Here is a 530,120-nt window from a genome sequence, read left to right as displayed (position 1 = left end):
ACGTCTCGTGAAGCGAGCGCGCGCGGAGGGACAAAGCGAGAAAGGGAGCGAGGGAAAGAGCCTCGAGCGAGAGAGGCAAAAGGGAATGAGTTGGCCGCGCGCGTGCTAGCCTGAGCGTGTACTTAACGAACCGGACTAATGAACTTCCCGCGTGCCCGGCAGCGACGCAATTAAGAAAGTCTCGGAGCGAGCACTGAGAGAAAGAGTGTGTCCTGGTGCGCGCGCGGCTGGGGTGAGTTCCGCCTGGAGAAAAGCGAAGCAGCAACATCAGAGTCTTGTGCGGTCATCGAGTGTGGGCAAAGAGAGAGAGAGAGAGCAGGAGCTTTTCAATTTTTATTTTCTTCAAAAGACCTTTTTCCACGACGTGGCATTTCTGGCGTTTATCATTTCTTCTGCGAGACGAAGCGACCTGGTGGAAGATCCGACCTGGAGGAATCTCAGCCTTAATACATTCGCCGGGGCGGGGAGGCGAGGGGGGCGCAGGTCACAAACACGCGAAATACTGTACAACTTCTCGTTTGGTAAGGTGCAATTGGGAATCGTGAAACTGCGACGATCGTTAAGCTTGAATTCAAGAGGGAGCTTTTTCTCGTTAATGAATGTCATTAAATGCGGCAGAGTAATAGGAACGTTGTTGGACCAGCGGGTGGACGCAGGCTTCAATTTATTTCACCCTCGCGACCTTTTTCTCCGATCCAATTATATTAATTAAATAAACTTGTACAAACGTTGTGCCATTTTCAATGAGCTTATTAGTGCGTTGGATAAATCGTCGTGGATGTTAAGCACGTGTGGTTGCGTGTGCGTGACAATTCGAATATGAAATTCCATCGAGCTCGCAAAGGTTCTTCCGCGGCCGATCGAGCGGATCGTCGACGAGATCCGCGTTTTTTCGTGCCCCGACGAGGACGAAGTGCCCGGAGCCCGAGTTACTTTTCCCAAGGAGCCGAAGCGGCGTCCACCTCTGTGTGTGTCTCTCTCCGCAAATGAGCAAATCACGAGATTGCACGTCCTTCTTCCTGCTCCACTATTTATTGTGTCGACCGCTTTTATCCGGTGGACGCACCGAGTGCTCCGGCACACAATTAGCTAAAACCCCGCGAATATATCCCGGGGAGTTTTCTCCTCGGGGAAGGGGAAGCGCGCAGGACACATCCGGCCGCGAAAGAGCTCGCGAGCTTACCTGCTCCCGTGTGTCTAGCCATTTACCTCCGCAGAACTACACTCATAAAATACTGCTCCTCGAGTGGCTTCTCCCTCTCAACTCCCGGCCCGCCCCTCCCTCGCTCCCGGTTGTCTCTTTTTTGCCGGCGTCCTCCGCGTCGGTGTATATCGCGGACGCGGAGTCTAAGATTTAGATTGTTTCACGGACGACGGCGCGCAACCCCATAAGAAAGCACTTTCATTTCTCCTCGGCTTCTCGCTCTCCCCCGCCGTCATTCGCCTCCGGCGGGCGCTCCACCGGAGGAAAGAAGAGCGCGCGATGCTTCTCGACCGCCTCTTTCGTCGCGCGGTCCTTACTTCCGAAGGATAAAAAGTGCACGAGAGAGAGAGAGAGAGAGGGGACGCACGCGGCGGTGAGGAGTCGAGAGAGCTCTTTCGATTAGAATCGATACTTCTCGCCATCTCCTTCCCCCCGTTTCTTCCTCTTTTTATTTATATTCCTGTGTATGTCTGTATCTCCCTTCCCGACTGTCTATCCATCCATTGCACAGCCTTCGCGTTCCTCTTCTCCGCTGTACACATTTCTCGCTTCCGATTGACGAAAAGAGGCAGAAAAAAGCAATCTACGATCACTCAAGCGCTCGACCGAGACATCTCGATGCTATCGCTCTCGAGGATTCTTTCTTTATCGAGTATATACACACGAGCTCTCATCGCGATTCGCTACACTTGTGCTTAATAGCTGCGAGCAAACTGACGACGCAACACGCCCGTTTTTCTCCCTTAAAAGAAAAAAAATTCTATTTATCCGTACATATTAAATTTTCGAATTCCATCAAAACACGAAGCCGCTCCGCGAGCTCTTTCGGACCGGCTTTTTCTCAGCTCGATAATTGAATCGAACGCGCGCGCGCGCGCGCGCCGCGGCAGCAGCAACGCGCGGTCATAAAATTTATTCTTTCGCGTTCCCACCACAATTTGTAATCGTTGGAGAGTTAAACATGCAAAGGGGTGACGTGACTCGCTCCTTTTTACTGGGGAAACCACACCAGCGCGTCTGTATGTGTGTGCAAGAAAAAGAAACTGAGAGTGCCGGAGATGAGCATGTACTCCGACTATATACGTATGAGCAGCTCTCGAGCGGACGATAAATTATGTATCGAGACGTTTAATCGCCTCTGTAATTAAACTGTCCCTCAAAGGATTGATTGCCGTCTCATGAGTCCATGAATACGTTAACGAGTGCTAATGAGCTTGCGGAGAAGCGGCGACCTGCTAGACCGATATAGCGAGATTCCTCGTTTCTATATACGTACATATGCGAGCAGGTTTTTCAGGTCAAATCGAACAATGAGGGCCGCCAGCTGTCTCAGATTTTATTCATTAAATTTCGTGCTATTGTTGGAAGATTCTAATTTCCTGGCGATTTGAGACTCGTTACATTTTATTCTCGAATTAACTCGAGTGAACTTTTCGCTGACGTTTATCGTCGGGAATGCACAATTTGTGAGAGATATTTCGTTATTTATAGAAAGCCAAATTCGACAGATTGTTCGTGAGAGAGGAAAGAGAATTGTTTTGACTCGGAAATAATGGACTTTATCGGCGTTTAACAAATGGTCCAGACTCAATTAATACTTGGTTAGATTCGCTCGCGTTAAATATCGCGCGGATAATTAATCATTGACGATTAGCAAAGCGATGCGAGAGCTCGGAGTGTTGGAAGCAGCACGTGTATATTTTGCATATGCATATACAAAGCCTGTAGACAAAACTTTGGGCGATGTTAAAACTGAAACGATGTCGACGACGAGCGATCGCACCTGCCGATCTGATAGACACGAGCAAAACTCTTATCCCGTTGGCGGTGCTCGCTTCACCCTTTTTCTCTCTCGCGGCGTGGCGCGGGCGCGTCCGCGCGGCTCTCTTTTTCCTCGTCTTTTCGCGCGATAAACGAAGAATTATAGCGACCCCGTGAAATTGCATAAACGCGAGAGCGAAAAGGAGCAAGAGCGCCTCGCCGGGAGTCACTTTTCTTTTTTAATATTCGTTTTCCCCCTTTTTTCATTAGCCCGATAGTGTCTCTCGGTCTCTCTGTCTTTCGAGAAAACGACCGCAAAACGGGCGCATTACTCAAGGCGCGTGACGTCACGTCCGAAACGAAGAACCCGCGCACACAGAGAGAGAGAGAGAGAGAGAGAGAGAGAGAGAGGGAAGGGAGAGCGAGAGAGCGGGGACAAAAATAGGGGCTTCCTCAGCCCCCTCGATTATAATTAAGAAAATAGACTTTAAATCCACGAACGTAAAGTGGTCGGCGATGTGCCCGCGATGCGAGTGCCCGCTCTCGTTTTACCTCCTCCAAAAGAAAAAGAGACGAAGGGTGCAGCCGAGTACTGAGTAAGAAAGAGTTGAGGGAGAAGGGCCAGGGGCTGTAGGGGCCGGAGGGGAAGGAGAGATGGAAATTAATTCATTACTCTAATGCGTCGAGTGAGAGAATGGTGGCCGAGTTGAGCGCTGAAGTGTCGAGTGCTCTCTCATCATTCCATACATCTCTCTCCCTCTCTCCTTCTCTCTACATGTATACACTACCTTAAGCACAAATAGTACTTTCGTTTCACGTGCGAACTAAACTCGAAGCGTTACTCTCGTCAAAGATGGATCTCTCGTTTTCATTTCGAAAATTAACACTCTCCATTATACTACGTAGGCCCCGCTGTGGCGCGAGAACTCTCTCTCTCTCTCTCTCTCTCGCTCTCGCTCCTTCTGTTTGTTTTATTTTTAATCTTCTCTCTCTCTCTCTCCCTCTTCCGATCCCGTGCTTCAGGCATCTCCTCCTCCTCCTCCTGCTCGCTCTCCCCAGAGCTTAAACTCTCGCGAGTCTCATCTACATCGCCAGTAGACAGCCACTCTCGGGGATTTTTCTACGTCTCTTGGATTCTGATTCTCGGGGACGACACGTCGGTGAAAGATACACCGAAAAGGGAGGAGTGGGGGTGAAAGCCCGGTACAACTGTGCGAGTCGCTTCCTCTCCTTTCCTGGCAGCTGCTATGATACACTAATCTTCCTCTCGTCCCACGGACACTCTTTCACCGGTGTCTCTTTCAATGGACACAGCAATTTATTTCTTTGAATTATCATCCTTATCGTAATACGAGTCTTGAATTAGGCTCTTCTCAGGCGATTTCACTCGCCTCGATTTATCACTCGGGATCCAATCCCATTTTATCGAACAGGCGGCGCTAAAGGGCGCGTGTTTTTTAAAAAATCTTTCGAATCCAGGTCGCCGATCGATGCGGATAATCAAGAGTGAAAAAAAACTCAATCGCATCGGCTCTTTCGACGGCTCTTAAAAACACCGGAGCTCGCTATGTTCCCGCGTCTCTCGCACACTCCCTCGCGATCCTCATCGACATAATCAAATACTCAAACGTGCCGGGGCCAAGTACTCGGCGACAGACTCTGCCGGGAATCCCTCAGCTACGGAATTTGCTTACAACTGCACAGAGAGAGAGAGAGAGAGATTATTAACGCTCCGTCTCCTCACAAACAAGTTTCCCATTGGATCTTACCAGAAGGATGTAAGCGATGAGAATCATTGTAATATGATTTTCATCTAAATTTCACGAGCGTAATGCCAGCAAATTTCCAATTCGAATACCCATCAGGCGAACGTTTCGAATCTATATGTACTGTTGACTCCTGGGTATTATACAAGCCGAGAGAAAGAGCGAGAGAGAACTCGCCGTGGGTGTGCAATTCGACGCGAAGATTGGATTAGTTTCGACGGGAGAATTTCAAACATATCTCGCGGCTCTAAAATCCTCGCTGCGTCCATGTATATTTGTACATATATAAACCTCTAACCACGCTTCTATGGCCTCCACCCTGTCTCATTAGATTAGAATAGTACGTGCGCCCCGTTACATTCGAGATTCTGGGCATTTTCGAGCGAGAAAGAGCCGATATAGTTATGCCCCTTTACACACTTCCAGGCCGGTGTCCCTGTGTTGGTAAAAGCTCTCTGAAGCTTGTAACTCAAACCGGACGCTGAGGATGGAGCACAAAGCATGTACCTTCGGATGCCTGCATATATGTCAATACATGGACGCCCGGCATATACCCGGAGCGGGATCTTCCCACATGATATCGGTTGCAAACCGAGAACGACCGCTGGAGTCACCAGCCTGTCGACGTGTGTGCCTCCGCGTCCATCGAATAGCCGTCACAGAGTATGTAATTAGATTTAACCCTCTCACTCTCTCGCCCACCCTTTAATTAGCACTCGTGAATGTACCGAGAAAATGGTCTCGCATTCGAAAAGGCGGACGCCGTAGAGTTTGCTGGGAGCTTTGTGTCCCGGGCGGTTCGAACTTCGCTCCGGCCCCGCTCGCCAGAATTTCATAATCTTTCATCAGGAGTCGCGATGAAGAAATTCTCCGGTTTTTGAGGCCTCTCCGCGTGGAACGAGGCTCCTCGTTATTGTTTTCGGCTTGTCGGTTTTGCCTGGGAGTGCTGCGAGAAACGCGTGTGATTTCATGAAAAATCATTCCGCTACGTTTCTTAGTCACAAATTGTCGAATTTTTGAGGAAAGTCTCGTCGAGTCGGAGCAGGATCGGGTTTCAATCGGATAAATCATTCAACGATCTCCTCCCGACAGAAGAATGCAACATCACCAAGGTGCAAAATGCTTGCATTCGTGCCTCGATTCCCCCTTTCAAGCAACCTCTGGATTTTACGCTCCAAGAACTCGCTACAGGTCGCCCCAAAAGAGCAGGATTCTCAGACCTTGACGGGAAACTTGATCGAGTCGATTTTTCTTGGTCCCCGAGAACCGCGGGTTGCAGCGAGCCGTTCCGAGTCGAAGGTTTTTTTCCACAATCGCAAACATTTTGCTCTCCACAAATTTCGAACGAGACGAGCCAACGAGCAAGTTTTTAGGGAGCACAAAATCCCCGCGAGTTTTTGTCTCGCCCTGTACACGAAGCGACTGAAGAATCGGACACCACGAACTATCTTTGACGCATTCGCCACCGCTCTACCTTTCACCCGTCCGTCCTGCAGAGCTCCGCTATGAAATAAACGGATTGACCACTGATGGCAATTCCGCATCCGTCCGCAGAAAGTCAATGCGCAATTAATGCGCCGCTTGCGACACTTCTCTTCCTCGCTCCTCACTCGATGTCCCCGCACACACGGGCAGACGGAGTGGCACTACGTTTAATCAGGAATCGCACCGGAGCGTAATAATGTGTACACAGTATGGAATATCGATCGGTCGCACGCGCCGAGTCCAACGAGCGGGCGCGACGTAATTATGAATTCGCAAAGTACCAGGAATAGTGAGATTCCTGCAGCCTCGATTTATACCGATGATGAGATCGACTACCCGATCGAGTTTTTCAAGCGCGGACTCATATTTTCCCGTAACTTCGAACCTCATCTCGCTCGTCGATTTCTCAACAGCGAATCACGGCGGCCCATATAAAAAGTTGACAAAGAAACACTAACTTTTCGCTCCGAATGGATTCGAGATTCAATTGATTAGAGTACGAGCCTCGCCGTACACGAGCACCGGGTCTCGAGCCCCCGATGAACTAATGCGAAGGAACGGAATAATCGATGAAGAAAAGTCCCAGTTGGCGATATAACAAGTTCTCCAGAAGTGGCAGCGAAACGAGCACGATCCTGCTCTACGTTTGTGTGTGGCTCGCTCTACGTGTGGGCGTGTGTACACGAGCGCCTGTAAATAGTGTTTTATATAGTTGAGCAAAGCGTTGCGTTGTCGGTTAAGAGAGAAGGTGCGGAGGCGGCGGCGCCTCCTTCGTGGCCACCCCGATGTAATTTTCTGAATGACTGCGTAATTAAAACTCTAATTTCCTGCACTTAATTGACCGGAGTCTTGGCTCCCCTCGCCCTCCCCCGCTCCGCCGGCTCGGCTTTTCCTCTTGCCTTTATTTTATACACGTAAGACGTAACACACGATTGCCGAGTCATGATCGCGTCCACACCGAGGAATATCGCAGTGATGGGACTCCTTCGCTCCTTTTCTCCCCGCGTCCGACGTCGCTATTCTTTCGTATGCACAAATGCCCGATTTCTTTGAACATTTAATCGCGGACGTGTGTGCGGGTGCAGGCGGTAGGTGCATTTGAATTATCGATTCGCCGTCCACGCACTGACGGACTCTGAGAAAACTCGCGGCCAACTGCCGGAGAGATAACGAACTGCGATTTTGAAGACGCGCCACTTTAGTCCAAATATAGGAGGGTCCGAATTTTCCTTCCGACGAAGCGAAGCAGCGAGTTTTGAATACTCGGCGTTTTTGACTTTTTTACAAATTCCCAGTGAGCCTCAGTCCCGAACGGATCTTCGGCTTCCGGCATCAAACTTCCCGGGGGCCTCGCTGCGCGTCGACAGGAAAATGACTGAAGAGCCTACCGAGTTTCTATTATTCCTACGAATCGCCCACTGGACAGGAGGAAACCGAAATGAAGGAGAACATGAAAAACGACAAACGCTGTGAGCTCCGAGTCCACTCCTCAAACTTTCAGCTCCGTCGCGCTGCGGGTTTGACAGGCAGTTGACAGGCAAAAATCAAACAAGCCAAAGTGACCCAACGTCGTTGCACACGGGAGGGATCTGCAGAAGAAATTATTTCGTCCATTTCTCTCGGTACATAACGAGAGATGAGTAGGACAGTATAAAGTAGAGTCAAAAGAAGTCGTGTACGTGTGTGTGTGCGTGTGTGTGCCGAGGGAAAATGCGACACACGAGAAGGCGACCCTTTTCCTCGGCGTTTGTAACGCCGAGGGTTTTTGGATAATTACGAGCGTCTCCGGCCGCGAGTGGGAGGCGGTGGAGTGGCGGGGCTCGGCAATGCGGAGTCTCTCGGCGAGGCAATTATAATTGCCGGGTCCTTTCGCAATTATAAGTTTCTACGAGACGTTGTACGAGCGGGAGGAGAGGCGAAGAGAGAGAGAGAGAGGCTTGGGAATGAACGAACAGGAGGTAGCACAGTATCGCACAGCAGACGAGACAAGGAGGTGAAAACACGAGGGAGTACGAACACAGTGTGCCATTAGTGTGTCTCCGTGTGTGTGTACAAATGTGTGCACAAGTGTTTGCTCTAGGTATAGAACGGCGCGTGCTGCTGGCATACAAAGAGAAACGAGAGAGAGAGAGAGAGAACGAAGAGAAGTGTAGCGGCGATCTCTCGCTGTCCTCTCGACTCTCCGAGGTGTATGCGCTCTATGTGGAAACGTTAATTGGGGTGACCTGCTCGGAAACTAGTTACCGCGGGCGAGGGCCACTGATATTCCTCGTGGGGACCTGTTGGCAAAGGGCGGAGGGCGGCGAAGGGACTTGGCAGAGAACGACGCCGACGACGGCGAGCGGCAAGACGACGAGGCCGAGCCGAGAAGCTTCCACGAGTCGCGCAATTCTCTTCTTCCCCGAGCCTCATCCCTTAGTCTCAGGACCACCCTCGCCTCCTTGCTCCTCTCAATTATAGCTCTTTCTGCGCGAGGCCACGTTCAATCTATGTATTTATAAATATGTGTGTGCTCGCGCATACACGCGCGCTCCAAAGTCTGCCGCTTGCTGGCTTGTTAAATATCTCGTTAAGGATTTACTGATTCTCTGTAAAACGGTGCGGAATCGAGCCTTTGACGAGTTGATATTGAAAATTTAGTCGCCGACGCCCTTCAGACGTTTTTCGGCGTCTTCCTTCGGCTCGATGTCCTTCGCGCTTTCACGCAGTTACCACAACAGCGGAATTTTACAAATTTTTACATTTTTATCGGTGCAAAGACGCCCGCGAAATCGCCTGTGTTCGCACTCGCAGGCTTCCTCGATCCCGGGGCTTTGTCCCACAGATACGACGCTATAAAAAGACCCACGAAAGCCAACGGGGCGAATACATTTTTATTTTTAAACGCGAGTATAAATCCACGTCGATACAGAGTGAGAATCACTGCTCCTCCAAAGTGTGCGGGCGACCGAAACGTGAAGAGAAGCGAAGTTGCGAATGAAAAGTAGACACAGAGATCACCGGCCAGAATAGTGTGTACGCTAAGTAAAGTTGGCTACAGAGCGACCCAAAAGTCGCGCGGAACGACGAAACGCCTGAGCTCCTGCTCGCTGCCTCCGATCACTTTGTTCTCCCTCGATCCACCTAAACTCTATCTCGAGTCTCAGCCTCCAAAGCCCGATTAGAATCGATTCCCCCCAATGAAGATAGGAAACAGAGAATTCAAAGATTTTCAAAACCCCTGAACGCCGAAGCAAAAAAGTGACTTTGCTCAGACTCCATCAGCGAAAATTCCGATCCCACCAACCTCAGCGATTCGACTACTCCCCGCACTCGTTTACCCCGCCTTTGAAATGTCCTGTACGATCGTAAAGGTAAAGCAAAGTAAAAGGAGTGCGAGAGTCTTTCTGGATGGTAGAAAAGGACGTGGCGGGTGAAGAAGGAGCTGGGAAATGGATGTTACTTAGACTTTAGAGAGTCTCTCCCTCCACAGTTCAGTGTCTTCGTCTTATCCTTGGTCCTCTATATAACTATGTACACATGAAAATGTATATAAACATACAATATCGCACTTCTCGTTCCAATGTTTTCCTGTAAAGCTCGCGACTCCACTCGAGCTTTCTTCGCTCTTTTTTCCCCTACATATATAGACAGTAGCCTCTTGCTTTTTCCCCTCCGTTCGACAGACACCATCTACGGGACCCAGGAAAAAAGGGAGCGAGAGAGCGAGGACGCTGCCCCCGCGTATCCTTTACACTCGAAGAGCTTCTTCTCGCGAAGCTGTCGCAGCTTCTCGCTTTCTCTTCTCTCAAGACGCGCCGACGACGAGAGCATAATCATATCTCGCTCTCTGCCTCATTTTCTTTCGCGATCCGCACGATTTTCCCTATTTACACGACCGTTTTGCGGATCAGTTGTTTCCGCGCGTTCTCTCACGCTCTTCAAAATATTTTATTATTTATTTATTAAGAAGGTCAGACTGGAATGAAAACAAGGCGGTTTTAAGGCCTTCTGCAAACGGCGGGGCTCGACATTAATTTGCGGCACGATTCGAAGATTTAAACAAATTCTCGAAGCAATAATCCCGCGACAAAGGTGCGAACGACGATAAAACTAAATTAATTCGATCGGTGACGAAAGCCCCCGCTTATTAATACGCCGAGTGCAGTACCTCGCCATAATTCATTGATCCCGATAAAGTATAATCTGTAAGATTTCGCGTTCGGGCGCGATATGCAGCAGGGTTTACCGGAGCAAATCATTCTCACGTCCCAATTAACAATGCACAGAGAAAGCGGCGCGGGGCTTAATAAAGTAGGAATGGAAATGAAGAAGGTTAGAGGGTGTTGGTGGAGAGTTTCGAAAGAGGCATACGAAGCGCATAGTGTTGCGATCGGTTCGCGGATTTCCCAGGCGATCGGTGGGAGGGAGGGCGCAGAGGAAAGCGCGAGGAGGGCGCGCATTCATTCGTCTCCCTGCGGCGTTTCGTTCGCGGATATACACACGCCAGTCTCTCGCTCAGCATAATATAGCACCGTGCTCACTCTCTATCGTATATTAGTATCATTCTAACTCGATCTCTCTGCGCTCGCGCTCCTTCTCCATCTCTGTCTCGCACAAGCGTCGACACCGTGCACACCGGCGGTGTGGGGGCGCTCTGTGCTGCGAGACGATGGAAACGGTGGCTTCGTGGCACGGAGAAGTTAATTATAAGCGATACCAATCTCTCGGGGTTGCTGGTCGCTCGGTACCGAGGGAAGGGGGTTGCTTGTGTAGGACTGGGAAGCCCTGACAGCCAATTACCACCCCGTGCAACTCTCGCGCACCCCCCTCCCCGCGAGCCTTTCCTCCCTTCGCCTTTATTCTCTCCCTCGCTCTTTCTACGCGGTGCTTCGACCGCGGCGCGCCGCTTCACCTCGTTCTAGCTTCCACTGTACCACCGCGTCGCCCCCGACGACCCGATCCCCACTTGCCCCGGTCCTCCTTTTCGCACTCTCTTTCTCTCCCCCAATATAGGAAATTAAAAGACTTAGCGATGATTGCGCTGGCACACGGATCCCCGAAGCTTTCTGTGTGTTCTTCCCTTTTTCTCATCTCGCTCGCTCGCTCGCTCGCTCCTTCTTCTTCTTCTTCTCCTTCTTGTCTCCTTCTCTCCGTCTTTCACATGCTTGTACTATTGCTTACTTACCCTCCTCCATTCTTTCTCTCACCTTTTATACACCCTCGCCTCTCTTCCATCGCTCGTTCTTCCACGTCGTACAAATACCGAACGAAAACATTTGTTCTCTTTTCCCTGTGTATATGTATTACGCGAGAATTAGTAGATTGCTGGCCGGAGCAGGGGGAGTTCTATTACGTGAGCTCGAGGAATAAAATCGTTCGGTAGAAAAGTGATTGGGATTGACCCCCTTTTATTTTTTTTCTTTTGCGTCTGTACGGGACCTTCCGAGTCGAGATATAAAGATCCTTTTTTCTGTCTTTCCTACTCGCGGAGATAATGGTTTGGAGGATCATTTAAATGAGGAATGGGAGGTTGAATTTTGAGAAAATACTTTCTTCCTGGTGCCTCAGCCTCGGTAGCTTCCCAGCCTCGGATCCAGCGCTCATCCCAATACGAACGCACGCTTCCTTTTATTCTTCCTGCTGTGCTTAATAAGTGTGTATTTTCGATGGATGGATTATAACGGAATGATAAAGTACAGGCTGGAGCCGAAGAGTGGCCCTTTGCCAATGATAGCTTAAGTGGCTCGTCGTCGTTCTCGTTTGCTCGGACGAGCCTCTTGATTCAATGCCTTTTTCTCTCTCTCTGGAGACTACGCTCCCAACTTTTTCTCTCATTCTTCTGTTTCTCATTGGACAGAAAGGCAAACAGAATCGTGATGGAGGAAAAGCTCTTCCATCGATTATTACACGAACCACGTTCGTACCGATATTCAATAATCGTCCAATGTCAAGAACGCTCAAAGCGATTGGCCCGTGCGACTAAATTTGATGAAACGCCGCGACGGGGGAGCGTTGGCAAACACGTTTCGGAGGTACAGGATTTAAAAAATAATGCAAAAATGCATCGTTCGTTCGTTCGGTGAGGGTCCGGCGAAAGGCCTAAAAACCTAAACGCCGATTAGCTCTCCGGGATTTGTAAAGAAGACAATTTTTTATCGAATCGTATCCAATTTGAAAACGAGCGTAAATCGTTCATAAATCAGAATCTCGCGCAGGGAATCGATCGGCCCCAGAGAAACCTGCGAATAATCCCAGGACTAGTAACAAGGGGAACCAACGTCAAAAATCTATGCACCGATAAAGTCACGATTATATCGTTGAAGCTTACTTAGCCGAGAGATTTGAGGAGGCAAATAGGCCGCTCGTGCACCGACGTGTGCGAACGCCTCGTACGTGCACGGCTTCTCTCTCAATCTCTCAACGTTCGAGGGTGGCTTAACGTTGCACAACCCTCTCAGGGTGGTTTCCATGCGGCTGGCACCATCGCCTCGCCGCTGTGTTGTTGCGATGTCTCTCTTGCTCGCTCAGCCACACGCCGCGCTACGTTTTCTCCTATAAAGCAGCTATTGCGTGCATGTTTGCGCCTCACATCCCACTGGAGCTCGAGAACACGAGCGCATATGCTTGTGTTAGGGGTGGATAGGAATTGCGAGGAAAGGGGATTGACGCCGATCCATTACGGAGCTCCGGCGTGTCACACGACAATAGGGATTAGCCGTAGGACTGCGGGAGACACGTCGAGAAAGTCCCTGCGTCTGTGTTCTCAGATCCTCGCGATAATATACATGTGCGCACATATTTCGTAGGCAAGAGAAGATCGCAGCGGAGCTTCCTCGTGTGTGTGTGTGTGTGTGTGTGTGGCTTGGAGGGGCTTATTACAATAATCGCAGGACTAATGTTTGCGAGCGTTAAGTATTCGAGGTATAATTCACGGATAAAGGCCAAAATTCCCATAACCTTTTGCCCACCGGAAGATTTCAGGGCAGACGTCCAGGAACGAGAGCTTTTCATGCGAGAACTCCTTCCTTTTGTTCCTCGCGGCGCAGTATCACTAGGGAACGTTCTCCAAATGCAGTCGTACGCTTTGGCCAATGAAGCGTTTTCGGGGCTCATAAAAACGTAAATGGGGAAGGGGATGAGGCACCGGCTTTTTGGCCGGATGAATAAAGCGAGAAATCATTGGATTTCTCGGGAGGCTGAAATTCCGTTAGGAGAGTAAACAGCCTCGTGAGGATCGGTGGACAAAAAGAGAAGGGCAGTGGGTGTCAGCGGTGGTTCGTTGGCAGCGAATTGTTCATTAGGCTTCTTGTAACGTCTGCGGTATAGTAAGCAAATGACGTTGAACGGTGCGGCGTAACAGTTGGCGATGGGAGGACTCGGGGCAGGGGGCGTGGAGCGCAGTAAGAAATAATTCCCTTCAGAAGACATAAGGTCGATGATAAGAATGAGAATAGCGAGACTGGTGGATGAAGATTCGAGAAAGCGGCGAGCAGAGAAATCGCATTCGCACGCTTCCCATTGAAAAGTCAATGCGCGCACATAAATCTATACGCGCATGGAGATAATAACGTGTATGGGTAGATTCTCATTTCTATGTGTATGCAGATGTACGAACGCGATAGAGAGAAGAGCTATAGCGCACCGAGGAACGATCCGAGGGAGCTGCGAGGGAAACTCGAGCAGGCGGGGAGCGAGAGGAATCCGTTGGCTTGGTTAATACAGTACGGGACGCGTTGGTGGAAGGCTCCAGGAGGGTGGTAGTTATACCAGGGTTGGCTTGTTCGCTGCTTGGCCTGAGTTAATTATAACTGATGGTTATCAACCGGTTAACTCCGACACGCCATTACGTGCCTCGCCTGACGCTCCCTCTCTCGCTCCCTCCCTCAATTTCTCTCGCTTCCTCCGGCTCCCTCTTGTTCCCGGTGTCTCTCTCGCGCTCCGGCTCGAACCGCTGGGTCCGAGGCTCTCGCACTTGCAGCGGAGAGCCACGTCATCGTTGCCTGTAATTCCAGCCCCTCGCTCCTGCGAACAACCCCCGCCGTTTGCAATCCTCTCGCTCTTTAGATCTGTCACTGCTTCCGCTCATCCTGCTCTCCGCGCACACTATAATACCGAGCCCGTGTATTTTGCCTGGATATCGCACACGGATCGGTATACCCGGACTCTTTCACGTGTGGATCCGGAGATGCGCGCGTACGTTTCTGTACGTTTGCCAAAGCCCAAAGCTCACCGGAGCCAAACAACCATCGAGATTTGCGCCATTCCTTTGGTCCGTTAATGACCACCCTCCTTCCCATCGAATCTCGAAATTGACGCGAAATCCGGCTCGCAGAATGTCCGGGGCCCACCACCAGGCTTCCCTCCAAATTGCTCAACGCTCGCGATACCCTCGACTTCGTTATTCGTGCATCAAACTCCCCATCACGATTCCCCTCGTCTCGTGCGAAATTCCTATCGATTCATAACCCAATTGCACCGCGGTCTTCGTTCCCGCGATCGATAAAAAAAATCAACAAAAATCAGGTTTTCCTGCTACATTTTTCATCCTTCTACACCATGACGAAGTTCATTTTCTTGGGATCTATCCGGTCTCTGTCTTCGATCATCTCGAACGAGGACGAACTTACGTGAGCGAAGGATAAAAATGTGGCTTACGCGTCCCACACGTTGGGCGGCCGCTGCTTCGGTGAAAGACGAGAAAAGCGTTTGGGCTTATCACGAGAATGCGATCCGCGCGAGAGGGATGGAAAACCGGAGAGAGAATAGAAACGCGCCGCAGTACGGCCGCGCAATATCTCGGCCAATCATCTAAACGACGCATAATGTAATGTATTCTGTGTGGTATTTTCTATGGTCGTTGAAGATAAGCGTGTCGCAACAGCCTGTCCGCGCCATTACACGACGAATTTGCTTTTCGGACAGTGAATACCTCACCGTCAGCTCGTTCCGTGCGCGTGTGCGGGCCCGCTGTAACATATTCTCTATGGAAAGTGCGGGAGAGCAGCCACGTGGAAAGTCCCGGTGTGTTGCGTAAAACGGAGGCTGCGAAATGTTGTACAACATTTTGGAAAACACGCCCAATGCGGGGGCACAACGCTTTCGTTGATTTATGTTGATTGGATATTTCATTATGAAACAACGAATAAAAAAGCTCGGATTATTTCGAGGTGATTCAAGTACCGAATGGAGCTTCATGTCCGAGCGGAAACGTCGTTACGTCATCGGCCAAAGTTTCGTTAGCACGGAAAATATAAAAGCGGGGAGTGCGCGCGAGAGTGTTCGAATTAACCAAGAATAACAACCGTTTAATATTTCATAACGTGGGAGAGGAGGAGGCTTTTGAAAATGTTTCGAAAGTGCACTTAAACGTCGGGCTCCGTCGGCGGCAGGTTATTGTGCTTTTTTTAGTACATTAGTCGCTAAAAAGCCCATTAGAATTCATGGAAAACAGGCAAAGTTCGGAAGCGCGCTCGTCCGGGTGCAGAGGGAGTGGGAGCACCCACGTTGGACACACGCTACCGAATAAAAGTAACGAAATGCCATTTTTTCATTCGCTCTCGTTCACGCACGTTGGCTAGGTGCTTTTAAAAGATTACAAACTGAATCCATTGCTTTATATTATTCATGATGAATCGTAGCCACGAGTTAATCCCGCAGCGCTTCGCGTCTGTGTGGCCAATGAAAAATATCGCTGTGGACATTGGCTAAAAAGTGGGAGAGCTACTCTCGCCGGATACTTTGGGAGATGTGCTCGCCATCAGCTGCAATGCTGATGCCCCCGAGCTCTATAATATACGTCCGTGTAAATAATCGAGTGTGGGAGAAACGTGGAAAAGCATAGAGAGAGAGAGAGAGAGAGAGAGAGAGAGAGAGAGAGAGAGAGAGAGGCAGAGTTCTTTGCACAATATGTTGTGGTGCCATTACTTAACGGGAGGGATTGGAAGGCTAACTCTCTGGGTAGATGGTGCGGTGCAACTCGCTCCTACTCCGCCCGAGTCCCTGCCAGCCCGCGCGGGGGTGGCTCTTACCTAAATAACCACTCAGTCACTCGCCGCCCGCGCCCAGAAGCCCCGAGAGCTTGGCGGCAGTAATACATCGATATAGTGTGTACCCATACAGAGATGTACATTATAGAGCGTGTACACACACACGTGCTCGTGCTGTGCCTCGAGCTGAAGTGCTCTGCTGTACGGAAGAGTGGTTTAGGGACTCGAATGCCCAGTTCGCCAGTTCCCTCGAACCTCTTTCCCTCTCCGGCTCCGACCGATATCCCAGTTACGTGATGTAAGAGCGAGCCGAGCATCCGAAAAGCAAACCTTTTGGATTAACGAGAGAGCCCATTGCTCCGATTGATTTCTCTGCCGCTGGTGCTCCACGCGCCTTCCGGAGCGACGACGCACTTCTCTTAAGAACGAGCCAACTTTTTTCTCCTCTCTCATCTCTGTACGTACTCGGAACAAATAAAAGTCAAAAAATTCCGGATTAAATGCGGTGACTTTCGCGACTATTCGGACGGAAAATAAAGCGGCGAGGGGCCGCGTCATCCTGGCTCGTCGCGCCGAGCCGATTCTCAACCCGACACGGTTCCTCCACCTCGGGAAACGTTTCATTCGATTATTCGTTTACGGGCTCGATAACGCTCTCGTTCTTGATTAACAAACTCGTCGAAATCCTATTCATCGTGTGCGTTCTCGCCCAGCCAATTTCTGGCTTATCAATCATTATCGTGCCAATTAAATTAATCGGCTTAGACAAACCTGCAAGAGTTGCGCCGCCACGATTGTTCATGATAAACGTATGAAAATAGAGGCTTCAAGCGTTTACATTGTGAGCACTGTTGTACCTACTCCAGGGCATATTCTCGTACATAAGCTTTCATTTTACCGTTGCACATATACCGCTCTACATGCCGAGGAAAACGTGGGGTAATTAGCCCGGGAGCGAGCGGGGACAGAGCGAGTCGAGACTGTGTGCGCGCGTGTGTGTTGCCAGCAGCATAATTACGGATTAGATGAATGGCACATTGCTCGCTCGCACTGGCGCCGCCCGCGCGAGCGACGGGCGAATCTGCTCACATCTGTTTCTCCCTGTGCGAGTCGCGCACGCCATCCTCGCGAACCCCTCGCGCGCTACGTGCACCTACAGCAAGACTATCGTCGAGAGGGTGTTGCTGAGAATGCAGTGACACCGCGCCGCTGTACCGAGGCTTCTACACAGCATCAGCACCAGCAGAAACTGACGGGACGAAGCAGCAAGAACGCGCCGAGGAGGGAACACGAGCGGGCTTTTCCCGTGGGGAACTCGGCCATTTCCAGAGCCTCTCTCGCCTCTGTCGATCTCTCGTTACTACTCGCTCCTGCGTACGCGCAAACGCCACGTGGCTCGACACACAAATCCTCTAAATGCGTGTCCACTGACTGTCCCCCCCGCGTCATCGCAAATGCATTTGTGGAAAATCGTCAACGTTGCCGATCCTCCCCACTTTCAACCTTTGTCGGACGAAGCGTACCTTCTTCGCTCGCGATGAAAGACCGGAAGAAGTTCGCGCAGGGGAAATTGAATTCCGGTCGCCTAAGGGAAATTTGTTAATGACCCCGCGCACATGATGAAATTGTAAAATAAATTTCCGATCTATTTTATTCCCTGATATCTTGTTTACGATTTCCGATGTAAATTTTAATAAATGGACGAAATAATTGCTAGGTATTTAACAAAAAACAAGACTCGGAAAAATTCGGATCTAGCCAGAACCTCCGGGGTAACTCCGGACGGCCTGGGACTGAATCTAGATTGCACTAGAAATTGCTACACGTGTCGCAAACATATTTTCGACCCGTACTTGCGCTTGTGCAACTCTGCGAGCCCACATTTCACACTCGATTCACGTAATCCAACCTTCGGATCGTGAATTTTCATATTTTTCAAAACAAATATCACTTTTTGCTTTCACATCGTTCACTGCTACATTTATCCACTCAATGTCATACGTTGGGGTTTTCTTTCATATGTATATTTACGACGTTACTGAATTTCGAAAAAATCTATCGATGCGGGGTAAGAGCAGAGCGTCCGGAACTCCCCCAAAGAGACTGCGAGATTTCACAAATTAATGAATAATTTAAAAACAGTAGGGTCAGCCCAAGTTTGCTTTAACGACTCTTTCATGGAATGAGGATATTAAAATAATTTTTTAAATAACACTGAAACCGTTTATCCCGCAGTTTCATCGATTTATTGTATAGGCAAAAGTGAGATGAAAATAATGTACGAAATTTTATGATCGGTATTGACTCGAAGAAAATAAATCGCTTCACGCCTCGAACAATGTGAGTAAACATCGATAGGGCTATCGCCCGAGTTCGAGTGCCTAAAAGTCGGGGCTTCGGAATACAAAGATATCGCGCACTGACCCCACTTTCCCCTAATTATGTAAAACCGGTATGAAAATCGTCTTTTGATGGCGAGTCGAAATTTTAAACGCGTCTAAGGGATTTAGACTTTTGGGTGTCCGAAAGTTTTTGGCCGAACGAGTCGAAGCGAGTATTTGGCGCAAAGAGGGTCGTTAATCTGATTGAAGAAATCCAACGTCATGGGAAAGTCAATAGCACCGTGATACTTTACGGTTGAAGGGGGTCCCAGGGAGTGTTATTGTCCGTTATATGCAGCGGTCGTGTCATCGGCATTGTCCTCGGGAGCCTGCGATATTTATCACCGATGCGTGTGCACTTGGAAGGGAGGAGCGTCCGCGGATCGACGATTCGTGCGTATCCCGGGCCGCGGCATTAATTTAATTTAAACGCGTCAAAGGATACGTTTGGCGGCGCGCGCGTTCGTTACGTCGAGAGTTTCGAGGTGCGTTCTCTCTGCGGGTTGAACGCGTGCGAAATATGTAAACCTGAATTCCGTTGATCCCTCGTTCGGTCTCCGCGTTGCTTTGTCGATCCGTCACAGAGTGACGGTTTTGGGGTGGGTTTCCAGTGATTTCGGAAACTTTACATCGAGCTCGTTAAGAATGAAGTCCAGCACGTCATTGATCCGCTGGATAAATCAAAGCCGGAGCGTCATTCTCACTCGGTCAGCTTCAGGTTTATCTACGCTTTCGAGCCACCGCGCACCCCCTCCCGCGTTTTAGAACGTTATCGAAACCCGATTGTCTGAGAATTCTCAATTTCTCTGTCGCTGAGCTGCGGGGAGGGCGCGATTTCGAGACGGACACACAATGGGAAAGGAGCCTCGTTATCGGCGCTCCTTTCGCATTTGCTGCTGGACGTTTCATCAATAAAATGGTCCAAGGGAAAGCCCGGGAGTGGTGAGAGGCGGAGGGGGGGGGGGGGGGCTAGAGAAAGAATCATTTAACACGAGCCATGTGAGGAACAGGCCATAAGAAAGAGCGGAGTGCTGATGAAAACGAGGAAATTTCCAAGATAAAGGGTTCGACAATAGGCCAAGCAATGCTTTGGTATTCGGCAAGTGTCGAATCGCCGCGGAGAACCTCAATCACTCGCCTTTCCTTTTCTCCGGGCCGCCCTCCTCCCCCGTCGCCCGGTAACAATGCCCCTGGGGGTTTATAAATCCGCGCATTGTTGCGAACTTAAAAGCTCTCTCGCGGCTTCGCTTCTCTCTTTTCTCTTTCTCGCTTCCCCGCGAGCGATCCCGACCTCCTCCACCACCCCGACGACTAGGGGATGGGCTATACGGCGCCTCAGAAAACCACCAAGAAAGCCCTCCCTCGCGACGCAACGACGAGAGAAAACGAGACGAAAACTCGTTGAGTAGATGATAGAACGAGTCAGCTAACGGCCTCCTATATATACGCGGCAAGAGAACCGTGTAAAAGCATTGAGAGCACTTTAATGAATACGATTAGAAGCCTTAACCGTGAAGGATTGTCGACCCGGAGCAGCCAACGAGCTCGACGCTCGACGAGCTTTTCTGTATACGCATATGTACAGTTATATTCCTTATTTTTGTTAAATAAATATTTAAATAAATATATTTTCAGTATTTTTAGGCATTTTATTCCAATTAATTTCGCTCATTTTTTACAGCCTCCGATTTTTCAGTGAAAAAACACAACTTTTATCAGATTCTACCTCATACGATTGATATAAATCCAAAACTTTTAGTTGCTTCGCTCAAAAATCTCTTCGAAAATTAACAAAGATTCTTTCCTCGATGGACCAAATTTCTGGGACAACAGCGATTGATCCAGAAAACGAGAGCACCAATAAGTTAGAATGCAGCAAGATTCACTGAAGGTTTCTTTAAATTTTCGAGTATTCGAAGATAAAAGTATTTATTCTCGTCATTACTATTATCGCATTTACTATAGTCGAAGTGATCCATTACAAAAAATTTTCAAATTTGCCAGACCTCCAAAAAAAAGCGTTTTTCTATTCATTTGTTCTCTAAGTTCGTTCGCCAAAAAATCTGTCGTTCAAATATAGCCCTGCCGGTACGTGGCCGTTGCCCTGGCCTGTAAATGGAAGAAAAACTTATCAAATTTTATGTTCCTCATTGTAATAAGTAATCGTTATTCAACGCTTTGAAGATTCTTCCATAAAAGCTGAGTTAGAAAATACTACTTACATCAATTTTTATATCTTTTATGGTATCCCACTGAAAATTGAAAAACAAATTAATCATTAACAATCTTATCATTCCGTTCCGGCTTCGAATGTTATGTTTCCCGATGAATACTCACAAATTCACTTATTTCTTTTGCTGTAACGCCCTGTTGGAGAAAAAAAATAGTTTCTTTATTTATGAGATCTCCAATAAGTATATCAGAATCTGCAGAAAAAACTGATTTTTTTACACGGTATATAGAAAAATATTCATTAATTGACTGTAAAAAAAAATTCAGACGGGATCTAACACCAAGAAAAAAATAATTAAAAATTGAACATTTTAGTGACAGCAAATTCAAAAGTTACTTTCGAATCGAATTTGAGAATGAAACTTTAAGAATGAAATTATCAATTAATTACGATTATCACTCATGATTTAATTCAGTAGAAAACAATTTACTTTAGTCATTTAAAAATTCGAGAAAAAAAAATTCTCAAATAAATTGATTGGGGAGAAATCTCTTTACGAAATGTTTCTCGTTTGGATTTCGAGTCTTACGGAAGGAATCATGAAAAAAAGCTGAAACGAAGCGATTGAATTTCGTTCGTGAGTCTTCGTTCCCAGTATTATTTCGAATTCAAGAAAAAAGAAAATTACTGAACAGGAAACAGAAACAAACGACGAATGTCGTCGTCGAATTTCTTTTTTTCGTCGTCCGTATCTAAAATGTCATATATTTCGATCAAAATTTAATAGTTTCGGTGGCAACGAATCCGGAGAAATTATCGTTTAGATTAAATCTGAAAATCGATCGATTTCGAGTTCCGATCGGCCAGGAGTTCGATCGAAGATGATTCTCACCGGGACAATATCAACTCCGACGACTTCGGCTGACATGAGGCCTCTGATAATGAGTCTAACCAAGCAGAGCGAGGACCTCGTGCCTCTGCGAAGCGTTCGAGGCCAGTTTGGTCCTCTGAGCTTGGAAAATATCCGAGACAGTTTGACCGAATTGGTAAATACGGATGAGAACGAGGTGAGTACCGTTTCCGTCTCTAAACGGAGTAACTAAAGTATAAAAAAAGCTGAAACGATCCTTTTTGTCGTCAGACGCCAACGCGGATGGAGGAAGACGCGCTGTTTTCGGGCTCGATTTTCAACTACGTGCTCAAATGGAAGAGCATTTTCATGACGTGGCTGTCAGCAACGGTCTCGAGCATTTTTTACACCAGAAACGTCAAATAATGAATCGGCAAACGAAACGCCGCTCCGTCCCTGAGCAAATCGAATAATGAAACAACAAAAATCCAAAGACACGAGAGGCAGCCTCACATTCGGAATATCGAATTGACAGTGTACCCCCTTAAATCCACATGCTCGAGGCAATAAATCGCGTTAAAAATAGTTCTCACGAAGTCGAACCAGAGCGGAGTCTCGGACACGGGATAAGCGCCGAATAGTGACTGCACACGGATTATAATCCCCGTAAAACGAGGGAGGAGAGAAAAAGCTCGAGCACGGGCGTGAAATCCTAATAAATGAGCATCGCTTTTGATTCTCTTCTCTGCTCTTGTGCTCGATCGATCGAGAACTCGCTCACAATGCTTCCCCATAATCCACCCTCGATGCATGCACACGCATGATCCATCGGCGTCGCCACCACCGCACCGCTCTCTCTCTCTCTCCCTTTGCCTTATCTCCTCGATTTCATCTAGATGCATTTAACGAAAAACACATTTGTCTGGGCGGAGTGCGTGCAGTCGCCGAGATAGCGAACCTCGACGCGTGTCTGACCGCTTTCGTGGCGGCTCCCCATGCCTTTCGGTTGTCCTTTGAGCGGTGAGCGGATCGGCCGCATTCGCGGAATCGTCCCAGGGCAGGAGAGTCATCTCGAGAGTGTCGGCTCTCGAGAAAAACGTGTCAAAAATCGTTTTTCCTCGGAGTTTTCTCGCTCCGATTTGATCGGACGAAAGAATTGATTCGTCGATCGATTCCTCATCGGCTGCGTCGACTTTTCTTCGTGGAAGTGAGAATTAACCGCAACGGGGGACCGGCTCGAGTCACCAAATGCCCGGTTTCCTGTCCCGCGTGTGTCACAGCCACGCCGCGCGGTGATTCGATTACGGAAGCAGCGAATGATAAAAATGACGAAAATCGAATCCTTTCCGGATGGGGGAGCCCCGAGATGCTTTTTCCTTTCGGTTACGGCGCTTCTCCGCCGCACGCGTGCGTGCGTTTCGAGCCTAGAAAATAAACCGTCCGCGGCTACACCATTTCGCGCGTATTATCGGCCGAATTACGCCTTTTCGTGTGTCAGAATCGAATCTGCGTTTGAGAGAGAACCCCGAGCGCCAGACATCGTATACAAAACGTGTGCGTCAGCTACGCGCGACGATGTAATTGGCGTGTCTCGTGAATGCGCCCGTTCTACCGGATGTGATTCGCATTAAGCACGCCCGTCCGTCATTTCACTTCTCATCTCTGCAACTGCGATTCGCGAATGCTTCCATGTGGTAGCTCTTCACGGCCCCCTCTCTCTTCCTTTCTCTCTCCAGCGCTCTTTATCACTGTGGAAAACACAGAAACTTCCGCATGAATAAATATACAACTATACTTCTGCACGCGCGCGCCTATATTGAATCCAATTCGTACATTTCGTTGATACTCCGTGACATTTCCTGCGGGTGGCAATTTTTTCATTTATTTCTCTCTCCTTCCCGCCTCTCGCTCCGACTCCCGTGGCGGCCCGTCAAAGTACCAAAGCCAAATTGAGAAGTCACGCGGTTCAATCTGTTCGCCTGTCCATGTACTATTTTACGTGTCAATTTGTACAGGACTTTCAACGACGATTCGGTCAATCGCGCATTATTTTTACTGTTCTATTAAGGAGGAATATCGGTGTGACAGAAAATGAGGATTTTTTTTTTGAAAAAACGACTCGACCAAATTATTTGAAATTTTTTATATTAATTATTGAAGTAATGAAGTACGCAAGGAAATTTTTTAATTTTTAGTACACTTTATTGAGCAGAGGAGCGCTCGCAAAATGGCGCCTCAAAAAAAGACTCGCCGACGCGGTTGACAGCGCACGTGCCACAGGGAGCATTTGAAATAGAAAATTCAAAAAGATTGTTGAATTATAATAGCATAGCTATCTCAGCATCGCAGGGAATTTGAAAATTTTGATTAGAAGAAAACTGGCAGTCATTTAAAAAAACAAATTCGAATTTTACACAAAAATTTTGCAGTAAATTTTTAATAAAAAAAAAAAAAAAAACAAAGTCGATTGGACAAATTTGGACAGGTGAAAAAACATGGTTTCCAGAAAAACGTGTTCAAATTTTTGAGCGGATAAAATTGAACGATGTAACTTGAATATAAAACAAGTTCTTACCGATGAGTCTGCTATCCCTGGACCAAACAGAAGCTGTGGCTGCGCTCGCGGAGCGACATTTTAAGGCTCGAGTAACAAAAAACTCATTAGAATTAGCACGATCAAAGTCGTTTGATTCACGAAAGAAAAAATCTGAAAAGTCGAAGCTCCAGTCTCGAGGGCCCCGCATCAGGAGAGTGCGGAAAATTCCGTTTCGTCGACACCTCCCTCGTGTAAAGGATTTTCAATAGTCACTCATCGGAAATGGCATCCGCGCGCGTCGGGCAATAGCGAAATAAAAGTTTCGTTGGAGGATTGAGGACGTCGGAGGAAGAGTAATGGGAGGATGGATAAGCGAGAGGGAGCAAGAGGGAGGATATTCCATCGACGGAGTCAAAGGGTCGAACATACAGGAAGGATTTGGAGTTCGATCGAATAGGGCTTCGTTACTAAACGAAGAGCTGTGTTCGTGAGAGCAGATCGAAATTAGCCCCTGTGGTCTCTCATTCACCTTGCCGCGACTAACCCTTCCCCGGCTGTTCGGCCCTCCCATTCTCTCGTTCCCCGTGTTCCTGTGTTCCGCCCTCCCTCTCGCTCCCGTTCTCTACGAACCGCTGGAATTAATCAATTCGAAATAGTCGAGTATTAGTCTCGCGGAGGAGCTCGTGTTCTCTCGATTCGCCGGGAGCGCAAGGGCGCAGCCCATTTTCGTGCGCATGTATCGCCTCCCATCAGTGTTTTTGATGTCGGTCTAATGAAATTTATTCAATTCCCGAAGCCCCTGTAAGGGACCCTCCAGCAAAAAAGTACCGAGAAAAATACAAATGTGTGTAATTACACCGCGTTGTAGAGATCCGGCACGAAAATTTCGATTCGTTTCAAACCGACCTCCCTGGCCATTGCAAAATAAACTTGTGCCGCTCCCGAGTACAGAGCACGTTGAAAGGAGCAGGGAGAAGTGAAAAAACCCGAGGATATTAAACGATTACAAAGCCCTCGGTATCGCGCTGTAAATATCTCTCGAAAATTTCTCATTAGTCGACTCGTTTCTAGTCGACTCATCGTCTCCGATAACCGGCCCGATATATTAGTAACGCGGGTGTCTTGGTACGCGGGGGCGGCCAGGGAGATCGGGGGGAGGAATAATGATCGTGAGAGTGTCGAAAGGGGGGTGGGTCGTCGTCATCGAAACGCTGTAGGTTCTTGGATCCGCGTCGATGTAAAACCGCGACAATCGATATCCCGAGGGGCGGCAGGAGCGCAGCATCGAGGCTATTCCTTGGAGCACAGAATCGTTTTTCGCTCTCCACGTACGCGGGGGACTCTCGTCGCACGGAGGTTCCTATATTATCGTTGGTCGGTTCGAGCTTCGAGGGAGGTGGAACGCGCTTGCGGAAACAAGGGATGATCGTTCCGGAGGCTGAATAAGAGAGAAATAGCGACGAGCGACTGGGATAAGAGATCGCCTTGGAGAAGCAGCAACTTTGGCGAAAGCTGGGGGGCCGGGAAAGAGAGGGAGCAACGGGGAGCTGTGCTGCGCCACTCGAACACACAACCGCACTAGCTGACTCCACGCAATTATAGGTCCCTAATTACAGCGAACCCCCCACCTCACCCCGCCGGCCCCTTACCCTCGCCCTCTTCAATCCCCAGCTCCGTGGCCCCTACTCCACTTCGGTACTACACGAGGCTCGGTTAATTAATTCGTACCTCATTAACGGCACAACCAGTCCGTGCACATTCTCTTCAGCCGAATCCCACACACTGTGCCACAGCGTAAGCCACCATCATGGCCACACTAATATATCTATCAATTGTGTATGCATATACGTGTCTTTGTGTTAATGAATAATTGTATAAATATAGATCGCGTGTCTCATCTTTCCATCAATCTCAAACCCTCTCTCTCTCTCTCTCTCTCTCTCTCTATCTCTGCCTCAATGCTCCGTTTTGTAATGTCAATTCAGTATCTTTTTTTTTACGATCGTTCACTTTGAAAAGGGAATGGTGAGTATATGTATATCGAGGAAGCAGGAGGGCTCTGCTGGGCGCATAAAACCACAACGACCGTATCTCGCGATAATGTTCTGTTCGCTTTCTACTCTTCCTCCCTTTCTTCCTCGCCCAATCTCCTCGTTCCGTATCGTGTTTTTTCGCGTTTATTAAAAAAGTGAATTTCTAATTAAGCCCAGTAGCGCTTAGAGCAACCTCGCTCTCTCTTTCTCTTGCTCTTTTTCCCCTTTCTCTCCTTCTCTGACTCTCTCTCTCTCTCTCTGACGTTATTATCGACGATGTTAAAGGGGTACACGCTCCTGTGTGCATATTGAGATACACTCCGACAACGATCCTCCATACATCTATCTACCAACGCTGCTTTATACGTGACGAGACAGCAGCTGCGATAAATATACGAGCAGGAACCGAATAAAAAAACAATGTCGCCTCTCGCTCGCTCACTCGCTTATTAATTATAACTGGCGTCCTTACAAAAACCAGCGCGACGCCGATGCTGTATTAAATGCTAGTCCTACTCGGATCCGAATGCAGACAGAACGGAGAACCGAAACATTTTATTTCGACGATTATATTGATAGGGGGACGCTACTTTTTCGACGCTCTTTCGCGGCTGGTGCATCGGACGTTTCGTGTGGAATTTGAGGTAGATCGTGCCCGAAGAATCGTATTTTATGGGTGTCTAAATTGAACCGATTTTTACTTCCCAATTAAAGATAAAATCACTTTAAATTAACGCTGGAATTGTTAATTCCAAATTGCAAATACATTTTTTCAACTTATCTTTTGGGGAATGACGATTTGAACTAATCGGGGATCCATCACTGACCGAACTCCAAATTTCATTCGTCTCTGGCGAAAATACTATAGATTTTTATGTGAAAAATCGCATTAGAGAAATGCATCAAGAAAAAAGTATTAAATAAACAAATTTGAGGTAATACGAGTGCTCGTTACCAATTTCGTTCAATCTTTAAGGTAACATCTCTTTATAACTAGTAAGACAATCGTCTCGAATTTTTCCCACCTTTTCATTATCATTGTTTTTGTGTACAACAAACTTCGTGAGAAGCAATTATTCGTAATATGGAAAGATAAACGATTTTTTAGGCACAGTCCCTTTTGTATTTTTCTTTATATTTAAACACATTTATCTTAATAACCAATGAAACGAAACCTTTAAAATTTGATACGCATGTCAGTCGACTACCCATTAAATTCTGTGTAAATTTCAAAACTTTCTTAAAAAAATCTTTTCGTGCATGAGCTACCTTAACTGGGACGATTGAATCGTTTCTGTTTTATCGTGGAATCGTTTCGAGATCAATCGATGCCAGATTGCTAAATAATAAAAAAAAATCAGCCTCGGACGTGACACTTTATTGCTCTGGCCGAAGGTCGTTTCGGTCGTGATAGAAAAGTTTTCACTCTTTTTTCCTTCCACTAGTGCGGGGTCGACTGTCCCGGAAAGTCCCGTATAAATGTACAAATACGTTCATGAAATTCTGAAAGAAAAGTGAATCGTTTGGAGGAGCGATAACGCGGATGTTTCGAAAGGGGAGCGCGGAAGACACGGCGCTCGTCGGAAGTCTCGGTACCCCGCCGACATTTTTTGCCTCCTTAATTTATATTTCAAGTCCTTAACGCCTCGCGGTCTCTTCCGCGACGTGTCAGAAGTGGCCGAGCCTCCGCTCCGGCGACGGGGGCTCGTTGTTTTCTCCACGAAAATGTCAATCAGCTTGACTCGCGAGTACGTCGTTGCTGGGGGATCGCTTTCCGGCGAGAGTCTGGCCTGGGCATATACGATTCATCGATTTAAAGCCGAAGCTCTTTCCTTCTATCGAGGAAGACGCACTCGTTGTTCGGACGCACGAGAAAAAAAGAAGAAAGAAATGAGTTGTTTTCGCAACTCGTTGTTTTCAGGGCAACTCAAAAAACTCGCGTTCCAAGCTCGGGTGCATTAAAAATAACGAATTTGAATGCTCGCTTTAAAAACAGCCAGCGGCACAACGATACCGCCTAATCGAGTTTAGACGCTCGTTCCATTTAGAGTAGTAAATCGAATTTTTTTCGAGAATCCACTCAAATCGAGTTATAAATCGGTGCTACGCGCGCATGAAGAAACAATCTTTGTGGGCCAAACTCCCTGCGCGAGCAGCGAACCAGCCCAACCAAAATTCGTCATGGAACGTTTTAACCTTCTCTCTTTCTTTGGCTGCACGCAACCCTCTGTGATATCGTAAACGAATTATATTTCAATGGCAGCCAACTTTCTATGTCATCTCTGTCGCTCTCTCGCCGACTCTCTTCGCCTCGCTCTCTGCTTTTTCTCCCACATAGAAGGAGCGAGCAGCGTGTAGAACCTGCCCGTTTATACGGGCATTTTTTCATCGACGAGAGTACCAACTCGTCGTTCGCTCAGAGAGCGGCGCGTATATTTATATCCATCGACGATACATCGCCCAAGGGGAGTTTTTCGTCGGTTTTGCTTCTCGCCACCGGCCGTGATCGCTTACCCATAGAGTGCCGGAGCTAATCCCAAAATAACGAGGACGAAGAGCCTTGTGTTGTTTCATCAAAAGCCTATAAAACGGGGAATATCACATTTATCAGAGCGCGAGAGCGAGTGCGCGACGCGTCGTTACAATCTCGCAGTTTTTCCGTACTTTTTTCACGCGCTTTTCGCTCCGTCAAGCTTTTTATGAGGAGCGTGGCCACCGAAATCGGTGACTTTTGAGTTTTCGTCATGTTCCGCGCGATAGTCGAAGCGATCAAATCCCCAGTGATTTCGTAAGAGAAAATATAAGATTTTCGTCCACTCCGTGGCGACTCGGTAACCGAAGAAACTTCATTATTTCTCCGAGGCCCCGTCCCTGTAAATAATAAGACGGGACCAGGATAACTTTGGGCTCATATAGCAGCAGAGTCGCTCTCTCGAGGAAGCGGGAGACTCGGCAAGTGGGAATGTACGCGCGTGGGGTGCGAGGTCAGAACAAAAGTATCTCGCGGACTTGGTTGAAAAATGTGGCGCACCGGGGGGCGCGCTGCTCGAGAAGAATTTTTTCCCTAAATTAATTAGACGCAATTAGCCGGTGAATTTTTTCTTCGGGATGATACCCGGTTCGGGGGGGGCGCGAGGGTATATAACAGTGTGCAAATCCCTGCGAACTAAAGAGCTCCGGAGTCACTCTGTGTCCCTCTTCCCCTCTCTCCTTCTCGCTCTCCCGGCCGCTCTCGTTCTCCGGGGCTCTCTCCCTCTCCGCGTCCGCTCTTCCGCACGCTAAGAGGGTTTGCTTGTATCCCTCGAGATGCGCATGCGTCATCCGATTAAAATTACTAATTAGCTAATTAACTTAAGCGCGCGCGCGCGCATCGCTGTGCTCCTCCGCCCCTCCGCGCTCGCTCCCACTCTCTCGCGGTCGCCTCTAAGTAAGTTGACCGTCTGATTATGATGCATCGCTTCGGAGCTTTCGCCGGAGCAGGCGAGGGGCAAAAAAATTTAGCAAAATAACGAAGAAGAAAAGGCAGGAAGCCTGCCCAGGGCTGCTGCGATCTGCCTGCGCCCTCCGACTCTCATTTAGCCGGCTCCGTGCCGCGTTTCAACGGCTTTTTACTCCCCGCAGACACCTTCGATTTTCCACGATCCCAATAAGCCCAGAACAGTGCAATCATTGTCTCTAAACTCGACAATTTTTTCTCTCTCCCTCTTCCACGCTCGCTTCGTCTCGCGACGTATCCGAGCGGAGCCGATCGATCTTCTCCGGGGCCGCGATGACAATAGAAAATTAATGTATTATCTCTCTCGCCTGATCTAACGGAATAAAGGACCGCGGGAGCGCTCCTTCCTGCTCCTCGCGGCCGAAAAGCTCGCTCAATCTATACAGATTCCTACATGGATATTCATTTATGTCTGTATACGTATAATCTCTGTATTTCTTTGCGGCTGTACTGTCGAGCAGTGGAAAATCGCGGGGACTAAGAGGTTGCGCAAACTGGTGCGAAGACCCAATATACTTTGGATGCTCTCGCTGATTTTGCCGCCACGGCATCGCGTCACGACTCCAGAAGTGCTTTCTCGTGTTCCTTAACTCTCCAGTCCTCTTTGCCACACTTTCCTTCTTCTGGCTCGCCCCCCCTCTCTGGCTCTTCCTCGCAGCTCAGTTCCATCTCAGTTCCTCCTTTTCTCTCTCTCTCTCTCTCTCCTCTCCGGCTCCCTCTTCGTCTCCCTTTCCACGGCGTCCCGTTCGCGAATAATCGGAAAAAATAGTCACTTCCTCCTCGTTCGAGTCTGTCAAACGTTTGCACACAGCCTTTGTCGCTCCGATCCATTTCCTTTGATGCGTTTCTTTCTATCAGTGCTCCATACCGCGCCACGCGCGCTCCTGATGCGCGTCACTTTCTTACACGCGAGAAACTTTATTTTCGTTAATAAAAAGCAGCCGCGAGGCTCGGCGATTCGAGTAGTTTTCCAAATGATCGATCCAATGTTTTTATTTGCCGTGCCGGAATCGTTGCCGTTCGACGATGCATGTGGAAGCTACCGCGAAAGTATTATTTACAACAAAAATACCGTTGTCTCACGTTTCGATACGTTTTTTCGTTATTTTTATTCTACGAATGTCGCGTTGCTCGTTGAATAAGAAAGTTAAATGAACGGCGATTCGATAAACGCAGTTGTTGAGTTAACACCTTCGATAATTCCGTTCCGAGACCTTCCAGAATATACTTTTTTCCACGGCTACGTGGAGTTTAACAATAAGTGACGTCGCCACGAGGTCCTTGAGCGTCAGCGGGCTCCCCGGGCCAATGTATCATCATTAAAAAGTCTGTAAAGAAGCTGCACTTTTCTCCGTCGCGTTCCTCCCATTTTTCTTGGAGTATTCCCTATAAATTAAGCCCGCATCAATTAAACTTAAAATAGCGTTTATAATCGAAGAGGCGCGAGCAGCTGGGAGCTTTTGTCGCGACATATTAAACGAGAGCGAGAACGATCCGCGCAGGCATTTATTTTAATCGCGAGCCCGTTGGATCGTTGATGCGAAACGATTGATTCGAGCGAGCAGCGAGGCAGCGTGTAGAGAGAAACGGGGCCCCTATGCGGCCCGACACGTCGCGAAACTAACGGGCAATCAAAGACTCCGTCAGGAGCATGCCGCACAGTCGAGGAGTGACGAGAGTAGCCACTCAATTAGAATTTCTTTGAACCCACATCTCTCGTGAAGCATCCACTTATGTCTCGGGCTTACACATGCGGGCTTTTAGTGAGCGCGGAGAGAAATTCGTCCCGAGAAATTCACCGCTCGCATGTGTCCGCCGGCCCTCATTTCGTCCAATTTCGTTCTCTAAACCAATATTATTCGGTCGCGTCATTGATCGCGGCATTCGCGACTCCGATTATTCTCCGCTCGCACTCGGCCATTCAACGCTCCATTTCCGGGCTCCGATGCGACCTCGTTGCTGCTCGAATTCATTCCTTCTCTTCAAGCCCCCCTTTCATCCGACTCAAGATACTCGACGAATTTTCAACAAAAGCCCAGCCAAACACGCCCGCCTCCGCGCGCTCCTTTATCAACCTTTACTTTTTATCCTCTCCCGTAACAGAATCACGCGTGCGAACCAAATCACGAGCTGTAATTAAACGCGCTTGATCCACGCCACCCGAAATTCGATTTCGTACTAATAACCCAACATGCTTAGCATGCATTACGCGACGGCTGCATAGAGAGACAGATGGGAAACAGCCGCGGAGAGAAACACCGTCTCATAATAGACGAATTTTCGTCATTATGGTTAACTTCGAAAATCTCGTATGAGCATACCCACTTCCTGCTAATCAACCCTCTCCTTCTCCCTCTGTCTTCGCATTCGCCATGTTTCTATGCACTAATTTACACGTACGAGGATTATTCGAGTGTGTATCCGTCCAAGCGTACCAATGTGGATCGAGAAATCTCGTTCAACGTGTAAATACGAAATAATTGAGCCAGATCTACGATCGTATCGCAAGTAAATTCTCGAAAGCAAGGTTATCCGAGTACTTTTGCTTGCTGCTTAAAATCAATAAAATTCATAATTCTCGAGATTTTTTAGCATCGAGGCAGAAGCTGGAACCTCGTTTCGGAAAAATCTGATCTCGAATTAATAAATACAGGAGCAGCGAAGTGGTGCAACGATCTCGAATGCCCATGGGCCCGATATACTGGAAAAAAAGTCATTGGAACAACGAAATGTGGCATCATACGGAGTGCCAATTAAATATACGATCACGAGGTTAAGGTAGTTCATGCACGAAACGATTTTCTTAAGAAAGTCTTTAAATTTACACAGAATTTAAATGGGCGGTCGACTGACACGCGTATCAAATTTTAAAGCGTTCGTCTTATTGGTTATTAAGATAAATGTGCTTAAATATGAAGAAAAATACACAGGGGACTGTGCCTAAAAAATCGTTCATTTTTCCATATTACGAATAAATGCTTCTTACGAAGTTCATGAAAAAAGCGTACACAATACCAATGAAGTATGCAATGAAGGTTTGTGAACATTGTTTTACTAGTAATAAAGATATATTACCTTAAAGATTGAACGAAATTGGCAATGAGCACTCGTATAACCTCACATTTGCTTATTTCGTCATTTCGTTTCTTCTTGACTGCAGTCATTCCTGTCACAGCCTTCTGTCTTTTCATTAAGGAGGGTGGATCGCGACGATATAATGTTGCCATGCTCAACCATGTTTAAAATATTAAGAATTTCAAAATGATGACAATTTAATAAAATTTGGTAAATGTATTCTTTAAAAATGTATAAGACAACATGAATTTTTTTTAATTTTTCTACCACCTAGCTCTCGAGTAATCGAACACTACAGTTCACGTGTATAAACAAACATATCTCGTGCATAAGAACTTCGATTCAACGCTCAACTATTCGACAACCGTGTGGTAAAAAAATTTGAAAAAAATTGTATTTGTATACTGGATGCCATAGAATGTTATCACCAAATTTGATCAAATTCTGATTATTTTTATTTCGTGATCCACCCTCCTTAACACTTTTTTCTTGATCCATTTCCCGTTGTGTTTTCCCTTTGCGCTCTCTAATGCGATTTTTGACATAAAAATCTATAGTATTTTCGCCAGCGTCATTCGCTAAAGGATAAGTTGAAAAAATGTATTTATTATTTCGAATTAATAACTCTGACATTAATTTAAAGCGATTATATCTTAAATTAGGAAGAGTCGGTCCAATTTAGACACCCCTAAAATACGATTCTTCGGGCATGATCTACCTCAAACACGATCAAACGAATAAAATAGTTTAAGATCAAACTGCACATTAATTATCTCCAAAAACATTGCATTTTAATGAAGAAAACTCTTCCATAATAACATCGATTGCTATTGCATCAACAATATTTTTTTCTCGCAGTACGCGATGTGAAATATCAACGACTAAATATTAAGGTGAGGACAGTGGGAGCAGTTAAACGAGTGTGATCGTAAGAAAAGTGTGTGAGCGATAATAAGAATCGAAATGACGTATATCTGGTACGAAGATACGAAGCACCGTATAACCGTGAAGAGGAAACTTGTTCTATTTACAATTGAGCTAATTAAAGAGGCGGATGAACGGGAGAATATCTATGGAGAGATCGCGATGATTCAGAGCTTTCGGTATAATAATCAGCTCGTTCGAAACGTTCAATACGAAGCGTTTCGCGGTCTGGATTAAACCCGGTGAACAATAATATCAGACGCGGAGTAGGGAGCAGGCGGAGTAGGAGGAAGCGTCAGGAGGGGAGTTTCTCCGGGAACGTTCATTTGCTATACTAATTGAAATCAAACATGAGCCTGACCCCGTCAGCTTGGTATTCGTAATAATAAAATCCACGCTCGAATGGGATTCGTCATTTTTCTTCGCTTCTTTATAATTCTATGACGCTAAACGAGCCCCGACTGTTCTAATATCCAATGTAAATTACTGTCCCTCGTGTCTGTGGAATATAGCGAGAGCGCACACACGCGCTCTCTCGCGCCAACACACGAGCGAATTTATATACGCCCATGAAAAACGGCTGCAGGACAGTTTCTCTCTCCACTCGCTCGCCCATCTGTCGAGCAGTCGAGGCTCTACACACAAGACCCGAGAGCGCTCCTCCTCGCCGCTGCCACCGCTTCTTTTCCGACTGTGTGTTTGCATAATATCCAATTATTTGCGGCACACGTCGATCCAATTTATACCAAACGATATATAACCGAAAGGAAAGCCTGATACAGACCTCGACTCCTCGTGCGTGGGTTTCACGAGCGTATCTGCTGGGTGCGCGCAAACGCTGAATTCCTCGTGAATAACGCTCCTGGGAGGAGCAATTTTTTCAAGAGTTTCTCGAGATTCTTGCACTCCCAGTTTCCCAGATCAACCACGAGGGAATGAGCATCTTCCCGGAGCTTTTGTCTCGGGTCTCGTGACGAATCCCTTTTTCAGTCGGCTCTGACGCTGCGGTTCACAGATCCGAAGACACATGTGTGTCGCTCATGCAAATTTCTCGTTCTTTAATTAGATCGAGGTGACGTTTCATCGCGAATTTATCTCTAAACCCTCCCTTCTCTCTCTCTCTCAGTCTGTTTCGTCATCTGGCTTTAGACGCCCGATACGCCTCTCGGTTCGATAGTTTCGCATGGATTATCGCTCGGCTGATGTGCGGGATGAGCGTCTGGCGCGTGTAGTCTTATGAAAATTTTGTCTACCGGATGTCCCCGAAGTCGGGGTCGAGGTCCGGGTCTCGGAAGCAGAATTCTGGGGTGAAAAACCCTCCGGGGATTCTAGTTTTGATCGAAGGTCCTAAAGGCTCTCGGACGCTCGACGGGAATCGACTGTCATTTGATGATTCAGGCTTTCTGGCTCGGGCAGTGAAGCGACGCCGACGTTTCGGACTCCGTCTAAGTTTTATGGATCCGTCGCGTTTACGTTGAAAGGGTTCGTTAAGTCATGCGATTTCGTGCAGCGTCGATCGCGTTGATTACAATTATGCAAAGGAAAAGAGCTCTCTTGACTGAGGCTTTAACCAAACCCGAATTGGGTTGACACGCGGAAACAGAGAGTAATGAAATTCTGGACAATTTCATTGGCGGCCTCGCGCGCCAGCGAACGCGTTAGCAGCCGTGTCACACAAGTTTTTATATTGGAAGGGGCGAGCAGCGTTGACTTGCTGGAAGAGCTGCTTCACGGAGAGACTTTTATATGTGAATATATTTGGGATAAATACATAGAAATATTTGCTACGTTATGTAGCTGGTCTATTATATTTCACCAAAGTACATCGTCATTTTGATGCCGAGAGCAGTTCGAATAAATGTTTAAAACTGGTGAATGGGACTGGACAAATTGGTGAAATGCCTAAAATTTTTGTATTCTTTAGTCGCAACGCCCGAAAATAAGTAAATCTTCTTTTCTACTAAGATTTACTTATTTTCGGACGTTCCAGTACTACCAAAATTTTAAGCAAAGGAAAATACGAAATTATTCAATTTTTCGTACAGCACGGAGAAACGAGTGCTGTGTTATCTCCTTAATTATCATCAAATCGTTTCATGATTTACTGTGTTTTTAATAAAAATTCGCTCGGTGTTCATTTTTTATGCAGCGCAGCGCGTTATTTGCTGACTTTTGATCACAGTTGATAAAAACGTAGTGAGTATCCGGCGTTCCCGATCGAGCGGCTCGATTAATCTTATTTTTTATCTTCCACTTTTGATACCTCGCGGACGAAATAAAAATCGTGAGAATCTGACGATTAATGTAAGTTCCGTGAGTCGATCGATCGGCGAAAGTGAAGGAGGAGGGGGAGAGTGGAGAAAGCGTGAAGAAAACTCGAAAAAGATGAAATTTATTTTCCGTCCCTAGCCGCGGAGCGGCTCGAGGGAACGAGGGACGAGATCTCTCGGTCCTCTGTTGAGAAAACTCAGTGGCCAATGGCAAACCGGCGTGTAATGGGCAATGGTCAATTAACACGAGGTCCGCGGCTAACACCGAGCTTCTTTATACGTGACGCGCCTGAAATTGGAGTTTTTGTTTCCAATATTAATTCCCAGGAACGCGGTGAAGGCTTTTAATTGGCTGGACGGGAGCTAGCTCTCGACCGCCTCCGCGCTCTCATCCATCTCTTTTTCTCTCCTTCTCCTGTCCCACTATCCAATTTATACACACGTGCACACCCTCGTAAAAGTGTATTTCGTGCCAGCGGATACAGCATTTAGTGCGAATAAACATTGAATGCGCGTGAGCGCGCGGGCGCGCCAAGGCGAGAGGCAAATCAAGGCGAAAATGCCAGTTAAACTGTCGTTCGCTACCAATCAGAATCACACGGAGGCAATTCATCATTTTTTTTCCTCGCACTACTCGTTACTCGACAACTTTAACGATTCTTTGAACTATTTTCAAAGCAGTCGAGAGAGGGGTCGCGATAGAGGTGAGAAAAAACTTCGATTCCCGCGGACCTCAGTGCTTCTCTGCAATGACGAGTAATCGAGAAAGATTCGAAATGATTGTTAATTGAAGGAAATCCCGATGTTGAACTCGAAGAGAAGATATTTCGAATTGTTTCATTTCTCGGGAATCTCATTGAGAAAACATCAGCCCCTGGCCCTCCTTTGCACGACGGAACTAATCAGAAAGAGCGTTACCTCGTTTTTTTGTCTCTCGCCCCTTTGGATACGAGAGAGAGAGGGAGAGAGAGAAAATCGAGCGGAAAATCTCGATGGAGATGCAACGCGGAGCGAGCGGTTCTCGCGGGCATGGAGGATGTAATTTATTTGGAAGGAGAGCGAGGCAAAAGTCTTTCGCCTTCGAAAAAAGGGAAGGAGCAGAAGGTAAGAAAGGTAAATTGATCACGTAAATCGACGAATCGTTTTTGCCCTCACCGATCCTTTTTTGTATCCTCTGATTCGAGCGTATAGAACATTTCTTTAGAAAGTCAAAGACCACGAGAATCCGGAATTGCTTCACTCACAAATTCCGCCTCCGCGCGCCTCCTCCTCCTCTTCTCGTGTACCTCGTTTTACCCAAGTTTATAGAAAATCTATATCGCGCGCCATTTCCGGGAGGGAATGCAACTTTTTTGAAAACCTGACAGCGCGCCACGTGGCCCGTGCCCCGCGCACCTCTCGCCTCGCCGCCAGCCAACGAGCCAATATTTGCCCGCGTCTCAGGGCGGTAATTTGTTTTTCCTACTCGAGCACGAGGCGAGCCTCGTCTCGAAGATGCTCCCGGGTCCAAGAAACGGACACGGGGTCTCTCCTTCAGCAGCTGCTTTCGCTCAAACCCCTTCGATTTTTACCGTCGGAACAACCATTTCCGGCTGCTTTAATAACCACTTTGCACTCTGGGTCGCGCGAGCTGCGCGCCAAAGCGAATTTACCGGCGGTTCTTCCGACCCGGGCCTCTCGGTTTTCTCATTTCGTCACAATTAAGCCTCCAAATGTTCTCCAAAACGATCCTGCAAATAAAATATTCCTCGGGGGAGATCGAATTTCGCGCAAATACGGACGAGCCCTCCCGGCAAATGTCAAACTCCACTTCCTCCCCTTTCTTTCGATCTTTTACACTCTTATCGCCCACCGGAAGGGTCTACGACACCCCGCGACCACGTTGAATCTTCAGGGAGCAGTTCAAACTGTTGGGCCCTTTCCCCGTGCTTATTGCGCCTATGTACATGAGCTAAATCTCAGCCATCCTCGAATCGCGAACGAATATCACTGGGCGCAAACTTTTGCTAGCGTTTTTACACGTGCGCGCGTAAGTTCCTGGGCTCCCAAACTGCAGCGTCGAAGTTAAGCGATGGATCACCGAGGGCAGCGTCCCGTGGGCTTCTCTCTCTCTCTCTCTCTCTTTGTCTCTTTTGCCATTTCCCCTTGAAGCCTCCCGCACTCGGGCCCACTCAACTTTGGAATAGATTGCGTTAGTGCTCCCCGAACAGCCCTAGGCGATTAGACGCAAGAGCGTGCAATCTCCTTGCGTTCGTATACGTCGCTTCAAAAATATATTTATACTTTGTCGTTTACATGGAACAACAACGGTTCCGCACTAAACTGCAACAGTGGATATCGAGACTGTCTGCGGGAGGATAAAAAATCATTGGCCCCTTAAACTGAGCAATTTAAGGGTTAAGAAAAGCTTGTGATGGGCGGAAAAATCAAAAATTTCTCACGGAATTGTTTATTATAATAACAGCCAGGGCCTGGAGGAAGGATTTCGTATTTTGTTGGGAAAAAAAATTGTAACAAAAAAACGGAGAATTAGCACCGGGAAAAATGAATTTTTTCGCCATCTTTTTTTCCCAAATTTTTTTATGAAAACGTCGTTCACAGTTATTCAATAAGCATTTATTTTCTGGTCGAAAAAAAATCAAGAAAATCGCATTTTTCGCCCGCTGCAGTTACGTTTCGAAATTGTCTCAACAACGAAAAGTCTTTCGTACTTTCGATCGAACCAAAAACTCCGATCATGAAAATACGAAGAATTGAGAAGACGAGATGAAACGAATCACCGCGAAAAAACTCCGTTTCTGCCAACCTTCCCGTTTTTGTCTCCGTCAAAGCCGACGTTCGTCTTCGCCCAGCGAGAAATCCATTGGCACGGCGATTGTTGTTTAAATTCGAAGACGTTCGTGGCTCCGATCCTGCGCCGGGAGTTGGTCCAACGAGTAGAGCTAGACAGCGGGCTATTAAGCTTGTATTTTATCGAGCATGCCGAAATGTTTCTAGGGCAGAGAGGCTCTTATGCTCGTTAATAACTGTAATAGCAGTGAGTATAGTATTATGTACCAATAGACCGAACGAGACAAAGAGATGCATTAAGCGTGAAAGCGGGGCAACGGCGGAGGGGGGGAGAAAGAATCGGAGAGCGAACGCGAAGGGAATGAGAGGAAGAGAAATGGGTGAAGCCGGGAGGACGAGTGCGAGGAAACGGAATCGTCCACTTAGCTCGAAAACTGATGGAAAAATAGTTGCGAGGAGTGCAGTGTCTGGGAAGAGTAGCGGGAGAGTCGAAAAAGTGATGAATTTGAATTATAATTGAAAGAAAAAAAGGCGGGAAGAAAAGAAAGAGGGAAGCGAGCGATTTATCGGAGTGCTCGCGATACCCGGGATTTCGAGTAGTTGAAAAAGTGTTTAAAATTTATGGGATAAATAGTAAAATATGGAAAGATCGCGCGGCGCTCGAAAGCAGAGAGAAAAGTTTGTTATCTTTGAGGGTTTTTCTTTCGGGTTGAAAGTCGAGCGGGGGGAGCAGCTCTTGGGAGGATAGACGGCTTCGAAAATACACGAAACGTAAAGAGCTGCTCCAAATTCGCACGAAGAGCGAAGAGCTCGGCTGTGTGGAGGGGGGCGCGTGTACATTTAAACGGGCGCGCGCGTGTGCGCGGGAGTAGAATGCACGTAAAGTGCGGTGTAACGGTAGAGCTTCGCTCGCAATGTGGATGCTGGCTGACGCTGTGCTCAGCTCTCTAATGGAGTCAACAAACAAAAGTGAATCGATTTGAAATAATGGCACGCAGCCGAGAGAGCGGAGCAGCCATCCCAGGGCAAGGAGAAACGAGTGAGTGAGCTTGCGAGCTGGCGCGCGACAAATAAAAGCACTCAGCGTGAGCGGCTTTATCCTTATACAACTGTCAGACGTCTTAACACTCCCCTCGGCTCCCTTTTCCTCGCTGCTTCTCTCTCTCTCCCTCTTTCTCCACTTCTTTCGCTCTCTTCCCGTTCCCTTTTAGTTACACTCTGCTCAGCCAGAGTTCCATGTGGCACACGAGTGCCATCTGATCCCCTTGGCACGTTGGCTGGAAAAGCTCCCGAGTCTCTGTGGCGAAATCGAGCATCATCGTCCATCTCGAATCCCCCCCGTCCGCCCGCCATTCCCTTTCCAAAAGCCTCCTTCACCAGCGAGGATAGCCCGGGTTAAAAGCTTTATGGAACTCATTTTCGTTAGCGATTCGGACTACCGAGTGTCTCTTTGGGTTAAGAATAGTCCCGAGCTTCAAAAGCAGCGACAATCTCGTCTGTGTTGACCCTCGAGCTAAATTTATGACTTTTTTTACTTTTCACGTAATATGTGTACACTTTTTTACCGAGGATATATAAACCGAGGGAAAACCACGGAGATGTATGGTTATGCTCATTGCTTTATTCTATTAGGCACACTGCCAATTTCCATCTTGTTTGTATACGCCGCTCAAAAATCATTTATTCGAACCGACTAATAATTCGGTCTCGAGTTATCTTCATTATTGTTATTCTCCGGGCGTCGAAAAAACGTTCTCGTTGCACTTCGAAACTTCTCTTCCACTTAGCATTTACCTCCTTTTCTTCCTCCGCGACGAGCCACTTCTTTATTTATCTCTCCCCGCCTTTTCAGGCTCTCCGGAAATCGACGTTCGCTCAATTTCCAACAATTTTATCTCCCAGCGAGTGCTGGACGCTCGTCAAAAATCCATTGATCGTCGAGCGAGTCCCGCTTTCCTCGCGATCCCTCGCCTCTGAAGGGCCCTCGGATTGCCGAGAAAATCAATTTTCCCTTCGAACCTGTATTCCCAAGTTTAGATAAATTCTTTAAGAACTTTTCGCTAACGCGGAGTCTAACGCAAACCTCCTAAAACGTTGAGAGCTATGAAAAGATCAGTGAAGCGTTGCCCCAAGCTTCCTCGCGACCCCCGCAAAGCCCCGCCGACCCAACGAGGCCGCAGTTGCCCCAGCAAATACCAAAACTTTTCAAAATTACCCCAAAACCGTGTTTCCCACCTAAATTCCCTAAATCGACGAAAAAAAGCTTCGAAAACCCTGCCGTAGCGACTCCGAAAATCCGATGAAGTATTGGCTCGATGATTCTTCGTGAGGCTCAACGCGACTGCTCTCGATACAACGGTGGAAGTGAACGTGTACAGAGGTTGATAGAGTGAACACTCGATAGACTCGATTATCGAGCAGCAGAGGTGAATTGATTAAAATCAAACTACCCTCTCTCTGTTCGCGTTGTATAGATTGGTGGAGAGAGCGGTTCATGGGTCGGGCTCGAACGAGGGGTTATCATATATATACACGACAGGCCAGTTTAGAGCGACGGGGCCAACACACGGTGTGGCTACTTCGACTAGTGAGTGTGTAAACAGGGCGCAATTAACGTGCAACGATTAAATATGTACGAGGAGAAGGGACAACATGCGAGGACGCGAGCGAGGGAGAGAGAAAGAGGGACGCGGACGGAAAGCACTCTCCCGTGATCCTCCCGAACAGATATGTGTGTGCATGTATAATATTATTTAAGTGAGCCGTGTACACGACTGCTCAAAAGTTTCAAAGCACCCCATTAGATAAATTATTTTTATTTACCCTGCCCCGTTAAACTCCTTGCCATTGCTCCGAGCGAATTCACTCACGAGGATATCCAGCCTCTCGACATAAAGCACACTATTTCACTGAGTAAATAAATGATTAACAACTTTTCTCTGACATTCGAGATTAAACCCGACCAAGTTTGAGCCAAAACTTAATCGTTTAACGTTTTATCAGGTTTCTTCAAATTTCAACCCTGGTTCAATCCAATGCTCTCTCTTGCAAGGCTTGCCAACGAATTTTGTCATTTTTACTCTCTCCCGCGCCTCGCGATATTCGATAGTTGTGCAAAGCTCGTGCCACCGGCGACCAGAAGAATCGAACTTGTTCTCGAAATTATTCGACTCTCTTCTCGAATTTTATTCGACTCTCGGATCTTCCTATTCGTGCAATAGAATTGCAAAATTTTCGTCAATTTTTTATCGATTTTTTTCCAAAAGTCTGACCGTTTGGTGAACTGGAATAATTTGAACAATGATTTTCCAACATTCACAGACAAAAATCCTTTCGAATCTTCTGTCGACCCAGACACCGAGATTCCTTCGTTGAGCAAAAATCGGAGTGAAAAGTTTTGAACAAAAGTGTATATCGAGAGATGTAACAATGCAGTTACAGCATTACGAAAGCGGAGGATTCTATATATAGATTAGCAGGGGGCATAAATGCATCGTGGACCAAATTCACACGCGACGAGATAGAACGGGCGGTCGCTCGGCGGGAGGAGGAAGAGGGGGGGGGGGGGGGTGGCAGAGAGGAGAGATAAACGAGAAGGGTGCACTCATCTCCTTCGTGTTGGCACAGCCGCTTGATTAGCTTCGCCATATTTACATATCATTAGCCAATTGTTTGTACGAACAGGAATTGCCTCATTCCTTCGTCCAGTTTCCAATTTCCATCCTGTTCATTGCCTCGCGCGTTTTCTCTCTCGGAAAACCGAGAGAAATTACGTGCCATTGGCAAATCAAGGAATTAATTAAATATTTAGTTATTGGCATTCATCTTCGTATATTAGCCTCGAGTAGCTCGAGGGGTTTCCATACGTTATTTTCTCCGTTTGAAACTAGTCTGAGAAGGAGCTTCGTAAATATAAATTAATGGAAGGCTCGGGGGGTGCGCACCGTGTTCCTCGGGAAAATTGATAATAAATTATGAAAATTCATTACTTCCGGTTGAATCGTCCTCGAGGTCCATGCACGTTTTTGCAAATCGAACCGCCGAGGAAAAAAAACAATTTGATTAATTCATAGAGATCCAGACAGGAAGTACGCTCCCCGCCGGTTTTATACCCCCGCGATGATGCGATGCGCCAATTAATTCGCAGAAACAAGCTCCTCATAATAGACAAAAATTCGCCCGAGCTTCGCTCTCCTCCAAACCCCATTGTTCAACCCCATAGAAATTCGCTCAAACTACACCACCCTCCTCTCTTCTGACTTTCCTCATTACCAGCTAAAATGAGAACAAAAGAGAGGCAGAACGGAGAGAGACGGCCAAAAAGAACAAGCAGCCAATGCGTGAATTGAACGATCAAGAGAAATACACCCACGGAAGGGATCAAGCTTTTATACAGCGGACCGTCCCTCTCGCTCTCTCTCTCTCTCCCAACCCTAAAAACCCTCTTTCTCATGTTCTCATGACGGTTGTTCCCAAACGCCAATTTGCCGAGGCAACCTCGATTCACAATTAGCTTCAACGTTCTGCGCTTGCTTCCCTTTCTCGCTCTCTCCTTCTCACTCGACAGCATCCAGTCACGTATACGTTGTGTGAATTACCAACGTAGAATAGTTCGATCGATTTGTGTCGAAGAGAATAACAGAATAATGAGAAAAAATGATTCTCGGCTGGAGGAAATCGCGCGGAAGGCTTTCGATCGCGAGACCAATGGTCAAAACTCCGTGTAACGAGTGTTTGAACAAGTCACTCTCGCTCGCTCGCTCGCTCGCTCGCTCGTTCTGTCAAATATTTGAATCGTTCAATCCCTCGCCACAGCTCTATATTCCGCAGTCACAAGTTACTCCGGACCTATTCACGCTCGCACGAACTAGAGAGAGAGCCAAATCATTCACGATAATTGATCGGTTCTTCGAGAGTTTATTTTACCAAGTGATTCTTGTGGAGATTGAAATTTACCAACACGTCCGTCCTCAATTGACGTTTCAACGGAAATATATCGCTGCTCGAATTCATTTCAACTCGAGTCTCGAGCTCTTAACCCACGCGATGCACTCTGGGTCTGAAATACCCCGGGAACATATCGAAACGAAATTCGAACGGTTCGAAAACGATTTTAGCATTTTTCGAAAATTTCGGGTTCGTTTTTTTCATTAAAAAACTGGTCTTCAGAATTTATTAGAAACTTCAAATCCGAAGATTTTTCACGTTCCATCGAATGTGTCGATAATCACGCTTCTCTAAATACCAACTAAGGGTTGTCAGAGTCACGCACCAAATTCCTGGATCGTTACCCTCAAGATTGGAAATAAAAACACAAAAACTCCGATTCAAACGAGTTATTTTTATTTTTCATTATCGATGAGTGGTCCGTTAAAGAGAAATTCTTTTATTTGCCAGTAAACGTAGCACTGACGTCATTGACCGCGCGTTTGGCTCGCAATCCAAAACCATTTATGAGCCACATCGAGGAAATCAACAGATTAACTGAAAGTAAAGGAAACACAATTTATGCTTCGGAATGAATTCTGTTTTCATGAAAATTTTCAAAATTACTGTACTCATTAAAAAATTTGAATAAATCTATTAATCATTCTAAGCATCGAATTTGTCGAGAAACATTCAGCTTCCGAGCTGCTGATCCGAAGCGATCGTTTTCAACGAATAAAAACGAAGAAAATCGCGAAATTCTTTCATCACATTTTTCCTTCGTTCCCATGCGAATTGGATTTCAAAATATTTACCTCATCCCCGTGCGGATTTACGCCTCAATTTCTAGTTGTCGACCTCATCCTCGAAGTAAAAATCATCGTTAGTATCATTTTCGACAAACTTGTTTTCCAGTTGACTCAAGTACTCATTCGGTCTTTCCTGTTAAAAAAAAAAATCATTATTCCGGATGATTAATCGGTTTCGACGATAAATTTCTTCTATTCGATTCAAACTAATGTAAATTTAGTTCATTACTCACCATAGCCACGCGAGGAATAATCTGTGAACATAAAAATACACTTTCAAAAAATCGGTATCGTTTTTTTTCTTCCATTATAAATTGAAAACTACTTTTTGGACTGGTGGAAACTCAATAAAAATACTTTCAATTCTAAATGAACAATTTTCTTGATTTTTTTCGGTTTTAATAACTCACCCAAGAAGGCGCACCACCATCTTCACTGCTCGTTGGTGACGAGTTTACCTAAACGAAACAGAATTGAATTCCCGTTGAAAACGCCACGTAGCGAATGGAAATGTTCGTTCGATCGTCAAGCAGATCGATTTCTAGACTTTTTCAAGATTCAAATATTTCTTTGTCGACGCCTCGATTGAAGTTTCAATCACTCACCGATTGGGGTTCAGCCGTTTCATTTCTCGACATCGACGAACTCGCCTAAACAAAATAAAACGAAATCGTGCGCTTGAAATCAACATTCCACGAGCTCATGCGTTCGTGCAAAGGTTCAAGAGATCGAAAAAACTTACTTGGATGAGCACGCAGCCTAAGAGAACGACGAAACAAATTTTTGCAATCATTTTTACAAACTGGAGTTTACTGAAATTGAGGCAGAAAAAGAAATTGAAATTATACCCGGAATTCCACACACAAAAGTAAAAAGTTTATCATCGAATTGGATTTATTTTAAAAATGATGAAATTGAGGACGAAAATAGCGAGCACGTCGCAACCAAAATCGATAAAAAAAAAAATCAATTACTTACGATTCGCGATCAGAAATTTCGAGAGAACTGTGACAAAAAGTAATTCGCTGGGTTCTTTTATACGCGAGTATTCGAAGATTCCAGAAAAAAAATTGATCCACGTCGATAGAGCAAATAGTCGAAACACGTGACGTTCAAACTTCTTCAACTATTGAATTGTTCTTGTCGAACATTTTTGAGCAGCTGTTTTTATTTGCAGATCGAGATAAAATGCGCACTTTTCTACATATTGAAATGAACGATATTTCATCACCTGGGAGAAATTTAAGAGTTCATTGTACGAAGACATGATAAACGCGAAGAATTTTATTTAAATAATAACATCGATGAGTGAAAATATTTTTCAAATCGTTTATTCATAAAAAATACGAATCATTTGTTAGCTTTATCTCCGTTAGACAATCACACTTTTTCGTCTACATTTTAGTCAACAATTTAGCACAGTCGTATAATATTTGGAATACTTTTTCGTTTTAGTTCGTGTTTTTCTTCGTCTTTTAAATATTACTCTAGGCAATTTCAATGAATAATCGAGGCTGAGCTCGTCAGTCACGAAGCTAATCGACGTAGAGGAAAAAAATTCGATAATAATTCAGTAAGAGACTAACGAGATGAGAATAGAAAACGAATTAATCGTCTTGGAGCAACGTTTCAGCTGTGAGCACAAGTGTCACAGTTTTATAAACTATCGTCTCCGTGATAGTCCCGCGAGAACGGGAAATAACGAGAAAAACAAAAAAATTTATTTACGCTTAATTCAACTTAAAAATACAACTATTTTGGCCCTCCACTCTCCCTCAGTACTTTATGTACACTCACGACAATGTCTTTTTTCATATTAATGCACAATCGCCAAAAGGGAAAACAACCTTTCGGTCGTTAGTCCATTGAAATACTCGATTAAAGAATAAATAATGAATTTATGATTACAGCAACTCGAATTTAAGAGGAAAAATACAATTTTTAAATCACTATTAAGGCAGTATGGTAATATGGCTTGGTATTGATGTTTTGTCCTTTCTTTTATCTTTTAATGCTTTTTTTTAAATTTATTTATGTAGAAATGAGCTTCAACCTAGTCTCAGCATCCTTAAATATATCAAAAGGGTATGCGCGATGAATCTTTAATTCTAAATTCGTGAGAAATCGTAAATTTTAGCGTAATTCATCTGAATTTTTCGTTAATCTCTCTTTTTAGTTGAGAATTTAGTCAAAGTTTTTAACCACTTCGAGATTTATTGAAACTTTTCCTTTTTCTTTACGATATGTGCGTTTTTTTGTCTTGCAGTTTTTTAAATCTCGATTGGCCCTTTACTATAAATATCATAGATTTTTATTCGAAAAGTTGTGACAGGAAGTACGAATTGATATTTTCTTTACGTTTAGTTAAATGATTATCCAGGAGCTGTCAGGATCGCTGATACGATACTCGAACTCGGGACGAAATTCCAAGGCGAAAGGCCTCCTGGAGCCCTAGCAGATGGAGCAAAAACCCATGGGACCAATTTTGAAGGGCACAAAATTTCCTACAAAAACGTTCCTCAAGACATTTCTCTATCTCCGGTAATTCAGCTCCGAGCTCACGAGTGAACAATGGAGGTTGAAAAAAAAAGAAAAATTGATGAAAATTCATTATTAGACTTTTCAAATCGAACTTCGACCACGAGCTCGAGTTTTCACTTGCACCATCGATCGTAGCACCCTGTATACGTATACGTGGTAACAGGAATAATGATAGTTTGATTGAAAAACTTTACACAATAGTTTTTGTTTGGGAAACAGAAAGTTACATGCGATTTTTCAAATGTTTGAAAAATTTGGAATCGAAGGTACACGAAATCGTATCCCTTTTCGATTTGTTGATAAAACCAGCAAATTTTTTGTGAAAATATCAAAAACTACTCAATTTTATCTAATAAACTTTGGAATTTTATAACAAAATTTTTCGATTTGTGAATGAAAAAACGTCCAGACTGTTCCTAGCACTTCAGACAAAATATTTCCACTCGACTGAGTCTTCTCTCTGAAAATCTAATAATAATAATAAAGTATCCTACGAATGATAACTGCGGCATTCGACGAAAACTTCTCGTAAATCTGCTGTGGTAACAATATTTGAGTGTGTCAGATAAACTCGAGATCGATCGTTGTGAAACTTTGGTCGTGATATTTCGAAGATATCGTTATTTAATGTCTACGATTTTAAATTGACGTAAAGTAAAAATACGTGTAATTACATGCGAGTTTAACGATGAGAGTTGGGCTCTCTAAAACGAGAAATAAAAACGTCTAATTAAAACTAGATCGAAAATCCCAAAGAGCGAGAAATTCTACAGAGAACGATATTCAGACCCGGACATTAAATTCTCAGGTGTCTGTCATTCAAATATCAACGTTTCAAAAAACAAAAATTTCGTTCATAAAGTATATCGAAGTCTGAATAATCGTTGTGAAAATTCATCTTAAAAGAAAACGTTTAGGATTTTCGATAGGACTCTCTTCCATTTGACAATTCAGAAAGGAGTTTCACACTCGAAACTCACGAATTTTTAGCTGCCCGCTTCTACTAACGGGGTCTGGGAGACGCGGTCGATTCGCGAGTTCGAATTTTATTCATTAAAAACCGAATCGCGAAATGAAATCGTGAGCTTTTTTCTTTTTACGTGTCCCCCAGAGCCGAAAGTGCTCTCGCGAACAATGGAAAAGCTTTATTGGAGAGTGAATGAAATAATCTGACGAATATAAATCCTAACTATTTGAAATATTGGCAGTTTTATCACCATTTTCAGTTTGCTTCATAGCGATTTCGAACTGTTCGAGAACTTGCATGCTCTCGGGAGAAACGGTGCTAATCCGCAGTCCTTCAATTCCGTCCTCTCTAATTTCGTCGTCGACGATCGGACAATCTTGGTCTTCTTCATCCTCGACGTCCTCTTCGTTGTCGTCGGTTTCCTCGTCGTCGATTCCGGAGTTAGTGAGACTTTCGTCGTCCTCCTCGTTTCTTTCTTCGGTTACGAGTTCTTCATTTTTTCGAGGATTTTCGTGGGAAGGCTCGAGAGTTGTTTCTAAACTGGCATCCAAGTTTCTGGTTGGCGAATAGGCGTCTTCGGTCGCGCTCGTGTCGCTCGAGCCGCTGCTCTCTATTTCCGGAGGATTGTTCGCTCCGTCCGGGAGCCGGACGAAGGAATTGCAATAATTTTTCAGAAAAGCCGGAGAATTTTGAATCTTCTGGTCCTCGAAACTGAGGGGTAGAATGTCGCGAAAGTCGAGACTCTTCCGCTCGTTTCTCATGAGAATTCGGGGCATCGGACGACGCTCTTCCGTGGTTCTTCGGCGGTTCGGTAACAGACGATTGGCTACGTCGCTTCTGCTGGAAGAATCTCCGAGCGACAGCGTGCTTCTGTCGTTCTCTTCAATTTTACGCATTAACTTTGCTCTAGGTGGCGCTGATAAATGCGCTTCTTCCAATTTCACGTGTTCGGTTGATGGGAAGAGTTTGAAAGGCTCGGAGCCGCCGGTGATTGGGCTCTCGGCGAATGACAATTTATCGTTTCGGAATTTTCCGATCGAATAGCCTCTTTCGGTGAATCCTGATGTTTCGTTATCAAAGCAGATGATATTGGGCTTGTTATGGCTTGAGAGCAGTGTGTGGAATTCACCAAGTTTTGAACTGTATACGCTCCCGCCACTGTGGAAGAGACTCTTTGTTTTATTTTCAATTTCACGCTCTCTCCCGATTTCGATTTTTCCATTTCCATCCGTGGAATCGTCCCCCTCTCTGCGCTCGTCCGAAGCTCCGTAAGTTCGTCGACCGTCCCGCTGCTGCGACTCGATGCATAATCCTGCAGATCTGCCGTTGTACGAGCATTTTTGTAATTCATCCACGTTGTCGTTGTTCCCGTCGACAAATGCGACTGGCTCTCGCTTCTCCTGACCTGACTGCACGATTCGAGTGAGTCCGGGCACTGCTCTCGTCGACGACTTCTTCCAACCCCGGGCGATACCCGACTCCCCGAAACTTCCGGCGAACTTCTGCTTCCAACCTGGACCCCCGAGCGAGACCCGGATCCTCTCTTCTCCCTCGTCGCACATTCCCAGCCCTGCAAAATATCCAAATTTTAATTATGATCCTCGAAATCTCGATTTTCATTCAAGCTCGTCAATTTAAGTGAAAAAATCTGGTAGACAATATTTTCTTACTCATTTTCTAGCTTTCAATTCACTTTTGGACCCAATTATCGAAATTCATGCACATCACTTTTACCAATTCACACCAAAAAGGCTGCTCCCAAGTTTTCATTTCAGAATTTCAATTTTTTGTATCAATGGAAGACAATGTCATATCGTACTCCCTCCCTCCGACTTGAGCATTTCTTACAAAATTATTAAAATTCACCTCAACGTTTTACAATCCACTAATAATCTTCATAAAAATTGAAACTCGAATGAAAATTCATTGTTTTCAATGATTATTTCCATGATTGAAACGTTCAATATTGAAAGATACAACCAAGTGTACCTGTTCCATTTTTTTTTCCGTTTTGATATCGGAGTTCGTTGTTGTCTGGGCGAGTTTCATTTTCTCCTCGTTCTCCGAGCTCGATTTTGATTTCTGATTCCTCGGTAGCTTCGTATAAAGTTTGGGGCTGGTTGAAGATCGGCAATTTGTAGGAATAGGTGGAGACGCTGTTCGGGTCTGTTTGTGGCACGTAGGTGACGCTCGATCTTGACGAGTGATCGTTAACGAAGATTGTTGTCGTGTAAGAAGAGTTTGATGGGTTGTTTCCTCGTTGCTTATCGTTATCGGGCTCGAGGTGGTTGAGCCTCGGGTCGTCGAGGCCGGAGACGTTCCCCCTGGACTTGGGGATCGATATTGACGAGGCGAGGGACTCTGGCACGACCGGGATGAGGAAGGTCGAGCCTGATAACTTGTTGATGCAACTACTTGCCCCGACGATTTGATGCCGCGAATTTGTACCAATTTTATAAAATCCACGAGACGTTTTATCGACCTCTGGGTCTTCTCCTGCTTTCCCAGCAACTCCTGGCGCGTACGATGCTGCAGCTGGCAAAAAAAAGCACAAATTAAAATCAGAGACTGTCATTTTTCAATCGTTTTTCGTCACTTTTTTCAGTACCGATATTCAAACCGTTCATCAAATGGAAAATCGATTAATCGTGCTCTCCGATTTCTATCAGAAAATTGTACTCAAAATTCCTGAAAACAGACGCTTCGAGTTGCACGTTGTACCACATGGAAAAAAACGTAATTTTTACGAAACACGATGAAATTCATAAAATAAAATTCATGCTCTTATCTATGTGCAAAAAAAAGTAAATGACAAATTTGAGGAAAAACATTCGAAACTATATTTCACCCAAGATCCCTGTATTTTCAACTGCTCTATCCATTTTTTCGGAACTTTTCATCGTTTCATCAAGTACCAATCGGCAAATTTTCACCAAATGTGACTATTCTCTCTATTGCAATAAAAAACGAAGCAAATCACGTGGGATCACATGAGATTAGTTTCTCGACGCCCTTAAAGAGTTTCCGTTCCGAAAATAAAATCTTAGGGATCCGGGGCTGATGCAAATACTTGCAATATGAAATGATGTGTATCTAATAATCGATGTAATACGAACTACGAGCATCGAGGTCATACGAAATGTCTACGAGACCGAACGACATCAAAATGAAAAGTAGTCGACGAAAAAAAGAGGTTGCAGGTTTTTTTTCCAAGAAAAAAGCTGAATATTTTGCAAGTAACGATGAAGAATGAACATCGATGTGGAAAAATAATAAATTTGTTCGAACAAAAATAAGCAAAATAGAAACGATCAGTGAGAGAGCATTCCAACATAAACGAAAATATAAATATTTGAAATAGTTTCGTTTTGATTTTTCTACGCAGGCCACAGGACGAACCTGAAGTGATTGGCCGAGCAGTTGAGATCGCTTTTCCAATTCGTAAACCTGCAATCTCAGATCCGAGTTTCGCTCACGATGCTCATAAACTTCTCTCTCTTTTTCCACTGCAAGACATTTCGCGTTCAATACTTCAATGTGCTTTTGTATTGTTTCAAAGTGTATTTTTGTTGCTGCAACATTTGTTTTTGTTTGTTTTTTTTTTGTTGACCCTACACACACGTGATCGACCAAAAAGTTATTCTCATTTTGACAAAAAATCTCTCGCATTTCGGCCCCGTGGCCTCGAAGCGTCGATCTCGCGAAGATTTACGAACTCGATCTTTGAAGACTCCGACGACCCAGGAACGTTATCTCCTTGCAGTCAATATCTAAAATTCGGTAATTCTCTGTATTACAATCGTTATCGCTTTTCACGGCCATTTCTTTCTCTCAGGAATCTTAGAGATTCGGTTTTTTTTGCTGTTTTCTTCAAGAGTATGCGTCGAGATGATTAGAAATATCATGATTTATCAAAATTACTGCACGTATGTCAAAGTACAAGAACTTTTTTGTCAATCGCATGAAATTCAGACACATCAAATGTGGTTTTTGTTTGTATTTTTATATTTCGAGTTAACTTTTCGATAACGTTGCCTTCATCATGAGATTTGAATGATTTTTTTTTTACTTTTGCCAATTGCTGTATTACCGAGCTCGTCGTTCTTCTTTATCACCGCCGTTGGCTCTATCAATTTTGAAGCGCATTTTGGACACAGTCTCGGCGGCGGTGGAGATATCGAATGGCAGGAGACGTGATAATTCGCCTCACAGTTCACACAGTTCGTCAATATCCCTGTGGAGCATCGAAAGTGTTTCAGTAAATCGTCGCAACTTCAATTTGCTGTCCTGTGTTAAGGAGAAAATTGCGTTCGATAAATCACGATGGAAATTCTCATTTCCACACTCGAGCAAACTTCAATTTTGTTGTTTTTCAGTTTCTTTCATGCTTGTACCTTCTATTTTAAACGATGGAGTATTTCAAGTGAGTCGATCTCTAAGCGAAGTTAAAATAAAAAAGCAACTTTGATAATTTCGATTCGTTAACTGAAAACTTATCTATCTTCGGAAATTTCTGCATTACCGACACAGAGATTTGATCGGGAGGGAAAAAAGAAAAACTAACCAGGATTTCTGCAATTAATGCAAACTGCTGAATCATTTTCGATCCTTTCGATCGTCAGACCGGAGGGTAAACCAGGAATGTGAACTGTTTTGCTCGAGGTCGTAGATTGGCTGGTTTTCGTCGCGGTGCAGGTCAGCGCCACAGATTCGTTTTCATTTTCCGTTTTCGCAGTGATTGCTTTATTCGGAAAAACTCGGCTCTCCGACATGTTTCGTAAAATATTTGGCCTCGTAGTTGCTTTTTGCGTCGGAATTAAGGATTTCGAAGAGGCGCGCGTCGGTGGCGACGTCGATTTAGGCGGGACGACCAAATTTCCTGGTTTGTTGCTAATCGGCGGTGGTGAAGGCCCGTTCAGACGGGCCGTCGTCTGACGAGTTTGAGGAACGTTGCCCGCGGACTGGAGATAACTGTGGCGTTTCTTTTTCTGCAACGTTTCAAAATTTCATTACTTTGGCTGCTGTCTCATTATTATTCGTTTATTGTTTTCAAGAATAACCTTCCACAAAAAATTTTGAAATTCAGTAAAATTTGGATAAACAACTTTTTCGATTATTTTTACCGTAGGAACGTCCCAATTGGAATAAACGAATTGTGGATTCGCGGTACTTCGACGTTTCCGTTCGGCTCTCCTATTCTGCAATTCAGTCGATTTGTGTGTGGTAATGAGTCCGAGAACTTTGAGAAAGCTAAGCTGTTCGGAGCACTCGATTCTCCGCTCGACCCGCGGTTCTTCAGACATTTGGCGTTTATTATCACGTTGCTCGTGTTCGGTCGAGGCCTCGTCGTCACCTGATAATGTTTCCACCGAGACCGACCTCCCTCTGGGGACATTGAAATGAGATTAGAATGTCTCGAAAAAAATCAATATTTTCACAACAAAAAATTGGAAAAGCTTGCAGCATTCGAAGATTAAAATCGTGAGAATTTTTTTGAAATTTCAACGATTCTCACTCTTTTCTAATTTCAAATACTCACTTTTTGGGAGACTTGTTGCAGCGACTGGTAACGTCGCCGTTTCGAACGATGTCCTCGTAGTCTTCTTTTGCAGTAGCGAGACGTACATTGTCAAGGCCATTGCTGGCAACCCTGACACCAGATATGTCATCGTTTCTCGACTCATTGTTGGCGGTTATGTGATTATTGTTGTTGAGCCCAAGGAGCGCGGCGACCGAAACTTTAACATCGTTCGCGTTCGCCGCCTTGAAATCGTCCACTTCTTTGCGCAGGCGTTGGACAACTTGCTTCTGCGCATTTCAAAACACAAATCAGACAAGTTAAGTTGTTTACTCGTGTTTTTTCTCTCGTAATCGACCGGGCTCGTCTCTCCTTCGTACTTCTCAAACTTTTTCATTGCATGCTAAACCTCGCATCTATTAATAAATCCTATCGAAATTCGCACCGCTACAACGTGACACAATTCCTCGTTTTTCATCACAAATCGATCGATTCGAAAATTCTTTTACTCCTTATTTATGCATAAAATTCCATTTTTTCATTCAAATCGCAATTAAATGTCTTGAGCAATGAACGCAGAATTTTTTCGGTAAAATATAAAATTTTCCTATTTTTCCTATTTTCGAAATTAATTCGATGAAGAAATTCAAGTCGATATTGGAGAAAATCGATTTTGAAGGAACTACAAAATTGGCCATTTTGCTTCCCAGCCATGATTCGCCCACCCCAACAAATTCATCGACCAATCGGAACAGTTTTTCCTTCTCTAATCCTTTTGAAGGTGAATCTGGTGAAAAAAATGTAATAACTATTATAAAATCTACGTCGATCTTGAAAATTTGGGGATTTCACGTAAAAACGAAAAATTAAACCATCCCAATAGTCCATTGACCTAGGACTCGAAATCCACAGGTTTCTCTGAGAACTCGAGTGCATGCTTTGGGAGGATAGATTTCTGGATGGGAGAAACAACCCCCCAGTGGGAATGCCGGAGCGCGATCGATCATCAGGCCGGCACGACAGACCTGTTTCCCAAGTTTGGGGGTTGAATTTACGAGGGAGCAATGATGTTCCCAAATCGGCTCATCACAGCTCCATAATTACTTGCGAGATGATTGAATCTCGCAGTGAAATCGTTAGATTTCATCGGATCGTTCTCGCTCGATCTGCTGGTTTCCTCCAGTCTTATCATCTCATGGAATAAAAGTATTTTGATGCAAGTTATTTTATTGATTGAGGCTTCCATCCCCGCGTCGTTTGCTCCGGGGTTGCGCGGCTATACTTTCGTCTGGCTCTTCTTCTCCCGTGCCTTTCCGTTCGCTCTTTAGCTTCCACTCCCTCTCTCTTTCTCTCTCATCTCCGGTTTCACAGAATCCCAAATTGTCGGAGTTAAAATCGCGAGAACGGACTTGGGGGGTTTGACGGAAAATTCCGGGGCGATTCGACCGAAAATTTCTCGAACTCGCCGGAGCGAATTCTCAATTTTTCGTTCCTTCAATCAGCATTTTTGAAAGCGTGGTAATCGCGACTGGATTTTTCTCGACGAGTTTTCGATTAGTAGTTCAAGGCCGAGGCTGACTCAGCACTTTGTTCTAGGAATTAATCGCGTTTTTGTTTATCTTCAAAAAAATTGTGTGAACACGTTTTGGAAGGGAGATTATGCCTCGACATCGACCGCTCTTTTGAGCTCATTGTTGAAAAAGGTTGATAAACAATTGCTGAATGTTAGACACGAGTGTTGAGGGGGGAACAAAAGATTCGAAAATTTCAGTATTCAGTGGACACGATCGACGTCAAAATATCAAGGAAGAATTCTCCAGCAAGTAACTTCGAGCTCATGCGGCTCTTCTCGTGTATTTATAGAGCACGAGAATTAATTGGAGTTATTAAATAATCTGAATTTCATCTCGACACAGTTCTGAATAATAATCCGCGAGCTTTCAAAGCCCCGGACGATTTTCCGCCAACTTTACCGCGAACTTACTTTTTACCCGGTCACTCATTCGCTCTCTTCCTCCATCACGAGCAGCTCCCCCTGCCCCTTCTGGCAACTTTGAAAACCCCGTGAAACCGAAAACTTTGTTACGAGACCGATTAGGACGATTGCGCTCCGAGTTTTCGAGGACGATTTATACAACGGCTCGTGAGCAAAACAAACCCGGACGAATACAATCCTGCTAAGAAAATTATCTACGCAAAAACTCATTGTCGATGCACTACAAAGTTACGCAACTCGAATCAATTCTGCGCACTCTTTTTTCGTAAATTCACGATACCAAAACTTTGGATTGTAAAGAGCGAATTTTGATGAGAAACCTTGAATTTTGGATGAAAATATTCAAATTTTCGTTAAAAAACTCGAATCGCGGTTATAAGCGCCGTAAGTTTTGGTTGAAAGTTGAGAATTACAGAGCCATTGATTACAGTGGCGAACCATAAATTTCGGTTGAAAGCTGCCAATCAGTCGAGATCCGTCTCTTCGTAGCGTCTCCCCTCTAAAAATGATGGATTTCGTAAGTTTTCTCAATTCCGATCGATCATCTTATGCAAACTGTGAAAAAGTGAGTTCTACAGCTCGAAAATTACGTAGCTGAATTGGCAGATGAAGAAGCTCGTTGAGTTGAAAATAAAAAATTTCTGGCTCGTGCAAGGCCCGAGAAAAAATAAAAAAGAAAAGGAACTGCGAAAAAACTGCAAACTGCAAAATGCCCTTTAGCAAGAACCAGGCAAATCGTTGAAATATTTTCGTCGGAGGGAACGAAAGTTGTTTCGATCAGCAGCTTTTAAACTCGGACTATTTTTCAGCCCGAATGTCGCCGTCAAACGCGACCCGAAGAATGCATTTTATCTCCCGGAATAAATTTCCTGCGACAATTTCCGCGAGTTTCGGTATATTCACAAGCAGTATTTGTTTAATCCTCGAGTCAATGTAATCAGAACTTCAATCTGAATCAATAAAAACTCGGAAAGTCAAATCGACGTTTCAAGTCATATCGCCGGGCTCCGAGCAGCTGCATAGAACTTTCGAGTGAGTTCTCTCTGGGCCATAACTTTGCGGGATTGATTCGGAAGCTTCAGATTGCAGTTTCGTTCCTATTTTCGTTCTCTTTCCAAGAGGATCCTCCTCAATTAACTCTGACACGTGTGCTCGCCCCGGAGAGCCAACTTTTCGATATTCAATTCCAAGAGACTAATTGAGCCGCGACGATCCACTTCGGATTCCCTTCGAACGATCATTTTTCCCGATAAATTGTACGTTTGGGCCGAAGGAAGTTTCGTAAACTCGAAAATCAGTGAAAAGATGCAAAATTTCCCAGCAGGTTCGTGGCTCGTCAGGTTCTTCGAGTTTTTTTATCGGTCAGGGACCTCGCGATCGCGAAAAACCAGGAGAATCGTTAAAACAACAAATTCGAAGGGGCAGCTCTCCCGTGGCCAAAGTTTCCGACGGTTTTCTATCCTTTGAAATACTTCGAGCCGCAGAAAAACGGATCTTTCGTATTCGCCGAGTCTCTCTCGTAGCTTTCGTGGCCAAGAGTTTAAGTGGGGGCTGCGGTTTCGACAGCGTGAACGCACACGAGCGAGAAAGCGAGCGAAAGAGAACGGAAGAGCGAGCAGCCCAAAGATCAATAAGAACGAGCTCTCGCTTTGGCGCGATGCTCACGTTAGAGCTATTGGCCGGAATCGCGAGGGCGGGCTTCGAAATATCCCACGGGATCCCATCTCCGCCAAACGCGCAGAATCCGATACGAAATTTACGAAGCGAGTTTAAACTTCGTTCCGGCTCCACTCCCATCGAATCCCGTACCGAGAGAATCGACCCTCCGATCCAATCGATCGATCACCACTTTTTACAAAGCTCCGATCAAACTTCAACTTTATTCCAAAGCTATTCGAGCTTTTCATCGAAACCGTCGATTCGACGAGTGCGATCTCGATTCTCGGATCGCTTCCTCGCGTTTACCAAAAATTGCGCGATAATGTTGAAACTTTTCAAGGATTTATTAACTTTTTACGCACTTTTCGCTACTTTGACTCGTTGCTTTTGGAATGTTTATTATTACTGTGATCTTCGCACGGTTTTCTAGCTCGAAAAGCTCAGAATTTCATCGCCGAAAGCATTTTTTCTTTTTGTCTTTCTCGTCGCGAATCGAAATTCTACGAAAATCCAAATTTCGATTAATTTTCGTGGTGAAAATTCGATTTTTTTTTTCTACAGTCGATAATATCGTTGCAAAGCTTCGTTGCTGTGACAAAAGCATGAAATTTCACGAGGAAAATCGATTTTTCTTAGCTCATTTCTGATCAATTAAAAATTAAGGAGAACCAAAGATTGGGATCGAGCGAAAACTTGAAATTGAATAAAAATGAGAGATCGAATAAAATATCGGAAAAATCGAAAATTCCCACGGCTTTTTTCCCCTAAATGAATTTCCCTCCACCAAATCTGTAATGTCATTGAAAACGCAGATTTTTCATTTTCCGTCGTTTCTGGTCGAACGGAAATTGAAGTAGAAACTAAACGCCGAGATTCTCAGTAAATTTGGGAGTAAGTATTAACGAAATTAAAGGAAATGATGGAGCGAAGGAGGAGTGAGCGAGGATTCGATCTCGGCAAGTTCAAGGAGAAACAGGAGTATTCAACGCTGAGAATTATTAACGCAAGGCGAATGATGAATTTCTCTCGGCTCAGTTAGCTCGATGAGATTACATCAGAAGTTTGTTTGAAAGGGAGAAAGTGAGAGGAAGAGGGACGAGGAGCTGGGAAGGTGTTGTGGAGTTTGGTCGGTTAAATCGGTGTCGATCGTTCGCGAGAGTTTCGCAGCGCCGAACAGATAATCAAAGGTTGCCGAGTCCGATGGACAAACCCGAGCGAATTCCGCGCCGGAAACACATTTTCTTTGGCCCTTTTCGTGGTTAAAAACACGAGAAGAAGTCTGAAAAAAATCGGGCGCTCGTTCGGAGGACAACGTTGCGGGAAAAATTCGTTTAATTTTTATCTTTTCCAACGCCAGCAAAACTCTCATTCCTCAGACGGTACTCGCCTCCGATGGCGTGAAAAGCAATGAGAAAGCCGTCGAAGCAGCGCGACAACTGACGAACGATAAAGCGCCAGAACGCTCGTTTCGGTCGATTAACAAAAGGGTGGCGCGCCTCGGGACTCTCCGTTTGTTTGTGTCCCGCGAGCGCGCAGCCAACGCTCCAGGGGAGGGCGACAACACGAGATTTTATTTATACTTCATCCACATACGTAAGAAATAAATAGATCGTCGAGGCTGTACACGCCGAGCGTCTTTCCTCCTCGACACACTACAATCTTCCCTCTCCTCGTGTGTGCACTCTCCCGATCGATGTTTCTTGGGGTTGTGCGCGTCACACTGCAGCAGCAGGACTAGCTTAACCAGTCGACATTCCCGAGCAGTCGCTTCCGAATCAAAAGATGCGACGAGCCCGCCGCCCCTTCGCCCTTTTTATTCCGATTCGATGAGAGCGGACCTCGACGAAAACTCACTTTTCGTCGAGTATTTTGGCATTCGATTTCTTTCGTCGGGGTTTCGGTGGAGCGAACCTCCGACGCTGACCCTCGTTCAAACTCGATATCGAAGATTCCCGAAAGAGCGAACACTTTTCGTCGGGAATTTTGAATTTCCGAGTGTTTTTTCGTCCTTCAAGACTTTTTCGATTCTCGAAGAAATATTTTCGGAATCGTTCCCGTTTTTGCCCCTCTTTCGTGTTATTCTTATTCGTTTTAACAGAGAATTGGAATTTTCTTGGCTCCCGGGCTCGGAGACTGTGAGCTTCGACTCTTTTATCGATTGCTCATCTTTCGAGTTTGAAGAAGCACGAGGGCCTCGGAACCCCGCTGAGAAGGCGGCGCACATTATTCCACGCGTTTCTCTGAGCCGGTGAAAAAGCAGGCACGACATCTAATTAAACGAACGCGAAGACGGATTCGCGCGCGTCGGAGTTTTAATCGAGGAATTATTCCTTTTGCGTGAGCATGCAACTTTATTCATGAACCGAGGACAACTTCGTTCGCAAGTTTCTTTTACGAGGCGCGCGCAGCGGAGCTACGTGCGCGAAAAATGTGATAAAAGTGAGTAAAATTTAGTGCTTCGGCTGAGGAGACCGAAATTTTCAGTTGGGCAAACGAAATAACTTTTTGGAGACTCTGGAAACTTCCGGGAGTCCCTCGATTTGAATTTTGGCCGATTCATCGGCCCGCGAATTCCGGATTCGAGTGGAAGCATCGTTCGAGCCTCGTTCACGAAAAATCGCGGGAAAATCCTCCCCGAATTCATCAATTTTTCGAAAAATCCGTGCGAAAACAAAGATCCCGAAGTATCTCATCCGGAAACAGAAAAAAGTTCCGTTCTCCGGTGCAATTCTCCTGTTTAAGGACTGCCCGCATCCTCCTCCGAGCGGTTATCGAGGATCCGTCATTTTATTTATAAACTCGACGTATATGCGAGCACGCGAGTCTCGAATCGTTAGAACACGAGCCGGTACCAAAGTTTTCTGGGTTACCTGGTCGGCCTGATGAGTCGCGTGCCCGACCTTGCTCTCGGCCATCACTCTATAATTCCCTACACAAGGGGACCCTCCTTAACTCGAATTACGAGGAAAAATCAAATTTTCATTCGCCTTCTCACTTGGTGAGGACGCTGCCTTCGATTATTCCGAGTTTTTGGGCGGCTTTCTTTCGAGCTGTTAAATTACTTTGGAAAATTCGTTGTTTTTGGGTCGATTGTACCTTAAAATGTAAATAGGTGCGACTCGTTTCGAGGATTCAGCGCTTTCTGATTAAACGAATCCTCAAAATTATTCTATTCACTGAGGAGCGAAAACATCGAAAGCATTTCGACAATTTTTTTACGTTTTTGGCACTCAAGGTTATAAGGAATCGATTTTTTGGCTCAATTTATATTGAATTTGTACTTGCGTAGCGTCCAAAATATATTGAAGATGAAAAAAGATGAAACTCACTCAGATAAATGTTGGGAAGAGTGGAATTTTCAATTACGAAGTAAAAAAAATGCCTAATTCGTTGCTTTCATTCCAAGTGTTGACGGTGAAAAAAAGCGAGGAATTGAAGCTGTTACGGTGACCGTGATCTCAGAACTGGGAGATTAGAATTCTCACCTGACATCGTCCGAGCGAAACAATGTGGAGTTGGATTTCTTGGATTCTGTCAAGAATGTCTGGATTCTGAAAAAGAATAAAAAGTTTTTCGGTCGTCTGATGCGCCGTTGGGGAAAAAAGGATTCGTCAATTTCAGGTGAAAACTTACGTTCGGATCGTCTTTCAGTTTCCCCACGCAAATCTGAAAGTGGACAAATAAATTTCAATTAAAAAGTTTTCACGAGTCTAGAATTTAAAGAAATCATCTCCAAGTTTTTATATTCTCAAAAAAAATTATCTTTCCAACTCCGATGACTAAATTTTTTGTAGATATTTCAAGTAAATATTTTTCAATCGAGTCCCCGGAACTAACCGTACACAGAAAAAAACAGGCGCGTATATACACGCGACTGAAAACTCTGAAGCGAGTTATGTAAAGCTCTTTCTTTCTCCGGTCGCGTGGCTCTAACGAGCAATATAGAGAACGACGACGAAAGCGTGATAGCGGGGAGGGGGGCGGGGGGGGGGGGGGGAGAGGCGACGACGACGTGTGTGCCCTGACTCGCGAGATATAGCGAGAGTCGAAACTAGAAGCTCGTGAGGGACAAGCGAGCGCGTTACGAACACAATCTACCGCCATTGCCATGCAGGATGAGTAACAAAACCACCGAGTTTTTTTCGTTTCACGTGTTCCTTCATTTTCTACGAATCGGCCTGAATTACCGAGAAAAACGTTCGAATACCGAAAGTTTCGATCCGTTTCGTCGAAACTTATTTCAATGAGGTATACTTCGAAGAAAATTGTACGTAGGCAACTGGAAGTTCGCTTTCGATGCATTAAACGTCAACTGAGCGAAGTAGAATTGATGTTTTTTGATGATTTTTAAATTGGAATCGTCAAAGGCCGAAAAAAATTCACGTTCCCGTTGATCGAATTCGAATTATTTCCAGCCACAGATGCATTGTTACATTTTTCAGATGATTTTCATTCCGGAATCAAATGAATTCATGAAATTACATAAATGATTTAAAAAGTTTGTAATTTTTCGGGATTTTAGTAAGTTTTGAAAAATTTTTCGTCGATGAAATCTGGGAAGAATTTCACCGATACAATTTCGAGATGAAAAAAAGCTTTTTCAATGAATCTGCGACAGAAATAATATCCGAATAACAGCAATTTGTTCTTCGATAAAATCAGACAAAAAATGACACGAATGACGAATCGAAAATATTATCATGAGCATTTTCGAAACTGGTGCAGTGCAAAAAAACGGCAAATGGGTCACATAACTCGAGATCAATATCATTTATTATCAGTAAACGAATCTGATATCAGATAATCGAGAAAGTTTTGAGAAAATTGGGACGTAACGCGTTGGCGATACTTTGTGCTCGAGAGCGTTCGAGATCATTGATCCACGGATATTCACGAATAACCTTGATGGAGAAGGGAGAAGGGAAACGTGGAAAAGTCCACAATCGCAAGTTTAGCATTGTTTCGTCCCTTTTGTTCTATCTTCGGGTCACGGAAATTGATGTTTCGTTAATTAACGCGTTAAACAATGTTACAACCACGAGATTATCCTGTTGGCTTCTCGCGATTCACGCTATTGATTAACCTCCAAAAACCTGCTTTCACATTTTCGCGATCTTCTGTCAGATTATGTTTTTTTCATTACTGCGTTATGTGCCATTTTTATAAACTTCCTGAAGTATTTTCTGATTTTTTTTTTTTTTTCATTATTTGTTTGTTATCCCATAATATGGTCATTAAAGTTTCACCTTCCACTCGAAAACTTCACTGATGCATTCATGAGCAGCACTAGAATCGGCATTTTCTTCAAGCTCCTGATTTAAAAATCTTGAAAAAAATCGAAATCAGTAAAAACAGTAAAGTTTTACTGAAAAAAAAAACTGACTAAAAATGATTTCGGTCAAAATCGTAAAATTTTCAATTATACGCGATAAAAAATGGTAATGGAGAGAAAACAAAAATGTTGACGTCTGGCCTGCACGAGACGAAGTACGAAAACGTCCCAGGAGCCCAACAAAGTTTTACCAGCATAGACAAAACTCACTCGGGCAAAGTGTGAAACTCGACGAACGTTCCGAAAGTACTTTTTCGCGAGTGATTCTTCGGATTCTGAGAATTAGTCGATTTTTTTCCAACATCTATCGCATGAAGAGTTTTTAAACGCGAGCCGTTGATAAAATTTGAAGAATCGTTCAATCTGTTTCTCGTAAATATAAATTCGTGATTTTTTATCCGATTTTCATTGTATTTTTAGTTCTTGTGTTGCCACAAAGTTGGACTTATTGACCATGTTATTTGAAAATATTACAAAAACAACTCGTTTTCAATTAAAAAATATTCTCGCGTTCCGCGATCGCCAATTTCAGTGTCGCAAAAGTTTTCGATCGATCAATATCGACTTGAGACAGAGAATGAGTGGCGGTAAGGGGGAAAAGAAAAAAAATATAACTCCAAATTATAGCGAAGTTCCCGGGATGGCTAAGAGCAAGTCGAAATCACCTTGAAAATACGATTTCCCCTTTCGAAGTTAATTTGCCGTGCACATGGAGCGTATCAAATTTTCGATCATACCGAAAAAATACAATGTGGTTATGCAGATATTAAAAATCACTGAGAAAAACTTGAAACTGCGATGAAACAGTTCAGCAACAAAACAGATTGATGATTATTCAACAAATCAATCGATGGAGTGTTAAAATTATAATATATTTAGATAAAACGCCATTGCAATTCGGCCATGATACACATCACGTCAAAACGTCATTTGTTTCACGAAAAGTCTTCGAAATAAATGAAAAAGGAAATAAAAAACAAAAGAATCTCAATCAACACATCGCAAGAAAAAAACCATCGCATCGACGATTACGAGTTTTTACATCGCAGTTGCCAGTAAACGAAAAGTATGAAAAGCAAAAAAAAACAAGAGCGTAACATGCGACGATTTTCTGAATATGTGCATAACGAGATTGCTCACACGTACAAGCACCTTCAGGTGTCAGCACATTATTACGAAGAGAGTAAAGAAAAAACACCAATAGGCTCGAAATTACCAATTAAAAATGCTTAAATGCACTGTCCCGGAAGCTGAGAGAATTTCGTTGCACGTTTGAATAAGCAAGAAAAGAAAGGAAAAAACAACCTTAAAAAACTTGAAGCTAAAAGAAAGTTTGAGCGTTTGTAAAGAAAGAAGTTTCTCAGTTCATATCGGATATCGCGAATGAATGAAAACACCTTAAATAATCAGTGAGCACGTAAAACTTATAAACAGATTCATACATATAGATATAGAGTCGATATAATATCACTTGATACGTCCGAAAAGATGTAGAAAAAAAGTTACAAGACAAAAACAGTTCAACACACACTGTATATGGGCTCACCTGATGATCGCGTATGGCGTTTTTCAGTTTGCTCTGCACCGATTGTATCTCCAACTGAAGTCCTTTTGATATCTCCATAATTTTTTTTTCACCGTGATGAAAAAATGAATCGAGAAAAAAATAAACACTCACACATACGTATGCACAAAAGCACGCGCACACACGCGAAAAACACGCAGCACAGGCAAAAAACACAGTTCGATGCGTTTTTATTTATTTTCTTTTTCTATATTTTAATCCCCAAATTTTGACGAGGACAGGGATAAAAGTTTTTACGTGTGATTTTCTTTCGTTTTTTTCTCAAGCAAGTATTTAACAGATATCTATATGTGTATAAGCGGATAGAAGTGTGTACAATGATGTTTTATGTGTTGCAAAGCGCGTCGCGGGCTCTCTCGCGATCCTGTGCGCTCTCGCCGGGGTCGTTCCGACGACGACAACGACGACGACGAGGAGGAACGACGAAAGCGAACCACGAGAATGAACCGAGAGAGAGAGAGAGGGAAGCAGAGCGAGTGAGAGAGACAGAGAGCGAGAAAAGTAACTATTGAGATAGTCGACTAGAGCGCGGGCGCGCTCTCCCGGCTCTCTCTTCGTTCGCGATATTTCTCAAAAATCCAAAATGTATAAGTAAACAACTAAGTCACCGCAAACTTTACAATCAAACCAACAACAAAAACTTTTCGGAAACTTGCAAAATTGCCATTTTTTCTATAAATATTCTAACCGCATTCCCCCTCTATTTCGCACTTGTTCCCTGCTTCTTCCCCCACTAGTTTCGCTGCTTGGCGCACTCGCCAAAACACCAGCGCCACGCGCGCTCGTTTCCTCAACCTTCTCACGATCTCGGCGGCTCCACTGACGCTTCCCCCACCCCTTCGCCTTAATCGCCCAAATATACGCTTGGAAATTACAACAAAACACACCATGTTGTACTTTTGGCAACACCTAAAACTAATGAAAACTTGTTAATCGAGACTATGCCTCGACCACCACTCTCATCTCTTACAGTTTCCTCCGTTCTTTCGCATCATTTATTTTTCTTTACGTTCCGATGACTTTTTGCAAAAAGTTTAACTTTACAAATGAATCTTGCTCGAGTTGTCCCCAATCAAGATCCCCCTCCCCACTTCCCCTCTTTTACTCGCTTCTTTGCACAGAACCCCGCGCATATATTACATATATACATAAAACTCTTATAAAACTCGACGTGCGTGTATATATAGTTACATTTTTGAGGTTCGTCGCCACCTCAACGACGTATCAAGAGGTAACGACCCCCTTTACTTTATGTTCGACGATCCATCGTCACACTTATTACATATATAGTTGATTTGCGTGAAACACCCTCAGACTCAAATCTGCCCCTCTTTTTCTCACCTTCATTTCTCAACTCACTATGAATATTCTCAATTTATATTGGAATTGTTATTTACACAATTCTTTCATTTTACGAATCACACGTTAAAAGTTGATTAATCGATAATTCAATCGTACCTGCATATGCGTCTCTTCGAATGCCGGAACTTCAAAATTGTTAAAACGTCGAAAGGTTTTGTCGCAACGGTTTTATTCATGAGGTGAATAAAATTTCAAGACGACATATTCGTCCGTTTAAGTTCTATTATTGTGTGAGAATTTTATTTCTGAAATTTACAACGTTCGATTTTATAAAGTCGAGTAGTGCTCCGTGTGTGATTTCCGAACGTTCCGAAGTTTCGCTATCATTTAATTATTTGAGTAAAAAACTAAAAGTATACGACCGTCAAGGCTGCATGACTAAGCTTTATACAATAATAATAACAGTGATCCCCACTTTCAGTTATTCGAATCGGCAAGATTGTTCGTTGCTCGTAATTTCGAGAATAATTTATAATCATGAGAATATGAATAACTATATATAAGCTTCTCTCGTATGGTGTCCCCTATTTTTATTTACTCAAACGAATAGGACGATGAATAAACGCAAAAAATGACTGTAAAATAATGACGAATTATGTCTTTGTCCCAATAATCTTGTAATAAAATGACGCATTTTGACGAGTAGTCGAAAATCTACAATCGCAGTCAGCCAAGTTCACCGAGGTTGAAATTTAGTGAGAATAAATAGCATCGACGGATTCATAAGTCATCCGCCTCGGCGGACGAAAATTCATAAGACTCGACAGACATAAATTAGTTGATATATTTGTTTGTGCCTACTAATTACTTGAATAAAACCTAAAACCATATTTTTCGATGGACGTTAAATATCATTTAAGCTGACGCCCGTTTCCTGCAACGATATAGTTGAAGTTCAAACTCTGTTCATCCTAAAAACGGATATAAAACTCAGCGAATATTAATTTATCGAAAAAAAAATTTCTGTCAAACGTTGTGAAATAAAAGTGCCCCTCGTGGCAAAATAACGAACTTTTTGACCTGTTGTTCGTTCGCGTAAAGGTGAATCTACCTAAACAGTTTTCATGTGTTCTCGGGTGGTCTCCTTCACTACGGTTTTATGGCCAAATTGCCCGCGCAGTATTCACCGCCCGGATTTCCAATTTCCATTCCAGTGCTGTACTGCTGTATCCAGCTTATTACAGCTTTGCTATCCCATTATTTAGCGGTGAATTTTTTGCGACACAAGTGCACTATATATTATTTGAGTAGCTTTGAAAACAATTTTTAACGAGTAATATTAAAAAAAGGTAAGCGACTATTTTTCCACACGAATTTGTATAATTACCTTGTAAATCAATAGTGAGCGTGAAGTTTTTACAATTCGCGTCGGTTTTAACCTCGTGAAACTGGTTACTTTTTCTTGCTCTTTTTTTCTTACATTTACTCAAACACTAAACAGTGTTCGAGCAACCGTTTGTTGACAAAACATTCTACGATGTCACCTCTATATCACAGATTCCGGACTGTGGCGTGTTTTTTAATAACAATTGTGCCTAAACAGAAATCGATCGATCCGGAAAGCTAAAACTTTTCAACACCGTAACACTTCTGATCTGGGTTGCTCTCGTTTTTAAAAATTCGTGAGTTCGCCATCGATTCTTTTTTATTCCAACTGCACCCTGCTCCATATAAACAACAATTCCATTCAATATCACTCAATTATTCCAACAATGCAGAGTAACTAAATATACGGAAAGTTAGGTTAAGTTGCGGCATATTTTATTTCCCCTCAATTCTCGTTTTCGAGGAATTTTTCAGTTCGAATATTCCCTGATTTTAATCTGACAGTCAATCTTTGACATTCTCAAAAAAAAAAAGGAAAAATAATGCTCATCAAAATCCGGAATTTGTTTGATCAAAATTAAACTTGGTATTATGAAGCCGAATTACTGGGTATAAGGGAAATGTTTTGATAAAGCAATTGAAAAGAAAAAACTTTGGTTGGATTGATTTAAGCTGCAGTAATGGCATGCAAACGAACAGCAACAAGTGACCTGAATCATGACAATTGGGACAACGAGGACGAGCCTGAGGAAGCAGGAACTTTTGTCAAAGCTCCTCCGGAGGTTCTTGAGAAAAGGGTAGTTAAAGCAGCACGACGGAGATTGCCAAGAAGTGCAGATGGCGCTACTCCGGTAAATGAATTTTTTCATTGATTACACAGCTTCGAACTTGCTTTCGAAATGTCTCTTCACATTATGAAATGATCTGAAGCATCTTTTTTTCTCATTGAACTCTAGGGAAGTACCAAAACCCCTTTCGGCTTGTTCTCGGGATTCAAGACTGCTCCAGCTCCAAGTTCCACTCCATTTAGTTTCCTGTCAAAAAGCAACACATTGGAAAACTCTACGACGAGTGAAAATACTTTAACACAATCGAATGTGAGCACAGCAAGCAACGGAGCGAGGAAAATTCCAGAAAATGGAACAGATAAATCTGAGATTACACAGTCTGTAATAGAAAAGAGCGAGTCTTTGAAGGAGGATTCGAAAAAGCCTGAATCGAGTGAGAAGGAAGATCGGATATTCAAAAAATCTTCGGATTACTTTGCCAAATTGAAAGGACTGAACGAGGGCGTTACCCAGTGGATTAAATCACACGTTGATTCTAATCCGTTTTGTATTCTAACCCCAATATTTAGAGATTACGAGAAATATCTCAAGGACATAGAAGCCAAGCATGCTCACGAGAGTTTCCTTTCGAACGATGACGAAATTGTACCAGAAAAACCGCTCGCCACCAGCTCAAAATTATCCACTGTTGCTGCACTAGAAAAAACAGCGAGTAGCGAGTCTCTCTCTGAGGAAAAAAAATCTAGCTTCTTCGACGGAGTCAAAACATCGACGAGTAGCAATGCCAGCTTCAATTGGGGCTCACAAAAACCATCTTTTGGCGATATGAATTCCACTACTAAATCGACTTTTACTAGTGGAACAGACAAAAAAGACGACAAACCTACGTTCGGCAGCATTAGCACCGAAAATAATCTTTTTTTCAATAAAACCTCTAACCTTTCACAAATTAGTGAAGAAACGGACCAATCGAAAACCGAAAAATCCTCAGGTTTTGGATCCTTTGGACAATCCACTACAGCCACCGCCACTTTCAGTTTTGGACAAAGTTCCACCACAGGATCCACACCTTCGGCCGGATTCAGCTTTGGAAGGTATTCCATTAAATTCTCATTTTCAAAAAACATGTCGTTTTCATACGAAAATAAAAAAAAACACCTGACTTTTTATCTTTGTTCAGTGGCAAACCATTCTCCTTTGGATCCCACGTCGTTGCGTCTCAAAATACGGAAACCAAGGCTGATGAAGATAAGGAAGAAGATGAAGAGCCACCAAAACCGGATTTCAAACCAATCACGGAAGAAGATGCATTTTTTGAAAAACGGTAAGAAAGATCTATCACTGATTTTGAAATCTAGAAGGAAAAATCCACTATCAATGTTTTCTTCGTTTCACAGTTGCAAAGTATTTGTTAAGAAGGACGGAAACTTTGGGGACCGAGGAGTTGGTGTATTGTTTTTGAAACCAACACCGAACGGAAAGACTCAACTGATCGTGCGAGCTGACAATTCGTTAGGAAATTTGTTGTTAAACACATTATTGACAACGTCGATTCCAACGAAACGAATGAACAAAAACACAGTTATGTTGGTTTGTCTCCCGTTGCCAGATTCAGAACCTCCGCCAACTCCGGTTTTATTGAGAGTCAAAACATCTGAAGACGCGGATAATCTCATTGAAACACTCGATAATAACAAGAAATAAGACTCCTTCAATTTCGGCTAGATCATGAAGCAGTTTACTGAGAAATATTTTCGAAAGCAACGTCAAAATCGTTTTGACTGGTTCGAAGAATGATAACTACGGATTTGAGGTTTGCGTCGTTGAAACGCAACGTATTTTTTTTTTTTTTTTTTATTGCCAAGATAGATTACTCAATTGCCGTTTCTTGGGTCAGAGTAAAAAAACATCGATTTTGCACCGAGAGGAAAAAAAAATTCAATTACGAAAACCGATGATTTCCTGGAGTGAAAAATTAGCGATGATTCTTGGTCGTTGAAACTTCGGAGAGAGAAAATTTCGCTCTTTTTTCACAATACAAACTTCAATATCTTTGAATGATTTTAAGCGAATCACTGAATAGTTAACATAAGTCTATCTTGCACTCGTGACAAGACTCGTGAATTTGTCATTTTATTTTTTGTTCTCTATTGCAGAAAACACATGGAAAAACTCGTACGAATCGACGTTTTTGAGATTTCCCTTATAACTCACATTTCGAAAACGACACTTTTTGAGAACGTTATTTCTAGACCTCGTAACTGGCTAAAATGTTCGATGACATGTATCGATGAATTTCGCTAGTTCATTCATCTTCGAACGAAACACAAATGTTAAAAAATTTTCTATTCCGGGTTGCTAATTTTTTACGCTCATGAGAAACTGCGTCGAAGTAAAAAATTCAGAAAAATCAACAAAATGAGCAGTATTTTTTGGAAAAGTTTATGCAAACGAATCTTATAATAATTTCGAATAATTTTTAATTCGGAAATCCTGGTTTTTGTAAACATTTTCGCGCTTTTTATATTTGCAAAGTTCCGAGTTTTTTTCTGATTTTCCTCCTTTCCAATTAATATTCAGCCGAAAAGTATTGTTGAATTGTTTCAATCTGTCTAAACGATCTTCCTATTTATAGTTCTCAATCTTTTACCGCAAAATCATTCTGAAAGAAGAGAAAAAAAGTGCAAAAATATACGGCAAAAATTCCTCTCGATTACGACACGCGATGATTTTGGGAGAAATGAAAAAAAAAAATGTAAACCTGAACACGTGAATTGTTATATAGCCATTTGTATATATAAATAAAGGAAACATGAAAAAATAAATTTTCTCGAACCAAAAGGTTTCTTAAGGAATAATTCTATTTTCAGCGGTTCTCGAAATTTATTTGTACTGATGATTCACATAAACCGAAACAGAATTTTTTCAGTACAGAAAACATAAAATTGAAAAATCCCATCACATTCCATTCTATTTTTTTAGGGACCGATGCAGGAATAGCAGAGACCAGAATGAAAAGACAATAGTTCATATTTAGGATTTTAATAATCGATATTTTGAATCTCCAATAAAATATTAAGCTTTGAATGATAATATTAATTTACAATGTTCATCTATTCATTATTCTTAAGTATTAAACCAACTAAAATAACATTTTTTTTTAGAAATGTCGCAATCACGATTCCGCAAATTATTATAAAAATTTGCCAATTATTGCTGAAACCGCGATCGATCTTAATTTCCTTAAAGACCAATATCGACTTTTTTGTGATTGAAATCGTGAACGTGAGTTCAGTCACAAAAAACTTTGCCCGCATTTTTCAGACTGTTTGATTAATTCGAAAAAATATTTATCTCTCGTTCATCACATCGAATCATGCGAGAACGCCCACGCATTTCATGCAAAATAAAACGAACGGCATAACTTCTGCCTTCGACTTTTGTACGCCGAGCACTAAATTCAACGATCGTTCTTTTGGCTCTCTTACGACGTTATATATAGCATTAATCTGTACAAAATGTTTTCCTTTTTTCTCTTTCAAATCTTGCTCTTTCTCGCTACATAAGTTAAGTGTGATGTTAAGCTTTTTGAGCCATGAACGGTGTCAGTGCACCGATCTGGCCAAGACCCAATTGTATACGCTGCATATGAACCTCGACGCAATTTTGAAAAACTTGCTCGTTTTGCGGCGTCAGTCTCGATCTTATTTGCTCCATCGTTCCTTGCAATACTTTAAGTTCGTAGGCATTTCGATCAGAATCCGAGAGGCACTGTGAACATTCCAACAGAGGAAAATCAAATTTCGAATATTTTCAACAAAGCCATATCAATGTAAATGATAAAAAAAAAAAAAAGCGTTTCATTGGTAACTCATTTATAGACAATGAAAAAAATTATCAGGGCGAATTCGTTTCTTTACCTTGACTTGGAGCATGAGAGCCGTCAAATCTGTAACCAGCTGATTCATTTTCGACGGTCCCTTATCATTGATGATATTATTTCGAGAAACCATGTCACTGGCTTCTTGACGACATTTTTCTCGAAGATGCGAGGGGGCCAACATTGCGGCCATACTCGGCTCAGGTGCCATTTCTTGGCAGAGGTCTTGAATATCGTTGAGAAATTCTTGAAGAGCAACGTTCATTTTTTCGAGATCGACGACAACCCTGAAATTTGGAAAATACGGATTTTACAAAATTTTTACCACATCTTATTATTTGGGGACAATGTAGACAGAGAAAGGACAGTTTTTTAAGAAAAAAACTCACCCAGCGTATCGTCTCTCAAAATCGGGAGGCAAATATTCACCCAAAGACCGATGTTTCTCGGCCTCGGCGTTCATTTCCCGAAGTTTTTGTATTTTGATTTTCTTAGCAGCAAGAATCTTATTAACTTTGACCATAAATTCGAGGAGTTTGAGCGGGTATCCGTTCATGGTGCCACCGATGTGAGCTCTTTTCGGGGTGGGTATTGCAGCGTTTGAGATAAGAGGGTCGTTGTTGAGTCTGGGAGATCGAACTTTGAGGGCGTAAGGTTGTGCAGGAACGTAAGCAACGTGTCGAGGTCGAAAATGTAGAGCGAAGGAGGAGACGCTGATGGTTTCAGGGGGTTCGTTGGATAGAACTTCGTAATCAGGAACGCTGTGAGTTCCAAGACCAGCGCGTTCGAAGGTGATTCGATAAGTGTTGTTGCTAGTGTCGACTGCGTCGATGCTACCTGTGAAAAGCCCATCCTGAGGTTTTCTCAACCTGGCAGTGACTTTGGTGCCTATGACCAACTGCAGCGGGATTTCTGGTGGCAAATCTTTAAAGCTGCTCATATCGCCAGCTTTTCTTTGCTGCAGCATTCTTATTTTTTGTCTTTTCCGTTCTAATTCTCGTCTTTCCTCTTCAAAAAAGGACTGTGAACATCTCCGTGGTTTTCCCATCATCCTACGGATTTTACACCACTCAACTCGCGTTAGTTTTCTCGTTTGTAACTGGGGAAACGACTCTTTCAAACATATCATGAAATCATTGTCTCCTTCAAACAACGTTTTATCAATGTTGCTGTAGAACCACTCGTAACACACCCATTTGTGAGCCTTCGGCAGCTTTAAAAGATTACGCAGACGCATTCCTATCTTTTGACCTATTTTTCTATCTGGAGAACCTGGCTGTGTCACTGCTCCTGCTGCCTGCTGCTTATCCGCCTCTTTTTCTTGCTTTATTGGTGGTGTTGGGGTTGTTACCGCTGGTACACTTGATGCTGCGCTACTTTGCCTTTTTGGGGTCTCCGTAACGGGCTTCTGAACCTTTTTCGCCGGTGATGGCCTAGCTATCTTCTTCGGCGATGATTTTATCTCCATTAACGACGGATCCTTCTTTATTCTGGGAGAATGGGATCTGTTGTGAGTTTTAATTGTACAAAGGTTCAAGAGCCACTGCGGTACAGTGTTGTTAGTGACTAAAGCCTTAATCGATACTCTAGCGATAACTAGTTAACGATCCCAAGTTAGAGGTTTTTCAACATTTACATAAATCACTAAAAGAAATAGGCTCTGCAAATCTACTGGTGCTCAATCTTCTGTGACTTAAATCCCTCAAATTGTTGGATGAAAACAGTCATTTTTTAAAACTATTTTAATCTGATGTCACAAATGATGTTGGTGTTGTTCCATAACAGGCAAAAAACAGAAACTCATGACACGTCGATGTTTAAACATAATAAATGAAAATATATGAAATAAAAGAAACTGATGGAATCCCTTTGTAAAAAGTACTAACCTGTGATGAGGATGGTTGACCAGAATGTCATCGTAAAAAAGTTTATTCTTTTTTCTTATTCTCGCTGGCATTCCTCTCCGGTTAAGAACTTGAACCGGTTGCATCGGTGGATTGGGTTTAGGTGGAGGTTTCGTGCCAACTCTTTGAAGTCCAAGAGCGGCAGGTCCAAACTCCGGGGTAGGTTCGGAATCTTCGATATCCATATGGGAGGAATCCATAGAATTATTGGATAATTGGTGTTCCTCGATGTCCATGGAGTCGTCGTCGCAAAGTTCTTGTTTAATATCATCTATCGACGGGAACCCTCCATTTTTCATGGAGAGCAGAGTCTCAGCAGATTCGTCTGCGGATGACGAAAAACCGTAATGTTACAAACGGTGTTTGTTTTTGGAGGCAATTTTTATTAAGTGCCATTTTGGAGTAAAATTCAAAAATAAAACGAATGAACGGTGGTGAATTTTGAAAACAGACAGGGGTGGATTTTCAGCTACACTCTACTCGAATCGAGTGAATCTCAAGTCACATTTTCAGAATTCGAAAAAAGGGAAACAAAAATTGATGACAAACGAATAACGACGCTAGGCAAAAATTCGCTGGGACAGCGAAAAAAAAGAAAAACGGAAACAAACGTTCAATCCATTTGTCCATGTTCCGCGCCGATTTGTCCCGACGGTTATTTTCCATTTTCGCAGGTCGTACATTATTCGATCGAGTCTTTCGTATCGCACGGTCATACGTGTACAACTTTTTAACACTGTATTCCGACATAACCCAATATTTCAATCGGGAAAATGACCCGTGTAAACAGCACGGAAGAGAAGTGCATACAAACGCGTTCGAAAGAATTATTATTCCTCTGCCGCCCCCTGCACCCGCCTGCCCATGAGTTCGGAGGTTACCCGTAATTTGTTGGCAAAAGTTTATTTGTTAAATGTCTCGGTTAAGTTTCACGAAATTAAAATTGTACCGCTTGAATGAAGCGGGAATGAGAAGCGAAAACAAATTCATCCTCCGACATGTTCCCCGGCCGTGTCCCGCTTTAATCGTGCATTGGTCATTTTTTTGAAATTTTGAAACCCATCCACAACTATACGACGAGGGGGGCTCTCGCGAACTACGATACGGAACAAAAATACACACGATTTAACCGTGTTCCCTTTATTTTTATCTTTACCGGCTGCATTTTCGAACGGATTTAAACCACAATCCCCCTTGTTTTACCAATTAATTGTTTAAAGCAGTTTCCTACGAGTTTATTATAAACTACTTGAAAATGGTTGGTTTGTTAGATTGATAAATTTTCACTCACTTTCAATCTCGTCCGCCATGTTGATATTAACACTGATGCATTGTGGGTGCGCGCGTGCTTCTTACGAACGCCGCCAAACAACACGCGACGCGGGCGCGCAACTCGTGCGTATCCAAGTGGAGAGGGAAAAAATATTCTTCCACGTTCCAGCTCGTTATCAATTTCAAGCGCCAAAATTCAAATCTTTTTACACCAAATATGAGCTTTTCTCAATTTCGGCTCATTACTCACGGCGTTTTATACCCCATCTTCGTCATCGCCGTTAATGTATCTCCGGACATAAATAAATATTGCAGAGAACGAGACCGTTTGACTGCACCGTTGGAATTCGACGAATATATTCTCATCGATGCTGAAATCAATACGACCATCGTTCTCAACTGTCATTTTTGGTTAGATTTCTCGTTCTTTCATACGATTTATTGAATTTTTATTTTCTCGCCACCTTGGATCAATGCTGAGGGAAAATTTCGTCACAATTCACATTGTCATGTTTAAAAAGTTCTTCAATGTTTATTTTTTTTTCAATTTCATTTATTCCCAAGTCAAAATTTTTTTGTCCCAAAAATACTCTTTAGCAATTATTAAAACTGTCGAACTTTTTGAAAACTCTTTCGACACAAGCTGTGAAATATTTTGATGACGAAAACCCCGAGATCTCGTTTTTTTGAATTTTTTTGTTCCCAATTTCGTGCTTTTCGAGCGACAGTATTCCATGCAGTAACGAGAGAAACGAAATGGGTCCAAAAATCTGGTACCGTCAAGATAATCAGCGGATGAAAAAGCCCTACGAGTTAGATCTCGGAATGGACAACAACATATCGATGAATCGAGTTCACACGACTCCCGGCTTCTCTCTCGTTATCAAAAACTTCGATGATTCCGACACTGGAATTTATCGCTGTCACGGTCCGAATGGCGAGGAAGAGGAAAATAAATACAACTACAGGCTCGAGGCCGTCCACAAGCCAAACGAAGACGTTGAAGTTTCCAGAGGAAACATCACGGATTGGGAAAAATACCGAGAAGTTTATCTTCAGCCTGTGACGGATAGATTCGCAGTAAACACAAAGTGGCTTTTTCCAAATTTTCATTACAAAAATATCGAACAATGAATTTTAGGGTAATATCGTTCGACTCTTTATTGCCCTACGCAGGTATCGAGGATTAACGAGTTCGTGGAAATTCGTGAGGCAGGTGTAGTCTTGGAATTGGTCTCAGTATGGACTCCCTGGGGCCCCTGCGAACGTTGTGTAAACAAAAAGGGCATTAAAAGTAGCAGGGGTCAATGCCGAGTAAAGCGACGTTTCACTATTCGAGTAAAATTCTTTCATATTTGCTTATTGAAAAAACAAATTAAGCTACGATATCACAGGGGGGGGGGGGGGGGAATGCATCATACAAAAATGAAAAGGTCAAAAGAACCGTTTTGTGGGAGTTAACCTATAAAACTTTTGAATTTGGGTTTGCAATTAATTTCAAGAGTCTTTTTTTAACTTTTGAAAACGTCAATTAGCTGAGCACTTTTGTTCATCGAGAAATGATTTTCGTAGACATTGGCAGAAACTAAAAACCTCAAACTCGTGGATGTTTTCTTGAAAACTCCTACGATGGCATGCAGGTAAAATGTCGTTCGATAAAAGGTTAATGATATTCGTGAAAATTTTTTCGATCCGGAGTCTCATTCGAAGGTCGGAATTTTTGGCCGTCCAATTCCCCCTCGTGAGTAAAGCGACGAGAGATTTGCCGGAGTTTATACTCGAGGAAAAATGCAAAGACTGTGTCCGCGTCAAAGTTACGAAGAGGAACGATTTCAAGTACAAAAAACGTTACACATTGGCGCAGGGAGCACACCTAACCATAGTCTGTCCTGAGTAAGAAACCGCTCGTTTCACGTTCCGGCCGTTCCGGTGATTCAACGATTTAGCAAAATGCACGTTACGAATTGTCCGTTGATATTTATTACAAATTCTCAAGCGCGACGCACGAGACTATGGTTGTTTGGCGCAAGGATTCTCTCGTATTGAAAAAAGGAATGGGACGATCTTTTCGAAGGAAAGACGCCGAGCCGAGAGTTCTCGTCGATACTTTCTCGACTCTTTATTTAATCGATGTTTCGATCGACGAGGAAGGGAATTACACTTGTTACGCTGATAACGTCAAAATGTTGCAGGTCCAAATTCGTGTTTTCTCGAAATCACGGCTATTGACACAGGGTAAAAAAACCGTTTAGTTTGTCTAATGATTCAACGAGAATATTGACCTGACAAATATATTTTTGGGTCTGGGAAACCTGCTGTAGGAAATTCCGACTATTTACACGCGATTTATTAAAAATGCTGAAAATGATTCTTCCGCGAGTCCGTTGACATTTGAGGTTAAGTTTTGACAGACAGAAAAACATAAATGGATATCAGCTCGAGTCAGTGTTTTTCCAATCATTCGATAAGAAAAAAAATTTAAATTGTGAAAAATCGTCAATTTTCCTAATTTGCACTTTTCGCAAGTCATTCGAAACAAAAATGTTGAACGACGAACACTAGCCTAACTGAGTTTATCTGGGAAATTAAAAGTCTTCAAAAAATGTGGAACGCTTCACGATTTTGCGTGTCATCCTTGCGCAGGGGCCATGCTAATCTTCTCTGTATCGTTCCAATTTTAGTATATGTACTGCCGAAGCAAGTACGGAAACTGTTCCTAGCTCGAGTCTTATATACAAACTGATACCCAAACCTACCGTTTACGAGAAAAATCATGATGGTTTTGGCCACCTAGCAGCGCCTCTGTGAACTAGTGAGCGCGAGGCCGAGTGACGTCACGCTCAGGCGCGCTCTTATGAAGACAGACCGATAGCGGATGCGCTCAACACTAACATTGAAGCTCAAGTTTATGCTTGTTATTCTCATTTTTTTCTAGCGTTTCTCCGGCACGTGGGCTATTTGGGATTCATATTTTTACTGACATCGTTTTGCTACTGCGGCGGCCTAATCATCGTGTGCAGAGAAAAGGACAAGTTCAAAATAAAAAATATCGAAGATGTCGAAAACGATTGAGAACAAGAAATTCCGTTTTACGTCATTTGCCACCTCGATTTTCGTTTTTTTTTTCTTTCTTTTATCAATTGCTTTAATAAGTTACGATAATAAAAGTTGATAAAATTAACAAAATTGTAAATAGACAATGCAAAATGTTGCTTATGAAATAAAAATGAATAATAATTACTATCATCAAAAATATAAAAAAAATTTATTTACCCCCTTTTTTTCCTACTACAAAAACTGCTCGTCACCGCGATGAGCTCGAAAAGTAAACAAAAAGCCAGTAAATTTCGATTGTTGTTTTCGTCCGGCGGGATATGTCCTTCGGATGACCGCATAAAAAACAGTGCTCAAGTGTTGGAGGGTCGATGCTGAGATATTCAGCAACGTTCGATATCCATTTGTTGACGACTTCGGTGTGCGAGGGACTGATTCGAGACGGCGGACGCAAAGTGAAAGGACTCACGACGGTTCTTCGTATCTGGCAGGCAGAGGTTTCAGTACGCGCGTTTCAATATGGCCGTTCGACGTGTAGTCACCTAAAGACTCGTGTGTTCTTTCTCGAGGGAAATAATATTACGAAAATATTTTCTAGTCGGTTTTTCACCATGAATTCGAAAAAAATCGCGCGTGTTTTGACACTTTTTATCTTCGTCTATCAAACAAACGGTGAGTTTATATTCTTTTTGTTCGGAGAGTCTTCGCGTGTTTATGTGTACGTGTTTACGCCTGTGCATTCATCTCCATCGGGCATTCGTACGTGTGAGACTTTCACCGCATTCCAAAGTGACAACCCGTTGGAGGAGAGCATACATTCGCGAAGATCCCATGAAATAATCTTAATAATCCAATCTTGAGTAATACTGTAAATTATAAATATGCTCGAAATAAATAATTAGCCTCACTAATTTCGATATCGCGAGAGACTGAACCATGCACAGGCGCCAGCAGTGATTTCGTGTTTACATTCACCTCGCTCCTGCGCTCGCTCCTAGTGTCGTTCTTGTACTTTGGCAATTATGCAGCGTGAATCATTACCGGTCTCTGTTTTCTACACACTTCTGCCATTAGCATATCGCTCAATTCTCACGGTTTCAATATCCATCGTAATCGAGAACTCGCTCGCGAGACAGCTGACAAATCTCATCCACAATTTATCTTCGCGATGCAAAATATATTCGTAAATATATTGTGAGAAAATTACTTCGTGCGAGAGCGTATCGAGACTCGAATATATTGAGAAATTCATTTTTTTCCATACGCACTTTTGCGCACGAATTATTTTTCTTTTATTTATATCACCGAGACTTCGGTACTTTTTTGGTCATTCGCTTTGGTTCGCATCGAATCGTGAAAAATTCATGGCAACGAATCGATCGGATGTTTATCTGATAAAATTCAAATTTCAATAAATTTCTTGATCCGCGAAAACGATGAATTCTACGAAATTCATGAAACATTACTTCCGACGAAAAATCATCCTTTCTCCGTTAAAAACGTGATTGTAAACGCTAATGAAGGTTATGACGGCAAGAATAATAAATCATTCGAACTTCGATAAGGTCTGATTCGGAGATGCATCCAATGCAGATCGCGAGGAGATCTGGGCTCGTGCAAGGATCCTTTTACCATGAATTCCACACAGATCGAGACTGAGCACGGCGTGGAGACGGTTCCTTGCGCGTCTGGATGGTGTGGAAAAGTCATTGAGAATCCTAGTCTCAACAATGGTAAGTTTCATCACGCATTGAAGAATCTTTGCATATTCAGGGAGAGCCAAGGACGTCGAGATAAAGTCGGGAGCGGTGTAGCGCGTGATCGTCGACTTCGATTTTAATATTTCTTCAAGCATTCCGGAATGAATTTTCATTTTCCATTTATTTCGTCATGAATTATCGGAAGTTTTTTTTCGACTAAACAGACCGAAGGTGTGGGAATGTTTAATGGAGGAAAAAGGGTTTTTAGTGAACGGAAAATATCGAAGGAAAAATTCGATCGAATTGAATCTTTCGAGCGATTTTTGACAGTCCATTTTTTCTTGTCCCCAGAATACGGTACCGCGACGCAAAGAATGTGCTTCCAGCGTGGACCAGACGACGGTGAAGAGCGATGCGCGTACACGACGAAAGACAACAAAAAAGTTTACATGTGCCTGTGCCTCGGCGATTTGTGCAACGGCGCAAACCCTTCGAGAAAATCTTCGAGTTTCTTGATACCCGCGGCTCTCTGTTTCATCCTCATACGTTGGTGGCTCTGAACAGTGCTTTTTGTTTTATTTTTCTCAACGGATTATACAAACGTATTTATATTTATAGACGAGAATTTTGCTCGCATAAACGCTCTCTGTGCCTGGAAACGAGCCTCGATCCAAGGCCGCCAATTTATAACCACAAATCGACAAATTCACTCGCTCAAATCGATTCGTAGTTGCCGCAACATTGACACTTCGATCTCCAATGAAAAATTCAATTTTTCCATGAAAATTCAAGCTTCCAGCAGACTCGTCGATCGATCAATGAAATCGTGGTGAAAACTATCTCCATTTTATTTCACAATTCACCATCACTCCCGCCCTTTTTACCTTGGATTACGAAGTTTACGAATATTGCTCGAGAAATGAACAATTTTGCGCGCAACACTGACAAACCTTGCTGTAAATATAGTGCTAAGACTCCGAAATGAAAATTGTACAAAATTCCACATACAAGTAGGCCTGGCTCGAAGCCTCTTCGTTTTTTATTCAGTTAAACTTGTTTTTACAAAATACGAACGCTTGAAATGCAAAAATACCCGTTCAACGAGGTATTTGGCACGATTGTCATAAAAAATAAACCCACTGGGATAAATCGCTTGCATTTTCTTTAGTGCTCGCACCGACGTAGGCGTTAGAACATTGTTTTTCTGTAGAAAGGGGAGACCGGTCGGAGGCTCCCCAGTATATTGCCGCCCAGGCCATTTCTCCTTCGTTCTTCTTGATTTCTCAAGACTGCTCGCACGTGGGGAAAATCGTCGTAAAACAATTCGCCGCGTCCGTAAAGGAAGTTTATCGCTCTCATCGCTGCGGCTCCTCTGAGCAACAGGGGATCTGGAATTTCTGCGCGTTTCGTCAAACGTCAGTGTTCCTCAATGTTTTTCAACGTCGATTAACATTCTTCGTGACAAAAATGATATATTTCCTAACTCTTTCGGTAAAAATGTTCGTTCAGCAACGTCTAGAAGAAGAATTATCATTTTGCTCCTTTTTTTTAGCATCGAGCTCAGAGTCCCGTTGTAAAATCGTGAGATTGCGCCGGTTCTTGAAAAAAATTGTCCTTCCGCACTATGCTTTGTAATCGTGCGATGTTTTCCGAAAAATTTTATCGACTCGGGGGCTTCTTCGAGGAAAACTGTCGCGGTTTGGTAAAGTCATGATTCCGCTGCAGTTTTTTCCCTTCGGAAACGTTTTTTTGAGAAAAACTCGAGCAAGTTATTAAAACTCGTGAGTTTTTAAAAGAAAATTCATTCTCCTTGACGTTTTTGTAGAAAAACTGTCACTTGGCAGTCCTAAGTAGTATCGAGGGACAAAAAAACTGTGTTTTGTTACCGAGTCCGTTGGAAAAGTCCGGCGTGACGTGTCGGGCGTGGGAGTCCCCGGAGCTGAATCCTAAATCGTTGACGTCGATCGGTCCGACGAAGAGTCCGAGCGGCCAGAGTGCCTCGGCGTTTTTCGTCGTTACAACTCTGCCGATTTTCTGCCCTGGAAAATGCCGGAAAGGAATTAGTTTCGCGCATGAAAAAAAGCGAGGAACGGCTCAATTGGTTTTCCGTTTTGCGCACCGAACTGTCTCGGAATCCGTCGTCCGATGGAGAGATAAGATTGCTGCGAGATGGTGGCGCCTCCTGGAGAAAAAAAATCGTTCTGAGCGCGAGGAAACTTCGCACAAAAGGGGCCTTCGTGAGGCTTCTAAGCTTTTTTATTTACCATCCGTCGTGAGTCCGTGCTCGTAAACGTGCGGCGGGGAGACGAATTTGACGTGCACACTTGCCAGCGGCGCTGCTGTCGTTGCCGTCACCGATAAAAGCAGCCCGACGAATGTGAGCTGTGAAAAAACGACGAAACCGTCAACGCCTCGTGGAAAAAAAGTTTTTTTACTTCTCAGCTTCTTCCGGGGCGTTCGGTTAATTTCAGCTCCGCAAATTCCACTTCCGATTCGAAGAACCGAAGAAACCAGAGCTCGATTCATCCTCCTTCGCAAAATTATCGTTTTAGCATTGCGAACGGTGGCACACGACGAAATTGCGAGGGCGAACCAATCCGCGCAAGCTCAACATTGTCTCGCTTTTGTTTAAATACCACGAACGAGTCGCGTGCACGGCCCGAGGCGAAATTTTGCTGAAAAACCTTTTCAGCATCGTTACGAATTTAAATTCGTCCTTGCTCTGCTTCGAAGGAACAGTTTTATGGGACAGTTTACGTTGCGCGCTCGTTAGGATACGTCAGTATCGGAATAGAAACGAATCGTGTGCTGGGCACGACGAAAAAAGTATTCGTTGTCCAGTAATTATTCGCGGAGCAAAGATTTTCTGAGAATTTCAAGAAGTTTTAAATTTTCGTTCCATCTTTAAACTCTTTCGACCGAGAACTCCGAATTCGTGTTTCTTTATTTTTTAATTTCGGCTTTAAATTCATGTGAATTTTCATTCGAGCACTGCGCAATTTCGCGCATCCGCGATTATCTTCCGCCACGACAATTCGTTGCAATCTTCAACGCAGCGAATCTGAGTGACGAGCGGCGAGAGGACGAAAAGATGTTCGAAAGCATCAATCGCCGCGTTGGCCCCAAAAACAGAGAGAAAGCGCGGGATCCTAGTCGCCCGATAAGAATCGAAGGATTTACGATCCGCTCTGCGCGCGCTGCACCGCGGGGATGGAACTTCGCGGCACAAATTGTCTCGCTAAAGAACTTTCGTACGTTCCCGTTCCTGCTCGAAGCAAAAAGAAAGCAAAGATTCGCTCATCGTGGCGAAGCTCCCCGAGTCCAAAATCCTCGGAAACATTGAAAATCGAGGAGCCACGAAAAGTTATGAAAAACTTGAAGAAATCGTGATGAAAAATTCTTCGAAAAGCATGAAATTACGAAAAAAGCATCGTCAACGTTTTACCACGAAGATAATCAAACACAGAATTATACGATACTGTAAATAATTAAATAATATATTTAATGACAACCTATTCAATGTTGCAAATCATCATTTTAATAATATTTTTTTACAGTACTGGAAACGGAAATTGTAGCCATATTAAAATATTTTGTTGTTTTAATCAAAAACCTGAAACGAAACTTTGTTCAAATGACAAAACAATTTGTTACGTCCATAAAATATTTTAATATTTCAAAAATTTTTTTAATATTTATAGTTTAATATATTTTTAATAAAATAAATAATTTTCTTTCAGATATCAACAGTAATAATTAAAGCGGGCGCGTAGCGCCCGCGTTGTTGCTAGTAAAAGAAAAAAGGACTTTCAATCCGACTAAAACCGCCAGACTTTTTGCCCACCACATTTTGAGTGCTCGTCGGGAAACAATAAATTTCTCTGCCTCTTAACATTGAGCTTCACATTCCTCGGGAGTCGTCGAGCGCTCGTTAAACCAGTAGCAACGAGCCTCGTGATTCAGGAGACAAAGTTTTCCAAGTGTGGCAATGTGACAGCCGAGCCGTGCATGTGACCGCATCCTGCATCACTCCTTCTACTCTCCGCCTTCCTTTCATTGCAATAACATTGATCTGTATATGGAGACACACGTGCGAGCTCTCTATGAGATTACGTGGGCCATTCGAGCCTCGCAGGTAACCCGATAGAGCAGCGTCGGAGCGACTCCGCACGACGTGGAGAAAGGGACAACAACCCCGCACTTCGAGACCGCAGTGTTGAAACGCTTCCGCGTGTTGAGGGGTCTAGCCTGATCGGAGGGCCAAAAAATACTGTTTTCACGAATTTTTTGGACGAGTATAAATCGTAAATGAGGATATAAAAAGTGTTGGGCTGGAGAAGTACGCTCTCGAAATGCACAACGACATTTTTCAATATTCGTTTTACTCGGTTCTCCGACGGGAAAGGGGCGTAAGATTTTTCCAAAAATCACAAAGTGGCAGACATTTTTACAAAAGCTACGAAAAAGCACGGTTTTTCATGGCTTTTTGAACAAAAAAAATAGTTCCGCCAAGGATCGGCTTAATTTCGGAGATTTTATCAACGAGCCGTCCAAAAACGTAATTTTTAGCTGATGCTCATTAAATTTTAGTGCGATACTTTGAAATATGCGTATACTTTCGAAAAATGCAACGAAAAAGTGGAATTTTGATAATTCTCAGTCAATCGATCACAATTGGAGTGAGAAATTTCGCGGAATGTTTGAAATTCTGAGGAGCCTTTCGGAGCGTCTAAAGGAAAACGTTTGAGGCGAAAAAATATGTTTTTCTCCACTCTCTCGTGGTCACTCGAGAGACAAAAACGTTCGGAGCGATCCTCAGCGATATTTTCGCGAGTTCGAGGGTCGAACGGGTGCGCACTGAATTCCACGATGTTGCACAATCGAAAGTGAGTGAGAAAGTGGAAACGAGCTTAAAGGCGTTTTCAATAAGGAGAGGAAGAGTCGCCAGTTCGAGGACGAGTCGCGACAGTCAAATTTGACATCGTCGCAGCTCAACTTTTGCCTCGATCCTCGAAAACCTTTTTCCACCTCCAAAACCCCTTAAATCCCCACGTTTTTGTCCTTCTAAGGAGATCAGCAAAGTTCCAACAAAACTCAAACTCTTCGAGCCAAAATTATGAAAGAATGCAAGAAATTTCCTGCCCTCGAAACTGCTCGATGAAAATCGAGGGCGACCGAAAAGCGACGACGAATTTCGCTACTGCAACTTTGGCTATTTACTCCGGACGAGCGAAAGCGTTCGCCTGGTTCCGGCTCAGGCCAACGCACACTGTAAAAAATAGGATCGAAGAGAGGCGGAGAAAATAAAAGTTCTGCGCCTCCCGCCTGTTCAGTAAATGCTATAAATTAAGTCTGTACACCGAGTTCTTGATTACACAGGGGATCAACGTCTCTCAGAATAATTGACATTCTTTAAAAACTGTGAAACTTGACTCGTCCCGATAATACCCGTTATTTCGCGTTCTTCGTTGCTGCTAACGCGCATTTCGAGTTGCACAATAATGCGCGCGGCTGAGGTGAGCTCACGCGTGTGCCAATTGTTCTCGTAACATTTCGACGTACCGAGGCCCTCTCGAGGAATGTGAAAAAGCCCCGAAAAATGTAGCTACTCGCGAGTCCGTGGCGTCCCGGAAATGGCAATCTCCCGAAAAATCCGTTTTTGTGAGAAAATCACTTTGAGGAAAAAAATGGAAAAAATGGGCTTCGAATTACTTTAGATTCGATTTTCATCGCTTCGACGCTGAGCCCGGTCGCGCGCGGGAAGCCGTCGATCCGTTTTCTGCGGTTGAAACGAACAGGGCGCGCGAGGGAGCGCGAGAAAAAGTTGGCCAGGAAATTCGACGCTTTTGCATCGATTCCCAAGCGCAACGGCAGCGAAGCGTTTCGTAATTCGAGCTCGGGAAAGTCGTCTAAAAGGTGGTTGAATCGATGATTTTTAATGGAAAACTCACCATCTTCGTGTCGGTATGAAAAAAGCTCGAATGGACGATGAGAAGAGCTCGGAATCCTCGCGTCGAAACACTTTCGACGTTCCTCGTAAAACCGACAGGAAAAGCCGACTCGAAGATACGTTTTTCGGGGATGAGAACCGAGGGAAATCGCGATAGAGAATTCGGCGGGACGATAAGCTGGCGCGAACGGCGGACCGTTAATACGAAACTGATCCAGTTTAGGCCGCGTTGGGTGAATGTCGCGACGAATAGTCGGCCGACCAGCCAGCATCCCCCTTCCTCGTGCGGCGTACCCCACTTGCATAAAGAGAGAACTGAGATGTTGGAAGGAGCGAGAGGAAGAGCGCGAGAGAGGAGAACAAACGCAGCGGGGAAGAGTGGGTGGAAGGATCGTAGGTGATTCGCGAGGACGCGAAGAAAAAGGCCGGTGCGAAAGTTCCATTTGCGAGGAGGATTGACGGACCGAGGTGAAAAAGTATGAGCGAAGGTCTCGGTGCTAAAAAACGCTCCATTTCCGGGGACCGCGGAGGGTTTTTTGGTGCGGGAGTCCGAGTGAAAAAGCGGCTCGTTTGGTCGATGACGTGTCCGCGACGCAAGGCCCCCGATCCTCTCGAATTCAGCTTCGCACCGACCTCCTCAAAGCGATCTAATAATGCTCCGGAGAGAAAACACTCGCGCTCGGAACGAGAGCTCACTCGCATGCGTTTGCGAGTCGAATCGCTCGCGATAATAAGGCCGACGGCGAGTCACTCGCGCGGCTCAATCCCCTCGCACTTACGACCCTTTTCCTCCCACCTGCGAGGCATCCACTCGCATATTCACTGCTCCGAGGTTTTCACCAGATATGTAGAATCCTGTCGATTATCCTTTCACCTCCATTACCACCGATCGACGATAAATTATCACGTTCACCGTTCGCCAAATGCGCCGATTTACCTTAACGAAGGTCTCGGGCCACGTGCGATGAAGAAACCCGTCGAATTCTATCCTTCTCGTAGTTTTCTCATTTTTCACGAGCCTCCAACATTCTTGAAAATGCATTTCGGCTTCGAACGAATCACAGTTTCGCTTCTCGTCCTTTGCAGCAAGAGCCGAGGCCTCAAAACGGTCAATCGTGACCAGAAAACTTCGATCCAACGAGCCATAAACGATAAAAAATCAATTAAAAAAATAAATCGATAAAAAATGACACGAAAGGCAGCGAAATTCTTCCTCTTCGTTTGTTGGATTTATCATTATTGCTTCTCCCCGCCCGTTCGGACACTCGCGAGCCGCGGCCTCTCCCAGAGCCCCCGCAGAAAATATTATATCACGACTCTGCATAATGTGTATTAACGGTGAAACATAATGGCAGGTCTGCGAACCTCGATACGTTACGGATCACTTGAGCCGTTATGTGCCGAGCGTATAATAAAGTGCATGACGTATATCCATGCACTGCGATAAAGTGTTTTATTTTTCAGCTAACAGAGACAACTCTCGTTTTATCAGGGCCCTCGTGCAATTCGATTCTGCTTTTATGTGATTTTTCCTTCAAGCTTTTACGTCACTGTCGATCCTGCTGGCGATCCGAGCCCGGAAACATTCGGATTTTGATGAAAAATCGACCAACTGCTCGGACGAATCGAGCCGAAGTGGAGAAACTCATCGCAATTCACTGCGCACGGTCGAATTCGACTTCGAGAGAAACACTGAGAAAGTAAAATCGTTGGTTCGCGAGACACTTTTTGTCGGAGCTCAAAATGAAAATCTTTTTACCTCGACGAAAGAAATAAAATCGTTTGACGGACGAACACAAGATTTTTGTGATCGAGTAGAAATAAGTCTCCCGGAAAACGACCAGGCTCGTGGTCACGCGCCTGCCGAATTAAGCAAGTTGAGGCATTAGAATGAAAATGATGTCATCGCTTTTAAACTTTTGGACAGTTTAGGAGCGTCGTTGCTGAGAAAAATGGTAATTATGCAGTTTGATTACTTTTCCGAAAATCAACGAAAGAAATTTTTTTTTAGCATGGACGGCTTCGATTAGTTACCATTGATGATATTTCGTCGGGGGAGGCTAACATTTTCCATAAAAACCATGTGTTTGAGGTTTTGAAGTTATTGGAAAAATATGATGGAATATGGTATATTTTAATATTTTTGAGTTCACAACACGACAGAGCGCGCGGGCGCGCGCACACACACACACACACACACACACACACACACACACACACACACACACACACACACACACACACACACACACACACACACACACACACACACACACACACACACACACACACACACACACACACACACACACACACACATACACACACACACACACACACATCAAAGGTATTCTAAACCCGCCCAGCAATACCACACAAGCATCAAAAATGCTCTGAATACACCCATCGATTTCGCATAAACATCGCATATGTGTATCCGGCACAACTTTTGATGTGTGTGCGAAATCGTCGTATTGGTTCAGAACACTTTCGATGTATGTGCGGAATCGTTGGGTGGGTTTAGAACACTTTCGATGTGTGGCTGTGGTTTCGCTGGGCGGGTTTAGAGCAACTTTGGTGTGTGTGTGTGTGTGTGTGTGTGTGTGCGCGCGCGCGCGTGTGTGTGCGCGTGTGTGTGTCCACCTGTGCTAATGTGAACTCCTAAATAGCCTCATATACGCCAAATTCCAACAACTTAAAAACTCCATAACTCATGGTTTTTATGGAAAATGTTAGCCTCCCCGACGAAATATCACTTACTATAGTCCAATCGATAACTTCGAGAAGAAGAAAAAAAAATTCCATTGATTTTCGGAAAAGCAGCCAAACTGCATAATTACCAGAAAAATCGACAACAATTTGGGCCAAATAACCTGCTTATGGAAGTCAAGACACATTAAGTGATATCTCCGTTAAAAATGATGCTAAAAATATGAAATTTTTTGGGCAACATGAGCAACGCTTGCTGAATAATGTCAATTTTTTCAGATTTATTAGGAGATTTGCTGAGATTATATTAATAATAATCTGTTTCTCGTGCAGTTTTTTGAGGCTAGGATCGTCACCGTCCGTCTTTTCGACCGAGTTTTCACCAGTTTTTCGTCTTTTTTCCCCCGACTCTTCTTTAAAGTGTATGCAACATTGTCAAACTGTAAACTGGCCCAACTTTTGAACAGGTCATAACTTTTGGGTAAAAAAAATGATTGTACAGCCTCAACTTCCTTAAGTCGATCGAATCCGAATATCGATGAGCACTCTGCCTGGCAACGCCGACTTTTTGAGAGAAACCTTCCCGAGCCTCGTCTCGATGCGATGAATGAATATTTGGGGAGTTGACTCGTGCCTGCGATTATCGAAAGTGTTTCGTTCGTTGAGCGAGAGAAAAATGAGTATCGAAGAAAGAAATTTGGGAAATATTGGAGCAGGTTGAAACTTTGGTTCCTGGATAAAGTTCAAAGGTCGAGGGACCAGTCGAGGGATGCGTTCCCGGAGGCGAGCAATAATTTCGTGTTCGTTTTCCAACTCATTTTATCGAACGTGACACGCTTAATATTCGAACAAATTGTCGTTCCTCGCTGGCAGACGTTGACAGAAATTTTCGGCCCTTTTCGGAGCAGATTTGTCCACAGGCGAGCTCATAAATAGTGGGTTATTTATATTGGGGGGGTAAATAATTTAGAAAAAAGAGGAAACAAAGCTCGGTAAACGGGGAGCGATCCTGGTTGGCGGTTTTGACACAGGCTTTGAGTTATGCGGAATTTTTCCAGCCGCAGCGTTTCTTGTCCACTGAAAAACGAGCGTCACGTTTAAAACGCCTGAAAATTAGTCGATCGAAAGCCCGAATCTCTCGCATTGCGGGCTTGATTAACGACGCGACATTTTTTGCTTCCATAGCACAACGCACCGAGACGAGAAAGACTATAAATAAATTGAATGAGGAAAATTAGAGCCAATTCGACGGCAGATCGAACCACTAAATTCCTGCCTCGAAATACTTCGCTGGAGAAATGATTCCATCAGCGCTGCTCTTCTTCGACTTTCCTCATTTTTACATTCGTTGTACAATTATCTCATTTGTAAACCTCTTTGTTGTTTGTTACACAATTGATAATACACGGAGAAAACAGTTTCGTTTTGTACATTGAGGAATATATTATTTTTCAAGAATTTTTGAAGTCTTAGCCACCGATTACAAACTGCATAGGATTTTTTTTATTTTCCAGTTTTTCGTCCCTTGAGTTCTAAACAACTTCACGTGATTTAGCTTTGTTGTCGAGTGTTATTCATCGTGTCAGATCAGCGCCTACTGATAAGTGGAAATTTATTGTAAATCACAAATTTTCACTGTCAGCATAGTAAATTCTATGATAAATGCACGAACGTACACCGAATACTTGTGACATTTTACCGCGTGCATACAACTTTTTTCAGGGTTGCTCGAGCATACTTAACAATATGAACATTTCAAGTGGCTGAAAAGATTTTTTACTACGCTTTTAGAGAAAAAGACTCTTGAGTCTTTTGAATAAAAGGTCTTTTTACTATGGTGGATTCGTGGTATCGTTATGGGAGAAAAATTGAATTTTTCTATTTAAATAATAATAATTGTTCCAAGTAGGGACTTTTACCGAAGTAATTAATGAATTTTGACGTCCTATCTGCAACATTTGCTGTTATAAAACTGAAAATTCCGCAAAATCGTTGAAACTTTACAGTGCGTTACAAGAATGAATAAATTTTCGTTAACTCGTCCCTGCACTCAGATGTATCACGATAAATTCAAGAGTGACTTTCACGCTAAATATTACCGTTCAATTCTCTCCGTGCACTCTGTTCGAAAGTGAGGAACTTTCAATAAATCTCTCTTTCCCTTTTCGTCCCCTTTCCTGGGGACAGTTCGACGGAGCTTTTCTGTACATACGTAAAACACCGTGAATTTTGTGGCCAGCGTATGATATTTTCTTCTTGCGACGTGTGTAACGGGAGAGGGAGAAAAATCAGGTTGTAGGAGGAAAAGTTTCGTCAATGTTTTTGTAACGACGGAATTTCGGTGCGAATATACGAGCAGCCGATACGCCGTGGAATTTCTATTCGATTTCGTGAAAACCGAGTTTTTAATGTTCGTGAAAAAACACAATTTCTTACCGCGCAATTTCTCTGTTTTTTTTTTTTCCACGTAACTGCGCATATTTTGAGCGACTAACGTTACCCAAAAAAATGGTCTTGTCCGCATACGCGTTCGCACCGACTCAGTTATCGCTCGTTTTTCTATCGTTTGAACAACTGTACAAACAAACGTATCTCTAATTTCGTGGCTGTTAATGTTTCGTGCCCGAAGACTAATTACTCGATTCGAATGCTTCCTCAGGCTTCGCGGTATTCCAGAAAATTCTCAGTGCTACAAGTGTTACAAGTTTTTATACATTTTTTGCTGACGCTTCCACAGTGTCGAGCACAGTTTCAGCGCGTTTGTGTTGCTTTCGTTCGCCCGAAGCTGCTCCTCCTCGTTCCTTGGTTTCTCGTCCACGATTATTGATTGTTGAAATGCAGCAATCATTCAGTCCCGGTGTTTTAGTTTACTTGGCGCTGTTCGCCAGCTGGGGAGCCCTCGTCGGACTTCTCATCAACGATTTTTGTTGGGAATCTACTTTCGGGAAGGGCCAAGTGGACTCGAGCGATTCTGAGGCACCCACGAACGACGGCGTGATTTTAATGGTGTGGGATCCACAGCTCGTCTCGGATTCGGACTCGAATCCCGTGACGACCAAAAATCTAATCGAAGCACAACCGACGCAGCAAAGCAACCTGCTCGCGGATGACCTTCAGCAAGATATTATTGATATGATCAGGATGCTCGATTTTATCGGTTTGCTTCATGACGCCGCTAAAGACGTCGATTCGGACCACGCTCGGGGTTTGTACTATTCGACATTCACTGGAACAAAATCGACCGGGAACCGCGCACGGGATTCGTGGCGAGTGCTCCGGGGGGAAGCAAAGTGGCGATTCGATTTTTTCAACCTCCAAATATTCGCGACCGGCCACTGTTTTAACGAAATTCGTTAAAACAGTGGCCGGTCGCGAATATTTGGGATTTCGTTCGGACTGCGCACTCGCGGAAAGCGATTTAGCGAAGTTTGAGCTTCGTCGGTGTCGCTTTCGGGCTCGAAGCTCGCATTGAAATCAATCTCTTTTGATGCGGTACTCCGGTCAGTGCAAAATTTATATTTACTCGCTAATAATAACAGTTTTCATTGCTTCAGTTATTTTGAATATTGAGCGAGTTTTGAAAGCTCATTTTTCCCGATTTTTCCGTTCAAAGCCAGCCATACTTTAGTGAGCTTCGAGTTTTTCGAGGAGTGCCGATTTCCTCGTAGAACTCTGTGGAGGGGGTCATTTTGTTAGTCTCGTTTGAGGATAAAAGGAAAAGGACGTCTCGATGGCCCAGCGACTCTGGCGCTGTGACTGTTGGATGAGAAGAAGTTTTATAACGAGTCTCGATTTCGTGCTCGACTTTAGAATTGAAAATATTTCTGCTGCTGCTTTCCTTTGGTGAATTTTATCTTGAAATTTTGATAAACTCAATGAATTTATCCTTACGAATATTTCCAGATGGCAATGTTACCGGCGCCTACGTAAAAATTCCTGCTATTCGGGAAAAGGGAAAAGGCGCCAGAGGACCGGAGCTTCCGGAAGAATGTAAGCGACCCCCTTTCTTGCCCTGCTGCCCTTCGTGCCTCTCATCGCAACCGTTTTCTCTGCATTTCAGATATCAATCCTTTTCCGACACGCCCCGTTACAAGCGCACTGAGAGAACACCGACAGTCTCTGAATCCATTGACAGTGCAATTTGAGCATGGGCTCAACGACGACACGAATCCGAGTGGAAAAAAGCTTTGAAAAGCCACCTGGAAGCTTCTCGAAGCTCGCAAGAATCCTGGTAAAAACTAATGTCAATAGTGATAGCCAGAATAATTTAATTACTAAGGAAAGATATATTTTTATTGAAATTGCTAATTCTCATTCCTGTTCGAATTTTCCGTGAAATAAAAATTGTACAATTTTCTTTGCTACTCGGCGAGATCCCTAGGCAAAAACTCCTCAAAAATTGGCTCAATTTCGAAATCCAAGATCGTCTGATTCCCTGAAATACAAAAATTTCATTCCCATTGTGGAAAGCGATCATTTTTCTTTTTTTTTTTTGGTTCATACGACGGAAAGCGTTAGCTCAAGTCACGTTTTACTCAAGTCAGAAGTCTTCCGGACACCGAAGTGTTTCAATCGATTGCGTCAGCCCCAAAAACGACATCCAAGGTCGTTTTAATCGTCGGAGAGTTCGGTGCACGTTTACCTGGCGCTTCTGGCCTCGAGTTCGAAGCTCGAGTGCCGATTCGGCCCTGGAAATCCGCTTTGTACACGAGCGCGAATCCGAGGACTCGCGTCGATGATTTCCGTCACGTTTCGGGGCAAAAGTCATCGAAGGAAACGTCTCTGATGGTGGGAGCCCTTCGGCATCGGTGTCTCATGACTGGGCGCGAATTATCGATGGCGCCGAGAATCGTGGGCTCGAACGAGCGCTGTCTCGCGAGTGTGATTTAGATCGACGGCGCAGCGCCGTCGATCGCTTCCGCTGGGTATAAATGCCGGGTGCGCGCGGACGAAAAAATTGAGAGCCCGCTCGACAGCGTCGTAGCACAAGTTCGTAAGAGTTTCGCTCAGTCGCGCTTGATAGTTCGAAGCGTAATGAGTCTCGTGGGCGCCCTCGGCGCCCTCCTGCTCGTCGCCAACGTTCCTGCCGGCCTCGCCGTCAGGGGACTGTCGCTTCCCGTGAACCGAGCCAGCGTCTTCAGGGTGGAGGGTTACACAGACTTCCGGGAGGAGGCGAACAGACACGACTGTGGAAATTATCACGTAAAAACGTCCTCTTCTTTGGGCCCGAAAAACCGCATGATTTTTCTGCTGAACGCGCTCGATTTTCGCTTCGTTCCGTTTCCAGACCCAGTACATGGAGAACGAAGGAAAATGCGGCGTCTGCGGCGACAACTACGCCCTTGATCGGCCCCGCCCGAACGAGCACGGGGGGAAATTCGGCCGCGGAATCATCGTCCAAACGTGAGTCTCGCACTGTCAGCGTCCAGCAATCGAATCCCTCCGATTCCGCCATGAAATTTCGCACTTTTCCCCCTGTCTCAGCTACCAAGCCGGCTCCAACATTTCCGTCATCATCGAAACGAACATGAACAGCTACGGTTTCTTCGACTTCGCGTTATGTCCGATGGCCCACCCGGAGGAGCCACTCTGGACCGGAAATCGACTCGAAACCGAAGAATGCTTCGCTGCACACAAACTTCGACTCGCTCAAACTGCTGCTCGGTACGAATACGAGGTGACGGACTTCCAGCGAGTGAGCTACACCCTCGGGCTCCGCCTCCCTCGCAACTTGACCTGCCGACACTGCGTGCTCCGCTGGCAATTCACCGGCGCCTACCCCTGGCCCTGCAAGGACGGGACCGCCAGTCCGGACTGCGGCAACCAGGAAGTTTCTCGCACTTGTTCCGACATCAGGATTCAATGAATTTCTTTTATGGGGAAGAATGGGCTGGACGGGGGGGGGATAGAAATACAGTAATTCGTCAATCAGAGACCTGGGGTCATTTTTTCTCCTCGACCCTGGAGCCGAAATAAACTCGCAAGGCACGCGTCGAACAAAATCTCACTCGGTGGGACGAAAATATCGGGGCTCGCTTGTTTTTTTGTTGAATTAACTCGATCGGTGCTGTTTTTATATAAGTTTTTGAATCGATCGAATTTTTGGCGAATTTGAGGGTTTTTGTTCGATGAAAAAGGTTTTTTGGGCACTGTCAACTTCGAGGGTCTCTGGAACTCGTCGATGGCCTCTCGCTTTTACCACGAGCTACGTTCGTCGTGACGATTCAGGTGGAAATTTTCATCCGCAGTGTCCGCTGAGTCGTTTTTAACGGTTCCGAATCGTCGTTCGTCTGGTGTCACGACTGCTGGGGCGACGCTTCGCAACCGCAGATTAGATTAACGGTCTGTCAAAACTCGATGAGGCATCGCCCCGAGGAGTATAAAAGCTGGGAAAGTTTGAACGAAAAATTGGATTTCACCGTCCGTCGAAGCGGGTCGATCGAAAAGCTTTGAAAAAATGAGTTTCCTCGCCTTTTTATTTAGTTTCCGTCGCGCTCCTGGTGAGCAGCGCATCCTCCGAAACCGAGGCCCGCCGAGGGCTCGTGAAACCGCGCCGTCGGGGAAACTGCGGAGGAGCTCGCGCAATTTTTTCTCGTTCTTGGCTCCGCATGAGTTTTTCAAAAAAATTCAAATAATTGTAGCCAAAATTTGATCGATTCTCGAATTTGCGGGTTTTTTAGAATCAGCTCTGGAAACACGGAGGAAAATGCGGCGCGTGCGGCTCTTCGGCCTCGGCGATGTCGCTGAAGCGTGAGTCTTCGCGAGCGCTCACTCAACGGAAACGAGCACCTCCAATAAATTCCCCATTTTCGTCCTTTTTCCAGCTGCCGAGCCGGATCTCTCACTTCCGTCCAAGTTCAATCGACCGTCAAAGATCTGGGCTTCTTCGAGTTCGCTCTCTGCCCCCTGAACAACCGAACGCAGCTGGAGACCGAGGCATGCTTCGACGCCCACGAGATCCAGCTCCCCAGCGGGGGGAGCAAGTGTTTCGTGGAAAACTCAAAGCCCCATTACTTCAGGATCGAACTTCAGCTTCCGGAAGGCCTGAGCTTTGTGAGGACGATTTTTTCTGTCAAATCGAGGAATCTTGCCGAGCAAAATAAAATTTGGAGTTCTCAACTCTTCGAGCACGATTTTCCACTGAACGCTTCTGGCTTTCACTTGTTCCTCGCGTCGCCAGCAATAACCGGCTTCGCGAGCATTCGAGGGAGCTGCGATAACGCCACTTCGGAACGATTCGCTCCCGCATTCTCTAGTCCCGATAACACGCTGAACGAAGTATTTCCACATGCGAAGGTTGACGAGACGCTGCGATGTCGAGAACGAATTTATAGACTCGAGCATCACAGTCGAATATTAATGGTAGTTTTTCACTCTAGAAAAAAACGCTCGAATCGATTGTCGAGCGAACAAATAAATCGTAGATCAAGCGCGTCAGTTTTGGCCCACGGCTCCGAAGAATTTTGGAGTCTCGAGCCAAGGAAAATCTGCCTCGAAACTTTATCGCCGCGGAACCTCCGACCGGATTCCAGCGCCGCTTTATTTATGGGGGAACAAAAGACATAAATTGAAAAGCCGTTCAGCCTGTTGCGTCACTCGATTGACGACGGGTTACTCCGCTGGGTATAAATACGAGGCGAGTTCAAGTTCGAGAGCCAAAGGCTCCTCGCGACGCACACCGACACCGCAATTTTCCTCCACTTCGGTTTATTCCTCCAACGCAATGAGTTTCTTCCGGTACTTCACTCTCGCCGCGCTCCTGGGGGCCGGCTACGCTCCCCGGGCGGAATCCTCGCACCGGGTCGGAGCCGGACTCGTCGAACCCCTCAACCGTCGTCAGGCCTATTTGAAGAGCACTTTGCCGCCGAACGGCGCACTCCCCAAGCCTGACTTACCGATCTGCGGAGATCTGAGCGTAAAACAACATTCTTTGTCTCTTTTCCACCTACGAATTCGCTGGTGCACACTTTCTCTCGGTTTCGCGGCGAAAATTCGCACGGAAGCAAACAACTCAACAAAATCGTTCGGTTTTGGGAGTTTCCAAGCTTGCTGAATTCGTTACCGACTCTGCTCTCGAGCTTCGCTAAAGTCGCCCGGTTTTTAGTAAAAGCTTCTCGAGCGCACAGCTGCGAGTACGAATTATTGTGAAAATCGGGCCAAAACTGAGTTTTCAATGTTCCTCTTTGAGCTGAGGAAAGAAATGTTGGTTCAACGGAGTAGTTGACGGAGCCAGGCAAATCGTGGGCAACGCGTGAAATTTCGTTGAAAACTTTCGTCGATCCGACAACATTTGAGGAGAATTTCCTTGAGAAATTCCGTTCTGCCACGATCTGTCGGTCCAGCCGAGTACTCGGTTGGAGCAGCGAGCTCCTCCGTCCAGGGGGTTGCAGGCGATCGGTAAACGGTTGAAAGCTAATAACGAAACGTTCAAATTGTTAGTATTTCCCGCGTCTGAATGAGGGGCTGTGCGGCGTGTGCGGAGACCCTGCTGAGAAGCCTCGGCCCCGGGACAACGAGCTGGGCGGGCGTTACGGAAATGGGACGATCGTGAAGACGTGAGTTTTGCTGAGGAAGCGAGCGAACTCGTCGTCGATTCTGGCATGCTTTTCCCTCCTTTTTTTTTTCCAGCTACAAATCCGGATCGAGAATTCACGTAAAAGTGTACATGACCGAGGGACACCACGGCTACATGGATTTCTCACTGTGCCCGATCAACGAAGAAACCAAAACGGAAACGGAATTCTGCTTCGACTTGATCTCCCACAAGCTCAAGTTTCTCGATGGAAAATGGAAACTCAAAGTCTACTCGCGGCCCAACCAAACCGAGTACGAGTTCAATCTCCGCCTCCCGGAAGGACTGACCTGCGAGCACTGCGTTCTTCGGTGGCAGTACTTCAGTGACAACTGGTGGGATTGTCACGATGGAACGTCGCGTCCGGACTGCGGGCTTCAGTGGGCTCTTCGGAGCTGTGCGGACGTCAAAATCAAATAAACATTTTCACTCTGTAATAAGCTTATAATAAAGCGCAATGTTGTCATTGGAACCCTGGCGATTGATCCGCTTCCCCGAACCCGGCAATGGACGCTGTTCGAACGCGAGTTCGCTAACTTATCTGCGCTCCCGCTCCAAAGGTTCTTGCGATTTGAAACAACGTCAAAAATACAATTTTCGGTTTACGATGTGCGAACAAAAGTAGCGAAAGTGTTGCGAGGATCATTGACGAGGTCGAAATTCAGCAGCGGCAGATTTATAAGGACATTTCGGAATGATGAATCCTCGATAATGCAAGATTGAGAAATTACACTGATAACTTTAATAATTCAGGGCTTTTTAGAAGTCGCCTTTTCACGCTCGATTTTCTCTCATTTTATTTCTTATCTCGAACGTATTTTATTTTTTATTAATCGCCGCGTTATTGCGGCACGAAAAGTGAGCTCGAAACAAGCCAGGGAATTTATGGCTTCACGAAAATGCCGATTATTGATGGAGCGTTATCGATGCTATGGAAAAAGAGTGAATAAGTGTTAAGAGTATGGATCGCAGTCGACTAACACTTGGAATTTTTGAAATTGAAATTCTCTGACACGGTTTGACCGATTGAAAAAAGGCTCTGTCAGCCTACGCAGAACGATGGCAAAAATCGACTGACAGAGCCTTTTTTTAATCGGTCAAACTGTCTCAAAGAATTTCGATTTCGATATTTGCAGCTATTTCGAAAGGCAGAATACAAATTTATATTTTTTTATTGTCATCTGACAAAATTTCTGAGACATCTGCTGTTGAATTTTCAAACTACAACCGGGTCCATTGCTCATTAAGAGCATGGATCAGTCGACTAACCTCACCTCGAATTTTCGAAATGAAAATTCTCCGCTGTCGTTTGACTAATCAAAAAAAGGCTCTGTCAGCGGACGCGGAAAGATGGCAAAAATACGCTGACAGGGGCTTTTTTTTATTGATCGAACCGTGTCGAACATATTCAATTTCGAAAATTGCAGCTATCTCTCTCGCACTCACGGTGGCGAGATAGCGATTGCTCCATCACCTTAATACATATCAATTAACATTAGTGTTTTTGCGCAAAATTAAACAAAAAGGGGAATTAGTTGCGTTTACATCTCGCGATAAACAAAATAAGAAAAAGAGAAAAAAAACGTAAAACGAAGTTTCGATGACTGGAAGTTGGACCGCGCCATCGGCAAATATCACTTATCGTTTTAAAACTAGCATTATCTATCCTGAATATTTATAACTAATGCTATATTTACACGAGCTTGTACCACGCGCGGACGTCTGCGCCATATTAAGGAGTTTCGGTACAGGCGATACAATGTTGCCATGCTAAACCATGCTAAAAACATAAAAAATTTCAAAAAGTTTAGAATTTTATAAAATTTGGTGAACATATTCTTTAGTGCCAAATTTGACAATACAAATTTTTTAAGATTTTTCTTCTACACAGTTATCGAGTAATTGATCACTAAAGTTTACGTGTATAAGCATAGCGTTTCATAAGAAATCTGCTTTAATGCGTAATTACTCGATAACTAAGTAGAAGAAAATTTTGAAAATATTTGTGTTTTCGCACTTGACGTTGAAGAACATTATCACCAAATTTGATCAATTTCTTAATATTTTGACTTCTGTACCGAAACTCCTTAAACGTAGGCCACGCCTCCATGTCAGATCCCAATATCGAGTGTTTGATAACAATAAATTGCAGAACTGTAAAAATCTTCCGGACGCAAATGGGCTCGAGCATATTATTTATTTATAAGAAAAATGTGGCCGGACGATATTGTAAATTGGATGAATTATTTGCCCGTCAAATCGTGAATTACGAGGGCCAGAAACGGCTTTCGTGGATATAAAAATGGAGCGAGTTCGAGCGAAAAAATGAGACCGCACTCGGGAGCACTTCAAGAATTTTCGCTCGCGTACAGTTTGAATAATGAATTTCGTCGTGTGTTCGCCTCTCCTCGTCTTCCTCATTGTCAACGATCTTCCTGGGACGGAAGCCCGAGGAAGCCTCGTCGAGCCGAGGGACCGAGTTACCGTTTTCAGGGCGAGTTTTCCTACCCTGGCGAGTTCGAGCAGCGACGAAAACAACTGCGGAGGACGGCAGGTGAAAAGCTGCTGTTCTCGTTCCCGGCGACGAGTGAATTTTTCTAAATTTCGTTGAAAAGTTTTGCTTCGCTTGGTCTGATTAAAAAAAAAATGGAAAATTCCAACGAATACCAACGGTCCCAACTCCTTCGCTTTCCAGACCCAGTACAAGGTGAACGGAGGAAAATGCGGAGTGTGCGGTGACGACTACGCCCAACCCCGGCCACGGGCGAACGAGAACGGTGGAAAGTACGGCAAAGGCGAGATCGTTGAAACGTGAGTTGCTATTCCAGTCGAATTCGCTGATTTATAGAACGAAACGAAAAAACATTTTCAATTCCACTCAGTTACGAGGCTGGTACGAAGCTCGTTGCGAGCGTCGAACTCCTCGACAACAAATTCGGCTTCTTCGAGTTCGCACTCTGCCCATTGGGCAACGGGACGGTTACGGAAACCGAAGAATGCTTCGAGCAGCACAAGCTCCACCGAGTCATCGGTGGATACAAGTACCACGTCGGCAGACCCCACGAAGGACCGTTTCTCGTGAGCCTCCGTCTTCCCCGAGGTCTGACTTGCGAGCACTGCGTTCTCAGGTGGCAGTACACCGCCGGCTTGCAATACGGATGTGGAGACGGTTTTCTCAGCACGGACTGCGGCGACCAGGAAATAATCCGCTCTTGCTCGGACGTCAAGATCCGATGAGCCTTTTTTTCTTTTACTCTTTCTCCTTTTTTCATTTTTTCAGTCTACCGTAACCACGAAGAGCTGTATAAACGGAGGAGCGAAATAAAGTTGATGATGAAAAATCTGCGGAACAAATAATTGAGTAGGAAAGTCTGAAAGCAGCAAAATTCCTTGTGCATTTTCCCTGTTTTTTAAATCGCACTATTCGGACGGTTTTTCTTTTCATATTTCGTCAGAACTGTGACAAATTTTCTTCCAATTGTGCCGAATGGCGCGAGCTCTCCGTATTAGCAGATTGTTTATGGCAGCAATGGAATTGAATTTCAACAAATCAAGGGGTTTTGCGGTACATTATTGCAGTGTTGAAGAGGGAAAAAGACGGCCAAACATATGCTTGAGGGAAGAAGTTCGAGGGATGGCAGATAAGAAACGATCAAAGTTGGGAAAAGACTTGATAAGAATGTTGACCCTTAGTGTGCATCTGGGGTCAGGTTGACCCCAAAATTAAGTGCTTTTTACGCGCACTATCAACTTTGAGCACGTTTTGAACGTTCGAGCACGCAATGAAAAAAGATTTTTTTGGAAATCCGACTTTGCAGCCTTAAAGTTGGGTCAATTCAATGCAAAAAGTGCGCGAAACGTCTCGCTTTTAAACCGATTGCATCTTATAAAGTGAAGTGTAAAAAAAAATCAGTTAAATTTTCAGACAGTTTAGGAGCGTCGTTGCTGGGAAAAATCAATAACAATTTGGGCCAAATAACACGTAATCTTATGGAAGTCAAGACACATTCGGTGATATCTCCGTTAAAAATGATGCTAAAAATATGAAATTTTTTGGGCAACATGAGCAAGGCTTGCCGAATAATGTCAATTTTTTTCAAATTTATTAGGAGATTTCCTGAGATTATATTAATAATAATCTGTTTTCCGCGCAGTTTTTTGAGGCTAGGATCGTCACCGTTCGTGTTTTCGACCGAGCTTTCACCAGTTTTTCGTCTTTTTTTCCCCAACTTTTCTTTAAAGTGTATGCAACATTGCCAAACTGTAAACTGGCCTAACTTTTGAAAGGTACAGGTCATCACTTTTGGGTAAAAAAAATGACTGTACAGCCTCAACTTCCTTAAAATAAATGGAAATCGAGGAACTGGTGGAGATATGATCATCGAAAGAAGAGAGATGAAAACAATTGAAAAACTAATCGTAAAAGAATTGAAAAATTTAATAATGAGAACCACGCAGAGATAGAAAAAGAACAGATGGAGGAATCGACGTATAATAGTACAAAGAAATAATTGAAAATGAAGAAAAACCTTGGAAATACTGTGGGAAGCGAAGGGTGATAAAGAGAAATAGAAACAACGTGTAAAAAAAGGGAAATGTAAAGGAGAAAAAGAGAAAAGGGGAGTTCTTGTATTATTATTATTATTATTTTATAAGAGCATATGTAAAGAGTATAATCTTTGTAAAAGGTCACAAAGGTCGTGCAAATAAAACTCTTTACTAACTAACTAACAAATCAAAGCTTCGTTTCCTTCCTCTGCCTCTCGTTGAGAAGGAACTGGAAATGTGAAAATGTTGTTTCCTTCATTGTCAGAAGCGCGATGATAAACAAAAATTTGCTGACTCGATAAAAATTTGCTCGAGTCAGGAGACCGTAGAAATGGATTTTTGGACACAAAACTTTTGTCGATGCAACGCGACATTTTAGTCGTAGCGAGAAAAGCTTGTTCGAGCCAACGAAGTGAAGCCTGCTCGACCGGAATTTCATTTCCGAGAGTTTTCTGGATCAACGCGGTAGAAACGTGGCCGGGCGGGGCTCGATAAAAAACTCGGAGCGAATTCTCCTTCGAATCTGCTTGCCTCGAGGCGCTGTCACGATCCCAAATCTTCGCAAAAGCCGTCCAACCGAAATTTATGAGAAAAATTCAAGCGAATCGACTCGGGTTCTCGAACTTGATTAATGCCACGATAATTCACGAGGAATTTCGAAATTGCGAGAAAGGAAAACCCCTCCGGGGTATAAATGCCTCGCGCTTTGGGACTCAGCAACGAGAAATCAAACCGTTGGCACGACCGCAGCAGCGCCAGCATTCCCGATAAAAAAATCCAAGAAGTCATGGCCTTCCTCGAGAGTTTCGCTGTCGCAGTCTTCCTGACGGCCAGCGCTGCTGCTGGGCAACGAAAAGGACTCGTTTACCCTGCCGATCGGCAAAATATCTTCAAAAACGAGTGTTTCCCCTCCTCCGAGAGCGACGCTTCCTCAGACTGCGGAGGAATCTACGTGAGTAAACTGTTTTCTCACTCCGAGCTTGCGAATTCATTCGTTTCGCGAGAAAAGTGGATAAACCGGGATCGAAACTCCCCGGAGAAGCTGACCCTCGATCGTCCGGGTTCCAGGTCCGGAACCACGAAAACGAAGGAAAATGTGGCGAGTGCGGCGACGTTTATGGGCTCCCTCGTCCCCGAGCGCACGAGAACGGAGGAGCTTACGGCCAGGGCGTCGTCGCTGCGACGTGAGTCAGCGCCGACCGTCGCTTGAGCAGGCCCTTGACCCTCGACCCTGGCCACCGCGTTCCTTATTTTTCAACCGTTTTTCAGGTTCCAAGCCGGCTCGAATTTCGTTGCGCTCGTCGACATGGGCTCCGCCCATGGCTCGGGCTTCTTCGACTTTGCGCTGTGCCCGTTGAACACCACGACGGAATTGGAGACCGAGAAGTGCTTCGGCGAGCACAGGCTCAAGCTCGCCGACGGCGAGGACAGACTCGAGGTCGCCAACTCGGCTCAAAAGTTCTTCGGCGTCGAGCTCCGACTTCCCCGAGGCCTGACCTGCCAACACTGCGTTCTTCGGTGGCAATACACCACGAACTTTTACACCCTGTGCCCGGACGGTGTCTTCAGTCGCCCGGAATGCGGACCCCAGGACTACATTCGCAGCTGCTCGGACATCAGGATTCGATAAACTCGTTCCCTTTTTTGTGAAAACTCCGCTCGAATTTCACTTCCAAACACTGACCAACGCTCGAGATTTTTCCTCGTCAAATCAACGATGCCCTCAATCAACTTTCATTTTCCCCAATTTCCACAAATAAAATCGTTCGAAACGTTCGACAATCTGCTCGATCAAATGACGCTGAAGTTTCCAACGTTGGAGGAGTCCAACGAAATGATCGAAAAAAACGCTCCAATAATTCCAGTAATTCTCCTATTTTGTTCCCTGCCAAATTTGCGATTCGTAGCTTTTCAAGCTGCACCAACGATTCGTGAAATAAATAATTGGTGAACTAAAAACGTTTTTTTCGTTCATTTCGTTGGACTCCAACGTTGGAAACTTCAGCGTCGTCTCGATCAAAAACTCCTCGAAGCCAAAATTTGACGTTTGCCAAACCGTGTTAAAAATGTAGATTTTTTGTCTCAATATGTTATTGAATTAAGAGAACGAGGGTTAATGATAAGAAAACGATTAATTATTCTTTATTAACTTCAAATACGAAAGAATCAGTACATCATTTCAATCGATCCGTTTCTTCGTTACTCAAGCTAACATTCAACTTCTTTTTTTTTTTATTCAAAACTACTCGTTCAACACTCGACTAGAAACATTCCAAAACTGTGCGATAACTACTATATAATAAACCTACAAAAATATTAAGAATTTCAAAATGATAAGAATCCAATAAAATTTGGTAAATTTTTAGATTTTTCTGCCACAGCTCTCGAGTAATTGAACCCCAAGTTCACGTGTACAAGCATCGAGTTTACATGCAATTGTGCATCTCGTGCATAAGAACTTGGATTTCATAAGTAATTCTATCGCTTCAGTCTAGTCCTACCACACTGCTAATAGTTGAGACTTATAGTAATTAATATTATTGACACATGGAAAAAAAATTATTTCTTATAAATAAAATTTTTCATATGTAATCCTTTAAATTAATGTTCGTATTGAATTATAAAAATTTTAAAAAAGTTAGTCCAACGATTCGCGTAGTATTCCAAGGTTTACGTTTGACAAGACCGGTTCTATCGGTCTTTTTCTACTCGACCACTCGTGCGAGTGTTTAACCTCTTTTCTGCTGATCTGTCAAATTGAGGTTAGGACTGCACTCGGCTGATGCCTTGCTGTCATGTCTCTTTATCATAGCGAGAGTCGTAGGAAATCCAATGCCGGAAGTTCAAATTAAGATGATGGATCAGTCGGTAATCACACCTCGAATTTTTGAAATTGAAACTCTTTGGCATCGTTCGTCCGATTAAAATAATAAAATGTCATCGTACGCAGCACGATGGCAAAAATCCGATGACATTTTTATTTTTTCGATCAGACGAACGATGTGGAAAAATTTCCTTTTCAAAATTTGCAGCTATCTCTCTCATATTCACGGTTGTGATTACCGACTGATCCATCATCTTAAACTTAATATTCCGTAAAAAATAGGCCGACGAGGGCAACCTTTTTTGGGAGTATTAGATTACTGCAAGTGTTAAGTATACGAATTGCAGTTTTTTTCCAGAATTTTATGGATTTCTACGGAAATATAACTTTTTGTAGCAACCGGAAGTTAGGCTTTTGTGTATGCTGTTTTGTTGAAATGCCCTCACGAAAAGCACCAATTTTAATAATTAATTTCTCTGAAATTAGGTCGATAACCGACCCTGAAATTTTACACATTATTAAAGGTTTGAGTACAGTGTAACAATTTTTTTTTTTAATCTTATAAACTAAGCCTGGCGATAGAATTACCTTAACGCTCAATTATTCGATAACCTTGTGGTAAAAAAATTTGAAAAAAATTGTATTTGTGTACTCGACGCCAAATTCTGTTATCACCGAATTTGACCAAATTCTGTTTATTTTGATTTCGTGATGGAAATTCGACAAGTTGCTGTGCAAATTTTCTTGTTCCATCCTCAACGAAACGTGTGTTAGTTTTTATTCGTACGTTTCTGTGAGGGATTGTTCCATGTTATGAGAAAATATCGTCGTGATAGATTAATCTCTAACGAATTTGCCGAGCAAGCTCCCGTTCGGATCAACGCGGAAAGTATCCAAGTCCAAAATAATCTCGAGGAAAATATTGAGCGAGGAAAGAAATTTTGAAGCAAGCCGCGACGAAGCCGGAAAAAAAAGGTAAACAGAGCCCAGGAATCGAGCAAGAAACGCTACGAAAATAAGGGAAAAACGGGCAACCGTCGCACGAGCGTATCCGATGGCGAGTGGTGTGCGCGAAGGTACCGAGTGGTAAATATCGTAAGAAAAAATATTGCTCAGACTCGAATTAAGATCAACGGCGGTTGACGAGGAACGCTCTCGTCAGTTCGGCCCGAGCACGGAAGCGAATAAACACAAAGTCTCTGATCAGATCGCACAATAAACTTTTGACGAAATATTTGGCCGGGTGCTGGAACCTCTTAATTGTTCGGTGACGAGTGAAAATAGTTGTAAAAGCGATAAAACTGTTGAGTAGAATACGAAATTTTATTGAAACGATTTAAAACAGCGAATCCGAACGACACAAAAATTTGTAACGACATGACGCGTCTTTGATCAGAGACTTGAAAATTTCTATCATTTTTATTTGATCGATGAATTCAGAAGCATTTTAAAATAGTCACTTTTATGGGCAAACGTTCGAGTGAGGTTTTCGCAAATTTCAAGACACCACAAAAGGTTCGTTTTCACAATGATTGTCAAGACTTCGCAAATGTTAATTTTCAGTTATTCCTTCATTATTCTAGATCATTTGAGAGCCAGGAGCAAGTGTGGATCTAGCGCAACATCGATTCGTCACGAGGCGACAAACGACCTGAAATTCCTCACGAGAAAACGTACGACGAGGCATTTTTTCACGGGTACTCGAACCGTGAATCCAAACGATTGGACACCAGAATCCGCACGAATTTCTCGGCACGTCGAAGCACCATGAACAGCCTCAAGTACCTGCTCCTCGGCGCGGTCCTGGTGATGGAAAAATTTTCTCAAATCGAAGCTGCTTACGGGCTCGTCGAGCCTCCTAATCGTGGCATGGTCTACGAGAAAGTTTGCCCTCGGGCTCTGGACGACGATTGGCACGAATACAGATGTGGAAAGCTCTGGGTAAGAATCGCTTTTTCCAAGCTTTCGAAAATTTCATCAACTCGCACGCACTCATTCATTTCGCGTGGTTTCATTCCTCCCGAAAACAGGTCGAAGACAACCTCTTGTACAGAACGAAACCTGTGGAGGGTGAAATATGCGCGGCCTGTGGCGACCTTTTACAGGATATCCAGCCACGACCATTCGAAAACGGTGGCAAGTACGGACGGGGCTTGATTGTCCGGAGGTGAGCTAACTTTTAATCATGCGCTATTCCAGTCCGTTGAACGATGAATTTTGCTATTTTCCTGTCATTTATCTTCGGGACTTTACTTGCAATGCACTCTTCGTTACGATGACGACGATAAATTTCATTATTTTGGCGTTACCAGCTCCTCCGATTGTTCACTTCTCAAGATCACGCGCACTCGATTCACCGATTTTTCAATGAAATCTCGGGGAGCCGTAGCGACAAGTGCATTCGAAAGCGAATTCGCTCTTGTCGCATTTTACGTTATTCTCGTAAACTCGAAAATCATCTTTTTTCATAATAAAATAATTACAGCAGTTCAGAGACTGTTGCAAATCGCGTATTTCTTGCTTCGTATCTCCAGCGACCGCGAAATCTTGTTAAGGGGGTCCCGCCGCCTCGGAAGGACGCAAAAATCGAGTGTTTTCGCCCACGTTTTTAGGAAATCATTCACCACAGTTTTTGGGTATGGTTTCAAGCATATTTCTAAAGTACGAAAGCATTTTTTTCACCTGAGAAATACTTGTTTGTACATGCTTTATGCGCCAAGTCTGATTCTCCAAGTTTCTCAGCTGCGTACAATGCGGAGATCGTGATTATCGTCTGGCACAAAAATTCCACATTTTTTCTCCATTTTCAAAAATGTTCCTTCCCGAAACTCGAAATAATTGCGAAATTATATATTTTCAGCACGCCGAAGCTTCTTTAGCAGCTTTTTTTTCAAACTCGCTAAAAATACATAATTTCCCAATTTTTCGGCAAGGAAAGTATCTGAAAATGGAAAAAAATTTGGAATTCTTGTCGCGAACAATAACCACGATCTCCGCATTGTACGCAGCGGAGAAGCTTGGACAGACTTTGGGCATAAACCACCTCCGAATTGGCATTTCTCACAAGACGAAAAAAATGTTTATCTACTTTTGAAATATCCTTGAACCTATACCGAAGAGTCCGCTCCGCCGAGTTGTTTTCGTCCACCCCAAAAACATTTCTCAAAACAATCGATTTTTTGCCTTAAACCAGGAGCCCCCTTAATCATTAATTTATTAATTGCGCCCCAAATATCGTGCATTTCCTACCACTGTTGGGTTTAAAAATCTGAAAAAATTCAGCAACATTTGGAAAGTTATGCACTACAATTATCAATAATAATATTGCCCAAAAGTTATTAATAAATTGTTCAAATAAATCATTTTTCAACAATTTTACAGTAAACCCTTGTTTTTTTTTTTTTACGAATCGAATGTGCGCATTTTTCTCAATGTTTATGATTTTTTTCAAAATTTTCGTGGATTTTTGAAATTCCCTTTTTTAAATTTTTTAAGTGGCTCTATTTGTACATTTTTGATGCAATAATCTTGAGACTTTTCAAAACTGATGGTAAATATGTCTTCTAAAACATATGCAAAGTTCAAATTTTTAAAAATTTTTTTCAACATTTTTTCAAGAAATTTCAAAAATCGACGAAAATTTTGAAAAAATTCATGAGCATTCGGAAAAATACAGAGATTTGTATTCGTAAAAAAAAAACAACAGGTCACCGCAGAATTATTGAATAATTAATTGTTTAAACAAATTGTTATTAACTTTTGGGCGATATTATTATTGATAATCGTTGTTCATTGCTTTCCAAATGTTGATGAATTTTTTCAGATTTTTATTGCATCAGCAAGTACGGAAATTCCAATCAGATATAATTTTTGGTCGAGCTATCCGTCGGTGCAGTTGTGCCTTAAAAAAACTGATAACTTTATCGAATTTGATGATAAATTTGACGAAACGATGAAACGAATATTGCTTAAAATTTTCAACAATAATTTCACTATTTTTCACCATCGAAATTTTTATCGTCCATTGTTTTTTTAGCTATGCAGCCGGATCAATAATCAAGGTTGTCGTTAGAATGAGAACGCAAAAAGATGGCTATTACGAATTTTGGGTATGCCCGCTGCAAAACGAGACGATGATTGAAACCGAAGCGTGCTTTGACCAATACAAACTTACGAACCTCAGTGGCGAATACCAAATTCCGCGCTGGGGCGACAATAATTTAACGGAAATGAACCTCCACCTGCCCCAAAATCTCACTTGCGATCACTGCGTTCTTCGATCGCAATTCGTCACCATGAACAAATTACCCTGTAACGATGGACGGTTATCTTTTACTTGTGGGGAACAGCGCGTTTACCGCACTTGCTCCGATGTCAAGATCCAATAAATTTAATGCTCGTGTGTATTTTTAAGGAATCGTGTTTAATGTGTATACTTTGAAAGGATCGTGTTTTATGTGTATTTTAAAAGAATCATGTTTTATGTGTGTTTTGAAAGAATTGTACTCCGTCGAAAAGAAATAAATGTTTGACTCCGAACGGAGGTTCCTCGATGACAAATACACGAAAACTCGATTATTTTCGTCCTTTCGAAATATATTCCGTTTTATGAGAAAAAAGTAACTCTGTCATTTTCGGATCTGCAGCCACGGAAGAATTCCGACGAGTTTTCGGAAGGCACCGTGCCATCGATTTTTTTCAATTTTCTGTCACGAGCTTTTTTTGATTAATCGACGTGCTCTTCTAGCAAACGTCGACTCGAAACGAGGGAGCGAATTTATGGTCTAACACGAAAATGTCGATTATTTGTGAAGCTCGGATAATCGAGAAAAAAAGAGTGAAGGAAATAAATTTGAGCGAATGGGCAAAGAGTCGTAAATTGTTCGTACTTTCTTGGACCGAATGCGTCGAAGTGCGATGAATTTCGTAGTCGAAATAATTGTTTTCAACTTTTTGAGGGGTTCCGAGCTCATGAAAAGTCGAATTTCGACTTTCCTTGTTTTTATATTGTCCGAAATAATCCTCGGGCTACGAGTTTCTTATTTGTTTTGTAAAAAAAAAAACGTGACGGAGGAAATATTGACTTGACGGAAAATCTGACATTGTCGTGACATTGAGCGGTCAAATGGTGAATTAGGAGAGCGAGGAATGTTTTTCGTAGATATAAAACGAGGCGAGTTCGTGTGAAAAAATGAGACCGCACTCGGCATTTGAATCATGAACTTCGTCGTGTATTCGTCTCTCTTCGTGCTCCTCACTGTAAACAACTTTCCAGGGATGGAAGCCCGGGGAAGGCTCATGGGAGCCTGTCAACCGAGGCCTTGCCTTCGATAAAAACAACTGTGGAGGACGAGAGGTAAAAAGGAATGTTTTTATTTCCAAGTAACCGGGGAGTTGATTTCGTGTTATTGTGAAATTTTCGATCGTCGATTTATTTTCGCTTTCCATGCAGACTCAGTATAAAATGAACGAAGGAAAATGATGCGGAGTGTGCGGTGACGATCACGCCCTCTCTCGGCCACGAGCGAACGAGAATGGTGGAAAGTATGGCAAAGGAGTGATCGTTGAAACGTGAGTTGCTATGCGAATCGAATTCGTTAATTCCGGGCTCGAAATAAGTGATAAAATTTGTTGATTTTATTCAGTTACAATGCCAGTGCCACCATCCGTGCAACCGTTGAAATAACCTCTAACCAATTTGGCTTCTTCGAGTTTGCACTCTGTCCGTTGAACACAGTGAGAACGAAGTGGAAACCGAAGAATGCTTCGAACAGCACAAAGTTGATGCTTCTCAATGGCGGATACAAGCATCGCGTCATTAACCCCCAAAAAGGAAATGTCGTCGTGACCCTTCGTCTTCCTCAAGGCTTGACTTGCGATCACTGCGTTCTCAGATGGCAGTACACCGCCGGCTTAAAATACGTGTGTGCAGATGGCACTCTTCGCAATGCTCGCCCAGACTGGCAATCAGGAAATTTTTCGAACTTGTTTCGATATCAAAATCCAATGAGACAGTCTGCGATCGTTTTTTTCGTATTTGTTGTAAAATTTCTCAAAGAAATAATAACCAACGAAAAATTTGTGGATTTTAATACTAATTATTTGTGAATATTATATTGAGTTATAATGACGAACTTTGATTGACGAAAATTCTTGTAAAACTGTATTCAACATGATTGTTGTGTAAAAAATAAAACGAGTATTACGAATAATGTCTACTATCTTCCCCCTTAAACTTGACAGTCACCGATTGAACTTAAATATCAAAAAATATACAAAAAGAAATTTATTCGTCTCTACGGAATAGATGGAAACTGAGGAAACAAAGCATTAAAAACAAATCATTCAACCGAGTTTCAATCGCGAAACAATCATTTTTATTGCGATTCTATTATCGACAAAACATCGAAACGTCGAATTTGAAGTGAAAAAGTGGAACGATACCTGGAATCACTTTTTTTTATTCCTGCAGTCCTTCAAAACAAGGCGAGTCTTTCCTTTATCAGAGTTCACATTTATAGTCGAGTTATGATCGAATTCGGTTATCAATCAAATGCCCTGTTCGTTCCTCAATCTCAAATGCAATGAGACGTTATTAAACACTCGGCTCACAGCTTTTGAAACGCTCTCTGTTCAAAAACTTTCTTCTATACGTGTGAGCCTCGTTTTGTACATCTCTCGTCGCATATCACTTGCTCGACTTACGATCATCCTTCGACGCCTCGGCATGCCCCTAACCCTAAATTACCATTTGATCCCAATTTTCCGAATCGTTTTAATTAATTTGAGGAACCACCGAGTTTGACGACTTCAAAAATTCTACAACATTGAAAAACACGGATAAAAAACTGAACGATGACGAAAATAGTACGTCGAATGGCCAGCAGAGGTAGACGCTTTCCAGGCAAATCAGCGGGCTTTTGGTTATGCTTTCGCGTCGTTGGCGTTTGGATGCGACGGATCCCAGACGGACCGAAGGTTTCCGCGGCGGTCCTGAGTTTATGGGTAATATTTCCCAAGATTCTTTGGTATATATCAAACAAACGTGTGTGCGAAACGTCAAAATTTCGATCCGACCGGTGAAACAGAAAAAAAAACAACAACAATGTTTAACGATCTTGTCAGGTCGAGAATTACGTGCAAATCGAATTTCCAACAATGCCAAGTATTCGAGATTTTTTTAGCTTCCCTTGTTGTTAAAGATGCCATCGAAAATGGCGATTGTCACGATGGATAAACGTTGAATATATGCATTTTTGTTGCTCTTATGAACCGACAGTTTCTTTTGCCGATCTCGAATGGTTTGTGGTTTCGATGTGTGTTTTTTTTTTTTAATTTTTTTTTATTTTCTGCTCAGACTTTGTGTCTTGTTGCTGTTTTTGTGGCTAGATCTGTGGTGGTTTTCTGATACTGAATATTGCAAATTTGGTTCATTCAAGTTTTTAAATGGTGTTCTGTGTTTACTATACGATTTTTTCGTTTCTCTTCATTTCATTCGTAATTAATCACGAGTTTTTCGTGTTACTGTATTCAAAATCAACTCGCTTGTTTATTCTAACATTCTTCATAATTATCTATTCTGGGATATGTTCACAAAGTTGTAGGTTACCATGCCGCTGGACGATGCCGAGCCACCTGACAATCCTATCGCCAAACACAATGATGTTACACTCTTGCAGACCTTAGACGTAAAAATCTCAATTATTTCAAATCTCTATATGAATATATCTCGTAATAAAAGGAATATCCACTTGTGGTCCGATGATGATTGACAAAAAATATTCAAATATTAGCAGAAATATAAAAATAGTAATTCCCACATTTGACTTTAATGTTTTTATTCATTATTCTCCAAATTCTCAATGAAAAATCAAAATATTTTTTGATACTCGGTCTATACTTTTTCAGGAGGCTTCAGAAGACGTTATGGGTTGTCTATCCGTGATGGTGAACGATCAAGATTCGGAGAACACCCAAATTCAGGAGGTGATCGTGGGTGACAAGCTTCTGGGCACGACTCTAACGGCGATAACTTTGCCCGATGGAACCCAAGCTTACGTGACGAACAATTTGGACAGTGACGGTTCGTTGCTCTTAATAAACCAACAAAAACTCAAATTTTTCATTAAGATTATCAGTTGTGCAACGGAAATGTGAATTTCAGACACAGAGTACAAAGAAACTGGAATGGAGCTTGAAAACGCGAGAGCCATATTGATAAGAGACCTGTCAGAGTTTGGTGACGGCAAAAGCCAACAATTCGAGCTCGAAATTCCGACTTTTCTGCAAACTCAGGCTGGTACTTCGCAGGATGCAGAAAATACTTATGTTCAACTGATCGACGGCACGACTTATATGGTTACCGGTCATGTCGACATGGACGACGATCTTTGGGAGATTCAGGGTGCTAAATTGAAGAAGGACAAAACCAGAAGTCAGCACCCCTGTCCTCACGAAGGATGCGGCAAAGTTTATAGCACACCCCACCATCTCAAGGTAAAATTTCTTACTACGATGCCCCTGAACGAATGTCACAGGATTGCCTCCTAGGATCGGTTCATTGCTATTTCCGATGGAACCGTTGAGGATACCGATGAGGAAATTTTTCCAGTATTTTGGCTGCAAGACCAGTTTGAAAAAAGCCATTCGCTTTTAAAACAGGAATATATCAACGACATGAATCTAACGATGAAAGAAAAGAATTCCAATGATTTTTTGCTAGAAAAAACTGATGAAAGCTCTCATATTAATCGAAATCGGTTTTCAGGTCCACGAGAGATCTCACACGGGGCAGCGTCCTTACAGGTGCACGCATCCGAAGTGTAAAAAAACATTTTCAACGGGTTACAGTTTGAAGGCTCACAACCGAACGCACACGGGTGAGAAACCGTACAAATGTATGACCGACTCCTGCGACAAGGGTTTCAAAACGTCGGGAGATTTGCTGAAGCACGTGAGAACTCACACGGGAGAAAGGCCGTTTCTGTGTCCTTTCGACGGCTGCGGACGTTCCTTCACGACCTCGAACATCCGTAAAGTTCACGTTCGAACTCACACCGGAGAGCGGCCCTACAAATGCTCGCAGTGCGACAAGGCCTTCGCGAGTGCGACAAACTTCAAGAACCACGTCAGAATTCACTCCGGTGAAAAACCTTACGCCTGCTCCGTCGAAAATTGCGATCGTCGCTTCACCGAATATTCTAGTCTGTACAAACATCAGTTAGTCCACACCCAGCAACGACCCTTCGAGTGCAAAATATGCTTCAGAAGATATCGACAGAGCAGCACTCTCGTCATGCACAAAAGAACTGCTCACGCTCTCATCGAAGGCGACGACGGCGTCGACATTTTTCTTACCGATAATTCCGAACAGCTGGATTCTGAAAATACTGACAGTCACGCCAGCAGCAGACAAAACGTGAGTTCCCGAAAGGTAAAAATTTTGAAAATTTCCCACGCTCTTGCCTCACCCTTCTTATCGATGCCATCGACCATCCTTTTTTTCAAATCCTCCCCATTCGGCAAACTGCATAAAAATATATTTTTCAAAATTTTTGGTCGAATAAAAAACCATAAAAGTTGAGAATTCTCAAGATTTTCTAAATGTTCAACGTTAAAAACGCTTCCTGTGTCTTTCAAACGAAATCTTCGCGGTATCGAAGGTCACAAGAAACATGAAAACGGTGGAAGGAGCGATTTATCAGTGATTTCGCAATTTATATACGCTCATTAATTCGTCACACGTCGATTCCTCGTCGCGTACGACGAATTTTTCACTTTAAAATTTCTCTTTTTTACAGCTCCTTAATCTCGGGTTTATTGACCCGAATATCGCTCGGCAATAGAATTCGATAAAATGAAATAACGAAAGTGTTTGCTCGAGGATAGTTGTAATCTCGAGTTAAATTGTACTGTTCCAGAAAATAACGCTCGGCAAAGACGGTCAAATTGAAATAACCGAGGCGACCGAAGACTCGACCGACAACGAGACACAAATTTTGCTCGTTGGCAACGCCGCTCAAATCGCTGCCTTACAGCAGATGAACTTGGAAGAGGATTTCGAGAATTCTCCCATCGACACTTCCCTCGAAGCTCTCAATATCAAAATCGAGGACATGGAGTTCGGCTGGACGTAAAACAACAAAGCAATACTAACTAAATGTTGTTTTATCGTTGTTTACTTATTTTTATTAGCGAATAAGCATGAGCCTATCACAAACACACAAATGGACGTTTATGAAATGAAGAAAAATGGTGACGACCATGGATGGAGTTATATTTTAATTGACGAACAATAAATATTGAAAACTGGATCGACTGTAGTTGCCAAATACGTTTTTTTCGTCGCCCGATATGACCCCTTTAGCGAAGTTTCCCTCGTCACGTTGAATCCCGATTTAAACAGCCACAATCAAACCTTAATCGTTAATTTCATCTCTTTTGATAAAAACGTCTATCTCAAAAATGATAGTTTCAACGATTGGGGAACTCCCGGGATGATATTGTCAGCGCCCTCACGTTTCTGGCGAGTGTCAAAAATGTGACAGAAATTCCGAGATTTTCATCAATTCGATTCGTGGAGTGTCGGTTGCTCGGATTGTTACAGCAGATTTCGAATTTCGCTCGTTCCAATCTTGTCCTGTCTTCCTGGCCTCTAGCAACAAATTTATATTCGATTTTCAATTTTCATTTTTTCGCTTCTCACAAGAAAATCAGTTTTATTTCGAAAATGTTAATCGAATTTTTTTACTCGGACCGATCGTGAAACATGTTCGGGCCACTGGAGCGTAAAAATTTTCCAAGTTTAATAAGATCACTAACCTGATTTCCCAAACAAAACGATTTTCTCGATAAATGAAGATAAAAAAAGTTGCTGCATAAATTAGAAAAAGCGTTTCCCACCAGTGAGGAAAGTGTTTCGACCCAAAAGGACAATAAGTTTGTATCGTTTGTATATTTCATCGAAAAAACACACCGTCCGAGCGTCGCAGTCGAACAGAAAGAGAGAGAGCGAATGAATACACTCCCGTCTCCGTCCCTCTAGCTGAGTGTCTGGGAGCGCGAAACACAACGGGCTTTTGTGTTGTCCGTTGTCCCGTTCAGTAGTCGAGCGACATGTGCGTTACACAATGTCGTTTGCGCCGGTGGTGGCGGTGGCGGCGGCGGGCACTTGTGAATAGATAAAGGAGCGTCCGATCGATCGGTGAATCGAACGTTTATCTTCGTTTTTTTACCTTTTCGTTTATTTTTTACTGTTTACTTTTATTGAGAAACGAATTCCAAGGGAGAGCTCGGCGCTTCCGGCTTCCTGGTTTCTCGCATCGCCGAGTCGGAAGGCCACTGTCAAGTTCGTCCCAAAAAGCGTGCGGGTTCGAGTGCGACAGAAAAATGGTAGCGAAACTTTCGTGCCGCAATAAGCGTTCGATCGTTGCATCATTCGATTAACGATCATTTTCGTTTCAGTGGCGTGCCAAATTTGCCCCCGTAAAATTGGCTGCGTTGGGACGTTCGCAAAAGTTTCGTTCATGTTAAAAAATGATGATTGTGAAAAAAATCCGGTAACGTTGTGTGTTTTCTTCGCATCGTTCACTCAAACAAATCCCCCGGATAACAATTCATTTTTTGAAGAATCTTTTACTGCTTCTATCTCAAGTGTCTGCTCCCGCGCGTTCTTTGTTTCTATTTCTTTTACGATAAAACGATTCGGATTAAGAAAACAAGAAAAATCTCTGTCGCCGCAATCGCGCCGGGATAAGACGCCATCGAACGTTTGCTATTTAGATAAATCTGCTAGAAGCATCGATATCCTATCGAAAAAGAAACACGATGACGTGGGACACTCGAACATCTTTCGAACTGTCCGCGTTCATCGATGGGAGGTTACTCTCGCGGATCTTAAACTTCTCCCAACCGTTGGAGCTCGATCCGAACGTTTCTGGGCCCAAAAAGTGCAGAAACTTCGAAGACTTTTCCACTTTAATCGTTCACATTAATTTCCCTTTCATTTGACACTTGCAGCAAAATCATTCGAAACGAAACTTCGGAGTTGATGTTTCATTCGAAATAACATCCGCGAAAGAATGGACGATTGAAAAAATCGTCCCTTTTTGAGGTTAATCATCGATGAAATGACACAATACGAATAATTTTTCTCACCTTCCATGCGTGCCATTTTTTGTCGAAATCTAACCTCAGAAAAAAATTCAGAGCAATTTTTTAGACTCGTTTGAAATAACTTTACGAAAAAGTTCACTCAAAACAAGAAAAGAGCGAACAAGTCGAGTCGCGAAAAGTATACTGTAATTCGAAGTTCATCGAAAACGCTGTTTTTTTGCTTTATCGGTAATTCGAAGTGATTAACCCTTCTGGTTGACCCGTAAGAGCGTAAATAACATTTCTAGCGATTGTGTGGTCACTCATAGCAGGAGCGGTTATTTTTTCAGTCGACGCATTTGTCTAATCGCGCGCGATGGATCGTTTTCCGCTTCGTGTCAATTCCGCATCTGCCGCAAGAGTAGCGTTGGCCGGGTCGTCGTAAAAAGACCGAGATTGAGGCTAATGTCGATTAATTGTTTTGTGCTGAAGCTGCTGCTGGCACACGGTGCGATTGAAAATGGCCGGAGGTCGAGCGCGGAAATGAACCGCGGCATCGAGTCTCCTCTCCGTTCATCTCGCCTGTTGTGGCGACATTTTGTTCCTCTGCAGAGACGAATGTTTTCTGCCCCGCTTTCACAGCCTGAAATTCTCTCTTTCTGGCTCTCCCTCCCTCAGCAATCAATTCGTTAAATAAATGCAAATTAATCTAATGAAGCAAGCGTCACTCGCGAGCGAGCTATAATAACTTATCGCTCTACTTTCTGTGTCATTCGTTCAAACACGTTTAACACCCGCGTTGAATCGATTTATTTTTCACCAAAAACTTTTTTTCGTCGAAAATATCGAAAAAATACATTCAAAGACATAAAATAACAAAAATAAATGAATAAACGAGATTCGGACCAAAATTGAGGGAAAAACAATATTTTTCCCCCAGATGTGACGCCGCGTATAACGAACGCTTCTCAAAAAATGGCCGAGAGAAGAGAAAAACTAAAGAAAAATGGCTGCCGATGCCGACAGATGGCGAAATTCTTTTTGCGGCGTTCTTGGCAGTGGACGCTTTCCGGCTCGGTCTTCGTGGAATTCCGTCGCCGAAGGGACTACTCGAGTAAACGGCAAATACGAGTGGTCGACGATCGCGTCGATTCTCATCACTTTTTCCAACGGCGCCGCGACAAGTTGAAACTCGAGCTGACGAATCTGACGAAAAATCTCATAATTTTCACTTGTTTCACAACGTTTTTCAAAAATTAAGATCAATTTTGCAAAAGTGAGATCGTACACGACCTTTGAATGTTTCTTATCGTGTCTCCTACTTTGGAAACAATCCACGGAGTCGATCTCGAGATACGACCGCACCGACTCTAGAAACAGTGTTTCAGGAAAACCGCCATTTTTTTCTGTCTTTCCGTGTGTTTTTCTTCTCTTGAAAATCAAAAGTCAAAAACTTTGTTTTTCACCGATCGTTTGCCAGGCGAAAAACTTGACGGCCATTTTTTCCTAACCTCAAAGTAGCGTCTCGAAAAGATTTCGTAGCATTTTTGCTTCGATTCAAACGCATCCCGAGACTGGATGTCCATCGAAATGATGCCTCGAAAGCAGCAATAATAATAAATAATGAAAAGAAGGAAGTCGTTATGTAGAAATAGCGAAGCCAAAGTTGTGGCAAGGCCTTTGAAAAATCTTGTTACGTCGTCTGCAAAATTTATCGAGTGTTTAAACAAGTGTCGAAGACTCGTCGGAGGATCACGAGACCGCGAGATCAAATCTTTATTTAAGCATCATTTCCTTCTCGCACATGCGATCGAGCCCGCGCGTGGGTCACGCCGCGAGGATAACGCTCAAAAGCAATGAATTTCTCGGCCTCGAGCGCTCCGAGCCACACTATACTCTAAATCATTTTTCTCGTACCGATGAGAATAAAAAATAAGACAAAATAGACGCGTGTATGGATATTCATTACGAAAAAAACAAACAGTCGTTGGTGATGTGCTGGGCAAACAATTCCAGCGTTACACATACGCTAAATGCTTATACTTCAGGCTCGTTCAAATGTCCAGAGCACACAGCCACACGGCGAGAGATATCTCACGAAAAAATATAGAGCATTCCGTGTTACATCGATCGCGACAGATTATCTGTCGCTCGTTTTTTCGATCAAGCGTTTAGATTTCGTTTTTGAGTCAATCAAATCCACTCGAGTTCGTTAATTAATGATTTTCTCGGGAGTACGCGCGACGTAATTTCTGCTCTGTCGCTTCGTGTGTCAAACTTTTCTGTAATCGGCCGTATTTTTCGCTTTATCTCGAGTACGGAATTTTATTCACAAGTTTGTCGATCCTTCGGTGCTGGAAACACCATTTTTTGGGGTTTCGGGAATGAAAGTCTTTTTCAAAATCAGATCATACTTCGTCGGGGTGAAAATGAAAGCTTCATTTTGACGAGGAAACGCTCCGAGTCTTCGCGAACGGTCGATCGTCCGGGCACCACTGTTTTTTCCACACTTTTCTCACTGTCTATAATTGCGAATCTAATTTCTAACACTCAGAATAATTGGACGGAGCCGTTTACTTCGTTACCGTGAAATAATGACGAACACTCGACTCCTCGACCGTTTTAGCGCGCGTCATTAAGATTACAGTCTGAACGAAATTCGGTACGTTATTTACAGTTGAAAATGACATCGGGTTTCACGGACGAAGAAATCGATGATCTCAAAACACCGGTGAATTGATTTTTAGCGATTTTCATAAATTTTCAACACTTTTATGGCAACTGCCAACGGAATTCGACTCGGAAAAAAACTTGTTAGAGGCCCCCCGCTTTCGGCGTTATCGTAGTGCATTTTCATTCACTCAACTCGCTGGACACGGGCTCGAGCGTTTTTTCCATTTATCAACAATTCGACAGGAAGGAGCCCATAGCGACGAGTTCTATTTGGGTCTACATATAATTGTCGGTTGAAGCAAATAGCGAGTTGTAATAGAGGGAAGTGCGAAAAAAGTGAGGTGCGAAAGGCGATGATCTTATTTGTCCTCGTGTGTCTTTCGACATTTTTATTATTATCGTATTTCTTGGCATCGAAGAACTGTTTGAGCGAGAGAGTCTGTCGTTTGACGTTATTGGGGAGAGGAAAAAAGCCGATGAATTATTGGTAGGAATATTTATGATAAAAAAATGTGGCGTTCGACGGAGAATTCTTGCGCGAAGAATCGAGAAACAACCGGTGACGAGAATGAGCGCGTTTTGTTAGATGCTACCGTTACGTAATTGGGCGTTTTGCTGTCCGAGGGCGCTAAGGGTGCGCCGTGAAGTGGCGACCGTGGCGACGCGCGGCGTACGTTTTTCCCTCCTTTTCTCGCGTTCACCCACAGCTTGGGCAAGCATTTCGTGAGGTACAGAAAAACAAGTGAAGAATAGCGTAATGAGTCGCAATTGCAGGAGCTCGGGAATGCAAGAATGCGGTGTGCGAACTAAGGAGGAATGAAAAGCGAGTGTTTTTTTCTTGCACTTGAATTTTTTCGCTCGTTTTTTGCTGGTTTCTATTGTCGAAGGGATTCTCGCTGCTGCGGGTGTCACGCGCAGGAGAGAGCGAGAGAAACCTCGTGCTCGGAAGGATCAAAACGATCGGTGCGCGTCTCAATGTCGTTTATTGTGAGAGTCGAGTTCCTCGTGACGCGATGCTTACTATTATTTCCTCATCGAATAAGAAAAGACGGGAATCCTGAAGTTCGAGATAAAAGCAGCGATTCGTTTGTTCCGCCGCTTTGTTTCGAAACTTGTTTTTACCGCGATTTTACTCTTTCGGAAACGTCCGATTGTTCCTTCGATCGTCACCGATTCTTAACGAGAGGACGTTTCCGATGCTCCCTATTTTTCCACACGCTCCAATCGATAACGTTTAACCGACGCAATTACTATTACAATCGACAAATAAAGCGTCCGATAATCCCTCCTCGTCGTTTTTTTCACTGCCACGAGTTCTTATCGCTTTTAACGTTAATTAATCCGACGCTTTAAAAAAAACACACACACACACACACACACTTCACCGAAACGCGAACAAAACGATTAACGAAATTCGACCATCGGAGACGCCATCGAAGCCACGGATTCCATTTTCACCCTCGAGAATCCTTCTGAGGCTACAAAACAATGAATTCACGATTTCATATAATGAGCCTTTTCAATTTTTGACTATTCTTAGCCGCTTCTTCTTCGAATTCTCGTCTTCGTTTTCTCTCTTATTTAATTCTCTCGCGGACGTCACTTTTACTCAATGATATCAGAGCTCTAAACGATGACGCGTTTTTATTCGTCAGCATTATTCGAGAGAAAAATACGATCCATCCACGATAGGAAAGTTCCCACGTGTCTCCATCGACACATTTGTCACTAGATTTGAATTCGTTGAGAATTTTGTGAATTATGGCCTCGTGCCGGGGTCGACGACTCTCGGCGTTGCCTTCTTTGAGAAAACACTTGAATTGCCTCTTCGATATCGAGCGTTCATAAATCGAAATCGTCGAATTGGTTCCACATTTATTGCTTTCGCTGCAAGAATAACGACGTCGAGATCCCGTTCAAGGAAAATCAGTTACGAATCAAGATTTTATCAATTATTTATAAAATAACGTCGATTTTTCATGAAATATTTAAAAAATTCATTTTTCCTTCGTCGCTTGACGTCTTCGCAGTAAATTGACGCGTCAGCAAAAAATTCCTTCGAAAGATATCGAGCGTTGCGTCGCCTGTCGCGCCATTGGGCGCCGGGAGCTAAGAAATTTGACGAAACGAGGGAAAATTATTTTGGCTTTTCTGGGAGTTTTCCATTTTTCACGTGAATTTCCATTCACGCAGGTAAGTGTTCATCGATTGAAAGCGTTTATCGTTTTATTGCTTCATGAAGCTTCAACCGTTACGATTTTCGAGCGAAAGCCGAAGGTCGGGCGACTCAAACTGTCACCCGTTCAGGTCACGATTTTACGATCGCTCATTAGCCCCCGGAACTTCGGGAATACCTGTCAGTCATCTCAACCCTTGAGCGAGCGATCCTGCGGCAGTTTGATGAACCACGCAGACTCGAACTTTGTCACAACTTCCCCCATCCCCTCCACTTAACGACTTTCTTTCCTCCTAACCTGCAGGCGACTCTTCCGGCATCGAGTTCTTGTAAAATGAATTCAGTCCTCGTCGACAAGTGGCCGAGTGAAATCGAAACCGAAGTGTCTCGAAAATCGTGTACTTTATTTCGACGATTAATTACCGAAGTTTTTCTGTCGTCCAATTGACTGGAGATTCCGTGAAAAAACCGACAAAAGTCAAGTGTTTTGTGAATCTTCGAGCCCAATTTAAGTTCGAACGAAAAAATTCCGATCGGAAATCCCGCGATAATCGACCGCCAAAAAACACTGATCGAACGGAGATTGAGATCGAACGGTTACGAAAGTTTGTGAATAAACATCGATTTTGTTTCGAGTGCTAGGAGAAAAAGTGACGAGCACATAATTTGGCGTGTGACGTTGGGCCCCCGGAGATACCGAATCGAAGTTCATCGATTACGAAAACTCCTTTCGGTTGCACGAGGTTCGAGAGCAAAGATAAAGCGAAGTGTCTCGTATCGATAATAAAAAGCGGTCACACCGTTCGTCAGGGGGGAGTTTGCGGTAAAAAAGTGCGCGGGAGTGAGAGGAAAGCGCGGGGAAGATAAACCGGGGTCCACGCGGGCGTTTCGTTCAAACTCTAACGCGACTCGGGCACAACAAGAGCGCGCTATCATGCGGCTGCTTCGCGGCTGCGACTAAAATCACACCGAGGAGGAAGCGCGATCGTTGAGAGGAGCGGACAAGTGTGCTTCGCGAGACCGGCAGAAGCGGCTGAGCGCGTCGTTGCCTAGGCGCTACTCGTCGGGAGCCTTTCGCCAAGTTTTCACACAAATTTCATCGATAAACTCAATTTTCTGGTCGATTTTACTCTCGGCATGAACTGTCATTCGTGTGATTTGTGAATTCCTCGGTCATCGATGAAACTCGAGATTTTTCGGGCCCCGAACTGTTCGATCGAAGGCAGCGAGGATTTTCACGTGCGCCGTTCGCCCCGTCAATACAAATTTACACAAAGAACTTTGACCGCGAGAACTATGCTGATATCGTGACGAAAAATTCACTTTTTTTTTCGTTTTTCGTTATTGTGACTTTTCGACGCTTTTGTTGCCGGGAACCTTCGGATCTGCGGCGAATCCTTCGGGGAAAATCGCCCGTGATCGGCCATAAATCTACCGTTTTATTTACCCGCTCGAACGCTTGTTCATTGAGAAAAAGATCTCCTTTCGATCGATCACCCATCGAGAAACCAGTCTGAGAAATGTCTAAACGGCAATGGATGGTTTTGCTCATGCTGTTCCTGACCTATCTTCTTCTCGGCGCATCAATCTTTTACCACATCGAGAGCCAGATCGAGATTGAAAACGTCGCTAAAGCGAGACAGGAGCGCATCGAGATCAACGGTAAGTCGAGCCAACAGTTATTTTTCTTTCACCGCAGTTCCCAATCGCGTTGATCGTTCGATTCGAAACTTTGACATATTGGAAGGCGAGTTCGAATTTCGCGGACCAAAGAACTTGAATGAGTGCGATGAAATTTTCAAAAAATTGAGTCTGGTTTCCGAATGTTTTTCTTTCTTCGTATCGCCTGTCAATTCCTCGAACGGGGCGCGGCGAGTGGTCAGGACCTGCGGCGCTAGTGGCCACGGTGTTCCGAGAAACTGCCGCGTTTTCGTCGTATTTCTTTGGTTTTCTGATTTTTTTCAAGCCCCGAGTATTTACATGGAATGCAATCGCGTGGAATTCTCGTTTCGAAGTCGATAAAAATGGGAAATGAAATGAAAAACGTTTGTCGATTTCCCAAGTATTTCATCCTCGTTTATTGTTGTTTTCAATCGAGGTTTTTTGTCTCTGTTCAACGGAACGTCACTCACACGCGCTGTCATTAGGAGCTGCGGGATTATTTCGTTGTTTATTCATGATCGAACTCATTGATCGAAGATTTAAGTTCGCGGCCACGATCGTCGCTGCATGTCGCAATTGAGGTATTAGTAATCCGAGCGAACGACCCTCGCGACGTACGTTTTTCTATTTTTTTTCTTCGTACACAATTTACCCACGTGACGCATACCATTTAAGTGCGCGTACGCGTGCTCGCTGCTACGTGCTCGCGCTAGCTGTCTTTTTAGAGGAAAAACAAAAGTTAAAAACGACTCGAGCTCACCGGCGATTCTTCTGCTTTGACAGGGAGATCCAGCGACGGTCGATCGCTCATTTTCACGCTCGGAAATCCTCAATCTGCTCCTTAGCATCGTTCGAAACCTGTCAAATAATGCTCAAAAGCATATTTTCCGTGTCGACTGGTGTGTCAGTAAATTGTCCGGTATCGAAATTTGGACGAAAAAATTTCCGAAAATTGACATTTTTTCATTAATTTATTGTTTTTTGGGTTTCCAATGCCGAAATTCCTTTTTTCGTCACATTCGTGATCGGAGCGTTAAAATTTTCATCGGGTTTTTGTGCCCGCGTTTCTCGTCGTTGACGTTTTGGCTCCGGGGACGTGAATTTTTTGTTTTTTCGTTCAGTTGAAGTCCAAAGAGCGAATGACAGTTGGAGGGAAATGTGGAATACGAAACGGTCTTTAGAGAGGGCTCGAATAGTCGGGAACAAATTTTGTATGCAAAGCCGTGCCCTCCGCGTGGCATTGTTGCGTCTGTTGGTCGATTGGAAGGCTACGAAACTCGCGGATCGTAGCTTTGTGCCGTGCCGAGATGAAGAGAGAGCGAGAAGCAATGTCACCGGCAATGGGACTCGCAAACTGCGCTCGCCCTTGACTCGCGGTGTCCACGGCTCGCGGTGCGCTTCGTAATTGCATTGATAAAAGTTCCCCCGGGCCGGGGAGCGCACCGGAAGACGAAGAGTGCTCGATTTTAGGCCGAATTTCGAATTTCCCGGTGGGAAAACCGCGCTCGAAAGCGAGTTGATTTTCCCCGATTTTCTTTAACGAAAAATGGTGAAAATTCCGACGGGGATTCGCTGAATCGCTCGAACTCTCAATTCTCCGAGAAACAGAGATAAAATTTAAAAAACCCGTTAATTGAGGGCAGTCTATAAAAAAGTGCGAACGATTCGGCGGCTCGTTGACTCAGTTTGACAGTTCGCGGGCGCGCGCTAGCGCGCGGGGACGAAATTCGTCCAATCAGTTTTTTTACGATCCCAGGAAAGTGGCAGAGTCTCCTGAACTTTGCGGCGCTTCCGCGACCGCGTGATTCACTCGGCTGTCGAGCGACGCAAGGAAATTCCTCGCTTTTGTCGTACACGCGCGTGAGGCTCTCGCCGGTGAATGAGACCCGTCAATGGAGACCGCGAGAGCAACGCTTATTCCCTTGGATAATCCGTTTCGAGATTCGCTCGAGGCCTCCGCACGCCCAACCGCCAAGGGGAAGAGAAAAAGGCGGGAAAGACGCGCCAAGCGCGACGCGCGCGCAACCCCGTTTCCTCGGCGGGGACAAAACGCTCTCGGGCGACTCGCCTCGAGATACTTTCACGTACACGCGCACTCACGCGCAACCGAAAGGGCAAATATCAGCTGATAAGATAATTGAAAGCAATTGGTTCGAAGATAGCCCCGTTTAGAGAGCTCTCCGGGTCTATCGCAAAGTCTATTATTGCCTTTTATAACCCGTTATCCCCGCTGGATATTCATCAGAGAATCCGCCTAATTTGACCCTGGCTCGCGGAGCTTTCGAGAACTGGCGGGAAGACAACTGCGCGCTCCGAGGCCCCCCTGGCGGGCCTCCGCTCTGTTTATAAACATTGTCAATACACCGTTTCTTTATCTCGAGACCCACAGCGCAGTGATTTCGTCCTCGGAACACTGTTTTTCTCGGTATTGACGAGCGGCAGTGGATTTCGTGGAATCGTGGTCGATTTTCTTGCAGGGTGTCTAATTTTGACCAGAACAGAAATTTCATGACTTTTAAGGCTCTTTAAGTCAAGGAACAGGAATTTTTCATGACTTTTCTTATGGTTCTGATACTTTTTATTCATCTTTTAATTATAAAAAAATTCAATAAAAATAACATAGAAATGATATTTTATTTTGAAATAAAGAATCTTTTTTTTCTTACAAACTATTCATTCGATATTCGTTTTTATATCGATGATGAGTATTGACGAACCAGACGTTGTCGCCACCCCGCGAATTTTGAAATCATGTTGAAGAAAACCAAAAAATCGACAATGACAATGAGCGTTGCAGAGATCTTAAAAAATCAGGTTGTTTGGTAATTTTTCATGACATTTTATGATTTTTTCAGGTCCGAGTGTAATTTCATGACATTTAAGAATTTTCATGACTTTTCAGGTCGTTAGACACCCTGTCTTGTCTCCCGAGCCCAATTTTTTTCCACATTTTTTCTTGAGAAATCTTCAATTTTACTCTACGTGCTTTTGTGCCAGCGAAACCGAGATTCGGCTTCGGGGAAGTTGCCGATTTTCCCGGGAGTGGGAAACGAGTTGACGAATGCTGGCGCGAGCGGCGATTTCGCAAGTGCTCTGCGGCCGGGAACGACCGCAGAGTTTCCTCGGCCCGAGCTCACTTTTTTCTGCTTAAGATTGATTGATTGGTTAGTTTATTAAGCCGCGGAAAATAATCCATAGGGCTAAGTAGTAGAAAAAAATAGTGGTGCCACATTATTGGCCGTAGATGTTTCGAGCGAAAAATACAAAATGAAGGCGATATAAAATAAAAATAAACTTAAAATGGAATGAAAAAAACAAAATAATCTGAACGAAATAAGATAACATAAAATGAACAAAAAATGGACTTAGACTAAACTTAAACTAAACTTAAACTAGAACTTAAACAATAACACTTAAAATAAACTTAAAATAAAAATAGTATAATACAAGTAAGTAGCAGCAGTGCAAAAAGTGGTAAGGATATAAATGAAACAGTGTGATGAAAAGAGTCCCTTTGGAACGGAGAATCGATCGCAAACGAAAAAAATGGGGAAAACTGAAGTTTATCCTGTGTCGTTTTGACTTTTGGTTTCAGCTCTGCTCGACGGCTGCTACGACGGACCGGAAAAGCCCTCGAAACAGCACGAGATCCTCCAGAGGTTGAGCGACTATTGCGGCAAATCGGTTTACAGTTACGCAGCGAACGAGAGCGACCCCTTAAAATGGGACTTTTACAACAGTTTCTACTTCGCCTACACGGTCGTCAGCACAATCGGCAAGTTTTCATTCCCATTCCCCTATTTTTCGTCGCCATTCAACGCCCAACACTATCGCTTTCTTTTCCACTTTTCACGCACACACGTACGCACTCGTTGAGATTAGATTATGCTCTCGAGCGATCCCCGAGAAGCCACGAGAACCTGGAGAAATTTCGTTTCGATCGAGCCCGGTTTCACAAATTCTTACGAAGATATTCCCACGAAATTTCTCCTTAATTGGCTTCTTATCTTCGAATCGACTTTTAAAAACGCGCCAAACTTTTCGACCACTGCGATAATTGTTTTTCTGACTGATTTATCGAGACGACTGTCAATTTTGACTTTCCCACCATTTCCAAATCCGATTTTTTATAAAAATCGTCTAATTGCCGAGCAATTAGATCACTCACGAATCATTACCCAAATATTTTATCGTAGAAACTAAATTCTCGTTCATTTGCATTGTCGACACTCGATTTTGCTCGGCTCTCAATTCATTTTGGCAGGCAATACCGAAAAATTCGATTTTTAAATGAACCGGAAGCCTCGATCGATCCAAAACACAGGTTGCATTAAAAATTCTCGATGGTTTTCCATTTATTTCGATTCTCGTCGTGATTTTCGTCAGGAAATACGAAATCATTAAACCCCAAGCTCAAAGTTTCTCGCTCACGTACTCGAAGAATCTTATTTTCGAAAGCGCTGTCAAAATCTCGCTAAATCACCGATCTTCCGTAACATTCAATTTTTCAAAGTCGTCCTCGCTCGATAATTGTCAAAAGAATGAAAAAATTCCATCGGGGATTCGATAAATGGTTCGAATCGTATTTTTATTGTCCGCTCTTCGCGAACCTTCGAAAATGTGAAAAAGTGAGAAAAACCCGAGTCAACTGCACTCTCGAATATCGAATCCGGACAATGATCGTTTGCACGATTCTAATTTAAAAATGGTGTTTCAGGTTACGGAAATTTGGCGCCGACGACGATGCTGAGCCGGATCCTGATGATATTTTACGGCGTGGTGGGTATCCCGATGAACGGAATCCTGCTGGCTCAATTGGGCGAGTTCTTCGGCCTGGTGTTCGTGCGGGCCCACAAGAAGTACAAGTCGTACAAGCAGCACAGCAGTCAGAACGAGTATTCGAGTAAGCGAACGCCGTTGGAGAAGAGGAAAGCGGGGCTCGCGATGCAAATTTTGATGTACCTGATCCCCGGCTTCGTGATGTTCATTTTCTTCCCGGCCTTTGTGTTTTCCCACTTTGAGAAATGGACCTACGAAGAGGCGGTTTACTACGCGTTCGTGACCTTGACGACCATCGGATTCGGCGATTTCGTAGCAGGTACGAATGCCCTCGCTTCGATATCGAACTGCGAAAGCAAAGTCACGTGAGAAGCACTCGATTCGGTCTAAACGGCGCCGAAAAGATTCTTTAAAGATAAAAAAAAATCTCATTTTTATGCATCTCTGTGAATACGAGACGAAAGAATAAACGTCGCTCGGCGTACAAGGCTGATGATGATGCTTTGGCAACTGACAACATGTAATTATTTGTACGATTCGATCCAGATATCGAATCGCGATTGATCTCTCACAAAATAACCTTGTTTATGCGTCCAAGATAAAAGCTTTCTTCGTATACTAACTTAATCATATCGATTGTGCACGCTCCCCAATGTATTCCAGTGGAAAATCTTTCGAGGTAAGTCAAAGAGACTCCACGTGTTACGAAAAAAAAAAAAAAAAAAAAACGAAGATGATGAATCAATGAAAACATTTATTGAACTATCACCTGGTAGTAATCGTGCAGAATATCGAGGATCGAACTCCTTTTTAGGCTTGTGATCAATCAATCTGCAAACTAATTAATATTTGAATGAAATAAAAGCGAGAATGAAAGGTGAAGAGCAATGCTTTTTGCAGACGAAATTGAGCAAAGTTGTTGTTAAGAAATATTATGAGAATAATTGTCGGAAGATGAAAGAATTTTAGTCTAAATGTGTATGAATGTTTTAGGTCAGGACAACACGAAAGGAAGCGGAGTTCTCTTCATACTTTACAAGAGTTTTCTCATCGCCTGGATCTCTTTTGGCCTCGGTTACATAGTGATGATAATGACATTCATTGCAACGGGTATGCGTAGCAAAAAAATCGTTAGACTCGAGCACAAGCTCGCCATGAACTTGAAGCACACGCAGAGCAAAATATGGAACGAGTTCAACAAGGAGGTCGGTTACTTGAGACGAGTATTTAACGAGCTTCAGCTCTCCAAGGTCAAGGTTAGTGAGCTAAAGTTTCGAGAATATCATAAACTCGATAATGCTCGTGGAATGTTTCATGATTTTTTTTCTATTTTTACGTTTTTTCAGCCCATTTATGTCGACGAGTATGATTACGAGGCTCCTGCGCCGAAATTTCAACGCAGCAACAGTTTCCCCGATCTTCGTGATCTCGCTTACGGAGGCTTGTCGATTCCAACGCCTCCGCATCCCAGACGACGAGCGAACAGTGAAGTCGTTCCTGTGGTAATTACTTTTTTTCGATACTTTCATCAGCACTGTCGTTCTTCTGTTTCTTGTCAATGGGAATTATAATTTTTGACAAAAAATTGCAGGAGACTTCGGTCGCGAGAGTCGTATCGGAGACGGATCTCCAGCGAATCGACAAAAACGCGACGTTCGCGACCCACGCGATGGTCCAGCCAGCGGAGTTGCTGGCTCGCTTGGTCAACATTCTCGGTTACATACCGCCGCCTCCGGACGACGGGAATGACGAGGGTGAGCAAAGTCCGGAAGGAGATTCGGGGGGCGTGGGAGTGCAAGGATTCAGCGAGAAGGAAATCCTGTCGAGTGAGAAAGGCTGGAACAATTCCAAGTGGAAACTGGGCGGTGACAGTTCGGGTTTGACGACGAGGACACCTCGGTCTCGAGCGGCGAGTGAAGTGCGTTTGGATCCGAAGTTCGACCCGAGCATCGGGCAAGAGAAGGTCGAATGGACGTGGTCGGGTCCCTCGGCTTCGCGGAAAATCCAGGAGATAATAAAAGCGAGAAGGAACGGAGCGAAGGTGGCGGCTTCCGGCGCCGTGGGGTCGGGCGGAAAGGAATCCAAGTCGAAATTCCCCAACTTGGCTTTGCCCCTTTCCGTTCCGAAAACACTTTTGCCACGTTGGATAAAGCAGCTGTCAAACAAAAAAGAGAACAGCGAGGCAAGGTCGAGAAACTCCGTTTCCGGGCTCGATCTCGAGGCCTGCGATAACGAAACGTACTTGACTCAACCTCCTGGAAGTCTCAATATGGGTTCCGGCTCAGCAGGCTTCTCCACAGACTACGATCCCTCCGGGTCCTCTTCCAGACCCTATTTCACTCACACCGGCGCTGCCAATCTCGCCAGCTCTCTCGAAGGCAGCAATTTACTCGAAGAAACTTCCCTCGCCGACTTCCTCAGAGCTCTGACCGCTCTTCACACCAGAGTCGCTGGCGCGGTTCCCGAAGAATACGTGAAAAAACCACAGCGGAAAATGGGCACGGCTTCACTCACGCCTCCCAAATTACCCAGCCTCCTTTCACTCTTCTCGCCGCTCCCTGGCTCCCCGGCCTTCGCCAGTCAGAGCAGTCCGAATACCCTCGCCTCTTCGAACAATCCCGATGGCCGACGATTCTCTCTTCGCCTCGCTGAAAACTCGGGCAACTCCACTCCCGCACACAACAGACGATCCAGCTTCGCTCACCCTGCTGTCAAACCTCGGAGACGATTCTCTCTCAGACCCGTCGTCACTCCTTTGGGCAGTTCCCCTCTCCATGGGTCTCCATATCTTTCGGTGAGTGCAACAAATTCGAATTACATTTTGACTTGGGAGTCGAATCCGGTCAATAAAATGTGCAAAAGTTGGATCCGAGTCGATTTGGAATGCAAAATCGCAGTGAAATTTCAATGAAACTGAGTGATTGATGACTCAAGAATTTATCGTCTAATCAAATGTGTTTACAGGGAATTAATCCAAAGGATCGTTCCGGGCCGCAAACTCCCCCGCCAGTTTACAATTCCGAGGGTTTCTTGGTCGAGTGTCCAAAAGATTTGCTCGTCGAGAAAGAGGGTGCGCCGGGTGTGTCCTCGCCGATAACGTCGTCCATAGGAGTGCGCAGATTCTCGCTGCGTCCGGCAGAAACGACACCCCAAGGGCCTCAAGGACCATCGGCCTTGACGAAAGGATTGCCGCGTTGGAGAGCAGGAATGTTGCAGCGTCAGATAAATCAGATTCATTTGCAGAGCCGAGTGAGAGCTTTCAGTTTGAGTGACGTCAACACCGAGGGTTCGAGGGGCGAGAAAAGTCCAACTCCGCCTCCGATCAGTCCGTTGGTCGACGGGGTTCGAATTCTCGGTGGCACCAAAGATCAGTCCTCAAAGTCGAGTCAAAAGACTGTCACGATAGTTTCGCCGAGATCCGAAGAAATGCTGGCTCCAAAGAGCGACGGATCGATGCTAAATTCCTCGGATTCCGATTCGCCGAGCTCCGAAACGCATTCCGATGAGAAAAGAACCTCCAGAAGCGGTGCTCCGATCCTCGGCGCGATTTCAGCCAACAACGATCCTTTCGCATTTTTCGACGACGACGCGAGTCCCGCCGTGGCCACGAATGCTTTCGTTTTCAAATCGAAACCCGGTACTTCCGGTGCTCCCGACGATTTGAATTCTCGGACGATCTACCAGGCTCTACAGAGCGTCAAAAGCATTGAAACCGGACCGAGAAGTTCCGATGATTCGTGTGCAACAGACAAAACAATTGGCTCTGGCGGATTTGAAACTCCGAGCAAAAAACAATCGATATCTTCCTGCTCGACTGCGACGACGGACACGAAGAGCACCAGCCGCAGAGCCTCCCCAATTTCCATCGGAGCCTGGACCGAATCGAGACGAAACGACGACAGAAAAAATTCAAACGTTTCGCAACCCGGCGGCTTCGAATCCGTCGCCAGCTCCAGTCGCAAAAGCTCCACCAATAAAAATGCCAACGACAAGCCACGAGTCTCCATCGATTCGTACAAACCTCTCATGGAAGTCAAAATCGAAAAGCCCAGTGAAGATCCTTTCGAACGGTACCGAGCCACCATGAAATTGGCATCCGTCGATAACGAGTCTCTGATCGAAGTCAAAACTCATTCCACCGATTCTGATGAGGGGAAAAACGAGTATAGGAAGTCCAGAGACGACAGACACGAGTCAGACATTTGAGGATGCATGAAAATACGCGTTTCAAACGATTTTCCAGTCTTCGGACTACCGGACAGCCGCGGGCATTTTGTTTTTTCATTTATCAGCGCTTTTTATTCGAAATATTGGAGCGAAGCTATAAAAATTTGAAAACAATTAATCAAATCTATTTCGGAGCTTGCGAGAACTGCGAGAGGCACACGAACAATTGAGCAAATTTTTATAGCTTTTACAAAAGCTCCAAAGAATGAAACTGCTGGCAATGTTTACTCAAGAAGAAAATTTCGTTGTTTTCGAATTATCGAAACTAAATGTTCATCGTTTTTGACGATTTGTGATAAAAGGAAAATAGCATTAATGCGATCAATCGCGTGAGAGCCTGTGATATAGTAAAAATGTACAATTAGCATGTAACTGCACGACAATCAACAGTATTTAAGGGGTGGACGACGAAAGGGTAATAAATTCAGTTTAGGATTTGAAATTTTCATGTTTACTGGTTGTACATGAAAATTCAGCTCTCAATTACTTCGTGAAAATTCCAGTCTGATAACGGTGATGAAATTTTAGTGAAGATACAAAAAATGAGTAAGAGAATAATCAAAGTAACTTAAGATATTAAACGAGTCAAAATAATCGGCAGAAAAATATTGAATCGTTCAATTGCGTCAATGGTTGAAGGATGTTTACAGATTTTTTGATTGTACACATCGAAAATTAAATTTTCTGTAAATACTCGTTGAGCCCATTAAAATATTTGTAACTTGATCGTTGATAAGTAACGGCGGTCCATCTTCGGATAATGTTTCGAAGAAAGAGAGCCGGCGAATATTTGTCATTGTAAATACACGTTTACTCATAGTATTTTTATCTTAACGCCAGAAAATAAAATGCGTGATCGCGACTATGTCTCGCGTATACTTTCAAGTGGAATTCGTAATTTTTTCATAAATTACAAATTGTGTTATTTAATATTTACATGCTTAAGAGTTTTGTGTTGCAATTTTCAAAAGTTTGGAAAACTGACTTGATAGATTGTAAAATAGTGTAATGAAAAAATTCGAAAACGATTTTTATTCAGTTTCATTATGCGATTGTTTCTTCGACCTCGAACTTTCATTGATTTTATATAATATAAATCATAAGTATTTGTTTATCTGAGCATCAAAATTATTCGAATGATCAATTTTTGTAGCAAGATAATTCTGACCATTTGCACAGCCCGAGTTTCCACTGGGCACTCAAAAAAATACATTCCCCTGCACTCAAAGTCAAATAAATCGATGGAAGACAACACTTTAGCTAGCAACGTTTTTTTTATTGAAAAAAGTTGGTGCAATAAATAAAGAACTGTATGACAGTAAACCTGTTCTGTTTTCATTGGCTAAACGACGTTTTCCCCATAAAATCTCATCGAAGGAGCGTTTTTCTTGTTATCCGAAAGGAAGGACGAGTTCGGGGGGGAAAAATCAACTATTGTATTCGCGGGCGTGACGACCGATGCAGTCTTTATCTTAGAAATGTTCAGTTTAGTAAAAAAAAATGTGGAAAAATGCGAAAAAGGGTGAATTTTTCTAAGAGAACGTTGCTAGAGCTTTCCGGATTTCCTCGACGAGGTTCGCCCGCGAGATAGCTCGTTCAGCCCGGCTTTTCACTTCTCGAAGAGTAACTTCGCCCCTGGCGAGTTCACCTTCGCCAATGATAATCGCGAACGGAATTCCACTGTCTTCGCAAAATTGCAACTGCGCCAAAAGCTTCGGGCTCTTTTTGTACGACTGTTCAGCTTTTATTCCCGCTTCCCACAGATCCGTCAAGAGCTTCATGCGCTCTTCGTGCAAATTCTTCTGCGCCGTTGCCACGTAAACTTCCACTTCCGTCGTGCGCGTCTTTTCCCCCTTGTTCGCTATCCTCGATTCCAATACGCTGAATATTCTCTCGACTCCGAGAGAAACACCGACGCACGGTACCGTCTTCTTTTTCGAGTCAAACATCCCCACGAGATTGTCGTAACGCCCTCCGCCGGCGACGCTGCCGACTTCACAGTTTTCAGCTGAAAATTTTTCAACTTTATGATTATTCGGAATAACAGAAATTTCAAATGTCCAAGTGCCTGTGACTTTTGGGATATTTACACGTTAGCACAGCTTCGTAAATGAGGCCCGTATAATAATCGAGTCCGCGAGCGAGGCTGAGGTCGAACAGAACCTTGTCCGAGATTCTGTAAATGTCGCAATACTTGAGGAGAAGTTCCATCGCTTCGAGGCCTTGTTTCGCAGCCGTTTGTTTCATCAGAGTTTCGTCTTTTCTCAATTCTTCGATGAGACGAGCGTCGCCGCGCTTCGAAACGAATTCTCCAATTTTATCCGCGATCGCGCCCTCCAATTGTTTCTCTTCGACTATCTCCTTGCGCACTTCCTCCCAAGGACTTTTGTCCAGTTTGTCGACCGAGGAACAAACGCTTCGGAATTTGTCCTGCGGCACTCCACAAGCCGCGAAGATTCCGTCCAGCAAACTGCGATGGTTCAATTTAATAACGAAACTCCCGAGGTTCAAGCTCGAAAGAGCCTCCGCAACGACTCTCACGCACTCGGCGTCGGGTATCATCGGATCGTACTGACCTGCGATGTCGAAATCCTGAAAAAAAGAGGAAACGCTTCAAGTGAAAAAAAAAATCGACTTTCGATACTTTTTTCACAGAAATTTTTAACGATTAATCGAAAAATATTCTTAAATGTACTCACGCATTGATAGAATTCGCGATAACGACCTTTAGTCATTGAAGGATTGTCCCTTCTGTAGACTTTTGCGATGTGATATCGCTTAATATTTGTTATTTTTCCCATTGCCAAGTATCTCGCGAAAGGTACAGTGAGGTCGTATCGCAGGGCGAGAATTTCCCCACCCTGATCTTTTAGATCGTATATGAGCTTGGCATCTTCTCCATATTTCCCCGTCAGGACTTCCTGTGGATAAGAAAAATGAATAATTAACGTGATCTCATAATTGGAGGAGAGCTTGAGATAGAAAATTTTGTAACGAATCGTAATGATAAAAATAAAAAAATATTAATCTCAATTAGAGCGCCGTAAATATTGTATAATTTTATTGGATTTTAATTTTTTTTACGGTTCGTAAAATAATGTTAATCGTTCGGTGTAGAAAAATGTGATATTTTTCAATAACTCCGAATGGATATGGGATAATTTATTTGTTCGGTTTGTTGACGTTTCACGCGCGCGTTTGTGCTCGGTCGTGTTTGGACTCTGGCCGGAGGATTCGTTTCGTAGGGCAGTAGCGATAGCGGAGTGGGGATAGCGGCTCACCGCGCGCGAGGAGGGGGGAGACTCGGGCCGAGTGCGGGACAGGAGAGAGCGCAACGCGTTTCGCTTCACCGCTTCACTCTGTTCATTCGCCGCTCGGCGGGCGTCGGGTGCGGGCTGGCTTGGAGCGTGCGCATTGTAGATTCCAGTGCATTGAGAAAACGGGGCACAAAATACGACGGGCGGAACTCTACTTTATCCTGAATGACTAAAATAATCTTTCTCTACGATTAAAATTTTTTTCAATCGATCGATAAACAAATGAAATAGAAACCAATAAAAATTGGTAGCGCTCATAATTTTATCAGTTGTAACTTTAACGGTCACTTCATAATTTCAACAGTAATTTCGCTCCCACTCAAGTAACTGATCGATTATCCAAATTATGAAATAAAAGAACCGTAAGGTCGAGCGAAAAGGCGCGAAAACACAACGAAACGAAAATTGGAGTTAAAATTTAATGAAAAAGATCGATTCGTTAATGATGAATGTGCAATTTTTTTCCTTCAATTTCTGAGATTCCCTTTTTCGGACGCAACTATAAATAAGCCGACAGGGAAGTTCTAGTACTCGACGTTATTATCGTCAAAAAATTAACGCATGAATGAATATTCCCACAATTTTGGCAATTCGTGAAAAATAATATCGAGGCAAGGGCCAGTAACGGAAACAGTTTAGTGACGCTTGTAACACAGCTTCGAGAGTCGTGTGTATGCTCGCCCGCGCGCGCGTTCGCGAGCGAGCTAAGATGCAAGCATACCCCGAGCAACGCAACGCGAAGCAAAGCACCTAACGCACGGTCCTAAAGCCATGGGGTTGTCGGCAAGCGAAGACGGACAGTCAGTAAATCTACTCCATGGTGGATAGTTTGACACAGTTCCGAGCTCGGTACAGTTTCTGTATCACTTTGAAGTCGCGCAGGCAAGATTCCATGCAGATAAGTCGGAGTTGCAAACGCTGCACGCTGAGCAACGCACGCGACGCGTATAACCGCAGCTATGTACAGCATTACGAATAGTTTTTACTAGTCAAATGCTAACGATAGGACGCGAGCAACCGACCACGCGTGCACACACGCGGGCGCACTCGATTCTCCACGAAACGGTGGTGCAGGTTGTCGCTACAATTGTTTCTGTTGCTCGACATTGGCGCGACTAGTTGCGCCAAAACGGTTTTCTGAGAAAACAAACGTAGGGAGGAGTCGGCAAAGGAGAGCCCTCCTCGAAAATGTGGACGTTTTTTTCGTTAACGTTAATTTTCATATTCAATCGGTCGTACAATTAAATAACGAATTTTTTCTCTTGCGTCGGTATAAAGTTACATTTTTGGTGAATAAAAAGCCAAGTTCGTTCTCGAATACCAGCGAAAATATAAATTTGTGATTCGATCACGATTTTTTACGATGCGGTGAAGTGACGAGATGTTAAAGGCGAAGTGACATGTTCAAAACGTGGGAGCACGAAGAAATGTGGAAAGAAAGCAGAATAGGAGGATCGAGGAGAAAAATCGAGAGAATCGAGGTGGAGGACGGAGAGCGCGAGGATCGTGGAGAAAAAAGGTAGGAAGAAGATCGAGGACCGTTCCTGACGTGACACGTGAGTAATTATGTCAACGATTTTTCTCACAAATATGAATGCGCGAAATTCGATAAATGGTTTTGAGGTTACAAATGTATTCTGGCTATTCAAATGATCAAAATACATGAACGTCTGGATGACGTTTTGATATTTTATGGAAATATTTTTTTGAAAAAATGATTAACCGTCTTACGATTTGAAAAGAAAAAAGTCAATGCAGCCATTATGATCGGGGGTCAACTTGGGCGATAAATTTTTCCTCGTATAGGTCCACCGCGTACTGTACAGAGCTGCCAAATAATTTTAATAGATGTTGTCACACCATAAATATGGGGAGTGAGATTTGATTTGTTTGGTATAAATGAATTTTGGTAAAAGTGTAAATTTCTAGCAGAGAACCTCTGTCGTCGAATCATTTTTATCGACGAAAACGACGGTGACGACATCTGTGTGTAACATTTGGAACTTGATCCTGATGTTAGGTTAAGTTTTGGAGTTTTACGATTTTTTGGACAATCTTCACCCTACCGATATCAAATCTATGACACTAAAAATACCGATTTGAAATCGGTTGGAGCTGTCTTGAAATAAAAGGGAAATATTCTTACTTTGAGTTCAAAAATGGGTGTGTCGATGGTCTCAGCTCCGTGCCGTTTGAAAACAGAAACGATTTTGTCGAGGACGCCGAGACGTAGTGCCATTTGTTCAGGGTTGTAGTCCCTCGTACCTTTTGGTGTTTTGAGAGTGAATTTCTGTGGTCCAGCATCGTTCTCTCCAAGTTGCGCCTTGAGTTCAAGTAATTTGGCAACTTCTTCAGAAATCTGTCGATCGATATGTGAACAAAAACAAGAAATTTGCTCAATGCCAATTCATATGTCTTACACACTTTCCAAAAATAAGTCAAATCTTTTCTCTTTAACTCTGTTGATACTTCGCCTACCTGTGGACTGGGGATACTTGACGTGCTGACTTTTTTACAGCTGCCAATAATGCTGACATTGAATCGTGCCAACCGAAACATTGTTGTTGATAAGACTGGGCGAGAGACACAGTACCAGAATCAAAGAGAAAAGCTCCAACCCTCCTCAGCAAACGTTCATCCCAATAGAGAGTAACGATAGCTGAGACATATGATTTATTATTGCTAACTATTTGCCCAAGCACCGCCACCTTCATGATCTACTGTATCCATTTCCAGAATATGATTAATAGCAGGATTGGGAAACTGACTACCCAACAGCTCGTTTATAGGAATGCATTTATCCGATATGAATGGTAATTTAGCTGCGTGTCACTTAACTCATATTTTGACTTCCACAGATATTTTTTTTGTGAATTATTGCAGTTCGACGATTAAAAATTTGATTCTTTGTCTCAGTATTCAGAGATAATGTGAAAAAACTGTATTTTACTGTACTCGTGCAGTACTTGTGCAGCAAATATGTATTGAGGGTGGTCCGGTGTTCTCAGGATTAAACTTCAATTGATAAATCTACTCTCACCTTGTCGTCAAGGTTGAGAAGAGCGGGAGAACCCGAAGAATTAGTCAAAGTTTCTATACTCTTCGTTAACGAAGTTTTTTCATTAGAAATTGGAAATCTTGATCTCTCGTTCAGTGAGAAACTCTCTATGTGAGAGTACCATCTTTTAAGGTGTTGAAAATCTTGTGTCTTGCCATTGAGCTTGGAGGCACAAAAGTCAAAGAGCTCCTTGTCTTTTAAACTCGGTTGCCAACCACTCACGTAACTGACATTTGCCAACTCTGTATTTATTGTGGCCAATGATGTATTTATGTCTCGAGGCTGTCACAGGTCAAAGATTAAACTATTCAATATTTATGAACATTTCAATCAATAATCGAGAAACTAAAAAAATGTCAGAAATCCAAATTAATTATGAAATGAACGTTTGAAAAAGTAGGATTCGTAATATAATTGGTTTCAGTTCATTCTCACATGTACGATAACATAACCTCACAAAATGCAGCTCGTAAAAATGTCAATTTTGTAAGGGGAAACGGTTTCTCAAATTGACTGAAATTATTATTTTCGATTTCGTACTGATAATCGTGCGATAAAAAATTACAAGCGCGCGTATAACCTGCAAATATTTTTTCCATCTCGAATTTCCTTCTAACGCGACAAAAAATGCATTTCGTGAACGATTCGAGGAAAGTTCGATTACCACGCGTTGGTCGGCGGTTTAACTATTGTGAATAATTCATAAAAAAGTTTGTAAAACGTAGTGACCGAAATAATTGACAGATCGTGACGAAATTGGAGATTGCAAAATTTAGCACGTCGGGTTTCTAATAATTACACGTTGGAGATTGAATTTTACAGGTTTACCTGCCAGTGAGATCGATCATTGTACAAAAAGATAATAAGCCACTTGAGAGAAAGTTATTTCTTGGTATAACAGAACTGCATAAGAAAACGTCGCAGCAATGGAAATTGAACGATTTTTTATTGCCATATTGCGCCCGCGGAGCAACTATTCGTTTAACCTCAATTTAATAGAATTTATTCTTTCCATTGTTTGACTCACCTGAGAACTTTCAGCTTTCGCTGCTTTGAGTTTTCGCACGAGTTCACCTTGTTCCTTCACTAGCACGAGAAGCCTCTCTTTAGTTTCGTCAGCCATCGTTTTTTCCAACACCACGCGGTTTTTATTCGTAATAATATTTCCTCTTTCGTTTCCACGACGCGTTTCAATTCCATTCGTTTCCTTTCACATCAATCAGCCCATTACTTCTGACAGAAATTCAAAAGTGAATGAGCGTTAGGCATGTATTTTCGACGATTTCAAAGCGACCGGAGCAGTCGATGATTTTTCAAAAATTATCCTCCAATTCTGTAATTTAATATTTGAGTATCAAATGACAAACTTTCGTAATTTCGCACCCAAATCGAACCATATTTCATTAAAGGAAAAATCAAAACTAGCGAATCCTGTTCCAATGATAAAGCTTGAACGATTTCCCATGACGAAACATTTTCATTGTGAAATGAGGGTCTTGAATTCCGCAACTTTATAGAATTATTTAATCAGAAAAATTTCAAACTTTACACGTGAAGTAAATATTTTTTAAATTTTTCAACTTGAAAGCCGGCAACTTGAAAAAGTCGCCTTGGCAATCGAATATGTCGAATAAATACATTAACTCAAATAATTATTTGAATAAAAGCTTTGTTATCCAAGCGTTCCATACTTTTCGTGATGCGACGCTTACAGTTGAATTTCGTAACTAAAAACTCAATCAATGAATCACAAAAATTCAAAAGGCTTCAAATTACTTTTTGAGTGACTTTCGAAATAATGCCTCGACGTGGCTACGACCGCGCACCGCGCTCTTCCAAACTTGTCTCGAGTCTCGAGCAGACGAAACTTCGTGGGACACTGAACTACTGAGCGCGCCCGAATGTCGTTATTGTGGTTCGAGTTTCTGACGAAAGTGCTGACGTCTCGCGGTGCAATTGTACCATAACCTTGACTAAGAGAATGCATTCATCCAGCAGTGTCGTTATGCGAATGTGCAGGTAAAATTGAAAAATCTGAGTGTTTAGATATAATGAAATAAATTTCAAAATTTATTTATACGACCTCGAATTTGATAGGTAACTGGACTATTGTCCTTGTAGTTGTGATCTAAGAATGTTCCATTCTGTTTTCTCGATTATTTCGCACGCGATACTTTCAACTCTTTCAATAAATAAAACTCCAATGTGGTTATTAATTGTTAATTATTCATGATAAGAGAATGTGATTAAAAATACCAAGAACATTATCAGCGATTATCGACATTCGATCAAAAGTTTTTATGCCTCTATTAAAATCGTTATTTATCCAACACACTTTCGCAACATTGAAAAAGACGTTTAACCTCATTCGAGCGTCCCGTTGAGCGGTGCTTCCAAAAACGATGAAACCGCACTGTTTTTCTCGATCGCTGAAGCAGATTCGTCTTATTTTGAAGTTTATTTTTTCATTATCAAAACAAGTTCGCGCACCGAGTTATAATTTTAAATGAAAATGATCCATCGCGGGGTTATTGCGATATGCCAGAGATTCGAAATAAAACCGTGAATTGGTCGCTGTGCGATATCACGTGCGCGTTTCAAAATCGCTGATTATCGCGAAGGTTCTTTATCGGGGGAGCGATTACAGCCGAAAAATGAGATGTTCGTGCTAATTGATGGGTCGATGGCGAGCGAATTGTTGGAATTGATGTGAGTTACACGCGAACATTCCTGATTGGAAATAAGTGCGCGTGCTACAGAAACTTCATTCCGGAGAGAAATAGAGCAAAGTTTCATTGCTGGGGGCTCGTCCCTTTCACGCAGGCCACTCACGAGCCCGGATTTGCTTTCACCGCAGAGTTTAGTCCTCCCGTGTACAGTCACAAACATGAGAAAATTCGACAGACGTCAAACTCGGAAATTTTGTTTCCCTCTTGAAATGTTGACCTCGGAAAATTCGTCAAAAAACCATAAAAATTGAGCGATTAGAGTGAAAATTTGTTGCTTCGAGTTAAAAATTTGATCGAAACCGAAGCGCGACGGAACTTTTCTAAAGAGAATGTACGTCGAGCGAGATCACGCTACCGCAAAGTCTCGCTGATACCGCGATGACGAAATGCCCTGATTACAGCTTCCCCAACGAACAGGTTCGACTCTCTCAACACTTTTATTGTCAAGAGCTCGTGGTTTTACGTTAATTGCACAACATCGACCTTTCTATATTCCGAGTGAGCTCTCGAGTTCGATTCACGCTCCCAAGAGGTTATGTCAGTCGAGTAGTTGATGTCGAAGGAAGGGTGAACGCTCGGAGGCTTCCTGGAACATGGGCAGCGACGATCACCGGAAAACGCCTCTGAAAAAGCCGATTTTACATTTCGAACGAACTTTTTTTCAAACTTCTCAACATTTTTTCGGAGAATTTAGCACAAAGAGAGCCTTCGCAAGTCAATAGTTTACGAACAAACCAATTTTTTGACAAATCCGAATATTTTTCCACCAAAATTCGAGCTTCTTCGAAAAATAACAAAATAAATAATCCTGAAAACGTCAAAAATTGTTTGTCAGACGGGCGGGGGGGTCAAACATGAAAAAGTAACGAATCCCATGGTACATCTAGATAACTTTTATTAAACCAATCGATGCGGTTTCAATGTTTATGTTTTTTTTTTGCGTTACAAATATAACGCGGACGCGACATAATCGTATATTACGAAACGATCGTCGTCGATAAACGGATACAATGTGGAACGCTATGATAATTGTAACGTGAGATGTGTCACGATGAATGGATGCAATGAATATAAATTAATCGGAGGTCTCTCTCGCTTACGTTATTATTAATCGTATTATATACTTGCTGGGTGTGTGTTTTTTCTCCATTAATATATCATCATCGTCTCTTTTTCGTAGCGACATATTTTTATTTAATTAAACTTACTACTCGCGACTTAAGAACTGGGTTACTCGACAACATGAATATTAATCTTACACTTCATCGTTTACATTTAATTGTTTAAACCGTGGGTGTGTGTTCTTTCATTTTCATTCTCATATTCATTTTATTTATTTATTTTATATTTATTTATTTATTTATTTATATAATAATATCGTGTGTGTCGGTGTGTTTCACTCCCACAATCTCGTTCTCCTTGCTCTTCCTTCAATATTTTTCTCATCACTCTTCCCGTCACTTTCTAATCTGGAATCTCGTTGGATTTTTCCTCCTTCCGGTAAACCGTTTCTCTCACGTTTTTATATCGTCTCCTTTATGCATTCCCCTATTTGCTCAAGGTTAAATCTCTCATTATAGGGACGCTCGTGGCGTCACATTGTGCGCGTGTTTTGTGTACAAACTTTTCAATTACACTCGAAGACATCAAAAACTTTCTACGTTAAGTTTAATAACGAGCGTGACAAATCGAGAATTTTGCAACGTCGGAGATTCCAATTCCTTCGGTTTTAACTCGAAACGATCCCGCCAAAAGCCCATTTTTTCTGGGATCGACGATTCGAAAAGCCTCTCGAAATACCGTGTCGCGAACCCCGACCGCGGTTAAACAGCACAAAATAAACTTTTCACCCCCCCCCCCCTCCTCCTCAATTCTACCGAAACACCAATCAAAACGCACCGACCCCAACTCGCATCGTCGAAAGCCTAAAAAAAATGCCGTATCCCTGGCGCCACTGTTCACCGGATTCGCCGAGAACCGTTGTCCATTTCTCGTTACGAATCCTCGCCCCTTAAGCCTCCCAGGCGAACTCTCTCGCTTTGCAAATTCTCGAAATATCGCGTTTTACGGTCTTACGTCTACCATTAAGAGATATCGGCTGTCCCATGCACAAGAATTTCTATATCGTACTCGTACGTAACTGGTAAACTTACGCCGAGCCGCCGCTCCTCTGCTTTGCCGAATAAAAACTTCAAACTTCATTATCTGCTTAGTTAATCGTACTAAATGATCTCTCGATGCGAATATATTCATTCGTTCCGGGTGTATATCGCGCACGCACACGAGCCCAGACATCGCTACCATTCACGCGAATTCAAATCGAGAGATTTCACACAAACACGCGCTCAAACGACGCTCAATTTTCATCGCTTTTTTTTTATGTGTTTTTCGTGAAGTTGGTGGACTGTGTAATCGTGGATTCGAAAAAGGGAAAATGTAGTCGGAAGTGCGGGATGTGGTGGGGGGGGGGGGGGGGGGGTGAATACTGAAAAGAATTGGACCAAGTTGCATCGAACGACAATAGAAGCTCGTGCGTCGTTGGACGCTCGAGCCCCTCCCCTCGTTCCCGGTGCTCTTGAGTGGGGGTCGAAGGTTCGTAGCGGGAGGTTGGTCCGGTGTGGCAGTGCCTCGTATTTTCTTTGTTTCTTTCGCATTATATTTTCAATATAAATGTTGAAGGAGAGAAAGAAATCCCGGACGTTTGACGTCCGGGATTTCGGCGGTTCGCTTCCGCCGCTCGTGATTCGATTCTCCCCTTAAAATAGTGTGTTTCGTGTTTAAAATTTCTTCGCAACTCGCTTGCCCCAAAAATTCAACGGTTTTTTCGAACGCGAGCCCCTTTCGCGCACGAGCGCATCGCCGAGTGGGCCGATGCCCCGTGAGCTCGCTTCGATAAAATCTCCTCGTTAAAGTTTCCTCCCCAACAACGTGTCTCACCAGACTGTAAACCGAGCTCCGCCGACTCACTTCACCGCGCGGTAACTCGAATCCGACTCTGGATCGGTTATTTACATCGTACGATTTACGATTTATTCTCAAATACTCTGAACCAGCTCTTTTTAATCGTTATAATCTCGCTCGTTTTGTTGACGCATAAACAATTTACGTACCTCCTTATTTTTCGTGTTTTTATTGATCGAATCAATGCTCATATATAATTTATTAGTCTTTGCAATATCGTGTCCTTTACATCTATATTTATATCGTTTACGTCGTAATATATATGCGTTTATAATAGTGCTCGGTGAGAAGAGTGTGTCTGTTTAAATCTCTTGAGATAAAGCTGTATTTAGACTCGAAAGCTAACAGTGAGATTGGTTGGTTCACCTCGAGCGGTGAGAAGGGACGAGACGTTCGTTCGGTATACATCGGAAATATACTGGGCGGAGGGAAACAATGAATTATATATTTATTTTACGTCCTAAATTCGTACTTCCGGTCTCGATTCTCGAGTTTTCGTTCCCCAACGTTAAAAATCCTCTTTTCACCTTCGCGACGAGCCTTCGAACAAAACTCCCTTTCGACAGTTCTCTAAACGTCAAAATCGATGTTTTTTCGTCACGTTGCGTAGCGCCACGCAAACTCCTATTTCAGCTGCTCCCAGACACCTGTCTTTTACTCGTTTTTCAATCTTTTTATTCGCGTTCACTTCGATAGCAGCTACTATTATCTAATGATAATCGCTACTTTTTTATTCGTAGTTTATATATATATATATATATATATATATATATATATATATTTATAATGACTGAATCTCACTCTCTCTTTTTATCTTCAGCTTCGCTCTCCCTCGTTTCTCTCAGCTTCTCCCCCCTCTTCCCGCTTTTTCCTCGCCTTTTTCACTCGCTCCTTCGCATATTACGCTGTGCGCCCTGACTGCTCACGCGGGCTTCAAGCTGGCTTTGAAAAAAAAAAATATTCTCATCTCTGTACACGCGTCTCTGTCATATTTTCCTTAGCTTTCTTCTTCCACCTCGCTCGCCCTCGCTCTTCTCTCTCGCTCGCTTTCCTCAACCCCCTCCCCCCTTCACGCTGCTCTCTCAGCAGCCTGTGAACAACACGAATCCAACGCTCCTCGCACACGCACGCACACACAGACACACACACACGCAGACACACGTACGCACTTAAGCTCCCCATGATCGCCGCTCGGCGAGGACAGAATAACGCGCGATAATCGTTGATTTGGCGTCCGATTAACGGAAAGAGCGAAAAATTGAAAAAAATTAAAGAAAAAAAAAACAAAACATTGTTTCTTTTCTCTTGTTTGTTCGTTTGTTTATTTTTTTTTTTTTTTTTTTTTTAAGAATCGTAGAAATCATTTGTTTGTACTTGTACGAGACGCAACGAATGCAGCTATTTTTCTACGGAGTGAAGGTGTAACTCAGAGAAGAAGGACGAGAGCTAAAGTTCGAATGGGTGTGGCTACTTTGTGGACTTTTAAAATCTTCTTTACGCTCGACTAATCGCTTTGTTTCTTCTGTTTTTTGGTACTCTTCGTCGATCGCTGTTCAAAGACTTTTTCTTTTGTTTGTTTTTCCGTTTTTTTTTTTTGTTGTTTTCACGTTTTTTTTTCTCTCTCATCTTCTTTTCAACTATTTCTTTTAAACGAAGGCTATGAAATCGTGGCGAGCTTGCGCATCGAGCTTTCCTAATGACTTTCTTGTAACTTATTTGAATCTTTTATTCGTTCTTTCGTCGCAGCTGCTACGGCTCTCAAAATTTTCAGGGTTTTATCGAATTTGTGTTGCTCCTTGAACCCTCGTCTCGGTCGGTCCTGCTGTCAACGCGCTTGTAATCACTCCTCGATGCTAGACACTCGCTGCTGCTGCTGCTGCTGCCGCTGCTGCTGGTCGAGGTATAAAAGTATAAAAATTGCGTCGACACGAGCGAAGAATGACTCGGTGATAAAATACCGCGGGGAAATAAAGTTATGGGATTTTCCTTATCGGCGGTGGCTCACGGTGCGGAAGACTCATTGCGATATCTCCTGTCATTGGAATCGACTTTTTCTTCGTTTTTTTTTTTTTTTTTTCGGGATTCTCCGGTATTTTGTGTCCTCACTCTCGATATTTAATTCTTCCGCGTGTCTCTCTCGCTCTCTCTCTCTCTCTCTCTCTCTCTCGTTATTCCGGCTTTCATTGGCTCTCGTGCCCCCAGAAAATGAAACGATTGTTCCCACTCGGAGTCTTTCTCACACGTCGAGAAGAGCCGTGGCCACTGCTTTCGGTATATCAACTGCGCGAGCCCGTTTATTCTCGCAATGCCGTGGCGCGTTGGGTGAATAAAGTGGCGAGTTTTAAAATACTATCGACGCAACAATGATCGCCTTGGGAGCGTTGTGTCGGAAGGGTGAAATGATAAAATGCGCTCGAATCCGACGGGCCGTGAGGTAGTTCGGCCGGCAGCTTACTCGAGCCGAGCCTTGTAGCTCGTTTTCCAAATCTCAGCGAGCGTAACCGCGCTGTGGAATCTGTGAAATATGCAAAGCGGAAGCGTCACCTTTTGGATCATGGTCCAAACGAGGTAACCGTAAAAATCGTATTGCACAGGATTGGCGAAGACCTTCATCGTCTCGAAGGTGTAGATAACCCACATTGTGATGTTGCAAATAAGCAGGAAAGTCACCACCTGACGGCCGGGCTTGCTACGATCGTGCTCCGGCAGGTGGACGCGCCTGCGGGACACGTCAGCGATGAAAAGCATCTGCAGCACCACCTGAGCGATCGACAGTATTCCTGTCACCATTACAAACAAATTCGGCTCGTGCGTAAACGCCGCGAAGGAGCCAGCGATCACGCTGAACACTGCGTAAAGAAATAGCCCGAAGCCGGACACGCGCAAAAATATGTCGTTCAAATCGCTCTGCTCTTCCGCCTTGAACTTCAAACTCTGAACCCTTATGAAACCAATTATTATCGCTATTATCGACGACGCCATCAGCACGCAGTGCGACACATCCGCCAAATAAATAGCCAACAAACCGAACGAGGGGTGATGGATCAGGACGAAAAATAATATCAAACAAATGAGCGAACCAACCAAGAGGAAAAGACCGAGGAACAGACCCTTGCTCGCTCCCACGCAGTCGACCCGACCGTGCCCTGAAATTTAGGAGAAAAATAAACACTCAATGGAACTCTGCACAGTCAACAAATTCGTCACGAAGATTAACATTAAACGAGCTTATTGAGATCATTGATATGGAGACACGCTTTCATCGCGATATTTTCCTCTCTTTTGCTTAACATTTTTTATTTGTTTTATTTATTGCCGCGGGAACGACAACGTTGGGGTGGGGCTCAATATGTCGAATAACTGAATTGTAGAACGGTCGATATTTCGAAATTTTTTAAGTTGTGATAACAGTTTGGAGAAAAATAAGTTATTCGAAAATTCTTATTCCCGATCCGACTATTCAGCAGATTGCGGGTTTAATAAAAAATTCCTTCTTTGAATTCATATTTACCCGAAAATATATATATTTCAATAGTTTTCATTTAGAATGCAATTTAAACAGACCATCCGAATGTCAAAAGTTCATATTTTCGAATTCAAAATGGAGAGTAATTGTTTTACAGACAGACCAGAATAGAGAGTAGCAAAAAATCGAAAGTGAATTTTTCGAGCCTATAAAACTTAGATACGCGGAATAGCGATGGCTCGAAAAGGCGAAAGTCAAAATGGCGATGTTTAAAATTGGAGATCACCGGTCTGAGTAAGCGAGTGAGTGAGACGCGTGTATTTGGAGCTCCGCTGCATTTCTTTATTTTGATCGATCGACTTTCTAGCGTTTCGCTATTTTGACCGTTCGACTTTTTGGTGTTTCAGTATTTCAACCTCAGTAATATTTGGTCTTTCGTTATTATATTTTCAAAATTGTGAATTTTCACAGTATCGCTGACCGTAGTAATTTATGAATCGAAAGAGTGATAGTCGAATTTTCGAAAAATCGATATTTTAGTCATCGTCCTATGGGCGATTGTTACATTCTATTTTCGATGTAAACGTTCTTCGAATCTTGCAGTTTCTGCTTTATTTATTTTCGGCATTAAAAGCTCTAGTCGAATCTATCTGTCTCCATATTGTCATTCGAAGTTTATAAATTCGAGATTTTAACTGTTCGAAATTTTAGTCATTCCAACATTTGATCCCCACCCCAACGTTGCGAGAGAAAAAACTCGAAAGTGATCGTTTCTTTTGTGAATCTTTTCAATTCGCCTTCGTCGCTTTGTTCCCTCAGGTTGGAATTTATTGAACTTAAGAATTCATGATTTTAGGTCGATCGTGCCCGAAGGATCGTACTTTTCGGGTTTAAATTCGATCGATTTTTACTCCCCAATTATAAGGAGGGTGGATCACGAAATAAAAATAATCAGAATTCGATGAAATTTGGCGATAACATTCTTTGCCGTCAAGTATAGAAATACAATTTTTTTTTTCAATTTTTTTTACCACATTGTTATCGAATAATCTTAAAATAAAATCGTAGTCTTGGAAAATTTATATTTTTTTATATCCCTTGAGATTGGATATACGAAATTTGATGAAATTCTTCATATTTTTAACGTGGTTTAGCATGGCAACATCGTGTCGTCGCGATCCACCCTCCTTAAAGATATAATCACTTAAATTAATGTCAGAATTATTTCGTGGCGAATGATATTACGAGCCATCAATTAATCGGGGATCCGTCACTGGCCGAAACCAAAATTTCATTCGTCCCTGGCTTAAATACTCCGGTTTTTTATGTAACGAAGAAAAAAGTAGACAAGAAGAAAGAAAACGGCGAAATAAGCAAACGCGAGGTGACGAGGGCTCGTTACTAATCTCGTACAATCTTTAAGGTAGTAATCTTTATTACTGGCAAGACAATCGTCTCGAATTTTTTCCCCCAAAGCGTCCTTGTTATTGGGTACGTTTTTCATAACCTTGGTAAGAAGCTTTTTTTCGTTTGTCTCAATAGCCAATAAGCCGAGCCCTCGAAAGTTCGACAAGCGCGTCAGTCGAGCACTAATTTCAATAAATTAATATTTTCTTAAAAAAATTAGTTTCGTGCATGAGCTTAATGAAATTGAAATTCGAAGAGTTTGTTCCGTTTAAATAATCGATCGGCGATCACATATTGGTAGTAAAAAGTATTTAAACGAAAGTCAAGGTGAAATGAAAGGCCGGTTTTTGAAATTTGAATAATAAAAGTGGATGAAAGTCGACGGGAATTACCTGCATGAGCGAGAGCAACGGCTCTGCGTGAGAGCATTGCTTCGAGGCGGCGTTCAAGATCAACCTCGGCTTGGTGCGGCCAGCGTGGATGACGTCCGATGTGTCTCCACATAACGTAGATGACGGCCGCACCGACGAGGCTGTATTCGATGATGAAAGGGAAGAGGTAAGGCGCAGCATCCTGAACTATGGTGCCCATTATGTTGATCCGTCCGCAAGTGTTGTCGACCGATCCGCCCCCGACGATGGTCGAAGAATCGGCGTAAAATGCAAAGTTGGGGCTCCACACGCTCGTGTCGTTGGTCGAATTGTGGATGTCAAATATCTGGGGAAAGGACTTTTTCGAGTACTGAGGCGACTCCATAAATTCACGTAGGAAGGGGGAGAAGGTCGTCGTCGGTGTGAGAAGGGTCGGGATCGAGGACATGGTCGTCGTCGTCGTCGTCGTCGTCGCCGCCGCTGCGCTCGTGCTCGGGCTCGTCGTGCTCGGCGTTGTGAATATTTCTCGAGCGCTCGATACATTCGTTCTCACCGCGTTCGCTAACGCGTCCAGCACCGATTGAACTTTAGCCAGGGTCGTTGTCGACGGCGTGCTGGAAAAATGGTCGGAATTATTACTCGGAAGGAAGGAAGGAAGGAAAAATGATAAATTCTAAGAAAATAATTTGTTGATTAAGTTTCTCCCGAAACTCGAAAATTCCTACCTCGTTGTCGGGCTCGTCGGGATCGAACGAATCAACGGCTTCAGCGTCGTCGAACTCGTTGTCCACGGCGCCCCCGTCGTCGTCGTCGTCGTCGTCGTCGTCGTCGTCGTCGTCGTCGTAGTTCCACTGGTTATGGCTCGAGCGACCGAGCGGGCTGTCGATCTCGCGTAACGGCCGATCGAGGCCGTCGTCGTCGTCGCCAACCTGCCGAACCCGGAGGGCGTTGGTCTCAGGGTCGACGAAACCGGGGCCAAGCGCAGTTGGGCCATGTCACGGGGCTCGGTGCCCAGGATTTTACCGGCGTGCTTTATCGTGTGCTGCTTTATGGTCTCTGCGATGAAGGGGAAACACGCGAGAAGGGGAAGGTTCAATCGAAACTGAAGAATCTTCGATGAGCGGTGCGGATTTATGCGGAGCTTTATTTATCAGCCAACTCATTGCCATTTATCGCGCCCATTTTAACGACGATACTCACCCATTATTCCATCGTCCTGTTTGCCCAAACGCTGAGCAGTTTGCGTTATTTCCTTGAGCGTTTCGAACACGAGAGTTCGGACCCAAACGCAAAGGTTCGTCGCGACGACGTGCATCAGGCCGAAGCGCGCGACGACCTTGAACCGGTGAATGTTGAGCTGCAGGAGAAACGAAAATTGAGAATTTTGCGCGACCGAGAAAACCGGGATCGTTGCGTGCTGATCAGGAATTTAAAAAGCTCTCGTCTCACCCTCGAGTTCATGAAGATAAAGTACATCTGCATAAAGGTGAAAATCATCTGGAGGAGCGGATTGACGCCCTGGAGGATTTGGTAGCACGGCGAGGTCGGGGGGATGCCGAAAAAGGCTCCGAACTCGAGACCGTTGTAGACCATCGTGCCCAAGCCGAAGGCTGTTACCGAGATTTAAAAACGAGGAATTTAAGTCGCAGGGAAACTCGACGAGCACAATTTAAATGCAAAAAACCCTCACCGATTGCTCCGATCCTGAGGAAGAAGCTCCCGTAACTGTGATCGTTTTGGGAGGTTTTTCGCTTTCGTGAAACTCTCGTCGCCACAGCAGCTTCGACGTCAGTCGCCTCCTGGGGAATGGACTTTAAAGCCAAGAAATACTTTTTTACTCGCTCCTTCTCCGATTAATATCGTTTTTTTCCTTCGCTCTACCGAACACGAAGAAGCCACATTTTGGTAAGAGACGAGAGAGAGAAAGAGAGAGAGAAAGTAACTGGTGCACGAATGAAACGCTTTTGCGCCGACGCGATCCCGCCGAGCAAAACTAAACAGAATTGTCGGAAGGCCGGTGCGTGCGAGGGCGAGCCATTTATTTCGAGACTCGCTGCGGAAATTAAAGCACGTTTAAACTACGAGTGAGCTCTCTCTCTCTCTCTCTCTCTCTCTCTCTACACACGCCACATGTCCCGCCATTAAATATTGGCTAACACAATTGCGTCAGCGCTCCTCTCGCGAGGCGCCCCGATCCGTCCAAACTCCCCTTTCCAACCGAATCTGACTCACGAATCGCCCGAATTACGAAAATATACTTTCTAGATCGATTATTATGAAACTCGATTTACAAGAATTCGTGTTTAATCCCGGCCAAAGTTGCGCCCGCCTTTGAGCCCACTTTTTCCTCCATTCAAATCGTCAACGATTAAATATGAAAAGCTTTTAATCTCATTTCGACTCGATTCCAAATCGAATTTGGCGTTTATTCGAACGAAAATGGCGCCGGTGCTCCCGCGCGAACCTTCCACGAGGTTTTCCCAAAACTTTCAAACTCTAGCGGGTAAAGCCAAGGGAAAGGTTTAGAGGCAAAGAGAATGGAGCCACCAACCTGAAAATCTTTTTTGTTCTTGGCATTCTTCGACTCCTTTTTCTCCTTTTTATCTTTTTTCTTGTTCTTGTCTTTCGGTTCCTTCGGCGGCTTCGGGGGTCTCGGCGGCGGGGGTGGCGTGTCAGTACCCCGCGAACAGCAAGCGCTCTCTTGGAGGAGGAAGCAGAAAACGTAGAGGAGAAAGAGGATGCTCATGCCGTACATGTAAGTGAAGAAACCCTCGAAATACCACAGCGGCAATTTGTGAGTCACCACTTCGCTTATCACGTACGCGATGCACACGATGAGCAAAAGCTTCGCGTATATGAAACTCATGACGTTGAAAAGCGAGGTCCTGGAATCACAAAAAACATAAAAAACGTTGATGAATCATTGACCGAGGAGGAAAAGCTTCGCGGAACGTCGGAATCGACGTTCGTACCGCTTCTACAAATTCGTCCCTGCGCATTCCCTGCAATTGCTCGCACATTGGCCCCCAAACTGAGGGAGAATGCCCGCATTTCCGCGGGAAGTCCTTAAATTGGGATCCCAGCCCCAGAAATGCCACTCGAAGCCCACAAATATTTCACAATTATGAATTATTCTCATTTCGACATAAATTTTTCCGGCCACTTAATTCGAAGCTTCCAATCGAAATGGCTCGACGAAGAGTGACGCGGAATCGAAGAACTCGCGCCGGGGTTTTTTCCCCAAGCTGTTGCTCCCCGAGCCCTCCAAAGACGGGGGCAAACATTCTTACCTTTTTTTCTCGTCAAGAACGAGCCTAGTTGCCCTCGGTAAAAGCTTCGGCGGCGTTGACCTATTTCCACCGTCAGCCTCAACGAAAGGCACGATTTCAGGCTCCATTGTGGAAGATAAACGAAAGAAAAGAGCGAACGTTTTTTCCGACAATGTGCACTCCTCCGCAGAGGTCAAAGGGACTGACGTTTGTCAAACTCTGGGGAACTCTTTCGCGCACTGAGATCCCGCGCGCTAGTTTGAGAAATCTGAGCCGTTGACTCGATGGGAACAGCTCGCACGTTGAGTTTCTCGCCGGAGAGAGAGAGAGAAACGCTTTCGTCGTCTCGCAAGTGTCACTCGTCGAGAAACTCGTCTACTCTCCTGTGGATGCGCCACTCGCCTCTCGTCCGACTCTCCTGCACAAACGCTTAAAAACGTTCTTCAATGTTTCCTCGTTAAAGTCACTTTTCATTCGATTCTCCAGGATTGAAAATGGCCTCGAACGTTTGCCGGCTCTGTTGAGGAGAAAAAGGCCTGAAAAGTATCAACAACGACCCCGAAATACTCGCTTTTCACTGCGAGACCTCAACACTCGGCTAAATCTCATTGCACACTCGCATCATTCCTCGAGTCAAACTCGAGGAGCCGCCACTCACTCACTTCATTTGAACCAACTGCTGCTTGTGCTCTACGCATTTCGGAAAAGAGCGACGTGCACAGAAGGCCCGCGGGTACGCGCCCCAGCGCTATTTCCGGACGTGTCGTGCACCTCCGCTCATCGAGACTTTTCTTTAAAGTAGAAAAAGTCATTGTCGCATCGAGAATATTCGACGCGCTCACGGAGGTGGAAAAAGTATGAGGAAAAAGTCCGATCGATTTTCTCTCAAAATTTTCCAATCGAACCTTGAAATTTGGACATTTTCATCGAAGCGGAAGAAAAAGTTCGAAGGAATTGACTTTCGAGTCGAAAATATTAAAAAACGTGATTTTCCCCATCATTTTTAGAGTGGAACTCGTAAATATTGCTTGAAAAACAAAACGACCGTGCGGACCCGTTTGGAATTGCTCGGAAACGCGTAGCTTGCTCGGGCCGCGGCTTTTCTCGAAGCGAGAATACGCACTGATCCGGAGATGCCGGAATCGTGCCGGAAAACAAACAGAGGAGGCCGGCCACGAACGGCGAGTTAGAGCATCCGGAATATTTTCTCGCTTAATTTACGCTCACGGCCTCGTAGGCCGGGGGCCATTATTTTAACAGACTTTTCATTATTTTTACGGACGCGAAAAGAAAAACATGCTCGGCATCGCGTTTCGATTTTTATAACATCACAATTTTTTGCCATAAAATAACCGGAAAATGGATCGATCGGAGCGGTGTAACGCCGACGCAATATCGCTGTCGCTGACATATCCTCCTCGACGAGGGTTTAACCGCCCTTTGTCACGAGTTGATACGCGCCCGAGAGCGAGCCCGCATTCGAGAGGGTGATCGTGGCTCAGACTTCATTGTGCTCTGGCCAGCACTGCTGATAAAACATCGCGCACGAAGCACCCGCCTCGCCGCTGTCTCAAACAGTTTTCCATGCCCGATCTCCGGCCCTTCCGACGCGTTGTTCCTCGTCGTAGCACAAGCTAAAAAATCCCTTTACATACCCACGCAGCATCGAGTGCTCTCTAATTTAATCGCTCGATCTCCTCAAATTTTCGACCTTCTATCACGACGAGAATAAACTTTGGTCTAACCGAATTTGCCACTCGAAAAACTGCAACATTTTTTTTTCTTCGCTACACTCATCGTTAAAGTTCAGTCGAAATTAAAATACTTTCTTTTAAAAATCGTTTCGTGCGTCAGCTACCCCAACGATTCGTTGCCAGCAGAAGCAGCCTCAAAGGCTTGACGCGTGTGCAGCTTCTTTCGGATCTCGAGGTCCCTCGAGAGAGAAACAAGAGATCGGGGGGCGGCCACAGGCGAGAGGGGGGATCGAAAGCTCCCGCGTAACGATCTTCGTTACACACGGAACTCGAAGAGACTCGGAGAAAAGAAAGAGCAGGGCGTGTCACTAATGAAACGAACGAGCTTTCCTCACGAGCACCTTTTACCAATTAATACGATTCCCGTTTCCCTGGGAGCGAGAGAGAGACCAAGCGAAACTTGATTCAACGACACGAAGGACGTTCTTGGCACGGTTTTTTCCAGCTACCTCAACCAACGTTACGACCTTTTTGCCCTCACCATTCGAAATACTCGTCGCGTGCGCGGATCCGAGGCAGCCAAAGGGAACGATTTTCAGCACCGCGCTCTTGCCGCATCTCTCCCATTCCCGCACACTCTCACGTGCGCGTATGCGTCTCTTTGTATGCTCGAGAAGCGAGGACGACGATGAATCGGAGAAGGATCCAAAGACTCGAATTTAATATGCGAGGTTAATGGGACGCTTTAATTGCAGCCCCGCGCATGAAAGCGTGAAGCTCGTCAAGAGTGAGGTACAACGACGCACAAGGCATTCCGTCTCGAATGACCTTCGGCCCAAAATTCTTAAGCCCCCCTGAGCGAGCCGTGGAAAAACCGGTTTTTGTTAACCTCTTGGACTGTGCAGCCTCCGAGCGAGCTTTTGGCCAGCTTTCATTTCACGAAATATTCTATTTATCGCGGAACATTTTTATCGTCATTGAAAAATTTAGTGACTTCTTGGCTGAAAAATCGTTGTTTTTTTGTTGTAAAAACGACTCTGGGGACGAAAGTACTGAGAAAAATATCCTGAAAAAGAATTTTGTTCGAGCTCAAAATCATTTATCGGAATTTTTTTATAATAAATATCAAATTTTTGGCCTGATGTTTCTCAACTTGGATTGTATATTAAAAATAGGAAAAACCGTGAATTTCATGAGGTCGCGCGTTTCAACGAAACGTCAAAGTTCGAACGGCTTTTCCACGAAAAAAATTGAGCTTAAAATCGAAAATTTGTTGCAAAACTTTTCCTCAAATCGTGTTCCCCGAGGGGGAATAAAAATACGAAAATTTTGCTGCTCAAGCAAAACCTGCGAAGGATTTAGTGACCGAGGACCACGCGAATTTTCGAAATTTGTCTCCCGATTCGTAAACAAAACTCCAAAAGCCCACGAATTCGAAATTCCGAGTAAAACCTCCCGCAAGAAAGAGCTCGCGAAAATCTTTTTTGCCTGGCGGGAAATTCAACGATCGATATGTTTCCACTTTGAAACGGTCACCGACTTCCTCGAAGTAACAAAAAAGCCGGAGAAAACAGAGCCGAGCTGTGCGGAGGTCGGTGCAGTTTTTACAGCGAAATACGAATTGAAAAACTCGAATGGCAGGAATGTATTGATTGCTGGTACAATATGCGTCCCACATAAACGCATATCCCAAGGCACAGCGAACGTGCAAGGCTTCGAGCGAGCTCGAACAGACGTCGAGCTCCGGCGCTTCTGCGACCGAGAAAACGTCAGCGTCTTTTTTTCCAGGCTCTCCTCGGCTCCTCGAAGCCCGCGAGTCTCGTCATCGTTCTCGACTCGACGCCGGGAGAATCGCAGAGTCTGCGGACGAGGCACATGGGCACGTATCTTCGTGGATGGTGCACGAAGATACGTCGGCCAGGTCGATACTTGCAAGTGCTCGCTCGCCGAGAGCTCTCCTCCATGTTTTCCTTCCTGATACAGTTTCGACGGCGAGTTCCGGGCTCGCGTGGGGGCTTCGATCCGTTACGTGGGCGAATCGGGGAGTTTGGATTCGGGAATATTGATAAGAAGGACCCCGGCGGCTCGGAATCGGCGACTGAGGAATTTATGGCTCCTGGAGTTTCTTATTGCCCTGCCGAGGCGGCTAACCCGAGCCGAGAGCCCGGATTCCATCTTTCCGGAGTTCACTTTCTATTAGCTTTTCACCCACGCAGCCAAATTGGACGATCCGCTTCCGCGGCTACTTTGTTCCCCGCGTCTGGACGCGGCCGACTCATTTTCTGGGGTTTCGGAGCCTCGGCAATGAGGCAGAGGGACGAAGGCTCTTCAATAGCTTGCCAGAAACTATGTCGTCCCCCGGAACACGAAAAATCCTCGGAAATAGTCGTCGCCCGTGCGTATCGTAACCCAGCACTCGCCGCACTCTTTCCCCATTTTTTTCAACCCACTTTAATGCAAACTCCATCAGCCGGTTAATCAACCGATACAACCGCAAATTACTCAAGATGAATGAAGCAACAGTCCGAGAGTTTCGCCACAATCATCGCCACACACCTCTCTTCTCATGAATTGATAATTTATCGCGACTCGAGCAACGACCAGCTGACACTCGAGAAGGCGGACCCGATTCAGTGACTTTGGTCGATCCGCGGTACCTCCACGCTTTTTATCCAGCACCGTTTGTGCTCCTTTCAATGCCACGTGGATTACAATACTCCAGAAAACATTCTCGATTCAGTGGACGTTTTTACAGCCTCTTGTTCGCTCTCACGTTGCTCAATGCGCCAACCTTTTTAAGGCAAACTTTACCCTTCGATCGAACACATTTTGAGCTAAAAATATTCGGTTAGAAACAAACTTGCTTGAGCACTGAGAAAAAGTGCCACTAAAGTAGATTATGCCGGAAGAATCGTATTTCGTGGGTGCTTAAATTTACATTTTTATTCCCCAATTAAAGATATAACGAATCCTTAAAAATTTGATACGCGTGTCAGTCGATTAGGCATTTAAGCTCTGTGTAAATTTCGAGACTTTGTTAAGAAAATATTTTCGTGCGTGAACTACCTTAAGAATCGTAAAATGAAGGATTTTTTCTGAGCCTCCATTTTCATGGGTGCAACGTCAAATTTAGGGATCTCAGTTTCGAAAACAATGGATAATGAAAAAGCGTCAGTGGGACGTGAATCCACGAGAATGGACGGGAAACGTTCGCACTATTTTCGTATCGACGATCGATTCGTATGGGAGTATTAAGTTTGAAGCCAGCTCCGGAGATGAGTGGTTAAAACTGCGACAGAGTTCGATAATTCCACGCCGGAAGTGCCCTCGATCGGATGAAATTAAACTTGCATTAAAATCGGAATATTCACGAGCTTCATTCGCGTTTAACAGCTCGCCCAACCCCCTGAAAAGCATCCGCAAGTTCAACTCTGAAATTCCGCAAAGCTTCGAACTTCACAATTCTCTTCGTTCTTCGTGCGGCAATAAGTAACGAGAGAGAATCCGAGCCGGAAACTGTGACGGGAACTCGAATTATTTCGCACCTTTATTTGGATGAAAATGAATTTTTATTTTTACCCTCATTTCGTGACAAAACTACTCGCTCCACTCGGAATAGATAAGCGAGGACAATGCCTCCGGACGCGAGCAACCGATCACTCGGTTACGTTCGCCCTCCGCGACTTTAATGTTGCTGACGTCATGCGCCTGCTCCGTAATCTCAGATGCACCCAGACCTTTCTGTACTCGCGCGGTATATAGAGAAAACAAAATGATGAACGCGGATATTTATACGAGGATGATAAAAGTGAATGCGGAGTGTATAAAAATCGTGGAGGGCCAACGACGAGGCTCCTTTCTGCACGAGCACAAAAATACAAGAACCCCGCCGCATTGAGACTGCTGGTTGGAATTACGGCGCTGGGGCTTCCTCACTAAGGGAGCTAAATCCTGGAGCTTTCTCGCTTGCCAAGCAGACTGCCTCGTATTTTTTATTCTTTTGCTCAATTTTTTTTTGTTGTTTCCCTCATTTTGAAGTCTGCCGCTTTCTCTCATTCTCGTCGTTTGGCAGACGCGACTCGCTCATTTTTGCCAATGCACCGAGGGTGCTTGGCGACTACAGTCTCCTGCCGAAGGGACGCAAATTTCGCGGCCCCGCGCGCGCCTCCCTTCCCGCGGTTTATTCAACCCTCGCGCGTTCTCTTTTCTCGTTTTTCAGATGCTGCTTTTCCCCCCTTTCGTATGGTTTTTTTTTTTTTTTTAATTTTTTCTTTTTTTTTTATTCGTACGTTTTTGCAGTCGAAATGCCTCGAGGCGCTCTCCATCTAAAACGTGTTCGAACGGGGGCTCCGGGCTGGCACTAAATTGTCTCGATTTTTCGATTCTTTCCTGGCTCGTTCGACTCGGAAAGTCATCGATTGGGAGTATTCGAACGAACATCGAGAGCTGGGGTCGTCGAGCCTCGGGCAACTAAAATTCTGGGCTTTTCTCATCGCCTCCAAATTGCCCCGATCTTTACTTCCTAATGAAAAATATTATCGATCTAAATTAATGGCAGAGTTATTAATTCGATATTGTGAATAATACATTTTTTCAAATTATCCTTTGGCGAATGAAATTACGAGGCATTATAAGCAATCGGGGATTCATCACTGACTGAACTCCAAATTTCATTCGTCCTCACCGAAAGTTCTGTAGTTTTTTTTTTATTTTTTTTTCTTTTTTTTAGAGAAATTAAATTAAATTAAATTAAAATCATTTTAGAGAAGGCAAAGGGAAAAAACGAAGGGGAATGGATCGAGAAAAAAGTATTAATAAAAGGGCAGAAGGCTGTGACAGGAAGAGCCCAAGCCAAGAAGAAACAAAATGCCGAAACAAGCAAGTGTGAGGTTACGAGTGCTCATTTTACCAAATTCGTTTAATCCTTAACGTCATATATTTTTATTACTAGTGAGACAATCGTCTCGAGATTTTTTTCCCAAACCTTCGTTATATACTTCATTGTTATTGTGTACGTTTTTCATAAACTTCGTAAGAAGCGTTAATGAACGATTTTTATCGCACAATTCCTCTGACCCTGTGTATTTTTTTCTTTAAGCACGTTTGTCTAACTAAGTAACTGATAAGAGAAACCCTTAAAAATTTGATACTCGTGTCAGTCGACAATCCATTCAAATTCTGCGTAAATTTCAAGACTATATTTTCCTGAGAAAATTGTTTTGTTAAATCGAAAAAGCTCTAGATTTTCTGTGATTTCATAGCTTCCTGATGCTCTTCCCGGTTGGCAGAAACGAGGGTTTTGGATTTTCAAGTAAAAAAAGCGAGTGGAGCGTGGGGTTGGCCAGCGAGGCTGCACACGCGGTATGAAATGAGAGGGATGAGGATGAAAAGGAAAAATAAGGAAAATTGAAGCTGCTTCTGATTGGTGGCGAGCGCCACTCCCTCGTTTGGTTATTCAAGCAGCCTTAAAAAGCGCACGTATTCGCCGTTAACGAACTCGTCCTTTCAGGTATTTGTACAGAGCCGTTGGTTCTTTGCTTTTGCGTACTGGCAAAGATTTCGGCGAGCTTTAGCAATGACGTTAAGGGGGGCGGGTCGGAAGGCTTACTTTTTAGCTGGCGTTGATCGGACGTTCTTCAGTTCCATTTCTTTGTTAGCAGCGTTGTTTTTCTCGGCGTTGTCCTGAGCATTCGGGGGCGCACCGACGATCTGAGGATTAAGGGGTCTCGTGACCGGAAGCGTAGCCGTGTTGTCGTTGGCCGCCGCAGCCTCGACTTCGACCGTCGCCACTTTGCAGTCTCCTCCGCCCACCATTTTTCAAATGGTCACTTAACCTTATTTTCACGCACTCTTGTCCCCCGTTCGAGGCCCCTTTATCGGGATTTTCCTAGCGAATTTCACCCGAACAATATTCGGCCCCTGTAACAACCTTTTCGTAACTATTTTGCTCCCGGGTGAAAAGAAGGTCGGGACGAGCGCGAGTTTACGGACCGAATTGACAGTTTTAACGAGCCAACAGCGATACGAATCGTTGGAAAGATCGTTAAAACGGTAATTCGGAATGAAACATGCGGTTTTGCCGAATCAACGCTTCTAATAACTCCCACATCGGCGACCTCAATTCCGAGAATAATGCAACGAGATTCATCCCTCGGAGTGGGACACTGTTTCGGGGAGGAGGACCCTGGGAGGAGGAAATTATAACGAGAAATGTGATTCGGGTCACCGTCGCGTCAACGAGGGCGTTGCTGATGCCGTGTGGCTTGCTTTTTCGAGCGAATGTGCGTATCGCGCTACACGAGCCGCGTCGCGTCCGGGGGTGGCGAGCGGCTATCCCCCGATAATCCCAATTTTCGCATTCGAATTAGCGCGACTCGAAAAGCAGCCTCCAAACCGAAGCGAATCGCGCGCACCGATCCGGCATTCCCGGACGAACGAAAACTACTAATTTCCCGTTTTATCGCCTCTCGAAATAAAACCCCTCCATATATTTTCTACTCTAACGAGATATTCGCCGCTCGATTGTTCTCCGATCGCGTTAATGAGAGAGCAGCCGCGCGCGCGGGAACCGTAGACAAAGTGGAAGAAAGTTATTCCCCTAAATACGAAATCTCTCGAGCACACGCTCGAGCCGCTCTATCTTTTCCGCCAGAATGGCCCCCGATCCGCTCAATAAACCGAGCGTAAACGCTCCACTTACGCCCTTTCATTCCTCCCGATCGATCGTTATGTGAACACAAGCGACTCTCACGTTGACAAAGGAGAGATGCCGCTAATATGGAGAGCGGATCCTCGCACGAGAGGGGCACGATTTCTCTCCCCTTTCTCTTCCTCACTTTTCTCTCTCTCTCTCTCGCCTCTCTCTCTCTCTCTCTCCTCGCTACAAACTCTCGGTACGCGTGGATTCGTTAAGTAGGTCGAACTCGAGAGAAAGAAGAGACGTTAAACTATCGGCAAATCCTCGAGACACAACACAGAGTTTCTTCGACGTATTATGGACTTGCCTCGTTTCGTGAATAACGCCGGGGACATTGCGGACGCGGAGGATCCGTCGCGCGCGCGATCCTCCAAAGACTCGGGGAGTACTCGCGAAGTAAATTGACCTCGGGGACTCGCGAGGCTCCATTACCGGCGGGGATATAATTGCGCCTTAACCTCGAGGCAAGCTCTAGCCCTTAAAATGATTTATTGGCGGTGGGACGCGAGCGGAGGAGAGGATCGAACCGCTCTTCCCACGCGACTCGAATTAGGAGCCTCTTCGCGAAGAGACTCGAGAAGGAGTTTTCGACCGGGAATAACGGGCCGCGGGACCGGGAAACGGTCTCGGCGTCGTCGGCCTCGAGGTTTTCTCTCCCCGAGCGGAGGAGCCGGGCCCGGAGCGTTCGCGCTTTGTTCTCACATCTCCGTACGCGTATTCACTCTTTCTCCTTATTTCTCCAGTTCCTTTTCGCCCTCCGGGGGCGCACTCGAGCGCACTGTGGTATATTTAAGGAAGGAGGAAGAAGCGAGGCCTCTTCGCGGGCCTCTCGAGGGTGTCGTTAGCCGAGATTTCTTTGCATTCTTCACATGAACTTGGCGAGGTCGAGGGTCCGGAGATGTGTGACGCGGAGCGGGCGAGATGGAAGGAGGATTCTACCACGGTTTTGAGGAAGGAACACGCGATTGTAAATCCGCTCGGACTCGCGGTCGCCGAATTGCACTCTCCGGGTCCGCGTACTCGCCTCGATTTTCCTGCTTCCATTTGCCCCTGTGAAGCTCTGCCCGATTACAATCGACCAGCCCCGACTACTGCGCAACGATCTACGAAATAGCTCTGCACTCGTCGCTCCACCGCCGCCGGGAATCGACGGGGCGTCGTCTTCCCACCGAATTCAAACTCGAACAACCGCATTCGGCAAATACTCTCGAGGAATTACCCGCCGCGGATTAAACGCGCGTTACATTGTCCCGGAGGCTCTCGCCCTGACTGCGTACCCTTGGAGGGATCCACCGGAGCGCGATACGTGCGGAAGGGGCTGCGCGACACGATTTTACACACACACACACACACACACTTGCCCGGTGAAGATGCCGCGGAGAGGGCTCGATGCTCCCCGTACGCGGAGAGCAACGGTCTTTGGCTCGGGAAGTGTGAAGGAGGAAAGAAAGAAAGCAAGAGAGAGAGAGAGAGAGAGAGAGAGAGGATCACTCGACGATAGCGGAGGCTACGATATCCGCGCTCTTTTTTTTCTTCTTCTTTTTCATCCCCTTTCGCCATTCATCCGAATCCACAGCATCCATCTCGAGACGCTCGTCTCCCTCTTTCTCTCCTCTCTTCCCTCCGTTCATTCGCCTCGATGACACTCCGCACTGGTACGCGTATCGGGTACGAACGTGACGAAGAACGAGACGGATCGAGCGAACGACACGGCGCACGGGCGTGTGTGTGTCAACACCCCGAGTCGATGCTGCGTCCAGAATAGAAAGAGAGCGAGGGAGAAGGAGGGAGAGAGAGAGAGAGAGCGAGAGAGCTCGGAGCGACTTGAAAGCGGTGCTCTTTGTTCCTCCGTCAGATTAAATCCTCTCGCAGGCTTTCAATCGCAAAGGATTTTATTGGCGAACGAATAATCTCGTCACCTTTTATCAAAGTGAGAATTTTGATCTTCCTCCGTGCGTACGGCTTATTCTTCCTCGTTCTCTCGTATTATCGCGAACACGCCGAAATATATAGGGGTCGAATCACGATCGCCGCCCCCAGCATCCCGGAGACTGAGGCTGGGCCGGGAGGTACCTCTTCCCGGGCAACCGTTAGCTTCTTGCGCCAGCGCACAAAACCACCCTCTCTCCTCGAAACGACCCTCCCTCGCACTCCCTCGTCCTCTCTCTCTCTCTCTCTCTCTCTTTCTCTCTCTCTCTCTCTCTCTCTCTCTCTCTCTCTCTCTCTCCTCGGATCCCCTCAACCTTAACTCCGGCTCCTCTCTCGCTCCTTTTCACAATAATGTACGTTTTAGTTTGTGTACGAAGCTTCTTATTTCGTGGGTACAGATTCGTTAAGAATTCATTCGCAGACTTTTATTTCTCATTCGATTATCGCCGCTTGAATTCGTCGGAATTTGAATTCTCATGGAAATTCACAAGAGAATCCTTTTTGCTATTTATTCCAAGAAGCGGATCCAAGCCTCGAGGCAACGCGCTGCCAAAAGTTGTGACGAATTTTTAATCCAAGCTTTTTTCTACTGTTGCCACGTCTCCGGGCACCGGGAAGACACTCGGGAAGCGAAATTCGTGGATTATTTACCGAAGTAATATCAATGGGGAAAGCGGACATCGACGGAGACTCTTGTCAATGGCTGTACGCGCGATTGTACACGATTTTCGCAATCGTAGCCTCGGCGAGACTCGCGTCCCCCTCTCCCTTCCCGCTCGCCCTTCTTTCCGGGTTGCGCGGGCTCGTTCTATGCGCTAAAGTCGATCCCGCCATTCGCGGTCCATCCGCGCCCGCGTATATCCCGATCCCTCTCGGCGCCCTCTTTGTTTTCCTCTCCGCGCGCGCTCGCCTTTACACCGACTCGAGGCGAAAGCACACAGGCGCGCACACACGCTCCATACTCCCGCGAATTTTGCCGATCAATGCGTCATTCGCATTGTCCACACATCGACGACTTTATATCGGCCCTCGCTCAATCTACTTGCCAAATACCAGCAGGCATTTCAAAAATCGTCACAACGAATTTTTAAGCAAACTAAATCAAAGTCCCCCAGCCATTCGAAGTTTCCAGCACCGAATCCCCGGCCGGATTGCCTCCGCACTTTCACTATGGTTCAAAACTGCACGAAAGCTTCTACCCAAACGTCCCGAATCCATTTTCTTCAAAGTTCAATCGACCGTCCAAAGAGTGTTTAATTACCACAAAATTGCCCCGCAATATCGCACTTTCTCCCCGAAATTTCGGGATTCCCCCTCATTTCGTGATCCCACCCCCCCAACCCTTATTGAGTTTCGAAAAAAAATATCGATTTTCCGAAAAAATTTGCAAATTCCCAAATGGCCCAAATTCGATAAAATACATTTCGTAGTCGACGAAATATATGATTTAATGAGGTTCGCTCAACTCGGCGTACGCTCAAAAGATACACTTTACGAAAAAAGGAGGAAAATAATACCGAAGAAACAGGTGCACGGCGCGGGTGCGGGGGGGGGGGGGGGGGGGGAGGTAGAGCAATGAGAACGAGATGAGCGTCGAGAGGACAGGAGCGTAGGGAGGGATGAGAGCAAAGTGCTCCGTGTCGTTCTGCGACCCACTGACCCGCTCGATAACGCTTCCACCACCGTTCGAGGTTCACTGACCTTTCCCTCCGACCCAATCGTAACGTTATCAACTCTTGACTCCTCCCGCCGCCCTCTTTCGAAATCCTCGTTGCACTAGTATTTCGAGCTGTTAGTTACGCTCGTTTTGGCTTCTGCTTATGTTTTCCAAAGTTTAGTTTTTACATTTCCGGATGGGAAGACCGGTAGCAGCGAACCGGTGCGAGAGCTGGTCGTCACGTTTTTACATGTTTGCTTGGACACGTTGAAAGGAGCCTCGTTCGATAGAGCGCGTTCGAACAAGCAAACTGAGCTGGATGAAAAAATGTTTTTTCAGCAATGCCCAACGTCGGAGGGACCTTCGCTAACGGACTTTTGTCTGGCAATGGCGATTTTTATTTGGAGATGTACAACGAAGAGGAGCCACGAGGAAAATTCAAGTTGGAATTCGTTGGAGCGAATTTAAACGAGAATTTTGGATTGCTGTCGTCTCCGCGGCGTCGTTGCCGCTGAAATTTTAAGACATCCGAGAAAAAATAAAGCTACCGAGCTCACTGAAATTGACGACCACCGACTCACGTGGAAAAAAAAAAACAATCAATTATATTGCAAACGCGTAGACGAAAAAATCTCTAAAAATCCGACAATCATTTTCGGGACACTAACGAACTGCACAATTCGTCTCAAATAATAGAAAAGTGCATAAAAAAAATTGAATTAAGGTAAAATACGATCGTGGGCTCGATGCCCGGCGCCTGGTTACAGTGACAAGCGACGTTTTTCCATCGATGAAATATCGATTTTGTTAAATAGATGGAAAACAGGGTGAATCTCGCGGTGGCTAAACGAACTGATTTACAACGAATTTTCCTCTTCAACGTTTGGCCTATTTTCGGATGGCTTAATAAAAGTGAAGCTCGTATAGAAATATCTGTGGAAGGAGGAAGAATTCAGCGCTAATTTGGCGAAGCTCGAGCTTCCGCACGAGTGGATAAGCGGCATTCGAAGTATTATAGAGAGATTGAGGGTTGCATCGTTAAAGCTTGGGAGGAAAACCGATGCATTTCCCGAACTCGAGAGCCCTCATCCACACCCAGTTTCAGGGATTTGCGTCGGTTTTCCTCGTGCTGCTGCTCGGAGCTCAAAAGTGGAGCAGCGACCACGGCGATCATCCTTTTTTCAGCTTTTTATTATACTTTTAAATTCCTCCCAGCATGAGGTAACTGGTGGTGAAACTTTAAAAAATTTTAAAACGTGAACGTAAAAGCTGATAGACTCGGAAACGCTGCATCGATTTTCTTGATCGAATTACCACTTGAAATTTACACATCCGTGTTTGACAACCGCATCGTTGTTTCCTGCAAGAGAGTGTGCGTTCGACACGAAGGAAGCTTGCTCCATCGACGGCTTGTTAAACTCCAGATGGTCAGCTCACTTGCAGTGATCGAACGTCTCGTGCACAGGCCAGGCGAAGCGCAAGTCCCTCGTCAAATTTCTTGTCATTTATCACGCTCGATTTAAAATGCAAATAAAATAATAACAATTAAATAACAGCTGCGTATTTCTTCTCTCGAAAACTTGGCTCTCCATCTGTTTCGGACTGGTGCCAAGAATTTCGTTGATTTTTCATCAAACGAGCTTTGAGTCATTGGATCGACGAGGATTTTTATTAACGATGGGAGGAACAAAAAAACATTTCTACGCAATCAATGATTGAGGGGCTTTCTCCCAGGATCCAAATTTGTCGTCCGGATTGCAAAGATCGAGGGCAACGAGGACCCCTCATTGCTTGAACGGTCGAGAGAAAATTTTCGTGAATTTTGCATACAAAAATCCATCTCGCAATTCTGTTATTTTTGTTTCTACTATTTTTGCGTCGAACCCTCGTGCATCTCTCTCTCTCTCTCTCTCTCTCTCTGTGCACGCACATACCGTATTGATTTCGGTGCAGCTCGACTCCACCGGCGCTTTCCGTTGGCAGTGCTGCCACGACTCCAACGCCCAAGAACTAAAATCTCCTCTTCGTCGCTCCCTCTTTCTCCCTCACTCTTTCGACGCTGCCCACTCATCGGAGGGATGAACAACCCTTGCAAGAGAGAGGAAAAGAGAGGCGAAGGCTGAGCGAGAGCCCGAGGCAGCCGTGGGGATGCGCCACCAGACACGAGATACAAACTGCTCTCTCTCTCTCTCTCTCCTAATAAGCCCCTAACTCGTTCAATCCGCTATCGAATTTCGGTGACTGGACGCGATTTTTCACTGCCTCACTCACTCCCCATATTTGAATAAGGTTAACACTACGTTTTTTCACGTCAACGCACAACCAACTCTCGATCGACGACGACCTTCGCCTCCCCGGTCTCGTTTCCACCCCTGACTCGAACACTAACTTTTCTGTTGCTCTCTCTCTCTCTCCTGGTGGGTGTTTATTATTTGTGTGCGGAGTTCAACGACCCAGTGAGGAAGGACGCTTTCCAGGGTGCGTGAGCAAAGGCTGACGATTAAAATAAGGTTGAAAATTTTGATAAAATTCAATTTCTCTATTGCTGAACGATTTTTTTTTCTCAATTGCTTTCAGAACTGATGTGTTATTTTTAAGATTCAACAGTCATGTTGGGATAAGATCGAGGTGAGAGGAATGAGAATATGCGCAGAAACTTCTGTTCGTGCGATTAATGCAAGTTCTGAAAGGATTTTGAGCCTGAGCTGAGGATTTAGGCATTTACTGACGAACTGCTCACAGATAGAGCAAAAGTGCATGGGACCAATCTTGTGGAGCATCGAATTTCCTGAAAAAAAGTACTCCGAGGTTTTTTTCTGCCTCCATTAGCTTAGCTCTCAGAGTGGCTCGAAAAACTACTCTGTTCTCAGGAGTTGTGAGGCCGGTAACCATTTCAGAGCAGCCCGCAGGACTAAACTACGGAAAAGAGAAAAGTATCGTTGGGAAGTTTTTTGTGGGAAATTTCGTCCTCTACAAGATTGGTCTCCTCCTCTTCTTTGCTATCTCTTACCGTTTTGACAATAAATAGCCATAAAGGAGCGCAAAAATTGGTACAAAACTTTTCGACACGAAATTTTGCAATTTCATGACGATTCCACTCGGGATAATGCGACAATGCGAATCTTCTTTTATGGCGATCGTTAGAATTCATTAAGCTGAAATTTCCTGCGAAAAAATCAGGCACGAGTCGTCGGGAAAATTTGTTCTCGAACGCTTTACGAACATTGAAAGTTCACCGTGCTTCGCACGAAAGTCGTGAATGTTTTTTTTTTTTTTTTTTTGTCGATACCAGCAAGTTTCCGTACTTGTTTCAAAGTCGGGGCGCAGTTTCGAAGCCATTGGCCAAGTAAATTTATAAAAATCGTCGAGTTTTCATCTTAAATCGTAGATTTAAATTGTTTGTTTAAACTTTGAAGAAATTTTTCAACTTTTTTCATAGAACAAAAGGAAAACAACGAAGTTCAAATAGTGAAATCGAAGCTCCGATTCCACTGAGCCAAATTTGTTCGAATTTCACCTTTCAATTTTCCCTCAAAGAGACATTTTCTTTCTACAATTGTCGTTTTTCATTTTTATACTATCATCGAAGTCCCCCAATCGCGATGGGCACATTGCCACTTTGTCTTCCAAACGTTCGTAATAAAGTTTCAGCAAAGATATCGAAAAATGAATAAATCACTTACTTTGCATTTTTGGGAAAATGACCATTCGCAATGCCTGGATGTGTCGGGGTGAGGCATAACGGTTGATTTATCGCGTTTTGGGGTACCAATGGCTGCCTCGCGTGAGCCGGTGATGTGTGGGATCCATAACCGTCCGAATTCAACTGAAAAATGTCGATGAAAAAGTTTCGTCTTAAGCTCACAGTTTTTCCATGCTATATTTCCAACGTAAATTTACACACGTCCAATACTCAAAACCGAGCAAAAACCCGATGAAATGAAAAGTCTGGTTGTTCTCGGATCCTCTTGATTTATGAAGGAACATCAACATTTGAATTGAAACTAAAGAGATCCTTTTCTCACTTCGATCATTTCGATACAAATGAAAAATTGTTGGTCAATCAGTGCAAATTCGATGCTACGAAATCATCGAAAGGATCATTCGAAATCCAAGAATTTCTTTTGAGCTCATGCTCAATGGTAAAATCGTGAATGGCTCAAGTCGTAAAATAGATTTTCATGAATATCGGTTTCTTTGAATGCGCACTCGGGAAAAGGGAAAAGGACTCGATTGTCTCGACGTTTGTTGGGCATTGAACATTTTAAAAAATGAATCCCCTTACAAAAAATGCTTTCCACTGAATAAAGAGTCGAGCTAATTCTTTCGGAATAGTGGCCAACAACAAACTCCCATTTCCACGACAAAAGAAGCCTGCCAAGAAAGCCTGACGAGTAAAACGGAAGCAACGAGACAAATATCATTTGAACAGTTACGATTCATGCTGCTTTTCACTTGAGGCACGTGTTAACACACACAGAAGCGAGCTTGACGTTTAAAAAAAGGATTTTTGATGTGATACCTGGGGCTCGTTTACCTTGACAACCGTGCCGATCAAGGAATCAGGTGGCATTTCCGGTGGGTCGGGGATTACACCAGGATTCGTATGAGCCGGATAATCATTGTGGAGATTTGCTTCCTTGACGGGCGTGCCGCCGTCCAAACGTTCCATGTCGAGGCTGTCCGTGGGCGTCGGTTGCGAGAGCAGACGCTCTTTCATCTCGTGTATGTAAGGGCAGCGTTGCATCTCTTCGGAATCGGTGTTCCTCCGATGATCTGAAAGTCAAATATCGCACGTGCTGTACTTTCGCGTTGACCAAATATTTCATCGTTTTTCAGTCCTCGATCGAGTAATTGAACATTAATCTCATAAAATCAACCGATTTAGAGCGATTCTTCACTATTGTTCGGAATTACGAAACTAATTACAGCGACGTTTTAAAAAACTGAAAGAAATGCGAGATAAATTGGTTAAAAAACTGGCATCCGAGGGCCGAGACCCCGTTCCGTGGCCTCTCGAAAAATGGATGAACTATTGACGACGCTCGATTTTACGTCCTGCTCGCATTGACCGGCCCCCGGGTCCAGAGGAGCCCGGAAGAGTCTCACGCCCCTTACTCTGATCCATGATCCACCGTCCCAGCCACGTTTTCGGCATCTTTTTATTCGCCTTTGGAGGCCGATCTTCACTGTCAAGAATTTCCGGAGGAACATCCATGATTGTTGGCTCGAGCGAACTCACTGTTTTCTTCTCTATTCAGAGTCACGAACTCGATTTTTCAGTCGCGATACTCGCGCCCCCACGACGACTCGGACGAGCGTTTCCGGTGCGTCGTTTTTTTATCTCCAGCACCGCCTCGAGCGGGTGAAAAAATATTGCGTGCTCCTCTCAGACCCGAGTCTAGAGAACTGCCAGTGACAGAGTATTTAATTCTCCTTTTTACGATCGCGAGAAAGCATCAGGCCTTGACAATCCTCGGAGAGCGAGCGAGACGAAACACAACCGTACTGACGTGCCTCTCCCCGTCCTCCTTTCATCTCCTCCATCTGGACTCGCACGTACAACGTATTCTCATTCGGTCCTAATACACAGCTCGATATGAGCATTGCAACCTGTCTCGTGCTCTCGCTCGCTCGCTCTCTCTCTCCTCGTACAGATCAACCGGTGATTTCCAAACAAGGTGTCACCGGGCTTGTCTCACGCCACTCACGTGCGCACTGAGCTCAGCACGACGAATGTAAACGTCCGTCACGTGTGCATTAGTATCAAATAAGAGGATTGAATATCAGAGAAATTTTATATTTCGATGTTGCCTGTCAAAGGCGCCTTTTCGGAGACTCGATTTTCTCCAATATTTTCTCATAAAATATTGAGTTTGTTGAGAACGAATTTGACGAGAGTTTGGGAAAAATCAATTTCGATAAGGGGATTTTATCGAGAGACATTTTTTGGGCTTCGAGACTTCGGTTCGATCCCACTCTTTCATTGATTCACGATTATTTGTGATGAGATTCAATAAAAATAGTCGATCGACCGTTGTCGCGGAGCCCGAAGAAATAATTGATCCCGAGGTCGTGGCTCGAAATTCGTTATTTCTTTCAAACTGCGATCGTGTTTGAGGCTAATTTGAAGAAAGTGGCGTCGAGGCTCCGTCGAGAATGCTTGCCCCGCAACGAATTCGGCGGTTTTACGAGAGGCATGACGTCGAGAGTAAGAAAAACTTGGCGCGGGGGTTTGACCTTTGCTGAGGATAAAACACGACCTACCCGAAACAAACAAGGCTCCCCCGCCGCTGCTTTCTCCCTCTTGTTCCCTTTCGACTGGCACGATTTTCCGATCACATGACTCCGGGAAATGGATACCGCGGGTTCACAAAGCGTATCAACAGATTGAGGTCTCTCGAGATGTTTGGTCGCGAAGTGTTTCATCCATTGGACAAACGTTAGTTTGTAAAGACAGGAGTTTGCACTGAGAGAAAAAAATTCGTTGGTTCGAAAATTTTTCTTGCTTAACGATTAAAAATGAAATGTTCTCTTTCAACGAAGCTTTTGCTGGTGCAACGTCGTATTCGTCCGAGAAATTTTTCGAGCACGAAAATCGAGAGCGAAGAAAAATGCGTTGTCGAAGCGACAAATTTATTTTCCAAGGGACTCGATAAATTCGCTTTTTTGGGAAGGAATGACGACGAAGAAGCTACGAGCTTGGAGCGCTGGGCTACTTTTAATCGAGGCTCAAAGTTTCGACGAATTTAATGAGAGAGAGAGCAAACGTGACGCGATGCTTGCCCGTGGGAACAGCCCCGCGTCGCGACGCTCACTACTCTTTTCGACGAAAAACCCATTCGCAGCTTTTCCTGCATTCTCCCAGTTGCAACGCTCACGAGAATACACCAAGAGAAATGTGCAAAGAGACACTCGTATGCATACGTGTTATTATCCAGCGGGGAGTCCACCGATGTAGTTGCTAAGAGTTTGCCGCCCGTCGTATATATTTAGAATTGCGCGCGGGTCGCCCGCTTTTCCGCGAAACAGCTCTCCGCTCCTCTCGCATCGCTTTAATCACGACGATATCCAGAGCAGTACATCCAACCGAGTTTTTAGGACGCGTCCACATTCCAACGTGTTGCGGATAAGGCGAGAGAGCAAGAAAACAATGGAGGCAAAAAACCCGAGAGGGAAAAGCGAGTGAGTTGAGGAGGGAAAAGGAGCGTGGGAGAAAGAGAGCCTCGGAGACCTATTTTTTCTCGATTCCGAGCCCCCTTGCATATTTCTATTCACCCGAGATGACTGGAGCGAGAGAAGCTCGTTCTCGGCATCGTCAACGTCACCGTCCTCCCACGTGCGAGGGCTCGTCCAACACACGAGCACGTTGCTTACACGGACTGACGTTGAGAAGGGGCTGAAAGAGCCTCGGGTCTACGGGCTCCTCCAAAAGTCGCAGTTTCGACCTCGAGGCGAGCAGGATCGTGAAATTTCCAAGAGAAAAGTCCCCAGCCACTTTTCTCTAGGACGCACCGCTCGTGGGATATCGAAGGAAATTCACGGGAGCCAATCGCCAGTGGCCGGAGGGGCGGGGCCCGGGGCCCCCGCTCCCTGACAGCGCCCCATTGGCGGGCGTTGAACGGCTCGTAACTCGCGAACGGTGCGTCGGAGCGAAAAATCGCTGAGGAATTTTCTCTTCGAAATTTCGCGGTCTACTCGGCCTGAAAATGCTGAGCACAACTATTTTGGCATTTTTCCCTCGCAGCAGGAGCATACGATTTTTTTATCCCGTTCTCTTTCGCTGTACTCCACTCTCGTAATAACTTAAACTCCTTTTATGAAACGATCCGAACTCCTGCGGACGATGCAAAATAGAAAGAGGCCGACTAAATTCGGACTCCACGGTCGATCAAGAGCCCTGCAGCTCGCTTTCGCTAATTATTTTTCCCATCTTCCTCGCGACAAAAGAATATTTTTAAATGAATTTGAATATGGCTCGAGCCACGCAGCGAGAACCGCTCAACTCTTTTTCCTGCTCGCCGCGAGGTAAAGCAACCGTCGATCGACCTTTCTCTGAGCTTTGCTGATATTTTTCCAATTAATTTCTTGCATTTTTTTAAAACCTACTACCGAGTAGGGCTCTCTGTACAATCGCAGCTTTATTAATCGTCGGAGATGATAAATTGCTGCAGAAACTGAAAATAGAAATGGAAAATTCGGTCAGTCAACTTTCTCGCGCGCATCGCGATACCACATATTTTGATTCTTACAATTTAGCTCTTTTTCAATTTTACTCTTAACGATCCCATAGGCTCACTTTATTCCCTTCAACATCTCGAACTTCCAAAACACTTTTTCCTCGTCTCAAGTAAAGCGAAGCGCATTAATTTTCAGGGAAAGTTCGAGTGCTCGAAATATCTTCCCATCAGGGAAACTCGATTCGAAGTGTCGACGGTCTTCAGCACCGAATAATTAATGAGCGAACGAGCGAAGTTTCTTTTCACCACGTTTCAGCAATGGAAGCCTCAACGCGGTGATTCCTTTTCCAACAACGAGAGACAATTCGATAAAGAAATTTGATGAGGAAAACGAATTTCGAGGTTCCCCGCGATCCCCGATTTCTCATGATTTCGCCTCATTCGTTCCACCCAGCACGAATTAGTAGGCTACTCGTCCCGGTACGCTTGACTTCCGGTCAGAAGGCTCGTCAACGTGTCTTCCGGCCCGGGAAGGCGTGCGCGTTTACCTCGACCTTTCTTGACTCACAATGCATCGACGATATTCGACTTTGGATAAAAAGCGAGGATGAAAATGGTTCAGCTTTACCTCGTCAACTACTTTTTCATAGCTCGATAAGCTCTCGATCGGAAGTTGATTTATTATTCAAACACAAACTCGATTCGCAACACCGATTCTCAGTCGTATATATATAAAAGCGGAGTAAATATTGGAGACTCGGAGAGTGTCTCGTTGCGTCAGGTCGCGTTGGAGGTTTCCGTCAGTTTCGGTGGGTCAGCTTCGCTTCGCGTTGTCCTCTCGAGCGAGCAACACGTACGACGTATTATTTTGATTTTATCGTCGCCTTGATCGTTAATTCACACGCACGCACGCACCGATGAAAGCGTAGCGAATAATAAAAACACCGACACGTATTCGCTCGTTTGTGTAACGAGGAGGCGACGCGCGAGAGGGAAACATCGCGCCGCGCCGGAAAAAAAGGGAATTTTAGTGTGTGCGTTACCGGCGTCTCGGCGTACGCGAAACCCCTGGTGGGAGGCGAATGTGCGCGGGGATTTTGCGCGAATAAAGCTCGGGGAACGCGCCGCCGCGCAATACTCTCCTCACTTCGGGGCGCGTCACAACAAACGGAAGCGGAAATACAACGCTCTCTGGGGGTGGTGCACGCGAGGGATGCCGAACCCGAGCGCGCACACACGCGAGCACACCCCACTCGTGTCGCTGCCTGACGAAAGGGCGTAAAAACTCGATTCTTTCACGTTCAGGGGGCTCCGCTACGTCCTCGAGCCGCTTCTCAGCACCCGGTGAAGTAATTGACTCCCTTCCATATCCTTTTCGACCATTCTCTCGATGAAAAGTCCACCGGAATATGATTTTTATCATTCTCCGAGATAAACGAGCCTGGAACGGGATCGCGGAGCCGCCATTTTGTCACGGTCGGCTTCCCTGCTGCCTCCTCCGGTCCATCTTTTGTCCCTCGCTTATGAAAATTCTTGGAAGTTTGACAATAATTTCATTCTCCGCAGCCTCATCCCTGCTGCAGCCTCTCGATCGATCTCCTTTTATTCGCATTCACCCGTCGAAATGCAAGCCCCTTAACGGAGATCGATACACGCGCGATGAAACTTGGACTGCTCTGCCGGTCGGAGACCTCGAAAAGCCTCGACGACGAGCCCCTTTATCTCGGTCTCACTCTCGCTCGCTCCTCGCACCGGGTCGAAGAGCCAGACTGCGTGGCGACCACCTGTGAGCGCGTCCCGGCGCCGGCGTCGACGATTCCGATAGCGAAATACTATAATTTCGTCGTGCATTGCACTGCAGTACCGTCTCCACGCTCACCAAGGACCCCGTTGCGCACCGCCGACCGCAAAGTAAATAAAACAAAGTGCTTCCCCAGCCAGCACGGTCCTTCGTGCTGGCCAAAAATCATTCTCTTTTAACAGCCGATCGCGAATAAAGTTCAAATCGAAAATTCAAACATTCTTTCAATTCTTCTCGTCGCCCTCGATTTTTCCAATGAGACGCTTTGCAACTCGAAAAGGCAAGAAACGATTGGAAAAAAAAATGTGCGACGAGTGCCAACGACCCAGAATAAATCGATTCTGCGCTTCGATCCAAAAGTCTCAATACTTTTGCTTTGAAAAACAAATGGAACGCATCGAATCGTCGGAATTGAACTCGTTTTCACAGCCAAATTATTGTCCCGGATCGAGCAGGAGGGTGGAAACCAAATGCGCAGATTATTCGAAAAAAAAAATGATGAAAATATGAATGAAAAGTTCGAGATCGCCCGCGAAACTAATTTTCGTCCCGCTCCCCGATTTCGATCACTAAAATTTTTCTCGTTTTTCACCAAATTCGAGGGCCTCGAGCTGACAAGTTATTATGCGCGGATAAAACTCAAGCTTGTATCCGCTGCACATTTCTCGCTCGCGAACGAAGCGCGCACAGCAGACGAAGAGGAGAAAAAGCTCATTCCGACGACATCGGGGATCGACGTCGCCCAATTATATTCTTACCTTCATGGCGAGGCCGATGAATTACCCAATCGCCGCACACGGTAACCTGCCGCCTGGCAAACTAATTACGATCTTGGAATGGATCGCTCGTGCGGACGCGAGCAGCTCACGGGGCCTTGGAAAATCGCATTTCGATCAGCCCGCGATGCGGTTCGGGACGAGATAAAGCAACAGTGAAATGGGATACCGCGGCAAAGAGCTCGATCGGGAGAACGCGACAGGCGAATAATCGTTCGGTAACTGAATGTACCGAGAGAGCCGCGAACAAACCTTGGCGCTTCCTCTCCCTCTTTCTAAGCTTTTTTCCCCGAGATAGGCGCACTTTGCATCGTCCTTTCTCCGCGGCAGCTCGCGCTCTTCCAGCGGCCTCTTTCTCGATCGAAAGACACGTTGAAACACGTGCGACGATATTTCGAGCACTCGATTCCTAGCAAAATCACGATTAACTCCAAATTCGGATAAATTATTACGAAAAGATAAATTTGAGCGATTTCAGTTACTTTTTTCCAATGAAATCATCCGAACCGATAATATTATCGTTCCCGGTTAAATCGTCAATGAATTTTCGCACTCGGTACAAAATTTGGAGTCTCCGGGCCGCGGAAATATCGTTAAAGCCCCTACTCAAACGCTTTTAATCCCGCTGACGAAAACTCCCGCGCGCGAATCGAGTTTCGTCGAGAAGAAAGCGAGTCCGCGGGCCTCGAAGTCCATCGAATCGCGCACTCTCCTTCGGACTTTATTAAAATCGGGAAGAAACTCAGCTCCGGAAATCCCAGCCGGATTATAAAAATAAGTGTATAAAAAGTTCACAGGTCCGTTTGCACCGCGCCGAATGGAGAAGCTTCCACGAGAGGGATGCTGATCGTTTTGGTCTCATGCGGAGAGAGAAGCGTCCCGACGCCGACACCACCGACGCTTTCTCCGTGGCCGTAGCAACCCCTCGTGCCACGAGCGCTCTGTACACAGCTTTATGTACTACATGCACGCACATACATCTCGTAACTTTTCCCCTCGCGTGTCCCTCGCTTCGAGGCCTCTTTCTCTCTCCCTCTCCATTTTCATCTTTCTCTCCCTTACTCGGGCTCTTTGTTTCTCTCTGTCTTTCTTCCACCGCGCACATCGCTTTGGGGCTCCCCCCTCGCAGCAGCAACGGAGCATCTTTTTTTAAAGAACAAGGGACTCGCGCGGGGGCCGGTGCTGGGTACATTTACAAAGATGAATTCGGGCACGAGGCGTTCTCGTCCAAGCACTCCTGATTCGTCCAGAGCTGTCAAACTTTTGTCATCTTTCGGGTAGGCTTCGATGTGTCGAATAACCAAATTGTGCGGGACGGTCGCCCGATATTTCGAAACTTTGGGAGTTGCCAGATTCGAGAAAAACAAGTAATTGGAAATTCTTATTTTTTATTTACCATAGTTAGCAGTTTACGTGCTTTATCGTTCTTCATTTTTTTCATTATTTGTTACTTCTTGCGTTCGTGTTTACTGGAATATCTATATTTCGACAGCTTTCATTTCGAATGCTATTTTAACAGAACACACGAACGCCAAAAGCTCATGTTTTCGAATCCAAAATGGAGAGTTGTTGTTTCACAAACAGACCGGATTATAGAGTAGGGGAAAATCGAAAGTGGAGATTTTTCGAGCCTATGAAACTTGAATGTGCAGAATAGCGAGGGCTCGAAAAGGCGAAAGTCGAAATGGCGATTTTCGGAGCTCGAGATCAACAGGCTGAGTAAGAGAGCGAGCGAGACGCGTCTATTTTAAACTTCGTTGTGCTTCTTTATTTCGATTGGTCGACTTTCTAAAGTTTAGCTACTCTGACCGTTTGAATTTTTCGTCTTTCAGATATTTATGAATTGAGAGAGTCGAATTTTCCGAAAATTGATATTTTGGTCGTCGTTCTATGGACGATTGTTACATATTATTATCGAACTTTGAATTTTCTGCCTTATTTATCTTCGACATTGAAAGCTCTAGTCGAAAGTTCGAAATTTGGTTATTCTAACAGTTTATCCCCGCTCAATATTTCGGTGTATTTTGAAAAAGAGTCAAAACGCCGAACTTTCGGCGCGATGCCAAATCATAAGAAATTTTGGATTGCGATATTTTTCTGACTCTTGACCAAATTCGAAAAAAAAAAAAAAAAACGACATTTCATCGAATTTGATGTAACAAATGAGGAAAGTGCGGCGAGCGTGCAAAACGTTTTGAAAAATCGTCTGAGGAAGGACTCGCCTTGAGGGGAGAAGAAAATTTTTCTCATCTCTGAACCACACAATTCGAAGGCTCGAATAATCGAGCACGAGGGCTCGCGGCACTGAGCCAATTTCGGCTGAAATTCCCCATACGAATACAGGCATAAAGAGTGATTCAATGCCACGCACGGCTGGCTGGTCGGTGCGGGTCCGGACGAATTTCGAGGCAACACACATGGAAAGAGCGACACAGACGAGCACTCGTGAGAGAGGTGGTGTGGAAGAGGCTGTCGCGGGGGTGCGTCGCGCAACCCTCTGTAATTTCTTTTTTTTTTTTTTTTGCTTTCGTTTTCTGGCGTCACCGCGAGGTCTGCACGGGCTTGTGAAGGAAGCTGTTGAAGCGTGCACGAGCCCACACATTCGAGAAAATAACTGTGTGCGTGCCCGTTGCGATGTATTCAGTTGAGGGGGTCGCGCGGCCAAAAATGAATTTTGCTTGTCATGTGAACGAATAATTTGATTGCAATGAATTTAAAATCGATCGAGCACTCTTGCCATTTGTTAAAATGACACTTGCTGGCTCTCGAGAATCTTTATTTTTCGTAAGCCTTGCTTCGATTGGGGGATCCAAACGCGAGGCTGAAAGTATGGTAATTTTTTGAAAAATTCGATGCCCTCACGGCCCACTTTGCTTCTCAATCATCCCCCCCCCCCCCCCCCCAGTTTTTCCAATCCCTCGATCAATTTTCATCGCACTTATTCTTGAATTGCGAGAACACCGGATGAAGAATTTGAGAATAACGCTCAGCTGGAAGTAGCTCGAACTTTGCCTTGCCATCCCCGCGACGAAAATATTCAGCTTATTCTTTATGTACGGAGGAGATAAAATCGCGTGGAGGATAGCATCCCAGACGATTCTCGATATACGAAGAATCGTCTGAGATTCTGCCAAAAGGTCTATACGAGATAGCATCCCTTGCAGACTCGATTCTCGTTATTTTTATCATCCCCAGAGGCATATTCCAATACCAGAAACTACCTGAATTCTGAATTATCGCAAGCGATATTAGAACGGGGCAAAAGAATGTGAAAAATCGATGTTTTTCATTATTTCAAGCTCTTCCCGGAGCCTTGACGAGCGATTAAAATAACCGATCGATTTTTTTCTCACCTCCTCGTACGAGTTTGACCGATAAATTTCTTGCTGCGAATCTCGAACTATGCGAAATTCAATGACGACGATGTATCTCGACAATTTTAGCAACGAAACCACCCAAAAGAGGCTCCTTCGATTATAAATCAACGCACGGAGACTTTTTATGCAATATTTCGGATAAATACGTATACAAATATTTGCCATATATGTTACGTAGCAGCGCTGGTCTATTTCACCAAAGTACATAATCATTTTGATGCCGAGATAAGTTCTCTGTAATTTTACTACTCAGGACACGCAAAATTTAGGTCTGTGACCTTCTTACGTCGAACGATCTATCGATGTTCGAATTCGCCAACACAAAGTCCGCTCACGACTGCTTGAAATTTAAGGACCTGCCGCACTAGTTAATTTTCGTGTTTATATATCCGCAGCAACCCATACATTTGGTGGGCGTATGAGTTTTGCTGTGTTATTGAGGAAAATTCAGTGGTGAAAAAAGGAAAATACGAAACTATTGAATGTTTTGTATAGCACAGTGATTGCTGCGTTATCTCCTCAATTTTGATCAAATCATTTAATGATTTACCCGTGTCTTTAATAAAAATTATTGTAACATCGACCTGGTTCGACGTAACCACAAAAATATTAGTAATTTTTCGTATAAAAGTCTCTCCGCCCGCGGAAACTCGAATTCGATTAGATAAATTTGAAGAAAAATGTGATTGATTGGACTCCGAAGAAGCTTTACGTCTGGTTGAGTATTTCCAGCACGAGAATATAACGTGACGCGGCAGGTTGAATATTTTGTTTTCTCTGGTCTCGTCGGTGGCTGCGTCGATAAATATGAAGTATGAAAATAAAGCAAGGGGAAAAACGTGGCCGCGTGTTGGGCTGTAATGAAACGTTCTACTTCGAAAATCGTCGTGATCGTAACGAAGAAACTCTTCGCCGTACGAACGCGCGATAGGCGAACACATCGGCGCATGTCGCAGGTTCGTGAAAGAATGGCGATCGAGTTAGCGTACGAACAAGTGGGAAAAAGCGGCGGAGAGAAAACGAGGCGCAAAAGCCCCGGCACAGAGAGCGTGACGAAATCGATCGTTTCTGAGCGCTCCTCGTATACGGGTATTTACGTACTTTGCGAAGCTCTCTCTTGACGCGGGGTGAATAGCTCTCGCTCTCAATGTGTTGCGGGCGAGAGAAAAAAGTGGGGAAAAAAGCGTAAACGCAGCGAGGATAGAAGCGCTTGTGAGCGTGTGGAAGCGTTGGCCAAACCAAAAACCCATTAAATTGGCAAACTTCCCGGCTGATTAGGACCTTCCTCGGGCGCTAATTGCGTAAACCGCGGTGTCGACGAACGCGGCGCGCGGCACGCAACAAAAGCGAGCTCCTCGCCCCATCGCCGGGCTCGATTTCGAGCGAAACGTCGGGGCAAATGAAAATGAAAGTTTGCGAAAATGGGACGATAATTTGGCGAAAAAGGAATGAATGAAACGCGGATACTCACGTAGCCGCTAGACTTCGATCGAACCGAGATGACAGCGAACAATCCTTGCGGGTTCCCCGGGTGTCGCCATCGAGGATTTCCTCGCCGCCTTGTTCTGCGCCAGCTCTGCTGATTAATATTTTCCTCTTCGGCGCCGCGATTCGACACCGGAGTTACCTCGTCGCGGGAGCTTCCTCACGGATTATCCTCTTCTGCGTATTTCCAGCGTTGAATTCCCAACGAAAAGCAAAAATACAGAAACGAAAGAGTGAGGAGGGTGAGAAGACGTAAACGATGCTGCGAAGGGCCGAGAAAAAATGAGAAACCGAGCGAGCGCTGCCGAGGCCAAACGGGAGAGAAAAGTGTACGCAGCGCCCCAGCAGCTCCTTCCCTTTCGCTGAATTTTCCTCTCGTTAACTCGCTTATCGAGGCAGAGAAGCGGAAGCAACAACCGACCCGGCGCGAGCACAGAATCCCAAAGGCTTATGATCGGCCGCGTGCGCGACAAGACGGTAAACACGCCGATGAGAGCGTGTGAGCGAACTCGAGTTTCCACGCAAACATAAAAGTACGCGCGTGCATCGAGAGACGAGAGACAAAAAGGCGTAAATCGCGCGACCGGAGGGGCAGGCCGAGGGGGCCTCGGAGCAGCGATCTATGAATAGGAGCAGCGTGCTCAAATCCGCCGACTCGAGATTCTCCGAAAAACTCGGGCAAATACCCTCCCCCACTGAAAACTGCTTATCCGCGATTTTTCCTCACAAAACACCGCGCGAGGCTTTAATCCCGCTCGCACAAATCATTGAACCTACAAATAACCCGTTTATCTCAAAAGTTTTGCCCGTTCCCGAGAGCGCGGCCGGCTCGAGGCCTAAAAAACAGCGTCGATTAAAAAGTCTGCACTCGGCACGTTCACCCACCGGAAATTTGGCCGCTCGCACGCTTCTGTATTGGCCCTCGCCGCGAGCAGCAACAAGCTCTCCTCTCATCCGACGATTATTTCCCTCTGTTTTTGCACTCCCTCGATTCCTCGCGTATATGGACCAGAGAAGCGAAAGAGAGAGAGAGTGAGAGAGCACGAGAGCGGCGAGGAGCGCGAGAGAGACCGAGCACAATTTGTAAACAAGGAAACGAGAGCATGCGCGACCACCGGATTTAACTCTCTGGCTAACCAGACCGGGCTCTCTCTTATCGCGTCACTTCGACGAGAATATACAGAGAGGAGTGTTGTACCACGCGATATATTCGCCCTTACCGCCACTCACCGGGTGCACACTACCAAGACGACGGGGACGCCGCTCCTCGGTCAAAAGTCCAGGAAGCAAACCTCCCCTCGAAGCGTGGCTGTCACGATTCCGACTCGCTCCCGAACCGGGGGAGGGGAACTCACCCTACTCTCGGGAGCTCTCCCCTATCTCGCTCTCCGATAAAGCAGCCCTCGGTACGGAGTTTTCCGTGTCGAGTGGCCGACTCTCCGAGATCTTTGGACCGGCTTCCTGGGCCCGGTTTCCCCGCGGAAGAATCTCGCACTCCCCAAGGAAGCGAAACGTCTCCGGAGGGCGCCGCTTTACGCCGCTTTTCTCACTACTTTTGTCCTCGAATCTTGCCTTCCGCAGGGAACGACTCCTGCGCGGATAACCCCATAAAAATCATGCCCCCTTGACGCCGAATACTCCGCACATGTGTGCGGAACACATGTGCGCCCGCGAGCGTCTCCTATACTTATATGCTATAGCAAGTTTGATTACCGCGCGCGCTCCCTTTTCCATGGCTATAATGGCCGCTCGCTCCATGGGGGTGGCTTTTTTCACCCCCATGTGCCTCGGGATGCGCGCGATGGGGAAAGCCAGCCGGCGATCAATACCGAGGGACTCACCTCGCCAACCGGTGAACACGCTTTTCCATCATTTCGCTTTGTGTCCCACCCTCACCGGCAACGCGCTCGCGCTCCATTCGTGTGCGCCCGCGTCCTCGTCTGTGTCATTATGATGCGCGCGATCGGCAGCCCGATTTTACACGCTGCTGCGATGTACACCCTCGGAAATTCGCAGCCCTAACGTACTTTATTTCACACACAGGGAAGCCTCACCGAGAGAAGCACTCGCTGAGGCACAACGCGCTTTAATCCCCTCCCCGCAAGCGGCTCTCGTGCATGCGTTTCCCCTTCGCTAGCCGACGACGCGCAGACACATCGGAACCGCTTGAAGCGCTTTTAATCATCGGCTAATTCACCATCGTCATGGTTTCATGCATTGTTAGCTCTCACACTCGCGAGAGCTAATCGATCCTCCAACGAAATTCGATCGGATCGCTTTTTTTTAACAGCACATTTTTTATTTTAGTTACTTCCCAATCGCGGCTCCTCGCTGATTGAATCCGTTTTTTGTTTTAACAACCGCGAGAACGAACGTCGATTATTTATTGAGCTGTTTCGCCAACGTTCCCTCGTGAAATATCAATTTTAGCTTTTTTCCCTCGAAATCGGACGAAGGACCTTGAAGGCTCGTTATTGACCAATCGCGGGAAGCGATCGACGAGCTCTCGCGCATCGAGATAATGGTTCGAGTCCCCAAAGGTTTTGTGCAACTGGCGAAAGGACGAGAAGCTTTTGCATATCTCGGAGTTTTTCGAGGAGTTGAAACCAGCTGGGAATCCGCGATGATAATTGCGAGTTAACACTAAATCCGTGGGATCGCCGCTCCCGTGTTCGATCCGGCGAAAGAATCGTTTCGACAGCGGCCATTTTACCGATGTAATCAAAGGGTCGTCTCGTTCGCACGCTCGCTTTCGGCGTTATGCAAGCGCCCGGGCCCCCACACGCCGCTCGCCACTTTTATCTCGCTCGACGCGATGTCCAACGATCTTGTAATGCAGACAACACACGCTCCCCCATTCCAGGTGGAACTTTTCCTCCGAGGCTTTTATATCCATCCGATGATTTTACCTCCTTATAACTATTATTTATTCGCTTATATAAATTTGCTTTTATTTATGCTTAAGAAAGTGCGATACGATCTCGCGCGATACCGCCAACAAATTATCGTGAGAATCAGAAACTTTAATTTCTCTTGTACACGCTTTCGCACGAGCGTATTCTAGCCGCTTCTGGAATACAGCGCTGTACGGAACGTAACCGTCCTAATTTGCACGCCAAGCAGCCTGTGCGCTTCAAACTTTTGTTTATTACTCGATAATCGATACGAGTGCGCATTATGTGGCAATTCTGTGCCAATTCACCTCCATTTCGTTCTCCACATTTTTCGGCTCGTTTCATTCTTTAGCTTCTTTTTTTTACTGTTTTCAACAACATTTGTGCTGCGATCCCTAAATTTTGCCAGAGCTTACAAAAATTAAAGAAAAAAAGAAAAAAACAACGGGTTTACAAAATTACTTTCTTCAATTTGGACATTTTTCAACGATAAAACTTTATTTTTCAATTTTTTAAACAACTGTAATCGGTTACTCGGGAATCGTTACCCCTAAAAAGTCTCGTTATAAGATTAATTCGACACGTTCATGGAAGAGACAAAAAGTTTTTAAATGTCCAAGTGCAAATTTGCACCGGTGTGCCGAGTGTGTGACCTTGAAGGGAGTGTAGTGTGTCTACGGGCTGGAATCCAACCGGATTTTACACTTTCGGAGCATTTTTCATCACCGAATGTCGAAATGGAGCAAAGGAAAACATTTTTTTTTGTATATTCCTGCTTGATTGGTATTGAAATAAAGAAACCTCGATCTGGCTCACGAAAAACACTGCTTTCGAATGTAATTTTGTCACTCGAATCGAAAGTGACAAAAAAATGTAGAAAAGAGTGCCAAAAAATTCGAATTTACTTTCCTCGAACCTTTGGTAACAAAAAATTACAAAATTCCCTCGAAAAATGTTTTTTTTTTTTTTTTTTCTCTCAATTCCGCGTGATTTTCTCCAATATTTCGAGGCTTCTTACTCCATCGGTTCACAGAAACCAAAAAAGTGGATGAAATGTGCCAAAAAATATTGCAACTTCGAAGAGTGGCAATAATCTTTCTCTCTCTCTCTCTCTCTCTCTCTTCGGAAAGTTGAGCCCGTGATAATGCACTCGACGATTATTATCAAAGATAGAAAACGATACTCGCCGTGGGTGTTGCAGCCTTTTCCTCCGAGTGCTTCACCTCCGAGAAGGATGCACGTTGATTCAGTCTTACTTTCTCGTATTAAAAGAGAAAGGTATTGCGAGTGAGCGATGGAATTTAAGATTTCTTTCGAATGATTTCCGATCGGTTGATACTGTCCCTTTTCCCACAATGCACGCGTCGACGAAACGTTCTGCGAGGATCGGCCTCAATATCAATCACGAAGATAATCGTATATTCGGATTTAATTATTCGGACGACTGTATTGCAATTCGTAAGGTACAAATAGGTACAAAGGGTATAAGAGTACAAACATTTTTTTGTGTTTTTGTTTTTTTTTTGGTTTTTTTTCTTTTTTTTTTTTTGGTTTTTTTTTTCTTTAGGAACTAGAGTTATGCGGACATAGAAAAAAGTATACAGCGTGTGTTTTGGGTATTTAGAGAAATTTGTAACATCGAGATTTCGATATTTCGCGAGTGAGAAAAAAGTAGGAGCGAGGAGAGGAGGAGAAAGGAAAAGTATAATTCAGTAGACTCGGTGACGAGACTCTTCTCGAGGGCGTTGAAAAAAGGAAAAACGTTTACAAAAACGAGTGTACGAGACACTTGGGAGAACGATCTCGAGGGGATCTTGAAAGAAAAACGTGAGAAAAAAGTTGGTTAAGAAAGCGGAGTGTCCACGTTGAAAAACATTGTTGAAGAGCGCTAATCGTATTCGTGAAAATATGCTCGAGCTTTGTTGGTACTTTGAGCGACGAAAAACTTGACTAGTTTTTAAATTATTTCTGTGTTTTTTTTTCTCTCTCTCTCTCTCTCTTTCTCTCTTTATAATTGCACGCACGACGTAAATCTGCAAACCCACAATAATTTGAGCACACCGATTGCCACCGTTCGAATGAAAAAATTCCTCGAATAATCTTCCTACAAAAGCAACGAAAAATCTCCAAAATATATATTCAATTTCACATTTCAATAAAAACGAAATTTTCATCCCTTATTACAACGACCCCCCCCCCGGCCAATAAATCAACGTTTTTCTCTCACTAAATTATCTCCGATCGGCTTTTATCGAAAAACAATCGTTTCGAAAATTTTTTTCATTCGAAACGATACCAACCAACTGCGGTACGAAGTTGATCCTCGAAATAAGAGTCTCGTCGAACAGATTCGTAACTTTGTGCGCGGTACATCGTTATGTCGATATTACAATAAATTATTACAATATTATAACGCAATAATAAATATATATGCTGTATATATATAATATATATAATTCATATATTTATATATATTTATATATAATTTAATATAAATTCTTATTTGTTTTTATTTTATTACTTTTTTTTTTTTTTTTTCGCTTTCTTTTTCATTTCATGTAATAAATCTATGCGTGCTGCTTCGCTTGTTGCTGTTTGTTTATATCGTATAATAGGAAGAAACATTTTGACACTTGCTAATCTAAACATCGAGAGGAACCCCATTCATTCGTCTATTTACAAAAAATTTCCTCATTTCTCCCTCGTGCATACGATTTCACCATTTCCTTCTGCTTCTTATCTCCGTGCGCGCCCCCCCCCCCCCTCCCCCTCCCCCCTTAATTAGTCAGCTAGTCGTGTATCTTACATCGCATTTTTAATCCGATCTGGGTCTTTTCTCGTGTATACTGGCCGTTTAGAACGTTCGACTCGTATTTAGGTACATACACTTTGAATTTTCTCGTCGTTTCACATCGTTGCAAATCTTAGATTTCTTGAAAAAGTGAATTTTGACAAGTTTCTGGTATAAAACGAACGCTTTTTGCTGCACGTGTTTTGAACGCACTTCCGACGTCAATTTAACGAAGATTTCTCGTGGTTAGTACGAGCAAATTTGATGATTAAGATTGTTTTTTTGATTAGCAGAGAAATATAGGAATTAATAAAGAACGTTGTTTTTAAATAACGAAAGATTTGCAACTTTGATTGTTATGATGTAGCAAAAATCAGCAAAGTAAAGTGCCTAGCGCATTGACGAATTATGTACTCCATTATTCATAATAATTCATATATTTATTTCAATATTTGTATATATAACTATATAAAATCCACTTTTCTACTATTATCACGGACTCTAGGGTCATCGTACGTATTAGTGGATGAACACAACATGCATTCCCGTTTCTCGCATACTCACCTCTCGCATCTTATTATTTTGAGCATTAAAATTAATTATACAAAAATTTTCGAGCGCAGTTAGGTCAGCTTCGCTAATAAGATATCGTCGATCGATCGGCATAGCGACCGAATTGATCCCCTTTCCAATTGTTTTCGTTTTTGTTTTCCCTTTTCTTCGTTTTTTACGTAATATTTAAACGATATTTTTCCTACGAATGATTTCTTGGACTTTCGGGCTTCGATTTTATAGGGTTTTTCATGTTTTTTTCCTTCAAGCTCGACGGACTCGTGATATGATTTCGTTCGAGTCCATTTATTCGGACTCTGATACTAAAAAGCTTCACCTCTTTACGATCGTTTAGAAAATGGTTTTTTTGAAAATTTTTCGTCTCCTGTCCATTCGACATTTTTTCAAAGAGTTCTCGAAATATTTGTGCTTTGGATTCGTGAGGCGTTTGAAATGTTCTTGCTCTTCTTCGTAGTATCGTAGAATTATCGAAAATATCGTAATTACCAATTGAGAATGACGAAATTTGTGACTTTTGAAATAAAAAAAGGATGAGAAAATGCAAGTTTCGTTGAAATCCGACGAGAAGAATGGGGCCGAAGCCTCGGAATAATGAATTCTGAAATTTTGGACGTTATAGCAGCCTCTGAAATGAAATGTTTCACGAAAAATCGTCGATCGATGAAAAAGCTTTGAAAACACCGACAGCTTTTGTCGCTGCACCCGTTGGCTCAAAATTTTCGAGAATTTTCTCCCTCAATGCTCGAGAGATTAATGCCCCTGTTTAATTTTGGCGGATTGCCAGGTGCGAGTGAACTCGTTGAGAGCACGTGCTCGATTATCTCTCGGCCTCTCCGAGTGTCTGACATTGAAAGAGATCGCCCGATTCAACATGTGGCCGGATAATGAACTGCCGGTGGTCAATCTATCTCTCACGGAAACGAGCTTTTTAACCAAGCAACGTCGTCGCTTATACGTACGTACATATATATTCGTCGCTTTCAATTGGACCTAAGTAGGATGGTCACGTTATTGGGACCGTGTAGATCGGTTGTGCGTGATTGCGAGGAATAATGTACAGTAGAATACCGATTGTTACATTTTTTTCATCTCGTTTAACTTCGACAAAAGACCCTTTACGATTTTTCTATTAATTCGTTTTCAATTAGTTACAATTTATCCATTATCTATTTCATGACCATTGAATTTGGCATTTTATTATCGAGGATCAAAGTTTCATTGCTGATGGAAGTTGAAATTTATTGAAAAGTACTGAGCCAATGATTTTTTCGTTACTTTTCAGTCATCGATTCATTTCATCGTTCGATCAAGAGCTGCCTTAATTCGATTGAAATACGATCGGGGCAGGAAATAATGTTATTGATCGTTTCCTGAATGAAAATTCGGATCGGTGCCTCGCGAATTTTCGGATTCATCGCCCTCCCCATCCTCGTTATTGTTCCCGTTGCGATTTGAACGTTTTGTTTTTTTTTTTCTAATAGCTACGAAAATTCGAGCAAAAATATGACTTTCAGATTTACTGCTAGAAATTTATATATTTTTCTTTTTCTTTCAATATTTATTCCGCTTGGAGAAAAAATTGATAAACTTTTTACTGGAAAAGATAAAAGTAGACGAAACGAATTCTACTGTACTATTTCCACGTGTTGGCTCTAATTTTCTCTTCGCTACGAGACAAAATATCGAACAGACTTGTACACGGTATCAAAAATCACCAAGCTACGAGCCAAAACTCGTATGTGAACTTGGCTTCGTATCGATCTCGATGAAATACTTGTTTTCCTTTCATAACTACTCTGCTTCTTTCTCGTTTTTCTTCATATTTTTTCGAAATTTATTATTTTTAAAAAAGCCTCGTAAATACTGTATATCAAAAGTGATTGGTAAATTCATACGCTCCAAATCCTGCGACAGCTGACCCGTGTAAACCGTAATATAAATATCAACTATTCTCACTTGTGTGGCTTCGCATTGGGAGAAAATTCTATCCTCCGCGCCTCTTCCCAACCCTCGTTAGCCACGCTTTGCTTTTATTTTCAAACAAAATCGTAGAAAAAATTTGATCGAAAGAGAGCGATCAAACATTTTGGGGGAAACAAACCGTTCGAGAGACCTCGAAATCCGTTTCGCACGGACCGACAAATGAGTTTTTGTTTAAAATTTGAAATTGAACGCATAAAGAAACGAGATTTTTAATCGTGGATGAACATTTCCACAGATTATTCCTCCCAATTGCTCGTCGACGATCGTCCTCCTCCGATATTCAAATCCCATCCCATCCCATCGGTTGTTGTTTTGGTACGAAAGAAAATGAGAATCGAGCGTTTTTGGTCTCCGGATCGGTGCAAGAATGGTGAGATTTAAAAAAATTGGTTTCAGAGTCGCATCCGACGGTGAAACGGCTCGTCTCGTGTCGTATTTCAGCAAGGAGATTGTCGGATGAAGTAGGCCGGATCGTTTTCGGCTATGACTCCGAGTCCAGCGGCTCTGTACTGTTGATAATTTTTGGGAGGGAGCTGTATGCGTGGGAGGTTGTTTTTCGGGTGTTGGCTGTTTCTGAGTTCGGTTTGATAAGGAACGATGAACTTGGTCATTCCTCTTGACCCCTTGCGTCACATGTATGTGGGCTTGACTTTGTACGCCCTTTTCCAGACCTCGCAGAGGCACACGGTGCTGTGAAACCGGTAGAAAATTGCGAGTGGCATGGAGACGTGAGTGATGATGGTCCAGGCCCAGAGCCCGTAGAAATTCAGTTGAACGGGGTGGGACTCGGCCCGAGATTTTTCGAGGGTGTTGATCGCCCACATCGCGAGGTTCGTCACGAGCAAAAACGTGACGATTTCCCGGCCCGGTTTTCGCTTTATTTGGGCCGGAGTCGAGACCGATCGTCTCGACGAATCGAGAATGAAAATGGTCTGGAAAGTCGTTTGAATGACGCTCGCCAGGGCCGTTATCAGGACCAGAATCGTCTCGTCTTGCAGCGTGAAATGACCACCGATTATCGTGAACGTCGAATAAATGAACATCCCCGTCTGAGCAGCGACCAGCAATATATTATCGAGCTCGAGATTCCTGCTCCCGTCGTAACGCAGCTTCCTCATCTGTATCATCCCGATCAGGGTCGCGAGCGTCGACATCCCGTACAACGCCAATTCGCACACGTTCACTTCCGTCACTGCGAAACTTTTCAACTCCGGACGCGATATCAAGACGAAAAATAATATCAACGATATTATCGTCAGTACCAGGATCAATATCCCGACGAACAAACCCTTGTGCGCTCCAGCACAGTCCACGCTGTAGTGGTGCGGCGATCTCCTGCTCCGTCGAACAAACGTACAATAATACATTACGTTAAGCTTCCGGTTTTACGAATCTGAAGCATTTTTCATCAAAAATTACTCGTTTAACTGATCAAACACGATTCTTTCTATTCAGCTGTCAATGAAACATTTCGAAAAGCCTACGAATCTCGGGACATTGATTTAACACCGGCTAAGATCTTTTCGACCAAAACTCTCAGAATTTACCATTACAATTGGCAACAGTCCATTATAAAATTGAATTGCTAGCCAGATTGCAAACGGTTTTGTCCCCGATCGCGTTAAGGCTTGAAAACCCACTGCCAAAAACCCTTCTCATCCCTCCTCCATCGAGCTGCTCCGCTCCATCGACCTTGATTACCTATAAGCGTGAGTGTGATGTCTCGTTCCAGGAGGAGTTCCCGGATGCAGTGGTCCTATTTTCGATATGTTTTTCCACATTACGTACAGTATTGCAGCGCAAATGAGACTGTACTCGATCGTGCACGGAAATAAAAACGGACTGGCGTCCTGCACGAGCGAACCCATTATGTTGGTCCTTCGACATTCGAACATGTGGTGAGGCCCTTTCAAACCACGTGGCAGCCTGGTGTGCTCCCCATGGTGACCGTGGATGTGACCTCCCAAATGAATTCCCGCTTTCGAGCCTGAAAATATAAAACCGATCAATCGTGTTGGAGCTTCGCCATGGAGAAGCTTGTCGAATTCGATAAATTGACATTTAACAACGAAATTTTATTTCAGCAGATGATAAAAATGAAAGAAATGATCAAATTGACAGAACATAGTAACAAATAGCTTACCAAGCCTGTGAGAAATTCTCAGTGAATTATTCTCAGGATCGTAAAACGTGAGGATCTCGTGCTTAGTTTCCTGCACGAGGACGTTCAGCCAAACCGATAGATTAGTCCCGATCATGTGCATCAGCCCGAATCGCGCCACGACTCGATGCCGGTAGATTTTCATTTGCTGCATCCAACAAAGGGGCGCGAAGATGGATCGAGATTAGTCATCGCTCTTTGTACGGTTTTTCATTCAATTATTATTTATCTCAAAAAACAAATCGTATAAACTTCGGACGATATTATCGTGGCGAATCTCAGCGACGATTCAAATTTGAAAAATCGTATTCCAATCATTAACAAATCGAATGAAGTTTTTATTAAAATGAAAAAATGCTTAGAAAAATTAAACTTTTAGCGAGTTTCAAATATTTTTTTAGCCTTCTCTCGCCTGCGGTTCCAATGGGTCCGATTCGGTCACGGTTTTACTGAATTTAAGCTCAAAATTCCTGCACCCATCGCGTCATAACTCGATCCCCAAGATTTGTTTATTTCAAGAATAATTTGCTGCTCGACGAAAATCGATAATAATTGAAAGGCAATAATCGATCGGTCCGGAGGGGTTGCTCCTTTATATATTCCAGGCTGTTCACCCTTCTGTTTCATTTAACTCTCCGATAGAGGCTGCGAGGATTAACGACGTCGAGTTTAACGTTGCATAGAGAAGTTTCTCTCTGGGATGAGAGGATAGACTCGAGGAGGAGTCTGCTCGACGATGCTTTTATTTTCTATGCTTTTGCGCACGTAACCACCTTCACAGTCTCGACCAATCCTCCCCCTCGTTTGGAGGGTCTGGCGCATGATACTTGCGCCAGTTTCAGCTGGCGCGTCGCAAGAAAAGTGACGGAACTCGAGCATCTCGACGAGCGATAATGATCCTCGTGTTGGATGAGCTCGAACAGATTTGGGCCGAAAAATAAGCCCCCGGAAAAGGCTGGCTTTGCAGCAAAAATCGATCAGCTTCGTGGGATTAATGCTGCAAAGCTCTTTTCCCAAAATTATTCAAATTTCAGGAATTCACGGACGCTGGGGGAATTCCCTTTCTTTCGACATTTCATGCCCTGCAGGCTTAATTACACTCGACTTTTCTCTCTAATGAGACAGATCCCCGAGCCTCGTAGTAGTCTGGAACTTCAATTCTCTTGCATTCCATATTTCACGTGTTTCATTAAAAGTCTCTCGTGGCCTAGACAGACCATGGAAAAACTGGGTGAGACGAGCCGTGCGAATGACACTCGGAAAATAATTGTCTTCGTTGAAATTTCAGGAAAATCGAGATTCGAGCCACTCTTAATCGTCGCTCCAATCGCGTTTCTCTTCACAGTTGTGCAAGTTTGTTGAAAAATGAATTTGAAATATTCAATTCCATGAGAAATGAACAATATTTCCTATTTCTGTCTGGAATAAAAATTCATTTTTTGGGTCGAGATTGTCCGATTGGTGCTTAGGAGTAGAAATTATTTTTCTCGAAAACTAGAAGCTCTGAAAGAGGAATTTACATGTCCTTAAAAAAATCGATGAAAATCCACTTTCTGGGGACTTGGAATTCAGTTTTTTGGCTCAAGATCGAACGGTTGTAGCTTCAGAGCAAAAATTCGATGAGACGAAGCTCTCGAATGTTTGGTCAATCTTGATGGGGTTAAATTCTGACTGGAGTTGCTTACCTCGTTGTTCAGAAAGATGAAATACATTTGAATGAAAATGAAGGCCATTCGCGTGGATGGCGTGAGGGCGAGCATGATGTTGTGGCACTTGGTGTTTCGTTCGAGTTCGAAATATTGGCCAAATTCGAGTCCGGAGTAAATCATGGAACCGATGCCAAAGGCAACAGCGCCCATCCGAAGATAGAAGCTTCCGTAGTGTTGGGCCGGTCGCAAGTGCGGAAATCCGCTGTCCGGAGACTCGCTGTCGCCTCCGGTCGTGCTGGATGATCCAGACGAATCCAGATCGCAGACATCTTTGCGTTTGCTGTCGGCTTTCGATCGGAAATGGACATTTTTAAACTCTGCATTTCCCAATGGGAGCAATACTCGGATCGTAGCTACATTTTTTCAAATCCATCGAGTCGCTTCGTCTCGGGGGAGCTCCAAAAATGTTGCGAATAAAAAATCAGCGTCTGTCCAAATGACGGTCTTTTTCCGATCGTTTGATCTCATTTAGAGTTTTCGAAATTCCATACTTTTGTGAATTTCAGTTTTATGGATACACGTTCTTTCAAACAAAAAAAAAGGTCCAAACTATACGAGCTTGGAAACAAAATCACCAAAACAATAAATAAAAAGTACAAAAACGTCGCTCGATGGATTTTTTACAAATTCGGGCACAAAAATTCGACCGGTGGTTTCGTCTGGTCGAAACATTTCGAATCTGACAATTTTCTTTTGTTTTTACACGATTGTGGACTCGATTATATATGACAACGAATGATCGAAGTATTGCTCGAAAATGGTGTTTACCAAGGAATAAATGCAGCTACTTACATCGTTTGGGTTTGTTGTCTCTGAGAAGCATCGCGTACATGTACAGCAAAAAAATCATGCTTCCAAAATAAAGGTAAAGATAGAAAGCCTCGTAGAACGAGGGAGGAATGTAGGTCGATATGACTTCGGCCATCGGGAACGCGATCCCCATAACAACCAGGAGTTTTCCATAAAGTGCGCTGAGAGTCGTCGCCAGGGCGTCCCTGCATTCATACATTTGGAGTGTCAGTCGGTCGAAGGACGGCAAACAATTGTTTGTTCGACGATCGCTTTAATCGGCGCTCCGCAACTTTTTTCTATTTTTCTTTTTATTCAATTCCTAATTGGATTCCCTCGTTGTTAGTAATTTTTTTTTAATTATTCAGTCGAAATCGAGGAAATTTAACGCTGCACGCAACGTTCGTCGGAGTTTTTTTTGACGGTTTGCGTTCCTAATAGTAAATCCAATAATTCGTGGCCAGCAGGGCCACGAACCGAGCTCGAGAGCAATGAAAAATTCGTCAAGGTCCAATTTATTTTGAGGAGCTCGTCGCCCTCCGGATTTCCGGCTCGGAAATATTGCCCGAGCAATTTTCCTCGATGAGAATCAAGCCGGCGAGTGACGTTCGCTCGAAAATATTAGCCAAAAGTACGATTCGTTGCAGGCCAATGTCCTTGAACTAGGAAAAAATGGATTCTCGACAAAGTTGATGCGAATCTAACCGAAATCGAAAATTCCAACTTGAAGAGTTGAAATTTGGAAACATGCTGGAAAACACAGCGTGCATTTATTCCCGGAATTACCGTGTCCATTTGAATTTCATGAAATAGAATGAACTTTAAAGAGCCAAAAACGAGAATAAGAAAATACAATGTTTTTAAATGTCAACGACGTCTTGAAAAAGTCTTGTTACGAGTGAAAATCGCTTGGGAGTGGAAAAACAAAGACTTGTTTGAGGTTAGCGAGTAACGGCGCCGCAAACGGTGGAAGGTTTGACAACACGATGAGCCAGCTGGTCTAAAGTATAGATTTGCATATGCAAATAAATAGAAAATGGCTGTTGTCACATTTTGCTTGACGATTTTCCTGCGAGAGTATTTTAACCGCTATCGTTGTATCAAAAATATATAAATCTCGAGAAAAAAGTTACACATTATTTGAACAATAGCGAGAATAAATTTTAATCCTTTCAAAGATCATAAAAATAGTAAAAGAGTTGAGCTGCTTTTTCGAATGACAAGTAACGCGTCGTCTTCCTCTTCCCAGTTTGTTTTCCAATCATATTTTTTCCTCAAATTGGCTTCGCGCGATCTGCTTGAGGATCAGACGAAATTTCGAGCTTGATTACGAGCGCTCAGGCCTCGAGATTCCACCGCAATTCCAGAAATCCTGTGCTCCGACCAGAGCTCCAAAAAACTCGATATTCCAGAGGCTCCCAGTGGCTCCACTAAATCGAAGAAATCCGATCCTAGTGCGTTATTGTAACAAAAGCAAAGCGATATCTCCGAAGTGGAAGCATCGCGGTCTACCCCCGTAGTAATTGGCTCAATTAGGCGTAATCGCAGCGCGATATCAGCGGGGGCTGCGATGTCACTGGTCCGCGTACGCTGCGGAGCAAAAGTTGAGGCAGCAGTAGCAGCGTGAGGGCAAACGCGTGTGCCCCGCGCAGGGATCGCGGTGGCCGTACGTTTGATTTTCTAAAGTGCCAGTAATTGCAAACCAACGGGTTTTCGCGTTGTACGCGCTATACGCGCACGCTCACCGAGCACCGAAACAGCCTTTGGAGTAGGCACCCACACATAGACCGTTGCGGGTATCCAGACAAAGCTGATTGTATGTAAAGGCTCATACGCGCACGTCGGGAGACAGGACATCGCGGGAGGATCACGTGAAACGCTCGTGACACGAGGGGAGCCGAATCTCCTCGCTCCCTAATCGTATAAATCCATGCCAAGCTCTATTACAGACTTTTCATTCCTCGACTCCCAGCCAATACCCCCTTAATCACAAATACTGTAAGCTTTCGTCAATTTGAGAAGGAAACACAGGAAATTTCAGTTGGGCGTCCCAAGGACCCGATTCTTCTCAGTTCCATGAAATTTCGTAAAAGCTGAACGAACATTGGACAATTGAGGTCTTCGGCGTTGACGATCCGTGGCCACGGATCCTTGGAAAAGCGCACTGGTCACGCGGGCTCGGAATTACCCGGCGCAGCCACATATTCAAATGCCTGCCGCGTTGCCAGTGCCGTTCCGAACGACACATCGAAATTTAGGACATTAAGTTGAAGCTTTACGGACAAGGATATATCGTGGCAAAAGTTTTTCATCCGATTTTCAAAGTGGTGAAAACAAATCAGCAGGCCACGTTTAAGGGAGGAGAATTTTTTTCTAAAAAAAATCATGCACAAGCTTCCTCGGGCGCTGATAATTTATGAATTCCAGAAATTAAGGCTGCGCTTGCCGTGATTTTGAGCCCGCGACCACGGAGCCTTGAAATCAAGGAAATTTCGCGTGATTCTTTAGATCTGAAGGGATGAAAATGTTGTGTACTTACGCGCCAAGATTCCTGACCGGTCCATCGGCGACTTCGAGATAAGCCGGTGCCGGGTAACAAACAGCGGGTATCGGTTGTGAGGGGCATGGTAACGCGAGTGCGAATTGGGCTACCGGGTGATGAGCCCGAGACGGTGAGCTGCTGCTGTGTCTAGACAGAGTTTCCGGTGAGACGATTACGGCGGACGGCGACGCGGGGGATGGAAGGGCTGCCGGCAGTCCCGGCCAACTGGGTACATAAAATAAAAGCGACCAAAAAATGGCCTTTTTATATTTCGTTGGAGGACACGATTAGCCAAGTAACGAGAATAAGTTTTGCGCTTCGATGCTATCGTGCCCGAGCTTGTCATTTTTTCATGTGAATCGGGAAGGAAGAAGAAGCTCCAGGGTAAAAGAGGGCCTGGTGAAAGGGAGAAAATCTCATTTCTTCGATCACGTTTTTGTGAAAAATATCATTTCATGGAAAAAAATATAAATTTAGGTAGATCGTGCCCGTAGGATCGTACTTTATGGGTGTCTAAATTGCCTCGATTTTTAACTTCCCGATTAAAAATATCACTCTAAATTAATGTCAGAGTTGTTCGTTCGGAATTGCAAATACATTTTTTTCAACTTATTTTTTGGCTAATGAAATTACAAGCCATTTATTAATTCGGGGATCCATCACTGACCGAACCCAAAATTTCATTCGCCCCTGCCTAAAATACTGTAGTTCTTCCTGTGAAATATCACTTCAGGGAGCTCAAAGGGAAAACACGAAAAAATGGATCGAGAAATAAGGAGGAACGTCAGAGCTTGAGATAAATTTAGAATACATTTTTGGATATATTTTTTATAGCCTCTCCAATTTTTAATCCATTCAATTAAGCCATTTTTGAGTAAATCATTTTCAAACTTGGAATACTTAACACCTACAGGAAATAATTCTACAGGCCCCATCTTTCCATACTCGAAAACAAATGAAAAATGGTGATAGGCTAGAAAAACTATTCCACAGTTTGAACTCTAAAGAACATTTGTGCGAAATTGGAGGTCGTTTCATTCTGCCATTTTTTAAATATTTCACATAGATTCCACCCAAAAATTACGGATTTTTAGAGAACTTAGATAACAATCGAATTCGTATTTGCTTAACCTCACTTTACGTGAAGCTGATATTCCTCCTTAAGATGATGGATCAGTCGGTAATCACACCTCGAATTTTTGAAATTGAAACTCTTTGACATCGTTCGTCCGATTAAAATAATAAAAATGTCATCGTACGCAGCACGATCGCAAAAATCCGATGACATTTTTTATTTTTTCGATCGGACGAACGATGTGGAAAAATGTCCTTTTCAAAATTTGCAGCTATCTCTCTCGCACTCACAGTTGTGATTACCGACTGAACCATCATCTCATCAAATTTCGAAATCGAATTTCTTTGACACAGTTTAACCGATTAAAAAAGGGCTCTGTCAGTCGATTTTTGCCATCGTTTTGCGTAGACTGAACGTATTCTTTGACACAGTTTGACCGATTAAAAAAAGGCTCTGTCAGTCGATTTTTGCCATCGTTCTGCGTAGGCTGACAGAGCCTTTTTTTAATCAGTCAAGCTGCGTGTCAAAGAATTTTGATTTTGAAAATTCCAAGTGAGGTTAGTCGACTGATCCATACTCTTAATAAGTGTTAATAAAAAGACAGAAGTCAAGGAGAAACAAAATGCCGAAATAAGCGAATGTGAGGTTACGAGTGCTTGATATACTAATTTCGTTCAATCTTTAAGGTTTTTATTACTGGCAAGACAATCGTCTCGATTTTTTTCCCAGACCTTCGTTTATGCTTTATTGTTATTGTGTACATTTTTATAAACTTCGTAAGAAGCGTTCATCCGTAATATGGAAAGATAAACGATTTTTTACCCAGAGTCTCTACAACCCTGCGCGTATTTTTCTTCACATTTAAACACTTTTATCCAAATAACCGATAAGACGAACGCTTTAAAATTTGAAATGTGCGCGAGTCGACAGCTCATTTAAGCTCTGTGTAAATTTCAAGGCTTTCTTAAGAAAATCGTTCCGTGCATGAGCTACCTTAATAATTATAATTCTCGTTTCATTTTCGTTATTAATGTTCCTTAGATTTGCATGGGAACGGAGAGCCAAGTTTGTTCCCATTTCTGACGAGAGTATTTTCTCTCTCCCCGTTCTTTTAACGGTGCGAAATGAGTCGCCAGAGTTTTCGAGCTAACCCAAATGTAATTATCGTCAACGAGCGCGCGGGCCCCGGCAGAGCACATTTTTTAAGAATCTCGTCGACGAAGCTCGCCGCTGCTTCACTTTCCGAAGCCCTTTTCCTCCCTCAACGAGTCTTCGTCCACCAAACCATGAAAAGCTGGATTTCCCACCCTCTCGTTCTCGACTTTTCACAAATGGGAAAGAGGCGAGGGTGTCGAAAGTGACTGTGTTACACCCGGACGCATACGTACCGCGACGAAATTCACGTTCCCGAGTTTTTATAGATGGCGAGGACTGGAAAAGGATCGGGGGCGGGTTCGAGTCGAGTGCACCGTATACGAACAGGGCTCATCCCTCGCTCCTCGCTCTCGCAGCTTCCGCAAGCGTTTTGCAAATAATCACGTAGTTTTGGAGGATTGAGCGATAGGCTCGAGAGCCCAGCAAGGTAAAAAGAGCTCGGCGAGCGAGGGAGAGAGCCCAACTGTGCGGAGGAAGAGCGAAAAAAACAACAACGAAGGGGTTGAAAAGCGAGGGGGAGAAAAGGAGAGAGCGCAGCGTCAGAGGCTCAGATGACTACGTTTCTGTCCTCCCGTGCGCGCCCTGCGAGGGTGAAATAAGAGAGAAGGAGTAAAAAAACAACAACCTCGAGCGTAACAGAGGCGGACCAGGGCCCGTATTTTTCTGTGTTTAAATGTACGTCCTTTTTTCTCAGTTTCCGCGATACGAGAGAACCCGGAGAATTTAAGGGTTTCTCTCAAGCCAGAGACGCGCGCGCGTTCCCTCCCTTCCCAGCGAGTTGTGTCCTCGCCTCCGCGATCCCGATTCTCCGCACTATAATAATACACTTTCGGAAGCTTTTTCCCAACGCTTTTTTCCCTCTCCAGCCCCCTTTTTTCCTCATCTCTCCCGTCACTCGCTCGCTCGAGGGAGCCAGCATTATTATTTCATTTCGCCTCTTTCTTCGAGCTTTTCTTTCTCTCTTTACCCATTTTTTTTTTTTATTTTTTTTTTTTTTTTTTATTATTTTTTAGCCCGCACATAATACGACGATATTTCTTTACGAACAAGACATCGCTCGCGCCGCTGAAAATTCTCGCCGCCCCGCCCCGCGCACCCTCCCTTCCGACGCCCCCGGCTCCCCGGCCAACATTCCGCATTTTCTTTCAGCATTTTTATCCCCCTTTTGTCGTCATACGACCAACGATATACCTGAGGGAAGTTTCCTTAATAAGCATCTCGATTGCTCCGACGACGACGGCTCTTCCTTCGATGCCCTTTGAACCTCGAACCTCCTACGGAACCGCGACTTGTCTCCTCTCGTCACAATCTCCACTCTTTACACCACTCGTCGTTTTTTTACACTTTCGCTATCACACCGCTTCACCACTCGACGCTCCATAAACTCGGTCACACTCCTCGAGCCTGCATCGCAGACTGCCCCCCTGCTCCACTGTCGCAGAGACACCACACTCGATCAATTACCCCCTTTCTCTATCTGAACCCCTCTGGACTAATCGCGACCAATTTTTATGCGTGCTCGAGCCTCGCGGTGGGGGACGACTGACCACCGAGCCGCGTCCTCCAAGCAACTCGACGTCTCTCAAGAAATTCGCCGTTTTTCAATCACTTCTCCCGTCTCGTGGCGTCTGCTTTTACTGGAGCGAATATTTCCACGAAAATCTTTCACAAATTTGAGAATTTCGGCTAAAGAATTTCTTTTAGGGATAAAAGTTCCGTCAGCGAAGTGCCGGAGGGAATTTTTCCTTCGTTGCAAAGATTTTCCGATGCTTGGTGCGACTGCTTCGGTGGTTGGAGCCACTCCGTTTTTTGCTCTTTTCATAAAAATTGAAAAAAATGCTTCTTCGGTATTTTTTTTTACCGTTTTTTTGATGCGGGCACTTTGAGGTGATTTTGAAGATTGATTTTGGATCGATGCTCGGCAATTTGACGATTCCAGGGGCGGAAAGCCTCCCAGGAATCGAAGCAGGAAAAGCATTTTTGAATAATCGAGGTTCATCGTCGAATGCTGCGAATACTTTTTGTCAGCGAGTATTGAAGAATTCGACTCGATAAAATTGGTACGGGGCCCGAAGCGTTATGTCAGCTTTTTAATGTCGACTGCCTCCGGCGATCGCGTTCCGGAATAGCATGCCCAGCATTGTTGATAATGAAACATCGCGATAGTGACAGTGACGGGGTTATTAAGCCGAGGGAGATTGGGGACGATGTCGATGGAAATCGCGTTCGATATATCCGCGCCGGAAGTCGAGTTGCCTGCGCATGATTACAGACAGAACTCGATCGGTTTTCAGATGTTGGGAAAGTGAGCTTGCGGGGAAATTCGTCGGTCGATTGGAGATTTGGGACACCGGATCATTGGAGAAGCAAAAATAGATTCCGGAGCTCCTTTTCGACAGGATTTTTCGCTCTCAGAATGAGCTCGATCGACTTTCACGTCGATCCAAAAACAGACCGACTGTGGCAGTGGGAACGTGAAATTGTGCCGAGGAAGGTGGAAAAGCGACGAGAAAATTTCCCCTCGGAGCCAGGCATCGAGGAAGCACGTCAAATTTATTCGCCCAGCGACTCTCGATAGTTGCCGAAAGTAAGAAAAAAATGGTGATCCACGAAGGAATAAATTTAGCATAAAATTAAGCACGTAGGACACTTAACTCGGCTGGAAGCGAAGCCTCGTTGGTGAAAATACGCTTTTGAGAGTGTAATCGTCAGCCGGGCCTACAGATCACGATTTCGTTGTCGCGGATATAGATGCGAGGGTCGGAATTTTTGAGGGATGAGAGCTGCGAGTTGGGAAACCCGAGGATGTCGAGAGATGATAAAACGCGACGCTAACATTGCCCGAGCTCGTGCGTGAGTCCTCTCAAAAGCGAGGGCGATCAAAAGGGACAGAGAAAAACGCATCGGAGGAGCGAAGAAGCGTAAGAAAAAGAGAGTAAAAAAAGCGAGAAGCGGCGCGCGTGTACGAGAGGGAATGAGGAAATGAAAAATTTACCGGCATCTCTCTAGCCTCAAGAGTTGGAAGTACTTTTTTTTTCATCGAGACGAAATGGCCGCGCGGTTGTGTAGTTTGAAAAAGGCTGGAATTTACAGAGTCGAGTTCTCGCTCCGGAGCTACAACTTGGCGCTGAAAAGGGCTCGTCCGTGGCAACACCCGTGCGCTAACTCTGCCCTCCGCTTCGCGAACGTTTTTTAAGAAAATCTTTACACCGAATTGTCGAATAAACACGGATTATCGACGGCGCTTTTAAGCCCTTAAATGCTTTGCCTTGAATTCGAAATAATTTTCAAAACTGCCCTATTCGATCTCTGCATTCAATTGTGATTTGAAATCTTTCATTTCTTGTGGTTTCCTAAAAAACCGTTTGACAAAGTCAATCACATTAACACTTTGTTCTTGATACATTTTTTTGTGCGCTCCCTTTGCCCTCTCTAAAGCGATTTTTCACATAAATAACTGCAGTACTTTAGCCAGGGACGAGTGAAATTTGGGGTTCGGTCAGTGATGCATCCCCGATTAATAAATGGCTTGTTCGACGAAAAAAAAGTTCGACGAGAAGGGATTGAATTTTTGGAAAATTGACGAAGATAGGAAAAAATTGGTTCTTTCGACTTCCACATCGAGAAAAATGAGAAATACAAAAGCAAATCGATCGAAATGTTCGAGTCTCGAATTTAGAGCACTCAGACAGATGGGCGGAGTGTTAAAAATAGGAAAAAAAAAAGAGAGAGAGAAAAATAAGAGGAGAGCGAAGGGAAAGTCTCGGTTTGGAAAAGGCATTGCTTTTAGTCGAGTTTTGAACTCACTTGGACGGTTTCTGGTTTTCCCTGTCGCCATTGACGCCAGACAGTAACAGCTCGGGAGTTTTCTGCCGCGAACTAACGTGAGTCTCGAGGGATGCTGCGGCTGCGGCGGCGGCGGCGGCTGCAGCCGCAGCTTCCTCTTCCTCCTCTCTGAGCTCTTCGGATGCCTCCTCCGGAATCGTCGTGATATCTTCGAGCGGTGGAAAGTCTTCGCCATTCTCGTCCAATCCGTTGTCCGGTATGGGATCAGAATTGTCATTGGGACGTGCAACTTCCTCGATGTCCGAATCGATACCCTGCGAATTCGCAGAGAAACGCGTGAGCGATTTTACGAATTGGCTGAGATCCAACGCTCCTCGCGTACCGAATCGCAATGTTGGATCGTTTGCTCAAATTTTCACTAATCTTTTCCACCCCGGAAACGAGCCTTCTACAAATTCACAATTTACGAAAGTTTTCTCCAAACAAAAATCCAATTTTTGTATATGCGAAAACGTCGAAAACTCGTTTCCGCTTGGCCCCCCCCCCCCTCGCACGTTTTAAACCGTGAAATTTTGAAACTTATTACAATTAACGAGCCCTCGACAATGGGGATGAATTTACAGTGATGAAACTACTTTAGGCTTGGTCGCTTCATAACTCAAGTTAAATACGCGGAGCGCGAGAGAAGCCCTTTCGAGGCAAACTTTGGAAATGTCACTTGCCGCCAGGCAAACACGGGCTTCCGCATCGGGCGTTGAGCACACACAAAATTTCATAGTTCATAGCCCGTCAAGAGTTATTTGAAGGCGAAATTCTTGTTTAAAAATGAATGGAAAGGTCGCGATGACTGGAGGATATTTAATCCTGGAAAATAGAGGTTTGAGGGGGCCCCGTGCGAGGCTGGGCGAGGGAAGGCAAGAGCTAAAAGGGTTCTGAAGAGCACGTACCTGTGCAAAGTCCATGTAAAACGAGTCCCTGGAGTCGGAGCTGCCTCGGCGAAGCCGTAGGCTCAAGTCGGGGCTGCTCTCTCCCATTTTTTCTTATCGCTATTCTCAATACCTTTTTTCTTTCTTCTTTTCCTCACGTCCTCGGAGCTCCCGCGTCAGGTATTATAGTCCGGACGCGTGTACGTTACCCGGCTCGCCACCTCTTCCTCGAAGCTCTCGCTTCATCCCTTATTCCCCGCTGCTTTTATCTCCTTTTATCTTCTTTTCTTCCCTCGCTTTCACCCCTTTTCACTCTCTTCTTCTTCTTCTTCTCTTCTTACAGACGCAACGACAAATCCTTTGTCTCACTTTCTTCGCCCTTTTTTTCTTTCTCTTTCCTCACGAGGATCGACAACCCTCCGCGCCTCTAGCACGCATCCCCTCGCAATTCTAAAGAACCTGCGCCATCCACCTCCGCCCCTTTACACGTATCCGTGGATGAGCTTCCAAGCTACTGCAGCGCAAAACAATTGCCCTTGAATGATGCATCCCACCGACATTCGCACCCTCCTCTCGCCCTCTTCCTCGGTCCGCACTATTCACCCTGCGACCGTCCCAAAAACAAACAATTTTTATCGTCCGCTTGCCTCGATCACGAGGCTTCGGCTTCTTCGGACGAAAACAACCTGTTTCCAAGTTATTTTTTCATCTTTTTACTCATTTTAGGGAAATTCAGGGTTTTTCAGAATCCTCGATCGCTCGATTCGAAATTTTAAGACCAATTTTTTCAATATTTTTTGCTTCTAGGAAAATTTTACGTTTTCGCTGCTTTAGTGATCGCTCGTCTGAAGCGTATTTCCGTTTCGTGAAAAATTTGAATTGTTTTTATTAATCGATTCAGGCTTTTCGATCAGAATTAAAAAATTTTTTTTTTCAGTTTTCGAAAAATCCAACGTTTTCGACAGTCTTTCGATCCTTCGATTCAAATTTTTTAATCATTTTTTAACGTACAGAAATTCATCGATTTCGACAGTTTCTGATCACTTGACCCGAGCTTTTCCCTTCTTTTCTCACGATTTTTTAATTTACAAAATCGCTTCGATTCACATTGAAATAAAAAATAAACTTTCTTGATAATTCGTACCTTCAATGAACTGGCGTTCTCCCGATGACGATTTTTCAACGCGCCTATCGTCCATCGTACTTCGAAAAACATCTTTCGAAAGGAGCAACTACGACGTACACACGATCTCATGGGATTTCGCGCTCGAGACGTGGAACGAGGGATGACCCTCGGAACGCTCGTTTCGCCCAATGTTTTATGGCTCGTACGTGGCATCGAATCGTATCCCCATAAAACTACGTCCCCCGCCTGTTACGATATCCTACAAGAGAATACTCAGCTTTTAGGACGTTCGTTCGTCTACGGGCTTTGTGTACAAAGAAACTGCAGCTCATTTGAGCCACGATTTTCTGCCACCGTTTATCGTTCTGCCAACCGAGAAATCAAGCCCAAACCAGTCGAATTTTCATCCCAAATGCTTCGACTCAATTTCCCTCATCGAATTTCTCATTTTAATCAAAATTTTCAATCATTTAAAAAAAAAAAAAAAAAAAAAAAACAACAACAACATCTGCGTTGGTGTTGAAAAAAATAAAAAATTGAAACCACGATAAAACGAGAGCTCAAATATTCAACGGTAGAAATGGAAATTTCGATTTTCTCGTCGCTTTTAATCGGTGAAACGAATTCTGCCAGGAAATGTTCGTCCAAAAGGGAAAAGCACGATGAACGATTAGAAGTCGAAATAAGCACGAAAGTCGTGAACGCAGACGAATGCTTGGCTCGTGACGGAGAATTTTCACTTTTCATGGTGTTCGCTATTGTCGAGGAGGGGGAGCGGAGAGCTCGGCTGGGCGAAAAACAGTGAAAGTGTTCCACTTATAAATCGAGTTGTTTCGAGTGCGGTTGAAGCGGCTGTAGAATGGAGCAAATGTATGAGGAGAACCCGAGGAAACGTGACTCGCTACGTTGCCTGGATTCTCGGGAGCAAAAGTTGGCGGGGACATGAAAAAAGGGCGAATTAAAAAACGGAGAAAGCGTCGGGGGATGTAGAAGCGTGGGCACCTGTCAAATTTTCGGTTTCTTTGACAAGCCTATCGAGAGGTATGAACGCGGGGGAAGTGATCCAATAATATCCGGGGCGTTGAGCCCGGGCAAGGCATGCACCCCTCTCTCGTTAAATATGCACAATAAACATCGATCAAGCTTCGAGGGCTGTAATTGGCATTTCGCTGGCGGTGGCCGCCGGGGGAAGGCAAAAAATGTAAAAAATGATGGAAGCACTAAAATGTTGACTCACCTGAGTACTCGGGGGCGATAAATTTGTCGAGAATGACTGAAAAGCTTGGAGATTCAGAGGCTGAAGAGCGGAGGGAGCTGCGGAGCGAGGCGAGGCTGTTGCTTCCAAGACATTTTGTCGTTTCCTCGAGGCTCGGCCCGGTCCGGGGCATCTGACAGTTCCGCGGGGGCCCGTTTATCCGTGGACACTTTCCGGATCTCTGGATCGAGCCCGGGGAACGAGAATATTGAAAAAAACGGCAGGGAGAACGGAGCCGGAGCCGACGACACTGCGAAGCACGCGTCCGAGGGACGATTTTCGATAGCTCCGGCGGAGAAAAAGTCGATAAACATCGACGAGAGCACTACGAAAGGCGGGCGACTCGGCGACGGAAGCTCTCCCGAAGCCTGACGACGAGTCAGTGCTGTGGCGAGAACAGTCGCGGGGCTCGTTCCATCCCTTGGCCAGTCCGCGAGCTACTATACGCGACTTGGCGGCTACAGCGACGTCGTACGACGTACAAATACGACATATACGTGACGGAAGCGACGGGAGAATGCGAGCGCGAGCGTCTGCGAGGTTCGGGGGGTTCGCGCGGGTCTGAGAGGGTCGAACGAGGCTGGGACGCGCGTGTCGTGCTCCGTCGGGCTGTCGCTCGACGCGAAACTTGTTCCCCTGGACCAAGGTCCCCAGGTTTTTCGTATTTTCCTGTTTCCCTCGCTCTCCTTCACCTCCTCCTACGGAAATCTATTTTTTGGCAATTTTTCCTTCGCTCGAGTTGCCACGCGTCTCCAAGCATCCACGCCCGTTCAAATGAAACAGCTTCCGAGCTTTTCTCCTCTCTCACCGGATCAATCCTGACGACGAAACTCGACGATATTTTCACACCCCCCGAGAAAACGCTCCACGCATCGACATGCTGGAACACCCAGCCTCGAATGACCCGGGCTCGGATACTACTTCCTACTCCAACCCCCGACCCTCGCTCGCTTCCCTCTCTCGTTGTTCGCTCTCTCTCTCTCTCTCTCTTCGCTGCTCCGCTTCGTCTCCTTCTTCCGCCATCTCCCGCACACGCGCCTGCTCAACTGTGAATAAAACGTTGCAACCCCCCGGGCTCGTGCACGGTTCTACGACTCTCCGCATATCTGTGGACGCGAGTCATCCCTCTTTTTTATATCTCCCGATCCATTCACCAATCCTGAACGCAGAAATTGCCTCGTGCTTCGAATATTATTTGGGCTCTTCGGCACTATCGATAAATTCAATTTTCTCAACCTTCTTATTCGAAATATTGCATTTTTTTACTTCCTCGATCCCTCAGTGATCATCAGCATCTTAGGCTTTTTCATTAAACTCTCAGCCTCTCAAAAATCCCGACGCTTGGGAACCTCGAACTCAATATTCATCAGCATCCGAAAATTTGACCTCAAAACAAACCAATTCAGTAGGCTTCTCAACTCACGTTCGAGCAAAGATCTAATTTTTGCCTTTTTTTCGAGACCGAGACTCAAAATCCTTTGTTTGTGTACGATAAAAAATTCCAAATACCCCAAAACAATGAATTTTAACCCGAAAAGTTTCAGCTCGGGGTGCTGTAATAAGAATTTTTCATTAAAACGACTAATTTTTCATTAAAGACGTTTTTGATACTTTTCTTAGGTAAGGTCGGAAAAAATGATAAAAGTTTGAATAACGGAATAGATATAATGTAAAAAAATCGAGGAGATTTGAACGATGGAAAAGTTGATAAGCGAATAAAATCATTTGTTTATTTATCTTTCATAAAAATCTTAAACGTATAACAGAGTACTTTAAGGTTACACGAAATATATGCAATATATATATATGTATATACATTTGTTTTGTTACCTATTCGAAAGTCCATCGATACACTTACGCGAACGGGCAATTCAGGTGGAAAAACTCTGTTTTTATATCAACTGTTGTCCGGATTAACGAGTTTTTCTTCGTACGTTGACACCGGTTTTCGGATAGTATTTTTACATTTTTTCCGTCGTTTTTTTATCTCAATGCGTTTTGCTAGGTTCGCTCGTTCAGTTCCCAACGCACTTTTGCCATGCGAGACCACCGCAGCACATGGAAATGATGAAATAAATCACGACCTAGAATTACGAAATTCACGATAATTTTCATTCTTTCTTCTTAAGAGTTGGAGAAAACTTCATCGTAAGAATATTCGTGTCATCGAAAGTATTTCTAATTTTTTAGTTGCCGGTGCTCACCACTAATACTACAGCAACGATCACATAAAGTTTGACGCTTTTCCAAAACAGCAAACGAGCCAAATTTCGGCTGGTCTTGTTGAAAGTAACAGACTGGAAATGAAAACGAATACACAATGTTTAAACAAGAAAATTACAATTGTATTTCCAGAGATTCAAGGACTTTTCAGAGGAGTCAGTTAGAAAACTCACGCTTGCCGTCAAATTTTCAGTCTTGTATACGAGAAGTTCCAAACGTTCTCCTCTCATTGCTATGTTGTCGATGTTTCTGACCATAATATCCTTCAATTCGTCGAGCTCACCATGAACTTTCGATAGAGTATCGATGTCCTTGGATGTACTGTAGTGTTTCTGTTGGATATTACGAGGAAACAGTAAAAAATTTTGATATTAATATTAATTCATGGAAAATTGGAATGATCAGTGTTCAGGATTGCATAAACTTTACCATTTCATTGGCTAATACTGAAGAAAATTCTGTGTTCATCCCATACGGCATTGCGGTATGGGCTCCTTCGCCGTATCCGGCTTGGAAGCGTCTCTTGATCTCGTTCAGGAATAAAAAAGCTCTGGATCTTTGAAAGTCCTGAAAAATTTATGATTTTTCCTCATATTTTTTTGGGTCGAAGAACATTATTCGTGAAAATTCTAATTTTTAAACAATTCAAAACAGTAAAAAGTGCCAAGTGCATGGAAAAATGAAAAAAGTTTATTCATGATGCATAAACCCAAAAGGCAATTAGGAAATAACAAATGAACTGTGTAATTTGAGAATGAAAACTAAAACAATTGAAGCAAATGTGCAGAAAATAGAAGAGAAGTAAAAATAATTATGAAAACATTCTTATAAATAGTAGAGATAAAAATAAATGACAAAATAAGCAATTTTAAGAAATAACATACGTCGTCGGAGATGCACATGTAGATAATTCCATTTTCGTAGATATAATGGAACAAGTATGGTCCCTGGGTATAAGTGAGTTTGTCATTTTGTGGCGGTATTTTTGCCAATATGTGTTCGGTAACATCTTCGAAGTTTCCAGCGCACGTGGCATGTTTAGCTAGGACAGTGGTCCCTCGAGCCACTACGCTGTACAAGAGTGGCATTTTTTTGTCTAAAACGTGAAGAATACAAATTTGTAACCAGAGTTATTTGAAGAGATAGAAATTGCGTGATCACTGACATTTCAGCACTCTTGACAGGACTGAACAGTTATTTAAAATAAAGGAGTTTCTTTAGAAAATAAACGAAAGGCTTTTCTGTAGTGATCGAAACCTGTTTGATCGTGTAATTGAACTTGTTGGATCCTCATAAGTGACCTCAGAATTATTACTGAGGGTATTTACGAAGAAGTTGCGCAGAAAATGTAAAAATTTCCTAAAGTCGTTCGGTAATGAGATGAAACTTGTTAAAACGTCAAATGACTCACCCTCGCGAAGATGGAGATTTATTGGGTGAAAAACACAGGAAAAAACAGTCCGCTTCCTCCCACTCTTCGATAATCTTTCACGTCAGAATAATAATATGGGAGTGCAGTTGGAAATCTTTTTGTTCGAAGCTCGAGAACGCGCCACACTGTGGGCTAAAAAAATATGTAGAATTACAGGTCTCGAGTTTCGCTAAGTGATAATTTGATCGCGATGTAACGTCACAGTCATGTCTCTCAAATGATGATTAAACGTCCTCGACGTCGAGTTTAAAGTATAACATCGAACAGTCGCAATAAAAACGTTTCAGTGACAGTGCCAGTTGTCATACTGTTCTAAATGGACAATCCAAAAAATCCAACCTAAACAAAGAATTTTACGGGACGGAAAATGTGAGTAGTGACATCTAGAAGCACAAAGAAACTTCTCGATCTAGTAATCAACTGACCATCCGTTGATACAGCAAATTTCGATTTTAACGATGCTTTTGATGACCAAATGTATCAAATGTATAATTTTAATATTTTCTCGGTAGATTAATTGCGACTTTGTAAAAAATAATCATCAATATTTATACAAAATATAAATGCGCTGTGTTGAATCAATTGAAATATTGAGATGATAAAAATATGGAATCGATAAACTATTGTGATTTAAATAGACCAAAAAATTTCATGGTTATTCCACGAAAGTTCATGTCACATTAGAATATTTATGCGCATATTCTACATGACATACGAACGACATATTTGCGCTTCGTCGTGAATTGATAACGGTACGCGCGGTTTCTCCGGCATGTCTGTGCATGAACAGTGCGAAGAAGCTCGTAAAGATTTCTCCCGCGGTGTCCCGGTGTTCGTTTAGTTGGGCCTCGATCGTCGGCGAGGAACGTTCCTTCGACGAGAGTATTCAAGCCCTTTTCGTCGGCAAAAAATAATCATTCAAACACGTGGTATTGGAATGGGTAAGTGAGCGATTAAATATTGTTTTCCTAGTCACTGGCTTCTCGCACGCCTCGTAAATATAAACAAAGGACGAAAAAAATACTTCGAAAAAGCACAGCAGCTTGCGCTGGTATTAGAAAAAATTCGTCTTCACTTGTCAACACCAATAAACTTTCATCTCATTTATAAAATTTCGGTCAAAAAACGACAAAATAAAAATCACTATAAATTCTCTGTAAAATCGTCGAAATTACAAAGTGCAACGCCCAATCGCCGGCGCTTTACGCGTTGTATCGATTGCTGCGTGATCGTCGTCTCGCGTCTTCAATGACAAACATATCTATGAATTTTTTGCAGAGCTGAATGAATCGCGTATTTTATTTCATATCACAGAGCAAACGCTATCTCCCAGAAATTCAAATAAAAGTAGACATGAAAATTGTACTCTCCGTTTTATCATTGCTCGTAAAATTGACGCAATCGTCTCGTGACTCGAACCCGTCAATTAATCATTTTTGTACCTTTTTTTTGACTGACAAAACCGTTCGAATCACGGTATTCTATTGTTTTCATTTTTTCTTGGGATTGATTTGTTTCCTCCAGTCCCATTGACAGGAGAAACGATCAACTAAATTCTCGGAAATTGTTGATTTTCGTTCTTCTGAATATGAAAACAGTTCTGAACTCGTGCTTCACAGAATTATATTTTCTGCTCACCGTTACTGCCCCATCTCTGTATGCACAGACGAAGTACAATTTAACGTGGAAGCACACGCGTCCGTATGAGTGACCACCGGTCTTCCGCGTCATTAGCAGCGCCTATTTTTATTTCTCAGTCCTAATGAACGAAACGGTACACCGAATAGAGAAGAAAAATGCATGTTGCTCAGTCAGGAACGATGCTGCTTCGTGATCCGTTACAACTGCGTTTATTGTTGCGTCGTAAACGTCATCTGTTACAGCCCTCATAATAATTACGTTGGACCGTAACAAAATCATTTGTTTTCTTCGATTACAAAAACCTGTGAATTTTTCCATCGGCACAAAAACTTTTTTTTTCGCCTCGAATTTTCCAACCTTCCAAAACTTGATCATTATCGAAATTCGAGGCGTGAAAAGGGTCCACGAATTCCTAGAAGGGAACGGAACTTCCCAGAAAACTGGAGCTGCTCTGCGAAATTTTCACTCAGCCCGACAACGAGATTCTTTCGAGCGAAACGTGTTCCGCTTGGCACGGTCCTCCGCGTTCCTTCCTCAATTAACATATAGACTACTAATATCCTGCAGTATTTACGACGCTTAGAAAGTCAGTAAAATTATCAAAAAACGTCAGTTTCTCATTTTGTGACCTTGGCACTAATTTTTTTCATTTTTTTCGATAAAATGGCCTCTTTCATCGAAACCATCGGACAAAAACATTTTCAAAAAAACCATAAATTCAACGCCGAGGACGTCCTCAGTGTTTTGTTTACTGGGAAACAGATAAGGAAATATTTAACCTCGCAAGTCAATTTTTACTTCGCGATAAAGTGGCTCGCGTTTTATATAACCGTGCGTGCGATAATGTTGCAGACCGAACTCGACTGGGCTACGTGACAGCATTGGCTGTGGGTGCTGGATCCGCATTCTTCGTGTTTTGGTGGTTATGGTCGCGCAAGCAGAAGGCTGGACCACCCTCAAAATGGCGCAAAGTCGGTGAGATCAGCGATTTGATGGTGTTTCCGGTCAAATCGCTCGGCCCCATAAGAGAAAATTCGTTGGAGTGTACTCTCCTCGGACTCAAGTCCGGCTGGCTCCGGGATCGTACGTTGATGGTCATCGATCTCGATGGAAAATTCAAAACGGCGAGACAATATCCGAGGATGGTGCAGGTAAGCATGCCCCAATTTTTTCAGTATTTTCACTTCGCCAAAAGTCGCTGCCTTAAAACTCCGATTGATAGATAAATAAAGATTTTTCAAAGTTTTTGTTTCGACGTGCCGCGAAGGGGAAATGAAAATGCGTTAAATGCTCGATGAAAAAGCATCGTAAACTGCGCGGGATTTTATGGCCGAAATACTCGACCGCATAATTTTATGTCCACCATAAAAAATGTCTCATTCAAACTTTGTTATTAATTGCTTGTCCACTGAAATCCTGCCGCACTAAAATCGACATTGACATTTCTGGCTCAGTTTCCTGCGCCATACCAGAAAATATAATTTATTGTAACAATCACGATGGTTGCCACGTCGATAAAAGTCGAGCACGAGCATTCAGTTTTAGTGGCCATAAATGAACAGCTGTTGTGGCCTTAAAAGCGTGAAGCACAAGTTCAGATTTTTTTCGAATTTCTTCAAAAATGGATTTTTTTTATTTTTATTTTTTTTTTTTATTCTTCACTGTCAAATTATTCGATTTATCGATTGACTTAATTGGCCATCAAAGTAAACTGTAAAGTTCAAGAAAATTCGATCGTATTTTGTACAATTTAGGCGAATAAAAAAGCCTGCAATTAAATGGAAAAATCGTCGATGCTGCGATGGAGATTTCAACGAATTGAAACGTTCTTTTTGTTCGCAGATATCGCCGAGCGTGGCTGGATCGGTATTGACTCTCCGTGCGCCTGGCATGATGTCGATAAGCATTGATTTGGCGCATTTGAAGAGCAAAAATTTCCAGGCTACCGTTTGGGGACAATCGGTCACGGCCCGAGACTGCGGCGAAGAAATAGCGCGCTGGCTGTCCCGTTTTCTTCTCCAAGAAGACGACGGTCTCAGACTCGTCTATTATCCGTTAGATCGACCGTCGCGAGAAGTTCGAAAGAATAACGAAGCTTTCCCCCTGATCGAGCCCGCCGATGCGGTAAGATTACCGCACTTTTTATTCTCCTCAGTGGCAAAAAAGGAGAGATAAAAAAGAGAAGTAGATTATAAGAAACGGCGCTTCCTGCTGAGTTTTTCCGATTAACTCACGTTTTACCAGCTCCCTGGAGAACGAGCAATCATTTCGCGACGATACGCTCGAGCTATTTCCATCAATTACCACAATTACCTCCGTTATTTTTACTTTTCTTGCATTTTATTAATTCCACGCTACTTTTAGGGCGCTTATCCGGACGCGACAAGCTACATGCTCATCAACGAAGCGTCCATTTCCGACCTCAATACTCGCGTCGAAGATCCCGTGACTCCACAACATTTCCGACCCAATTTCGTCGTCCGAGGGGCACCGGCACTCGAGGAAGACGAGTGGGATTGGATCAAAATTGGAAGCGTCATTTTTCGCAACGTCAAACCTTGTACTCGTTGCATCTTCACCACAATCGATCCAGAGACTGCCGTCAAGCATCCTAAAATGGAACCCCTCAAAACTCTCAAAAAGTAAGCTCCAGTTTTCCACGATTTTAGATCGAGTCATCCGGTTAATCGTTGCCATCGATTCACTGGACGAAGAACCGAGCAATTCCAATGTGAGACTTAACTTTACCCAACCTTAACGATTTCCCGTAAGAAAATTTTCATTCGTGGACCAATTTCATTGTAGGAGCTTACGAAATTCGATTTCGGTCAACGAATCGAAGAGTTTCGTTTTTCTCATAACCATTATCGCATCCACGATATTTCGCCATATCGAAATTTTGTTTGTTCTTAAAAAGGTACCGACTGATAGAGGATCCTGTGCTGAGACCGTACACCGGGGACAGTCCGGTGATGGGTATCCATTTGGGCCTGAAAGGGCCAAACGGAACGGTCCGATTGGGGGATCCGGTGTACGTTGGTGTGTCCGAGGTCACGGAGGAAGCTCCTTTGGTTTCGCCACCGTAGCTAAGACGTTGGGATTCGTGCGAGTGTCACGCGAATCCTGGCGAGTGCTCGTGGGCTTTCGGTAAAAGTATGAGTCCCGATTCCGGTGAGCCCGGTAAATAATCAACGAATAACGAACTTAATTACGACATCGAATGCCTCAACGAATCACGTGATTTCCAATGATATAAACGAGCATTTTTTTATTATTTTTATATATATATATATATATCTATATAACTCCAGTTCGATTATACAAATAAATATATATTTATACACCCCACCGTAGCTTTATCAAATTTCGATGAAAATCTCCGATTTCGATAATCTGCCAATCGAACAACGATTAATCCTCATTGGAGGTTTCGACAGGGTTCAAACAATCAGGCGACCTCAAACTTCTTCGTTTACTTATTATCGAAACAATATTTATTTACACTACAAAATAACGAGGAATTATTTGCACATGCAAATCTCTGAGAGAGAGAGAGAGAGTAAGAACAAAGAAAGAGGGAGAAATAAAGTAGGATTTTCATGGACTCTTTTCTGATCGTTCTTTCACAAAATTGTTCCTCCGGAGTACCAGATATTTGTATGGCACTGCCTCGTCATATTCGGTCGTTGAATAGGCTCAGGAGAAAATTTTATGAACAACATTGAATTCCGGTTCCTCAATGATCGATTCGTCGATCAGTGATCTTAGAAATCATTTTTCTTCTTGCACGTTTTCGATAAATTTTCGAAATTTTTCATCTAAATTTATGAGTAAAAATGAAATATTTCTAGTCCACCGACGTCGGGTAGCGTCTCTCTGTAGCCAAAATGTAAAATTTCTCTCACTGTACTCGAATAGAAACGATCAGGACTCACAGGCACTGTTTTCTCAAATAATTTCATACAAAAATAAATTGTCATGAGAGAGAGAGAGAGAGCAAAAGTGAAGAAAACAATAAATCTAAGATTATTTACAAAAAAATAAAAATAAATCAAAAACGAGATTTCACAGCATTTTGGTGAAACGAAAGATCGATCTTGTGGAATGATCCTATTCAATTACGTAGCAGGGTAGTAGAGAAAGAATTTGAAAAGTGAATGGGGAAAATAGGAGAAAGGAATCGAACAGATTCATTAGGAAAAGGCTCAGCGAGGCTCCAATCGATTTTCAACATAAATTATCAATAAATCGATGATCAACAGAAATGAAACGGATCAATTGTAAAATATCGATGGACGATACGACGAATGAAATCGATTGATTATCGTAGCATCGATATTATCCATCGATTAGTTTCGATTATCGATATTAATGTCAATCGCCAGGAATCTCGAGTACAAAGAGCAACGAATTCCCACAATTATTTCGCCTTACAAATCTTTTTTTTCATTTTTTTTTTCATTTTTTCTTTAATCTGGAATACGTTCCGTCGTCGTACTCGAGTTTCCCAATCATTTCATAAAATATTTTCCACAAAATCGTGGTCCCAGTAAGATTATTGAATCTTTTGGAGTCTCGAGTATGTGCTTTTCCATTTTTTTTCGCCTCCCTGAGCTCTGGCAGCAATAATCGTAACATTGTTCACGTATTCTCGTGAATCTTCTCACTGTCGCGTTCTCCTTTCGTCGTTGTAATCTTCGTTTGCTTCTGAATGTTGAATTTCTTCGAGAATTTTCACAGCTTCTCGACACTCTTCGTTTCCGTTGGTTTTCGTCGTCGCGAAACACTTCTGCGTTGTCTCTCGCGCCACACGTGATTTTTTATTGCATGTGGTAAGAAAAAAGTTCTCTTTTGTGACGAATATTGTGTGTGTGTGTGTGTGTGTGTGTGTGTGTGTGTGTGTGTGTGTGTGTGTGTGTGTGTGTGTGTGTGTATTTTTTTCTTCTCATTTTCTCTTCTAGATGATCGACGTGATGAGTCTTGCCTTGAAGTTGACTATGCGCTCACTCGTTGCCGCCAAACGCTGTTAACAAAATAAGAGAGAAAGCCGTTAATCGTGCTCTTCGAATTCACAATATTCACCTTGGATTTTAATGACCTTCTACGAGATTCGCTATTTCATCGTTCCTATGAGAATTTATGAACCGTTTACGTTGAGCAATTTACCGATTTGTAATAATCGTTCGACTGGATATTTTTCAAACCGATTTCAACGAATTACGCAAATCACTCTCGCTGCCATTCCGATTCAAGCGGATTAAAACGAGTGAAAAATTCGATGTCATTGACGTGCCTTTTTCGTAATGGTTTTCTTTCTTCTTTCAGTTATCACCCTTCTGCGGATTTATGATGCAATTCATCGAATAAAATCCGATCGAGTTAAAATAAACATTTCGGTAAGACGAAACTCTGACCATGGAATATGGAATTTAATGCTTTTTTCAAAACACGAATCCTAATGAATGGGAAAAAATCGAGACGAGCCCGAGTCATCATTTTTGTGGGTTTCGCTACTTAAAAAATCGTAGAAATTCACTTAGTTTTTCTCAATCTTTACGCGAATTTACAGTCGTCATTGAGTCATCGATTTTTTAGTTTTTTTTTTTTAAAATAATTTCGTGTTCCCAACATCAAGAATTGAGTAAACCGGCAAAGTGAAAATTTTCGTAAGTTTTAAAGTCCCTTAATTGAAAGTTCCGTTAAAATTTCGGGAAACTTGGTGAATATTGTCTTTGGAAATCCTCTCGTTACAAGTACGAAAAAGCAAACCCAAAAAGCTGCAAATTTTGTTGCAAATTTTCGGACGTTTCGCCGTTTTTTTTCTTCTAAATTAGTAAAAATGTATTTTCGCGTGAAAAATTTGGTGGTCGTCACAGTTGCTCGGTAATTGGGTAAGCGATGGGTCACCCGGGCGTTCCGCGAGCGTCGAAGTTTGGGGCGACGGAACGAAGGGAAAAACGAGTGCCGCAGTTGGAAAGAGCGAGAGAGGAAAAAAGAACGTTCGGCGGTGCTCGCGTGCCTCGAAGCAGCCGCGAATACGTGCTCTTTGTAAGAATATTTACGCGGGGAATGTTGCGCAACTGGGACGGGGACCCCCGGGCTCCGGGCGGACGAGCTATTTCATAGAGAAAGTCCGGAGCACAACATTTTTGCTTTCCAGCGATTCGGCTTTGCCGGGAGAGGCCCCCGAATTGCGTAATTATTTTACGCTTTTATAACTGGAGCACCGCACACGAAATTCCTCTCTCCTTTGCCCGCTCGATTGAAAAGGGGTCTGAATCGAGTGCTCGGGAGTCGAGAAAGATCGACGACTTTTCATCCCTTGGGGCGACGAATATTTGAGTCGCGATTAAACTTGTCCCGGAATATATCTTTTTTCCCCTGTATATTAACTGCCAACGACATTTTTTCAAACTGGATCTCATGATATCGTTGGATTTCCTTATTTTTTTTTCAATTTTAATAGTCCACGTGAACGAGTCGACGATCGATCGAACGGTTCGATCGAAAGGATTCAGCTTCTTCCTTTTTTCGACGCCGTTCAGTGAGCCCCTCGACTGCAACCGTTGCCTCGAATGAAGCAATCGAAATGTTCTCGCTTTGTGCGCCAAAGAGACTAATCGCGGTGGGAAGCTCGAGCAATTAACCGAGAAGCAATATCGGGGCAATTTGCTCGTGTGTTTGTCTACCTTTCGCATTTCTCACTATTTACCAGTACGCCGGTCAAGAGAAATACACCATTAAATAAGCGAAAGTCATAAAAGTGTATCAGGAAGAAACCATGCAGAGAAACGTTTGCGTAATTTTATTATGCCAACGAATATGTACGCCCCGCTCCTCAGCTGTTATGTGCATCTCCGTTTTGCAATCGCGATTCTTTATTATGCGAGAGATTTTTAATTGCCTTCACGGTTGGATATTTTATTGAGCCGAAATCCTCGTTTCTGCTCTCAAATACCTGTCGCTCTGACGCCAGTGGAAAAAGACCTTTCTGTTCGTAAAACTTTCTCCATTTTGTGCGGGAATCTTGAAATCATCGAAACCGTCTGACATTGAAGAATTTTTTTCACTTTTTTCCCCGATATTTTCTATTGCAGGGTGTCGGAAACGATTTGCAAGATTTGACATGCCCAAGGTCGAGGCTAGTCAACAAAATTCAAGTGAAAGTGTCTCGATGCCTCAACCTTTGAAAATCTAAAAGTTAATTTTCTCCAGACCGATAAAAAATTACTGAAAAAATGTAAAATTGAATCCGAAAATGAAGCAGCTGAGGATTGCTCGAAGGGTGACAGCGTCGATGAAAAATTGATAATTCGAATCGATTTGATGACGAGTCCGAAGAAACGATACTTACGAGGATAAGGTCTTGTATGAGATTCGAGATTCCTCGATTAGCGATAACGAAGAGCCTGGTGACGGGTCCAGGAACAGCTTCGGTGGTGCCGTCGTTACGTCCTGGCGAGGGTGCTCCAGCAGCGACGTCGCCCTGTTGAGAGCTTCCGCTTCCGGCGACGAGCTGAAAAATATTCGAGGTAACGGAGCTCAGTTGTAGCGGGGGGTGGGATATTCCGTCGTTTTTCACTCTTTTCTCATGGACGAGATCAATTTTGAATAAAAACAACAACAACAACAAAGCTGATCCCTCGGTTCTCTCAGGGACGAGAATTTTTTGGACGATCCGTGAGAATACAGAGGAAATCGAAAAGAACAGAGAAGAAAATTTAATTAAAAAAAGCTCCGAAATCGAAGAAACAAGAACAAAAACAGAAAATTTTTCTGTCCGCAGGCAAAATAATGGAATAAAAATGAACAAGAAACATCGATCATGCGAAAATTCGGATGTTGCGGTATTCAAGACATGACATTGGGCGCAAATTTCAAATTAAATTTTGTCATTCTCCGTACTGGTGAACGGTGGAAAAGAGATTATTACGGCAAAAATAAAGAAAAAAAAAAAAAATTCAAGATAAATTGCAGATCTACGTAAGAAAAGGAGATAAAAATGAATAAAATCCAATCAAATTACATACGTGGATAATACAAAAATAGAGCAAAAGAGCAGAAAATAGACGCGTGCATATACCGGTGGTGTGTAAAACAGTAGCTTCCATTAATCGATCAATGAATTATTTCATCACAAAACATATACCTACAATAGTAACTTTCAATAATAATGTAGTATATGCACCTCAACGTCCACAGCTCCAGCGCTCCCGACACTACGGTGCTTACACCTCTCACGATCTCATACACACATCATTTATCACAAAGATATTGCCAGATAATGGCCATTTAAATCCTCCTACTTGGACAGCGAGGTAGAAAAAAGAGTGTGACGGGATGACTTTTCTTTAAACCGCTCTACAAGCTGGACCGATGGAGCGATTTCGACGCAACAAGTCTCATTCTCAAGCTGAGGAAATTTACTACGAGTAATGTTCTCTGTGATTTTTCGATATCGGCCAAACTTTCGGAGCAAGGACCATCCGAACTCCCGAAAAAAAGTCATTTCGCTTTTCTCCTTTTCTACGTCCCTGCGCATAAGTATAAATACACATATTTTAAATGCATATTTATAAATATATGTTTGCCGCCACAATTCTCCTTCCCCTGCGATCCTGCCGCTACTGAAATCCCCTAAAGGTGCACTCCTACGTCGATATGCTGTCAATCGTTGCCATCGTAATAACAATTGTTTATATCGTTACAGAGCGAGTGCGAGGTGGCCGAAAATATGGTGTTTTGGCAAACCGACGTACACGGGTGAGCTCGGATCCGAAGAAGGAGGAGAAGCTCGATGGCTCTTTAAAATAAATTTTAAGGAAAAGCTAAGATTTTTCTGAAGGGCGATCAACGCCCGTGCGATCTCCGACTCTTCGCTGTAATCTGCACTCTTAAATGCTCCACGATTATCGAGCTTCTGTCCTCCGCTTCGTCCTCGAGATAAAAATTGATAAAAAAAATATGAAAAAAGGCTTATTGTTGGCGGTGAAAATGATGCGGGCAAACGAATCAGCTCTGCCATCGAGGCTTGTTGAAACTCGATTTAAACACCTGTTCACCTCTCTTTATCGAATAATTACTGTCGCCTTGGACTCCTGGACCGAGGCGACTCTCTACAATGTTCGTTCTGCCCGCCTGAGCGAGCCATAACCGTGCTGATTCGTCTGCCACAAACTCATTGCAGGGGGGGGAGGATTCGAGGAGGTAAGAAAAATGGTATTTGACAGCAATTGGAAAATTTTGAAGGTATTTTCGGAATCTCTGGATCATTGAAATCGAGCGTGAAAAACGATCGGGATAAAAGATACGAAGAGAGTTTGCTGCTCGGATGCTTAACGACGTCGGAAATCGAATCCCGGTCATAAAAATCTGACAAACGTTCTCGAAGCAACTTTTGTCCATTCGTTCAATACTGCAATGACTTTTAGCGTTTATTTACAATAACTTCGGTGCTCCGAATCAGGACAGCGATTTCTCGAGTTCAAAAGTTCAATGGGAAAATTGGGCTTCCGAAAATACTTTTCAATTTAACGATATCGAATACCATTTTTGAAGGTTTAAAATCTTGCTTTTTTTTCCAACTTTGTGCTCCGCTACGATCGACACTCCTGAGATTTAGTGTACAATCAATAGTGCGTTCTACCGTACGAAAAAACAATATAAAATCCGTATTTGGTGGTGCAGGTGACTCGGCATTGCCCAATCCGACGAGACACGTAAACTAACGCACGATTTAATAATCGATTTATATTTCCTCATTTTCTTCTACGGGAGGCCTAAAAATATAAAAAAATTGTCACAAGTCGGTGGTCGTCAGCGTTGCGTCGGGATCGTTGGCCGGGTGGAACGATCGGATGATTAATGTACTTGGACTCGCGCGTACGATACTTTCGTTATATCCACGAAAAAAGAAATGGAAAAAAATAAACAAAAAATAAGAATAGAGAAAGAAAGGAAGGAAAAAGGCTTGAAAATTGAGATTCGAGAGCATGCGTTTCGTGCAAGGAAAAACGAGAAACTTTCGTCATAAATAGCACAGCCGACACCTCGATTAAATCGTAAGAATTAAGGTCGAGAGATTGGTGAGTTTGTTAGGACAGAAAAGAGATGAAGAAATCGGAAAGAAAAAGACTATAGACGCGAACACGTTAATCGATCGAGTTATTCGTTTCTTCTTTTTTTCTTGAAAAATCGTAAACGTGGTAAGAGATAAAAGCTCATTACAGATGTGCGAAGGTGCGAGAGCATGCGTTCTTTTTCTTGTTCCGTTAGGTGATATAAAAAGGTGCAATTTTCGTGATTGGGATACTCGTAAAATGATTTTTTATGAGATGATTTATGATTCGCCGTGAACATTACAAAAACTTGAAATTTTAAGCTGCTTTTACATTGTTTGGAAAAAAAAAAAAAAAAAATGATTTTCAAGTCGAAGCAAATTTTGCTCGATTATTCGTCATTGAGATTCGAATGGAAAGTATTTTAATGCGTTTTACAACGTCGAATCCGCGTCTGATCACTCCCAGCTGTAACTACTTGGGAAATAAACTCTCCAGAATTATCGACATATCGATCTCGATCCAATATTCTATTTATAAAATTTAATGCTTCAGTGGCAATCCGGTTTCAGCGGCCCATCAAATTTACTGTTCCAATTTTTTTGACTGCAAGTGGAAATGATATTCAGTTTATTTTTAACGGATCAATGACGCGAATGTCGAGAATCGATTGACCTTTTCACTGCTCAAGGAACTCTGATCTCAACGGATCTTGGCCAGGGCGAGATTGATTGGTTTTCAGACTTTTTTCTACGTTGACAAACTCAAAATTTACGAAAAAAATTCACATTTTTGTACTGCTCGATCGTGATCAGACGTTCGAACCTGTTCGACAGAATTCGTGAGACTAAAAATGTGTTAAGTTGCCTCCGAAGTGGCAAAGGTCACAGAAAATTTTTGAATTCTCATTGAAACAATGCAAACGGCGCATGAATCTCGAGGTTAGTGCACTGAAAGAGAATTATGCTTGAAAAATTATCGTGAAAATCGTCACAACGAAGGGACAATTCGATTATTCTTGAAATTACAATAAAACGAAATTTCGAATGCGAATGAAAGGAGGAAGAAAAAACTTTGTAACAGGACATGGTGCTGGATCGTTTCTAGACTTCGTAAAACAAACAAAAACCGGGAATTTCGAGTTCTAGGATAAAAAAATAGTGCCCGATTCGATGTCAACAGAAAGGATTCCCCAAACGCGAAGAATTTTGAAAAAAATTGACGAAAAAAGTGGCCAAAACTTCATATTTCGCTTCCCAAGAATAATTGAAACCTCAAACTCCAAGAAATTGGAAAAACTCGAAAAACAAATTGCACCACTTGGCAAAAAATTTGAAAACTTTGAACAAAAGTTACTCTGCCCCTCGTCGATCAATGAAAATCCTTGGACCGTGTCCCATGACAACCAAAGAGAAGAATAAACTAAAAAAAGTGATTATCACACTCGTCCCAAAGTTGTTGGGTTTCACGATAATTGGCGCGATGAATTTGGGTGCAAAATGAATGGAATTGTAAATTCCCTGTGAAGATGAGAGTTTGGCGTGACATTGGTGGTGATGATTGTTTGATTGTTGTTGGTGGTTGTCGGAAGGAATGGCGTACCGGTGGTTGCGTGCCAGCTCCGGGCGCGGGGGCAGCTGCGGGGGCGGGGGCGACGCCGGCATTGGCAGCGGGAGCACTGGGGGCCGGAGCAGCCGGTGCTGGCGCGGGAGCAACGTCACGCGAGGCGCTTAGACCTAGACCGAGGCTTTGCGTTCCCGCTACGACGCGATACACCGTACCTGCCGCTCTAGCCGCCCCGTCCGCGGCTTGCTAAGAAGACAAGACGAGCTTTCCTTTACTCATTCACTTTTCATCTCATCCCAACAACAACAGCAACAACAATTAAATCCACTTTCTATTCTCCTCCAGATTCAGTCGTTTCTTCTCGTCGATACTGAAAACCTTTTTCTCGTTACGTCATTCGAGCGTGGATGCGGCGACCCCTTCGCTTTTTTCTCCGACTTCCTGCCCTTCCTGTAGCCTAATTCGCTGATATCGATTCGTACAAAGCTGCAATTAATTACGTTAGTTTTTCACAAGTTCGAGTCACTCGAATACCGACGATTTCGAGCCTCTTCGATCCTGGGGATCGACCGAGTTTCCATCCACGTTCTGCGGCCTCTCGGCCTCAATTTCGCCTTCCGAAACGCCCGTCTTACAAAAACCGGACCTATTTTTTCCACGATTTATCAAACAGCGAATCGGAACTGATTTTTCCGGGGTTTTATCGATGACGTCGAACTCTTTCGATCTCCACACTCAGCCGGTGAATTTTTCGAGCTTTCCTTCAACTCTTTCGACCCGTCCAGACTGCGGGAGGATCTGCAAAGAGGATGAGCCGATCGAGAAACCCTGAAATCCTCGACCTCTCGCTTTCCCGCAGACGATAAAGTCTCCGGGGTGAAAAAATCGGCGGTTTCGGAACCCGAAAGTGAGGTCAAGCGACCAATTTCTCACTTTTCTCGACACTCTTCCTCGATCTCGATTCTTTCGTTAGTACAACTCTTATTTCGTATATTTAGCGTTATAATTAGATGCGAATAATCTACGGAGTATCGCTAAGCAACCGTTGATGATCGGCGATTCGCTCGTTGTGCTGTCTGTAAGAAAAGGTTTGATTAAGCCAAAGATTCGGTGCGCTCCTGCTTATGAGCGTGCGGGGAAAGAGAAGCAGTCGAAGATGACGGGAAATCCGAGCCGAACGACGTTCCGGTGCTTGTTTTCTCGCGATTTCGCGAGGAGCCGCTCGCCCGAGCGAGCCGAAGAACCGCGCTCGAGAGCTCCGGCCAAAGTGTCACAATCCTCGCGGCTCCGGCTCCCTCCGCGGCACGAAGGAGTCGTGCAATACTGACCGCGATAGAAACGAAAAAAGGGAAAAACGTCGGAAAAAACGGAGGTGAAAAAAAGGGTGAAAAACCAGCTCCGCCGACTGTTAAGCAAGGCGATTAGTCGCTCACTGGCAGCTCGATACTGAGACACTCGCGCGCGGATCATGAAACATTGTGAAATTGGTTGGAACGATCTGCGGCCTCCTGCACGTGATTACGCTTGTTCCGCGTGCACCGCTCTATCTCGTTTAGATTATTTCTCTTTCTAGATCACACGAAAAAAAGCGATCTCGCCGGCAGGAAAAAAGTGGCGATCGGGTTTGTTGCGATTACATTATTGAAATAAGCGAATATAAATTTTTCTCTAATCAATTAACTGACGCGATAAGCAGTAGTCGCTCGGTATTTACACGCTTCGAACTATCGCGACAGGAAGAATTTATGCGATCATTTTTTTCCCACTTTTTATGCTAATTCGATCCGTCTATTGATTCGCTTACGAAATACTCGACCATTTTTATCCAAACATCGATCGACATTCGATGGAAATGGAGTTATAAATGTCACGTCGATCGATCCAATTATGAGCTCGGTAAAAATGAGATTAAAGAAGATTTTCAACCGTCCATTTCGAAGCCCGTTTTCACTCCCTAGATTTTTTCTTTTTTACGTGAAACTCATCCTTTTGACTTTTTTGTTTCGACAATCCGTGTCACGGTTGAGCTGAAACGGAATATTTTCGTCGTTTTGCTCCATTATCGGGGTGATCGAGAGCTAATGAAATCCCGTTGAGCTCTGAAGACTCCGAGCGACGCTCAACGAGCTGCAAAAAGTGGCGCAAACGTTACGGACCTCACGGGACGATTTTTCGAGCTGGGACTTGACACTCGGAGCTCCTGCGACCGATAACGCTTATGGAATCGCGACTTTCACCGTGCCCTTGCCCTCCCCTTCCACTCCAGAACGCCACTCTTTGATCTCGCGGTAAATCGGTGGCATTCGCCATTTGTATTGGAAAACGTGTCAAAAAATCAAAATAACCAAAATTGGGATGGTTTTTTCGCGTTTTTCCTTCCGCGATCGACGAATTCTTGGGCGCTTTTCGATCTGATTTTCTGAGTTTCTCAAGTTGTAAAAAATTGGCTCGTCTTGCGCTTTTCCATACTGTCGGAATGGAAAATCTCGAAGTTGACAGCTGTCAACGAGATTTTCAAAGAACCTGCATGACGAACCTTCACATTCACGTTTTTTGAATAATTATTTTCAGCCATTATTTTTTGAAGAGATTGGAAAACTCACCCTGATGATGTCGAAGAGGAAGTTCCCCGAGCCGCCCCCACTTCCTCCGGCCCCGGCTCCACCAGCGCCTCCGGAGGCTCCGAAACCGAAGTTCAGAAATCTCTTGTTTCGATTCTCGTCGTCACTGACCTCGACGTCCTCCAGCGGAGCCAGCTCCGATCCTCCGGCTTCGTTCGCCTGCTCGTCGGCAAACTGCACTCGCACTTCGTTGTTTTGGGATTCAGCTGTTTCCTCGGCCAAACGGTCCTCGGCTTCCTGGTTCGCGGTCTGGAAATTTCATCGAGAAATGAACCTTCGAGCACGAGTGACAGAGGGGGGGGGGGGGGGGGGGGGGTTTGTGAAACGATGATTGGATGGAATGTGATGATCGAAAACCATTTTAAACATTTTCCGTCTTTTCATGAAAAATCATTCGAAATTTTCGTTTTTAGTTGACAAAATTCAATTTCTCGAGACTTTTCATTTAAATAGACAAAAAAATCTTGATTCCCATCCAAGTCCCATAAATGACTGAGCCATTCGAGGTCCGGTTCGCACGGCCCCTGATTGAATTCGGTGAAAAAGATCGTCGAAATGTCTGAATGAATTTCTGCCAAAATGGGATTAAAAACCGGTACGAAACGCCGGCAGTTCATCGAAATAGGTCGCAAGGGAGCGTCGAGCCGAAAGAGAAAAACGAAAATGTAATGCAAGGAATAATAAGCGGATTGAGGGAAGAGCCACCAAGAGCACGCGCGAGAGTGAAGAAGATTCACCGATGAATTGATGCGAGAGATGAGCGATAAGTCTCACCCCCGAGGGCGGGGTGAGATGCACCGAGATCCGAGTCGCGGCCGCCCCGATGGGAGGAATTTTTCCTTTCCTACCGAAGCCGGTTGGAGAGCGACGAATCCGACGAATGTGATGAAGAAGCTGGGACTGATGGAGCGCCGAAAAAGAGTTTGAGCGATCGAGTGCGTGATTCGCTGCGAGAATGGCGCGAGAGAGAAGTAAAAAATGAAGAGCGAAAGAGCGTGGAAAGAAAAATGAGGAATAATGGTGGCCGATTGTCCCGCCGGTGTTTCTCGAGGCACATTGTCCCAGCAGTGCCGCTCGAGAGAGCGAATGAAAAATGCTAATTGCTCTGAATTTTCTCATCTTTGCCGATCTTTGTACCGAAGACGATGCGCGCTCGGTCGAGGACCTAATCGTCGTCCTCGACGCCGGTGATTCCGTAGCCCCAGCGTCCTCCTCGTCCGGAGGAAAAGTCGGCAATGATATCGAAATTCTCGAGCCACTTTTACTCGTCGATGACAACTTATCGCCCCCGCTCGATCCAGAAACCTGCTCGCTCTTCTTATCGTCGTCAAACGGCGACGCCGCCTCTACCGTCGTCCCATCGCTCGTTCCCCCTCCACTCCTTCCTCCACCACCACCTCTTCTGGCACCACCGCCCAGCACACTCTGAAGAATCACCGGACCGAGGACCTTTATCACCTCGGACGTTATCGCGTTCACCTTTCGTTCGACTATCTAAAAAACAAGAGGACTTGAGGTTCTCCTTCGTTTTATCTTCCTCCCGCTGCACTCACGCGGCAGCTTCTCATTCTTATACGGCTTGGAAAGAATCTTCGAACAGACCCGGAAGCTTTTTTATTTCGAGCTCTCTTCGATCAGCTGGCTAAAATCATTTGACGTTTCGCAATGATGATTTTCGGTTTCGATTTATTTACAAACGGAATTATTTTTCTTTACTTTCTTCATCGAGCTCCGAAGCTAATGTTATACTGCTGACAAATTTTCATCCGATCGAGCGCAGCGCTCCAGCCGCGTGTCACAATCACTCGAGTTTTCTTAAGAAATCATTCCGATCCCAACAGTCCTGAGAAATCGACGTTTCGTCACGACTCGATGGATCTGGTGTGACTAAAAAGTGTCAAAACCCAGTGACTCGGTGCCTTAAAAAACTCGTCGAAACGTAAAACGGCTCGATTAATTAATCTTTTGGAATCGCGTAATCGAAGACGCGATAAAAATCGTTGCTAAAATCAGAGACTCTCGTTTCTTCAGATTTCTACTCGTTCCCGAATCCCGGAAGATTTTCAAGGGCCTTATCGGAGTTGCGCCAAATTCGGGCTTACGTCAGCCACGAATTCTCGCATCGCAAATAGTGAGCGTTTGGACGACGCGAGTGCACCGCAACGTCGCGGCGCATCTTATCGCGTGTGCATTAAACACGTGCATACGAAGACAAACGCGACTCGAGAGTGCGGTCGCTTCTCTCCGAATGATTTTCTTTTATTCCCGCTGCACGTCACGTATAAGAGTCAAGAGTCGGTGAAACAAACGCGCACATGACAATCGCGTATTCGAAACGTACCGGAGAGACGCACCGATCTCGAAGCGTGGACTCTCCTTAGCTTGGAAAGCGCTCGTTTCCTTGAAAGTATAATAACTTTTGAGCGCTCGTTTCATCATTTTTCTTCGACTAATCCGACTGACAATCGCGCCTTCGTGCAATAGAATAATGAATAAATGTCCCAATACTTGTTGGAATACGAAATCTGAATTTTAACATTTGTGAATAAAAACTCGCGATTCTCGAACGTGCGGGAGATCGCAAATCGATGGTTCGTCGGTGTCCCCTTTGCGAGGATCTTCGTAACGAATTTCTCGTTTGAAGCAACGGATTTTACCACGTTTTCTATCCGAATCAACTCGACAACGATCCCGGGAATAATTCGTTGGAATTTCGCCTCCGAAAACGTGTAGAAATTTTGAAAAAATAGTCAAACGTGGGACTTTTAGGATTGAGCAATATTTTCCCAAAAATTGTAAAATCGTAACGAAAAATATCTCGCTCGTAAGCACTTCGCTTGACCGACGATTCCGATCGCAGAGGCCTGATCGAGTGTCTGTGGACCGGCGCTTCGTCTGCTAAGTTTCGAGTGGAAAAAACGTCCGCGCTCATCAGTCGTAGAACGTTTTAAGGATTTTGTTTATTGAACGATTCCGAAACCACGAGGCCGATAAATCCTCGAGTCATCGGGCTCTCTGAGAGCTTCTCCAGCTTCTTTTTCATCGAATCCTCACGTTTCACCTCAACTAATTAATAAACGAATGTCACTTGCGAGCTTTTGTACCATAAATCTTTGTTCCATCTTCCACGACAAATGTCCGCGAAAAGATTTGATTTTTCAACAAAATTGAGAAAGCCAATCAACATTAATTTTGGCAGCGAAAAAAATGTTATTTTTCAAAATCTCAATTTTTTCGTGATTTATTGAAAGCGTTACAAATTTTTCTTACGGATTCCACTAAAATTGGTATTTTTCGAAAATTTTCGAAACAACGAATGAACGTTGATTCTCATATCAAAAGATCCCCGAGTTTTGGAGCGCTTTCAACGGTTCATCTTTTTATTCTTCATCTTTTCAACGATTCTCAAGCTAGTTTTTTCATCCCCGCAAACAACCGTTAAAGAGTAACCTGCAGGTAGAAAAATGTTCAAGAAAAAAGTGCTGCTCCGTGTTTATTTATTGAAATAAACATTTGTGATGGCGCGTACGAGAAGATATTTCGATTTTCACGATGTTGTTAAAAGCATCTCGAGCTAACGCACGATAAAAAGGTCTTCCTTTCAACATCACGCGATTCAACGCGGCAGCCAGCAAGCCGCGATCGCGATAATAATACGGGGCAGCGTCGTTTTTCTCGTTTCGAAAAAGTGAAGGAGCGAGCGCCACCGGGAGATCGAGCTGCGGAGAAAGAGTCCGAAGAGGAGGATCGCCGGAAGTTTTTCTCCGGACTTCCGCTCCTCTTTAAACTCACCGCACATAGATGTGTTACGGTGCAACGAGTTTTACTCTTACTGTACGTTCCGCTATGAAGATTTAACGTTCACCAAGATTCCTCTTGCATATAATCATCATAATAATCACAATTATTTTCATTTTCGTAACGAAAATAAAAGAATTTTCATTCGGGATAAAACAATGAGAAGGACTCGATCGTCGGTTGATTCGCGTGCTTTTTATCAAACTCGAGGCCCGAGTCTTCCTTTTTTCGTACTTTTCTCGAAAGTTTTCAACATTTTTCTTCAAAGTTTTTTCATTATTTATGATTTAATCGAGAAATTGATTCGTTGCTGTTGCAAAGACTCGGTAACGCATTGGCCCAGTGATTGATTCGACGTTGTTGTCGCCGTTTATAATTGGAATTGAAAAAACGTGGCTGTGCCAAAGTTCCGAGAAATCGGTTAGTGGCGGACAAAAGTGGTAATTTTTCGAGAAATTCTTGGCGGTTTCGGGCAGCACGATTTTCGGAAATCGCCGAGAGATTCGTTCACCCAGCGGATATCGGAGAGACTCCGCAAACGCAGCGTCAGCCTCTTCCGGAGTCTCGAAGCGTTGAAATTTCTACAGCGCGAGGATAAAGAGCGTTAAATATAATGGCAAGGAGGAACAGAATCGGTTGGAGGATTATCCACGCAAGACGCGTAATGAGGATCTCGCGTGGCCGCTCGCTGAGCGGGCGAGCGAAGTTAATCCGCGTGCGGAACGTCAGATAAAGAATTGGAAACGCGCCTCTCGGTATTTCTACTGCAATAACGTGTTACGAAAAAAGTATAGATATAGATGGCGCCTTAACGCATACATATTAATGCCGTAGAATAATGCGAGGGCATCGGGCGAGCGTGGAAAAGGCGCAACGGGACGGCGGAGGAGCGCGGAGCGCGAGGAATTACGACCTTTTGTCTGTCGAACCTCGGCGCGGATATTCTTTCGTTCGGCACAGGGCGCCATGCCAAGTGAGTTACTTTCTCGCTCGGAATGTTGTACGCGAGACTGTGTCCGGACACATAAGAAGCAAGAAGCGAGGATTAATATCTGCTCGCGGGGACTCGGCTATCAAAACGCGAACGCATGAATCTCCGGCCGCGAAAGTCATTTGAATCGCTGGCTCTGTTAACTGCGCTTTTTCCCGCCGTTCCTATTTTCATCACTCGCCGCAACATTGAAACTCGATTTTTACGTCCGTTGAGGCGATAAAATGTGGGTCGGTGCGGAGGGCGAGTCCATCGAAAGTGCGGGAAACGAAGGGTCGTTTTTGAAGCTACGAGCTTCCGTTGAGTCGCTCGACTTTCGTGTAGCCCAAGATTAGAAAAGGGTCGAAAGAATCTGGCCCCGAAGCTTCGAACTGCGAAAAATCTCTTTTCCGACTTCCACAGCCCCGCGCTTTTTCTGCATTGAAAATCGTTTGTTTACTTTCGCACGTAAGAAAGTGGCAATTAAATAAGCTTCATTGGGCCCGTTATTGGAGTCGTTTTTTACCGATTCTTCGAACGCGTAAATCGGAACGAAAATTCACCTCGCGGGCATCAATTGCGGTGAACGAGCCACCGTTTCTGTGGGATTGAATCATCATATTTTCAGACTTTGCTGCTGAGCGCCGTTGAAAATCACCGAGTTTATTCGATGCTTGAGAAAGCAGTCGTAAATAATGTCATTAAACCGTAAGAGCATGCAAATTCTTCATGGAATCACAGAAAGTTAATTTTTTATTAATTTTTACTCGTTTTTTTCTCAAAAACGTTGTATCGATTGTTCGAATAGTACTGAACTCGACAAAACTCACCTCCGATAGCTGAGGGAACAATTGTCGAAGGATACCGATCGTTCTCTTGCTTCTGAGAGCTTCTTCGTTGTCTCCTTCCACCATGACCAATCGTTCCAGTACCTGAAACGTTGAGAGAATAATAAAAATTTGATTTTTCGAAAAAGAACGTCAAGAAAGTGGCTCGGAAGCGTGCGGGGGGCTTGTCGATACTTTCGATCGTCGCGGCACCCCTTAACAGCGAATTAAGCCGTTTATTCATCTCCGTTACTACGAAAAATAGCAAAAACGTGATTTGACCTCGATTTATGAGGGTTTTGGAACACCGAATTTAAAAAAAATGTAAAAAGTTTATTTCTTTGCGAAAAAAATGCAAAAAGTCCACCCAAGCTCGGCCCTTGCCTCACCCTTTTTTGGCCTCTTTCGTTGTACGCAATTCGACGTTTATTTGCAATATTATTTTGCAACGTCAGCTAGGAGACGCCGATAAAACGGACCGAGCGTTATCCAGGATCAACGCTCTCAATAATCGCGCAAATATAGATATAGATTTTGAGCACTGCGACGATGTGTATGCTCTGAAAACGTTGCTCAACATCGTGTCAGACTCTCGGTCCACTTTCCCTCAAAGATTAAGCAGCGGCAGCAGTGCAGTTGGTCTATGAGACGGAGCGCAGCTCCTGCGAGCTGACCACTCGCTCTCAACTGTAATATCCACATATTTTTTCACGCATGATTTATGCAGCGTTTCGTACCGAGACTCCGCGACGAAAGTTATCTTCAACGTCCATCAAGTAGAGAAACGAACAGTTTTTTTCACCTTTTCAATTCTGTCTTTCGGACTTATGAAATTGTAAACGAACGTTCATTTCTTTCCTGGTGAAGCGACAAAAGTGATTTTAATGCTTGTTAACAATGAGCGGGCACATTCCGCTCGTTCGATGGAATGAAAAAACTTTTCGTTCTCCAATTCCTTAAAAAGTCGTCAGAAAAGAATTGACTCAATTTTTGGATACATTTTTCGTGAACTTTTTTCCAATTTTCTATGATTCAGGCCCCATTTTTTCGATCGTTTTTGCTTTTCTCCCGAGAGGAGCCGACGCCAATTATCGTCCGCCAAATCAAACGAACGTCAAATTCGATCTTTTTTTTCGTCTCATGAAAAACGAGCCTCTTTATTGCTCTCCCGAGTTATATAAAACCTGTTCGTTACGCAGGATGAAAAGAAAAAATGCTTGGAATCCAAATAAAATGGAATGAACACCTCGTGAGCGAAAGATCGGAAAATTCAACAGCCACCAACAATTGAGAGTAAAGAAAGAAATTTGACCATTTTTTAAACCTTTATGACTTTACTTCTCTCGGTAAAAATACCACGGAAAATTCCACGCGCGACGCAGCCGTGCGATCAAAGTTCCAATCACTTTTAACGACGAAACAATTAATAGTCGGAAAGCAAAGCAGCTCGTGCTGAAAATTCGTTCGAAATTTTCCAATGTTTTTATTTTTTTTCAAGATTTTTTCGTCTGTCAAATCCCTCAATTGTTTGCGGATCGAAAAACTCGGTTGTTTTTCAGTGAAAAGAAACACATTTCGTAATTGCTCGTTTCTGTAAAAGTGGGAAACAGGAAAAGATGTTTCCAGCATGAGACGAGGAGCTACGACGGCCGCTAAATATTCAAATATCTACGTAATTTCTGTATATACGTATACAAACGAGCAGCGATATCTCGGTTGGCTCGTTCGTTTCACGGCTTTACTTTCCCATCGGGGATCAATCGAGCGAAGAAAGTGTCCGGTGTGACCTCGCACTTCGCGAGGTTCTGAGCTGCTCGCCACGCTCCCAGAAGGTGAAAGCGCGCAGGCGCGCGGCTTCTATAACGTTCCTCCACCTTCCGCCGACGTCTCACTTTTACCTTTTGCTTTCGGACATTTCTCGGATGCTGCTGCACGTCCGAGTGTTCTCTTTACTTTTTACGATCTCAAGATCATCTCAAGCACGCGTTTTCGGACCGAAGTTCCCTTCCGCCAGTGTCGAAAGACATTTCTCGACGCTTTGCGACGTTCTCGGTGAGCTCCAGTCCGACTTTTACCCGACGAGGATACCACGAATACTCGGAAATTCATTTCTGAGTTTTAGGGCTTCGCGGAGAAAAGCAAAGAAACAAATGGAAATATGAAAACCATCAAATAATATATTCACCCTGTTTAGAAACTTTTCAACAGATTTTTCGCGCCCTCCGTTCACACTTTCGTATCTGAAGAGATTTTTTTCCCACTTCTCTGCCCAAACGTTTGAAGCCTCTTAAAAAAACTGACTTGAGGCTTGACGGAAATGAAATGCAGTCAAAGAGCCGTTTTCTCAGGAAAGTTATGAATTTTCGACCGAGTGATTTCTACACCAAGAAAATCGTTTCTCTCCCATGGTGACCACGGTGCTGGTAATGCAAGGCTACGTCGAATGTGCCCGCAACGTAATACTCATTGCCACGTCTTAGTGAGCCAGTGTGTTTACCAAGCGACGACATAATTTCTAATACTCGTCGGGCAGACTTGAAAAATGTATTAGTTACACTATGAGGTAACTCGTTGTACGAATTGCAAAATTTCAAGGCCTCTGAGGGGAGGAATGGCTCAGAAAAAACTGCAGTTCTTCAAAAATAATTGGCGTCTTGAGCCAGTGAATTGTTTGATGGACATTTTATCGAGTTCTCGACTCGATCGACTGAAATTTTGAGCTCCGTGTGAAGAGGGAAATTTCGAAGTGGAAAGATAATTTCAGGTCTTCTCGGATGCAGTAATTGCAGCAAGAACAATCGTCACGGGGCGAGTGAATTTACCTCGAAATCGCCAGCAAAACAAACACGTGCAGTATCGCGGTTGGATGTCCACGAAGTTTTGCACTTCCCTAATTGCCCATGGCGCCGAGTTCCCGGGCTCGTGATTCCAATAATTGTCGTTTATTTTCTCAGAACAGTGTAATTCGAAGTGTAACGACGAAGAACGCGGTTTCGAGCTCGTTCCAAGCGTCAAAACTCCAAGTCTCAGGACCCCATGATTTTCGCCTCGTCGCGAGAAAGCTGCGGGGCTTTTGTTCCCATTTTTTTCGCAAATAGAGCCTCCCGAAGCTGCGAGATTGCGGAGAACGATTCGAGCTCGGACCAGAAAATTTCCGCTGTTCCACTGTTTGACGATTTCCTACGAAAAAAAGGTTGTTGGAACGTCGAGACCTTTGAACACTCGCTTTCGAGGGCGTCGAGTCGCATCCGCCTCGATGATATTTCTCGCGGTATGGAGGAGGCGCAAACACAGTGAGGTTGAGCGCGAGCAAGCCTCGTGTGTGTCAGACGACACGTGCGCGTTTCCTTCGCCGGCACCGCAGCGTTCCTCGCGGTCCGAGGCTTCCCTACATTTTTTCTCGTCTTTTCCTCAAACCTGATTCTCCAGGAATTCTTCAGGGAAGCTGACCAATGAAAATATCGGACGAACCGCCGATGAAAAACAGCAGGAAATACCAAAAGATCGAAGATGTCGTGGCCCGAGTGCCTGCGAGGAAAACCGAGTAGAAGAGTCGTAAAAAATATCGAAATTGCCACCAAGCCCGGATGCAAATGAAGAAACGATTTTTCGACCACACGCCACGCTGTCAGCAAACTGGGTTTGTTGAGTATCGAGCACTCTCTATTTGCTCGACTTCGACGCCACTTTTTGTGCTCGAAAGCACGAGCCATCGAGAGAAAATCCTACTCGATGATTCGCGTTGTATCGCGTAATCGATTAACCGAGAGAAATCACTGAATAATCTTAAATACAAAACAGGAAAAAACTTGAGAGACTTCGTTTCGTAGCCACGCTCGTAGGAGAGTGACCAAAATATTATTAGGTAACGATAAACTCTCACTAAATTCTGGTGAAAGTCCTCATCGATACACTTTTCGAAATTGAATCACGAAAATCAACGATCTCCGGCACGTTTCGTCGTGAGATTTGTTCAGCAATCAAAATATCTCGAGCTCATCAACGAGCTTCAACTGGCTACGATGTTTTTACGTATTTTTAATGAAATTTTAGAGAGATATCGAATAAAGAGCTCAAAACGAACAAATTTTTTCAATGAAAATGGCTAAACTTCGTGGACTCGGCAACACTTTTCTGATCGTCGTAGTTTTTTCTCCATCCAATGAAATAAATGGCTCAATAAAAATGTCATTTCTGTTGGATAAAATCGTTTGCTGTGTTAATACATTATTGATACATTCCAATGAGAAAAAATAGTAAGAGATAACCTTCGAGTTTTTAGAACGAAGATTCTATCGCTACATCGACGGTTCCCCCTGACACCGATAAGCCCCGCACAAGGTGAGGGCTCGTTTGAAACTAAAAAAATATCCACGAGCTGAAATACACGCGGGTCTCGAAGCGATCGCATCAATGAAAACAACAATAATAATAATCTCGACACGAATTAATTGGCGTGGTATATCTCCCCGAACGATTCTGCAAACGCTGAGAGTGTCGAGCTTGTAACTCGTTACTTTTTATTGGACTCTGAATAAACGGCTCTCGATCATTAGCTGCTTAAAACGGTTGATTAAAATCGAATGAGCGATTCACTCGATTTGACGAGGGGACGAATCACTGTTTCAAAAAGTCTTTGACGTTCGTTTGAAAATTTATCAAAAAAGGGGCTGGAAGATGAAGGATTTGGGAGAAAAAGCGTGCCTTTGCTTGGGAAACGGTGAAGAAATTTGCTGAAATGACGAGCATCGACTTTTGCGATGACGCTTTTTTTTCGATCGAGGATGAAAAGCGTGGAATTTGGATTTGATTTGCGACTCACCTGTGATCGAAGCGATTGATTATCAGGAACCGGTACAGTGCTGACTAGAGCGACGGTGAAGGCAGCGAGGATCAGCGTCGTTGCGAACTTCATGATTGTTCTTCTATACTTAAGGGCTGGTATTTATCGAAGAAGAATCTGCAACGAAAGGGGAGCGTTAGAGTGCGACGAGACGAAGGGCAGCGACGAGCGGGGTGATCGAACTATTGGATCGAGGACCGGAAGCCTCCACGGGGAATCGAGAGGAAAAAGGAGTTTTGGAGCGAGCGCGTAATTTAGTGCCGCGGTTGGTTCGACGAGGCGCGAGCTGGCCGAGAGAGCCCGCGTGAAAGGTGGAGGGAGACTCAGGTGGTTCGCCTTTCTCGTGCGAGCCTGCGTCCGGCGACTATCACTTTCGACGAGTCAAATTGAAAGTCTCTCGAATCCTCCGCCTGGGCCCTCGAAGATCGGACAAAGCCCAATTTCATGCCGCTTTTTGGGCCGGGCCACGAGTTATGTAACTTTAATGAGGGGACGCTCCAGACGATCTCGATTGCATGATCGTTGCGTGAATTTAATCGCGATTTATTCGGCCCAGGGAACATCGGAGCGGCTCGAAATCTCCGGGTTTTAAGGATAAAAATTAAAGCGAATCGGCCCGACGGTAAAAGAGCTCGAAAGAAGAGTCTCGGTCGCTTCTGTTCTCTCGCCCCGCCTGAACCGGTGACCCCAAAAGCCACAAAACTCGAATCCGCGTCAAAGTGATCTCGCTTGCACTACGATCCGAAAACAAACACAAATATCATCGCCCCTGCATAAGTCTCACGTAACCTCAGCCACGGGGACATTCGTTTTTCGTGTGGTAATCACGCTCCGAGGAGATGTAGATTCAGCACGCACGCTCCTCCTCATGACGAACCGATTGCCCTCGTGGATTTTTACGAGAGTTATAACGCAATCGGGGACGAGCACGGCATGGAAGAGTCCCCTGGAAACTCGGGCGCGTAAATCGCTCCGTTCGAACCGATGTCAACAGCGCTTCGATGTTTCATTTGTGCCCCGACACTCGCGCTTCGGATCATTCGAAACGGAATTTCAACAGAAGCACTTTTGCGCTCGACGAAAAATCCACAAAACCGCAGCATTTTTGCACCTCACTCTCGACGAATTTCGCTATTTTCACGCTCAAAGGATAGGAATTCAATGATTTTGTCAGGATTCTCGATAATTTTTGAAGTCTCGGCCTCTACAGCCACTTTTTCCGAGACCAACTCACCACTCGCACGGATTTCCGAACTCGTCTCTCGCATATACTTTCTATATATTGCCCCAAATCTATATTGCGTATATTCAGCCTTAAAACTACGCTCGTTTCTTGTGTTAAACTTAAACTCGGAATGCGGAGAAGTTGCGGGGAGCTCTCGCGGCCGGCTCCTGCTCTTTAGCTCTGGCTGTAACTGTCTGTGTGGCTCGGCTTAGTGAGCGGCTTTTATTAGCAGGAGGGGCCTCGCGCCACCTCCACGCTACACTTGCGACTTCTCCGCTCCCACATCTCCCCGTGTGCTCTTCCAGACGCTCGGGGTTTGTCTCCGATCTGACACCACCAACGGGAACATCCGCGGATGAACCAAGGAGGATAGCAAATGCGAGCACGCGGAAGTGAGGAAGCAGGTGACGAAGCTCGATGGAGAGACGGAGAAATTAAAGTTCGGAAGAGTTTTATGAAGCGTGATAAAAGCGGAAAATGGGGTGGATTTTCGTGGAATTTTCAGCAAGGAAAATGGAGAAAACTAATGGAAAGTGTAAATGTTTCGGTACTTGGGGGGATCGAATCGGAAACTGCGGAGGTCTTGAAAGCTCGATGGGACTCGAGGAAATTACGAGGAGCAAGATCGTTTGATGCTCCTGCGGATGATCTTTTGAGGAGGTGGGAAAAATGACCTTGCGAATTGGGAATGAAGCAGGGAACGAAAGTCATAAAAGTGAGGAAGATTATTCTGGAATGGTGGAAAAAGAGACGCCAATTCTGACACTCTTTGAAATAAGAAGACACTCTGGAATGGGAGGAGGAGAAGATCGAGCTCGAGGAAGATTAAAACTACGAGGATAGAAAAGATGAGAAAAGTAACGGAGTAATTCACACAATTACTGAGGCTGTGAGAAGTCGAGGAAAAAAATGTAAATTTCATACAAAAGATGAAAAAAAATTGGAAGTGCGAAGTCTGCGAGGAGAAATAAAATGAAAATGAGGAAGTGGAACGTGATAATGACAATGCAGGAAGATCGAAATACTGAAGAAAGTCATGAACTCTTCTCCGTTGTTGACAGAAGCACCGGTCCTTTCTCCTGGTTCGGTACTTCCAGTTGAATTCAAGGTTAAGGAAGGATCTACGAGTGGTCAGAACTGATCAGCATCGTGAAGAAATAAATAATCGTACGAATGGACAAATCGATGGAATTTCGATGAAAAATTATGTCTCATTGTTCATATAAACCACGAAAAAACGTCTCGCCTGAATGAAGGAAAATCTGCAAGCGAAATTGACGGCTTTCAAAACAGAAGCAAGGAACGAGCCCATGGCTATATAGAGAGAGACAAAAAACAAATTTCACGTAAGAGGATTATCGACTTGGAGTTAAACTCAGATAGACAATCTCCGGCGCTCGGCTTTGTGCCCGTAGAGAAATTTCAACGCAAGGATAAACGAGAATCTCTGAGCGAATTCGTCGACTCTCTCGTTGCTCCAGGACTCGAGCTCTGTCAAGATAAGCAAACAATGAGGGGAGGTCGTTACGTTTAATCAAGCACGGAAAAAACGCAATATCAAAGAGCCACGCGAAATATTCGTCAAATTTAGAAACCGCGGTTGCAGCCACTCACGGTTATTATTAGCTGTAAGCAAATGTGTAGTAATCTCTGTTGAGTAACTTCTGGATGCTGCGAAAAAACGAGGAAATTTTATTTAATGCGTTAATTCATAGAAACTTTGTATCGATGAATAAAGTTTTTGTAAATGCGACAAAAAACGAGACGATTTCCGGATTTTTAATACTTCGTGGCTCTCGATTTTGCTTCATTTTTTCAGATCGATCAGTAAAAAAAAGTGACCGAAAAGGACGCAGAAAAAATGATTAAATGTGCTAATCGGAAGCTTCTGATTGAGTTATCGAAACGTGCACTGTAAATCCGAGAACTCGACAGCAGTCGAACGACGAGCCGAACGATCCAATTTTCCATCAATTTCATTATTTCCGAAGCTTCATCCATGACGAGAAAACGATATTGGATTGCACGTTTTGAGGATAATGCGCTGGAGGTACAAACGCTCGTGCCTCGTGGAGAGCTCCAAGTGACCGTTTTAATCGGTGTGCAGTTTCAAAGCAACTAAAAAACAATGAAAAGCAACTATGACGAGGATCAAGTCCGAAAGAAATCGGCTCGAAATCGCTCTCTCTCAACGTCCTTGTTGCCTACTGAGATCTTTCCTCTCCTGCAAGTAATGCTTCTCTCGTAACTTTCGCATTTTTTTCCTTCCTCCTCCCTCAATATCGTTTCTAAATTCCCTCCAAATGTTTGCCAGCAACAATATGCACTTCCAAGTTGGCATGTGATCGAACTGCGAAGCAGAAAGTCCGCTTCTAGACGTCGCACAGACTCGAGGTTGCGAAAAAGCAAAAAACATTGCAATCCACATGGAAATTCGTCATTTCGATTTAAAAAATTGCAGTCCACCAACGATTCAGTTCTTCATGACATCAATTTCAATGGAGATTATTGTCGTAACGATCGCGAAGATTAAGCAGGAGGCGTCCTGCTTTAGAAAGTCCAAAAATCCATTGTTTTCGGGAATGTTTTTAGGAAATAACTCGCCATAGTTTTTCTGTATAGTTTCAAGGATGTTTCAAAAGTACAAAAACATTTTTTCCATGTGAGAAATACTCATCTGCACACGGTTTATGCGCCAAGTCTGATTGTCGCAGTTTTTCAGCTTCGTACAATGGCGGAGATCGTGATCGTTGTCTGCAACAAAAATTCCAAATATTTTTTCCATTTTCACATATTTTTCTTCCATACGAACCTATAAAAACTCGAAAAAATTGCGAAATTCTGTATTCACAGTTCGTTGAAGCGATATTCTTCTTTAGAAGCGTTTTTTTTTTTCAAACTCGCTAAAAATATAGAATTTTGCACTTTTTTCGGGTTTTTATAGGTTCATATGGGAGGAAAATATGTGAAAATGGAAAAAAATTGGAATTTTTTTCGCAGACAATAATTACGATCTCCGCATTGTACGCAGCTGCGAAACTTCGACAATCAGACTTTGGACATAAACCGTGTACAAATTAGTATATCTCACACGAAAAAAATGTTTTTCTACTCTTGAAATATCCTTGAAACTATATACCGAAAAACTATGGTGAGTTATTTCCTAAAAACATTCCCGAAAATAATGGATTTTTCGACTTTCTAAAGCAAGACCCCCTTAATAATGAGTCCAATAACTTCGTAAGATTCCAGTCGATTTTTCGACAGAGTAAAGTAAAGATGGTCATTTAAAATCCACAACGACAGCGGCCCGGATCGTCGGGACAATTTCGAGAGAATCGCGTGCGTTCGGACGCTGAGGATTTTATTGAGCATTCGGCGATTTCGAGGCACGCTAATCGCACGTGGAAGACGAATTTAGCACTTCGAGAAACGTGAAACTTGGATAAGTACTGGAGAAAAAGGGGGCCAAGTTTCGCAACGTCACAAAGTCTTCGATCAAAGAGATCGTTTAGTACGTGATTAATAAAATGGGAAAAAGGCAAAAATTTAAGGGGGAATAAGAACTGTTTGCATAAACTTTCCGCGCCTCATCTCTGTCCGGGCTCGCGCGGAGTGCGCAATCACAGCAACGTTATTGTTACTCTGACAGCGAAACACTTGTCACTGTCGGCTTTCGTCTTGCTGTACAAATCGACCATAATAATTGTCCAATTTGGTCTTCTACCTTGTCAAATCTTTTCACCGAGCCGCGCATAACGATCCTTTTCCCGTGTGCTTATCCACTCGGATGGGATCATCACTCGCGTCTCGTTCTCTCGTCGGATGATTCTCTGGCTTTTCGTCGCCGCGATGCAGCCGCTCTCAGCGGCGTCGTTGCGATAGATTAATCGTCACCTGTCAGAGCAGCGTTTCAGCTTTTCTTCCAAGTGCTTTTGTCACAGACTCCAATTTCGATGGTCAAAATCTCGCTTTTTACAGCTCGCCTCTTTTTTCCGTCCACCAGACTCATTTCCAGTGTCCAAAGCGTTTTTCTAGTGTTGCAAGAGTTGCCAGCAGCAAGTTTCATTTTCCATCGAATCGCCGCACGATGCTTTCCGTTCCGATTTTCAAATCCGAAGCGAAGCAGCTCGCAGGCCCAGGATCAGCTGTGAGCCCCTCCATCCTCCAATTCGTCTGGATCACGATCTTATTTTCTAGTGCATAATGACGAAATGCTTTCGATTCTCTGTTACCAATGTCGCAAGAAAGCAGGGAAAACTGATACTTTCGGTCGCGGAGCGATTTCCGAGATCGATGGAAGCGAATATCAGCTGTGGATCGACTCGCGACCTGTCACGTTTGAGAGCGACGTTCTAAAATGAAGGCGCAACTCCATTTTCAAGTAGGGTTATGTGGGCCAAGGTGCGGTAACCGATCCCACATAAATCGTGCTGCTTCAGCATACGTAGAAATATATCAAGAATTAGAATTCATTCAATTTTTTTCTCCACTTGACTCGTTTCAACCGAACGAGGAAGTCTGTGCTCAAAGTCGTTTTTTCAGCGTTTTTTTACCTCGTTTTAGATCGTATTTCTCAGCAATCTTGTTTGCTTGTGCTTAACATATAATTGTAATAATAAGCTCATCATTATATATTATACTTTATGTATGTACGGGACGTCGAGATCTCGAAACGCAACGAGCTCTGGAACATCACGTAACGCACTTGAACGCTCCTCTGCTTCCGCTAACCGCCTCCGATCGTCGTAGACGTTAAGAAAAATAAACTTTCCAGGTTGATCCGCGTCGTTCGAGTGGCTTCGAGAGTGCGTCGAGCCTCGAGAAGGTGGAGCCGGCTCGATTCGTGTCACGCAATCCTGTGACGTCAACGTTTTCCGGGGTTTCATCTCGCATCCTTCGCTGCCCTCTTTTTTCCTCATTACACGCTTTGCGAAGGACGTTTAATGAAGTGGGAGCAGGCAACACTGACGAGAGGTTTGATTCCGTCGAGAAGCGATATGAAGAGCTGTCAAAATCTGGGGATTTCGGTCGTTGATGTATTCGATTCTATTTCGTAATCGGATCTTTCTGTGCGACGAAATTGAGCTCTAATTGATTTTTAATGAAACTGAAAGCCTTGAAATTCCTTTCTCGAGCATTAGATGAATAGAAATTATTAGACTCCGCTTTTTCGGGCACTTTTTTAGTACCAAATGGATCAAGAACCTGCTGGAGCGCGACGGAACGTAACGCGATCGAATTTGGCGAGGCGCCCGCGCCGAACCGGACCTAAAAGAGCCGCACAATGTGTTATTACACGTCCCAAGGTGCGTCGTCAAGCATTTTTCGAGGAGCCTAAACGTCGAGATGGTTTCTGTGACAGCCCAACGGGGAGAAAGTCTCTCGTGGTCTTCGAAGCGTCGCGAAACAGATCGAAAGGGATATCGCTCCGGAGCAGGCGGTTCCCAACGGAACATTTAAAGACACACGCCGAGTAATATCGACGCGTTTTATTTCACCTGCACTTTCAACTTTGTTTACTCTCAGTTCCGAAAGTGCCGGCAACTAGGAACCTCTTTTCGAAACTCGGAGAATTCAAAAACACGACGATAATCGAGTCAAGCAGTTTTTCAGTGCACGTAACACGATCGGTGGGTTATCGGTATTTTTGGAAAGCCCTCAAAAAGTTAAAAGTTATTGAAGAAACAATAAAATTTCGTCGGAATCTGCTTCGCGTGGATTTGCGCCCGACCAACGCTTTTAAATCCAAAGTCTAACAACTTTAATGACGTTTCAGCTTCGGGTCGGCCAAAGGACGCGAGCAGTAACTGTGAATGTTGTTAACCTTGCAAAAAACGAATATACTTGAACATGTTGTGAGCATATTATTAGTTGCCATATCACTTTACAAGCTCGTTAGTATAAATAAGGAACAGAGAGAAGGGGCAAGCGGTAGAGAAAGAAATTCATTTGCATAAGTATGAGTCAAGAGCGTAAACGAACTTCCCTGTTTAGCGGTGGAAATTGATTCGATGCGAAGCATTTTCATTTCACTTGGGATTCTTCGACAACGCTCCCACGACTTATCTCCTCGCCTCTATGAATTATTCCCAATCCTCGTTTCTCTTTCACAGTCCATCGTAACAAGTCTGCACATATTTGTGCACAAGAATAAACTCTCGAATACGATCTTACCGACTCGATACATTCGCAGTGTAGAGAAACGCTGATACAGAGCTCGAGTTTGTTTCATCGCGCACCAGACGGAGGCACTGAACCGAAAAACCTTTCGAACTGCGCGTACGAATTGTTCCTAATCCAAAATTTCATAAAATCATGTATATTTTCTCCACTTTTCGCGATGCTAATTTATTGAAATTATTCGGAGAACATCTGGGACAGGATTTCAATGAATTTTGAGAGGAAAACGCTTTCGAAGGCTGACGCGAAAAGTAGCCTCAAGAATCACGGTAAAGATGATCGAAAATTCTAGTTTTTACAAAATCTTGAAACACGTTGGAGTTTCGATCAACTCATTTTTCAACGACTTGCTCCGAAATTGCTTGTTTTTTTTCCTTCCTTGGCCTGGCACGGCGATTTTTAAAATGCGCATACTTTAGGAAACTCAAGGTTTTTGTCCCCCGAACAGATTTCCGCATTTAGTTCATCACCATAAATACCAACTTCGATGAAGTCGTTTTTAATCCATGAAAGCAGTCAACGAAAAAATCTGTCCAATAAAAATTGAAATTTGAAAATTTTTTGCTCAAATTTTCAGTTCCCCGATGAAACGGTGACTGCGAAAAACGTCAGTTTCCTTTCTAAATGAATGCTTCATGGTGTGTCTCGATAGTTTGGAACGAAAGCGTCGAGGAAAACCGCCGAGTCGTTCGTGACTTCACAGGGTTATGGCAAATTGCGTATCCGATAGGATCTAATCTCGTTAGACGGTGAACAATTCCATGGGTCGTAATGTTTGCGGTTGTAGATGGGACAATACAGTTTATAGTGACGATCGTATATAATCACGAGGAGAATGTGTCCAGTTTTCGTGAGAATTGTTATTGTTACGTTTTTCGTTACGATCCATTAAAAGTTTATTTCCTCGATAATTGCTAGTATTTGAGGATTTTCAGTGGTGTTTTTCCTCGAGTTTCAGAGATTCGGTACGTCGAAGAACAATCCGATGAGAAGATTGGCTGAAAAACCTTGAGAAAACGAGATACTGCACACACTCGCTACGACTCGAAGCTGCGAGTGGCAAGTGAGGCTGAAACTACGAGCAAAAAGTGACTCAAAGTCACGTGCAATTTTGAAATTAATATAATGCAACGTAATTTAAGTTAAACTGTTTAATTATATCTTTAAGTCCTCGTCTTCCGGCAGTCACACGTGAGTTTTTCACCTCCTTAAGGAAACATGAATAATGGATGCACACACTCGAAGCGAGAAAAATCGTGTGAGATCGATTGCCACGTTCCACCAAGACCCATTTGGCTCCTCGAGTACGAGAGCCAGAAGAACTATTCTCTCTCGAACTCCTCTCGACTCATCAGCACGATCTCTCGTTCCTCGAGAGCGCCACTTACCCACTCGGCGTAAAAGGTGTCGAAAGCGTCCTTGCTTTGTTGAAACACAGTCGGGTTTCTGTTTCCTATTATTACACAGGGATTCATCGCCGGGATTCAAGATCCAACGAGATTTCAGGATCATTGTCACGGTAAAAAAATCCGCGCTCCCACGTTTCTACGAGATGTTGAACTCGCTGACGGATCTCATTATTCGTCGGTCCAAACATCCGGACTGCGACGAGACTAAATCTTCGAGGCAATGAAATTCGATGAGGAAATTCTCATAAAATTATGATGACTTCAAGTTTTTTCTGGACTAAAGGTTCTTCGGACAAATGGTCGCTTCGAAAGTCGGCCTCGAGAGAATCGCGATGATCGATGACCTCGGACATGGTACGCCCGATGGAAACATTCGTCGAATGAAAATCTGACCATTTTCCTTATCCCACAGTACGTTGAAGACACACAAAAGGTTAATGAAAAATGAATTTCCCACTCCCAGTCGTTCGTCAAATTCGTTTTTGTTGGTTTTCGTTAATCGTGTCGCAGTGAATGAATTTTAACGGGTTCGACCCTACCGTTTCTGAGAAAATTGAATTACTTTTTACATTGGACGGAAAAGCGTTAAAAAGCGTCAAAAGACATTGAAAAAATAGTGTTAAAAAGCCACTTTTTGATGGAACGAACACCAGCAGGGCAGCCAACAGTCAAAAACTGAAACCCTAACCCTGCATCGCTGCGGTCAAAGCAAATGTTTGATATTTTGAAATGCGAAGCTTTTTTCCGCCAAAATTAGGAACATTATCGTTGAAACAGTTATTTTTCATCTAAAAGTACGCGATTATCATATTTTCACGTAAATTGAAAAGAGCACAAAGTAAATCACACGGTAAGAGGTTTTCCATTGCCCGCAGAGGAGGTATCGTTCTACCTTAAAGAGAAGAACGACATTCGAAGAAGTAATTGGAGGATTCTGACGTTTATAAAATTTTGAAAACGCCGCCACTGAGTAGACTCGATTTCGAAAACGTTTCGACGAATGATGTTTGCGATAAAAATGATAAAAAATGTAATCGAGGTGTCCATTAACGAATTGTCCCGAGCGAAGTATTGATCAACATGCTTGACGTACGTAATGCGACTCGGTGGGTGTACCCCGCGGGAGGATTCCGCACTTCCGACATTACAATCGGCGTATTAAGACTTTCGCGTTTGTCGGCGTAATCGAGTCGATTATATGGAGGATAGTGAATTCCTGTAGCTCATATAAGCATCGAATCGATATCGATGGGCGAGGGGGCGATCGTCGGTGCGTGAAGAAAATTTGCGGAACCGTCGTATGTGGACATCGCATACGGAAGAAGCAGGAACTTTGAGGACAGTGATTAGAGTTTCGTGCAGCGATGCGCTACTATATAGCCGGCTCGGACGAGCCATTTTTTTCTCGTATATCGTCGACCGTTAAAGGATCAAGATCGCGTTGGATTCGCGAGGAAAAACGAGTGGGCTAAGTGGCGATAATTCGGTGGATCGGGGACGGCCGGTTTAGGAAAATCGGTCGATCGATCGGGCCCAAAATGGGCGGGAAGTTCGGGTTATTCGCGTGTTTTTTCGTGCTGAGCTTTCTCGAGGAAGTGATCCTTGTGCCAACTTCGAGTCCAGGGGACAGTTCGATCCAGGAGCTCGAGTCGAGGCTCCTCGAGGTCAAGTTGCCGGTTCAGTTCGAGAGCACAAATGACTTGATAGCGTGGGTGAGGAACGCGATGCGTTCGATGGCCTCGAGGATCGACATCACTCTCGCGACGGTGGACGAGCCCGAGGCGGAAAATCGGAAAAGTTCTTCGTCGTCGAGTGAAAAGCGATCGAAGCAGGGGGACTCGCTCGGTCCCTCGAAATCCGGCGATAAACGACCGGACGCGTCGAGCGGCGCGCTCGTTACGACTTACGCGAGTCTTTTCGGCGCCGGAAATTCTTTCGCGTCGATCGGCCGGGAGCAGGATAATCTGGTCAAGGATTTCCTGCCCCCCGGCAACGACGTCCTCGAAAAGGGGGTTTTGCCGCGCCGTGAAAACGACTTTGTCAGCGCTTACTTACCGCTGATCCTCGACGACGTTGACATCTCCAAGTTCCGGAACGAAGCTCTCCGGAAATATTACCTCGAGCTCGAGCAGGCTAAGGATCGAGGCAACGCAGAAATCGACGACAAAACCGCTGGCAAACGCTCCAGAGCGATCGCTCACAAGGCTTCTCAATTTTCCGTCGACAACAACGGGCCCAGGACGAACCTGACGAGGGATCTCAACCAAGACAGGAAACTGAGCCCCGTCATTTCCGTTCCCTTCGAAGCCGTCGTCACCATCACGAGGGAAAACGTCCCGGAACCGCCTCGATTCAGCTTGACAGAAACTCGCGATCCTCCGGACGAGTTTCCGCCCTACTTCGAGCGCGACCCCCGACGAGAAACGACCAAAAACGCCAAGCTCGACAAACCGAAAAAGGTCAAAGAAAACTCACAGAAACAGATCGGCGCACTCAGCGATCTCATACGGACCATCGGCCTCACCAGGAAGCTCATCACCAAACCCATCGGCCAGGCCAACGGCCCTCCAGCTCGAAAAGTCAAAAAACCTTCCACAGTTTTCACGCCGCCTCCCCAGTTCCAATTCGAAGATGTACGTGATCACGAATCCCCTCAAATATCAATAAACCGACGTCACACACAGCCGTGAACAAGTTTTTCAAAATTTTTCAAAATCGTTGCTCTTGTGAGCTCGATAAAGTAGCCAACGCTGCGCAGCAGCATTTAAACATTTACCGAGCTTCCCGAGGGTTTTGAATCTCACTCGCATCATCAAAAGTTCAAAGAAAAAAATCCCCATTGCAATTTCCATCCAAGAACCGTCCATTCTTCTCGTAAAATAAAAAATCCCCAAGCGAGCAGATTTAATGACAATTTAATATCGACCCGAGTCATCGAATTTTTTCTCTCCTCTCACAAATACCAGAACCCATGCAAATGTGAAATGAACCAAGAGATTCAGTGCATTCCCATGCAAATGTGAAATGAACCAAGAGATTCAGTGCATTCCCGCAGTAGATCATTATTCCACTATCTCCAACGATGCTTTATCAATCAGCACGAGATTTTCATCTCTCCTAACGAATACCAGAACTCGTTCACCCTGATCAAAGTCCAATAAATAATTGATGCTGCTATTGCCAATCGCATGCTCGAAGAAACTTTCGATATTTCATCAAAGATGACACGAAGAGTTCACACGTCAGTCCTCACACATCGTCGAGTCAATTTATGAGCTCCCCCCCCTGCCTCTCTCTCTCTCGCTATTCACTAGTAAGAATTTGACGTTCGCTTTTCTTCGACGTGCCACTGACCTCTTACCCAAGCTGGATCAACCGGGAAGGTTCTGTTGAGAGGGTTGCGTAACGTTCGCATATGATACGTTGACAGGACGTCGCGTGCGTTCGTTGCATGCGACGATAAAATAATCGAGATATTTTTTCCGCAATGAGCGCGCTGCGACTCTTTTCGCTTTCGACGACCTATAAACCGCACGCTTATACACACAGAGAAGCGTGCATCGATACAAATATCTAAATACATGTTCACGGAGAGAAAGAAAGTTCGTTTGGCTATGACGCTCGGTTAGCTAAGTCTCCCCGGAGCTTATTTTCATTTTATTTTGTTTCGTTATACCGCACAGGAACCGCAACGTCAACGGAGAAACGAGACTTCGCAGAGACAGGAATTCGACGAGGATGAGGATTACGAGGTTAAGAAATAACTTTCGCACTTTCTTCATACACAAAAAATATTCTCGATTAACTCAGAGAGGAAGTGATCACTCTTGTCGACTAATCGTAACGAGCATCAATTACATTTATATGATTATTTCATCTCAGACTTATTCTCCATGGAAACTTTGATTTACTGTTGCAGGAACCCATGGGATCGCTCGGATCGATTACCGATCTTCTGCCACTCGTAATTCCGATTCTCGAAGACATTCTTGACGTGAGACACTTTGATTTTTCCCTCTTTTTGGCCTTCGCCATCTCTTCTGGGAGGGGGCTCAATAATTTTTGTTCTTTTCGATGATTTTATGTAGCCGAAAACGGAGACCGACCTGGGGGAAGTTTTGGCAGCGGCTCTGCCGCTGGTGCAGGGGCTCTCGGACGTGAGTTGATCGGATTAGAATTAAACTGCGCTTTTATAGGCGAGCGGAATCAAGGAAACTCGTGTTTGATCGTTTTTTCAGCCGGAGGACGAAGACGCTCCGGACATCATCGGCATGATCGGCCCCGTATTGACCAACATCCTCGCAGTAAGTGAAAAAACTAGGATTTTTCGATTTCGAGCTCCTTCGGATCTTGCAACGGCCAAAGTTTCTACGAGTTTTGACTCACTTCCAGGGCAAGGATGGCCAAGGGAGCGACGTCGCTGCGATATTGAGACCGCTGGTTACCTTGGTAGCTCCGTTAATCGGCCCGGTACTCGGCCCGTTAGTTGGCCCGGCTCTGACAGCGAGCAGCAACGTACGTAATGGCGGATCAAACCGAGAATTCGTGACTAGAAACAGTGACGATAAAATTCATGGTTTTTATGCTCTCGAATTAATTTGCTTAAAAAATTCGATTCAGACGAATCAACTATTCGGTCGACAATCTTTGGTAGAAATTGACTGATTATTTTGAAAATATGAACGCTTGGCATCGATTCGTTCAGTGCTTAATCGGATTGATGATCCTTGCAGCCTCCTGATGGCAATGGATCCTCTTTAGCAACTTTAATAAACGCGGTTGTAGGACCACTCGTGCAGGTACCATTGTTTGCTTCATAATTGTAAACGTTTCAAGTGGAAAGACAAAGTTTCCACGCTCTCTCGATTGGCATTAATTCGTAAATGCCCGCGACGACCAATATCGATCGCTCGATCTTTAATTTCTCTGTGTCAATACGAGTTTTTAATCCCTTTGTTTTTTTAACGCAAGCCAATCGGGCAGGGCAAGCAGTCACCACTCTCGGTTTTGACCGCCGGACTTATCGCGAGTCTCAGCAAAGTACGTGGCCCGAATAACTCTCGTGAGGTCGTCGATTAAGACGAATTATACATCGCGATTCCAAGCAACTCGAATTCCGTCAGTTAAGTTTTCACGTTTTCTTGTCTTCAGCAACTCATGCCTGGTGCGCCCGGAGGTTTGGACATCGGGGCTCTCGTCGGAGCCATTCTTTCCGGTATCATCTCCGGAGCGAGTGCTGGCTTGAGCGGATCTCTCTCGGAACCGTCGACCAGCGACCATCCTTATCCTCCTCCCCCTCCCTACGGAGTTGTGAGCAACTTTTCATGCAATCAATCATTTCGATACACAATTGTGTGGGTTCGAGCAAGCTCTTCGTTCGCTGCTCATTTTTCACGATCAACCGGTTCACTGGTCAGCTCTTTGCCAGTCCCCATGCCAAAACTCGTGCAAGCAAGCTATTTGCCAAAATTACCGCGATTATTCGGTCCTGGAGCTTCCGAGGCTGCTGGCTCCTCTCCCAGCTCACTTTTATCATCGCAATCCAAAAAGTTGGTTTCGAAATAACTGAAAAATGATTCGACGCCAGTCAACCGGTTGACGGAATCACACGGCTAAGAATTTAGTTTACATTGGTTAAGCAAAGTCTGTTGATTCGAGGACGAAAAGTAACGGATTCTTGTTCTGGGCTCAGCAGGGTCCGGTTCAAGCTGGGAGTATCAATACCGGATTCCACGCTCCGGGTTCACAGGTCAGTCGCCGGGAAGAAAAAGCTTTTCTTTTCGTCGCAATCTCAATGGCTTCGGTCGTTATTTCTGTGCTGGATATTTTTATTCGAAATTTCATAGCTTTGCCTAGCTTCTGTTCATCACTGTTCTTAGTCCGAAATGCGCTAGTTGCGAGACGAAATGAATGAATCTGTAAAGCGTTGTGTTCTCGATGAAAATAGCAGCCGAATCGTGGGCCTGGGAACAACGTGGACCGACAAAGGATCGTCAACAACCCTCCGAGTCGCAGACCGCACTCGAACCTCCCACAGAATCTTCCTCCCGGAGCGCATCCAAGGCCGCCGAGTTACGTTCAGCATCGTCCCCAGGTGGGTTCGAATCTCAAAAAATGCTACGAAGCTCTCACTTTTGCCAATTTTTCTGTTCACGAATCATGTTGAGCCTTCGGCTACTAATTTTTCGCAAAAACGCGCCGGTTCAATGGTCGTGACGATTTTTCGACGTACGAAATCGTGCTGATGACCGACCGTCTTTCTCCTCAGGGCCCTTATCACGCGGGCACATCGTACGCTGCGACGGAAGGTGGATCGAGTTACTTGCCATACGGAACGGTGAGTTCGGTCGACTGGAAACTGACTGATTCGATTTGACGACGATTCCAAAAGATTTCTTTCCTTCGACGATCTCCGTGATCGATTTTCTTCTTTCGAATGAGGGAATTAAAGGGAGCTTCATATTGCAGAACGCAGTGCCAGCGTCCTCGGCGAACCCGATCGCAGTTATCGGCGGCGCGATCAAGGACGTTCTGGGCGCAGGGATTCAAGTGGTTTCCTCGGTGATAAACGCGGCGTTTGGAATCATCGGTGGCTCCTCGGGGGGCGGCGATGATCCGAAGCCGGTCTACGGCCCCCCTGCGCAAGGGTACGCTCAGGGCCGGTGAAATGGAAGTTTATCAATGACGAGATAAAAACTAATAAAATGAAGCCAAAAACTACGACTCCCGAGCCTTCTATTTTTCTACTCGTCGGCGATTCTTGCTCTAGGAACCGGCGGGAACGATCGGTCGCGATCGTACCTCGAATACATCATCGTCCCCCATCTCCCTCGCTCCCGCTCACGCGATCGTTACGTTAAGCACCTGCAAGAGCAACGAAAGTTTAACTTCCCACTTTCAGAGTCCTACGCTCGTGCACACACTACGCCCAACTTCTCTCCCGGCTCGAGTCACATATTATGCATCAAAGAGCAAAGGAGCACCGCGGAAACGGCCGCAAACATATCGAAACGTCGAGGCGTGCAGCGGGATTCGAGCGCGTGTCGCGTGTCTCAAATAAGCACGAACCGCCGCGCTTGCTCTCCGCATTTTCATTCGCACACTTCCGGGAGGGATAAAATATGCCTGACACACGCGCAGAGTCTCCGCGAACAGAGCAAAAAGTCCATTTACATTCGAGCTCGTATTCCCGCGGCCCGGAACCGAGCAAAAGTCTCTTAACTTTTCCTTCGCTTTTATATTATTACTTCACAACCAATCGATCCAACGCTCCGACCCAACCCCGAGTCCCCACCTTACACGTGGATCATTTTTCTCGTGTGTAATCTCATACTTCGATCCTCGGAGCGATACCACTTCCCGCTCTTCGTACTATTCCGGGAAGAAACTCTTCAAAAACATTTTCAATCGTGGGGATTACGACAACGAGGAACACCGCCGACTCGTCCGCTCCAGCGTCCCCAGAATCATCGAATTTCACGGAATTTTGAACGAATACAAAAAAAAATGAGTTTTGGGCAGGAAGCAAGATGGGCTGAAGCTCCGAGCACGTTTTACGCCAATTTTTGTCGCGAGGGGGGAAGACCACGATCAAAAACAGGCGCATTTTCACATCCTATTTTTCATTTTTTCAGACCGAGTTCCAAGGATTTTCTGGTTCGATTATTGCCTCAATGGGAGTGAGAAGTTCGCATGAATTTTAAGTTACAGATTCATTTTATTTAAGCTAGGACTTGCGCAGCGAGAATTTATTCCGTGACCGAAAGAGCGACACGTTTTTTCAGTTGAAAACGGAGAGACTTTCATACGAAAAATTACTATGTTTTTATAGTAACGATATTATAATAACAATCGATACAGAGTGTGTCAAGTAATACCAAAGTTTAGGGAATCATTATCGCAGTCCACAGTCAAAAGTGGCCACCGAGCGAATTTTGATTGAAAACATAGTAAATCACGAAATGATTTGATGCAAATTAAGGAGATAGCATAGCAATCGTTTCTCTGTGCTACAAAAAAAATTGAATAGTTTCGTATTTTGATTTTTACCTCATTGAGTTTTGCTCAATAACGCAGTAAAAATCATGCGCTCACCAAATATATGAGCGTGTTGCGGATCTAAACGTGAAAATGAACTAGCGGCACGTAGTAAAATGTCAAGCAGTCGATTCGTCAATGAGTGGACCTTGTGCTCTCGAATGTTTAAAATTTGTGTATTATTGAAACGTCCGAAAAGAAGATTTACTTTCTTTTGGACGGTGCGACTCAACGATACAAAAATCTTCGACATTATTCGCCAATTTCTCCAGTCCAATTCACGCAGTTTTAAACATTTCACCAAAGGAGCGCGAGTGACATTCAGATATCGATGGATCGTTTGATGTGAGAATGTCACAAGCCTAAATTCTGCCTGTCCTGCGTAGCAAAATTTGAGCGAACTGCTCTCGGCATCAAAATAACTTTGTACGCTGCTGCATAAGATAGCAAATATTTCTATCTATTTATCCTAAACTTTCATATAAAAGTCTCTCCTTAAGGAGTCCAAACTCCTGAGGATCGACCTCATCTCCGATGCATTTGAAAACTGAAAGTTGCAAAACCCTTAATGGCTGTTTTACGCCATAAAACTGCGATTGATGATCTGGATCGGATGCCTCGTAAGCTGCGTGTCAGTGGAGGAATAAAACGGCGCGAGTAAAATCACGTTGAGCGTGGTTGCGAGGATGCAGTTGACCTCTGCATCGTGCGTTGGGATCGAGAGTAATTTTTTTCCATCGACGAGCGAGATGATGATAATAATGGATAACCGCGTGATGTTTTTTGCTCGTCCGTTGCGTACCTGCAGCGCTGAAAATTTCGTAATCAGCGCAATCGATACAAGTGGATCACCGTGCCCTAGAATGTCATTGCGCATTGCTGTTTTTCCATCATTCCAAGTCACCGCGCGTCAATTCTCGAAGAGAGCAAAAAATATGAGAATGAAAATACGGATACGAAATAATGTACGAGAAGCTACGAATAAATGGCTTTGCTCTCGTCGGAATCGGAGCGTCAAGTAGTACGAACACGATTCGAGCCGACTGCGCTTCCGAGTAGTCGTTTCAGCGACACAGGCACAATTCCACATGAAATGAGATTTTATTATATAAACAATATTTTCAATAATCCCGCGATCATTATTCGATAAAAATCCGAAAAAATGCTCGAGAAATTTGGAAAAAATTGATCACTCAAGTCTTCGGCTCGGAATCGCTCTGAAGTCGCCTCCTTCTGATGGTTTCATATCCTACGATGAAGCTTCCGTCCGTGATTCCAAAGAGCGAAGATTTTTAAGCGCTTTCTCCCGCTCGTTAAACAAAAGTGAATTACGACAGGCGGAAGAAAACTCGAAGGAAAATGAGGAATAAACGTCGGGACGAGTTGACGAGTCGAGAGGTCCAGAGCTGTCTCAATTATTTGTATTCCTCTCCGGCAGCAGCCGCTCGTTGTCATTCATGAGAAAGGCTCGCACCAATAAAACTGCTTGATTATCCGCGCGTTTGGCTCCCGTCTCTCGCCAACGATTATTGTATATTATTAATATTTAAACGAACGATCTTTCCCCTCTTACAGAGTCGCTAGCATTTCGCGATTATTCTCGTGCTACCATACATCACACCAACATTTGCATAAAGTTAATCCAAACATTGTGCAGCAGCAACGAGCAGCAGCAGACGACGATTGCGTAAGGACGTGGAGAAACGATCCACATGAGGCTACCTGGCGGTTTTGACCCTTGACCCTCCAACGAGTTCTGATCCCACTGGCGCTAACTTTCTAGTTGCATTTTATTAGTAAATACTTTTTCATGCCTGCGTGTGCGTTCGTAACACTTTTGCATTCTCACGAACGCGTGCAGCTTTGCGTATAGTGTTTGAACGCGTTCGTAACTGGATTATTAACGATGGAAGTCCGCTCGATAGCCAGCTGGAAAACGGCCTCGCTTGGACGTGGCGATGACTCGACGAATTTCGTCCTCGAATTAAGCGAATTATGCACCAGCCCACTTGTTTCCCTTTCACCCCTTTTCTGCCATGGAAAAATCGTAATCTTCGCCATAATACTCGGACTCTCTGTTACGCTGCTCCAAAATAATATGCGCTTCCGGTTCACATTTGACGTAAATTGACCGTTCATTGGGCATCATTTCTAGTCTTATTTCGTTACGAAAGTACTCGAGATTCGTTATATTTGATGAAAAATTTCCTGCCTTTTATCCAGCCCATGAACCACCGGGGAATGTTTTCCTCGACGAATCCCAAAAAATCACTGTTTCGCATCCTCTGCCCACGTACTCCGCCCAATGCTCTTCGTCAACTTGGCGTTTTTTCGAATGGGAATCCAATGCACCCGATTCGATAAGGTTCTTTTAAATCTTCTCCAAGATCGAGAGAGAATAAAATGGATTTTGTTCTGATTTTATGTAGGAATTTTACAAAAAAATGTGAATCGTCGTCGTATTAACGTGTGCGCTGACAGAATCGATGACAGAACTCGTGAAAAGATCCAAGATTTTATTATAATTGCTCGCTCTCAATGATTACTAAACTATTATTCAAATTTGAGAGAGACAGAGAGAGAAAGAGAGAGGGACAGAAAATGAGCAGAGTATTTTTATTGAGTTGAGCACAACGGTGTCAGTCGATAATTATTATGAAAGTGACAACTCCGAATGCATTAATTTCATGAATATTCCAACCGTTTAGTAGTCTCATATACGCCTGATTCTTACAGTGACGCAATAATTAGAGCAAATCAAGAATTTAGAGCTACAATCAGCTCGGAAATCTTTGAAGCTATTTCTCCTTTGAGGTGTTCACGTATGAACATAACTGGGCGGAAAATCCGGGATTCGAGATTATAAAACCTTAATGGAACACGAGATGGAATGGGTTGGGTTTGTATCCGCACCACGCTCTCGCGACTGCACCGAGTCTGTTTTATAAATCTCGAGAGCAACAGCCATTACCTTATTTTGCTCTCTTTTCATCTTTCTCTCGCTCTCTCTTTCTTTATTCAACGGTTTTGAGGAGACGTAACGAGAAAGGCCGAACGAGCTGCCGGACTACGGAGCACGTAACGGAAGTGGTGGCAATTTGGACCTCTTTCGAGGCATCGTCATCGAAAGTGAATGAAATTGGAGTCTAAAAATTGAGACTCCATTTTCCACCATTCCGTTTCCCCAATATTTTCATTGCTAATGCGAACAACTTTCTTTCGACGAACGATTTTTATGAAATCGTTTTCATTAATTGGTTTAAATATTTTGATTAACTGACGAATTTCATTATTAGCTCTCAAGTCAGTTTCGTTTCAGACACAAACAACTTTCCCTTCGCTTGTTATAATATGGACTTCAGGCATTGGATTCCCAAACAATTGATCAATCGCGACCAGGAAGATGCTGAACGACCTTTTCCTCAATGCTTCAGTGCCTTAATTCGGGCTGCTCAATTCGTGCTGAATTTTCCACTTTCATTTTGCTCCAATGCACCGAACATTGACACGATCACCATCCATTCAAACGAAATTGAATTTGGGCCAATTTTATGTCGTCCGAATTGACACCAATTTCCCCATCACACATCCACACTTACACACGAGTCGAGAGTGAGACAGACATGTGCGACAGCGATCCGCAACAAAGTCCATTTCGTTTTCGCGCCGGAGAAAGTAAAAGGACACACTATGCACGTTTTATTTTGCTCACACACGCCGACCACGTGGTAGAGGAGAAAGAGTGGGGGACTCGATCGTTTTTGTCTATATCCGTTTTCTCCCACCCGAGCTATGCAGACACCACTGACGTACCTCTCTCCTCTGCATCGCATTACGTAAAATTTTATGAGATCCTGAGAAAAGATGAGAGCTCGTTGTGCCATGAAATTAGCATGTTTGTGGCATAGCCAATTAAGAATTCTATGTTTCATAATATTTTAGAATTTTTATGCAAAAAATCAAACATTTCTAGTGCGATTACCATTCTTTTTTTGGTAAAAGTGTAAAAAACAAAGAAAATGGGAAAAAGCGAAGAGGAAAACGTCGAGAGAAAATATAAAAAAGAAGGAAGAAATGTCAAACGAATTTTCATTCGAGCTCAAAGATTTTTATTAATGCAAATTTATTATTCAAAAATTCATTTAAGGGGTTTACCTTAATAAGAATTTTCAAAAAATCGATTTTTTTTTATTGCATTTTTCGAGAATATACATTTTTGAAAGTATCATACTAAAATTTTGTAAAGATCTGAGCAGCAAAAAGGTGGGTTTTCGTAGTTTTTGGAAAAATCGCCGGAATTTTGTGATTTTTGAAAAAATGAAAAATCGTATGATACGTGCTATAACCCATTGAATATATGGAAGCATTTTTATTTTTTTTCTCCAATCACCCATTCCAGAGATTTTATCAAGAGCACATCTTTTTTTGGTCCTGTCTTCTCCCCCACTTTTCTGTACGAAAATAGCATAAAATGAATATAAAAAAAAAATGTTGTGTATTTTTTAGGCCCTACACTTATTATATCCATATTTATAATTTATACCGGTCAAAAAAATTCGTCCAAATAGTCTTTTTTTTGCCCGTCTAATTAGGCTAGACCCCTTAACACTCGTGTACTCACCACGAAATGTTTGATTTTTGGATCCGACGATCTAAGACGAATGGCCACTAAAAGCTTTTTCATTAAAGCGAATAATGCTGCTCAATGCAAAATTTTCATTTATCATTAATAGCAGGATAATATGGAAGAGATAATGGAAATGTAATAAATGGTAAAAGTGTGTAACGGACAAGAAATCGCACAGCGAACGAAGCGCCGCTGTTCGAGGAGCTCGTTTCGCTGTGCGCGATCGATCAATCGATCACTCGAGCTATGGCAAAAAGCTTACGCAATTTTATTTCCTGAACGCGTGCTACACGCGGACACGCAACAACCGCAATCGTAGTTGCGCCATTTTTTCTCTTTTATTTTCGTGCCTCGAACCACCATAAACACGGCGTTCATGCAACAGGAATTAGCACCTCTGCTTCTCGGGGGCTTTTCCTCTCTCTAATGTTTTGGCAGGTGCGAGAAACCACTTTCGGGCATCCGGCAGCATCTGCTGAAGGGCCTTGACTGTCGGAAAAACACACAGATTAATTATTGTCACATTTGAGCTTCCTTGGACCAATAAATATCGTATAAATACGAAGGAAAACATCTTTCATATTGATCCCTGAAAAAAGTAGTTACGAATAAGATTTCAAAAGCAAAAAACCCACGAATTTCTATTCGTTAATAAAAAATTCTGTTTCTCATATTTTCGAATGTTTTTCTACACCTCGATCGTTTTCTGTCCTACAAACTTGAAGAAGGTAAATAAATATATGGAAATTCCCAGTGATCCGTCATACTCGAGGAATTTCGATTCCGGGGTTCGCCAATGACACTGTGGTTCCTCGAGTAGTCCACGGTCGTTTCTCGCAAGAGGCTCGCGCACATAATCGAAAGTATATAGCACAGTCTAGCGGCGAAATTTTCCCCGCATGGGCAACTTTCTTTCGTTCGGGCGTCGTCTCATCCGTGTGTGTATTATCGACACGGTTGTATCGCACGGTGGGACGGTTATTCGAGTCCGAACGTGCGATCGTTAGCCATCGAAGTTGTTCCAGTGACTTAATTTTTTCCTCTTTCTCTCGAGCGTCTTGTGGCGCGGACGGTTAATTTATTCGTCGAGATTCGACGCCGGCGCGGTGAAAAAACTGATAAAATCGAGCTAACGCACGCGTACGCGCAATTTTCCGCTCGGATTTTTCTCCTTGGCGCGATTCCTTTCGCCATTAATAATAGTGTGGTCACGCGCCACGGGTTGCTTCGAGTGCGGTGTTTGATAAAGTGCCCGGCGGCAGTGAAGGTGCCTCGTTCGTCCAGGCGAGATTCGATTCCGCGGCGACCTCGTTGTGACGTTCGAATCATTATCTCCCGCGATAGATTACGCGCGTAGAGCAGAAAAGTCGAAAAAGGAGACCTCGCTCGCGAGGGGCTTTCAGCTTGGGCGTGGGAACCCCGCAGAAGGAGAAGGCCCGTTACGACCTCGAGGAGGTCGTCGACTGCACGCTGCTGCAACGAGATACGCCGACGCAGAATCGTCACCGCAGCCTCCGGCTATCAAATTTCCAACAGGAATATCCTCCTTCGTCGATCAATGTTGAGAGATCGCTGACACTCGTCGACGTTCTAGTCCCCGAGGACGTCCAGTTAATGCTGTAAGTACGATCGAAATTGCGACTCAAATCTCAAGTCGAGGGCCCCCGAGCCACTTGTCGGATGGGTGACCGGTCCGCGAAAAGTATTTATTCAGTGTTCGCCGCGATTGAAAGGAGAAAGAGCCAGTGAAATGTCAGCTGGTCTCGGGAGAACTTTTCGAGGGTTCGGCCTCGTCACTTCCAGTAGAAGTGACGAGACCGCAAAACCTTCAACGAATAAATACTGCAGGAGTGAAAAGAATCGAGCCAAGTTGAGCTCTCGGCCGTTCACGATCTCGCTGAAGGATTTAAACGCGCAATTCTCTTCTCGCATTGCGATAAACGCCGAATCTGCGAATAACTGCTGACATTTAAGCACCGATGTATCCTTTAGGAAGATTCCTTTTGAATTTTTATGCAACTCGGAACTCGTCTGCGGCTCGAGTTCCGACGTTCTCGCCGCTGTATACACTACTTTCGTTTTCTTAACCGCATCCACCTTCCGCGAAAGGATTCTGACCCCTTTTATGTAATAAAGGATCCCACGAGCGGAGACTGCCGTTTGGGAATGACCGCAGCATCCCGAGACACAGAGGCTCACGTACGTTCGCGAGTGAGAGAGCTTCCTCCCACTCGCCTCCGAATTCCTCTCTCTTCCTTCATTTTTGCCACTCCATTGGAAAGTCGGGATTTTTTTTCAGGCAAAATTGGAGCTTTCCCTCATTCGTCTCCTCGTCTTATCAGGCTCGTTACCTCATCCGTTCTCTCCAATTTTTTCCCTCCTATAATAAGAGTAGAACTATGAAGAACGAACAGGCCCGAAAGATCAAAGTCTCCTTCGTCGTTCTCGAAAGTTACCAATCGAGTTGCCTCCCCGACGCACCAACCATTTATCTCCGAGAGTGCAACGAGCTAGCGAGTTTACTCGCGACGTGGCACCACGCGACGATCTTTCGCTAGACAAAAAAATACTTTTTTTCCTCATCTTCTTGAATCGCTCGTTTTTACGAGCTCCTCGAAATCGATTACAACGTTTTTCCCGAGAGCTGTCGAAAGCGATCGATCTTTCATGCGCGCTCCTAAGCGAGAGGCTTTGATGGAAACGTGATTTATAAATTATGCTAATATTTCTCGTTCGATTTTTTAAAGCTTATTATTTTATAAACTAGGATATGATTTTTACCTCCAAAGCTCTCTGTCCATCCAGCACCGCGAGGCAATGAACGCGATATGAAATCTCAATTTCCCCCGTGCCACCTGTCAAACGTGTATGCAGATCATTATTTTCGCAATCCCTTCCAGTTTTTCGAATCGTCGCTAACTCGAGCGAATCTAGAATCACGAAAGAATCGAGGGTATGCTCAGGGGCACGAAAGGGTGCTGAAATCGGTAGAAAATTATCGAAAAACGTGCAAACAAACTTTCCTCCATTCCAAAACTTCACGAGCGCGATTGAACGAGCAGAAAACCGCTGCGCATTGCTTCCCTCGATACTAAAAATGTGATATCAAGCTGAGAGAATTTTCGACGAAGAATTTACGAGCCCACACGCTTAGCTGAGGATTAAGAAACTTCTGTTTTGTCATAAACAACACAAGTGCGTTGTAAAAAAGCCTCGTGCTCGCGTTCGAAGCGACGAAAACGTTTAAAACGGATCCGATGAATCAACGACGCTTTTACAAGGCCCTGCGATCCTGTGGGTTTTTTTTATATTCCAGGTGAATTCGTGAGTCGCATTAATTCGATTCATAAGGTAGCGAGTAACTGCATTAATCTTTGCTCGGGATTTGCACACTCGTATTTGTCGAGAGCTTGGAAAAAAGAAACTGTGGAGCAGAGCGATCGCGACCAGGTCGCCCCATTCGAGGCTGCGTTTCAGGCTCAAGTATTTTAGGTATGCTCGCGCGAATGTGTGCAATTATTTTATTATACATAAATATATGCGTGTATGGCTTTATGGATTGGTGTTGCTGTAAGACCCGGTTGCCTAATCGAGCCACCGCTTTAATAAAGTCAAAAGACTCCGTCTCTCAACAGACTCTCGCTCTGCGCCTAAACTCTCAAACAGTTTTTGCCGAGCTAGATTTTTTGGTATTTTAACGTCAGGCGAGCGTTTTACTTTATTACTATTCGGACGGACATAATGTTTCAAGAGTTTCTAAATTTTTCGACATTTTTTCTCTTTTTGTCGGTTTTTCACGTAACTGGATATATTCGCACTTGGATTATTTTGTAACGATCGTTATTGGACTTTCGTGACTCGTCGTTGGAATTGGAATGTGTGCACAGTATGGAAGAATGTTGGAAGAATAAATGCTGAGAATATGTTTCAGGGTTGAATGAAAATCGACTTTTTTCGACTGCAGAGTTTCTCGGAAGCACGCAGTTGCTCGCTGCTATTGAACTTATTCGCTGTTTTTTTTCTTCAAGGTAGATCATGCCCGAAGGATCGTATTTATGGGTGTCCAATATCGATCGATTTTTATACTCCCTAATTGAAGATATAATCACTTTAAATTAATGTCAGAGCTATTCATTCGAAATTGTAAATACATTTTTTCAACTTATTTTTTGGCGAATGAAATTAAGAGCCATTAATCAATCGGGGATCCATCACTGACTGCGAACCCCAAATTCTATTCGTCTTTGCCGAAAATTCAATAGTTTTTTACGTAAAAAATCACTTTAGAGAGCGCAAAGGGAAATGGATCGAGAAAAAAGTATTAATAAAAGGGCAGAAGCCTGTGACAGGAATGACTCAAGTCAAGGAGAAACAAAATGCTGGAATAAGCAAATGTGAGATTACACAAGTGCTCGTCACCAATTTCGTTCAATCTTTAACGTAATATATCTTTATTACCAGCAAGACAATCGTCTCGAATTTGAATGAGACGAACCCTTCAAAATTGGACATGCGTGGGAGTCTATCCATTTAAACTTTGTGTAAATTTAAAGACTTTCTTAAAAAAATCGTTTCGTGCATGAACTACCTTAAGTTCTACGAAAGAGCGATTATGGATTCGTTCAACTGTTTTTATATAAGAAAAAACGCGAAGACAGAAAACTTGCAAAGTTCGTGCGAACTGAAAATTTGTATGAATTACATAAAATCGAGAGACTTTCTCGCAACCTTTCTTCTTCCGACCTTTGCACAGGTATCAATCTATCTTCTTTCGATAATTATGCAACGATCAAAGATGCTCGAAGAACACGAGATCCTGCTATCAAACCTCGTCAGGTTAATGAGCCGGTGTGTTGCAGCCACGAGCAAAACAAATAAGTTTATCCATAAATTCTTTCGCCATGTAGAAATTGCACCTCGCGTTTCATAATGACAGTCAAAAAAAGAGCTATCGATTTAACATCTCGCGATTAAGAATGCAGTGATTTATGGAAAGTTTACTTTCACGTTTCAACATTAGGTTTGTCGGTGATTTAAATAATCAAAATATTTTATTGACACGCCGCGCTCGAGACAATGCGCGCATGTGAAATTTCTCTCGACACAAAATTTTGTAAAGTTTCTATAAAATCTTTCGTGTCAAAGATCGACGTCAAAAAATCTCGAAAAGTATTCGTTTCTTTCAATATTTTATTGATTCCATTTGGGGATCCACTTTAAAGAGAAAAATTTCTCTTTAAAGAGGCAATTTAATCAGAGAAACTCTTAATTATTTCGTTCGCCATGAAACATTTTTTCCAATCGTATTCGAAAGGATGTCCTCGAAGTCACAAGTGTCACAAACCGATTGGAAAGTTATCGAGAATTCTATCAAATGCATAAGTTCACAGCACCGGGCCTAAGTTCATCGGGGTTGAGTAATAGCCAGCGGAATTTCGTTGGACACGATCCCGAGGCCTGAACGAAGATGAGAAAAGTTTCGAGAAGCTTGGAATTGATGAATAACGATTCAGCGAGTTTGAGAAGCACAATTTTTGTACTTAAAGTTGAGTCGTTTGACGACATTGATCGAGGCCTCGATATCTATTGACTGGAATTTTCGAATCCCAAGTCGAGTCGATCGGAATCGAAAGGCGCCAAGTTCCCATTGATCTAATTTTCTACGGCCTCCGAGCCTCGTCTCGAGTGCGCCGGAGGCATGATTTGTCGACTAAAAAACGATGAATCTAAAGGAGGAATTGAGTAGAATTTCCATGAAGAATCGATCGTCCAATGACTAAATCTCTCCTCGCCCCTCCCTTTGTCAATCGCTTAAGAGGCGCTCGCCAGCGCCCGTTCTCCCCCTCGTTAATTAAAGCGTGCGGATTCGATGCCCCGTGATCCCGAGACGATTCTCATCTCGCGAGTGCGTGCGACAACGAGGGGTGGTAAAAGGCTTTTAAGAAACGTGCGTCAACGTCTCTACACGTTACTAAACCTTTTGCGGGTCAGTCGCACACGAGACGCAGGAGACAACGGATTGTGCTCGTCCACCAGGTAAAAAAACGTTCCATCGGTTGTGGCTCCGCGAAGAGGTTTTCTTTCATCTCGAAACTCTATAATTCCCGGACTTCGCGATTCCGCTCGCTCCAGTGGCCGTTCCAGTCGATTTCATCTTCCACAAACTACAAAATTCTGTTGCCCCCGGAATTGGCAACTCGCCGGAGTCTCCGGGCAGCGATCGAAGTCGAGAAAAGTCAGAAATTCAGTGTTTTTGTACCCCCCCCCCCCCCCCCCCCCCCGCCACCCCCCCCCCCCCCTCCCGCCCCAACGAGGGAATTTTCAGTCTCACCATAATCGCGCAATTCCCCGGATTTGTCACTTTTCGAAAGAGCTTTACACGATACGCCAACAACGCGGAGACTCATTTATTCACGTATAGATATCCATGGATGTGGATGTAGATAGGAGGAGATCAAACACTCGGGTACCCTGCTCGACCCGGCTATTCGCAGCGGCCACGAGATCTAGCTCTCTTTCCCCTCGTCTGAGCGTCCATATGCAATCGGGCCCGCGCCTCGTCGCCGTCGTCACACACAGCACACAAGACTTCGGGCTCTCCTTCGACTTTAGCCGCAAACGAGTCTCGCACCTTGCAAGGCACGCGTCTCTCTCTCCTCGAGTCTCCGTGAACCGCTGAAAACATTGGGACGTTTGCGCCCCCGAGTGTTCGCGCAGTTTCAGAGGTTTCTGTTGCTTGATTTCTTACTTGGGAGCATCCTTTATCGAAGATAAAGTCAAAACGAGGATTATTTAGTCGGGATCGATTTCCGCTCGGTATCGAACTTGTCTCGATCGCTCCGGACGAAAACGGTCTCCGGATCCCGGTCGAATAAAAATTAATCGGTCTGACGAAACGCGGGCTTTTCTACTCGGCTCGGTGGAAAATCGCTCGCCTCGACGGTAGTGTTTGATCCTTCAGCGATCGGGAATTATCGGTAAAACGATCGAATGCTCGCGCGAGAGGCCGCTTCGCTCCGTTCGTTCATTTTCTTCCCTTTTTCTTCGATTTTTTCTCTGCTTCGCTATAATTCTCGTATGGTTAAACTACCTTTCACTCCCGGTGATCTAGTTCCGATCGGTGCTGAATAAATTGGTCGGGATTCAAGGTTTCGACGAAGCTATCATCGAGCCGATATTAAACCCACTCGTAAGTACTCTGACTCGATGATAATCGTTCGCTTCTCGCGTTCCAGGCTACATCGATTCTTCCCCCGAATTTCGACCGACGTTTCAACTCGACGCAAGAGGATTCATCGAGACCGAAAGTCACCGACGATTTCACCATGAAAATCGCACTCGCCCTTTGCGCCCTCTCGCTCCTCCTCGCCCTCGCCGCTGCCAATCCCATTGTCAAGAGGGCCACTGACAACAATGCCATCGACCCCCTCAACGAGGTAAGTCCATTGGATTAAAATCAACCGAATAAAACTCCAATCCCACCAACTTTTGTCAAAACAAATGTGACAATGCGATTCCCGTTCACGGGAGCGTTCTGTGGATATGGAAACGAGAGGAGCCAGTCGAGAGTGAAAGTCTCTCTCGTGTCTGAAACACACTCACTGACCCGATCACACTGAACGACCGACACACGATGGACGAACGGACACAACTTTGAAGATTCCTCGGACTTTTGTCTCTTTTTGTTAAACACACTTTGACATTTTCTATTACAAATTTCACGCTTGCTCGACGAAGCATACTTTTGCGAGGTTTATTTCTATCCGGGATTCAGAATTTTACTGCTACTAGCGAGCTCTCGACGGGAGAGATTTCCAATTTACGATTCCGAGGACTTTTTTTATTCTGTCGAAAACAGAAGTACTCGTTCCTTTTTTCATTCAAAGTCAAAGAATTTTTTTCTCACGAAAGTTCCCCGTTCACCGCAGATTCACCGTTTCATAGACTTCTCTCTGCTTTCAAACAGGGACAAAATCATCGAGAATGTTCAGTGACGATTCATTCGATTTCGAAATGCTTGTACATCGTCGAACTGAATTCGTAGGACGAAAAATCGAGGTCGAATTTCATTGACTTTTCATTTTATTTGAGCACGAATGAAGACTAAATAATTCTACTTTTTATACGAGGATTTAAACGCTAAGGAACAACGAATTCGTTGAACTAACGAAGGGAACTCGAAGGAAGAAGAATCGTCTCGTTAAAGCACCGGCAAACTCTCACTGTCGGATTCACTCTCGCTTTCGTATCTTCTTCCGCTCCAAAAGTATTAGCTTTCAGTGTCGAACTGAGCCCGAGAGAAATTACGTGTTTGTGTGGGTCTGTATAACGCAAGATTGACGAGAGAAGGTGAGCGCGTGGCCTCAACTGTATTCACACGTATTTCCATACGCGGTGCTCACTTTGAAATTACGTAAAGTTTGTAACAGACACAAATGAGGTTCCTAGACTCTCGCGACGGCTTTGAAGGATGGCCTCGCAGTCTGTTCGTTAACAACAATGTACTCGAGAATGTAAAACTTACGTTTCTTGTAACACTTGAAGACAAATTAATTGCTTTTCGATTGAAAATCATTGCTAAATTCTTCTCGAAAATTTGAATATTTAGTCAGGATTGTAGATAAACTAAATTTCCCAAAAACGTTTTTACCGGTTTTTTTTTCGGTCATTACAACTTTGTCTCATTCGAGTCAGAATTGCGTGAAACATGTTTCGAACCCATCGTGGGAGGTCATTTTTTCGATTTTTGGAATTTTCGAAAATTTTCAAAATTTTTGAACCTCGGAATTTTTTGGAAGTCTATTGCCTTCAAAAAAAATTTTTTTTTTCGGTCATTACAACTTTGTCTCATTCGACTCAGATTCGCGTGAAACATGTTTCGAACCCATCGTGGGAGGTCATTTTTTCGATTTTTGAAATTTTCGAAAATTTTCAAAATTTTTGAACCTCGGAATTTTTTCGAAGTCTATTGCCTTCAAAAAAAATTTTTTTTTTTCGGTCATTACAACTTTGTCTCATTCGACTCAGATTCGCGTGAAACATGTTTCGAACCCATCGTGGGAGGTCATTTTTTCGATTTTTGAAATTTTCGAAAATTTTCAAAATTTTTGAACCTCGGAATTTTTTCGAAGTCTATTGCTTTCAAAAAAAATTTTTTTTTTTCGGTCATTATAACTTTGTCTCATTCGACTCAGATTCGCGTGAAACATGTTTCGAACCCATCGTGGGAGGTCATTTTTTCGATTTTTGAAATTTTCGAAAATTTTCAAAATTTTTGAACCTCAGAATTTTTTCGAAGTCTATTGCCTTCAAAAAAAATTTTTTTTTTTCGGTCATCACAACTTTGTCTCATTCGACTCAGAACCGCGTGAAACATGTTTCGAACCCATCGTGGGAGGTCGTTTTTTCGATTTTTGAAATTTTCGAAAATTTTCAAAATTTTTGAACCTCGGAATTTTTTCGAAGTCTATTGCCTTCAAAAAAAATTTTTTTTTTTCGGTCATCACAACTTTGTCTCATTCGACTCAGAACCGCGTGAAACATGTTTCGAACCCATCGTGGGAGGTCGTTTTTTCGATTTTCGAAATTTTCGAACCTTGAAACCGATTTTTGACCGAATGGAAATTCTCGACGAAATGGAAAGTTCCACGAAATAATTTCCGAATTTATCGAAAAAGTCGAAAAACCTTGGGATCTGAGTGCAGCAATGATTCGAGAGTTTACGAAATCATTGAAAACGCAGAATTCCCTAAAAATACGTTTGAAAATGTGTTGGAGCGTCGGGTGTGGTCGTGTGCGAGAATCCCATGAATTATTTTGAGCACGCTTTGAATTGCAGCGTCGTGATCGAAGCTACGAATAAACTCATTGAGTCCGTTATTTCGTTCGTATTATTTCGTTGGCCGAATTTCCCCACAGAGTATAAGCGCGTTGAAAAAGTATTGCGGAGGGAATGGATGTCTGGAGAATTGCGTAAAACTTGTGTGCGTTTTTGCTCGAACTGAAAAACGATTTTTCGAACATTCGCAGGTCTACGTATTCGCGAACGAGGAGGAGCCTTCTGTGGAAGTCGAAGGAGAGCACGGCGAGCGAGAAAAGAGAAAGATCGGTATCGTCAAGCTCGGAGTTACCAACGGCATAATCAACTTCGTTTTTGGGGTAAAAAACAAAATCTCAATGAGCTCGTCGATTGCGTCAAAAAGAGCGCTCAAATATTACGAAACGAGTCATTTTCCTCGGAGCATTTTTTCCTGGTGTCTCGGACTCGTCGCTTCGAGGCACATTCCAAACGATCCTCGTTTCCTGCCTCATAAATATTTGCGAAGAAGATAAAAAAACACGAAACATCCGCAGATTCAACTTTCTATACGCTTATTCCTTAATCACGCCGACTAATTCGCCTCCAATTTGTACATTTTCGATCCAATCTCCGTTCCTCGTGGCAATTTTCCCGATTATTTGTCATCGTTTCCGCGTCCATTGTTGCCATCAAAGCCTTTGCTTTCACCATTCGCAAGAATCTTCTTAAACCGTAATGCGAGTGAAAACGAATAATTGGAGCGATAAAAATTTGAAAGAATGAAAATACCCGAGTGATCGTGAGTCTGAAAATTTGCATGATTCTCAGCACTCGAATTCGAAGCTGACTATTTGTATTCTAAAACCGCTGGATTTTGACGACAGAAATTGGATGCATTGATCGACGCCAAGACGAGAGCGATAACCGTGCTGGACGAGAGTAACAAAGCGAAGAACGCGGCTTACGGAATCGACAACACGCAGTCGGCGACAGGTGCCTTCATCAGCAACCTCATAGGCCAAAAAATCCAAGCTGGCACAGCGAGTATCGGACCGTTGATAAACAGCGCGACGACCTTCATTTCCGGTGCCAAGAGCGGTCTCACCGGTGCATTCGCCTCAAAACTTGGACCTTTGACCTCCATTGTCGGAGGATTGTCAGCGGGTTCAGGTGAGACGAGTCAATTACAACCGGAGCATCTAAGCGAAAATGGTACTCGGAAAATGACACGAGAATCGAATTTTAAAAATCGGCTCTACAAAATTTGAATTTACACAGTCAAGAAAATCTGGCGAAAAACCTTTTTTCACGTTTTTTTTTGTTATTTAACAATGAGAAAGAACATCTTTAATGACACTAGAGAAAGAAATTGGAAATTCAAGTGAAAAGGTGCGATTATTTCGGTCCGTTTTTCTGCTATTCACGATTGAAATTATTTTCGTCTAAATCTCATGAATAGTGAGAAAAAAAATCGAAAAATTGCCATTTGGAGGGAGAGCAAAATGTTAAAAAACCGTAATGACCGGCAGGAGGTTCGAGCAGCGGTGGAAGCGGAGGCAGCGGTGGAAGCGAGCTGATTGGTTCGCTGTTGGCAGGATTTAGTCAAGGGAGCGGAGGCCTGGGAAGTTTGAGCGGTGGGAATAACGACAGCGACGACAACGACGACGACGATGACGACGACGACAGCAAATCGTCAAGTGGTAGTAGCGCGGGTGCAGGAGCGGGGGTAAATCTCGGTGCATTTGCCAATCTTGGTGGAGGACCGTACTGAGTTTGAAAAAACAAATGAAAAGAAAAGAATAAGAAACGGCCAGAGTTCGCCACTGAGAAGCGCACAGTGCAAAACAATTTATTTCAATCAAAAACTCGAATTTGCTCATACGCAGATATTTTGTATTCGCACATCCCAAATGGAACGACTGAATTCAACGTTCTCGTTTGAATACTCACAATCCAATGAAATATTCGTGTTTAATAATAATTTATGACAAAAGTGATGTCTGAACTTGCTAAAGTACGTTTTTCATAGTTTATTAAATCGTTACACATTTGCAAATATATATTGATAGATTTAAAAGTAGAAACCGTATTTTTATAGTTGAAAGTACAAGAATTAACAGCGAGACGAATGCTCTCAGTATCGCCATTTGGGATGTAATATTTCGTAGCAAGTAGTCGAAAAGCTCACTGTCATTCCTCTCAATTTTTGTTTATACAAACCGCTCGTAAGCTTATTCACCCCACGATCGTTCGACGAGTGTTCAAAAAAATGTTGTATTGTTTTTGCTTCCCTTTCCTTTATTTTTATATTTTTTTAAAACTCATGCTGTAAAGATTCGATGCTCTCGACGAACGCTCCCGAGTGTAGTTTCCTCCCAGCTGTAATTCTCCCATGCAAGTATCGCCGAACGCGAAGGAGCGTCAGTAGTTTCAGCAGCTGGTTGCTTATTCGGAGGGAAGAGGTTGAAAGTAGAAAAGCGCGATTTCCACGCTCGAAAAACTCTGGCAATTTGTATCTTTGATTTTTCTAATGAGCTTTGAGAGATTGGGAGCTTTCAGCAAAAGCAGAGAAAGGGCCTCGACGCTGGCGAAGAATTCCGTATACCACTTTGCCGATTGCCGTCATCGTCCGGACGTTTTTCACCCAAAAGCACAAGAATTCGACGCCTTTTTCAATGTTTTCTCGTCTCTTTTCTAGCCAACGCTTCGGTAAAGGCGGATGCCCCTGGCCCTTAAATGCCAGTCTCCCGTAACGTGTGACAACGATCTCTAATGGAAGCCTCCCGAACTAGCCTCGCGCATTTCATCCGCTGTTGCTACTCCTTATCGTTGAATTTTTTTGTCTTTTTGTCTCCGGGGCCCATCGCCACGTGAATCGACGGACACTCGCGCTCTTTTGGCCTTTAAAAATAAAGCGATTTTCAGATCGAACGATCGTTCGAGTGCCGAAACTGCACAGCTGTGAATAACTTAATAGGGAACTTCTGTAAATGATGTAAATATAGGGAAAACTTTTTGTTTGTTGCTCTCTTACCGTTTTTCACTTATCTTGTTCTGTAATATACACTCACAAACGATACTACTGAAGATGATGATAATGACGACGCCGACGATGGCAGAAATCTGTCTGCCGTTGTGATTGAATGATTATTATTATTATGATAATATCGATGTCAAATAAAAATGACGACTTTGTTATCGAGGAGTTGGTTCTTGTATTTATCAGCGAAAAACGAATATTCACACCCTTTTCTCACGCTGCACTCGCGATCCGATCGTTAAAACGTTGTTTGTGCGCCGTCCTCGACGTTTTTCGATCGCCTGCTTCCCTAAAATCCTCATGCACTTCACTAGTTTAATGGATCGATCGATTCGCCGATCGATCGATCGGTGAACGGAAGCACGCGCATCGCTCAGGTGTCGGAATAATCCTTTGATCCTGGCACGAATCCTTCGAGGTGGGGTGATGAAAAGCTGCGAGGCTAAAAAATATTACGAGGCGTTTGGATTATAAAAATGTGAGAGAAATACGTAAAACGTAGATTTCGTTTCTGAGAAGGGTTTTCTCTTCATGCACGATGCTCATCCACGATTCGTCGCTTTTGTGCGCAGAGAAAAATCTCAACGACGACTGAAGACATCCCGGTTTTCGATCGAGTTCACGTCGCCCTGGACTATCCTCCTCCGGCTCTCGGCACCGGGTTCACTCTTATCACGAGCGTCAGCAAGATCCTCAGCAGCATCATTCTTGTGAGTTGCTAACGAAAGTGATTTTTCTAACGTTGAATCGATCCAGTGAGAGAGTGCAATTTTCATTCATCGTTCAACTGAATTGTGATGAAGTTTCTAAGCTTTTCGAATTTTAATCGTTTCAGAATTCAGCGCGTCGGACCCAAAGTGTTCTGGAAGTCTTCAAGCCCGTTTTTCGAGGCGCTTTCGCCATCAAAGGTCTCCCTTCGGACAGGACGCAGTAAAGAAAAATAAGAGAATGCTGAGAGAGCGCCGGAAATATTGCTCAATCGATGGAGTCTGAAAAATGAGAATTTATTTTTTCTCAATATTAATTTATGAAAATGTAAATAACGTTGAGAAACATACCGAGAGAGAGAGAGAGAGAGAGAGAGAGAAAGGTCGATTAATAACAGTGCGATTGCGCACACTCGTCAAAGGCAGTGGCTGCGAGCCACGATCCTGTCAAAACTCATAAACGATCCTCGCAATGATTGTCAACACCTCGCTTCTTCCTCATCTTTTAATAATGTCATAACACAAACTCTACTGTTCGATCCTCGACGTTAATTTCGAGATAAAAAATAGTACCTTTTGCATCCTCACGCAACCCTTCGAAAAATGAAACAATTTTTTCGTACTCCTTTCAAAGTCTTTTGCTCATGGGAAAATATATTTTTCTCTTGCGTGGAATAATGAGAAAATCAATTCCATAGAGACGCAGAACAAACACGTAGCCATAGATTCTCAGGTGCATGAATTTCGTGCTTCTCACCAGACACGATAATTCTACTGTAAAAAAGTGCAGCTTAATTTCTCAGCGAAAACGATACGGGTCAGAAGTGTTGAAATACCTTCGCATTGATGTACACAAATGTGCTATGAAATGGCTTTTGAAAAGTGTTCGTTTACGATACGAATTATTAAAACGAATTATTAAAAAATAAAAATGATTAAATCTACTAAAAGCTTGTCGATTTTTTATTCCCTGACCCGGATCGCCAGTACGAAAATTGCGAGTTTTTGGCGAGCCTCGAATGGTCAGAATCCGTTTGACGAATGTCATTTTTATGACAAACGATTGTCGATCGAAGCTCGAGCGTTCGACGATCACAGCGTGGTCAATTGGGGGGGGAAATTCCTCGTAAAAAATCTTAGAAACCGAATAGCCAATCTAAGACAAAACTGCCTCGTTGGAGGGAGAAAAAGTTTCGAAAGGCGATTCGAGCGTCGATCGTCCGAGCCCACATTACGAACCGGATACCGCCGAGGGGTGTTGGACGCGACCCGCGACGAGACCTTGGCCCAAGGACGGAGAGGGAGGCTATTCAACGTGGAGAAAACCCAGCTTGGCTTGCGTGAGATTCTCACCAATTGAAAAATACGCACGAGCGTGTACATTGCGAGAAAAAATCGTGAGCGAGTCACACCCGAAGACTCGAAGCTGCTTCGCGTATTTGTACACATATTCGAGCCTGGCCGGCAGAGTCTTTCGTAAAAAATGCCGATAACCTTGAGGGCCTGGGCCCCGATATTACTCGAGCCCGAGGCTCCGGGACTCATCTCGCTAGTATCGGCCACGTCGAGCAGCCAGCAAGATGCATTTCTCTCAGTGTCACGAACAGGTGCGCATCAACTTGTCCTTTTGCTCGTTCAACTCTTCACGATTTTTTCATTCTCATGTCATTTTTCAACGTTATTGTTCGTTCGGTGAGGAGGGCACGGGCTCGAATCAGGCCAATTTTCCTGCACTTTTGTGTTATACTCGTTATTTTGATTCAACACAAAATGGGCTTTCCTTGAGGCTAAAGATAAACTATCAAGAGCGAACGTTTGAGAATTTATGGAAGTGAGAAATGAGTTTGGGCCTCGAACCATTTGCGACCGTAGTGCTCGTGTCATTAATAAATAACGTCTCGTTATTTAGCACGGTTGGTCGACTCGTTTGATGAGTCAAGTGCACGCAACTCAGATATCCACAGTTTTCCTTAAAATCATAGTGCAGCGCAATATCCGTATTAAACACGAATGTATATATTACCAGTGGCTCTATTGACTCATACGTTTTATGTACGTTACACTTTCACTATTCGCGTTTTCAGATCTAATGGACTGCCGTTGCGTACGCGAGGCCCGGAAAAGGAACCGTTTACAGTGTTACACATCTCGTGAACCATTAAGTCAAATATCTTCAAAAAATCTGAGGTAAATCGCCGCATTTTCGATATTTTTATTTGAATACCCATGCAAGTTTGTTGCACAGTGATTTATTCACTTTGACTCGGCACATTTGACGAGAATAGAAGGCAAAAGTAGGCAACCCGGACGAAATTTAGTTTGTTATTTTTCAGTGTGTCTTTGACGGTTCCAATGCTAGAAAATTTGACGCAGTCGCGAAGGCTCCCCATTTTCTCGATTTCGTAATCACGAAAATCAGTATTTTTGACGTTTACAAACATCTTTCGATGCCATTGAATAATGTGTTTGATGGAACGAGTGGTGTGCTGTGATATTTCGAAAAAAAATCATAAAGCGGGCGGTGAAAAACTCTGGTAAATAAGAAATTTGAAAATTTCGCATAACTCGTGGCATGCTGGGCGCTTACGCGTGAGCCGGAGTCGAGGCATAAACACACGATGATTTCGTAAGAGGCTGTACGAGAAAACGATGATGTCAATTACATAATGTGGCCTGACTGACCGACGACGGTTCATGGAACTCGGGAAGGACCCCGCGAGCGAATATTCTGAGGTTTTTTTCATTCTCGCAAATTACGTTGTTTTTATGACTTGATCGAATGATGAATAATAAGCACGAGTATTTGGTAACCGAGAAACGGAGCAACGGGGATTTGCATACGCGGTGCAAGTTTGAGGGTCGCTGGTGGCCAACGGCGCGTTAAATTCTCATCGTCTCGTGTACTTCGAAGCGATTCATCGTGAATTAGTCTCAACGTTTTTGCAATTCGAAGGAATTTTTGGTTCGAAGAGTTTCTCAACTCGCGTTATCGCCCATAAATTTCAAACTTTCTTCTCCTCGAAAAATTTCGTAAATTCTCGAAATCTGTATCGCAGCTTCGATCTTCGTTGCAAAATCCCTGGAAAATATTTTCTAGGAGCATTTTTTTTCATCATTTTGAAAAAATAACTCTCTGCAACGATTCGTTTTTTTCCGATCGTTTTCTCTGCTCTCCGCATTATTTTTTCGACACAAATCTCCAGTTATCGTCGTCAAACTAAAAAGTGTAAATTTTAATTGTGCGTAACATCCGGCTCCGAATACTTTGAGCTCGAATCACACGTCACCAGCAAAAGGCACGGATTTTAAAGAAAATATGAAAAACAACGTTCGAGATAACGAAACGCTCGCGTGTGGAGAACGAAATTGCGCAACTCGAGGACCAAAGATCAGAGTGGAAGGTATTGATGATTCTAGAAGAAAAAAAAAGCAAAACGAGTACAAATTGCTCGCCTCTGGTCTTTGAAGATCTGTGAGATGTGCAACTGTTACAAGGATACCATCACTATGAATTTTTATATCTCCTGACGAGAGTAATATCCTAACAAGAGCAAGATCGAACGCCTCGACGACAAAAAATTCGAGAATCTCCACACCGCGATGGCACGAAGCTTTATCCACGGGAAAATCGAATCCGCTGCTCATTCGATGTGTGATAAACTAACCGTGACATCGTGCACTCTCGATCTTACTATCCAGCTCAAGGTGATCGCAATGCAAATTTCAATCCTGATAAACGTTTTTTACTGCGTTTTCCTGAACGCGATTTTATCGATGTTTCATTCAGTTTTCTTTCGCTGTATCTGTAATCAGTTTTTTTTCGCGGGGCATGAAACTTTGTGTATCTTTTTGGTGAAAAAGCCTCCAATTTTGTAAGGAACCTGAGAAAAGGCACTTTTCGTATCTCTTTAATGCTCGAAAATGTAAAAATTTGAAACGATCTTACGAAGGACATTGACCAATCTCTGGATTTTGCGGTCGTTACACTTCTCATTGGATGCAAAAGTTTAAAGAGTTTAGCTACGACAGATTCCTGAACCGAAATCGTGACGGGCTCACGGGGATTCGTATTTTCTGTCTCGAGAAGGGGCGAGGGACATTCTGAAAAGCAATTTGTGGTTATTAATTCGAAAGACAATAATTTTCTGGTTGTTAGAATTTGAGTTGAGGCTGAAGATCATAATTAATCAAAGTTTGAATAATGTTTCTGGGAGAATAGTTGTACGACGTGTAATTTTATTCGTCGCTGAAGCGTTGAAGGACTCGACGCGTAATAATTCTCGTTACCGATGGAAATCTCGGCGGCGGAAGCGTCGCGGAAGTTGCATAGAAAGTGGTAAATCGCTCGGTTGTCTCTCGCGGTTACAGCACCGAGACTTTTATGCGAATGGAGTTGTGCGTCGTTTGAGCAATCGTCGTGCAACTTTTGCACCGTCGAGAAGAATCGATGAGAAGGCCGAGAGTAAGTTTTTGGGATGGAAAATGTGCTGAAGGGAAATGGGGTGCGTGATGCGAGTGGAAAGTCGACAGAGAATTTTCGAGGGATGTGAAAAAGTTCGAATTGCATTAGAACCACGTTCGCGGATAAAAAACGAAAAATATTTCGGCGCGCACGACATCGGTGAATCGTTTTTCGTCGGTGCTCCTTCGATTCGCGTCAATCGATGCACGAAATTGAATTCGGAACACGCGCTCGAGCCTTCGAACGACGGTGACTCGCAGGCCAATTGCGCGTTTCGTGAATGGATCGCCGAAACTTCTTTGCTTTGAGCCAATTCTAGGGCGAGGCATTATGGGGCACTGACCAACTTTAAACACGAACGTTTTTACTCGCGAGAAAATTTATCGGGTGCAGCAGTTGCGAGCGAGAAACCGACCTAGTCGGACCGACTATTTTCGAGAATCGTCTCCAGGGAAAACGATATCGAGGTGCGATACGAATTCTCAAGATTTTCGCGTTCCGATAAACCAAGAAAATATTTTGTTTTACGAAATAAACTCAAGCCTGAAAAAAATATTGTTAAAATAAATCGATCGAAATTTTTCGTCGTCCGAAATAAATTCGCACGAAACTTTTTTTCCAGATGAGTTCCGATCGTAAAAAGTTTCTGACAGCGATGTGTTTGCTCGCGGCGACTCTGGCCGGAGTCAATGGAGAAGAGCCGCGAATATCTCGGTCCATTAACCCGCCGACTGTTCGGAGCTCCCGCTTAAATACTCTCCACTTCGAAGATCGAGATCGCTATCAATACTCAAGACCGAATTATTTGACTCAACGAGCCAGCCGCGAAAGCTCGGTCGACGATGAAAGCCTCCGAAAAATCCACGACGACGAAGAACAACTGTTCAATGTTATAACTTCGAAAGACTACAGAGTTTCGACTCCATCAGAAATTGCAAACTTCGATCGTATCGGTGACCAAATGATCACCAGAGCCAATTTAACCGAAGACGCCAAGAGAGTCGTGAGACAGGTCAAAAGACAGAGGCCAGGATTGTTTTGGACACTTGCCCGAGTCGCTTTCGAAGTGAGTTTGTACTTTCACGCGCGTTTAAGCTAAAACGATTATTCAAGTAGGAACAATCTCTCTTCTCTCTCGGTTCATCCAAAATTATTCAAAAAGACGATTTTTCTTGAATTTTCCATTTTTAAGGAGCAAATCTCAGTAGACCATTCCTAAGTCGCGTTCTCAACACGAAAATAATAACAATATTTAGAGTTGACCGAAAATCTCGTGAAAAAAATTGCTCAAGATTCATTCGAATGTTTGAATTTATTGGAAACTTTCCAGCATCGTTTTCCACGTCAGAGAAATGTTGAAGTTTTGAACGAAATTCCAATTGTGCGGTGAATTCATCAACTGTAATGTTCTTAAGGAAGAGAAAAGTTGCCCAGCCCATCAAACTCTTTCCTAAAGTTGACCTACTTTATTGCTAATTTCGATTTCTAAATATCTCTCGTGCAATTAAACAATCCTTGATAAAATCGTAGACGGTGAATGAGACGAGATCAGCGATCGAGCAGATAAGCGCCCTCGTCTTGGAGAACATCGTGCCGGAAACGACGACTGTGCGAGGGGGCACAGGTCGTGGCCTCGGCGCCGAAGGAGCAGCTACCCAGCCGACGACGACGACGACGACAACGACGACGACGAGCGAGGGACCTTCGTCGGAGGAAGCTGAGGAAGAGCCTTTCAAGTTGTCCCCGAGCGAGCTTCAAACCCTCATACGAAGGAACGTCCGAGGACTCGTCCGTTTGTTCAACATCGAATGGCGCGATGCCTTGAACGTAAGAGATTAGGATCGACGAAAGCGAACACTCGATTCCACTGATTTCCTCATTGCCAACTCTCATTTCGATCAATTTGTTTCCAGCAATCCCAGACGACTGTCCAAGAGTTCCGGAAAGAACTGAGCAACCGGATAAGTCCATTCCTTCGAGACAATCCAGACGTTGTCTGACCCAAGAAGCACCGAAAAATACGATATCACATTTGTATATAAAATCAAACGAAACGTTGTACATAAAAATATTTCCATATGCACAGAGAAAAAGAATTGAGATCATTTTTAGGTAGCACGTCTAAATATCACAGTCAAAATATCACACGAAAAAATATCACGGACAATATATCACCACGACAAAATATCACACGTCAAAAGATCACGCACACAAAATATCACACGTCAAAAGATCACGCACACAAAATGTCACAAGACCACAAATAATTGTGACAAAATATATCGCATCGATATAGTATATAGAGGCAAATCTCGAATATATCACGGATTAGTCGAAGCTCAATGTTTGTTTGTGTGGTGATGTATGTGATTGTCTGTTTAGGTTTGTTTGTGTATAAGTATTGTTTGGGTTTGTTTGGGTAGGGATGCATGTGTTTGTCTGCTTTGGTTTGTTTGTGTAAGGATGTATGTGTTTGTCTGTTCGGGTTTGTTTTTGTAAGGATGTATGTATTTGTTTGTTTGGGTTTGTTTGTGTAGAGATGTATATGTTTATCTGTTTCAGTTAGTTTATGTGGGGATATACTGTGGGTTTGTTTGAAACCCAAAACAATTTAATTGAAACCTTTAATAATTTAATGGTGATAAACTGTCCGTGTGATATTTTGTCGATGTGATATTTTGTAGTGTGATTTCTTGTCGGTGTGATATTTTGACCGCGTGATATATTTTGTCGTGTGATTTTTTGTCGGTGATATTTTGTCAGTGTTTTTTTGTCGTGTGATTTACAGTCATGGAACCCATTTTTATTATTCATAATAAAAGTGACAGAAGCGCGAATATGATTTTGTCTGTGCATCTACCGATATTTTGATACCGATTTTGCCAATGAATTGATTCAGACTTTGTCGTGGAACAACCGGATTCGTTGAGCTCTCTATTAAGCTTTAAAGCGGATCGAAAAAGTCGCGTTGATTTATCTATTTGCGAAATGTGTACGCACAGTGACCTTTTGAATTTGTTTACACGACACGAGTGATCCAAGCTCTTGCGCAATGTCTCTAGTGCGAGTCTCGAGACTCGCAAAATATATAATACAAACGTATGCGTCACCACGCCTACTCATTAGTGTTTTCATTCTTCACCGCGAAATATATATAAATGCTTAAATCTCGAACGGAGAAAGTCGAGTTTACGTTTTTTGCGACGAGACGATTGGTTCATCACGATTTTTCGGCGTGGGTTAAAAATCTCACATAACCTACCCCCATGATGGTCTCATATAAGCACCTCGTTCTCAGCTGTACCCGAGGATTTGACGTTTGGCTTTCGCAGTGTCGCAAACTTATTCGTGCTGATATTCTTTTGATATTTTTACTGGTGAGCACACTCAAGAGTTATTATTCTGAGAGGAAAAATGTACGTCGTCGCGACTTTCGCGATTTTCACCACTTTTCAAGCTGCTTTTGGAGCTCCCGTAGGGGTGAGTTTCTTCGTCGATCCAACCGCCGAGATTGTCTCACGAAACTCTTATTTTATTCCCAATTCCTTCGCAGGATCGCTTACGATTCAGTGGACGTAGGGAACCGGAAAATCCCGAGCACAGAACATTCAACAGACGAGGCTCCTCCAGCGAAAGTGGATCCAACATTGCAGATGTGTTCCAAGTGAGATCGGCTAGGCTACTGTGACATTTTATTCTGCGGGATAAACTCTATGCAGTTATTCAATCGATGCGATAGAAATAACAAACTTTCCGCTTTTATGAATTGCCACTTTTAATGAATTTTTTCGAATATTTCTGATGAAAACAACGCTTGAATTGAAAAAAAAAAAATGATAAATGAAATCGAAGAATATTTTAGTTGAGATTTTGAGAAAAAATCTATTTCGTTTTGTACCCCTTTGGCACCATCGTAGAAGTAATTTTTTCGATTCTAAGATTAATTCTCCATTATTTGAAAGTAAGAAGGAAAACAATCGATATTTTAATGATCGATGCTGGTGATTACTCATTGAACAGATACCGATTGCAGTGATAAAAGGAACTTCAGCTGCAGCCCAAGCTCTGTCACCTCAGAATACTCAGGTCATTCAGTCGATATTTGACGTGAGTCTGAAAAGCCTTGGATAATTTATAAATCGAGGAACGATTTTCGATCCAATACGATTTAATGTTGACCGCAGATTCCTGTGACGACGTTGGACGCCGTGGGAAACTACATCAAAGAATCTCGACCGCAGAGAATCGGCAACAATAATTTCGACAACGGCAACAACTTCGATGCCAGCAACAGCGACGCTCAAAATTTTGGAACACGGAGACCTTTGAGCTTGAGTGATCAAAGACGGCAGGAGCACAGAGATAGAATACTGAAGCTGAGAGAGCAGGAACGCGATCGTCGCAAAGCGATGGACGAGGAAAGATTTTTCCACTCCGGTCCTTGCTCGGGCCTTAATATCTTGTCCAGTTTCGCAGACTTGTTGGTCGGCGGTGGGGGGCATCATACTGGCAATTTGTTTGGGGGTCATGGTCATGGACATGGACATGGTCACGGTCATGGTCATGGGCATCAGTCGAGGCCTCCGAAACGCCCGTTGAGACCATCGAGACCCGGACATCACGGAGGTCATGGTGACAAAACTTGAATCACGCGCTATAAATTTGGAATGAAGTTCAAAAGAGTCGAAAGTTATTTACTTTTGGAGCAAAGTGCACGGACTCGCTAGTTTTTAAAACGAACTTTCAAAAAGTGACGTTTTTATAGCGCTTTTAATTTCACAGAATTCCGTTACATAAGCACCCGTTAAATGGTGAACTAAATGTCTGGATTTTTCATAGGCTCAGCCGGAAATTTAGGCGGTGGAAATAATCAGTATGCAGTTCACGAAGAAGTGAACGAACGGCCGATGTATTCGGGAATATTTTCATGGCTGCAAACCGGAACTAGTGCTCAGTTGAACGACAACGAAATTCAGAACAAAATAGCCCCAGGCTCCGAGCTCCGCATCAACCGAGGAAGCGCGGAGTCTCGGAATTCATGAAGGAACAAACGAAGAGAAACATTTTATTGCCATGTGAATGGAAATAATCAGGGAGTACGAATGACTTTTGTATAACTCGCGTGTATCTGAAATATATTATAGAAACTGAATGTAAAAATAAAAGTGATCACGACGATTGGCCTTTGTTCTGCTTGATCAAAAGCGATCTTTGGTTTTATAACGTACCCACTGTGACGGGTTGGTCGACTCCACGCAGCGAACGAAATTTCAATTGCTAATAAAAAAATCGTGCATGTCAACGAAATACGAGACACGCATCAGCAACGAAGTGCAGACTGCAAGTGGCCGTTCTTTTGTTTTATCGCGCTTAAAATATTAATTAAAATCGACAAACTCTTATCCGCAAATAAGCATGAGCGCGACCATAAAACGAGTTATTCACATTTTCTTAGGACTCATGAAAATAATAAAAGTTTGCGAAAAACAAAGGAAGTTTCCATCGAACTTGTCGTTCGTCAATTTATTCATAAGATTTTTCAATTTTATTTGTTTTCATTCTGTCTTGCTGTTTGCCACGCTGTCCGAAAAAATTAACGCCTCGATGCCAGATCGACACAGGCAAAAAGTTGGATCTCTTAGTTCACGATGGTCAGGCATCGCGAGATTCAGAAGTGGTTCGAAGATCGGTCGAATGTAGAGAGACAAATAGCTACAAAATCCAGGAATCGTGTTTCTTCATGAAATGAAATAATTTCTTTGAACGCATGCGAGTTGATGGTAGATGCTTTTTTGCAGTGTGCGTCGGGTTTTTCCTGGACCACCCCGAGGCGAATGGATAACTCGTTCTTTTTTGCCGGCTGCTCACCTCCATCCGTAATTACAAGAATGTGAAGATGTTGGTGAGCGTCTGTGCGTGTTTCATCGGAGTGGAGAGTTTTGATCGTGACTGGCGAGTCGTGGATTGGTCTGATCGCATTTTATCCCCACCGAAGTTGCCAATTCCCTTCTCCGGACGAAGAGGGAGTGCGAGCACGAACGTACGATGGGTAGCGGAGCTGCGATGTTTTCGAGCTGTCTGTACATGTACGCAGATTCATACATATAAACGCGAGTAAAATGCTCTCGCTCACCTCAGCGCGAAGAACACGATTCAACGTCGTCTTTTCCAGCGAACGTTCTCTCCGAGATTTCCGCTCCTTCGAGACAGACGAGCTCGTGGTTTCAGACCAAGGAGTCACTCGATGTTCAGTTTCCTTGCGAAGATGGTGAACAATAATAAAGCTAAGATCGTTCTTTTGCTCGTGGCGATTGCATCGAGTCAGACAAGCGCTTTTCCACAACCTGACAATGTCGACGAGGTCCCGACCTCTGGACATCCCGATAAATCGCCTTCGATTGACGTAAGTGATCGCATAATTTGTTCTCCCACTCTAATCAATCGCATAACAGTCACGAATGTACTGCACGAGAGTAAAATAAGAGCGAGGAATAGTTGAGAAGCAGGAAAATTAAATTCATCGGAGAAAAATGAAGTTGGTCTTAACTGTCTTGGCAGAGGCCGCACAGCAGTGCCGTTTCATTCGCCGTCGCGGTCGTAACGTCGATTAAGTGGTCACCAGTCATTGTTCTGTGTTCCTAATCTTTCGTCGTTCATGCTTAATTATAGTTCCACTTTTAAAAGTAACGAATGTGTCTATATATAAATGTCAACACCCGAGTTATCGTGGTTGCCAATTAGGGATATTTCCATACACGTGTCTACAACTTCGAAATAAGAAACACCAAGTGAAAGAGAGGAAAAGAGGGCGTCGCAACTTCCTGAACGTTTGATAGAATAAAAAGGAAACGAAATTCAACGCTCTTTACAATTATGTCGCAATCAGGCAGAGCCGTTGAGGAAGCAGGCGATGATGCTAACAGGGTAATAATAATTGCAACACCGAAGGGACCTTGCACATTCGATTTTCACATTCGATTAAGAAACTTCCAAGTCAGTCGTTAATGACTGGTTCGAATCATTGTCTCTCTGACCACTTCGAAGAAGCTTCGATGCTCGAGGATTGGACTAGGCAGAGAAGTTTGCGCGGACTGATTTGTCATCGAACTCGATACAACTGCAAATTATTTTTTCAGCTGCCGTTTCTTCAGTTCAAAAACGGTGGGATCAGGGTGAACTTCGCCGGCTACCACGCCGAAGCTGGCCTCGGCGGGCTCCTCGGCGGACCCGACGCTAAGGGAGGGTTGTTCGCGAGCGCCGGAACTCCGTGGGGCCCTTCAGCCTCCGCTGGACTCGGAGGTGGTTTGGGAGGAGCCGATGGTACCGCGACCGGTGGGCTACATGCGAGAGCAGGCCTTGGCAACGGCGGACCAGAAGCAGCGGCTGGACTCGGCGGAAGCCTCGATGGATCGGGGCGGTCTGGCAGCCGGGCACGAGGAGGACTCTACGCCGGTGCGAGCCCCGGAGGGCCACCGGTACTCGCTGGTCTCGATGGTAACATTGACCAAAACGGAAGATCAACCGGAAGTTCGTACGCGTCCAATGGTTACAAAGCAAAGGTCGCTGTCAAAGGGAGCAACATTCAATCCATTGCACCACCTAAAGAAAAAAATTACCTGGCCAAATCCGAGACAAGCGGACCCTCCACGAGTCTTGAATTTGGACTCCCGGCAAACAACAGAGCTGGACCATCGAGCCTTGCCGGAGAAGATGTTGGACATTCGGGCTTGAAGGATGCGAAGCCTGCGTCAAATGACGCCGTAACCGGTAAACGCTCTTCATCATAACTAACTTTCTTACTAGCAAATAACTTTAGCTTACGAGTAACAAGCTTTCTGTCTTTTGGGAGCAGCCTTCGGGGGTCCGAAAAAAAAATGATTCTTCATAAAAGATACTTATTTGTACATTCAACAACATACTAGAGGATAAAAGAGGCGCCGATGATGAGGGTCCTACGTCGATTGGACTGACGCATCGACTGTTCTGCTGATTTAAATAGTCGGTGTAAAAAGTTTGCGATGTTTCTTCTCTTGTGGGGCCCGCGGACTCAAAATTACTCAATGTATGGCTGTAGCTTATTTTTCCTGGTAGTTACTCGATGTAAATAGTTCTCACCGTGATTTTTATTTTTGTATTTATTTTGAGGGAATAAAGGTTTGTTAGCACTTATTCAATTGTATTTTTTACAAAAAGAAATACGTCTTGAAAATAATGATTCTGAGAAACTTTGATTTCAACGTTTCCGACGATGCTCCTAAACTGCTGTAATTTTGCTTCCACGGAGTTGGGATCTTTGTGGCTCAAATCACTACAAAATATTGCTTTTTACCAAAACTTTGCTGCTTACTCCCCTCTTCCTATGATGTTTCCACTGATCACCAACGGGTTCGAAAAAACTCAAGATCTAATGTAAAAAAGAATCGGTTGAGGGATTTGAAATTGTTTCATCGAGATCAGCACCGAACACAAAAGGTTACAGTTAATTGATTTCTATAAATTTAATTCCTGAAAGCGTGAATAATACCAACGCGATTTAAAGGCACAGAGAGTATAATAATAAACAATTATTCTAGCCGCGGAGGTTCAGGATGTTGTTGGCATTCCATTTCCGGCACGTCGTTACTATCGCAAACTACTTCGCGGCAATCCGGCGCGCAAGAATGTTTTTTACAAGTATTTTACAACAAACGATGTACCAACTGAAGTAGCGAGCTCGTATCAACCTGTTGGCATCGTCGAACGTCAAAGTGTTGACAATCAGACGCATACTTCCGTCGAGCCCGAGCATAGCCACGTGCCGTATGCTCCCGCACCGTATGGCCCCGCACCACATGCTCCCGCACCGTACCTACCTTACGGCGGCCCTGTGAGGCTAAGGGGCCCAACTATTTTTGATGACATATTCAACGTGAGTGAATACAAGTCGTATTTATGAGAAACTATTGAGAAAGAACAGACTGCTGACGCTCGTAATTCGTAATACGAGGACGCGCGTCAACTTGTTTTCAGAAAATTGTACTCGTTCATAATCCTACCGTTTTTTGTGCTAATTTATTTTTTGCTCTGAAAACTTGATTGTTTCCAGATACCGATTTCTACTCTCGCAGCAGTCAATCAGTTGCTGAATAACAAGGCTGGATGAATCATACCCCTTGCATGCATATCCTACGTGATCTCACGTGCGTGACAGACGATTGGACCAGGCAAAAGTCCATGAAGACGGGGATCATCTTAAATGGTCGTCTTTTGCTCGGAGCGGCGTTATATAATCATAAGAATTGTGGTTTTTTACTCCTGTATTACTATTTCACGATTGTGTATTATTTTCATATAATTATTGTAGTACGTGTGTAGTTTTTCCCAGACTCGATATTCGGCGTGCTTTGTTTAGAATTGATCGCATGTTATAAACACTGTGAATTGTAAATGTTGATGATAATTATTTTGACTCCGAATCGAACCGGAAATACTCGGTGGGCTTTTATCCACGCCTAAAAATGTGTAGAAGAAATTAATTAAATGCGGGTGAAAATAATGAACTCAATGAAAATGGAGAATAGTCGGCGCGAAAAAGAACGTCATTGCTGATGAAATTCGGCGTAACGAAGAGACTTATAATCCAACGACGACCATCGAGGTATAGACAAAAAAATTTACCGGTATCTCTCTTTAAAGAAACAACGTCGATTAGACATGTCCTTGAATTTCCACTTAACCGCTTTATCGATAGACGGTCGTACTATTATGCTGAACCGATTACATGAGGGTCGGAAGTATCGGGTTAATTGCTTTTCATGTCAATTTCACACACTTAAATTACGAGAAAATGAAGAAAATTGAATTGATGTCTGCAAATTCAAGTAAGAACAAATGCATTCTAGTGAGCGATAATGAAACAAGCTTTCACCTTATCTACCAAACAACGAGGGTTCTTAAGACAATATTTTTCACGATACCAAGTTCATTTTAGAAAGAGTACTATGGTGGGACCAGTTTTCACGAGAGTCTAAATTCACGCGCGCGAGCGCTCGGGCTTTTTGTTCTCTGAAGCAGTATATAAAATAAAGATATCAGTATGAAATTAGGATTTTGTTTAGTGTTTTTTTTATTAAGTGTGAGCTGCTACGCCAGACCAAGGAATAAAAGACAGGTGTGTTTTGAACGATCCCGCAACATTAAGCTATAACCACTGTGAGATAACGCGGTTTTTTTCAGGTTGAGCATTATAATGCTTCTAACGGAAATCAAACTGTAAGTCAAATTCTACAAAATATCTTCGGATCATCAGATCCCGAAAATGCAGGAATATTCATAATACCTTACAACAAAACCGCTGGAGATGAAGCGAACGGGGGATTATCAGGGGGTATTTCGGTCGGTGCAGATGGTTCGGTCTCATCAGGTAAGGAGACGGAGTGAGAATCTTTGATATATAATGTTGCATAATGGCAATGGTTAGTCAAGAGAAATAAATGACCGATTCTCAGGGGCATCGGGTAGTGGCGATGAAGCTACAGAAATGAACGGTGGATCTTCAGACTCTTCTGCATCCGATGGAGGTTCTACGGTTATCGGTGGAGGGGAATCAGAGTCCTCCGGAGGATCGTCAGGTTCGTCAGAAAATAGTGGTGGCTCTTCGATACCAATTACAGTACTTCCGCAACCATCAGGATCCGGAGAAGGTTCGGAAGGAGCGGGAGGTGAATCGTCTGGATCCTCCAAGTCTTCATCTGAATCCTCTGAATCGTCAGGGAATGGCGGTGGCTCTTCGATACCAATTACAGTACTTCCGCAGCCATCAGGATCCGGAGAAGGTTCGGAAGGATCGGGAGGTGAATTATCTGGATCCTCCGGGTCGTCGTCTGAATCTTCAGAATCATCAGGAAATGGCGATGGCTCTTCAATACCAATTACAGTACTTCCGCAGCCATCAGGATCCGGAGAAGGTTCGGAAGGATCGGGAGGTGAATTATCTGGATCCTCTGGATCGTCGTCTGAATCTTCAGAATCATCAGGAAATGGCGGTGGCTCTTCAATACCAATTACAGTACTTCCGCAACCATCAGGATCTGGAGAAGGTTCGGAAGGATCGGGAGGTGAATTATCTGGATCCTCCGGGTCATCGTCTGAATCCTCTGAATCGTCAGGGAATGGCGGTGGCTCTTCGATACCAATTACAGTACTTCCGCAGCCATCAGGATCCGGAGAAGGTTCGGAAGGATCGGGAGGTGAATTATCTGGATCCTCCGGGTCGTCGTCTGAATCTTCAGAATCATCAGGAAATGGCGGTGGCTCTTCAATACCAATTACAGTACTTCCGCAACCATCAGGATCCGGAGAAGGTTCGGAAGGAGCGGGAGGTGAATCGTCTGGATCCTCCGAGTCTTCGTCTGAATCCTCTGAATCGTCAGGGAATGGCGGTGGCTCTTCGATACCAATTACAGTACTTCCGCAGCCATCAGGATCCGGAGAAGGTTCGGAAGGATCGGGAGGTGAATTATCTGGATCCTCTGGATCGTCGTCTGAATCTTCAGAATCATCAGGAAATGGCGGTGGCTCTTCAATACCAATTACAGTACTTCCGCAACCATCAGGATCTGGAGAAGGTTCGGAAGGATCGGGAGGTGAATTATCTGGATCCTCCGGGTCGTCGTCTGAATCTTCAGAATCATCAGGAAATGGCGGTGGCTCTTCAATACCAATTACAGTACTTCCGCAACCATCAGGATCCGGAGAAGGTTCGGAAGGAGCGGGAGGTGAATCGTCTGGATCCTCCGAGTCTTCGTCTGAATCCTCTGAATCGTCAGGGAATGGCGGTGGCTCTTCGATACCAATTACAGTACTTCCGCAGCCATCAGGATCCGGAGAAGGTTCGGAAGGATCGGGAGGTGAATTATCTGGATCCTCTGGATCGTCGTTTGAATCTTCAGAATCATCAGGAAATGGCGGTGGCTCTTCAATACCAATTACAGTACTTCCGCAACCATCAGGATCTGGAGAAGGTTCGGAAGGATCGGGAGGTGAATCGTCTGGATCCTCCGGGTCTTCGTCTGAATCTTCTGGATCGTCAGGGAATGACAGTGGCTCTTCCATACCAATTACAGTACTTCCGCAACCATCAGGATCTGGAGAAGGATCAGAAGGATCGGGAGGTGAATCGTCTGGCTCTTCAGAAACGAGCGGAGGTTCCTCGGAATTGTCAGGAACAAGTAGTGGCTCAGGATCAAGTGCCAATTTAGAAAACAGAAATGGATCAGATGATGATTCAAGTTCAGAATCCAGCGGCGAAGGGGCTGGGTCCTCAGGAATGAGCGGAGGATCTTCTGAATCATCAGAAAATGGCGGTGGCTCTTCAATACCAATTACAGTACTTCCGCAACCATCAGGATCTGGAGAAGGTTCCGAAGGATCGGAAGGTGAATTATCTGGATCCGGAGAAGGTTCGGAAGGATCAGGAAGTGAGTTATCTGGATCCGGAGAAGGTTCTGAAGGATCGGCCGGTGAATCATCTGGATCCTCCGGGTCGTCATCTGAATCTTCCGAATCGTCAGGGAGTGGCGGTGGCTCTTCCATACCAATTACAGTACTTCCGCAACCATCAGGATCTGGAAAAGGTTCGGAAGGATCGGGAGGTGAATTATCTGGATCCGGAGAAAGTTCGGAAGCATCAGCAGGTGAATTATCTGGAGCCGGAGAAGGTTCAGAAGGATCGGGAGGTGAATTATCTGGATCCGGAGAAGGTTCGGAGGGATCAGGAGGTGAATTATCTGGATCCGGAGAACGTTCAAAAGGATCGGGAGGTGAATTATCTGGATCCGGAGAAGGTTCGGAAGCATCGGGAGGTGAATTATCTGGAGCTGGAGAAGGTTCAGAAGGATCGGGAGGTGAATTATCTGGATCCGGAGAAGGTTCGGAAGGATCAGGAGGTGAATTATCTGGATCCGGGGAAGGTTCTGAAGGATCGGGAGGTGAATTATCTGGATCCGGAGAAGGTTCGGAGGGATCAGGAGGTGAATTATCTGGATCCGGGGAAGGTTCTGAAGGATCGGCCGGTGAATCATCTGGATCCTCCGGGTCGTCATCTGAATCTTCCGAATCGTCAGGGAATGGTGGTGGCTCTTCCATACCAATTACAGTACTTCCGCAACCATCAGAATCTGGAGAAGGTTCGCAAGGAGCGGGAGGTGAATTGTCTGGATCCTCCGGGTCTTCGGCTGAATCTTCTGGATCGTCAGGGAATGACAGTGGCTCTTCCATACCAATTACAGTACTTCCGCAACCATCAGGATCTGGAGAAGGATCAGAAGGATCGGGAGGTGAATCGTCTGGCTCTTCAGAAACGAGCGGAGGTTCCTCGGAATTGTCAGGAACAAGTAGTGGCTCAGGATCAAGTGCCAATTTAGAAAACAGAAATGAATCAGATGATGATTCAAGTTCAGAATCCAGCGGCGAAGGGGCTGGGTCCTCAGGAATGAGCGGAGGACCTTCTGAATCATCAGAACATGGCGGTGGCTCTTCAATACCAATTACAGTACTTCCGCAACCATCAGGATCTGGAGAAGGTTCCGAAGGATCGGAAGGTGAATTATCTGGTTCCGGAGAAGGTTCGGAAGGATCAGGAAGTGAGTTATCTGGATCCGAAGAAGGTTCTGAAGGATCGGCCGGTGAATCATCTGGATCCTCCGGGTCGTCATCTGAATCTTCCGAATCGTCAGGGAGTGGCGGTAGCTCTTCCATACCAATTACAGTACTTCCGCAACCATCAGGATCTGGAGAAGGTTCGGAAGGATCGGGAGGTGAATTATCTGGATCCGGAGAAAGTTCGGAAGCATCAGGAGGTGAATTATCTGGAGCCGGAGAAGGTTCAGAAGGATCGGGAGGTGAATTATCTGGATCCGGAGAAGGTTCGGAGGGATCAGGAGGTGAATTATCTGGATCCGGAGAACGTTCAGAAGGATCGGGAGGTGAATTATCTGGATCCGGAGAAGGTTCGGAAGCATCGGGAGGTGAATTATCTGGAGCTGGAGAAGGTTCAGAAGGATCAAGAGGTGAATTATCTGGATCCGGAGAAGGTTCGGAAGGATCGGCCGGTGAATCATCTGGATCCTCCGGATCGTCATCTGAATCTTCCGAATCGTCAGGGAATGGTGGTGGCTCTTCCATACCAATTACAGTACTTCCGCAACCATCAGAATCTGGAGAAGGTTCGGAAGGAGCGGGAGGTGAATCGTCTGGATCCTCCGGGTCTTCGTCTGAATCTTCTGGATCGTCAGGGAATGACAGTGGCTCTTCCATACCAATTACAGTACTTCCGCAACCATCAGGATCTGGAGAAGGATCAGAAGGATCGGGAGGTGAATCGTCTGGCTCTTCAGAAACGAGCGGAGGTTCCTCGGAATGGTCAGGAACAAGTAGTGGCTCAGGATCAAGTGCCAATTTAGAAAACAGAAATGGATCAGATGATGATTCAAGTTCAGAATCCAGCGGCGAAGGGGCTGGGTCCTCAGGAATGAGCGGAGGATCTTCTGAATCATCAGAAAATGGCGGTGGCTCTTCAATACCAATTACAGTACTTCCGCAACCATCAGGATCTGGAGAAGTTTCGGAAGGATCGGGAGGTGAATTATCTGGATCCGGAGAAGGTTCGGAAGGATCAGGAGGTGAATTATCTGGAGCCGGAAAAGGTTCAGAAGGATCGGGAGGTGAATTATCTGGATCCGGAGAAGGTTCGGAAGGATCGGGAGGTGAATCGTCTGGATCCTCCGGGTCGTCGTCTGAATCTTCTGGATCGTCAGGGAATAACGGTGGCTCTTCCATACCAATTACAGTTCTTCCCCAACCATCAGGATCTGGAGAAGGATCGGAAGGATCGGGAGGTGAATCGTCTGGTTCTTCAGAAACGAGCGGAGATTCCTCGGAATGGTCAGGAACAAGTAGTGGCTCCGGATCAAGTGCCAATTTAGAGAACAGAAATGGATCAGATGATGATTCAAGTTCAGAATCCAGCGGCGAAGGGGCTGGGTCCTCAGGAATGAGTGGAGGATCTTCTGAATCATCAGACAATGGCGGTGGCTCTTCAATACCAATTACAGTACTTCCGCAACCATCAGGATCTGGAGAAGGTTCGGAAGGATCGGGAGGTGAATTATCTGGATCCGGAGAAGGTTCGGAAGGATCAGGAGGTGAATTATCTGGATCCGGAGAAGGTTCGGAAGGATCAGGAGGTGAATTATCTGGATCCGGAGAAGGTTCAGAAGGATCGGGAGGTGAATTATCTGGATCCGGAGAAGGTTCGGAAGCATCAGGAGGTGAATTATCTGGAGCCGGAGAAGGTTCGGAAGGAGCGGGAGGTGAATCGTCTGGATCCTCCGGGTCGTCGTCTGAATCTTCTGAATCGTCAGGGAATAACGGTGGCTCTTCCATACCAATTACAGTTCTTCCGCAACCATCAGGATCTGGAGAAGGATCGGAAGGATCGGCAGGTGAATCGTCTGGGTCCGCGGAATCTTCTGAATCGTCAGGGAATAGCGGTGGCTCCTCGATACCGGTCACAGTAGTATCAGAACCGTCGGGATCGGCAGGAGGTTCAGTTGAAAATGGTGGAGGTGTTTCTGGATCCTCCGTAGCAAGCGGAGGATCTTCTGAATCTTCAGAAACGATTAATAACTCGGGATCAAGTGGTAACTTGGAAAACATCAACGGAGCAGGAGATTGTGTGCCATATCCTCGATATTCCACAGAGACATTACCCGATGTAGATCCGGGACTCTACGTCGTTAACGGCTGCCCACCACCTTTCAATAATACCGAAAAGAATTACAATCTTTATGGAGATGTAATGTTGTCTCTTGACAACATATGGCTGGTATGACATTCATCCGATTCTCTTTATATTTATGAAAAACTTATATAACTCACAACAAACATAGATCTAATAAAATGTACTTTATTGTTTTGCTTTCAGTGGCCCTACCGAGTATTGATGGACGCAGTCGGCGGTTTGCAGCATATATTCAATATCAGAACATAGGCCGTTGAGTTCAAATTTTACAAGAATCATTGTACTGAAATACATAGTTCAAATTTGCATATTCAATCTTTTTACGCTTGTACCGATTTTGTCGGTGATGTTAATATGATTACAAAATTTTGCTACTCCTTAAATCAGCCTGTTCCAGTAGCCACGACTTTCCTCGATACACATTCACATTTACAATCCCGAGAATCACACACGATAACAAAAATGGCAGACGATCGCCGACATGAAGTACCAATAGAGAGGCAAGCGACGCAGGGAAGAATATTAAAAGAGAAAGCCACGGCGGATAACGTGTCGTAATATTTGAGCGAGGTAAAGTGGGAGAGCGAGAAACGAGCCCAGGAAATCGGTTAGTTGCTTTCTGTACACTATAACGCGACGCATCGGTCAAGTCACGCTCCACAGATCAACAATTTCCAGATACAACCCGACACTTTGTATTCCTTCTATTCAATCAATAAATTCGAGAGTGTAAATGCAGTAGACTCGATGCAGACAATCGTAAACAAAGCAATAACGCGACCTCATTACTTTTTTGCCCATAAAACCGTTTGCTTTTCGTTGGTGGGCGCATGAATATTTTGATATTTCTTTTGAAAAACCGTTATTCTCGTGGCGTTGTGAGCTCTTTTGAAAAATGGCGAAAGATGGTACAGTATTCATAACGTTCGTCGTGTCTCTGGCAGTCCTTCATCTTGTCATTGTGGCCGGAAAACCAGTTGAAACACCAACAAAGTTTAATATCAACACCGTGGAAAGCGTCGATCGAAGCAGCCAGTCCTCTCCGTCCACATGGGAACAAGGGATGGTAATTAGAAACTACTGGTCCCATTAAAAGTATTTTCATAGATGGACGAACAGTTGTCGGGCACCTGTGGGCTTTGACGGTTACCAAAACGTTGACTATACCTTAAAATAATAAAAATACATAGAGTTCAGGAGCAGCGCCGACGTGAAGAGCTTGTTCGCGTTAAATATATTCAACATAATCCATTGTAGGAATTGTTAGGCCGAGTCGGAGATGCATTAAGATTCGGCAGAGGGAAATTAATCAATTCTGCTATAATGATGAGAAATATTATAGCGGAAAGAGCGGAGGTAATTAATTAATTAAATATATACGCAACATCATCCGATGGTTCAAAATACCGTGTACATACACATTTATGTGGTTTTGTGCTAATTACGATATTCGTTGATTCCATAACCGTCCGGGGAACTAGGTCTAGAACATTTTTTTCCTCTTTCAAGGTAATCTTCTGTACCGACTAAAGTGACACGTCTTCGAACTTTCTTTTCTGTATTAATAACAATTTTACTACATTGACACACGCAAAACCATTAAACTAACATCTGTTCATAACGTTTTTCTTTCACTTTTTTCTTCGTTCAGGGTCTTTGATAGACACTACAGTGAGGAATAAACCCTCGTACTTCGGTCTTTGCACCGGCAGTCTTTCGATTACGAAATCGATGTTCAGCGTTCGAGTATATAGAAGCATGAAAGTTTGTCACTGCGCTGTCGTGCATACTCAATCTCTTCCTTCTCACTACTTGTGAAATCGATTTCGTTCGACTTTTTCGACCTCTTCGTAATACAGATATAGCATGAAATGATGGATCGAATAACAACGAAGCGCACTTTATGGTCAGCCATCAAAGATTAATCAAATGAATTTCAAACACCACGTTTTCCAGGGCTTAGCCAGCGAGGCTCGTAACAATGTTGCATCGGTGATTGCTGCCAAAAGTGACATTCTAGCGCAGGGATCGAATGCTGTAAATACGGTCGTCACTTCTGGAGCTTTTGACAGCCTTTTAGCACCGAAAACTCGCGAAACGGCGAGGCTCGAAAACGAGAGTGACCAAGCACTTTTCGAAGTCAAGAAGGGCAATCCAATCGGAAATTTGATCGCGATGTACCTCAGACCTACGCCTTTGGTCGATAAAATTCGTGAGGAAGATAAGTATGGAAATTCCGGTGACAAATTCATCGGCATTGGACGAGCTCTGGTAGGCGGATTCGAAGGATTGAGTAATTTTTTGAACACCGTTGTCGATGTGAGTCATTGCTGTAGGTGTAAATTAGTGTAGCAATCGTTGGTGCAAAGCGTCAAAATATTCTGATTCAAATTGAATAGAGACACGAAAAATTATTGAAACGCAAAATTTCAAAGCTCGTGGATAAACTTATCGAACTTTTCCGTTGAGACTTGATTCAAATATGAAAAGTCACAGCGTTTGAAAATAATTTATTCGTCAACAATACAAACTATGTCTGCTGTACATTTAACAAACAAATTTCACACTTTCGACTACATCGTATCCTCGTACGTGGCAACAATACAAGTACACGTGTACAATACATCATGGCTAAAGAGTTATAATGTTTTGGTACTTGAACGGCATAAAAATAAGATTAAAAATAACGATATAAAATATGCCTGTCGATAAATAATTTCTAGGATTTATTAATATCATTTTCGCATGCTTCTCTTTGAAAGTTTCGTTATGTGAAACACACGTGATTGACTTTTCGCGTATTTTTTCAGTTTCCAATTGACACAGCGAAGAAAACTTCGCGAGGCGTTTCCAGAGCTCTGAACGAATTGGGAGGTCGACTGGTCGGTCTTCAGTGATGTTTTTTTTGTTAATTCTCACGTGTCAGTATTACTTTACAACTCGTTGATAAAATACTCGACGATTATGGTGTTTAACGATAATGTATAAATATATTTGCGAGTAAGAAGAAAAAGAAAAATGTAAATAAAGCTCGTACTAAATTTCGTAGTTATATAAACTTGGCAACGTCCATTCGGATCCTAAACATCACATCACACTCGTCAGATTCACACTCGTCCGATCTCTAGTACGCACTAACTTACGCATTCGCACTACAAAATACTATCGACGTAGTTCGTCGTTGTTATATATTAAAATCTATGTCCACATACATTTGGTGAAATACTTCGAAGTCGTTTTCTCGATGCTTTCGTGAATCTACGACCAATTTACGGAAAACGATATCTCTATGGGAACTTAAAGCGTCTGAATTATTTCAGTTTTCCTCGAGTCGTCGAACTTTGGATCATTCGCGATCAAGCCGCGGTCGTTAAAAAAGAACAAACAATTGTGTCTACCTCGACCTTTGAGCGCGCACCAAAAGTGCGCTTTTTCTTCTCTACTTTTTCACCCGTCCGAGAGAAACAAAAGTCGATTCCATTCTTCTGTAATCTCATCGCGGAATGCTTCTTTTATAGCGGTTATTGGAAATGTATTTTCATACATTTCGACTCCCGGATTCATAACTTCCTTCCCTTCCCTCCTCCCCCTTCTCTTTCTCTGTATTTCTCTCTCCTTTTACGTTGTAAACGCAATGAAATTTTCGTCACCGTTCTTTTTGCTTGAAAAAAAGGCGAAAATGCAAGAACGATTAGAAAATCTATGTGACCGTCTCCTCAGACGGTGTGGCAGGCTCGTGGATCCCGTAAGCCGGGATCCACGCGCGTTCCTAGGTGTTCGAAGTGTCATAACTCTTGTAAGTGTGGGACGATCTCTTGCTGCTAACCGTGCAGAACAATATCATGCTGGAGACGAGACCGAACAACTGTAGAAAACCCACGACAAGTCCTACAGTACCGACCACGTGAAGCCTCGTAACTAACCACATTTGTATCGCCGTTGCGCAGCCCTTTTTGTGCCACAGTTCCTTGTTTCGTCCCTCCGGATCGAGACGTCCGCAGTAACGCTCCCGTTTTATGCAACACGAGTCTGGCACTCGGTCCTCGGTCGGCCATGCCTCGATTTGGAACCAATCCGTGTAGTCCCGGATTCCGCAGCAGTGAAACTTTAAATAAATTCCATGAATTCAGTCGAATTCGAATTCGAAAATTCTTCGATCCTCGTCATTTTTAAAATTCCCACTATTCGAATGATCGTTGTTACTTCAATACCAAGCGAAACCACACAATTTTAATTTCATACGAACGATACCTCTTCGTGAATGTGATCCCAGACGGCGGGCAAAGTACCAGGCTCTCGTGTGATATTGTAGTGTTTATGGATACCGAATAACAATTCGTCTTTGAGGCTCCTCGCAAGATGTTCGCGAAACACGAACGAGAGAGCGCCGAGCATGAATTCAGCGAGGAAAACCAAAATTACGAGACTGAAGTACTGCAAAAAGGGATAGAAACGAAAAAATGATGTTTTGCTTCGAACAATGAATTAAAATTGAATGGCCCAGAATGAGATTCGCCATAAACAGAAACGGAGAAACTAAAGATCGACGGAAGTGACGATCCAATTCGTGCAAAATAGGTTCGAATGAAAGATTCGATTTCCAGACACTTTTGGCTTTTGAATTTTGCGAAATTCTCGCCATTATCATTTTCAATGAATAATTCAATTAGTACGAACCGTTATCAGCATGCATCTGGACTGGAACCACGCTCCACAGCAGCCGAAAAATGCAACGACGAATGTGACGCATCCTGCGGCTAAAAGGACCGAATCAGCTGATGCGAAACTGTACTGAGGTACGAGGGTCGCATAACCCGAATATGCGAGTCTCAGCCAGAGTCCCGCACCCAAAACTCCACAGGCACATAACTGTAAAACCAATTTAAATATCAATTTGAATAAACATCATTTTCAATCTTTTGGACCGTTTTCTGCTATATTATTGTGAAAAAATGCCAAGCAATTGCGGCAAGAACGACGAAGAACAGTTTTCAACTTATTTACAATTATCACCGAGCGCCCAGACACGTACTTGTGGGTCACCTACTTGTCAACAGTTCCACCACAAACAGGGTGTCTCTTTTCTATACTAGAAATTTCATAATTTCAGTTATTAGTGGATTAGAATAAAAATTTGTAAAATGTTTCTAGTTTCTCACTGCGAGAAACTTTTTGAAACAAAAATGTTTGGAAAGATGTTACAAATGTAATGGGTTCGGTTCGGAACTGAGAATTCGTCGGAAATGAAAACTTTTCGTGATGCGAGCGAGCTTCCAGCGAGCATGTTTCGAGCCATAAGTTGAGTCGGAGCTCACAATAAACGTGAGCATTTCGTTGGCAAGAAGAGAAATATTTTAAGCGGAAGCAAATTACTTTGGAAATACTCTGAGCGCTTGAACGAAGTGAATAATTGTTTAAAAATATCGAAACGTCTCGTGCTCGTTGTATTTACTTGGAGAGCTGGAGTTTGTGAATGATTGTTGTTTTTCGTGTTAAATGCAAATCGGCTTTGTCGCACGCGCGTGCCTAGAATGTAAAAGCCTCGTCGATTTGTACGTTTTCTTCGAGTCCTCCGTCCCTCGTTCGTCTTTTTACCTCTCAAACAGGTCGCGGATTACAATAACAATTATTCTCGATTTGTATTCAAGTTGTACATCGAAGATGGCGGTTAAAGTCGAGAGCGAAGGAGAGATGCGGAGGGAGGAAAAGCCACGAGCACGCAACGAATGAATGCGAGGAGGCGAGAGCTCGAAGATCCACAGCATTTTCGGATGTTATTGAAGTTGTTGATTTACAACGACGGAAGGCAGAGGAAGATCGAATTGTCGAAAATTTTACGATTGAACTCGCAATTGTCGTTTTTGAGCGCTAAAATAGTTGGCAGATAATCATCGCAGGGAGAGCTCGTCGACGAATTTCGAGTTTCTCCATTCGAGAGAAAAACCGGACATTTCGTTGTTTCGTAACGATGCAAACTCCAAGATTTGAGCCTCTTCGAACGGTGCTTTTATAGATCGTCGGAGGGTGAACAACACTCGACTATTTTTATACCCGCGCGAGTTGCATTCTTCGCGAGCGCGTATCAATTTGAGTTTTTCCATTCGTTTTCGAGCGCGTGTTACGTGTTGATTCTTCAACGTACCCAAATGAGCACGTTCAGCGAGCAGAAAACGTGCCTTATGCACGTGTATCCTGTGCGTCCCATTGCTCCCCACGTCGAGGCACGCTCGGACCGTTTCTTTTCTCCTTATTATTCGAAATCTCCCTCGCCTTGTATCGGACCGCGGTATTTCCTGGAATAACAAAAATCCAATTGAGAATAAATGCAATAATGAGATCGCGATAGTTAGGCGGCAATGGAATTATTAATCGGAAAACGAGATCGACGTAACGGTCCGTTTTTAAACGCTGCAACGCTCCTCTTTCTTCTCGCTGCTTTCATAAACTCGTGTCCGTGTGTATGGGCACATAAAAGATAAATGTATACAATTAAATCGGGAGTGGAGCAGTTATTGATTTTTTTATCGACAACATCACTTCCAACGAGCGTTAAAAATCGGAATAAATCAACCCAAATTATTAACTTTTATTGCACGTCAATGAAGAAACACAAAAGAAATAAACGAACGTCAAAAAGCCACTTTCCGAAGCCAAACTTCCTGCTGAAAGTTCGAAACCAAAATGTCAATGAAAAATGTAAAAACGATGCTGCAGTAAGAATTATTAGGTTCCCCTGGACCCCGAATTCATCTAACCGAAACGAACTGTCAAAAGCCACTAAAAATGCACTAAAAACAATTAAAACGACACACTCGACCCTGCGACGAGAGTCGAAGCTCACAATAATCCATGGACCGAGACACGAGTCACAAGAAATTGAGTAAATTTCCACATTGCCGAATGAATGGTTTGTTAAAAAACGACTGTATCAACGATACTGATAAAACAGTGTAATCTCAAATCGCCTGGCATAAGTGAAATGGCAGTTGATCCACCGCTCCGATAAGAATGAGCCCGACCGAAAGTTGTAATCGCGAGGCTAGAAGCGAGCCGAGGAGGCTGGTAGGAAAGAAGAAAAAGTTCCAAAAAGCGGTAATCTAAGAAACCAGGATAAAAGTGGTGCTGATTAAAATTCCGTGGTAGTCGCAGCTGACCCGCATTTGACCCGAAGATAATGATTGGACGTACCGGCGGGGTTTATACGAAAATCGCGTTCACGTACGAGCGCGAGAAGTTGTCGTGTGCTGTCGTCGCGTAACTATAACGGGCGGATGGAGCTCATCATGGGGCAGAACCACGAGGGAATCTCTCCGCATCGTGCGCCTACACTATAAACGCACACAGTCATGTATACGTGCGTGTGTAAATATAAATCTACAAAACTCCCGAGCGCGTACAAGCGCACGCGATTTCAACGACGCTAAGTGTACCGCGCACTTTTAACTAGTACGAAAAAATCGAGCGCGAAATTGCACGCGGAGAGACCGAGAGCGAGAAGGAGAGACGAGAGCAATCATGAGAGTACAGAACTATAATGAATGACGCTTAAGCCCGCGCATGTTATATTATCATGATAATATATCACGTGAAATTCATATTTAAATATACATATATAGCCACAGCGGAGTTCGTATGCTCGCGATGAGTTCGAGGATAGTCGGCAGAGAACTGCTGACCGATCGTCTGTGCTGTCTGTGCTACTACTACTGTACGCGCTCGATCACCAGTGTGGGGCCTCAAAGAGGAGGGTAAAGAGAGAGAGGAAGAAAGAGCAAAAAATGCGGATAGTCAAAGAGTTTGAGAGAGAGAGAGAGAGAGGACGAAAGAGAAAAAGAAAGAGAGAGAGAGGGCGAGAGAAATGAGAGGCCTTCCAGGTCTCATAACGGGACATCGCTGAGAGAAACATCAGAGAGCCGGCAATGCTCAGCCAGTGTCTATCTCGCTCGAGCATTCTCTACGGGGCCCGATTCCCACCTACGCGACACACGTTCACTCTTCTTTCACCGCTGACAACGAAACATGACGAGAGCCTCCACCCACGTAGCCAGCGTGCACTTGTATAACTATGTATCTCTGTTATGCATTTGTATATTTGTTTTTTTATCTCTTCGTCCATTGCTCAGCATCGTGACGAGATTCACGCTCGAATGCAACGCTCCGCAAGCACGTCACTCTCTCATTCTGCATTTATTTGTTTCCCATTCAATAGAAAGTACGGGCGTGTGATGCCCTTTTCAAATTCCTCGTGTCGATGCGCACTCCGCCGCGCTCGCTCTTCGATTCCTTACTTTTTTCTCACAGGGGCGTTGGCTAAATTTCGCAATTTCTTTCGCGAACGCTCGGAGACTCCGATCATTTTTTCTTCAAATCTCATAATGATTACGCAGAAATGGTCGAAAGCCCAAAATTATTCTAATCACTTAGTCGCTCGTTTCGGCGCTTTCGGTAGAGCGCCGAAAAAACGTACGGGAAACTCGTCTTCGTGGAAATCCTCAACGAATTAACCCTGCTCAACTCGATGAATTTAATCGAAAATGAAGTGATAATTAACTTGTTTTGAAACTGAGCAGGACATTATGTAGTCGAACGAAACCAGTTCCGGCCAGATCGAACTGGAGGCAATCAGCTCCAGCTTATTACAAAGGAGAGATTCAATGAAATTACAAATTCACCGAGAGGCTTGATTAACGCGGCTTAAGTAAGGGAGGAATTTCATTAAACTTCAGTCGAGCCAATCTGAGTGGAAATTCGAGGGATCGAAGCAGCCTTTCTTTCGTCCTTATCCACGCTCGCAATCCTCCGCTCTCAGCGTCGGTGCTATCTCTCTATGTATCTCGTCTATATACAGATATATCAAACGTAACGGTAGCGATCGTTGACATTTCCCATGCGTTGAACCAGAGCGAGCGGTGCACAGCAGATCTCCTGCTCGTGTTATGTGCATGTGTACACGTTTTCTCGCACACGTATCTCGGAGCGTTTACGTCGACAGATGGAGTGACGTATTAAAATGCTATTGAAGCGAGCACACACATGTGCGATGCTGTGTATTATAAAACGATTTATGTACAAATATACGAGCTGCGGCGCACACAAGACGAGCGCGAAGCTGCGTGTGCAAGGACGTATGGAGATGACATGCGATATATCGATCGGCCAATCTCGAAATAACTTGTACTACGAATATTCGTCACTTAAAACCACCCTGGATACGTCCTCATGACTTTTAGCTGTCAATATACACAAATTTATGTACGCGTAGGTGAAAACGGGAGAGAGGGAGAGAACGAGGCGAGACTCGTGAAAGAGGACACTGAGCGGAGTGTCGTATATTTTAGTCTCGATATATACGACCACAGAGATGGGAATCCTACGTGCTAGGAGCTCGACGATGAGCATACTTTCGGTCCCCCCGACTTCCTGCCAATTTCAGCCAATTTGCAATCATCTATGATCCCCACACGTTACGCCTCGCTTCTCTCTCTCTCTCTCTCTCTCTCTGTCTTTCACATTTTTGTTCCTCTCTTTCTCTTTCTATAAAGTTCTCTCACATTTGAAGCACGACAGTCCTGCAGTCCGGCGAGCCGATTCATCGAACAGCGAGGGTATTTATCGCGGCCTAAAACGTCTGTTTATCTGTATCAGCCACTTTGCGACAAATCAATCTTTTTATGATTTATTGGCTGACCGGAAGCCCACTGATTTTTTCGCCGTTTGACAGCTCTGTTCGCGACCCCCCCTCGGATGGCTCATTCGACAAGCTGTTGCTGGAGCTCAGGAATTATCGTTGCGAAGAAACCACTGAACAATTTGAGGCACAACGAATTTTGAAAATTATTCATTCTTCCAGACCACGCACACGTTCGACACAAAACGCTTCGTACGGGATTTTGTAATCCGTTCAACTTATTCGTCTGTACGCTAGACGCTGTAACGCCAGCGACGGAATTACAGCCCTCTTCGAAGGACGTTGTTCCCTGCTCTCCGGCCTCCAGAGAGATCCGCGCCATATTTCGCATCTCGAGACCATCGTACTTGATCGATTGGAGTGTTGAGGAAACTTCAATGTCTCGAAACAGCGCCATCGACCCCCGCGATTCTTCTCGTTTTTAGATCCTTCTTTTTCCATTTTCAAGAACTAAGCTCGGTCGAGCTTCGAAAAGACTTTTCGAAAATTCTTTTTGGAGTTCAATGCAACCGAGTGCGAAGTATTTATGGAAACAACAATTCGCTCGCGCGTCCCACAAACTTAAATTCGGAATCTTTGTACTCCGGTCTCGTGTTTGGCCTCCTGAAAAATTTGACAGCCGAACGTAAGGGGAGAATAAGATGGAGATTATTTACTCGGCCAACCGTTATACCAACGCGCGTAGAAGTATCGTGTGTAACGGGAGGAATACCAAGAGCACGTAGTTGTAGGGCACGTAGGGATTTTGTTCGAAAAATCTGGGTCACGTATCGAGTAGCAACGAGAATCCTGTGCATTGTCGTGTTTAAGGTCATAATTTATAAAATTACAGTACGAGGAGAGAATTTTCCAGAGAATCAAATTTCAATCGATTTTTCGAGCGGAGTTTCTTCGATAGATGTACGAGTGAACGTTGCAGAATATTTATTTGTGAGAAACGTTTAAATATCGAGGTCGAAAAACAATCGTTTGGGAAGTTGACTAATTTTAATAGCTGTTTGTGACTGAATTTGAAAATTAATGGAACGAAAATCCAAACCAGTTTTGTTTTTAACCCAATTAATTAGGCAACCAAGTTAGAAAAAACGTAAGCTGAAATACTGTAATCGCAGATCAGCAGCTAATTGATCGGAACAAATGACACGAACTTTTTCGTTTTTCAAACGCACGAGTAGATCCTAAAAATAGTCTCGTACCGGATTACGTCACTAGACTGATAAATCCACAGCTTTAATTTCCTCCATCCGATGCTTATGAATTGAAAGACTCACCGTGCCCAACAAATATTAAAAATCGAGCTCCGCGCGTGTGCGGCATCGCTTGGGAACGAGCTCGCGCGATCGTGCTAATATACGAGTTAATCGGGGACGAGTCAAAATGCCCTGGAAATAGTTGCATGCCACAGCTGATTGTGACAGAACGAAGACAAATGACGAAAGCGAAAAGGCTCCGAAAGCACCAGCAATTACTCATTTTTATGGATCATTTTTACCCGAAACTCGATTCTGTGGCATAGAAAACTCTGAGCGAAAAAAAACTCTCTTCTTCTTCGTAATTGCTCGTTCGCGTAATGTTTGTGAACTCGAGACCGCTTGTGTGTACACATAAATGACAGGAGCGCAATATCGAGCTCACGCCTCGTTTAGATAAGAAAATGGAGAATAAAAATTCAATATTCAATTGTCCAACCAGCATTGTGCTCGAGACACGACACAATTTTTTTCTACTCACACAGCTGTAAGAGAAAAAATATCCACACTTGTTTGTTGATAAAATAATCGAAAGAATAAAATTCAAATGTAATAACAAATGGTGGTGATTCGATGGAAAATATTCTCGAAAATAAATCGTCAAATCAATTTTTGTTTGTAATAAATCATGAAGAAATTATATTTTCATTTATGAAACTGTTTAGAAGTTGAGAAAAATGAGGATTTTTATAAACGTACATGCCGTGACAAGTGTTTGCACTTACCGTTCAATCAAAAAATACCATGCTCGATAGAACGTTCGGGGAAGCTGAGCCGCGGACGAGAGAGAGAGAGAGAAAAGAGGAAAAATCGTTCGAAAGATCGGCGAGTCCCACCAGGAGACTCACGAATCGCGACTGAATGAAGGCGCGCGAGCTTCGATCGCTCTGACTCGGAGCAATTTGTTTTTACGAGCATGTGTAAGCCGCTCAGCCAACAAAGAAAGAGAGAGCAAGAGTTAATGAGCAAGAGCGAGCGAAATAGTACGAGGCAACGCGATACTCCCGCCTCGCGTTGCGATTCAAATTTTTTACTACCTTCATTTTTCAGCTACGCGATCGTCGAGCTGTCTTTCGTTACTCGATCACTCCGTGGCCACTCTTTTACTCGCAGCCGGTCTTCGCGATCCCGCGGTACGTTCCCATTATGCACGGATCGTACAGATCGCGCCATCTACGATTTTGAGTCTTGAGCAGAACGACGGAACGATACCTTCCATGGAAATTATAATCGAAACATTTTTAATGCAGCTTTTATATTTTGATCAAACGAAAAACGAACGTTTTTTCACAATTTTTTTTTTGTATTTTTTTTTTCGCCCTTCACGGTTGCCCAAAATGTAAATTTTTCTCGGAGACCAAGGAATGGTGAAAAATACCGGAAAGAGGCTGCGGAATAGAACATTTATTTTCGTCCTTGAAAAAATGTCCTACTTTGGTAGAAAAATTATCAACCATTCACAAATGTAATTGTTTCGGGCAAGCTTTTTCGGCTGCTCGTTCGGAATACCTAACGAGTACAGGACTTAATATTAGAGGAAATAGCTTTTTGGGAATTCGATCGAAAGTTTACGAAGTTGAGCTGAGATCGACGCGATTTACATTACAAACGATAAGGAACCGAATAACATAAATAAATTATTTTTCCATTTTTAAATAAGTTTCACACTCGCGAGCGCAATCGTTAGACGATTTTTTCCCTGACGAATAATCACGTAATCAGTCTATCAATTAAGGGAAATATTAAGGGCTCCGGAAACGGTTCGAGCCTTTCGCGGTTTGCTTCGTTCTCGATCAGTTGCTCTTCCTCAGTTTCTGCGAAGATTCTTCCATCGAGTCGAACCAGCTTTGCAGCTCTTTCGATACTGGAGGACACTTCGTCTCAGGCTCGATCGCCGCAATTATTTCGTGAACTGAGACTTTCAGTCCGGTTGCACCTTGCTTGCTCAAAATCACTGCTCGCACGAAGTTGTCCGAAAGAGTGATGAATTGATGCTCGAGATAAAAACTTTTGTCGTCCCAGTAGAGCAGCTGAAATTTACAGGCAAAAAACACGACGATCAAAACCATCTTTTTTCGAAAAATCCTGAATTTTCACTTCGTACCCTCGAACAGAGTTTTTCAATAAACAAAAAAGCAGAGAATTTGAACCTTGCGGAAGAATGAAAAGTCAAAATGAAACTGGAGCAATATAAAAATTCAGAAATTTATTGCTCGCAGCGATCACGTGAGCCTTCGTTAGGAAAAAAATCCGAATTCTTGGAATCCAGTCAGCCGAAGTTCGAAGAACAAATTCATTATATAAATAAGTGTGATAACAGAGAAAAAAATGTGCCACCGGTTTACCTTAGTCGTGACTTTGTACGGTGCGAAAATGGGCAACGGGCGTCTGTATCGAACCGAAGATGCACCTTGTACCGCTCCCCCTCCTCGTTTGCTGATCTCAGCATAAATTCCAGTTCTGTCATAATAATGGAATCGAGCAAAGTCAAGTTCCCTGAGGTATCTCGCGTTGTTCATGTGCTTGAGAAACAGATCGACGTCCTGAGTCGTGCACAGGCCTGAAAACGCATCAATTAAAAAGGCAATTTATCTTCGACGCTCGTTGGAATTCGCAACGAATTATTTTCCAACGCGGTTTAATCAGGAGCTTTGGAAAGCGAGTGTTTGCGTGAGGAAACTCGTTAGGGAATCGATGCATCATTGTTTCTTGACTCATTGATAAATTAGCATTGCTAATTGTTGATTAAGAATTGGAATTCGAGTCTCGAATATTGGACGTTTACGAAATTCCGGAGTCTCCATCGACTGAACAATTGTCGATCGTGTTTAGCGAACGTCGAATCGTCGAGAAGTGCCAATCGAAGAATTCTTGATTCGATGACTCGCGAAATTCGACTGACCCCCGATCGCAATTCGTGTTTACAACGTCACGAAGCAACAGGCCGTTTCAGCGCGCGAGCAGCTCCCACGAATACGCCGAGGCAAATGGTTTGAATTTCTGGAAATTTCATAATCGACATTTCACGAGGAAACAGTCGTTTTCGAACGAGTCACTGTGGCTTCCAGCTTTTCACTTTGTAGAAAAGTTGGCCACGTGGATCCTCGAGGAAACGGGGAACAGTTATTACTACCGTTATCGAAACCGGTTCCGACCTTCTCGCGCGATTCTATCGCGAGTTTAATAACTAGAGAACCGAAATTCGTTCGACATCCAAAGGGTTATTTTCCACCGATTTTTTCCGACGCTCACTCCATCGCGGAGGTCGCTCACAAATAAATTTTGGTCTGTCGCTCACCATAAATAGTAGTTTCATCGAAAAGTTTTTTCTTCTTTTGGAAAAGTCGTCCCCAGCCGATGGTGAAGATTATTCTTAAGAAGTAATTAACATCAAAGAGGATGTAGAGAATCGCGATGGTGAACCAGCTCCAGGCACACGTCATGGCGATGCTTTTCGGTTCAACAGTCTTCTATCAATCGATCCTTCGACGACTATCTTATTCAATTACCCCGACTCGATCCTCCGTCGACGTCGAACGACGAGAGACTGCTGACGCTATAAGTGAACTTGACGTACAAAACCCACTCCGCGGTTCCGCTATCCGACGCGCTCGTCGCTCGTTTCCCACTCTCCCGCGACGCTCTCTCACTCCTCCGAGAAAGCAATCTGTTGCAGTGACGCTCGAGACCTCTCGTAACTTTGATCGAGAATCTCAAACAGGTTTTATGTTTTGATAAATTGAGATTCGGGGAAGGCAGGAACGAGAACAAATTGGAGGACGGGGCTTTTTATAATTTTCGGAAAAAAACGATTTTTTCGTCGGTTTTCATATTTCGCCATTATTCAGAGCCACTTTTTTCGTGAAATTCAAGAGTTGAATACAATTTACACTTCTCATGCCCCGTTGAAATCCTGAGAGATATTAATATCGATCGCGAGATTTCCTAGTTACAATCCGTCACCAGCGAGTCGAAAAAACCAGGTTTTCGGAGGCTTTTCGATTTTTTGAAAATAGTTTTTGGTCACAGCGGTCCGAAAAATGTCAATGGAATTAACATTGAATTCGTGAGGGCAGAAAAAAAATCTGAAAACTATAGAAAGTCCCGTTTTCAAAAGCCGAGTGACTAGATTCGTGAGCGAAAATCAAGAAAATGATTATTTCTGGGCTCGGTAACGGAAAAACATGATTTTGAGAAATACCCAAACATTCATTTTTGACATTGACTTTTTTCATCGTTCATCAAAATTTTCGTTTCTAGGTACTCGAAAAGATACTTTCGTGAATCGAGGCTCAAATCGAGCAAATAAATGTACAACGACTTTGATGAGAATATATTTCGTAACGTCCAGCAGGTCACGAACTCAGAATAATTTATGTTGAAATAATTGCAGCTGAATGAAGGTGAGGTTAAGCAAAGTCGTTCACTGACTGAATAATCTCGATGTTTGTATTTGAATTTATCAAACAACACAACTGAAATTTCGTTTCATTCAAAGTTCATTACATTCAAAAACACAAACGGCGAAGTTGAATCTCAACGTTTTTTATCGTTAAATTTATCGTTGCGAAATGAATCGCGCAAAGTCGATATTGATAAATTTATTGTAAATCATTCCAATGATAATAGTTAACGGTGGAATTGGATTTAACGAGGTCTCGATTCAAGGCATCGTTGACTCTTTATTTCGATTAGGAAGAAAGTACTCGTGTATATATACATCATTATTAATTAGTTAAAATAAACAAGCTATTCTGATTGTTATGTACAATGGTTCAATCGTGTCAACAGGAATATTTCAAGAACATTACAGAATCCGTAAAACTTTTACTCTCCTTTTTACCATTCGATATTTCTACAGTTATTATTTATTATTTACACCGAGGTTATCACTTTACAGTCAAATACGAAGACGGACGCATACCGTTATTTTTTACCGCAAAATACTCATTTTTTATTTGAGGATCACACCCTGTATAGTTTTTTCTTTTTTTATTTGTCGTGCTAATACTTTTTATTTCATCGCGACGAGATAAATGTTTCAGGCACGAGTGGCCTTGAGAGTGATTGGTACGGACTTTGAAAAATTGAAGTTTCGATCGATTTAATGTGCAAGGAAATCATTTATACCGAAGCTAAACTACTCTCGTCGTGAAAAAAATGTCTATTTCTTCCCAAACTTATAAAATTATTATTCAAGAATCAATTCGGTTTTGGATATTCAACCTCGTTGATATTTACGTTGAACCGATTTCCGTTCTCCGAAGCAGTGAAATTGGAAGTTGAAAATATTCATGAAAAGCTTGAAAAAATAAACTTTTCGTGTGCTGACAAAAGTTTCCTTATTGAAGAGTTTTTCTACTGATTATCAAATTTCTAAAGTTTTTTCTTGCCAACCGACCGCGACGATTTAGTTACAAAACATTCTGAAGTACCGCCCGAGCAGGTCGGTCGAGGAAAAAATGGAGTTTCATTGGATAACGCGGATAATGGAAAACTCTCGATTTTTATTAGCCGTTGAATTTAATTCGAGCATATGGCAAGTGGGAAAAATCGACGAGATAATTTCCAGGGTAAGCAAGCTCGATAATGCAGTATTTCGTTTCAAAGGTTACTGTACACGACCCTCTGTTCGACGATCGATTGTCTCTCGATTCCCTGAATTCTCGTAACGTTATTTATTTCGCTTTGGTTCAAATGATTTTCGATTTCGGATCCTCTGGGATCCTGGAAGTTGGGTCAGCAATTCGTGTTTTCCGATGCTCCGGGACGTTGCCTCAGCGCTGCTGAAGATATTTCGTTGCACTCGAGCCACCTCGCCACTTCCGGAGGAATCTCTGGACGCACGTGTGGAATCTGATGATTTTATGATCGAAAAAAACGGTAATTACAAGAATTGTAAGAAATCTCATGAATTTTTTACGAGCATTTGTTTGTTTGCGTTATTCTGATCGATCGTTAAAATTATCACGAGTTGATTGTCGATGGTAGTTAAGTCCGATTAGAATAAATGCTGGTCGTTTATTACCTCGTAATTAGGGAGTGACTCATGCGTCGGTGAGTAAGCATTTGAATACGCAAGATTCGATACTTTCCGATAAAACCGATTTCTTGAGGCGACTGTTGAATCGGGTGTCTCAAAATGTTCACTGATCGAATAGATCGTGAAATTCCAAGCAGAAGAGCCCTTTCGCATTTTTTTCTGCGACCAACCGTTCGCGAGATATCAGCGAATTAGTGCGGTAGCGAATCCGAAGCGTCGTAACAACGAAGGGGGCGTGACGCCACTGTCTTCCGATTGGCTGCCGCATGAATTCGCTGATATCTCGATAACGGTTGGTCGTAGGAGAATACGAGTAAGGATTTTTCTTTTCAGAATTTCATAATCTAACTGTGCGTCCACATTACAGTGGGAATTTCACAAAAAATATACCTGGGATTGGCGAATCAGGTCGCTTCAACGTACCTGTGTGACTCCAACTTCGACGCTACCGTTTTGCTTGACTCCTCGTTCAATGAGTGCGCACATGACAGCTTCGGCGCTGCAGTCCAACAAGCGCTGACGACAGATTGCAATTGCTCTCACGAAACCGTCGGTGGGAGTGACGAAACGATGCTCCATGAATATCGTTTTTTCGTCCCAGTAAATAATCTTGAGAAAAAAATAATAATGCAAAAAATAAAAAGGACAGATATAAAACGAGCAAATAAATCACGGGGTTCATCTCCGGAGTTAATACTAATGACAAATTAATGCAAATCGGAAGAAACCATGAGCCTAGTCGTGGGCAAAGCAAGCACGGCCACGATTGTGAGAAACGATTCAATCTTATTTTTCTTTTCTTCGCATTAACGTTTTCGAGATTCGTCCAATGTTCATCATCGGGTCTACCGCGGTCGCCTGATATATGCGCAAATGTTTTTCAGGTATAGTTCCTCGATCGTTGTTTGCAAAGCCACCATTTAACGAGCTACCTTGAAACGTGGAAAAGATAATTCAATTTGTATGCAAGCTTACTGTGTACCGAGAACTCTTTGCTATAAAAAAATACGAGAGAGTTTGCTGAAGTTTGAATTGGAGGAAAAAATAATAGTCGGTGGGAATCAAACGAGATTGAGTAAGAACTCAATCACCAAATTTTTGGTAAATATTTACAATACTTAATTTGCTGAAAAAAATGCCAAATTATTTTTCAAGCATTATCATTGATGAAAAATCATATCGCGATTAATTTTAAGGAGGGGGAAGGTAAAAATTTTATCAAAAATCTTTTTAAATCTGAAAAAAATCACGAAGGGGAAGGTAGGAAAATCAAAATACGAAATGAGGAAATGTTCCAGACCCACCCAACCACTTCTACGAATTGAAGATAATTATAGATATTATTATTATATTATTATTAGATATTTTTTTTACCTTCCCCATTCTAATTTTTTTCGGTATTTGTACCTTCCCCCTTCCTAAAATAAAGCCCCACATCATTTTTTATTGACAACAATGGTGAAAAAAACTTTACTACGATTTTTAGCAAAAGTAAGCACTGTAAATACTTACCCTATTTTTTGTTGATGAACAAGATTTAATGAGAAAAATTGCTCATTCAATTAGATACGATGGTTCGTTTTTTATCGTTTCGAGCCCACAAATAAAGTTTGCACGATAATTAGTCATTCATTCTACACCGAAATGTGTTCTGAAATTGTTGTGTTTTTATTTTTTTCGTAAAGTCACGAAAAAAATGATGTTTCGAAAGAAGAGGAATGATTTATTTCGAATTATCACGTCTCCTTTCGGTATTTGTTGAAAATCTGTTCAAGCAATCGAAAATGGTGATTCTTCGGATGAGCCAGCATCGCTAAGTACATTGAATGTCGATTGAAAGGCAGAGAGTTGCAGGTAAAGTGCATCGACACGACGAAAGTAATGATAAGCCAAATTTTGCGAAGAGATTAGTCACTGTAAAGTGGGGACGAAGTGAGAGGCGTTTGCTTTTGGTTATTCCGGGCAAACGTTTAGCGAAGCGACTCGTTTATTGACAGAAGGCAACGATCCTCGGAGCCTTGGAAAGCGGACGGTGCTCGCTCTCTGACGAATCTCATTTCACGTTCGCGATATTATTGCTCGAAACTCGAAGTGTAATGCACACAAATCTATACGCACTCCGCTCGGACTGAAAAATGGAAAAAAAGACTTGGACTTACTTTCGATATGATTTTGAAGATCGACAGAGGCTTGAGGAATCTTCTGTAACGTATCGTCGCGGCCCCTTGAACTACGCCCGTTCCTTGCGAACAAATTTCACGATAGAGATTCGTTCTCTCGTAAAAATCAGCTCGTGCGAAGTCCAGCTCGCGCAGATATCTCGCGTTGTTCATGTGGTACAGCAGAGTATCGACGTCCGTCGTCGTACAAATTCCTGTCGTTCGAATAAAAAAAAATCATTTTATTTCTCCATCTTAATTCACCATAAAAATAGATCCTCAGGAATGTCTTTGCTCCAACTCGAATTACATTTCAACGATACTAAAATTTGAGCATTAAAAAGTGGAAGGAAATGATGTTTTTACTGACGAATGAAGAATGACAATCTGGGAATGACGTTTCGTCATCGAAGAAAGTTTCTTCGAAGTCTGAAGTTTAACTGCGCGTGATTATGAACGAGCAAATGGAAAAATCGAAGTGTATTTTCTAGCATGAGTATTTCCCTGGCAATTAAGGCTCTTTCTCGTTGTTTATTTGCCCTAATGAAGATCGATATTCGAAGGCAGGGTCATGTGCACTCGACGACTGACCCACAACTATCGTGAAAAGGCACGCCGGTCAAGGTTGACGTTCCGCGCGGAGATAAGTACGGAAATTGTAAGGATTCGAGATTTGGCTCGTCGCCGAGGAATATTCACAGGTGCGAGAGGCTTACCGGATAGGAATGATGGAATTGATCGGGAAAGAAACGCGCGAGAATAATCGTATCCGCGAGCCTCGGAAAGCGCTTTTTCAGCCTGAAAAATGGAAGAACGAAGAATAAGTTGCTCACCGTAGACGGACGTTTCGTCGAGTATGTGGACTCGCTTTTTGCAGAACCTTGCGAAAAAAACGGTGACGAAAATCCTCAGAAAATAATGAACTTCAATGAGGGCGTAAAGTAGAACAATTGCCCCGAGGAAACCGGTCAAAACCCAGCACGCAAACATCTTTTCTTCCCCGAAACGTACGATTCGTCTTCCCTAACCTTTCCTCAAGTATTCCTCCTCTGCACAGGTGGATTTTTTCCCTCAGGCTCTTCCCTTCTTTCTCACATCCACCCTGGGCAACTTTCAGTCTTCGAAAACTAGGAAAATATACGTGTATATAGGCCCTCGTCCCGCTTTGGTCGCGTTGCGACTTATCGATTCGCGTCTGCGGTCGCCTCCCACTGCTTTTGCTCCTTCCGGGTTACGCTTTTCATCTGAATTGAATAAAAAATTACTCCCTCGTACGTAACTCTTATACGTTCTAGAAAGACTATTTTTTCCTCAAAACTTGATCGGGGGTTGCTGAAATTCGTTGAAAAATCAATTCCGTATCGTAAAATTGAGATTTGGTAAGATTTCTCGAAAAAAAAGTGATTTTTTGAGAATTTTTCAGAAATCGCATCCTTGAAATGGTGCCACGGATTTTCTGGCAGTTTGTTTTCGTAGCTCGGAATTCATTTGACGAGCAGATTATTCTAAAGTTTGGAATTTCGTTAAAAACTAAAGTTTTAAAAAAAGCAACTATTTTACGAATTTTTAGTAAAACTAGTGTATTTACTGGATATTGTGAACGGGTTTCCTGGACGGTGGGACTCGAAATTCCAAACGGTTTACTTCCAAAGATTAACCGAAGGAACGAGGATTTTTGATTTTCGGAGGCTCAGTCCCATTATTGGCTCTCGTCAACCCTCCAACCAACGCCATGCTCGGTGTGCTGGTGCTCGAAATCACAGCAGCGAGATAACGCAGTGCGACAGCTGTAAAATAGTCAAGAATGAAAATACAATCGGCCGCTGGCGAAGGGCGATATACGCGATTTTCTGATAAAGTAGAGCGTCAATGAGAACTGTTTCGTTTCACGTGGAATTTCAATGACTCCCCCGAGAGGTGAAAGTCTTTTTTGATCGAGTAAAATACTGGTTTTGCCAATCGCACGTGTGTTACAGTCGCATCTTACGCACCGCGAGCACGTACACTACGAAGCAGTTAACTCAACGATTTTTCCGTGCTCGCACGCTCCCGCTTCTTTATTTTCAGTCCTTCGGACCCGCGTTTCAAGCTCGAATAAAAAAAAACGTCAAAATTGTTTTGCCCGTTCGTTACTCAACATTCCGCGATGATAATAAATCCTCGCAGAGCAAATGTCATCGAGATAAAACCCCATTGGACTTGTCCTTCGAAAAAAACAACTTTTTCGACCCCAAGAAAAAGCGATCGACAGAATTTTCCTCCCAGACAAAAATCCAATGAGTCACTACCCCTGCGTCGTTTCACGAGGGAAAAAAATTGTTGAAAAATGAAGAAAAACTCTCCGGCTCGATCAATATTCCTGGAGACTGCAAAATGAATAATTCCAAAATAAACTTCCTCCGAGACTGATCAGATCGATCGAAAAAGGCGAATAACAACTCGCGAAGAAACTCACCACGAAATACCGTGAAATTTTTCCACGAAAGCACTCCGTTTAGGAAATTTCCTGAGTGGTCGAAGCCACGGTTATCGGACGGAAGTATTCGTCCAGGATTTGAAAACTCGTTCTACGGGGTAGTTTTGAACTTGCAGTAGTACGAGTCGACGTTCCGATCAGGCAAAAGTGCACTTTTCATTCCTAAACCAATGATTTACGAGCTTCTCGTGACTCGCGTCTTCGACGAGGATTTAGTCGCGTGAACGAACGTTTTCGAATTGATAAGCTTCGAGAGAGCGTTTTTCCCACTCAGTCACCGGTTCTCCGCCATTTTACAGACTGAACTGATCGCGCTGAGCAGGACGCCAGAGAAGTGATAAACGCTCGTGGGTTTCTACGAGCAACCGTGTGCGTACACTGTCGATGAATTTCCCCGCGAGGCTGCTGCGACTGTGGGTCCGCACCTGCGCGGCTCTGACACAACACAATTAAACTTCTCGTTAACATCGACGTACTTTCGTGTTCTTTTCCCTCTGAAAATACACATGCGTAGAACGTCTTACGTCGAGTCTTCGAACCCGCGGTCTTCGACACTGGGAAAACGCTTTTTCGGAGCATTCCTCACAGCTTCAAGTGTCGCAGTGACGCTCGACAAAAAACTTCCCCAGTCCGAAAAAACCTCGAAGCCGAAAGGATTGCTTAAGCAACGATTTTAATCTGTTGAATATGGTAAAACGGAGACTTTATTATCGTTGCAGCATTTTGCTGGACGGAGCATAAATTTACGGAAGATCGGACCTCCGACATCATTGAAATCGAGGACAAAATATTATCTTCATTCGGTGACAGAAATCGGGGATTTGGATATATTGGTGGATGCGGCATCATCGCAGTACTTTCGATCGATGATCGAGTTTTCGATCCGGTTGGTGTATCGACGTGATTTTGAACTTGTAAGATTTATTAATAAGCACGAATCGTTTGTTGCGTCATCGGGGATTTCGCAAGTTCCGAACGAAAGTTTTTTCGACCTCGAGTAGGATTTTTCTTGAAAATCGAGAGATTCAAATTTCGTGGGAATTTTCGGTGTCGTAGAAAAACGATTCTTTCAGTGTGCACGGAGGAAGAGAAAAAAATGAAAATGCGATTAGTGTGTATTGGCGCGAACGCACTTCTCGTGGCCTCCGGAGTCTCATTCGCGAAACTGCACTTCCGAGTCACTCTTGCCGTCATCACTAATACGAAGAGCTTTCACGACGCGCTCCACTCCACGGTCAGCCTCGCGAGTGGCCGGTTCCTGCGAGAATTTCAAGGACGAATTTTCGTCATAACGAATCGCAGGAGAGCAGCCGGTTGATAGCATTTTTTGGAGCTCAAGAACCTCGATTCAGTCTTGGATTTGGAGCGAAACTCGGTCGAGAAATTTTTCAGCAGTAGCGCGGACCCAATTCAGTGTCTTATGTAAAATGAGCCACAATTCAAGTCGACGAAAATCGCTAAAATTTTTTTAAGGAGTTTCGGTACAAAAGTCTAAATATTAAGAAATTGATCAAATTTGGTGATAATGTTCTTCAACATCAAGTGCGAAAACACAAATTTTTTCAAAATTTTCTTCTACTTAGTTATCGAGTAATTACGCATTAAAGCAGATTTCTTATGCCCGGAATGTATACCTATATTTATGGAAACGCTATGCTTATACACGTCAACTTTAGTGATCAATTACTCGATAACTGTGTAGAAGAAAAATCTTAAAAAATTTGTATAGTCAAATTTGGCACTAAAGAATATGTTCACCAAATTTTATAAAATTCTGAACTTTTTGAAATTTTTTATGCTTTTAGCATGGTTTAGCATGGCAACATTGTATCGCCTGTACCGAAACTCCTTAATCCTGATTCTTAAAACTTATGCCCATTCCACTACAATGTCGCAGGACCGAGGGAAACCCAAAACCTGAGGAAAAATGTAGGGAAACTGTCAGACCTTCCCTAAACTGCGTTAACTGCGGGCCAAGCCCTCGGATTGAAACGACGATGAGGAATGAGAGGCAAATCATATGGCAAGGCAAATATTGGCCCTTGTCTTCCAGGATCCTCGCGAACGAAAAAACACTCTTGGCCTGTCTGCAAATTAATGAAATCGATTCATTTCCGTTGTAATCAACGTCTATATAATTCATTGCAAACATTTCTTCCGACTTTGTTTATCATTGTATTATCACTTGAGATAACGAAGGTGAACAGCAATTGCTGAATAATCCAATTGATCGTACCACAAATTTTGGGAAGAAAACGACGTTGGCCTCGTAGCTGAGCACTCGATGTCCCGATATACCACCGAATTCAAATCCGTCGTGACCCCAAGCAGCCTTACTGAGATTGGCTGATCCCATAACGAAAAACAAAATCTTCTTGTCGTCGTCGTACAGCCTAGCGTAGCTTTTTATGTGCCACGGTGCGTTTGATCCACACCACCGGTCAGCTTGACTTTCCCTAGGAATTAAACGATTCGAAACTTTGGGTTACGAAGGAGTTTAACACGAGCCCTCAAAAAGGTAGGGAAAAGTGCCAATTAGGATTCGAGACTGTTTCTTCACTCGATTCAAAATGGATGTAACGTCAGGAGTTCCAAACTGAGATTGCAAGTCCGAAGAAGATTCTTTTTTCACAAGTCAGCCTGGACAAAAGTCTCGATTTGAATCGAGAGGAAAACCACCCATTTGAGACTTCTTTTGGGTCTCACTTTTCCACTCAGGTCTCCAATCCCAATTGGCACGTTTTTGGGAACTTTTAATCAGGAAATTCCCCAAAAAAATAAAACTACCTGAAATTAGTTGAATGAAATATTTCGAAGGAAGACATCGCTCGAACAATACACGCGGTGTTTTCCCTCTTTTTTACTAATTCAACCTATTTAATGCTCACCCGATAAATTGTGCCATCGAACTATTTGGTAGAAATGGTCCAATGCTTGAAGCGAGGAGGTGTAAATTTACTAATGTTTCATTTTCGTCAGGTCTGACCATTGCACGAAGCATTTTTTCACGAACCCACGGAAGAAAGGCGTTATTCGGCTCGCTGATCTCTAATGTCTGAATGATGATAGTCGTGGGAAGTTTGTTTTCGGGTATGACCATGTGTTCGTGTAAAAGTGCGCGCAATTTTTTATGACCCCACCGAGCATCGTCATTTGGAAATACACCGGGAACTGACGCTACAAAAGCCACATTTACCGCGGAGCAATCAGCTCTTTTAACAATATCGATCCAATCGTTCATTCGATCGTCGTACGCCCTCAAAAACAAGAGGAAATCGCTTTTGAATCCCGTTGGGGAATCGCCATCAGTGTCAGCTGCGGAATCCACCATCCGTGGCAAACTCGGAGACACCCACAGGCTGAAAAACGACAAGATTTCCTATTGCAAACATCTGGCAAGCACTCAAGCGAATCAAAGGTGAAATTTTTGGCCTGCAACGCTCTTTGTGTCTCCGGTTTACCGAAATATTGTTAATCGCGAATAGGTTTCAAAAATAATGTCGAGCTTGCGTAGTTTTTTATTATTTTTTTCGGAATATTCTTCAAGATCCTGGGCGTCGAATGAAAAAGTATCAAATCCTACGCACCCATTTTTACACTCTCTCCAATAATGGGGTTTAAGATTACCGGTGAAAACGACAATCCTTATGGCTTCATCTCGATACTGAAATATTGAAATTTTGGCATGCTGACAGCCGTACTCAGATTGGAGGACTGAAACGTTGTGAGTTACGATTTTAACGTGCGCGTAGTCCGTATGCTCTCTGTCAGCGTCACGAAACACAGTAATACTTTCGATTTGATCTTCCAAACCAGCCCTCACATATTCCTGCCACATCCATTCAAGGTCAGACGTCAGAGTCGTATGCAAGCTCCGTCGTATTTCGCCCATGCTTCCGTCAAGAAGATCGGAGAACTTGACGCTCAAGGGGTGCTCTTCATTGGTCGACAAGTCGTTGAAAAACATGTAATAAGGGTGCGCTCTCTCCCATTTATGTAAAAAACCACCTCCCGGTCCTCCCAACTCTGGCTAACGATAAAGAAATTTGACAAGAAATGGCAAAAACGTATTTTACTTGGATGCTTTAAAAGTCCTTGGTAACGGGACGGAATCGATTTTTATGATAAGTTCGTCAAAGTATGCTCATTTTTTCGAAATCAGAACAAACGCATGGACCAGGATGAGAATCTGTAGAATCGTAGAAAGATATATGTGAAAAAATCATTCCGAGCATCTCTTCTCCGACGTTATTCGGTTTTTCAGTAAGCAAAAGGATTCGATTTATAATTTTCGAAACGTCGTAGGAAACTTGATATTCAGAAGATCCGTACACTCAGGAGAGAGTGCACTTTTCCGACCGCACACCAACTAGAGTGCATACCTGATTTTCCATTTTCTGTTAGTCAATTGAAAATATTGCGATCGGATTATGTTTGTCGGTGATAAAAAACGTGAATTGGAGAAAAACTATATTTTGTCGCTATATTTTTGGAAACTTTTCCTTTTTTTGCCAGACACACGGCTATAGGTCTCTGCGTATTTCAAGGCCTGATTTGCAGGAACTGAAAGCAACTATTGCACTGGCTGGAAGCCTCGAATAATCCAAAGATTTATAGTGCATTTTTTACTTGCTCGTCTCATTATTATCTTATAATTTTATCAATTATCCGTTGCTAGTTGATCGAGTAATGAAAAAAGTAATATTGTTAAAACTAAAAGGAAGATAAGATAGGCTTGTGAAGGTCAATTTTGCGGAAATAGCAATGGACTAAACTGATTAAATTGTTTTTCTGCAATACGACGACGAAGATAAACGGAATTAAAGAATGCTCCATTCTATGAGCGCAAGTGCTTTCTAATCTGTTTGCTTTCTTTAATTTACAAAAACCTGAAAACCGCACACAAAAATAAACTGATGCAAAAAATATGTGCAACTAAAACTGATCTCATAAGAAGAGCTTACAAATCCTGAAGATCGATAAAAAATATATAGCATGACAGCAATAATTTCTTCCTCGACGTTAATTCTTGGATTTTTTTCTTAATTTAACGGGAAAATATCAATTCCGCGGTGTGTCGCTGTCGATCAGTTTTCGTGGCGGAAGAAACGATGAACAGTAATTACCGAGGGACCATGCAGAACGAAAATCAATGCTGTTACTCAATTCTTATATTTTCTTTGAAGTAGATGGTTCAGAACTGCGCTTTATCTGAAAAAATAAAAGAAAAGACTTGTTATCATTTCGAAATGAATGTTGGATTGATGTGTCAGTATTCGAACATAAATAATAACTTACTTTTACAATTTTCGATATCTCTGGCATGTTCCTCTTACGATGATCCGATGAAACATCGAGAGGGATCAATTTAATTTTTGTTAAATCTGTAACTCTCATGCAGCAAAAGTCCCCACGAGCCTTCACCTCACCAATGACAGCGACGTATTCACCTATTTGAAACGTATGGGGTCCTTCGAATTCCAATATTTCAATCTCGATTTTCTCATCGCTCTCGCTAATCGCGCCAAGGCCGATGGTATACTTGGCTATGTTATGAACACGATTTTTTAAATTGGTTTTGATGAATCCCTTGATTTCTAGAAAAAATATAGTTTTTATGATTTCAAATGACAAAGGTGTTAATATTCGCAAATTTTATTTAACACAAAGGCGGCTGGAATGAAAATTTCGAACAGGTTTACCCAAAAACGATTTTGTTTGAACTTGGCACATTCAAAACTCAGAGAATAATAAATCAACGAAAACGATATTTTTTTGTTTCAATTTTATTTTCGTTATAACACTGTCCGAGGGAGAATACGCGTCACCATTTTTCAATGTTGATCATCATTTTTTTCCAAACTGTGTCAGAGGAAGTGATATTTAGTTCCGAACAATTGACAATTCAATATCCCATAACGGTGGCGTTTGACCGCGATGAAATCTATAATTCCTCGACTCAAAAGAAAAACCAAGTCCATCAAGATTGAAATAATAACAAATAAATTATCGTTGAATTAACAAAACTAAAATTTCTGCATGGTTAATAGAAAAATTCAAATATTTATGTTAGAAACAACTTACTGATAGTTTCTCCAACACTCGAACCAATAGTTTGTCAACTAGTCGTCTTCAGGTTTAAAGAAATTTGTCATTCGACGATCACACGGCTGCAGTGGAACGAAAATATTTTCCTATTGTTAGCAGTAGGGAATCCTTCGAAAGTGCGAACAAATAAATCAAAGCAAACGTTCGGCCTAAAATATAGCGAAGAGTCAAAAATCGAATTGTGGCTTATTTTCATTAACGTGTGATAAACGAAAACGTTAGTTCATACGTGATGCAGCTTCGTGACTGAAAGTGGCAAGTGGTGACTAATACAACGATAAATGCTCAGTATTTATCGTATCAATCAATACTATTATTTTTATCGTATTATCTCATAAATTTTATGTGACAATTGAAAAAAAATTGAGATAATCATGATAAGTTGAGAAAACAAAAAAAAACAATTGAGAAGCTTGTGAAGACCAATAACTAAAAAAATGTATTTTGAACTTCACTCCTTCAAGACAAAGATCCAACTCTCCCGCATTCTAGAATCACCTGGTAAGTACGATAGAAATTGAAAAGCTACTAACAAAACACTTTTGTGGAATTTTTGAGCATTATTATTCAGCAGCATCATTTTTAATTTTTATACCAAAATGACATTTTTCTCTTGTACATTCATTTTTTCACGTCGCATTTGCTCCCCGGTGCTGAGAATGTAGAATATTCCCAACAAAATCTTACGAAAAGGATATAAAAATAACGCATTCCCACAATTATTTTCTCGATGATGAATAAATAAGGATAAAAATGTGTACATTAACTTTGATAATTATCGCGAAAAAAATCATCGACAAACGGCCTGTCTGTGGAGGAATAAGGAGTAAGCGGCAAATCATACGGCATAGGAAAAGTTGGCGATGATCTTGTAGGGTCGTCGCAAGTTGAAAAATCTTCCTCCCCAGTCTGAAAAACAATGAGGAGAAATTTCAAATTTCTGCTCCTTAGTTCATCGCACTTTTTTCCTTATAGAATTTCTCTTCAGGTATTCGATTTATCGTACCACAAATTTAGGAATAAACACGACACCAGCCTCGTAGCTAAGAATTCGATATTTCGCTTGATACCGTTGTCCCCAAGCAGCCTTACTAAGATTCGCCGATCCCAGAACAAACCACCATATCCGCTTGTTGTCCTCAGAAATCCTCGTAAACGTTTTTATGTGCGGTATTGCACGAGTTCGAGACGTTTTCTCTGCTTGCCATTTACTGTAAACGAAATAATTCGATTTTCTGGATCACAAAAAATCACGAAGCTTTTTACGAAATTTTCGATTACTATTATTTCACGAAAATTCTTGAACTCGACGTAATTCTATTTTTTTCATCGATCAGTAATTGTTGAATAATGATACTAATGGTAGATAATGGTAGTTAATGGTAGATAATGAGAATTTCTGTTTAATTTCTAAATATTTACCAAAAGCGATACTGTCAAACATCGTTCTCTTCGTTGTTGGAGAAACCGAAGAAAATTATGTATAATCAAACTGAATTATCGCAGACGAAAAACGTTTGTTGAAACGAAATGTGAAATGAGCAATAATTAAGTGCGAGGAAACGACGATACTCACTGCATATACGGAACGATCCACTCTTGTTTCTTTTGTTGAGAATTGCACAGGCAATTAGAAAGTTCTCTCATATCGTGGCTGTTTTTAAAATTTTCAATAGTTGGAAAAATGAATTTAAAGTCCGGTACGTTTTTATTTTGACCCTGAGTTTTGACCATCGCCGCAACGATTTGTGTGCCGATCCAACTGTGGTAATTCGGACCGAGTGATCCGATGCTGGAAGCCTGAGCGATGACAGCCGTTCGAGTCTCGCTCTCCGGAACTTTCGCATGATTCCGCAAAAGTGCACCGAGCTTCTGGTGGCCCCATCGCGTATCATCGACCTCGAAATTTCCGGGAACCGAAGCAACGAAAGCTACGTTTATCGAGGAACAATCAGCACGAGAAACAATCGTTTTCCAATTATCCATTCGACCGTCGTACTCTCCCAAAAAACGTAGAAAATCGCGCTTGAAACCCGTCGGCGATTCACCCTCAGTCTCTTTTGCCGAATCAGCCATTCGCGGCAAATGCGGAGATATCCATAAACTGTGGAAAATCATAAAATTATTACTTTTTCTACAAAAACAAACTATTTTCACAAAAGGCTTAATGATTCGTACATTTTATGAGTTAAAGTCAAATATACTAACAATTTGAAGATTCATAAACATCGTGGCAAAGATTTCCCAAAGAAAATTTATTTCCAAAATTATATGAGAATAAAATTATCAAGTAATTTCTTCTGAAAAAGAAAATATCATTTGGACTGTTGAAATAAAAACATCGCCTACCCTTGTGTTCTGAATTCCCAATCATCGCGATAAAGATTGGCGCTGGAAACGATGATCCTTATGCCAAAATCTTGGTACTGAAATATCGAGACTTTGCAATGATGAGTCCCAAAATTCGTAGGACATTTTATGACATGAGCTTCGATGTTATCAGGCAACTCTATGTCATCCGTGCACTGGTTATAAAACACCGTCATTTTGGGTCTGTGACTCTGACCTGCGAGCATATATTGAGCCACAAGCCATCCGAAATCAACTACCATATTCATGTGTAAACTCTGAACAATGTCGCCCAAGCTCCTGTCTAGAACTTCCGACAACGTTACACTCAAACTCTGTGTCCAAGTCGCGCGGGTCTTTGGCACTGCTGTGAAAAACATATGATACGGCGCAGCCAGTATCCACTTTAAACCAAAATCTCCTATCGGTGCAATATATTCTGGTTCCGATCCACATTCTCTCATCTTTCGCAGCACAGCTTCTCTCATTCTCAATCTCTTTTCGTCTGACATATCTTCCGATGATTTTGCACTGCCTGCAGGCTGCTGAAACATCCATTTTCAGAAATTATGTTAGTTTTATGGCATTTCTCTTATCCCGACCCTTTCAACTCTTGAAACAATCCATTATGAAATTAGACTGTGATTTATCTACTAATTCATATTCTCAACTTATTTGATTTTGCATGAATTATATAAAAGCATCAATTTTCAAGCTACTCTGCTAGGATCACAAGAATTTTTATATGTTTTGATGGAAGACGAGATGATAACAAAAAAACTAGGATTCTTCATGGGTATATAATGAAATTTATTGACACATAAATCAAACAAACCTTTGAGTTTGATGTTCCTTGTTGATCGTCTTTGTGCCTTTTTTCATTATATGAAGTATATGAAGTGTTGGAAGTCTCTGGGGTGCTTTTCTTTCGCTGAGAAAAGCAAAAATCGTTTGCTAATTTATAATGAGATACTTTGAGTTTTCTACAGAAATCATTTCAATAAAAGATGCACAAGCATTTATATTCATTGAATTTTCATTGAAGTATACTCACTTTTAGGTCTGACTTATTTTCAGATGCATTGACTTTTCTCTCCCCTGAACCGTTTGGTGATGATTTTTCGATACTTTCATTTTGCTCCAATGAAAAATTAAAATTAATTTATATTTCAAACACAATTTTAACAATCACAGTAAGAATGTTATAGTTAAAAATATAAGTGAAATCGATTTTGAGGTTATTCGTTGGAACAAGCGTAACCAAATAAATTGGAAAAAATAATTAAATACCACTATCGTACGAAGAATTTCCAATTGTTCTTGTAACAGGGCTCGATTACCGCATTCGAATTCCAATTTTTCAGGAAGAACAATATCATTTCCGGATATTTTGGACAAAAGTTTTTCGACTGTGAATGAATTTCAAAAGAACGAAAACATATTTTAAATGATCATAAAGAAATAATAACTTTCCTCAATATTTAAATTAAAAACGTACATTGAGGATGTGACAGCTGTTTGAAGTGGAAAGGGTTTTTTCTAAAACACGAAACCCCATAAGAACACACCGGTTTTTGCGTGTCCATACTGATATTAACGTGTTCAAGAAACAAATTAGAACGATGGATGCGTGAAGAACACCAAAATTGTTAACATATTTAGTGCGTAGAACTATTTAAAAAAGTATTTTATTCGTGAGTTTAGAAAATATAAAATGTTTTGATTTTTTCATACTACTGTCGAATACATTTGAAGCAGACGAGATATTTCCGTCGTTGTTGGTCCTGTGTCGCGCTCTTTCACACAGCGGCGAATCAGCGAAGCTATCGACTCGTCCTCTCTTACCGTCCTGCTCGATCGATTCTGCAGATCCGTATAATGTTTATTTTTTCGAAAAATGTGATAGACTTGTTATCTTTTGTAGTTCCTTGATTCTCCGAACCTCCGAACGAAATCGGAATATTTAAATACTATTGAGTTGACGAATACTCAATTGAAACGTATGACAAAATTGACCAGAATCGTTTTTGAATTTTTATCCCGAAAATTCCTAAATAACCGATAAACCATAAATGATATTGATTTTTTCGTTTTAAAAATTCATTTGGGTTGAGTTATTTAAACGAATAAACATGAGAATAAAAGGAGTCCGTTAAAAAAATTATTCATTTATTCCACTGAGTTTCTTTTCGCTTTTCGCGTCGATATAAAGAATGCAATATTTTTTAATCTTCAAATTATTGAGTGTCAAATTTCTCCGCGACGTATTTTGATAACGATTAAAGCCCAGCAGAGTAGGATCAGTCGTGAGCCGTCAGTTTGCAAGTTTTGATCATCTTGAGACTCGCCTCGAGTTCCCAATCGACAGCTGTCATTTTTCAGCACCTAAGATTTTACCGTTTTTGATGGGTGTTAAAAATAAAAAATAAACGCGTAATTGTTCAGGAGTTTGACGCGACCAAAATTGTGACGTGCATGAGCACTTTGAATGAGCAATTTTATAATAAATTAATAAATCGTGCAATCTTAGTCGAAGGTAAAATAAAATAGAATTTTATAATGGAATGGCTGGAATTGACCGTTGCGATTGTCGCTTCTTTGTTTGGATTCTATTATTGGTCGACGTCAACTTTCAATTTTTGGAAATCTCGAAACGTAGCAGGACCGAAGCCTTTACCTTTGGTCGGCAATTTGAAAGATTTGTTTCTGGGAAAGGTGTCATTTTCCAAGCTTGTACAGAGAATTTACGAGCAGCATCATGGCGATTCTGTGATCGGAATGTACATGGGTCGTGAGCCAGTTTTGGTATTGACTGATCTTGACCTCATAAAGGACGTTCTGATAAAAGATTTTGCGAAATTTCCTGATCGTGATTCTAGACAATCCGATAAGAGGGAACCGCTGTCGCAAAATTTGATCAAGCTCGAGGCCGCGAGATGGCGACCACTTCGTCAAAAATTATCGACTGCGTTCACATCAGGAAAATTGAAAAACATGTTTTATCTTATGCTGGAATGCGGCGATCACTTGGAAGAATATTTGACAAAATTCGGTGACACTAACGATGCTGTGGAGTGCGGCGAATTAGCCGCCAAATATACAACCGACGTTATTGGCTCGTGTGTTTTCGGTATTCGAACGAATGCACTCGCTGATGAAAACAGCGAATTTCGTCGAATGGGTCGAGACGTTTTCAATCCCAATTGGAAGAATTTCCTACGAACGAGAGTACGCGAATCGATCCCATGGCTCTACTCGATCCTTGCACCCTTCATCAGCGATTCAACAGTCACAAACTTTTTTATGAACATCATGAAGGAAACGATCGACTTTCGAAAAAAACATCGTATCGTAAAACACGATTTTATCGACCTCATTGTGGAACTACGAGATCATCCTAACGCACTTGACGATATCGGTAATAATGAACAATTGAATTTTTTATGTACATTTTTCATACACGATTTTATCGGGAATTTCTGAAGATACGAACTGGTGATGGACGCAAAACGATCTTAGAAATTATTAGTTTTTACTGTACACAGAACCTGCAATTCGATGTATTCGAAAATCTCGTCAGCTGGTTAAAATAATTTGATGACAAAACGGAAATTTGATGGAAAATCGGAACCCTCAAATTTCCAGTAACAATGAAACTGAAAAATCGTGTTTTTTTTGCCTCAAGTATAAAAGCAAGTAAAATTATCAACACACACACACAATCCCGCGAACGTGAGCTACGACACAGCGCTGATCAAAGCAATCCCGAGCGTCGATAACCTCAAGCGAAACATGCGAGTGTAGACAATGACCTTGAACGGAAATCCCAGTCCAACGAATCCCGCACGACACTGTTGAAAAAAAAGTGTCAATACAAACAAATCTATGGATGAACTTATTGAACAGATGGGACGATCCAAGGGCCAATTTTGAACGATCCCGAAGTTTGACCTTGACTGAAACTCCCAATGCTAACTGATCTCTAAACAACCTTGAAAATTCGAAATTTGAGATTACAAAATGTGCTACAGAATTATCGGATTCACTACTGACGGCTCAGCTGTGCGTATTTTTTCTGGCTGGTTTCGAGACTTCGTCAACGACGATGAGTCACGCCCTTTACGAGCTCGCTCAACACCAGCCTATGCAGGAGCAACTGAGGGACGAAATCAATTGCGAAGTGGCCAAAAACGACGGTGAATTAACCTTCGAAGTAATTAAATCGATGAAGTATCTCGACATGGTTTTCAAAGGTAAAATTCCGAGACTTTATTATTTCAATGTCTCAAGCAAATTCACATTCCAATGAGAGCTGAATCATGTACTCTACTTTAACATTGTTTTAGAAACGCTCAGAAAATATCCACCAGCAACGACAATAGTAAGAAGATCGACTGGATCGTACGAATTTTCTGGCACGAGGCTCACCATTCCCAAAGGGACTCGAATACTCGTGCCGGTTTTTTCAATTCATCGGGATTCACGCATTCATTCAAAACCGGAAGCATTCGATCCCGAAAGATTCAAGGACGAAGCTGTCAACGCGAGGCATCCTATGAGCTGGTTGGCTTTTGGGAATGGTCCGAGAAATTGCATTGGTAAATCAGCCATTTATCGGAATGAGGATGGGCGAATTCGAAGAATTTATTTGGACGAAATGCAATTTTATGTGGAGCATTATTTTTTTAAAATCATCAGTGTGATCAACTTTGTTTGTTTCATGTAGGAGCTCGTTTTGCTGCCTATCAATCGAAAGTTGGATTGATCAAAATTCTCCAGAAGCACAAAGTCGAAGTTTGTGAAAAAACACGAATACCCTATGCCATGAATACTCGAAGCTTCCTTCTGGCTCCGGCCGATGGTATTCACTTGAAAATCAGTAAAATCATCTGAATACGTAATCTAACACTGCAGAGTAATGATGAAAATTTTGGCTGCCTCATGAACAGTTCTTAGCTCATATAAAATAGAAGGAAAAACAATAATCGGTTCATCGCTGTGGCAATAATTCGAGATTTCGTAAAACAGTCAAAATTCACATTTTTCGGTTCAGTAATCCGAAAAAATTATATTCGCTTGGAACCTAACGAAAAACAGCAATAGAAAAAAGTGAATAATCATTACTAAAAAATAAGAACTGATGAAAACGTGGTGAAAAATTCAATTTGAATGGCCCAAATATGAATTAACATCGAACGGGAATAAGTAAACCAAATAATTACAAGCTATGTATTTTTCATGAAAAAAATTCAATACTAATTACCAAGGCTTTTATGCACCTCGCAAAACAATGATAGAAAATAAATGTATGCAATTACTCGAAGCCAATCGTGCAAAATGTCATGCCATTAGGGAGGGAAAGAAGTAACGTATTTAAAACTGCACGCAAATAGGTTACCGGAGGCGAAAAAGAAATTATTTTTCCACACGCGAAAAAGATTTTTCAGACTTCTTGTGTCGGATATTGTAAATAACTGGTTTTGCATTTTAAATCTGACTTACGTAAATCTTGAAATTTCTGTCGACTCAAAAAACTCTCGATATCTGGGGAAAAAAGTTAATTTTATGTTTCATGTGCACTGGCTGCTAGAAACAACTGGAAGTGCTCTGAGCTATTAAAAATATTGTTCGATTGGGTAAAAACACAGATAACTACACGGAAAAAGAAGCATTACGTGGTGTGTTAAATCATTCTACAAATGTAAAATATGCGTCGAAGATCTATGATCTGATATAGAAAGGTAACAACGTTTATGAATTATTAGCTATTATTTCTCAGATTTTTCCAAACACATCATACGTAATTATTTTAATAACTAAAACTATAAGGTTAGCAGGTTATGAAAGGGAAATTGAAATGACCGGTGTTCGGCGCTCATCGTAGTTGTTGGTGACGTCTTCTCTTGTACGGACGAACTGTCCCAGTGAAACGCCACAGATCTTTCTGTGAACACTCGAGTCAGTGCATCTACGATAATAATCTTTGAAGATCATGAAGAAGCTTCATTTTCGGCTTGCTTTAGTATTTCTAAAATTCATAGGAATTGAATTTGTGAGTGGAAAACTGTTACCCGTGACGTCTGGAAGGCCTGATCTCGCCGAAGTAACGGTAAGTCATATTATTATAGTTGAAACATTACAAATTCCAAAAGTGAACTTTGACCTTACACCCTATCGAAGAATTCAGTGAGTTCCGTTTCATTTCATTAAAATATCAATCAGTGATGGTCTGGTTATTCCCAGGCGAAAGTCATCACCAACTGCTACAGCGAGCGAGTTAAGGAAATCGGTCTGGTTGGCACGTTTTCCGATTCGTTTTTCACCACCATAGCATCAGGCGATTATCCATTCAGTACAGTTTTGCTGAACGACGACACTGATGATCGTTCACCACAAAACGGTGAAGTGCCGTTAATGTTGCGCTACAAATTACAACTCTTCGCGGTCGCGGTAACGTCATCTTCCGAGCTCAAAGAGACTCTCGTTCGGATAAGCAATTCCAGGTGGTGGAATCAAATGGCTAAATTTTATATATTTGACTCGGGAAACAAAGTCCGATGTTCGGAGGCATTTGGGGTTTTATGGACGGCATGGGAGATGGATATACTCGGAGCGAAATTCATTTGCAATGACGATAAGAAAGGGCCATTGATTTACATGTTCAATCCTTACACGAATAACGCCGGAGATGATTGGAAATTGGAGCGCATCTACGATGGTGTTAACAACCATCCATGGGCTCTGTTCGTACGAAAATGTCATGCAAATGTCAACATTTGCCAAAATATCGATTTTGACCAAACGAGGAATCCCGGTGGATACGAATTTCGAGTGACATCTGTAAACAACTACATCTTACCGAATCACACTTCAACTGGCCAAGTATTCCAACTACTTGCTCCACATGATATCTCGGCACATGGAAGTAACATTGAAATTTGTTTTGCACGAGGAGAATACAACATTAGGGTTCGTCGATCATAATGGCAAAGGTCACGGTATGATACAAGACTTGATTGAAGGACGAAGCGACATATTTTTCTATGTTGTACCGGTAACAAGCTTCCCAGAACTACCAGGGTCTACGTGCGTATCCGTAAAGTTTTACGCAATGACTCAGTACACCGGTTACCCCTCCCAATGGGAAAAATTTATTTCAGCAATCGATCCTCCTTCAAGAATTGGACTGTACATCGTGATCCTCGCGAATTTCATTTTTTTCAAGTACGCTTTTCGACAATCATTTATGATAGCTTTTCTTAACACAATTCGAATAATCTGCAACTCTTGTCTCGTCAAGCTTCCCGTCAAAATGGGTTTGAGAATTTATCTCGCATGTTTGTTCCTATTCTTCATAGTTATTCAGGCATTGTACCAGGGTGAACTTGCTGCTCGATTGACGAAGCACGAACGCTATCCGAACGTAAATAATGAACGTGATTTATTAGAATCTTCTTACTTTATTTATGGGTACGAACTATATATCTCATTTTTCAATGGAATCGCCTACAAAGGTCGTTTTGTCCCGCTGAAAGCTTCCAATACTTGTTCAAATTACGCTCTACACAACTCATCGATCGCTTGCATCGGTCTGCTAGATATTTTAGTGAACCCTGCCATCGAACATAAGCTTCATGTGTCGAAGAACCCGATCGCACAGTTCCAGATGAAATTTCCAGTTGGGAAAAACCTACCTTTGGAAGAAAAACTTAATCGATTGTTATTGAATTACATGAAATCCGGCATTCCCGATTATATTAAGGAAACTATTTTTACTGACGAAATGCATACTTTGGATTTCAATGAAAACGGAATTGACGATCAGAGTTTCAAAGTCATAATGCTCCGGGATTTGGATTTTGCATTTTTCATTATTCCATTCGGATTGACATGTGCGACCATAGTTTTTCTCATTGAGTTGTACGTTTCACGGAATCGTCCGTCACGTATGAGAAAACGAGTCCGTTTAGCATGGCATTGAATCGCAAAATCGAAATCCGATCGAGAAGTGTAGGATTATTCAGCCTTGTAGGTTCGTTTTGTCGAAAAGCAAATAAGCATGAAAATGTTCGCGCTGTAACAAAACCTCCTTGAAAGTAGTGAAGACATTTGAATGTCAATAGCAATATTCTTACAATATTCAAAAATATGGTATTGAATGTCATAAATTACAATATTCAAAAATATGGTATTGAATGTTATAAGGGTAGTTCTACAAACGAGAGAAGGAAAAGTAATCTATTCCGGCATGACATTTTTTGTGCATATTGGATGTAAAAAGTAGCTTAAGATCAAGAGTAGAACGTCTTCTAGTCCAAATTAAGTTGGTCAGTCAATAAAAAAAAAACTCATAATTTTATCGTTGTTTTGAAAAAATTAGTAGACAGAGGACTGAGATTATGTCCAGGGGACTGATATAAGAGTAGACAAGTCTAAGAATTTATTATTCTTTACATTAAACAGTAGTGTTAAATACATTTTCTCTTAATTCCTAGATACCTAGGAGCATTTTAAACATTGAAATGAAATAGGGTCACTTTCAATGCAGTCAAATTGAGCCCATCGACGACAAGTGATGCATTGAATCCAATCATTCCTCGTAATATCTTCGCTATACAACGCTCCACAAATCAAACAACGACAATCATCCGAAGTACTCTTCTTCTCTTTGGCGTTCGTCTTTTTCTCTCTCTTATTGCCTTTACCCTTCGGTTTTCGTTTTTCTTTCGGGCTTAAACTTGCCTTCAAATTTTTCTCTCTTCTTTGGTTCTTCGTTTTCTTATCATTGGTGTTTGTCGAGTTGTTCATCTCACTCCGTTTTCGTTTTCGAGTTCGCAATTCTAACTCTACATTAGTTTTTTCCTCGTTAGATGTTTTGGAGTTTTCAATTGATACAGGGGCCGTTATTGATTTTTCCGAATTAACGGACAAAGACTCAGTCAGCTGCGTCTCCAAATTTTGCTCGTGCATTGCGTTTCGGGAAGAATCAATCAAAGAGGACATAGGCACAGGTGAATTTCGACTATTATTTTTATGGGGATCTTCACATTCGGATTCTTCGGAATTATTGTTTGAAAAAACATCATCCACCCTTAATGTCGTTTCTTTTGAGTACTTTACAACGCCCAATCGATAATGTTCGCATGTATCAGTACTACAGAAGCAGCTCAAACTTTTCATGAAAAGTTTTCCTGGCCAAAACGCATTGCCTTGTACTTGATGAACCTTAAGAGTACCACCAAAAGCAATCAAACTTGGTTGATCAGTCGAAATGAATTTCTCAGTGTCCTCAATCTCTTCACTGGTTATTGTATAAAGAGTAATGTTAGGGCAACGATTTTGAATTGCACGGCAAAACTTTGAAAGGTTCGTTACGTCACCTCCACAAGCCACGACACTGTCCGCAGTTCTTTTACAGACGGCGCCCACACCATCGGGTGCTCGTTTGCCGTGACCCGCCTCATGGTAGTTCCACGTCCAACTCCTTAATTTCAGGGCAGAAATCAGAAATTTTGGAAGCCAGAATGTAAAACATGAGCTTGTTTCTATATTGTGTCACAGGTCCATCACTTAAAAAATGAATATTTTCAATATCTGCTGGCAATTGCTGCAAAACTGGTTTTAAGTGAGCCCAAATAGCCGGCACATTATGAAATAAGTTTGATGAAACGGTGCAATAAGATTTAGTCGATCCTTTCAAGTATACAACAACCGTGTGCAATGACAACTGTGTACGAGATCCTCCAAAATGGAAAGACTGAATTTCTTCACCATATTTGGTGCAGTAATTTTCTGAAAAGTCCATGTGAATCATGACTTCTTTTTCAGTAAGAGATTCTTTTTTCATTTTTATGCACTGATATTGGTGCAAAATATTTCTCTCGTGGTTCAAGATTTTGCCCAAATCATTCTCTAATTTCGTGACGAGTTCTCTAGCACATATTTCGAAACCTTTCTGCTTCTGTTTGACTACAATTTTTTCTTTTTTCGTTCTCAAATCAATAAATTTTTCTTTGGAAGATGTCCATTGTTTGTATGGGATTAACAACATGTCATCAAACTCTTCATGAAAAGGGATAGATTTTCCAGAGCAGATTTCACATGTTCTTTCGACGCATGATTCCCTATGCCGGTCACAACAGATGGAGTTTAATAAATTTTGGTAGCTGGAGACTTTCAGAATTTTCGAACGGTTTAGAGCAGTAACAAGCAACTGGATATTGCTATGCACGGTACACATGCACGTATCTCTGTCTGTAACCTTTGGGGAAACTATCCAAAATGGTGTTAATCTGGCAAACATAGAGTAGCTGATAATAACGTTTCCCAACTTTAAAAACTCTTTGTGGAGGTTTTTTAACGTATCTAATCGGTAGCGTTTCTGCTTTCTAATTTTTTTTCTTGTTACAAATTCTTTTTTACCTGCGCACAATCTGCTATACTTGTCGTCTTCCAAAAAAGATTGAACAATTGTTTTCAAGCAACGCTTTGGTATTTTTTTTGATTTTTGTTTCTTCGATCAGTCCCCTGGATTTTTCTCAGTCCCCTGTTCTTCAAAAACTCAGGGGACTGAGACCAGGGGACTGATGTTTTTCCAGTTTTCGATAAATAAAAATGAAAAAACGAAACTTTATCAAAAAGTTTATCATTCCGACGTTGAAATTTATATATTTTACGAACCGTAGGATGAGAAAATTTTGTAATTATAAAATATTTATTTACGAAAATACTAACCAGGGAACTGAGAGGTTGATTGATTGGTAGACGATCTCCGACTTCAAATTCGATATAATGATTGAAAAAACCGACAATTGAAAAAAACACATGATAATGCGCTAATTTCGCTCGAGACTTCGCGCTGCTAAAGCGACAATGCAATGTGTGTATATAGTATTCTTCGTATTTTCAACATATTTTGATTTATCAGGGGACTGATAAGGAAACCGAAGGACAATATTTACTAGAGAAATTTTTCAATAAAATTTCAATTTATGGAGAAGTTATTTGTCGTTTAATTAAAAATTATTATTTCGGATACAGAATGATGTGAAAAATTCAACTTTAATCCTTATTTAAAGTTATAATTTCAAATTTTCACTCGAACCATTCGAAAAGGACATGACAGGGGACTGAGAATTTGATAGTTAGAATATTATTCTCCGTGAGAAATACATCATAGATTTGGGTAATTTTAAGTTTTCAGATGAAAATGATTGTAATGAGTAATTTTGACTTTTATTTATTTTGATTTGTGAAAAACTACGACTCTAAATAAGCTGAGCCGCCAATAATTCCCTCGTTTGTAGAACTACCCATAAATGGTATCGAATCGCAAAATAGAAATTCGATTGGAAAAAGTAGAGTCATTCGATATCGTATGTTCGTTTTCACCAAAAGTAATATATGAAAATGTTTACACCGTAACAAAACCTTCAAAAAAGTAGTGCGAAGAAGTAATTTCCTTCACATTTAGCATTCAATATCGCATATTATCTGCCCTGTGCATAGATTCTCCAAGAGACTTTCCAATTCATCGTTCTATTTCAGGGTTTCATGTAATTAGTCGATAGTTCAATTTACGATATTGTAATTTGGAATGAATTGAAAAGCTAGTAATCTCGAACCTTGTGACATTTTAATTCACATTTGAATGATAATTTTTATAATATTCAAAAATGTACTTTATGATCGTACCTAATTACTTACATTAGACTTAATATACACTTCAAGCTTGTTAATTCGCCGGGTTGAGACCCAAACATTTGCAACATTATAATGCAAATGATAAACTTGTGTTCAACAATCAGTTTTGTTGTAACGATTGAAACGAGTGCGGTACTTTATCAAAAATGAACGAATTGTCATCTACGAAATCTGAATCTTTTGCATTTTTATAATTTAACCGCTTGCTATTATCCCGCCTTTTAAATAGTCATACAAAGTTTCACGATATGACTGAAAGAAGGGAAAAAAAACGATCAAATTCCTTTTCATTGTCCTAAAAGGGAGAAAGAAAATATTTCAGGTTATTCGACAATGAAATCGATAGAAAAAGTCTGAAATTGAAAAACCGGAGAATAAAGCTATACTGCGAGAACACGACACGCTACCCTGATACGTTATGAGCGGCTGCTTGGAACAATCGAAACTACAGGAGTATTAAAGATAACGATCGCTTTAATAAAAACATGAAGTACGGGTCCAATAGGAATAAAATAGTGCGTTGGTAAGTTCGAAAATATTGGCAAATATAAAATATGGAGATAGTGTAACACATGCGTGGCAGATTGTACACTGATATGAAAAAGCAACAACTTTTATGCAGCTGCTATCAATCCTAGAAAGGAATGTTGGAGAAGTTTTCTATCCAAAGTCATCGCATGTTATGATTTAAGTGAGCCATTCCATGACTCGAGAGGATTGTAAATATTTAAAATATTTTAGCTACCCTGCAATCGCTCGTGTTTGTCACTTATGGTAGTCGCTGGTAACGCTTTTTGCCGTACGGATGAATCTTCTCAGTGGAACGCCACAAATCTTTCTGTGAACACTCGAGTCAGTGCAACTTTATAATAATCCTTGAGACATCATGGACAAGTTCCGCTTTGGGCTGATCGTGTTGTTTCTACGATTCGGAGGGATGACACTCGTGAGTGGAAAAGGATTGCCGCTGTTTGCTAGAACGCCTGATCTCGCCGGAATAACGGTGAGCCTCTCACATTAATTTCAAACTATCGCGGTGCTATCCTGTGAAGATGGAGAGTCTTGAGGTATCTCGCGGATCCGTTTGAATTTTAGGACGATTGCTTCGGTTAACGCCTTTTATTTTTATTAGTGTTTTTTTTTCTCGATTCTCATCTACGGTTATGCTTTTCAATCCGATAATTTTATAACTTTTCGTTACTCTTTTCGCGTAACCGCACGATTGTATTTCCAATAATTTGCCTCGCGCTCGGAGGAAATTGAATAACGTCCGTTTAATTTCATTGAACTAGATGAATCAGCAACGCTATGATTTTTTCTAGGGAAAAATCATCAGTAATTGCTATAGCGAGCGAGTTAAGGAAATCGGTTTGGCCGGTACATTTTCCGATTCGTTTTTCACCACCGTGACGTCAGGCATTTATCCATTCAGTACAGTTTTGTTGAACGACGACACTAATGATCGTTCACCACAAAACGGTGAAGTGCCGTTAATGATGCGCTACAAATTACAACTCTTCGCGGTCGCGGTAACGTCATCTTCCGAGCTCAAAGAGACTCTCGTTCGGATAAGCAATTCCAGGTGGTGGAATCACATGGCTAAATTTTATATTTTTGGCTCGGGAAACAAAATCCGGTGTTCGGAGGCTTTTAGGGTTTTGTGGACGGCATGGAAGATGGATATACTCGGAGCGAAATTTATTTGCAATGACGATAAGAAAGGGCCATTGATTTACATGTTCAATCCTTACACGAATAACGCCGGAGATGATTGGAAATTGGAGCGCATCTACGATGGTGTTAACAACCATCCATGGGCTCTGTTCGTACGAAAATGTCATGCAAATGTCAACATTTGCCAAAATGTCGATTTTGACCAAACGAGGAATCCCGGTGGATACGAATTTCGAGTAACGTCTGGAACCTACTACATCTTACCGAATCATACTTCAACTGGCCAATATTCTAAGGTCAAGTATTCCAACTACTTGCTCCACATGATATCTCGGCACATGAAAGTAACATTGAAATTTGTTTTGCACGAGGAGAATACAACATTAGGGTTCGTCGATCATAATGGCAAAGGTCACGGTATGATACAAGACTTGATTGAAGGACGAAGCGACATACTTTTCTATGTTGTACCGGTAACAAGCTTCTCAGAACTACCAGGGTCTTCGTGCATATCTATAAAGTTTTACGCAATGACTCAGTACACCGGTTACCCCTCCCAATGGGAAAAATTTATTTCAGCAATCGATCTTCCTTCAAGAATTGGACTGTACATCGTGATCCTCGCGAATTTCATTTTTTTCAAGTACGCTTTTCGACAATCATTTATGATAGCTTTTCTTAACACAATTCGGATAATCTGCAACTCTTGCCTCGTCAAGCTTCCCAGCAAAATGGGTTTGAGAATTTATCTCGCATGTTTGTTCCTATTCTTCATAGTTATTCAGGCATTGTACCAGGGTGAACTTGCTGCTCGATTGACGAAGCACGAACGCTATCCGAACGTAAATAATGAACGTGATTTATTAGAATCTTCTTACTTTATTTATGGATCCGAACGATATGCCTCAGTTTTCAATGCAATCGCTTACAAAGATCGTTGGGTGCAGCTGAAAAACTCCAATTCTTGTTTAAATTACGCTCTACACAACTCATCGATCGCTTGCGTCAATCAGAAAGAACTTTTAATGAACCCTGCCATCGAACATAAGCTTCATGTATCGAAAAACCCGATCGCACAGTTCCAGATGAAATTTCCAGTTGGGAAAAACCGACCTTTGGAAGAAAAGCTTAATCGATTGTTATTGAATTACATGAAATCTGGCCTTCCCGATTATATCGAAGAAACTTGTTTTACTGACGAAATGCATACTTTGGATGTCAATGAAAACGGAATTGACGATGGAAGTTTCAAAGTCATAATGCTCCGGGATTTGGATTTTGCATTTTTCATTATTCCATTTGGATTGACATGTGCGACCATAGTTTTTCTCATTGAGTTGTATGTAGCACGGGATCGTCCGTCACGTAAGAGAAAACGAGTCCGTTTAGCATGGCATTGAACCACATAATCGAAATCGGATTGAGAAGTGTAAGATTATTTAGCCTTGTGGGTCCGTTTTGTCGAAAAGCAATGTATGAAAATGTTTGCACCGTAACAAAGCCTTCACGAAAATAGCACGAAGAAGGAAAAAAATTCTATTCAAATTTAGCATTCAACATAGCACATTATCTGCTATGTTTGTAATTACTGTTTTACGTAATTAGTCGATAGTTCAATTTACGATATTGTTATTTGCAAGGAATTGAAAAGTTGGTAATCTCGTCCATTTTGAGATTATTCCAATTAACATTTGAATGATAACATTTACAATATTCAAAAATGTGATATTACACGGGAAGACTTTTATAGTAAAAATTACTGTGTTTTTATAGTAACGTCGGACCACGCCGATATTATAATAATAATCGCTACAGAGTGTGTCAAATAATGCAAATGTTTAGGGAACCATTACCACACTTCATAGTAAGTAACACGCTCTACTATATAAAAAATGAACACCGAGCGAATTTTGATCAAAAACATAGTAAATAGTGAAATGATTTGATGAAAATTTGGGAAGATAACATAGCACTCGTTTCTCTGTGCTATGCGAAAAATTGCATAGTTTCGTATTTTCCCCTTTACCACACTGAATTTTACTCAATAACATAGCAAAATTCATGCGCCCACCAATTATATGAGGCGTTGCGAGTATAAACATGAAAATTAACCAGTGGCTCATAGTAAAATTTCAAGCTTTTTCTCCGGTCCAATTCACCAATTTTTAACATTTCACCAAAGACACGAGTGACATTCAGATATCGATTCGTCGTTCAATGTAAGAATGTCGTTGACCTAAATTTTGCCTGTCGTACACAGTAAAATTTGAGAGAACTGCTTTCGGCATCAAAATTACTATACACTCTGGTGAAATGTAGGGGAATGGCGATATATAGAACAGCGCTGCTACAAAACATAGCAAACTTTTCTAGCAAATTCATCCGAAATATTCGTATAAAAGTCTCTACGTGTAAATGTGGTACACCGTAAAAAAACCTTCACAAAAGTAGTGCGAAGAAGTAATTACCTTCAAATTTAGCATTCAACATCGCACATTATCAGCCCTGTGCATGGGTTCTCCAAGAGGCTTTCCAATTCATCGTTCTATTTCAGAGTTTCATGTAATTAGTCGATAGTTCAACTCACGATATTGTAATTTGGAATTAATTGAAAAGGTAGTAATCTCGTACCTTGTGACATTTCAATTCACATTTGAATATTAATGTTTACAATATTCAAAAACGTACTTTATGATCATACCTAATTACTTAGACTTATTACACACGAGACCCAAATATTTGCAACATTATAATGCAATTGACGAACTTTTTTCGGTAATTATGCAGTTTGGTTACTTTTTCGAAAAGTGGGGGAATTTTTTTTTTTTTTATAGGCCCCTTCGATTGGTTGCCGCTAATGATATTTCATGGGGGGAGGCTAAAATTTCCCATAAACTCCATGAGTTATGGGGTTTTGAAGTTATCATAAATATTCGATATATTGACGTTCGTGCTAGGGCGGGGGGGTGAACACACACACACACACACACACACACACACACACACACACACACACACACACACACACACACACACACACACACACTTCACTTTATTCACAATTTCGTTTCTTTTGGTTGTACACAACGCGTGCGTGCGTGCGTGCGTGCGTGTGTGTGTGTGTGTGTGTGTGTGTGTGTGTGTGTGTGTGTGTGTGTGTGTGTGTGTGTGTGTGTGTGTGTGTGTGTGTGTGTGTGTGTGTGCGTGCGTGCGCGCGTGCGTGCGTGCGTGTGTGTGTGTGTGTGTGTGTGTGTGTGTGTGTGTGTGTGTGTGTGTGTGTGTGTGTGTTTGTGTGTGTTTGTGTGTTTGTGTGTGTTCACCCCCCCCCCCCCGCCCTAGCACGAACGTCAATATATCGAATATTTATGATAACTTCAAAACCCCATAACTCATAGAGTTTATGGGAAATTTCAGCCTCCCCCCATGGAATATTACTTACTATGATGCAATCAACAGCTTCAAGGAAAAAAAAAATTTTTACCAGCATTTTTCGCAAAAGTAACCAAACTGCATAATTACCCTTTTTTCCAGCAATCAGTTTTGTTGTAACGATTGAAACGCGTGCGGTACTTTATCAAAAATTAACGAATTGTCATCTACGAAATCTGAATCGTTTGCAATTTTATATAGCCGCTTGCTATTATCCCGCCTTTTAAATAGTCGTACAAAGCTTCACGATATGATTGAAAGAAGGTAAAAAAAACGATCGAATTCCTTTTCATTGCCCTAAAAGGGAGAAAGAAAATATTGCAGGTTATTCGACAATGAAATCGATAAAAAAAAACTCTGAAATTGAAAAGCCGAAGAATAAAGCTACTGCGAGAACACGACACGCTACCCTGATACGTTATGAGAGGCTGCTTGGAACAATCGAAACTACCGGAGTATTAAAGATAACGATCGCTTTAATAAAAACACGAAGTACGAGTGTAATCGACATGGAATAAAATAGTGCGTTGGTAAGTTCGAAAATATTGGCAAATATAAAATATAGAGATAATGTAACACGTGCGTGGCAGATTGTACACTGATATGAAAAAGCAACAACTTTTATGCAGCTGCTATCAATCCTAGAAAGGAATGTTGGAGAAGTTTTCTATCCAAAGTCATCGCATGTTATGATTTAAGTGAGCCATTCCATGACTCGAGAGGATTGTAAATATTTAAAATATTTTAGCTACCCTGCAATCGCTCGTGTTTGTCACTTATGGTAGTCGCTGGTAACGCTTTTTGCCGTACGGATGAATCTTCTCAGTGGAACGCCACAAATCTTTCTGTGAACACTCGAGTCAGTGCAACTTTTATAATAATCCTTGAGACATCATGGACAAGTTCCGCTTTTGGCTGATCGTGTTGTTTCTACGATTCGGAGGGATGACACTCGTGAGTGGAAAAGGATTGCCGCTGTTTGCTAGAACGCCTGATCTCGCCGGAATAACGGTGAGCCTCTCACATTAATTTCAAACTATCGCGGTGCTGTCCTGTGAAGATGGAGAGTCTTGAGGTATCTCGCGGATCCGTTTGAATTTTAGGACGATTGCTTCGATTAACGCCTTTTATTTTTATTAGTGTTTTTTTTTCTCGATTCTCATCTACGGTTATGCTTTTGAATCCGATAATTTTATAACATTTCGTTACTCTTTTCGCGTAACCGCACGATTGTATTTCCAATAATTTGCCTCGCGCTCGGAGGAAATTGAATAACGTCCGTTTAATTTCATTGAACTAGATGAATCAGCAACGCTATGATTTTTTCTAGGGAAAAATCATCAGTAATTGCTATAGCGAGCGAGTTAAGGAAATCGGTTTGGCCGGTACATTTTCCGATTCGTTTTTCACCACCGTGACGTCAGGCATTTATCCATTCAGTACAGTTTTGTTGAACGACGACACTAATGATCGTTCACCACAAAACGGTGAAGTGCCGTTAATGATGCGCTACAAATTACAACTCTTCGCGGTCGCGGTAACGTCATCTTCCGAGCTCAAAGAGACTCTCGTTCGGATAAGCAATTCCAGGTGGTGGAATCACATGGCTAAATTTTATATATTTGACTCGGGAAACAAAGTCCGATGTTCGGAGGCTTTTGAGGTTTTGTGGACAGCGTGGAAGATGCATATACTCGCAGCGAAATTTATTTGCAATGACGATAAGAAAGGGCCATTGATTTACATGTTCAATCCTTACACGAATAACGCCGGAGATGATTGGAAATTGGAGCGCATCTACGATGGTGTTAACAACCATCCATGGGCTCTGTTCGTACGAAAATGTCATGCAAATGTCAACATTTGCCAAAATGTCGATTTTGACCAAACGAGGAATCCCGGTGGATACGAATTTCGAGTAACGTCTGGAACCAACTACATCTTACCGAATCACACTTCAACTGGCCAATATTCTAAGGCCAAGTATTCCAACTACTTGCTCCACATGATATCTCGGCACATGAAAGTAACATTGCAATTTGTTTTGCACGAGGAGAATACAACATTAGGGTTCGTCGATCATAATGGCAAAGGTCACGGTATGATACAAGACCTGATTGAAGGACGAAGCGACATATTTTTCTATGTTGTACCGGTAACAAGCTTCCCAGAATTACCAGGGTCTTCGTGCGTATCCGTACAGTTTTACGCAATGACTCAATACACCGGTTACCCCTCCCAATGGGAAAAATTTATTTCGGCAATCGATCGTCCTTCAAGAATTGGACTGTACATCGTGATCCTCGCGAATTTCATTTTTTTCAAGTACGCTTTTCGACAATCATTTATGATAGCTTTTCTTAACACAATTCGGATAATCTGCAACTCTTGCCTCGTCAAGCTTCCCGGCAAAATGGGTTTGAGAATTTATCTCGCATGTTTGTTCCTATTCTTCATAGTTATTCAGGCATTGTACCAGGGTGAACTTGCTGCTCGATTGACGAACCACGAACGCTATCCGAACATAAATAATGAACGTGATTTATTAGAATCTTCTTACTTTATTTATGTATCAGAACGATATGCCTCTGTTTTCAATGCAATCGCTTACAAAGATCGTTTTGTGCAGCTGGAAAACGCCGATTCTTGTTTAAATTACGCTCTACACAACTCATCGATCGCTTGCGTCAATCGGAAAGAACTTTTAATGAACCCTGCCATCGAACATAAGCTTCATGTATCGAAAAACCCGATCGCACAATTTCAGATGAAATTTCCAATTGGGAAAAACCTACCTTTGGAAGAAAAACTTAATCGATTGTTATTGAATTACATGAAATCCGGCATTCCCGATTATATCGTGGAAACTTGTTTTACTGACGAAATGCATACTTTGGATGTCAATGAAAACGGAATTGACGATGGAAGTTTCAAAGTCATAATGCTCCGGGATTTGGACTTTGCATTTTTCATTATTCCATTTGGATTGACATGTGCGACCATAGTTTTTCTCATTGAGTTGTATGTAGCACGGAATCGTCCGTCACGTAAGAGAAAACGAGTCCGTTTAGCATGGCATTGAATCACGAAATCGTAATCCAGTTGAGAAGTGTAAGATTATTTAGCCTTGTGAGTTCGTTTTGTCGAAAAGCAATGTATGAAAATGTTTGCACCGTAACAAAGCCTTCACGAAAGTAGTACGAAGGAAAAAAGTTCTATTCAAATTTAGCATTCAACATAGCACATTATCTGCTATGTCTGTAATTACTGTTACACGTAATTAGTCGATAGTTCAATTTACGATATTGTTATTTGCAATGAATTGAAAAGTTGGTAATCTCGTCCATTTTGAGATTATTCCAATTAATATTTGAATGATAACTTTTACAATATTCAAAAATGTGATATTACACGGAGAGACTTTTATAGTAAAAATTACCGTGTTTTTATAGTAACGTCGAACCACGCCGATATTATAATAATAATCGCTACAGAGTGTGTCAAATAATGCAAAAGTTTGGGTAACCATTACCACACTTCATAGTAAATAACGCGCTGTACTATATAAAAAATGAACACCGAGCGAATTTTGATCAAAAACATAGTAAATAATGAAATGATTTGATGAAAATTTAGGAAGATAACACAGCAGTCGTTTCTCTGTGCCATACGATAAATTGCATAGTTCTGTATTTTCCCTTTTACCACACAGAATTTTACTCAATAACATAGCAAAATTCATGCGCCCACCAATTATATGAGGCGTTGCGAGTATAAACATGAAAATCAACCAGTGGCTCATAGTAAAATTTCAAGCTTTTTCTCCGGTCCAATTCACCAATTCTTAACATTTCGCCAAAGACACGAGTGACATTCAGATATCGATTCATCGTTCAATGTAAGAATGTCGTTGAGCTAAATTTTGCCTGTCGTACATAGTAAAATTTGAGAGAACTGCTTTCGGCATCAAAATTACTATACACTTTGGTGAAATGTAGTGGAATGGCGATATATAGAACAGCGCTGCTACAAAACATAGCAAACTTTTCTAGCAAATTCATCCGAAATATTTGTATAAAAGTCTCTACGTGTAAATGTGGTACACCGTAAAAAAACCTTCACAAAAGTAGTGCGAAGAAGTAATTACCTTCAAATTTAGCATTCAACATCGCACATTATCTGCCCTGTGCATGGGTTCTCCAAGAGGCTTTTCAATTCATCGTTCTATTTCAGAGTTTCATGTAATTAGTCGATAGTTCAACTCACGATATTGTAATTTGAAATTAATTGAAAAGCTACTAATCTCGTACCTTGTGACATTTCAATTTACATTTGAATGATAATTTTTACAATATTCAAAAATGTACTTTATGATCATACCTAATTACTTAGACTTATTATACACGAGACCCAAATATTTGCAACATTATAATGCAATTGACGAACTTTTGTCCAGCAATTAGTTTTGTTGTAACGATTGAAAGGAGTGCAGTACTTTATCAAAAATGAACGAATCGTCATCTACGAAATCTGAATCGTTTGCAATTTTATATAGCCGCTTGCTATTATCCCGCCTAACGATCAAATTCCTTTTCATTGCCCTAAAAGGGGGAAAGAAAATATTGTAGGTTATTCGACAATGAAATCGATAAAAAAAAACTCTGAAATTGAAAAGCCGAAGAATAAAGCTACTGCGAGAACACGACACGCTACCCTGATACGTGATGACAGGCTGCTTGGAGCAATTGAAACTACCGGAGTATTAAAGATAACGATCACTTCGATAAAAACACGAAGTACGAGTCTAATCGACATGGAATAAAATAGTGCGTTGGTAAGTTCGAAAATATTGGCAAATATAAAATATAGAGATAATGTAACACGTGCGTGGCAGATTGTACACTGATATGAAAAAGCAACAACTTTTATGCAACTGCTATCATTTCTAGAAAGGAATGTTGGAGAAGTTTTCTATCCAAAGTCATCGCATGTTATGATTTAAGTGAGCCATTCCATGACTCGAGGGGATTGTAAATATTTAAAATATTTTAGCTACCCTGCAATCGCTCGTGTTTGTCACTTATGGTAGTCGCTGGTAACGCTTTTTGCCGTACGGATGAATCTTCTCAGTGGAACGCCACAAATCTTTCTGTGAACACTCGAGTCAGTGCAACTTTTATTATAATCCTTGAAACATCATGGACATCTTCCGCTTTTGGCTGATCGTGTTGTTTCTACGATTCGGAGGGATGACACTCGTGAGTGGAAAAGGATTGCTGCTGTTCGCTGGAACGCCTGATCTCGCCGGAATAACGGTGAGCCTCTCACATTAATTTCAAACTATCGCGGTGCTCTCCGGTGAAGATGGAGAGTCTTGAGGTATCTCGCGGATCCGTTTGAATTTTAGGTCGATTGCTTCTGTTATCGCCTTATATTTTTATTAGTATTTTTTTTTCTCGATTCTCATCTACGGTTGTGCGTTTCAATCCGATAATTTTATAACATTTCGTTCCTCTTTTCGCGTAACTGCATAATTGTATTTCCAATAATCTAGAGTCGCGGCAGCGACTCTGAAACAAGTACATTTATAAGATATGACGAGTTGCTGCCAGAGACTCTTCACCGGAGCGATAGCGTTTCCAATTGTTTTCGAAAATTTTTAAAATTTGTTTCTTTAATAATTAATTAACTATAGCATTTCGGAGAATATTATAAGTTGACATATTTTTTTTTTCTTTCGATTGCGACCTCTTCGAACTTTGTAGCTTAAGGAGTTTCGGTACAAAAGTCAAAATATTAAGAAATTGATCAAATTTGGTGATAATGTTCTTCAACATCAAGTGCGAAGACACAAATTTTTTCAAAATTTTCTTCTACTTAGTTATCGAGTAATTACGCATTAAAGCAGATTTCTTATGCCCGGAATGTATACCTATATATATGGAAACGCTATGCTTATACACGTAAACTTTAGTGATCAATTACTCGATAACTATGTAGAAGAAAAATCTTAAAAAATTTGTATTGTCAAATTTGGCACTAAAGAATATGTTCACCAAATTTTATAAAATTCTAAACTTTTTGAAATTTTCTATGTTTTTAGCATGGTTTAGCATGGCAACATTGTATCGCCTGTACCGAAACTCCTTAACGCGTTGAAGAAAAATTAATTATTTATTTTGTAATTGCATCAAAAAATGGGTCGGATTTTCGCACACATTTTTGATGTTTATTTGTTTTCTATTTAGTGACAAATCTGGTGCCATAATACAAGTAGATACCTATATATTTTCGTATTGTATAACGTATGGTGTGTCGTTTATGCTAATAGATGATGATCAGGTTATAAAGATCGCAAATTTGACAGTTCACCGATATCCCGGTCTGTAGTACAAGTATATACCTATATATTTCCGTTATGATATGACGTATGGTGTGTTGTTTAAATGCTAATCAGATGAGGTTATAAAGATCGCGAATGTTACAATTCACCGGTACTGTTCCAATTTTTTCCAGTTCTGTAGAAAATAGATAAAAGCAGGACAATATTTCAGTGAAAGTGGTGAGAAAAAAGTGAAGAAGAGAAATAAAGGCCGAGGAATCCAAGAGTGTTGTGTAATTGAAAATAAACCGAAAATTGTCAACAACGTTCGGATTGATGGTATAAAATATTTAGAAAGGTTAAAGATTTTTTCTAAAATCCATGTCTCCCTTTCTTATCAGCTCTCTCTCTCTCTCTCTCTCTAATTCTAATCAGACTTGTCGATATTTCCCTAGCGGATTGTACAACCAGGCATCGGTCAAAAAAAGTACAAAAACGACCGAAGTTGGTCGTTTTTCGGTTGTTTTCGACCAATTTCGGTCGTTTTTGTACTTTTTTAGACCAATGCCTGGTCGTACAATCCGCTAGGGTTGTTATTGAGGAATTTATAATAAAATAAACCAAAACAGGAATGACAAAGGAGAACAAGGGACTACAAAAATATAGAAAGGCCTTATAATCGCGTTGTCTGTAAACGCATGACAGACTATTCAAAAGTGCTTGATTACAAAATTTCTATCGGCAAATCGACACTGAGGTAATCAGTATTTTTTTCGTTTTGCATTGGTGGAATTTTTTTTTCATCAAAAAGACTAAATTGATAATCACGGAGAGTTTTCATTTCAATTCCAAAAAAGTAAAATTTAAGTTCAAAATAAAATATGTCCGCGTGTGTGTATGTGTGCGTGTGTGTATGAAAATACCTAAAACAACTTGCATGTATAATGAAACGATTTTTATTTTCAAAAAAACTGATTTGGCTTGAGGGGGTCACCCCTCGTGGCAGCCACATTTTTTAGACTTTTTCCACGATTTTTTTGCGGCGAGAAAAAAACATAGACGTGAAATTTGAAGAGTTTATTCATTGGTATTTCAACTTCATGATAGAATTTTTTAACTCTGATGTCTCGGATTAATTCGGTGTAAAATTACTCCACAGGATCCCATATGTTTCTCCATGATCTCCACGATTCCCGGGGGTTCCGTTTATCTTCGATCAAAAAGCCAAGGAGGATTTGTAAAGCAGTGGCTATCGCCTGAATTAAAATCATAAGGATTATCGAGCTATGCAACATTTTGTTGAAATCAGGTGTTTTAAAACAGAAAAATCCTTCAATTTTTAATATTTCTGTATGATTTTAATTCAGGTGATAACCACTGCTTTACTAATCAAAAAGCTCCTTGATTTTTTGATCTCAGATAAACCGATTCCTCAGAAACGTGGAGACTATGAAGAAACATGTTCTTGTGGAGTAGCTTTACATCGAATCTACCAGAGATATCAGAGTTAAAAAATCCTACCATAGAGTTGAAATACTATTGAATAAACCTTTCAAATTTCAAAAGGCTATATTTTTTTTCCTTGCCGCAAGAATATCGCGAAAAAAAACCCTACAAAATCCGGTTGCCACACGGGGTGACCCCCTTATGGTGGATTTAATTATTCCAATCTATCAATATCGCGTTATCTGAAAAAAATATTCGAGTGCTTTATACGTTGAAATCCTATCGTTATTTAACGACATTGAAATTTATAATTCATTGCGATTTTTAGAGTTTTTAAATAAATTAGCCGTAATTTGATTAAAAAAAATTTGTTCTCTTTTTTTCGATATCTCTTTCAACGATACAGGGAATAATTTTAATTAAAAAATTCTTCAATAAATATCTTTTTGCAAGTACATTCTGATGGGTGATAATCATTACATCTGAACGGTAGTCTCAGTGAATAAACCCTACATATGTTACTCATGTAGTGTGCATTTCTTGGAACGAACAAAAAATGAATTAACAATAACAGAAAATCATCTATATTGTGCCCTAACATGAAGCATATGATTTTCCAATATCCTGTAAAATTTTTTCAAGTTTACAGTGCACAAAAAGTAGTTAAATGAAATCATAAGTAACAGCACGAATGCTGTTGAAAAATTGAAGACAAGTACATTTGTTTTATAAAAATGGTTATAAAGAAAATTTTTTTTATAACCTTCAGTAATGAATTGCTCATTTGAAACAAGTTTCGAGAGAACAGAACTTCTTATAAATCATCGTGCATTTGTGTTTTGAACTACACGAGTGTCACATAGGGTTTTACCGAGACTACTGTCCAGCTGACACAAAACATAAATGTACTTGTCTTCAATTTTTCAACAGCATTCGTGCTGTTTGGGTTTGTTTGCCTCTCGCTCTAAGGAAATCGAATAACTTCCGTTTAATTTCATTGAGCTACATGAATCAGCAACGCTATGATTTTTTCTAGGCCAAAATCATCATTAATTGCTATAGCGAGCGAGTTAAGGAAATCGGTTTGGTTGGCACGTTTTCCGATTCGTTTTTCACCACCATGGCATCAGGCGATTATCCATTCAGTACAGTTTTGCTGAACGACGACACTGATGATCGTTCACCACAAAACGGTGAAGTGCCGGTAATGATGCGCTACAAATTACAACTCTTCGCGGTCGCGGTAACGTCATCTTCCGAGCTCAAAGAGACTCTCGTTCGGATAAGCAATTCCAGGTGGTGGAATCACATGGCTAAATTTTATATATTTGACTCGGGAAACAAAGTCCGATGTTCGGAGGCTTTTGAGGTTTTGTGGACAGCGTGGAAGATGGATATACTCGGAGCGAAATTTATTTGCAATGACGATAAGAAAGGGCCATTGATTTACATGTTCAATCCTTACACGAATAACGCCGGGGATCATTGGAAATTGGAGCGCATCTATGATGGTGTTAACAACCATCCATGGGCTCTATTCGTACGAAAATACCACGCAAATGTCAACATTTGCCAAAATATCGATTTTGACCAAACGAGGAATCCCGGTGGATACGAATTTCGAATGTCGGCATCCGAATTGGTCATCTCACCGAATTATACTTCCACTAACCAATGTAGCCAGTCAAAAATTATTACCTACTTCTGCCAGATACTATCCCAGCACATGGAAGTAAAACAAAAATTCATAATATTCGAGGAAAATAAAATCTTCGGGTTTGTCGATGAAGATGGAAAAGGTCACGGTGTGCTACAAGATTTAACTGATTACCGGGCCGACATGGTGTATCAAGTGGTCCCGATAACAAGCTTTCTCCAAGTATCAGGGAGCTCGTACAACTACATCAGTCTAAGAGCAATGACTCAATATACGGGTTACCCGTCCCAATGGGAAAAATTTATCTCAGCAATTGACTCTCAATCAAGAATCGGGCTGTATATCGTAATCCTCGCGAATTTGATTTTTTTCAAGTACGCTTTTCGACAATCATTCATGATAGCCTTTCTCAACACAATTCGGATAATCTGCAACTCTTGCCTCGTCAAACTTCCCGTCAAAATGGGTTTGAGAATTTATCTCGCATGTTTATTTTCTTTCTTCATAGTCATTCAAGCTTTGTATCAAGGTGAGCTCGCTGCTCGATTAATGAAGCACGAACGCTATCCGAATATTAATAATGAACGTGATCTATCAGAGTCTAGTTACATTATTTATGGATCTCATTTGTACCACTCGCATTTCAATGACTCGGTATACAAAGACCGTTATGTCCCGTTAAAATACCAACAAAAGTGTGTAGATTATCTATTACGTAACTCATCGATCGCTTGCTTGGACCTGATGTTCGTTTTAATGCATAATGCAATCAAATCGAGGCTTCACGTATCCAAGCACGGGGTCAAGGAAATTCCGATGAAATTTCCACTTCGAAAGAACTTCCCTCTGGAAGAAAAGTTTAATCGGTTCCTCAAGAAACTCGCAGAATCTGGGATTCGTGACTATCTCAATCGAATCTTTGATGCCGAGGCTTTGCATATTCTAGATATCAATGAAAACGGAATTAACGATGGAAGTTTCAAAGTCATAATGCTCGGGGATTTGGATTTTGCATTTTTCATTATTCCATTCGGATTGGCATGTGCCACCATAGTTTTTCTCATTGAGTTGTATGTAGCACGGAATCGTCCGTCACGTAAGAGAAAACGAGTCCGTTTAGCATGGCATTGAATCACAAAATCGTAATCCAGTTGAGAAGTGTAAGATTATTTAGCCTTGTGGGTTCGTTTTGTCGAAAAGCAATGTATGAAAATGTTTGCACCGTAACAAAGCCTTCACGGAAGTAATACGAAGAAGGAAAAAAATTCCATTCAAAGTTAGCTTTGAACATAGCACATTATCTGCTATGTTTGTAATTACTGTTTCACGTAATTAGTCGATAGTTCAATTTACGATATTGTTATTTGCAATGAATTGAAAAGTTGGTAATCTCGTCCATTTTGATATTATTCCAATTGACATTTGAATGATAACTTTTACAATATTCAAAAATGTGATATTACACGGGAAGACTTTTATAGTAAAAATTACTGTGTTTTTATAGTAACGTCGGACTACGCCGATATTATAATAATAATCGCTACAGAGTGTGTCAAATAATGCAAAAGTTTGGGTAACCATTACCACACTTCATAGTAAATAACGCGCTGTACTATATAAAAAATGAACACCGAGCGAATTTTGATCAAAAACATAGTAAATAATGAAATGATTTGATGAAAATTTAGGAAGATAACACAGCAGTCGTTTCTCTGTGCCATACGAAAAATTGCATAGTTTCGTATTTTCCCCTTTACCACACTGAATTTTACTCAATAACATAGCAAAATTCATGCGCCCACCAATTATATGAGGCGTTGCGAGTATAAACATGAAAATCAACCAGTGGCTCATAGTAAAATTTCAAGCTTTTTCTCCGGTCCAATTCACCAATTTTTAACATTTCGCCAAAGACACGAGTGACATTCAGATATCGATTCATCGTTCAATGTAAGAATGTCGTTGAGCTAAATTTTGCCTGTCGTACATAGTAAAATTTGAGAGAACTGCTTTCGGCATCAAAATTACTATACACTTTGGTGAAATGTAGTGGAATGGCGATATATAGAACAGCGCTGCTACAAAACATAGCAAACTTTTCTAGCAAATTCATCCGAAATATTTGTATAAAAGTCTCTACGTGTAAATGTGGTACACCGTAAAAAAACCTTCACAAAAGTAGTGCGAAGAAGTAATTACCTTCAAATTTAGCATTCAACATCGCACATTATCTGCCCTGTGCATGGGTTCTCCAAGAGGCTTTTCAATTCATCGTTCTATTTCAGAGTTTCATGTAATTAGTCGATAGTTCAACTCACGATATTGTAATTTGAAATTAATTGAAAAGCTACTAATCTCGTACCTTGTGACATTTCAATTTACATTTGAATGATAATTTTTACAATATTCAAAAATGTACTTTATGATCATACCTAATTACTTAGACTTATTATACACGAGACCCAAATATTTGCAACATTATAATGCAATTGACGAACTTTTGTCCAGCGATTAGTTTTGTTGTGACGATTGAAACGAGTGCGGTACTTTATGAAAAATGAACGAATCGTCATCTACGAAATCTGAATCGTTTGCAATTTTATATAGCCGCTTGCTATTATCCCGCCTTTTAAATAGCCGTACAAAGTTTCACGATATGAGTGAAAGAAGGTAAAAAAAAACGATCAAATTCCTTTTCATTGCCCTAAAAGGGGGAAAGAAAATATTGTAGGTTAATTGGCAATGAAATCGATAAAAAAAAAACTCTGAAATTGAAAAGCCGAAGAATAAAGCTACTGCGAGAACACGACACGCTACCCTGATACGTGATGACAGGCTGCTTGGAGCAATTGAAACTACCGGAGTATTAAAGATAACGATCACTTCGATAAAAACACAAAGTACGAGTCCAATCGGCATGGGAATAAAATAGTGCGTTAGTAAGTTCGAAAATATTGGCAAATATAAAATATGGAGATAGTGTAACCCGTGCGTGACAGATTGTACACTGATATGAAAAAGTAACTACTTTTATGCAGCTCCTATCATTCTTAGAAAGGAATGTTGGAGAAGTTTTCTATCCAAAGTCATCGCATGTTATGATTTAAGTGAGCCATTCCATGACTCGAGAGGATTGTAAATATTTAAAATATTTTAACTACCCTGCAATCGCTCGTGTTTGTCACTTATGGTAGTCGCTGGTAACGCTTTTTGCCGTACGGATGAACCTTCTCACTCAGTGGAACGCCACAAATCTTTCTGTGAACACTCGAGTCAGTGCAACTTTTATAATAATCCTTGAGACATCATGGACAAGTTCCGCTTTTGGCTGATCGTGCTGCTTCTACGATTCGGAGGGATGACACTCGTGAATGGAAAAGGATTGCCGCTGTTCGCTGGAACGCCTGATCTCGCCGGAATAACGGTGAGCCTCTCACATTAATTTCAAACTATCGCGGTGCTCTCCGGTGAAGATTCAGAGCCTTGAGGTATCTCGCGGATCCGTTTGAATTTTAGGTCGATTGCTTCTGTTATCGCCTTATATTTTTATTGGTGTTTTTTTTCTCGATTCTCATCTACGGTTGTGCGTTTCAATCCGATAATTTTATAACATTTCGTTACTCTTTTCGCGTAACTGCACGATTGTATTTCCAATAATTTGCCTCTCGCTCGGAGGAAATTGAATAACGTACGCTTAATTTCATTAAACTAGATGAATCAGCAACGCTATGATTTTTTCTAGGGAAAAATCATCAGTAATTGCTATAGCGAGCGAGTTAAGGAAATCGGTTTGGCCGGTACATTTTCCGATTCGTTTTTCACCACCGTGACGTCAGGCATTTATCCATTCAGTACAGTTTTGCTGAACGACGACACTAATGATCGTTCACCACAAAACGGTGAAGTGCCGTTAATGATGCGCTACAAATTACAAGTCTTCGCGGTCGCGGTAACGTCATCTTCCGAGCTCAAAGAGACTCTCGTTCGGATAAGCAATTCCAGGTGGTGGAATCACATGGCTAAATTTTATATATTTGACTCGGGAAATAAAGTCCGATGTTCGGAGGCTTTTGAGGTTTTGTGGACAGCGTGGAAGATGGATATACTCGGAGCGAAATTTATTTGCAATGACGATAAGAAAGGGCCATTGATTTACATGTTCAATCCTTACACGAATAACGCCGGAGATGATTGGAAATTGGAGCGCATCTACGATGGTGTTAACAACCATCCATGGGCTCTGTTCGTACGAAAATGTCATGCAAATGTCAACATTTGCCAAAATATCGATTTTGACCAAACGAGGAATCCCGGTGGATACGAATTTCGAGTAACGTCTGGAACCAACAACATCTTACCGAATCACACTTCAACTGGCCAGTATACTAAGGCCAAGTATTTAAACTACTTCCTCCACATGATATCTCGGCACATGGAAGTAACATTGAAATTTATTTTGCACGAGAAGAATGAAACATTAGGATTCGTCGATCATAATGGCAAAGGCCACGGTATGATACAAGACTTAATTGAAGGACGAAGCGACATGTTGATGCATGTTATACCGGTAACAAAGTTCCCAGAACTACCAGGGTCTTCGTGCATATCCGTACAGTTTCACGCAGTGACTCGATACACCGGTTACCCCTCCCAATGGGAAAAATTTATTTCGGCAATCGATCCTCCTTCAAGAATTGGACTGTACATCGTGATCCTCGCGAATTTCATTTTTTTCAAGTACGCTTTTCGACAATCATTTATGATAGCTTTTCTTAACACAATTCGGATAATCTGCAACTCTTGTCTCGTCAAGCTTCCCGTCAAAATGGGTTTGAGAATTTATCTCGCATGTTTGTTCCTATTCTTCATAGTTATTCAGGCATTGTACCAGGGTGAGCTTGCTGCTCGATTGACGAAGCACGAACGCTATCCGAACGTAAATAATGAACGTGATTTATTAGAATCTACTTATATTATTTATGGGTACGAAATATATATCTTATTTTTCAATGGAATCGCCTACATAGGTCGTTTTGTCCCGCTGAAAGACACCAATTCTTGTTTAAATAATTACGTTCTACACAACTCGTCAATCGCTTGCATCGGTCTGCTAGATATTTTAGTGAACCCTGCCATCGAACATAAGCTTCATGTATCAAAGAACCCGATCGCACAGTTCCAGATGAAATTTCCAGTTGGGAAAAACCTACCTTTGGAAGAAAAACTTAATCGATTGTTATTGAATTACATGAAATCCGGCATTCCCGATTATATTAAGGAAACTATTTTTACTGACGAAATGCATACTTTGGATTTCAATGAAAACGGAATTGACGATCAAAGTTTCAAAGTCATAATGCTCCGGGATTTGGATTTTGCATTTTTCATTATTCCATTCGGATTGACATGTGCGACCATAGTTTTTCTCATTGAGTTATATGTATCACGGAATCGTCCGTCACGTAAGAGAAAACAAGTCCGTTTAGCATGGCATTGAATCGCAAAATCGAAATCCGATCGAGAAGTGTAGGATTATTCAGCCTTGTAGGTTCGTTTTGTCGAAAAGCAAATAAGCATGAAAATGTTCGCGCTGTAACGAAACGTGTTTGAAAGTAGTAAAGAAGGGAAGCAAATCCCTTGAAATTTAGCATTCAGCATTGGACATTATCTACCCTGTGTATGGATTCCCCAAGATGCTTTCCAATGCAACATTCTATTTCAGAAGTTTCACGTAATTAGTCGATAGTTCAATTTACGATATTGTTATTTGTAATGAATTCTGATCGCACCTAACTACTACTCAGACTTACTATACACTTCGACCTTGTCAATTCGCCGGGTTGAGACCCAAATATTTACAAACATAATAATCCAATTGATGAACTTACATCCAGCAATCGGTTTTGTCGTAACGATTGAAATGAGTGCGGTATTTTATCAAAAATAAACTAATAAAATTATTAAATCTTGTCATCTACGAAATGTAAATCCCCTAGCGGATTGTATTTTTTCGGCCGATGCCTGGTCGTACAATGCCCTGAGTCCCTTGCATTTTTATATAACCGCTTTAAATTTTCCCGCCTTTTTAAAAGTTATTGAAAGTTTCATGGTATGATCGAAAAAGTATGAAAAAACGACTCAAGTCATTTTATTTCCTCCAAGAAACGAAAAAAATTGAATTAGTCAATGATTTTATTTCATGACGCGACACGTTTCGGAAGCTTGACTATACACCCAACTCACCTGATCTTTGCCACATGTTTAGACTAGAATCCTTTACTAAATTGTCATTTATTTGTTAAACGTTAGTGCATCTATCAGAATTGTTGTGATGTTTGAAACGAATGTGAATTTCTCGATAAAATAAACACATCATATAATCTATGAAAAATATGCTCAATTCGTCTCAATTATTGTATAAAATTTCACAGATATTGCCCCACGCTTCATCTGATGACTTCTTCATTTCTTGCATTATTGTCTCATAATAAATAACTATAAACACAGTTCCAAAAAAAAAATACCCATCCGAAGTGCAATGGCCTGCATATAGCGCATACTTCGAGTGGGTTTTCGTACGTATCATAACCTGTAATCGCCTGCCGACTGTCAGTGACACAAAGAAAGGAAAAGTGGAGGGCGGAGAGGTTATCCCCGCTTCGCGGACGTTGGGCCGTTGGAAGTTGAAAGTAAGTAAGCATTTTAATCAATATTCCCGGCGCGTGTCGTTTCACTTTACCTTCGTCCCTGATTCAAATTCGTAACAACCAGAGATGAGCTCTCTGTACTACTCCCCACACCTCCCCCCCCCCCCCCCTTAATCCTGACCTTAGTCCAATTTGAAATCGATTCCCGAATAGAATAAAAAGTATCCAGTTGTATGAACAAAAAGCATAAGAAAAATTTCATCCCGATTTTTTTATGGTCTTGAAAATGGAAAATTTGTATTCACACAATCATAGAAAATATTTATGAATTCGGCATTCGTCCAGAACGTGATCGATTCACATGAATGGATTTATTTATTTTTTGTTATTTCTCTGATAATGCACACATAAATCTTTCTCTCTCTTTTGTTTCGAACGTACACGACGAATTTCAATTTTTATCTAAAGCTTATCTATTAACAAAGTGGTCCACTTTCTTATCACACTCTTCACGGACACACACACACACACACACACACACACAGACAAACTGCAGAGACTGACAAACTCACAGATACTTGGACACAGTTGATGTCCACGCGAACGAGAGAGCTTTTAATCTTTATCTATCACAAACTCGGTCTCCACTTGTGCGTTTACATACATTTTGTCAAGAGTTTATTTCTGGCACCTTCTATTTATGGATTTACAACGAAAGTTGAGGTTTTTCCTCTCTTCTTTTCCGATAACGTTCCTTTCATTGGCTTGGACGGAAATCTCAAAGAATTCACTATTTCAATCGATGGAAATCGTGCGCCATTGAATGAATATGATATTTTAGTTATTCTTTTTTTTTTCTCTTTATTCTGACAACTTTCATTTATCTTTTGACGTTTCATCATTATTGGCTAATTGGTCGTCCTCTGTTGTTATCTTTTCGTCCCAATTTCACTTTCAAAACTTTTTTTTAATAATATATAATAATATATGTTTATATGTACAGAATTATTTACAGAGATTTTCGCAGATATCACGAAATTTCATGTACTTGCTCGTGTGATTTTTAGAAAAATATTTGTGCGTTAGTCTAAAAAGTTTTTGTCGGGACTCATCGCAAAGGATTTTCATGCCAACGGTTTTCTCGAATTTGTTTATGTTCTTTGAAGATTTTTGGAAATTTTTGCTGGCTTCCTTGACTCTTCGCAGTTCCCTCGATCCTTCAGGCCATAAAAATGTCACTTCTACAAACTTCTTTGGTCTCCCAGGATTGCTGTCTTTGGTCGTTTGTTATTGTTGTGTTTTTTTTCTCCCTTCTATGTTTGTTTTTACCTTCCAATGCTTCTATTCAGCTCACGGTCATTAAATCGCTATTCCCGATTGCTTGGATCATCGAAAACGTATTTTTCTCAGTTTTCATCCCTTCACTAATGTCATTTCGGTCTCATTCGACGAGACTGTCCCCAAGGACTTTTCGTCACTTCACAAATTCGTCTCTTCCAAGGATTCCACCCTCAGAAGTCGTCGCTTCTCGTCAACCCCGATGAAATACGTCGTAACCAGACCCTTCGGTTTAACCCACGTTTCACCTCGTAAATCACACTTTATACCGTTGTGCTCCAAAACCGCCGCTGTCTCGGTCGTCACCTGAAATGTCAATTGAATTTCTGATGAAAACTCATTTTTCATTATTTTCCAGTTTCCTCGTCCTACTTTTTACTGTTGTTCAGTTCTCTCTTGATGCTTCTGATATTTTTTCAACTGGAAGAGCCTATTTCACTGACCTGAATTTTTCCTGGCACTCCAGTAGTGTCCATCCTCGATGCCATGTTCACAGCGTCACCCCAAATATCGTAGAGAGGCTTTTGCGAACCCACTACTCCTGCAGTCACTTCCCCGTGCGATATCCCAATGCGCAGTCTGTTTTCGAACGACAAATCGAATAGAAATTATTTTTTTAAATTTAAATAAAATAAATAATATAAAATAAATAAAATAAAAAGTTAAAGCAAAATTGACAAACAGAATGCGAAAATTGATTTTTCTCAAAGTAAAATAGATATTTTTCATTTTTTTACTTGCATTCGTTTCATTGCTTTCAGGAAATTAATCAAGTTTAATACTTTTACACGTACTTGTAAGGTTTGGTGTTCGGGAACGCTTCGATATTGAGTCTGTCGAGAACAGACATCATTTGAGATGCAAATTCTGCCATAACTTTGACAACGTGATCCTCGTCCTTTTCCTCATTTCTCATCGAATCTCTCCGGTGAGCTTCGAGGCCACAGGCCGCCATGTAGGTCGTTCCGGCGATTTTGATTTTCTCAATTCTGCACACGAAACTTGGCTCGAACAATAATTTGTCAAATTCGCATATTATCTCGTTCAAATCGATGAGAATGTTGCTCTCGTCGATCGACAGGTCCGTCAAGGAGGCGAACATTACCGCCACGTTTTCGTGGGCTTTGTGATACAATTCGTTCTCATCCGTTCTGTTCATGTTCAGATAGAAATCAGCTGTGCAGAAAATTCAACGATCAATTTCGCATATTCGTCAAAATTATTCTCCTTTTCAGATCTTAAATGCTTTTGCAATCATTACGTACCTACGTGCTCGGGTAAAATGTTTCGTAACAACAATTTGTTTGCATTTCTCGTGTGGAAAGCCTCGTCCTGCTCCTTCATCAATTGACGCTTCCACTGATAGTCCAATCTACTCAGGTATTCTGCCTAAACAAGCAAAACCGAATTTTCAGTTATTCACGTCGTCAAAAATGTCGATACGAGAACTGTCATCCAATTTATTTATTTATTTTTTCGTCTAATTCATTATTTTTCGACGTACCTGACGATCTATGAGGTGCAGAGAAAAAGTGAGAAAAACAACGTTCAGAATGTGAGCTAATCTCGGCTCCAAATGAGGATTCCAAGTTTCGTCTCCCTGGAATCATTCGAGATGAATTCTGCGACTTTTAAGGCGTTGCAGGAACAAATGTTGAAAAAAAAACGTTCAAAGTACCTGGAAAATGACCGATCTGTAGGAGAAAATGTTCCAAGCGTAGAAAAGGACGATGGCGATACCGATCAAGAGCTTCAGGGCGAAGTGAACTCTCAGAAAAAGGAAACTCGTGAGAATCGCTAACGAGCATGTTTCCGAAATTTGCTGTAAATTCATTGGGCATTTAATTCAAGTTTCTTGCACCTTCGCGCTCGAACTTCGAAACAACTTATGAATGGGTTTTGGCTCGTTACGGCAAACAAAATCTTACCCACGGTTTCGAGATGCACGCAGCATCCGATGCACCATTTGCTGCTATGGCCGAGGTCGCGTTGTTGCTTTTGATTGCATCTTCATTTTTACACTCGAACTAGAATACGAAAAATCCCAGTTTTGCACAATCTTCTGTTTTGCACACTTTTTATTTGAATTTTTCATAAAAATTCATTTCTCACCAACATGTCGAACATTGCACACGCCGCCAACATTATCGTTATCACCAGATAAAGCGTTGTTCTCAGTAATGCACTCCAGACGACCTTTAAAGTTGACGAGACAAGAAAAATCATTTTATTAAATATTCCTTGTTGTTTGAACCTTGTTTTAGTAAATTATTAAATTCTAAAAAATAAGAAAACGAAAATTCAAAAATAAAATATTCGACGCCAGTTGGTGGCGTGATCATTTGGATTCGTTACCTTGATGCTGGTCTGATACATAAAATGAAGCAATTTGTTTTTCGGCTGTGGCACATGGCCTTCGTACTCGTCGTGGGGATCCTTACAACGATTCCAAACAAAATGCATCCACGTGAGTGGCAACAGAGCGATTAGAAAGAGCACAGCGATTGTGTAGCCAAAAGTGGTACTCAAATGGAATCTGGAAGAAAGAAAATCCATTTTATTAGATTTTTGGAAAGAGAGGGATCCAGGAGCACGAAGATTTTGATGATTTCTGTGGGTGATGAAAAACAGTTATTTTTTTACAAACTGAAAATTTACTTACCCGGAAAAGACACTTGGTACCAGGAAAATTAGGCCCATGCAGAGTAACACGAGAACAGCACATCCCACGTAGAATTTAAACAGGGGATCAGGCTCTCGTAAGAATGGAACTTCCCAACTCAGTTGGGAAAACGTGAGGAAAAGAGGATTTATGTGTTCCCATTTGAACCATTGTCTATTACCGATAAATAAGGAAATATTAGTTGACTCGAAAAAAAATAAAGAAAGACGAACCATTTTACTTTGGCGTTTATCCAAAGAACGATTCGAAGCAACGCATTTTGATGTTTTCCTACTCCCTGTTTCATCATCGATCAAAACTGATTTGCTGATTTTTTTAAATTTAACAATCGAACCCAGATTTTTGAATACGAATGTATTCGTGAATGTGAAAATAGGAAATTTACATTGAAATTCATTTCGATTTCTTTTCACTTACTCCCATTTGCTCAGAGGCATTTGCTTGATGGCGTTTTCCATTTCGGCATCGGCTGCCTTGAGCATTAAGTGATAGTCCTTGAGACAGGAATCCATGAAATGAGTTCGACGTCGAAACGTACCAGCGAATACGTCAGCGTGATTGTTGCTCATATTGGTGGTTGCTCTTCGTGCACTTCTCGAGGATGCACCAACGCTCGTACTCGGTCGTACACTGTACCATCTGACGTAATGTTTGCTTTGAGTCGGAGGTGTTGATGGCCTCGTGACAGGCAAGATCTTCTCGCTGTTCTACAACAATGCCTTTGTTTGTCAACGAATCCTTCAAATTAGTTCCGGATATTGATTTCTTCCATTCTCTAAGCTTCTAATTAACTCGATGAATGAGTCCAATGAGTTGAAAGAAGGAAGATATTTTCATGCATTTTACTTTTGAATCATTCATTCTTTTTTCTCGTTTTTCAAGAGCCGCGCGAAGCTTTTTCCGTGAATTTCTCCAAAAAAAAAAAAAAAAATGTACAAGTCGTGACTGTTGCTCACTAACCTAAGCAACAGTCACGCTGACGTAAAACTGACAAAAATTGAACAAAAAAAAATTCGAAACCCGAAAATTTATCGAAGAAATGCAAAATTTCATGTTATTTTTGGAAAAAAGTGACGAAAATATTGTTTTTTGAAAATTTTGAACGATTTTGAACTAACAATGACTCATCGATCGTAACTGCGCGTCGATATCGCGCCGCTCACCTGCGATATCGGCGATCCTTCAACCGTGGGTGTAATGAGGTAACTTCTAATGTCATATTTCTTAAGGGTCTCGTCATTGAGGGCCTCCACTGGCACGCAGTCGTATTGACTCGCGTCCAAAAGATTCAGAGTTTGTTGTGTCACGTGCACCTTGCCGGGCTTACCAGTTTGCTCCATTTTGTTCGCTATTACAACGTCACGCGACCACACGTCGTACTGCCATTTATTTGCTCCCAAAATTCCTGATATTATTTTGCCCGAGTGAACACCAATTCGCATGTTAATATCGACTCCACTCTCGCGTCTTACGCGTGCTCGCACTTCCTTTATTATTTTGATCATGTCCAATCCTTGAAGAGAAATCAAAAATTGGTTTGTTAAATCAAGTGAAAAGGATAAATTTTCGGTCCTCAAGAGTCGAAATCTTTCATTTTTGTCAAATTTCATGAAATTTCGTTGAAATATTCGTCGTTACCGAGATCAACGCAGCTTTTGGCGTGGTGAATATTCGGAGTCGGCACACCACTGACGCAGTAGTAACAATCTCCCAGGAACTTGATCCGCAAAACGTTGTGGCGTTCGGAGGCCTCGTCAAAACTGCCGAACAAATCGTTCAAGGTTTCCACCAATTTTCTCACGGGCAGCGTCACGGTCAAGCCCGAAAAATTCACGACGTCCGCATACAAAATGCTCACGTTGTTGTGCGTCTCGACGTAAAGATCGCTGAAAAAATGATTTTTATTTCCGGGTTTAAAAAAGATCGAAAAAGGTGTGAAAAGAGGAAAAGGTTTGAAAACTCACTTGCGTCGTCGCCCTTTGGGCGGTGGTTTTTTGTGTTCTTCGATAAATTTGAAAATGTCTCGAAAATCTTTTTTTATCTTAGCAGCAAAGTGCTGAGGCAAAATGCTCCGGGTTAATTGTTCCTAGAAAAAAAAAATGAGATCAATTCCCTGCCCAACCGAGCTCGCTCGCTCTGTATTTCCTTGCACTGTATTCCCTTCTCAATTTCTTACTTCCTGATCCTTTTCGTAATTGAGTCTGAGAGTTGACTCGACGCATTTCCGTCTGTCGAGGAACGAGCGTCTGATGACAATTTCGTTCATGAATCTGAAGTAGAGACCGAGGCCGTTGACACACGCGAAGTAAATGGCATCGGCGATGATCTAAAAACGAATGAGCCGCAGTTTAGGGTACGAAAAATCAATGGAGCAATAGAAATTCGTTGAAAACTGTGAAAATTCGTGAGTTTTCATGGATCTTTGATCGAACTCACTCTTCCAGGATAACCGGGCATATTTCTGTAAGTAACGAGCGATAAACTCGCGAGGTAGCACAACGTCGCGGTGATTCCGAGTATAAAAGCGTGGATGTTCTCCGTCAATGGTAGAAAGACGTAGCACGCGAGTAATACGTGAGTGGCGTATGCGGGTCTGGAACAGAAAAAAAGGAATAAAAATGAGAAGAGAAACAGCATAGATATAAGAATAACGATTTATGCAGCTCGGGCGACTCTTTTTGTCGGCGGTATGGAGGTCGGGAAACGAGAGTGAAAGGACGATAGGAAATCGAAATTATTTCTTTGTTACATTCGGGTGAAAGAAGATTTGGGAAGATAAACTTGAGTGAATAGAAAAAAAAGAAATAAATCAAAAATTTTGATGAAAACTACAAACTGCGATGAAAAAATTCAGCCTCAGGATTCAATTGCATTTGAAACAAAAGCTTGAATAAAAAATCGTCAAGAGCTCGCATTTTTTCGTATGAAAAGTTGAAAAAAGAGAGCGTGGGTCGTTGAGATTATGGCGAGGAAGTAATGGAGGTGGAGGGAAGAGAATTATCGGACACAAGGTCGAAGCTGATAATTAGGAGCTTCGAGTGATTAGCACAGCTTGAGGTTGGACGATCCATTTCTTTCTATTTCGTATCATTCTTTGTTTTTACACACGATGGAATGGGTACGTTCGTATATCGTGAGTGAGCGTCTGCTGCGGGGTTTGCTCGTATCTCGATGTTTTACGTTCGTATTCTTCGGTGTGTATACAAATGATGGATGGCTCATCACTGTATACACGTAGCGAGGAACAGAGGAAATTATGACTTGGCTGCGAGTGTCGAAAAAAGACTGCCAGCTCGTCTGCCAGCTCGAGGCAATTGCAGGCTCTTTCTTCCACTCGTTTTCCGTTATTTTTTTGTGCAGAATACTCGATAGGAAGAAAATTTATTCCGTGTAGTTACGAAGGTTGAATTATCGCAGTCGCAAGTCCGATTAGCGTCGACATCAATTAGTATTTGTTGTAGCGCGTGATAAAGAGTGAATGAAAGTTGAAAATCATGAAAACTCCTCGCTCGTTTTCACACGCTGACGGCGTTTTTATCAGGAATTATGCCAATTCGAGAACTTTTATTGCGTCTTCCTAGAGAAAGCCAGGTTCACATTTGCTCCGCAATTATCGACTCGCCATTCAAATGTTTTTCTCCGCGAACCGATGCAAAATCCAACTCGCTCATCAGCTTCTTCACGCCTTTTCTTTCCTCATCTCCGGAAGGTGCGACGCGCAAGTTTTTTTACAATCCCAGCCCAATTTATACTCGCTCTCGGTTACCTTATCACCGGCGTGTCTTCCGTGCAATTCATCATGTACCACAGAGGCACAGCCAGGTCACCGATCACCAGCAATATTATTATCAGGAACGAAAGCACCACCGGAAGGTACGTCTCTCGAGCGATCAACTTCGTCCTGAAGGACAACGCTATTACCGGAAATAAGAGAGCTCCCACCACGCTGCATGTTACCACGTCCGGTAGCGAGCCCTTGAAATCCACCTGCTGAAAAAACACGAAAAAATCTCGATAAATCGCCTTTCGAGTCGAAGAAATTTCTGGCTGGAAAATTACGTTTTTTTCAAAATTCACCTTTTTTTATCCTTCGCTTTTCAGGTAGCAATATTACGAGATTCTAAAAATGTGTTTAACGCTCAAATTCGAGAAGATGCGAGCAATATTAATTTTTTCGACTATTTTTGAGTTTCGAAAAATGCATTTGCTGCTCAATTTTTTTGGAGAAATCTTGTTCTGACCGTTTTTCAAGGTTGCTGATGTTTCTTACCGTCATTATTAGCACCGTACAATGCGTGATACCGAGAACCAATTGGAGTAAAACGAAGAGCGATAAATATCCATTCTGCAGCCTCCTCTGATAGATCGAGTACAGTTTTTCGAGGTTCTTGAACTCGAATTGTTTCTGCAAATAAAACAGAAGGAACGTGAGTTTACGTTATTTCGTGGAGGTTCATTTGCGAGATTGGTTTGCGGAGTGACACAAACAGGAGAAAACGGGGCGACCGGCGTTCCGAATATCAATGAATTCCGGTATCGATCGATCGAAATGAAATTAACGAGGAAACTGAACGGGCTCGCGGGAACAAAGAAAAAGCAATTTCTCTTTGTGCGCTTCGTCTGCACGCTTCGAAGATTCTCCTCTTTTTCATCGATTTTCGATTTTTCATCAAATTTCCCTATTTTTTCCTCTCACGCGTAACGGATTCATCTCCTCACTTGCTTCAACATTTCTGACCTTGAACCATGCGACACGATACCGGAAATGAACACACCCCGCCGAATAATTCTCTCTCGAATGATCGTCCCACAAACGCCTTTTCCGGCTTGAATCATCGATAGAAATACGCGAGAATCGTGATGCAACTGGTCGCTACAACATTTCAATTCGGTCTATACTGGATCTTCCAAGAATTTGATGCACGATTAGAAAAAAAAATTGAATCGCATGTCGACAGAAAATACGATTTCGTTCCGTCGAGTTTCAAAGCTCGAACCCTTCCCGATAAATTAATAAAAACAAATTATTTTCGATCCTGAAAATTCAATGGAATCTTCTCGCTGAAATTTCCTTTGAATTTTTTCAAGTCGGAGGGAAATTCAGTTCTTTTTGCATCAGGAATGAAAAACTTGTAAAAATCGAGTGGGCTTCGAGCTGAAAAATAAAATGTTGCAACTCGCTTAATGCACGAGTCCAAAAATGTGTGAAAACAGAGAAATTTTTTCCCGAAATTACACACGCGCGCGAGTTTGGATTAACTTCCAGTCCCTGCACATATCGCACATTGGAAATTCACTTTTTTAAACTTTCAACCGCGAATGCATCGCACAAATATTTTTCCATTTGGGGACGACGCGAAGGAAAATTCTACGTTCCTTTTTTGTTCAATAAGGGAAAAAATACCGTTTGTATAACTGTCCGCAGCAATGCGATGCACTACTGACTCTCAAACTGTGTTTGTGTCGCATTAAAAGACGAGGAAACTGTGACGTTACACATTTGCAAGTACGTTCGCACGTACGCAAACTCCCACTTTGAATTTTTCACGTTCCTTTTCCTGCTAACGAGACAGACTGAGGGAGAGACTAAGAGAAAGAGGGAGAGAGCCGAATAGCTCAAATTTTATCGAGAGTGCGAGCTAGAAAAAAACTGTCCTTCTCCACTTGAATTAGAACCTGTTCGTACCGACTGGAAAATATAGATATAAATGTCGGAGCGTACGTGTCTCGTGTGCACAACGGGCTTCGTGCCGGGTGGCGTTAATTTATTTCCATTGCTCATTTATTGCTCGCATGTTCCTTCGTGCCATATAACAATAATGAAATTAAAGTTTGTGTGCGAGAGCGATCACGATCCGGATTGAAACACCGACGAATTATCTTTTGAAATCTACTCTGATTTTTCGATTCCCACAGCAAAAAGTCGATGACACTCCCATCAATTTTCCATCCGAGCGCATTTGTGCGTATTTGGTAATATTTTGGAGAAATTTTTAAAAATATTTCAGCCCGTTTCAGAACGTTCGGACATCGATGACAATTATTATTTCACAAATTTTCATGGTTCCGATGAATTTCGAGTATTTTAGCGGTCCAATTTCTCGCGATTCGTGATCCCGTGTCGTTGAATTATTTAAGTTTGCGATTTTTTCGTTATTTCACTCGTCGAACAATTGATTCGTTCGTTCCGATGAATTTTGCTGCGACTCGAGGCGCATTCCACCGGCGCTTCGACAGCAATGTTTATCAAGTTTCGTCGGTCGATTCGTCGCCGGAGAGCGCTCAGAGAGGCTTCTCGTGAGGGAGAATATCGCGAATTTCATTCAACTCACAGTGTACCGTCGATGAATTATCTCCGAGACTCGAAATTAACGCTCAAACGATTTCCACTCGTCTGAGCGAGAGCCCCGGGCTGCCGGGAGGCTTCTGTCCTCCGGAGTAGAACAATTCGATACAGCGCAGACGCCCGGAGGAACGGAGTCTCGGGAATAAAATAAATAGTGAGAGGAAAAGCAACGCGAGAGTTTGATTTATTCTCTCTGGTAACTCGCGCGAGAATGGAGGAGGATTCGTAGCCCCGTTGGGGCTTGAAGCATCGCACCCCCGCGAGTACAACTCACCCTGGCGACCCCACCATCGTGGCTTTTGCCTTGATATTGATCTTCAATCCCATCTGGGAGACAGTTTAAACCTGCTGCTGGTCCCCATCTCTCGAGTCTCCGCACCCTCCAACCTCGTCTGCACCGTTCGTTCTCTCCTTTTCTCCCTTTCCCTTTCTCTCCGACCCTTTCATCGTTTTTCTTCATTCTTCACGAACGTGACTCCCGCAAATTCCAACCGGGTCCGAAGTGCAGTTACGAGGACGACTTCGATCCTCGAAATTGCGATTTTCGAACGACGGGGAAGAAAATCTCAAAGGTGGAACGAAAAAGTCTTCTCGGGAGCTCAGCTTCCTTTCTCCCGAGTCCCAAACTTTCATCCCGTCTCGACACAAATTCGAATAATCGAAAATAATCACAATCCATCTGGCTCTTTTCGAATCGCTGGATTCTGACGACTCGTCACTGCTCCAGGTTCGCTCGAATTTCCCTTCCATTCGAACATTCGAAAGAGACTGAATAAATCGTTGGACCCTTTGTTTTTCAGGTGCCTGAGAAGCAAGGATTTCTCCTCATTTCTTCCCAGCAATCTGCTCCAACTTCTCCCATCTCTCGCTCCATCATAAACTCCCCTTTCGAGTTACGACCTCCAGTCGTAACTCGCTCTCCGACTGTACACAGGGATTAGGCGAGAGTGCCAGCCGAAGGCCACGGTCGTGATTGAGAATCGATCGCTGCCCCTTCTCCCTCGGTCTTCTCGACGCACGACGGGGGGATCCCGCGACTGTTATCGACTCATCATTCACTTATCGAGTGCCTCAGATACGGCATATCCGAGTTCGAGATAAAATAGTGCACGAGCGTGAAACTGCACGATTCGTCGTCGCGAGCTGGTACTAATTTGGACCGAGGTGCGAACCTCCGGAGTTGACGCTCGCTACAAATCCATTTTTCTCCGCTGAATCAATGTTTGGATTTCAGCGGCAATTCCCACTCGAATTCGAGCCTTTCCAGCAGGCTTTTTTTGAACCCGCAGCTCGCCCTGCTGCCTGGAAAGAGGGCGCTCGTGGCTCCCTTCCTCGGGACGAGTTTCCCGGTTGAAAATCACTCGTCGAGCTTCCAACGAGGCTCTGCGGAGCGCTCGAAGCTGCCGGGAACTTCCGTGAAGAGGCGAGCTCGTTTTTTGTCTGCCGCAATCGCGGCGTTTTTCCTTCTTCTCCGAGGCAGGAAAAGTCCTCGTGAAAAATGCGATTAGAGATGCGGGGCGGGACCGAAGGAGCAGAAACTCGAGCGAACGAGATAGTCCGGCGCGGCTAGAGCTCCGGTTTCTTCGCAGAGCTTTGGCTCGATCGTAACGAAGCGGTCCTCTCCTCACCGCTAAAAATTAATTCCGCTCTCGCAGTTGCGCCAGCTCCATTAAATCGTGCCTTCGAACCAATAATTCCAGGAATCTTCGCCGATGGAAAATTGCGCGCTTGATTTATTTAAAAACCGAGTATTAATCGGCTGATAAAAAAGCAACTTGTTATACAAATACTCGTTAACGCGAGATCCTCGATTGATTGCGTCGCCAATTATCGCCCGAGAAAAAAATCCGGTGCATTTACGCGATGCATAATTATATCACGCTTTAATCGCCTGAAGCCTCTTCCACATCGAACCTCCGTTTTTTCCCGCTCACACACTTTCGTCGCCCCAATCATTTTCTCGGCGCTCCTCGGAGACTCGTGGACCTAAACAAGTAGCAAAAAGTTTCAGTTCTTTTTCATAGTTTACGCCACATTTTCGAGCTAATTTCCTTCGTTTTACCCAAAAAAATGCATGCCCCTCGCGAGATCATTTCTCCTTTCGTTTCGTCTCACTCGACTCGAGTTTTTTCATCCCTCCTGTCACTTTCCACGCTCCCGTGCGAATAAAACTCACCCTCAAACTCGACCACGTCCATTCGTCGAGGCTGTTCGGCGACACGATCATTCCATCGTCGACCTTGTGCAACGAGCTCAGCGAAGTCCTCGTCACTAACTCCACGTCCATTTCGGCTCCCCCCGTCACTCCTTGCTCGATTTAACTTTCAAACTCGAACGGAAGCCTTCGCTCGTGGACCTCGAGTCTCGCGATCTGCCTCAAACACTCTCGGCTCTTATTCCTCTGTCGTCGCCCTTGGCCATCCTCTTTCTCGTCTCGTAACACTTTTTTCGAATTCTGAAAAACATTATCGAGCTTTTATTAGGCACAGAAAAGTTTTCAATTTTAATAGACATTTTAAAATCTTCGTTGTTCGTTTTCCGTCGAAAATTCACTGAAAATGCGAGCTTTTTCGCGGGGAGAGTATTTCGAATGAAATCGTTCGATTCAAGTTCGTTCGTCGCGGAAAATTCGCTCGAATCCCCGCGATCGGAAAATTTGGAAGGGAATTTTTCAATGGCAGTGGCTCGTCGCGTCGAAATCTGTGGAAAAATGAATTTTTTCGAAAACAACATTTTTCCAACACTCACTGAACGGTCCGGTCGAGGTTCCGCCGCAATATCGACGGGCCAGAAAAGCTAAAGTAGCGAGGCGGGAACGAGCGTTTTCTTCTTTCTTCGCTATCCTCACCACTGCGGCGCACAACCGATGAAACGTGCAATGGGACATGAATCGAGGCTCGGAGATCGCGCGTTGGACGGGTTCGTTCGCTATTCGTTCGCGAAGGACGATTGACAGATGAACGCAATAACCCGCTGCGACGAGGAGCGCCCCCGTCCCCCCGCGGCGGGTTTCGAAAACCGTAAAAACTTTCTCCGGTTTCCAGTGACTAAAGCGCAATCGTCGTGCGATTACTCGCGGACGATGTTACACGAGCTCGGGTTGTGTACGAGCACGTGTAAAACGGCAGTGCCTCGAGTGTGGATGGGTTCGAGTTCATCGGGAGGAATTTGATCGAGAAAGAAGCGAAAGTTTTATGAAAATTGTTTTACGAAAAGAACTCGTTTTAACGCGATTTCGTTGGACGCCGAAGTCGCAAAAGTTCGTGGGTTTTGCGCGAGCGCAAATTCCCCCGTCAGCGAGGACCGAGGCATAAAAGTTTTCATCAAATTTCGACGTTAACCGATTCCGTTTTGTTGTAACAAGTGTCGCACGGCCCGAGGCACCGGCTCGAGGATGCGCGAGTTTATCAGTCGAAACGCGTACGCGCGAGGAAAATTTTTCTCGTCTTTCGACCACTTTTTCTACACCGCGCAACTAAAAAAGAGAGACGATTCTCGGGCCGTATCGTAATTGACGTGGTACGTGCGTGCTCTCCGATCGCAAGCGCTTATCCGCCGATTCACATTTCATTTTGCATCGTTACGTCCACGATGAATCTCACCGACACCGGACGTGAGAGAAACTAATGTCACAATCCAATTATCTTCCAGCTATATACGAAGAACGCTAACGGTTTATAAATATTCCGATCGCTAACATTCGCTGCCACCTTTTTTTCAGCTTCGTATTAACGCGTCGATGAGAAATATTCGTTCAGTTTAATTTCCTCAATTTTTTTACTTGACGACTCACGATTCTCGCGTTTCAAACCCGTTTTCGAGCGACGAATCCATTTTCTTTGTTCCCAAAATCAAATTTTTTTCTAAATGATGGAAATTGTTAAAAAATTATAAATTCATTAGCAAATTTATCATTTTTCAATTTATAATTGTTAATAGCAAATAATTTGTTGTTGATGAATTATTATTTTCGAAGAATTTCAATGATTTAAAAATAATTTTGCTCAGTCCGTGGTTTTTTTCTGGTTCGATGGCGGAGCACATCGGAAACGAGCAAAGACGAAAACTCATTCGAAGTAATTCGACAATGTGGATTGAGAACGAGGCGATTTCTATAAATATTTCGTCGGGGTTGCTCCAGTTCGATATTTAGAAGAAACGTGTGGCTCCCGCGAGCTGCATCAACGAGTCTGCTAATTTTCAGCTCATCGCTTTCGCATTTAGAATTTGCTTTGTTTTTGTGGAAACAACGCCGGAATTGAGATACCAGAATAAAGAGAGCCAAACAATCTTCCGTCGAAAAGCAAACTGAATGAAATGTAAATTCGATCAACAAACGAAAAAAAAACGATTACTTTGCGTGTTTACACTCTCCAGGCGAAGCAACTCACTGATAAACTCATCCGAATCAATCGAGCATGCAAATTTGTACACGAAACACGTGCAAAATAAAATCAAAATGAAAACAATAAAATTTAGCGATGAAATTGATCACGAATTTGTACGAAAAAGTGAAGTTTTTCGAATCCCGAACTCGCGAAAACGAGAAAACCGTTGCTACTAGTTTCACGTTAATCCGCGACACGAAAAAGGCGCTGGAGTTTGCTGACGGGCGGGAGTGTCGACGGGACGATTGTTTTCGTCCCAAAGCTCGTTCCGCTTGGAAAAAAAAACTGACGAAATAGGCAGCGGCGGAATAAAACGGATTAGTCTTTTGAATGGTGCAATGAATCTCGTTTGGACTCGAAACATGATCGAATATTTAAGGCGCGATAAAAATATCGGGAGGGATTCATTGAATCGGGTCTACGTGTCTCGGGAGCTTGACGGACGAATTACGAATGAAAAATGGCTGAAATGCGTGGAGCGCGACATTAAATTTGTGTACAAATGTGCGCGTTGACAAAAATTTAAGGAGACGAATGAATCGCTTTGGCCGATGGCATGCGCTTTTTTCTCGCGTCGATAATTCCGTCGTTGAAGATCGCAAAAGGCCAACCACGCCGCGATAACTTCCCGGTGGCGGGCGGCTTCGAAACGTTCTCGCTCCTTCAATCGACCACTCTGTGTATTATGCTCTCTCGTCTCTTAATTACATCCTGCCGCTCCATACAAGTATAAGTAGACGAAGAATAATAATAAGAAAAAACCCACGCGATAGACCGCGCGCGAGCTGTGTGAGACGGCTCGTAAATTCGTAACCGTCCACTTCATAAATTATCGAAATGCATGAAAAGCTACAAAAAAAAAATGCAAAAACTTGAATAAATTTCACTCCCGCAGCCAACCGACGCTGCAGGCCTTTATTGACACTTTTTGTCTCGATTTGAAAAAAAATTTCATTCCGTTTTTCCACCTCTTTATCACTCTCAGTTTTTTGTCTGATGCAAAACACGTTACGGGAGCTCGATTTCTGATGCCGAGCCTTTTTTATCGCCCGTTATTTGAAAACGGAAAAAACGTGCCTTTGTCTCACGATTCTTCAAGTTTCTTATCCCCCTTTGTATAAACTTGATTCAAAATGAATTAATAATTTTTAGTCCTAGCGTCACTTTTTTCGGCGTTAAAATCCCATCTTTGTTCTCATACTTTGACGTTTTTTCTCCTAGAGACACATTTTTACTAATTTTTACGAGGACTCAGTCGCGCTGTACTGATTTATTAAAGTTTTTCGAGTTTCCACCTTCGCAAAAATGAACGCTCAGTTCCCTTTGTTTGCAAAACAATTGAACTTTCATTCCAAAACTTAATATTCCCTCGGTCCGTCGAGCCTGCCATGGACAGGTTCGTTGAAAAATTGATTTATCGGTGAATTTGGGAGACGCGAATGACGATGAGCCAAGGACGACAGACACCCATGTGCACTCTCTCGATTATTCTCTTCCCATGCGGGCATCATCGTCATTCGTTTCTTCGAACGTGGCTTTCCTCGAACACCTTACGATTACTCTTCAAACGTTTTTTTTCTTAATCTCTCTCTCTCCCCCCCCCCCCCTCCCCTTTTTCTTTTTCGTTTCACACCCACACGAACGTCGCGCTGTGCGGAGTCGGCGATTGCCTTTTTCGCACTATGCATCACTATTCTAATTTTAGGCTTTTTCCAGTCAATGCAGTCCGATAGATTTTTAATGGCTTCACAATGTTTCTTTATGAGTCTATGAAAATTGAAATTCCTTTCGAATCTCATGAACTGAAAGAATTTCGACAACAAAGGAGTTCAGGAACATCGAGATTCGAGACCGATTTTGTCGAACGAGCAACGACGAAAATAAGTGAACGACTCAGTTCCGTTTTTTGTTGTTGTCGCGCCGATCATATTTCTCTACGAACTCGTCGTTCGGTCGAAAACAAAGGCAAGAAATCGAGAGAAGTGTGAAATAATTGTGTTTGACAGAAGATAAAAAATCTTTGTTAATCTTGACGTGAATACGAAAGAAAACTGAATTCCAATTAGCTTAGTTCGTGTTTTCGTGTTTTTTTCTTAGGTTAACTGAAATAAAGTAATGCTTGCGCTCACCGTTTCCGATGGATGTCAACAGCTCAAAGCATAGCGCTTCCGATTGAAGGACGAAAGGCCGAAATCACAATAACTAAAAAACAAAAGTATATTGGTTGTGTCGTCCGAAATTGGCACGATTTTTCTATCGACGAGTAGTTCGCAGCAGCAAAACACTCGACCGGAAGAATTCGGAATCGCAAATAAATCACTGAGTAATCCAATTTTTCTATGTCATAAAAAGTGAAATAAAAAACTGTGAGATCTAAACGCCGGCGGTGTTGAGTCACGATGACATGGTACGAGCGTGTGCGCTGGAGGAAAAGAAACTCGAAAGCTTCTCCGGCGACTGGCTCCTTGCTATTGACCAGATTGCCAGTTCTTCACGTGCATATTATTTCAACATGTTTTTTCCTCTCTCTCCCTCTCAGCCAATATTATCGATGATCGGTAAATTTCTCGATCACTCGTCAAAGCAGACGACAGCGAGTCTCCTCCTCGTTATATCTTCGATCGTAATTTCGGTCCAAAGCTCTCTCTTGCGAATGGAATTTGCGCCGAACGGGATTCAAAAATGCGGAGCGAGCTTCGTCCCTTTTTCGATGGTCGATCGATAGCTCGATTATTTCGGCAAATAACTTCGCACTGATCACACTTCAATTCGCACTGTCCCCGCGAACGCTCCTCGGCACTTCGATTTTAAAGAGCCAACGGAATAACGAAATTTATCAAGAAAAATAAGGAAACGAAAGGTTTTTTCTTGCACTCGACTCACTTCTTGTCCCAGGGGAGGAAGGCTCGTTCGAGCACTGTGAAACTCGAGTGACCATCGAGGGCGACAATCTATCTATACTTGCTGTCTCACGATAACGTAACGCTATCAACCCGCCACTTTGATATCACTACATTGACTACACGTAAGCTTTGATACTTAAATACATTTGTACTTTGTATTTTTCTACACGTACGTGTAAAGATTGAGCTATCCCATGGCATCGCTTATCAGCTCATCACGATACTCACGATCGACTCGCTTTAATGAAGTGACAGTTTGGAAAAAACATTCGAAAAAATTCTTTTCGATACCGTGGCTCCGAGATTTCGACGCCTTCCATTTGTCGAGCGGCTCACTCGAGGCATGAAAAATTTTATTCCTTTTTCCACAATTTTCCGTTCCACCAACTTCGCTTGAGCTGTCACTCGCCATTTTTCAAGTGCCTTGAGTTCAACGAGGGATTCTCTGGGTAAATTTTCAATTTTCCGCGGCCTGCTATAAGCTTCAACGGTAAACGGACGAGGAACCTTGAGAATTAGTATCAAGACTTCCCGTCTTGCTCGACAGTGCGGAGAGCCGAGAATCCAACGCGATTTATTCGATAACGCATACCGCGGCTGATAGTGCATAATCCGCTTCTGTTAGTCGATAGTTCATGACACAAACTGGGAATTCACGGCCACGTGAATGAACAGAGCGCGAGGGGATAAGAGAGATTGAAAGCGAAAGAACTTTGTGAAAAAATCAGTTCAAAAGATACGACAAATTTTTCTAATAATATTGTTTTTTATTACACTCGAGACACTTACATTTGCTTCGAGTGTACGAATAACTTTGAGTGCGAAGAGCGAATTTCTTCGTGTTCGTACGACTCGTACACATTTTATATCGAATTTTTTTCTTTTTTTTTCTCTCTCTCTCTCTTTTGATCATCGAAGATAATGATTTTTAATGTTCCACGACGATGATATTTACCGGATTGCAATTTGCGGAATTGGATCGGAATATTTTCGGAAATTCCAACAACGCAAATTTCAATATCGTTTTGTTCAAATCTGGGCAGCACGGTTGGAAAGTAACGTTGAAACAAATATCGTCGAAAGTCCCTTCGGGTTTTCAACTTCTACGATCGATCGCTATAAATAAACAGAATAATTAAATTAATCTTTAACAAATTTTATATTTTTAAAAAGTTATTTTTCAACCTTGTACTGTTCAACCGTTGAAGTTAACCTCGTCAAAATCCATACAAAACTCGTTATTTGCAATTGTAAAAAATTACAATTGACAATGAATGACTTTGATCCATCATATGATGCCAACGGACGAGTCTCCAACTAGCGATAGCGGGGTTCCATGAGTTTTCGTATTTTTTATATCGTGTTCGTTTCTTCCTCATTTTTTTCTTCTTTTTTTTTCATTTTTCATTGGCGTATATAAAAAAAATATACTGTGCTTTGTTTTCTTCGACATTTTCATAAAAAAAAAGGCACGCGTTAGAAAAGTCGGTATCTTATTGCTGAATCGATTCGCACGCGAGTATCTCTGATCCGATTAGTGAAGAGACAGTCGTTAGATTCGTTTTTACTGGGTTTTTCTTCATAATTTTCCACGGCGAACTGTTAAAATCGTGAAACCGTAAAGAAAACTGGCGAGTGAATTGAAAAAAAAAAGAAGAGACTGTCGATCTCTCACAATCGAATCTCACTCAATTTTTCACGTTTTCTCCTATTTTTCTCTATGCGAAGATTCATATCGGAGAATAATAAAATATATAAAAAGATTCTTAAAGCGAAAGTCTTCGGAGACGTTCTACGAAAATATGCGCATCATGTTCGACGATACTTCGGGGCTCAGTTGAGAGTAAACCGCGTTGTAAATGTCGACGAAGTCCTGGTTTACTGATTTCACGAAACCCATTATCGTCTCCTTCGTTTCTGCAAATATTTAATCGTTATGAATTTGGAATTAGAGAGTAAAAACGAAAAAAACTAAAGGGAAGGACAAACGCCGAGAACAATTGAAGTTTTTGGGAAATAAAGCCTCGGGCAACCGGACAGGGCTCAACTAATTTACGGATTTAATGATTTTTTTAGTTCCAAAAGGAGATAAAAGAAAAATGAAGATACTCGATCGATTATTACCATCGCTCGGTGCTTTATCCTCGTGGAGAACGTTGATGGCGAGAGTGAGAAGGTCTTGAAGATGCGGCTTGACGATTTCGTGTCCAGCTCGATAAAGCGTCAAGACAGCATCAAAGACTGCCTGGTATTCGACAAAATCTTGTTGCAACGGGAGCTGCTTGAGGAACGAAGGGAAGACTTGGTCGATGTCGAGTATGGCATAATTGGCGATGATCATCCGCGCGATCACACCGACCATGTTGTCACGTGGGCCGGCCTCGACTTCACGGGCCGATGCGACGATGATGAGGGACAGCACGTTGCTGTAATGGCTGTACATGGCTTCCTTAGAGTGTAAAATCAGCTCTCCCAATCCGTAAAAAGCGTTGTTACGGACGTCTGGACTCTCGTCTGAAGAACATTTGTGGAACAGCGGCAAAAGCTGCTCGACGAACGCCCCGGAAGTGTGTTTCAAGCCGGATATGCATTCCGCGATCGTTCCAATCGCAAACGATTTTTGGGCCTCCGATTTGTTGGATTTCTGTCAACGAATTCGATCCCAAAGGGTTCTCAATTTTAATAATCGTTTTTTTAATTCTTTAAATGATAATTGTACTAAATAAAAAGCGAAGAATAATTGAATACGAAAGTAAAACTTACGCAACGTTCACTGAGTATGGGCAAAACAGCCTGAAAGTACATGGCAAAATCTTCGGGGGGGATGACTTTTCCCAAGGCTGAAAAGACATCGCCAGCGTATTCGATCAGAGCTTCATCTTCCTCTGCCTCGTTCTCGCAATCCTCACCGACCACGTCGTCCTCCTGCTCTTGACATTCGGTTTTCTCGAACATTACGTCCGTTACGCAATTAATTATAGCGTCCCGGTGGCCTTCCCCTAGCAGGACATCGCCTTTGATTTCTTTCAACATCGTCGCGTAAGCTCCCAGGCCGTTCATCGCCACCGACCTCTCGCAATCGAGCCTTATCAACTCTGATAACTTTGGCACGAATACCGACAGCGCTTTCAGCAATGCATCCCTACATTCGTTGGTACTGATTTTTGACAGATTCAGACAGAATTGCATCAACGCGTCTATCGACGCTTCTCTTATATCCATTTGAGGATAACTCGTCACTCTCAAGGTTTCTTCGAACGATTTTTCCAGATACGGCAAAAAGGCTTCCCTGCGAAGTTATCAATTTTTTCTTATTTCAAATGAAACGATTAAATTGAACTTTTTTTAAGGAATTTATTCAAAAAATTGGCTGCTTACTCGGTATACTGTGCTATTTCTTTCAGGGCCAATATCGCTTCCTCTTTCTCCTCGACGTATGCACTGTTGACCCTGTAGCCAGCAACGTCATCGTCATCGAGGTCCTCTTCGTCGTCGGTATCCTCGATATCCTCTTCCCCCTCTTCGTTGTCACTGCCGTCGTCATAAATTGGGAACAAAACTGCGACGTCTTCGTCCTTGTATCGAGTCTACGTATCGAAATAATTTTTATACAAAATGCAAAAGAAAAAATCTTATTTTCTTAACGAAAATCACTCACCACAACACCTTCGGTGCTTCGTATGCTCTCGAGAATGTGTTCGACGATTTTAGGCAACGCCGGTGCCATGTCTTTCTTCATAACTGTACTTATTGAAGCAAACAATCCATAAACCACTTTCCTAATATCCGGATCGTTCGTATTTTGTAGGAGATTGAGACCGAACTCGAGAAACCGACCGATCACTGCGGTTAGATTTTCGCTCCCGACGCTTCTTATAAGGATACCGAGAGTTTCTAAACATCCAAATTTCATCAAGTTTTTTATATTTTATATAATATCTGGCATCGGTGAAAGATCGAGAAATTCTTGGAATGCAAGGCAACAGAAAAACCGGGCTTACCGATAGCCTGAATTTGCAACGACATTGTTTCTTCGGTCGGTGGTTCGGCGAGATGAGCGTCCAGATGTCTCATAATATCAGGGAAATAAGGGAGCATATTCTGCTTACTCGCATTGGCAGCAGCGCCGATGGCGCTGAAAACGAGACCGCGAATTTGGAGAGAAGTTCCTTTGTTAAGGTAATCGATCAGTCGCCGCATAAGTTCAGGAAGCTCGGGGAGCAGAGCATCCTCCAAATTCTCGCAGAATGTTTCGAGTGCATAAAACATTTGCATCACGCCCTTCGGTAAATCTACCCCCTCTTTACCACACTCGTAAACGCGATCCAAGTAGTGATACAAGACGGGCATCAATTGATCCGAAAACCGACTGATATCCGGTTGCAAGAATTCAGCGAACTTGCCCGCAGCGTAGAGAGCAGCGTTGCAGACTATCGGATTATCGTGCATCACTGCGGATAAAACGTACTGCAAAAAATCTGGTAAATAATTCTTCCTTATGAATTCTGAACAACCCTCGGTCAAAACTGCCATAGTCAAGTATGCTGCCTTCTTCGCATATACGTCGTTCCCATCCAAACCCGGTTTTATGCAACGGAGCTGTGACAAAATTACGGATAATTCATAATTTATTGATGAGCAAAAAAATTTAAGAAATCCATAATTACTGTGAAAATATCTCTAAAAATAAATCATCTCGAATTTACCAAATGAGGGAAAAGTTTTTCGGGCTGGAGATGAAGACCCAAAAGATGCATCGTGTGCGCTGCTCTTATCGATGGCGTTTGCTTCTCATTTTCATCGTCGAATAATTCTTCGTCTTCATCCTCGTCCAACTTTGCTGACATGAGTCCGTACAGCACATCTGTTGGGGAGAGAAAAATGTTGGAAATTCAAAATTGCATGAAGTTGAAAGGAAACGTTAGTGCATTATTCTAATTTTCGATGAATCAATATTGTTTTTGAGTTTTTGCAATCATTGCCGAGTTTCAAATGAAAAGTTTCAACTTACCAACTATTGGCTCGACGAGCTTATGCTTCAGTATCGTTCTCTTCCTTGTTCTTATCAATGTTCTCAAAAGACTGATTGCTCTCGATCGTAGTTCATCACCTAAAGACACATTCTTAGCGATATCGAGGCACATGGCAATCAGATCTTTTGTTCTCGAACCAAAGACGTTAATGGTTTCATCGCACAGTTCATCAAAAAGTTCCAAAGCCTCGATAGCTCTGTCCTCGTTGGTCGTTGCCAATGCTTGAACAACGCTCATGGCAGGACCCATCATTTGGTGATACAGATTCACCATCTGTGAATGCGTGAACCAATCCGTATTAATGTCCAAACGAAATGAAAATGTTGAAACATGATAGTTCAAAGATTTTGAAACCAGTATACTAACCATTGGATTACCGTCAACCAGGGGAACAAGATTAAGCATTGTCTGTAGAATGTAAAAAGCAGTCATGGTTCCCATTTCACCGAGACTCTGCATAACCTGGGCAAGAAGAGTCATAATGGATTGTGCATGACCGATGTAAGCATCCGGAGAAATTTCTGTGATTTTCGCAAGAGTGTACATGCCCAGTTCTTTTTTTGAAAGATCTTCGCTCGACGATAACTCTTGTATTATTTCAAAAATCTGTGGCCATCCATTGCTCGGTAGTTCATGCCTGACGATGACTCCCATCAGCTGAGCTATTGCGTTGCGCACATTTTTCTCTGTCTCTTGACTCAAGCCCTGCCATTCGAAAGATAAACATTGAAAAATAACATCAAACGGAATACGAAGGAAAAAACAAAAACAATACTGTGGGATAAAGCAAATCACGGAACTCAGTTGAAAGGTTGTTTTTGCTTCAAACTCGAGAGAATCTATTCCTGAAAAAAATAACTGTCGATGTAAATTAGTGCGTTTTTACCTGAATGATCAATTGTTTGGCCTGAGTGCGAACGTCAACTGGAAGTTTTCCCCAGTTTTTAACTTTGGAATAGCGCTCTTTCAAAAGTATGGCAGCGTATTGTCTTATCTGAGAGAAAAAGTATGTTTCAAAGTAGCCGATGGAAATATCGTTCATGTGAATCGTTCAAATACGGAAAACGAATTGTTTTCGAATAATCGAACAACGAACCATAGGTTTTTGAGAGGCAATCATGAGCTGGAACAACTGGGAACTGCTTTCTGGTTTTTTGAAAATTTCTCGTAACTCGCTGGTAGCCTTAAAAAAATGTATGTTTGTTATAGAAAAAAAATAAATAAGAAATCATGTGAAAAAACTAAATAATAAAAAAACTTCATTCGAAATTCTCATATTTGGAAATATTGGCGGAAGAGGAATGTCACAGAACAATGAAAATGCCGGTATATGGTAATCGGAAACGGCGTAAAAGCACGAGCACGTGTTCTTTTTCGGGAGCCGATAAACGCTGGAAATACGCAAAAAATAGGCAGAGTATACTCGATTTTTTACCTGCTCGACAACATTTGTGTCGGCTACCAAAAGCCTGCCCAATATATCCTCCATTACTGTCCGTGTTGTGTAGAACGTCCTTTATTCACCGCTGATTCTCAGACCGATGACGATGACACCCTTCAATGGAGCCAGCAGAAAACAACTTGGCGACTATACAATAATAGCATCGAGTCGTCCGCGGGATTTATCATATTTCGCCCGATTCATAAGTGTATCGATAGGTACGAAAACTACCGAGATCATCCAACCGCAAACTACAAAAGTCTCTTATTGGATTTTTTCCTGTAGCGCTTCATTTCGAACGGAGCACTTCGAAACTTGAAACTCGTCGCAACTTAACCTATGAAACTCGGCCGATACCGCAGTTTTTCAAGTCTCTGCACCGGCCAAGATCTTGGTTTCGTTTATTTCGTCGCGGTGTATCGAATTAGTTTGACTTCATTTAAAAAATGGATACCGCATCGATGAATCGATGTACTCGTACTAAATTGATTACTAAAAAAATAGTCCGTCGCTCAGTGCTTTATTCGATAGTTTTCTTTACAAATAAACCGTGGGATTAGGACCAGTGACTGGGAACTTGGAATATCGTGCGTGATAGAAAAAAAAAATTGACTCTTGACGCAAAAATCTTCGGAGGCCGTATCAGGAAAGAATGTGCATCAAATTCGTCGCTACTTTGGGCGGCAGTTGAGAGTGTACCGCGTTGTAGATTTCGCTGAAATCGCGATTAACTGATTTCACGAAGCCTATTATCGTCTCGCGTGTTTCTGCAATTTTTTCATACGAATCCAACAAAATTTTGGTTTTTCTCAAAAAATAGTGAAACATTAAATACCAAATCGTTCTTACCGTCATTGGGCGCTTTGTCATCGTAAAGTACGTCGATGGCGAGCTTCAGAAGGTCCCGAAGCTGTGCGGGTTTGATGATTTCGTGATTGGCTCGAAAAAGTGTTGATACAGCGGCAAAGACAGCCTCGTATTCGACGAAGTCTTGTCGCAGCGGTAGCTTTTCGACGAACAATGAAAACACTCGATTTATCTCGAGTATCGAGTAGTTGGTGATAATCATCCGAGCAATCAGGCCGATCATATTGTCGCGAGGACCAGCTTCGGTCTCGCGAGCCAACGCCGTTTCAGTGAGTGACAGGACGCTCTCGTAACGACCGAACATCGCTTCCTTCGAGTGCAAAACCAACTCGCCCAAGCCCCAAAAAGCATTGTGACGCACGCACCTGCACTCGTCCGACGAAGACTGATAAAACAGCGGCAAAAGCTGCTCGACGAACGCTCCCGACGCGTGCTTCAAGCCGGACATGCACTTCGCGATCATACCAACCGCCATTGACCTCCGAGCCTCCCGTTTCTTCGATTTCTGCGGACAGCAAAAGAGTCGAACAATAAAAACAACAAAACGAGAAGGTCGATCGCGTCGGGGAGAAAAATAACTTGCGCATCGTTCTGCCAGCGTGGGAAAAACTGCTCGAAAGTACTCGGCAAAATCTTCAGGTAAAATGACTTTTCCCAGCGCCGAGAAAACCTCGCTGGCGTATTCTGTCAAAGTTTCGTCTCCCTCGACGTCGTCGTTCTCGCAATTCTTCCCGGCCACGTTCGCCCGCCCCTGACACTCGGTTTTTTCCATCAGTACATCGCTGACGCACTGAACGATCGCGGCTCGATGACCGTCGCCCAATAAAACCTCGTTATTTATTTCCTTCAACATTTTCGCGTAAGCCCACATTCCGCTCATCGCGACCGATTTCTCAGGATCGTGACTTATCGAGTGCGACAGTTTCGGCACTAGAAGCGACAACGCTTTCGACAACTCCTCTCGACACTCGGCCCCACTAAATTTTGACAGATTCAGAGAAAATTGCAGCAGCGCATCGATCGCTGCTTCTCTCACGTCCGCGTCAGAATGAATCGTCAGTTTGAGTGTCTCGTCGAAGGATTTTTTCAGGCTTGGCAAAAACGCTTCCCTGTTTTCGTGGAAAAATCGTATCTTTAATTCTTTAAATTTATCAAATTATTTATCGAAATTGAGAATTGCTCAGTGGCGAAAATAAATTCAGATTTCGTACTCGCTACTCTCGGCCATTTGCCTCAACGCCGATATCGCTTCGATCTTTTCCTCGACCCAGGGACTTCTCGGTCCGCGACGAGCAGCGTCCTCGTCATCGGAATCCTCGACGTCTTCGTCCCCCTCGTCGAGGTCGCTGCCAACATCGAAAACTGGGAACGAAAGACTGGGATTTTCGACGCTCTCGTTATTCTGGATACGAGAAATAATTTGCGAATAAAAAAACAGGAAAAAGGTATTTTTAGAGCCGTTGGAAAAATGGAATTTTAGGAAAGCAGCTACCCACGACCGCATCTTCGGCTCGGGACAAACCCTCGATGACAGAGTCAACTATCCTGGGTAATGCCGGCGCCATATTTTTTTTCAGAACTCTGCTGATTGACGCGAGCAATCCGTAGACAGTTTTACGAACTTCCGGGTCGTTTGTACTTTGCACGAGTTCCAAACCAATCTCGAGAAAACGAGGATTGGCTGCTCGCAGACTTGCACTTTCCACGTGTCTTACGAGCGCTGCGAGACTCTCTGAAAATCCATTATTTTTTAATCCACCTAGAAATTTTGTCGAATCGAAATGGAAAAAAATATAAATGCAAAAATCTCTTACTGACGGCCTGCACCAGCAGAGACTTCGTCCCTTCGGTCGGCGGTTGCAGAATTTCGATTAAAATATCGACAATCGACGCACTCCGATCGACGTATGCACTCGGAACTGTTCCTGCGGTTTTTTCAATTGCGTACATTCCCAGCTCTTTTTTAGCGAGATTCCCACTCGACGCTAACGCTTTTATCGTTTCGAATATCTGTGGGCATCCGTTGTTCGGCGATTCGTGCTTCACTATCGTTCGCGTCAGCTCGACAACCGCCTTTTGCACCTTCCCGTCCGCCTCTTCGCTGAGACTCTGTCGTTTGAAAAATGCCTTGAAAAATAAACGTGGAAGAAAAAAGAAAGAAAAACGTCGCAATTTCGGTTCACTTTTTCGCTTGCTTATGGACGACGAACTGTACCTGCACGACCAACTGTTTCGCTTGTGTGCGAGCCTCGACTGGGAGTTTCGTCCAATTTTTCAACTGCGAATGGCGCTTTTTCAGAAGCACGGCAGCGTACTGCCTGATCTGAGGAAAATAAATATTCACGGGCGATTTTTAAAAAACACTTGATCGACGTCGCTTGGTGCGAAACGTCGAAATTTTGGTTTTTTTTGTAATTACGATCGAAATACGAACCATGGGATTTTGAGAAGCGACCATCAGCTGGAACAGGAGCGAACTGCTTTCGGGGTTTTTGAAAGTTTCGCGCAACTCCTCGGTGGGCTTGAATTGTTTTTTGATTTTTTAATTATCTAATATTATCTCGCGTTTTGAGGTTAACGGAGATTATTTCATTACAATTGTTTTGAAAATTGGCGGGATTGTCAATTATTGGATTTGACCTGCGTGAAATTCTCCGAGTCGAAATACGCGATTGACACGATTTTTTTGATAAATTTTCCTTACCTGCTTGACATTTTCATCCGATTCCAAAAGTTTCTGCAATGTTGCTTCCATTATCAGCCGACAAACTGTTGCACGACACTCGTTTGACGAAGATTTTCAATTCGATGAAACATCGGGAGACTGCGGGACTCGACTGAAGTAATCTCGAGTCGGGATCGATCATATTTTGTGATTTTTTCATTTTATACCGATAGAGACGAAGCTGCGAAAATCCCCCAATCGGACGGCACAGTATTCTTAGTCGGTCATTACGTAACTCGCGTGCATTTATAAAGAGAATTGAGAGTGGGGGGAGCTCCGAATACGAGCCAAAAGCGCGGTATTCGCGGTCGATTCTTAGGTAATACCGCGTGCAGGCATATGTTTTTGGTCCATATTTGCACGTGGCGCATTTCGAATCCATCAAATAAAAGGAAGAAAAAATTCTACACGATTCCGTTTCATTAGTTGAATTCGTCAACCGACACACGCTTATTTCACCCTCAATATTAGCTCTAATTCCGTTGAATTTATTCAATACGAAAATAAATTGTTCAATCATGACAGCAAGCACAATTTTAAAAATGTGATATTTTTGAATGTTTCCTGATGAATTTGGCTACTTGTTTTCTTTGTTTACATTCTACACGCATAGCCATGCTTACGTTCAACTTCGTCCGATGGCCTTACCACTGCGCTTCGCGCGATATCGTGTTTCGTGTTCCGCGAAAAACGGAGGGTGGAAGGGGGGGGGGGGGGTCGAAGCAACGGTAGCACCTTGGCGGGCCGGGGAGGGGGGATGGTAAACGCGCACGGATTCGTGTTTGCCTGCGCGAATAGCGCCATGGGTAGCAAGGCCGAGGGAGAGCAAAGAGTGTAGCGTGAGCTTCGGTCGGTTAGCCCAATATTTCGGTTTATCGTCCGTCGATTCCAAAGATAATGAAAAAACCGGGGCTACGGAATAGGACAAGCGGAGTTTGGTCTTCTTCCGCGAATAATCAAAATTTCCAAAGAATCTTATCGTAACGATTCATTTGATTTTTGACCAAAAAAAATGCGATGACGAACGAAAAAGTGACAAGCAGCGATGAGAGCTCTCGCGGTTGTATCAATTTTTTTTCTGTGAATCTTTTTGCGGATATTTTTCTGTTCTGTTTGTTTTGTTGCAACTCTTGCTCGTCAGTAAACATATGCGGTGTCTCAAAATCAAAGGAATTGCAGTGTAATACAAAATGGCGTTTTTACTAAACGCTCCTACAAAAAAAAAACGACGCTCTTTGTTACTTATGATTTTATTTGCGTGTGCGCAAGAAAGATTTTTGAAAAATCTAACATATTCGACGAAAGAAATTTCAAGTGTTTGTGAGTGCGTCCAATGAATTTCGACAAACTCGATCCTGCTTTTCCGAGGTTATCTCAAAATTCGAACAGGAGCCATTTAGCCCAATTTGACTTTGCAAAAATGATATTTTTCATGAGAATCTGCATGAGTTGCGGTGATTCCTAAGGCTTTTGCGCCGGAGTCTCTGAAACACTGTGTTCAATGTAAAGTCACACGCGCACAAATACTCGTGGCTCGATCGAGGATCTTCGTTACATCTTCGTCCAGTCGAAGACTCTCGTGGGCTTTACACGCTCGCGAGTTTATTATTTTAGAACTGTGCCCCTCCCTTACCAGGTCGCCTCGCATCCGCGCGTACAAAAACCCGCGTTCGGATTCTACACGCGTTTTCCTTTTCTCTTGCTTTTGCATTGATGCGATGCAGACTCGTCTCGTTTCGTGTGTTCGGAGAATCAATGAAGCGTTGATCGATTCCTTCGGGAATTATTAATTCGCACTTTTTCGGCATCCGAACCAGTATTTTTCCCGAATTTCCAGTATTTTTATGCTAAAATCTTCGAAACAAGAATTTCCGAATTTTCCAACCTAAAAACATCGCGAACCGAAAAAATACGGGAAAAGCTCGAAATCTCATTTATTTAGAACTCTTTCGGTGCTCCACCTGCCAGAGCTCGCAATGCAGCAAATCGGTCTCGAAAATTGAAAAAATACGATTGTGGAAGAGCACGCTGCTCTTCTACGTTGCTCTGGAAACGATTCCGAAAAAATAGCCCGTCGAAGAAAGCGCGTGCCGTGCGGAGGGGCTGTTCGCTCTGATTCTGTGAGGACAGTGGTGCTTTGCTGTCATCGTTCTCGTTGAGTGGCTCCGCTTGCACGTCGTGCCTCTCTAAAACCCTTAACGCACATTCCTTCTCTATATCTATAACTTAGAAAACTAGATTCTCATCTTTATAAGTCTCTCGATGCCTCGAGAGCGTCTATGTAAAAATATCCCCGAGATCGCTTCTCCTTTTGCATGTTTTCTGGCCGAACACGTAGCCCGGCTTTTCATTATTGCTTCGAAATCAGTGGAACTGCACATTCGAACTTTTTTTTCCGCAAATGCGAAGACGATCGACATTTTTCGACGGGAGTAGCGAGAATTCGAAAAAAATGAATGTAAAAAGGTAAGAAAATAAAGAAAATTTCGTAATTAATAACTTTGAAAGTTTATGCAAAAGGGCATTTGGCCGGAGGTTTTCGTTTGTCGACTTTTTTCCTTAATCCGAGGACAAATAGTCCTGCGCGTGTGTTTACGAGTGACGTATAATTTATCGTGTAAGCAAAGTGAAGCGACGTTGACTGGGAGAGTCGACGGTCAATCGTCGCATTATAACATCGATAAGAAACGCGGCAAGGAAATAAGAGGCGCGAAGAAGGAAGATCGTTCCGGTCACGATCCCCTGGCGGTCACTTATTTTCTTTCTCTCTCTCTCTCTCTCCTTCACATTTACGTATCATTATTTTTCGTCCGCGAGAGTCTCTGGCACAAGAGTGTGCTTTTTGCCAGACTCTTATCGCGTTGCGTTGATCTCTTTGTTCGGAATCGAGAACCGAAACCTCGCGCGCTCTTTTGGCTTCTCTCTCTCTCTTTTTCGTCAATCGATGCCGACTCGTTTTATTTACACACGTGCTCTCACCGCGACCCCGCAACGAAACGGTATCGGAATAAATGCAAAACAAATAAATGCCAACTTTTTCATTCCGTCCTCGAGAAAATGAGCTCGGAATTATGAAAAAATCGTTTTTTTCACTTCATTGAACGAAGCGAATTACTTTTTTGTAAACCTTCCGCGAACAACGAAACTTAAGTTTTATCTCCTTTTTCACGTCCACATGGAAGAAGAAAAATAAATTGTGAAAAAAAGGAAAAAAATTATCTCCGCAGACTACTCGTTTTTAAGGATTCGGACAATCTCCGAGCCACGTGTTGTTCCCTTCCATCTTTACGACGGGATTAGCTCATCCACCAGAAGTGCAAATATCGTCTTCGTATGCGTGCAATGTGTTTTGTGCTCCCCGCTCCCGTGGCTCGTTCTAATCCACCGGTTTCCTTATCTCAACACCGGTCCGCTGGTTGAAAAATCTTTCGTGCAAACTCGAGTGTTGGAAATTCGAGTTGAACAGAGTCGATGAATAATTGCGCTTCTAGTTTTTTGTCGCTCTCCTCGGACATTTTTAGCTTTTCACTTTCAAAATTTCGGAATCGATTGAATCGTAATTTACTGGAATCCCGTGGATTTTCAAAATCCTGAATCGAGGAGATGAATCCTCCAAAGTTGCTGGGAATTCGAGCGATCGGGAACTATTAAGGTCACTCCTGTACTCCATGCTAGACAAATGAGTGCTAAATTTTCAAAACGCTTTTATAGACCGAGTTCAACGTACCGATTAAACTTATTGTTAGTGGATGTGTATTCAAGCATATTTTATTAACGTGAAAAAATATTAAAAATTATAGTTTTGCAAAACTATCAACTGACAGATGCAAATTTCCATGATGACACATTTTCACAGCTATTTTTCAAAGAATCATCTGTACTTTATAACCGATTTTATTGCACCAAGTCTCATTTTGTTCCTCAACTCATCCTCTACGAATGCACCACGCAGATTTTCCTTCAAACTCATTCCTTCACAAATCACGAATGAAAAAGTTTTTTCACTTAATGAACAATTAGCTGGAAGAATGAAGCGATAAAGTTAAAAAAAACAATTACATGGTGGATTCGTAGACGAAAAAAATGGCACTCGTTGCAACGAAATCGATGAAAAAACGCAGATCATTTTTTGAAAAATACCAGCGAATATGTGTCAGCGTGGAAATTTGCATTTATCAGTTGCTGCTTTTGCAAAACCAACGTTTTTAATATTTTTACGTCTTGACAAGATATGCTGTAATACAAATGCACTAACAATACATTTAATCGGTACGTTAAGGAGGTTGAAGCGTATCTTATGTTAAAACTATTTTCCAACTTTGCTAAAAACTTTGCAACTTTGTTAAAATTATTTTCCACTAATAATTTTTAAAACAGCAAGCTTAAGACAGTATTAAACTTCTGGCGGGATATGCCGATGATTCACCGTCCTCAAATTGAGATATTTATTGTTGAAGTTTGCAATTTTTTGAAAGCTTCCATAAGAGCTCCTATTTAAGGAAGTTGAGGCTGTACAGTCATTTTTTTGACCCAAAAGTGATGACCTGTACCTTTCAAAAGTTAGGCCAGTTTACAGTTTGGCAATGTTGCATACACTTTAAAGAAAAGTTGGGGAAAAAAAGACGAAAAACTGGTGAAAGCTCAGTCGAAAACACGAACAGTGACGATCCTAGCCTCAAAAAACTGCGCGGAAAACAGATTATTATTAATATAATCAGCAAATCTCCTAATAAATCTGAAAAAAATTGACATTATTCGGCAAGCCTTGCTCATGTTGCCCAAAAAATTTCAATTTTTAGCATCATTTTTAACCCTAGAACGCATGACTGGGGTGTGAGCACACCCCACGCAAACTTCAAACTACGCTCCCGTCCTAACAAGCGACATTATCGACTGATTATCGACGGATTTTTTTATATATAAATTCAATTGAAATTAGTTTTATCGAACATCATTCTTTTCGTTATAAAAAAACGAAGAAAATGGTGTAGGATAAAGTCAGTTTAGCATCGTAGGACCGGATTTATAAGCAGAAAAAGATTGGGGTGCGTTCAAACCCCGGTCATGAGGTTGAGGGTATGAAAAAAGGCACATGAGGTGTAGGGTTAACGGAGATATCACTGAATGTGTCTTGACTTCCATAAGATTACATGTTATTTGGCCCAAATTGTTATTGATTTTTCTCAGCAACGACGCTCCTAAACTGTCTGAAAATTTAACTGATTTTTTTTTACACTTCACTTTATAAGATGCAATCGGTTTAAAAGCGGTGACATCATTTTCATTCTAATGCCTCAACTTCCTTAACCCTGTCATTTTCGTCAATGAATATCTCGATTACCAGCAGGCGGTGAAACCTCTTCAAATATTCACACACAATTAAGCGCTATTCAAGAAGATTCACGTAAATTTTCAATTCATTATTTTGGAATAATAAAATCTAATGTATTTTTCGTATGATGTCCTATATATATCGCTTCAACTTCCTTAAACTTGGTCTAAAAGCGTTTCGAAAATTCAGCGCTCGCTTGACTAGCACGCAGTACAGGAGTTGCCTTAAGTTTGTGAAATTCTTGAATCTTCGTAGTCGAGCGCACCAAGCAGTCTGGCGGAAAGAGCTGAGCCCGCGGAGGATCGTGGTGCGTGATTTTCTCGGAGCGTAAATTCCTTATCGTCGAACCGCAGGATTTCGAGTTTCGTCATAGACGTTTATAGAAATAATACGATCACGAAGAACGTGGATTTCCTGCGCGGACGTCACGCACGAGAATATCGCGGCGAGGCAGTTCGTTGACGAATCGGGGGGGCCTCTCGGGTTCGGGAAGAAAAAAGTATCAGGCAAATTTGTTTCTTCACATTTTCTTTCCTTCATTTTTTTTTAGCAAACATTATTTTATTCTACAAATTCTATATATAATTCGATGCTTAAATTAATAACGACAATGAATTCATCAACGACAAGATATAAATTAATTTTTGGGATTCTTTCGTATTTTTGGTTTCCTTCGTTTCCTCTTTCTCCCTCTCGACGAACGGGATTCTCCGTTCTCTCAAACTTCGAACTTTATTTGGTCACAGTACGCTGTACACGCCCCCTTGAGCGCCCCCCCCCCCCCCACGCCCCCGCCCTCGTCCCGGCCCAGCGTTCGAATTCGTACTATATGTACTTGCTCGGTAAACTTATGTCGCCGAGATAACTCAGATTCAACGAGTTGAGCGAGCCCAACGAGCCAAGGTTCACCGAGCTCGACGGATGGTGCCCGAGGTACGACGATTTCCGGTCCATCAACCCTCCACCGGAACTGTTCGAACTCGAACTCGAACACTGCATTCGCATTCCTGAAAAAAGATGATAAATTTAGGTCAAAATTCATGGAAACAAGTGACGTTTGAGAAAAAGTGGAAAGAATTTTCGGCGATTTTTTTGCTGAATATTTCGACGGTGTGTCACTATTTTCATCGTTTTTGTCCCCGACGAGCATTGATAAGCTGGCTTGACAGCGCTCGCTGGACGGAGAGACTTTTATAGCAAAATTACAATGTTTTTATAGTAAGGTCGGAGCACAACGATATTATAATAATAATCGCTACGAAGTGTGTCAAACAATGCAAAAGTTTGGGGAACCATTACGGGTGGGGATGAAATGTTGGAATGACTAAAATTTCGAGCAGCTAAAATCTCGAGTTTATAAACTTTGAATAATAATATGGAGACGGATAGATTCAACTAGAGCTTTGAATGCCGAAAATAAATAAAGCAGAAATTGCAAGGTTCGAAGCACTTTTACATCGAAAATAGAATGTAACAATCGCCCATAGGACGATGACTAAAATATCGATTTTTCGAAAATTCGACTATCACTCTTTCGATTCATAAATTACTACGGTCAACGATACTGTGAAAATTCACAATTTTGAAAATATAATAACGAAAGACTAAATATTACTGAGGTTGAAATACTGAAACACCAAAAAGTCGAACGGTCAAAATAGCGAAACGTTAGAAAGTCGATCGATCAAAATAAAGAAATGCAGCGGAGCTCCAAATACACGCGTCTCACTCACTCGCTTACTCAGACCGGTGATCTCCAATTTTAAACATCGTCATTTTGACTTTCGCCTTTTCGAGCCATCGCTATTCTGCGTATCTAAGTTTTATAGGCTCGAAAAATTCACTTTCGATTTTTTGCTGCTCTATATTCTGGTCTGTCTGTAAAACAATTACTCTCCATTTTGAATTCGAAAATATGAACTTTTGACATTTAGATGATCTGTTAAAATTGCATTCTAAATGAAAACTATTGAAATATATATTTTCGGGTAAATATGAATTCAAAGAAGGAATTTTTGATTAAACGCGCAATCTGCTGAATAGTCAATCGGGAATAAGAATTTCGAATAACTTATTTTTCTCCAAACTGATATCACAACTTTGAAAATTTCGAAATATCGACCGTTCTACAATTCAGTTATTCGACATATTGAACCCCACCCGACCATTACCACAGTTCATGGTAAATAACGCGGTGTACTATATAAAAAATGAACACGGAGCGAATTTTGATCAAAAACATAGTAAATAACGAAATGGTTTGATGAAAAGCAATCCTTGCTCTGTGCTATACGAAAAATTGCGTAGCTTCGTATTTGCCCTTTTACCGGACTGAATTTTGCTCGGTAACGTAGCAAAATTATATGAGGCGTTGCGAGTACAAACATGAAAATTAGTGAAACATCGAAACAGTGACCCGTAGTAAAATTTCAAACAATTTGTCCAGTCCTATTCACCTATTTTTAACCCTTAAATAGTCACACGGGGTATATTGGACCCCAGCCGTTTTTCGACCGACGATACCAAATAGAAATTTCGAGAAAATGGGACTTGCGGTCCCCTCGGTCGACAGTTCGAACCTTTGAGAAGAGAGCCTCATCGTCATTATTTTAAAGGGCCGGTTAGTTTAATTTTGGTAGTCGATCAAGTCAGACCGTGCGAAGATCCGGGGTCCGATCCACCCCAGCGTGCCGAATTTAACTGATACTACGTGAAAGCGTGATTTCTCAGGTTTATAGAAGGAGTTGATGTTTTTTTTTTAAATGAAAAATTACGATTTGTACATAAATTTTTGTGAAAAGAGTCATTTTTCCTGCACTATTTTCTTTGACATTTTTTAAAATGTTATAAACAACACGAATAGAATAAAATCGTTATGGTCGTTTCTTAAGGGTTCAAAATACATTGCAGTATTTTTATTTTATTTTTTTTTACAGTTTTTCAATTATTTATCGTCCCCCATTCACCAAAGAGACGAGTGACATTCAGATGTCGATAGATCGTTCGATGTAAGAATCTCGCAGACCTGAATTTTGCCCGTAGTACATAGTAAAATTGAGAGAACTGCTTTCGGCATTAAAATTACTATGCACTTTGGTGAAATATTGTAATAAAGTGGCGATATAGAACAGCGCTGCTGCAAAACATAGAAAATTTTTCTAGCAAATTCATCCCCTCCAGTCGGATTTCCCGAGTTCGTGAGGTTAGAATGTCGTCGAAGATCGTCTCGAGGATTCCAGTCGAAAATTTCTCTTCCGACAGAATTTTTGGCAGAGAATATTTTCTTCTATGTGCCCACGGTGATTAGGAGACTCGGTTTGAAATGTCGAAGAGAATATTGACAGACTCGATTCCACTGCTGATTTCTTGCAACGCTCGCGCAGTGATCGATGTCCAACCGGGCATACGAATTGCTCGTCCTCATCATGTGATTTCAAGACCCCACATAGAGATGAGAAAAAATGAAAAAAGGAGGTTAAAGTAGGAGAAAAAGAGACGGTCGCTCGTAACTTGTAAATTCAAAGGGTCCAGCAGCACTCGAGCACAGATACCGGCTCAAGTGGCCAGTGCGCTTCACTCGTGCCTACATCGTACTTCTTATTTTTATTTTTTCCTCGCTTTCTTACGAGAGTGTTTCAAGCGCGCGGGGTTTTACGCAGTCACGTTTCGACTGCGTACACTCGATCCACAGAGAGCGAAGAAGAGACGCGCCCCATTTTTGGCAATTCATTTAACAGCGTTCTCGTCAACTTTTACGAGCTCTCGATCTTCGGAGGGGAGCCAAGAACCGAAGGGACGAAAGAGCGACGATTGGCACGCTGAAAAAACGGATTTTCACGAAGATGGAAAAGTCACTTGAACTTCGGATTCGGAAATTCGTTGAGAAATCGAAGTCGCGTTCGATCTTCGTCTCAGCATCGATTCCCCCAAGATTATTGACGGCGATGGTCAGGTCGGGCCACGACGTCCAGCACCAGAGCGAGGGACTGCGACGATTTTTCAACCAGAGCAAAAAACCCAGGGGAACGCGCACGCAGAAGCTCGGGAGACAAAAAATCTGATGGACGCGAATTCGCGTCGGAAGCTCCCGGGGATTTTAAGCGGCTTCGTGTGCGGTCGCCGTTCGTACGTCTGCCAGTCAAAATTCCTCTCACGAATCACAAGTTCCCGGTTCATTAACCACGGCCCGCGAGAACACAAGGCGATGGATTCAGCCGTTCGAAAAATCACATGCTCGAGAAGAACGAAACGTCAGTTTCGAGCTCGAAAAACCGTCGTCCTTGACTGAAACCGCGACGAGGCGTGCACTCGCCAATCATCACTTTCCGATTCGATCGAAATCTCATTATTTCACATAATTAGCTCCTTCGGTTATTCATTTTCAATAAGATCGCAGCGAATTCAATCGAACCACGAATTTTTCATTTTCAACCTCTCCGAAAGGATCGAAAAAATAATGAAAAACGAGATGAAAAAATCGAGGAGATTGAGATCGAGTCGCGAAAGTTTCCCGAGAGAAGTGCGAACCGCTCAATTTTCTAATAACCGAGAATAACATCGAGGTGGAAAAATGTGTGGCACTTGTTGCCACGATCGGACGATTATCGGTCTCCCTCTCTTTCTCACCGAGCTGCGAGGCGCCGATACGGGAGCACGCAGCGATACATTAAAGAAGATTTTGTTTATCGGGCTCGTAAACATTTGGACGATAAACGCTCAACGCTCGAAACTTAGCGAGCTTCGCACTCTCAGCTGTGATACGGAGGTGTATACGAGGGGGAAAAAAAAAACACGAAATTGAAGAGCTAATACTTCGAATTATGGATAAAAAGGTACTTGAACACTTTGGGAACGCGCTGAGAAGAATGTGGAACGATTGTACGTGAATCTGGGCCGCCTGACTCCGCTTCGTTTAACCACAGACTGGCGTGAACGCGGAAGAGTCGAATGCACCCAAAGACGAATGTGGAAACGCCTCCGACTCGTGGGCTCGTTCGACTGTGTGTTTTGTGCGCGGGTCGTGTTACACGGGAGTCATTAAAGTTTCAATCTTTAAGTTAGCGTGACGTTACACTGTCAACGGGACTAATAGGCCTCGTCAAGCGGGCCTCGCTCGTATTTTCTTTCCTTCAAAAATCTTCCTCCGTCTCTTTCCCTCCGCTTTCTCTCTCGCGCGCTTCTCAAATCACTCGTGAAAGTTCCATTAGAGAAATGACAACCGCGGGACGTTTCTCCGGCCGAGAGCTTGCGAAGCGGGGCTCGGAGCGCGACTAATTCGAGGGCGCGCCACCATCGGACGGGAAGACGAGCGCCGAGACGAGCGTGAGTTAATAAACAGCTTTAGTACACTCGCGCAAACTTAGGCGAATTGCATTGTTGATGTGCTCGAGAAATTCGTTTGGCTGTGAGAGCTCCGGGAGGTGAAATTCATTCGTTAATATTTCGAAATACATCGAGAGCCGAGGCGAAGAGCAGAAAAATTCGGGCCGCTGCCTCTCCCGCGTCACTGCGAGCCCACGGCGCCCCGATGCTCGTAAAACTTCTTCAAACCGATTTTCCAGATGGCCCGGACCAGTCTCGACGACAGTCCGTCTCCTCCGAGACTTTCAGCCCCTTTTCACGTACTTTTTTTACCATTTTTTCGTCTCAACCCTCGGTGAGCTGCCGTACGCTCATGATTATTCACTCTTGCGTCAACACACGTTCGACAACTGAACTCAAAACTCTACTCGTGCCACCCAACTCGCTACCCTTTTCCCACATCTTTCCTTTTTCCATTTTTCTCTCTCCATCTCCCTGCTGAAAAAAAACTGGCCCAAAGACCAGCCGAAATAGCCCGCTAAAGCGAACGAGGTCAGGAGACCTGACCGACGCGTCAGTTCACTTTTCCGCTTCATTATTCCACCGAGTGTAATCGAACGAATCATTTGCCAAATTTTTATCGAGTCAAATGCATTCATTCCGGCCAGAATAAAATGGTCGAAGAAATTGAATTTTTTCAAATCAAAATGTCAAACATTTTCGGATAAAAAATGTTGAATTATTTCGAATAAAAAAATCAATTTTCTCCATTTGGTTAAAAATTCAGAAAAAACCGCGAACGCCGCTCCATGTTGATAACGAAAAAAAGTCTTTTAAGGTAGTGAGTGGTAAATTTTCAAAACGCTTTTGGACCAAGTTTCAACGTACCATCAAGATGTGAAAATATTAAAAACGCTAGTTTTGCAAAACCAACAACTGATAAATACAAATTTCCACGCTGACACACTTTCGCTGGTATTTTTCAAAGAATTGTCTGCGTTTTTTTCATCGATTTTATTGCAACGAGTCTCATTTTTTTCGTCTACGTAATCCACCATGTAATTGTTTTTTTAACTTTATCGTTTCACTCTTCCAGCTAATTGTTCATTAAGGAGTTTCGGTAGAGAAGTCAAAATATTAAGAAATTGATCAAATTTGGTGATAATGTTCTTCAACATCAAGTGCGAAAACTCAAATTTTTTCAAAATTTTCTTCTACTTAGTTATCGAGTAATTACGCATTAAAGCAGATTTCTCATGCCCGGAATGTATACCTATATATATGGAAACGCTATGCTTATACACGTAAACTTTAGTGATCAATTACTCGATAACTGTGTAGAAGAAAAATCTTAAAAAATTTGTGTCGTCAAATTTGGCACTAAAGAATATGTTCGCCAAATTTTATAAAATTCTGAACTTTTTGAATATTTTTATCATGGATTAGCATGGCAACATTGTATCGCCTGTACCGAAACTCCTTAAGTGAAAAAACTTTTTCATTCGTGATTTGTGAAGGAACGAGTTTGAAGGAAAATCTGCGTGGTGCATTCGTAGAGGATGAGTTGAGGAACAAAATGAGACTTGGTGCAATAAAATCGATTAAAAAATACAGATGATTCTTTGAAAAATAGCTGTGAAAATGTGTCATCATGGAAATTTGCATCTGTCACTTGATAGTTTTGCAAAACTATAATTATTAATATTTTTTCACGTTAATAAAATATGCTTGAATACACATCTACTAACAATAAGTTTAATCGGTACGTTGAACTCGGTCTAAAAGCGTTTTGAAAATAAAAACCATAAATCGATGAAAAAAAGTAAAATTGCGATTGCCACGTGAACGCGTTTGGAGCATCGAATCGAATCGAAGAATCTCGCAAATAAGAGACTCGAAAAATACGAGTTTTCCCGAAGATGTCGCTCAGGTTGGAAGGAAAGGGAAGAAAAAACGTGTAAACTCACCGTGATGATCCGTGACGGGTGTTTGACAGGAGTCGCTATTCGGAGAATTAACGTTTCCGATGGGGCTGCCGGGGCTGATTTGTACTTGGATGCCCCTGATGGCGGCTGCGGCGGCCGCCGCATTGACGTTAACGGAGTTGGGGTTCGAGCCGTTGATGCCGTAGCCGAGGTAGTAATCCTGGCCGGGTGTCGTCGTTTGTTGTCCCGTAACAGGATTGTTGGCGAGCGCCGAATTTTTGTAATTACAATTGCCGAGTTCATGCTCGTTTTCATTTTTGTAAGTTATGTCCTGGTGGCACTGTTGATGGTGGAGCTCTTGTTTGGCGGTGGCGAAGCCGTCGTTGGTCCGGTAGCCGATTTGTTCCTGGGCCCTTGCATAATTGGGTTCGTTTTTGAAGCTGATTTCGCCGTTCCTGTAGAGGGACCCGTCGCCCGTTTTGTATGTGACCTCCGTCGTTTTGTACGTGACTTCGGCGATGGGGGGCGGTTTGTAAGGGGCCTCCGGGTAGGCCCAGTCGGCGACGCTCGCCGGGGGAGCGTACATCGCGTACTCCTGGTAGTTTTGGTACTGGTTTTGATAGCCGTTGGAGTAGTCGACGCCCGGGACGCCGAGGTTGTCGTACCCGGGTCCCTGGACGGCGACCGGGACCGGGCCCGTGCCGGGGTAGTACTGCGGGTACTGGGGCTTGAGGGCTTGACACTTCCGACGGAAGCCGCGAGGACGGCGCCGGAAACTGCCCTCTTCGAACATGTACTCGCTCGCCGGATCGATCGTCCAGTAGTGACCCTTGCCCGGGCGGCCCAGGCCCTTTGGCAGCTTGATGAAGCACTCGTTCAGGCTGAGATTGTGCCGCACCGAGTTCTTCCAGCCCTGGTAAGTGCCCCGGAAGAAGGGGAAGCGCTGCTGGAGAAACGTGTAAATTTCTGAGAGCGTCAGCCTCTTGTCAGGGCTCGACTGGATCGCCATGACGATCAGAGCTATGTAAGAATAGGGCGGCTTCTCCTGGCGCCGCGCACCGGGCTTCCGGGGACTGTCAGCCCCGGCGCTGCTCAGCCCGCCGCCGTCCTGCACTTGCTGCTGCTGCATCTGCACCTGCCCGCCGAGACTCTGGGCCCCCATCGAGGACACGCTCGATCTTCCGGTCGCCATCAGACCCCCGTGGGACAGGGGACTCGAGTTGACCTGGGACAGGTGATGAGGCTGGTGCGCGTGGTGCTGGTGGTGCGGATTGTGCTCGTGCTGGCCGTGGGGACCGCCCGCGACGCTCTCCAGCTCGTTTTTCATCTCTCGAGGCTGTCCGGAGCCCCGACGCCTCCTTAATCGAGCGCGAGCACTTTTCAGACGCACCAAATACACTCGCGCACTTCCGATTATCCAACGAATCCGGGTCTACTGGCGCGCGGGAGCGGCCCTCAGAAGGACGACATCGAGGAACGCGGGAGTTTCACACTATAAACTTCCACTCACTATTTTTCCTTTCAGGACACTCCAGTCCGCGCGATTTAACTCGTGGCATCTGTCAAACTAGCCAAACTCTAATTAATCGATGACAGATCGATTTTAACTCGCTCGAAAATTCGCCGGCTCGAGGCTCTCACCATCGCTCGCACTTCGCCTCCTTCCAATCGCACAGAATCCCCGTCGCGAGTCTTTCTCTGCGAACTATCGCGCGTGACTGTTACGCCTGACTGGAGCTTTGACTCGATCCTTCGCCTCGAGCCGCCCTGGGCTGTACGACTCGTTGGGTGCAGCAGCAGCATCGTCGCTACGAGCGTTAAAAACAGAAGGAGAAAAAAAGAGTAAACGTCGAGAGAGAGACGAAACGAGAAACTCATCTCGCTCGGACTCGTTGCGCTCCCTTGGGACGACTCGCTCGCCTGGGAGTGACTTTTCTCCCTCTCGGACTCACGCCTCGGGGCGGAGCCCCGAGTCATGGCCCACCAATCGAACCGGCTCGTGCCACCATCTGGGAAGCCTGGACCAATCGCTCGACTCGGGTTCCGAGTAACGTCCTCGATCGCTCCAGCGAACCGAAAATCCAAAATGATTAGATTTTCCCTTTTTCCTATTTTTTCAACAATATTCGTCGCTTGGGTGACGTTTTGAAAATTTTCTTTGGATTTAAACTCCGGAGGAAATCATCGCTCCGGCGGTCCGCTGTGACGACGCCATTTTGAGTTTCACGATTCATTCGCGTAGGACACTTTTTGCGATTTAAATGATCCTCAGTCGATGTTTCTGCTTGAATAGTTTTTTTCAGTAAGAATTTTGTGAGCTGTCTTACGAGTTGGAATTTTTGCTTTTAGGAATTGAGCAATTTTTCATGTTTTTCACTAATCTCGCTCAACCCCCCGCTCTTGATAGAAAATCGATTATTTTTATTGCTACAATCTCCCACGAAATACTACGAACGGAATGATTCCGTCACGACGAAAATTCGCTTCCGGTGAGTCGCTTTCCTGGCATCTCAATCACGATGCAACGCGCTCTTTCAAACGGGAAAATGGTGGTGATTCAGAAGTCAAGAAAAGCATCGATGCTGTGACGAAGGAGCAAAAGAACCGGCGAAAGATATTTTAAAAGTGCACCAACCTCGACCGCAATAATTACCACAAAAAGAAAAGTTTTGTGGCCTGAATTCAAGATAAAATTCACTCCCTTGTGATACGAACTCGTGCCAGTCCCAAGCTGAAGATTCCTAATGGTTGTATCGCCTTAAAACTAATAAAATGCAACTGGAAACAAAAAATATTCAACATTGTTCAACAAAATATTGAATTTTCTGGATTATTTTCATTTATTACTAATTCAATTTAATGTAAATGTCACTCGTTATTTATTTCATTTGAATTTATTTGGATGAATATTTTAGAACTGTCACGGGTACACCTTCCAACAGGCTCTGTGACAATCTAGAAATCTCTTCGAGACCAATTTTGCAATACGTAAAAAAAAATAACGATCGAAATTTGTGTACGACCGTTTGAACGAGAGTCGATCATCGTCGTGGACTCGCCAGACGATTTCTGTCCTCGCTCGATCGAATTCTCGATTTGTTTATTATTGACGAGGCGTGACCGAGTATCGCGTGACGGAGTTCGATGAGAGCGAAAAAGAGCGAGGTCCCCTCGGTTCGTCTCTCGATCTCTCGAGTTTTTCTCTGCCGCATTTCTCCGAGTGCAGTCTCGTAACATTCGACTCAAAAGTCCATTCGACTGGTAACTTATTGCATCAACATCATTGAAACCCTCTCGAGAGGCAAATTAACCGAGACTCACGACTTTAGGACCTCCTGCACAATAATTTCGTTCAAAAGCACGAAACCCTTGGCTAGAAGAGTCGAAAGTTACGAGAGGAAAGAAAGCACTCGGCGCCCGAAGAGCGAGCGACCAAGTTATGATCCGTCACTCGCCTGCTATCAAATTTCATCGGTAATAAATCATATTTTTGACGATTCGTGAGCTCGAATTGAACTCTGAAAAAAAAGTTGGTTCGAAATTTGATTTTTAAAATAACACGAAAAGTCACTTGGTCACTTGACATATCAGTTCTCAAAATAACATAAAAATCACTTAACCTCGCTCAAACCGTGTTTTTCGTCAGAGTAGAACAAAATATGGTAAGACCACCGCAAAGTTTCGTCTGCAAGCTCGTATTCGTTTGGAGGTTAAGGCTCGCGAGGCAGGAGAGTTGAGGGCGGAAGGGGGAGGAGGATAACCGTGAATTCTCAAGGAGTTTGTTTGGCCGAAGCAGAAGGAACGACGTGACGACAGAGAAGCGAGCGAAGGCGCAGGCTGCGGCCGCCATTTTAGTTTTCGAGTTACTCGGTGGGCTGTCGTGTCGCTCCTGTCGCTGGCGAGCCTCAACCTCAACTGGCGGAGTGAGTACACATTTTTTTCGGTTATTTTACAGTCTCGACGGATTAAAATGTTTTCGTATTGAAGGAGCAGCGGGGGAGGAAACTCTTGTGAAAATTTATTGCGCAAAGCCTCCTTGTTTTAAGGGTTGAAGGCTCGAGTCTCTCTGGATACGGAATCGTTTTTTTCTCTCTCGAAAATCAGGCTCGAGGGTGTCCGCTTTCGGGGAGCTAGCTCGCTCGGTACTCGTCCTCTGGTTTTTTTCTTTTTTTATTCTTTCCTCGGCTATCTCGCTCTCGAACTTCCCTCAGCATTCCCGGATAAGAACGCTGGCGCTTCTGTTTACCGCGACTCCCTTTTCTCTCGCTCACTTAGTCAGCCTCAAGGGTCTGTGCCCTCGAACAAAATGCCTGAAAAAATACCCTGAGCTCCTCGAGAAAGGGCGAAACTGCTAGGAAACGATCCGAAAGGCTCGTAAATCAAACTAGTACTCGGTTGTCTTTCCTTCTCGCCCTTTTTTCATAATCAGGCGCTTTTGTTTTCTGCTGCTTTTTTTTCATGCGACTTGAACTCGGCGGTTTCGAGGAGCCAAACGTGCACAAATTGCGGGCTTCAAACCCTCCGATCTGGTCGCAATCTCCGCCATTTTTTAATATTTACCCAAAACTCAAAAAAAATGCAAGAATAAGCAAGCGACGAAGAAATTCCGCGAAAAAATGACAACTCGAGTTTCTTCCAGTCTCATTAACCTCAAAACTCTTTTTTCCTCCACCTTCCATTACTTGTAAAAAAGCGGTTAAGGAAGATTTTGCGTTGAACTTTTTTGCTCTCTTGATGATAAAAAAAAACGATTAAAATTTATTCTCGCAACTATTAAAATTATGTGTAACTTATTTGTTAAGTTTGATAAATTTTGAATATTATGATAGCGGAGCCGGCTCATGAGGTTGTCGAAACTTCCGCTGTTTATGCCGTTATTATTCGTTAACCTCAAAAAGTATTTTTTCTTTTTCCATTCCCAAGTTATTTTCAACGGTAACAAGGGTTTTTTAAGACATCATTGGTCTCTAAAATCATTCTACATCCTTATTTTCGTTTTTGGCTCTTCAAAGTTGGGAGGATCCTAGTACATTGAATTCAAATCATCGCACAGGGTACCTGTCATAAGAGCCTATTGTATAACCCTTCAAAAAACGTGATTTTTGTTCATTGATTTCTCGATAACTAGACGTAGATCCTCTAATAATTCCGGGAATAGACGCATGGTGTATATTTATAGAATATTTCAAGATGACAAGTCTTAAAGTTGGAATTTTCGATTTCCATTAGATTCGCATTAAGGAGTTTCGGTACAGGCGATACAATGTTGCCATGCTAAACCATGCTAAAAGCATAAAAAATTTCAAAAAGTTCAGAATTTTATAAAATTTGGTGAACATATTCTTTAGTGCCAAATTTGACAATACAAATTTTTTAAGATTTTTCTTCTACACAGTTATCGAGTAATTGATCACCAAAGTTGACGTGTATAAGCATAGCGTTTCCATATATATAGGTCATATTCCGGGCATAAGAAATCTGCTTTAATGCATAATTACTCGATAACTAAGTAGAAGAAAATTTTGAAAAAATTTGTGTTTTCGCACTTGATGTTGAAGAACATTATCACCAAATTTGATCAATTTCTTAATATTTAGACTTTTGTACCGAAACTCCTTAACTTCCTCAAGGCTAATTGAACTGAAATAACAAACCACAAACGACTAAATTCACAATCATTTGAAAGGCACCCTCGGACATCGTTTTTTCTTCGGAAATATCACATTATTTTTTGACGTTCGACAGTAAAAACTCGTGAAAATTACGGTATTTCCTCAGCCAGCCCGGTTTGCCCGGGTCTCCCGAATTTATGTATTTACACCGTTTTAATAGTTTACTACGATGAAGACCCGGTCACTATAGAGATACGAGCGCGAGTTGTTTTCTCGCAACTGGTGCGTAACACGTGAGGTACGTCGACGTATGAGAGTCTCGCAGGAGGGAGAGAAAAGGAGAGGATGAGCAGGCGGCGGGGAGGGGACGCGTCGTTGCGAGCGGGGCCACCCAAGCGGGCATCACACGAGCCGACGAGTCCCGTGTGTTTACACGATACCGTAATTTTATACCGCTGATCGTACACGTCTGTTACAAGCCCCTAAACTCGGCACAACCTTTTCGTATCCGCGACAAGCAGTAGCAGCAGCAGGCTCCCGAGATTTTTTCCCTACCCCTTTTACTGTCGGTTTTTCACCGCGTCGAAAATGGAGACGCGAGCTCTTCTGCATCGGAAGTTTCTCTTTTTACTGGGTAAATCTCGAACTCTTGAGTTTTAACGATTCGTGCGGAGCGAGCCTCGCGGAGGGGTGACGCGGAGTCTCGGGATTTTTGACGCGAATTTTTCCAACTTCGGCCCAGTCCCAGTCGTTCGGACCTGTCGATCCAGTGAATCTTTTTTGTGCGAAACAACTCGACGGAGGGAAGCTAACGACCAAAAGGTTTGCAGTCCCTCAATTATTTAACGAAGTCACGAAAACTATTGAATCGTCGATTTTTGTGCACGAAACATCGAATACGAGAGCTCTCAAAGTGTCGACGAAAAAATGTAAATCCCATTTTTCATGAGAGTGCAGGCGAAAATTCGTGACCTGGGAATACTCGGTGAGAAGGAGCTCGAGAGACGAAGAGCTGCGGAAAGAGTAAAGTTGGCCCGTCTCGGAAAAACGTCCGAAAACACTGCGGTCCCGTTAACTAAATTGTTTACATCTCCCTAGGCCCTCGCGCCGGTGTAAAATGCTGGCTCGCGCGCGCGACCACCGCGCGTCCCAGACTCGGGATCTGCTCGGGAGCTTCCGCAGCAGCTTTACCATTTTTCTTAACTTGTTCCCCGACGTTTTCGCCGGATTCCTCAGCTCTCGGCTCTCCTTTTAATATCAAGTATCTCGAAGAATTCTTCCCCCGATTCCCCGCTGGCCGCTCCCGCGTCCGGATATTTATAAGCTCTTGGAGCGCGGAAGAACACGAGAGGAAGAGATAAAAGTTGTTTGTTGGGAAAAAGGGATTCGGCGAGGAGGAAAATACACACGGACATTGGAACGTAAATAAATGGCCTCGAGAGGATCCTCCCCAGCGATCGTTCCTCGCTCCCCTGCGCGATGACATCCAGCTCTGAACTCCGGTAGCCCGAGTAGGCGGATCAAACCCGTTCGGGTTCGAAGGCGTCTGAAAATCTCGAAGCTCGAGGGAAAGCATCGTGGCTGGGGTTCGAGCGGGTCGTTTGCCTTTCCGCCGTTTCCAACGGCATTTTCAATCGTCTGTAAAATCGTTGTGGGAGCGAGGATTGTTCGGTAAGAGTGCGCCAAGTTTTGACCGCACACGCGAGTCTCGAGTGGCTTTCGGACTCGACGGGAGCAGCGTCGGTGTCGCGTGCCCGGAGCGACCGGGCGGAGAGCTCGGGCCCGGCGCTGCTGCAGCGCCGCGATCTCGGATTCGTACGTTTTCTGAAATAGCTTGTGCGCCTCCCCGAGAGCGGATAAACTGCGGTCTTATTTCGAGAAACGCCTTCCGATGCTGCTCGCTTCTCTTCCCGGGTCGTTGTTCCTTTTTTTATATTTTTTGCCTGCCCTCCTCGTCGCGGGATCTCCCGAGACGCGAGGTGCCTTCGGCACCTCGGATCGGCGAGCGAAGGAACATTGTCCAGACTCTCGTTTCAACGGATGTGCGGCGCACGAAGCGGTTCGGAGGAGGCTGTGGGTGTTGCGAACGGTTGTAATAAATTGGAGGGTAAAAAAATGTTTTCGGCGGTATACATTGGCGGCGGGGGTCCTCACGTTTTTCGAGGACTGCGCACCGCGCGCAATTCCCGTCGAAACAATGCCCGAGGAAAATCTGCGAAGTTAAAGATTCGAAAATTCTTCACTTCTCAAATTTTTCCTGCCCCTCATTCAAAATTCAATTCCATTGACCGGTGACCGAAGGAAAACGACGCTGAAGTTTGCAACGTTGGAGTCCAACGAAATGAAGGAAAAAAAACATTTGTAATTCACCAATTTATTTATTTCACGAAGTATCGGTGCAGGCTGAAAAACTACAAATTGCAAATTCGACAGAGAACGAAATTGGAGAATTAATAGAATTATTGGAGTTTTTTTTTTTTTTATCATTTCGTTGGACTCCAACGTTGCAAACTTCAGCGTCATGAAGGAAATCGGCACCGAGGCCGTTGACCGGGCTCCTTCCATCGTCGGAAAGTGACTCTCGGTCTAATCCAAATGCTCCGATAATGAAGCCGTCGCCTGACATAGTCGTGCTGTTGACAATGAAAAAGAACAGTAAAGCGCCGACAGCGATAGCGAGGAATTCGACACCCTCGTGCCGGCTCCTCCTCGACGATGTGCGATGCGATTGCTCGAGGCGAGGCGCGCAATAAGCCTTTTGTTTTGACTGCTCCGTCGAACGATGCTCCGCCGAAACAATGTTGCGCCCGGCGCCTTTTGCTCTTTCTCCTTTGTACGCTTCCTTCCTGCGCCGCCAGCCACGAACCTTCCGGAGGGCTTTGGCTTGGGCACCGAGCTGAAGGCGGACCTCGCTCCGCGTCGTCTCCGTTCTCGCCACTTTTTCTACTCACCGACGAACCCGATACCCTTCGTTGCTCGTTAGCTGTAATCGTGCCCTCTTGTACCTTCGACCCCGCATTAACACTCTTTGGAATAACATTTACGAGACAAGCTCGGTGGTCGATCCCTTGGGAACCTCGATTATTAGGCTTCTCATGTTTTTCAGTTTTTTGGCTCGTTCGCTAGCAAGATATTTTTGCTTTTTTGTCCTGGAATTGTCACACTTACTCGATCGATCGATCGATCGAATTTTTTCGATGTTTCAGTAACGAGAAAAAAACAGTGAGTTCGCTTCGAGATATCATTCGTCATTGGGGTGGGGATCAAATGTTGGAATGACTAAAATTTCGAACAGCTAAAATCTCGAATTTATAAACTTCGAATGATAATATGGAGACGGATAGATTCGACTAGAGCTTTGAATGTCGAAAATAAATAAAGCAGAAACTGCAAGGTTCGAAGCACTTTTACATCGAAAATAGAATGTAACAATCGCCCATAGGACGATGACTAAAATATCGATTTTTCGAAAATTCGACTATCACTCTTTCGATTCATAAATTACTACGGTCAGCGATACTGTGAAAATTCACAATTTTGAAAATATAATAACGAAAGACTAAATATTACTGAGGTTGAAATACTGAAACACCAAAAAGTCGAACGGTCAAAATAGCGAAACGTTAGAAAGTCGATCGATCAAAATAAAGAAATGCAGTGGAGCTCCAAATACACGCGTCTCACTCACTCGCTTACTCAGACCGGTGATCTCCAATTTTAAACATCGTCATTTTGACTTTCGCCTTTTCGAGTCATCGCTATTCCGCGTATCTAAGTTTTATAGGCTCGAAAAATTCACTTTCGATTTTTTGCTACTCTATATTCTGGTCTGTCTGTAAAACAATTACTCTCCATTTTGAATTCGAAAATATGAACTTTTGACATTTAGATGATCTGTTAAAATTGCATTCGAAATGAAAACTATTGAAATATATATTTTCGGGTAAATATGAATTCAAAGAAGGAATTTTTGATTAAACGCGCAATCTGCTGAATAGTTGATCGGGAATAAGAATTTCGAATAACTTATTTTTCTCCAAACTGATATCATAACTTTTAAAATTTCGAAATATCGACCGTTCTACAATTCAGTTATTCGACATATTGAACCCCACCCCGTCATTGCACATTCGTTTTGAATAAAATCAAATCTACGGACATTCATTCAATTATTGTTACAAATAAAACAATAATTTCAACAGAAATTGTACTCGAAGACGGCAGCGATCGGTCTGGCCAACGGACCCAAGGCCCGAGGTCTGAACCTCGATAAAAGCGACTTCAAAAGTCCAGAGAATCATCTCAGAATCATTAAAGGCGTCGAATTGGGTTTTTAATGTTTTTAAAGGCTTTCCCAAAACCTTGTCGTTGTCACTTGATTTAATATAATTTGCAAAAACCAACTTCACGAAACAAAGGACTTTGGAACATTTTTTTATTTTAAAATGATAAAATAATGAAAAGAAAATTCGATAAAAATTGTTTGTTTTGAATTTTGGCGGTATTTGAATGTATTGGAGGACCTGAAAGTTGGGAAATTTAGATAGTTTATCATGATATTAATTCTCGAAATTCGAATACGAATTTTTAGGCTCGCCGAGCCCGATGATTTTTTATTAAATATGAAAAATAATGAAGAAATTAATATTGCTGGAGAGAGACGGAAAAAGAATGACGAGTGATGTGTTCGGAGTAAAATGTTTCTCGGTGTGGGTTTTGACTAGAAAGACACCAGCTGTGGCCATCTTGCCAACGAAGATTTAACGGCGGGGTCGTTAAGTTCTGCTTAACGAGCGTGTATTTGTTAGAGGATTCGGAGCTCGTCGCTGGAATAGGAGATCGTGATTGCGTGCGCGAGAGCCTCGGTCTTTCCTGAATTTCTATCGATCCAACGGATCGTCCGACTTGGCTATCAATCGATCCCCCCCATTCGTCTCGGTTTCCAACGATTTCCTCGCATTTTTAGAGAGCATCGATTCGTCAGTGAACCGGAAGAAAATCCTTGGTCGACCGAAGCTTTTCTGGCTTGGATAAAAAAAGAAAAATTTCCAAAACCGAAAAAAAACGTCCAAACGGAATTTATTCAGCTCCTTCGAAACCCTCCGGAGGGCAAACCGTAACTCAATGTCAACAATACAGACTTTTCGTATCAAATTGTTTACAGGACACGAAGTATTCGTTACGAGCTCTTGGATACGAGACATCTGTCTCAGGGGAAAACGAAACTCAACTTCGCAATGGAAAAAAAAACGAGGAAGATTAAAAATCGAAATTTCAATTAAGCAATAGAATATTTGTGTGCAAAGCGGAAGTGCGATTTTTCACAATATAATTTTAATAATAGCAATAATAAACGAAATAATATTTATAATATTTTTTTATTCACGGAACTCACAAAATTTCTGTAGATGACATACATAAATGCGAACGAAATATCTAGAGACGCGGCAGCGTCTTGACGCCAATTACACAAAAGTCCACAATCATAAGACACCACAAGCTCGATAGTTAAAAATTGATTATTGATTAATTATTATCAATGATTAAGTTCAAGTTTAACTTTAACTTCAAGTTAATCGAAGAATCATTTGTTAGTCGAATATTTATTTAGGTGAAGGACTCGTTGATCCAACGAAAATTTCGCCGAACCGACAAATTTTTCTTCCCAATTACAAACGTCAGAATAATTCGTACCGAAAGCCTTGCGGAAAATTATCATGTAAATGGGAACGTGAAAAACGTGCTCTCAGATTTAAAAATTTGACAGACCGAATTACTGTCTCACGAGGAATGCCAATTAGAGTGACTTGGAAAATGCAGATCAAGCTTAACAAATATACTCGTCCACCAAGACCTGAGGTCTGGAGTTTAAGGGGGGGAACCACGTTAGGAGCTTCAAAAAATTCGTTTTTTTTATTGCATAAATCGTTAGCTCAACTATTCAAGAATACGCTGTCAAACTCTAATTAATTCTTCCCATCCAAAAAAAAATCACAAAAAATCAGTTTCAAACAGCCTTCTAATGTCGTTTCCCCCCTTAACGCCGCGCGACACGCCTTCGTCTCTTGGCCCGCATTGACTGTTCCGATTGAATGTACAACTCAACGACAAAAGCAAAGATCGCACATACTATTCCGATTGCAAAGATGAAAAATGCAAAATCCAAGTCCTCAAGCCTGAAAACTCTGAAACTGTCATCTTCGATCCCATTTTCATTGAAGTCTAGAATACTCATTTGCTTTGAGTACATACTGTAGTAGTTACGCTCATAGATTCCAGAACTCATGTAATTTAAAAGTTTTCGCTGAAATTTCTCTTCCAAAGGCCAGTTTTCTCTGGTCGGATATTTCATCGGGAACTCTGCAACCGAGTGCTTGGACATGTGAAGCTTTAACTTGACACTATGATCTATCAAAAATGTTCTACGAGCCACACAGGCACTCGATGAGCTCTTTAATACTTCGGCTAAACAACTGGAGGTATTTTCAGACGAAAAAAAACGTCCTTGATAGACGTTCTCACTAAAGATCACGCTGTAACGTTGGGGCCCGTGAAGCGAATAATGAGATTTCATTAAATCGCGTTTATTGTTAATGTTCGGATAACGAACGTGTTTCGACAATCGAGCAGCCAGCTGACCCTGATACAATGCTTGAATAATTATGAAAAAGCTAAACAAACAGGCCAAATAAATTCTAGGAGCGAAATTGTTCGGTAATTTGACGAGACAAGAGTTGCAAATCAATCGCAGTGTGTTGAGAAGAGCTTTCATGAATGATTGTCGTAAAACGTACTTCATGAAAAATACATTGATGACAAATACAATACAGACACCGATTCTGGAATAATAATCAATTGCTGCAATGAATTTGTGCCATTGAGACTGGTATTCCGTGTATTGGGTCACCGCAACTAATTTTACGTTCAACCACGAGTTCCCCCGCAATTCCGGGACGCTTGTTATCGGAATTAAACGGAACAAAATGTCGGTTCGACCGGTAGTCAAATCTTCTATTTCACCGTGACCTATGCCATTTTTATCGATGAACCCTAATTCATCTGTCGAGCAAAGTTTCGGATTGATTGTTAAATTCATGTATTGCGAGAGTAGCATTAAATTTTTATTACTAAATTCGGTACGAGCATGTATGTTTTTTCCAGAATGAGTTGGTAAAACGTCTTCTTCGGGCAGCGATATTCGAACTTGGTACCCACCGGGATTTTTCGTTTGGTCAAAATCAATATTCTTACAAGTCTTCAAAGTTTTATCATATTTCCGGACAAAGAGAGTCCAGGGATGCTCGTTTACGCCTTTGTAAGTTCGCTCTAATTTCCAATGGTCTCCGGCCTGGTTCGTGTAAGGATTGAACATGTAAATCAATGGACCGTCAATAGCGTGGTTGCAGATGAATTTCGCTTTGAGTATATCCATCGTCCATGCTGCCCACAGAAACTGAAATGCGTCCGAACACCGTATTTCTGTACCGGAGTCGAATATGTAGAAGCGAGCCAAGTGATTCCACCACCGAGAATTTTTTATCTCGAGGAGAGTTTCCTTGAGGTCCGACGATGATGTAACTGCGACCGCGAAGAGTTGCAACTTGTAGCGCAACATCAGTGGGATTTCGGCTCCTTGCATCAGACTTCTCTCATCATTGACGGAAACCATGGTGAACGTCGGATCTCCCGAGGCAATGGAAGTGTAAAAAGAATTGGGGATGTTTCCAGCCAGACCAATTTCTTTCACTCGTTCCTTGTAGCAGGCTCCCATGACTGTCGCCTGGAAATAATCGGAACGATTCTCATTCATATTTTTTCTGAATTCAAAAATCCGAGACGGATATAAAATCATGTTTTAATGTCACCTAACCTCATTTGGAATTTTCGAAATCGAATTTCTTCGAGGCAGTTCAACCGATTAAAAAAAAGCTCTGTCAGCCCATTATTTTTCGAAAATTTCATAAGACGAAACTTGCTCGAAAACAATTATTTTATTATTTTATAAGTGTAATTGGTAAAGAACCAACATTTTTATACAATTTCAGAGTCCATTTTGACCAGCGTGGTGCAGCAGCTGCGCCGCTGCTGTTGACGTCACGCTGTCAGTTTTGTTTACAAATTTTATAGGTTATGAAGTGAGTTTACTGTCCAAAGTAGTATTGCCGTGGAGGAAAATGAAAAAATGAACGATCAAAAGATTTTAAAATTTACAAAAAAACGTGGCGAAGCTAACGAACGACAAAATATGACCAAAAGGTCGAACTGACGTCACATGCGAACGTATATTGAATGCAGCGTTGTCAAACGTTACTGATCCATTTCTCGTGCAATCCGAATGATTTCTCATCAGATATTTTTTCATATTTCAGCCGATTTTCAATGGTAAGGTTTAAAAACTAAAATACTCATGTATTCTTGAATATCCACGAAATACAACGATCGATTTTTTTTCCCGAAATCTTGGATATAATTAACGAAAAAATTCAATAACTTTTCATGTGTGTACGGCTTTCATATGCCGGACTGATAAGTGTCAGAGAAAAGTCGATATTCAATATAATTAATTTGCTGCTAAAGTACACGGTAACTAGCGTCAAAATTTTGCAAATCTATCCAGTACGTGTTCATTTTTGCCTACCAAAAATATCATCGCGTAATCTTGGATAGCGAATATTCACCCATCTACCTTAATCGGTCAAAGAATTTCGATTTCGAAAATTCCAAGTGAGGTTCGTCGACTGATCCATACTCTTGAGTTATCGAGCTCACGTGACCAACTCAAAATCGATGGTGCCGCTTCTCGTAGTTGGTAAAATATAACGATAAATTATGTTTGTATAAATTAATAAATGTGACGGTCGCCGTCACATGTCAGACGCCTCGGTGCCTATTTCTCCGTGAATTTTTATTGAAATCGCGACGAATAAATTTCGTAATGATCAGTGAAGTGGTGTGAACCGGCTCTGGTTTCTTCGGTTGTGGCAAACGTGTGTGCAATTTGTGATAAAACAATTTTCGTGACCGGCGTAAAAGGTGTGACGACGCGCGCAATAAACTGCTCCGTATTTTTATTTATTCATTGCGTCGTTGAGAAGAATCTGCCGTCCGAAAACAGATCACAGCCAGAACCGACTAATTAAATCACACTTTTTGATATTTTTTATATTCACGTAACCGTTAAATTCGCGACGATATCAACGGACTTCAGTTTGATTTTTGGACACTTGGCGATGCGTGCACCATTAAAAGTTCGATCTAAAATTTTTCCTAACTAATTCTCAGTTCAGACGGCTTACCGTTACTGCGGCGAGATCGGGCGTTCTACTCAGCAAAACTAGACTTTGACCAGGAACGAATAATATTCCTGCGATTTGTATAAATACAAAAACCCTTTGAAAATGGAGTTTATCCATGACGTTTCAAGTACTTCTTTCGGAGACAAGGGACTCGCGAACGTTCACCGAACAATTCTCACCGCTTCACTGAGACCTTGTGTCGTACGTTTTGCAAGGCGTGACCAACAACTGCGAGAAGCACCAAACCCCTGTTATATCTATTTCGCTAAAATATTGAAGATCTGTTTTTTTGTTCGTGTAGAATAACGCGTGCAGATTATCGAACGGGAAATCTTCGAAAGAACAAACTTTCCGACATCTTTTTCGTGCCATGATGGCAATCGCTTTATTACAACCATTTCATTTTTATATCAGTGCATGAGACTCTGCACTAGCAATCGATGCGTAACAGGTGTCCGGTCTCAATATATCAGTGTGAAAATCTCTGCGCCCTGCGATTTCACGCTCGTTCGAACATTCGATCGCACCACTTCAAACTCCCATTTCCGTGCAGTGAGAAATTATCCTGCGACTATTCTATCGAGCCGGTCAACAAAGTTGCTACTGTCAAATCGATTGTTCCTGGCAACTGGTAACCTATAAAGTTAATATCGCTGTGTGACCTCGTACCGTGACCTTGTAAGTTACGGTATAAGGTCAAGCGTTCCCGCAGCTCTTTTATGCCCTTAAGGAGAGTGGATCGCGACGATACAAAATAGGGTATTTTACACCATGTAAAAAAATGTATAAAAATGCATGATTATGATAGATTTCGTAAAAAGTAAACGAGAAACATCAATATTTATTCATAAAGATGCAATGTAAATTTTATAATTCAATTTATAGTAAACAATCTAGATTCTTATTGTGCGCTCTGTGTTATTTGGAAATTTTACAAGCTATTATGCACGTTTGTAGACTTTTATCATTCATCTGATTAAAATCGCATTATGGAAAACGGTTTTGTGAAAGCAGAAAGTATAAATTTACCAATGATAAATATGTTGATGGTGGCGATGAATCCACAACTTTTGTGGCATTTTTACACTTGTATTATTGCATTCAGGCACGAGACACCAATGACATACCATTATAACTCATTATTTTCAAAAATCTTGTTACTTTTGGTCTTTCGCAATTGTATTGTTTACTAACGGAGTGACGTCACAAACCGAAACAACGTGGCGGCTAGCGTTTCTGCGCGAAAATTGAAAATCATAAATAAAAAATAGTTTTCAAGACAGTTTTCGGTCTTATAAAATGGAAATAAAAATTCTACTGGTTTATTACGATCTCAGGATTATTTTAAAACGGTTTTCAAAAAAGGTGTAATACCCTATTGCCATGCAAATAAAAATATTAAGAATTTCAAAGTGATAAGAACTTAATAAAATTTGGTAAATGTATATTCTTTTAAAATATATAAGACGATGTAAAGTTTTTTAGATTTTTCTACCACATGGCTCTCGAGTATATGATTGAACACTAAAGTTCACGTGTATAAGCTTGGAGTTTGCATATCGCTCAATTATTCGATAACCATGCGATAAAAAAGTTTTAAAAAAATTGTATTGTATAATTGATGTCAAAGAATGTTATCACCAAATTTGATCGAATTCTGATTATTTGAATTCGTGTTCCGCCCTACTCAACTCTTTTGTCGATCCCTCATTCAGATTTGCAGACTTTCCTAGTCCAATGTGATTGAAAGCGTTGATACAAAACAGATGAAAATGGCACGAAGTGCCATTTCTGCAAGTCGCTAACAAAAATCGACCTTGCTGAGCTTTTTACTTTTCTATATATTTTTCAAAATCCAACCCAGGGTGTCTAATTTTGACCAGAACAGAAATTTCATGACTTTTAAGGCTTTTTAAGTCAAGGAACAGGAATTTTTCATGACTTTTCTTATGGTTCTGATACTTTTTATTCATATTTTAATTATAAAAAAATTCAATAAAAATAACAAAGAAATGACATTTTATTTTGAAATAAAGAATCTTTTTTTTCTTACAAACTATTCATTCGATATTCGTTTTTATATCGATGATGAGTATTGATGAACCAGACATTGTCGCCACCCCGCGAATTTTGAAATCATGTTGAAGAAAACCAAAAAATCGACAATAACAATGAGCGTTGCAGAGATCTTAAAAAATCAGGTTGTTTGGTAATTTTTCATGACATTTAATGATTTTTTCAGGTCCGAGTGTAATTTCATGACATTTGAGAATTTTCATGACTTTTCAGGTCGTTAGACACCCTGCAACCTCAAGCCACTACGTTTTGAATGAAGGAAATAATTCGATTATTCTATCGTGTACTCAATTGTCCAGATTTCCGATAACTGACAACGGTAAAAACAGTAAAAACAGGATAAATTTATTTAAAAAATCATAATATTTTATATCGAAAGTTTGTTACCGCAAGATTTTTTGTAGTTCGTAACACGCTCGGTCGATAAGTTTTCGCGGCACGAGTGTTACCCTCCGGAGTTCAGGGTTCGAGATCCTCGAAAGAATCATAGAAACCCTGATCGATGAACCGACGGTTGAGGAGGTACCAACGTTTCCAGCAATTTTCTGTTTTTACTGCGGTCGGTAGAAAAGGTCGCTTCCATTGCCATCAGCAGGGCAAACGACTTGCCTTGTGTCGGCAATGTGAATTTGTTCATTACTGACCAACTAAAATTATAGCATTCCTTTGAACCGTTAACAAATGCTTGATCGACGAATTATTGTCAAAATTATGGAGATTCCAAAAGTTTTGACGCAGCGTGGATAAAAATATGATTGAAGATCCAAAATTTATTTTCCTCCATTCCACAAGTTCAAATTATTTGTTCATTTGATAGAAGCTACGAAATTTTTTCGAGCTTGAATTTCAGAGTTTATCAAGGCGCTAGGACTTGTCCTTTGGCCTACAGTCGATTTTGCACTTGTCGTACAATTTCCTTCGTCGCACAATGAATTATACAATTTCTTATAAATTTACCAAAAAGAGCCCTTTTCGTAGATTGGTAGCGGATGGGAATTTCCCGTCCGTCGAAGCAGGTCGATAAACAAAAGCGCGAGAGATCGCGAGAGCCTGAGTAATGTTCAAGGAGTGATGTAGCACGAAAGGTGCATGATGGATTACACCAAAGTGGAAAAATTCTCGACATCGAGATCGATTAATTGAAAATGAAGCTCATAACCGGCGGGTTTAACGAGACGGAAGTGTATCATCTCCGATGATCTCGCTCGTGCTTTACCTTTAAAGCTTCGAGCCGCGAAATCCTTAAACGCTTTATCCCAGACTAAATAAAAACATTGTTCGTACGCCGCTGCCTTATCCCGGACCTGCACGCCGCGCGGATTTCGTATATTTTCTCAATCAATATTTTCCTCTTTCTCCCTCTTCCTCAGCTGCTTCTGCTTCTTCCTCCCGCCCCGGTCGCTGTGACGACCTTGCTCTCGCTAATGTATGATCTCAGGTACGCACAAAACGATGGAAACGTGATCGCAGCTGGGGCTGCGTCACTTCGAGACCTCTTCGTCGTCGAGCTTCTTCCTTTCGTTCGTCATTCGGAGGTTTTGTAAAAAAACTTCGACTCTTCTCGCCTCCAAAGATTCCCGGACGTTTTAATCCCGTTTCACGAAACCTCGGCCCCGACTCCGAAGCATGAAGGGACAATAAAATAGTTGAATTACGAGCTTTGCAATTATCAACAGCTGAGAGAAGAAGGAACATTTGAAATTCTAGATCCCCCGTCACTTGAACGCCACTTCTCGAATTTAACGAACCAACAGTCTAATTTTCGGGCTCTCGTATTAGTCCACGCTCGCCCCGAGATCGCTAAGCACTCGAAAGCCTCGAGCTCGCTCCGAGCCTCGAGGACACAAACTTCGAGGACCCTCTTCCCGCCTTTCTTGCTCGAAAAACGTCAAACCCTCGACGAGGATTAAAATTTTAGTGTTTTTCACTATCGAAACTGTACGATCTTCAATCGAGTGTTTTTGTCTCCGGGGAAGTTGAACAAAGTTTTGAAAAAACCTCAGAATCTTCGTACCCAAGGCGGGTCGGTTTTCCATCGTTTTTTCTCAACCGCCCTTTTTATTCTCGAGCATCCTTTTCCGTGAAAAAGAGCGAATCTTCCATGCGCGCCTGGACCAAGAGAAGCCAATTTTTGCCCCTTCGAGGGCTTTCCCAGCTCCTCTTGAAAATTGCGCCAACTCGCGCGACAACACTCCCACGCGAGTGCACGCCCCCGCTGATTTGGTCCTCGGAAGATCCGCCGTTGATCGCCGAAGATCGCGCGACGTGTTCGGGTTTTCGGAGCGGTGTGCTCCCGAAACATTTGTTTCAGCTTATGTTCAGTAGGTTTGTTCTTGTAAGAGGGATTTTCGACCAGCCGGCACAAAACTCGTCTTATTTTCTCTGCGGTCGCTACCTGGGGGTTGCTGGTGCGAATATTATACCGCGCAGCGACCAACGCAGCTCGTCCCCATTGGGGAGCATCTGGAAAGACTTACGAGACGTACACAGTCCTCCCTCCTCGTCGCATTTCTCGTTCACTCGCCGAAATAACGAGGTCGAGGTTCCTCGAGAGGAAAGGAGCGAGAGAGAGAGAGAGAGAGACTCGGCGACGTTCGTTGCTACGTGCAGTAGCCCCGGCAACCCGGATATTCGTCAAAAGGTCAAAAACTCTCGTGCGCGTCGAACTTTGCCGCAAATATCACGATTTATATTAATTCCGAGCAAATAGCTGGATGAGAGGCCGATTGAAGCTGCTGCTGGAAAGATTTTGCTGGTGAAAGGATTACCGAAAAGCTAGCGATTTAAGGGCCTCCCTGTGGCCAGCACGAATAGCGCCACCAGTCGATCGTCCCTCCGATAATCCGATAAGGAACCTCTGCGTCAGGGAAATACCTGCGTTTTCCTTTCATTCCGAAACGACGAAAAGCTCCGAAGAGCGCTTTCCAACGGGCGCAACTAAAGTCGCTCGAACTGAGCAACCTTTGCCTGCTCTCTTTCTCGCCGGTCCAGAAAATCGCTCCAGGGAATTCCCGACGGCACGCGGACTCGTCGAAATTCGAATTGTTTATCGAAGCTTTCGAAATGCCGCTCAAATTCGAAGTCGACGAGCCTCGTCGATCCTCGTCGGAGTTTTCTCCTGGACGTGATTTTCGACGCAATCGAATTCCAGGAGTCCGAAAATCCTCGTTTCTGTCAATCCGAGCCAGAGTCAGCTGGACTTTCGCACACGAAAGTACGTTCTCGTCATAAATTGAAGAATTTCGTCGTTGAAACGAGACGAGAATGAGGCCCGAAGGTGAAATTCGTCGGTGCAAAAAGCTGCTGCGGGATTTCCGGAGTAGGAAACGGAAATCGAGGGGCATTTTGGTCTCTCAAACGAGAGAGATTCATGGCCGCATATATATTTATAAATTAGCATTTGAAGGAAGTTGTTCCCGTGGAAAGAGGCGAAGGAGGGCGCTGCAGCGCGGAAGATCAAAGGGCCGCGACAACGGATATGTGTAAACCTCGACCGACTCGACCCGCGGAGCGTTCGGCGCGCGCGGGCTCGGAGAAAATCCGGGACGCCGCGTGGCACTCGACGAAAAAGTATCTTTCGTGTCCGTCCTCGAGTCTCCGAGGGCTCCACTCTTTTCGTATATTCGCGAGAAAAACACTATCAAAGAACCGCCAACGGATAAATGTAAGCTGCCGTTTAGCGAGAAATCCTCAACTCGCTAATTTTCATTACCGACTGATTTACGTCTTTCTTACTTAGCGCACGAGGACACTTTTCGTCGCTCGTTTCAACGCTCACGCGTTAAAACTTCGACGCTGCCTTTCCCCTTCGTATTTACCATTTTTTCGGTCTTTCTCCTCGGAAAACAAAACTGAAAAATGTTTTTGCCCGATTTCCAATTGTATCCAATAGCCGCTGAGGCGACGAAGGTTCTTTTGGGTTTCAAGCCCTCCTGGCCTCTTTTCATCGGACGAAAATCGCGTTTGATCACAGACTTCGCGAGCCCCTTGCGTTTTTCACGCCCCAAAAATACGAAGAAAATGTGAAAAATTGTGTAAATTCGAAAAATCGATGTGACGAAAGAAAAACCCAGGAAACTGTCGCACTCCCGAGCTTTCAGGCTCCAATGTACATGCCGATTAATTAACTTAATGATTATTGGATCAGTCATTAATTCAAATTGACGTGGCTCGAGACGGGAGGCCGTGCCACGTGCCAATGCGTTATGAGTATATTCAAAAGTACACACAGCGAGCGACTCGTTTGTCCCCAGCCGCCTGTGTGTACCTCCCACTCGGTTGCTAATGCAAACACAAAAGTACGCGATAGGATAGACGTATATAGAGACAAAGGTCGGGGTGTGTGCAATATATTCAGTTTGATTTGATGCCTCGGTTCGTCACCCCCGGAGCTGTTTTCACACAAAACAAAGAAAGCCCTCTCTTCGGCTCTCTCGCTCTTTCTCTCTGCGGCTCGTTTTCCCGATGATATTTTCCTTCCCATTTTTCTCCATCGAACGATCTGGCACTTGGCCTCGTAACGGACTGTGCTTTCGCACCACCCTTCAGCCGTGCTCTCTTTCTCGGTGCTTCGAGTGTCACCGCCTACGGAGAAAATTATTCGAAAATTCGTGAAAAAGTCATAAGAACTAAAAGCCCGAGTCTCGTGGCCTGGAATATCGATTTTCTGCGGAGGCGAATGAGTTTTGACGTTCAAAGATCGAGGCGCCTTTCGAAAGCATCCGGAGAGTCGTGGACAAGCATTTTTCGATCCCGGTGCATCGTCTCCGAGTCCGAACTATAACGCAATCGCGGTTCGTGTCGAACGCATTTTTTCCCTGCGAGCAAGTTCCCGAGAGTTTCCTGCTCCCCGTCCGTAAATTCCCGCTCTCTCCGAGCCACACGAATCCGTGAATGTTCCTATCCCAGTTGGTCACAGGATAAAATACACTTTTCCGACAGACTGCGTGGCACCCGAAGCGAATACGTCGCGCGGCAGAGGCAAAGAGAGAAAAATCTACGTTGGCGACACGTGACGAGCGCTCTTCTCGTGTGTCACTCCTTCCCTTCGTCTCCCCCGCAGCCCTGCCCGGCTCTCGCTCCCTCGGCCTTCCCTCAAGAAGAGGAGGTCGGCAGAGGACGAGCCTATCGCGGGCTCGTCCCGGGGGTTACCCCGGCAATAAGGAAGTAGCCCCCGTTGCTTAAAAAAACACGTACCCGCTAAATATCGTTATAAGGGCCAGTGTGGCCTGAGAAAACATCGCGCGAGAAGCGCGCTTTCTTCGCTGTCATAAGCGTATTTTCTTATTTCTTTCTTCGTTCTCTTCCGTCTTCTTTCACTCGTATTTTTTCGCTCGAATCGTCCTCGTCAAGCCCCATTCATCCGGTAAAGCTTACTTTCCCAACTCGATGAATGACATTTCGATTGATTAACGTGACGAGTTGGCGAGAGGCTCGCGCGTCATTTCAAATTTTCAAAAAGCGGGAATTCCGGAAAAACATTGAGCGCGCTGCTTCGGTGTGCGGGAATCGTCGCCGGGGAAGTTGCGGCGGAAGGGAGGAATGAGAGAGGAAGAAAAAACTGGTCCAGACAGCGTGGCACCGGACCAGAAAGAGGAAACCCTCGACGAGTCTCTCGAAGAAAATTTGTCCTGAGTGGGAAGGAGCGGAGAAGCCCCCCGGAACGTGACCAGGCCAGGGCCGGGTCCCGTTTCGAGTCTCTTATCCTCCCCGAAGTCCTCTCGCTCGGCTAATTAACGGCCTGACGAAAGCAGAGGAGCAATTAACGCCCGGGCGTTTCCTCCTTTCCCTGGAGCCCTGAGACACTTTCCTCTTTCTTATTTTCCCCCGGTGTCGCGAAGCGACCCGTGGGAGCGTCGAGGATACACACGTTCCCCGACGATTTTCATTGATCGAGTCGGCGACGCGGCGGGAAAAAACTCGAAGCTCGCGTCGCCGGCCCGTCCGCGGAAATTGGCGCAGCGAAAACTCTCTTCTCGATATTATTTTCCCGCCGGTTTCTTCCCCCTATCGAGAATACGTTTACGCGCAATTGCGTTTCTGGGGCAAGCCCCTCCGGACGGAGCGAACGTCCGAGAAGCGAGCGCGAAAGCGACTCGCCTTCCATTTATCAAACGCGCCTTTTCATAGCCACGCAGTAATAGACGCGCGGACGTACAAACACCGACGGAGGAGTCCTGAGCCGCGAAAGAGCCTCGCTGACGATGGTAGCCGTCGACCGGTAGCCATGCTGCTGTCAGCTAACACCACCAGGACGCACCTCTCGCACTCTCATTCTCATCAACCATTCCGAGGCTCACAGAACGAACAAATAACACGGCGAAGTGTGTACGCCCACAAAAGACTCGCTGTAACGCTCCTTAATCTCGCTCCTGGCGCTCGAACCCATGCACAAATGGACATGCGCCTATTGATGTGCACTCGTAAATTCGGGTGTGCTCCAGACCCGGGGAGAAGATACGCTGCATGTATAAAAATATGCCGATTACTCGACTCGCGATCCCCGCGTACGAGTGTTGAGAAAAAAAGGCGTGCGAGCCCCCCGAAAGGGTGAGTGGAGCGGATGATTTACGAATTTAATTAATAAAAACGAGGCCTTTTTGCTCGACGTTTCATTAGCGAGAGATTCGCGAATTGTGAGCGCGTCGACGAGAAAATGATGAACTTCCGTTTTTTCCCGATTTTGGGGCCACGGGGATGGAGTCGGAAAATTGGAGAGCAGAGTCAAGCTCGGAGACAGGCTCGTTCAAAGCGATTCACGATGTTTTGACACGACGGCACCTTCCGGGATAATCCTTTAAACGGGCACCGCGGGTGGCGCATTTTCTTCCCGTCCTTTTTCTATAGCTATATTTATGCCCGGGCCGCACGGAGCTCGTGTCGTGCCCCGGAGAGCCAGGAGTCACCTCGCCCTCGTCCTCGTCGCTGCTCGAGGATTTTCCACGTTTGCAACGCGACGGACAAGGCCGGGGGCGCGGTACGAGGGGGAAAAGATGCTCGTGCTACGCCGCTGGACGTTCTGGTACGACGAATTCGAAAATCTAATCCTCAGGCTCAATCCGGCACACGAGAGCCTGCGGAGCAGCGCGTTCTCGACGCGAGAAAAACGCGGAAAGTACGCTGCTCGCTTAATCCTCGTTAAGGGAGTAAGAAGCCGAGTTTCGGAGCGCGGACCATGCGCCACCAGGGACTTTTTCCATTGACGACCACCGCCGAAATGCCTCCTTAAACGTTTCACTTTGTTCCTTTTAAACGCGCTCCCCTAACTCGACAACGGGCGAGGATCGATTAGGCGGATTAACCCAACAAACGGTGCGTAAAGAGTCACTACTTTTCGGACTTTCTCACCACACGCAGATTCTCCCCGGAAATTAATAAATTAATTGTCAGCTCGCACGTAAGCGAATCAAGGCCGAGGGAAACCCGAGCAACCCCTTTTTTCATCACTCTCCAAAAAAACTATTAAATTTTTCCATTATAGACACCCACACGGAGAAAACGGATTCGTTTTTTAGTGTGAGGATTACGTCAGTTTTCAAGAATTTTCAAACTGCTTAGCCACCGCTTACAAACAGCATAGTTTTTTCTTAATTTTACCATTTTCCCCCCCTTCAATTCTAAACAGCTTTACGTCAATAGCAAAAAGTTTCGTTTCGTTTTCGAGTCTTATTCGTATCCTGTCAGACTAGCACTTACCGATTAGTCGAGATTTATCGTAAATCACAAATTTTCACTCTCAGCGTAGTAAATTCTGTGACAAATACACCGAATACGCGCGTGTGTGACAGTTTACCATAAAAATAGTGCTTTTTCAGGGTTGCCCGAGCATACTTTGCAGTATGAACATTCCAAGTGACTGCAAAGATTTTTTGCTATGCTTACGGAGAAAAACGCTCCCGAGTCTTTGAATAAAAGCCATGGATGTTGGTCTTTTTACTATGGTGGACAGAACAATTTTTATTGCTGCTGTAAAAAAAGTGTAATCGTGTCAAGAGATTATTGACTCGCATGCCCTCGCGCGTCTACGTTCCACGTTTTTTTTTCATTTCTAATATTCTCTCCGACTCTCTTGGCAACAATGAAATCTTTATGTAAGTTTGAGCCCGCGCAAAGTCCTATGTAATTCTAGCTCGGGATACAGAATCGGATCTCAGTCAGACTTCTCTCTCTCTCTCTCTCTCTCTCTCTCTCTCTCTCTCTCTTTTTCTTTCTCTCCGAAGCTGTCAGACGTCAACAGCGCTGCGGTCAACGGAGAGAGACGTCTTGGCTAAAGTATCGACGCCATCGCACCACGATCTCGACGTTATCCAGACAATTATATTTCGCAGTAGTACGTTCCGCGGCTGACGTCGAGCGCACATTTATCGTATCGGGAGCCTCCTTGAGATACACCAATCGATTCCATTCACAAGCATCGGCTCTCTCACTCGCTACTCCGGCTTCGAATCACGCGCTCTAAGACCCCTTGATTTTTCGCCATTTCAATATTACTACGATCCTCAAAAGAGTGACACGAGTACGAGCACATCGATCTCGTATTTGTTTAGGATTCAATACGCAGCTCGAGCAGTCGACTCTTCTGTCCATTTGCTTTGTCCGATGCGAGCGATTCTCCCAAGCTGGATGGCCCAGACGTCCAATTAATTATCCTCGATTCAGTGAATTTTTCTTCCGGCTCGGGAATTCTCAAGTTTTTCTTACCGGTTAATCCAGCATCGTTTTTTCCTCTGACTCTTCAGACTCCATTTTTTTAGAACCAATCCCGAGTTTGTCCACTCTTCGTCAAGGTTTCCGGAACTTTATCAGCAAAACTTGGGTTTCCTAGGCGTTTGGCAATGTCTGGAAGCAAGTTTTATTGCTTCCCGAACGCTTGAGAATCGAACGTTGCGAACCTTGTTGTTGCCTAGCTCCCTTGGACAGTGAGATTTTCTCGGCGCGTTTGCTGCCTCGATTCGTGAGTGAATCCGACAAAAGAAATGCTCAACCTCCCGCGCATACGCGCACGAGGGGAAAAAGTCTTTACGATTTCAGCAATAAATATTGAGGCATGAGAATTCTCTAGTTTTTTCGACCGCCGGCATCTTTTGCCTTTTGTTTCAGGCCGTCCGAGCTCGGCTCGCATCCGGTTCCGGTCCTTATCTTACATCACCACGTGTAAGCTCCATCCCTCTTGTCCCCTTTACGAGCATTGTTGGCCACATGTGCTCTCGAGTATCGAAGACCCCGAGAAGAACGAAATTCCAAGGTGGGGGGGCGGGGGGGGGGGGCAGAGAGAGAAAGAAAGTTGGGAATAGAGATGGAGAGAAAAGTTTGCTTACGTTGGCCCACATAACACGGCGCAGCTATGTTGTCCATCGCGTTTAAGGCACTCTCAAGTATCTCTCTCGATCCTCACCACGTTTTGGTTACACGAAGACGCTACTCAAGGCGATCGCTCAAGATTCCATCGGAGATTCAATCGTCAGTGGGCGCCAATTGAGTTGTGAAAAGACCTCGAAAGTGTTGGGAAATAAAAATCGATGAAAACGATCGAGCATTTGTAAAAGTTTGCTCGATCGGATTGAAATTGACGGGTGGATTCGCGGATAAAAAAAACCGTGACCGGGTCAATGGGGAGCGGAAGGGAAGGAGGGAGGAGTGAAAATTCCGGTTGAAATTTCTTCGAGGAAACTGGATATGCTGCCTCCCTCTCTCTCGCTCGCCTTTTTCGATAATTGCGAGCGTCGAATCCTTCGTAAAATCATTCGAATGTTTTTTTCTGGGTTAGCGGGGGGGCGGCTGTGACGTTTTCTCATAAAAGTTCGTGGAGCTGGCGTGACGAATTTTCTAATAAACGAGTAAATAATTTTCGTCACGTTCGAGGTTCGAAAGTTGTCAGGGCGTCTGGTGGAGCGTTGAGCTCCGCGGTGCAGCGACATCCACCAGGCGAGCATTGTCCGTCGGATCACCCCCTTAAATAGGATTATATTAAGCTGTTTCACGCCGGAAGAATAGAGTCAAATGGGAAACGTCGAAGATGTTTTGGTAGGGCGAACACATCGCTGCGGCGAAAGCTGAGGAGAGAAAGAGACCGAGAAGCTGCGGCGAAAGAATAGTCGGCGGGGGAGAGAGAGGCCGAAACTAAAACGTTGACAAGCTTTCGGGATATGCTCCTTTGCCGTTACAACAGAGTCTCTTGTCCCCGACGATGAGATTCCTGCTGGCAGCGAACCGACACATCGTCAACGTGGACAAAACATGCACCAGGGGAGCCCCTTAAGTGTGCCTCCGAAATAATGCACTCCGCGCGCCCGAGTGCGAGCGAGACGGAAATGTGCTCGATCGTAGCACCCGGAGAAAGCCTCGCGCGCTTGACAGGTGAATGCTCGTGTTACATCGAGCTCGTTCATCGCCCTCGCGGATTCCCACGCGGAGAAAAACTCATTCGTTTTGGATACAGTGAGGAATACATTACTTTTCAAGAATTTTCAAACTATTCAGCCACCGATTAAAAACAGCATAGTGTTTTTTAATTTTAACTTTTTTCCCCCCTTCAATTCTAAACAGCTTCATGTCAATAGCAAAAAGTTTCGTTTTGTGTCAGCTCGCACGTAAGCGAATCAAGGCCGAGGGAAACCCGAGCAACCCCTTTTTTCATCACTCTCCAAAAAAACTACGTCTTTTCAAGAATTTTCAAGATTACGTCATTTTTCAAGAATTTTCAAACTGCTTAGCCACCGCTTACAAACAGCATAGTTTTTTTTAATTTTACCATTTTACCCCCCTTCAATTCTAAACAGCTTTACGTCAATAGCAAAAAGTTTCGTTTCGTTTTCGAGTCTTATTCGTATCCTGTCAGACTACCACTTACCGATTAGTCGAGATTTATTGTAAATCACAAATTTCCACTCTCAGCGTAGTAAATTCTGTGACAAATACACCGAATACGCGCGTGTGTGACAGTTTACCATAAAAATAGTGCTTTTTCAGGGTTGCCCGAGCATACTCTGCAGTATGAACATTCCAAGTGACTGAAAAGATTTTTTGCTATGCTTACGGAGAAAAACGCTCCCGAGTCTTTTGAATAAAAGCCATGGGTGTTGGTCTTTTTGCTATGGTGGACAGAACAATTTTTATTGCTGCTGCTCTTCGAATTAATGCGTCCCCGAGACACTATATTTCTAGTATACTTTCCTCTAGAATTTCCTCAAAGAATAAACTTTTCTGTTGCACATTACGGAGCACGTCTGGGCTGAAAAGCCCTGCGAGCTTCTCGGCTTGGTCCGATTTCTCGACTGTGGTCTCTGCCGTCAATGAGGTGCTTCGGCTCGACAGGAAACGAAGGATTAATAGGTTTCTTCCTTTGGTGACCTCGGCTTCGAGCAAATTTCGCATTTGATGGCGCCAGAAGCAGAAGCCACCCACCGGTTCAATAAAGTTTGTGAGAATCGTACGCGCGCGAGGACAGAGACGCGGAGAAGTTACGAATAACTTTGTCGTCGTAGTGGGTTTTATGGACTACGGGCAGGCTCGTCCTGACATCCGTAAAGGCACAACTCCCGGTTCGAGTGACCCGTTAACATTCTTTTTGCTAGCGATGGCCCCCTCGCGTGTATGTTTGTATGGGCGGTCGTGAACAGCTTCGCGTAGAACCGTATAACGTCGATTTATTTTAGCGGCCGATATTTCCATCCGTCCTAAAACGACCGGAGCCCGGCCACGGGCCAAAATCAACAGACCAGAGGACACGCGCTCTTTCTCTCTCTCTCTTCCTTCCTTTTCTCTCTCTGCTCCCTCAGCCTTCGTTCTCTCGTTGCTTTTTTCACGAAATTCGTGGCTACTTTGTCTCCGGAGTTTCTGTCACTGCGTCTCGTCCATTCCCCTCCGATCGCTTAGTTTCCGCGCAGCTCCTCGGGCGCGAATGCGAATCTTCCGCGGGGATCATCGAATCGCGTTGCGCCCAAAATCTCTGTCCCATCTTGAGGGCGGTGCGTCGATGATCGGTCAGAAAATGGGACGAAAGTATTCGTTAAAAGGGGAAGAAAAAAGATGGAGAAATTGCCAAAAACGGGAACACGAAGTCGCCCCCTTTTTCAGGACTCTCCTCAAGTGGGAGCCCGGATTTTTGGAGCTGCGGACGCACGCCCGAGGAGAGGACCATCCGCAGGGCACCGCTCAGGAACCATCGAAGTCGCCAAGCAGTCTGACCCTCGCTCGGTCGGCGCTCCACGATAAATCAGTCGCGCGCTCCTTTATTTATTCTCCGAGTTTCTTCCTCCTCGAGAACCTCGTTCTCGAGTGTGAATCGAGACGTTTAAATATTTGGGGAGGATCATAGCGTGGAATTTGCCCGGTCGCGTTCGTCCCTCGATTGGAGTACCCGAATAGGTGGAAGCCCGAGAACATAAAGAGGCTGCAGCCACCGAGCGAGGCAGCGACGGGCGGGGGGGAGAAAGAGTTTGAATATCTCGCAGGAGGATGTGCAATGACGCGCCTGTCAAAAACGAAATTCCATGTGCTCGACCTCGCGAGACTCACAAAAATCTTCGCTCCTTCTCGCTGCGTTCATCATCGCACTTTCGTTTCTCTTCCCCTCCCCTCCGAGGAGGCACTCGAGCCTCTGGCAGCCTCGAGACTCCGGACGAATGAATGAACGGGAAGAATCTGACGCCGGAGTAAAGAGGAAGCAGGAGAATAATTTCAAGTGAGAAATGTAAAAAAGTAGAGAGCCGGAGAGAGGGCATGACTCGTCGAGAAACTTTTCTCCTCCTGCTCGTGTGGCCATATCTTCAGCTCGTGAATATAATGCCACTGTGACTGCTGCTGCGTCACCTACCTGCTGTTCATCTCCCTCTCATCCATCGTACACCAGCCACAACACCTACGATCACACAATCGTAAATTCTTATTCACCCAAGCATCATCGAAATTCAGTGAGCCTCGTTTCGACTCGACAATAGAGGAGACAATGAATCGAGTGTGGTGTAGAAATGAAGACGTTCAGAGACACACATTTATCGCCCTCTGACAGAATCGGGCTTGAAAAAATCGCTGTCCGAGTGCCGCGAGGGGCCGACACGAATCGTTGGCGTCGTGAGCTCAGCACCCAGAGACTACACTGCGCGGTGCAAATTTCACGAAAATTTCAAGTATCCACACACGGAGAGAATTAAAAAGTAATATTCAGCGCGAAATTCAGTGGTAAATTTACCGAATGTATTTCACTGCGGTGACGAGTTAACGAAAAATATTTATTCCCGTAACGCACTGTAAAATTTTAAATGGCTTACGGAATTTTCAGTTCCTGGCGCAAACGTTCGCACGAAATATTTCGGAAGAAATATTGAAATAATTTTAAAAAGTGCGCCACCTTTTATCAGACGTTTATTTCAGATGTAAAATCATTGAATACTCGATAAAATATAGACATTTTACAGGACATCAAAATTTACTTACTGCTCCGGTACAAGCTCCTACTTTGAGCAATGAATATTATTTAGTTTATAGAAAAATTTAATTTTCTTCGTCGCAGCTCGTCACCGCACTGTCGTTACTGGACGGTAATTTTTCATGATTAATTCTCTCCGCGTAGAACTTCGAAATTCCTCATCCCTTCAATTTGGCCATTTTTCTACAACAAAACTTGATTTTTCAATTTTTTAATGATTGTAACCGATTACCAAGGGCTTGTTACTCCTAGAAAGTCTCGTAAGATTAATTCCACAGGTTCATGGATGAGATGAAAAGTTTTGAAAAGCCCAAGTGCAAATTTGCACCAGCAGTGTGGGGTTAATTGGAATTTTTATTAAAATGGACGAAAAAGATGTAATCGTGAAGCGTTGCGTCCTTCGATCTGGAAGTTGAAAATCGTTTTTCAGTGACGAAATTCCACATTGAAATTCGAAGTGGTCGAGACAGTTTATTTCCTCGTGCTCTTTCCAAGTTTTTCCTCGAATTTATAATGACAATTTGCTCCGACATTTATACCTCGTCACGACTATTCCCGATCGATCAAGAGTCCACCTTCGCGTTGGATTAAAAGCGAGCGAGGGCCGAAAAACGTGCCGGTCATTGAGGCCTCCGCGTATCGGAAGCGCTCGTGAATTTTTCCACAGTTTTTCGAGGCAATCGGTCAAAAACTTTGACAAGTCAACGAGAAGCTAAATAGACGAGGCTGCAACGAGTCTCGCGTAAGAAAACGCGGAACGTCACGTCTCCGCGTCTCGGGGGCGTGCACGAGAAAACACCCCCGACGCTCTCGAGCGTCGACAGATCTCACGAGGGCCGTCGCAGGATCATGATCGAGCCGGGCAGCGTCCCCGGGATGTCGTATTTTCGTTTTCACTCGCAGTGTCGTCTCGACGCCTCCCAAACATCTCGAATGGCAAATGTTTTATTATGTTTTTATTGTAATCGCTGCAATTTGAGAAACGAGGCTCGAAAACTTCCGTCCCGCCGGTAAACTCTTCGTCCACATTTCCCGCTGACAGACACTCCCCTAAGCCGATGAGCCTCCCGGGGACAATTTCGAAGCCGCGGAAACGAGGCCATTCGTGAAAAAGTAAGCGCTTGGGAGTCCCTCGAAAGCCGAACGCGTACGAGAGTGGAACACGCTCGTTTGTCGCGGGCTATTAGTCGCTTCCTCGGTCTCGCGCCTCCCGTACTCAACCCCTTCGCAACGCACTTGCAACTCTTCGCGTCCCGACTTTGCGATCAAACGGCTCAACTCCCGCGCGTCAAGACTTCCATCTCCCTCCCTCGTCTCGCTCAGTTTACTCGTATTTTTATCATCTCCTTTCTCCACTTCTCACTCTCTTTGCTTTCCTCCCCCATTTCTTTGGTCTTTACCGGTGCTTTTACATCATCGTCATCATCATCATAATCACCCCCGCGCTCCGGGTCCTCAAGCTCCATTACCGCGACGCTTTGAACGAGTTCGTGCCTTGTCTCGACCAGATTTTTTCTCACTGCTCTATTATTGCTCGGCACTGTCGGAGAGCTGATAGAAAAAAGCTTGAGAAAAAGGAACTCGACGGGGAGAGACGGAGGTGGGACTATACGACGAGGTCCCAAAACTGCCAGAAGAATCGCTCCCGAAATTATGTTGATGGAAACGAAACGTTAAAGTAGTCCGCGGCCCTTCTATGACTAGAGTCGAGTTTGCAACTGCTTTATTTTGATTAATTTGAAGTCTAAATTGCAATAAAATGCTTTGAAAATATCGTAAAAGATCAAATTTATACTTCGGCTTGACTGGTTAATGATCGAGCCCGACACTTTAAATACACATAACCTAGGGACCATTTTTATTGTGCGAAAGAAAGTTTATAAATGCCACCGAGAAAAAATAATCGTCGTGTTGCCAGCAGTCCAACGCGATGTTTGACATCTGCTTTCGACATGTAAAAAACTAAAGTTTTTTCACGTTTTCTTGCTTAAAAGCCGCATAAGGTAATGTTTTTTTTAAAGAAACGGAATCTGTGATAAATTTTCTTCAAAACTCAAAATTGTAAATGAAATAATTCGAAATTTTGGGCCGCGAGAGGCGCCGGAACTGTGATTCTTGTTGTCGGGCCAGCTTGAACTATAATTTACCGAAAAAAGTAGAGCTTCACCGTACTTGACAAGTTTCGAAGGGATTTCGTCCAGAAATTTTCACGAGTTTAATGAATAAACTCGAGCACAATTTTGAATGAGTTAACAAAAATGACGAAACGAATATAAAAACAGCAACTGGAGTGTTGGACGCGAGGAGGAATCCGATGATTCATCTCCGGTGTAGTTTTCATTGTGAAATGTCGAGAGTTTCTTAGCTAGCTCGATGTCGGTCGAGTCGAGAAGAATTGAATGATTGCCAGGCGACTGGTTGGGCTCCGAGAAGGTGCGTGGCTCGCCTTCGCCTCGTGGCCGAGGAGAACTCTCTCGAGGAGATTTTGTTCGTCAGGTTTATTTACCGTGCGGTATCTACCTCACGGTTTTTATTTTGCCGAGTTGTGGCCAGCAATGATCGAGTGGACGTGCGCGCGCGTTCTCAGTTAAATCGGATCTTAATTGTGCCTCATATATTCGTGGAGGGAAGTCGAATCGAGTACTTTGGAGGCGAGGCAAGTACGGAGCGGGATTAAGAACGTGGCCGATGCTCCTGGGCCAGGCCAACGGGTTTATTAGTCGTGAGTGACGTTTCACTCGATCTTACAAAGTGGCTGCCTCAGAATTTGTAGCAAATGAGAGGAATCTACAGTTATGATGAGCGGACTCAACTGACGCGTGAATTGCTCGAATACATCAGCGCGCGCACTTTTGTCCCGCTCGGACTTTCGTTCGATAGACGCGCGCGCGTTTCGAGCCGCGTGTTATTTCAATGAGACAGTTGTCTACCAGTCTACAGACAAGTTGCATGCCCACGAAACCGTGGATTGAATCAACATCATCGCATGCCAGTATCAACAAGCCCCGCGCGGATACAATTCGGATGAGAGAGACGCCGCGAGCTCTCTCGCTTCTTCGCATGCCTGAGGAAAACGAGCTTGGGGAGAAAGGGACGATCGCCGCGGACGAGCGGGAGGCCAGAACAGGCCGGTCCTGGGGCTTCCTGCGACGCTGCGACGAGATGACGGATCGGGTCGTGCACCTCGGATCACACGGACATTTCGGGCGGCATATCGAGCGTGTTATCTTTTGGACGCGCCCCTTAAACCTACCGAAATAGCGAAATTCCTCCGGAAAACTCGCCAATTTGGTTCCGGCTCGAATCTCGACCGATTTGCTGATGTTGTAAAAGTTATTTTGCAATTATACTTTCGGGGAATATCCCACCGAGGAACCTCACTTTTGAGACTGTCGCGAAACCGACTCGCGAATACGATCCGTCAATCGCCGCCCCCGGCTCGTTAGCGTCGAGGCTTCCGTCAGAGGCTCCCTCGAATCCGCGAAACACGGCGCCCCCGAGTCTCTCCATCTCGAAATAATTCCCTTCTACTCCGAGTCTCGACCGCCTCGACAGTAACGAGCACGCTGCCTCGATCAGCCAAATTTCGACGGAGATCGCACACGCTCGGACATTTCGAAATTCTTAAAAACACCGAGACTCGGCGCACGCTCCCGGATTCCGAGGCGCTTTCCATCCTCGAGTCAATGCGCTCCATCACGATCGGAGAATTTTCCGATTCGAGACTTCAAATCCAGAGTCGAACCACGCTCTCGTTTCAATCGCTGCCGCGTACTGGCCCAGAAACAGACGCACCGGGTGTCCCGGCGATTCTCAAAATGACAAAACGTTTTTCCGCAAACCTCAAATTTCCCCTTTTTTTCATATATTATCGACGAAAATTGGAAAATGCTAGAAAACCATTCGAATCTTTCGACAGTCCGGTTCCAGCGCCATTCTGAGGGAATAAATTTTATGATAATTTGGAAATTTACTCAACTCGTCGCCCCAGTAACAAGGAACGAAAGATTATTTAAAAAAAAAACTTCGTCAACGGTCTGAAGAAATGATTTCGTCACGAATTTCGACGAATTTTTGAAATCCGCACTGGAGACACCCGGTGGATCAGAATCCGCGTGCACCGTACCAAGTTCTGCTCGCTTTTGGTCCCCCGTCGAAGTCGCGAGCAGCAGCAGCCCCCCGCGTACCGCGGTCGCACACTCTGTTTTCAGAACAAACCAACGGGCTTACACTCATAACAGGAAAAATATTAAATCACTGAGAGAGCATCAGCTACTGCGTCCCTGACCTATCTTTCGCTGCTCCTCCCGCCATGTTTCTCTTACGAAATTTTCGAAATTCCTCAACTTCCCGGTTCACTGATCCTCCCGGGTGAAAATGCCGTTTTCCATGAATGTTTCCACAGGCGAAATTCTCCAATCGATTTCGCTCCTTTTTGCCGCCATTTCACCTCAGCTGAATCGATGCTCATTTTTATTTGTCGATAAAATTTAATCTTTTTTTAAATCTATTAAAGTTTGGCAACGATTCTTCGATATTTATTCGTTTGAAAATTCAATGCGATCGTTTAAGCAACTGTTTTCGAAAGGTCATTTCGGAGTTTATGAATCGAGTCCAAAATGAATTTTCTCACCGACACGAAAAGTGGATTATTGTTTCGTTACAAAATCTTGTCCTTCACAACAACGAGTTGTGGCTTTTACCAAATTATAAAAAGATAGTTTTATCGTTGGCAAATATTTTGGAGTTGAAGTATTTTTCACCTCAATTTCAAAGATTATTCAACAGCATTTATTCTCTTCTATTTACTCATTCAACAAATAAACGAGAATGAAAATGTCAGAGATAACTTGAAAGAGAAAATTATTCGTTCGTCGTCGCTGGAGCTCACTTCGCTCTTGCGAGATGATGAGATTTCGAGGCCCGTCGGACTCGCTCCGATTGACCCATTGTCCGCGCATTCCGCGGCACAAGCTCCCGCTACGAAAAGCGAGCTCTTTAATTCAATTTTAAGGATATATTTTTCCAGAACAGTAGAGGCCAAAAAAGAGAACCGAAAAATATTTTCTCAGTTTATTTGATCCGCTGATCGACAAGCGGAGAATCAACGTCAATGGAAACAATTGAATAAAAATGTTGCTCATCGCTGTCAATGAGGGTCACAAAATCGTGGCAACTGGTGGGAGCTCCCGTCATAAAATAAAGCATAAACACTCGAATTCATTTAAAAAATGCTTCGTCATTGTTTGGAAGAAAAACAATGAAAAATGAGAGAAAAATTATAACAGAAAAGCGTGAACGGACCGACAAAAATGTGTAAAAACTTCCCAATTTTTCTCGACGCTCGGATAGAAAAAAACTTGTCTCATTGCTCGGTGAAGGTTGCGTGATGTAAAAATATTGAGGAATCGATTTCCCCAGGATTTTGGGCCTGCCTGTATTTCATGCCCGATTTTCATTGTACTTGGGCATCGAGGCCCACGAGGCCTTTTTTCCGGGTTTGTGTACCCGTACACGAATGTGTGGTTAAGCGAAGGATGACACCGCAGGAGGCACACGAGGATACAATGGGTTTGCGTAAACTGCATAACGGAGTTTAAGGTAGGATTGGAGGGTTGAAAGAGGCTCGATTTAGCGTGAAATTTGTTCTCGAGGGCTCGGTGTGTGTGTGCGAGAAAATTCGGTGCCGGGAGGCTCAATTGGATGATGTTCTTTTGCAGCGAGTCGCTCTTTCATGCGGCAGCACGTGAATTCTTCGCGATATTTAGAGCACAATGAAGCCCGGATTGCAGTATGATCCAGAGGAGAAAACGATTAAAACCTTTCACCGCATTATTGTGTTGCACATTTCATCGGTAGAAACAACAGTATCGCCTTCATTGTGTTCCACCAACCTTCCATGATGCCCCGGTCGATTTTTTATTCTGCCACTCCCTCCGAATTTACTGGAGCGATATATACGCACGCTTGGATCGCTCGCTGCTGGAGCAAGCCAAAAAACCTGACGACGATACTTTCCAAACTACATTTTTTCGCTTTTCAAATGGTTTTCCTCCCCCGTGTACGCGACTCGGAATAATTGCTTTTTTCGTGCGCCTTTCGTTTTCAATTACAAAACAAAAATTGTCGCAGCTGCCCACGAATTCTTGTTTACCATCGAAAAACGCCGTTCGCACGAGCCTTCCTAACACGTTTCTCGATTCCAAAGATATCGACGGGTGGATAACAGACGCAGGTTCGAACGATGCTGCGACGAAGTGCGAGAAAAAAAGAGCGAGGGAGGAGAAAAGGGGCGCGGGGGGACGCTCGAACGAGCGGAACATCGCGCGGTGTCGCGGCCGCGAGTAACATGTGCAACAAAGGGTTGGACACCCTAAAATTAGCCCTGGGGCCCGGCGCTCTTCTCTCCCGTGCTCTCGTAAACTCTGCGTTTGTGGCGAGCTTTATTAATGTGTATACAAGCTGTCACGAAAGTTGCGAGTAAACTGTCAAAAACGCGGGAGAGATTTAAACGGAACGTGGAGCCGAAAGTTCGCTCTGAAGCGGGGTACAGCCTTAAGGAAAAGTTCATTTTGGGGCTGCCTCCCCCACTCGTGTCCACCTCCCATTGGGGGAAGCCAGAAAATTGAAATTCGCGAAGCCTCCGTCGCAGGGCGAAGTGCTCAAGGATTTTTCTCGCCAAATTTTCGCCCAGTTTTTCCATGCAGGTAAAAACGAGAGCGAATTTTCGGACACTCTGTATATTTTCCCATGCTCTTTACCGAGCTCGTGTTTTTTTCCCGTTTCTACGTCGCCCCGAGAGCGTGAAAAAATGCTTACATTATCATGTGTAATTTTGTAAACAGCTCGGCGCACCACCGCCTCTCACAACTCTTTATATCTCGTACGTACAGAAATGCGAGCGTCAAGTTTTAAAAGTACGGGATGTGGCAGCGACTCCTGGCCTGTGTGTATCGCACGCTCGACACGAGGGCAAAAAGGAAGAGCTTCTGTGCGGCTGACATTGCGGGTGGCCAACCTTAAAATGTGGGACCGCGTGGAGGAAAGAAAATTCGATTTTGACGATGATCGATCGTCACTTCGGAACCAAAAACAGAGCCGAAAATTATTCAACTCGTAGCTGTTGTCATTTACACGTTCACCGGTGTCGAATATTCGTGTTATCGATTTTAAGGAGCATAATTATCGGTACTTGAGTATCTCATGGCACAGTAATTCGTGCAAACTGAAAAAATTATATCGTCGCAACGACTCTAGAGATTTCTCCCACACAAGAATTGTGAACAAAGGACACTCGGCAACGTTGAGGTTGCAATATTCTGTATTGGTGTTACAAGTAAAGCTAGTTTACGAGCGCCGGCGACGTCATCCGCTAGTCGTGACGTTGCCACATATTTGAATTCTACCTCGTCGTTCTCGCAATCTTCAACCGGAAATGAAAACTTTTTTGTAAGATTATTTTTTTAAAAACGCCGTGAGGTACGATTTTTCGATTTTTTATCAAATTCTTGATGACCCGTTTATCCTAAAATGGGTTTTTTAATGAATATGATTTTGAGCGAGAAAAACCGCATTCGTGGCACTTCCGGTCAATCTTTTTCCACGAGCGACGTGTATCCGGTGCCTGAAAATGCTCGACTTTGCAAAATTACAAAATAACTAGATGGTAAGCAAATTTTGCTAATCGTCAGGTTAAATATTCACCCGCATGTCATACAAAAATTTCAGGTCAGAATCTTGGATTCGACCTGGTGTTCGATCCTTTGGCTCGGCTCGTTTTCGTTGGCCCCCCGCCGAACTGCGAATCGACACGATTTTATTTCGATCATAATCGAGCGGAAACGGATGGAAAAAAACGTTCGTTTTTGCCTGTTTATTTCTCATTCATTAATTTCTCGATTCGTCAAACGCGAAATGTGCAGTGAGGAAAATTATGAATGAAGGAGATTACGAATCGCTTTGCACAGCTGCGATCGTCGCTCCTCCGGAAGCTCCGCACACTTTTTTCTCCAAGACAATCCCCGTCGTTATTCGCGCGTACGAATTTTTCCGCGAGGTCAAATTCAGCAGCGAGCTAAATTCGAACGGGACTTGGCGGACAACAAATTTTATTTTTCACTTTTTATTTACCTATCCAGACTCGAATAACAATCCGTCAATATTTATTCACCGCTTCGACGGTTACGAAATTTCGGGATGCACCTCAATCATTTGCTTTCTCAAGCTCGCAGGCAACCGAAGTTACCGAAGCAACAAACCTCGATATTCGACATTTGCCACGAGATTCATCAAGCTCACTCGCTCCGTCATTCGAAACAACGAAATGAAGATTCCATTAAACCGAGTCGAGCCCAAAATCCACTCAATCAAGTGCCAAAGCTCATTATTTTTCGTCGCTCTCTCTCTCTCTCTCTCTGTATTTTTCCAGATTAATCAACCGCTCGATCTCGTTAATCAAAAGAATCAACTCGAATTAGACCATTTGCAAATGAATTTTACCACTTTCCCAATCGATCGTCCTCATCGAAATTTTTAGTCTCCGGAACCGAGCGTGTTGCTATTATCGCAGGGACACAAAGTTTTCGGAATAACGCGCGCATAACGCATTCGACAAATTTGGCTCGGGGGTGCCGGATCCTGCCCCGCAGGGGCATTCGGAGCCACGAAACTCATTTCCCCTCGTGATATTGTTCGCTGCACCGCACCGCAGCACCGCGTACAACACATTCGTTGTGCATGCGATAATGCGTATATTTATACACATCGCTGATATATCAATTAAACTCTGGCCTCGTTGGATTCGTGAATCGTCGTGTTCGTCAAAGTCAGCCACAAATTGAAGGCCATTATGCCGACGGCGTGTCAGAGTACGACGATTAATACGCGACGAATAAATTGTTTGGCCAAGCCAATTTGGCATTTAATGTCATAATGACGCTCGAATTCTCGGCATAAACCAGCACACCGAGAGAGCCCCGGCTCTCGTCATCTTCTCACTCAACCCAGCCGCCATCCTCTTTTCGTCATAACCGCTGGGCCAGATTTCGTAGTTTACTTCATTTCGGATTAAGCTCGAATTCCGTCACTCCGCACTTGACACATGAGCGTATACTCGTGCTATTGCCAACGCGTTCCTCTCCCCGGCTGAATGACGAATTTCATGGACTCATTTCCTCGGCGACTTGATACCGAGGCTCCAATGTTTTTCGGAACTCAGCCGGCTTCGATTAGTTTTTCAGCATCTTTCAACGCGCTTTACCGGAATCGGGAAATCTTTCTACTGTAACGCGTTAGCTGTATTATGAATCATTTTCATTCGATTCGCCTCATTCGTCGAGCAAAATCATGCGTTACTTGTCATTCGAAAAAGCGACTCAGCTCTTTCGCTCTTTTCATTATCAAAGAAACGATTTCAATGTTATTCTCCCAATTATTCAAATCATGTGTCACTTATTTGTTGGGATTGGTCAACTTTCGTAGTTAAATCGCCAAACGAAATGTGACAACAGCCATTTTTTAAAATAAGTGTTTTTCTTTTTTCCAAGGGATTTTCACCGGTAATAAGACTTTCTCAAATCATCGTTCATCTCTAAAAACATATTTTCTTATTCTCGTTTCTCCCTCTTTCGCAAGTTGGGAGGATCGTATTTCATTAAATTCAAATGGTCGTACAGGTGCCTGGCACAAGAGCCTGTGTATAACCCTTAAAAATGTGATTTTCGTTTATTGTTTTCTCGACAAATAGACGGTAGGTCCTGCAACAATTCCAGGAATATATGCAAGTTCCAAAGTTGGAATTTTCGATTTCCATTAGATTCGCGTCAACTTCCTTAATTCGCTCCCTTTCACCCTCGCGGTGCTCTTTTTCGTGGATTTCCCGAGAGTTTCTTCGCTTTCGAAACCCTGAAAAATCCCTCTCCTGCGAGCAAGCTTTTCCCAAAGCGCGTTTGCACGAAACCGAAACTTTCGCTGCTCCTGGTTCGAGGGTTTCCGGCATTGTTGAAACAGGGACCAGAGCGAGCGTGCTCCATTAGCGCAGTATCACTGCGCGCACAAACATTATTCCTGCTTAATTATTAAACATGGAAACACGTGATCGGTAAAAAGTGTTTGTTTACGAAAGTTTAGTTGAGAGACAGCGGAAGAAAAATACTGATGTAAAAATGGTTTAACGTCGTCGAGCCCTTATTCCCGATCGCCAGCACCATCGCTGCTCGCCGAGTCAGTTTCTCTGCTCACGCAGAGAGTTGCGTCGAATCGAGTAAAACGAGCTCGAGGAATGGAGGTGGTAAATATATAGATCGGCGAAGGGGACGTGGCCCGGAGAGTACCGGAGGGTTGCAAAGTACGAGAACGAACCTAGGAGGGGGTGGGGATGGTCGAGGGAATGGGGGACGGATCTCGACTCCTGGAACTCGAACATTTCCACAGAGAAGGCAGTTTCGCCGTGGGCTTCCTCTGGGAAATCGTACACCTGACATCTTTTACGTTGCGGGCTGAGAGAGCTCTCGGCGTATTTCATGCCGGCGAAACGTTCTTCTCGCCGAGAAAGAGCCCACAGTAATATAGAGGAACTGGTCTTAATTTGAACCATCGCAGGTTCAATTAAACGACTCCTTGCTTCGTTTCGCCTTCTCAAATACTCGATGAAATGGCGCTCCGCTGAGGCTTCGGACGGCCTCGCACTTCTCGGATCCCGAGAGGAGATTCTGGGGAAAAGCGAACTGCGAGATGCTGGCAAACGGTCGAGCAGGGTGACGGAACGAAATTTGGAGAAATTCGAAGAAAACGAATTTTTTTGCGAGACGAAAAAATTGGTCGTCTTCGAGCTCTCTCGAAATGGAAAAAAAATGTTGCCCAGCTTCTCGCGAACACGTGCAAGGAAAAACGTCGCATTGAACCCTTTTGCTTTACAGAGAAGATGTGTAACCGTGATATTTCCGTGCACCGACGCACTTTCCCACAGCTCCAAAACTCCCGTGCGGCTTCCGTTTATAGCTTAACTTGTGTGCGAGCAGAAGGAGCCCGCGAGAGAGCCTCATTCAAAAAGGGAGCCAGCTCGCTTATCACTGTGGTGAGACTGAGATAAAATACCCGAGCCACGCGCGTTACTTTCTTGTTTATTTTATCAAGACCCCTGTCGCTATACACCCGGTCGTTAGCTGCCTCGGATCTTCCTCCCTTTCTCATCTTCTCGTCCCAAATTAATTGGGCCGCCGTGTATTTTAACGAAAAGCTCCTTTTTCATGTTGAGCTCAAAAAATATTTTTCCCCTGGACTCAAAGTGTCTCAGTTTTTCCAAAAAATTCGCCGTCGAAATGCACTCGATTTCAGTCTCTTCTCGTCTTTCTCGCGAGCTCCATAAATAAGAGAAACCGAAAAACTCTGAATTCGAGTTTAGATGAGATCGGGGAAGTTTCTTGAACGTCCGGAAAAACTCGGGGCTACGAGTTTGGAAATACATCGACGCATAAACGACGCTAAAAAGACTCGAAATCAAAACATTTTCCTTATTTCCAAGCCATCGCGAGAATGGCCTTAAATCAAGATGTCAGAGTCCGAGTTTCCACTCGCGTTGGCTTTTCAGTTGAACCCTTTTTCGAAACGGCGCCGGATTTGGTGATTTTTTTCGTATTTTCTCTTCCTGTGGAATTCCGAGTGCTGTCGGTAGATTTTCACTTCGTCCTCCCAAGTTTTTCGTGGCTCAGAAAAGTGTCACAAGCAAAAAATGGTGGGAAATCATCTCCAAAAAGTCTGCCAAGGTCCCCCTGAGTACGAGGGTGTTGATTCTCGAAATTCTTGTGCAAATAAGATGAGATCGTTGAAAATCCATTGTAACTCGCGTTGAAATTTCGTGGTTATGTACACAGAGTGCACCTAGCCGGGGCGGAGGGAGCAGCGGAATGTTTGCTTTTCGTATTTCGAAAAAGGATCGTTCGAGTGTTTGCATTTGGTGGTGAGGAAATAAGCGAAAGACCACACAGAAGGGGTGACTTTAGCACCCTCCGTGTAATTGCCTGCAAATACGGCATTTCCGGAGTCGAAAAAAGCCAACGAAACGGGCTGGATTGTTTGAGTGATTTCCTGAAAAATGAGATTCTCATTCGTAAATTTTCATCCCGAAGATCGCCTTCCCGAGGAATTTTATATTTTGGAAAAGCCCCACAAGCCTCATTGTACTCGTCGCTGAGCTTATCCGAAGCACGTGTTCTTCGGGACAGATGCACGCATCGAAAATCCCGCCCCGAGGCGCGATCGAAACATCCCTCGAGCCAAAAGTCCGGGCATTAGAGAGCACGGATCGCTGATGTCCAACAATGCGCTTCTCGGACTCTCCGGCACGCGTTCCAACATTTTTTTATTGCGATTCTTTTCTGGGCTTCGGTAACTCGAGGTTCTGGCCCTCGAGCGATATCTCGTGCGATTAGGCGTCGAGATGCATCGAGGTATCCGGGGAGCTTTGAAAATCGTGATCTCACCAATCGAACCAATCACGAAAATCGTTTTTTTTAATGTCACAATAGAAAAATCCATCTCGTTTTTTCGAAATCCCTTCGAATCCCGAAAGTTTGGCTCGCTTCTGTGCAACCGCGTCCGAGGAAGTATATTTCCTACGAAGCGAATTCGCATTCGCGATCGAGAAGCTAGCAGGCTCTCAGCCGAATGCGTTGTAAACACCTTTCAATCCGGACGCGTCTCAATCCCCGTTGCTCTGCTCGTATATGAAAAAAAAGTGAGAAAACACGCTCGATTTTAGTAGCAGCGATGCCCAAATAATGCAAAACGTACGGTTAAACAAATCTTGGCAAATGTCTATGTTTCGGGAGGCTCATCCTCCGCGTGCTCTCGCTTTGGCAGCTAGATTGGCATATAAACGTCCATAAACTCGACGAGCGAAGATCCCCGGAATAAGAATCGCGAGCGTGTGGATACACACACAAAATCGACGAAGCCGAGTGCGAAGATATATTCGTGGCTGGAGCGAAGTTAAGCGCAGCGAGTTCGACTGGAGCAGCGATCGGTAAGAGATCCGAGAAATCTTCGGCTCGATATTTTCCCCGCACATCTGTCTTGACTCGCGTGTATTAAATGTCAGGAGGGGGTCAGTGAGTAAGACAGATTGAAAATAGAAGATTTGCTAGAGACGTGAAAAGATGAAGAGGGGAAATGTGGCTCGCGGAGGCCGCAAGTGCCACCGCGCGCTCAAGTGTAATCAATTCCATGCCGGCAGTCGCTGCGCTCCTCGAGCGTCGGACTTCGGCCTGATCCGCCATTCCAAAACCGCTCTTTATACAAATTTTCCTCGTAAATCCAACAAAATCCGAGTGATTTAGTCAGCGCGATGTTTGGCTCATGGCGCCGCAACGTATCGACGATTCGAGCACGCGCGAAGCACGCTCTTCGCCTTTCGGTCTCTTCCCTTTGGCTCGACATTTCAACAAATTAGTCGAAAACCACAAATACGAGAAAATCCATGTGAAAAAACCTTCTGGAGCAGTTTCGACCTGGAGCTTTTCAACTTTGGAAAAATGTTCATAATGGACAACAGCAGCGAACAGAGGGTCTGGGTAAAACAACCATGAATAATCCAAACTCGCATTCTTTGTATAATATTTTATTCTGGAACGTTTGCATATTCGCGAAAAATTCTCTATTAATAATAATAAGTGGTAATGATAATAATGAATTTTCCACTGCCAGCGAAACGTGCATTTACTATCGTACATTTACATTAATATACTATATATATTTATTTTATATATATATAATATATTTATATAGACTATCGACTATACAATCTATTGCTATAATATATCGTGTATTTATATACTCTTTATATATTTAATTTAATAATATACACGCAGAATGAGTATCTAAGAATCTCGATAAAGAATATTTTCACGTTGTCGCGTGGTTAAAGAGCCTCGAATTTCTACTCCCTTAATAATTCGTCTATATTCACATAACGTTGCTTTGTCCGTTTCGTTACAAGCAATATTACAAATAATAAGCTTTCGTTTCCTTCGTAACGCTTCTCTATACATGTACCATCGAATAAATTATCTCTCTTATTACGAACGTCCTCGAACGTTGGGTATTTTTTTATTTAGTGTCGCGAGTCCTCAGGAATGACGTTTTATTTCGTGTTTTCTTTTATTTTTTCATCGCTTTTTTTTCTTCCTTATTTTTTCTTTCATCTCTTACGTATGTATATAAGTATATAAATGCGCATTTTGTTTTTACATTGACATTTTCTATCCCGAGTATCACGAAGAATTTATTTAACAAGTTTGTCCCCCAACGCCCTCCCTCGTTCTCGTTCTCGTTCCGTTTCGTCTCCTTTCCGCGGTGGAGAAGTGCGAAAATCGTATATTTCAATCGCGGAGGAGCGGCAAAATTTCGACGAGTGACTTTGATTCGTCCTCACCTGCTGTAAAAACTCTTTTGCCCGGTCGCCCCCTGCCTCGGCTTCGCGCACATGTGCGCACGGGAGCGTAATTGTTTATTCGTTTTTTTTCTCCTCTTGGTCGCTCGCACATGCACCTTGCGCCCCGCGAGGAGCACGAGACGAGCGCAGACAATCGGCAAACAAATATATTTGCCCCGCGCAAAAAGAGAGCCCGAGAGATGCGAGGGAGCAGGAAAAACGAAAGCAAACCGCGTCGTCGTCGGTTCGCGCGGTCCCCTGTTTGCACCGTTTTTCCTCCTCGTCGTTATCCGTGCGTTTGCACAGTTGTCTATTAACGTGCGGAGTCGAGAGAAAGAGCAATGAAAAACTTAATTATTGAGAAGAGCGATGGGGAGGAGGAGAAAGTGAAAAAGAGTCGATTGCCCCGACGATCTCGCTCTATTCGTGGACAGAAACTTTGCACCAACGACGCGAAACACTGACACGAAGGAACTAGAGGAAAATACAAAATTGAAAGAAAAGACAGAAAAAAATGTGAATTTCTCTTTTCCTTTTTTTCAGAGAATTGCCCAAGTTGGGTCAGGTCAGTACATACGAAATCGCGATAAATTTGTACAGGTGTCCCCCGTCGATTCTCTTCGCTCCGCAATCATTTTAATTTCGAATATTTACTCTTATTTTTCGCCTTCCTTTTTTCACTCCCGCTCACCGCGTCGCAGCCTTTCGTTTTTATCACCTTTGCTCGAATCGCAAATGTTCGGTTTATGATAGAGCGTCGTATTTGTTTCGATTTTAGTCTCGTTCTCGTAACCTCCCCCCCGCAGCTCGCAGTTCGGCCTCCTTCAATTCCATTCCTTGGACATTTCCTCCGGTGAAGAGTTCCACTCTTGCTTAACGTAAACGAGGCAAGGATCGACGTAATTGTGCTGCTGGTGATGCTGCTCGAGCTGGAGATTGTGGTGATGGTGGTAATGGCCGTGATGACTGACCGTCGACAGATCAAGATCCCTCGGCAGGGATCTTGAGTTTCTGTATTCTCAGTACTTGTGAAGCGTTATCGGTAAATTTCCGCTGGTATTTACCGCGTTGCAGTCTTGGTAGTAGCGGTGGTAAAGCGGTGGCGATGGCGCCGCGCCCGAGGATAAAGGAGTCGGTGGGCTTGATCTATAAAAATATCGAGAAAAAGAAAAACAACGTCATTCATCGCGCTCTACTTTACTTCCTCGCACCGGATCAAGCCTGACGATGCACAGAACGAAATTCTGCCTCCTGCACTTCGTCGGGGACAAATTCAGTCTGAGAAAACGGGGGCTCCAACGGACGCTAGAGCTCGCCGAGCCCTGGCTCATCTTGCTCGCGATTTAATAACCAATTCTGATAAGAAACTTTGGGAGAATGATCGGGAAAGTGGTCCTTTGGATAACTTTTTTTTGTCGAGTCAATAACCGCGTTGAGCAACCGGTAGGATCGTGCCAGCTCGCCCAAAGAGGTTCTCGAGCCGAGGATTTTCTTACCTGTACATTTGACAACTGGGTGACTGGGTATCCTGGTAAATGGCGCCTGGATCGGGACTGGCGGATTCCTGGTACCACTGGGTGTGTCCAGCCCCATGATTTCTGACGGTAGCAGCGACGTTGTAATCAGCATGATCCATGATGTATCCGCCGGTGGCAGTGGTCGGGCAATAAGCGGGGTACATGCTCGTGGGTGGCGAGGGGTTGAGCCTGGAGGAAGTGACGTGTCCGTAGCCGGTGGAGGCCATCATGGCAGCGGCGGAAACGCTGGTCGTGGTGGTCGTGGAGCCGGTGACGACGCTGCCGACGCCGGAGCCAGGGGCGTTCGCGGTGCCGGCGGTGCTGGCGGAGTGGTCTCTCGTCGCGATCGAGCTCATCGGGTCCCTGGATGCGGAAGTCATGAGAGGGTGTCCGTGGTTGGAATGTGCTCCGTGCGAATGTTGGAGGGTGTGAGGATGATGGGAATGGGGATGCGGGTGTTCTCTGTTGCTCGAGGGCATGAGGGAAGCGCCGGAATTTTCGCGGCTGGTCATGAGGGCGTCGACGCTGAAGGCGGCTGGGTCGAGGGCCATGGCGACGTCGTTCATCGTCACGTCCTGGTGGACGCCGGGGTGGCCAGGATGGACCGGTTGGTGGCCGCTGGACTGGTGTCCCAGGGAGCTCTGTATGACCGACGAGGCGCTGCTCGTCGTCGCGGTCTTCGCGTCCGGGATCGTCGATATTCCGTGAGCCGAGTATTTTCCAACGGTGTTGGCCATGCAGTGGGACTGCTCGGTCATCGGTTCTCTCTTCGGCTGCTTGCAGTCCATCGCGCCAAGTTTCTTCGCGCTGAGGTCCGAGCTCTGTATGCTGCCTCCGGTGAGCATGGGCTTGGTGTCCTCGAGCCTCTTCTCGGTGACGATCCCCTGGCGCTTGAGCGCTTCCTCCTTCTCCTTCAAAGCGTCTTTCTTCTTGAATCGCCGTCTCCTCCTGAGGTACGAACCGTTGTCGAACATGTTGTAACTGTCGGGGTCCAACGACCAGTAGCTACCTTTCCCTGGCTTCTTGTCGTCCCGGGGCACCTTGACGAAACACTCGTTCAAACTGAGGTTGTGCCTTATCGAGTTCTGCCAGCCCTGCTTGTTCTCACGGTAATACGGGAAACGCTCCATTATGAACTGGTAGATTCCGTTCAACGTGATCTTCTTGTCCGGCGCGTTCTGTATCGCCATCGCTATCAAAGCGATGTAAGAATACGGCGGCTTCACCATGTCCTTGCCAGGGTGGTGCATGTGCTGCTGGGCTATTCCCGCCACCGGGTAGCCCGCCGCTGTCGCGTAGCCTCCGTAACGGTATTGCTCGTAGTAACCGGGTCCGGCGCCGACCCCCGGGTACGAGGGTGTCCCCATGCCGACCGGGACACCCGTCGCGTGCCGGTAGTAGGCATTCTGTTCGCCGAAGAGCGTGTGCATTTTGGGGAGCAACTTTTACACGGGAACGTATAAGATTTTCTTAACTACGACGAAAAGCCTGCACGGGGATGAGCCACTAGAAACACTTCCCGGTGCCGATAACTCGCCGAATATTCCGGATCACCTCGCGGTGCTCATCGCACGAGAATTAAATCCAAGAGCGAGGATACCTCGATGAGGGACCGTTTGGAAAGGAGGAAAACGGCGGGGATCACTTCACTGTACTTGTCACCGGATTTTGTCACGGAACGCTGGAACATCGATTTTCCTTCGAAATCGAATGTTCTTCACACTTAAATAACTCTCGAGGAAGTTTAGCACGGTCCAACTCCGGAAGGTTCAAACGATTCTTGTCAGGCGCGTAGCGCGGTCGCGTTGAAAAATCGAAAATCGTATACCCGATAGCCAAAGAGATTCCAGCGCGTAATCGGCCTCTTTCTTTCCTCGTTCTTTCTTTCGTCGACGCGCACACACACACACACACACACACTTTCTCACACTCGCTCACTCTCTCTTCCTCTCCCGCTCGCTCCTTCTCTCTTTCTGTGCGCCTCTGTGTGGGTTCGTATCGTATTATTATACACAACAAGGTGCTCGTTTACTCAGCCCCGAGTAAAAACACACTGGGGCCTCTCGTCCTGCTCGTGGCGGAGTGTCGAGGCTTTCCAAGTCGAAGCTGGTTGCCGAGCTGCGCGAGAGCGGACCAGTACGACGATTTTCCAGCCACCACCACTACCACCGACGGTTGCACCACCTCCACCGGCCGGATCGAGCCTTGCGAGCATCCTCGCGGTGTTTCTCCGCCGAGTGCCCCCCCCTCGCGGCCGCTGAGCCTCGACGTCGGGGCAGTTTTGCGTGGGAGAAGAGGGAACAAGGAAAAATCAGGAAAATCCTCGAGTCCTGCCCGGAATAGAAACTCCGAGGGGAGACTCATTGGCTGGGAATGCCCGCTGAGCCACGCCTTTCGAGCGCCCTCGAACCAACCGCGGAGCTTCGAAGCGACGTTGGAATCACCCCTTTTCGTGGGACCCACGCCCATTCACTTTCGACACCTCGAGCCTCTTCGACGTAGATCACTTTTAGCTGACGTCGCTTCGAGACCGTCGAGTCCACCTTGCCAGTCGAGTTACGCCCACGGCACTCTTCCTCTTATTTCTCCCTCTCTCTCGCTCTCTCGGCCACTGCCGCGAACTCCCTCTCTCCTCTTGCCAACGCAGTCCGAAATTTCGTCCCGGTGACGAGAAACAGATAGTCGAAAAAACGTGGCGTAAAAGCGGGATAAAGGGGAGCGATTTAGGAGTGGAAAATTCGCGGAAAGGTAGCTCGTTTTTCATCAATCGCGAGCCCACTCTCTTTCTCGAGCCCACAGAACGTCTGTGCCATTTGCCGGAAAATTACCCTCGCCTCTGCGGAACATCGCGAGACTCCCTCGTCCTCCTCTCCCTTTCGGCAAGTCACTGGAGCCAAACTGCTCTAACGAAGGGAAACCGAACGGAGATCGCGCATACACTCGACACTAAAGTTGGAAAAAGCAGCTCGAGGGCGCATTCGAGTGCTCAATGCCGACGTGTGTATACTCGTCTTTTGAGGGAACACAAAGCCGAAGGATCGATGGACAAAGAGGGTGTGATATGGAATATTAACGTGCAAGTGAAAAGAGCCAGTTTTTATACTCGAGCCATTCAATTTGGCGACTGTTTTTCCAAGGGTTCGACTCCCCGGCTTGCAAAAACACTCCAAAGACACCTTCTCTCTCTCTCTCTCTCGATTCCTCCTCCTCTCTTTGCCACCATCTTTCCAAGAGAGTGGTGGACTCGTGCTACGAATTTTCCCTGCTAGATTCGCCCCCCTCGCAGCCATCAGCAGCGACCCCATCGCGCACTTTATCTCCATCCATAAATACGTACACGTCTGGCAAATCCCTCCGAGTATACTCTGCCTCGTCCAAGTGCCATTCATGATGGTACACGTCTTATTACCCAAAACTTCATCCGAGCTCAACATCCCTGACCCTCGTCTTCTCCTCTCCTCCTCGCTTCCCACCGTCCGTCGCTTTTGATGAACAAGTGATGCGAGCCTCAGTCATCGGTCCGCGACCAGAGTACACACTAAGATGCCAAGAGAAACGTTTACCTTGGAGATCCCGGGGAGACAGACACCTAAACATCGTCGTCGCAAAGGACACGAGGCAAGTGTCCTCAGCTTCCCATATTATTCATGATGTCGCTCAATCCTCAACTATATATTCCACCTCGAAACCTTGGATTACGTGATTTATGGCTCCGCCTCGTGTCGACCTTGAACCCGCTTCGGATTCCGGTACAATCTTAATTCTGGAGTTCTCTGGCAATAATTCATCGAACGATGATATCTTTCTTCTTCCTGTGTCAAAAGCACAATTCGTCGCTGGCATTATGCTTTTGCTTGCACGCAAACTTTCGCGTTTATTTTTCAATACCTCTCCGAGGCACCAACGATCAATTCACTCCAAATTAATAATTTTGCAGACTCGTAAGCATTTTGCTTCGTTAAAGCAAGTCGATTAATAAACAGGTTCATATAATTGGTCGTTGTGACCTCTGTCTCATTCATGTGTCCCAGCGCGTCGGAGCGACACGTCGTTTAGGAACAGTCAAGAATTTTCATAAATCCAGGCACGCAAGAGCAAATTTTTACGTCAATCTCATCCATCTCCCGCTGCCTCGATTTTTTTCCAATTATTAGAATAATCCTCACCATAAATGTTCATATATCGATCAATTTAATTGTCCATAATATTTTTCTCAATTATCGCTATATAATTTGCTGGTAGAACGTTTTGTTGCTAAAAAAACAGTGTGGGGTGAGTAGGCCAACAGCGGTATGGGGTTGACGTGTGTCTACGTGCATGAGTGCTCTAAATGGGCCTACTCAAGGTGTGCCAGTAAAAATATATAATATTCTATGTGTGTAAAAACTGCAGTTCTGATTTTGATGACGAGGATGAGGATGAAATATTCCTTTTTCTCACACTTATGGACAACAATTATCTTTACATTCGCTCATGTCAATATTTTGTATTAATTGTTCGAATAACCAAATAAATAATATTAATAACTATGCGTTTTTATTAATTTCACTGATACTCGATCAACTTGCCCCGATTTTGGGGTCGGTTGGGACAAAAACGGTTCGTCAAAAAAGCGATTCATAACTCATTTCGTTTTAAATGAAAAAACCCAAATTTTCATCCAAGACAGAGCAAGGTTGTTTCTATTCGAAACAACGATTTACTTTTTGAAATCGTTTTTAGTTCCAGTCTCCCCGATCTTGAGGATTTTGCTTCTTGTCTCCGGGCTTTCAGAGGCGCAAGGCACCAACGAGCGTCGGTCGAATGGTCGATTCAACTGATGGATTGTCCATCAATTTGGCACCGACTGTTTGCTTCCAAATGCTTTTATCCTCCTCGCATGTTTGTCCTCGTTTTTATTGGCGTTGCCATCCCACAAAGTGGCATTTTAAACGGGGGAGCGTGCGCGAGGTTTGACGAACAGTTCGTTCGAAAGAAAGTCCAACAAATAACTTGATTGGTAGGAAATAAATATCGCGCGCATGAGAGTTTATCTGAACGGACGTTTACGCGATCTCGATTCCCAGCAAGAAATACTCGCGGCAACATTTATCAGTGGAATCTGCTGTGAGAGCGGGAGAGAGGGAGTAAAGAAAGCTCGAGTGTTTAGGAAATTTGAAAAGCTTTGGAAAATAAACGAGCTGAGGTGCGTCTGTGTGCCGCGGTTTGCATGTGCGAGTCCTTGCACCCCATGACCTATCCCAAAAGAAGCGAAGTGTGTACAGCTCGTGCGGACGCCCGGCGTCTAACTCTACGTTACGATAATAATGTGCACCCTTTTTCCCCTCTCTGCCAACAAGAAGAAACAATAAACCTCGATTTCGGTTTTGAGTCTGAGAGCGTTAAAAGCGAGAGGAGCGCGTGGTCCGCCGTCGCGTCGCTCCTTTCCCGTGGACTTTTGACAACCGGCGTTCCTCGATCGAGGACGAAAGTTTCGTCATCCTCGAGCGAAAAACCGAGAAAATAATGTCACCGAGATGCTCGCATCTCCGCGTGTGCGTCGTCTCTCTGGGTTTGTTTGTACAGAGATGAAATTCAATTCCACGTGGACCACACCGCCGCAGAACCGTTACTGTCACTCGGTAAACCCGTATCAGGCAACTTCCCAGTTCCTGAAAAGTTTTCCTCCAGAAATGAGAACTCCGGAGCTCCCGACAGGTTCCCCTCCAAGCCTTGGACGAAGCGCGGCACATCCCGCTGTCCGATCGCGTTACCGAGCTCTGTCGCATCCTCGTTTTTTATGGGAAACTTCGTGCTCGTGGAATCGACGTCGAAGTAACCGGAGCAACATCTCCAGGGACTTGGCAGACTTTTCGCGCGTTATTTTCAATCGAGTCTCTTTCTTTCTTGGCTTTTAATCTCCTCGTTTCGCAGCGAAATTCGCCCGGCGCCCACGCGCTAAATTTCGTTACTTCGAAACAAATGACGGCCTGCATCGTGTCTCGCTTCCACTCAATTCCGCGGTTTATACTCTCCCCAAAAGAGAAAGAGAGGAGAAGAGAAAAGTCGTACGAGGCTGCTCCAACGACGGATAAATTATGTCCGCTTCGCTCTCCTTTTCTCTCCCCGATCCGTCGACAGACGTCCCGAGATAACAAACAGTTCGAACCTTCTTCCTCCCACATTTTTGAGTACACTGAAAAAAAGGATCGGTAAATTCGAAAAAGCTGAATTGTTTCAAGCCAAAACTACGATAACGGTTGGCGAAACAAATATCAAATCTTTTTCAACTCAACAATTCGATTGATTTTGAATCGACAGATTTTTTCAATATTTTCACCCACATTTGATTAATCCAACAAAATATTAATGAATTATTATTTTTGTTGTTGTTTTAGGTAAAAATACGACGGACGAAAAATTATGTTATCAATTGGAAAATTATTTTTCACCGCCCGCAATGCTCATCACAGTTTATGTTAAATCTCCGGAAGCATTTCGATCGAAGAAAAATTCCTACGTGCGTTGAAACCGTTTTTTCTAAGTACGCGCGCGTGATCATTTCCGGTGAGTCAAATTTCTCAATCCTTTTTTTCATCTTCTTCAGCCTTTTTCCACCGCAATATCGTTAAGGATTGAAAAAGCGATGTTCGAACTCGGGATTTTGAAAAATCCAAAAGCTGCAAAACGTTGCCCCGCAGTCCCAGGATTCTCGAGTAAACCTGCTGAGACTCTTGCTCCGATTCGTTGATTTTCCTGAGAGACAAAAAGAGAGAGCCTCCTGACTAAATCCCCAGCGACTCGGCCTCCCACGAGAGTAAAAATGTAAAATCGATAAACCGTGAGGTTAATAAAAATGAAAATGGGAACGCGAGATCGGCGGAGAGTGCGTGCGCGCACAGCGATAGGATTGAAGCTGCTCCGGATTCTCGACTATCTATCCAATATTCGTAGATAATCGGGTAGAGGAGCTCCCTGAAAAAAGGTCCGTCGGAATCGAAATCCGGGCGCTCCAGACACAATGTTACGTGCCAGCATATATTTTCTCCTTCTGGATGTCTACGGGGGCGCACAATACGCGTCCAAATGTAGGTATACGCGCGCACACGGAGCCACGGGGGCAGAGTAAATGGCACGTTGCAATATGGATACCGGGTGGCAATTTCACGCGACAAGTACCACCATCAGCATATCAATGGAACGAGGAGGATTATCTGTATGCGCGGTTTGCGGGCCAGTGATACTCCGCGGTTGGCTGCAACAGATAGGCTTCCAGTGGCTTCTGTCCTCGTCGCATGTACGGAAGGGTGTGAGCGTGAGCTTTGTGCGTTCCTTACATGCACACGCGGGCAACCCTTTTTCAGCCGTTCGGAGCTCTGATTCTCTCTCTCTCCGCGTGCTGTTTTTCCCGTTCTCGATAAGTTTTTCTCCCTCTTTCTCTCTCTCTCTTTCGATTTATTCTTGACGCACGGCAGCTCGTGCGTATTTAAATAGACTTGAGAGGGGATGCGGGGGGAGGATTTCAATCAGACGGCTTCGGTCGGGCGGCCTATGCGAACGCAATAATCTCGTTGCATCCGCGACGACAAGCGATTTTCGTGACAGCTCCATTATTTTGCCGAAAGGCACACGGGCCGAGTTCCTCGGAGCGCTGCTGCTGCCGACTCTGTTGCGACTTTTATTTTTCTCTCGACACGCACGCACGCTTGCACCGTCAAGACAAATAACGGGAGGAAAATAACGATTGGGCGACGATAACGCGAAACGAATCGCTGTCTCGTTAACGCGGGGGAGTGATTAATTTGTATCTGGTACGAATAATGCGGCACTTGGGGAAAATAATATTTTGCTTGTGATCCCCGCGCTCTCGACGGCTCCGTGTTCACAGGTGCGAGGCGCGAGTCTCTCGCTTCGCATCACTCTTTCTTTCTTCTCTCTGCACCTTTCTCATCTTTATTCTTATTATTCCTCGTTATTATCCTCCCGATTGCAGCCTTTCGTTTGCACAACGACGAGACGAGGAAAAAAATTGGTGTGATTGCGTAAAAACACGCACGTAAAAACGCGAATCGCTTTCTCTGACTCACTCTCGCTCTCCTCCCCCTTCAATTATTTTGCTTTTCACTTCTTTTTTATATCCCCTTTCGATCTCTCTTATTCGAAATTTTTCTCTCGCTACTTATTTGTTTTCCTTCGCCACCAATGTTCAAATCGCGGTCCGGATGAAGAAATTTTCGTTAAGGTAGATCATGCCCGAAGAATCGTATTTTACTCCCTAATTAAAGGTATAATCACTTTAAATTAACGTCAGAGTTTATTATTCGAAATTGCAAATACATTTTTTCAACTCATCTCTTGGCGAATGAAATTACAAGCCGTTAATTAAGCGGGAATTCGTCACTGACTGGACCCCCAAAATTTCATTCGTCCCTGGCTTAAAAACTATAGTTTTTTATGTAATCAAGAAAAAATGTTTTGATAAAAAGACAGAAGTCTGCGACAGGAATGGGCCAAACGAAGAAGAAACAAAACGCCGAAATAAGCAAATGTTGTGAGGTTGTACGAGTGACGCATATCTTTATTACTAGTAAGACAATCGTCTCGAATTTTTTCCCAGACCTTGGTCGTATACTTCATCGTTATTGTGTACGTTTTTCATAAACTTCGTAAGAAGCGTTTATTCATTGTATGAAAAGATAAACGCGATTTTTCACGAGTCCCAATGACTCTCTGTATTTTTTTTTTCATATTTAAACACGTTTGTCTCAACAACCAATAAGACGAACCCTTCAAAATTTGAGACGCGTAACAACCTTAATTTATTCGATAGCAAAGTTCCCGAGTTATGAAAAGCGTCGAAAGCACGATAATCTCGGAGATAAAAAATTGACCGAAGATCGAGAGTGTCGAGACGAACGAGGACTCGAACTGGTCAAACGTTTTTCGTCGGATCCGTCATTGAAGTCGATTTTTTCATGAGCAAAGACTCGCCTCAAGCGCATCGAAAGAATCGTGAAGCCCCAGCGATTGTTATTCTTGTCAAAATGTTGAAATTTATCATTGCAAAGTTGCTCGCTGCCCCGAGACGAGGAGAAAAGCCTCCGAAGTCTTCCTTGTTTTCGAGCTTAAAACTCCTCCGGATTTTCTCTCTCGGTAGAAATTTCGAGGGGACCACACCCCGCGATAGTGCTCTCACCGACGCTGCGCGGCTAATTCCGACTGTTTGGTTAACAAGCATTTAAGGTTTGTCTTGGCCGTTGCTCGGTGTCTTTTAGACAGCCGATCTGTGTTCCGAGCAAACGACATGGAGCTAAACGACATAGCAGTATTACCTACCAAAATCTATCTCTATCCCCCCCTCGCTCTCGCTCTCTCTCTTGCTCATCTTTATTTCTTCAATGAGCATAGAGTGCTCCGACGGTGATGATGCTGCTGCTCGAGTTGACGAAGTGACGAGTTCAACCCCCGAGTCAACATCATTTTCACTTCGCAACTTCTCATAACAATCTCTCTTCATTGATCCTCTCGTGCTCGACAGAGAAGATGGAGAATTTAACACTTCTTGTGCCTGCTCACGAACCTGTCATTTCTATTGAGAAATCTGATCGATAATCGAGCATCCAAAATTTAGGGAAACTTTGTCAAGATTTTGCGAAACTTTGCTAATTTTTCGATCCCTCTCAAAGTTTCTTTGAGATATCGTGAGAAAAGTTGGGAATATTCATTTTCCTGATGCCGAGCATCCCCGAGCAGATTCAATGTAAATAAAATATCGTTGCAAGCTCAAGCTGAATGAAGAACTCTTGAAAACAATGAATCTCTTTTCATCGTGGATGCAATAATGCTTATTTGCTTACCGATAAAAGTGAAGCATCGACACGTAATCGTGTTTACCCTGCCCCCCCATAATCACAAATAGATTTGCTTTCGCGTGTGTTTTGTCGGATAATCTTGGCTGTTTATTCGTCAAATAAGTTTCTAGATGGGCCGGGATGTTTCTCGAGACAAACAAATCGTTATTTTGTAACATGTTTTCTGGAAAAATCTTCAATGTTTGTGGATAAAATACTCGAGATTAAAGAACCTGGAGTCGTTGCTCCGATCGTTTGTTTTATTATTAAACGCTCCGTTATACAAAGTACGTGGTTGTTTCATCAATCGAAATAATTGGCCAGAAATTTAGCTTCGCATAGACAAAGAAATTGGACGGTAAAAATGTGCTGCGAAAATAGGAGTGAATGATGGGTTTTCGTGTTATCAATCAATCCTAATAAGTGCCTCGTATGACTGCGGGAGGGTCCGTCGAAATTTTTCGAGGATTCCTCAAGCCAAACTCTTCTGCTTGACAGGGTTAGGGAAAAGACGGATTCCATACTTGGCCACATATGTAACCGGGCACGAGACAAAACCAGCCCGAATCCCCCGGCTATTTCCCTCACATCTTCTCTCGGTAGCCTGCTCGATACAGCCACAAAAGATTTAGAGAAGTTGCGGCTGAACAAACACAGCACAGACTCGGAGCTTCCTATGCTTCATATTCATCTCCCTCCTCCACTAGCTTCTCCCTTTCACAGCGACAACGCACATGCACACTATTTTTACGAGGATGTCACTAATTTTTCGATAATTATACGAAAGCACTATTTATTTTCTCACCTCGTTACAACGTGCCTATTAATTTATCGCGTTTACCAGATTTTACGTTTCCGTTCAACTCCGCTCGCACGTGATTCGTAAAAATTCTGTGTTTTCGCTGGTTTCAGCACGACAGTTTGTGCCGGAACCGAAGGGAAAAATTTTTCGAGGCGATTGAGTTATGAAAATCGAACGGAAAGGCCCGACGTTTTCTCGAATCTCCCTCAATTGAATTTTATAAATCGAATCCTTGAAATTATGTCGATTGTCATTAAAGTATCGCTGAAGAACCTTGTTCGCAGAATTACTTGTTTCACTTTTTGACATTTTGGTTAATGGAATTCGATCAGCCGAGCTTCTCGTTGGAATGAGCAAAAAATATGGTTTTAAGCATCGCTCGAGATTTTTTCGTGCCACATAAGATTCATCGATGAAACGTGCTGAATTTTCCTGCTGAAAAAATCCTGTTGAAATTTTCTGCAAAATTGTCTCCTCCACAGGCCCCTTAACAGCCAATTCCATCAGGAGGACGAACGAGCCTGTTATTTCATCGTTTGGTAGGGCGTTATTGGCGAATGGGTGTAACGTCGGAGTAACGAGGAACAGGAAAAACACTACGGTTCTCTCGTTAAACCGATTTGCACATGGAACGGAATTTTCCCCTTTCTCTCAGTCTCTTCGCAGTTTTTCCATCGATTCCTCTCTCCACCGTGTTTTGGGTTGCCCACTCGATTTCCAAGCCCCCAGCACACATGAGCGTTTGACAGCTTCGATGCTCGAATCCTCGTGGAAGATAAAAACGGTTTCATCCCTTCGGACTCGAGAGCTGACAGAAGCGAAAAGCTCGCGTTCCATTCTCAAGTTTGGTTCGTTGTGTGTCTGCGTGTGTGTGGCCGACAGGATGACTGCGTCATTCCGAGGCGTCATGACAGTCAAGAAACGTCGGGTTTCCCTGTCACCGTCGTCGCGGTCTCCGTCGATGTCGCTTTCGGGCCCTTTTCCTCCCGCGCTTCACTCGCCTCTGTAATTCAATATCTTTTCTCTCTTTTCCTCTCTCCCCCTTTTTTCTCCTGTGGGTGAATTTCGTAAAAGCTTCTCGTTTCCCAGGCTTCTTCGTTTCGTAGCTAGACGAAACGACGATGCGGCCTCCGATCCCTGCCTCGCAGGGCTCGAGCGCACTCGCTCCCAGTGCCTTAATTTTTTCAATTGTTTTTCAACCGTGAGAGCCGAAAGATGGAACCACAATTTCTCCATTTTTTTTTCTTTAATTCAACAATTTTTAGGCCATTTGAGCGACTCTTTCGAAAAGCATTCAAACTGTGGAGCAAAAAGCCACGAAATGAAACGAAGAACTCGAAAAAGCAGGAATTTTCTCTCGAGTTTCCGCAGCAAGGATTCGCACCACTCACGTTTATCGATTTCCTCAGTTTTAGGAGTTATACAGAAATAGTTACGTTCCCAGTTCCTCGTTTCCTCCTCGGTGAGCTATATGACCGTGAGATACGTAGACTCGCCCGCGCGGGGGCTAAAATATAACCATTTTAATAAATTTCCTCGAGCTGCTACGGGAGGCTCCGCTTTAAAGCAGCTTAAGCTGGAACAACAGAGTAGAGCGTATGAATTAAGAGAAGCTGCTGAGAAGATCGAGATGGGATATTCTCAATCTGCCCATTTTATGGTTTCGTGTTGAGTACTGGGTGTCACGAAAGTGGCTTTTTGAGCCAGGGGGATCCGGAGATTACGAAATTCCCGAGAGAAAACTCTTTAGGAATTTTCTTCTCGGATGCATCGCTCACGAGATATCGACCAATTAAGGTTGACCAATGGAGAGGATCGTCGAGACAAAGGGGGCGTGGCACCGGTGCGCCGCGGTGGACGCTTCCCCCACTCCGGACTCGCTGACCGTCGCAGCGGATTGGCTTTCGCATCAATCGGCGAATATCTCATGAACGGTTCATCCGAGAAAAAAATACCGAAAAAAGTTTCTGCTCAGAATTTCTTGATCCAGCGATCCCAGCGACTTTCGATGCAATTCCCGAGACACTGCGTACGTACGCTCGCTAGATTCTTCTCCCTCGTGCGGTCTCGTGGCTTCATGTACGATCTCCATGCACGAGCGTCCGCGAGCCTTGGATAAACATCTCGAATTAGGCGCCCATCCGAATATACGTTCTTCTTCTTCTTCTGCTGCTGCTTCTTTCCTCTTTTTATCTTCACTTTCTCGTTCATCCGTCTACGGCATCCGAGTCTTTACGACTTCGGTATGTCGCTGTCCGCCGCACTAGCTCTAATCCCCATACAACAATTAATTATAGAATTAATGAGTTGCTCGTGAAAGGCTCGTAGAAAAAACGAATGAGGCGCCCAGCAGCCGAGGACGCTGCTCGGATGATCGATTCTTTTGGTTTCTTCCTTCGTTGTAACAATTCAGAATAAAAATAAGCGTGGATTCGACGATCGAATATATTCAAAGGAGTTACGAAAATTCGATCTCAAGCTTCAGAATCCTGATCGAACGATGACTGTATCGAACAATTCGATCGAAAGATTCTCCATGTCGGTGGTCCAACTGGAGAATCCCCGCGACGAATGTGCAGGGAACGCGGCCTCGAGATTCTCTCCGGGAAATTTTTTATGCTCTCGATTCGTCCTGAAAGGGCCCGTAATCCAGGCTGCCGTGGTGCGCTTCGTTCTGCATTTATCGACCTCGTGATATAAAAGATCGGAGACTGTGCGCCGGAGGATTTGATCCAGCGCTTCGCTGTCCCGGTCATTTAACGTGGGCCCTGACAAAAGGGGCTCGGAGAACCGAGAAATGCCACACGTGAATCACCTGCACAACGGCGGAGAAAAAAGCCTAAATCGCTCCGAACGCGTGTGAGCAACACGCTCGAGTTCCCGGACGCCACAACACACGCGAATTACGTGAAAAAACGAGGATGGAAAATGTAACAATTATCGAAGCGAGAAAGTACTAATGTGATGAAAAGAATAATACGAAACTCGAGGCGATGCCTCCGACGACAATGAGGCCAATGGAAGAGGGCAAAGAAGCTTCGCTGCACTTGTCAGCTCGCGAGAACCCCGTGTGCACAAAGGCCCCAAATGTTTGACGGATTCCTTAAATCCTCTACCTGTTTTCATGCACTGCTTTACCTTTTATCCTTCAGGAGTTTTATTCACTCCTCCATTCTTCACGTTCCAATCTCATTCTTTCTTCCATACTTTTTCTCATATCGTCTTCTCTTTATTGCCGTTCTTAGGGCCTCCCCCCCCCCTCCCCAAAATTCGTTCTCCTCACGCTCTCCATCCAATTTCTATCGACAATGTTTATTGGATTATCTTTTGGATTACGGGAATCTCGACGACACGAAAATTTCACACGCGTGTACGCTCAACTCCACGTGCGGATGCAGTTCGATCATTCCATTACGAAACGGACCAAATGAAATGAGTTTTTTTCCATTAAGGCAGTCGGCCTGTTACAAATTGCTCAATTATATGGCTCAGCTTAGGCTGCGAGCCTCTAAAACGGTTTTCCCATTTTTTTGCATATTTTGTTTCACTTGAGCTTGAGATTAAGGCTTTCACGAACCCGAATGTTCTACAAATAACTGATTTTAAATAACAGTAAAGTAAAAGTTCGTGCGAATAGATTGGCGACTTTTCAGGTCAGGCTATCGAACGTTTGATGCGAAGAATTAAAGCTTCAAAAATCGTCAAATTTATACTGGAGCTTAGAGATTCCATCGTCACATTTCTATTCAATATAATTCATATACTAAATAATTCTAAATTCGTGATGCAAACTGTCTCGTAGATAGGAAAAATTTGAGGAATCCATAACGACGATTAAGATAAAGGGTTACCAAATGCTTAAAAGAGATATTAACGATAGAAGTTGGAAAAATGGCAGAACCTTGAGACTAAAATTAAGTATTAAAAATACATTTGTACTTTGATTATAGAATTAATGAAAGTTTGACTTTTAGTAACTCGTCACGAATGCCCTATTTTTACGGATTAAGGATTCATGGGCGAACAATTTTTTAATATGCTCTGTGTGGGGAGATTACGAAACGAACGAATTGGTACAATTTTGTTTGTTTAAGGAGGAATTTGACGCTCGGCTTCCTGCTGGTTCGATCCTCGATTCTCGTCAATTTTTTAATAAAAATATCTTATTTTTGATTTTAGTTTCGTCATAATTCCTCAATGAATGAAAAAAGCAAAAGAATTTTTGGAAATTGGTTGAAAAGTGTGAAAAAATCAAAAAAGTTTTCCGGAGCTCGAGCCCCGGTGAGACATTAATCGATTTCTTTGGTTCATTGGTCGGGGGGCTGCTCGTTGAAAAAAGTCATTGAGCCGCGAGTGTGTGCGTCGGTCGAAAAGTATTTTTAATTCACGAGACCTACGTCGGTGTAGTTCTCGCGAGTGAAAAGGTATAAAATGAAGAAAGAAAAAGCGGCTCGCGAGGGCGTCAAGCGGCGGGTTGATGGCTTGTCAGTCCGCGAGAGCGTTCACGGCAGAGACAGCCGTTCGGTATCGCCGTTCACCGAAGACACCCGGTCCCGGAGGCTGGCGCGAGTTTGCCTTCGGCTGCTCCGAGAGGGAGAGGATCGTAAGGCCGGAGTTTGGCGGCTCTCGGAAGGCAGAAGAGCGTCGTTTTGTGGCTCAGGCAGTGGCGGAGGGCGGCGCGAGTCGCTGCTCCGGGCCGTTCGCGAGGTTGAAGAAAATCAAAGTTCAGCGGACTCGATTCCGTTTGACTTTCATTGACTGCTCCCTCGCCCCCGGAAGAATCCGGGCAGCCGAGCTTCGATCCCCTTAAAAAACCTCCGGACCAAGCACAGTGACCAAAAGGAGCCAATAAAAATGGCTGCTCACCCAACGGACTTGTCCCCACCGAAAAACCCCGAGTCCTTCGTACCTGTCAAACCAATGAAAAGCTCGTCAACGGTTCACTTTTGTTGACTCTCGAACCAGGAGCAGATCATGATTTAGTCATCGGGAGCAGAATCCACCGGCCCGGAGCACACAAGCTCGTCTGAATGCCGTCTAGAAACGATGCTTTACACAAGCTACCTGACGAGCGATGTTTTTCTAACGAAAGCCCCGAAAATGGAGAACAGGTAAGCGCGAGCGCACGCAAGAGGCGCGAGAACGTATATATGCGTGCTCGAGAAAGAGGATAAAAAATAAAAAGGAGTTACGCAGAAGGGGACGCCGGGATAATAGGCGAAGGGATGATAGAGCGTGAAAAATAATTTCCTGGTGCGGCTCGATGTGTGGCTTGTTTTCGAGGGAGTGAGGACTCCCACATGCAGGATACGTCGATGGGCAATGGAAGAGTGCGCCCGGAGAGGGAGGTGCGCTCGCGGGCGCTATCAAAATATTATTCGAGGGCTCTGCCGTATATATAGCGAGAGAGTTGGGGGACAGAATGCGGGAGGGGCCGAGGGGGTTGTAGAGCTTGCCTCGACGTCTCTCGACGAAAAGCCCCAAGTTTATGGCTCCACCCTGCCTGCTCGCGATCCCCTCGTCTCCGTCTATTCGCAAACGCGCCTCTTCCACCTCTGCGTACATCCTCGCCCTTCTCTTCGCCCAACAATCCCCTCGAGTGCTACCAACTTGTGTACAACATCTCCCAAAAGTCGTCGATGAACGATAACGAGGAGCGATTTTGATATTGTGGGAAAAACGCTTGTTTTCGGGGTTCTCCAGTCGAATGGCTCTCGATCGGTCACCATTTTTTTCAGTGATCTCAAAACCTCCATATTCTCGAGAAAAAAATCGTTTTTTCTGGGATTCTTCAACCAAATGGTCCCCAATCGAGGACAATTTTTCAAAAATTTCAGTCTTTTGCTGCTCTTTCGAAAAAGCGACTGAACTTTTAGCTCTTTTCATGATCAAAAAAACTATCTGAATTTATTCTCGCGATTATTCGAATTATGCGTCACTTACTTGCTGAGATTGATCAATTTTTAACACAACGATAGCGGTTGAAATACACTTTCGTAGTTAAATCGTCAAGCAAAATGTGACAAAGGCCGTTTTCTTTCCGTTTGTGTCGTCATGACTCGTTAACCTCAAATATAAGTGTTTTTCTTTTTCCATTCCCAAGTGATTTTCAAGGCTTTCTCGAGACATCGTTGATCTCTAAAAACATTGTATTTTCTTGTTTTCGTTTTTCGCTGTTGGGAGGATCGTATTTCATTAAATCCAAACGGTCGCACAGGGAGTGTGCCTGCCATAAGTACAACCCTTAAAAAATGCGATTTTCTTTAATTGTTTACTCGACAACCAGACCGTAGATCTTGTGAAAAATCCCCGAATAGATGCACGCTGTATATTTCTAGCAAATTTCCAAACTTCAATTCTTAAAGTTGCTTAAAGTTCTTAAACTTCCTTAGAAGCCTGTCGAGGACGTTTTTTCTCACTGCCCTTCGATTACGAGCATCCGATGAGTTTGGTAGAGAATTCTCGGTCGTTTTTTCACTGGCTCTTCGCAATCGTGCCCAAATTTCGGTTTTCTACAAACGAATGGCGAATTCCCTGGTCCCAAAATCGTTGTTTTCTCAAGCAGTTTGATTTTGGGACAAACTGTATTTCCAGACACAATAGAGAGAGAGAGAGAGAGAGATTGGCATTGAGAAGACACGGAATATACTTAGACTGTAATACGTTTGACGTTGTTGAACTCGGTGGAAGTTTGGCTCACTGCTTGTTTGAGAGGTTGGGCTGGGGGGTGATGATTGCCGGGGGAGAAGGAAGAGGACAATCGGGAAAAGGTGCGCGCCCGGAGAACGTCATCAGCTTCTATACGCTTCAGATGCCTCTCTCGGTCGATACAACGTCACACAATGGAGGGTGTGGCGTTCGAGAACCAAAACCTCCGCGATCTCCCCTTCTACGAGGCTTTCTCTCTCCCTCTCTGTCTTTCTCTCTTTGATTCATCGGCTTGTCCTTCCATTGGTCAACGTCCACCGAAGTGTTAAGCATGGCGACCGTCCGAGCCCTGGCCCACTCTGCTCCGCGTGCACCTTTCAGTTTTTTATTCGCCGCGTGGCGAAACTTTTCATGGTTTGAGGTCTGTTTCGAGGAGAGCGGCGCTCGGCCCTTCAACCTTGAGAAATTTTTCGAGCTCCGGGGCAAGTTGACCTGGTTTTTTGGCTTCGGAGATCCTGGAGCTCGCTGACGCGACTGCGATTCGTTCGGTTTCCTTCGATCTGGAAGGACGAAAGTTTTCTCGGTCTAGAAAGCCGATCGAGCCCCCTGTGAACGAGGTCCGGGCAAGGCTCGCAAAATCTTTGAATTTTCTCGCCTCACTCGGAGCCAGCACCGAAATGACGGATCTCGCGAGAGATCTGCCCGGATTTTAATGGATACACGTGTCGTTTGCGCGTGGCGGAGCATTCGAGCCTCGAACTATCTCTGGACAGGGAGGCAGAGAAAAAAACGATGTTTCGAATCGTCTGCCAGATTTCTCGCTCTCTGCCGCGCGGAAGAACTTAATATACGAGGCGGTTTTGAGTTCGCGTTGTACGTTCGCCACCCGGTGGCCCGTCGCGACGATCCCGGAAGATTGATGAGCTGTGTTTACCGCTAACTAACTTTCACCCCGTTTCTTTCTTTTATTTTCCCTTTAAACTCGCCCTCGCGACTTTCCGATCGCGAGGTTTCCCCTGCGGAGAGCTTCTTTAGCCGGGCCGTCAGAAAATCTCGTTCCTTTTGCGCTGCGCCTCGTGTGACAAATTGCTCGAATTCTCTTCCGCTTCTTGGGATGACGAATTGAAGGAGCATCGACGACGCGCGGATCCACTGACATTGGAGGCTGGTTCGTTAATGGCCGGCTTCGGGGGGAGCCGTTGAAACGTCTCGAGACACTTTGACTGCGAGTTTTTTCCTCACGGTTCATTGAAAATGAAAAAAAATGACCGAAATCGAGAAAAATATGTTGAAACTCGTGTTCGAATGTTGTTTTTCTAAAAAATCTTTTGACTCCTCGCCGCGTGAAAGTTTCCGCACCGACTTCGGGCTCATCATCGTCGTTGGCCACGTGCCGACAAATCTTTGGAATTTCTCACAAGCTCTGAAGAATCCGAGGCTCCCGTCGGGATGAATGATGAAGTCGTACGCAGTATCAACGTATTACGATAAAATAGTGATTCTGAGACGGCTCTTGGATATGGCGTTAAGCCGCAAAACCAAAAACCCTCTTCGGGGCTTATTTTTTTCTCGCTTTGCTTCTTTTTCTGTTGCAACTCCCTCTCTCTCTCTCTCTCTCTCTTCTGCTCGCCTTTTCCTCGCCGATGAAGAAACCCGGAGGGTTATTCCTGGTTGAACAAACACTGGAATGGGTCGCGTGCGCCACCCACATATTTATAGATTTTATCTCTTTGAGTTCGGGCTACGTAGCCTCAGCCTCCTGGCATCTTGTTCTCGGTAAATGAAGAGAGAGAAAGAGAGCGCGAGGATGAGAGAGAGAGAGAGAGGAGAAGGCCGGCCAGTTTGTTACTCGTCACATTTCATTTTTCCCTTCGTCTTCTGGCGTCCTCATGCTCGAGTTCGCTAAAAGAATTTTCGATAGTGAGTGAATGAGAGCCGGAAATTCGCCGTCACAATATGTTCCTGCTCTTTCGCCTCGTCTCTCTATTTCGCGCTGCACTTATTAAGCACGAGGATCCAGTTTGGCGAGCGAACAGAGGAAGGGAGCGAGAGAGAGAGAGAGAGGCGACAGGAATTGAATCGGGCAATTGTTCGATCGCGAGGCGATGCGGCGACGGTCTGTTATTTTTATAATTCAACGAGCGCCTCTCTCCTTTTTGCTCTTTCTTCATACTTTTTCTCTCCCTTTTATTTCTTTCTCTCCGGTTCGCCGTTTCCCCGAGAGTACGTGAGCCCAGGAGTGTTGTTTTTATTGGCCGCGTTTAGGGAGCAAGCCAGTGAGAACGGGGTGTTGTTTCACCCCTCGGCCAACCGCTCGCTCCCCGAGTCCACCCCTCGCGCTCCAGCTCTTTCTCTTTTCCGCTCGACAAGAATCTCCTCTTTCTTTCGCTCTCTTCCCATCCCTTCCTCGTTTTCTCTACCCCAATGAAAGCGGCGTTTCGGGGATGGCCACTAAGCCCAACAACCACGAGGATGTACAGAACCGCTTTTCGAGACGGTTCGTGTCCTCGTTTTCCGAGCTCTCTGAAGCGCGCGCGCGCGCGCGCGCCTCCGAATATCCGACCGAGAGGCCGCGCGTTTTCCTCGCGCTGCCGCTTGACAATACCACGTCGCGTCACCGCGACGTCAAGCCAATGTTATTGCAGCACGAATTTTCTCTCACAGCTCCCTCTCTTTCCACCGCTTTTTTCTCCCTCCCCCGCCATTCCCATTTTCCCATTTTCCCATTTTAACATCCTTTTTTACTCGCCCTCGCCGTTCGCCGATTGTCCAGTTCCGACGACCGCCGTCCCAAAATCCGCCCTGCCGCTCTCTTTTTTTAAATTCCATTAAGCTAGTGCACGAAACGATTTTCTTAAGAAAGTCTTTTCATTTGGACAGAGTTTAAATGGCTGGTCGCTTCACACGCCTGTCAAATTTTAAAGGGTTCGTCTCATTCGTTATTGAGATAAACGTAAGTATGAACAAGTACGAAGAAGGGTTGTAGGGACTGTGCATAAAAAATCGTGCTAAATATTTACTTTTGCTGAAAATTGTCCTAAATTAGCATTATTGTCAACAAAAATTGATGCGGGGCTTCATTTTAGGGAGGGGAAAAATACGAAAAGGAGAAAAAACAAGTTTTTAAAAAATCCGAATGAAATTTCAGCTTATTCGCTATTGTCATCTATGAAAAATGGTCCCAACATTATTGGCAACGTGTAATATTTATATGAAATTATATTACTATTGATTTTAAGATCGCGGTACCGTTTTTTATCAATTATAATGCTTAATAAATAATTTGGCATGCTTTTTAGCAAAAGTATTTTAAATATTTAGCAAAATCGCTTATTTTTGCTTATAACGAATGAACGCTTTTCACGAAGTTTACGAAAAAGTACACAATAACGATGAAGTATACGACCAAGGTTTGGGAAAAAATTCGAGACGATTGTCTTACTAGTAATAAAGATATGTCACGTTAAAGATTGAACGAAATTGGTAATGAGCACTCGTATAATCTCACATTTGCTTGTTTCAGCATTTTGTTTCTTCTTGTCTTTTTATTAACACTTTTTTCTTGATTGATCCATTTCCCTTTGCGCTCTCTAATGCGATTTTTGACATAAAAAACTGCTGTTTTTTCGACAGGGACGAATGAAATTTGGGGTCCGGTCGGTGACGGATTCCCGATTAATTAAAGGCTTGTAATTTCATTCGCCAAAAGATAAGTTGAAAAAATGTATTTACAGTTTCGAATTATTAACTCTGACGTTAATTCAAAGTGATTATATCTTTAATTGGGGATCGAGTTAAAATCGATCCAATTTAGACTCTCATGAAATACGATTCTTCGGGATCTACCTTAAATGCGATCTTCCCAATGAAAATTCCTTATCGATTGAAAATCATTTCATTATTCGCGACTCTTATTCTCGAGCTTCGATCGAACCTCGTCAAATTGAAGCTCAATTCCACGAAGTTTCTTAATTCTTTAATCAGGGTGGATCACGAAATCAAAATAATCAGAATTTGATCAAATTCGGTGATATTAATGCCACATCGTTATCGAATAATTGAGCTTTAAGGTAACTCCTGTACTGCATGCTAGTCAAATGAGTGCTAAATTTTCAAAACGCTTTTAGACCAAGCTCAACGTACCGATTAAACTTATTGTTAGCAGATATGGTAACCGAGACTCTACCGAGTCTCTTGATTATGCAGTTTGGCTACTTTTCCGAAAATCAACGGAAGACATTTTTTTTTAGCATGGACGGCTTCGATTAGTTACCATTGATGATATTTCGTCGGGGGAGGCTAACATTTTCCATAAAAACCATGTGATATGGGGTTTTGAAGTTGTTGGAAAAATATGATGAAATATGGTATATTTGAATATTTTAGAGTTCACGACAGGATAGGGCGCGCGCACACACACACACACACACACACACACGCACAAAGGTGCTCTAAACCCGCCCAGCAATACCACACATGCATCAAAAATGCTCTGAATACACCCACCAATTTCGCAAACATCGCGTATGTGTATCCGGAACATCTTTTGATGTGTGTGCGAAATCGTCGTATGGGTTCAGAACACTTTCGATGTGTGTGTGTCTGTGTGGTTTCGCTGGGCGGGTTTAGAGCAACTTTGGTGTGTGTGTGTGTCCACCTGCCCTAATGTGAACTCCTAAATAGTCTGATATACGCCAAATCCCCGCATTTTTCCAACAACTTCAAAACCCCATAACTCATGGTTTTTATGGAAAATGTTAGCCTCCCCCGACGAAATATCACTTACTATATTCCAATCAATAACTGCGAGAAGAAAAAAAAATTCCATTAATTTTCGGAAAAGTAGCCAAACTGCATAATTACTGCAGATATGTATTCAAGCATATCTTATTAACGTGAAAAAAAATATTTAAAATGATAGTTTTGCAAAACTATCAACTGACAGATGCAAATTTCCATGATGACACATTTTCACAGCTATTTTTCAAAGAATCATCTGTACTTTTTAACCGATTTTATTGCACCAAGTCTTATTTTGTTCCTCAACTGATCCTCTACGAATTCACCACGTAGATTTTCTTTTGAATTCATTCTTTCAGAAATTGTGAGTGAAAAAGTTTTTTCACTTAATGAACAATTAGCTGCAACAGTGAAACGATCAAGTTAAAAAAACAACCACACGGCGGATTCATAGAGGACCGGTTGACGAACAAAATGAGACTCGTTGCAATAAAATCGATGAAAAAACGCAGATAATTATTTGAAAAATACCAGCGAAAATGTGTCAGCGTGGAAATTTGCATTTATCAGTTGCTGCTTTTGCAAAACTATAGCGCTTTTAATATTCCTACATCTTAATAAGATACGCTGTAATACAAATCCACAAACAATACATTTAATCGGTACGTTAAACTTGGTCTAAAAGCGTTTTCAAAATTTAGAACTCATTTGAATCGAAGTTCTTATGCACGAGATGTACAACCGTATAGATGTAAACTCTATGCTTATACGCGTGAACTTTAATGTTCAATTACTCGAGCTATGTGGCAGAAAAATCTAAAAAAATTTTTAAAGAATAGATTTACCAAATTTTATGAAATTCTTAATATTTTAAACATGGTTTAGCACGGCAACATTGCATCGTCGCGATCCACCCTCCTTAAGAATTCCGCTCGCTTCCTTTGACAATATTGTTTGCCACTAATGATTCATGGGCCCTTGGAAAATTTCGAGTTCCAAAAACAATCAAACTTTGTCCAGTCAAAATAACGAAGATTCGAGAGATTCGATGAGAATGCGACTCCGTGCGAGTGCTTTGAAATAAAAAGCCCCAAATTCGTACAAATTTGAGCAAATTGCTCAAATGAATTATTATCCAATTTCGTAAATTCCTCGTATTTTCACAAGATATCCGTGATTGAGATGGAAATGAGTTCAGTGACGTCATCAGAGTAAACGCGTCTGCCGGCGTTGTAGAGAAAAACATTGTTACAACAATAATAAAATGATTGGGTTGAGGTTGTTTTCTTTCTTGTTTCCAATGGCGATCATCGGCCCCGTTATCGAAAGAAAAAAAGACAGGAAAAGGGGCTTGAGTGCGCGGTAGGTGATGAGATCAATAAATTAAGGGGACTTGCGGCGAATCAAACGAGCTTTTCCCTTCAGCGACCCCGCGCAGTTTTCCCACCGACGACATCTTCGTCCTGCTTCGCCTCCTCAATAAGCCCCCCGGAACAGTCCAAAATCCGGGGATTCGTAACGAACGAGAAATCATTAACGGACTGAATAAACAATGCGGAAAAAATTCTCCCCTGTCAGAAATAACGAAGGAGCAAAATCCTCGAGGAGACGCACGTGTTGGAAGTGGCCGCTCGACGATTTACGATCGTGTGATAACGCGGAGAGTTTTCCTCCGCGATATAAATTTTCTACGATCCTTTCCGGATCTTGGACGTGTTATCACTATTTTTTGTTGCCCGCTCCGCCGGCTCCGCGGCCTCATTTCCTCGCGCATAATACACGCTGGATTATTATTATTATATACACGGATATTTTTCTCCTCGTCGTTTTCTTCTTTGTGCCTGAAATACATCGCTGATCCTCGCGTACGAAGCGGCATCTGTAATAACAAAACGTCCCCGCTCCGTCGCGCTCGCACCGTTTTCTTCTCTCTCCGGGCGTCGCGGGTGCGCGGTGTTCGCACAGCGGCTGCACGCACTCTCGACTGCGTGCGCGGTTGCACATACCGTGAAAACATATTTTCTTTGATTCTCTCGGAGCGGGCTCCGAGGATTGGCGCGTCGCGTTTCGATAGAGGTGTCCTGGCACTTGGGGTGGAAAGAAAAGAACTGGTGAACACGAGAGTCTCCGAGGTCTTTATTTCCCTCGACGTTATCGCGAGAGGAGACGGAGACGCTGTGCTTGTTTTCTTTCCTTTCGTCGACTCGTCCAAGACTATTTGAATGCGCGCGGCGGTCCCCGAAAACTGCGAATACTCGCGAGCGTCGCCGGGAGAAAATTCTCCGGCCCGTTTCCCCTCCTCGGGTACAACAAAAGCTCCTTTCAAATTGGCCCGTTTTGCCAAACTTGAGCGACGATCTCGTCCGCACGCGGTAACGTGCATTCGAAGCCGCGAGGAAGTATGAATGGACGTTTCTCGAGCGCGTTGTTAAACACTCGTGAATGAAACTCTCGCTTACTATAATACTACGGAGCAGCTAAAGAGAGAGGAAAAGAGAGATTGGGCGAGAGACGAATACAGCGAGAGCTTTCGGTTTACCACCGTTTGCCCTCCTGCGCCACGGTTCTATTGTTTTGATTATTTTGGCAAACCTAACACAACATTGCTTGTTGTTTAACAAAATAAATGATTTTGTCGCCTCGCCTCTCGATTGCCCACGGCTCAACACGTTTTCATCTGCCCCCCCCCCCCCCCCCTCCCCCCGCCTCTCTTTCTGGCCTGAACATAAATATATTTAGAGGCAAATTTCTCGTTTCGCACCTTCCGAAAGCTCCGCGCCGTCTGCCCGCACCAACTCCGGCGCAAAAGGATAACTCAATGCGTGCGCATAAACTTAGAGGACGGTGCGCGCACGCGATCATATTTTCTCGTAATGATATTCGTCGAGCGATATATTCGTATTTGTATTTATACGGAGGAGCGATACGTGTGCGAAGGGGTTAATACGAAAGACAAACGCGCGTGCGGTGCGGGCCGCTTGCCAGGGGAATCCAAACTGCCGACATACTTAAGCCACCGTGTAAAAACAAATTGTCTTCGCGGTGCTGCACGGCTTGTTTGAAGGCCCCCTTAACATCTCCGTCTCCTTTCCCATTAACAATGTTTTCATTCTTTTCGCGATCGGGACACGCAAATAAACAAGAAAAAAGGAGCTTTCTCGCTCGGAGTTGTCGGGGCTGATTGATTGCCTGACAAACTGATAACGCGCCAGCGCCGAAGCAATTCGTTCCTTTTCAATCGTCGTTTTGCCATCGCGAAGTGCGTTTTTAATGAGCGCGGAGTGTATTGAGGATATTTGTTTTTATTATTCCTCCCGAATTCGTGACGACGTCCCTCGTGTTTACTTTTATTTTCATCCTCTCATTTGTGTATGCGTGCGATCCTAAACAATGGAAAAAAAACTAGAGAGCTGAAAAATACTGCAGGGCGACCAAAAATTCGGGACGAATCGAGCCACCGGCCACGATGACGGACAACGTCCACGCTGCGTTTGACTTCTTTTTATTTTCTCTCACTTCATTATAACTCACCTCTCCCCCCCACCCCGGCCCACCGTTTTCTCTCCTTTGCCCTCTCGCTCTCGTCGTAATACAGAAGCACCGAGAACGGGAGGGAGCCTCGGCTCATCTGTGAGAAGGTGAAAACGCTCGAGATGAGCCCGCTCTTTAAAGCCAACACAAATATTATCTTGGATAGATACACGTCCGCTAAGACCGCAATCTTTCGATCTTTGTTTTTCTCCCTCCTCGCCGTCGTATCCAGCCTCTCATTTCCTCGAGTTCGTTCTTCACTTTGAAAATGTCGTTGCGGCGTTCGAAAGGGAATTTTGGGATCGAAGACAATTCCTCGTTGAAACTCGATCGATTTTTTTGTTCGTTTTATCCTCGGAGGGAATTCGGAATGAAAAAACTTCTTCGCGCACAATAATATTGACGCAGTGCGTCGTTTTTATCGAAATTGGTTAAATTCTAAAATGATCGAACTCGCTTCACGGTCCTCGATTTACTGACCGAAAATTCAGCATTCTTTTATTGCAGGCTTGCACCTCCGACAGGCACGCGAATCACTAGCGAATTCCAAGGACGATTGTGACGCTCGTGGTCATCGTAGAATCGGGAATTTCATTCGATGTTGTAGATTCCATTCTCTAGTTTTCAAAACACTGCTCATGTTTGAAATTATGTGAAATTTTATCAAAGAATTCGAAGTTTGAATGCTGGGAAGAAGCAAAAATGAAAAGAAAGTTTTCACATTTTATTCACTCTCGAATGACATCAAGGACTGTAAACAAGATTTCAACTATCATAAAAGCACCTTCTTCCTGAAATAAGTGTTTCCGATGAGGGAGCACCAGAGAACGAGCAAACGATCCATTAGGTAGAAAACTTGCTGCGCTGACAGAGCATAATATAGCCTCCGAACGCTTATCAAAACATGCCTTTAAACTTATATTCAAACTCACCAGCGAAGCTCCTTCATATATCGCATTTCTCGTTGCTTTTCGTCAGGCTGAAAACCGTCCCACATACGTGAGATAAAATAACAAAGTATGCGGCTAACAAGCTCGGGTAAAAATATTTCATGGCTTTCAGATTTTCCCTCACGAGAAATGTGTAAAGCTCATTTACGTTCTTGTGATATTTCTTCGAAGTTTACAAACTGCTGATGAAAAACGTCGCGTTCCTTCTAATTAGAAAAAAGAATTTTTTTCGAACTTTATTTTTAAGAACTGATAAAAAATGAATGCTTATAAAAACTTTCATTGCTCTTACTAATATTACTAATATTTACGAAAAATGAATCGTTTGAATTCATTCTTTTTATAAGTGATTACTGGTCGGATTTTGAAGAAGTGTTGCTTCGAAGGTGTCATTATTCGAACTGTGATAGTACTACTAAAATGGCGAGAAGGCACAAATGATTCTGTAATAAACCGCTCAGTGGACCGGGAGCGCTCGGAATCGAGCAGAATTTTTATAACTGCGATGACAGTATTCTCCGAAAATCCGGTATTTAATTTACGTGGATTTACGTAATGAAATTACACAAATGTTTGCAATACAACACACGTGGAATCAATGACAGTCCGACAGTTTGAAATATATAAATTTTCGTCTTTCTCATATCGAGTGCGAGTGGGATACCATTTTGACCGAGTGAATATAACCTAAAATATACGGCAATAACCTCAAAGTGAGCCATAACCTTAAATCCCAAATATTTGCTATGGTCTTTGCTATGGTTATACACGGACCTTTACCCAAAAATCACATTCGTTGAATCAGCTTTGCATCACAAATATTATGCAAAATTTGCCAAAATGCTCCAGCAGGCATTTCTTCCTGCCAAGGAGAATTCTCAGTCCATTAACTTACCAAGCCTCAAAAGATGACTCGATATTGGAACGACAGATTTACAAACTTAGCGGCTTATCACAAACGAAGTGTTCTCGTCCCTTCACCTACAATGTGAGTCTATTTTTATTATTATTATTACGTCTGAAATTTGTCATCAGTATTCCATAAAATTTTTCAACCAACATTCTTTGAATCAATAGAAATGTAAATTTTCTCAATGTTTAGTTTATGTTTATTTTCATTTGCATTTCAATTCTACAAATCAAATATTGTATATGGATGATTTCCCAGGCTTACCAAAAAATTCGCAAGGAATACAAAGCGGCATGTTTGATCCTGGAACGCAGCGGATTCATAGAGTTTCTAAACACAAAAAATGTATCATCCAGAAATTTTGGAACTTCGACTACCAAATTTCGGGGAAGAATGCCTGGGGACCCTGCTAAAGCTCCAGACCCTATGGGCCCTGGTGGGAAAGGTCCGCAGGGTGAAAATGAGCAGAAAACTTATTTGCTGAAGCTCTTTCTATTCATGTTCCTCGGTTATTTTATATTTGTATATCCATTTAATAGGCTCAAGAATAGAACAGAGGTTAGATGGAAAAAAAAAACATAATCATTTTATTTAAAAAAAAGGTCAAATATTCTTGAATAATGGAGCTTTGCTGACTATTTTGCTTTTTCTTCAGGGACAAAGATTCATTTCTTGGAACGAATTTGTCCACACAATGTTGGCAAAGGGTGAAGTAGAAGAATTGGTAATCAAGCCAGAAATAGATTGGGTTACCATTGTTTTGCACGACGGAGCAATTATAAAAGGCAAGCCGAGCTTGCTCAGAGTTTATCACATGTTTGTCTCTGACGCAACACAACTGGAAGAAAAACTTCGCGAGGCAGAAGCAGCACTGGGCATTCGACCTGGGCACGGCGTCCCAATTGTTTATGAAAGACGGAACGAATTTTTGCCTTTCATAATAGTCCTTGCTTTAACACTTTTTATATTGTCTTTCATCACTCGCTCAAAGGGTGTCAAATCACCATTTTCTGCCGATTTCTTTTCTCACATGACTCGAGCCAAATTTACTCTTGTCGATCCTGTTGCCGGAGCAGGAAAAGGTGTACGTTTCGCTGATGTGGCTGGCCTCAAAGAAGCCAAAATTGAAGTTATGGAATTTGTCGACTATCTCAAACATCCTGAACACTACAAAACACTTGGAGCTAAAGTACCAAGAGGTGAACATCTGTGGGATTTTTGGAATACAAGAAAAAATGCTTTTCATCCACATCTAATGAATTTTATCGAAATTTCTCAGGCCACAGTTGAAACGCTATCAAACTGATCAGCTTATTGTCGAATAAAATGATACGAAATGTTTTTTTAACAGGAGCTCTCTTGCTCGGACCTCCGGGTTGTGGAAAAACTTTACTGGCAAAAGCTGTAGCAACCGAAGCCAACGTTCCATTTCTCTCGATGAATGGATCCGAGTTTATCGAAATGATTGGGGGCCTGGGTGCAGCAAGAGTGAGAGATTTGTTTAAACAAGGGAATAAAAGAGCGCCGAGTATTATTTACATCGACGAGATCGATGCAATTGGAAAAAAACGTTCAGGCACGGGCTCTGGGGGGATGGATAGCACAACCGGAGAATCGGAGCAAACTTTGAATCAACTTCTAGTCGAAATGGATGGAATGGTTTCAAAAGAAGCTGTCATTGTTTTGGCCTCGACCAATAGAGCAGAAGTATTGGACACCGCACTTTTGAGACCTGGACGATTTGATCGACACATTCTAATAGACCTTCCGACTCTTGAGGAACGAAAACAAATATTCGAGCAACACTTGAAGGGAATTTCTCTGGAAAAAAGCCCCGACGCTTATTCTGAACGCTTGGCACATTTGACTCCTGGATTCAGTGGTACAGAAAATTAACTTTTTATCTCTCGATCGCTCGATTTACGGTTCTCAGTTAAATTGAATTTTTACAGAATTTTTTCAGAGTCTTTACTCGAGTATTTCTAAAATATTCACAACTTTTCAAACTTCCATTTCCTTCCGATTTTTCAGGAGCTGACATAGCTAACGTAGCGAACGAGGCAGCGTTGCACGCGGCAAGATTCAAAAAAAAAGTCGTTGACGCGACAGATTTGGCGTATGCGATTGACAGAATGGTCGGTGGAACCGAAAAACGAGATCACGCGATGTCGCCATCGGAAAAAAAAGTTGTTGCTTATCACGAAGCAGGCCACGCGCTCGTCGGCTGGTTATTAGAGCACACGGACGCTCTCCTCAAAGTTTCCATAGTCCCTCGCACAAATTTGGCACTTGGCTTCGCTCAGTATACGCCAACTGACCAAAAATTGTACACGAAGGAACAACTCTTCGAAAGAATGTGCATGGCCCTTGGTGGACGCGTCGCTGAAAGTCTCACTTTCAACCGTATCACCACTGGCGCACAAAACGATCTTTCCAAAGTCACCAAAATGGCCTATGCCCAAGTACAACAATTCGGGATGAACGAAAATGTTGGTCTCGTTTCTTTTGATGAGGAACAAACTAGCCCGGTAAGTCTTGCTCGAACTTAATTATTTTTCGGGTGTCCAGAAATTCAATACCAAACCCTATAAATTCTTGATAAATTGAAACCATGCCACAAATGAGAATTTAACGACGATCTAGCTTGAACAACGGAAGAAGAAATGGTGTAATTATTAAAATTATTAAAAAATTTGTTTTTTACAGAAAAATAAAAAACCTTACAGCAAAAGACTTGGCAATTTGATGGACGCTGAGGCGAGAAGATTGATTGCTGAAGCTTATAAGAGAACAGAGCAGGTCTTGAAAGACAACGTCGATAAATTGGAATTGGTAGGAGCCTTTAGTATTTTCTTAAACGTCAAGCGAAAAATGGAAAAATCGAGATTCAATTCGACTTTACAAATAAACGAGTATTTTTTCAATAGTACACATTTATTTTGTATCCCATTATTATTTATAATTGATTTATCAACGAGAAAAAAATGGAATAATTCGAGAAATTATTATGTCCTTTTTGTAGATTGCTGAGACGCTTTTGAAGCAAGAAACGTTGAACTACGAGGACGTTGTGAAGCTGATAGGACCGCCTCCATTCGGTAAAAAGCGACTCATAGATTCCGTAGATTTCGAGAGATCTCTGCAAGTAGCAGATTCGCCACCATCAGAATCGTCGCCACCAGAATCACCGTCGTCAGGCGCGTCACCGGCGCCAGTTTAAAATTCAACGCAAACCACGTAAAAAGTGAGAAAGGAAAAGAAAAAAATTGTTAAAAAGCGTGAGTGTGTCCTTCAAAGTGCATTTTGTATTCAGAACAAAAGTTGATCAGAAAAACGCTGTAGTCGAATTACACTTGATATTATTGGAGGAAACTGAGAACTTTATTTCTCATTTCGATAAACGAACAGCCGCTCCACTACGATTAAGTTTCTAAATAGAATAAAAAGTAATGGAGCAAAACATCAACGAAGAAAATATAAAAAATATCGTCTATAATAACGTGATTAAGTGTTTGGGTAACAACATTTTACATCTTTTTTCCCTTTAATTGAAAATCGCACACTATAAACGGCGTTGATTGTTTTTTTTTTCGTTTATAGAACCGGAGAAAATACTTTACGCGTAAATACACTCATTTATTTTTATTAGATTTCCTAGATTGAATGATCAATAACGTAAATTTGACTCTGAGCCTTGATTTCGAGTAGAAAAGTTTAAACGTTTTTGCTTTATTAATAGAATAAATTTAATTTTTTAATAACGGGAATTATCTATTGTCATCATACATTCATTCATTTTTTGAACCTGTGGAACATTTTTCGACAAAATCCTGATACCAATCATGGCTTGACAAATCTATGCACTTCCAGAAAGCAGAGGGAAGCGAATGAACATAAGACCAATTTCGTAGAGCATTCATTTTCCTACAAAAATGTTCTCAATCTCATTCTCGTCTTTAGCAGAATAGCTCATAAGCTGGACGTAGAAGTTGATTTTCCGAGATCGCGTTACCGATCGATTTTAGTCCGATTTTTCAAGTCTGCGTGAGAACCCAACCTATGGGGATAACAAAACGTTTCGGAGGTCTTTTTTCGTTCGAAATTAAAAATAATCTGAAACTTTTCGACTCGAAATTTAGGGCCAAACTGAACTTCATTCGACTCGGAGCGTCCGATATTCAAGTATATTCGTAAAGTGTGTAACGAAAATATATTTTGTGTAAAGTAAAAATGAATGAACGCTATCTTGTACACTGATTTAAACGAGGATTATTTATTTGCGATCGCGTATTCACTGATGACGATTCAGGCGCGCTCAGCGTGGATTTTCCGAACGTACGGGTGGTATGGCGCAATAATCTTCTAATTTTTTCGATGTGGCTAACGACATACCATGCGAACCGTTTAAATAATTGCCGAATGGTATTCCGATTCGGTAACACTGTTCGACCATCGCGCTGTGAACTTCTAGAAGACAATAAGCGTCGAGGGCTGTAACAGAAATGATAAATCCACTAATTCTGACGAACGAATTGGTTTTCCTGATCCATATGAGGTAAGTCTCAACCAATTTTACGAAAGACATCGAACTAATCGCTTACCAGCATAAATAATCTGACTTTCTCTCAACGGTCTTCGTTCCCAATTTGAGAATTGATCAGCTTTGTTTAGTCTACGACCGAGACTTATTTCCACGAGTTTACTAAGATTTTGTTTGGTGAAACGTTCGTCTCCTTTGTAGGGAAAAACGAAGTTGTGGTCCTTGATCAGCCTCTGCCATACGTTGAGAAGATCGACGTAATCGTGACCGGAAGCTTTCACGTGCGAAAGCGCTGGCAGAGTCTCGTGGATAATTGCCATATCCTGAGCAAGTCCGAAACCTTTGATGTTGAAAATTAAACAAACATTTTAAGGCCCTTTCGAATGGTTCCTTGAAAGGATATGTCGCCTATATTTTTAATGCTGTGCATGTTGTTACCGAGCTTTATTATATTTTTGTTCTCGAATAAAGCTTCCCGCATTCCCATCCACAAATCGTTGTACTCTTTTCCCATCGTGATCACATCGAATATGTAGACTCCTGATTCTGTTGCTATTTGTATCAGTGCAACTGCACTTTGTTTCACTCCTTGAAATGAAAAGAAACGGACAAATTCGAAATTGCTTGGTAATCAGTTTTCAAATGATTAAGGTTAACCTTACGGATTAAAAATCATTCTGAAAAAACTTGATCGCGAAAACGCGAACGGAGTTAAAAGAGACTCGACAATGAACCGTGAATGGGTCGATTTTACCAACTTACCAAAACTCGGCTTCCACTCAGCGTCGATGCCGACTATTTGAACACCGGTCAAAGCTCCCCTCAAAAATTCATTAAACGATTGTGGATTGTCGACAACCGTGACTCGTTCTCTTGGTAGACGTAACGCATGATAATCTGCCATGAAGTCAACTAACTCGTCCCAATTTTCTTCCGTGCTACCACTCGCCCTGTGACCTTTTCCTGCAATCGAGTAATGAACGAATCATTTTTTATCCGATTTTTTACCCTCAATTTTCTCAATGTTTCTTTCTCTCTCTCTTAATTTCTTTTTTTCTCGTCTCTGCATACCGTTGGAAGACTCCGTAGTTTCGATATCGCGAATGACCCAAGGCCACTCGTTTTTCGGAATATCGAAAGTTTGTGCCCAGTACAAAGCTTCTTCGTTGTCGTTCATACTGCACAATTGCTTGACGAGTTCCAACTGTAATTTTTCGTTCGTTCCAACAGCTTCACGAGCCATTTCTCGCCAACTTTCTCCCCCTTTAAATGTCAAATCGATTATTAAAAAATTATTATTCGTTCTCATCCGATTCATTTTTTTCTGCAATTTTTCCAAATACTTTTTTTTAACTTTTATTCAACCCAATTTTAAACGATATTTGTTGTACTCACGTAAACTTCGGTCCACGCAATGTTTGTAAATGAGAAAATGGAGTGCTCCTTCCCCGTGTTTTTGATTCGCATTTGGATATTCACTCGGTGACAATTTGTACAACTTACCAAGCCTGAATATTAGTTTGTTCATTGCTTTACACTGAATAGTCGACATTTTCACATCCGGTATATCATGGTCTCTGAAATTCGTGAGTTATTTTAATGTGTCTCCGATTTTGTAAATGTCACAGTCTGAGGAATCTGAAATATTCACTCAATAAACTGATCCAGTTTTTGGGGCATGTTCTTCCCAAGTCCTATTAAACCATCCAAATAATTAACCAGATTCTTTTGCATCGGCTTGTGCTCTGCTAGAAAACTCTCTGCTACCGATATTTTGTCCTGTATTATTAATGGCAATAACAACGTTTCCGGCTTTGCAAACGAATTCTGCAGTCCCATTATTATTGCATACTGGGCTGCTTCTTTGTACTTTTTCTCACGCACGATAGACTGTTGAACAAACATTTTCATTTTTCAATATCACTTAACTTTGTAAAATATTCAATACAGTCAAATTAAATTTTATTTTTTAAGTACTGTAATCAAACGTGTCATTTTGGCTTGGAATTTCTTACAAAATGAGAGCAATTATAATTTTACCTCTATCCATGGGATAAATATATCAGCGTCAGCTTTGAACTCAAAAGCTTTGGCGACCAATGTCATGAGATTTGTGTTCTTCTGTTTGCTCACTAATCTAAAAGCAGCCAGTTTTGTCTCTGGCTCTAGGTACTTTGAGTAGGGCGTGCTCTGATTAGGCAACCATTTTATGAAATCTTCCATCACTACAAAAGACAAGATAAATAATTGAGAGGACTTATAAAACCAATTATGTGATTGGATTTTCTTAATATCGAAGAAAGTTCACAAACCTGTTAGGGCTAGAGATGCTCTGGGCTTAATGTAGTGAAAGTCATTAGTATTGACAAGAATTCTGAGCACGGATAGATGTGGATTTGGACTCGTGTCAAAATAATCTGTCAGAACTTTAGTCACAGTTTGACTTTTTTTCCCTGAACAAAAATGTGCGACTATGAGATTTGAAGCAGTATTTTTGAACAATTTGTGTTGTTAAAAATAAAGTTATTACTAAAAATATGTTTCAAAAAACTCACAGACTGTCCAAATTGAATGCAAATTGTCTAGCCATATTTTAGTGTCGGGATCGATAGTACGATAGAAAACCAAATCATCGTCGACAACTTTTGGATGGGCAAACTCTGCACGCAATGGAATTATTCCAGAGCTCGATGAATCCATGTTTACTTAGGGCAGCAAAAGAATCAACTCACTGAAAAGAAAAAAAATAATACTGAACCGAACAGCAGCATTTGAATGTCAGTTATTCAAGAATGCAGTTTCACTCAGTTTTTGACAGTTTCCATCAGCAAATGTAGCACAAAATGGAAGTGAACGAAGTTTTTTATACAGCAACATTGTTACTATAATTTGGTGTTCTCAGTGTTTTTGGAAATGAGCATGAATTCTTTATTTAGACATGAGGTAAAAATGGCTGTTTTTACGAATTCTGTTCATGATTCGAAATTCAATGTTTTTGCTTCAATGCTAATAGTTAGTGCTTAATAAAATATGTTGATGCACAGACGAAATAGAAATCGGTAAAGACTCAGTTTAAATCATGGGGAGACAATAACGAAAATCTGTAAAACAAAGAAAACAGACTTCTGTTCGTAATTCGTGATTAATAAGGAAATAAAAATAAACTAACGAACCAGCCAATGAAAACTTGACGGGAAACACGAAGAATCACAAATTGGAAGACGTTTTTTTTACTGTGGCGCACTGGCAGTTGTATATATATCTTTTCGTAACAATAAGAATTTTTGTGAACAAATAAACAACGTGTAAGGAAAAAAACGATCGAAACAACTTGACCCCGAGGTTGCTAAAGTTATGAAACTTTAGTGGACATTTTTGCCAAAAATTCGGCAAAATACGGGCCTTATAGTAGTTACTTTTCGCAAAATTTTTGGTTCTCTTGCCACAACACCACGATCCACGATTGAGAAAACGCTCACGCCCGTCTTCTACATCCACGGATTCTATGTTTTTTTTTCTTTCTCTATGCGCGCGGGCATTGTGGCTGGAATTAACAAGATTTAACGTGATAAGAAAGGTTCTTCGAATCAACTGTCCTCTGATAACTGAGCGTTTAATATTCTCTGGTTTCGCCACACGAGTCGCTTTTGTCACGTTTTAAAATGAATTATTACACCTCACGTTTCTCTTTGTTCGTCTATTAGATTCAATTTACAAGAAAAGAATAAGGATAAGGATAATATTTATATTCATCAAAACTAGTAACACTCTTCGTACAAAATATAAAAATTGTTCTGGAACATATATCCTGTGAATTCTGTAAATGGTTGAAGGTTGAACCAACGTTTTCAGTCTGGATGAAAATTTTGATGGAATTTAATTGAATTGTAAAAACACTTGAAAAGTTGGTTACTTAAAAAAATCAAATAAAATACAACTCCTCCGTGCGACATCTTAAAATCAGTCGGCTTAGTTCACGGAGGTTGTCCGAGGACTTTCTAACCTGTCAGTCGAGTAGTCAGTCGTGTCGTGAGTTCGTGAGTCGTGAGCGGTGACGTGCTCCAAAAGCTCCAATAAGTCATAAATTTCGTAAAAATGTTCAGAAAAATCGTGTTCTCGTTATTTTAGTTAAAAATTCATAAGTTTTGTGTTCTTTTTTATTTTTTGAAATTCTAAATAACCCCAAAATGAGCACGGGTGCGGAAAAAAGTCCAAACTCGGCATTGATTCGTCGTGTCAATAAACTGCTGGAATCAAGACCAGAAAATGACAAGGTAATAAGTTTTCTGTTTTCATTATGAAAAATTGGATGTTTTTTCTAAATCCTTTTTTTTTACTTATAGGAGACCCTCGAGGCTCTCAGAGAACTATCCAATTTCTTTGAAGAAAATACGCTCAATTCCCGACGCAATCTTAGAAGTAAAATTGAGAAAAGAAGCTTGACAATTAATGAGAATTTTTTGTCTGCGTTCAGAGAAGTCAAATCTACTCTTGATGATATTCATCGAGAAGTTTTAGCCATGAACACTTCTATACAATCGATGACCAACAGACTTCAAAATACTAAGACCCAAACAATTAGTCTAATCGACAGAACCACAAAACTTCAGAATGAAAGGTATTTATTTTTGCCTGATTATTTTGATGAGCCGAATATCATTTATTTAAAATGGCAATAATTGTCATTTATATATTATTTTCAAGAATGTGTTTGTGGAATTTACTGATTAAAAATGTTATTGAGCAAAAATAAACCAAGACAGAACAAAAGAATCTGCAATGAGTGGCAAAAACAAATTTTGATTCCTAAAATTTTGTATTCAACAAGAAGCATTAAACCATGTTTTGTGAGTAATTAAAAAATGACTGATTCCAGCAAAAAGTTGTCCATGCAGCAAGATGTAGCAAAGGCATTTCTCCAGAGTTTTGAACTGTCAAGATCGGAAATTGGTGTATTGCACGGTTCAACTCGTGAGGAGCCGATAACGGATGAATTTTTTACAGTAGTCAATAAACTTCAGAGTATACATGCAAGTTGTAGAATTTTAATGCAATCCGGATATGAAACATTGGGTCTGGATGTGATGCAAAGGATGACCTTGCTCCAAGAAGCTGCGTTAGAAAGATTGTATCGATGGACGCAGAGCCAATGCAGACATATTGAGAATGAAAGCTTAGTGCCGCTGCTTGTAAAAGCAATGAGCAAGTTACAAGACAGGCCTGTTCTCTTCAAATATATTTTGGATGAATATTGCACTGCAAGAAGAGCAGTGCTGGTCGGAGCTTTTATCGATGCTCTTACCCTTGGCACTGTTTTTGGTGTCACTCCAAATCCTATTGAAATGCATGCCGATGACCCTACACGCTACGTCGGCGACATGCTGGCCTGGCTTCATCAATCGATACCCGTAGAAAGAGAAAATATTCTTACTCTCCTCAAATCATGCGACAAAACAGGTTTATCAAATAATCTCTCAATAACAACTCTTAACTTATCGAATAATTTTGTTTCTTTTCATCAAAATGTCAATTTGAGTGATTTGAAACGTTCATAAATTCATGTTTATTGATGTCGAAAAAATGATCATGAAAATATTTTTTTTTTTCATGGCAGATGTAACGGATCAGGTGAAACACGCTTTGGGAAATATAACCGAAGGTCTCTGTCACCCTTTGAAATCTCGAATCGAGCACATTGTAGCGGAAGAAGCTCCAGCCACAGTTCTCTACTCCGTGATGACGCTGATACGATATTACCGAGGGATCATCGCGGATGTCGTGGCCGAAAGCGTTTTGGTCGAGACTTTGGACGAATTATTGGATTCGAGTGAAAAAAGTTTTTCCACGAGACTGCAGCGGGAAACTCGAGCTGCGCTCGGCGAGAGAGCTGAACCTCCGGGACAAGATCTCGTTCCGGCAGCCTCGGTAGCTAGACTTTTGTCTCTTCTCAATGACGTGCTCTCGGTTGCGAGTATCGTCAGTGGCGAGGATCGTGAAAAGGACATGCTGCGAGTAAGTTGAATAAAAATATAATTTTCCCTTGATCATTCGAGATTCCAATTTTATTCATTTTTTACAAGTTTCACAAATTTTTTTCTTCGTAGATCGTTTCATGCATAATCGATCCACTGTTGCAAGAAGTCGACGAAACCGCAACGAGGCTTCCTTCCGTTGACATGGCCGTTTATCTTCTGAACTGTTTACATCAAATTCAATCGACTCTTTCGCTGTACGAATACATGGACCAAAGACTCGAAAGATTGCAGGCACAATCTGACGCTCAGATCGATACGTTGACCTCCGAACTTGCAAGCTCTCTCGTCGCTAATTTGAACCTAAGTCCCATTTACACTATTCTTCAGAGCCGGGATCAAGGAGTCGCACCTTTGTCCTCGATACCGGGAATGGATCCTGTTAATATCAAAGAATTTACGGTGAGACTCAAAAACTTACTTGTCAATATATCTTTTTGAAGTTTGATCCTTTTCATTGGTTTTCAACAATTATTTACAAACAGTCAAAGAGTTGACAGAGCCAAAATAAATTTGCATCATTTTACCTTGTTGAATGCTCCTTCGCACTCAACCTAAAAATGTGTTTTTAACAAAGGAAAATTTGTTATTTTGTTTGAAAGATAGAACGTTTTTTTTTTTATTTGCAGAACAAAATGGAAGAATTTTTAGTAATGACGGAAGCTTTTCTCTTGCCACAAATAAGTTTGCTTCAAAGCAACACGTATCGAGCTACGACGCAAAAACGATCGTTCCAAGTAATTGGAGCTATTTACAGACAGCTTTATGAGGCATGTCACGATCCGAAAAATCTGTACCAAAATCCTGAGAGCCTTTTTCCACGAACGCCGGAGGATCTTATAAATAAACTTATTTCACAATAATTTTATTGATAGTTACGTTCAATCATTGTACGATCGAGAATTTTATGAAAATATTGTTATCGTTATGCGTCAATTGTTTTCATCATTCCCCTTCCAAACTTCCAAAAAATACTCCAAAGATTTCAGTTTTTCTGGAATTACGAATGTTGGAAAAAAATTCTTCCTGCAACCAAATTTTTTGGCTGTGGCATCATTTTGGAAAATAAAAATCCATAATAATTTGATATCAATTCAGGAAAACCCATTTGATCATTTTGTCAACTCTAGTTTGCATGAAACTTTGATATTTCTATTCCAAAATAATAATTCCGATTTCCAGTTGAAAAGACAATTTGAATTTGGCGCGTGACATAATTTCATTATGTTTCGAGGAGCTGGGATTGGTTGAATAGAAAAGTAGGCGCGGTCTTTTTTTTCGATTAAATGATGTACGGCGATTGGCCGGAAATCCGTTTTTGCCGTCAGTCGCCCGTCCGATGCGGTGGTATACACTTGTGTTATTTGCGTTTTGTCTGAGAGATTAGTTCAGTTACCCTCGACAGTGTAAAAAAAAAAATATTTTCGAATAAAAATCATCAACCGTGTGAGAGTATAAAGTATTTTCTGTTTCATTTGTTTCTGGAGTTTTGGAGTAATAAATAAAAAAAGACGACGAATTAACGTGGCTGTGTATGAGTGTGTACAAGAATTCAGAGTGCGTCATGACGTCTCCGCCGGTTTGAGGGTTCTTGTTGAGTGTTGCAATTTTTTTTTTTTTTTTCATCCGAGAGATCAAGATCATGGATTTCTCCGGTTGTACGTGGACAAAGAACGGATAGAAAGTCTCTGCGAACGGAGAAGTCAGAGGGAACAAGGGGGAGCACGATACATCAAGAGAGAAAAGAAAAAACGAGAAAGAGAGAGAGAGACGGAAGAAAAGAGAGGTAGTGAGTGCCAAGAGGGATTTTTATAAGCAGCGCGGCGGTGGGCAAGATGGCGGATTCGGGCTATTATCAGGTGAGTCAAAGACTCGTTTAGATTATAGTTTGTTCAGGTGTTTTATTTTCATTTTTCATTTGAAATCAGCCATTTATCAATATTTCCACAAAATATAATTTTTCCTCAACATGACATCGTTGCACCATTTTTATCTTTCATGACCCTCGCGATTTTCGATGTGTACTGTAATTCGTGAAGCCCCCCTCCCTCTCTTTTTACACTAAAAAAAGTCTCTTCGTTTTATTGCTCTCTTCTCCCAAACTTTTTGGACTTTTTCTCCCAAACTTTTTTTATCTCTTGATTACTTTCCTTGCGAACTTCTGCCTCACGAATTTCTGCCTTCCAAAAAAGTCTGTCGAGGAACAAGGGAAAGGAGCAACGATAAGTTAATTGTACTGCACCGTGTGTGTATTCGAAACATCTTGGACCAGGAGAAGACAGAACAGAGCAAAAGAGAGAGAGAGAGAGAGAGAGAGAATATGGGGCGTGTGGGACGTGTGATCTCCTTATAACCGAGTATAGAGACGAGACGTTTTCACGAAGCGCCACATCGTTGAATCTCTTGAGAATGACGTTAACCGCTATTTTCATGTCATATTTTATTGGTGCTTGCGTTTATTTTCTCCTGCTTCTGTACGAAAAACAGAACTTGGTTTTATTTTTACCGAAGAAAAATCGTACGAAACGTTTCATTCGAAAAAATGGTTTCATTCTATAAAAGGATGCTATATTTTACGCAAATTTTGAATTGCTTCTGTTTTCATTATACTTGAAAGCATCAAACCCAACGTTTTCGTTCGTTTGTAAAAAGATCATAAAAATACTACCAAAAAGTACTCCATTAGTATGAACCATTGAAAAATTATTTTTTTACATGAAATGGGGCTTGGAATGTTGCCATTATATGTTCATTCCAATCTTTTCATCATCGCTCGATTCATTTTCCTTGGAAAAATGACAATTCAGAAGCTCATTAAAGAAATTCATACACAGTGACAAAGATCCTCTCCCAATAACCAAAAATCCATCTACAATTTAAAATTAGGCAATGAGTAAAATTTCAGTTGAAATTTCAAAACACCTCCATTAATCTTGACAATTGTCAAGTACAAAAGGATAACGAAGGATAATATATAAAAAACTAAAATTTGTGGTGCAATTAATGCAGATTTACAAAAATGAAAAATTCATGAAAAAATCTTTTTTCATTGGGCTGCAAAAGATACACACTCTGATACTTTAAAAAAGGAATTCATTGATATGTTTACAATGCAAATTTCACTACTGCAACACTATAATAATCAATCTAAATAATACATACATCTGTGAATAAGCGTATATACTAGCATAGGATGTCAGGCGTGATATGGTAATTGCAATTGTTGAGGATGCCGAGGAGAGGCAATAAGGCTCAATTGAAAGAGCCTAATGAATGGAGGGTTTGTATTCCACAAGAAATAAACAGCGTCTCATTCCAAGCTCTCTCGTTCTTTCATTCTCAAGCGTAAATTGTATTTTTTCTCAACATGTTTCATTTGCAGAATGATTACACAAGATATCCAGTTCTGAGCGAATTGTCTCACAAGTATGGAGTCGCTGGGAGTGACCAAGTGCCGCTGCCGGCTCGACTCGACGAGCTTAGAGAACACATACGAAGGGAAATACGTAAAGAACTTAAAATTAAAGCTGGCGCTGAAAAACTTAGGGAAGTTGCTACCGACAGAAAAGCTCTTTCTGATGTTGCCATGATCGTCAAAAAAGCCAATAGCAAGCTCAACGAACTTCAGGCTGAACTACAACAACTGGAAAGCCAAATTATCTTGACGCAAGGCCAACCTCAGTCGCCGCAGCGAGACTACTCCAATGGTCAAGGTGAATTTATTCATTTATGTATTTGATGGCTAATTCGTTCATATATGTTCACATATATCGAATGTGATACATCGATAATGAGAAATGATAAGTTTGAATTCAATTTTTCCAAGGACTCATTAGTTTTGTTCCTTTTCCTATTTCATCTATCAATATGATGATTTTTTAAATGCTGCTTCTTACAGTAGTTACGTTACGATAATATTGCAATAAAAGGTGAAAAATGCTTCCTTTTTTTTTGAATTTGGTTTGAGTCATCGAGGAATAATTGTGAATTGCAGACACACCTTTATCACCGATGGGCCAATCGTCGCCGAGTCAGGACGGTTTATTCACCGATCTTCGGTTATTATCGCTCGAAAAGCAGCTAAATATCGAGCTCAAAGTAAAACAAGGAGCCGAAAATATGATACAAAGTTTGACGAGCGGTCATCGCGATAAAAAATTACTCCAAGAAGCCCAACAAATGTTGGACGATTCACGGGCTAAAATCGAGTTCCTAAGAATGCGTATAATGAAAGTTCGGCAGGCGCGTCAGCAACAACACGCTCGGGGCGATGCCCCCTTGCCAAATGGAGAAACGACCAGTAACAAAGGTAATACTCGTTTCATCGTCTATGTTCGTTCATCAATTTATTAAATTTTATATTTCTATCCGCGTTTAGAAAACAAAAAATCGAAAATTGATTTTCGATGCATTTTTTAATTACAGACAAATACGAGCCGAGTTTGGAGCTCGCGTTGGAGGAGCGGGTCGAAGAATTGCGTCATCGATTGAGGATCGAGGCCGCGGTCGTCGAAGGCGCAAAGAACGTGATTAGATTGTTGCAAAGTAACAAAGTCGCGGACAAAAAGGCGCTGACGGAGGCGCAAGCGAGCCTTTCAGAGTCGAGCAGAAAATTGGATCTTTTAAGACTGTCTTTGGACCACCGACGACAAGAATTACCAGCGGATAGTGCAACAGCTGCACAACTGAAACGAGAATTGGCGAGTGTACAATCGGCCAGTCCCGTTCCCGTTACTTACACTTCGTTACAACCTTTTCGGGGACCGCTCGAAGGCAGGGCCACAATTCCCGTCTCGTTGTCCAGATGTGCTGCGGTCACAGGCCAACTCGAAGTTAGATTGATGGGTTGCCAGGATCTCGTTGAAGAAATTCCCGGCAGAACGAGGCGGGATCATCCGGCGAGTCCTGATTTGCGCAGCTTCGTTAAGGGAGTCACCGGACGCAGCTCCAGCAAATCTTACAGCGTCAAAGACGAGACGAGCAGTCAGTACCTTCTTTTACATTGCAATTCTCTATTAACTCGATTCTGACCATGTCAATCAAATTGTAAATAACAAAAAATGCTTCGAATAACAATTTTGTTTTTTTTTTTTTTTTTTTTTTCGTTCCAGATGATATAATGGCGGTGATAAAATTGGACAACCAAACTGTAGGTCAAACAAGTTGGCGGCCATGTTCCCAGCAAGCCTGGGACCAAAGATTTTCGATCGAGCTAGACAAATCGCGTGAGCTCGAAATCGGCATTTATTGGAAAGATTGGCGCTCATTGTGCGCCGTTAAATTTTTACGTCTCGAAGAATTTATCGACGACGTTCGACACGGTATGGCGTTGCAGCTAGAACCTCAGGGTTTGCTCTTTGCCGAAATAAGGTTCCTCAATCCAATGATCTCGAGAAAGCCCAAACTCCAACGGCAGAGGAAGATTTTCAAGCAGCAAGCCAAGAACTTCCCACGGGCTAATCAGATGAATATCAATGTCGCAACCTGGGGAAGACTCCTCAAAAGATCTGCACCTTCGATGCACAACACTCGAAGTTCCGAGAGTCCCCCCTCCGGTAAGAATTTTCCGTTTTCTTCAACTTTCAAGAAAACAAAGATTCAAAAATTCTAATTTTCCTCACCTTTAAAAAATTTATTTTCCATTTTTTGGTGATTGCGAATATTTCAGGGCCGCAACCAATGCAGCTAGTGTTTGACACATCGTTAGAAGACAAAACGGAGACACCGGGTGAGATTCCCGATCCTGAGAAAGGCGGTTTGGGTGGTGCGCGTCCGTTAGGAATGTCGTCGTCGGGCAGCAGTTTGACCTCCCAAATGCATCCGCCTCCTCCACCTTCGGCGCCGCCGCCACCTCCGCCACCACCGTCCAAAAAAATGTCCTCTTCGTCGATTGGACCACCGCCTCAGCCAAAGCTCGATCAAGAAGTAAGTTCGAGAGCAAGTAAACGAACAATAATCATTAACAAGATACTTCTATTATTGCATTTCCACACTCATCCGAACGTTTCTCACGTATTAGAAAAATCGCTTACTAAGAGCGTTGGTGATGGTGGTGGTGGTAGTTCCAAATTTGACTCTCTACGATCATTATTTCAATTCGTTGTACCAGTTTTTATTTACGAAAACAGCAATAATTCGATTCCTCTTGCTCATTTTCCTTAATTTTAACAATTCTATTTTAATAAAAACGTTGAGAATGATATTGATTCCTGTAACGGGATCGAAAACGACCACAATTTTGGCAAACTTCAATTTTTCTCTTTTTTATGTCATTTTCGTTTTATACATTTTTCTCGTCAAATCATTTTATATCTGAGAGAACGTTGCCTCAGTTTTCGACCTCGTCAGGGGAAAAATAGGAAGTTTAGGATCGAGAAATAAAAAAAATTAAGTATTTTGTTCCATTCAAACTGTGCGACTTAATTATTCATTATTTTGGACGCTATTTCATTTTCAACTTGATTTTTTGATTCAATTTAATTTTGAATTATCGTTTGTCTCCCTCTCCGAATTTGCAAACAATCGCTACTGCTGCCACTTCTTTTCATCCAATATCACGAATGAATCATGAAAAAGTGAAAAACAAGTAAACAACAAATCATCGAAATTAGAGAAATTTAGAGGACAAAAAGTTGAGCAGGTAGTTATCCATGTAGTTACAGAGTGCACTTAAGGAGTTTGATTTTCTGCACAACGAGGAGAAGGCAGGTGCGAGCTTGAGGCCCCTCGTGACGGAGCCTCGACCAGTGCTGATTGCACCACCCTCTCCACGCACCCCCTCGCCCCAACCTGTCGTCGAGTTTCCCGAGGATGAGGTAGATAAAAGATCATCCCGTAACAGCAAGCCTAACTAAAAAAAAAAAAAAAAAAAAAAAAACAAAAATGCGTTCTCGAGCGCATTATTCTCGTCTTTGTGTTCTTTTTTTCTTTTCATCTTACCAAAAATCGTTTCATCTGGGATATTTCCTCGTAGCATTGGACTTGGAATGTTTCGAAAGCGTCGAAAAATCTTGTGTTCGGAAATTGTCAAAATTTTATTTGCAGTTTCAATTTTTGGCCTTCCTCTCCAGGGAGAGTGTCAATTTTTTCGCTGCAGATAAACTTTTACCGAAAACAGAGATTTCATTGCATTCTAATGATCCACATTCTGATGTCAAGTTTTCCTTGGGAGTTTCACTAATTTCCCATCCTTGAGTCGCTAACAACTTGTTTTTGTATTGTAGTCTGTTTTGTCACGTGGTTTTTTCAGCGGTTATAACTGCTTTGGGAACTGGGAGTGGATTTTCAGTGAATTTTCTTATTTTCCCAATGGATTCCAAAATTATTATCTACAAACGATAAATTCACGATTTCAATGAAATTTTCTTTCAATTTTTTTATCTCACTAATGTCCGCTTAATTTAATGATTATTTCGTTTTACAGTGATTAATTAATCCCATGATTGAAAGAAATTAAAAAAAAAAAGTGAAATTACATTGCCCAGAAGGTTTTTGCTCTAGTGAATAATCCTCGAACTAACGTCATCGATCTTCATTGTCTGTGTCCTCCCCCTTTTCGCTCTTTCTCATTCTCTCCCCTTAATGAAACATTTCATTCATTATCGAAGAATCTTCGGTGCGGAACTGTGTGGCATAATTGGAAGGGTTTGCATGTTAAAAATGGTTGAGTTTTTGTTTGTCGTCCATTGTGAAGGAGACTTGTCTCGCGTGGCTGATTTCCGGCTGCTATATTATTCGATGAAATAGTATTGTGACAGATTCGCGGAGGCGGCAACGTTACAATGGTATTGTCAATCGAGCGACATAAAGGAATGAATAGCCTTGGAAAAAGATAATGTCATGGAGAACAAATACGAAATTTCAGTAGCCAATCTTTCGAATATTTGCTCGACAATAGAAACACAATATTTGTATTCTTATGTCAAATTGAATATTCGCCGTTATCGATGTTTCATACGTAAAGTAGTTCGACTCCCAAAAAAAAAAAAAAAGAAAGAAAAAAAGCCAAGAAACATTGTAGGAAATGTTTTTCGTATCATAGGTCCTTTTTCGATTACCAGAACAATGACACTCGCCTCTCAACACGGAAAAAAACGTTATCGAATACCAAGGGAGCAATTCTACTGGGGAATGAGTTTTTGAAAGTTTTAGTAAAGAGCGAAGGAGACGAAAGTGTCTTGGTTTTCAATTTTTTATGTAGACGATTGATAAATTTTCAATCGAACGAGCAAAAAAGCGATTTTTTTAAATCAAATTCTACTCAATTCGTTTTTAAACAATTTTTCAGGCTTCAGAGAGTAGTTGAAAAACGGTTGGCATAATTTCATAACAAATTAACCTGCCTTAAAAATAAAGAGCCGTGTTCAATGTTTGTAAACTTGCATCAATTTCGGGCAATCATCCGAACATGGATTTCAATACTAATTGTTAAAGGATCAAAGCTTTTACCTTGCCTTAAGTGTCGGCCTGTTTTAACCATAAATAGGATGAAAAATGTGAATAATCTTCGCTGTGCATGGATCTAACGAGAAATTGGATGAGACGATTGGATAAAGAGGAATTATTAATGAAAAACAAACGATTATTCAATTCAGGTAGTTTACGAGTTGCCTGTAAGGCCGATGCAGTACCGCGACAGCGCTTACGAGTCGAGAAGGCACTCGCAGCTGACTGGTATGACCTTGGAAAACTTCACGCTTCTTTCGGTACTGGGCCGTGGACATTTCGGCAAAGTAATACTCTCGCAGTACCGCAACACCGGGGAATACTTTGCGATAAAAGCTCTCAAGAAGGGAGACATAATTGCGAGGGACGAGGTCGATTCGTTGCTCTCAGAAAAACGAATATTCGAGGTTGCCAACGCCACGAGACATCCTTTCCTCGTCAACTTATTTGCCTGCTTCCAAACCGAGGTGAACCTCCATTTTTCACCTTTTTTTCCTGACTCTCTTCTCGAAAAGAGAAAGAGAGCACAGCAAGGATAACAGGAATTTTGAGCACTCAAAAAGTTGAGTGCTCCAAATATTTAAAAAATTCATTTCTCACGATTTTGTGTGTCTTAATTGTTGTTCGAAACAGGCCCACGTATGCTTCGTTATGGAATACGCTGCAGGTGGTGATCTCATGATGCACATACACGCCGACGTTTTCGGCGAGCCACGTGCTGTATTTTATTCGGCTTGCGTCGTTCTCGGTTTACAATATTTGCACGAGAGTCGCATTATCTACAGGTGAGATGGTTGCTATTGCGACGGTGATGAATCATATGACATGAAAAAATAATAATTTTTTAAGAACTAACCATATTGGCACGAAAAAAAATGGAATAAAAATGTATTTCATGAAAAAAAAAACTATTGTTACAGGGATTTGAAGTTGGATAATCTCTTACTTGACACTGAGGGATATGTGAAAATAGCCGATTTTGGCCTCTGCAAAGAAGGAATGGGATATGGAGATCGAACCGGAACTTTTTGCGGTACTCCTGAATTTTTAGCGCCTGAAGTTCTCACCGAAACTTTGTACACTCGCGCCGTCGATTGGTGGGGACTGGGAGTTTTAATATTTGAAATGCTGGTCGGCGAGGTAAAAAAAATGATTTTTTTCCTTCCGTTATTTTCTTAAGAGTTGTAGATTATCTTTTTTTCACAAAGATAATGTGCAAATGAGGCTAGCGCTTCTTAATCGTCTTGTTTCGATGAATTTATAGTCGCCTTTCCCTGGAGACGACGAAGAAGAAGTTTTCGACTCCATAGTTCACGACGAAGTTCGCTATCCACGATTCTTATCTTTGGAAGCGATCGCAATCATGAGACGTCTGTTGAGGAAAAATCCCGATCGGCGATTAGGCAGCAGCGAAAGAGACGCCGAGGATGTCAAGAAACAAGCTTTTTTCCGAAATATTGCGTGGGACGATTTGCTCTTGAGACGCGTCAAACCGCCGTTCGTGCCGGTGATTGTAAGTCTCGATTGCCATAAAAACTTGATAAAAATCAAACATTCTGTTCGAAATTTGAATTTTTCATCGATTTTCCTCACAACCAGGACTCTGTGGAGGATGTAAGCAACTTTGACGAGGAGTTCACATCAGAAAAGCCTCAGCTGACACCACCCAAAGATCCACGACCGTTGAGCGACCTGGAGCAAGCTCATTTCAGGGACTTTACGTATATGGCGGATTGGTGCTAGCGGCAGAAGTGAATATCGTCGAAATAAGCGGAGCCGGAGGAGGCGCAAAATAGAATATAACGTGAAGGAAGCCTCCACGGAGCGGAGCACGCATATCCACGAGAAAATCTCTCTGGACTCTAAGTTTTCGCTTTGTTGCGACAATTTGTATATTTTTAATGATATTAATCTTAGCTGGTTACGCATGAAAAGTTAAAGAATCGAAAGAAAAAAAAACGGTTGAGAAACATGAATTTCGAAGCAGCTTCGCAATTAAAAATGCGTAAAACACGTCGGCCTTTCGCTCCCGGAGAATGGCAACGGGTGCGATGGTAATTTATGTAAAACTTAGAGAGTTGTCTATTTTTCCCTCTTTATACTCCATTTTCTTTTTTTTCACTCCCACCACCACTTGCACAATCAAAACCCTCAATTTTTTCCACAACTTTACCAACTTATTCAAATTTGGTATTTTTCAATCGTGACCCAAACTCCTTAACTTTGGAAAAAAACTTTTCACACTTTTCGCATACAATCCAATCTCATTTTGGTAATAAAAAAACAACGAGGGCTCGAAACATCTCGATTCCCTCAGTCAAGGAACGTCCTGGAAACTGAACAAATACTTATTCGGAATTGAAATTTCGTAGCTTTTTATACTGAGCTATCGTCCAAGTTAAAGTTTTATTAAATCGTGTAACCAACCAATCAGAATCAAAACTCTCGAATTTGCATGGAAAACTCAATAATTTATCAATAAATTATGTAAAACATTGAAAGGCATATATTTCGAAGCGTTTTTCCATTTTTATTTTCACTCTTATATTAAGAATTTCTTTGAAATGCGTTACTTTATTCCCGACTCAACGAGCCGTTACATTTGTACATTTGCATGAATATTTCAAATAAAAGCATGGTGAGCACTCAGTGAAAAAAGCGGTTACAAAAGGGAATGGGAAGTTATGGTTCTGATTGGAAGGAAGAAAACTCAAAAAAAAATCATGGTATTCGGAAAGGTAGAAAAAAAAAGAAGAAAAACAAATGTTCGAACAACTTGTGATATATCAGGCAACTTGTCGATCTCTCCCGTTGCCTTAAAGTGTTAGAAAATTTTTATAGTTTGGTAAACTATTTTATACGAAAAAAAATAAGCAAAAGAAAATGAATATTGTACTACGACAAAAATCTGGATTTATCCACAAAAAAACAATCACATGAGTGAGGACAAAAGAACAAAAACACATTTAAAAAATGCTATTATCGGAAGAAGCTGTGACCAAATTGATATGAGATTTTCGTTACAAAAGACCCAAAAAGCAAAAAAAAAGTGATTCGTATGGATCTATCCCGGAAGTGCCCTTAAGAAATTTTGTACACAATTTTCTTTTGAAAACAATGTTCCTACGTGTATACTTTAGTACACGTGGTTTTTAATACTGTAAAAACAAAAACAAAGAAAAAACGGGTTAAGGGACTAAAATGCATGTTTTTTACGTAAAAACCCAGTGAAAAAAATATATTAAACAAAAATCATTGCGTTACAAGTTTTAAAACGATTTTTCTTCAATCCATCCGCCGAGTCGACTCACGGGAGTTATTATTTTATAAAAACGAAGCAACTTCGTTAATCCGTTGTTTATCTTTTCAAATGTACACTATTTGTTTTCTTTTAGGTTATTTTATCCTCTCGTAATGGTTAATTCCACCCTCATTGTGCTGTAAATCTTATATTCGATTAACTAACAGATTGTAAGATAACGTTCCAGTAATTACATTTGTAAGAATGCATAATATGCATATATTGTTAAAAACAACAAAAAAAAACATAATGAGCGACGAGGACATATATATTATATGCGAATTTTCAAATGAATTATCGAATTTATTTTTTCCTATGTACAAAATGATCCATCCTTCAATTATCTCCTTCACCATCAATTAGCTGCGATTTTGCTAGCTCATGCAAATTTCTAGCATTGTTGCGTATCGCTCTTTCCAATTCTGCTTTTTTCTCGTTCCTTGATTTCAAATCCTTTGTCATCTGTGGCGTCGGTGGCTTGGCTAAACCTTCGGTTACCTTATAAAATATGCTGCTGCTGTCACTAGACTTCAGAACAAGCGTGAAACTGCGTTTGAACAAACATGAAATATTCAATATTTTTATTTTCGATGTCACTCTACTTGAGAAAGACAAAAACAAATTCTAGTTGGAGTTTGCGATAATTTACAAAATAACAACGATTTGTTAGGAATTCGAAGCTTGTTGAATCCCAGTGAAATTATCTTGGTAGAGAAAAAAAAAATAATTTTACTTGCCTGGTGCATTGCAATTGTTCCTGGATATTTTCGATATTTCGAAGTGTAATGTTATTGTTCGCTGCCCAAGGTATATAAATTTCGATTTCCGAATTTTCACGAATTCGTGCCTCGAGATAAATCAAGTCGAGATCTTCGTGGTACTTGTAATGAATGTCCCAAAATTTTCGTTCTTCCGTGAAAAAATAAATGTACGTGAGGTAAAGCTTCGATACTCTATTTCCATAAACAAATCGACAAAGAACTGGGAAACAATTCAAATACCTTCGCAAAGTTCAATATACACGTGGAATGCTGTGGTGATTTTGCCATCGTCTTTACAACCGAGTTCGCTAATTTTGTAATACTGAAATCACCAAATTTATAAACCTGTCATTTTCACGGACAAATAAAGAATGTATAATTCACAATCTATTCAAGTAAATCCACTGTAAATTATTTTGGTCTGAAGCTACAGCAAACACGAAGTGTTCATAACGAGCTCGCTAATTCTAATAAGCTGTGAAACTGAAACGAATAATGTCATTAGAAAACTTACGCTAGGATGAAAAATATCGTTCATTGTTTATTAGCCTTTCGCGATCATCCAACATTTGTTTACGTTTTTGTGCGTCGCGGAAGACAGCTTGACATTCTTGCGGCGACGTTGCAAGAGACTAGTGAAATTAGTCCTTAACCGTCGGCAGAGACTGTCTTTCCAACCGTTATTAACGTTGATTGTATGTACTAGAGTAGCAATAACGTCGCGAGCGTGTTTGTGCCCGGTCGGTACGAATGAACGATTGATTTGTTGCGGGCACAAAATATAGTTTATGTATTTTTTTCTTCAAGCTGTTCCATGCATAACCGACTTTTCTGAAATCAAATTGAAAAATTGCTTCAACCAAAATTGCTAACCACAAATACGATTGAACGAATTACACAAATATTGCAAAAAAATGTATTCAACATTTCTTTCCACGACCCATTATTAAATGGTATCTGAAAAACCACATGAAACGAATTATTTTTGAAGTTATGAAGAATCAAATATCTGCTAAAAAAGATTTTTTCAGATGAAACTTGTTTCAATTAATAATTTCTGTTGTATTTTGTTCAAAGCGTATAACAACGTCTTTAGAGAGACAAAGTCAGGATAAAATATCAATTTTTTTTTCGTATATATATAATCTATTATTATTTAGATTAAAATGAAACAACATTTTTAAAGATAATATAATACATTGGGTTACATCGCCATGATTGAATGCTACAAAATAATATTATACGTATGGGAAAAAGAGAAGGAGAATTGCACAGTTGAAGTTTGCCTCGTTGCTGAAATTTTGCCTTTTTAATGAGCCGGTAAGTGTCTGTTCATTTTCAACTGAAACATTTTTATAACATTGCTAAAAATTTGCACAGAAAATGTGAAAAATAGATTTAAAGCCTTCGTATTTTTTTTTTATCACAGAAAGAAATGTTGGAATCAGGTTACTGAAACGAAATGTGTAGAAAGAATGAAAAAAAAGAATAATTTTAGTCGCATTCCACCGAAGAAAACTTCAACACTTTGAAAAGTTCATTTTGCACCAGGTTGATACGAACTTTCTAACGTTTTTTGAACATTTCTCTCTAATTTTTCTCCCAATATTAATATCCATGATAGACGAAGAGGAAATAATATTACGATCGAAAATGTTTCACATACGTTTATATATATTTTCTATGGAGTGTCAATTACGTACTCTTCGAGTACATAATAATGGTATTAATAATAATAATAATAATAACAATAATGTCGATTAGACCTTCATTTACGCGTGTACAGATTTAGTTTTTGTTTTTTTCCCCAATCATTGGAATTTGATGTTGGTGAAGAGTCAATTTTATGCAACCAACGATGGTGTTGATCGACAGAGCCGCACCTTAGAATTTGTTCAGTTTTCTGCTCGCCAAACTGACCACATTTTCTTCACTCTCGTCATTTGTAGTTTAACACTTCATGATTATTAATTAAATATAGTAAAAATGCAGGACGTCGCGGGATGCACTCTTTCAGGCACGAGCATTTATCTCAAATAAAATAAAAATCATTCAAAATGACTGCGAAAAAATAATTGTTTCTTCTTTAAACGATAGATATTTATATTGCAAATTATTATACTCTGTATTTTAGCATTTCTTCATTGTTATATGTTGCATTATAATTTCGAAACACATCTTCGATTCAATTAGCAATGATCCTGAGATTTCCACTGTCGGACGCAGCAAGATTTTTAAACAATATTTCTTTGGCTAAAGTAAGAAACTTCGAAAATTAGTCATTGTTTTAAGGTATTTTCTGAGAACTTGACGAAATTTAGATCAAAAAGTTCTCAGTTAAATAGAATCGAATTTGAGACTTGACGAAATGAATTTCGCTGCCCTCCAACAATGAAATCTTCAATACCGTTTTCAGCAAGCTCAGGAAACGCCCCTTTTCTCTCTTTCTTTATCTCATTCTCTCGTTAACAGCACACACGCACACACACACACACATACTCGCTTATATAGCGCTTTACCAATTCTATAACGTCTTTTCCTCTTCTGCTTTCTTGTTTTTTTTTCTCTCGAGTCAAAATCATTCACCTTAAGAACTCTGCCATACAATAACAGCGATTAGAATCGAAAGTGCTATCGCTCCGATAAGCACGAGAATACACTTTTTCTTACGCAGTTTGTTTTGATACGTTGCCGCCGTTCGTAATTGCTGCGAACCCTCGTTTACGAATACTTCCGTTCTTTCCACCGATGCCTCAATCGAATCGATCACCTCACCCTGATCGTGCACCATCGCTCCGAGATCTTTGAATATTTGATTCACGTCGCTGATGTCGGTCTGGAAACACATTTTTTAATGAAAAATCCGCTCGATTTCTCGTTCAAACTGTTGGTTGCTATAGTTACAAATTTTCTGTATCTTCGATCGAGAAGTCATGTGAGTTTTTTTTATGAAAAAAAGATTGATGTACTCACTTCGAGTTTACGTATGCTCGCCTCCTGCTCCTCCAACATTCGTAAATTTTGCTCATCTTGCAAATGTTGCTGTTGTATTTGTTTTTGGGTTCTGTTGTCTTGCAGCTCAATCAAAGTCTCTTGCTTCTTTTCGCCGAATGTCCCAATGCCTGCACTTGCTTTTGCTGATTTCACCATTTCCTTCTCTTTCGAAGCTGCCAGTCTTTGCACCGCCTATCATTTCACAAGTGTTCTCATTAGCACGAAAAATTGGAAAAAATTTTGAGCTATCAATAACGACAAACTGGGAATAAATTCAAAAGGATGAGGATTGCACTTGATTCCAAATTCTTCAAAATTTTTGTCAGACTGGTTGATCATGATGGAAAAGATTGCAGAAAATGTTTTGTTCACTTTCTCCATACCTGGAAGCTGTTGAGAGCGCTTGTGTATTCATCTTGTAATCTCTCTTTTTGCATTTTTCGCTGCCGCAATTCACCAGGACTGCTGGACGACGAATTACTTGCCAAAGCTGCCAAATCTCTGAGATGTACATGCGTGTCTTTTGAAAGTTGTTGAGTGTAATGTTGTATCTGATGCCTGAATGATAAAAAATTTACACAATTATTTACTAAACGGAATGAATTTTTAACTTCATTCGTGCATTCAACTTCCTTTTTTCAATGTTTTTTTTATCGAATCAGACCAAAAATGTCTGATTTGTTTGATTCAGCTCTTGAACTATATTTTTGAATTTGAAGTGTCAAATATTTTTTCAAATACTCACAATTGATTCCGCAACTCTTGGGAATCTGTAGATCCACCCAACTGGTTGACCATTTTTTGCATTGAAGAAACTAAACATCAAAAATGATAACGAACGTCAAAATAAATGGTATTTCTCAATTGAGGAAGAAGATATATTCAGGGATTGCACCAACCATTTTGTGATATCTTCAGAATTGATGTTCCAACGGTTTGCGAAAGTCTTCCAAAATCTTGTTCCCGTGCCGGTCCACCGTTGTGATAAGACGAAAAGCCAATGTCCATTGTAACGAATAATTAACCTGCAGAATTCATAATAATGAAAAATCTGTATTGTATTGTCCTGATTTGAAGCGGAGTGACAATTTATCAGAATTTGGAGAAATTGTGATAATTAATGTGTTAATCTTATGGTTATCAGTTCTCAAGAACAAGTCAAAGGAGAAAAAATGAAGGAAAGTCGCAATTTCCTATTTTTGCATGTGAATCTTGTGCAGAGCCAATTAGCGATTAATCAGAAGCGAGTTGATCGTTAAGTCAGGTTACTATCAAAATTTAATTGATTCGATCCAACGGAAGTACGTTTTGCAAATGACTCACTTGACGCAGTACTTGACAGGTAAGTTGACTTTTGTCCCAAATATCCAAGTGTACACTGCTCGTTCGTGACCTTTGTTTCTATTTTTTTGGTTGTTCCTCAAACTCACCGTAAAAAATAAATTATCCCGACTTTTTTTCGTCAAGTTCACGAAGAAGCACTAAAATTACAAACCAATCGATAAATCCTATTTTGCGAGAGAAAAAAAATATCTCTTCTTTTACGAATATATATAGCCCCCCTTGGTCGTCACGAGAAATCGTTCGCCGTGGGAATACGCTGGGAATACGCCACACCGCGCTATTTCGTGTCAATTGTCAACTACCCTAAACACCTCTCTGGTAGGCTCGTCCTCTCGGTTACAACAGAAATTATATTTTCAATCCAGGTGGCAGCACTTCACTCATTAATCTGCTATGTTAACTGAGATTGATCAAATGAGAACCTACCATCGCGACTGAGGTTCTTGAATTCACCAAAAAAATGTTTGAAAATATCGACAGATAGCGCTACTCACGAATTTTTTCACTTTGTAATTCATCATTTCATCAGTTTGAATTTAATCGTTATTTTCCATTCCACAATTTTATTATTCGATAGTATCTTTGCTTATTGGAAAATGTTGAATGGGAAAATCAGTTTAAAGATTAATAATTGAGTTTACTAATATCGTTGAATGTTGTCGAAAAACAGATCGAGTGAACAGAAGGCTGGGAAGTGAGGTTAACTAATTTTGGGACTCGCGATCATTCTTTTTTCCCATTGCACACAAAATTTAATTTATCCAACGTATATCGATAAAAAATGTTAACCAAATAAACGTGAAAAATTTACCTCCCATCCTGGACAATCCCTTTAACTATCGTTTCAATATATTCTTATTGGGAAGTCAGAATTTTCAGTTTGTATATAGAAAAATTCATCGTTTCTTGAGGTCCCATAGAAAAACAGTTGTGCCTTTCCTGGACAAAGCAGCCTGGACGACGTTTTTCGAATAATTTGATGGAAATTTTTTGTTTTTCGTTAAATTCGAAGGATATTCGATATGATTATCAGTTTTTGAAAATTTGGTAACCAGTTGATGGTTATTGCGATTTAATGGGACTATTTTTTTGAGTCCTCTGGTGATCGAAGTTTTATCGATTCCTCTCGATTTTCGGTAATGCTTTTGAGCCATTATTTGGGAATCTTCTTCAATCTGAATCAATAATTTTTATTTTAGCACGACGGAAATAGTTTTCACGATAATGACAGAAAGTTTTTTACTTCGTTGAAATTGCGTTTCAAGGATTCCAAAATTCCCTCAATCAAATAAGCTGGATATTCCTCTTCGCAACTGTTTCTCATTGAATACTTTTTTAAGAACAGACTTCGAAGATTTCTCAGAGTTTGATCAAATTTGAACAATCGTCGTTCGAGCTTCTGACGCTTTTTTAGATCGTAAGAATCTTCCCCCTCGCCGAGACGATAGTATTCCTCGGATTCTTCACTTTCCGAAGGATCATTTATGGAAATATCCTCGGGATAATTGGTCGGTTCTGATTCCTGAAAAGCAGCCAAATCCAACTCCCCGAGATTTCTCATTGGTTTATCCAAATAACGATTTTGACGATTTCTGTTCGGAGACAAACAAAGCGCATCGGAACTGTCCGAATCCTTTGTAATTTTCGAGTCAACGTATTTTTTAAATTCAACTTTCGGGTAGAGTTGAATCGTTTCGCAAGGAGGAAGCCTCCGCGATTTTTTGTATTTTTCAACTCCCTCACACGTCCCGTAATAACGAGGATATTTATTCGATTTCAAATTATTTTCATTCCTCCGTATTTTCGCTAGAAGAGGACTCGCGAGGGCGTTTTTCTTCTTAAATCTCAGCAAAGATTCACGATCGGATAAAAACGCAGTCGTACAATCGCTCGGACACTCCGCGTCGCTGACATTCAACGCTGTCTTCAAACTATCGGCCACAAAGTCCACGACCCGGTGACATCCCTTGTGAAAATCTGTCGAATCGTTCGGTCACCGTTCATTTCGATATTTTACAATATTTAACTCTCTCATCACTTCTATGACTCACAAACACGAAATTTGGGAACGTAATAAAGAGCGACGCCTGACACCATGAAAATAACCAACGAAAGTCTCTTCAAGTAATCGCCCCATTCCACGGAACAAAAGTATTCATTTTTATAACCTAAAAACGAAATTTCATCGATCGGTCAAAATTAACCTCACTTAAGCGAACGAATGTTTTTTCACGTTCTCACCTCCGGAATTCCAGCCTCTGGCTGTCGTGCAACGAATCTCGGATAGAATAATAGTGAGCAAATAAACTGCGAATTTCATATCTCACCTGGCAAAAAGGTCGACTAACTATAAATACTAAAATGTCATTGAAACAAAAAATTGTGTAGATCTGTGATCGGGTTGCGTTAAAACAAAAGGGAAAAAGTGTTTGGAATATAATAAGAGGTTCGGTTCGTGTAGTGTATCGTGATCAAAAAGATTTCTAAACAGTTGATGATACTCGATGGTGGCACGAAAAATTGTTGAAAATTGTTTTGAAAATTGTCAAAATTATATAAAATGAGATCAATACCAACGATTGTACTAAATAAAATTTATATCGAAATGAGAGAATGTTGATTAACACGAGTCACAAGGTCATTCTAGTTCCTTCAACTTCAACGAGAAAACTTGTCCATCTCCAATTTTGTTTTTCTTCAAGTTTTTAATACGAGTTCATAATTTATGAATAAGAGCCTAAATTTTATGGCCACCTAATCGTTGGTGTTAATACGATCGAAGAAGATTCGAAGAAATTGGTCGAATGCCGTAGCAGCTGTGAATCGTTTACATAATCTGTGACGTGTTTCAAATTTTTTCTCAAATAAACCGTGAGTCGAAGCAACGTTTTCGATTTACATTTTTGCCCCTTAATTCACTTTCCATCACGATTTATTTAAAATAATTTTTTTCATCCAGATTTCAATATAAATTGTGTGAGAACGTAGTGACTTCACGACAGCAGGTGACGACAGCTTCTCGAATTGGACGCCAGGTCGGCAGGTCGAACGAGCTGCCGAAAGCGCTCCTGGCAGAAGCGGCGGTTCGATAAATTGACAATTGATCCCGCCAAAATCAGCAAGTTTACGCTAGCCACGGTTTAGTGCACTCGAATTTGTGAAATATAACAGATAAAAATAAAAAACCAAATTGAATAAAGATATAAGAACATGTGTATCGTTACCGTGAATAAAGAAAATTCATTAGATCATAACCAAAAACCCCACAAAATCGGATTATCGTGGGCACAAGCAGAAATGCTGTCCACACGCGTCTGAGGACAGAGACTGGATTGTTTTCGTGAGGATTTCGATGGGAAAAGGGATTCGAGCGAGAGGTATCGTTATATAAAAATAGTTGAGATTCGTATCTCGATTTTTATTATGCTGGTGTATCTATACAATATAATACAAACGACAGTATTTCTTTCCATATACAATTCGTGTCCGTGTGGATCGCGAAACGACAAAGGTCCTAAGAGACATTAAGTAATATTGCGTGTGCACAATGTAATAGGCGCAGGCATCGGAACGCGAAGACCGGGAAAGTTGAGACGACGACACCATAATTGTGACTATTTTATTGCTAATTCTATTGAATCACGAATTTTCTTGGTTCGTTCATTTTTCATCACGAACGAAAAGTAGCTGTAATTATTGAGTGTATTTTTTGACAGTAGTGCAATGCCGTTTGATCAGTGGGACGAGCCCGACGTTCCCGTAATTTTTTCTACTTCCATTACACTTTTTTTCTTCCCGGAATATGACTAATTCCAAATTTCACTATTTACGGTCGCTATTGCTGTGGGAATTATCGCGCAAATCACAGTTATACATTTATTATTTTTCTTTTATCGTAATATACATATGAATATACATTTAATACCTATACAATAACGATCGAAGAAGCCAAACGATTGGGACTAAATCTACGTGATTTATTTTTTCACGTTTCACTAAGTTTTTCAGCTTCACGTTTCATCGAGTTTTTTGCCTAAGCTTTTACCATGAGAATCAACATTTTATCTCTTCAAATTTAAACATCGATCGGACGAAACGTTTCGACCTGTCACACATTTTCTTTCGTAAAGGTATTGTCTCGTTTTTCTTCGAATTTTCATATCCTCCCAATACATCCGGAGATTATCGGGCCAGGTGACGAACGAATTTCGCGTTTTTAATGGGACTCGATAATAAATGGGGCGAATAAAATAATAATTAATATAAAATAATAAAATAATTACGATGACGTACAATAGTGATGAAAATACAATAATAATAACGTAGAAGCCGTGACATTTGTTGCCTGCGTAAAGCGACGTCGTCACTTCTCGTTATTTATTTATTTTTATACAAAGTTTTTATAGAAATAAAGACTCTTTATTTCACGAAAGGTAAAAACTTGGCGTGCAAAATAACGAACGAGACTGCACGATTACTTTTGTCGCGTTAATTACGCAGGAACTCTGTCAACGACGAATAATGAATGACGACTTTTTACAGGACGTGAGAACGACGAAGGCGACGATAACGAGGATGAATGACTTTATAAATTTAATTCTTCGCGTTACTATTTTTCTTCTTTTTTTACCATTGTTTTCTTGTCAATCAATAAAGACGATTGGGCAGCCATGGATTTTCGTACTCAAATTAAATGACCCGATGCACAAAAATGAATTAATCGCTAATTCTCGATCGAGAAATATCTTCGATGGCTTTTCAAACAATTTTCACTGAGCCCACGAAAGAGAAAAAGAGAGAGAGAGAGAGAGGAATGAATCGTTGAATTAAAAATAATAATAAAATTGCTTCCCTCATCGTGGCTCTTGTGCTTTTTTTCATTTTTTTTTCTTTCTTTTTTTTTTTTCATCACTTCTCGAACGAGAAAGCCTCCTGGGATTAAGGTGGGACATTAAATCACAAATGTGTAAGTGTACAAGTGCGTCGATCTCGAGAAAGTGTAACTTTTTTTAAAAAATAGTAAAATTCGAATTGTCCAAAATTCGAAAAGAAGCTGTCAAATTGAATTTGGAGTCACAATCGGTGTCGGACTTCGGTGAGTCCACCGACCGATAATTTTTCAATGAATTCTCAAGGTTGTGTAAATAAATATTCATGCGCTGAGGAAAAAGAGGCATGTTGGAACGCGAAACGTGGGACTGCGGTGTGCCAATTTGATAATCGCAAGGTTGAACATGATTAAACGAATGAAATAGTTTAAGGTCCAACTGCAGATGAAATTGCTCCGAAAGAATAGCAATCGAACGAATAAAATTAGTCCAATAACACCGACTGCTATTCAATGAAGAATATTGTTTTGTTTTTTTCAGTGTTGCAGAGGGAAATAAAAGGAAAAGTGACGAACGACAGTTTGGTCGTTTCTCGAGACGCATTGGGGGCGTGTATTTTTCGTAATTTGTGCGGAAAATGAGGAGAAAAGCGGGGAGAAGAGAGAGCTTACGCGAAGGAGGCCTTAATTTTGTTGATGGCGTTCGTTAAGTGCGTCATCTCCGTGTTTAGCTGAGAAACGAGGCCCTCGAGCCTCTCGACGCTGTCGAGGACCTCGACGCGCTGAGTGTGTGGATTGAATCGAACCTCGAATGGCCGGCTCATGGTGCTTACCCAACGTCGAAATTTGTCCTTAGCGTCGTCGAAGCTCTCGGCGACGTAATAAATCGGCTGATAATCCTGGTCCTGGTACGGCTGGACGGCGGTCGTCGACGGATCGAAGGCTCGATGCTCGCATTTGTCGCTCAACGAGTGGAGGAGCTCACCGTAGGCGGACAGCAGGCCAGCTCCGTAGGCTTTGACCTCTTGGCCCTCTTTGCACAAACCGAACTCGACCGTGAACCAGTAAATCGTCGAGAGCTTCTCGATCTCGGCGTCGGACGCTCCCAGCGAAGCTAAACCGATCTCCTGCGAGAACTGGGCGAAACTCGGGTCGGCGAGGAGGGGCATGTGTCCTAGAAGCTCGTGAATGCAGTCCCTGGAAAGGGAAGAAGAAAAAACTGGGTTTAGCGAGCCCCTGGAGAGACTTGGGGCCTCAAACGCTGCCAGGAGCCTCGCAAATTTATCTCCGAGCGACTTGAAGTGCGATGGAAAATAGCGAGGGAATACCCGCTCTCCAGGGAAGGCCGCTGCGAAGCAGTCCCGACGCGCTCCATCGTCTCGCGATCTAACATCGTTACGAAGCAAACTCGGGCACTATTAGTTGAAAGAGTATTCTCAATGAGTTCTGTCGACTATAACGAAAACTGAGTTATCAACGCCATCCACCCCGCCCTCTTCGTCGTAGTTAAAAGCCAATTAGAGTTCCATTACAAGCTTAGAGAGAGCCTGGATAATTCTATTATATCGAGGCGCTACGTATACGTGCGAGTATCACGATTCTCTGTGCGCTGGGAACGAGACGAGTGTCCTCTCACCGTCATAACGCAATATCGATTGCTTTCACCGTTCTCGCGAGCCCGTTTCGTTCTCGAGTTGTCCCTCGAGTGACGGGGACACACGCCAACTCATCGAGCTCCCGTCCGGCCGTGATAACGATCAATAGCGTAGAGGAACTCTCTTTTTTTGCACGCGGTCGGGACTGCGGCGGAGCGTGTAATCGAAAATTCGTTAAAAACATTGTTTTTGATGAATTTAACGGCGTTAGGTCGATAAAGATTCACCGGAGTTCGGCGGTCAGCGGTAAAGCGAGGCTCAGATTTTGCGCTTTTGACCTCCGGTAAATCTGACGAGAAGCTTCGCGACGAGAAGCCAAATGGAAGTTGGAAACTGTGAACTATTGATGGGTAAGCAAAGACGTCGAAGCGAATGATGCTGCGAGTGATTTTTTAAGAGAACGGAATTATTTTTTATGCAGAGTGAGAAGTACTTACGGTTCCGGAGTGTGATAAGGGCTGTTGATGTGACGGACGTACTGGGTGCTCTGGAAGACTCGGAAAGCCAGACTGGAGAGGAAGTCGCGAGCGGTGAGGAGTCCGGCGGCAGGGCGAAGCGTGAATCCCGTCTGGCTCCTGAGGAAGTCGCTGACTTCTTGGAGCTGGGGAATGCGATGAGCTTCGAAGATTTTTTCGTCGCGGAGCTGTTTGAAGACCCGTTGGTACTCGACGCAGGCGTGCTTGGGCACGAGGTCGACGACCGTGTTGAAGACGCGGAGCCAAGTCTCGTTCTCGGTCTCGGTGTAAGGGATCGAGGGTATGGGGTCGCCGTACTTGTAAGCGAAGGCGATTTCCGCGATGATCTTCCTGCGGGCGCGGTATTCCTTGTCCGCGAAACCAGGGTGGTTCATGTCCAGGTCCGGCTCGTACTTGGTCATCAGGTGGTTGCAGCTGTCCAGCTCGGAGGCGTGGCGCGGGAACCACGGGTCCTTTATGCTGACCGAGTTGTCCGCGAGGAGAGTCACTCCGCCCAGGGAAGACGTCTGCCGGAGGTTCCGGATGAGCTGCAACAGCGCCTGGCGCGTCATGTCGACCTTGACGAGCACGTCGAACTGCAAACCCTCCTTACGACTCGGGCGGGACTCCACGTGGGTCACCGTCCCCTTGAAGTTCTCCACGGTCTTCAAGATCCTCGCCAAACTCCCGATCCCCTCTCGCATCCTCAGCACCAACGCGGCCTTCTGCACCGTCGTCTCGGACTCCGGAGACTCCGAAATCGTCTTCGCCAAAACTACCTCTTCCTCCGTGAGCCCGTAATCTGAGAATTCCACGGAAAAGTATCGCTCAGTTGGAGGCTTTGGAAGCTTTCATCCGAAATCCGACATGGCTTGACAAATGGTGGGAAAAGAGGCTGCTCTGGGATCGCGACTTTGGTGGGAACGACGGAAATAAATGAAACTTTTTGGAGCTACGGAAGCAAAGCAACGAGGTTCGTTGCACCAGGAAATCTGGGCTCCAGCCTTGATCTGAGGCTCCCGAGCCACAGTCATCTTCCACGTAAATCAAATGGCTACCCAGGAAGCGCGAGCTCGTATTAGAGATGATTGATGTGCCGAGAGGGCGGCAGAGTATAATCGGGCTATTCAGACCCCATTTGGCGGTCTATCGTCTCCCGTCGTTCGTCGGAAAGAAAGAGAAACTCGACGGTAAAAGGGGATGATAAAATAAAGCACTCGAGAGTGTTTCGAGGCGATTTACTTCGGGTTCAACCCCTTTTGCTCCCGCGCGGAGTGCCGGGGCTGACCTCGCGCGCCAAATGGATCATCATGACTTTTGCTCCTCGGTGAGAACTACGTGCTTCCATAAGCTCCCGAGAAAATCTCTCGACACTTACTTCCTCGGTGGTTAGGAGGAAAGAACGAAGGGGATAAAGTCGTGAGGGAAAATTGTGGGGGACGGAGACGTGGATTTCTCGCTCCAAGTGGCCTACAACAGGCCTGGAAAGACTCCCAGTGGCAGGCTTCGCTCGTGGGCGTTCGACCTCTCTTCCGTCTGCATTTCTCTCTCCCTCAATATCAGTGGCACGCTCGAAAATATACTCACGAGAGTCTGTATATGGACTCGGCTATTACGCGCCACGGAATGCACAAAGCTCTTTCAACGGTGGCGCGTAATTCGCCAAAGTGCTGGACCAAAGTCACTGCCGAGTGGAGGGAGACTTTGACAATGGAGGGCGAGAGAGAGAGAGAGAGAGAGAGAGAGAGAGAGAGAGAGAGAGAGAGAGAGAAAAGAGTGAGAGGGGAGTGCACCCTCCATTTACTCTCCTCACCTTGTTACCTCTGCTGTACTTTTCCTCCTTTTTCGTCTCTCACTCGGAATTTACAGTTCAAATGGTTCGGGAGAAAAATCAATGAAAATGTGATTCGGAGGAAAATGCTAATGAGATTCGATGCTTTTTAGCTCCTGGAAAGAAGCTCTTCCATTTAAGATTAATCACGAATTATTGTCACGCGTTCTTCCTTCGTTCCCATCCAAGTTTTTATTTGCAATTGGAGCAGCGAAAAATACTCCGTTCGAGGAGTTACTCACCGTCGTGAATGTCAGGCTTTCCTTCGCTGTCAGACGACGAAGCTTCTGCCTTGGCTTCTGGAAGTTTCAAAAACACACAGGGACTCGACATTAAACATGCTTCATGCGCTTCGAACCATTTAAAAATGGAGATAAAGTAGACTTTTTAGTGTACCTCCTTCTTTCGCCGCGGTGCTCAGGGTCTCCGATTGTTCGTCGTCGCTCGACGACGTGTCCACGTACCGTTCGTCGTTCTCTTGCTGGTCTTGGGTAGCTGCGACTTCCGGATCGGAGTCTGACAATGAACGATGGAAAAAGCGAAGAAATAAATATGCGTGCAACATGCGAATGAAAGTGGCAAATAAAATGACTGAAATGTGAAAATTTTCTCGTCTCTCATGACAAAATCAAATATTCAACGACTAAACGAGGAATCTGAAGGAGCATTCGAGCCGATCACACGAACGACGAAGAAAAACTCACCGTTCGCTCTTTGACGCGCCTCTTCGAGTACGCTCTGCTTAGTTTGCTTGACAACCAAAGTTTCGAAGCGTGCATCATCGACGAGTGAACGGCGGCGTGCTGGATAACCGTTCTGTAAAGAAGCGAGAATGCGCCGGGGATTATCAGAGTGGTCGCAAAGCGATTTCATTCCGGGAGTGAGAGATCGTGAACTTGATCTTGTTTCGATATTTCGTAAGGACATTCCTGCCCGCGCGCGCGCGAGTATTTATTCAAAGGTATTACGAAACGATATTCTGGTTGGCCGCGAGCGTGAGCCGAGAGCCGGAAATGCAGGTTGTCCTTGGCGCAGCTGGCTTCCGGTTCCTGGGATCGGTAAGCGAGTAAATGTGTGCGTGGTCGGCGCCCAGACCGGGCGAGCCAGTCCACTGCCACCGGCAACGCTCAGCAAATCTGGTTTCCTCTCGACCCGGCTTACTCCGCTCTTGTGAAACGCGCTCGAGCGATCCGGAACCGGTTCCGGCCGATCTTTTTCACTCTCCCGAGGCAATTTAACAAGCCCCGCTTCAAACGCGAATCCGGCGCACGAGCGAGTCTCCCTTCGAGCCGAGCTTCTTGCCCTTTGAAATAAAAGCGCGAGGAAATTGAGCTCCTGGCCTTTGAACCCTCGCCCCACGCACGCTTTACTCAGCGAACGGAAATCAATTATGACGCTCCAGAAAATCTTTCCTTTCGAGCTCCGACCGAATCCTCTCGCTCGTTCACGCTCCCTCAACCAGCGCCCACCACTTAAGCAGGCCTCATGTACACTCGCAGCGGGCGAAAAACGCGATTTTCTTGATTTTTTTTTCGACTGGGAAATAAATGCTTATTGAAAAACTGTCAACGACTTCCAAAAAATATCTCAAAATGGCACAGCTGTATTCCAGTAGCACCTTTTTTCGAGCATCAGTTCCGGTGGACGTGATAACTAAAAAACTATTAATCCGATCCACACGAAATTTATACCAATCGCAATTTATTGTAATAATAGCTTGGGCCTGGACGAAGGATTTGTAAAAATGTTGATTTAAACAATAATGGCGACAGTTTTAACAGAAAATTCATTTTTCGTGGTGCTAAATTTTCGGTTTTTCGTTACAATTTTTTTATCCAACTAAATCAGAAATCCTTCGCCCAGGCCCGAGCTATTATTATGATAAATAAGTCGTATGAATTTCGTATGGATCGGATTAATAGTTTTTTCGTAATCGTCTCCACCGTAAAGGTATTTAAAAAAAAAGACGATTCTGAGATATAATCGCGTTTAAGGAGTTTCGGTACAAAAGTCTAAATGTTAAGAAATTGATGAAATTTGGTGATAATGTTCTTCAACATCAAGTGCGAAAACACAAATTTTTTCAAAATTTTTTTCTACTTAGTTATCGAGTAATTACGCATTAAAGCAGATTTCTTATGCCCGGAATGTATACCTATATATATGGAAACGCTATGCTTATACACGTGAACTTTAGTGATCAATTACTCGATAACTGTGTAGAAGAAAAATCTTTAAAAATTTGTATAGTCAAATTTGGCACTAAAGAATATGTTCACCAAATTTTATAAAATTCTGAACTTTTTGAATTTTTTAATTTTTTTAGCATGGGTTAGCATGGCAACATTGTATCGCCTGTACCGAAACTCCTTAAAGATTCAACGACCGCGCGCACCGGACGGCAGGTTGAAACACCCACAGCTACGAATCTAGTGTTCCGATCTTTACGAAATTTGGTGAGAATATTCTTCAGACATTGTGCTCGAGGAGTGCCTAACAAAAAGCGTTTTCGATCGTTCCGCCCATCCCAAGTGCATGCCCTTAAATGCAACGTACTCTGACGAAATGACTGCTTGTCACAAAGATTGTGAACGCCTTCGAGTCCTCACCGAGGACACTGAGACTGTGCCTCTGACACCGATATTATTCATAGCCAGCGTGCATAGATTCAGCGCTGAACCGTTCACCGAAATGCGTGCGCGTTGACGAAGAACTGGGCCAAGTACTTTTGCCGTTGTGAGAGAATAAACGAGCGATGAGTGCGCGAACTTAACTAACGCAAATGTTGCATCAGCGTTCGATGCATTTGCCACGGGAAATTCCGTGCCGAATGTCCGAAGCCTTCGTCCCGACAGTTTTTCACGGCGTGTGCGTTCGAACTTTCCAATTTGAGCATACAAGTCGATGCCGCTTGTCGGGATGGACACACAATCCCTCGCAAGTTCCCCCTCGGAGTGACTCCTTCGAGCTTTTTCCACCGAGATTTTATCCTCTGAGACGGAACGCCCCGAACAAATGGAGAAGCACACAAACCTGTGATTATCCCAGATAGAGACTCGAGTAAACGCGATTGTACGAGCAATGAGTCAATATTAACGGGGTCCTTGATCCATGCGTGCGAAGCAGCGAGCACCGCTTCTTTAGCCACGTCTTGGCCAAGGACTCGCGAGCGTTTTATTAGTGCGTTTTTCCTTTTGATTTTCTTGTCTCTTTCTCCCCGATTCTTTATCACCCAGGGCCGCTTTATCCCGCTGAATTTCACGTCGAACGTGGCAAAGTGCGTCACGAAAATGAGCAAAGCTCTGCCGGGTTGGCTCCAAAAACGGTGCGATACGATTCGGTCACGCCGTCTGCGTGAGCGCAGGATCGAGATAAAAACTGTTCGATTCTGTACCCCGATTCTTTGTCCGCACTGCATGTTTTCGTCTCGATTCCCTTGGCAGCTCGCGCGCAAACCCAATGAATATTAATTCCACCCGTTCGAAAGCCTCCGATGTTATAATTATTCGAACGACTTCTAATGAATAATGAAATGCTTGAGATAAGAGCGAGATAACTCGATCGCGAGGAGATTTGCATGGGAGGAGCGTTATTATAAATTACTGAAAGCATGAGGATAAGCGAGCAAAAAATGAGCGACGCAAGTTTGCCCGCGTTTGCGGACGTCGGGGATTGCGCAATAGCGGAATGTGTCGTGTGAGCGTCATTATAATAAATATCGCACAAGATTACGTAGACGAATAGAATAATAATAAAAAAATCTCGCGCAGGAGCAAAGATAGAGTGGAATCGCGCGCCTATTTGTTAATCGAATAGCAGAAAAATAACGACTTTAGAGAATAAAAAAAACGTTAAATAATCGAAGACTGCTGGAAAGAGCATCGAAGAATCCGTGGCTATGGGCTCGTGAAAAAACAATTTAAATACAGTGATTAACGAGCTCGCTCCACGAATTTGCATAGTGGATTGCACATTTATCCACGAAACTCCGTTCAACCTTTTTCCACAGTTGTTTTTTCCTCCGGAATTATCAATAGCAATATGGAAAACAAATGCGTGGTTGTTGTTCCGAGGATTAGTAGCGAGCGAAAAAGGAGCGAAGGCGAGCCTCCAAAGCCGCCGCGCTCGGGTAACGGACCAACTTTGTCACGGAGATAAGCATCTCCCTGGCCGAGTTGGAGTAAGGCACACGTCGGTCTCCACCTCTCCAGGGACTCATCGTCGTCGCGTACGGACGTTCCGTACCGATGCGAGGCACTCGGGCCCCGATCGAAGACCCGCGCCCTTCTTCCACCAACCAGTCAATTTTAATGGTATTTTTTATTGTAAAAACTAATCAAATGCTCGCGTATTTGTGGAGGTGAGCTTGTGCGAGGTGCTGGCCATAACAACACGTACAATCACTCGTCCATATTTTATAAAATATTCATAATTATCACGCGAGCAAGGCCGATCGCGATTTCTCAATCTTCTATCGCCAGAGTGAGAACGAGAGGCTCGCGCTCGGGACGGGCATCCGTCCAACGAGGAAAGAAACAGACCCGTTTTAATGTACGCGTGTCTATTGAAACGGGTCTATTTCTTTGAGCGCGAGAGACAACTCCCTCGACATCACGCTTGCATGGCTTCGCGTCTCACCGCCTTTTTTCACCTGCCTCCGGAATCCGCAAGGTCATACGTCAGTGAGGTTTTGTCTCTCCCCTCCAAACTCATTAATTATTATCCTCCGTGAAAACTTATCGACCGAGCTCAAAATCCAACATTTTCTCACTTCTCGACTCGGCTCCGAAGCTTCCCGACCTCCGAGGCGCACCAATTTTCAGGATTTTATGGCTCTCGCCTCTATTCTATAATATTCGGATAAACCTACTTAATAATATTGAAAGTTTGACGATTAAATGTCGATCAAAACGAACGCTAACGAGTCGCTCGACAACGAGGTATTTAAGTGACATAACAGGACGTGCGAGAGTGTCGCTTCGAACGAAATGTTACTGTAAAACCGAGGAGCACTTATGTCTCTCCCCACACGAGCTGAGGCTCCATCAACGTGTGTCGATCCATCGTTATATGCGTCGGTGAAAAATGTTCATCTAACGGTTACCGAACGAATGTTCAAGAGACACGCTCATTCAGACTACTTTCTCCGTTTGCTTTCAACGCTAGCTCGCGTATTCCATTTTCCGAGCTTTATCTCCGCGCCCAGTTCATTGGGGAAAGGTCCGATGTTTGGAAGCTTTTGGCGCAACGCGTGTCCTCGTTGTCCTGGGCAAAAGGTGATTGAGCTTCGAAAAATGTCTCGCCGACGTTTTCATAATTTTCAATCCGATCCACGCGATCGAGTATTCTCCAGAAAAATACAAACTCGAAAATCATTTCAACTCGCGAAGCTGAAACTCCTGAGATAAACACATCGATCGATGGATTTGTTCACAGCGACGAAATTTCAATGAATAAATTATTCCTCGCGACACCTGTACAAGTGCGATCATTTTTCGTCGTGTCGCTCGATCGCAGCTTTATTTTTATTTCATTCGTGAACGATTCGACCGCTTAGTCTCCCATCAATATTTACATTTTTCTCGTGCCTTGCTCTCTCTCTCTCTCTCTCTCTCTCTCTCTCTCTCTCTCTCTCTCTCTCTCTCTCTCTCTCTCTCTCTCTCTCTCTCTCTCTCTGTACGCCCGAGAGATTTCGTTCAAATCCATCGCGATCATCATGCAAATGTCAATAGACCCAACAAAATTGCCGGTTGTTTAAAATAATAACAAATTGCAATTAACATGACGACTATAATTTAAAAAAATTGTTTCGACATTTTTGATGGATTTATTGGAGAATTTTGGGACGATTTTATTAAGTCTTGAAATTGGATCCCCGATTATTAATGGCTCGTTATGTCATTCGCCCAAAAGGTAAGTTGGAAAAATGTATATTTACAACTTCGAATTAATAACTCTGACGTCAATTTAAAGCGTTGATATTTTTAGTTAGGAAGTGAAAATCGGTCCGATCAAGACATCCATAAAATACGATCCTTCGGGCATGATCTACCTTAAGGAAAACCGTTCGATGGTTTTTTGCTCGAATCGAAATATTCGTTGTTCTTGACGAGTCGATCGAGTGTTCAACCGCCTTAGAACAGTTATCGAATATTTTTTCACGCTGCGTCGCCATTAATCGGCTGGTAGATTGGAGTTTAATTGACACGGAAAACCTCGTGGAGATTACAGACTTTTTCAACAGTCTGAAACCGCGCGCGCGCGCGCGCGACACCAGACAGAAATAATTCATTGATAATGCAGTCCAAGCATTCCTCCGAAATCCCCATAATCAGGAGTCGTAAATCTTCGAGAAATCTGCGAAGAAGTGGAGAGAGCATCGAGAAAAGTGTGCGAATTGAATTTTTCGTTTCCGTCATTTCTGACGAGCGTTTTTCCCGTTTCTTTCTGCAGATTTTGTCGAGGATAACTTAAACTTTATTTCACCAACTGCCGACTGCCCGCAGGGCCAAAAAGACGGGTGTTAGGCGTGTCACTGCGACCAGTGGGTGGGGCGATATTCCTTTGTCGCCAGTGTTTCTCGAAAACGGTGACAGTTGTCTTGACCAATTTTTGACATAACTTTCTATACATGCCGGACAGTGTTCTTATTTGTAGCATGTCAAGATTCATCGCGGACTCTTTTTCTCGTCACGAGTCTAATTCGTGTGCCCGCCGTGGCACCGGGAAAGATGAACGTCTCGCGACGCGAGTCTCCGCTCGCTAGAATTCGTGTAACGGTGGAGAAAGTCGCGGAGCGTGTTCTCTCCGCGCGATATAAACGAGCCCAACGGATGAAAAAGTGTAAAAAGGTTAATAAAAGATGGAAGAATCGACGGCGATAGTGATTCGGAGGCTGGAAATTACGCGGGTTAATTAACCGCTCGTCGCATGGCCGATAACGCGCTGCGAGATCCGCGGGTTTAAAGTTCAGTGCGTTCGAGCGGTCAAAATCTTTATTTAACGGCTCGCATTATCGTCGAGCGTCTGCGGAACGAGGGAGGCCTCGAATCAATGAAAATTCAGTGCGCAGCTCAACCGTGGCGGAGTACTTCGTTCCTCGGACTTCAGTTTTTTCTCTCTTCGAAATTCACTGGAAAAATCAGTGATCGAAGGCGCGCGCCGCGACGAACGGCGCGATCCTCCCGGGCGATTCAGACGCGATCGCGCCAAAGTAACGGGAAATTATACGTCGAGAAAACCGCATCTGGTCGCTTTCTGACTCATCGCATTGACGAACCGTTCCGCGCTCATGTTTACGTCTGCGTGAATCCGTTAACGCGTGAATCGACGATTTTCCCGCAGTGAAATCGAACTTTCAAGGGGAAATTTGGATTTCATTATTTCGGGATCGATTCTCCGAGTTCCATCGATTCTAGTGGTCGTGCGAATTCACTTTTTTCAGTATTTCGATCACTCGATCGACGGAGATCAACCGACGGCTGGATCGTCAACTCGAAATCTTAATTTCAAGCGAGCGATTTGACCCATTGACGAATGTGCACACAAAAGGTTCGCGCGCCTTGGAAAAAGTCGAGGAATCCCGACAGCGCCGGAAGCGTTCGCGAACCGGTAGCGAATAAGCGGAGACGCGAGCATCGCGCAGCATCCGTGAAAGTGAAAGACCGGCCGCGTGGCTCTTCACACTCGATTTTTTTCGTCCCGTTCAATTTCCTCGATCTTCGAGTTCAAAGTCGTTGAGTACACAAAAACCGTTCAGCCGGAATGGTGCGACTGTTTTCTAACTCTTTCGTCGTCGCTGCTTCTCCGACCGAGCATTTATCGTGACGAAAATTTCACGCATCTTTCTCCCCATAAATCGTGGCTTGGCCAATATTTTGAAAGAATTCTCATCGCAGCTGTGCAATTGCACGTGATCGAGATTCCTCCGAGATTTCGCGGGTTGAATCTTGATTAAAAGCCGCGATTACGAGATGAAAAAAGCGGCGGCGGGTATTTTGGCGGTAAGCCAACGCAGAAAAACGCCGTGCCCAAGGTCGTCCGCGGGTCCCCTTTTTCATCGTATTTGCTTTACTCTTACACACGCCTTGTGTAATTTCTTCGCGCGACAATCGAAAGAGCACGGGCTTTGAAACTTTCTCCGTCTCCGCGGCGAGACAGTGCCGCGGATTTTCGAGCCGGGGAAAGACCGTCGTCTTGGTCGAGCCGTTATCCCGGTTCGTTCGACTCGAATCGACGATTCTTTCCTCAATTTCACTCGTCCGGACGCGCCGATATTTATTTACAGGTATTTCGAGTCGGTTCGCGTCGGTCGTTCTCCACTTTTCGCTCCTCGCTTTATCCTTCGCTCCAAAAAAACCGTTTCGAATCGTCGGGGCAAAAAATCCGGCAAAAAATGCATTGAGTTTCGGATTAACCGAGATCGGTATTCCGTTTGTTTACTGTTTTAAGGAGTCGAGTGAAAAAACAACGAAACTAAAAATAAGTCGAACGAAGGTCCGGCCTCTCGGACTCAGCGACGAAACTTCTCGTGTCCGCGCATAAATTCCGTAGAAAAATACCTCAGAAAGTGGCTACCCGAAGAAACCGGCGACGGAGATTCTCCCGCGCGCGCGGACGACCAAATTTTCGAAGTGAAAGATAAAACACGAGCCGGTGAAAGAGGAGAGAATAATTATGAAGACGCAGAAGAGAAAAGGCGATTCTACCAGGAGCCTCTGCTCGCCCCGTCCTCAAACACGCGTATTTTCTGATGCAATTTTTTTCGTCACTTACGAAATGAAATATCTCAAGAGAAAGAGAGAGAGAGAGTGAGAAAACAAATTTAATGGAGAATGCGGACATCTCTTGTGCCGGTTATGAGCCGAGGCATGTCTACGAGCATCGAGCAGCTGTGAAAAGTCACGTAGCTCTTCGATCGCGGTGTAAACAGCGTCGTAACTCCAGCGCTTGTGACGATCGAGCCATTATTTACTCGGTTACTCGATGGACCAGAAGAAATTTCGATTTGATCGTCAAGTTTTATTCGATCGACGTGAAAAATTGTGTTTTTTTAATGAATGTCAAATAAATTATTAAAAAGGGGGCACTGACATTGAAATTTGTGTTTGAAGCTCAATTAGGCCGAATCCCTCGCCATTTTTTCTGGATGAAACGTCGATTACTGAGTTTGTAAGGAAGCGTAAAAAAACTCACCTCGATGCTGTAAGATTTCTTGATGGCGAACATCTCGCGATTCTTTTGGGCCGCAGCAACTGCCATTATGATCCGTATGAGAGTGTCGTTTGTTTTTAATAAAACGAGGATAGAGTTGTAGTCTCGCACAAGAACAGGTTCACAGGAGCTTCGTTTGGAGCAGTCGTGCCTCCGTGGGTTCTCTCGTTAAAGCGAGAAAAAGTCGGCTGAGTATCGCGGGCTGCTTCGTCAAAATGGTCGCGACGCCAAGGGCCTGAACTCGTTTTCTTCCAGAAGATGAACGAGAGTCTCACTGCCTGAGATTTCCGGAAAATGGCTCTTGCGACGATCGAGGACAACGAAAAACTGAGCCGGAGAATAGAGCGGATTCGAAACGACGACAGTAAAAGTGTGTCTCGAGACGAAACCGTAGAAAAATAATAGTCGAGCCACGCGGGGGTGTCTAAGAACTTCGGTTTGGGTTAAGACCACAGTTTTTTGGCTGCTTTGCGAAATGAATATTTCGGTTGTTCTTATGTGTCTGGATCCTCCCGGACGTTCAAATTACGACCCTCACGGTGACTCGTTTATCTCTTCACACTCGCTTTTGTTTATTCAAAAATGTCTTATATCCAACGAGCAGTTGAATATAAATATTATTAATCGGAAAAAAACAAAACAATCCTCACGACTGGGATTTCGTGTCCTGCTTTGGCGAAGCGAACGAGCGAATGCGACGTCGGGGCGGCTCGAGCCTCCATATAAACGTTGCTTCCCTTCACCGCCTCGCGCACGGGGGTCAGGGGTGCCCCCACCCACGGAGGTTTCGGGTGGTCCGCGCGCGCCTCCGTCCCGTAGTCTCACTCCCGCGCGCGATCTCTGCTCCCGCGCTACCTACGAACCCGCAGCAACGCACGCATGCACACGCACACACGGGCGAATATGTTTTATTAAATATTAGAATTTCGCGCCTCGCCAACTTCTCTCTTCATCCGTGGCCGCCCATTGACACGAGTCCTCGTCCCCCCCGATCCTTCTTATGTACTGGAAAAACTCACAAAACCGATACGATCCGCGATATTTAATGCCACGAGAGCGCAACTGTCATATTCACACTGCTTTCAGCTATTTCGTAACGCATAGAAACGAGAGAAAAAAAAGCCCGCGCGATTCCCGACGAGTGTGCACTTCGAAACGAGCCCGTAAACCGAACGATTCCGATTGGACGACCGCGGCGGGGGGATCCATCGCGCCGGCGCTCTGCCTGGGAGATCCCGCGAACAGCCGCGCGAGCTCGCGCGCCCTGCAACTCTCTGACTCATTTCTGCGATCGCCTGCTCGCGAGAAACGCCGCCGGGATCACACCGGCTCGTAGTTTTTTCTTTCTCCCTCGTATTCTCCCTTTTTTCCTCGCTTTCGTCCTGCCACGATCGAAACACGTGACTCGATGCTTTGGGAAAGACCGGACCAGCTTTCGCTCCCCTCGACTCCTGTTTTCATCGGTGATTCCACTTTGCGCTGTTTTTTTAACGCTTTTTGTAGCGGCCAATCCTTCCTGGAAATTCGCTCACGCGGTCATCAATTTTTTGAGGCTTTCGATCCTTCTGCAATGATCAGAAGCTCTTTGAGTCGAGTTAACTCTGCACGGAGAAAACGAGACCGAAAATTCTAGAGGAAAGTACTCGGAATATAGTCTCTCGGGGACAGTATAAACGTACTGGATTCCAGCATTAATTCGAAGCGCAGTAACAAGAATTGTTCTAACCACCATAGTAAAAAAACCAAGACCAAAACCAAGACTCAAGACTCAAGATTCAAGAGACTCAAGAGTCTTTTTCTCTATAAGCATTGTAAAAAATCTTTTCAGCCACTTCAAATGTTTATATTTTTAAGTACGCTTGGGCAACCCTTAAAAAAACACTACATAAATAAAAATAAAAGGTAAAATGTCACACGTATTCGGTTTATTTTCGTGTATTCGTCAGAAAAATTTACTCTGCTGACAGTGAAAATTAGTGATTTACAATATTTTTCCACTTATCGGTAAGTGCGAGTCTGACATGACGAATAACACTCGAAAACAAAATGAAATAGTTCTCAAGTGCATGACTTTTAGCTATCGACATGAAGCTGTTTAGAATTGAAGGGAGGAAAAGTTGTAAAATTCAAAAAGCGCTATGCTCTTCGTAATCGGTGGATAAATAGTTTGAAAATTCTTGAAAAATAATATAATCCTCACTGTAAAAAACTTATCCGTTTTCTCCGTGTGCATAGAAATAATTGAGCGCTAGTTTTGGGGTGGATTCTTCTGCGAAAACTTCGTGAAAATGGAGCCTCCCAGGAAGGAGGGGTTTCTGGAATTTTCTGGAGATTACAGAGAGATTTATTGACTACTCGAACACCCGCCAGGGCCGAAGTTCTTTTGGAGCATGAAAAATTGGTCGAAGTGTAAAAATTGAGTCTCGGTGGCGTCCTCCAAAAAATAGCTTTCGGACGCTAAAAAATTCAACATTGTTAAGGACTTGGCAAACGTTTTTTTCCTGCAAGGAACATGGAATAAAATCGTCTGACTAACACTGGTCGTAACTACTGGTTTTCACAGCGAGACTGACGCGATTGCGTTGAGGTGAGGAGCGCGATGCGTTCGCAGAAGTGGAACGTCGAGGCACTTCTTCCCGCAGGGAAAACCCACTTTTTAGAAGTTCGGATTTGCCTCAAATCAACGTCATAATGTTGCTGACGACACGGTTGAATTTCTTTGGAAATTGGAGAGTTGGGTCGCGAGAAAATGACGGAAAATTTTTAATCGTTCCGTCACTTCGGTCAACAGAAGTTGCTGCAACCGATCTCGGAGCAACGATCAAAACTCGATGGAGAATTCACGGTTAATTTTTCATCTAAGTTTTGCTGATGATTCTAAAGAAATGAGCAGAGCGTCATTTCGAGACGTAAGCAGCGAGAGGAGCTTCCTCTCGAATAGCTGTCGACTCTCCCACCTGCAACGCTATTAACTCGCTCGTCGATTCTATGCCAAGTCTCGCGGGAACCGCCAATCGGCCGTGGGACTTTTAGCCGTTTAAATCATCTACAGTAAACTCGTCGCAGCAGTTCTGTGACGTCTCAAACGTGACTAAATATACCGAGGGCCTTATACCAAATTCGATGATTTGTTTTCGTATCGGCGCTCTGTAATCTGGTCGATACCTTTTTATGATCTCACACTCGCGTCATTGACTCCGAGCTCTTTCAGTCGCTACTATATTCCACTATTCTGACGCACTTTCATCGTTGCTGTTTCCCAACACCTGAGCAACTTTTACTCGTAATAATTGTCACGGTTTTTACATTTTTTTTCTTTCCTCGTAAAATTCTTTTTATTGGCTGCTGAGGCCTGGAAATTTGACAGGAAAAATCTGCTTTTGTCCTGAAAACGTTTATTGGCCACTCGAATTTGAGGTCGAAGCTTCATGCCCCAACGAAAATTTTCCCGGGTCCCTCGGACCCGATGAATTTCCCTTTTTCATCGCGATTCGCGTTTTTTCATCAAATTTCGTTGATTTTCGAGCTGGAACAGTTGGCAGGATTTTCTGATATTCGTCAACAGAATTTTCCGTTATTTCAACTCGAATCCGATTCTGCTCAGAAGTTTTACGACTTTGGTGACTTTCGAGAAGTAAACAATAAAGATTCGGTCGAAAGGAAACTCGAAGATTCGTGAGCCGAGAGGAATATTCCAATAAATTATAAAACAGAACTCACTCAGGATACCTGAGCTCGAAAAACCGAGAGAATTGTGCATCCACGGTTATGGGATACCGGAATTTCTCTCATTCGATTAAAAATAAAGTGTGTCCTCTGCGATCAAAAATAAACGAAAAAGGGGATAAAAAATACGGCGGAGATTCCTCGAAGTGGGACTCGAGGATAAACAATATTAAGGCAGTTGAGGAACTAAATTAACCTCGTAATAAAAGATTATCTCTGGCGATGGCCTGAATTACGAGGAGCGATAAAAAACAAAGCATTTAAATTTCGTCGACAGACACCTTTTTTCATTGATAAAACATCACCGTCACCGCTTGTTTTTCTTCGTCGCTTTCCCCCCCGCACAATAATAAAAATGCTGTTAATCTTGTCGGCGAGCCAAGAAAACAGGGTTTTCGACGTAAAAACTCAGACGCTCAGACTCGTCTCCTGGACCGGTGAAAAGTGTGTGCAATTGATAAACTCGCGAATTGAGCTCCGAGAAAAATGACGCGGAGAAAACGAGGCCGAAAATTCTAGAGGAAAGTACTAGGTCTCTCGGGGACAGACACAGTCAAGAATTGTTCTATCCGCCATAGTAAAAAAACCAAGACCAAGACCAAGACTTTTATTCAAGAGACTCGAGAATCTTTTTCTCTATAAGCGTGGTAAAAAATCTTTTCAGCCACTTCGAATGCTTATATTGTTAAGTATGCTCGGGCAACCCTGAAAAAACACTAAATTTATGGTAAAACGTCACACGTATTCGGTGCATTTTCGTGTATTTGCCATAGAATTTACTCTGCTGACAGTGAAGATGAGTGATTTACAATACTTTTCCACTAATCGGTAAGTGCGAGTCTGACATGACGAGTAACACTCGAAAACAAAACGAAATAGTTCTCAAGTGCATGACTTTTAGCTATCGGCATAAGGCTGTTTAAAATTGAAGGGACGAAAAATGGTAAAATTAAAAAAATACTATGCTCTTAGTAAAAAATTTTGAATAAAAATATATTCTTCGCTATACAAAACGAATCCGTTTTCTCCGTGGGTTGATCGAATCGGAGGATTCGAAATTGATGGAAAAATAAGATTTGCAGGACCTCCGATCAGCAGGTTCACCAGGATCGCCCCGAAGCACGTTTCGCCCTGCACATTTGTACGCTCCTTCAGCCATTGCGTCGAAATTATTGTCTCGCGTCGTCGAATCGTCGCTATCGGCCAGCGGATCCTTGATCGACGCTTCCGACATTTAAACAGCATCGAGAGATAAAATAAAATGCACACGCTCGATTGCGCGGCTGTAGCGTAAGACCGCGCGTATGTGCCATAAAGACAAAAACCTGATCTTACTTTCATGTACCAAGGCCATGTGCCCTGACACGGGGTACCGGAGTGAGACCGAGCGGCACTTGCTCTCCGCAAACACGCGTACTCCACCTCGTTCGTATTACTTGGCGTCTTTATTACAAGCGTATGTTAATCGATGTGATATACAGGAAGTCCCAAAAGTCGATTTTCTACAGTAGGAATGAAGGTGTAAAAAAAGGCACGGGGGTAGGGGCGAGTGGGACGCGTCACATTCCGCGTCGAGACTGGTTGATCGAGTGTCCTTTAGACCCCTGCCAGGACCAGACGCCCAATCGTAACGCAGTCGAGAATAAAAAACCAGGAATCGAAGAATCGAGCTGGCGCGCACGAGTCTATCGAATCTCGGGTTTCCGGTCCACGATCTCACGTGCCACGGCCTTTTTTGTTAATATTCGGCCTGCCTATACATAGATCAAGGCTTCTACTCGATTCATGACTAATGTCCCGGAGATTCCAAAGACGATACGATTATCCTCCGCTCGCGAAGTATCGCTCCATTGTTCCGATCGTACCGAGAGTCTTGAGACGATTTTCTCGTCCCTTTTTCATCCAGGGGCATAGGGACAAAGCTAGGTGGCTCAGGAAATGTGACAATTTACAAAAAATACAAAATTTTTAGAGGATTCGATATTTTTTAAAATTTTTTATAAAATATTAATGATTGAGAGTATTATAAACGAAATTTTCATCATTTTTCCAGAGTTCCACCTCAGAAAATGTGGCAATTTACAAAAAATACAAAATCTTTAGAGAATTCGATATTTTAAAAATTTTTTATAAAATATTAATGATTGAGATTATTAGAAACGAAATTTTCATCATTTTTGCAGAGTTCTACAAGTCTTTGCCAAAGATTCGACGTACCAGCTGATAGAATTTTGGTAAGCGACGACTCGTTCGTTGCTTCGATCGTCTGACGAGTCCGCGATTGGTCTGGCGTGCAGAAGAACGTGAAAATTTTCTCAACGTGTGACCAGCCATTAGAATTAGTTTCACATCCGCCGATGATTGATTACATACTAATGATATATCATTAAAATTAAACTCAGCAATTAATCTGGCATGTTTGCGTGGGTGGTTGGAAGATAATCTTACGAGAATCGTGTTGCAGCACCTTTGATTACAGGATTATTGTGGATCGAGATAATGATCTTAACCTTGAAAAAACCTATCACAATCGGACTTTGATTTCAAGGCTTTTTCGGTGTGAATTTATATCGAGAAGTTCGATGCGGTTTCACGAAGGCTCGCGCTCCTATGCTGCATGGAAAAAAGGTGCTGAAACGTAACAGGTGCGGAGATCGGGCGTACGTGCGCGATTCGAACGGGAGTCGATCCGAAAGCGTCGACCCCTTAATCAGAGGCTGGAGGAACCGCGTTCGGTTTTAATCGCAGTCATAACAAACTAGGCGTTCGTTTTGTTACGAGTTGCAACATCTCAGCTCAGATATGACGCTCGGTGATCAACATTTTCGTCATCCGGATGAAAAATATTTGAATTTTAACGATTTTACTGATGAAACTGCGGAGACCTTTTCTATGTGAGTTTCTAGTTATGATATACTCCAGCCTGAGATTATATTTATACCTTTTATCGGCCGCATTATAACTGTCGTGATTGAGAATAATGATTGTAAGCCTGCCGGCTAAATAACTCAATATCATAACCATTGAGATTTTTCTTAACGATTAGAAAGAATGACGGAAGCAACGCTGCCACAAAGGCCACTCTAAGTATACCGTCCGCGACCGGCTGAATTTCTGCGCTGCTTTAAGGATGAACTGCTGCTGCTGTAACGTATACACACGCCTTGTAATCGCGCGATATATCAAGGGCACGCTTGATGGATATTGCTTTTTCAACCAGGATATCCTCATCCCTCTTCCTTCGTGTATCCTTAGCAAGGAACGTTCACCGAGAAAGGAAAGTGGCGAATGAAACGAGCCAACGAAAGGCGCCCAACAAAATTTCTTGGCTCAATTAAACTTTTGTTGAGCCAAAAAATCGAACGTTCGACGAATCAACCGAACTTTTCTTCCGGCTGATAAAGCTTGTTTTTTCACGATTTGTTGATCGAACAAATATTTCATCGAATCGACGAATTTCCTCTTTCTCTGTCTCACGAATCTGACATTTTTGGCACCTTCGGCTCCTTGAACTTTGACATGACGGAACAAATTCCATGCATTTTACACAGAGAAAACGAATTTTTCAAGAATTTTCAATATAGTTAACCCACCGATTACAAAGAGCGTAGTATTTTTAGAATTTTGACATTTTTCTTCCCTTCAATTCTAAACAGCTTTATGTCCATAGCTAAAAGTCATGCACTTGAGAACTATTTCGTTTCGTTTTAGAGTTTTATTCCTCATGTCAGACTCGCACTTACCGATAAGTGCAAAAGTATTGTAAATCACTGATTTTCACTGTCAGCACAGTAAATTCTATGACGCGAATACACGAAAATGCACCGAATACGTGTGACGTTTTACCATAAATATAGTGTTTTTTTAGGGCTGCCCGAGCATACTCAACAATATAAACATTTGAAGTGACTGAAAAGATTTTTTACTATGCAGAAAAAGACTCTCGAGTCTTTTGAATAAAAGGTATGGGTATTGGTCTTTTTACTATGGAGGATAGAACGATTTTTGTTTACTTTTAGCTCTAGAATTTTCGGTCTCGTTTTCTCCGTGTATTGTCAATAATTTTTGGGTTTTTTCAGTCCTTGCCTCGACTCAGTGCGACGAGGGCATGAAAATTCGACGGAACTCCCGAGGTTTCGTAGGCTCGAAAATTCCTTTCTATCGTAAAAATAATCGTCACGGCTGTCAAGGGGGGGAGTGAAAAATGTTGCCACATTTCGAGAATCGTGCTGATGAATTAAAAAATGAATAGATAAAATGCAATGCGTGTGAATAAATATCGATGTGGGTATATCAACGAATTAGTTAGCTCATGAAAAGCTCGTTAAAAATGTTAGAAAGATTATGCGGCAGTGGGAGATAAAATGGTGATTTGATCAATCGGCGAATCGATTAACCGGTGTATACCAGAAAATCCTTATCTCAATTGATTTTCGCAACGTGTGTACGCGCCGCTCGAGCGTGTGTGTGTGCATGAGCGTATACGAGGAGAAGAGTGTCAATGCACTCTCCGCGTATTCCTGCATTGGACACTGCGTCTTTTGACGACGAAGCAGAGAAAAAACGTCACATTTCCAGTTGCACTTATACACGCTCGTATGAAACAACTAATGAGAGATCTTATCGCGATTTCGCATATAAATATTATAAAAATGGATAAAGCAAAAATCGAAAGGCTTGCGGTGCGCGCGTGATTTTAAATCGTGACATTTTCACAGCGTGACTCATCGAACAAATAAATACGCGAGGAACTTTCAAAAACATGCGCGAAAACACTTGTTTGTTTTTCAGGGCAAATACGAAAAATCGATTAAACAATATCGAACTCTTGATTCCCGATCCCTCCCCCCCCGCACATTCGTAATTCTTCAAGCTTTTTCTTAGAAAGAATTTTGTCTGAGTTTCGTGGCAGTAATATAATAAATATTATCCCGAAGATAAATGTAATGAGGAAAGAGGAATCTATAATTAGTGAACGTCGAGAAACTAATTCAAGCTCCAGTGAATTTAGTGGCGTACGCGCCCGATTCTTTGTCCGTAACAAGAAACGTTGGATCGTGACTCACTTTGTTGCTCACATTTTACGGTTTATTAGATATCCTGGATCCTTGCTGTCGGTTTCATTGATTTAGTGCGCACTCTCGAGATCCCATTTGAGTTATCGAAACTTCAATATTTAGATTTATACCGAGGTTTATTACTTTTGGCTCATTCACGAGGCTCGAAACGTTGCTGCGAATTAGACGAAAGTGTAGAAATCACTCGGGCTCGTTCCCCATTTAATTTCCCTCGATCGTCCAACGGTTTTCTCGACCCTCAATAGCCGCCTTCCGACAGCGCTGTGGAGTCGTTCGAAACGACGAGAAAAGGGAGCGAAGATAGAAAAATTGTGAATTTGACTGAATTATTGATCCTCGAAGCAACGCGACGTTGGAGGATGCGACAAAAAGCAACAAATGCTAATGTCCTTACGCGACAGAGTTATGCAAGCAGAGTGCGAGAACGACGAGAAAAGGACGACGAGAGGAGTGGATAATTGTTTCCTCGATGCAAATCGATCGCTCGAGAGAGCCTTGAAGGCCTCGCGATGTCTTGGGGACAAGTGCGGGGGCTCGATTATGATAATTAACAAGCGTTGTAATGAATTCACACGCGTGTGTGCGTCTCGATGGAGACGTTTTTTGTCATTTCTTTGTTATTCCGATTGTTGTTTATCTCTCTCAACATTCGTATCCTGAGATCGATCGCGGTCTTCCGTCGTGTACCGTTCAACGAGAGGATTCTTCTCGGGAGTGAAGCACCGCGGAACGAGAGCCTCGATCTCAGGAGATCGCGATTGTCGATGGAATTGCGCGATTTTCATGCGTTTACGTATATGCTCGCGCGAACTATCCATGATTTATGAGATCCTCGAATCTCCGTCGCTGCTTTTTTCTCTTCGCATTATGACAGGGGATAAAAAAGGTCGATTTATTCGATCGACGTGCGCTCGGATACGATTGAATTGCAAACTCGCTGCTTGTCACACATCCGGAGAAAAAGGACTCGGAATCCTAGCGTCGCACAACGAAAATGGCTCAGTTCCTGATAAGCCTCAACGAAGAAAAACTCTTTTGATTCAGAGACCAGTTTCTGGCCTCTCCCGCCTTCTCATTCGACTCGTAATCCACTCGAGAATCATTCTTCGTTTACATAAAATCGATATCTATAAGCAAACGTCATTGGGTCATTGCCGATCTGCTCGGCTGCCCCTTCGATCCATTATACCTGCTGGGTTTATTATTTTCTTGAAGCTTTCGCTCTGAGGCTCACAAAAACTTCATTATTGATCAGCAGATTGGTGCTTTGGTCTCAAAGTCGAAGGATTAGCCAAAATCCCATGAAAAATCGTCGTCAAAGTCTTTTTCGAGGCGATTCAACAATTCTGTTGTTTTCACGAGGGTCTCAAAGTTTTCTCGTAAATATGGTTTTCGTTTGAAACGATCTCAAATCGAGCGTTCAATCTCGAGATAAATTCTCGAGTTTTCGTCATTCTGGAACATCGTACACGATTCTCTCTCTCGTTTTTATCACTATTAAGGTAATGGGCCAGTGTCGTCACGTTTGAGAGGGTCCACGTAGCGAGCACGTGGTTTCATCCGGCTTGGATGGCGAGTCGTGTCCGTTTGGAGGGAACGAATGACTGCCAAAGATCTCGTGATGGGGGGAAAAAAATGATAATGATCAAACCTCCGTCCCCAGGCTCGAAAAAAGTCATCGTACGATCGCGTTGCTTCGTGCTTTTTTTTCATTCGAGTTATAAACGTTACAAGGTGCTTTATAGCGAAGGTGAAATTATTCTTTGCTTCTTCGCCCGAGCTGGAACACGCGGCCTGGCTTTTGTTTCTCTGCCCTTCGCGCGGGCGTATCGATCGTTGAAGTCGCCGAAAAATGACAAGTGTCATGAGAAATCTTCGCGGCGATCTTTCGGGCCCGTTCAAGCCTGAGCGATTCGAAACGTTTTGCGCAGCGGATTCGGCCCTGAAGTACGCGTGACGACGCGAACGTGCGCAACTCGCGTCCCGATTTTCATCGCGAATCCTCGAGATCCCGCGGCCCCTTTCGGAGGTGAAAAATCTGAAAAAAAACTCCAGTCCCCCGGAGACATTTGACTGCAATGAAGCAAGTGGGGGTGAATTTTTCGCGTGGAAACGAGGCCATGAAATTTTGCAAATTCTTCAATAATTCGTCGAAAGAATCGCACGATTTTATTGCTCTCGCTATTAGCGCGAGAAAATCTCGGTTTTTCGTTTCCACTTCGACACCCACTCATGAGCTTTATTTCCATCCCATGAAATATGATTGAATTATGAAAATAAGCATCCCGCCACGATCCACCGCGCCCTCCTTTACTTTTGTTTTCATCAAAGTTTCGATCTGTGAATAGGGACCTTGAGTGTCACTAACATTCGAATCGACCTTCTCCATCGTCGACGACCATGGGAATCGCATCGACGATATTCTTTCCATATAAATATAGAAGCAACGATACTCGCTTGCTGTCGGATCCTGGCTGGAGTGTTCTCAGAAACGGAAACGTTCCGGCAGATTGAAAACTAACGAACTCGTTAATGATCTCGATTTCCAGCGCTCGATTCATTCGACATCGATTTGCGGTTTCCTTTTTCTATCATTTTTATTCAACTTTGTAGAGTAATCGGAAATTCGGTACGCGAAAATGCAATTTGTTCAGGGCTGAGACGACGCGACATCGACTTTCGACGAGTAAAAACCGTCATTTTTAATGAAAAACTCGAAAATTCATCGCTGTCAACCTGCACCGATGAACGAAGCTTTGCCAATCCAACGACGACCTCGAGGTTCCAACGAAATTTTCGTTTGGCTCCCTGCTTTGCTCGGTACGAAGTCGAAAGAAAATGTTTTCTTCAATTCCCACTTTTGCATCGATCGAAAATGCACATTGGGAAATATCGCAATTGATAGTAAATATTTCATATTTTATTATAAATTGAGTAAATATTTGGTAATTGATGGAAACTTTATTGCGACGATTCAATTTTCAATTGATGAATTGATCTTTTGTCAAATAACGACAAACTTGTTAGATTTTTCAATGGAAAGTTTTTAGGCCAGTCGTCATTAAACTTTTTATCAACTATAAATTTTTCCCACAATTCATATAATTCTACTTTCACAAAAAGAACTTTTTGTCCCACCGAGAATCGACTTCCGTCAAGTGTCGATTTTTAAAGCGTTTTGCAATATCCTCTATCCAATTACTAATTTTTCAAGTAATCAACACTGCGTGAATTATGAACGATAATTTTCAGACAATTGATAACAACTATCAAAATTAACGGCGAAAAATAACTGATGCCAATCTCCGCTCGAGACTCAAATGGATCGTTTAAAAATATGAGCTGCCGCATTAGCTTCGGCTACTTTTAAGGTAAATCAATCATTAAAATGTCGGAGGAATAATATGCGGAAGGAGGAAGGTCACACGCGTGTGGGTACGGAGAATTTTTTGTTCAGTCACTCGGCCACGAGTGTCGGATCTCGTAAGGCAGTTGAATCAATTTAATTTTTCGAATCCAGATATAGAGGCTAGCGGTGTTAAGTCAGTAAATTATAAGGAGACGCGTACCTTGGAACATCCTCAGGGGAATTAAATCACTGATGATGAATGTGCGCAGGGAAGGCTCGCGCTATAAATTTCATACGCATCCTTCGTTTTTTCTTCGTTATATTTGTGTCTCCGTATTATTTTCGTCCATATATACGAAGCCAAGGAAACGCGTGCGTCGCTAAATCCAATTTCCGCCGTATGTCAATCGCCGCTTTTCTCACGTTTTGATCTCAAACAGCATATCGATCGTTTCCATGGTTCTCTTTGTTTCGTGACCTCTTGTGCAAATTTATCTCGCAGTATCTGCGTCCGGGGTTGGTTGAGACTCGACTTTTTGGTGGGTTTATAGAAACCCTGGAGACTCGAGCCCTGGCAGAGGCTGATACGATCGTTCGAGGCGCGCTGTTTCTTCCGCACACGGAAAAAATCCGACGGGCATTCCCGAAGGACCATTTTTTTCGTCCTGCAAGAAATTCTTTCGGGATCAACGACTCGGTCGCGATGCTGGGATTTCCCTTATGACGGTGCACGCCCGCGAAGGTCCTCCGGAGGGAGCGAACCTCGGGAATCCCGAGTGTCAATGTCCCGGAGCGGTTCTCTTTGTGCGTGCACGTTTTCAGAGACAACAAGAACAGAGCGGCTCGAGCCTCGAAAGTTTCGCTCCGGCAGAGCTGCGCTCGTCAATCAGCATTCATTTTTCGGATGAAAATAAATCTGCCGCCAATTGATTAATGGAGGAACACAATGTCGCTGAAAAAACTAGCGAGTCTCGTGATTTCACGCACGTTTGTCTCCGAGTCCAAACACTAAAAAATAAATCGTTATAAACGAACACGTAAATGAACATTTTTTCATGCGAATTTTGAGATTTGTTCAATCTCGTTTTGACTCCTGCAGATCAAATCGGTGCCTCGAAAGTTTTTTCCCAGCATACTCACAACAGAAGCGATTCAGAACGCTGGAAATGATAATAAAAAATCATGCGGCTTAAGAAAAGGAGAGGACGGGAGGAAACAACGTCGAGGAGGAAATTTGAACGAGGAAAATTTGGATCGTCGCTTCGAATGATCGGAGCAACAGGCTTCCCTCGCCTCTCGCTTTTTCCCGCTGAATTTTTCAACAGTTTCATTCTCCGTCGACTCTGTTTGCACAAATGTTTCGACTCGTTTTTATATCCGCATCTCAAAGCTCCCGACGCTCGTCCCACTTCGCGTCTCACTTTTACATAGCATTGCACTTGTGCACATAAAAATAAAAATGGAGCACGCTGATCGGCGATGGACGGGATTCTCGCGGACGCGCTTAAATGTGCCGATGTGATATAACTTAACACGCGTTCGACGTGTGCCAGGCGACCTTGCTTCCCTGTCAGGTGTAAAAGTGCACTCCATCGATCCACTAATCGATATATTTTATCGAACTGCATACATGCATGCATTTTCGCACTGCAAATATGCGTTTTATTGGACGAAAAGATGTTTTTGAAAAAAGGAGAAAAAATCAATGTTCCTCAACCGAAATCTCTCGATTTTGAGCTCGACAGATTTGTGGAAATTTTCTTGTCGATCAATCCACAAAACCCAATAAAATTTTCCGTTGGCTCCGATCTTTTGTTCATCACTGAGGCGTAACTCAAAAATATTTTCTTTCTCGCATTAAGGTAGATCATGCCCGATCGTATTTCATAGGCGACTGAAATTGGATCGATTTTTACTTCCTAATTAAAGATATAATCACTTTAAATTAATGTCAGAGTTATTAATTCGATATTGTAAATATATTTTTCCAACTTATCTCGCTGGCGAATGAGATAACAATTAATCGGGGATCCATCGCTGACCCAAATTTCATTCGTCCCTCGCGAAAATACTATAGTTTTTATGTTAAAAATCGCATTAGAGAGCACAAAGGGAAAATGGATCGAGAAAAAAGTATTAATTAACAAAAAGACAGAAGAGTGTGACAGCAGGAATGGCCCAAGCCGAGAAAAAAAATGCTGAATTAAGCAAACGTGAAGTTACACGAGTGCTCATTACCAATTTCGTTCAATCTTTAAGGTATCTTCATTAATAGTAAGACAATCGTCTCGAATTTTTTCTCAGACCTTCGTTATATACTCAATTGTTATTGTGTACGTTTTTCATAAACTTCGTAAGAAGCGTGCATTCGTTATGTGGAAAGATAAACGATTTCTCACGCATAGTCCCTATAACTCTGTGTATTTTTCTTCATATTTAAACACGTCTATCTCAGTAACCAATGAGACGAACCCTTTGAAATTTGATATGCGTGTCAGTCGAGTAGTCATTTAAACTCTGTGTAAATTTCAATCTTTCTTAAGAAATCGTTTCGTGCATGAACTACCTTAAAATGATAGGATGAACGAAGCGAAATATGTTTTACAACGAGAAATTTCCTTCTGAGTTTACGGGGTTGAAGAATTTCACGAAATTCGTTGGATCGCTGCTTTGTTAGTGGCTTTTGTTTCTGAATCAGCGTCGAATTCACGGATGTCTGAACAATCGATAAAATCTGTGAGCATAATCAGTTAAATTGCATGGGATTAGGGATTTTAATGACAATCGTAATTCCGCTGATTGGCTCGACAGATTCGGAGGGATCGAATCGACAGTGGAAAAGAGCAGAGCACGAGGTTTCAGTTTCAACTATTTTCGAGCTCCGCGGATGGAGCCGGGGAATGAAATCTCGGAGAAATCGAGCGGGAAAGATTTGCGGAGTGGAGGAAAGTCGGTTCGAAATCCCTGAGGGAAATCCCCGCTAGCGGATCAGGGGAATTAATTTTTTCCTTCATCTCTCGCGGTTCTTCATTGAATTCCCTTGGCCTTGGAATCCAATCGTCAAAAGTGGAATGAAAAAAGTGGTTTTTTCGGAATGCATTGCAGAGCAGAATTTCTGTTGATCAATTGAAATCTTCAACGTTTCGTTGCAACTGAGAAAAATTCGGTGCGCGAGAACCGACGATCTTCGGACCGCTCGAGCCTTCGATCCTCGCCCCTATCCAAACAGAAGATCTGTAAAAATAGATGAAAGAAGAAAAAATAGTGACACGAGCACAAAGATCCGCCATTGTCTTCGTTCAAACAATCTCAGGCTAATTCAAGGCCAAAATACGAAGCGATCAAGGGCGCCAACATTCATCCCGGTTGTCCGAAGCGCTGCTGCTGCTGCTGCTGCTGGGCGTTGAGAAAACGATAAATTTATTAAGTGTAGCGACTATTTGCGTACTTAGAACGCGCACCTCGCCGCGGCGCGTTTCTCATTAACATTCGATAAGAATTGACGTTGATTTCGATTGCTCCAGGCACGCACAAACATCCGGCAAGCTCACGATAAGTTTACAGCGTTACATTGTAAGATTTTAATGAGTCGGTCATTGTTGATTACGCGCTTGGAATTCCCATCGACATTGCATCGAACGATCGGGGCATTTTTACATCTAAAAATAACGAGAAATCAATAATGCGAATTGGCCACGATTCCGGGGCAAATATCGATCGAAGCTGTCGATCCATTTTCGGAGTTTTAAGGATGATCGAACACCAGGTCGAATCCGAGATTCTGACCTGAATTTTTTACGTGGTGTAGATGAATATTTTACGTGACGATTACCAAAATTTGGGCTAGATTGACCGTCTAGTTATTTTGGAATTAAAATACAAAGTCGAGCATTTGCAGGCACCGGATACACGTCGCTTGTGGAAAAAGATCGACCGGAAGTGCCACGAACGCGGTATTTCTCACCCAAAATTCAAGATTATTCATTAAAAAATCTATTTTAAGGTGAATGGGTCATCGAGAATTTGGTAAAAAATAGAAAAATCGTACCTCACGACGTTTTTAAAAAAATAATCTTACAAAAAAGCTTTCATTTCCGGTCGAAGATTGCGAGAACGACGAAGTAGTATTCAAATCCGTGTCTTCAAACACCAATACAGGATGTTGCAATCGCAACGTTTGCCGAGTGTCTTTTGTTTACAATTATCATATGGAGAAAACTATAAAGTCGTTGACGAAATAATCTTTTCAGTTTTCGCACGAATTGCTGTGCTACGAAATACTTGAGTACCGATAATCATGCTTCTTAAAATCGATAACACGCGAATGAGAGAGAAGAGCGAGTGAAATACTTTTGGGCTCTTTTTGAGTCCGAAGTCATGATGGATGATCCTTAATTCCAAGATGAGAGTCCTGCGCCCCCTCGGATCTGACGTTCGAATAAACGAGCATTAAATAAAAACGAAAAATACCGCGTGCGCTCGCATTTGGAATAAATTGCGTCTGCGGATCACTCGACGTGAGGTTTTAGATGTTTCGAGGTCGATTTAAGTGACGGTACAAGTGAGAAGGATTCAGGGTCGGGTTTGTACACCGAGCGAGCAATGAGAGTACGCGGGCTGAGGACGATGATCTTAATCGTCAGAGGCTCCCGCGAGCTTTGTCTCGAGCAGCAAGGACGTTGGATCCCCTTAAGCCGAGCTCCGGTTACATATTTGCTAAATAACGAGCTCAAGCAATTAGACAATCTCTCATTTTAATTGCCCGATTCCTCGCGCACGAGAATCCCAATTTATTCGTTTGCGCGTGCCCTTTTTCGGGCGTATTTCAATAACAGTTGCGAATGTGAAAAGCTTTGGACGGAGAATCCGCTCGAAAACTCCACCGAAACGAGCCGAATTTTCTATCTTTTTCGTCGTCCCAATGAATCGGAGTTTCCTGATGCTCTCGCGAAGGCTCGTCTCGCCCGAGGCTCTCCGCGAGCGGGAAACCGCGTCCACGCCTCATCCCGTTAATATTCAAGTTTTCTCATCCATTTCCAACGATCTGGACGGTGCAGTCGTCGAGTGCAACGCTCATAGACGCCGAGACGATTGCACTTGTACATTTCAACGTTTGTGGCTGCGTGGACGTCACCGCCGAGCTGCCCGTCATCGGGTTTGTATCTGGGAGGGGGGGGGGGGGGGGGGGGGGGGGACGAAAGCGGAAAATGGGCGAGTGATCGATCAGCCCGGAAGAGATTGACAAAAATTCCGAAAAATTGTCATCGAAGTGTGTTTTTAACGGCCGTTGTCGCGAGCGAGGGAAAGAGGCTGAAAACGCATAAAATTCGTCGATTTAAATCGTTCTAATTGCGGTTTTGATCGATCGCAAATATTATTCGGGAAAGCCGGATGATTTGCAAAGCAATAAAAAAAACTTCCGCTTTCCCCCTTTTCCTTTCTCGTCCTCGTGCACCGCCGCTCCGTCTTTCGTTTCTTTCTTTACCTTTGTTCAAATAAACATTGTCTCATGGAAACGTAACGAAAGGAATCTTACGAAAGTGTCGGTTGTGAGGATGCTCGATAAATCACCTCGCCACGTTCGCGTCCAATCAATGAGCTATTTCGTTTTTTTCATAATATTTTTTCATGCATATTTATTAGGCTTATTTATTCGTGCCAATTACGTTCGTTTTTCTCGGAAATGTTGCGCCTTTTTTCTCCTTTTTTTTCTTCATCTTTTCGTCTCGTTGTTCTTGTTGGTATTTTTCTTAATCAAGCGGTCACGCGCGAGATGACGAGCCGCGTCGTCTTTGATCGATCTCGTCGCTTCGTCCTACGGATGAAAAATCCCAGCA

At 43.2% G+C, this 530,120-nt stretch overlaps 52 protein-coding genes, 1 long non-coding RNA gene, 1 other non-coding gene and 1 pseudogene across 131 annotated transcripts; 29 read left to right on the top strand and 26 right to left on the bottom strand.

Annotated features, from left to right (window-relative positions):
• Nucleotides 1–45,762: 45,762 nt before the first annotated feature.
• LOC122417630 (uncharacterized) lies at nt 45,763–65,893 on the bottom strand. 3 transcript variants are annotated; one of them, XM_043431311.1, is made up of 10 exons: nt 64,007–64,608; nt 60,762–60,794; nt 60,614–60,679; nt 53,495–53,763; nt 53,079–53,340; nt 52,520–52,943; nt 52,046–52,189; nt 51,355–51,461; nt 49,945–50,490; nt 48,754–49,525 (listed from the first exon to the last, which is right to left on the bottom strand). In XM_043431311.1, the coding sequence occupies exons 1-10, from the start codon at nt 64,082–64,084 to the stop codon at nt 48,896–48,898; spliced, it is 2,559 nt and encodes an 852-aa protein (XP_043287246.1). In that variant the 5' UTR covers nt 64,085–64,608; the 3' UTR covers nt 48,754–48,895. The 3 variants fall into 3 exon arrangements, with proteins under 3 accessions (XP_043287245.1, XP_043287244.1, XP_043287246.1); XM_043431310.1 differs by lacking the exons at nt 51,355–51,461; nt 64,007–64,608 and adding an exon at nt 65,504–65,893 and having other exon boundaries at nt 45,763–49,525; XM_043431309.1 differs by lacking the exon at nt 51,355–51,461 and having other exon boundaries at nt 45,763–49,525; nt 64,007–64,606.
• On the top strand, nt 64,858–70,346 carry Nup50 (nuclear pore complex protein Nup50). 6 transcript variants are annotated; one of them, XM_043431319.1, is made up of 5 exons: nt 64,858–65,276; nt 67,406–67,584; nt 67,690–68,615; nt 68,702–68,845; nt 68,919–70,346. In XM_043431319.1, exons 2-5 carry the CDS (start codon nt 67,414–67,416, stop codon nt 69,223–69,225), a joined length of 1,548 nt encoding a protein of 515 aa, XP_043287254.1. In that variant the 5' UTR covers nt 64,858–65,276; nt 67,406–67,413; the 3' UTR covers nt 69,226–70,346. The 6 variants fall into 6 exon arrangements, with proteins under 6 accessions (XP_043287254.1, XP_043287255.1, XP_043287252.1 ...); XM_043431320.1 differs by lacking the exon at nt 64,858–65,276 and adding an exon at nt 65,566–65,586; XM_043431317.1 differs by lacking the exon at nt 64,858–65,276 and adding an exon at nt 66,186–66,696 and having other exon boundaries at nt 67,412–67,584.
• A 201-nt stretch (nt 70,347–70,547) lies between these two features.
• mip130 (Myb-interacting protein 130) lies at nt 70,548–74,751 on the bottom strand. Of its 4 annotated transcripts, none has more exons than XM_043431314.1 (5): nt 74,597–74,751; nt 73,288–73,630; nt 71,791–72,906; nt 71,442–71,688; nt 70,548–71,292 (listed from the first exon to the last, which is right to left on the bottom strand). In XM_043431314.1, exons 1-5 carry the CDS (start codon nt 74,613–74,615, stop codon nt 71,101–71,103), a joined length of 1,917 nt encoding a protein of 638 aa, XP_043287249.1. In that variant the 5' UTR covers nt 74,616–74,751; the 3' UTR covers nt 70,548–71,100. The 4 variants fall into 4 exon arrangements, with proteins under 4 accessions (XP_043287249.1, XP_043287250.1, XP_043287247.1 ...); XM_043431315.1 differs by having other exon boundaries at nt 71,791–72,891; XM_043431312.1 differs by lacking the exon at nt 74,597–74,751 and adding an exon at nt 73,917–74,360.
• Nucleotides 74,752–75,387: 636 nt separating this feature from the next.
• LOC122416804 (uncharacterized) lies at nt 75,388–77,761 on the top strand. The gene is made up of 5 exons (XM_043429848.1): nt 75,388–75,657; nt 75,754–76,010; nt 76,288–76,470; nt 76,574–76,812; nt 77,513–77,761. Exons 1-5 carry the CDS (start codon nt 75,403–75,405, stop codon nt 77,647–77,649), a joined length of 1,071 nt encoding a protein of 356 aa, XP_043285783.1. The 5' UTR covers nt 75,388–75,402; the 3' UTR covers nt 77,650–77,761.
• LOC122417677 (U6 spliceosomal RNA) lies at nt 77,176–77,282 on the bottom strand. Its single transcript, XR_006262330.1, has one exon. It is a non-coding gene; the product is annotated as a U6 spliceosomal RNA (small nuclear RNA).
• A 220-nt stretch (nt 77,762–77,981) lies between the features above and the next one.
• Nucleotides 77,982–80,480, top strand: rtv (QVR superfamily protein rtv). Its single transcript, XM_043431322.1, has 3 exons — nt 77,982–78,303; nt 79,197–79,364; nt 79,683–80,480. The coding sequence occupies exons 1-3, from the start codon at nt 78,003–78,005 to the stop codon at nt 79,889–79,891; spliced, it is 678 nt and encodes a 225-aa protein (XP_043287257.1). The 5' UTR covers nt 77,982–78,002; the 3' UTR covers nt 79,892–80,480.
• On the bottom strand, nt 80,337–85,509 carry LOC122417636 (uncharacterized). The gene is made up of 5 exons (XM_043431324.1): nt 85,283–85,509; nt 81,596–81,713; nt 81,451–81,513; nt 81,218–81,370; nt 80,337–80,728 (listed from the first exon to the last, which is right to left on the bottom strand). The coding sequence occupies exons 1-5, from the start codon at nt 85,283–85,285 to the stop codon at nt 80,520–80,522; spliced, it is 546 nt and encodes a 181-aa protein (XP_043287259.1). The 5' UTR covers nt 85,286–85,509; the 3' UTR covers nt 80,337–80,519.
• Nucleotides 85,510–90,629: 5,120 nt separating this feature from the next.
• LOC122417347 (uncharacterized) lies at nt 90,630–92,354 on the top strand. Its single transcript, XM_043430784.1, has 3 exons — nt 90,630–91,195; nt 91,894–91,980; nt 92,051–92,354. The coding sequence occupies exons 1-3, from the start codon at nt 90,826–90,828 to the stop codon at nt 92,179–92,181; spliced, it is 588 nt and encodes a 195-aa protein (XP_043286719.1). The 5' UTR covers nt 90,630–90,825; the 3' UTR covers nt 92,182–92,354.
• A 641-nt stretch (nt 92,355–92,995) lies between these two features.
• LOC122417346 (uncharacterized) lies at nt 92,996–93,910 on the top strand. The gene is made up of 3 exons (XM_043430783.1): nt 92,996–93,192; nt 93,278–93,393; nt 93,475–93,910. Exons 1-3 carry the CDS (start codon nt 93,025–93,027, stop codon nt 93,854–93,856), a joined length of 666 nt encoding a protein of 221 aa, XP_043286718.1. The 5' UTR covers nt 92,996–93,024; the 3' UTR covers nt 93,857–93,910.
• A 786-nt stretch (nt 93,911–94,696) lies between these two features.
• LOC122416803 (uncharacterized) lies at nt 94,697–97,034 on the top strand. The gene is made up of 4 exons (XM_043429847.1): nt 94,697–94,740; nt 94,815–95,043; nt 96,430–96,545; nt 96,619–97,034. Exons 1-4 carry the CDS (start codon nt 94,697–94,699, stop codon nt 96,980–96,982), a joined length of 753 nt encoding a protein of 250 aa, XP_043285782.1. The 3' UTR covers nt 96,983–97,034.
• Nucleotides 97,035–98,942: 1,908 nt separating this feature from the next.
• LOC122416802 (uncharacterized) lies at nt 98,943–99,799 on the top strand. Its single transcript, XM_043429846.1, has 3 exons — nt 98,943–99,116; nt 99,258–99,373; nt 99,445–99,799. The coding sequence occupies exons 1-3, from the start codon at nt 98,943–98,945 to the stop codon at nt 99,797–99,799; spliced, it is 645 nt and encodes a 214-aa protein (XP_043285781.1).
• A 2,005-nt stretch (nt 99,800–101,804) lies between these two features.
• On the top strand, nt 101,805–102,740 carry LOC122416801 (uncharacterized). Its single transcript, XM_043429845.1, has 3 exons — nt 101,805–102,062; nt 102,179–102,294; nt 102,380–102,740. The coding sequence occupies exons 1-3, from the start codon at nt 101,805–101,807 to the stop codon at nt 102,738–102,740; spliced, it is 735 nt and encodes a 244-aa protein (XP_043285780.1).
• A 2,319-nt stretch (nt 102,741–105,059) lies between these two features.
• Nucleotides 105,060–108,494, top strand: LOC122417345 (uncharacterized). Its single transcript, XM_043430782.1, has 4 exons — nt 105,060–105,449; nt 105,518–105,875; nt 105,965–106,101; nt 107,971–108,494. The coding sequence occupies exons 2-4, from the start codon at nt 105,702–105,704 to the stop codon at nt 108,320–108,322; spliced, it is 663 nt and encodes a 220-aa protein (XP_043286717.1). The 5' UTR covers nt 105,060–105,449; nt 105,518–105,701; the 3' UTR covers nt 108,323–108,494.
• A 153-nt stretch (nt 108,495–108,647) lies between these two features.
• LOC122416800 (uncharacterized) lies at nt 108,648–110,129 on the top strand (annotated as a pseudogene).
• Nucleotides 110,130–110,828: 699 nt separating this feature from the next.
• On the top strand, nt 110,829–114,247 carry LOC122417265 (zinc finger protein 143-like). Of its 4 annotated transcripts, none has more exons than XM_043430649.1 (6): nt 110,829–110,939; nt 111,533–111,622; nt 111,843–112,017; nt 112,099–112,430; nt 112,702–113,352; nt 113,855–114,247. In XM_043430649.1, exons 2-6 carry the CDS (start codon nt 111,545–111,547, stop codon nt 114,068–114,070), a joined length of 1,452 nt encoding a protein of 483 aa, XP_043286584.1. In that variant the 5' UTR covers nt 110,829–110,939; nt 111,533–111,544; the 3' UTR covers nt 114,071–114,247. The 4 variants fall into 4 exon arrangements, with proteins under 4 accessions (XP_043286584.1, XP_043286581.1, XP_043286583.1 ...); XM_043430646.1 differs by having other exon boundaries at nt 112,702–113,367; XM_043430648.1 differs by lacking the exon at nt 110,829–110,939 and adding an exon at nt 110,956–111,099 and having other exon boundaries at nt 112,702–113,367.
• A 6,489-nt stretch (nt 114,248–120,736) lies between these two features.
• Ork1 (open rectifier K[+] channel 1) lies at nt 120,737–132,867 on the top strand. Of its 2 annotated transcripts, none has more exons than XM_043430041.1 (8): nt 120,737–120,893; nt 121,181–122,538; nt 126,134–126,313; nt 127,256–127,636; nt 128,311–128,573; nt 128,664–128,819; nt 128,909–130,111; nt 130,282–132,867. In XM_043430041.1, the coding sequence occupies exons 2-8, from the start codon at nt 122,397–122,399 to the stop codon at nt 131,521–131,523; spliced, it is 3,567 nt and encodes a 1,188-aa protein (XP_043285976.1). In that variant the 5' UTR covers nt 120,737–120,893; nt 121,181–122,396; the 3' UTR covers nt 131,524–132,867. The 2 variants fall into 2 exon arrangements, with proteins under 2 accessions (XP_043285976.1, XP_043285975.1); XM_043430040.1 differs by having other exon boundaries at nt 121,034–122,538.
• HisRS (histidine--tRNA ligase) lies at nt 132,800–139,839 on the bottom strand. Of its 9 annotated transcripts, none has more exons than XM_043430043.1 (7): nt 139,696–139,839; nt 138,947–139,252; nt 137,902–138,201; nt 137,008–137,220; nt 134,244–134,465; nt 133,635–134,136; nt 132,800–133,552 (listed from the first exon to the last, which is right to left on the bottom strand). In XM_043430043.1, exons 2-7 carry the CDS (start codon nt 139,040–139,042, stop codon nt 133,077–133,079), a joined length of 1,809 nt encoding a protein of 602 aa, XP_043285978.1. In that variant the 5' UTR covers nt 139,043–139,252; nt 139,696–139,839; the 3' UTR covers nt 132,800–133,076. The 9 variants fall into 9 exon arrangements, with proteins under 9 accessions (XP_043285978.1, XP_043285980.1, XP_043285977.1 ...); XM_043430045.1 differs by having other exon boundaries at nt 138,947–139,152; nt 139,696–139,823; XM_043430042.1 differs by having other exon boundaries at nt 139,611–139,785.
• Nucleotides 139,840–141,526: 1,687 nt separating this feature from the next.
• On the bottom strand, nt 141,527–180,861 carry OtopLa (Otopetrin-like a). Of its 14 annotated transcripts, XM_043430225.1 has the most exons (11): nt 180,604–180,861; nt 179,705–179,895; nt 168,622–168,875; nt 167,783–167,925; nt 151,405–151,738; nt 150,544–150,664; nt 150,303–150,463; nt 150,054–150,210; nt 149,579–149,909; nt 148,875–149,467; nt 141,527–146,755 (listed from the first exon to the last, which is right to left on the bottom strand). In XM_043430225.1, the coding sequence occupies exons 3-11, from the start codon at nt 168,844–168,846 to the stop codon at nt 146,061–146,063; spliced, it is 2,760 nt and encodes a 919-aa protein (XP_043286160.1). In that variant the 5' UTR covers nt 168,847–168,875; nt 179,705–179,895; nt 180,604–180,861; the 3' UTR covers nt 141,527–146,060. The 14 variants fall into 14 exon arrangements, with proteins under 14 accessions (XP_043286160.1, XP_043286159.1, XP_043286161.1 ...); XM_043430224.1 differs by lacking the exon at nt 180,604–180,861 and having other exon boundaries at nt 179,705–179,993; XM_043430226.1 differs by lacking the exons at nt 179,705–179,895; nt 180,604–180,861 and adding an exon at nt 172,908–172,973.
• Nucleotides 180,862–184,174: 3,313 nt separating this feature from the next.
• Nucleotides 184,175–204,926, bottom strand: LOC122417095 (proton channel OtopLc-like). Of its 2 annotated transcripts, XM_043430354.1 has the most exons (10): nt 204,466–204,926; nt 203,247–203,487; nt 202,124–202,706; nt 201,198–201,490; nt 195,158–195,385; nt 192,622–192,824; nt 191,806–192,116; nt 190,103–190,268; nt 189,661–189,946; nt 184,175–189,294 (listed from the first exon to the last, which is right to left on the bottom strand). In XM_043430354.1, exons 3-10 carry the CDS (start codon nt 202,208–202,210, stop codon nt 188,589–188,591), a joined length of 2,280 nt encoding a protein of 759 aa, XP_043286289.1. In that variant the 5' UTR covers nt 202,211–202,706; nt 203,247–203,487; nt 204,466–204,926; the 3' UTR covers nt 184,175–188,588. The 2 variants fall into 2 exon arrangements, with proteins under 2 accessions (XP_043286289.1, XP_043286290.1); XM_043430355.1 differs by lacking the exons at nt 201,198–201,490; nt 202,124–202,706; nt 203,247–203,487; nt 204,466–204,926 and adding an exon at nt 198,582–198,830.
• A 1,265-nt stretch (nt 204,927–206,191) lies between these two features.
• On the bottom strand, nt 206,192–208,464 carry Vamp7 (Vesicle-associated membrane protein 7). Of its 2 annotated transcripts, none has more exons than XM_043430374.1 (6): nt 208,118–208,464; nt 207,591–207,802; nt 207,136–207,273; nt 206,880–207,038; nt 206,688–206,780; nt 206,192–206,567 (listed from the first exon to the last, which is right to left on the bottom strand). In XM_043430374.1, exons 2-6 carry the CDS (start codon nt 207,792–207,794, stop codon nt 206,499–206,501), a joined length of 663 nt encoding a protein of 220 aa, XP_043286309.1. In that variant the 5' UTR covers nt 207,795–207,802; nt 208,118–208,464; the 3' UTR covers nt 206,192–206,498. The 2 variants fall into 2 exon arrangements, with proteins under 2 accessions (XP_043286309.1, XP_043286308.1); XM_043430373.1 differs by lacking the exon at nt 208,118–208,464 and adding an exon at nt 207,964–208,103.
• Nucleotides 208,465–208,865: 401 nt separating this feature from the next.
• Nucleotides 208,866–213,127, top strand: LOC122417108 (mitochondrial amidoxime reducing component 2-like). The gene is made up of 5 exons (XM_043430372.1): nt 208,866–209,079; nt 210,632–210,930; nt 211,622–211,903; nt 212,144–212,421; nt 212,697–213,127. Exons 1-5 carry the CDS (start codon nt 209,076–209,078, stop codon nt 212,863–212,865), a joined length of 1,032 nt encoding a protein of 343 aa, XP_043286307.1. The 5' UTR covers nt 208,866–209,075; the 3' UTR covers nt 212,866–213,127.
• A 119-nt stretch (nt 213,128–213,246) lies between these two features.
• LOC122417107 (brain acid soluble protein 1) lies at nt 213,247–235,868 on the bottom strand. 4 transcript variants are annotated; one of them, XM_043430368.1, is made up of 8 exons: nt 235,697–235,868; nt 234,442–234,579; nt 229,623–229,724; nt 225,162–225,518; nt 224,007–224,273; nt 221,440–221,649; nt 217,134–217,295; nt 213,247–214,802 (listed from the first exon to the last, which is right to left on the bottom strand). In XM_043430368.1, the coding sequence occupies exons 2-8, from the start codon at nt 234,532–234,534 to the stop codon at nt 214,737–214,739; spliced, it is 1,257 nt and encodes a 418-aa protein (XP_043286303.1). In that variant the 5' UTR covers nt 234,535–234,579; nt 235,697–235,868; the 3' UTR covers nt 213,247–214,736. The 4 variants fall into 4 exon arrangements, with proteins under 4 accessions (XP_043286303.1, XP_043286304.1, XP_043286305.1 ...); XM_043430369.1 differs by lacking the exon at nt 221,440–221,649; XM_043430370.1 differs by lacking the exon at nt 225,162–225,518.
• Nucleotides 235,869–246,894: 11,026 nt separating this feature from the next.
• Nucleotides 246,895–249,945, top strand: LOC122416799 (uncharacterized). The gene is made up of 8 exons (XM_043429843.1): nt 246,895–247,031; nt 247,199–247,273; nt 247,368–247,436; nt 247,518–247,583; nt 247,672–247,794; nt 249,230–249,373; nt 249,548–249,616; nt 249,748–249,945. Exons 2-8 carry the CDS (start codon nt 247,205–247,207, stop codon nt 249,943–249,945), a joined length of 738 nt encoding a protein of 245 aa, XP_043285778.1. The 5' UTR covers nt 246,895–247,031; nt 247,199–247,204.
• A 6,895-nt stretch (nt 249,946–256,840) lies between these two features.
• On the top strand, nt 256,841–270,419 carry LOC122417349 (peroxidase-like protein 2). 5 transcript variants are annotated; one of them, XM_043430788.1, is made up of 7 exons: nt 256,841–257,562; nt 263,179–263,379; nt 265,973–266,101; nt 266,627–266,912; nt 267,272–267,468; nt 269,355–269,492; nt 269,618–270,419. In XM_043430788.1, exons 2-7 carry the CDS (start codon nt 263,269–263,271, stop codon nt 269,714–269,716), a joined length of 960 nt encoding a protein of 319 aa, XP_043286723.1. In that variant the 5' UTR covers nt 256,841–257,562; nt 263,179–263,268; the 3' UTR covers nt 269,717–270,419. The 5 variants fall into 5 exon arrangements, with proteins under 5 accessions (XP_043286723.1, XP_043286724.1, XP_043286722.1 ...); XM_043430789.1 differs by lacking the exon at nt 256,841–257,562 and adding an exon at nt 261,844–261,979; XM_043430787.1 differs by lacking the exon at nt 256,841–257,562 and adding an exon at nt 262,511–262,668 and having other exon boundaries at nt 269,618–270,418.
• A 562-nt stretch (nt 270,420–270,981) lies between these two features.
• Nucleotides 270,982–277,060, top strand: LOC122417665 (uncharacterized). Of its 5 annotated transcripts, none has more exons than XM_043431410.1 (5): nt 270,982–271,096; nt 271,574–271,676; nt 274,574–275,017; nt 275,482–275,778; nt 275,865–277,060. In XM_043431410.1, the coding sequence occupies exons 3-5, from the start codon at nt 274,574–274,576 to the stop codon at nt 275,949–275,951; spliced, it is 828 nt and encodes a 275-aa protein (XP_043287345.1). In that variant the 5' UTR covers nt 270,982–271,096; nt 271,574–271,676; the 3' UTR covers nt 275,952–277,060. The 5 variants fall into 5 exon arrangements, with proteins under 5 accessions (XP_043287345.1, XP_043287346.1, XP_043287343.1 ...); XM_043431411.1 differs by lacking the exon at nt 270,982–271,096 and adding an exon at nt 271,480–271,501; XM_043431408.1 differs by lacking the exons at nt 270,982–271,096; nt 271,574–271,676 and adding an exon at nt 273,077–273,194.
• A 188-nt stretch (nt 277,061–277,248) lies between these two features.
• LOC122417667 (uncharacterized) lies at nt 277,249–279,363 on the top strand. Of its 2 annotated transcripts, none has more exons than XM_043431415.1 (5): nt 277,249–277,431; nt 277,505–277,615; nt 277,972–278,058; nt 278,136–278,577; nt 278,791–279,363. In XM_043431415.1, exons 1-5 carry the CDS (start codon nt 277,366–277,368, stop codon nt 278,991–278,993), a joined length of 909 nt encoding a protein of 302 aa, XP_043287350.1. In that variant the 5' UTR covers nt 277,249–277,365; the 3' UTR covers nt 278,994–279,363. The 2 variants fall into 2 exon arrangements, with proteins under 2 accessions (XP_043287350.1, XP_043287348.1); XM_043431413.1 differs by having other exon boundaries at nt 277,250–277,431; nt 278,136–278,583; nt 278,791–279,359.
• A 703-nt stretch (nt 279,364–280,066) lies between these two features.
• LOC122417664 (uncharacterized PE-PGRS family protein PE_PGRS46) lies at nt 280,067–283,486 on the top strand. Of its 2 annotated transcripts, none has more exons than XM_043431406.1 (4): nt 280,067–280,354; nt 281,088–281,718; nt 282,525–282,859; nt 283,037–283,486. In XM_043431406.1, exons 1-4 carry the CDS (start codon nt 280,196–280,198, stop codon nt 283,091–283,093), a joined length of 1,182 nt encoding a protein of 393 aa, XP_043287341.1. In that variant the 5' UTR covers nt 280,067–280,195; the 3' UTR covers nt 283,094–283,486. The 2 variants fall into 2 exon arrangements, with proteins under 2 accessions (XP_043287341.1, XP_043287342.1); XM_043431407.1 differs by lacking the exon at nt 280,067–280,354 and adding an exon at nt 280,434–280,875.
• A 138-nt stretch (nt 283,487–283,624) lies between these two features.
• Nucleotides 283,625–290,047, top strand: LOC122417663 (hornerin-like). 12 transcript variants are annotated; one of them, XM_043431396.1, is made up of 9 exons: nt 283,625–284,101; nt 284,167–284,353; nt 284,439–284,558; nt 284,610–284,795; nt 284,886–285,059; nt 285,150–285,557; nt 286,350–286,515; nt 287,443–289,816; nt 289,916–290,047. In XM_043431396.1, the coding sequence occupies exons 1-9, from the start codon at nt 284,027–284,029 to the stop codon at nt 289,979–289,981; spliced, it is 3,756 nt and encodes a 1,251-aa protein (XP_043287331.1). In that variant the 5' UTR covers nt 283,625–284,026; the 3' UTR covers nt 289,982–290,047. The 12 variants fall into 12 exon arrangements, with proteins under 12 accessions (XP_043287331.1, XP_043287333.1, XP_043287338.1 ...); XM_043431398.1 differs by having other exon boundaries at nt 284,439–284,795; nt 285,150–285,191; nt 285,282–285,557; XM_043431403.1 differs by having other exon boundaries at nt 284,439–284,795; nt 287,443–287,501; nt 287,718–289,816.
• A 148-nt stretch (nt 290,048–290,195) lies between these two features.
• Nucleotides 290,196–292,773, top strand: LOC122417669 (uncharacterized). Its single transcript, XM_043431419.1, has 4 exons — nt 290,196–290,798; nt 290,990–291,088; nt 291,689–292,051; nt 292,543–292,773. Exons 1-4 carry the CDS (start codon nt 290,628–290,630, stop codon nt 292,627–292,629), a joined length of 720 nt encoding a protein of 239 aa, XP_043287354.1. The 5' UTR covers nt 290,196–290,627; the 3' UTR covers nt 292,630–292,773.
• On the bottom strand, nt 292,228–301,546 carry Tsp5D (Tetraspanin 5D). 3 transcript variants are annotated; one of them, XM_043431416.1, is made up of 5 exons: nt 301,396–301,546; nt 295,875–296,025; nt 294,410–294,601; nt 293,984–294,166; nt 292,228–293,837 (listed from the first exon to the last, which is right to left on the bottom strand). In XM_043431416.1, exons 2-5 carry the CDS (start codon nt 295,935–295,937, stop codon nt 293,502–293,504), a joined length of 774 nt encoding a protein of 257 aa, XP_043287351.1. In that variant the 5' UTR covers nt 295,938–296,025; nt 301,396–301,546; the 3' UTR covers nt 292,228–293,501. The 3 variants fall into 3 exon arrangements, with proteins under 3 accessions (XP_043287351.1, XP_043287353.1, XP_043287352.1); XM_043431418.1 differs by lacking the exon at nt 301,396–301,546 and adding an exon at nt 297,341–297,407; XM_043431417.1 differs by lacking the exon at nt 301,396–301,546 and adding an exon at nt 296,921–297,034.
• A 513-nt stretch (nt 301,547–302,059) lies between these two features.
• LOC122417099 (protein THEM6) lies at nt 302,060–304,260 on the bottom strand. The gene is made up of 3 exons (XM_043430361.1): nt 303,969–304,260; nt 303,016–303,230; nt 302,060–302,700 (listed from the first exon to the last, which is right to left on the bottom strand). Exons 1-3 carry the CDS (start codon nt 304,111–304,113, stop codon nt 302,464–302,466), a joined length of 597 nt encoding a protein of 198 aa, XP_043286296.1. The 5' UTR covers nt 304,114–304,260; the 3' UTR covers nt 302,060–302,463.
• Nucleotides 304,261–305,332: 1,072 nt separating this feature from the next.
• On the bottom strand, nt 305,333–311,742 carry LOC122417098 (protein THEM6). Its single transcript, XM_043430360.1, has 6 exons — nt 311,328–311,742; nt 310,461–310,659; nt 309,706–310,116; nt 308,873–309,087; nt 307,137–307,322; nt 305,333–306,526 (listed from the first exon to the last, which is right to left on the bottom strand). The coding sequence occupies exons 3-6, from the start codon at nt 309,860–309,862 to the stop codon at nt 306,410–306,412; spliced, it is 675 nt and encodes a 224-aa protein (XP_043286295.1). The 5' UTR covers nt 309,863–310,116; nt 310,461–310,659; nt 311,328–311,742; the 3' UTR covers nt 305,333–306,409.
• Nucleotides 311,743–313,099: 1,357 nt separating this feature from the next.
• LOC122417187 (probable tyrosyl-DNA phosphodiesterase) lies at nt 313,100–317,747 on the bottom strand. 2 transcript variants are annotated; one of them, XM_043430513.1, is made up of 8 exons: nt 317,433–317,747; nt 316,647–316,945; nt 315,731–316,559; nt 315,082–315,378; nt 314,936–315,012; nt 314,237–314,707; nt 313,585–313,804; nt 313,100–313,435 (listed from the first exon to the last, which is right to left on the bottom strand). In XM_043430513.1, exons 3-8 carry the CDS (start codon nt 315,740–315,742, stop codon nt 313,301–313,303), a joined length of 1,212 nt encoding a protein of 403 aa, XP_043286448.1. In that variant the 5' UTR covers nt 315,743–316,559; nt 316,647–316,945; nt 317,433–317,747; the 3' UTR covers nt 313,100–313,300. The 2 variants fall into 2 exon arrangements, with proteins under 2 accessions (XP_043286448.1, XP_043286447.1); XM_043430512.1 differs by having other exon boundaries at nt 314,936–315,378.
• A 249-nt stretch (nt 317,748–317,996) lies between these two features.
• LOC122417186 (probable tyrosyl-DNA phosphodiesterase) lies at nt 317,997–321,590 on the bottom strand. Of its 2 annotated transcripts, none has more exons than XM_043430511.1 (8): nt 321,304–321,590; nt 321,096–321,214; nt 320,860–320,943; nt 320,641–320,736; nt 319,806–320,347; nt 319,033–319,560; nt 318,463–318,667; nt 317,997–318,365 (listed from the first exon to the last, which is right to left on the bottom strand). In XM_043430511.1, exons 1-8 carry the CDS (start codon nt 321,389–321,391, stop codon nt 318,219–318,221), a joined length of 1,809 nt encoding a protein of 602 aa, XP_043286446.1. In that variant the 5' UTR covers nt 321,392–321,590; the 3' UTR covers nt 317,997–318,218. The 2 variants fall into 2 exon arrangements, with proteins under 2 accessions (XP_043286446.1, XP_043286445.1); XM_043430510.1 differs by having other exon boundaries at nt 319,806–320,350; nt 321,304–321,589.
• A 505-nt stretch (nt 321,591–322,095) lies between these two features.
• LOC122417254 (probable cytochrome P450 6a14) lies at nt 322,096–325,128 on the top strand. 2 transcript variants are annotated; one of them, XM_043430631.1, is made up of 5 exons: nt 322,096–322,341; nt 322,465–323,223; nt 323,837–324,058; nt 324,152–324,403; nt 324,532–325,128. In XM_043430631.1, the coding sequence occupies exons 1-5, from the start codon at nt 322,281–322,283 to the stop codon at nt 324,696–324,698; spliced, it is 1,461 nt and encodes a 486-aa protein (XP_043286566.1). In that variant the 5' UTR covers nt 322,096–322,280; the 3' UTR covers nt 324,699–325,128. The 2 variants fall into 2 exon arrangements, with proteins under 2 accessions (XP_043286566.1, XP_043286565.1); XM_043430630.1 differs by having other exon boundaries at nt 322,096–323,223.
• A 529-nt stretch (nt 325,129–325,657) lies between these two features.
• Nucleotides 325,658–328,225, top strand: LOC122417255 (uncharacterized). The gene is made up of 2 exons (XM_043430632.1): nt 325,658–325,914; nt 326,049–328,225. The coding sequence occupies exons 1-2, from the start codon at nt 325,798–325,800 to the stop codon at nt 326,787–326,789; spliced, it is 858 nt and encodes a 285-aa protein (XP_043286567.1). The 5' UTR covers nt 325,658–325,797; the 3' UTR covers nt 326,790–328,225.
• A 1,040-nt stretch (nt 328,226–329,265) lies between these two features.
• LOC122416798 (uncharacterized) lies at nt 329,266–331,439 on the bottom strand. Its single transcript, XM_043429842.1, has 2 exons — nt 331,386–331,439; nt 329,266–330,318 (listed from the first exon to the last, which is right to left on the bottom strand). The coding sequence occupies exons 1-2, from the start codon at nt 331,437–331,439 to the stop codon at nt 329,266–329,268; spliced, it is 1,107 nt and encodes a 368-aa protein (XP_043285777.1).
• A 922-nt stretch (nt 331,440–332,361) lies between these two features.
• LOC122417096 (uncharacterized) lies at nt 332,362–334,691 on the top strand. The gene is made up of 2 exons (XM_043430357.1): nt 332,362–332,511; nt 332,831–334,691. The coding sequence occupies exons 1-2, from the start codon at nt 332,395–332,397 to the stop codon at nt 334,580–334,582; spliced, it is 1,869 nt and encodes a 622-aa protein (XP_043286292.1). The 5' UTR covers nt 332,362–332,394; the 3' UTR covers nt 334,583–334,691.
• A 2,153-nt stretch (nt 334,692–336,844) lies between these two features.
• On the top strand, nt 336,845–347,619 carry LOC122417343 (uncharacterized). 3 transcript variants are annotated; one of them, XM_043430779.1, is made up of 4 exons: nt 336,845–336,935; nt 341,240–341,445; nt 341,664–341,926; nt 345,416–347,619. In XM_043430779.1, the coding sequence occupies exons 3-4, from the start codon at nt 341,810–341,812 to the stop codon at nt 347,165–347,167; spliced, it is 1,869 nt and encodes a 622-aa protein (XP_043286714.1). In that variant the 5' UTR covers nt 336,845–336,935; nt 341,240–341,445; nt 341,664–341,809; the 3' UTR covers nt 347,168–347,619. The 3 variants fall into 3 exon arrangements, with proteins under 3 accessions (XP_043286714.1, XP_043286713.1, XP_043286715.1); XM_043430778.1 differs by lacking the exon at nt 336,845–336,935 and having other exon boundaries at nt 340,199–341,445; XM_043430780.1 differs by lacking the exons at nt 336,845–336,935; nt 341,240–341,445; nt 341,664–341,926 and having other exon boundaries at nt 345,459–345,583; nt 345,667–347,619.
• On the top strand, nt 336,846–340,075 carry LOC122417344 (uncharacterized). Its single transcript, XM_043430781.1, has 3 exons — nt 336,846–337,141; nt 337,360–337,622; nt 337,942–340,075. The coding sequence occupies exons 2-3, from the start codon at nt 337,506–337,508 to the stop codon at nt 339,691–339,693; spliced, it is 1,869 nt and encodes a 622-aa protein (XP_043286716.1). The 5' UTR covers nt 336,846–337,141; nt 337,360–337,505; the 3' UTR covers nt 339,694–340,075.
• Nucleotides 347,620–347,696: 77 nt separating the features above from the next.
• LOC122416830 (uncharacterized) lies at nt 347,697–352,421 on the top strand. Of its 2 annotated transcripts, XM_043429898.1 has the most exons (3): nt 347,697–348,975; nt 349,231–349,460; nt 349,779–352,421. In XM_043429898.1, the coding sequence occupies exons 2-3, from the start codon at nt 349,344–349,346 to the stop codon at nt 351,531–351,533; spliced, it is 1,872 nt and encodes a 623-aa protein (XP_043285833.1). In that variant the 5' UTR covers nt 347,697–348,975; nt 349,231–349,343; the 3' UTR covers nt 351,534–352,421. The 2 variants fall into 2 exon arrangements, with proteins under 2 accessions (XP_043285833.1, XP_043285832.1); XM_043429897.1 differs by having other exon boundaries at nt 347,697–349,460.
• Nucleotides 352,422–353,023: 602 nt separating this feature from the next.
• Nucleotides 353,024–370,039, bottom strand: LOC122416826 (adenylate cyclase type 2-like). 6 transcript variants are annotated; one of them, XM_043429886.1, is made up of 20 exons: nt 369,568–370,039; nt 365,227–365,505; nt 360,975–361,109; nt 360,471–360,694; nt 359,141–359,297; nt 358,881–359,030; nt 358,669–358,790; nt 358,343–358,590; nt 357,868–358,217; nt 357,122–357,411; nt 356,684–356,857; nt 356,377–356,557; nt 356,134–356,217; nt 355,950–356,048; nt 355,700–355,843; nt 355,526–355,621; nt 355,287–355,410; nt 354,816–355,197; nt 354,465–354,600; nt 353,024–354,327 (listed from the first exon to the last, which is right to left on the bottom strand). In XM_043429886.1, exons 2-20 carry the CDS (start codon nt 365,335–365,337, stop codon nt 354,163–354,165), a joined length of 3,372 nt encoding a protein of 1,123 aa, XP_043285821.1. In that variant the 5' UTR covers nt 365,338–365,505; nt 369,568–370,039; the 3' UTR covers nt 353,024–354,162. The 6 variants fall into 6 exon arrangements, with proteins under 6 accessions (XP_043285821.1, XP_043285822.1, XP_043285820.1 ...); XM_043429887.1 differs by lacking the exon at nt 369,568–370,039 and adding an exon at nt 365,799–366,074; XM_043429885.1 differs by lacking the exons at nt 365,227–365,505; nt 369,568–370,039 and adding an exon at nt 363,325–363,525.
• A 1,048-nt stretch (nt 370,040–371,087) lies between these two features.
• Nucleotides 371,088–377,103, bottom strand: LOC122416828 (importin-4-like). The gene is made up of 12 exons (XM_043429891.1): nt 376,810–377,103; nt 376,471–376,557; nt 376,261–376,368; nt 375,741–376,079; nt 375,353–375,647; nt 375,048–375,205; nt 374,343–374,940; nt 374,000–374,235; nt 373,720–373,928; nt 373,105–373,630; nt 372,466–372,985; nt 371,088–372,258 (listed from the first exon to the last, which is right to left on the bottom strand). Exons 1-12 carry the CDS (start codon nt 376,861–376,863, stop codon nt 372,134–372,136), a joined length of 3,255 nt encoding a protein of 1,084 aa, XP_043285826.1. The 5' UTR covers nt 376,864–377,103; the 3' UTR covers nt 371,088–372,133.
• A 213-nt stretch (nt 377,104–377,316) lies between these two features.
• LOC122416829 (importin-4-like) lies at nt 377,317–380,949 on the bottom strand. 3 transcript variants are annotated; one of them, XM_043429896.1, is made up of 9 exons: nt 380,387–380,582; nt 380,117–380,203; nt 379,898–380,005; nt 379,497–379,809; nt 379,179–379,414; nt 378,894–379,084; nt 378,266–378,791; nt 377,665–378,187; nt 377,317–377,582 (listed from the first exon to the last, which is right to left on the bottom strand). In XM_043429896.1, the coding sequence occupies exons 1-9, from the start codon at nt 380,435–380,437 to the stop codon at nt 377,458–377,460; spliced, it is 2,160 nt and encodes a 719-aa protein (XP_043285831.1). In that variant the 5' UTR covers nt 380,438–380,582; the 3' UTR covers nt 377,317–377,457. The 3 variants fall into 3 exon arrangements, with proteins under 3 accessions (XP_043285831.1, XP_043285827.1, XP_043285830.1); XM_043429892.1 differs by having other exon boundaries at nt 377,665–378,791; nt 380,387–380,949; XM_043429895.1 differs by having other exon boundaries at nt 377,665–378,791; nt 379,497–379,791.
• A 5,597-nt stretch (nt 380,950–386,546) lies between these two features.
• LOC122417033 (forkhead box protein D1-like) lies at nt 386,547–394,708 on the bottom strand. The gene is made up of 2 exons (XM_043430260.1): nt 393,008–394,708; nt 386,547–386,746 (listed from the first exon to the last, which is right to left on the bottom strand). Exons 1-2 carry the CDS (start codon nt 394,290–394,292, stop codon nt 386,565–386,567), a joined length of 1,467 nt encoding a protein of 488 aa, XP_043286195.1. The 5' UTR covers nt 394,293–394,708; the 3' UTR covers nt 386,547–386,564.
• A 9,260-nt stretch (nt 394,709–403,968) lies between these two features.
• LOC122417530 (uncharacterized) lies at nt 403,969–407,971 on the bottom strand. The gene is made up of 2 exons (XM_043431078.1): nt 407,874–407,971; nt 403,969–406,357 (listed from the first exon to the last, which is right to left on the bottom strand). The coding sequence occupies exon 2, from the start codon at nt 406,346–406,348 to the stop codon at nt 404,615–404,617; it is 1,734 nt and encodes a 577-aa protein (XP_043287013.1). The 5' UTR covers nt 406,349–406,357; nt 407,874–407,971; the 3' UTR covers nt 403,969–404,614.
• A 29,003-nt stretch (nt 407,972–436,974) lies between these two features.
• Nucleotides 436,975–441,423, bottom strand: LOC122417531 (fork head domain-containing protein crocodile). The gene is made up of 2 exons (XM_043431079.1): nt 439,300–441,423; nt 436,975–438,949 (listed from the first exon to the last, which is right to left on the bottom strand). The coding sequence occupies exons 1-2, from the start codon at nt 440,748–440,750 to the stop codon at nt 438,823–438,825; spliced, it is 1,578 nt and encodes a 525-aa protein (XP_043287014.1). The 5' UTR covers nt 440,751–441,423; the 3' UTR covers nt 436,975–438,822.
• Nucleotides 441,424–465,581: 24,158 nt separating this feature from the next.
• On the bottom strand, nt 465,582–466,238 carry LOC122417534 (uncharacterized). Its single transcript, XR_006262299.1, has 2 exons — nt 466,114–466,238; nt 465,582–466,027 (listed from the first exon to the last, which is right to left on the bottom strand). It is a non-coding gene; the product is annotated as an uncharacterized lncRNA (long non-coding RNA).
• Nucleotides 466,239–466,286: 48 nt separating this feature from the next.
• On the top strand, nt 466,287–470,235 carry Spg7 (Paraplegin). Its single transcript, XM_043431075.1, has 7 exons — nt 466,287–466,809; nt 466,990–467,289; nt 467,387–467,930; nt 468,083–468,613; nt 468,763–469,259; nt 469,438–469,563; nt 469,754–470,235. The coding sequence occupies exons 1-7, from the start codon at nt 466,645–466,647 to the stop codon at nt 469,949–469,951; spliced, it is 2,361 nt and encodes a 786-aa protein (XP_043287010.1). The 5' UTR covers nt 466,287–466,644; the 3' UTR covers nt 469,952–470,235.
• Nbr (exonuclease mut-7 homolog) lies at nt 470,015–474,737 on the bottom strand. The gene is made up of 11 exons (XM_043431077.1): nt 474,445–474,737; nt 473,827–474,002; nt 473,584–473,724; nt 473,312–473,496; nt 472,923–473,161; nt 472,667–472,848; nt 472,343–472,534; nt 472,034–472,234; nt 471,710–471,859; nt 471,333–471,611; nt 470,015–471,222 (listed from the first exon to the last, which is right to left on the bottom strand). Exons 2-11 carry the CDS (start codon nt 473,969–473,971, stop codon nt 471,047–471,049), a joined length of 1,890 nt encoding a protein of 629 aa, XP_043287012.1. The 5' UTR covers nt 473,972–474,002; nt 474,445–474,737; the 3' UTR covers nt 470,015–471,046.
• Nucleotides 474,738–475,175: 438 nt separating this feature from the next.
• Cog6 (conserved oligomeric Golgi complex subunit 6) lies at nt 475,176–478,239 on the top strand. Its single transcript, XM_043431076.1, has 6 exons — nt 475,176–475,545; nt 475,615–475,889; nt 476,148–476,728; nt 476,886–477,283; nt 477,376–477,705; nt 477,933–478,239. The coding sequence occupies exons 1-6, from the start codon at nt 475,459–475,461 to the stop codon at nt 478,164–478,166; spliced, it is 1,905 nt and encodes a 634-aa protein (XP_043287011.1). The 5' UTR covers nt 475,176–475,458; the 3' UTR covers nt 478,167–478,239.
• A 401-nt stretch (nt 478,240–478,640) lies between these two features.
• On the top strand, nt 478,641–489,343 carry Pkn (serine/threonine-protein kinase N). Of its 2 annotated transcripts, XM_043431072.1 has the most exons (12): nt 478,641–479,162; nt 480,686–481,016; nt 481,298–481,612; nt 481,729–482,286; nt 482,415–482,858; nt 482,972–483,228; nt 483,960–484,118; nt 485,898–486,215; nt 486,382–486,533; nt 486,669–486,888; nt 487,013–487,261; nt 487,348–489,343. In XM_043431072.1, the coding sequence occupies exons 1-12, from the start codon at nt 479,139–479,141 to the stop codon at nt 487,489–487,491; spliced, it is 3,171 nt and encodes a 1,056-aa protein (XP_043287007.1). In that variant the 5' UTR covers nt 478,641–479,138; the 3' UTR covers nt 487,492–489,343. The 2 variants fall into 2 exon arrangements, with proteins under 2 accessions (XP_043287007.1, XP_043287009.1); XM_043431074.1 differs by lacking the exon at nt 483,960–484,118.
• On the bottom strand, nt 489,332–490,649 carry LOC122417533 (uncharacterized). Its single transcript, XM_043431082.1, has 4 exons — nt 490,325–490,649; nt 490,051–490,132; nt 489,787–489,958; nt 489,332–489,596 (listed from the first exon to the last, which is right to left on the bottom strand). The coding sequence occupies exons 1-4, from the start codon at nt 490,346–490,348 to the stop codon at nt 489,386–489,388; spliced, it is 489 nt and encodes a 162-aa protein (XP_043287017.1). The 5' UTR covers nt 490,349–490,649; the 3' UTR covers nt 489,332–489,385.
• Nucleotides 490,650–491,462: 813 nt separating this feature from the next.
• On the bottom strand, nt 491,463–494,436 carry LOC122417532 (syntaxin-12). Its single transcript, XM_043431080.1, has 6 exons — nt 494,128–494,436; nt 493,704–493,829; nt 493,550–493,619; nt 493,188–493,362; nt 492,784–492,996; nt 491,463–492,646 (listed from the first exon to the last, which is right to left on the bottom strand). The coding sequence occupies exons 2-6, from the start codon at nt 493,810–493,812 to the stop codon at nt 492,398–492,400; spliced, it is 816 nt and encodes a 271-aa protein (XP_043287015.1). The 5' UTR covers nt 493,813–493,829; nt 494,128–494,436; the 3' UTR covers nt 491,463–492,397.
• A 3,115-nt stretch (nt 494,437–497,551) lies between these two features.
• Nucleotides 497,552–512,837, bottom strand: ple (tyrosine hydroxylase ple). Its single transcript, XM_043430362.1, has 6 exons — nt 512,113–512,837; nt 503,622–503,733; nt 503,314–503,433; nt 503,160–503,216; nt 501,069–501,888; nt 497,552–500,173 (listed from the first exon to the last, which is right to left on the bottom strand). Exons 1-6 carry the CDS (start codon nt 512,176–512,178, stop codon nt 499,645–499,647), a joined length of 1,704 nt encoding a protein of 567 aa, XP_043286297.1. The 5' UTR covers nt 512,179–512,837; the 3' UTR covers nt 497,552–499,644.
• Between the last annotated feature and the right edge of the window lie 17,283 nt (nt 512,838–530,120).

This window comes from Venturia canescens, chromosome 10 (assembly GCF_019457755.1).
Source record: "Venturia canescens isolate UGA chromosome 10, ASM1945775v1, whole genome shotgun sequence".
NCBI classification, from domain to species: Eukaryota; Metazoa; Arthropoda; class Insecta; order Hymenoptera; family Ichneumonidae; genus Venturia; species Venturia canescens.
Note: the sequence above shows the minus strand (reverse complement) of the source record. Positions and strands in the feature narration are given on the sequence as shown.

Bases quoted from the DNA above. Each gene is read 5' to 3' on its own strand.
- LOC122417630 (XM_043431309.1), bottom strand. From the start codon at position 64,084: ATGGAGATATCAAAAGGACTTCAGTTGGAGATACAATCGGTGCAGAGC. The intron at 60,795-64,006 runs GTGAGCCCATAT...GTCCACTTTCAG, and splicing joins ACGCCATACGCGATCATCAG to ATTTGCGTGGGGAAACTGAA. The intron at 52,190-52,519 runs GTTAGTTTTTCT...GATGCTCCACAG, and splicing joins CATTAATTGCAGAAATCCTG to GGATATTGACGAACTGTGTG.
- Nup50 (XM_043431319.1), top strand. From the start codon at position 67,414: ATGGCATGCAAACGAACAGCAACAAGTGACCTGAATCATGACAATTGG. The intron at 67,585-67,689 runs GTAAATGAATTT...ATTGAACTCTAG, and splicing joins GTGCAGATGGCGCTACTCCG to GGAAGTACCAAAACCCCTTT. The intron at 68,846-68,918 runs GTAAGAAAGATC...TTCGTTTCACAG, and splicing joins GATGCATTTTTTGAAAAACG to TTGCAAAGTATTTGTTAAGA.
- mip130 (XM_043431312.1), bottom strand. From the start codon at position 74,055: ATGTCGGAATACAGTGTTAAAAAGTTGTACACGTATGACCGTGCGATA. The intron at 72,907-73,287 runs GTTAGTACTTTT...AACTCACAACAG, and splicing joins GTCAACCATCCTCATCACAG to ATCCCATTCTCCCAGAATAA. The intron at 71,293-71,441 runs GTAAAGAAACGA...GAATGTTCACAG, and splicing joins CTCTCATGCTCCAAGTCAAG to TGCCTCTCGGATTCTGATCG.
- LOC122416804 (XM_043429848.1), top strand. From the start codon at position 75,403: ATGGACAACAACATATCGATGAATCGAGTTCACACGACTCCCGGCTTC. The intron at 76,011-76,287 runs GTCAAAAGAACC...TCTCATTCGAAG, and splicing joins CATCATACAAAAATGAAAAG to GTCGGAATTTTTGGCCGTCC. The intron at 76,813-77,512 runs GTAAAAAAACCG...ATTTTTTTCTAG, and splicing joins ATCACGGCTATTGACACAGG to CGTTTCTCCGGCACGTGGGC.
- rtv (XM_043431322.1), top strand. From the start codon at position 78,003: ATGCTGAGATATTCAGCAACGTTCGATATCCATTTGTTGACGACTTCG. The intron at 78,304-79,196 runs GTGAGTTTATAT...AACTTCGATAAG, and splicing joins CTTCGTCTATCAAACAAACG to GTCTGATTCGGAGATGCATC. The intron at 79,365-79,682 runs GTAAGTTTCATC...TCTTGTCCCCAG, and splicing joins GAATCCTAGTCTCAACAATG to AATACGGTACCGCGACGCAA.
- LOC122417636 (XM_043431324.1), bottom strand. The intron at 81,371-81,450 runs GTGCGCAAAACG...GGCATTTTCCAG, and splicing joins ACGGATTCCGAGACAGTTCG to GGCAGAAAATCGGCAGAGTT. The intron at 80,729-81,217 runs GTAACAAAACAC...CGAAACGCGCAG, and splicing joins GGACTTTTCCAACGGACTCG to AAATTCCAGATCCCCTGTTG.
- LOC122417347 (XM_043430784.1), top strand. From the start codon at position 90,826: ATGCAGCAATCATTCAGTCCCGGTGTTTTAGTTTACTTGGCGCTGTTC. The intron at 91,196-91,893 runs GTTTGTACTATT...GAATATTTCCAG, and splicing joins CGATTCGGACCACGCTCGGG to ATGGCAATGTTACCGGCGCC. The intron at 91,981-92,050 runs GTAAGCGACCCC...TCTGCATTTCAG, and splicing joins ACCGGAGCTTCCGGAAGAAT to ATATCAATCCTTTTCCGACA.
- LOC122417346 (XM_043430783.1), top strand. From the start codon at position 93,025: ATGAGTCTCGTGGGCGCCCTCGGCGCCCTCCTGCTCGTCGCCAACGTT. The intron at 93,193-93,277 runs GTAAAAACGTCC...TTCCGTTTCCAG, and splicing joins ACGACTGTGGAAATTATCAC to ACCCAGTACATGGAGAACGA. The intron at 93,394-93,474 runs GTGAGTCTCGCA...CCCCTGTCTCAG, and splicing joins CGCGGAATCATCGTCCAAAC to CTACCAAGCCGGCTCCAACA.
- LOC122416803 (XM_043429847.1), top strand. From the start codon at position 94,697: ATGCGGCGCGTGCGGCTCTTCGGCCTCGGCGATGTCGCTGAAGC. The intron at 94,741-94,814 runs GTGAGTCTTCGC...TCCTTTTTCCAG, and splicing joins CTCGGCGATGTCGCTGAAGC to CTGCCGAGCCGGATCTCTCA. The intron at 95,044-96,429 runs GTGAGGACGATT...TCAAATTGTTAG, and splicing joins TTCCGGAAGGCCTGAGCTTT to TATTTCCCGCGTCTGAATGA.
- LOC122416802 (XM_043429846.1), top strand. From the start codon at position 98,943: ATGAATTTCGTCGTGTGTTCGCCTCTCCTCGTCTTCCTCATTGTCAAC. The intron at 99,117-99,257 runs GTGAAAAGCTGC...TTCGCTTTCCAG, and splicing joins ACAACTGCGGAGGACGGCAG to ACCCAGTACAAGGTGAACGG. The intron at 99,374-99,444 runs GTGAGTTGCTAT...AATTCCACTCAG, and splicing joins AAAGGCGAGATCGTTGAAAC to TTACGAGGCTGGTACGAAGC.
- LOC122416801 (XM_043429845.1), top strand. From the start codon at position 101,805: ATGCCTCGCGCTTTGGGACTCAGCAACGAGAAATCAAACCGTTGGCAC. The intron at 102,063-102,178 runs GTGAGTAAACTG...TCCGGGTTCCAG, and splicing joins CAGACTGCGGAGGAATCTAC to GTCCGGAACCACGAAAACGA. The intron at 102,295-102,379 runs GTGAGTCAGCGC...ACCGTTTTTCAG, and splicing joins CAGGGCGTCGTCGCTGCGAC to GTTCCAAGCCGGCTCGAATT.
- LOC122417345 (XM_043430782.1), top strand. From the start codon at position 105,702: ATGAACAGCCTCAAGTACCTGCTCCTCGGCGCGGTCCTGGTGATGGAA. The intron at 105,876-105,964 runs GTAAGAATCGCT...TCCCGAAAACAG, and splicing joins ACAGATGTGGAAAGCTCTGG to GTCGAAGACAACCTCTTGTA. The intron at 106,102-107,970 runs GTGAGCTAACTT...TTGTTTTTTTAG, and splicing joins CGGGGCTTGATTGTCCGGAG to CTATGCAGCCGGATCAATAA.
- LOC122417265 (XM_043430646.1), top strand. From the start codon at position 111,545: ATGCCGCTGGACGATGCCGAGCCACCTGACAATCCTATCGCCAAACAC. The intron at 112,431-112,701 runs GTAAAATTTCTT...ATCGGTTTTCAG, and splicing joins GCACACCCCACCATCTCAAG to GTCCACGAGAGATCTCACAC. The intron at 113,368-113,854 runs GTAAAAATTTTG...GTACTGTTCCAG, and splicing joins AAAACGTGAGTTCCCGAAAG to AAAATAACGCTCGGCAAAGA.
- Ork1 (XM_043430041.1), top strand. From the start codon at position 122,397: ATGTCTAAACGGCAATGGATGGTTTTGCTCATGCTGTTCCTGACCTAT. The intron at 126,314-127,255 runs GCAAGTTTTCAT...ATGGTGTTTCAG, and splicing joins CACGGTCGTCAGCACAATCG to GTTACGGAAATTTGGCGCCG. The intron at 127,637-128,310 runs GTACGAATGCCC...TGAATGTTTTAG, and splicing joins ATTCGGCGATTTCGTAGCAG to GTCAGGACAACACGAAAGGA.
- HisRS (XM_043430043.1), bottom strand. From the start codon at position 139,042: ATGGCTGACGAAACTAAAGAGAGGCTTCTCGTGCTAGTGAAGGAACAA. The intron at 138,202-138,946 runs GTGAGTCAAACA...GACCTGTGACAG, and splicing joins CGAAAGCTGAAAGTTCTCAG to CCTCGAGACATAAATACATC. The intron at 134,466-137,007 runs GTAAGAATATTT...TCTTATCCACAG, and splicing joins CACCCATTTTTGAACTCAAA to GAAGTCCTGACGGGGAAATA.
- OtopLa (XM_043430220.1), bottom strand. From the start codon at position 169,257: ATGCCGAAAACGTGGCTGGGACGGTGGATCATGGATCAGA. The intron at 167,926-168,621 runs GTATCACATCAA...GACATTTTTCAG, and splicing joins TCAAGGTAAACGAGCCCCAG to TTGAATTCGGACGGTTATGG. The intron at 151,739-167,782 runs GTAAGTGATTTA...TTGTGATTCCAG, and splicing joins CATTTTCCCAAAAATGCAAA to GACCTCGCTTTTCAACGTCA.
- LOC122417095 (XM_043430354.1), bottom strand. From the start codon at position 202,210: ATGGGAGAGAGCAGCCCCGACTTGAGCCTACGGCTTCGCCGAGGCAGC. The intron at 195,386-201,197 runs GTGAGTTCAAAA...TTATGTACCCAG, and splicing joins GAAAACCAGAAACCGTCCAA to TTGGCCGGGACTGCCGGCAG. The intron at 189,947-190,102 runs GTAAGCTATTTG...TTATATTTTCAG, and splicing joins GAGAATTTCTCACAGGCTTG to GCTCGAAAGCGGGAATTCAT.
- Vamp7 (XM_043430373.1), bottom strand. From the start codon at position 208,000: ATGAGGATCCAACAAGTTCAATTACACGATCAAACAG. The intron at 207,803-207,963 runs GTTTCGATCACT...TTCACGTTTTAG, and splicing joins TCAATTACACGATCAAACAG to ACAAAAAAATGCCACTCTTG. The intron at 207,039-207,135 runs GTAAAGTTTATG...AATATCCAACAG, and splicing joins CAGTATTAGCCAATGAAATG to AAACACTACAGTACATCCAA.
- LOC122417108 (XM_043430372.1), top strand. The intron at 210,931-211,621 runs GTAAGCATGCCC...TTTTGTTCGCAG, and splicing joins AATATCCGAGGATGGTGCAG to ATATCGCCGAGCGTGGCTGG. The intron at 212,422-212,696 runs GTAAGCTCCAGT...GTTCTTAAAAAG, and splicing joins CCCCTCAAAACTCTCAAAAA to GTACCGACTGATAGAGGATC.
- LOC122417107 (XM_043430368.1), bottom strand. From the start codon at position 234,534: ATGAAGTTCGCAACGACGCTGATCCTCGCTGCCTTCACCGTCGCTCTA. The intron at 217,296-221,439 runs GTACGCCATTCC...AATATTTTTCAG, and splicing joins GAGCTGGCACGCAACCACCG to CTCGTCGCCGGAAGCGGAAG. The intron at 214,803-217,133 runs GTAAGTATCGTT...TTTTGTTAACAG, and splicing joins TCATACAAGACCTTATCCTC to CGTTTGGCGGCAACGAGTGA.
- LOC122416799 (XM_043429843.1), top strand. From the start codon at position 247,205: ATGGGATCGCTCGGATCGATTACCGATCTTCTGCCACTCGTAATTCCG. The intron at 249,374-249,547 runs GTGGGTTCGAAT...CTTTCTCCTCAG, and splicing joins ACGTTCAGCATCGTCCCCAG to GGCCCTTATCACGCGGGCAC. The intron at 249,617-249,747 runs GTGAGTTCGGTC...TTCATATTGCAG, and splicing joins GTTACTTGCCATACGGAACG to AACGCAGTGCCAGCGTCCTC.
- LOC122417349 (XM_043430788.1), top strand. From the start codon at position 263,269: ATGAAAATCGCACTCGCCCTTTGCGCCCTCTCGCTCCTCCTCGCCCTC. The intron at 267,469-269,354 runs GTAAATCTCGGT...TTTTGTGCGCAG, and splicing joins GCGCGGGTGCAGGAGCGGGG to AGAAAAATCTCAACGACGAC. The intron at 269,493-269,617 runs GTGAGTTGCTAA...TAATCGTTTCAG, and splicing joins TCCTCAGCAGCATCATTCTT to AATTCAGCGCGTCGGACCCA.
- LOC122417665 (XM_043431408.1), top strand. From the start codon at position 273,090: ATGGCACGAAGCTTTATCCACGGGAAAATCGAATCCGCTGCTCATTCG. The intron at 273,195-274,573 runs GTGATCGCAATG...CTTTTTTTCCAG, and splicing joins ATCTTACTATCCAGCTCAAG to ATGAGTTCCGATCGTAAAAA. The intron at 275,779-275,864 runs GTAAGAGATTAG...ATTTGTTTCCAG, and splicing joins AATGGCGCGATGCCTTGAAC to CAATCCCAGACGACTGTCCA.
- LOC122417667 (XM_043431413.1), top strand. From the start codon at position 277,366: ATGTACGTCGTCGCGACTTTCGCGATTTTCACCACTTTTCAAGCTGCT. The intron at 277,616-277,971 runs GTGAGATCGGCT...CTCATTGAACAG, and splicing joins ACATTGCAGATGTGTTCCAA to ATACCGATTGCAGTGATAAA. The intron at 278,059-278,135 runs GTGAGTCTGAAA...TGTTGACCGCAG, and splicing joins TCATTCAGTCGATATTTGAC to ATTCCTGTGACGACGTTGGA.
- LOC122417664 (XM_043431406.1), top strand. From the start codon at position 280,196: ATGTTCAGTTTCCTTGCGAAGATGGTGAACAATAATAAAGCTAAGATC. The intron at 281,719-282,524 runs GTAAACGCTCTT...CAATTATTCTAG, and splicing joins GTCAAATGACGCCGTAACCG to CCGCGGAGGTTCAGGATGTT. The intron at 282,860-283,036 runs GTGAGTGAATAC...GATTGTTTCCAG, and splicing joins TTTTTGATGACATATTCAAC to ATACCGATTTCTACTCTCGC.
- LOC122417663 (XM_043431394.1), top strand. From the start codon at position 284,027: ATGAAATTAGGATTTTGTTTAGTGTTTTTTTTATTAAGTGTGAGCTGC. The intron at 284,102-284,166 runs GTGTGTTTTGAA...GGTTTTTTTCAG, and splicing joins GACCAAGGAATAAAAGACAG to GTTGAGCATTATAATGCTTC. The intron at 285,558-286,349 runs GTTCGGAAGGAT...GATCTGGAGAAG, and splicing joins ACCATCAGGATCTGGAGAAG to GTTCCGAAGGATCGGAAGGT.
- LOC122417669 (XM_043431419.1), top strand. From the start codon at position 290,628: ATGGCGAAAGATGGTACAGTATTCATAACGTTCGTCGTGTCTCTGGCA. The intron at 291,089-291,688 runs GTAATTAATTAA...CACGTTTTCCAG, and splicing joins TTATAGCGGAAAGAGCGGAG to GGCTTAGCCAGCGAGGCTCG. The intron at 292,052-292,542 runs GTGAGTCATTGC...GTATTTTTTCAG, and splicing joins TTTTGAACACCGTTGTCGAT to TTTCCAATTGACACAGCGAA.
- Tsp5D (XM_043431416.1), bottom strand. From the start codon at position 295,937: ATGGGACGCACAGGATACACGTGCATAAGGCACGTTTTCTGCTCGCTG. The intron at 294,602-295,874 runs GTACGTTGAAGA...TTGGTTTTACAG, and splicing joins CGCTGAACGTGCTCATTTGG to TTATGTGCCTGTGGAGTTTT. The intron at 293,838-293,983 runs GTATCGTTCGTA...ATTTATTTAAAG, and splicing joins GGGATCACATTCACGAAGAG to TTTCACTGCTGCGGAATCCG.
- LOC122417099 (XM_043430361.1), bottom strand. From the start codon at position 304,113: ATGACGTGTGCCTGGAGCTGGTTCACCATCGCGATTCTCTACATCCTC. The intron at 303,231-303,968 runs GTGAGCGACAGA...ATGCGTTTTCAG, and splicing joins CGATGAAACTACTATTTATG to GCCTGTGCACGACTCAGGAC. The intron at 302,701-303,015 runs GTAAACCGGTGG...TGTAAATTTCAG, and splicing joins CGTACAAAGTCACGACTAAG to CTGCTCTACTGGGACGACAA.
- LOC122417098 (XM_043430360.1), bottom strand. From the start codon at position 309,862: ATGTTTGCGTGCTGGGTTTTGACCGGTTTCCTCGGGGCAATTGTTCTA. The intron at 309,088-309,705 runs GTGAGCAACTTA...TTCGAACGACAG, and splicing joins CGACGAAACGTCCGTCTACG to GAATTTGTACGACGACGGAC. The intron at 306,527-307,136 runs GTACGTTGAAGC...TAAAATCATCAG, and splicing joins TCGAAGTTGGAGTCACACAG to ATTCCACACGTGCGTCCAGA.
- LOC122417187 (XM_043430512.1), bottom strand. The intron at 314,708-314,935 runs GTGCGTAGGATT...GTCGTTTTTCAG, and splicing joins TGGAGAGAGTGTAAAAATGG to CCTGTGGGTGTCTCCGAGTT. The intron at 313,436-313,584 runs GTACGATCAATT...ATTAATTTGCAG, and splicing joins TTTTCTTCCCAAAATTTGTG to ACAGGCCAAGAGTGTTTTTT.
- LOC122417186 (XM_043430510.1), bottom strand. From the start codon at position 321,391: ATGGACACGCAAAAACCGGTGTGTTCTTATGGGGTTTCGTGTTTTAGA. The intron at 320,737-320,859 runs GTGAGTATACTT...TGCTTTTCTCAG, and splicing joins AAAATAAGTCAGACCTAAAA to CGAAAGAAAAGCACCCCAGA. The intron at 319,561-319,805 runs GTAGGCGATGTT...GATTTTCCACAG, and splicing joins TGGGAATTCAGAACACAAGG to TTTATGGATATCTCCGCATT.
- LOC122417254 (XM_043430630.1), top strand. From the start codon at position 322,365: ATGGAATGGCTGGAATTGACCGTTGCGATTGTCGCTTCTTTGTTTGGA. The intron at 323,224-323,836 runs GTAATAATGAAC...AATGTGCTACAG, and splicing joins TAACGCACTTGACGATATCG to AATTATCGGATTCACTACTG. The intron at 324,404-324,531 runs GTAAATCAGCCA...TGTTTCATGTAG, and splicing joins TGGTCCGAGAAATTGCATTG to GAGCTCGTTTTGCTGCCTAT.
- LOC122417255 (XM_043430632.1), top strand. From the start codon at position 325,798: ATGAAGAAGCTTCATTTTCGGCTTGCTTTAGTATTTCTAAAATTCATA. The intron at 325,915-326,048 runs GTAAGTCATATT...GGTTATTCCCAG, and splicing joins CTGATCTCGCCGAAGTAACG to GCGAAAGTCATCACCAACTG.
- LOC122416798 (XM_043429842.1), bottom strand. From the start codon at position 331,439: ATGTCACAAGGTTCGAGATTACTAGCTTTTCAATTCATTCCAAATTAC. The intron at 330,319-331,385 runs GTAAATTGAACT...GACTGATCGAAG, and splicing joins TCATTCCAAATTACAATATC to AAACAAAAATCAAAAAAAAT.
- LOC122417096 (XM_043430357.1), top strand. From the start codon at position 332,395: ATGGACAAGTTCCGCTTTGGGCTGATCGTGTTGTTTCTACGATTCGGA. The intron at 332,512-332,830 runs GTGAGCCTCTCA...GATTTTTTCTAG, and splicing joins CTGATCTCGCCGGAATAACG to GGAAAAATCATCAGTAATTG.
- LOC122417344 (XM_043430781.1), top strand. From the start codon at position 337,506: ATGGACAAGTTCCGCTTTTGGCTGATCGTGTTGTTTCTACGATTCGGA. The intron at 337,623-337,941 runs GTGAGCCTCTCA...GATTTTTTCTAG, and splicing joins CTGATCTCGCCGGAATAACG to GGAAAAATCATCAGTAATTG.
- LOC122417343 (XM_043430779.1), top strand. From the start codon at position 341,810: ATGGACATCTTCCGCTTTTGGCTGATCGTGTTGTTTCTACGATTCGGA. The intron at 341,927-345,415 runs GTGAGCCTCTCA...GATTTTTTCTAG, and splicing joins CTGATCTCGCCGGAATAACG to GCCAAAATCATCATTAATTG.
- LOC122416830 (XM_043429898.1), top strand. From the start codon at position 349,344: ATGGACAAGTTCCGCTTTTGGCTGATCGTGCTGCTTCTACGATTCGGA. The intron at 349,461-349,778 runs GTGAGCCTCTCA...GATTTTTTCTAG, and splicing joins CTGATCTCGCCGGAATAACG to GGAAAAATCATCAGTAATTG.
- LOC122416826 (XM_043429885.1), bottom strand. From the start codon at position 363,510: ATGAAGAAAAACGATGAAAGGGTCGGAGAGAAAGGGAAAGGGAGAAAA. The intron at 359,298-360,470 runs GTAACCGAGAGC...TTTCTGTTCCAG, and splicing joins GAAGACACGCCGGTGATAAG to ACCCGCATACGCCACTCACG. The intron at 354,601-354,815 runs GTACGTGTAAAA...GTTCGAAAACAG, and splicing joins CCGAACACCAAACCTTACAA to ACTGCGCATTGGGATATCGC.
- LOC122416828 (XM_043429891.1), bottom strand. From the start codon at position 376,863: ATGGAGGATATATTGGGCAGGCTTTTGGTAGCCGACACAAATGTTGTC. The intron at 375,206-375,352 runs GTAAGTTGAAAC...TCTCCCCAACAG, and splicing joins GCTCGTCGAGCCAATAGTTG to ATGTGCTGTACGGACTCATG. The intron at 372,986-373,104 runs GTAAGTTTTACT...ATTCGTTGACAG, and splicing joins CCATACTCAGTGAACGTTGC to AAATCCAACAAATCGGAGGC.
- LOC122416829 (XM_043429892.1), bottom strand. From the start codon at position 380,437: ATGGAAGCAACATTGCAGAAACTTTTGGAATCGGATGAAAATGTCAAG. The intron at 380,204-380,386 runs GTAAGGAAAATT...AAACAATTCAAG, and splicing joins CGGATGAAAATGTCAAGCAG to CCCACCGAGGAGTTGCGCGA. The intron at 377,583-377,664 runs GTAAGAACGATT...AAAAAATTGCAG, and splicing joins TGACAAAGCGCCCAATGACG to AAACACGCGAGACGATAATA.
- LOC122417033 (XM_043430260.1), bottom strand. From the start codon at position 394,292: ATGAAAAACGAGCTGGAGAGCGTCGCGGGCGGTCCCCACGGCCAGCAC. The intron at 386,747-393,007 runs GTGAGTTTACAC...ATCTTTTTTCAG, and splicing joins ACCCGTCACGGATCATCACG to GAATGCGAATGCAGTGTTCG.
- LOC122417530 (XM_043431078.1), bottom strand. From the start codon at position 406,348: ATGGGAGCCTGCTACAAGGAACGAGTGAAAGAAATTGGTCTGGCTGGA.
- LOC122417531 (XM_043431079.1), bottom strand. From the start codon at position 440,750: ATGCACACGCTCTTCGGCGAACAGAATGCCTACTACCGGCACGCGACG. The intron at 438,950-439,299 runs GTAAGAAAATCC...ATATTTTTATAG, and splicing joins CCCAGTTGTCAAATGTACAG to ATCAAGCCCACCGACTCCTT.
- Spg7 (XM_043431075.1), top strand. From the start codon at position 466,645: ATGCAAAATTTGCCAAAATGCTCCAGCAGGCATTTCTTCCTGCCAAGG. The intron at 467,931-468,082 runs GTGAACATCTGT...TTTTTTTAACAG, and splicing joins TGGAGCTAAAGTACCAAGAG to GAGCTCTCTTGCTCGGACCT. The intron at 468,614-468,762 runs GTACAGAAAATT...CCGATTTTTCAG, and splicing joins TTTGACTCCTGGATTCAGTG to GAGCTGACATAGCTAACGTA.
- Nbr (XM_043431077.1), bottom strand. From the start codon at position 473,971: ATGGATTCATCGAGCTCTGGAATAATTCCATTGCGTGCAGAGTTTGCC. The intron at 471,860-472,033 runs GTAAGTTGGTAA...TTTCATTTCAAG, and splicing joins TGAGTGGAAGCCGAGTTTTG to GAGTGAAACAAAGTGCAGTT. The intron at 471,612-471,709 runs GTAACAACATGC...TCAACATCAAAG, and splicing joins CAAAAATATAATAAAGCTCG to GTTTCGGACTTGCTCAGGAT.
- Cog6 (XM_043431076.1), top strand. From the start codon at position 475,459: ATGAGCACGGGTGCGGAAAAAAGTCCAAACTCGGCATTGATTCGTCGT. The intron at 475,546-475,614 runs GTAATAAGTTTT...TTTTACTTATAG, and splicing joins CAAGACCAGAAAATGACAAG to GAGACCCTCGAGGCTCTCAG. The intron at 477,706-477,932 runs GTGAGACTCAAA...TTTTATTTGCAG, and splicing joins TTAATATCAAAGAATTTACG to AACAAAATGGAAGAATTTTT.
- Pkn (XM_043431072.1), top strand. From the start codon at position 479,139: ATGGCGGATTCGGGCTATTATCAG. The intron at 482,859-482,971 runs GTAAGAATTTTC...CGAATATTTCAG, and splicing joins TTCCGAGAGTCCCCCCTCCG to GGCCGCAACCAATGCAGCTA. The intron at 484,119-485,897 runs GTAGATAAAAGA...TATTCAATTCAG, and splicing joins TCGAGTTTCCCGAGGATGAG to GTAGTTTACGAGTTGCCTGT.
- LOC122417533 (XM_043431082.1), bottom strand. From the start codon at position 490,348: ATGAACGATATTTTTCATCCTAGC. The intron at 490,133-490,324 runs GTAAGTTTTCTA...TGGTGATTTCAG, and splicing joins ACGATATTTTTCATCCTAGC to TATTACAAAATTAGCGAACT. The intron at 489,959-490,050 runs GTATTTGAATTG...TTTTCACGGAAG, and splicing joins GTATATTGAACTTTGCGAAG to AACGAAAATTTTGGGACATT.
- LOC122417532 (XM_043431080.1), bottom strand. From the start codon at position 493,812: ATGGACATTGGCTTTTCGTCTTATCACAACGGTGGACCGGCACGGGAA. The intron at 493,620-493,703 runs GTTGGTGCAATC...TTTGATGTTTAG, and splicing joins TCTGAAGATATCACAAAATG to TTTCTTCAATGCAAAAAATG. The intron at 493,363-493,549 runs GTGAGTATTTGA...TTTATCATTCAG, and splicing joins CAAGAGTTGCGGAATCAATT to GCATCAGATACAACATTACA.
- ple (XM_043430362.1), bottom strand. From the start codon at position 512,178: ATGGCAGTTGCTGCGGCCCAAAAGAATCGCGAGATGTTCGCCATCAAG. The intron at 503,734-512,112 runs GTGAGTTTTTTT...GCTTCTTTACAG, and splicing joins AGAAATCTTACAGCATCGAG to AACGGTTATCCAGCACGCCG. The intron at 500,174-501,068 runs GTAAGTACTTCT...TTCCCTTTCCAG, and splicing joins CCTTATCACACTCCGGAACC to GGACTGCATTCACGAGCTTC.